We start from the raw sequence: 576716 nt of genomic DNA on the forward strand, positions 1-576716 counted from the left end.
TTTGGTGTATTCCCTTTGAAAAGGCAGTAAGATTTTCGACCAGAATTTCTCAGCCGCAGGCTGTTTAACCTGGTGGAGAAGCCAGGACTCGGCAACGTTGCCAACCACTCAAACACAACAAGTATGTCCTTGAAACACCCGTATTCGGCCGTGAACCCCGACCCCCATTCCGTAGCGCCGAATCGAGCTCTTTTCCGGCGACCTTGGTCATACATTTTGCCAGGAATATTGCGTGTCAGTCAGTCAAAAGGCTGCATTAAAGAAATGCATTTATTATAGACATCTCTGGGTGCCGGAGAGCCATGAATATTTATCACGTGTCCAAAGACTAATGCATTTTTAATGCAAAAACGTCGACCAAAGCAGCCCAAAGCAGCCAATGGCAACATTGACGAGGCCATAAAGAAGCTCCCAGCCAGCCATGTTTGTTAACTTGTTGAGTTATTGGCAGCTCTTTAGCCTGTGGCCCACCACTGGATTCCTTTTTGTCGGTTGCCGAGCAGGTTTCCTTTTGTTCCAAGCACACAAGTATTAATATCATACTTATTATTTCCGTAGCCCACACCAAGACATGTTTTTCCCTTCATTTTATTTTTTTTTTTGGTCCTCCTGTGTTCGCATGTAAACATTTTGCGTTGTTTACTTCTTGGGCATTTTCAGCGTTTTAATGAGCGTTTTATTGTTTATTTTTATGCTCGGCGCCCTTAGACTGGGGGCGCATAACTTTGGGTCACTTTATTAAATTGCTGTTTATCTTGCTTTTCCAGTCTCTCTCTTATGTTTTATTTTTATTTTCAATATTTTCTGTGCCCCGTTGGTCGGGTCCCATGGCTTAATGGCCTGTGGCGAATTGACATATGGTTGTTGATTTTAATGGGATCTTTTATTCCGTTTTTATCGCATATTCCGGGCTTTTGAGTGTTTTCGAGTGGGAGTTAAAGGATTGAAATTTTTTTTTTATATTACAAAAGAGTTTTGACTTAAAAGTGATAGCTAAAATTGTAGTTTTAGTTTCGAATATTAAATTAAAAATAATTTGCTAAGCTAAAAAGCTTTTACAGAGGGATTTCTCAATCAAGGTGTACAAACTTGTTGATTTCTCATTGGCGTTAGCTTATGATGAACTTAAATTTGTATATTATCTGTTAGTGGAAAATAACAAAACCCGAAAATGTCGAGTTCATAAAAGCTAATTCTTTCATAAATTGTGTAATCGAAACTTTTCCAAAGGGATAACATTTTAATATCAAGTTTTTCCTTATCTTGCTAAGTTTATTAATCCATTTACGCCCTCTTCATTGGTCCCAGCCGGCACTCAGCCTCTAATAGTATATCCCCTGTATCCCTGCCATAAGTTATAAATATTCATTGATGGCTAATTAGCAAAGACTGCGATGGGGTCAGCCTCCAATTTGCCCCGCTGATCCCATTGACATTGAGGACAACAACTTGCGCAGCCATTGGTGGGAGATAATCAACTCGAATAACAAAAACAGACACATAAAGGAGACTCAAAAGGGGGGCAGTAGCTGATGATGATAATGATGTTGCTGATGTGGATAAACTAGCGCCTCGAATGTGTCATTACGGCGCGTAATACAAAGTGCTGATGCCTGATTATTGACGGCCAGGACCTCCGCATCCGTCAACTCAGACTCCCTGACTCCTGGAGGCCATCGTGCCCTTCGGTCCGCGTGTGCTGGCAAACCTTCTCTTTTGCTGCTTGTTTATGCACACCGAAGGTTATCCATTTGTAGCTCGAGGGAATGTGAATAAAACTGGTAAAGCAAAATTAAAGTGCAGCGCAGGTGCGGGAAGCCACGAGATGAAAAATTCCAGAAAGCCTGCATAAGTTTACTTTCACAACTGGGCAGTGTTTATGAAAAAAGCACAGAGAAATGGAAGAAACACTCTAAAGAAAACCAATACCTTACCTTAGTGGCTTCTTTTACAAATTAATTGCTCAGTTCGGAGGCGTACAAATAATTGCTTTAAAATGTTCATGACAATAAGGTAGATTTTGTATATATATCTATAAAATATACAATTTAAATTTACTCAAAGGAAACCTTTTTCTCTGTGTACTTGGTGTGGGTTTAATTTTTATGTTCAGGTCAGTCTTTTGTCCAGTACAATTCAGGACAACGCCAACACGCGCATCCTCGTGGACCCGATGTCGTAATGTAATTACTGTCAGGGACAGGTGTGCAACCAGCTTTTGGCCAATGCTTTTGCAATACTCTAAGGCAGGATATGCCGAACAAAAGCCGGAAGGATTGAGGCAAAATGCTTCCGGAAGTCTGAGTAAAATGTTCGCTTAATGGAACTGTCTTAGTGCAAAAAAAAAACTGGTTATTGTGAGTTAATTTACTTCCGCTCAATCAAAACCCATTCGGTTTGCGAAAGTAAGAAAGCCATTTAAAAATGCCTGAGGAAAAATGTTACTTACCTGTACAAAATGAACTTGCTCACATTCAGGGCTTGAAATATAAATAGTTATTTTTTTCTGGTTTTAAATATTTGTGGCGAACATATTTTAACAATTACCTACAATTATCTGTCTGTCAAGCTGAATGTACATTATAAAACTGCCCTGGCAACAGGATAATAGGGTGTTCTGGCTTGCTGACAACTGCAATTGTCCACATGCCCTGGAAAAAACAGCAGGGCGGGAATTTGAACAACAAATGGAATGGCAACTGTGACCATTCTACTGGTCTTTTGAGTCACAAAACACTTCGTTAGACTAATGAGCATCATTTGCCATGATTGCGCCATTCAAAAGGCGACCGTTGAAAGGCAAATTTATCTATTAATTTTTTTAAGCAAGGATGATGAAATCGCCAGCTGAAGCTTAGGGAAATCACGGGAACGGCCTGGCCCACACACTCACTGTGTTCCCAGGCAGGCAATGAACCATGCGGTTGATTTTATCGATTAGATAAACTTAATTTTAGTCGCTCTGTCAACACATTACGGGACTTGGAGGGACGCATTTCTGCCCTTGACTTTGCTACGACGCAAACAAAACCACAGGCGGAAGTAGTGCCGCGGCCTTATCTAGGTATTCCGAAAAGTGAAAATGTGCTCGATAAAGGCCGCAAAATGATTTACAAAGCCAACCAAATACCACACAGTCGGGCCAAAGGGCTAGAGCGCGGTTTTTGTATTAAAATTTATGACGGGAGCAATAAATCCCTATGCCCAGAGGCCCACACATGTGCGAATGATGCATGTGGGCAAATACCTGGCCTCAACAAGGGAACACTGAGTAAAGGCCATGGAACAGATTCTTTAAAATACCTTCACTCAGCTTACATAAGCTTTCAGGCTGGGTTTAAAGTTAAACTGGCTTACTCACTAGGCTTCATTTATTAAGAGCAATTTTGAAGGACTTGTTTTGCATAACATTATTTATAAAACTTCATAATAAAATATATATTAGTGTGTTCTTTCCGGAAATACATAAATTGTAGTATGGTGGCATGAATGATGCATTATTTTAAAGAATCAAATATATAAAAATGTATACATTTTTGTTAAGTAGTGCTTAGGAAGGTTTAAAGAAGGTTTTAATTTATTTTCCATCGCAGTCGTAGGTAGTTTTATTTATAGTATTTCAAGTTTACCTAAAAATTGTATGGCTAGTTTATAAAGAAAGGGTAATAAAATCATTTTAACCACCTAACCACATGTGCCGCGATAAAAACATTTGTGGAGGCAGCGAGTGTCAGGACATCAGTGTTGGCACATTAATGCGCAAAAGGACACCTCGAATGACTGAATGACTGACTGTTGATGAGGGGCGTGGCTGTTGGATCTGCTCAATTTGACATTGATTGGGTTATGTGTGATTTACATACGTGGGCGGGGAACGCGCTTTGTTGGCGCAGCGGCTGGAAAAAAGGAAGGTGATATCAGTTCGATGGCATTCTGCCATATTTCCCAGGGGATTAATGGCAAATGACTGGTAAATAGATTTCACTGGAAATGTCTACATAAAGCGCTTAAGTGCTGCTTCACAAATTATTCCTTTAATTTACGGATCTTTCTTCGGCGATAGCAGCTTATCTTCGTAACTGTCAAAGTTTAAATTAGTACTAATTTCATAAATTTTCCAAGCAGCCACATGAAGGACCAACATTTTCTGAACTCTCTTGTTTTGCACATAAGGGAACATAAATCATTTCCCCAAGAATTTGCATGGAACGCGAAAAAGGAGGAGCCAGAACAGGGAATTGAACCCGCATACACACCTCATGCAATTGCCATAAAAGAAAGCGTAGACCCAAAACAAAAGTTAGCCGTAAATAAATAATGAACGAAAAGTAAATTTGCTGAAATTGGCCAGAAAAAAGGGTGCAAGTGGGTGGGGAGAGGGTCTGAGGCAAATGAGGGAACGTAGGATTCATCTAAAGGTGGCTTTCAAATATAAATATACTAATTAATTAACAAGTCGGTTATATACTTTTGCTTTTTCAACAGACATCGCTTAATTTTGTTGGCAGCTCTCTACGTTCTTTACGTTTTTATTGCACAGAAAAAAAGTGGTGTCCGTTAATTATTTACATTTTGTGGACTTCAATTAAGTTTAGTACGCAAAGTCATTATTTTTTCGTTGATCAGAAAGGAAATTCGAATAATGTTGTGATACTACATAGCTTATTAAAGTATATATATAAAGTTTTGATACAACTGCCATTACTTTTTTTTCTTAAACTTAATATAATATATTTGCTTGACAGAAATTCTTCACTTGATACTTTTATAAATAAATTAAGTTTATAACAAATTTGTGGGCCAATAGTAAAAAATTTAAATTACTTTAATCTAGTTATCTTAAACTATTTTCTTATTTAAAGCAAAAAACACATTTTTGGGAAAAAAAACGACACTACAATTTTGGGCAGTGATCAAACCAATTTTATGCGGACATCCTTCCATGGTTTTTTCTTTTAAGTGCTGGTGTAATTTTGAGGTTTTTGTGGGGGTGCCTGGGATGAGGGTCACCTGGCAGTTTGCTCGGCTAATTGCAAACTAACCGAGGCCGAGGCGCCTTTATGGCAATTTTGTGTGGCTACGGTCTAACAAAGACAAGACCCCCCGGCCCCCTTATCCACATTATCCACATCGTGGACCCAGGAAGCTGGTGGGGAACTGTCAGCACGTGCCTTCGGTCAGGATTTTGCGGTGACCCACAAAACCACGACCACCTTAAGCCGCTCAATTAATAACCCACAAAGCCAGCGAACGGAGAAGATGAATGTCGGACGTGGGGTGCCGAGCTTTGATTTATTTATGAGGCACACACGTCCCAGGGTCCTGACTTGCTAATGAATGTTTTATGGCTAGTTTGGGTGTCATTAGCCGGGTGGAAAGTAGTCGATGCGGAGTCACGGCGAGTAATTGACCCTCGTTGTCATCTTATGTGTTGTGTGGAAGAATTTGCTGCACTCATTGACCCATTGATCTCACTTATTTTCTTACAGATTGACCCATAACCTCAGAAATGGACATTGTCATACGTGAGGAGGACATTTCCTTAGCCCAGATTGGCGTCTATGCCTCGGTATCCTTTCTAGTGGTTTCGGCCGTTGGGGCAGCTCTCTACACCACTTGCTCCAAACGGTATCGTCTCAACTGGTTTGAACAGAATCTTCTGGAGTCGGCCAACGAAAAAGATGAAGATCAGCAGAGGTTGGTCCCACAATGATTTATAATTTCCATATATATTTGGTTTTTATCTAAAAGAAATGAAAACAAAAATCGGAAAATCATTAATTTTAACAAGAGTATTGAATTAACAAATTGTTTGTTCTTTAAACAAAAACTGTTTTTAAACAGCAAACGAAGAATCATGCAATATATTATTACCACAACCATTTAAAAATTTACAAATATAACAGTATTGAATTAAATAAAAAAAAATTAAATAAAAAAGAGTAAATATCAATAACAAAATTATATTTATAAATTCGTTGTTTAAAGTAAGAATGCAACATAAGTTTTGGAATTTATTTAAAATTGGAACCTCCTTATTAACAATTTGTAAATGTAACCAGGATTTTTTGCTGTTCACAATCACAATTTGAAAATGGCAAACCTGTGTAAGATAATTGAAATTTTCTTTCAACTTTGGTTCGACTTTTTCAAGCACCCCTGATGGTAATAACCGTATATAACGCCTTAAATTGTTTTTGTTTCACTTTAGCAGGGAGGCCTTGGTAGCCGGTGCCGTGGGCTACAATGTGGACAGCATAAACGAGGTGCCGCGTGGGAAATTCGGCAGCGGAAATGCCGGCAACCTCAGCCCCACCTCCCTGAAGAGCGAGGACAATGACCCTGCGTTTTGGGTACCCGCCTCGGTCACCTCGACGGCCGCCACACAGCAACAGGTGTCGAACACCACCGAAGAGTCGGCACCACCCACCCCAACTTCGCCCACCGGAAGCCTGAAGTCCAACACCCTGTCCTACTGCTCAACCACTTCTGTTCCCATCGCCAGATCCGATAAGCATGTGGTACTGGCCATGCACCCCAGTCGTCCTAGAGTATCCTCCATGAATGCCAAACTGGATCACACTAAAATCGACATGACCCTGTACCGAAGTGTAAGTAAAGGGTGTTACTTTGTTTTACAAATTCTTTTTTATATAACATATATGCCATTTTGCAGCACTCTCAGCCCAAGACCATCAATCCCGTTTCCCTCAATGAAGTTCGCGGCAACTTGCATGTGAGCATTGGCTATGATCCTGTTGGTGGCTTGCTAAATGTCAGACTACTGGAGGCTCAGAATCTGCAGCCTAGGCAATTCAGTGGAACTGCCGACCCCTATGCCAAGGTGCGATTGTTGCCGGATAAAAAGAATTTTTGGCAGACACGCATTCACAAAAGGACCCTTAATCCAGGTACTAATTCACTGAATGTATTTTAAATTATATTTTTTACATTCTGTTAAAACACAGTTTCAAATTAACGATTTATTTCCAATTTAGTTTTCGACGAGCAGTTTGTATTTGAGGTAACTGCCGGAGTAATTGACAAACGAACAGTGGAGATCTTACTGTACGACTTTGATGCCTATTCCCGGCACGTTTGCATTGGAGGAACGAAACTGCACCTGGCCAACTTGGATCTGAGTGAACAGTTGAAGCTCTGGACCCCACTAAGTTCTGCCTCGGCCCAAGATATGAAGGTGGATCTGGGCGATATAATGGTGTCCCTGGCCTATTTGCCATCTGCCGAACGTTTGATGGTGGTCCTGATTAAGGCCCGAAATCTGCGTATTGTGGACGATGCCCGCAACTCTTCGGACCCGTATGTGAAGGTTACTCTTCTGGGTCCCGGTGGCAAGAAAATGAAGAAACGCAAGACGGGCGTTCAGAGGGGCACCCTGAATCCCGTTTACAACGAAGCCCTAGCTTTCGATGTGGCCAAGGAGACCCTGAAAAATTGTGTACTAGAATTCACAGTGGTCCACGATGGCTTACTGGGTAAGTAACGAAATTATATGTTTAGTGCCAAAAATTCCATCGCCATGAAGAGAACTCTCTTAGTTTCCTTTAACTTTCATTGATGAGCAACTCAAAAACAAATTTACTTGCCATTCTAACACTTAGAGAAATTTAACACAATTCTTCAGGGCTTCTTAAGTCGGCTGCGCTCCAATTTAAATTATATAGTAATGTTTGCTCATAGTTTTATCCCGGATAAAATGCAGTTCTAAATTTTTCAACTGCTGCCACATACTGTTCCTCAGTTTGCGGTGCATCAAGTGAATATTTTTTCAGATGACCTATTAATTATAATAGTTAATTTAAGTATTGAAAGTCAGCTCTTTTTTCAGCATCTTACCAAGGCAAGCCATATCGCATTCAGCAAAAGTCCTAAATCTGTTTTTTGAGTTATGGTTTCTATCGGCTTCGCAAAATTGGGCTTTGATGCAACTATTATAAAAATTTGAATACGTGACTTCGGGCTGATCGGCACAACCATTTTCAGAGGAGTTGAGATCATCATCACATCTCTCTTATTGGAACAAATTATAACAATAAACTTGTTCATTGAGTATCACAGTAAAGGCAAATTGTATTATTTACCTTCATCATATCCAAAAATCCTTTGCCTTAGTAAGCACAATGTGACAATAATCGAATTAATTATGAATTTCATGGTAATATCCAACTAAACGACAACCGCGTACTTTTAGAACTGAGCCCTTTAATTTCGTTTATATACTATTTAAGGCGAACCTAACAACGTTAATAATTCTGATATTCGTGAAGTTTTTTATGCCCTCTCTAACGAAAAATGTATAATTATTTTGTAATTCATAACGTTTCTAAAATTGAGTGTATTTTGTTTTTTCTGAGACCATTTTTTAAACCTATGAACAGCTAAACTCTATTATTTTTTGATTTTTACAGTTGGTAAATAAAGCAACATATCGTTTTATATAAATTTTGCAGGTTCCAGTGAAATTTTGGGTCGTACTCTCATTGGAAACTCACCAGAAGTTCGCACTGAGGAGAAAATATTTTTTGAAGAAATTTTCCGCGCCAAAAATGCTACGGCCCAATGGGTTCCACTCCAGGAACCTGCAAACAATTTAGCTACCACGGCCAAAAACGCAAACAACAAGAACTAGCTTCCGCAGTTGCCGGCTGCTTTTGGTTCGTGTCTAAGTAAGGACCGAACCGGTAGTTGTCTTGGGTAAAAGTAAGTCTGGAGTAAGGGTTAAAGCACGAAAAAAGCACATCGTTTCATATTTTTTGTTTAAATATGGATGGAGCAAATGTTCAAACCTTTTATCTTACCACTTAACATTTCTTTGCATTATGTGGTTTTTGAGATTTTCATATCGGCATAGCGGTTACGTTAAAAATAACGCGTTGTGCGGTACTCAATAAGCATCGAGTTTGAAATAAATTGGAAATAAGATGTTGGACATAACTCATTAAAACTGGTATTATGACGGTTAACTTTTCGTAGCTTCATTAAATTTGCTTCAGTCTACAGAAATAAAAGAAACATTAAACAATCGCAAACCCTTACTCTATTAAAAAAAACTAATTAATAAACAAAATTCAGGATTCAACGAGTGGATTGAACATCAGGAAACAGGTACAGCTTTTTTTTCAAATTAATAGGAGCAATAGAAATGATTTATATTTATTTTAAATATAAAAAAATACTAAATATTATCTATTTTCTTAGTCATGGAATTAAAACTTTTATTGTGAACACGGCTGTACTAATATCATTTATATAAAATGTTACAACATTTTGGAATAAAGGAACTTGCAGGGATAAGTTTTAAGCAGGATAAAGATTTGAACAAGTCACATACTATGTACTTTCGAACAAGACAAAATATATCTCAATGAATGTGCTTTGTATGGTATCAATTAATCAAAGAATATATATATTTAATATACATTTTATGGGTCAGGAATGTCAAGAAGTACCTAAAATACAAATTACCAACTACATATATTAAAAAAATATATTACTACCATTTTTAATATATACAAAATGCAAGCGAAGATTTACACTTTTAGTTTATAATTTTTAGGCGAAGGTTTCAGGGCACAGAGGGCACAAAAAATCCATAGAATTTTAGTTTCACTTCCCGCTATATTAAAATGTGTTGAAAATATAGTTCACGGAGAGCAGAAATAATCGTAACCAAATGAAAATATTCTTATACGCATAATACTTATATTTAATGTAGTGACTATTTAAAGAAACTTGTGTCTATAGTAGTTTAAACGCACTATGTAATCCAAAATCGCAAACTACCCTTAATTATCTATATAAAATAAAGTTCTTAGATCTTTGAAATTAAATTTGTTTTGCTTTGGTATTCAACCGCAGATTTGACTTAAATCCACTTGCTTCAAGGTTAATTTCCAAACTTTCCCCTAACCTAATTAATTTCGGCCATCAACTTCAAACGCTTGAGGTTTCCTTTTTCCGTTGAACAAAACCGAACATTGAGCCTTAAATATTTTGGTGGGCCAAAAGAACTTGTTGGACAAGTTGGCGTGCAAAAAAAAACTTTCGGGAAAACCCGTTAACTAATTTTCCAATGTTGACTAATAAATCCGCCGGGAGCTGCGACGGGCAACGCTACATTGGCTGTTAAAGCAGCCGTGCAGGAGATGCCCCAGGTCCTGCGAACTGTTGCGGTTCCTGACTGTGTCTATATAAGTTCACCGTAAATTTCCTTTTCAATCAAAATGTGCTTTCATTCAATTTGGAGGCAGCAATGGGGCATAAGTAGCCTAAGTTAGGCCAGCGTCGGTGTAAAAAAAAACTGCAAAGGCAACTTTGAACTGGTGCCAGGAATTGGTGGCTTCAAAAGAGAATCGAACGTGTGTTAGTTGGCTGCACAAAAAAAAATGTACAGCAATAGTTTAAAAAATAATTTACTTCAAAAAATAAGTTAAAGTTTTTACAAGCTCAAGGCTTGAGATATTTAAGCCCAAGTACACATTATATTATTAACTTAAAAGTCCCTTAAACATCTTCACTCAATTGTAAAATGTAGATACCTGTTTATATTTTTTTGTTTATTTTTGGCCATTTAGGAATTGCATGTCATTTCGCCACATTTGTTTTCAGTGAAAACAGGAGCTCTGCTAAACGGCACCGGAAACATTCTTATTGAATTCCAACAAGGTCCACGACCACATTACGGAGTGACCCAGGAAGGCGAATGCAAAGCGAAGAAACCGATAGCCGGTTCAAAATGGATTCACAGATAGTCGTCTGAACTATCAGAAAACACCGCAAAGATAGTTAAATTATTTGCTAGCCGTTTCCTTTGGGTCCGGTCCTTTTCGCACCCACCGCTCTGTTAAAGTTACATTTGTTTCCTCCACTATTCAGCTTTTCTATAAAGTTTCTTCAACCAATTATATTGCTCTTTTAAGTTGTGGCCAAGGTCGATGGTCAGTCGTTGATAAGCTTTTAAGAATAAAAGGAGATACTGAGGAGAATTTCATTGCTTGCGGTGGTCCAAATATTTTGATTCTTTTTTGTATGCTTAAATTTTAAAAGGACAAAAACATTGTCATTGGAATGAATGATTCAAACTTGCATTGGTATATTTAATAAACAGTGTATCATTAGAAAGTCGAAGTAATTTTATATTGCCTGTGACGTGTCCATTTGCCAACCAGTCAAAAAAATATGCAACCCTCTCAGCTTCATAAGATCAAATACTGTGCTCATAAAATATTCGCTTTACAATGCATTTCGGATTATGTACATTTTTGACTTATTGATGGACTCTCTGTCTGCCAATTGTCGCTGCTTGGGCAAAAGTGCTTTTTTGCAATTTTAAACTCCATTCGTTTGCAATCGCAGGGATTCCTTTGGAGCGGAAGCTATCAATTTTTCACCGATAATGCCTCGCATCAAAGTCAGTTGGCAATAAACTGGAAATGCGACTAACGAGTGAATTCCATTTTTAATTTCGTCGCACTCTTTGTCTATCTCAACGCCATTTGGTCTGTGCATCATCTCGCTTTTATTTGCTACTGCATTCCCAGTCCGTTTGCCCCTTTTCAGAGTCCTGCATCCTGAGTCCTGGCCAGTTTCAGAAGCTTGTCAGCGGAAAACGTAAACTAACGACATTTTCGTTTTCTTATTTACACAATCAATTTCGTGCTTTTGTGATCCACAGGCAAAGGCGAGCGGCAGCGATGGAATGAAGAGGACAGCGAGTCCTGTGCTCCGTGCCAGTGCTCCGTGCACATCCTTCGTGCCTGGCGACATTGCGCGTGGATGTGGATACACATCCTCTATATCTCTGGACTTTCCGTTGCCGTGCCCTTCGAGAGGGGTATTTTAGCTTTGCTTAAGAGGTGTTTTAAATATAAAATGAGTGTGCAACTCTCAAAAGGTTAGCTTCAAATTATTATAGCTAATTAGTTTATTTTTTTATGTATTGAAATTTTTAATGCTTAAGCATTAGCTGTCGAATATAAAAAGTTATGTATACCACTTTTATTAACAATTTTAATGAAAGAAATTTTTTTTGAGAGACTTGGGAAATTTTTAATAGAGATATTACTATAAGAAGCTAATATATATCATAAATCGACAAAACTTCTTGTTTTTTGTAAAAATATAAATATTTGAACATCGCTTAAGAATTAAATAAATTTATTATGTCTTCAATGTTTCAAACAATCTTCTGGATAATCATGCTTAAAATACGTAAGTTGGCCTGTGATTTATTTTACTATCAATATAACTATTGGAATTAATGCCTTCGACGGCTTCTCAGAACAATATTTGTATGAAATTTAATTTCTTTCATAAATTCTTTACAAATAATAATTATAAGAAAACCTTCGAATCAATCGCTGGAAATGTTTGCTATAAGCACGATGACTAGTCCTAGAGTACTTGAATTTTCGGCGCTCTTTCTGGCCTTTTGTATCCTCCACTCCCGTTGTATCGTTAAGTTGCCATTGGTATATAGCTTTAGTTTCGGCAGTGACGATGGCAATGGTGTTGCACTAGCTGCTGTTGCTGCCGTTTGTGCCGCGAGGGAAATTGTCGTCAAAGCGGAAAAAATGTCACATTGTTGTTCTAGCCATCATGGAGATGAGGGGAGTGGACGGGTGGAAATAGGTGGGTGGATGTTATGGAAGCTGCTGCCACACTTGCCACACGTTGCATGTGTGAGTTGCAGTGGCAGTAATAGTTCTAGTTTCGTTTCGCTTTCTTTTCGACAGCCCCTTTCTTCCGCCTTTCCACCCCATCCCTTTTTTTTTGCTTTCAGTCCTTTCTTTTGATGTTGACCGCATTCGTTGGCTCGTTTCGCTGGCTGAGTTCGCTTTTTGGGGGGCTGTCTTTATTGTTTATGCAACTGTCAGCAGTTTTCGCTTCTAGTTCGCCCCAAGTTTTTCCATTCCCAATCCCAATCCTGCCCCCCGGCAGATTTTCTTCTCTCCATATATGTGTAGGTGTTTGCTTTGTATCTCTGTGCGACTTCCAAATTTGTTGTCATTTCGAATTGTTTCAATGACTTTTGACAGCGAGCAGATTAGCTTGGCGACGCCTTCGCTGAGTTTTCCACCAGCAACCAACCCCTTTGGGCAATTGCCGGGGGAAATCAGAGGTGTATATTCGGATCATTCTCCCTTACCAGCGGGAAAAAAGTTCAACAAATTCGGATTTTATGGATTTCATGTGATTACTTTAAATAAGTCTTCTCTTTGTCTCAGGCTGATTGAAATGGAGAGCTTGTTGAATGGGTTATTTATGACCCAAATCAAGGGATACAAAAAACGTTTTAACGTATAAATTATTATTTGTGTTTAGTAATTTTATTTTAAATGTATTTAGCTCCGTAAGCTTTAATTACCGATTTAATTTATGGAACACTACTTCGTCTTTCAAGCTGAGAATTCAGTAAACACGACCTCTATGCTTTTACCAAGAGCATAATTATATTTTTAGCCCCCATTTCAAGCATCAATTTCCCGCAAACCAAAGGGGAAATAACCGGGCCATCGTAGCGAAATAAACCAATTATAAAAAAGCCATTTCGCATGTCAACAGTGTGCACGCAAGTTTAAACAATATAGCGTAAACAAAAATTAATTAAATTATTTTTAGCTAAGCAATGTCACATGTGGTTGTGCGATGCAGCTCATCAATAAACAAAATTTATGGCTACCACCGAAACGAGGGGAATAGTGCAACAAAAAGGCGATGGTCAAAGCCAATTAAAGATGGCCTCCAAACCCAGCGAACGGGGCTAAAACAATGTCCCTGGCGAGCCTGATGACCAACCGAAATTTCAGCCACCCAATCAGCATATTTAAATTGTGTTGTGTTTGTTGATTGAAATGCATGAAGTACGACAACGTAAATAGGACAACGCACCACAAGTTAGAAGGACAGCCCACACACACACACACACTCGCAGTCAGATCGAACTGGTGGAAGGACACATTGGCAAACATGAATTTTTACCATGTCGGTTACTCTGCGGCTGCGGGTTTGGCCCAATGGCTCCTTCTTTTCCTCCTTCTTTTCAAAGACCCCGCTTTGATTCTCCCGATGGCGACAACATGCACACTTTAATGGCCCACAGCGTTCTCGAATCGTGTGCCATTCCTATGCACAGTGACAAACAAATGCCTACCGTTTGTAATATATTTTGTTTAAGATTTTATTGTTTTTTAACCCAAACAATATAATGAGTGCTACCAAAATCAGCAGGGCTTTAAAAATGTATTAAAGATGTCTTAAAATATGCTTTGAATAATAGGAACGTCTTTATTGTAAAGTCTTTCGAACTAAAAATATTTTTAGTATTTTAAATATTCTATTAGCTTCAAAAAATCTAAAAAAATAAAGTGGTTAATTTCAAGTAAGTAGTTTTTTTCTGACAACTAGTTTTTGACTTTGTGTTTTTTGCAGTGCATCCATATCCAAACCCATTCCTATTTCGATTCCGATTCCGATTCGTCGTCGTCGTCAGAGATCGATGCTGGTCAGCAGTTTCGTTTTGATTGTGCGATTTTCTACTTTGCTGTGCATTTTTCCTTTCATTCATGCTGTTTTCCTCCTTTTTTCCACCTCTTGCCCTACGCCATTTCCTGATGTACATTTTTTTTGGTATTTCCAGCGGTCAGCCGCTGTAGAACTCTAATTGCTCGGCAGTGGCCAACACATGCGAAGGTGGCCTACCCATTTTTTAGATGCGCACAAATCGCTGGAATATTGTTTTCCGCTCTTTTATTTGTGACCACTGACGAGCCTGGACACTATGGTAAAAATAAGTCGCGCTAGAAAGTCGGGGCGGGCACTTAAAGCCATCCAATTTTAATTGGAATTTAGGCGAAAAGCCGTAAATATTATTGTCGTGGGCCCGAATGGAAATCTGGCTATTATAAAAGGGCCGCACGTTTTCAATTCAGCTTGCAGGCTGCACTGTTCTAGTTCAGATATTGGAGTTTCGAGTGGTTTATGGCGGGAATCGTGTGGCTATAACAGACCCGAAAATTGCCCTTGGCAGGATGTACACAGTTGTATGGAGGACCAACTAGGGAATTACGTGAGTGACGCAATAGGATTTAAGCGGATGTGATGGCTTTGCATATGTAATATTCCACAAAATGGCACTAGATCAGTCAGAAAATCTTTAACAAGAAAACATAAAGCAAAATACAGATCGGGTATGAAAAACCAATATACTAAAACTAAAATTAAAATACTTCCCCATGTATTTTACCAAAACCTAGTTAAACAAACCAATGAGGTTTTCTTTGGGCTCACTTTTCAAAAAATGCATGTTTTAAATTTAAGGCCTGACCAAATTTTTTAAATTTGCCGAACATTGCCAAGCCTAGATCTCAATCTCAACTCACAAAATAAATCTTAAAATATATCTTGTTTAATACGGAGTCGTAATTATCTATGACTTCTTCCCACGCCCATGTTGTTGTTCTGTTTATACTGCCTTGGCTTGCCATAACAATCCGACATATGGAGCAGAATCTGAAATCATTGTCACACTCGCCTGACGACACGCCCCTCAAAAGTGAAAAGGGGCGGCGAAGTGGGAGACCGAGATTGAGGGGGTGGCCAAAGAACATTTGTAGTCAGAGAGATGTTTGCATTTTGCAGATGCAATGTGGATGTGGATGGGCAGGGAGAGCAAACATGCCAAGTCGTGGCGCTGGAAATCTTAACGTGATTTAAGCCACGAATCGGACGAAAGGGGTGGTGAAAGAGGGGCGAAAGGAGCTGCTGCTGACAGGGGACATTGAAGAAGCAGAGGAAGGAGTCAGAAGGACTGGCATTTGGTGGCCGAACAATTGGCACGTCATTGCGACCAAAGGAGAAGTAAGGGAAAGTGACAAAACTGGTTGCCTACTGATGCACTGCAAAAAATAAGTCCGTCATTAAGTGCCTACAAGCCGATTAATATGAACACAACATACATATTTCTAGAAGCTATTTAATGTTTTTGTGTTGTTTAATTCTCATTTCTTATATATTAATATGCTTTACCTTTCATTCAATTTTATAGCTAAGAAACAAAATGAGAACCAAAAGTAAAAAGCAAAATGTTTGAAATCTTCTTTAATTTTTGTAGAGATAAGCTTACAAATCATAATTTGTTAAAAATTTGTATTTGTATAATTTTACAATTGAAAAAGCAAGAAAATTTTTTATTTAAGAAAAATATAGATTTTTTTCGTTATTTTTAGTGTACTTGCGTGACTCCAGCCTGATGTTTTGACAATGGCACTGCAGCTTATGTTGGTCGTTGCTGTGGGGTGTTGTTGCTGTGCTGTGCTGTGCTGCTGCTGTTGCTGCTGCTGTTGCTGCTGCTGCTGCAGTTGCAATTGCTCCTGCTGTTCCTGTTACCGTGGTAGAACCCGCCTCGAATCGCAGCCAAACTGCTTCAGTACCCTAATCAGTAGCAGCCATGCAATACCGCCCTGACTTTGATGCACTCACTATTTATGTGCATACCCATGAACGGGCTGCCGGGCCACGCCCCTCGCCCCACCACTCGCCCTCCAAATCGGCACTCCTTCGAAATTGCACGTGACACAAATAGGTAATTGCACTTTGGGCAAAAGTGTGACACGCAGACATCACTCAATGGAGATCAAGGAGCGGTGGGTATAATGCGGACAGCGGTGTTCCTGACACCCTGGCAGGCGATAAGTTTTCTCAGCCAGGAAAAGCACTCAATTGCTCAATAGATTTTCCCATTTTGCGAACCAGGCACTTCAGTCTTGAGCTCTGCCAGCACAAGAATCAGCCATGGCTGTGTAATGAAGTGTAAATTCATATCGAACTAAACTTGGCTTAAAAGTTTGTCAAGCGTTTTAGATTCGTAATTAAGTTTGCCAAACTGGATTGAAGTATAATTTTAAAAGAAGCTATGGATTAAGAATTTCAATGATGCCCAAACGGATCTGAAATTTAATTTTAAATGGTTGAGGTTTTATTTTATAACGATTTGTGTTTTTTTGATTACTTATTTCTTACAATTTTAAAATCTTAAAGTCAGTGAATTTGAAGGGCTTAATACTGTGTGAAATTCATAAAAACTGAAGAATGTACTTTTAAAATTATTTTTTTTAACTATAAACGAAGTTTTAAACTGTTTAACAACGGGTGCAAAGTTTTTTTGCCTCTACTTTATAGCTTGCTAGCTTACAAATCAATTGATATACTTTAACTCCCCACTTAGCTTTAGTTTACACCTAGGCCAATGTCAAAGTTATGCAATCTCCCACAAATCCTTCCGCCCACCTGCGTATTACCACCAGACTGCCCCTTCCTTATCGAAATTTAGCCAACTGCCGCACCTGTCGCTACGCATTTTCCCTCGGCATTGTCACCGAAATGTTCCAGTTTGTTATCAGGCCGACACTTGCACATTTGGGCGGGCTAACACCTAATACAGCCCAAACAGACAAAACAGGCGACACACAATGGGACCATGGCAGTGCGATTTGTGTTAAACAATTTGTAGTTCGTGTTTTGCTTGTCCGTGAAAGCGTCCCAGATTTCACTTATCGTGCCTCGCACACGCGGAAATTCCCGTGAAAACAAGCACATACATTATCTTAACACTGGGGAAATTATAATATTTCAAATTAACAAATTATTATTAATATTAAGTATTTAAATGAGTATGAGTTTGAAAAGTTAAAAATTTCAGAGTATTAACACTATAAATACAATTTAAGACTGCATTCATTTTGAATTTGTGCATAGAAAGTTTTTAGAGCTCGTTTATTTCCTCAAAGTGCTTTACAAAACCAAGCTTTCAAGTAAGAAAAAACTTTATTCATAGATATTGCATAATTTATTTATGGCAAATAACTTCAAGCTTAGCTTATTTTTTGAAGTGTACATACAGACCAATATAATCGGTTGACATAGCTGCCGGGCTACTGTTGCCGTCACAGTTCAAAATTCAACACGAAATACAATTTTGTCGACAGCCTAAAAGGTTTTCAAAACATCGATGTCGCTGTTGCATTTGTTGTTCTATATACTGGCGTTATATTTACTATAAATATTTGCTGGCCATGGGGCTTGTGTAACTTTTTTTTTTTTAACGGATTTTCTGACACATTAATAATTTGCCCGAAACAACACTTTTATATATATATTTATTTATATATTATAACTTTCTTCATCTGACTTTATGGGAAAAGACTTTCCTTTCTCTTGGCCTGGCCTTATTCATTATAAACTTTTATCAATGAAGCTGGATCAATTTTCAATAGACACATTTAGCATGTACTTTTATAAGCAAATGTCATACGTGCTCGAAGTGTTTTTTTTTTTAATTTCATGCTTAGCTGGATTAGACTCTGCACTCATATTGATCAATAATAACTCTGTGCAACCGAGTCAAAGGACAGATTTATGTTGCAAGCGCTGCAAGGGGATGCGGAAAATGAGTTTGAAAATGTGGAAATGGTTTGATTAGACATGCCCAAAGGCGATGCAATCTTCCCCAGCTTGATTAATAAATGTCGCGCTTTTGTGGCTCATTGACAAATGTTGGCGGATTGGGCCAACGGCAACCACCCACCCAACCGCCGCAGCCAGCGATTTCCTGTCAATAAGCCTTGTCAGCAACATGAAATTAACGCTATTCAAGCCTGGAGGGCGCCATGCTAGGAATTCTTTCCCATTGCGACAAATGTCTGGCTGCTGAATCCGAATTCCCGACTCTGACACTTTCAATCAGTCCGCCAAGGATTCGCGTTCGCGTTCTCGTTCGCAGTGCCATACCCTACCCACGTTTATTCTCCCGCTGGCATCCATGAAGCGAATGCCAATGCCGCTCAATAAATGTCATTACATTGTCAAGTGCATATTAGCGCCATAATTGAGCGGCGTGAGCAGAATTTTCTTGGCCGTTCTGTGCAACTTTGGAGAGAAGTCTTAGCTATAAATGGCTGAAAATGCGTAAAAGTTTTTTTTCTTGAGGTCTAACTTACAAAGGAGTGGAAATCCCATTCATGCTCCAATTCTTGTTTCTAATAAAATACTTATAGAATTAGAAAGCTTGAGCCATCTCTATACATTTCGAAATATGCAATGCCAGTATAGCATTAACTAAATACTTCATCACTTCGAAGTCCAAGGCCAACATAATAATATTTAAGTTGGTTGTTTGATTATATGCCACCTGTCTGTGTATTTCCTTCTTAAAACCTTTGTATTTGACTCTTAATTACTCACTATTTGTTAACCTGATGTTTAGCCAACTTGAAATCAAAGCAGTTGAAGCCCAAACTAATTAACTGAGATTCACAAAGATAAGTTAATGGCAAATATAAGCAAACCACTTGTTTTACTTTTACAAATTAATTATTTAATTTAATGCAAACATTTTGCCAACACACAACAAAGTAAACAAGGCCAATTAAAATTGGCCGTACAACGACAGACACAGAGGGTGAAAAGTGAGAAAACAAACAACAAACCAGTACAATTTTAATGGGCCATTAATTTAAAAGCTCGAACAAAAATAATTTTTACAGCAACTTAAAATTGAATATTTTTGTCTGAGAAATGAGCTCAAAAAATGCGTTGGGCATTTCCTTTGGTCTGGTTGGCCGGAATTCTCGCATTTTCCGGCTGAACGCTTGCAGACCAAAACTGAATTTATAAACCAAAAATGCATGATAGCCGTTACCCCTTCAACCCGCTCCCCACCAATTGTCTGCGGCCTTTGCGGCTGTTGTGGCGACGGCCAAACCAAAGCAACAACATAACCAAAAAGAGCAACTAAGGCCACCAGAATTATCATTACGGCGGCAAAAATCTCTTGGCAGTTTCCCGGACGGACTTTTGCACTGCCACCCACCGACTTCCGTTTTATTTCTCGTTTGCCGTTTTGCGGGGCCCCAATTTTTTCAATTTTTAGTTTATGCCTTGGTGGACGATAAAATTGGGTGGGCGTGGCCTCTGGGTGGAACACGGAAAAAAAAATAAACAAAATAAAGAAAAAACGACCTAAATTATTAGTGGAGCTCTCATCTTTTTCGCGTCCTCTACACCGGCTTATGTTTTATGGCCCACTTGCCAAGAGCCAACCTAAAACGGTTAACTGAACTTGCAGCTGGCCGAGGATGAGAACTGTATTTTTCTCAATTAAATCGAAGGTTCTATACCCTCTTTGGTTTAGGAATTGAAAAAGTTGCAGTTTGCAAACTGTTCAATTTAGATGCAATACAATGCTTGACCTAACAATTTGTATGCTTGTCCATTAAGACTTTGTATCCTTTTTTGTTGAGTTATTCTGTTTATTTTTTAGGCCATTTTAATAAATAAAATAGTCTCTTAAATATTTGTACTGAAACTTGTTAAAAACAATTAGCTTGTTATTTGAAAACACCTTGTATATTCGTTTCAAATAAAGATGTGTACAAAATACACTCTTTCTTCCAATTCGTATTTAGAACAATTTTTCGTTGCCCAAAATTTATGACTATCGGCACAAGTTAGCAAACATTGAACGAGAAAAATTTGTGCAACAGCAACCAAACAGAAGCAAACAAAACAGAACACATGGAAACATAACTTGGCATCATTATACGACCAGATATACGAACATATATATATTTCCAGCCAGTTGTGAGCTCTTGAACTTTACTGCACTCTGCTATATTTTCATTTTTTCTGTGTTTTGGTTTTTCGGTTGTTGCTGTTGTAGTGCTGCAGATTTATGCTTTATGGCCAAAATGTGTCTACAATTTTGGGATAGGGATGGCGGTGGAGAGTCTTTTGGGGCCATGGCCCTCCCAAAAGAAATTCAACAGTAACTCATGCTGATTCTCAATAATACGAAGCAGGGCTAACTACTTTTGGACTTCGATGTTTTCTAATCTCAAATTTTTAAAAATACCAAATAATAATATAAAAAAAGCTTTTATTTTGTGTTAAAACCACTTAAAGTACTTTTTTAAATTGTTTTTGTGTAAAACTGGACTTACATGCATTAGTAGTTAAATTATTGATTCCAAGACTCAAACACAAATCCATTTCCGATATAAGTTGTTAGCAATTTTGTAAGCTCTTTTCTTCCAGTAAACGGTTTCATGTTAAAATATACAAAGCCCAAATCATCTTATTGGTTTAAAAATCGTTCTTGTTACCATTTGTTGGGCTTCGTTCTGCTAGTCTATGCCTTTGAACTCACCTTACCTCTTTGTCTTTGACTTCGCTCTTCGTTTGTTGTTCCCCCTTTTAGCTTTTACGAAAGGGCTACAGCTACTGCCATTCCATTTAAATACGCATATCATTTGTACTGCCATAAGAGGGAATTTCGTACCCATCTTCAGTCAAGTTACCCCACATTCCGTATCCCAGTACTCCCCATTACATTCCCCAGTTACCCAATGAGCTTAAGCTAACAGGGTTTTGTGGATTTTCCAGCATTACGGCCTGGCATGTAGGCGTAAAGCATGTGAAGGGGGCGTGGCTAAGTAGCCTCCCCCACCGCCCACCGAACACATAAGTTGTGTCGGTCTTGTCTGCATTTGAGAGCCTGTGAAAATTGCTAAAATATCGCAAAACTCATTTCCCAATGTCAATGTGAGACGAAAAGATTGAGTGGGTAATAAAGAGTTGAGGTGAACTTGAAATACTCTTAAACAGCTTTAAAAAAAGGTATTTAAGAACCTTCCTTAAAATTTCGATTAAATTGAATTTGCACAATTCAAAATATGTACTTTAATTTTGAACTAATACTTCTTAAAAACTGAAATTATCGTTTAATATTTGTAATATTCTGAAAGTTAATACTTATATATATGTTATTGAAGTATATTATTAATATTATTTAAGAAAATAGTTTATTTTATCAAACAATTTTTTCAGGTCTAAAACAAAAAAAATCTTTGAGACCTAACACTTTTTTGTTTCAAATATACAAAGATACAAAGTTGTTTATATTAAAGGATCTTAATTAAAGTATTTAAAATAAATTTGTAAGACTTAAATAAATCAAGAATCAATAAATACACATTTAAATAAGGTTAATGATAATAGAAGAGTATAGAAAGTACTACAGACGGAATTTATGAGCTCTATGGATTTATAAAGAAAAGCAATTCAAAAGAGATGAAAACTCGCGTAAGGACCCCTTTGCATATCCTTGATTTATATGCGGATCTCGCCGGGAACGCCTTGCATCTGCATGTATTCGATTATTTGTTTGCCTCAAATGTGTTTATTGGTCTCGGCACATAATAAAATTATTTATTGCATTATAAAAAATATAAAATGAGAGGGATATACAAATGCCCGTAATCATTTTTCGCTGAGGCATCTCCGTGACGCTGCTCATGTTCCTTTTCAATTTGCATTTGCATTTTGCTCCATAAATATATAAAAGCCATGCCGAACAAAATAAATAAAATTAAAATAAAAATTTATAAAAGCAGTAGCAGCTGGAGGCGTGGCAAGAGGGTAGTTGAGGGATTTGTTTGGCACATGTGTGTACGTGTGTGTGAATTGGTGCGATGGGTGGTTTTATTGTTTATCAATATAAAACTCGTAAAATACCTGAACAGGCAAGCAAACACGGGTTTAATGTGGGTGTTCGCTAGAGATGAGCGATTTATGGTGCGAAAGGTTATTCGATGGCGGGAAAAAGCAAAAAGAGCGGGGCACATATATCAAGTAAGATCCTTACAAGATTATCTTTAAGAATATTGTTAACGGATTTTCTGCTTGTCGTAAACATTAAATATATAATATATTCAAATAATTAAACATTTTTACATATTTTGCTTAGGCAGTAAAAGGTTTTTAGCTTGTATGCGCTTAGTTTCCCATCTCTAGGTGTATGTTCCATAAACGTTATTCAGGCTTGTACGTTCTCTTTGCATAATTGAAAAATTTCTAATGACTTTTCAAGGTTTATTGGGCAAACACGTCGTTGAATATGGAAAATCCAACAGAGGTGGCCCATGGAAAACACACAAACAGCTGCCCTTATACACTCTGCAATCCTTGAATACCCCTTTGGCTCCTTTTGGCTGGCTTTTGGCCATGTCTTATGCTCATTTGACATGGCTTGCCATTAATATATGGTTCTACAAAATGTTGCTGCATACTTTTGCGGCTGCCACTCGGAAAACTCCTTTGTGTCCAGGCACTATCACAAACACATCGCGCTGAGTGTGTGCGTTATACTTCTAGTTTATGCCTGGGGGCGTCATTCACATAAAGTGCTTATGCGTCTATGTCGCTTTGTCATTTGCCTCCCTCTTCGTTGGTGTAAATAATATTAGCACTAAACAGACGACAACAATGGAAAAACAGGACAGGCTGGCCACAGTATGCATATGCAGCAGTACACAGAGCTATTCCATTTGAGATGACGGTCCATGACGGTCCATGACGGACCAGGCCAGCCTCGGAATGCTCGGGGATCTGAGTACATATAGCCCCGGAGCAATAAACTTTTCATTAGCAAGTCAGTTTGTTGTTTGCCCGCGACAAAAGGCTTCATCAGTACAGTAGTCGTTCGAGAAAACGCTTCGGAAAATGAAATAAAAGCTAAATATCATAGTTAAAAACTTATTGTAAAGTAAATAAATTAAAAAATGTATAATTATTAATTAAATGTGATTTTTGTTTATATATATAATTTTTTGTCTGTTTAACTTAGTAAAAGGCAGCTTATAAAAAAGCTTGCTAGTTTATAAGAAGTTACTATTCAAGACTTTTTAATTTTCACCTGAAAACAATTTTAGAAATATATTTTTGAAACTTTTATGACTTCGATTTTAATAAAATATTTATTTGGAAAAAAAAAAATTAGCGAACCTTTACTGTTTTTCTGTCTGTGTGGGTCCTCAAGTGCACTGCATTTGCCACGCAGCAGAGACAAAAATTTGTCAAAGGTTTTTGTACCGCTCCTTTTATGCGATGCAGCGCCGGGACTATAATTGTTTTATGTTCTTTTTGTTTTTACTGTCCGCAAATAACTATTACCGCGCAAATGAAGTGTGCCTAGGCAGAAAGTGGGCGTTGCTGCTTGTTTTGCTAGCAGAAATTCGGGATGAGCAGGGAAACGTAGCCTTAAAAGTTACGCTCAACCACAGTTAAATGGAAACTGGGCCACAATTTTGAAATAAGTTGAAGGACTGAGCTAATTACCAAGCTGCCTCTTTAAGTTGAAACTAAGCCTACGATGTTGTTTTTCCTACTATTTTCCTTGCCTCGGTTTCCTTTCCTATTTGGCCAAAGCACTCTTCAGATCATTTGAATAAGCCCTAGCCAAGTCGCGAGAATTTGCAATGCTAACCCACAAAACACATAAGTTCGCAGCACCAACACAAGAATTTTTTCGACAGTGGTGAATCAAATGTAATTTACAGTTTTGCGGAACTAAGAAGCACAGAAAAACAAATAAAAAACAATTATTCACATGATTGTTATTAGAACGCATTAGAGAAAGCTAAAAAAATAAATTAAAGTTATCTTATTTTAAAATAAATGACATACGTTGTTATTTACTTGATTTTTCTTCGAAAAAATATTTAAGATTTTTTCATAAAAACTAAACTAGTATTGCTGGTATATTTTCTTTTTTTTATCTTAATTCCTCAGAATCGCTACTTTTTTTGAACCACTGTTGCATATACATATGCAAATGTATATGCAAATATAGAAAGAGCACACGCAACTCATTTTTTTCGCTTTTTCAATGGCTTTTTTTCCTTTGCTGCTACTTTTTTCTGCCGTAGTTCGATTAATTTTTTTAGCTTTTATTATGGATTTTGTCGTTGTTGTTATGCATGCAGATCCAAGTGGATAAGGGGTTAAGCTGACAGAGGGGTTGGGGATAAGGGAAACTCTTGCTTTTGCTGATGATGACGACTATGATTGCGTTGTTGTCGGCTGCGTAGCCCTGTGGCAAATTTTCTCCAAAAACGTCAGGTAAGTTTTCCCTTTTCATACATTTTCCACCACTTGATTTACGCTGCATTCGAGGGCAGAAGTTTTGCAATCGGCATAATAAGCTTTTCCATTTTGCTAATTAGCTGGCAGATTGCTAATTCGCAGGGGAGATTTAGTCGGTCTTCAAGGTGCTTAAATGCAGCTCGGTAGCCTGCAACTCAATCTCCTTGGTAGAAAGTGGATTGTTTTTGGTACGATCTCCGCTTAATTTCACTTTGGCAAATGGGGGTTAAAGTTGAGGGTGCCTGCCAGGGGTTAACCTGCCACAAAGAGGCCTCGGCCATCTCGGTGACTCGAGAATTTCGCCTTTTCCACCATCCTCGTAACATTTTATGTCGCATAGTTTCCCACACACACACAATCCTGCATATATGCATAAAGGTGGGTGTGTGGGAGTGTGTGTTATGTGGAAGGCATCTCAAATGGCGTCTCATTGTTGTTGCCTCGTGTTGTGCACTTGTCGCGGCGGTAGAAAAAATAAAAAGGATGGTAAATAAGGAAAGCAGTCCACTTATGATATGCTCTGTTTTTTTATACAAATTATTTGAATACTTCCCGAAATTATTTATACAAGCTAGTCAAAGTTTAAAAGTTTAAAAACATGCTAATTATATAATGCTTTTACTTTTCCTTGTCCTTTCTAACTTAAATATTTAGTTAACAAAATAAACGACTATAATGTTCTAATAAGAAATGCTAAAATATTTACATTTCATTTGAAATGACTTATTGACATTTTATATTTAATGCTGGATAAAAAAAGGGTATTAAAGCACGCCAGGAGCAACAACAAAGTGTTCTTCCCTTTTTTTTCGGGGACCACAAACATTCCAATGGCATCGTCACGACTGGCTCTTGTTCTTGTCGCTGCTCAGAGTGCCATTGCCATTTTATGAATAATTCATATGCCACACATAGAAGCACCAGTGAGGTGGTGCGGCAGCCAAAAAAAAAAAAAAAAAAAAACAAAAACGGAGAGGAAAACCACACGCATTCATTTTCATATTGACACTCGTCGCGGCAGGCATTGAGTCCTCCAAATCCAAGCACGGCACCCTCGGTGGCAGATCCTCGTCAACGATTTTGGCGACATCATTGTCTCCCGGTTGAGGTCCTGTTGTCTACGGCCAGCCTACGCCCCGCCTTCCTCTTAGGTTGTCATTCTTAAAGCCTTGCCAGAAAAAATGTCAATGGGAGTCAAGAAAAAAGGTCAGAATCACTGATACAAAATTTTTCCAAGCTAAAAGGCGTCTTCGTTAAAGTCAAAATGTTGCAAAAATATAAAAAATTATAAGAAAATTTTATTTGGTAATGGCTTTTAATAAAAAAAAAATGTATGCAAATGTTAATATAAAAACACTCTTAGAAAAGGCTAAAAATAAAGGTTTTTATTTTCAAAAGCAGATTTTATTTTAATTCCTTTTTAAATTTTTTTTCAACCCTGAAAAGTAGGCAGCACTTTTTCCGATAAGTTTTAATGCAAAGGATCCTGTGTTTTCTGTCAGTGCTTCGGTCCTTCATCTCGTTTGGTCATCAACGATGGCTTCATTAGACACTCTCACACACTTACAATCACTTACAGTCACGCCACGTCCTCCATTTTGCCCATACCAAAGTTGTTTCTTTTGTTTCGCAATTGCATATCCGCATGGCCCTTTATCCCTATATCCTGCGGCTCCTGATCCTGTTCCTGCTTTGCTCCCTGCTTTGCTCCCTGCTGTTTGCTAACAGTTTTTCCTCGCTTTTCGCCTTCCACCTCGCTGCCACCGTTTCGCCTTGGCCAAAAGTGATGCTAATCGGCAATTGGCCGCGGCGTCGTTATGTGGCTGCCGGTAACTGTTTTCGTTGCCACTATCGTTGGCCGTATCTTGCTGCCAAATTCGCTGATTCACGTAATTTGCCGCGACTGCAGCAGCGACGACGGCCAAAAGCCATAGCCAACAACCGACGACTAACAAGCAATGCGAAAGCCAATGTCATGCCATGCCGCTATTATACACTAGAAAACCCAGCCGGAAAAGTGCAGGAAAAGTGGATTAGGCGTGTGTGCAGAAGTTGACTTTTCCGCGGGAAAAATTCATTTAGGGTATTTCCCATTCGTTGCACTTATCCCAGACATTTGCTGTCATTGTTTTGCAGTTAAATGAATCTTAAATAGCGATGTGAGCAACTCACACAGATAGGAAAATCACAAAAAGCACACACACAGTATCAAGTTTAAATTATTTTTTTTTTTCATTTGTTTTTGGGTTTCCTCCGTACTTTTCATTGGGACTCCCTTTGTCGGTGGCTTTTTGCTTAGATCTCTCGATGACTGAGCAGAATATTTAATGCTTTCAAGTTTGGGGTTGCATTTCGGGCGTTTTGTTGGCCAGGAAGTGACCACAAAAAGGAAAGCGGTGTACCTGTTAAAACAATATATCAGCTTAAGTCATTATCGGAATTATGGCAGACCGTAATCGAAGCATAATTAAAGCAAAGCAAAATTAGATTACTAGCAAGCAATAATCGTATTCCTTTAATGTATTATACTACAGAAACTACAGAAATTATTTAAGTCAATTGCGACTGCAATTAAATATACACATATATTTTTCTTAAGGCTTATAGAAAATTAGCAATCGAATTATGTCTAGGAAAATATCCCTAACATTTATTATATAGTTTATATGTTCAAATATGTTTTAGAATTCAATTTAACGTATTGCATTGAGATACATTTTTCATAATTATTCGCATTACATTACCCTATAAAATGCATAAGTCACTTCCGAGAGGCTTGAATGTGTCGTTACTTACTTTAGCTGTATGTATAAATATCTTGAATCATTCCAATGCAGATGTGCTGCAAGCAGGAAAAATTCTGGGCGAAAGTAAATGATTTATGGCACCACGTGCTTGTGTTTTGTATTTGTTTTCTCAACTTCAAATTACTGACCTATGGCCAACTATTGTAACAACGAACCTTATGTTGCGATGTTAGGAAGGTAAGGCGAGCAAATAATGTTAGAGCTGACAGCCAAAGAGCAGGAAAAACTCTTAAAATAGCTAACAGTGGTTGAGAGAGACTAAAATCGCTGCTAACAGAGTTGTCTCTTTGGGAAATTAACTCTTGTCAAACGACACCGTTCGCTCTTTCGCTGTTAGTGAATGTTAGTGCTGCACTGTTGGTGGTACAAGAATGTCTGGCTAATGGCCACAAAACCAGCATAAATCACAGAAGTCGAGGATGTCGACGGCAATGCGGTTGCATTGCGATGTCACCACCTCCCCCTCCTGAATGGCTAACCCCTAAATATCCACCCCCTGGAAGTGCCCCAAATGTGCATTTAAATTAGCAGAGGACCCCATTTCAGCTCCACACACTTTGTTTTGCACAACTGCAATGTCATTTCTATGCACAATGAATGCATAAATCATTAACAAGCTCTCTCCGCTTGCCGCAAAAATAATAACAATAATGCTAAAAACTGCAACTGCAACCGCTGCAGCCACAATGCCCATGTGGAGGCCACCCAATCAGCAGTAAACCACTTCCCCCGGGCAAAAAAAAAACACAACCCCCGCTTCGCTTGCATGTGCAGCCAATTACAGGCGTTTCCAACAATCAGTTTTTAGCGCCTGAAATTCGCAAACACCAAACAGCCGAGCCGAAAGCCGAGTATAGTTGTAATCACTTTTGAAATTTCAAATTTCAATTCGATTCTCGTCGCAGCATCGATGTCCGATTCCGATTCCGATGGTTGTTGCCGTCACGCCTCCGAGTTGAGCACTCAAAATTTATGTTCCCGTCCATAGATCATCACAGAATGACACTTGAACACTGGGGCCGTTGTTGTTGTCATTTGTGTGTGTATGTGTGTGTGTGTGTGTGCTTGTGGTGAGTCCTTTCGGGAATCGGATAGCCTGACATCCCAAACAGCGACAAGGGATTGGTGTAGGATTGCTTGAAATAAATGGCACGTTTTTTGGTTGAAAACAATTTAGATGCTCGCGAATCGGATAAATCTTTGTTATAATATTAGCATATTTGTTGAACTACGATTTGGCTGATGAAAATATATGCAAATGGCTTTATTAATAAAAATAAGCTAAAATTTAAGTAATATGTCTATATTGGATCTCAATTAGTCATTACTAGTATAAGCAACGGTTATGCTCTAAAAATTATATAATTAATTCTTTTAGTTATACATTGTTATTTTTTCCAAATTCTTGAATGCCTCTAATTCTTCTAGTTTTAAATCTGGTTTATCATTCCCTATTAACAAGTGAAGCAAACGAAATTTCAAAAAAATTTAGCATAAAAAGTATAAAATGATATTTGTAGTTAAGCCTCTTTACCAACAAAAATCAGCCAAAAATTGTTCAGAAGATTTTAAGTAAAAAATTTTGTTCGATGGGTTAATGGTTAAGGGACTTGCACGTTAAAATAATGATACTTCAATGTTTGTATGCTCAAGGTGCGATTGTAATATGTTTCTTTCATCGTTAAGCAGCATACCGACGATGCATAAACTTAAAATAATGAAAATAAAAATATGTTTGTGCCATTTAAAGTAAATTTTTTTCGACTGCAAGGATTGCTATATTTCCCAGGGTATCCGTAACCTGATTAATTCCAATCCAAGGACGGTCCTCTGCGTTTCCGATGCATCTGAAAATGTCTTGGTCATCAGAAAAAGACCTCACGGTCGACTGCCAGAGATTGCAAGGCTTGTCAGTCAGTCACTGTTCGAGTGACCTTTTCGATTCGCTTACCTTGGCCAATTCAAAACGACCACTTTCAACTTGGAAAAATGTCAAAAATGGTATTTGCATTCGGACAGTATCCCAGATTCTGTGTCGATTTTAATTAAAATCGAAATTGACTCTTGCGGCAGTGTTTTGTTTTTTTTTTCTAAACTTGATGAACGGTTGGTGGAAATAGTGAATACCAATCCATAATATAATGCATTATTATGAATGCGGTTTATGTGTGGCATGTATCAACGCAAACTCTTTTAATTTAACAAGTGGCTTAACGATGCCAGTGATAATTATTATTGGAACAATATCAATAACATTCAAAAATCGCGCACAACGCAAATATCGCATGACCAATAAAACCTGACACAAAAACACAAGTAAAACACAATGCCTACTAGGTTAAAAAAATTTGTTGGCAACTATTAACGAACGCATCCAGTTATTTAAAATGCACCCAGTTTTTTCAGTATATTTTCAGCCACATTTCAATAAATATGAAAGGAAAATTGAATTACCTTTTCAAAATGGATTGGCTTGTGGTTGAGCTGCACCTGAAAATAACAGAACTAATTTAATTAAGTGAGTGTTTGGAATCTTAAATACTTGTTCAATTTAATGCTTGGAAATGGATCCTTGATATTTTCTGCAAGGATTGAACTGCATGACGACCGAGAAAAATGATAACCACCCATCAAGGATTTTTCAAGTTGATTAATGGGGTCAGCAGAAAATAGCAAATGGAATGTAACAAAATCGAAGAGCAGAAACGTCTAAACCAGCAACCAATCACTTATCAATTGTTGCAGCTCGAAAAAGTGTTGCTCACTAATTGAATGTCATCAGGGCCATCGACAACGTCAATTTGAAATTGTATTAAAATCATTTTGCATGCACTTTGCACTATTTTCCCTAGCCCAGGGAATGATATCCCGACCAAGAAGCATATTGAAGGGTTTTAGCTCCGACTTGCAAAATTTGCGTAAACAGCTTAAACTCGCCTTTTCATTCCATTCACTTGACATTTTTTACACTCCTATTTAATATATATTCGCAGTAGCAGAAAAGTTGCAAATGACAAGTTGTTTATTAAAATTGATGAAAAAAAGATTAAGTAATTTAAGAGAAAAGGCGAAGAAAATCCAGTTGGACTAAAGGGAAGCTGATTTATTAACGAGGTTAAAAAGAGCCCTTAAAGATTAAATTAAAGATTAAATAAAATACATATATATATACATTTAGGAAAAGTAAGAAATACAATTTAAGGTTAAGAGTTATTGTTTTGAAATATTCGTTCTTCTATGGGAATAAATGTTTTAGTTTACAAAATTAATTTATTTAAAAACGCTATTAAGATTTAATAGTAATATTAGTTCTTAATTGAATAAATAAAATACCATATCTACGAAAGCTGAAAGAAGTAAATTAAGCTTTGAGAACATAAACATAATTATTTAAACATAAATCAAAATTAAGACTTTAAGCGGAACGTGATGCCTGTGCTGTCAAAAATCCGCCTTCTCCTCCGAAGTCTGCAGCAACTTAATTTTTTTTTGGCAACAGCTCCAGCAGCCAGACACCAGCAAAATGCGTCGTTTGTGTTAACAACACTGACACTGAAACCGAACGCCAAAACCAAAAATGCAAAAATACCAGAAGAACAAAATAAAAGCAAGGCAGACGGCAACAAAGAAAAGCAACTCCAGAGACGTTTTACTTATAATGAAGTTCATTTACTTTGTGCGAAAATAAAAAGGGCACACAAACGATTTAGTTTCATGTTCCGTTGGCTGGCGGAAGGAAACGAAAGGAGTGCAAGTACTGCTGCAATGTCTTCGCGGCCATTGCTGATGCTTTTGTTTTAGCTGTTGTTGTTTGCAAGATTAATATGCTGCCGTTTTCCACTACTTATGCTGCCTTTCAGGACCAGGCCAGCACGTCCTGTCAGGACTTACTCCCGAATCACGGTACAGTGGTTGCTGAGAAGCGAAAAATCTTATAAAATCTGGCTTCTTCAACAATCAAACGTCAAATCATATCAATTTTGTAGAGCCCTTACTCACGCCAGGTAAACGCCATTAAACGTAATTCGCATTCAAGGCATTCAGGTCTAATTATTGCTGTTAAATATTAGGTAATCTGCCACATAAATAGGCCTTGATTTGTTTCTGAAACATAATTTGAAAAATCACGAAACAATTTAATACATTTCTGCAGTTTCATTATATACACTTATTTTTTATTGTGGTTTTATAAATAAATGTATGTATGTTGATTTTGAAAATGTGCATTATTTTGTATAATATTAATTACAGCATTGCAAATACCGAACTGAAACAAAAAATCTTGGATATTAAATTGGTATGAAAACAATGAAAGAGAAATGCAGCAAAAATATTTTTCCGCATAACTGATAAAAAAAAATCATCAAAATTAATTTCGTAGAAATGTAAGTTGAACTTGTATTTGTTACCAACAATCACTGTTCCTGCGTATCCTTTGGAACTTGTATGTGCTCTCTAGCTTAATGAGTGTGCGTGTGTTTGCGCCGGTGTGTGTCTGCACAATGCGTATGTTGAAAACTTAAGTCACGAAAGCAGACGCTCTGGCAAAAGGAGAGCCGTCAGGCAACGAAATACTTTGGCAACGAAAATATTATACAACTTCTTTAAGGAGGGGGATTAATTGTGCTCCCTGCCTTTGCTTTTGCCTTTGCCAATGCACCGCTCGTTGAAGTCGTGGACTTTTTGCGCTCACTGTGTGCTCACCGAAACGCAATGAAGCCGAAATGCAGCACTCAACTTGAGCTTCTGTCGCTCCTTCAAAGATCCCTACAACGAGGCGAAAATCCTAACCAGTGACTCCCCCGGCGAAAATAAGCAGGAAATGGGCCAAAGGACTAAGACTGCCTTCTGGAATTTTCATTTGCATCTTTTGCATCTTTTGGCGCTGCCATAACTGCCGCCTGTATGCAATTACACATCACACTTTAGTTGCTCCAAGTGGCACTTTCCTCCGGCGCACAGTTTGCCTTTTCATTAGTTTGGGGTTTTTGGAGTTATCTTCTGTGTCTGACCCGAGCTTAACTTCACCATTAGGGTTATGAAGAAGCTTGACCTTTTGATGGCCCTTTGCTGCGAATTTTTCATTTTCTTTGTGAGGGCATGAAACAGAAATGTTCAGCTCAGTTATTTATTTGTTTCCATTTAAAAATCATTTGAAGTGAAAAATTCTAATTACACATTTAGACAAGTTAGAAACAAAGAAAACAGTTTAGGTGGTAAACACATTTCTCAAAAAAAAAGCTTTATTAACAAGGTAAAATAAACAAATTTTAAAATATTATCAATGTAGAACCCAGTCCATTCAATTTTATTAAGTTGCCTAAAATACGAAATGCATTTCAATATTTATTCAAAATCTCCACTCCTTGCCCGACTGCCATCGTTGTGACGCAAATTGGTCAGCATCCGTCGATGGGATTCCTTGTTGGGATCCCTGAGTTTGAGGGCAAAACAAACCGGGGTGAATATGTCGTCCACATGGGGAACCTTCGTTGCACTGGGCATTCGCCGCAATCCGGTCCACACACTTTGGCGGGCGGTGGCATCCTCAGTGGGTTGCTGGGCAACTGACACCTCGAAGGATCCATCTTGCGGCGGACCCCGGTCATTGATCCTAAGCTGGAGCTTAACCCTTGGCTGAATGGCCCGCAAGGCTTCTGCCAGCGAAGAATGGAGGTGCAGGGCCTGTTTCCTATAAATCTGGCGATAGCGACAGTGGTCGATATACAGCACTGGCTGGAGTGGATCCAGGGGCCTTTTGTCGGGCATCTTGGACTGACTACGTCCTCCGACGAACAGCAGTCATCGCAGGGAGTGGGGATGTTTCTGGTCGAGGGGTGAATCTGAGGCTCAGAGACTTGACACAATTCTCCTGGGCAACTGCAACCTTCAAGCTTATCGGCGACCAAAAAACCTGGCCGATGGAGGTCATAAATCAAATAAAAGAGCGTATCTGACAAATAAATCTTCGGGGGCGAAACAGGCTCGGAAAAAAAAAAACATGCAAATGCGCATGAAATTTGCAAAAGCCGCAAGCCTTAAAATGAATTCAAAAATTAAATCAACCAACATAGATTTACAGTGGTCATTTGAGAATTAGCGCAGGAAAGTAAATCTACTTTATGCTGTTAAACCTTTTTACTATGCTTTACTTATTTACAAATAAATTAAAAAGACTGAATAGTTTAAATTAAATAAAAGCATTAATACTTATATATTTAAAACAACATTGAATATGGTTCGCCGTTGAATTACTATACAAAATACTAAATACGAAAAGTGATCTTAAATATTGAGAACATTTTTTATTTGTAAAGATACAAAAATAAAATATTTTTAAAATAATAATAAACAGCAACCAAAAATGTTTACCTTTGATTTAACTTAAAACTGGTAATTAGTTATTTTCGAAACTAAGTATTTATTTTATTAATTTTATTAAAGTTGATGAGTTTTACTGTACGTCTAGTTTATTGTCCAGTTTTTGCTGACATTTTGACCTGCGGCGACTTGAAAAAAGAAATGATGAATATTTTTTCTGCGAAATTTACCAAGCTAAAGAGTAAAAAGCAGAGCATGCCAAAGGCATAGACACGGCCAAATAGAAAACTCTGTATAGAGGGGAAGCCAAATGAAAAAAGGAAAATGTATATTTTAATAAACCGAATACAAAGCAGAGTAGCGAGAGCCCAGCGCCCCATTTTCCCGTACTACCCACCACCCACCACCCACTGAGCGACGAGCCAGCGGCAAGGTTAGCCAGTTCATTCATTCGGTTTTATTCACAGTTATTGAAAGTAGAGCAGCGCGCTCTTCTCTCGAATAATATGAAAATAAATAAAACTAAGACCAAGTCGAGCGCTGCACTCCCCCCCCAGCCGAGCTATATGGTATTAACCAAGGGTTAGAGGTCGGAACGTGAACCACAGACCACGACTGACGACAGTTGACAGACAACAGACAACGCAACGAATGCGAATCCGAATCACGCCGCAAATCCCAAGGAAAATATATTCACCGAATCTTGGGGCTTGGGGCTGCTGCGACGATTGGTTGCTGCTTTTCCCTGTGATTGGATCAACCTACTTAGCTTGTGTTGGCAAAGAGGACCCAACAAGCAATCGCAAATAGCCATGGGAATGCTCTCGACTTTCGCTTCAAGTTGCAAGGTAGTTTATCGCAAACATTTGCCTATGCCTTCCCGTTAACGCTTAAAAAAGGCCATCAAATTTAAACTCAAGGTTTATGAGAGTTTATCCGAATTCTGGAGTATTTATTTCTAAAGGGTTCCAAAAGGGTCAGAACTGTCATTTAGCAAGGCAATTTTTTTGGTTAAATTGCGGCGCATTGCTGAATTAAAGGATTATTGTGCGAGCTTAGGAAAAACCTTTAAATATATATACCTTATTTTTATTAAAATTTTTGGTTTTGTTAGTTAAACTTATACCTAGGTTTTATTCAAAAAAAAGAAAACAAAAAATAAATAACTATCTTCTCTATAAATGTCAAACAATAGTGGCTCCCTAAATATAACCCATTTATTATTTGTTCTACCCAAAACTAACAAAATGGGTTGGTTTGACAATATTTGTGCTGAAAGTCGATCAAATTTTTTCTTAAGCGAGCAAGCATATAAAGTTCAGTTTAAATCAAGCAAAGATCTCATGAGCGCAGATGAGTGCTACAGCTTTATAAAAAAGAATACTAAGCCCAGAGAATTAATACAACAAGAGCAACTGTGGAAAATTCCCATACTTCTTGTCTGTTTGGGCTGCATTATGGTCATATTGATCGCGTTTTGCTTCATTTTTCAGTGCTTGGTAAAAAGGGTACAGCACGCAAGACTGCCCAACCAGTTTGAATTTGACATTTGCCAAGTTGAAAAGTCGAAAATTAAATCACCCGTGGACAGAGCTAGCCAAAGCGAACCACCAATACCCCCAGATGATACTTGCTGTTCCTGTTTGAAAGTCAAGTAAAGCATACAATTCATTGTAAGCCCATTTGTTTTGTAATACTTTTTAATAAAAATTAATAAATAGTAATACACAAAACATTTGTTCTTTAAAATGGTCCTTAGTTATTTTTTAAGCGACGGTTCCTTAAGAATTTATTTTTAGAAAACAAAAAGCAAACATTATTTTACATGCAAAATAAGTTTTTATGTATTTTCTAATAAATTCTACGAAAATAAAATAATACTCAAAATTAAAAATAAAACAGCGAAAGACTATTTAGTAAGAATATGTTTTCAAACGAGTTAACGCATTAACAAAAGCATGCTTAAAGAAACGCTGCAGTCTTATTTCATTGACAAAACTATTTTCTTTGATGCGATTAAGATAAACTGTGTCAGCAAAAATAATTTACTTAAAGCAGCCTCATCGGTGTTTTATATATTTAAGTTTTCCCAGCAACTGATATTTTCCGTTGCCTCATCCATTACGATAATTGTCAACGCCTTTCGGCAAGGACACCCCAAATTGAGCAACTTTCCGCTCGTCAGCTGGAACTTATAGATGGCCGAGTAAACCGGTCAGTGGCCTCGCCCCATTTGTCAATGTTCGTCGTCATTGCTCCTGCAACTGCCACAGGGCTGTGGCACAGCCTGCAACCTTCGGTTTCACTTATTCATTTTCCCCATCGCCTCCTGGATTTTCTTCTCCTTCTTTTTCCAGCTGGCCACAAATTGGCCAATGCGTTTGTTTGGGCATCCAGAAGTTGCCGGGGATTAAAAAACGCTTTGCATGCCAGCGGCAAAAGAGGGTGGGGTAGATGAAATGCGTAAATGAATTTGCGAAAATTATTTGCACCGCCACCCGAGTGGCCGAAGCTTGATTAAATTTCTGCGCAAACGAGTCCAGCGGGCATAAAACGAATCCGCATTATTTCTAAAATATCCGAATAAATGAGTTTCCATTGATATACAAACATGGATGGCCGTTCATCGGCGAATTTCCCTAGCGGACCCAAGAATGTATTCTCCAATTTTGTCTTGGTCGTATTTTATTTATTTCAATTATGAAAAGTTTCTGCCGCCAGCACGTTGCCCGCAAACAAAATGGCTTTGGAAAAATAAAGGAAGGAAAAGCGAAAAGCAAAGTCGCAAATGGATTTTGTGTTCCTTTAAATTTACTTGAGTCCTCGCCTTCCACACCCCACTTGTATCTTCTTTTCATTTTGCTCACATTTTATTCTTGTGGACGGTGGGTAAACAAACATTAACTGCTCAATTGTTTTCAACGCGCTGCTTTGTCCTGAATTGATGAGCTTTAAATTGTTCAGCCTTCGCTGCCCTCTTTACTTTTTTTTATAATCCTCAGCCCGTCTGGCTTTATTGCCCCTTCTTCTGAGGGGATCCCCTCTTCATTGCTGCAATTTATTCATATTCAAGAGTGTTAGCCTAATTGGTATGTCAGGCGAAACAGCCCGTGGTGTTTATTTAGTTTTATAGGCGTTCTAGGATTTAAATTCTCTTTCAGAGTTTTGGGCTTGAAAGAAAAAGTGATAATCGATATTGATGTTTTTTTGAATTTAATAAGAAATGCACATGTTATTTATCTTTTTTTGGGTTTCGTGTATTGCTTAAGCGTTAGAGAATAAATGGTAATGTCCTTAGATTTATTTAAACCCTAAGCTTAAATTTATTATACAATTTTTAAACTACATAAATTTAATTAGTTTATTACATCTGCCTTAGAAGGAGATAAAGTATTGTTGGAACATCATATCTATGGTATTTGTTTTATACTTTATTATTGCATTATCATAAAATTTCTGCCCGGCAATCCGAACAATGAATTCCATTAGCCCCTTGCATATTTGCTTGGGGCTTTTCCACACTGCCGTTGTCTTCAACAGGTAAAACGTTATTACGCTTTATTTTCTGTCTGTTTTCTCAGGCTTATATTTAAATATTTTCTTTTCAATTTTCATAATACTCTGAGAGCTGGCCATCCCATTTTCTGCCGCCTCATTGTGATTTTTAAAGCGTTTTGTTTATCTTTAATTAGCTTCTTGTGCCGACGCGTGGGAGTGGGCTGACTTAATGACCAATTGGCGGGGGCTGAACGGAGTGTGGGTGTGGGTATCTGCATCTGATATGATTAATTACCTAATTATTGCATTAGATTATCGCACAGCTGCGGCTATTACAACTTAAATCTTGGCCTTTGGCCTTTATTGCTTCCGTTTAATCACTGAGGCAACCCAACCAAACCACGAAACTCAATTGATTTTCATTTCATCCAGAGGACAAGACTTATCCCAATAACTGAGGTCAGCATTTGCCAGCCAGAAATTCCAAACACGTTCACCGAAACTATTCCCTTCAGTTCTCTGATCAATGGCTAAACTATTTACACTTTAATGTGGGTATTGTGTGAAGTCACGGCAGAAAACTTTTGAAATTGTAGGAATCAACAAGTCGAGGGCCATAAATTGACTCGTGCTAAAGGATGTAAAGTGCATGGGCCAAGCCATAAAAGTAAATATTATTAAAAATAGACAAAAGTTTGCACATAAATCCGGTTAACATCTGAAATGGGGCGAAAGTCGTTGCTGACCTGCCATTTGGGGAACATTTGAATGTTTTCCTGCCGTGTTAAGCATTTTCAATATCAAAGTCACGTGCGAATGTTGTATATTAGTTTCCTGCCCGGGCTGATGTTGTTTTTCCCGTATTTTTCCTTGCCTTTGGCAGATGCGACGCTGTTTGCCAACGCTCTAGTGATTTTAGTTTGAATTTTACGTGCCCATCAAAATGATTATGAGCACGCACACATTTGGGGGAGCCCACACACTAACGCATGGACTTCGGCTGCCAAGGTATTCATGCACTTCATTAGGAGAGCCCCACCCCATGCCATGCGACGGAGCAGAGTATCTGTGTATCTGTGTATCTGTGTATCTGTCTATCTGTCTATCTGCTGGGTTGGATGTATCTCGATGTCGACAGAGCCTGTCGCCTGGGACACCGATGTTTACCGCTCGGCAAGTCGTTTTAATTAAAGTTTGGGCAGGCATTGAAATTATGTACAATTAGGGTTTTATGCATATTCAGCTAAGTGCGGCAGTGATGCGAATCTTTAAACAGATAGTGATATAGGTATAGAAATTAAATAAAATGGTATCAAAACCAGTTGGTTACTGGTTGAATAAATTTAATGGTAAATACATTTATTTCCAGTTCTATCCTTCTGTAGCTCTTAATTGAAAAATAAGTTTTATTTCGATCGAAAAATGTACGCTCCTTTATTTTTAACTTAATTTTTCACAAAAATACTCATTTTAAATGTTTTATTTTGTTTTCATGCTGTATTGAATTAGTTTCTAATCTAATCTGAGATTTTTTGAATTATTTTATATACATTGCTGTTGTTTTGAACTCATCTGTGTCCACAGCTTTTTTTTTTAAATAACAGTGTGTGAGTTCCATCGAGCTCAAACCACAAAGTTTCGGTAGCTCGAGGGTGTTGTGTTCCTGCTATCGGTTTGCCTAGCGAGAAATTAGTTGTATAGTTTGGCTATGCATTAAGCCGATTAAAAGTTTCCCTATCAACAGTATTGTAATTGCAACGAGTTGCTTGGAGTGAGAAAATAATTGTATATGAAGTGAAGACAAGGCAGTTGCAGCCATGATGACAAAATACACACACTTGGGTGTATTTATGGGACACTCCCGTCGAAAGTTAGCATACAAATCGATTAAACACAAATAGGGTAATTAATCATTTGTATAGCTTAATGCAAATTTTATAACACAACATTAAGGAAAAAAAATTGTTAAAAGTATTATCTTATGCAAAAAAATGTGAGCAATAGAGTATTTAGCATTTATAATCCATTAAATTCTTGAAAGGTGCGTTTTAATGTTTTAAACGATAACATTTCTCGTTGCAAGCCAGTCACTTAATGTGTGCCTTAGCAATTTCCCCCGGGCGACGGATTTCTAAAATGCATTGTCTGATACCGAGCACTTATCAACAAAATAAATATGAAATTCAAGAGCAACTTCCTGGACTAAAGTAGAGTTTAAAGCCAGGACAAAAATGAAGATGTCGTTGCCTCAAATCGATAAGTAAAATGGTGTGCAGGATGTGGTTGACCGCAGCAACCGAACAAAAGTGTTGAATGCCCGGCCCGAAAACAATTGGCGGAAAAATGCCAAAAACCACAATGAAAGAGGGCGAAAGGTGTGGGTCGATTGCTGTTTGTTGCTTGTAACAATTGCAGTTTGCAGTTTCCAGTTTCCAGTTTGTAGTTTGCATTAATGCGAAACGACGGCCCCCCCCGGCATTGGTAATAACCCCAAGTAAATGTCAATGCAGGAAACGCAACGAGAACGCATAAATTTATCCACGCATACACATACGGCTACCGGAACGAACAAACGACGAGCATTTGCAATTGCATTATAATTTGTTGTTGCCAGTATTGCAGCTATTGTTACTGCTGTTGCAGCCGCCCAGAAAAGTATGCAACATGCCGACACAGTGGTTGACAAAAGCCTGTGGCCATCGCACTGCGTGTGCCTCCAAATGAGCTTGCTCCCGTTTTGGCTTTTGGGCTGCTTTGCGATTGCATTATTAATGCATAACTCTCTGGCCTGTTGTGGCTCCGGGGAATTCCCCCGTTTTCACTGCCATTGCCACAACCCCTCCCCTCGCCATCGCCCTCTCTGCCAGCCCCCCTGTGTTAATTAGCCCGTTGCTGTTTGGACATCCTTGCAGGCCTAAAATATGCCCAAAAGTTGCACTCTCAATAGCAATGAAGAAGTGTAATTAAGGCCACCGGCGATGGAGATACGAACGACTCGTAGTATATACGCCATGTTTGGCCATTAGGGATTTCACTTAGTCAATTGCTTAACGTAGCCCATGTACTACGGAGAAAATTGAGTGATCTCTTTATTTGGTTTACAGAAAATTGTTGTAAAATTGTATATTATATTGTTATTTGTAAGCTTTTAAAAACTAATGTGTTGTGAAATTTTGAAATTCTATAGAAAGGCGACGAACAACAAATTATATACAGCAATTTGCTTATTTATTTAAGTTTGCATATATATCTTCAAGCTATTGGTTAAGAGTTTTAAAATTAATAAAAATTAAATAGGTTATAGTTTGTTATAATATAAAATGAGCTACAAAAAAAAATATACTAAAAAATCTTTAAAAGTAAAATCTTTTTAAAATGACTTACACAGCTTTTAAATGTACGCTTACAACAAAATAAGTAACTTAAAATTTAAAAAAGCGTTCTAATCCTTTAAATCATAGAAATTTTAAGAGTTAAGTTCAGTAAGTCGTGTTTTCTCTTTCACTAGCTCCTTTCTCTCGTCCTTGCTAACACAGACACACACACACACTCTTGGCACTTTCGTGGAACTTGTTTGAGTAATTGTGTATGTGGGACAGGCGCGGAGCATAAAAGTGCAATTTATATGCTTAAATGACTTTATGATGCAACCCGGCAACGGAAAACCCGAGCGAAAAACCAGAAGCAAAGTGATGAAAACAACATCAGCCGCAACAACAAGGGCGAACTCTCGCAGCACGTGAATTGTTTACATGTGATAGAGATTAATCCATCAACGCAAAAGTGGAAGCTGCCACATGAAGAAGGCGAAGTTGCTAAGGTCGATCCTTTTAGCCGGAAGATCCTGGGATTTTCTAGGTACTGCGAAGAGCAAGGAAAACTCAATTAAAGGCTTTTAACGCTTGCCCTTAACTTTGAACATGATTAAAAAAATTGAGTCAAGGACCCGTCGACCATTTTAATTATGTTTGTTTTTTCCAACCACACAGTTTTCACATTTTGTTCTGTTTGGCAGATGCAAATGATTATATAAAGCTTGCGCTCATCATAAGCCCAAATAATCATGGCTCTGCGGTCCGAAAAAGTCAAAGTTAACTTACTGCAACTATAATTGTGCCCCCTTTTATTTTTGTTAAAATACCCACACATTAAGAGAAATGGAATTGGAGCATCAAAAATTAACACAATTATTTTACATATTAAATTAAAATGTTTTTTTTAATATTATTAATAATACTTATACAATATATAACATATATTAAATTGATAATTTTTTATCAATATTGAGTAGCATTGTGTTTTTTTTATTTTGTCTTCATAATGCTTAATTTAATTAGTATTTTAGTATTAGGGTGTGTAAACTTCTGTATAAAAACTACGTTCTAACATTTTGTTTGGAATTTGTATGTTTTTTTTTCAGTTGCCCCACATTAACTTTTCTTTTTTTAGTTAGTTTATTTAGTTGAAGTTGGGTATTTTAAGGCAAGCAAATAATACTATTTTTTTTACTTCGTTTTTATGCAGGCGCCGATGTGAAAGATATGTAAATTTTGGTCAAGTGCTGAGCGAATTGCACAAATGTGCTGGAGTAGTTAGGAGACGAGTTTTGTTCCGCTAACCATATGAATATTCATTTTGGGTTAAAGCTGAGTGGGCGCGCTTAAATATTAGTTAAAAGAGACGATTTAAGGACAGAACTAGGCCGACGAACGATTTAACAGCATAATTTACAATGACAAACGAGGCCGCTCCAGTTGCGCACAATTACACAGACCATGTTGAGTATTTAGATGAATGCACTGTAAAAAAGTTGGGTTGGCTTTGAGAGTCATCTTTATTCGTTCATATACAACGATGGGTTAATGGCTCTCCCGGTTCTTATTTTATCAAAACAAATTATATTAATAATCTTTTAAAGATAGATAAAATAAACTAACTAACTAAATCTAAGCTAATTTCCTGAACTTAAATAAAAGTGAAAGGTATTTTCTCTTAGTGAGGATGAGTGGGAGGTCAAGTCGGGCGTATACGATGAGGTCGACTAAGGACAACCGCGCAACAAGCTGCGACGGATGAACCTCTTGTCCTTGTGTCCACGGAGGAAACACAAGCCCCGGCATACAGATGCCGACGCAGACAAATGACAGGCGAGACACAGGCACAGTCAGTCTCAAAAGTACGCCCCTTGTCCGGGGACTTGAGCTAGTTAACCCACAGAGAGGAGGCGGGGTGGCAACCTTTGTTATGTGACCTGTAAGCACAATCTACACGAGCAGCGGGCATTATATTCACAATCAATATGCGCAATTGAACGCGCATGATTGTTGTGATTTGTAATGCTCTGTTGAGCAGACGGTATCCCGCCTCCAATATCCTTGCACATCGCCAGGCAGGGACTTTCCAATCCCTCCTCACCAGTTCACGTCCCGTTCGCCCAGGTGGATCTAAATAGACTATCACAGCAGGTGTGGTAAGCTGGCTGTGTGTTTCTAACTAGTTGGTATTTGGCTTTATTATTATCCAACGGACTTTCTTATGTGAGTGTGTATTTAGCTTTATCATATTTACCATAGCCAGCTTTAAGGTATTTCCCTTTATTTAGCATAACATAACATAATAAAATAAACAAAACACTTGTTAAAGTGCAATTCAATTTGTTCAAAACTATTAATATTAAGATACAAAATAAATACTAAGTGATTTTAACATTAATTCATGCTTTAATTAAATAAGTTTTCAGTCCTCCTTATTTCCTTTACACATTTTGTTTAATATCTTGCTGTGCCAATTAAATGGCAAGAAAAAATGGTATAATAATTCACCCGATGGCTTAACCCTTTCATCGCGGACGTGGCGCCCTCGAAATTCGTTATCCATGAACTGCAAGCCGTCAAGAGTGTCAACAAAATGTTTCGAGTACGCAGCTTATGATGAATGATACCCCAGCTCGTGTACCGCTTCCACTGCTCCTGGCAGACTACTCGGCGTTTAATCTGCACGTCAGCAAACTTCTGACAAGTTACATATCACGGAACACAGGGCAACAGTTGGTTCAAGTTCAGCCGTTTGCCTTGGGCTTAAAGTTGCAGAGCAACAACTAAATATTTGACCAGCTGGATGGTAATTTTGAAGCCTTAAAGGTAATGGAACGAACGGAGAAGGGGTCAATGAACATATGCAAAATGTTAGAAATGACCAGAATGTGCCAAAAGACCATACAGCCACTTGAACTCCGCTCCGATGGCCAAAAGAGTTGGGCCAACAAAAAGCCGACTCTGGCACTCAAAGTTTTAACTTTTGACCGCAGTGAAGCTTGAGGCACAACACACAGGACGAAGCCTTGAATGGTATTTTTATTAGATTTGCCGTCAGTCCGGGAGATGCTGAAGTCTCAGCCGGAATTTATCAAATTTTATGCAAGTAACTTTTAGGTTTTTTTTTGGGCTTGGCTTGTGGGGGTAAAGTAAATATGCCTTTGTGTTAACTAAGCTGAAAATACAAAAGGGCTAAAAGGGGGAAGCCGCCCAGTGACGTTGCCGGAATGCAGTTGCGAATATCGAGTGCCAATCTAGACGATGTCGACAACGACGGCTCCTGCACACATAATGCAACCCAAACACACACTATATCCATCACACAGCCCGATGATGTGAAAAGTACGAAAATCATTCGCCAGTTCCAAAGGAAAGTTTGACAGGTCACGTTCTAAATATTGATGAGAAAGCGATCCAAAAAAAAATATAAAAGAAAATAATAAGTGGCTTTTTAGGAATGGAAATAAAAAATAAACTTATCTATTTCGATTTTTTTTTGTTTTTTAATTAATTGAATTTTTTAGCATTTGCCCGCAGTATTACAGTATGTCAGTATTTGTTTGATAACAAAATGCTATAAATACAACTGAATTTCTATATAAATTCCCAATTCAGATATACAAAAAAATTTTAACTTTTGCCACTGTTCCATGGCAGCACGCACCTCTCAACAGGCTATGGAATGTACCAGTCAGCTGCAGGATCAAATACCAACCTTCCGAAAACCCCCAATCGCCACCCTCGGTCGCACTCGAGTTGCAAAAATATTTTTCTATAATAGTTTTTGGAGTATCAAACTCGGCAGCTAATGCGAAAAGTTTGCTACAAAGATTGCAACAGAATGCGTGGCTAGAATGCAGAAGGTTGTGATTGAAAGGGGGGGGGGGGGGGACGATTCCCTTTTCGGGAGGAGGTGGAATCAGGGGGTTAATGACAGGTTCCTTTCACCTTTCTCCAAACCGAAAGTGCTGGCAACTCTGTGGCGAAGCAGCTGATTTGCATACCTTTAGATGCTAAAAGCTTTTCGCCGGGCCACAAATACACTCGAGGCCACCTGTTGGCATTGGAAAAAAACGCCTTGGGGGCCTTTGCATTATTCAAATGCCTTGCCAAATGTCAAATGTGCAATTCATTTGGAAAGTGCAAAAAATGGCAAATAAAATGGCGGGCTAAAAAAGTAGAGAGTGGCAAAGTTTCCGTTCTCCACTTTGGCACTATTAAAGTGCAACAAATAATTTGATATTCAGCCAGATGGGGCAAAGTTGCAACATTTATTTAGTTAGTTAGCCGTATGCCTCGCCTCCTTCTTGTTTATTCCCCCCTGCCACTCCGCTCGCATCGTATTCTCGTAAATCAGTGAAATTTATTGCAAAAGCTACAGCAAAAGGCGCGCACATGTTGTCCAATTTAATGTTTGCGCAATTTTTCGGCGGAATTTTACAATACATATTTCAGTTTAGCTTGCGCTCACGTTTCCCTCAATGTAATTTATTTGCAAATCCACCAGTGGCACGCGGCAGAGATAGTGCAGATGGAAAACAAATAAAATTGTTTTAAGTGGAAAAACAAATTGAGATGCAATGTCACACGGCAAGAAAATATGATGTTAAATACTGATTGATTAGGACATTGTTTAGGAAGTATATGTATACATAAATAATATCAATTTTAAAATTGTATGGTTATTAAAATACTTTAACTGGCACTTTCGTGTAAACAAATTTCTCTTTTACAAATCAAAATTGATTTAAAAAAAAATAAATAAAATTCAGATCAGTCTGGTAATTTCAACTACAACATTTTACATAAATAAATGTTAGTCTTAATTTTTTTTTTTTTTTGAGTGTTGAAATGTATTGCCGATAAGTGTAAATTAAAATTGGCTGTCCTTCTCGGTTAGTTTAATTACAATTTCACTTGTAATTCCAAATCAACAAAATTAAAATTCTAACAAATAAGGTTTATATGTACATTTATAATAAAGAAAGCAAATCAAATAAATTGTTGCGATTAGAATGCAACCATGAAAATCTTCAGCCATTAAAAAACTTTGCCATGCAATCTGAAGTTTTGTGCAAAAATCTGAAAATTTGCCACCTCGACGACAAACTTTCTTTAACTTTTCTTGCCGAACCCTTTCAATTTGTCCCCCAACACACATCTAAATTATAACACCATTTGGGTAATTACACTTTTTGACTGTTTTAGCTTCGCCAAAACGTGAAACGGATATTACCAACTTCGGCACACTCCCCTTTCGGAAGTGTTCTCGGCGACAAAACAAATTAAAACTCCATAAAAGGGGATACATATTTTATACTGTTGCTGCTGGTGCCGGCTCTGTTGTTATTGTTATTATGCTCGTTATTTGAACAAATGTTTTTGCAATATAAAGCCAGGCAGCGGGAAATTTTGTGTTCAAATAACGCCTGGGAAAAAGTAAATGTAGCAGCTAAAATGAAATCTAATAAAATAACGACAACACCAGCCACTAATAATGCCAGATGCGGTGGGTAAGGGGAACCAGTGCAAAAATGGCCAAACAAGTGTTAAAATGTTTTCAAATTAGTTTTCGTCTGTGGCACCAAAAGCAACAATAATACCAGAAGCTAAAACGCAACTGTGGCACATTTTACGCAAAAATCCTTTTTGGATGCAAAGCTAGTTTTCTCTGCCTCTATCTTTCCTTTTTGTTGGATAGGTATGGCTTCCCTTGTCTATTTCGTTGGCACAGGACTAATTAAATTTGTTATTAATTTATTGCCATATATCCCACAGTTGTTGCCAGAATGTCGTTAACCCATTGCTCGTGTGCTTTGACTTTAAAAAGTAAGCGGAAATAATGGGGTTATGGGAAGTCATGTGGATGTTGGATGTAAGAATAATATTGTAACACAACTTTTAAAACACGTGAATTACATTTAATACCTTTTGCACCAGAAATGTGAATTAATACTATTAATACTACCAAACTATTTTGTTTAATTTATCAAAATTTGGGACTGTCTTGAAAAAATAAAAGAAATAATGAATTTTATTTTTAAAATAAAAAAGTAAGCAAATGGAATACAGTAAAAGGAAATAAAAATTTAAAGTGTTGTATTTAATTTAAATGGGAATCTTTCTAATATTTTATACCTATTCTAAAGCATATTACGTAATGTAACTTCTTATATCAAATTAATGTTTTAAGCAAGTCCCAATATTATCTTATATTATATCCAGCAAATATTTAAGATTTATAAAAATTGAGATTTTATGAAAAGTTGTCGAAGCCATGAAATCCAATCGACCCTGCAAAACTAAAGTCTTAATTAGTAGTTGAACTTTATCTTTGTATTATTAATTAACTAAAGTTTTCGTTTATCCTTCTCAGCTAGTTTTCGGTTGCAGAACAATACCCAAATTCAATTTTTGGCCAACTGGGAAACCACCGCAACACCGAGTTCAAAAAGTGGTTATCCCTGCAAACAATAATATACCAGCGGAGCAGTTGAACAATCTGTAAGTTATCATTTGGCCAGATGAGGGGCTTTGCAGTGGAGTTGTAATGGAGTGGATGGGATGGAGTTGAGGAACCGCGGCTTAGCACTCACCTGCTGCGTTTATTTCCGGTTCCGTTTGCGGTAACTGCTTCTTATTGATTTCTGCTGCGGCTGCCTTTTCTCGCAGCCAGTGCCAGTGCCACTGCTACTGCTACTTTTGCAGCACATGTTGTGCGAATTGAAATAGTTATGACAGGCCACGTGGCGTATGCGCAACGAGCGAAGCAAAAATTACCATATAAATGGATTACAGGCGGTGGATGCAAGGGGGGGGGGTAGATAGAAAGAGAAAACGAAAAATCACCGAGCAAACGCCGCAAACGTTTTTCCAATTTGCCAAACGGAAATCATTTTCCTATTAAAGTTGCAGGCAGTCAGGCTGCAGTCGAAGAAGTGGGATCAGCGCCCAATAATCACCATCATCATCGTCAGTTCTGTGGCTGATTAGCTTCCAGACCCTTTTGCCACATTAGCGCCACTTTTACTGTCAACTCAAAAGGAATTATGACCCTGCCAGCCGGAACCGGCAAGTTTTCCCAGCGAGCTGCGGAAATTGCACACTAAATGACAAGCCAAGTATTTATGATTATGCCTGGTGCTCAAAGGATTGGAAAAATGCGAATGAAATGTGTCTTCTCTGGCAAGGACAGGATTATAAAATATTAGTTAACCGAGAAGTGCTTGCGGACATTTATAAACTTAAATATGGCCGAAAATTAAATGGATTTCCAATAAATGCAATACATTTTTACTTGCAGCTTAAAATGTGTTGTAATAAATCACAAGTTTTTCTATCTTAACAGTAAGAAACTTAGCATTATATTTATATGGATGACATATTAATGGTATGGGAAATTAAATGTTTAAACAGATGTATAGGGAATTTATAGGCCCATTGGAATCTTAATTATATATATAGTATAGTAATAATAGAGGTAACATGTTTTATTATGAAGACACTTTTCTTTTTGTTATTTATAAATCTTTTTTTCGTAAATCAATTTTATTTCTAGTAAATAAAGAGGTTTTTGAATTTTTAAACTACGATGACTACATACTTAGCAGCATTACTTTAAATTGCCTACAACTTGTGGTATATTTATTTTCCTACAAAAAGGCCTGAAATCATTACAGAATTTAGTTCATGATTCCTTCTCCATTTTTATTAAAGCCACTTGGAATAAAATTTCTTTCAATTAAATGTAGTTAAAGAAGCAAACACACACACATTAGGGCCGGCACGTACTCTTAATGACTTGGCCAAGTGCAGTTGTAGCAGCAGCACATATTGAACTAAAACAGCAACAACAAAGCCAGATCGGCGTGGGAAAATAGGCAAAAGTGAATATAGCGGGAAAGTGGCGGGGAAAAGGCGGCCACTTGTTCAAAAGTGTAGTATAAATTCCGACTGCAAATGTTGCCGAGTGCGGACGTCACTGACCTGACCCGTTTCACACGCCAAATTGCTTCGCTGCACATACGAGAAGAGCCAAGGGGTAAGGGGGGAAGGGAATCTGGGTGGAAAGTGGGCGGAAAGGGGGTTGACTGCGTCCATGGGTCAGTTGGTCGCTTACGACGCGCTCACAAACTCATTTTTCAACATTAAAAGCACATGGATTTCATGGCGCATATCGTTTTCCACCTTTGCAGCCATTGTGACATTGTGTACGGGGGACTACCGCATCTTTTTGGCAACCAACTTCTCCATGCACAATTAAATTTCGTTGCAATTATTATTTCTCTGTTGTATTCCCATTGTGCGTTCAGCCTCTGGAAACGCCCTTCGCCAGTTAATGAAATTTACGTTATTTTTATAGAGTGCAAAGTGCAAGGTGGTTGTAAAAAATAAATACAAAGTATACATTCCTATCGGTTTACCATATATCAGAAGGCCACCATTTTCGTCTTCTTCGATGCCCGCACATGTCACGTGTTTCCTGTCACAGTTGCGTGGGTGGATCCAGTTCACCAGCGGCAGGTGACAAGTTTCTCGGTGAAAGGGAAAATATTTGCTCGGAAATAAGTTTGGCTGAAACGAGAAAAAAGTACAGAAAAATATTACATACCATATTACGAAGTAAAGTGTTCAAGCTTAATTTTTGAAATTAAGAATAATCTGTGATAAGCAATTGAATCTTCCATTATTTTAATGAAAGGAAAAGTAATAAACATCTTCTCAAACAATATATTGTTAAGAAATACAAAGATCAATTAAGGAAAAGAATCGCTTGCATCATTTTCTTTCATTTTCATTTCGCACATTAATCCCTTTCCCTGCCATCACATTTCCGACTCGAGTTGATTCGTAATATTTTTCGCTTCTTATGCTAATGAGAAAACTGCCTTTTTAAATTACGAAGCATAAAGAAAACAGGAACTGCACATATATGGGCATATAATTTAAAAAAGGGGAGAAAAATTCAGACGGCCATAAAGTTTTGTTGCTGCAATCCATTTACCGGGCTGGCTTGCCATATAGCCAAGATATATGAATGCAACTGCCGGGCAGTTGTGGGGCTACTCAGGCCGAGTCCCTTTGGCCATGGCTACTTTATGGAAATTAATCAGCGCAATTATGACTCGGCAGTAATGCAATTTACGAAATGAGAAACGATACAGTGGCGCAAAAAAAAGCGGGAAAAAAGGTTAAGGCAGAAAGCCAATGAATTCGAAAGTTATTGCAAAAGGTGCTGGTATGAGGTCTTAAATTTAAGTGCGAAACATGAATGGCCCTTCTCGCGTATATGGCAATAATCGATAGCCAGGGGGAAATAATAATTTTACTTTCCACTGTCCACCTTTGAAGGAAGAATTGGCATATCCTTTCGGCACCGCGTCCATTTAGCATAAATACACAATGACAACTGGCACACACAGAAAATCCAATGAAATTGGTTTCCATGTGCCTGTGTGTGTATTTGGTTGGATGTGAAAACGATTTATTTGCCATTTATTTGTGTTTGTTTGGGCACTATAAAAAATTAAATATGTCTTTTAATTACCTTCATTTAATTTTTGTTCAAAAATGTTTGTGTTAATTAAGATTTAGATCCTTCTATTTAAAATGTTGTCTTAAGCATTATTTAGGGAATTTCCTTCTATTTTCTAATAAACAAATTAATGTTCGATTAAGCAACTGATCAAGATGCATTTTATATTTCTTTTTATATATATATATATATCACTAGTAGTTAATAGTACTTCGGCTTTACTCGTATATTAATTTTTTCCGTGATCCGGCTTTTATGCCTCGCAAGTTGAGGCATTTATTATGTCCTTTCAGGGGTTCGGACAACGTCAAAAACCCCGCCAAAGAGTTTATCAGCAAGGAGCGTAACGCAGTGGGCTTCCTTCCTACCAGGCCCCCTTCGTCCATTTCGTCCTTTATTCCTCTTTTTTCCCCAAGACTTTCCACCACGTTCTCCCTTGTTTTACCTCTTCCGTTGCCCATTGATATAACGATTGCTGTTGCAGTTGCAACTTCACTTGCTGGTATGGCCGCTGTTCGCTGTTCTTGCTTCGGGGCTCCACTGTACCCGCTTAAGGCTAACGCAGACATATGCTACGGTCCCAGACCCAGTCCCCGTCCCAGTCTCAGGATCCGGGACACAGCACCCAGCACTGGCAGTCTTTCATTAAAATTTGTTCGCTGTTGGCTTTTATTAAATGAATATCCATCCACCACCCGACGGGGGGAAAATCTCTTCCGCAAATGGAAAGCAATCAGAAAATGTTACCGTTGTATGTGCACATACATTTAAATTACTCGAAAGAGTTGAGTGGCATTTGCATTCGTATTCGCATGGGGACATTGTGCTGAAAATTACTCAAAGTGAAAAAGAAACGTGATCTCCAATAGGGGGCTTGTACTTCTTAAGGTTTTTGTTGTACTTTGCTTCGCCGAATATCTTAATGGCTTGCAATATTGACAGAAATGTACGGCAATTTCCTCTTGCGGCTAAAGCTCTCGAAAATTGATTGAGTTTTGAGCTTGGCTTTTCACTAAGTAGCTGCATTATTAAATCGCATTATCTATACTCCACGGGAAAGAGGATAGGAGCGTATTACACTGCAAATCTTCTTAGAAATTAAATTATTTCTTGTTGAAAACTGTGAAGCGAAAAGACATGATAGGCAGCACGAGTAAAACTAGAGCAAGGAAAGATTAAAGATTGTGGTGCTCAAATAATTGAACAAATTTCAATAGGTTTTTTAGAATAATTGTGTTTTATAGGGACTTAGCCTGTACCTATGATAATAGTTTGTTGAATAAAATTGTATAAGCTATAATTAATGCGTGTACGAAAACTACAAATAAGGTTTACAAGCTAATAAAAAATACAATTTTTTAAAATACTTGAATTGTAGCGGTAAAATTATTTTTAATTTGTATTAAAACATCCTTATATTATGTATGAATAAAGGATCTCAAATGACCCACCAAATTTTAATCTTCAAAGTGCACCTTTAGTAAGCTTTAGCTTTGACTATGCCAACTGCAGTGAAGCTGTAAAGGCTTAGACGTTATTGAGCCATCACTTATAAGCTAATAGGCCAGTCCCTTGTCCAAAACTCCAAATCCGATAACCACTCTTGAGACCGACACCCAGAGGCATTAAATGTTGACTCCGGGTCAAAGCAAACATTAATTTTAGTGAGTGAATGTGTGGGATATGTGACCCAAAAATTGCAGAAACCAAAATACCAATTAATTTAGGAAATGTCGGTTAACCGCATGCCATGCTGATCTCTGTCCGTTCGGAGTGAAGAAATCTGGACTCAAGCTTTGGTTTTTGTGCCCCCGATTCGTCCGTTTTCCTAATGCAATTAAAACAAGCTTAAGCCCGCCTCTTTGGGATCAATTAAATGGAGGGGATAGCTCGACAGACGTGCCTGACGACAGTTTATGCAAATTTTCAGGGCAGGCTGAGCGAGCAATATACAATTTTGGCACCCCACTCAAGAGCTCAGGGCAGCCAAAGTATTTGCATTTGGCCAAAAGGATATATCCCATTCGTGCCTCGAAGGAATCCGCTGGCATTCCCACATTCATTAAGTAATTTGTAGCCACAAAATGTAATATGTTTCTGAAGTGATCCGTGCTATTTATTTAATGCTTGTCAACCAGCGACCGTTGTCCCTTTTCTTTTTTTTCGTATTAGGCCTACCCTTTTTGACCTTTGATTGACTGACAAGTTGGCCCTAACGACCAGCCACAAGGTCCATTGGAATGACGAAGGGCGGGGACAATCAAATTGAGGCCGATTAGGATTTAAATTGCTTAAGATTTCCAGGGCCTCATTTTGTGAGCTCACATCCTTGTGTATTTCAAGTATTTCCGTGATGTGCATGCGTGGGTCTAGTTGAATATGTAATTGTATGTATGACAGAACATAAGTACACGAAGAAAATAATTATCCTGTTAAATAAAATTGCACATAGAAATTCATAGCCAAAATCATATACATATTAATCTATCTACTTTTAAATCACGTTTATTATTTATTGCCAAAAACATTTTAAAAATAAAATTTACAAGCAAAAAAAATTATATATAAAATATCTAAGAAAAGTTCCTCACGGCCATTTGGTAACTTTTTTTCATTGTGTACACATACTGTTAAACATTTTATGAAATCTATTCGCAGCCATCTGGCCTGGGGCTGTCAGCTCTTGCTCTCACTTTTACCATTTGCATGTGTTGATTTTCGCTTTTGGGATAAAACATGTTACGCTCAATCCATTTTCCCCCTTGTTATTTTCATTTTTCTGGGATTTCATTCAAGATTTTCCGGTGTGTCAGGGGATTTGTTCGCTGGCTGACTGTTCTTTCCGCTGGCTCATCCTCGTTTTCGTGAAGCGTTTATTTCATTTGCGAGCGACAAATTGTGCGTGTTGACTGTAGGAAATGAATGTCATCTTTGTGACATGTTGGCAAAATATTGAAATATGTGGGCGGCAGAAAACAATGCCGGAATCTGGGCCCGGGTCGAACATATGTAGATGACATGTGCTTATCTAGTGCGCATATTTACTGCATGCTCTCGGGCGCAAAATCGCATTTGAAAATGCCTTGATTTCATTTTCCCTTTGAAGCTCAAATATGATAAGTATCATACGCAATTGAATGAGATGGGATCAGTGGCCAAACGCAAATGCATTTCACGTGTCTCTCGATTTTTCCACTTTAAAAGCCTATTAAATTCCATTCAATGTTGCCTATGCAGGCCTCGGAGCAATTTCATAAACTGCTGCACTTAACTAACAAATGCCGGACATTTTGGCAACCACAGTTTCTTCACTGTAGGCGTGGGCCAAAATCGAGAAATGTTTAACAGCCTGCTATAAAAGAAAACCCTCACACGGCTCCAGAGTCGAAGCCTAAAAGCGGAAACTGAAATCGAAACATTCAGCCGGCTCATCAAAGTGCTTGCCCAGCTTAAAATCAATACAAATTGCACAGAGAAATGAAAATAAAATATGCGAAGAAGATTTTCATATTTTTCAGGATTTCTAAAGCTATACTGAAAGGTGAAATGAATGCAAACGCTAAATCGAACCTTCTGTTTATTTTTCCTGCCTAGATTTATTAAAAAAAGTTTTAATTTATATTAAACATTTTTGTCCTCCTACATTGAAGAAGCAGCTTCAGGTTTAACAATATAAAGTTAAGCAAGTTTTTCTTCAAGTGCTTTTCAGAAATGCCATAACTAGAAATTTTTACTGCAAATGAGGAAAAGCAACAAGCCGACACAGAAGCGAGAAAATTCCGAAATGAATTGGAAAGTTCGATAGTGTGAGGGCCGAGGAGCAACAAGCGAAACTTATTAGATGAGATAAACGAGCAGCTCTTGTCAGTACGAAATTCATAAATTTCGCAGCCCAAAAACAAAACCCATAAATACCAGTGAGGGCGAGGGCAAAAACAAACAAAAGCGAAAGCTTGACAATGAAATCAGACTGGGGAAAGTGAAGTCAAAATGGGAAAAGGTAGGGGAAAAGTAAAGAGGGAAAGGGTTGGCCAATAAATCGACAGCTGCAAAGAGACGGCTAAACAAATTGTTTAGCTAAAAATAGTCCGCACAAATTGTGGCTTATAAATTGCGCTCGAAGTGAATGTTTGCGTATACATATACATTTCTCTTTGCCCGCACCACTCGGTGTATGCGCAATTTGTTTTGGCGCCTTAAACAATTGTAGGAACGTGCCAAAAGCCGGCGAAAAGGACAAGACAAATGTTCAACAGGGAGCAATAATATTGGAAATTTGATGCCTCACTGCAAAATATAAAGAAAAAACTCCCAACCCCCTGCCTTTGCACATTAAACATATTTGTCTTTGTGGTGAAGCGAAGATTTTATTCACTTCTGTGACTAGAGAAAAGGAAATTGTAGTCGGGGCCAAGAGCAAAAGCCAAATCCATTTTGGAACCCCGTCGATCTTTCTTTTGCAAAATCGGTGAACGAATCTGTTTGCACATTCTTTTCCCAAGGCAAAAGTGTTTCTCTGTGTTGTGTGTTTTGTATGTTTATAGTTACTGCTGGTAATATTTGCTGATAGCAATAGTGTGATAGCAGACAAAGGCCGCACACCCGGGCCAAATAAGGATATAATATGCTCCTGTGAGTGTCTGCCCGCGGCATCGAGCTTGTCCAACTCAACATTGACATTGGCATAATATTGGCTTCATTTGTAACAAAGCAATATGTAATATACAAATACGCAAGTAGCCATCTGCTTGCGAACTACGTTGAAATAGAATGCCTATTGTAATGCTAAGAAAACAAGGGATTACTGTCTTAGATTTACAAATATTTACCTTTTCCTTATGGGCATTGAAGATTTCGGTCAGGAAGTGTAAAATAATAATAAATAAGAAATTCATAGATAATTGAATAGAGCGTGTGCATAGGCGACTACTAATATGGTCGCTGAATTGAAAGTCTGAAATTAAGCAATGCAAAACGATTTATTTTCTTTGTTAGAATGTTAAATAGCTTTGTGTTACTTTTGATTATTCCATAACTAAAGACATTGAAGACTCCATTGCAACGCATTTTACCACCCTCAATAAAAAATAAGTTTTTCCATTTTTGTTTTCCATATAACGTTACAGATTCTTTATTTAGTTTTTTATTCTTTGTTTTCGTTTGCTTTCCACTTTTCTTTTTGTGTGTTTTCTTGCTTTTATTATAATTTCTCGTTTAATATAATTGCAGTTGTGGTTGTCTATGAGTGAATGTGTGTATATGTCAATGTGTTCGTGTGTATGTTCGTGTATATGTTTCCTTAAATAAATATTTTCCCCATTTTTCTCAAGTGGCGCGTGATTAGCTTACAAGTTTTCACGCAGTTTCTCTGTTGCTTACTTAATTAGCGTTTTTATCATTTTCGATACTGACACAATTGATTTGTTAGTTTTTCCTAGCAGTTTGCTTTACTTTTATTTTGTTATTATTACTCGTAATTTATTCATAATTTCTTTTTTTTAATACTAATTTCCTTTTTCCATTTTTGTTTACTGTATATTAAAGTGATTTTACATAATAATGTACTTATATGCAAATTTATCTAAAACTGCATTGAAATCGGTTTTTTTTATTTTTGTTTTCGCATTTCCTTTTGTGTTAGTGTGTGTATCTGTTCTCCAATTTATTAGACTTAATTGGATTTAGGTTTCAAAGGGGAGATTCGGTTTTTGTTTGCCGCTTGTTTTTGGGTTGGTAAAAAATGCATACATAATAAATACATAGTTATCAAATAGTATGATTAACGTGTCTGTCTATCTGTCAGTCTGTCGGTGTGTGTGTTTGGGTTCCTCCGGTTTAAATGTATTTCTCATTTTATATGTATGTGTGTGTGCAGTATTCAATATATGGTATATGCTTCTAACTTACGTTACAAAATATATAACAAATACGTGTAAATGAGTATATAATTCACTTGCCATTCTACTTATTATATTTTTGTTCTGTGTGTCTTTCTGCTTCTATAAATACAAAATATCGGGTCGGTTTTTTTGTTTGCTGTTTATCTGAATGTCTTCAATTTAAAATGTTTCCATAGTTCAGTGTGTGGCTTGTGGGTGTTTGAGATTTGTTTTCGTTTCCGTTGGCTCTTCGACCTATACATATATAAATGCAAAATTTATTCATAGCCAGATGCGTTAGAAAGAAGGCCAAACTAAAAGTTCAGAATGAGCGAAAGAAAATCGAAAGCCTAAAATTAACAGTTCGTTCAAACAACCTCACGAATCTTTGCGAAACTAAAACATCATTGTGGCAGTGTTCTGTGTGTCTCTGTATTGGCGGACTTGCTGTACCGAACCACACTGTAGCTACGCAGGCAAATCATTCAAAATGGCTGCAGATATTCGTTAATGGCTACTTCGAGTTAAGTTTCGATTTAACAATTAATGTGCTCTAAAATTTCTATGAATTTTCTCAAACAAGTACAGCAGAGAAGTTTATTATTATTTATTTCGCTGTATGGTTTAACAATTACGTTAAAATCTTTGCACTTTTCAATAGTCAACTTTTGTTGCAGTTTTGTTGGATTTTTCTCCATTTCCATTTCCTTTGTTATATGTATATGGTAAGTGTTTCTTAAGTACTTTTCTTTAACGTTTCTCTTGTGGTAGTAGGATCAATTCGAATACCGAAAATTCTGTGTTGCTGTGTGGGTGATTTGTATCTGCCTAAAGTGAGAATGTATGAAAATAAGGAACTGAAACAGAATTTGCAATAGGATCATGTTTGTGGCCATGCTGCCTGGAAAACTCTATGATTTATATAAATCTCGTATATTATTTTTTTATTATGTACTTACGGTTCTCTACAATCGGTAATCGGTAAAATGTTTTTCTGATTTGTATTTTCTGGCTGACAGTTTGAAATAAAAACGAAAACTTGAATTCGACTTACATAATCAAATTTTATTGTGTGTGTCTCTATGCAACAACAAATGAAAAATATTAAAAATTTGCGACCATTATCCATCGATAAAAGTTCTACCGTGCAAATGGGAAAGTAGAATTAATCCTGCAAACGTTTGCTTTGTCGTGTGGAAAAAGTTTGTTCTTAAATGCAGTTGGTTTAAGGTTTATGTATATGGAGGATTTTATTATTTTTAGTTGAATGCGTCCTTCCACTGTAGTTGAAATGACTTAATAAGATTTAAGTTTTTACTACCAATTTCATCTGGTTTAATATTGTTTTTGTGTCTGTGTGTTCCTTTGTATACGTGCTAAAACTAATAATATATACAATGTAAAATACTTTTCAATTTTTTCATCATTAATATATATATTTTTTTCTTTTCAAGTATTCATTTTAATTATATCAATTGCGCTAAGTTCATCTAAAGGTAATTTTTCTTTTTCTTTACTTTACTTTATTTTACTTTGCCAGCATTTCTTCGGCTAGATTCGCTTTGTGTGGAGATTTTAGCATAGGTTTTCTGCATTTAGAATATCTTTTTAGGAGTATTTTCTTCTTGGAATCTTGCCAAGGGTATGCCGACTGTGGTTTACTTTAAATTGAATGATACACATTGCGAAATGTCCTTCGATTTGCAGTTAAAAATTTCGTAATGTTTATATGTTAATATATATATGTTTCGTGTTTTTAATGTATGTATATACTTGTTATGATGGAACGAAAACAGTCTTTGGGTATTCCTTTATATAAGTTTTAATTCTGTTTAATTGTAATCCTTAAAAAGTAATGCGAATTAAAAATATGATTAACATAAATTGTTGATAAATTAAAGGCGTTGAGAATTTTTCTGGCTTAACCGCTTAATGACTCTCACGAACGTCACACACTTCTAAACAGAAAATGCTTAAAATAATAATTACAACTTAAAATAATATGCACAACAAATCTGTTCGAGAATTAAAGTTATAAATTCATAAGCGCTCCTAAACTAAACTTTGGTATGCTCTCTCCTACATCTTACAATTCTCATTTCCTCGTTTTTCTTAATTCGTTCTTAACTTGCCCCGCAAAAAATGCTGGAAAAAGTGCAACCGTAATTTTCGGTTCGGGTTGCCCTAATAACTTAATCTCATTATCGTAATTGTTTAAATTTAAATGCTGATGAAATATTTTTACAAATGTCATTTTACGTGTCATAATATGTGTTTGATTTTTCCTTCATTTCCATATCCATATCCATATCCACATCCATTTCCATTTCCATTACCCTTCCCCTTTTAGTTTTCTAGTTCTTAGTTTCCATTTACGTAAAGAGTTCTGCCAACTTCAGCATTAAGATGCTTCTTTGGTTGCGCTTTCTTTGTGTGTGAGTTTCCCTCGTGAGTGGGGTTTTCATTTCGATTTAAATGCAACTTTGTATCTACTAACAGTTTTAGTTTGTTCATCTAGGTATCCGCATCGGATTTGGATTCGGTCGCTCCCTTCTCACCACTCGATTCCTTGCCTTACCTCGGTCTCCCAGCTTACAATTCTAGTTCGGTATTGTGGGGATTGGGCGCCTCGGGTCCGTACATATTGGCCAGCTTGTCGAAGCGTGGCCCCCAGGCCCCGAGGTAGTCATACTCCTGCTGCTCGTCGTCAGTTCCTACAATAAAGAAACAAATACACGGACGAAAATCCATGTTTAGTTTTAAAAATTCATTTTAAAACAAAACAAAGGAAAATGTTTTATTGCTTTTGGCATCCTAACATATTTTCAATGTTTATAAAACTGTGAAGGAATTTTTTAACAATTTTTTTTTGGTTCATCTCTGTGTAGTCAGAAGCAAAACAAAAGATAAATATACCATTTACGTTTTCTCCTAAATTTACACCCAATATTCAGCTGTATCTGATACACGTTGGCCTGGAAATGTCAGAAAAGATGATCAGTTAACAAAGAATAGAGTTCTCTAGTTTGCAATTGCAAGCTATGAGTGCTTCTCTAGGTATTGGTAGCCTACTTTTTGGGGCTTCTCAGGCTCGGTTCTAAGCTGCATATTGGGTGCAAAAACTAGTTTTAAAATACTACGTTTGTGGCCTACCTGAAGCCAACGAGCTAAGCGATCCGGCAGTGCTGCCGCCGCCCTCGTACGCATAATTCCTCAAGTCATCGAAGGGCGGCGCATTTGGATCTCCATCGGCACGCTTTTTATGCTCCTCAATGAACATGCCCACATTGGGTTCCTGACCTGGCATCAGGGTCATGACGGGATCTAGAATTTCAAATACAATTGATACAACATTGTAGTAAATAAGCACATATTTTGCATAATTTTTAACAGTATTTAAAATTTTTTTTGTTGTCTCTTACATTTTTAAAACACAAATGGTAAACCAAAATTTCAATTTTCCAGCATCTACGTTGCCAACACAAATTTGTTCAAATATCTCTAAAACCCATTTCAAGCATTCAAAGAGGAAAATTCCTTGGAATACTTACACATAATTGGCATTTTCATGGGCGCCAGCTCTGGTGGCATTGGCCCTCCGATTGGTATCTGCAGAGGTGTGATATCAAAGGCGGTCATATCATCCTCGCCGCCTCCCTCATCGTCGTAGTTGATTATATTCTCGCGCACATCATCATCGGGACCCGGATATTTGATATGCGCCTCACGGCGACGATTGTATACGACGAACACCAAGACGAGTACTGTGAATAGTTCAAATTCAACAATATTAAAATGCAATTTCCCCTCAAACAGATCCCTCCTTTCGTATGCAACAACAACAACTCCAACAAAGTGCATTATACTACGCTTAATTTAACATGCAGAACAATTTCAGTTATACTTCTCTTTTGCGGTAAAAAAGCGAATCCGAAAATGTCTGTACGACATCAGCTTGCAAAAAAATCTTAATTAAATTGCACAACCAAAACGAAACTCGGTGGAAAAAATGGAAAAAAGAGAAAATGCCAAAACTGAAAAGAAACCTAAACAAATATCGCAAACATTGTCCCAGTTTTCTGGTCAACAGAAATAGCAAATCAAGCTGCAGACGACTTGAATCCGCTGTCTCTGTAGCATTTCTAATTTCGCCAGCGCGTTTCTCAGCATATTGCGAAACGCAGACAGCATCTGTTGCATGGCAAATCCGAGGAAAATAAAAAAAGTTTCTGGGCATTCCGAGTCGGGGAAATTGCCACCGCAGCTTGATGTTGACGTTAAGTAATTTGCTTCGGCTTCTTCGTCTGCGGAAAGTTCTTCTTTTCCAATTTCTGGTCTAAAGCCAACTGGCTGACGCATAATTGCAATTATTGTGTTAGTCAAATGCGCATTCGCAATACGAAAAGTCTTAAATACTGACAATGTTTAATTTGTACTCGAAATTTTCGCGGCCTCGCCCCTATTGATATGCAACATTTTTTCCGCTGACCATCCAATGTACTTTAATTTATGGAAGTACTTTTGTTGTGTCATGTAATTTGCGGAAATGACTTTTGACATGTTTGCTCGCTGCGATCCGTCGTTTCCGGTCATTGCAGATGGCTGATTGTAATACTTAATTAATTTTATGGCTTTCATGAGATGCCATCAATATTTAAAGGACTTGTTAACTTTTGATTAAACTTATTATTGGCATAAGAAAATCAGAGAGAAGTTAAAGAATTGAAAGTAAACTATTTAACATTAAGGTTGAAATTTGTTTTGTATCTAATGAATTTACTTTTTGCTGATTATGAAAATTATAATTTAAGAGCTTTTGCTGTGAAAATATAATTGTAAAAGGTAAAACGGAAACATGGATATTTAAAAATGTTGCAGTAAATTAAAACAAATCTAATGAAACTTAAGCCCTAGACAATTTTGCATTTTCTGTTGTATTTGTTAATTAGTAAGACCAAATCTTAATGTAAATTAATTATTTTTACTAAATAAAAAAACATGCAAGGTTGTCTTACTGAATCCCTTTTAGTTTCGCAATACTTTTGCCATAGTCTTAAGTTAGTCAAACCTTAAACGTAGGAGTTACATCAGCCACCCGTTGATTCCACACCTCTTTGGCGGATCTGGGGTATACTTACGTATCAGAGTGCCCAGGCATAGAGCCAAGGCGACAATAAAATCACGGGACGGAGTCAATACGCCGGAGGCCAATAACTCCAGTTCGCAGTGCATGCCGGTAAAGCCCATGGGGCAGTGGCACTCGTACTTCTTGGGCGGATGATGATCGCGACAGCGGCCCCCATTGCGGCACGGGAACAATAGGCACTCGTTGTCGTTTACACAGGTGCTGCCGGCGCTTTTGTAACCCGCCGGACAGCTGTAGACCGAACCCCGAATGTTACGTATACGAGTGGTTGGTTGTTCGAGAGGATGTGGTGGGAAGTGTGTGTCGAGTGTGTGGGAGTGTTGAAAAATAAAAGAAATTATTTAAAATTCGTTTCCAACATGCAGTGGACTGACGTTTGTGTCATTGCGTAAGGATTCTGCATATTGTTACACTGAGAAATTAACGTTATGGAATTTTAAAAAAATCACTTTAAAATTATTTTCTTGATTACAATATTTATATTTAAATAATATTTTTGGAAAAACTAATTAATTTAAATAGGTTATTTCTAAAACAGAATGTTTCAACAAACTGACAAAAACAATTTTTTTTTGCTAGTAAATTGTTTTAACGAGTTAATTTATAGTATAATCAAAAACTTTTAAAACGATTTAAGTTAATTTAATGTTTTGTAAACACAAAAAAGCAAATATATATATTTTTATTTATAAATATTAAACATTTCCCCAGTGTTCGCTTGCTTCTCTTTGTTCGTTTAAATAGTTATGAGAATGGAATATTTTCCTTTGCTCTCTTTCGCTCTCATCCTCTTGAAGTGTGAAAAACTGTCAAAAAGTCTTTACAAACGTTCGTTACAACTTTACTATTTTTTCCTTATTTTTGCATTGTAGTTATTATTTTACGCTTTGTGAGTTTGTAGTTTCGTTTTCGGTCGTGTGATAAACTTTTTGCATTTCCACTCGCCCTTCATCGACTCTTCCCTCCTAACACGCATCTTAAGTGCTGTTTTTACCATTTTTGCTTGCTTTTATGATTATTATGTAACAGTTTTTGTTTTCTTGGCTGGAATTGAATAAAGTTCTTTTCTCTAGCTGCATTCTTGGCATAAGTTGAATTTCATTTCATTTTGTCTCACTTTTCATTTCTATTTTTTGCTTCCGTTCTTAAGTTTGTTTTGATTAGTTTTGGCTAACGCACTCACTCTTGTTTTTGGGAAGCCGAGGGATAAAAACTTGGCAATGTCAGTTGACTTAACCAATTGAGGTGAGAAATGGCCAAGGGAGATTTATTTGATTCAAGGCTTGAGTAATTGAGATGCGTCTGATTTTGTTATTTTCTTATAAAATTTTAAATAAAAACGGATCACTTTTCACAGTTGAAGGACACTTTATATATTTGAATAAAAATTATGGCCCTTGCATAGTTCATTTTTAGCAAAGCACCAAACTGTGAAGCTCTAAAGAAAAACTGTTAAAAGACATTGCCCAATAAAGCTTTTAGTATTTCCAGTCAATGTAAAAAAGGGAGTAAAATTTGTTTGCCCTTCAGCTGGTTTCTCTTTTTTCTCATAGCCCTTAAAAAATTCATGGCTTGTGAGTGACTTTTTTGGCAAATACAATTGAATACTTTTCAAATGCAGACTCCAGACATTTTTGATATATTGACGATTATTGGCAAATACCATGGCTTGACCATCGCATACTATTCACAGCGGGGGAACAGAAAAAAACGGGCAAACAACTTGAAAAGAGCGAGGATAGAGCAAATACCTCAAAAGCAGCAAGAAACTTTCACACTAAATCAGAGCCAGTTGAAAAGTTGAATGGGGGATAGTTTTTTTTCAGTTTTGGCTGCTTTTCCTTGCCTTCGATTGCTCCCAAGTGCGTAGTTTAAGCCCATCAGAAGTGAGTGAGGTACTTGATAATTTTTACGAATTTTTCCTTCTATAAAGTTTGCCATATTTTACGCCATTAAGTTTAAGTTAAAGTTGACTCGGGCACGAAAAAATTTCTGTACGCTCCACGAACCGTATTTACTTTTGAACGTTAAGCAAAGGTGGCATATAAATGGAGCTGAACTCTAAGCCTGAAACTGGCATTTTTCTGGCTGTTTACACACATACCCGGCATTTAACGTAAGAAATCGAGGAAAAAAAAATGGAAATGCAAACGTAGTAAATCCTCGCGGGGCATGTAATGGAACTGGCAGCTTCTTAGTGCCACTTTTCCAACCTGCTCCTTTGAGCTGTCTGATCATCCTGTCCTCCCTCGTCTGTATCTTTCAGATTTTTTTTTGTATTTTTCTATATAAGGTGGGCGGACTTAGTGCATCGTGATTTCTCGAAATGCCAAAGCTAACAACTGCAATTGCTCTTCCTCGGTTTTGGGTGGCTTGCCCCTGTCTCTTCATGTGCAACTTGTATCTCTGACTGCACATTTGTTAACTTACCTGAAGGGCATTTCAGGTCTTGTTCTTTGTCTTGGCTGAGTGCATTTGGCAGTGTGTGATGGGAGCGGAGAGTGCAGAGTGGGTAAAAGTATATCACAGAAAAGTAAATGGACTGTGTATTACGGACTCGTAGTCCGAATTAAATACCCAGAAAGAAGTTAAGTCACAAGTTCATTATAAATTCGTTACATAAAATATTCACACGCACACCAAAAGATGGAATAGTTCTACACATTGAGTGGAAGGCTGAACAGAAAATGTGCCAAAAACAAACATCAAAATGGTATGCAGATGAAATCATAGCTGGATGAATATGGAAATGGTTTTTTCAATGGGTTAAATGTCACCGGGCATATTAAAAGCCATGTGCCAAATCTATACATTTTCAATAAAGTTGGAATCGGTGAGCCGTGATTTTGGTATCAAATGATTGGATTTATAAATGATAGAGACAGAGATGATAAAATAAAAGCAAAGTGCATAAAAGGGCCTTTGAAAATGTCGAATTGATGGGAAAATGAAATGAAATTTGCATGAAATTGATTGGATGATTGCGACCAGCTAATTAAGTTGGCATAACGTAACAACATAGATACTAAAACGCTAAGCATTCGCTAAAGCACTAATTGCTTGTTTATAACTATTAGTTGTTGTTGCATATTTGGGTTATTTTTTTGCATTTATGGGAGATATCTCTTTGGTTCGATGCTCACTCAGTATGATTAAAAGGCAGACCAATATCGCCGCCAGGGCGCCCATGCTGAGCTTTAAGGTCTGACCCTCCTGCACCAGTTCGCAATTCTCGCCCCAGAAACCGTCGGGGCAAATGCATCGATATCGCAGCCGGGGCTCGAGATTGATGCAAGTGGCACCGTTCATACAGGGCATATCGAGACACTCGTTGCGATCCATACAGCCCTTGGAATCGGGCGACATAATGCGTCCTTCGCCGCAACTATTCGTTTCGTATTTCAATCACCATTAGTTTCACATTAATTAATAGCTGGGATCAATGGCAACAAAAACTGGGCAACCGAAAATGCAAATATCGAATGAATGTTCCAATTGTATGACTATAATATTTGAGATAGGTCCAAGTTAAGTCAGCGAATTATGCAGGTTAACAGAAAGAGCAAATATGTATGACTAACCATATCAGTTTCATTTCGATGTGTTTTGTTCGCATGATGTTGTTTACCAATCAATTTACCAATGATTCTGTATTCATACTCAAACATTGTTTAAAAGTACCATATGGGCAAACAAAAACATATTTTAAATGTTTAAAGTTTTCAATTTGTGGGTCACAAAAATAAAACAAAAGAAAATAAGGTTTGGAACTATTGTTCCACTCGCATTTACTTAGCAGATTGATTTTCCACTGGCCACAGGTCGATGGGAAAAGCTTAAGGGCAACAAAGTGTAAAGTATGGTACGTGTGTGTGTTAAGCAAGGAAAAGCGAGGTAGAAGTACCTGTGCTAAGCTTGTTTCTTTTGCTCTGGGTAACGAAACAAAAGCGTGAATATGTACAAAGACCATTACAAGCCTGACAAATGCTCTTTGCCACCGAATCGAATCTCGGATCGACTTTAACCCGAAGTCAAAGCGAAATCGGAAACGTAAGCCTGAGCCGATTGATTTGTCACGCAACGTTTAGTGCCAATCACTAACTGACTTTTGTGCCGTGTGTGTGGACGAGTGTGTGTGTGTGTTTGTATGTGTGTGGGGGTGTTGAGCTGAATCTCCGGCACGAGGTCCTTTGACGGACAGGTCATCCTGTAAGCTTTTCGCCGGACTCTGCTCCCCTACTCTATGTATTCTGTTATTTTTCCTTTGCCTGCCTTTAATTGATTAAGCCTATCAAATGTTAGCTTTGCTTGCTTATCAAAAGCCAGCGATTTGTTTTCCTCTTGTTTCCTTTTGTGTGGTATTGGGATTAGGGATTCTCTGTGCTGTTTCTTATCGCCACTTTTGGCTTATGGGTATATTGTGGTTTGTTTCTTTTTTGCAGTACAGTCCGAACAGTCAATTTATTTAAATGGTTTAAATTTTTCTTTTTGATTGATGAGAAACGAAAAGCAATGGGTGATTTCCTTAAGATGACTATAAAATGTATAAATGGGAAAGTTGGAAAAAAAGAAACTTACGTGCACTCGTAGACATTCCACAGGTCCACGCACTCGAAGGGATCGGGGCAGATAACATTCGAGCAGGGTTTGTTCGAAGGACAACCCTTCTCCAGATTCCTGGCCATTGTGGCCTGACCCCATTGGGTGCCATTCATCGCCGGTGGCAGTGGAAGGTGTTTGCCTTCAAGACTGTATAAAATAAAAAGTAATCGAGATAAATTAAAAATATATCTAAGTGCTGGCCAAGTTAGGAACCATAAGTATTAGATGGCAATACGCACCGTATATCATCGAGACAGCTCTTCTGGTAATCAGCGTACACCTCAAAGGTTCTAACGCCAGTGTATTCGGCCTTTCCGCCCGCATAGACACCCTCCTGTTTGTCCACCAACAGCCACTGATGACCCACAAACTCAAAGGTCTCGTTGTAGCGACGACCCTCGCCGCCGTCCAATTCCAGGGTAGCAGCAGAGCCGTACCGATTCACCTTCACCACATGCCACTGGCCATCGTTGACCACAATGGCGTTCAGCCAGAGATCCCTCTCCTCGGTGCGAAGCGAGTTCAGATTGTAGCGGAAGTGCAGATGACCATCCTTGATCTCCAGAATTCCGTACTCCCGATTGTGCTGATCGCTGACCCGGAACAGTTCGCCGTACTCCTCCCTCGTGCGGAACCTCAACTGGACTTGGGTGCTAAACCGATCGGGTTCGAAGCTCAGGGCATACTTGACGTAGCTCTGCGCCTTGAAGGTGGTGGGTATGGTGGGAATGTTGCAGGCAGGACCTGTCCAGCCCGGTCGGCAATGGCATCGGGCCTCGGACAGGGAACCCACACAATTTCCGTGCTCCCAGCAACGAGCTGTGGTCTCCGTTTGGGCGCAAACTTCCTCGGTTTGCGGACAACCCGCCACGCTGTTCCGCGAAAGTCCCGGATGAGCAAGGTCATAGAGCTTGGAGTTGTGAACCAAGTTCCTGATGCAGCCATCGAAGCCCTTGGCCGTGGGCATATAGTGCCAGAAGTAGAGGCTCTGGTCGAACTGTTCCCGGTACAGGCCACCCACTTGCAGAGGAGCATTCACATTGAGATACTCATCAAAGGGCGGAATTTGTCCTCTCGCCTGACACGACATATCGTCGAACTCCGGCGGAGTGCCATCCTCCATTTCGGCGATCTCCGCCGATTTGCAAAAGTCTACAACCATGCGAATGCTTTCGGTATTCCAGAACAGGTCGATCCTGTGCCACTCCCCATCGTCCAATGTCTTCTTGGTCTTCACTCTCAGCTCCAAAGTTCCCGAACCGAAGTCGATGAGGAGCCTGGGATAGCCTCGCTCCAATTCCAGGGCAATAAAATCGGATATGAGCTTCTCATCCCTCTCTGGTGGCACAATGGGTCCGTTGTAGATGATGAGACCATCTGGCTTTCGGGTAATAAACTCCAGACTCAAATGCGACTCGTCGCACATTTCAAGGGGAGGATACCAGGCCCAACCGTTGCCACGGAAACTGCGCGTGGTTTGCTGGCACCTGGGACCGGCATAGCCCACGGGACACGAGCAGTGGGGCCCAAATCTGGTGTCCACACAACGTCCGCCATTGTGACAGGGTGTGGTGCGACACGATTCCGGTTTGGTGAAGTTGCGAGCACCGCAAGTACAGTCCGCAATGGTGTCCACTCGAACACCGACCAAAGCAGTTTTATTTGCATTCACCATGTAGGGCAGGGGACTGATTTCCAGGGAATTCGTGCAGCTGCCCTCGCACATTTGGTTCTCGTACAGACACTCGTCGATGCCCACCATGGTGATATTGATGCCCACATCCTTTTCGATCTCCTCGCGGTGCATCAATACAATGCCGTTCAGCCTGACGGGCTTGTAGTACGGCGATCCGTGGGCCGAGAACCGGACATCGGTTAAAGGCGGATTTTTCCTCTTCAATTGCACACTGAATATGTCCACGTTCTCCCTTTCGGTGTTAAGTAGATCGGCCAGCTTGTCCCTAAACCGATCCATTTTGGAGCGACTCATGCTCTGCGTCCTGTAGTTCCACACTCGAATGAAGTCTTCGTCCGAAATGCCAGACAGGCGCACCGAACCGGAATTGATGACAGCTTCGTGGGGGATTTCTCTCACTGTGACCGTGACATTTGCCGGAATATCGGTTTGGGTGTGCTTGCGGTCGTAGACCTTGAACCTGAGATGGTATCGTCCCTCGCGAGTTCCCGCTCTCATGGTGACCATGCCGGAATCCTCATCCAACTTGAAACGCGGATGCTCCATGGCCTCCCAGTAGAACTTCTTGTCGGGCAGATCCCAATCGTCCAAATCGTACACGTAGACTCGACCAACGGGCGTGTCTGGCGACTGCCCCTGGTAGTTGTAGACGAAGATGTCCTTGGAGCCGGGCTGCATCTTGTTGTCATTCACATCGCCAATAATGACGGTCAGTGTACTGGTTCCCGTCATCGCTGGCGAACCGTGATCCTTGATCACAATCGGGATCATGTACTCCTTCTGCTGCTCGCGATCGAAGGATCGTAGGGAGGAAATCACAGCCATGCCGTCACCATTGGCACCCTCTGTAAATTTTTAACAAAATAAATAAAATACATTTAACCAAAGAAAGCCATATATTCCTTTAACCATATAGTCTACATTGAAGAGCCCCCAATGGACATTCAAAAATCCAACATACTGTTGAATAAACTACGAATTCTCGGGCATGTAACTGCCAAAGGACCTTCCCAAATCTAGTTGCTATGCAGGACTTCAAAGGCATTTGCCAGTTAGCCGTAAGCTCTGACAACTAACCAACCCAAAAACTAAGCTCTTTTATTAGCCCGCACGTTTTCCACCTGATTGCAGATGCAACTTGTGCAATGGCCCATTTGTTGTAATTACGCCTTTGAGCCAACAAGTGTTAAGTCTGGACCGGAGGAATGGAAACTATTGCCCCCGGAGGGGTGGAAACCCCAGGAGACGGGCGAGAAAGCACATTTGAAATGTATTTTTAAAGACACGCCATGGTGTGTTTTTAGGCAAATTGTATGCAAATAGGAGTCTGGAAAAGCCTGTTCCCCCAAAACGTTTGCATAAAGTCACAGAATCGTAGCCGTGCGGACTCCCCAACTTTCAGCTTTTTCCATTTCCCAGCTGGGGTATCAAAATTGGATTGCCACCCACACACAAATTGTGACTGCTTGGGCACTTTTTCCACTTTTTGCACTTTTTCTTTTCTTGGCTTTGCGAACGAAGGGAGGTATGCGATGCATACATATGGAGTTTGGAATTTGCGGCAGACTCCCCATTGACCGGGGGTAATCTAATTGAAAACTTGTGCATTTGCCATTTTATTTCTCGCACAGGTGGGTGAGTCTATGCTGCCTTGCTTATATTATTATTTAAATTTCAATGTGCGATGCGGTTTACGGTTTCCGTGTTTCATGGCCAAAGATTCCTGGCTATTCATTTCGGGCATCCTCTGCGAGGTAATTGCATTTTTATGCTATTGTAAGCGTACTGTGACACTGGCCACAACCCTTTTTCCGGTTCCCTCAATACTTCGCAAGAAAATTTCAATACTGTGTGCTGTATACAGTAAAAAAAAGAGCTATAAATGTTACGCTGGTGCATTGTTTAAGCTTTGACCCAAATATTTGGCTAACTTTTCTATAGCAGCCGGCAAAGTTTTGGTCAGTTCGCAACTATTTTAGATCCCTATAACCTTTTCATGCTGAGTTTTCATGTGCTGAAGTTTACAAGTAAAAAAACTTCCGTCAGAAGACAAAATAATTGTTAATGCATTAGAAATTGAATTGCTTGTAGGTCTCAATATTCTAAGTTTTAGTAATGAAATATGATCCCACAAAAAAATTAAAAATGTATATATTATAAAAAATGATTAAATAAAGTAAACTCACTTTGATCCTGCTCCACCTTGAAGGAAGCCCGGATAATATCGTCGGCACTGGGGTCCAGACGGAACTGGAATGGTGGACCATTACTCTTCGAGCGATCGTCATCGTCGGTGGCCAGGATTTCGACCACTTTGCGTGGTGGCACATGCTCCGGCAGGACTGGTCGGTAGTCCTTCAGGAACTTGGGGGCATTGTCGTTGATATCCTGAACGATGACTGTGAGCGTGGCGGTGGCGGTTTTCGGAGGAGAACCGTCATCGATGGCCAGAATTTTGACCTGATGACGGGGCACAACCTCGCGGTCCAAGGAGCGCTGAATGGTGACCGAACCGTTTTGGTTGATGGCAAACTGGCGCTGGCGATCCGACGAACGATCGATGGAGTAGGAGACCTTGCTCTTGCCACCCTGATCCGGATCGGTTGCCTTGAACTTCTCGAGTTCGGTGCCCACTTTGGTGTCCTCGAACACGGAGACCTCCACATTGGCCCGCTCGAAGTGCGGCTTATTGTCGTTGATGTCCCTCAGCTTAACCACAACCCACGAGTAGGCCACGTGGTACTTGTCGTTGTCGTTATCCTCGCCCTTGTCGTTCACTTGAATGCGGAAACGGAAGCCATTGCTCTGCAGCTGATCCTCGTAGTCCAGCGGCTGGACGATTTTCAGGGAGCCAGTGCCGTCGTTGTTCCGCACCATGGTGAATTTATCGGCCCCATAGCCGCTATTGTCGATGACCTTGTACTGGAACTTGTTCGTTTCGTCCTCATCGTGCACAGTCACGGTTAAAATGGGCATTTCCGGCAGGGCCGTGCCATCCGTTTCGTCCACTTCCGTGAACCATTCGTCCTTGGTGAACTGTGGCGGCATGTCGTTGATATCCTTAACGCGTATGGACGCCGTCCCCGTCCCCTTTAACCCCCCGCCGTCCATCGCCACGACCTGTATCGAATAGTCCGGCGTCCTCTCGCGATCCAGACAACACACCGCCGTCTTAATCACACCCGTGTCGGGTTCGATCTCGAAAATGGGCGACCCGGTTTCCTCCTCAATCACGTTCTTCTCGATGGAGTACACCAGGCGGGCATTGGAGCCCTCGTTGGGGTCGTCGTAGTCCACGGCCGTCATGGTCATCACAACCATGCCGGCGGTGCCGTTCTCCGTGACATTGCCAAAGTACACGCCCTGAGGGAAAATGGGCGCGTTATCGTTGATGTCCTTCAGATTGACCTGGACGTCCGCGTAGCCCACGAGTCCCTCGCCCCCTTCGTCCTGGGCGAATACAGTGAAGCGCCACTGGGGCCGACCATTGGGTTGATCGCGATCCAGCGGCTATAGAGGGGCATAAAAATGAAAGTGTGAGTTTAAGTGTAAAACGCTGTTGTGGTTTAATATGCACGGGGGTATTGTGTAATTTCAGCTGTCATAAACGCAAAACCGATTAACATCGGGTGGAGGGAACATCACAATGTTGTGGGTTAAGCACTCCTGCCCCACCACATCTTTAACCCATGAAATTATCCCCTTATACAATAATGCTGGGTAAGAGGACACAAAAAAAAAAAAAAAAAAAAAAAACCGAAGTGAAGCCTGAACCTGTCCCTGATGTTGATTGTGACTTTGATACGCATTCACAGCAGGCTGAGTGATGACTTGCTCCCACCTGGGCACCCTTAACCCCCCAAACACCCCACCTTTTCGTTAACCCTCCGCACACGTATGCAAATGTTAAAAAAGCGCAAGAGCAAGAGGAAAAAAACGATTTTAATCAGTACTTTGTATCTGTTGGCTGGCGGCAACCCTTGGATAATACTCCAAACCCTTGTTAGACCCCTTAAACCTCAACCGACGACATGTGACAGGCACAGCAGACGGACAACAGGAGCTTTTCATGGCGCTGACATTGGATTTGTCGTAAAAAAATGTGTACGAGGCGACACCAACAAAGGAAATGTGTGTATAAAAAATTTTGGTGATGGATTGCACCCAAGGATACTCTGGCAAAATATAGCTCAGCAAATAACGAACAGATTTTGGGTCGAATATCCATTTTCTGTCATCTTGCCTACTTGCCTACATCAATATTAATTACTTTTCTTGTCACGAACAAATTCAAGAAAAAGTTACTAAATAATAATTATTCTGCGCTTCACAATAAGCATGAGTAAAATGTCATTTAGATTAAATGCCAATTGTTTAGTTAAAACGCTACTTAAATAACTTTTGTTTTCCAAATTATATAAATTATAAACATAGAAATTTTTAAGTTTTTCAACGTACTAAAACTCCCTAAAAGTACCCTTTAAATATGGAATAAAAGAGAAATATGTACACATAACCCCTGCGTAGTCATCGCTTTAATTTGCATGACAAATTTGCCAACATTGTTATGACATATTCAATTTAAGGGATTAGTTGTGAGTGGGTCACGGACTGTGAGTTCCAGCCCCCTTAACAAAGAAATGCGGTACAGCTGTTTGTTATCCCTTATCAAGTCCTCCTCCCTCAACTTTTCTAAAATTATATTCACGTAGAGTGAGATAGTATGTGGACTAAAATGGCTGAATTGTGCGGCACGAATGTTATTCGTTTTATTTTTATTTTAGCTGGACGCATGGGAATTTCATTTAATTTGGCTTTGGCTTTTTTGGGACTATGTGTGAGAGTTAAGTGAAATTTTCCAACTCGCATTTGGCGAGGGATTTTCAATTGTGATTTTGTAATTAGTTTTTATACACTTTTAAGTTAATGCTTTTGTAGGGCCTTTAAGTGAAAAATTTAATGGGCAACTTTTAATTTCTTTTGATTAAATCAAAGTATTAAATCTGCTGTACATTTAATTTCAAATGAAATATTTACTTTTAAAGTCAGAGAGACCCTATGGATCATTAGTCACTTTCTCTGCATCACAGAAATCCATTAAAGCCATTTATTTAATAGCTACAATGAGACACCTCCTTTGTCCAACAATTGCAACTTTAATATTAAATAATGAGCACGTAGACAGTTTCGCACGTTTGCATTTTGTGGGGATTGCGATTGATTCGAGGCGGGTTTAAGTGCACATTGATGGGGCTTAATCATCGAGAGCATATTTCGAAAACTTGCCGTTATTTTCATTTTCAAACCATCTGCGGCCTCGGCCGGCATGGATTTTTAAATACCGTATTTTATTTTATTTTATTTTATTCATTTTTATTTATGTGTGCGAACATTTTTGCGCTTCGGCCATTGGCAATTGGTTAATGCTTAAATTGCGAGCCAAGCACTGCGGTATTGTTTTCGCTGATGACTTACCTTTAAAACGAATATTTCGCCGGTGGTGCGGTTAATGTCGAATTTGCTATTGGCTGGATTATCCGGATCAATGCCTTGGCCCGTGAGGAAGTACACGATGTTCTGGGGACGATCCTTGTCGCCATCTGTGGCCGTAACCTGTTTATCGAGCGCGGCGAATAAATACAGATATTTATTATTTATGCTCGGGAAATTCAGCAAAAATCGAATCAAATTAAATAAACGAACGGAAAAAAAAAATTAAATAGTAAAGAAATGATACAAACATGCCATGCAAAAACTACTTAAATTAATAAACTTTTTTATGATTTGGTTAGTTTAGATGTAAGTGCAGAACACATTTCTTCACTGTTCCAATAATACCGGCCAGTAGTATTTATTTACTTTAATTACCATTTGCCTTTTTTAGTCATTTGCTATGCATTATAATTTATTTGTCAAATGCTGTCAAGTATTAATTTTGGTCAGTGAAAAAATATGCTTGTTAGAAGTGAGTGAACACGAAATCAATGGTAAATAAAATACTATGTAAATGTAAATATCAACAAAGTTTAAGTGCTGACTGATTGATTTTAATTCCCTTTGTTGGCCTTAAGCGCTTGCTACGTCCATTTTAATTAAATTAGTTGGACGGCAGTTGGCCACAAGCGAAACATAGTAAAACCACAACAGAAATCTAAACGGGTCAAGCTTAATCGTGCAAATGGTTGACATTAATACTTAAAGAGCGTATTGAATTTAATTAGCAGCTTTTGGGAGTAAACAGAAAATGGCTAATGAAAAATATGTACGATAAATAAATTGTGAAAATGATGCATAATATTTACGAAGGCAATTAAAGACCGCCGTGATTTTTACAGAAACCAATTGATTTCTCGTTAAAGGCTCCCCACTAATTGTTCGGCTCGTATTACATCGCAAAGTTATAGAGTTTTAACAGTAGACCGACCGTAATGCCCAAAGGATTTTTCTTTTCAATTTACGCAATTACCGTTGAATGGCTTTTAATAAATTCGAGCATTACACCTTGCACATATGCCGATTATTCATTATGTTTACGTATTGTTATGGCTGGTTTACACAAAGTTAACATGGCAAATGAGACTGAATGAGACTGAATGAGACTCTGTGTGGCTCAGTTGTGGGGTTAAATTAATTGTTATATGGTACTGCTTTGTTTGTTTGCCTTATGCTATATTTTGTATTCAGAATGAGTTTATGTACAGGACTCTGATATGGTAAATAGTATAGCGACCTGCATGATGGTAAAAGGCGTGTCGGTCATTCCCTCGTCGAGAGTTCGCTCATAGGATGTCTGCGGGAATCGCGGTGGCAGATCGTTGACGTCGCGTACATTTATGACGATTGTTGTTTGATTTTCATTCAAACTGTCCGACGCAACCAATTTCAGTTCGTACTTTATGCAAACATTAAATAAAATATATGGCCAACGGGAAATTGGTGGGGGAGAGAACGAAAAAGTAAAAAATCAACGAAATTAAACAATAAATTTTAAATGCACATAAATTACGAAAAGAGCATAAAACTATTGATTAAAATTAAATGAAAGCTCGCTTGATAATTTACACATGTTCGAGATGGATCCAGCGAATATCTTTTATATGTTTTTCCACTTCTGACTTGACAGCTTATATGCATTTTTCATATTCAAATGCTCGCTTGTTTACTCATTAAAATGCAATAATTTAATCGACTTATTCAATTATGCATTACAAACTGAATAGTAAATTGAAAGTACGTACGATAATCGGCGTGTTTTCAAGTCATCTTAATATTTTTATAATTTTTTGTATCGTTGCCTGCTTAATGATAAATCAATAGCATTACCATGTATTTTTTCTGTGACCGCATTTTAAATGCTTTATGTGTGTGTACTCTGTAAATAAATGTTATACTTTTTTCGTGGCCCACAGTTTACAACATTTGTCCCTTTCTAGAGTGGACAACACTTTTAATTGTTCAATTACTTTTCGTCGTTTTTTGCACTAGCCTTAAATCAAACGAAAAAGCGGGAAATGGAACAACATGCAAATGGCTTTAAATATTTATATTGCATTCTCTATACTTAAAAAATTGCATTGGTTTTGTTTTTTTCATTGTAAGTATGTTCAAAACCAAATTAACAAAAAACGGGTATTGTAAAGTCCATTAATTTTGTAGGCTAGTAAAATACCTTAAATATGTCAACCATTTTTATTGACTGACTGAAAAGGGATGGAAAAAGTGCAACACTTTTGGCATGATTGAAATAAATATTGGCAATGAACAATAAAATCCAAATGAAATAGTTCTAATAATCATTTCACTCATTCTAAGTGTGGGTAATTTTGTTGTGCAATAAAATGTTGTTCAGGCAGTTTTTTCGGGCGGGGAAAAACTTCAAAGCAAAAACTCAACACATGCAATAAAATCTATCGGAATGAAAACTCTACCGAAAAAACAAAACAAAAGTTGTGAACTAAGTTTTCGATTGATTTTGTTTCATTCATTGACCTGCAAGACGCGTTTTGGCAAATTACGATCATCCTCTTCGGTAATCTGGGTGCGATAAGTGGGTCGCTCAAAAACGGGGGGATTATCGTTCACATCCTTGACATGGATAATCACGGTGGTGTAGTTCTCCTTCAAATTATCGGACGCGGCCAAACGAAGCTCATACTGAACGCACAGAGAAAAAAGTTTATCTTAAAAGGTCATCCATCTTAATTATACTATAAACATCTATTTATTGATACCCTACTTAAATTCTTATTAATGTATTTCCTTTTGTCAATTTTTAAAGTACATATTTTCTTATCTGTATTACTTCCTTTGAAAGTTATAAATTTTATTTTGTTTACATCTTCAGAATATATGCACATATTACACACCATCATATTTATTACCAAATTCATATTACGATATTAATTTTTCGGCTTAATAATTGGAAATTTTTGCATATTCTCTAGGAAATGTTTCCACAGCCGCCTTTCAATTAAAGTTTCAAAGATTGAATGACTGACTGAATCTGCACTTTGGCCAATTGTTCAAATTGCAATTCAATTAATGGTTGGCCACCGCTTTTCTTGCCTTTGGTATTTGACTTTTTGACCGCAGCTCGTGCAACAAAACTTGTTTGAACTTTTAAATATTTAAGCAGCCTCGCGGTGTGCGAGCGAGTAAATTGAAATTCAAAGGGAGAGCGAGTTTCTTAATGAATTTTATAGTTGGCCAAGAAGAAGAAGGAGGTCTTAATGGATGGTTGGGCAATGAAATCAAATTTGCTCCGGGTTTTTTAAAGATATTTTTTAAAGATGTGTATATTCTTTTTATGAATGTAAAATTGTAATCCTTGTTGTCCCTTATGTGTTCTCAGCTTTGCAATGACATAAACAAATCTCACAGTTGACTAAGCTCGCAACGCTTATGTCATAAATATATCTGTGCTGCGAAAGAACGTTTGTCGATTACAGAGGACTCCTCTACGGGTTTCCACTTTGCATTTTTCATTTTTTGTGTACGCGGTTTTCGTTGTTTTCATTTTTTTTTTTCGTTTTTTTTTTTTACTTACCCGGCGTCGAGTTTCGTAATCTAAAGCGCCAGCTACATAAATGGCACCCGTCATATTTTTAACCGCAAAAGCGCCGCCAATGTTGCCGCTTGTAATTTCATAGCGGATACGTGAGGCTGTGAGGAAAAACCGCAGAAAAAATTCAGGAAAAAGATGGAAAAGGGAGAAAGAGAAAATTGTGTGTGTAAGATAATAATTGCGGAATTTCTGGGCATATTTTTTTGCGCGGAGTCCGGGACCCTCTACTTACACTCGTCGTGATCCTTGGCCGTAACAGTGAGCACTGTGTGCTGAATGTCCTCGTTCTCGTCCACTTCGGCCTCGTACAGCGATTTGTCGAAATAGGGCGGATTATCGTTTTTATCGGCGATGCCAATGCGTATGAATTTGGTGACTGTTGATGGGAAAAAATAGGCAGAAGAAACAGCATTTCGCTCGGTTAAATTTCTCGTTTTCAATTTGACACTCAAAGACTGTTGGTACTTCGCAATTATCACGTACTAGACACAATGAGGAAAACTTTTTCGCCAGACAGAGCAACAATTTGACGCCTCTTATTGAGGCGACAAACATTTTGTTTGACTTTTATTTAAGATCTTCCCCCATTTTCTTTATTTCTTTATTTTTTCATGCGTGGGAGTTTCAAACGCGTTTCGCATATTAAGCAGCCTGGGATATTTTGGTTTTCCATTTGATTTTTATTTGCATGTGCGATGATGTAATTTATTTGATATTCATGGATTTTCTATTTGATCACAGTCTTGAGTAAGCGGTAATGCGATTGCAAATGAATTCGAGCGAAATTTTATTTTCAGCCCATTTAAACCTCTTGTCTCTTGTCTCAAGTATTCATTCGCATAATTAACTATTATTACCGCTGGTAATGTTGAACAACACCTATTGTGGCTGCCGAAATTGCTTCGAACTCACTGAAATTAATTTCAAATTGCCCCACAATGGCCTCTTCTGCCCGAGTTGAGTCAAAGTACACAGATGATTTAATATGCCGGAGAGAGCAAATAGGACAAGGAAAACTCTGAGTGAAGCACAATAGTTGGATGAAGGAAAGGCCGTACAAAACCACTGACAATGAGACATATCGGTGAGCAGAAATGTCAGGCAGACAGTAAATTACATATATCATTTATAATTGCACCAATAACAACGGACGACAAAGCCAGTGCGTTTTAATTAAATAAATGCAAAGACCATCGGACCAAACGAAAACCTGATTACTATACACAAATCTAAGGCAACAGATGCGCCATGGATGCGATGAAACTTTTGCCTCTTAACAGCCCATTTAGAACTTTGAGACTACACAGAAAAAAATTTGGAATAAAATATACATTTAATTATTAAATCAGTCTTGGTAATCTAAGTGGAGTTTATATTTCGAAACCTCTAACAATACTATTTTGAAACTTGTAAGAAGTTATGTCAAATAACTAGTTCAACATGCAAACAAAAAAAAAAATAAAGTAATTTTTAATAAGCCCAACAATGTTCCTTTAAAAAGCGTACTTACCACATTGATACCCAAATTCCTTCCAGTACTTTAGCTAGGATCTCGACTCAAATGTTTCTGTTTATCAATTTACTTAGCAATTCTGAGAAGGACAACACAGGAAAACTTTCTCTTGTGCCTGCGTTGTTTGTGTTTCGGTTTATAATTTTGCTGCCTTGACTGGGCATTATCTGTGTGCAAGAATTATGCACATTTGCTTCTGCAGGTTGACAACTCACATTGCAACTGGGCGCACATGGCGTATGTGTGATAAGTTCCCAACCCTTTACAAGGACCCCCCCACATGGCGTTTAAATTAGCAAATGTTTGGGACCAATTTTGAAATAAATTTATTGCAAAACATTGCTAATTGCCAACTCGACTGCAGTTAAGTTTCTATGTGACGACATATTAATTAAAACTTGGCAGAATACTATTGCTGGCATGAAATGCAAAACGTTCTCAGTACACTTACCTATGCTTATGCTTTAGTCAAAGGCGTTGAATTTTTTAAATTAACATTTTTTTACTATCATTTTTGCCTTTTGGAAATTCAAAATCTATTTATATGGGCAATTCCCATAACATATCATTAAAAATAATGGCATCTCTTTGCAACGGGAGTTAAATGAAGTAAATGTCTTTAATTGGTGCACTTCTTTATAATTAATAAGTGTCATTTAAATCGCAGGACTACAGCTATCCTTCAGCTCGCATCAATATACAGTCCCTTAAATCTTATTTTATCAGGCCCTTTTTTTTGGGGCAGAGTTTTTCATTAAATCCTCACAGAATTTTCTTCCTTGACTTTATAACGTCAAAATTAAATTTACCTGTATGCAGATGAGGTGGAGTAAACGCCGCGTATGCAATATATATTGAATGCTGATGTTTAAGTTACAAAAAATCATGCTGCCTCCTCGCATATATTTTTGACGCAGATTTTTCCGCATGCCAGCCACTTCTTTGAGTTCTTTTGGCTCGGATAAATGAAATTTTATGAGTTTTTATTAAGCACATCACCGGGATGTGTGGAATTTAAAACACGATATAAGCGAAAATATAATAGGGGGAAACATTTTACAATAAAGAAAATACACCCAGAGCCAAGTCAAAAGTTAACCCAATTTGGAAAGCTTTTATCCCATCGCCTTTATCGGCTTACGCTGCGAAGCGCAACCCTTGAAATACTTTATCTATTTATCTAGCACCAATTTTATTGCATTCTTCAACCCGACCGCACACCCATAAACTAACCCGAAATCAAATGGAAGTGGAAGATATATCCCATTGAGCTTTTGAGCTTTCTGACACACACTCGCCCACTGACATTTAACGAATTTGATGGTGAATTGTGTGTGCAATGTTTGAACAGCTGCTGGGAAATCCTTTTGGTGGGAGTTCCTCTAGGATCTCGAAGCCTTTGTGTGGCCGTAAAAGCTGACATTGGGGCCATTTTGTCCGACTGCAGTCGAGTGGCGAAATCAAAGTCAACTTTATCACATATTTAGCCCATTGAAAATGTGTCACAGTCGCTTTCTCTTCAGCCAAATAAATAGTGTTCGATATGAATGACTTTTTTTTTGTCTTTTTTTTGCCCCAGAAAAGCTGCCACGCTTAGCTGCACAAATGCCACATGCCACACCCCCCTCCAAATCGAGTATCATAAATTTATGCGCTATTTTCGCTTGTTCAGGCGTTCCGCCATCCAAACATATTTATATATGTATATTGCACTACGTGATGTGGCACAATGTCAAAATCAAAGATGCTATATTTTTCCCCAGCTTTCCTTAACAGTTTTTCCCATCCAATAGCATTTCTTTTTTCCGTTTTCGCTCTTCCTTGCTGCGGCAAAGTTTATCGACAAGTTTCGCACTTGAATGAGTTTTAACGATATTAAATAGCAGAGCGAAAATAAACAATACCACGCCCTTGGAGAAATATTTTTTAATGTTACTTTTACCATTGAGGCTTTAAGTTTTTTTTTGCAAGGGAACAAATCATAATAATTTTAGTCCATCGTTTAAATTTAGCCTTTGACATTGGGACAGTAAATTAGTATTTTTGTATATATTTACTTTTATTATGCTTCAATCAAAGGGTTTATCTTACATAGTTGTATATTATGTATTGTACACTTTTTCCAATTGCTATATTTTTTAAGGGCACCACTTCTTTTGCTGTCTTGAGGTAAAAACTAATTGGCCAAGATGCAGTTTTCCTTTAGCCATTTCATTTTATGACCGCCACTTTTGCAATGGCAACACACAATGTACGATGTAAAAGGAAATCACTGACCATCCGCTTGTGGGTCTGGGCCATTAATGGCGCTTAATGTGGCCTGGCAATAAAGACAACCTAACTGCATGTCCGAAGCTAATGCCACCGACAGGAAACTGTGGCATCTAAATTGTTGCAAAAATATTTTATTGCAATTCTTAAGCTGCAACTGGTATAAACTTGTACAAATGCATTTTGTCGCATGGCTGCTGCTGATTTTTTTATGATTGCGGTCTGTCTATCTGTCTGTCTGTCACTTTTCCTGTCTGTCCCACTGACTGGCAGCTGTTCCCTGCTTCGTACTTCGGCCTTGGATTTAAATAAAATATATATATATATATATATACATATACACCACATGCAAGGCCTGCAACAATGTGGCTGCGGTTTATTGGAATATTTTGTGAGCCTGTCTGTGTCATGTGTATATGATGGCCCTGTTTGTGGTCACTGAGGTTTTTCTTTTTACCATTTCTGTATTTTGTGTGTTCACACTTTTCCCAATTAGCAACTAATTTACGCCACCGAGAAAGATTTTAAGGGGTACTTTTTAATTAGTTTAGATGTCAGGCACAGCCACAAAAGGCCATTTAAATCAATTGACAGGCAAACTCCCCCTCCAACTCCTGTTCTCGAAAGTCAACAAGGAAATTTTGTCACGTACTATCAGTAAATTTATGAAGCCAAACATTTGGCAGGGCATTAATTGATAAAATGAAAAGAAGTATATATAGGACCCAGGTGGATGATAAATCGACTCGCAAAAAATTCGTTCAAAATTTCTTAAAGAAAGTGAAGCACTAAAGTGAATACTAAATGGCAAGAACCGACCTTAATAACATTTTGGGGCCCGCAACGATGATAGCGACAAGAAGCAAACGAGTTTTCCTGGGGGCTTGTTGTGGTTTTTGTGGTCGGCCAAAGGAAAGTGAGAATAAGAAGCATTTTCCCCATTTCTCCCTTTGTTGGTGACAGCTGGCCAATGAAGGGGGAAGAAGTGGAATCATGTTGCAGCCCCCGAAACAGTTGTCTTCGCATTGTTCCTGCTGCATACGATTGTGCAATTACCAAATGCCCATAATTTTGCTCTGACCAAAAACTAGTGACCCTCTTCTTGCACTTGACTTGTTTATGCTGGTCCTGGTCTCCGGCGAATTTATGCGGACAACAGTAGCAGCTTTTGCATAATGAATGGCCAGAAATGGGTTGGCCAGTTGGAGGACCCACACAATGGCCAGTTGTCGCCTCTTGAGGGGATTCGTTCTCAGTTTCGACATCGCAAATTGACTGCCAGTAAACTTCGCCAGCTGTCAATGGAGTTTAAGGAAAATCAGCTGGAAGTTTGCTTCACTTTGGCAAAAAAAAAAAAACCTTTTTATACAAAATTTTGCACTGAAAATGGGAAAACTAACGTTTAAAAATTTCTAACGTTTTTATTTAAACAATTGGAAAACACTGGTAGTGAAACAAGGGGAGAAACATGGTTATAAGTTTCTCAGTTGAACTTTAAATTGGTATAACAAATTGGTAGATTTATGTTAAACGATTGAGAAAAGAAAAGCATTTACGTTTATTCAAATAAATCCAATCCTTTTCAAAAATGTTTTTCCATGTGTACAGGAAAAGCAGCTCTAAAGTGTCGCCAAACTACGTCAAGTGGACAAAGTGCTATATCACCGGAAACTTGCCGGCACACCTGCTGCCTTTTGGGCCAGGGGACGACTAATCATGCTGAAAGGACAGCGGCAGAAAGTTGCGGCCCTCGTGTCATAGTTTAAATTATGTGCGCAACTTTGGCGAAACTTTTAATAGCTTCCACAGCTTGCCAATCGAACGGTGTAAACATGTCGGGCACTTTGGCCCGATCTCTCTATCACAGCATATGCTCATTGATTGGCTAAACTATCCCTCAGATGGGGGCAATAGTTAACCCAATTGCGTGCCGCGCATTCAGAAGTCTCGTGGCGAGGTAAATGAGTTTTCCAACGCATCGCAGTGAAGCATTAAATTGTATCTCCAAAGCGAAACTTTCAGCGCAACTGTCCAAGAATATTCCTGCGTTTCCATCAGGTATTCCGCCCAAAAGCGACAGGTGGCCAAGAACGGGAGGATAAACCAATTTAAGTTCTCTGCCAAGTTAAATTCTTTAAGACGGGCCAGAGACCAGACAGCGAACTCAACTCAAGAGGGGGCTAATGGAGAAAAGTGGCCAGCAAATTAGAATCCTATTAATAAAAATTACTGGCCGGGCTATTTGAGGAACGACTGTATCTGCTTCTCAGCTTTGCGCTCGGCACTCAACAGCGAATGTCTGTCGGTAATGACAGACACCAATAACAACAGAAGAGGCACCAGCCGACATTATACTATGCCATATACAAATGGGGGTAATTATCCTGCTCGAATGGCCATTAGGCATCGAGTGGCTGGCGCAGCGAACTTTCAGCGTTTGATAAACTCAAATTAATTACATTGATTTATGCCGGGCCAGGGAAGCGAGACCAGAGTCACGCGTGACTTATCGACACTTGTCCCGCGGGTGACACGGCCAACGCCTCCGTGGCCAGCGTTTTCCCAGACGTCCTCCAAAAAGCGAGAAGTCAGGAGGAAGGACAGCGGCATCAATCAATTTCTTGCAGCAATTTATCAAACTATTCCAATGCCATGCAATTTAAATTGTTGCCTAGTTTTGCGGCGGCACGTCCGCAAATTGCTTATTTTACTTTGGATGTTTCTACTGTATTTATGCATCGTGGGTGTGCCGCGTATTTTTCGAATGCATACACTGCTCGAAATTTTCAATACCAATATATAAAAACCTAACTAAAATATATCATATAATGACATAAATTTGTTAACTTTAGCTAGACTTAAAACACGAATAAACTGGTGTTTGATATACATTATATTTCTACAGCTTTGTTATGACTTTGCTCTGAATTAACCTGCATAATATATTATTATAATTGTTCATTTGTTTCAATGCTAAATTTTATAAATGCATATTTTAAAAATTTATTCCACTAAATCACTACTATTCATTCATTTATTTAGAAAAATGTAGGATATTATTTCCTAAGTGCACGCTTATATTTGCTTCACTTTTTTCGAGAAATCGCATCAACAATGTCGTGCGCATGTTTTCTCAATAATATTTTCCATTTGATTGATGTTCTTGCCATAAAAACCATTGAAATGTGCTTCAAATGGAGATGGAACATGGCCGGGGTGAAGCCATCGATGAGGAAACATGGAGACGCACATCGGAACACAGTACATATATGCAGGATATAGCATGTAGGACCTAGGATGTGTGCGGAGTGTTCATAAAAACGTCTCCAGACTTTGGCCCTGTCTGTGTGGCACTGTTACTTTCAACTAGCAGCTGGTGCTGGTGGGTGAACAATGTTTTGGCTTTTATGGTCGCAAATTCATTGTTGGTGCGACGAAGGCTTTCGCCTCTATCTACATCAGCCAACTATAAATATTGTTTATGCCCCTTGTGGTCGGTGCCATATTACACAATGTTTGTTGCGTCTACAATTTCTGGTTTATGCTAGGTCGCCACCTAAGCATAAAATTGCATTAAAGAGTGGGATTTACGCGGTGCCCTTATAAACCGGACCCTGATATAATTAAATATCTATCTAAATAATGTTTAGTCTGCAACTTTATAAACATTGTGTGATATTCAGAAAAACTCAGTAAACCAAAATAGTTTATATTAAATGGAGCTGTCCCAGTAAATAAACCATTATTATTCGATATCCTATCCTACATATTCTACATTTTCACATTCATATCCTCGCTCAAATATGCAATCAGTTCAAATAGAAGGATATTCATTTTGTATGAATATGGCAAACAATTCCAATGGCAAACGAAAATTCTTTTGCAACGGAAGCATGGCTTATCTGGGGCACACGGATTTATAGATATAATATTTTTGTATTCCTATTCCTATTCCTATACCTATTCCCATTTTTATTTCGTTTCAAATATGTGCAATGAAATTAATTGTGTAACTGAAACCATGGGTGGTCGAGTTCAAATGTTAGTTTGTTGCTTTGTAATATTTGTTTTTCATATTTGATCTCACTAGCAGTTTTGGGGCTTACATTCCATCGGTAGTTTTTGTTCGCGGAAATGGAAATATAAGGTATGTTCATATGTAGCTCTTTTGACTTTCCGTTGACCAGTTTCTGTTTTGCGTAAAAATTAAAGTGTCAACAGCGGGGTGTGTACCACCTGGTGTATGCGCAATGTTATGCAGTACCTAGTCTTAACTGAGTGTGCTTTATTTTCCTTTTACCCAGAACACAAATCTATTTGCTATTTTTGTGTGTGAGTGTGGCCAACAAGAGTCATGCATATTTTTAGGAATTCTGTTTTCCTCCAAATACCGGAGGGTTTGTTTCCATTGTGTTTTATTGACCTTTGCACATGAAAGATTCCGGCTTTCCTTTGCTTTTACCCAACGTTTGTAGTTTTCTTTTAAGCTGCTTAAAGTTGAAGGGTATTGCACATAAAGTTAACTGCACCGAACTTTAGCCTCCAAGTAATTAAAGTTTATTCTCAATGCGGCTAAACGAAGTACCAACATTACCTGAGTGCGGTTTTTACAAGGGAGTTGCGATAGAAAATGCGATTTGCTTACCTGCAACGAAAAGGAGAAGTGGAAATTGATTTTATTATGCGATACAAAAATATGTGGGGTCATATTAAACATTAAAATTGCATTACATTAGTACAAAAGATTTCAAGTTGTTATAAATCTTTAGACGTTTTAAAATTACAGCATAAATTTCCTCTAATTAACAACCCCCTTTTTGCATATCTGCTCACATTTCCTCAGGCTATCCTTGACTGACAGTTACTCAAAGGAAGTTTGTATTTACCTAATTACGTGACTGACCTAATCAAAGTATCCGCTTACTTGCTATTAACGAATGATCTAAGCATATTGAGTTTCAATGTTAAAATTAATTTTTTTGGCTTCCTGTTTCTATAAAACGGAATTTTAATTAAATCACTTTTTAATTTCTTTGAATTAAATGAAGTGAAGTATTTTGTTTTGTCTAGGCACAGGCAGTCTGCACTTGACATTAGACACACTTTGTGGGGTTAAATTGTGGGCTTTTGTGTTGCAAATTAAATTTTTCGCAACAGCGTGCTCAAATCAAGTTTAATAATTCACACAGTTGTTTCATTTATCAAGTACTGGACTAATTTTTTACGAACAAACTCGTTGCATAAGCTGAGTTTGACGTTGGCAACAATCACAACAAAGGTGACAATAGTGACAATCAAAAGCAGGAAAACCAGAAATCCTGCTGCTAGGATAAGGAAGGACGGAAAAAAAAGTGCTTTGTAATCAGATTAAACGTGGAACAGTGCGAGAGATTCGGCTTTAGCTTTGTTGGAATGATTCTTGATTCACTTTTTCCACCTTTCAGCCAGCTTTTTTTTATTATGCCAAGTCTGTTTGTTATGTGAACCAATTAGTGAAGACTTTCGGATTGTGTTTTACTTAACGTCTGTATTTTCCAGAAATTGGGTGCTTACATTTAAGGTGCGCCAAAAGATCATTTAACGCTTTCAAATGTATTTCATTAACTTTTATTTGTTTTAATTATCGCTTCAAAATTAAATAGGAAAACAACGCTCATTTTCATTCTCACTGGCAGAATGGCCAGAAAGAGATAGGGAGTGGAGCGCGAAAGAGACAGACGACTGTGTCGCTAAGCCAGCTTTATCCTAAGCAACAACAAAAATGGCAAAAAAAAATATAGCGAGCGAAATAGCATAAAATATTGTAAAACAGCGCTCTCTGTTGCATTTTAATTACATTTGCATAAGATGCAGCTTATCTGCCCTATGCCATGCTCCACTGCAGTTTGCAGTTTGCGCAACTCGGCAGCACTAAAAACCTTTCGATATATAAAAGGTCTGTTTTTTTTGCGCATATTTAAGATTCTAAAAACTTAAAGAGAAAAAAATATGTATGCAAAGAGTTCGGGCGCAGATTTGTAATAAACTTAAGATGCTCAAAAGTACCAATAATCAAATTAAAAGAACTAAATGGAGTCATGGTCATGAATTGAACTAAAATCTCTATTACATCCATCCATCTTATTGTGGAAATTAAATAACATAATTACCATCACAAAAAGTAGCAATTTAAATATAAATGACATATACTAGCGACCCCACATTTTACTTAATTACTTCCCAAAAATGTCACAAGTGCTGAATGTATTTCCTGACCCCTCAAAAGTGACCAATCCCGACACTTTCACAACAACGAGTGTCATCCTCTCATGCCGCCATCATCATCAGCAGTCACGTTGTCATTTGGTGACAGTTTGTTCTAACTATTTGTACAAAAAACTCTGAGCATTTAACAAATACCCAGAGACGAACAAAAAATGTTCAAATAGTTTCCGCATTGTTGGAATGTGGCAACAAAAAATTCTGGAAAAACAACTGGAAACAAAAATTGTTATAAATAAAAGCGAGTCAACAATCTGGCAACACGTTGCAATGTGGCAATGCACATTTTTATCAACATTTCGTGTGCGTGCTGAACATGAAAGTGGGCGTGGCACGTCCCACTGATTAATTGCACTTTGGTTTACGAATTTCAGATGAAAAGGCTCAAAAAATAATGGTAGTTTTGGCTGGACTCGGTAAGTAACTAACAAAATTCGTAGGCTATTTCTTATATTTGGTAACGGATAAGACCACTACTAAGTAATCTCTAGGGGCAGAGTGTGCAGGATTAAAGTCTGAATCAGGGCCTCATTCCTCTTTTATTTCTTTTCTGATTTGGCCTTTACCATCCTATAGCTCCAATCTTTGCCAGCCGCTATTTACCTTACGTGTTCACATTTAGTTCATTTGTTTGTGCAGCTTCCACTCAATATGTTCGAGGAGCCGTTTTCTGTTGTGGCTTATTTCATTATCCCAACCCACCCAAGTCCGGGTCGAAACAGGGCCTGTATTTTTTCCCCACTGCCGCACAGTTGTGCTGATAGTGCACATGGACGGAGAGAAAAAAGAATTCTCCGGATGGTGGATTGTGGCCAGCAGTTCGGGCCAAGTCAGCTCGTCTTGATTTAACTTTGGGTGCGTGTTTGCCGAAGCTGACCTCAATGTCCTGACTTTTCCCGACTGTTTTCGTGTAGCAATCAGTGAACGCCTAGAGAATTTACTGCTCAATGTGCTGGTAAAATCACAGTCGCTTCAATAAAATATACACGTGAATGTGTCTGCCAGCCTGGGCTTTTCAAACCAAATCCTTTCCTTGTCCTTGGCATAAGCTTTTTGCTAATTTGTTACCAGTTGGCCAGGTTTTTAAAGCAGCTGGCAAACTGCTGATAATAATTTTAGGCTCCCTTGCTCCAATTGGCCCAAATAAAATAAGCTCAATTTTCGTACGCTGCAAACTCAATTAGCTCTCTAGCTATTTTGATTAAGCGACTGAATTGTGGGACACACAAAAAAAATAGAAAGTAGAAATTGAAGTAACACTTGGGTAGGAGGACAAAGGCCGCAGGGAGGTCGAAAGTTAAACGAGAGTCGAGAACGTGTCCGTGGGTGTGCGATAAAACGAAGATGATGCTGCTCCCAACAATTGCACTCTTGGCATTGTGGTTGTCAGGAAGCCAAGGACAATAAGCAGTCGGACCATTATAGTGGTAATAATAGAGAAAAGTAAGCAATGGTGCTGGGTAAACGGAGCTTGTGTTTACTCGTAGACAAAAAAAGAAGCAATTAAAGTACGGGGAGTTCCATTCACGTTGATCTATGCGGTGAGTATATCCAAAGAAGTTTAGAAATGTCAAGAACGAGGCATCTATTATAAACTTATATTTAAAATATATATTTTAAATACATTTAAACCTTTAAATCAATGTTCATCTAAAACAAAAAAGGGGAATATTTTAAATTGAAATCAAGCCTAATGAACTGCAAAACAAGAAATGAATCGCAGCACACGGCGTATACGTCATAAGGGCTTCTGCGACACGTCCTTGGGCTTCTCTAAAAACTTTTGGCCCAGCACTTTTTTATTGTCATTCTCCACAACGAGAGTTTCCTGGCTTCCCTCGTTTTATCTTTTCCTGTGGTCGCAGCAGGACCTTCTTCAGGACATTTATACTTGTTATGAGGCCAGTGCTGAGGGGACTCCAATCCAAGTGGCAACACTTGAGCTCAATTGTCTGAAGGTTGACAATGCGAACTACAGTTGAGGGAAGGCGGTGGCAAACAAGGAGCACGACAGCGCAAATTTCTGCTTAGCTTCTACCAATCACTTTAAGGTCTTCTTCCTTCACCTGTTCTCACAATTAAATCATCGGCTAGAATTCTAAGTTTTTCCGAGAGAATTATCAACCTCGAAGGGAGTCAAAGGCCTCGGAAGAGAGAAGAACTCAATATGTAGACGGTGATGTAGGCCATAAAATTGTGCAGCCATAGAAGTTTTGCAGTTTTTGGCATTTTATGGCATTTGTAGCGAAAGTTTTGTTTGTTTTTTTTTCCTTTGCAGTTAGCATTTGGCTGCTCGTATCAGCATTTATGGCTTTCCTATTTGTTTTGTTACTGATTTTATTAGTTTGTTTTTTCGCTTTCATTTCATTATTATATTTCTTTTTTCGTAGAAGTTGTTTTAGATTTGAAGCCTGTATATTTTTTCTAAAAAAAAAAAGCGAACAAATTTTAGTTTGATTTTAGTTTAAGCTGTCAAATGTTTGTATACAGAAGCCATATTTAGTTGGATTTTTAGCAATTTATTTAGCTTTTAATTGAAGTTATCAGAGCCACTGAAATAAATTACTTTTCACAGAGCAAAACTGTTAAAAGAGTCAACTTCTGCACGTTTTAATTAGTTTGCATATACGCAACGGTTCTTAGTCAACAAACGTCCTCGACACACGTGGCGTATGCGCAATGCACAATTGCATAATGACTTAATTAAAGTTTTCCCACCAACACCGGCGCCACCGCACTCAGATAATTAATGCAAAATCTTTAACACGCATTAACAATTCCAAGTTTGTCGGCGCATAATAATCAACTCAAGTTTTGGAAAAACTTTGCCGTTTATTATCATCATCACCAGGTAAAAGCATATTGCACACACAGATTGCAATGCATCTTAATGAGCGTTGAGCAGGGAAGTTGGCCAAAAATAAACGAAATGAAAAAATGAAAAAAACATCTGGAAGGTAGGCCAGAGATGAGTTAGCACAAGCTCTGAAGTCCACTCAACCAGAAATATTCCCCCTGAACTTCTGTGTTCGTTTCTGGTCCTCAGTTCACTTCTAAGCTGCTTTAAGTTGGCGTGAAAATTGTTGAGGCAAGTTTCAAGAAGTTTCCTTTTCTCCATTTCCTCCATTTTGGAGCGGTTTCTTTGATCAATTAGGGGGAGCGAGAAAGGGTCTGTCTATGTAGAAAAATGTGTAGGTATGAAAGATTTTTCGGTTGCTGGCAAGTGTTTCTCACACCGGTGGGATAACGAGATTTTTTCGCCTATTTCTGTTGTATTTTCCTGCGCCTGTTTTAATGTGATAAAGGTCGCCGTGTGACAGCTGGTCGAGCTAATAAAGTTTCGCACAGATTGCGGGAAAAAGTATAAGAAGTTATACAAGTAATAAGGAGGTGAAATGCGGGATACCCTTGAGGTCCGACAGTTAATGTTGAAGCAATTAGAAAACTGGACGAGAAGTCGTTGATTATTTTATGGGTTTTTTTTTAGTTACTAGTAGGTTTTCATTTTTTGATTTGAATATTTCCAAGTCGCTTTTGGTTATAAAAAGTAATTTTAAATAATCGAATCATAGCACAAAGCAACATACAAATTTCCATAAACAGGGTAGAAGATAAAATGTTTAAGAAAACACAAATCCAATATATGACACCGACACCTTTCCACCTTTATATTAGACCCTTGTTGACCTGGCGTGCACTTGACATTACCTCTTGTGTCTGTCAGATATAAAAAACTTTTTACAGGCTGATAATTGTCAAAATATCGCACAAAATAGCCAGCACGAAAAAGAGAGATACGATTTATACAAAAGACAGAAGGAAAACCATTTCGGTCTGGACAATCCATTGGCGTCGACTAATTGTAATGAATTTTTCAATTTTCGAAAACTCCCAACTCACAAGCACGCACATGAGGAGAAGCTTGAATTTTCACCATGGTCTGATGAATGATCCACACTCGTTGCTGTCATTCATCACAGAAGTCGGAAATGGAAACGCGTTTTCTGCGGTCAAAGTTGGACTTTTCCCCACGACCCTTTGTCAAGATTTTCCAATCCACTATCTGGATGGGTAAGTATGCGGCTTGACTTCAATGAAATGGGATGAAAAATTAGCAAAGCGCAGGAAAGCCAGTGGAAGTACCGAATAATGGCCCTTTAAAAGTATTCCACATCAATCATAATTGATTAAATTAGGCCCCAGAATGTACCCTCTAAGCGGAATAACCTGACCAGTCGAAAATCTGATTTGATAGCCCTGTCCATTTCTAATTGTCACCATTGTTACAATTGTTGTTTGATCACAAGTATGGACGTTTGTTTTTCGCATCGTAGACGAAAATGAAATTTAATTACAGCTGCTTCATTCGAGAAAGGTGGTAATTGATACCTAATGTGTTACATATGGAAAATGGCTTGTTTTGCGGCTGGAACGAGCTTTAATCGGACGTAGGCTTAGATTTCTAGAAGAATACCATTTTAAATTTTGTGTTGACTTAAGCACTTAACCTTTAATTAAAATGTTGCCAAATTTAAATTTAAATTTTCTTGTAAAGCTTTAAGTCTGAACTGAACGAATTCAAATAAAAAAGTGGTTTACACTTTCAGCTCCAGTTTGCAATCCCAATTATTTGGGGAACCATATCTCTTACTCGCTTTGTATATCTATCCCTCTTTGCTGCTCGGTTGCAATTGCATTCCACTTTTACTGCCCTATATTTATGCTGCCATGCTCAGCATTTTGCTGCTACTTCTCACTGTCTGCATATAGTTTTCCAATTAAGCGAAATAATACAAAATATGGCAACAGAAATCGCAATTTTTTTGCCCAGTTTGTCATCTTTTAGGGCAAAAACAAAAAAGAACAATAATTGAGATGACAGGGGAGGGAAAATGAGGGAATAGGAACTTGGAGTATCCATGGCCTGCTTAAGATATTCAAGGCGCACTCATTTGCACATTTCCGTTCCGCTTTTTTTGCTTAGCGGAAGTGCCGCATACGCCATGTTGCCAAACACAGACGGAGATGGCAATAGGTACACGGAAAAAAAAACTTGAAACTATAGCAGAAAAAATAAAAATAAACTATGTGAAATATTTCATATGATAGAGTGCTTTTTCATGGGGCTATTCTTAATATATAAGTAATTTTTGTTTATTCATGCTCTTTCCACATCAATTTCTTCTTGAGGCTACTTAACGGTTTTCTTTTTGTGTAGTAAAGTGCAACGTTGACAATTTCTGCGCTTTAAGTGGACGAGGTATTGCAGCCCTAAGCTCATTGCACATTGCGCCATCTTGTCGCCGGATGCGAATTTATGCGTATTCAGCTGAGGGAAGGCACCAAAAAAATACAGAAGAAAATAGCGAAGAGATTGTCTTGCAATTACTTTTTGTCCGCTTTACTTTTGCATGTTTTCAACTGATTTCTGTCCGCCTTTTCGCAGCAAATTAATTGCTTAGACAGCAGACAGAAAACTGAGAAACTAAAGGGAGAAATCTTCGCGACACTTTTTCATTCGGCGTCTAAATTATTGTTTGCGTTGCTTAATTGAAAATTAAGAAAACTTTCCCAAAGGTGTGCAGCACTTTTTTGTTTTCCCTGTGAAAATTAAGTTTTTACCCCATATGCCGTTTTTTTCTTGCTAACTATCGCTTTAAAAGTAAGCAAGTCCCCTAGGAGAACGTCTCACGCTCTACTTCTTTCCGCCGAAAGCAATTTATCCTGTTTTGAAAAGGAATGTCATAATATTTCCACACACTCAAATGCCCTGTGGGAATGCCTGACAGCTGCCCAGACAGCAAATAAAACAGCATGAGAAAACCCTTGATTTATTGTCAAAGGAAAGAGTTAAACAATAAGTTATTCAATAGGATCTCACCCCACAAAAACATAAATCAAACAATTTCATAATGCGCATAATAATAAATCGCATAAAATGTATAAAATGTAATTAATAACTGGCCATTTCCGCTGCTTCAAGTCGCTCGGGTTAAATTTTGCACCCCCATCGCAATAGAAGTTGGGGTACAAATTCACCCTCGAGGATTTCAATTCAGACTGGCAGCCGCATGATTGAACTAAACACAGGAATTGCATTATGCATTGTGTGAGAATGATGTTAAATTATAATTTAATATTTAATTACAACATTTTAAAGCAACTCCATCAAAAATGTACACGCCGTTGGTTTGCATTTGATTGCGGCTGCGTTTGATAAATGATTGGAGCTGATTAAAATATTAGCCAAATATTAGTTAAATGAATACCTAATAACGAGCAACATTTTACAAAACACCTGGCAGTGTACATTGAATTTGAAAAATTCGATTTGCAAGCTAATAAATCGTCAGCAGTCACCGTGTGCAATGCGGATCCATTTTCGCTGAAATGAAAACTCAATTGACTGCATTATCGAAGGGGCTTTTTTCGCACACCTGTGAAAATCCAGCGATTTCTCATTGTGCAGGTGCATATGTTTTTGCTTTCAGCTCGCGCACAATGTGATTCGATTGTTATTCCGCATTCAGATTTAAGTTCGAGTATTGATTCCCATTCTGATTGCCCAACAAAGCAAATAAATTTACGTGCCGGCTCAAAGGCTCAAAGGCCAATTGAAAATTGACTGACATATGTGTGCTTGGATATATGTTGTTTGACTGCCATCAGGGTCTTAAGTGATTTATTTGGCCAATAGTAACAGGAAAGCACTCCAAATGGCGGCCACCAAACATCACCCTTTCCCTTTGAACTTGACCCTTCCTTTTCTGTTCTGTTCTGTTTCTAAGTCAGTTAACGTACTATGGAAAACAAGAATCAACAATTGGCTTAGCAGTGCTAATAACTATTTAAACTGTTCATAATTCACTTTAACTAGAGCCATCCGTAACTGTTAAGGTAAGAAAAAAACAGCTTTAGTTGTACTAGTCAAGTCAAAAGCCGAGAATTGTGAGTTTATAAGTACTTCTCCACCGCGAATGCTCAGAGTTTAATTGTGTGACAACAAATTGAAAGAAACAAGGGGGTAAAGTAATTAAAAATGGCTTTCAATAGCAAAAGGCGACAGGGTAAGAGATAAATAGGCAATAGCTTTACTCTTATTTCAAGATTTTCTCTTTGGAACATATAAAGCACAAGGACCAAACTGTTATACAACTATAATAATATAGCAAAATATCATAAAATGAAAGTATAAGAAAAAACCAGTATATTTTTCAACGGTATGTGGGTGTCTTAAAAGCTTTTTTGAACTTATACATATTCAGTCGAAACCAGAAATCGAGTTGCGTTCGAACTAAAAGTTTATAAGTCTAACAATCGAAAAGGATTTCTTCCTCGAATTATAATAACATTTTCAATGAAATTTGTGAAACTATAAAATCAAAAAGCTTTTAAGATTTTTCAAGTTAGTCTTATATTTTTCTATAACTATATCTAAAAATATGCTTAAAATGGGTCTATTGAAAACTATAAGATAGCTTTAAGTCAAAATTATCAACAAGGTTTTATAAAATTTTAAGTCTAAGAACAATTTTATTAACATTTGACAAAGCGCCTACTACAATGCCCCTACGTCAATTAAGTCAATACTGAAAATCGAGTTAAGTTCGAGTTAAGTTCGATTTTGCAGTCTATAAGTCTAAAAATCGAAGAGGACTTCTTTCTCCCACTTTTTCACTCAAATTTATTGTAAAAGAAAAGCTTTTAAGTTTCTTCGTCAGTCTTATATATTTCTTTAACTATAAACATGTTTCGAATTGATTTATTACGAAATATAAGAAAACTTAATGTCAAAAATATCAACAAGTTTTTATAACATTTAAGTATAAGAACATTTTGTAGCTTAAAAAGACAAATTCTAGTATAAGTTCCCAAAGCTCATGGACCATGCTTTGAAGTTTTCAATGAAAAATTGTATGCTATAAAATGTGAAAAGCTAAAGCTTTATAAAATACTCGAAAAGATTTAAGTCCCGAAAGCTTTTGAGACAGCCTTAACTAATACGTATAAGCATGTATAAGTTTAGCTGAACGAAAAAGTTTTTCATTTATTGATAAAATCTACCCAACAGCTTAGGTTTATAGTTAACGAAAAAGCTGTGTAGACATATTTTCATGTTTTTTTGAAATTCCACAGAAAACTCTACAAATTTAGAAAACCCTTGAAGGGTTTGATATACCAAAAAAAAATTTTTTTTTCAAATTCAATTGTTTTTTGTAAGCCAAACTCAATGAAATTCAACTTCTAAACCTAAAATAAATTTAAGTTCTCTAACTACCGTTTAATAAATCCTTCTCTAAATTTTTTTGACCAGCTGCTAATTTGATATGGCTTACAACATCTCCATTCCAGAATGCTAGTTTCAGACCAGACTTAAATCCGTGTGGAAACTTTGTTTCGCTTTTGGGCAAAACTTTAATGGTACCAACTAAGTAGAAAATATTCGAGTTGGCTTCAGCTCATTACGCTGGCCAGAATATTTCGGAAATTGAGCTTCAGCTGTTACCGAAAACGCGTTTTTCCGTACATTGTTAGATGCAAAGAATCTGCTTTGCTTTTTATAAGCACATATTTTAAAGTTTTATAACCAAAGGCAGGCACTTAAATGCAGCCATCAAAGGCACAGGGCCCTGTGGCTGTCTCTCATCATGATACAGATATAGCTGCTTTTGCTTCTGCTGCTGCTGCTGATGATGATATTGATGATGAAATTGGCAAGTTTAGATGAGCACGAGAAGTTTGCCATAAACACTCGAGCTGTGAAATGTTTATATGCATGATAAAATCATAAAAAGAAGTGACTTTGCTTATTAAATGCACACCGCAAAAATTGGTGATCAACTGCCAAGTAAAAGCGGGATTTTTGATGACACAAGTTTTGTGTTCGGGAAAATTTATAAGGAAACTCAGCGCGAAACTATTTGGATGAAAAAAGTTCATCTGTTGGATGATTGTTTGCCGCCCTAATGCAGATATCTTGTTAAATTAAGGGAGACGAGGCTTCAGCTTAGCTTTCGTTAAAAACTTTACAAAAGCTGAAATAATTAATGCATACAAATACTTAAGTAAATATAAATAAAAAAAACCAGCTAATCGTATTGAAATGACTTATTAATCAAACTACATTAATATCAACATCTCTTGGAATTAGATGGAATTAAAGCGTGCACAAGTTACATTTCTTGTTTAACTTTTAACCCCCCTAATTGATTTAATCGCCTTAAATGATGCCCGATTCGTGTCATCTTTCCTCCAAAACAACCCACTTTTTAGTACCCGATTTAATTCAATTTGTTTTTGGACTGGTTTCATGGCGTGGGCGTGGGCGCTTTAGGGGCTTGTTTGAATCGCCAAAAACTTTTGACACTTGCATAATTTATGTAGCGCAATTTGTTCAGAAGCTGGTCCGCTACATGCGATCGCATTGTTTGCCAGAGCAACATATTGCAGCAAAAAGTGCGCGGGCCATAAACAATGGCCAACAACGCACCCACACACGCATGGCCATAAGTTGACCCCTAAAAGCAGACAACGGATACACTCGAAATCATAAATTACGGTGGCCGTTGTGCTGTTGTTACGGATGCCTGCATAAGTTAAAACCACTCATACGCCCCCTTAGCCCCGGACACCTGCCAAAAACAAAATTTAAATAAATTCACTTGTCAAATATATCGTACATAATTTCAAGTGCATTTTAAATCAATCGCATGTGCTGCCCGTAGCCACACCCACCGAACGCCCACTTTTCCGTCTGCCAGACACTGTAAGTGTGTGTGTTTGGTCATATAAAAATAAAGTCGTTGGAGGAAAAAGAAGGAAAGGGAAAGTGGCAACCACTTGCTTGTTCGATATTTATGACAAATGTGACCATGAATGCAGTGAGAAAAAAAATGCTGTAGTTCCGTATATATTTTACCTATTGGCAACACAAAATACCCTTTTTCCACAATAAAACAATATATTTTTTTGAGTTAAGTAGTTAAATAAAAGTTATTACTTTACTTTAGAAAAAAAATTATAAGACTAAAAATAAAACAAATTTAAGAATGTACAACCATAGAATTTTTGTCTCCTGTTAAGGGCTTGGGAGCAAATGTGAGGAGGCGTGGTACTACGCGAGGGCCGCAACGACTGTTTGAGATTAATGGCGCGTCTAAAATGCTTCACGTGCGAAAAAATCTATAAAAGCAGCCCACACGCATACCACACGTACCAAGGGACAAACTGAGGTGGTTTCTGCCCGGCGGCAGGTGGTGCCACTCCCCCAATTTCCACCCACCGATACCCTTTGCCACCCCCTCCCTTTCGCAGTGTGCGCGTGTTTTTGACACTTTAACTGCGCTTCCACTTTGAGTATAACTTGCGTCACGGTTGTTATTGCTGTTGGTTTTGTTGTTGTCGCGACTGCTGGCGCAGGACTATTGTTGTTGTTACTGCAGCTTGTTGGCTGTCATTTTGCGTTTATTTCAGCCAGGTTGTAAATGGCAGGACTGTCATTGTTCAGGTAACTGCCACCTGCCCGCTGCTCTCCTGTCATCGGATGATTGTATGCATTTAATTTTAGAAAAGGCGTTAAGCGAGAGAGAGGAGCTCAAGTTGGGTCCCATTAAATAAATAAATAAAGGTGATTGTATCAGCTCTTTTACAGATTTTTATCTGCATTTTGATTGCTTTGGCAATCAATCATTCGATGGCCTTTTAACGTGGCAATTTAAGTGGCCGGAATATAAAAATATCTGTCGGCAACATTTTGTGTTATTAAACTTTTACGGATGTTTCCACAGCATTAAAGCTTTGAAAAAAGAGAAAACTTTTTCGTTTGAAGAATAAAAGTAAAATACATTTTTTAAATTTTCTACAATGACTTTGTATTTTGATTTAATAGGGTGATAAGTTTGCCTCAACTTAAAATTATTTTATGATACCAACTATTCCATTTACTTTTGACAACGATATCAATATCTTTTCCTCAGCCAAACATTAAATTTTTAAATCTTTAAAAATACAACAGAATCTAATGCATCATCCAAAAACATAATATCACATACCTGCATGAGAGGAAAGAAAATGCTCTTAGTCAAATTTGTAGCCAACCTAATTTGTGTTCTTCGACTAGTATTTTTCAGTTAATGAACTTTGTATAAAAGGCTCATCGCTCTGTCATCCTTTGCAATCAGCCAATCGAATTGGATATTGTGAGAGCTGCGAGGAAAAGTTGAAGGAAATCGGCTTACGGGAAAGTATGGATGCATAGCTATGGCATTTATTCAGTCTGCTGTTGCAACTGCATTTCGGACTAAGCCAATAAGCGTTCGAGCAAAGTGAAATAAAAGTAGAGAAAGGCTAATGCCATGTCTTAGCCTGCGACCCCGACCCCTTGTTGCACTCGAATTTACTCGGGTATTTGCCTTGGGCCCACACTTTCACGGCTTTTCCAGCTTTCCCGACATCTGTCGTCACGTTTTAGCGCTTTAGTAGCTGCAATTTGTTGGAGCGTGCGGCCGGGCCAAGTGCACACATGCATGTGCAAATAACTTTTTACGGTAATGCAAATGAATGCCAATTTACGAGCCGAGACATTCCCCACATTCAGCCAGCTTCCTTGCCAATCGCATTTGTCAGGCCAATTTGCAACTGCTGGGGTGACAACTCAATGAATCTCCTACGATCCCAAAAAAATGGTGCAGCTTCTCGCCTATAAACTTTAAAGGTGGTTTTAAGTCTATTTAGAAACAAAGATAAAAGATATTTTGGTAAATAAAATTCGTTATTGACAAAATGTTAACAGAAGCTTAAAATTAAATAAGTTATGTTAAAATATCAATTCAAATTACTAAAACAAAATTTTAAGAAGCATGTAATTTAATGTAAGCTTTTCTATATTATAAAAAGTAATATTGATCAAAAACACAGATCCAGCTTGAAAAAATGCAATTTTGAATTTATGCAATAGTTTTACTAGCTGATAAAAGCAAAGGACAAAGAGAATGCTTCCGCGTCCGTAGAAAAAGTAAAGCCAATAACAAATTCCTTTTTAGGCACCAAAGTTGTTCGACAGGTGCGGTACCATGGGAAACTTTTAAGCAAAAAGAAAAACAAAAACAAAGACATATGGGGCAATCATTTATGCTGCGCTTTGTGAAAGGCACTTCCACGGCATTTTCACAGCTTCAATACAAAAGGGGCGTGAATTTTCCATTCCTTTGTCGTGACATTTGACTGGCAAATTATTTAGGCTTAGACAATGCGAACAATAAGCCCAAGCACTTTCCGTTTTGGCCCCAAAATTCCATCACCCATACGCTGACCACGCCTAAATTGCATCTGTGTGTTGTCATTTCCATTTTGGATTTGTCTTTGGGTGAGTGTGTGTGTGTATGTCTGTGTGCCAGTGTGTGTCCTTTTGTCTGTCCCAAGCATTATAAAACAATTTGTTGTTTTGACACCAACATGCCGGGATAGCCCTTTACCCTCTGCCCCTTTTCCCACGACCAACCCATTTATTTAACCACAGCTGACCCCACCTGAACCCTTTTTGCCCCACACACTCGTCTATTGTTTGCTCATTGCGAGACAGGATTTCGCTTTGCTTCCGTTTTGTTTGCGGCTGCCATTGGTATTTGTTTATTTGTGCCCCAGTGAGAGTGTGCGTCGTGTTTGCCTTGGGTTTACTTTTTATACTATATGGAGTGGAGCACTCCATGGCAGCACTTAAGTCCGGTTTGTTTATTGTGCTGACGGACTTTAAAACGGCTTAAAAAAAGGCTCTAACAAAAGTACTAATGGATAGATTATATATTGCGTACTGCAAAATTACACTTTTTTATGAAAAAAATGTATATTTATTTATAATATGCAAACAAACTGGTTTTTTTTAATAGTTCATTAAACATTTTTCTTTTAAGTGTAATTTAAGAATACCTCTCAAACGTACCTACATAAACAGAGCATAAAAAAAGTTCAGAACATTTTTGGAGTTGTTTAAAAAATTGAAATTAACAAATTCCATTCTGCAAAAAGTTTCAGCTGAAATTTATCCGTATTAAAATTTCATGTTTAATCTCGCCACAACGCCCCTCCAAATTTATGTGGCATACTCTCAGGCATTGTTAAACACCCACACAAGCTCACGTGGAAAACCCACGGCGACTAAGCGCATTGGATTACACGCGAATACGATCAACAATTGAAGTTACTCTTAAGCCCGCCCATACCTAAGCATGTTACACGCGGAAAATGGGGAAAACAAATTTTGTTGATGAACTCAATTAGAGGCGGCGACACAACCAACGCCACCCTTTGTTAGCCCTTTTTAATTAATTTTGAACTTTTCTTTTTTTTCTTTTGTCTGTTTGTTTTATTTATTTATTTGAAATTTACTTGGGCGCCAAACTGTTGTGAGCGCAACTCAAGCAAAATCAAATTATGAAAATTATTCTCCTTTCTTCTTGCAAACACATTTTCAATTAGTCAAATTGAAAGTTTTTGCCGAAGACAAAAGTTGGGCAAAACTTGAACGAATTTAAGGGAAAACACTGCCAGCCAGGACACATTGGACGTGAGGGTAGACCATTTTATTGCCTTTTCAGCTCGCAGGAAAAAGCGTCCAAGAAATTGCAACTAAAACGCAGTCATGCTGCACAGGATAATCCAAAGGATAATCCATGCGGCACAGTAAAGGGAGCACTGAAAAATTCATACAAAAGGTTCCAACAACGCACGAAACCCAGCTACCCTCTACTTTTTTTTAGCAGTCCACACATGTTCAATTTTATGCTAACAAAGCTTTTTTTTATTGGAACCTGCTGCAGAAGGGGGCAAGACCCCTGGTTCGACTGCAATTTCGCGGCCTTTGTGGAGCATGTGTGTGTATTTTTTTTCAGAAGCTTTACAGCCGAAAAATTGAAATGAATTTGCAGCTTGCAGCACGAGTGAATGCATTTTTTAAACCAGCCAGTTTTATTAAGTTTTTGCTGGCCCTTATATGTAAACATATTGATGATGATGCTGCAAAAGCCGAAGCTTATGTTTGTTTTCATCAGTTGGATCAGCAATGGAAAGCTTAGGTGAAAAAAACTTTTTAAATTAATAGCCAGTCCAGCTATTTTTTTTTAGGTCAACTCAGCTTCATTTTCAGCACCAATTGTTGTTGAATAGTGGCCCATTCTAGCAGTTAATAAATAAAGGTGAACTGATTTTTCATTTCACATATAAAGCAAAGTAAAAACAAAACTCTGTATGTGTAAACTTTAAAGTGTAACGAAACTAAAATCAATGGAGTGTACCAAATATATTCAGATATATATATATATTCAGATAATTAGATTATATGAAGCAAATATCAACAATTTACTACATTGATTTTTTATGATTTAATGGCCTTTTGCAGCAGGAAGTTATTAAATTTTAGCCAGATTTTTTTGTATAATTGTATTTAAATAATATATCAAAAATTGAAAACAAACAAATATATAACTTTTTAAATTACCTAGATTTTGGTAAGGATAAAACTTTTGTCCGAAGCTCAAAACCTGTTTACCTGTTTGCCAGGCTAATCTGACCTGTCACCCCCCACTTTTCCCGACTGAGTGGCACATGATTAGGGCAACTCATATGCGCATAGAAGGCCGCGAGCTAAGTGGAACACAATTTGCATATATATCTTTATGGCGGGGGACCAAAAGAGTAAACAAACTGGGAAAATAACAACGCGACCTGACCCTTCCAACACTACGAAAAAATTGGAGAAAGAAAAAAAAAGTATATACTAACGCAACAATTTTCGGCGTGGCTGCTGATGTTTTATTTTTTATGCAAATTTTGTTTCATATGAGAAATTGCCAGCAAATGGGGAAGAGGAACAAAATCATCATACAGTATGTGAAGAACGAAATGTGCAAAAACTTTAATAAAAGACTGTGTCGGTAAGGGGTTTGTTGAGGGGCTCGACCATAAATTTGCAGAGCAGGATGGGACGTGCCTCTTGCAAACAAAGCAACACTCAACGACGCTGCTGCTCCAACGAAATAATTTCAGGAGCAGCAACAAAAAAATAAATAGGAGGATAACAGAGGGTGAGGGTTTTTGGCTTGCTTGCATATTAAAAGTCAAAAGCGTTGAGCTGTTGAAAGGGTTATAAGGGGAGGGAGTGGAATTTCGTCCTGCATTGTTGCATGCGACACGAAAAACTTGCGTTGAAAACAAGACGACAACATGTTGTGGGGGGAATCCAATCCAGAGGTAGCTGCTGCCTTTCAGACCGCCGTAAATTAGTTAATATTAATAATTTGGCCAGTTTGTGGGCGACAGCTTCCTGCATGTGAAATGTTTATTAGTCCACAGAAAATGGAAAGATAACTGAGGTGACTTTTTAGACAAACTCTGCCAACGCTGCATGATTAACGTAGAAATGCATTTAAAAACTTTAAGTAATACATTTTTAGATTACCTTTTTTAAGTTAGTTGTTATAAGCCCGTTTAAAAACTGAAATATTCTTCGGTACAAAATTAAACCTGTATAAAATTAAATTTTTACGCATTGCTGCCTTGTATAGTAAGTAGTCGACAGTTTTATGAATTTTTTTTGACCTGAATTGCTATTTTTATCGTATGAAGGATAAATAAAGTGTGCAGCACTTTAATTAAATTTTATTGCGAAACTGCTCCACAATAAAAACTAAATTTTAGTAATCAACTTGTTTTACCAATCAACTGATGACACTTCTCCCAAGCCCACAGGAACAGCTGGATCACTGTTTTGCAATTATACACCTGTATGTAATGCTTTGACGAAAACCACATGCGATGACAGCTGCTGGCAAATAAACAGACAGCCAGACAACAATCAACCAAAATGTACGACATATTTTGCAGTTGCCTTTGATTAAATTATATTATATTTGCAACAGTTAAAATTCATTAGAGTTAATTACAGCCGCAATTAAGAGGACATTTTCATAACTAATTGGGGATAATTAAAAAAACAAACAACAGCGCGGCATAAAGCGAAGTATTTTCATATTGTACTCTCTTTTCTTTTCTTTATTTGTTTGCCTGCTTTAAATGAACAGGAAAAATTAACATAACAGTCGTATAAAATGGAAAATTTTTAATAAAGCGGGTGGATTATTTCTAGCGTGTCAGTTGTTTGGAAGCTACATGGAATCATTTATCTGAACTGGTGGTTTCGTTACGCAAATAATTTATATGATCTCGAAAACATGAGATTTCAAAAGGCAGCATGAAAAAAGCATTTAATAACCTATTTTTGTTTGAGACTTTTTGTGCTTTTACTTTTCATCAATAAAAGCTGAGTTGATAAACTCATTTGCCAATCCTTATTAATGATAAAATATTTGCATTTCGATACCATTATTAAATGTCAGACCAGTTCCCAAGCCATTTTGAATGTAAAGCTGCTAACTTTGCACAAGTTGAGGCCAAAGACAAAATGCCAACACAGGCAGAAAAAAAATGGAGCAATTATAAAAGTGGCAAACAACAGGAACAACTATGTTCAGGAAAAAAGAAAAGCGTCTAGCCTTGTTGCGACTTTTGTTTTGCTTCGTTAGTCGGTTTTTCTTGGTGGTTTTCCGCGGCGCAAGTTTAAGTGGATTTTCATAATTTACGCGCTCTGCGCTCGGTGAAGAATCATAAATTATTACCCACAGCCGGGAAATGGCAACCACTCCCCCTTTTTCTACGCTGTAACAATTGGATTTAATTGTAAGTAAAATATGTGAAAACTTTGTGTTGTCTTTTTTGTGCCCAGCATTATGAAGCCATATCGAGTGTTTCAAAACTTTTTCAAGTATCTAAAGTGGGTGGAATTTATATATTCAAAAAACGACCCACCCACTTTTCCCACACCCCCGCCCAAAGTCAGCGACATGTTGTTTTCATGTGATTTCCCACTGTCAACAGCAGCTGCGACTGTATGTGTGTGGGACTTTTTGTTTTGCTTTCATGATGATGATTTTCCAGCTTGTGATTCCTATGTTTGCCTTTCGTCAACGTTTATGACAATATATCAAGGGAAGCTCCATCTTCAGCTCCATTTCCATTTCCATTCCCAATGCTGCGGAACTTGGTCTACTTTATGCTTTTATTGGTTACATGAAAATATTTTCCACTCTTCCTTATTTTCTTTTCGCTTCGCCTTCCCAGCCACAATTGTCAGCCACAGAAGTTATGAAGTATTTTTTCTTGTTTTTTTTTTTAGTGGCAGCAGGAGGAAAAACGAGGAAATCGAGCGACATGTTGCCATAAAGTTTTTAATTAAATTGTTAGATTTTACATTGACACTTTTTTTCAGTTGTTGCTGGTGAATGACAAGCAAATTGGGTTTCTTTTGCACAAGAAGATACATATCCTAGCCAGGAGTTCAAATTCAGCTCAATATTTTACGGAGTTTGCCTTATATTTTATAAAAGCAAATAATTTATTGCATTTCCTCTTACAATCTTTGAAGTAGCCCATCAATTGGCTTAATAATCGTGGGCATTGGCTGGTATATTTTGGTTTGCTCTCTTATTTTATTCTTTCCTAAAATTCCATCATTTTTTTTTTTATAGCACGCACTTTGGCAGCTTTTTTAGCAAAAGAACAGAAAACCTCTGGTCAGTCCTGACCTGTGCGATAAATGTGCGAAATGTGCAAGCTCCCGTAACATTTTCTACACCCCACGTAAGGTGACCAAAAATGGTGGCAAAAAAGGACAAAAAGGGAGAGAAAGTTGGCTGCAGTCTCATGATAAAGTTGACACTTTATGCGTTTTGGCTCTGCGACGACAGCCTCAGGGCAGAAAATGCAAAAAGCCATGCAGGAAGATGCGGAAAATCTCCACCTCACATGTGTTTTGTAAGTTTTTGATTTTGTTCAAAAAGTTGAAACGATTCCATAAAAATGGCAAATTTTAGCTAGAAGGTTAAAAAAATTAGACCGCATTTTATAAGCATTGAGTGTTTTTACTCAGCTTTCATCAAATAAATCCGAACAGCACACATTGTACTACATTTTTTAACCCATTCAAATCAACTCCCAGTTTGGCTATCACATTTTGTTTTTTGTGTCTTTACCTGCAGTTTTTTTTTAGATTTTTTGGTCAAAAAATCAATTAAACGCTTTTTGGTTACATAGTTCGTATACGCAATATTTGTTGCTGACCTGGTTTTATTTTTGGCTGCATATATAAAAGTGCAATGTGTGTAGCCCAAAACCAAACTAAGCAACTTAGTTGGGTTATTTAAATTACTAACATAGGTGGAGTTAGCCGATCGCCCACTTTTCAAATTGGTATTTTGTTTTTCTGTGCATTATTCGCATTTTTGTTGCAGCTCTAATTACCCCTATACTTGTATATAGAATGTGGCCCACAAAAATGTAAATTATAGTATGGTTTTTAGCACCTTGCTGAATTAATGAATATTTAAACGATGGTTTTATTGACGTTTAGGGTTTCATTTTGGGAGCTGCTAAATGGAAAATGTAAAAGTGCAATTGATTTTAATTGGTAGCAATTTGATTTCAAATTGTAAATATTAATTGAACTGATTGATATTGTGAATTGATATATGGCTGTGAAATTCTTAAATAAATTTCCTATTTATTTTTTTCATTGCAAATTTAAAAGCATTTTCATTGCTATTTTTCGGTCTTTGTGTGCTCTTCAATTTTGTGCTCCTCATCAGACTGTTTCAACAAAACCCGTTTGCGCAATAATTTCGAGTGCACGATTGTTCAATTGAATTGAATTGGATAATTGAATGCATGAGTGACTGACTGGTTGATTGACTGGCTGAGTTGATTGAGACCCGCTATGTGCAGAATGCCACGAACTTTTGCCCCACCAATGTGTATAGTTTTTCCATGCCCTTGGGGTTAGGCATTGCAACGTGGTGGAGCGACAATCGCAACGCCTTTCAATCAAACGCTGCACACAAATTCCCAAACAAACCGACAGCCAGCCACGCCCACATCCGCCGCCCCCACGAACTGTCACTGCACGTGACAAATGCCGACAAACGACATTCGTTTTCCTTCTTCGCCACTCTGTGTATCTCTTACGGGCTTTCAATATTGCAGCCGGAAGGGTTAAAAGCCAGCTACCTGGAGTGGTTTGGGCCCGGCTTTGTGCACCACTAATTTGCCAGAAATTTCCTTTATACACACTTCCATTTGACGTTTTCGGGACAGAATTTTTGATACCAACAAAGGTTGCTTTTCTGAGTTTCTATAATGGTATGGTAGTAACTAGTAAGGTAAATGAATGTAAGTAATTAATAAGCTATGAATCATTTTTCTGCCATTTTAGAAAATAAAGAAAATATTAATCTTAAGTTTTGTAAAATGTTCTAGAGTGAAAAAAAATCATTCCTGTTCTCCTGTTAAGTAATTTGAAGCGCATTTTTGGCATTAAAACTACCTTTTCCAGCTAAGCATTCATCATATCGAAAATTAATGCAACATTTCGGTAATCATCGGTAAGCTAGGTAATCATTAATGCTCTGAAATTAGGAAATAAATCAGTAGCCAAAGCTTTTCCTCTCGACAAATTTGATTGGCTGAAAAACTGGCGCCAACAAGTAGATTTTCAAAGGGAGAGATGCCCACAACTGGACTGAATGAGGAAAAATGCTCCCCTCACACGAATTTCACCCCAAAATTGCTGTCATTAATCATTTGGCTTGAAAAAGGTGCCAAGCTGTTTGGGTGACGTTAATCTTCAGAGGAAATATTGGTCAAAACGAAAGACCGAGAAAGACCGTCTGAAGACTCTACCAGTATTAACCTTATTTGCTACTACCAAGTTGAAGCCGAAAGGTCTAGGACTTTTCGTAAACAATTAAAGTAATCTGCGTGGGAGTGGCACTTTTTGTAGCATGGTTGCTGCTTCTGACTTTTGACACGTGTCATTTACGATTGAAAGCGTCGACACAACGACAACAACGATGTCAAAGTGAAAGAAGAAGTGAGTGACAAGGCCAGTTAATGGCCATTTGGCCACAAGCCAATACCAAGAATAGTTTTTGGCCAAGATGCCAGCCTTTAAATACCTGAATCGTGTGGCAATTAAAATAATTCCTCACTAGGAGAATGTTAATTAAATGTTTATCCTTTTCAATTTCAAACTAATTGAAGTTTAAGTGTTTTAATTGCAGAGATTGCAATGCTGAAAAGTGTCTTAATATACTAATAAAATAGATTACAACTCGCAAGCGAAAGTGATATCAATAACAAAACACTTATTTAAAAGCAGTGTCAGATTCAATTAATGTTTGTATAGAATCGCAAAAGTTAACCAACAACGTTTTTCTGCAACTTTCTGTTAAATTAACTTTACAAAAACAAGTTTGTAAATTTTGCTTTACATCCTGCCAACTTTCTATTATCATAAGTCTGCTGACATTTACTATTTTCGATACATCTTTCTCTTCTTCCACTTTACTTTTTTAATTTTTTTCAATTGATAAGAACACTTTTTTGACCTTAAGCTTTAATAGATTTTTTTCTTTAGTGCATACCAGAGCTGTCACATCAGAAAACGCTTAGGCGGCCGACTGAATCCCTTTATCCTTTGCTCCCGGCTTGCATTATGCCAAATGGGCAGTTCTTCTTCCAATGCCGGTAATTTATTTGCACTTTGATAGCAACAAGATGCATGCAGAGGCGGTGGCAAAAGGGAGTGGAGTGCATGTGTTTGAGGGTGTGAAAACCTGCACTTATAAATCACTGAATGGAGGAGCAGATTCTGCAATGCTTTCGCTGCTGTTGTAACCTGCGACTGCGACTAAGCAGTTTATTGAAAAGTGGACCCAAAGTGCGGCGCCATAAATATCAACTAAAGTGGGCGCGGGAACACCCACAATTGCAGTAAGTCGTTTGTGTTCTTAAAGCTTTTCAACACTTAAGCTTGTGGGTGCAAGGAAAGTCATAAATATATATCTAAAAATAATAAATATTATTTTCCTAATAATATATATTTTTTTTAATGCCAGATGAAAATAAGCAAAATAGGAAGGCAACTTTTGGTTTATGGGTGTCAAGGTCATAGCGAATTGCATTAAAATTGCTCATCAAATAGCACTCGGTGCTCCCATTCAACAGATTCAACATTTTCACTTTTGATGGCGGCAATCCTTACTCTATATATGAGAAGCATTTCATTGCATTCGCTTCGATGACTGCTCAACATGTTCAAAAGCGCTCTCGAAAAACGCCATGAACAGCAGTGGCAGGATGTTAAGAGTCCTTCCCCATTCACACAGATACGCTAACGCACACAGAGGCAACTGGGTGTGTTGAGCAGGTTCAAAGACCTGCCAAAAAGCCGGCACTGTAAATAGGTTTCGAGTGCTGCTCACGAAACTGGTTAACATGGGATCCACATCGAAAGAGAGAAAGTCTTTCACTTGAGAGAGACAAATTCGGAAAATAAATTCCATGAAGGAGTAACAGCAATATTTTCCAAGGTCTGCTAATGTTTTTATCAATTTTGTATGATAGGGCTAATAAAAAACAAAAATTTAGACATTTTTTTATTTTTTTAAGAAATATATTTTTAAAATTAAATTTTATTTACTTCTTGTGGAACATAATTTAAAAATAAGTGTCTCCCTTTCAAAATGTTATAAAGAGATACTACTAACATTTTATATTTCGAATTTCTCCAGTCCAATTTTTATTTGGGTTAACAGAACAAAATATGGAGCAGATAGTGAATTTTAATAAACATATTTCAGGGGAATGTGGAGCCTATGTTGGAGCCGAAAATGTTTGTATAAACATTCGGCAAGTCTGCTTTGCATGCTAACATATTTTTTTCACGGTCTTCACCGTCTTTTTATTCTGTTAAGTTTTTCCCCTCCATTTTCGAGTTGCGTTAGGCTGGAGACTATATACATTTTCGAGAACTCTGTTTCGCTACTTCTCCAAGATTTTTGCGATCCAAACGAATTGCGCGTAACCCCTTCAATGTTATCTTCCCGACTTTCACATGTTATTTTCACATCTCTTCGTGTGGATTTCATTCTCGTTTTTTACCAGCGAGAGTTCGCTGCTTGGTGCTCTCCGTAACCTTCTTTAATTTCTTTTGCGTGAGTTCGGAAACTTTTTGTTATCTTTTGTTGCTGTTGCTGCTCTCGAGTCGCAAAAGTTGTTGACAGGCATCTCGACGCAGCTCAGCTTGAAATAGTTTGCATGAAATTAAAATAATCTCTAAGATTTATTGCTCTAGAAAGCACAATTGACTCGAGTAGACGCGAGTTTTCTGCTCGCAGTCTATTTTTGGGCCATTGTTAGCAATCCTTTAAATATGCGAGTGCGAATTTAAGGCAATTTATGCAAATTAAAGAAATGGGAGATGGAACGTTCAAGTAAGCTCCCTTGTTTATCGGCGGCTAACCAGAAACATAGCAAATTGGCCCAAGTGCCGGCAGCTTTGTTTAATGGTCGAAAAGTACATATTTGCGTTTACTTTGGTCCTCGCTCCCATTCCATTTTCCATTTTCTATTTTCTCCTTTATTTCAGCGTTTCGCCTGGGGGCATTTCTCAAGACGTTGTCAGCTCTTCAATGGTAAATGCAGCTGCCACTTTGGCCAACTTGTTGTTGACTTGTTGCCACTCTGACCGTTCGGAAGGAAAAGCGGAAATGAAGTTGGCAATGCGGAAATGCCATTTTTCATGATTCCTTCGGACACACACACACTCATACCCATACTCATACTCCCTCTCAGGGAGATAAATACGGCGGGCTTTCCCCCTTTTGTTTTCCACTTCACTTTCCACTTGACTCTTTCGGTTTTCTTTTGACAAATTGTTTGGCGTTGCCGGGCTAATATTAACACTGCATATCTATATACGAAGACCGACTGCATCTGGTGATATATACAGCCGTCTGGTTATTGTCCTGCCATTACATTTACTTGAAAGGAGGCGTTAGTAAAGGGTTTTATGTGGCCAATAAGATATTATAGCTCGTTTAATTAAAGTATGGTATTAAAGCACTTAACTTCAACAAGTTAAGTTATTGGCCGTGCTAGACACATCAGTAAAGTTTTTAAATTACTTTAAAAGCTGTCTAAATGAATGCATTAAAAAAAACAAAGTCTCGGACTCAAAATGTTTTGATACATACTCTTGAACAAATTTAAAATATTTATATCAAGTTTACACGATAAACCAGAAAAGTATTAAATAGATAACATACCCCAAATCCCTTAACATGTGTCATGTTCGCTAACGACTAAACAAAATTCCTTTTACGTACCTGCAAAGAAAAAAAGAATGAAAGGCTATTATTAACAAACAGATTCAATTTACAGCAAATATTGATGGTCATCGCAGAGTATTTTTAATGGCTTAAACCCAGAGTTCAATGTCTGGCGGAGGGGACGCAGCCCAAGCATCGATCATAAATGATGGAGTGCGGCAATCAAGATAAATGGTGCCGTCGAGTGCCGGAGGAGCCATGGGCAAAAGAAATTCACGACTCGGCGGCCATTTGTTGTTGAACTTTCGATGACATCACTGCGTATGCGCAATGTGCGACGAAAACGGTTTGAAGTGGGATAAAAAAAAAAAAACAAAACTAAAAATCAAACGAACTATTTACAAATTGTGGGACCCTTCATAGGAAGTCATAAATTGAATGCGTGGCATAAAAGCATTATCGAATATTTAGAGCAAAGTTCATTCTTGTTCCTTTGCTAAATGGTTGTGCCGGAACAGGGCGGTAATATTCGGTGGGTGTGGCCCAATTTTATGGGCTCGAACATTTTTTACGAGCACTTATTTCCGCCCCAGAAATTAGACAACTGCTTGGGAATCGTTTATGCCCGAAAGGGTGTTGTTTCCCAATAGGTTGAGGCTTTTCTTCGCCTTAGCCTCGCCTCTATCTCTGCGAATTTATGATGTGTGTAACAATTGGGCCATTGTTAACGTTGCCCTTGGCCATTCACTCGAGTATGTCATGCAAATTCTGCTTATTTTATTTAATACGATTTTTACGAGGGCCAAAAGGAAGGGATTAATTCGCCACCGGCAGTGGCTCAATTTTTGGCCCTTGGATAAATAATAATTTCCATCGGGGGTTATTTTTCCCTGAATAACTCTTTTATACTGCCCAGTGAGGCTTAAAATTTAACTTTCCGACATTTGTCATGTTTTGTTTGTCTGGTGTTTTGGTTTCCCCGTTGGCGCAATTTATGCCCCAACAAGCCAAAAGGCTGTGGTACGTGCAGAGGCTGCTCTAAGCCTAAAAGTATGCATAACTAAAAAGAGCACGTTTCACAGATAACCAAACAACAAACGGAAAGGAAAGCAAAAGAGGCAGACAGAAAAACAAGACATCGATAACTGTGTACAGAGAAAAAAGTTAAAAAACTTTAAACTAGGAACTATACTACTTCAAATTTGAAAACTTTTTTTTGCTATGTTCTATAATTAATAACTGAATATATATGTATTTTAAAACAAAGAATATTGGGTTCCTTTTTTTTATTATTACATTTAGATATTATACTTTAGAAAAAAAAGGCTTTTGATTGTGTTCTCTCAGTGCCTTTGTTTATATGTGATTTTTGGGTCCTGCTCATTGTGTGCGTGTGGGATAACAGATATGTTTGTTATTTAAGCAAATGATTTTTCGCTCCGGGTCCGTTTTCCAATGGACCGGAAAGTGCAAGCCGAAACGCAGCTGTGGCAAAACTGTTGGCATTTAAATAGGTCACAAGGCCGCATTATGAAAGGAAAAATCCTCAAAGCCAAACAATAACAAAGACCAAATAAAATGAGTTGCCGGGACTAATGCAAAACGGAATCCAGGGAGACCACACAATGGGCTGGTGGAAAAACTTCGCCATCGACGAAAGCGAAATTGCACACAAATGCAGTCAAAGCACCGCAGAAACATCAAGGCACAATAAATGCGAAAAAAAAAACCGAATGCAAATATCAACAAACAATGATACAAAAAAAAACCAATGTGAAGCCAATGCGAAGCGCTAAAAGTGACAGACAAATATTGACGCAAAATTGAATAAAAGCCGGAACCACGGCAAAGGAAAATCCTTTGCATCAAACAGAGGTAAAAAAAAATAAATCAAGGATCGCTGGATTCTAGATGAATAATGCTATCAAAGAATTCCCGTAAATAATAAATTAAATTAAATAAAAGCCATCAGTATAGAATTCCTTTACAATTTCTTCCTATTAACCTATGACTTCTTCTTTGACTCGATTGTGGTAAGCTAAAATATTCAAATTACTTCTAATTACTAAGACGATGGGCAAAACGAAATATATTCATGTATCACAAGAACATTTCGCTTCAACAAATTAGACTTAACTTCAAACCTTTGTTATTTTCAAATCAATGCCATGAATGAAGAATAATAGAATATTTAAGCCTGAAATTCACTCAATTTCATATGTAAATACTAACAAAAACCTAGAAACCTCCGCAAAGAGTATGTCAGAGATTTACAATTTCAGCTTTTCCGGCTTGCCAAAACAATTTTTCATACCGTCCACAAAATAGAATATATATTTTTGTTGGTATTGGCGTGTAAAAACAAATAAGGCAACATCAATTAAAAACAATAAATAAAAGCCGGAAAACTTTTGCATTGCATCAGCAGAAAATGAAAACGAGCCGAAACAAAATAGAAACGGAAAACAAATCATCGCAGGGCAGTGTACTGGCTTTTAACAATAGTTTATTGCCTTTTCTCTAAACAATATTCCCAAGCAGCGAAGCCTGTTTGTTTTAGCTGGGGAAATTGCGAAACCGCAAGCTGTTGCCAGAACCTGGCCCCAAAAATGAGCCTCGTGGAAAACCCAAACCCAAACCCAAACCCAAAAACCTTGCCACAACTTTTTCGCTCAACATGAATATCAATATTTGTAAGCAACTGCTGTAATTTACATATATCTCGGGCTCTTTCGCTTTGCCAACCAAACATGGAAACTTTTTAATTTTCGTTTTCATGGCCAAAAGCCCCTCTGTCTTTGCTACCGCTCATGTTGATTGCACATCATTTTCAATGTGGCCCGCTACCGAGTCTATTTTTTCGCCGTTTCCATTTACCACAGGCTTATGTACGGCTTAGTGACGTATTAAACAATTGAAAAGCATTTTCACAGACTGCCGCTGTACAACAAAAAAATATATAAAAATCTACGATGTGAAAGTGGAGGAGCAGAGAAAATTGATTGCCATTTCAGGGGCAATTTTTAATGAACAGCAAATAACAATGACGCCAAGGCTTACCCATAGCCATAGAAATGTGTAACAAATGAAAAAGAGAAGAAACATGGTACACATGCCACAAGTTACGAAGCAAATTTGAAAATGACGTTTCTGATATGCGCTTAATAGATTGTTTTTTTTCATCATCAAAATTTAATAAATTTTGGATGTTAAATCCACTTTAGTTTGATTTTGAACAAGCCCGATAAAATACACAATTTAGCCTTTTGCCATTCACTTGTTTTCTTCGGTTAGATAATTCGTTTAAATTACATCAACTTAAATGCTTTTAGTTTCGGCATCCCCTGACATCCTGGCAATCAGTTCTAGCCCCGTCAACAATCCGCACCTATGTCAAATATTTTTCCAACCAGCTTAACCGTTCAAACTCAGGAGGCCTGCTGACGTAAAATGTTTTTGATGTCCACCGCGCTAAATGTGGCAAATGCCAGGGCCTGGGCAAAATGCCGCATAAGTAAAATGCCCCAAATGCACTCGACTAAACACACTCGCTCATACACACTCACACCCAAACACACACTCACTCAGATGAGGTAGTCAATATTTGGAGAGCGAATTCGTTTCTGGTTTTCGGAGAATTTAGTCAAATTTATTTGCTGACATTTGTAGCGAATTTCGGTGGCACTCAAGAACTCTGCAATTTGTTTGTAAACTATTTTATACATTTTGCTATCTTGGTGCGATAAAAGTTTGCCAGTTTGCATATCGTGAAACATAAAGCTTAAAAAGAAGACATACTTTGATTTTCTTTCGGATGCTCAGGGCTTTTACATATCATTAAATTTTTAAAGAATTTAAATGGCCTATGTTACCCATTTAAATGCTTTTCTTGCACTTTTTTTAAATTGTTTGTTTATCGGATGAAATAAATCATGTTTATAAAATACAACAATTGAAAATCGATTAAACATAAATATTCTTTTTACAATTAAATGAATTCAACCATACAAAAGCAACTCGAATTTAAATAATAACATAGATATTTATTTTTTGAATAGCTTTTAACTGAAACAGCTTTGAATTTTTTACAAATTTAAATGTTCTGTTTGTGTCATAAATAAGTCACTGAGCTCTGGACTCTCGCTTTCGACCACTGTATTTGTGTTGATTTCTTCGGTTTTGACTAATAAAAATAGAGGAAGCAAAGCTCAATAAATATCACTCACCTGAATTGGGTCCATTGCTATTGGGTCGCGCCGACGGTGCTCCATCCCGGGCCTCCACTTCGAGGGCATAGGCGCCCTTCTTCTCCCTGTCGAACACGGTTTTCGTGAATATCTCTCCGCTCTGCAGGTTGATTTCGAAGAATTCTTTGCCCTCATTTCGCGGCGAATCGACAATGTAGTAATAGACCTGCAGGTGGATGTAAAACACAAGTTAATCTGGTTTATTTCTGCTCGATTTTTTGGTTAATTAAAACATGGACACACCCGCCACATATAACATCAAAAGGTTACAAATGAAAAATTTAACTGGAATCTCGAGAGCAAGGAGAGAAATTTAATTACTGCATCGGACATTAAAGAGGAACGCTAATGATAATCAAATTCTCTGACCGTTTGAGGGGAAAAGCGGGACTATAAATGAAAACGCTAATTAGTGCGGACATTTCGCGCGTACAGGCAAATTACTTGGCTTCAGGATACAAATTGTGGCTGGCTGAAGACTAAAAAAAGAAGATCCAAAGTGCCATATTATTATAATCGCGAATGCGGCTTGAGGGGTCTGTCTGAAAGACCCGACCCATCTCCGCCTCTTCATCACAAAAGCAATACCCTGCGGTTGTCCGCGCTCTGCATTTTGCATTAGTTTTTTCTACACCCTACACCCCACACCCCACACCCTCCATCGCTTTAGACTTTAACCAAGGGCTTAGCACACACTTGGAAGGCGTGCAAAAATGTTAACTCTTTGACATTTATTAGCCAGCTGCCAGCTGATGGCCAAATGGACGAAGGACGTGGTCAGCGAAGGAACAAAAAACAATTACAAAGGCGTGAAGAGTCGGTGAAAGTAGGGTGAGATAAATTTAGGTTGGGGGCGCTGAGAACTCTATGTGGGGCAGAGACAGAGGAAGAACATGAAGATGGCGATGATAATGGTAATTTAAAGGGATTTAAGAAGACTTCTTTGAGGAAATTGCAAGAAGGAGGGTTTTAAGAGATTGCTTATACTATCCGAACATTGCAAGGTGGCGGTTCCTTATAAGTTAATATATGATGCTTTAGGATGAAAAAATTGTTTATGGCCTTCATTCTTTACGCTGATTAATTATAAACAGTAAATTAACAAAGAATAAGCTATTATGTCAATATGCATGCAAAAATATCTTGCAACATAGTTAAAATAGTTCATACTACAATTTTATTTCTTTTATGACAAAAAAGCTTTTACCAATCGAAGATTTAAAACAAATAGCTAGTCTCTAAGTAGACTTTCAATTGTCTCTTTCTTTTAAATGTTCAACTTTTATTTCCGTAAGTCAGTACACTTCCTTTTTCAGTTTTTCCCTTTTTTCAGTTCAGTGCCATTAATTTGCTAGCAATCGTCTGGCATTTCCGCCGAGTTCCCCCGATTTCACCCCAATTTGAGGGAGTGCGGGACTCACTGGAGCCTGGAACTCACCTGATTATTTGGGAATGTGCCATCCTTGTCGATGGCGTTCACTTGTGTCACTTTGGTGCCAATCGGTTCGCCCTCGAGCACCGTTTCCTGTTCGCGTTCGGTGAATAAAGGTATTTCATCATTAACATCCTCGAGCATTATGTAAACGGTCGCTTCCGATGCCAATTGCTGGGCCCCGTTGTTCTGCGAAAAATAAAGTACAAAAATGGGGAAAAACGCAATTAAAGAAGGGTTTTATTTTTGATTTCTTTATAACTTTTTTTTTGGTCTCTGTTTGTTTTTTAATTAAGCAATAAAATGTGCTTAATGAGTTTCGCAGCCTGTTTATATTTGTATATTAATTTGAAATTAAAGTTGTTTGATTAAAAAATATTTCACCTACTTTAAGTTGTGCGCAAAACTCTCTTGTGTGTTTTATACAAGCAAAACATGTTCTCATTTACTTTTGGTGATAGGTATTTGAGTTGAATGTCGGTTTTACACTTTGCCAGATGACTGATTTAATAATTCTCATCAATCAATAGGCCAAATCTCACTGGCAACTTGTCATTTATTAGTTGTCTTACGGCCAGATTGCCGCTTGGCCTTCTTAATATTCCTGCCAATACGTTTATTTGCAAAATATTTGGCATTCACATTTCAGCACTTACGTTATTAATCAATGCATATGCAATCGATATATATATACATAAACACATGTTTACACTAAAATCGACAGCAGCACGGACCCTGATGGTAAGGCAGTGCCCAAATGAATTATTTATTTTATGCCCGTTCCATTTTCCTTGACAAACATATGCGTATTGCGAAAAGCCCGCAATTAGACTTGTTATTGACGGGATTTGAGCACAGAACATTGATTGGTTGTCAGCAAGAGCTTAAACCAGAAACCATAATACTGTATTTACGAGGGTGTAAACTAGCTATTGTGACTAAAATTAAGTTATTAGCTTTAGGTTAACGTTTTTTTAAGTTGCTGTAAAAATGTAAAACGACATTAAAAGAGTTATTTTTCTTTTTTATAACTTGTCGCCAAAAATGTACATATTATAAAATAACCTTTAATTTCTTTCGGCAAATTAATAATGTTTCTAAATTGTTACAAAAAAAAGTTGTAGACACAACCGCAGGTCAAACAACAAATAAATTTGACATGTTTTCCAACCGCAATACCGAAAAAAATTAATTATAAATTAATACGAACAAATTGTCAAACTTTATATGCGGAAATATATTCATTCATGGCTTTCCTAAAACCGCAAATATATTTTCAAAAATTGTTCCCTCACCCAACAAACGATTTAGGCCCTCTGGGGACCATAAGCTTTTAGTGTGTCATTTGCAGAATATGAAACTGAAACTTTGTGATATTTTTTACCTGCACATCGAGTGCAGAAATTGAGTTTTTATAACATTTCATTAGGCAAGTTTGTCACGATGCGCTGCGGTTAGCAGCGGAATTCCCATTAATATTTCAGCGGGCGGTTTATTTAGTCTGTCATTTAATTCGTCTTTTGCTGAATGGCCAAACTAATGAGGAAACGCTAAGTCTTGACATTGATTGGGAATGCAATTGATTACGCATTCAGCCGCGGGCTGTCACTCAGCCAGTCCATCATTCAGTCGCTCAATCAGTTAGTTTCTAATGAATTCGAAACAAACCGGAGCACCCATTTGCATTTTCCGGCCAGGAAACTCGCGCAAGTAATTAAAACTTTTTAAATCAAATAATTACAAACGTATTTGGAAGTCATTCTCAAATACAAAAGTCAAATACATGTCTAATTGGGCCTAAGATCGACTAGAAAACTTTCGTCTGCCGTCTGCGAGTTGTGAAAACATTTGAGAACTTTAAATTGAATTCGCTAAGGGTTTTCTTTTAAATGTCTGTTTGGTTTGGCCTTTACTTACCTCAACACGTATGGTTAGGTTGTATTCCTTGATGCTCTCGTAGTCCAGCGGATGATTTACTTTTATATCGGCCCAAGTGTCGCCATTGTCCGGTCTTTGTTGCAAGTAGAACGTGTGAAATTTGTTCGTTTGGGCCGTTGACCCGGGCATCAGACGATAGAAAACTGTGGGATTGCCTTCAATACCCGAACTGCAGACGTCGAGGCCAAAGGTCAAGTGTAAAATAAAAGATTACATTAGTAAAATTGAAATTGCATTGTTTTAAGAACATTGGTTATTACTTGCTACGTGAAATTATGTTTCGACTACAAATTAAATTGTTTAATATGTATAATGTAGATCAAAAATCAATCGCTTAATTATAAACAAGAGCAAGAGAAAGGTATATATATTTAAGAAAAGAAATTTGCATTAAATTAACCAACTTTCTCTTGCTCTAAAGAACATTCGTACATTCACACATACAAAAATATGTCTCTGTTTTAACACATGCGACATGACAAAATACAAAAAGACGACGCATGAATGGAATTTTTGCTCTAAAATTATGTGCGGCCAAAAATTTTAATTGTGCGCTTTTAAAATTCGTAGACAACAAAATTCCTTAAAGCGTCTTCTGTGCAGTTAAAAAATGGAAAAACCGAAAAAAACCGAATATAAACCAAATGGCCTCAAAAACTCTAATTGCCATTTGACTGTTTCGGGAATGGGTTCGGCACATGATAATGAAAAACAAATTAGGCGCAAAAAAAGAGAAAAATATATATACACTGTATATATATAAAAAATACTTTATATTATTTGAGCCTGGACAACACTTGCAGCTGACAGAAGAGGGCGGCGAAAAAAAAACCTTAAGAACGGGTCTTAAGAATAAATGAAAACTGTCAGGACTGCGGAAAAATGTTGCCAAGGACAAAAACGGCACAAAAATTATTGTTGCGAACAAAAAAATTCATGGCGGGATGGTGGGTGGTAAAATGGTGGGGAAATTTTTGTGGATTGCATGAAATTTTCTTGGGGGTTTCGTTTCGTTTTGTAGTTGTTCTGTGATTGGATGGTGTAAGTTGATTTTAATTTCATTGATTGTGTTGGAAAACCTAAAATAAAGTGTCTTGAAAATGATGTACTTATTTGTTGCTGTACACTGAGCACATTTGATATATTTTGTAGGGTTTTTTGCAGTTTGCTGAAAGCCTAAACTAATTGCTATTGGCTTAAAGTAAGTATAAACAAATCAAATAACTAAAATCAACAATAGCTAACAGAATTCTATTGATATATAGATATAAAGATATAATGCCCTAGACCTTGCCGCTATTGTGCCTTTGAGCTCTTAAGGACGCGCGGCGCCCCAAGAGAAAACACAATTATTATGACATACGCGCACGCTAGGGAGTCCTTCAACCCGCCCACTTGCAAACACTTAAACCCTCTCCTAATGGCGTCTTATGTATATATACACATTGTTAAGAAATTTCTGTGCTGGGACATGACCAGATAATTGCGAAGAAAACTAAGGATGAAAATGCTTTTCATTCGAAATAATTCAAACACATAAACAAAACAGAGGCGAGTAAATAAAACGGAAAGCAAAACCCAAGCACGTTTAATAGATTGTAATTTCCTTAATATTGCGCTGGGTACAGAACGGAAGTGTACTTAAGGGCACTAAACTAACGCTAAACAGCAGATCCAGAATCAGGCTCAGGTGTGTGCAGGTGCGTATGTGCAGTATTCTCACTTTTGCGTTTACTCTTATACTCTATTTATTTATTTTTTTTTATTTACGTGGCCTTTCGGCTTAAGTGCATTTGCTTTTAGTGCGGCAACAGGGGGGAATGTGCATGGTAAAAAATAGGATTGGATAATATAAAAACTGACTTGGACTGACGCATAATTAAAATGCCAGAGCCATGTGGCTGGTTTGCCACGAAGATAAAACGCTGCCCGGGGAGATTCAAAGCAGAATAATGTCGCGGAGGGTCAAAAGTCATTAAAGTCCGCTGCTTCAAGTTTTTTAATTGCAATTATAAAAAACAAAACTTTGTTTAAAATAAACTTTACACTTTTTTTGTCGCCATCTCTTTTCCCTACAGTAAGCGACTTATATTTTATTTTTTACCCCTGGCACTAAGTGGCAGGTAATTGAAACTGACCCAGCTCATCATGCGGCAAAGGTTGGCGGCGACAAAGCCGACTTGTGTGCCATTTCAAGTTTATGCAGCACTTGCATGAGTCCAAAAGGAAAATGTGGTATGTTTATTTGCCAAAGCCACGATTTCCCTTGGCTTTACGGCGGTACAAAATGATTTTGCAGGTACTTAGTTATTTTTTGAGCTTTGTGAAAAACTACTACAAAATTTAAATTTACTGGGATTCCTCTTTACGAAGCATATATGTATATATTGAATTATTGCCAACTTTCATTAAATGGGTTGCTATATATTTTGGACAATAACAAATCTCATAGCTTAGGCCACATATTAAATGGCGCTTTAGCCTTTTAATTTATATCTAAAACTTTGTATGCGTTTTAAAAACATTTGTTGGCTTTAAAAAATATATTTAGGTATCATAAAACAAATATCTGTGCTATGTAAATATACATGTGTGAATTGTGCGAAATAAGCATATAATGGGTGTATATTTGGTGCAGTTTGGAGTGCTTTTATAAATAATGAAGGCACTATGGGAAATATGATATGGGGAAAGTGGGAGCTATTAAGGTGATCACATTAAATAACTTAATATTTGAAGAGAGCGTTAATGAGTATTACACTACTATTCAGAAACGCTTTCTTTAAAGGCATTGCACTATCTAAGGAACATCTAGAGCAAACATTCAGAACACACAGAAATAAACGGCAAGACATGACACCAATAACCGATAAAATATGACAAAAAAAAAACATCTAGGATTATATTAAAAAATATATTCAATTCTTAAAAATGAACTAAGCAAAATGGAATGAAATTTATTTCATGTTTGATTTTTTTTTTGTTTTTTTTTTTAGTGATTAACTCTTTTGCACGAAAAATGAACAGACCTGGCTTTGATCGAGACGACTTTGCCGCCAACGGGCATATTTTCCTTGACATAAATGGGCCCATAGACAGTATGATCCCAGACGGGCGGATTGTTTGCACGATCGACCACATCGATTTGTACTTCGACAGTACGCGATAATGGCGGATAGCCCTTGTCTTGGGCCATGGCCTCTAATTTGTATGTCTCGCGCTGTATTTTATATACATTTCACGATCAATATTATCAAAAATCGTTTGGAATTGTTATTTGTTTCAAAATCAAGCAAGGCGTTGCAAAAAGGACAGACGCGTCGATATGTGTTGGTAAATACGATATTCGTTCAGGAAAAAGGCAAAAAACAAAATTATATAATATAGTTGAAACCTTTTTATATAATCAATTTCTAAAAAAAGTTTTAAATATAATAATTGTAGTTTCATAGTTAAAAATCAAAAATGAAAATGGTAAGCCAACACCTCTGGTTAAAAAAGTTAGAACATAATAGAAAAAACTGGAGAAAAGAAAATTTTTAAAGTTTAAGGCCTTCGGTAAAAAGTATTTTAAAATGCAGTGCAAAATATTTTATATGGTCTCGACCCTAGCCTTCAAAAAAAAGAAAGTTGATATTCTTTGTATAAACATTAGTAGCATTAAAATGAAAATGTCAAAAAAATATAAACTTTAATAAACTAATATAGGGTTTTGTGCATTTTATAAATACAATTTTTATAGCATACTTTACACAGTTTGCTGCGGTTATAATTCTTTTCGATTTCGACTATTGCTTTTTAACATTTTTGAACACTTTGTGTGGTTACCTTCATTCCTATAGCTTACAACTAAACTGCAACCTTTTTTGGCTTATATAATATAGGGACGATTTATCATGTTAAAGAAGCGTATTGTCAAATGAAAGCCAACACCGAAAATTTCATTACGATTCTCACAATATTCCAGGCATTAATTAATGTAAGGGTTTTTGAGTCTTTGAAAGGGAAAATCACTGATCAGAGAGGAAAGAACAAATCCAACGGGTTATGTGTGTTTTTGATGGAGAGAAAGGGGATAAGACTCGTCAAAATCCAAAAAGATCCTGAGGGGCAACCGTAAGAAAAAGCAGATTGCTCGCATCAAAATCAAATACAGACCAGCAACAAAAGTTTTCCAGATTTTGAATTTTTCCATTTCCATTTTCGATTGGTTTTTACAAATTTTACAGGACTTTTTGGTTGTGGTATTCGCTGAGAGCTTTTACGATATGCCAAAAAAAGGGGTATTTCCATCGCAAAGCCCGTTTAACAGTAAAAAGACCGTATATTAAAAATAGAAGAAAGCTTAATGCTATGTTAACCAATCGCTAAATGCTGTTATTCTCAAAAAACTTGTTTTTAAACTAGGTTACCGACAGCTGTTAGACTCTCAAGTTAGGTTTAGTTTTAGTTTTAGTATTAGGTGTTGAGTTCTCATTGGCTATACAAACCTTGCCTTAACCGATGTTACAACCGTACCCACAGTGACATTCTCGCGTATGTAAATAGGCCCGTAAACGATCTTATCCCAAATGGGCGGCTTATTATTCCGATCGACGACATCTAACTCAACATCGACATCGGCTGCCGAGGCGGGAGTGCCCTTATCGGAGGCGCTAACCCTCAAGCGATATCGATCACGCTGTTGATTGATTTGATTGATTGATTGATTGGGTGAATTTCGATAGAAGCAGTAGAAAAAGTTTATGACCAAAATGTTAGCGTTAACAGCAAAACGGAGTTAACATTGCAGGGAATAGTCGAGAACCGAACCCAAAATGTTAGCATTGGTTACGTTTTGGTTTGTGTATTGGGTTCACGTTACGATTACGTATTTGATGGCATCGTTGTTGAAATGTTTTATTTCAATAAAATGTTGTTATAAGTATATGAAACATAAAACAAATTAAGTATATAACAAAAAATTCGATAAATAAGGGATAAATTTAAACATTTGGGATAAGGGCAGGATTAGTATGGGCAAAGTAGCATTGTTACAAGGAATTTGGTGGGGCAGTTTACATAAATGGTTTGTATGGTTTGTTTCTTTTGACGAGACTATTTCTTGCTCTATTTGGAGTTGCCCTAAGATGAAGTGAGTCTTGAGCTTCACAACTATTTACATTTAATGAAGTAGATTCGGTTCCTTGAGTTAGTTCTGTTTTCAGGTTAGCTTAAAGTTTTCTTTGTATTATGACATTTTTAGGGGGGTTAGCACAGTTACAGTAATTGCTTTTACTTACTGGATAACAACCCTAAATTGTTGATTTAACATTCGATAGTACCATAATTTTGGATATGTAAAGATAAATGGTAAATGAAAATTAAAACCATTAAAATGCCTCGGTCATCTTCTCTCTCAAAAAGTTAGGAAATTAAAAAAATAACGAAATAAAGGTGCAGTTAAAACAAAAATACTTTAATATATCCTAAACATCTCCATAAAGAAATATTTGGCCACATTTATCATGGGCATGCAAAATTATATGTTCTTCAAAAATCTTTGGTAAACATTGGTTTCAAAAATACAAAAATATAAAGCTTGCAGCAAGAGACGTTCAAAAAATTGCATAGTCTCGACAAAAAGTTTTTGTTTGGTTTCTTTTTTTTTGTTTTGGGACATATGGGGAATTTTTTTCGGGTAAAAATTAAAAAGAGGCGATACAAAAATCAGACTATTGGAAAAGGTAAATTGAAAATTTGTTTGGTAAGATCCCTCAAAAATGGGATGCAACGATGCTCAAAAATATTCGTGATCGTTTTCAGAGTACTCGTTCAGAAGTATTTCTATTTTATACATTTTGCTTATAACTATAAACCTGGTACCACAAAAAAAACAAGCAGCTTAGCTATTATAAGCATTATTATCCCATCTTCACATACTTTGGGGTTTCGTTTCTTATGTTGTGTTAGTTTGATTTGTTTCAAAAAATGTTAAAAATCAATTTGCTTTCTTGGCATTTTTTGCACGTGGTTAGGTATATTTCGTTGGCCAATTTTACGCACTATAAACTAAACAAAAGAATTGGAACAACTAAAAATATTTGTTTTAATTTATATCTCAACGCAGATATTGATGAATTTGGCAAAAAACTTGCACTCATTGCACATCAAATTCTAATTCACCTACGACTTTTTTGCGGACTTGTAGAACATTGAAATACAAATGAATAGAAAGGTGCAGTTTGAAAGAAAAACGAAAACACAATGATAAAGTATATAGATATATTTACAAGCCGCTAATTCTGACTAGAACTTGTTAGATGCTAAGCATCCGTCATTGAATTAGTTAGTAAAAATAAATAGTTTTTTTTTTTGGTAAATCAAAATAATTTTAAATTATAAAACTTGGTTAGTTGGGACTTGGTAAACTCATAAATGGGGAAATAGATGTTTTGAAAATGTTAAAGGCCAAATGAAAAGCAAACACTTACGTCAAGCGGCTTTTTAAGCACAATCCATCCAGATTCGGCCTGAATTTCAAAGTATTCCAGATCGTTGGGATTAAAGGGGGCAGTCAAGCTGTATACTATAGCTCCATTGTTGTCGGCATCTTCATCGGAGGCGGAGACACGGAGGATATTTGTGCCAATGCTGGCATCCTGTTTCACATTCTCCACATATTTCTGAATAAGGCCCATAATTAGTTATGTGTTTTCGAGATTGTTATATAACTATATGACTTACCTGACGATCGAACAGGGGTGGATTATCGTTGACATCTGTGATCTCCACGGTGAACGAGCAGACACCCTCCAGACTTGGATCACCCTGATCGGTGGCCTTAACCGTGACCGACACGAACTTCCCATCATCTCCCTCTCGATCGAAGACCTTATTGGTGGACACCTCTCCAGTTTCCTCGTCCACTGTGAACTTCGTTCCCTTCTGATTCGGCTGCTGAACAATCGAGTATTTCACCTGGCGCAAGAACATGCAAAATTGTTTAATGATTGACACAAATTGCGATTGGAGCTGTTGAGGCGTTCGACCTCCACACACGACATGCACTCTACAGTGCATTGAACTTGGCGGGCACGAAAAGAAAATTATGGCCAAATCTCGCCATGAAATCACCCTATCGTTTCCACACACATGCAGGTAATTCAATTAGGTGTGGGTAATCATGTTTGCGCTGGCCTCAAAACGCAAATAACGTGTAATTAATCAGGCCTGCCGCCCGAAAGGGGAAAGTAATTAGGGAAAGGATAATCGAAAGAGGCCTTGAAGAGTGCTTTGCTATTGGTAATGACTAGTATGTACATCTAAATTAGTTAATGCACAAATTAAGGTAACTTTTCTAGTTGATATCAAAAAGCTTTTTCTTTATGGATATTTAAATGGAAAAAAATTGTATTTAAATTATATTTCCCAATTCGGAAGAAGAGAATAAGGTCTCATCGACATTTGCTGTCTTTTGAACAATTTAAGTATATTAATTGGCCAAATATATGGTTTTGCAAGTTATGTAATAATTCATAAATAAACTGATCCGCTTTTTTCTTTCATACAACTATGCTTTTGTTATTTCTTAGCTGCCATTCTTACCTGTCCATTGACACCCTTGTCCTCATCGGTGGCCACCACTTTGATGACGGGACTTCCGTTGGGAGCTCCTTCCTCGACTTTCGGATAGTAGGTACTGCAGTCCTTGAACACCGGCTTATTGTCGTTAACGTCGGTGATGAAGACCACAACCACGGCGGTTGAGGTGTGGATGGTTTGATCGCCATTCACACAGCAAGATCCATCGTCCATGGCGGTGACGTTCAACTCGTACTTGTCCTTGTCCAGCGATATGGCTTTATTGTGCAGTCGGATCACACCGGTTATGTCCTCGATGACGAACTGACCAGACGAAGTGCCGCCGCCAACAAATCCAAACCGTACATTATCACCATCCTTGTCGGAGGCCACCACAGTGGTGACCAAAGTATTCGGCCCGGCATTCTCATCGACATTGGGGGTATACACTTGCTGTGAGAACTTGGGCTCCTCGTCGTTCTTGTTCTTCGTATAAACACGCACTGTAGCCACTCCTGATTTTGGCGGCTCACCTTTATCCTTGGCCGTGACTATGAACTCGTAATAGGCATTATTGTTATCCGCATCCAGTTGCTTGTTGTTCACAATGATTCCGTTGGAATCCACGGCGAAATGGTCATCGGATACTAGGTATTCGATTTCGGCATTCGATCCAGAATCTGAATCCATGGCCTTAACTCGAAGTATGCTTGTGCCCAGCGGAATATCCTCATCCACATTGTGGGCCTGGTAATCGGGCAGCTCGAATTTCGGAGCATTGTCGTTCACATCAGTTACGCGAATCGTGAGCTAAAATATACACATTGTTATTTATATATTTACGTATTTTATCATTCAGGACATTGGTACAGCAAAGAGTGTTCTAGGTTGTATCGCTTCTTTCTTTTTAAGGTAAAAAAAAAGTAGAGAAAGCTCCCCCAAAACAAAAAGTATCCAAAAACAATTTTGTGGCAGTGTAAAAATTGATTCACACTCACATCGACAGAGGTGGAGAATCCTCCAGAGTCCTCGGTGGCTGTCACAATCAGCGAATACACATGCGGCTGTCGCAGATCCTCGAAGTCCAACTCCTTGGCCAACTTGACAATGCCCGACGTGGGTCCGATATTAAAGGTGCCGGCTCCCTGTCCCTGGGCCTTCAAAGTGTAGCGGATTTCGCGGTCTGCGAACGACTTGGCCTTAATCGAAATGATGCTGAAAGGATGCCGAAAAGTTAGCAGGGGTAAATGTGAAATGGAAAATTTTCTTGCAAATTCTATGTTCATCACCAGAGCACTTCAAGCTCTGCATGTGTGTGTGCTTGGCACTCGCTCCACTGCCTTTTGAATTTCAATGAAGACAAACACACACAGTGCTGGATGCGCACATACACACATTCACATGCCCGCCATCTAGTTCACATTGTTATGCATAACTTTTATTGGCAGCCACACAAAATTTGCATACACTGGGCCAAACATGGTAATGACTGGTCAACTTTGAATTAGAGCTGGGAAACTATCGATGGCCTTATCGAGGTATCGACTTTTTACCTCTCTGAGCCACCATCGATAGTTGTTTGTCGCTATCGATAGTATCGAGCTTTCGCTCTCAAAACATCGTAAATATCGAATGGGGCCACCATCGTAAGTTTCCCAGCTCTACATTGAACTCAAAGTGAAGTGATTTAGCAATTTTTGCTTTGTTTGCTTTATTTTTCAATTTGTATTGACTTACTCGGAGTCTTTTTTCTGGTTTTCTGGGATCTCGGCTTCATAGCTGGGCATATAGAACTGAGGGGCTCTTTTGCCGCCCACAATTGAGAGTCGTTCCTCGGGTGTGCTCTGGAATCTGCGATCATCGACCTTTCCGTTCTGGTCCTCGGCCTTCACATACAGCACATACTCCATATCCAGCTGGAAGAGATCGGTGCCCCGAGTCCTCACCACTCCAGATCGCTCATCCACCTCAAAACGTCCGCCAGTTCGGTCGCGGACGATAAAGTAATGGATATTATGATCAGTATCGGGATCTCGGGCCTGGAGCGTGAAAACCGGTGTATTGGGTGGCGCATTGAGCTGAACCACCGCCTGCATGGGCAGTGGCCGGTTGATGAAGTACGGCGGCTCATCGTTCACATCCTTCACAAGGATTATCACACGCTGGTTGTCCGTATACTTGATGCCAGCTGAAAGATGGAAAACATAGAAGGTAAGCATGAGAAATTTTCATTTTCCTTGTTGGTTTGTTTGTGTTTCGGTCTTTTCGGTCGGCGTGCCGAAACTTTTGGCTTTTGTTATTACAACTAATGGATGGTGGTTGGGGGGGACAGGAATAAGAGATGGTCGACTAGACCCCCTTTGTAATTTAAGGCTCTCGGGTTACGGTTAAGCCATTCAAATGCAATCAGCCGGAAAAGCAGTCTCAAAGCAAGGCCAAAGTCTGGCACTAAATGTGTTCGCTTTAAATGCAAATTAAATTGATTTAATTTATTTATTGTATGCGTTGGAAATGCAAGGTGTTTTTTCATAAACTATATATGCACATACACAAAACAGCATTTATACTTATATATTTTCTTATTCAAATGCATAGCGAAGTTGAAACATTCTAAAGCTGTTGAACTTGATGGAGCAATTTATTTATTAAATGATATGTATAATATATTTACTTTAACATAACACTTTCGGACTAGAGATGTTTTCAACATATTTTCTTATATATTCCTTTGAGCGAACAAAATGCTGCAACTTATTATATCCGCTAAGCATGAACACAAAGAATTGTTTAACTTGAAAGAAATCAATAATAGGCCGAAAAAAGAGAAAGGTAGTAATGCAGGGGTCGCAATTTTTTTTCCTTCTACAACCTTTGCAAAAAATGTCTGCACCGGAAAATTCCAATCATGTTGTTGTGCTCCTCCTTTTTTTCTCTTTTTTTTTGGTTAGGGCAAACAAGAAGCGGCAAACGATGGGAACCCCAAGCTGACGGACGCTTATTAGAGGCGTGTGCTTTTTTCCTTTTTGCGGAAATAGGGAGAAATGAGGGTGGTGGAAGGTCGGCAGAAGTAGCGGGCAAATAAAGCAGACGATTACCTGCTCCCCCCACAAACAACACAAAGAAAGAAATTCGAGCGCCATATAAAAAGAAAGGGGGGAAGCGAGAAAAAATACAAAGAAAATAGAAGAGAAAAAGAAATGAACCAAAATGGGGATGAAGCATGTGTAATTTCTCAAGAGCAGCAAAGTGAATTGTAAACAGGTAGCAGAGGCTAACCCTTAACCCGTGTAAGCAAATACTGCAATTGAAACAAAGACGCAACGTGGCGAAGAAATTCCCCAAAAAGTGAAAGAAATAAACAACATTTTCGCTCAACAGATTGCACAGAAAATGCAAGAAAAAACTTTGCGCCTAGCGCATAAAGAAAATGCCACGGATTCGGGAGGAAAAGTTTGGGGGGATTGGAGCATTTTCTTGGGCATAACTTGGCAGAGTTATTTGCTGATTCTTGCCAACTTTTGTTATTTCCCTGCCAGCTTGGCATTGTAACGGTTTTCTATGGCTTATTGTGCTAGTGCCAAGCAGGTACAAAAACGCAAAAAAAAAAATACTACCATTTTCTATACTCATACATATACAATTTGAAATTTAAATAATACGAAACGAGTTTTATTGTTATGACTGTGTGTGAGCGGTACTAATGTGCATTGCGTTTCGCCATGGAGCAAAAGCAGCAGCCAACATGGCGGATTTCCGTGGCGACAATGCACATGATGGGTTGGAAAATGGTCGGTGGAAAGCGGGGAAAACCGCCTTTTGCAGTCTGGCAATAGAAAAGTGGTAGTGTGTGGATTTTCAGTATTAATAGGAAGAGCGAGAACGTTTTTCATTATGCTCGGCTCTACAATAGGCATGAATAAATGTGATTTGTGATTAAGATTTTCATGGTAAAAACTTCATAAATCCACACTAGTTGAAGCAATTTTAATTATGGACTTGGCACTTCAATCAGGGAATGGCTTTAAACAGTAAGTTTTAGTTAAAAACCTGTGTTATTTTGACACCTTATAAATAAAATAATAAATAATAATGACAATACTTTAAATTGAACTGTTTTTTATTTAGTTCTGAAAAAAAAACGTAATTATCGTATTCTGTACTAGTCTCAAATAATTTACAATTATTAAATCAATATCGTATTAAAACGCCACTTACTCAGGGCATTTTTTATTAAGTGTCGCAGAAGTTATAGCCCGGAAAATGTAGCAATAATGAGCCGTCATCTTCGCCACTTACCCTGCGCACATTCGTTTCAGTTTAATGAAACTCCTTGTCATATCTTGTCCCCTTTTTTTACACACCCATAAGCCACTTTCATTGCTTCCTCTATATGAGTACCTATGTGTATAGCTTTATTCTTATCAAAAACGCCATATACCCGCACATATGCACATTAAGAGACTGTCACACGCGACGCGAACTGAGGAGAGATCCTTGAGGAGTCAAAACCATGCAGCTTCCATAATACTGGTAATCACTGCCAAGGGATGCCGCTTTCCCCGTCTCCGAAAACTCCTCTCAAAGTCGTAGTCATAGCCATTGTCATCATAAGCTAACCAAGGGATGCAAGGAAGGCAGGAGATCAGTAGAATGGAATCAAAGGGGGGAAGTTGGAATGCACACGGCCAGGGAAGTAGCCAAGAGGGGGCGCCCAGAGGTTAGCACTAAATGAAACACCCAGTAGCAGACGGAGAAGATTTTGTGCCGGCTTTGTCTCCATTCCCGTTTGCAATGCACTTCAGACGCGCTACAGAGACTACAATGGGAGAACAAGCTAAAATGCTGGAGAAAAATTCAGAAAAACAAAGATAACTAGCTTGAGAGAAGAAATTTGAAATACCCTCTTCAAAAAATAATTAGCAAATATGAACACATGAAAAAAAAAGTTAACGTTTTTAAAAGTATACAAAGTATTGTGTATGTTAAATAAGCCATAATGTAACCGCTTATTCTATCATCGATTTCCAAAATTTCTTTATTTAAATTTTTGAAATATATTAATGTGGTACATTTAATTTCTTAAAATATCAGTTTTTTGATTTGAATACGTTTTTAAAATAAATAAACCAAATATAAGACACATGGCCAATTTTAACTTATTTTAAAAAGGTTTTACCAACGATAAGCAACTGTTCTAGATCTTTTTCAAAATTAGCTTTAAAGGATTTTAAGTTCTTATTTAACTCTTGTAAATTAATAAAGCACTCCTTAGAAGGGTAGTAAAATAGAAATAGAAAAGTTACACACTGTTAAAGTTTTTGAAAACTGAAAACTGCTGTGGCTGCAACTTAAGCTATCTCTTTCTTTCTTTCTCCCTTTATCGTTCTATCTCTTTCCATTTTCGTGGAGTGCAGAAACAAAACAAAAGTCCAGTAGAAAAAGTGCGAGACTGCTGTCGTGGATAGAACAAACAAAGCTTCTTATTGCTTCAATGGATTAAGTGGAAGGCAGCCAAAGTGAGACAAGCTGCACTGAGCGAAACGACGGGAGATATAAGCTAGAAAAAGAAGGCGAAGTCAGCTTATCACCGCTTAGACGTTTTTAGGGGATGTAGCTCAACGTCTGTGGTGCCGCATCTTCAAGTGGGTGCCAGCTTGAACTTTTCTAAGTTTTTCCCCTTTTCCCACCCTTTTTCCATCCACTCAACGAAGGAGGGTTTCACAGCTTCTATTACGGAAGCAAACGAATCTGTGCATGAGCGAAATGCGCGAATAAAAATTGAATTTGTTACAAAAATTGGCATGTGAAACTTGTGCTACGTGCTGCATTAATGTCATTTTACCCTTGGTAAACCTAATTTGTGCATTCAATTTACGAATAATTACTTTCCAACGCCTTTTTGTCAAAGAACAGTCAATTGGACAATGAAAGCTATTATTCAATTAAAATAAAGGTCTTTTAACAAAGCTTGTTTGATTTTTAAGTGCCAAGCGTAATTTATTGAAGTTTAAATCATTTAATTTCATTTTTCAATAATGCCCGAGACTATATTTTGTTTATAAATATACAATTAACCATGTCATTTTGCACAATAAACTTATCTACAACAAATTATGAAAACATCGAACTCTATTCACATTTTTATCAGCAACTCGAAAAATGCTTTAAATTTTTCACCGCAATTTAACTGCAATTTACCCTTTATGACTTTGGTAAAGGGACCATGACTTTTTGACACCCCCGCAACCCCGAAAGCTGAACAATTTACACCCCCACCGTGTTCGACATAATCAAGAGGGTCAAAATGCGGTTCAGTTCGGTTTGGTTCGTGGCTCTCGGATTGATTAAAGTGCAGTCAAGTCGAAACTTTATTCTTCGGCTGAAGATCCAGGTACGCGAGCTACAAATGAATTTCTTCATTTTCTGCTGGCTTTGAATGGAGAAAACTTCAAGAGAGGGAGTCAAGGGACTTGGACAAATACGTGCAAGAAATACAAGTACAATGTTGGGCAGCAGTTTCCCTGCCGAAATATTTTTATGGCACCAGTAATATTTCCCCTTATGCAGGGGCGTGTGCACTCCCTCGCTTTTACGACCATCCTTTTGCCATGGACTTAATGAAGCTGTTAACAATGGATTCCGGGCATTTCAAGCAAGAATGTTGAAAAACCATGGCCAAATATTGAACATACGTATTGATTCTTGCTAATTCGGATTGAAGTTTTTTGTGCGCTGCCATGATTGCTCTGGAGAAAAGTGGCATAGATCTGAGGAAACGGAAACAGAAGCCAGAATAATCGAATTTGAGAGTTTGAGCAAGCTCATGGGATCCAAGGACCAGTACCCACGGCAGCTGATGGAAAACCAGTTGAAGTTGAGGAAGTGAGCCAAGAGGAAAACTTTGCCAGAGAAGAAACAACGAACATATAATAAAAAACCTATTATTTGGCAATGAAAATGAAAACAGAGAATAAATATTTTATATTTCTGTTGATTTCCATCTTAAGTTAAACTTTTTGTTATAAAAAACTTGTGTTAAATCTCTAAAGTGAATGTGAGTTAAATTTGTTTTGCAACATATATAAAACATTCTCAGCCAGATATTTCATATACAACATTTTCATTTAAAAAGAAATAGTTTAAACACTTGGGAAGAACAACTAGAAAAGAATTAAAATTTTTGTTGTGAATTTGTATCAACATTTCCAATTAAATATTTAAAGATGACAAACTAAGCTAACAACAACCGAGTTAGTTCGCTCTTATCAACAACACCTCAGAAAACCAGTTTGCATTTTGCCCAATTAATAAAAACATTTGCAGTCATTAACAATTTGTCACAGAAATTCGCAACTCAAGAGATGCGCCGTGTGGAGTGTGTATCCATGAGATGCAGCCACAGCGTGGAGTCCTCAATTTGAGATGTCGTTATTGAGTCACTTCACAGCCACGCAAATAAGTTAACACCTGAGGTATCTGAGGTGCAACAACCAGTTTGCTTGCTGCGTTGGAGGATGACAACTCGAGGTGGAAACTGCCTGCTTTCGAATGCAAAGATATGCGAGACTGCAAATAGTAAGAGAAAAAATCAGGAAAGGACCCCGCTGGTGGCTCTTTATCTGCCATGCCTCGTTGCAGGCAACAAATTGGCAGTTGCAGATAAAGATAATGTTATGACTCCTGTTGCCACCGAACATAAAAAACCGCACTTTATCAGGTGTCATATTTCCCGCGCTGCTTCTGATAAATAAACTTCGCAATTTAAAACCTAGTCGAAAGTTGACACATAAAACTGGTGGGACATCATTTTACAGACTTAGGCGAAGACACATTGCCCATCCCCGCCTTTTGCCGCCCATCGCAGACACTTAATTGCCAATTTCAGCGACGAAGAAGGATGGGCTAAAATATTACCAACATTAATAAATTAATTTGCACGCACTGGCGAAGAGGGGAAGAAATGAAAGCTACGACTCAATTAAAATGTTCGTAATCAACTTGGAATTGTGGCGGATATACGAAGTGAGGAAAATATATTGCGCAAGGGACATAACTTAGTAGGACAACATTTGTATGAGGTAAAAGCACTGCAAAATATAATTATTTTTGTATGTTATGCCCTGATATAATCGTTTCCAAAATAATTATCCATGCGTGATTAAAGAAAATATATCGTTTGATTTTATTGACAAATTAAATATTCTCTGAATTTAAATTTGGTTGTGTTCAAACAAGATAGGGCTCTCAAATTCAGACATGTACTTCTATGTTAAAAGCTTCACTTCAAATAAATGCTTACATATCAGTTTAAGCTCACTTTTAATTTCAATTATCTTTTATCACTGGCGAATTCCCGTGAAAGTCCCCATTGATCAAGCTATCTTAAAGCTAATCAAACTTGATAAAAATCCACCACCAACCTGTGTTCCTGTACCTGTCTACTCACCATTCTTTTCACCTAGACACTCGTTTGCATACACAAACACACTCTGAAGTCCCGTGCAAATGAAGTGAAATTGCGCACATGGCGGACATTAAGCGAAAATTAATGAAATTTTCCGATGGCGCCTCGCCCCCAGTATAGACGCAGTTTAGCCGAGCTTTATCACCGGGCCTGTCTGCTCAGCTACCCAGTTCTCCAGAGCTTCAACCAATCCGTTGTTATCCGGGGGCTGTCGTGAGCTTGATTGAGTTTGATGGCGATTGTGCTGCGCCAACTGCGCTGCCTTGATTGCAATTTCAGTCATGATGTTACCCACCCAGTCCCGATAGCCAGGGGCGGAATTCCACGCCCCCCTGCATTCCAATCAGCTGGAGATTGGGGGTCGGAGTTCGGCGGTCGGAGGTTGGAGGTTGGCCCCATCTCAGGTGGCAGTCAGTCATTTAAGGCCTCTGGCAGTGTCACGAGACATTAGTTTGCTGCCACCTTCTCTGCTCCTTTTTCCATACTGAAAGTTAAGCACAGGACTTTGGCTTTTGATTGATGAGCAAGCCGAGCAGAAGTTGACTTTAAGTTTCAAACATAAATTTCACTTTAGTTTTAGCAGTTAGCTGCCAACCGAGTGACATAGAAATGCACTGAACTGTGGGTATCGCAGATAAAATTATGTGTGGTGCAGTGGAAGAAAATATATGGTCTAAATCTGAATATCGGAAGCCCTAATTTTATTACTCAATGAATGAGTTGTAACTTATAAAGCCAAAAGAGTAATACCGCTTTAATAGCCCTGAATAGCCTAAGTATTTGATTACGGGCGTTTTCTCAATGTTTCACATTGAGTTAAATCGATATCTCAACTTAAACGAAAACCTCTTCTCCATATTTATTTATTTTAATATTTTATTTGTTCTTTAAAAAAAAAACAATATACATACATATTTCCTACAGTAAACCAATTTTTCTCTCTGCATACGGTACAGGAAAAATATTTTCTCCTTCGATTTCATTGATTTGATTCTTGCAGTCCCAAGTGGTGCATAAATCATACACTCCACGCCACTTCATTAGGATTTTCCCCCACATTTCTGCCACCCCCTGAGGGAAAGTATAGCTCTGGAAAAAATATAGTTTGGTTCATAGCCATTACCGCATTTAGTATGCATTTTTATGGGCCTTACTTTCCAATAATAATAAGCAGCAACAGAAGCTGGAGCCATAAGAAATAATGTAGCCCATACACACACATACACACACGCACTCATGAAAAGAGAAAGCACCCACAGATAAGGGGCGCCCACAAAAGTATGCTATGAAAATCGGGATCATAATCGTAAAGCTTAGCATATATATTCCGGTCCTGCTGATTTCTGTCTCGCATGTGCGGAATACCAAAAAATCTCTGCCAGTGACGCCCACACATCCTCACAGCCTGAAATGGAGCCAGTGGAAATTGCTCAAATTAAACGCAAATAGCGAAAAATATTTAAATGTTTCAGCGCATTAAGCTATGTAAATTGTTGTCGTTGTCGCTGTCCGGGCACTGACACGCACTTTCCATTCAATAAAACTGCAACCACACAATGGCACATCAATTTACACAGGCTCTCACACCGAGAGGGTGGTGACAAAGGGCTGTGGGGGCTGGCAAGTGTCCAGATCAGGCAACAACATCTGGCATGTTGTCATTAAAGGCCAGGCCAAATGACCCCCCAAAAACAGAGAGTCTGCCAAAAGGGATAGCCTGCATGTAAACAGTGGTTTATCGTCAAATTTTCCCCTTTTATGCTGATTTTTCTGATACTTTGTTATTTATATTTGCAACTATGCACTGGTTTTACTTATTAAAAATTATAAAGTTTTTATTTAAAATACATGTTCGTTTTTATAAATAAATTCATTAAAACATTAATTTCCAGAGCTATAAATATATTAAAACAAAAGTAATGTATGATCAGTTATATTTCAAGTTGGAAACGTTTATATGTAATCTTCCCATTTGTAAGATTAAAATGATAATAACACAATTTCAGTTAAGTTTAGTTGGTTGTTTCCCCAGCACAAAGTCAGTGTCAATCAGCTTTAACTATTTTTTGTTCTCCAGTGTTCACCGACCAGCAAACATGTTCTTTTCATTGGACTCCCATCCAAACCACTCGCCACACACAGAGTATCAACAATGTCGAGCGTTAAATGAATGGCAGTTGGACCAGGTCTACAAGCGCGAGCATTTTGCATTTTAATGAGTAAACACAGTGCCGGGTACAAGGGGGGTTAACAACTAAGGGCCTTGGAGGTCCTGCTCCACTGGACGCCCCATGGCGATGGAGGCAGGATCGCTGGTGTGAATACCGCAACGCTGCATATGCAAAGTGTGATTGGTCCCAGCCAAAAAAAAAAGGGAAATATAAAAAGAACACCAAAAAATGTGGAGAAGGCGAGTGCTCTTTTTCATTTTTGCACCGTTTTCAATACAAATTTTTTGTGTTTTTCCTCGCCTTTTTGTTATGGTTGCCCAGCTGGAGAGTTTAGACTACGATTTTCCGCGAACAATTTGTATTTGCAATGTGAAAACAAAATGGCCACCGAACATGGCCAATCCGTAGGACTTTCTCCTCATCCAGGCCCCTTTGGCGCAGGTGTTTTTTGTTTTACTCACTCAAAAATAGTAGGTGGTTTTTTCCGTTTTCGTTTTCATCGAATAGCCAAAGCGGTTAACAGTGAAAAACACTGTGCTAAATATGCTTTTCTGTTGTTTTTCCACTGCTCTTATTTAAGACACACAATTTCCTCCACCCAAAAAAGCTGGTGGAAAATTATTTATTTCGCTCGGGCAAACAAATGTTTATTGATTTAGCTTAGTGAAAGTTTGTTTTGCGATTTTCGATTGTATAAACTGTCTGTGCAACAGCAAATCTATCAGTGGAAACCAAAGAAAAAGGTATTTAAGCTCGTTAGGAATTGCTGCTTTATGTCAAACTCATTTAATTTTTCCCATAATTTGATTACATTCAAATTTTATTCCCCTTGATTATGTAAAGAGTGATAAAAAAGTGCTTTACTCAACCATACGCAAAATTAATTACAATATTTATATTAAGGCAATTTATTGTTAAGTTATGCAACATTTAATGTGACAATTTGCCGGTGACGTTGATAATGACCAAAGCATGTGCTTAAAAACGTGTTAAATATTTATTATATTTAGTCTGCCGTTTGTCGTTGATGCGATTGGCTAATTTGGTTAGAGCTCTCCTCCAACCATAATCAAATTCAATGACATGTGAAATTTTCACGGATCACTTGACGCCAGCCCGAACGTCTCGCCCACTCGAGTGTGAAGATTTTGTGCGTTAACTTTTCATCAACAGCCAGCGATTATTATTGCGGATAACAACTTCATCGCTCTTGGGTCTGCTAATTGGACCGTGACGTGTGGTCACAACGCCCATAAAAACACAAATCACAGACTGTGAACTGTGCACTGTGATAAATAACTGCCGCAAGAAAACGTCAGGCCAGAATTGCCCCAGCCCAATTGGACTCGCATATTTCCAACATCTCCCAACCACGCCGTATATATCGTTACCCCGTTTGCGTTTTTCCGTTTTTGCAATGCAAATCGAGCTGCCTGCTACGCACAGAATGGAGTCTCCGTCCCGGACTCGTGTGCTTACGGGTTCCGTGTACGGATACGGGTTCCCCAGCGCCGTGCTATGGTATATTGTAATAAACGCAATTTGTATCATGAATTATTACTGCGGCGGACTGGCCAAACGGATGTGCTTGCTCGACTCAGCAAAATTGAATGGAAAAATGAAGTTCAGGGCGAGCTGGGACGAAGAAAACACAAGCAGATACCCTATATTATTTTAAAATTTTTAAATGTTGAGCATTATTTTTTAAAATGGAAAATTTAATTATTTTTTTAATTTCTGCACACAGTCAAATATAAATGAAAAAATTTTATCATATTGAAAGTTATTTAAAAAAATAAATAGTTATTGACAAATGTCTCTAGGTTAAGAAAATAACAATGTTTAAAATGCATCAAAAAATCAATATGCCTTTCTAAAGTTGATTATCATTTTCTGCAGAACCTAACGAGAGCTGAGTCCAGCAGGCCGGCAAACGACGTTAGTTTAAACAAACTTTTTAAAAAATGGTACGTGAAATTGCAAAGCAAACACAAATTGGAAATAAAATACAGTCGTTGTGCAGCCAACAAAATGTGGAGACAAAAGAGAGAAACTCTTTGGCAGAGGAAGGAAAGTATGGAATCGGAATCCATGGCCAAGAAACGGCCATGAAATAAATTTGCAGCTTTTAATTTGCTTCAGTTCTTTTATTAACTGGCAAAACTTGCAGTCAATATTTTTTAGAGGCATCGAATGAAATTCGCTTTCACAAATTTATAGAAATAGTTGTAAAGTGAAGCAAACTAAGCCAATCTGAGGAGATTGAAGCCAAAACTTTCGCCAACCCTCAGCACTGCTTAAAGTTGATCTTATGAATTTCGTGTCAATAATCCCCCAGGGTTGTCCAACAGTAAAGGCTGCGCTCAGCAAGATTTTCGGCGATGTCAAACATTTGTGCTCAAGTTTTCCTATAAAGTATCTATATGCGTTTGTACATATAAATCTTGCTTTATCGGGGGGTGGCTTCTTGGCTTTTTGGCTTCTTAGCTTCCTCGCTTGTTTACTTTTGCGCTTTTTCGCAGCCGTCGTCTCTGTTTACTTCATACTTATTATTCCATTTGTCGTTTAGTTTTCTAAGGGCTCTTCTTCCTGTTTTGACTGCCCAAATGGGGCGCCATTACTTATCCCTTGGACGCCATTATGTTTCTGTGTGTGTGTGAGTGTTTCTTATTGCTGCAGTCGCGGTCGCAAACGCCAAAAACTAAAAACACAAAACAAACAAAATAAGCCGCCATTCGGAGATTTTTTGGACGCAGTGCGCCATCCGTCCTGTCGAAATATCCCATTTTCCCATCCGTCTGCCGCCATGGCAACATGGTCGCAATAGGCGCCATTTTGTTGCCACATCTCTTGGTGGAAATCTGTATCTGTATCTGTATCCGTGTGTCGTGGCTCCATACATGCAAGGATGGTTATGCTCCTTGCTCTGTAGCCTGCCCTTAGGCATTCTGGCCTCTGTGTCTGCCTTTCGTTCCCTGTCTGTTTCAGTTTCTGATTCTGGCTCTGAATCGGTTTCGGCTTCGGTTCCTGGGTCTGCTTCTGTTTCAGTTTCTGTCTCTGGCCATGGCCATTTATTTCGATGTTTTTGTCCCTGTTCCTGTCACTTGTCTACTCCGATTATTTGGTAATTCGAAACTTTTCTCTTCTGCCATTTGCGGAGGTTCATTTTTTATTGAACCTTTGCCATGAAAAAACTAAACAAGGAATGACAGAGAAGTGTTGAAATCCATCTAATCGGTTGCACAACATTTTTAACTATTGTCAAAGTGTAAGAAGAGTTCATTTTTAATTAACAGATTAAAATATGAACAGAAAGGCAAAACATTGAAATTTTATTTCTAAATTTAGATATAAAAAGTGAGGGCCAAAGTCGGAGCCGTTCTATTGTCTTTTTAAAATATTTGAGAGCAAATACAATTACAAAAGAAAAATGACATTGAAAAATAGTTTTGCATTGGCCAAAACCGTATTTAATATTAACTTTATTTTATAACTCAAATTTAAGAAAACTTGTATTTTAAACACATGGTGTTTATTTAGATTTCCCCAATCAATGTTGAATTCGCGCTTGGATATTGAGTGTCATTGAAAAATATATATCTATCAAATCTGATTAAAAGTTAAATCTGACGGTTTTTCAAAATGCTACATTAATTGATTTTGTACATTATATGTATATACCAGTACTGTGCCAATCGCACTTTACAGGATTTTTGCATAAATGTTTTAATTCGTTCTATTAATAAATAAATAAGTTAATTGATTTTGAATGGGTAGATGTTTACAAAATGAATGCTTGCTAAGGAAATTTCAATAATTTTTCAAAGTTAATTAAAAGCATAACAGCCAAAAGGGTCAAGTTCTTGTTGTCCTTGTATACAATACGAATTTGTATAGGCAACCTAATAAAATCGTATGTCAAAATGAGAGAACGGTTGTAAATATTTATTTAGCGCAATGACACGTGTACGGAAGGTTGAATTTACTTCGCTAGGTATCAGGTATTTGAAGTGACATTAAGTCGAAACCTGATAAATATTCGCTCTGCTCGACTGTCACACTGAAATATCTTAACTAGACATCCTGCATCCACCATAGAAAATTTATATAGCGAAACTATTTTTTCAGCAAGTTCTCCCCCACTTTCTTGTTAAACCCTCCCCTCGCCGGCACTTGGAATTTAGGCCAAAACACTTTTGAAGCTTGCAACATGTCGCAGATGTGGGTTGCAAGTTTACAAATTTTCCAGAGTTTCAGGGCGGTGTAAGGTTAAACGAAATGTGACATAAATGATTTTCGTTGGTGATTTTTTATGGCGAGAGGTGAAGTTTTAAAGAATTTAAGCAAATATAAACTTTAAATATATTTATTTATAAAATGCAGTCACTTTAAAGAAAATTCATTATAAAACACTTCAAATAATAATAATGTTTGACCAAATTAAAAAGCCTAGTTTAATATATATTTTGTATGAAAAATAATTTTATTGCTGTTTTCCACTTGTCAGTCTGGTTTTAAACTTTTAATGTTGCATATGATATGGTAAAAACAAAGGGGTGGTCTGTTGATATGGAATTCTCATGTATCACATAATTGTAGTAAAAGGTACACAATTTATATTAAAATTAAATAGAAACAAAACTTATGCATAAATAATTCACTGAACCATTGCCGGCAATTGCCGTAAAACTAATTTAAATAATTTCCATTATGGGCGTAGTTGCTGTCGCCTGTGCCTTTTCCCACTCGCTCCTCTGTGAAAGCCCAGACTTGCATATAAAACATGAAATTAATGCTTAATTAAGCAAGTTTCTACCTCCACATATTGCACACAAAAGTTGTGTGTATATCTTAACTGGATTATTTCTCTAAGAAGGAGGGCACTAAGAAGCTTTCCTCGCCATAAACTTAAATTTTGATTTTCATAATTTATACGCAAGTTCAGCCGGAGGCTATGCTACAATTTGCGCAGCATTTAACCAGGTTTGCTCCTCAGGGTTGTCATCTTGGCGTTGCATGCTCGCTTTTGTTTTATGCCAGCCAGATGGAGTTTATAACCCAAAGCCTTGTAAAGTTTTTATATGCGGGAAAACTCCACTTTGACATCGCAAGAAAAGTTTTTATCGCAACAAGAGTTGACAATTGCAAATAGAGGGGGAATAAATGTCAAATGACTTCTGAAAACTACACCCGAGAGCTTGCGTAACTTTTCATAAAAGTAAAACATTATTCTTTAGATAACTGAACAAAAAAATTAAAAACATATCAATTTTGAAAAACTTAGCATTAAGTTCTTAGAAAACTATTTAAATAATATGTTAACTTCCGAATTGTATATTTTGAAAATCTATAAATAATTATCATAATTTATGTTTTTTTCTTTCAGTGTGATTATTTGTTTTTTCTTTGTTTTCATTTCCCATGCAGCGCATAAATTTAGTGCGTTTTCCTTTTTACAACATTTAGTAGTGTGTGTGTGGCGAAATGTCAAAGCCTGCTACTCTTTAGCCGCCCTTCCCCTTCCCCAACGGCCCACAGTCTTTGGGGGGCTTTTCAAATGCAAAAAGGACTGCATACATTTTTGGGCAAAACAATGCGCTCAGAAATTTCTAAAACAAACACACACGGGAGCTCCGTCTCTTTCTATCAGGCTATACCCCTCTCTTTCACTTCTTCTTTGCCAAATCGTGCGTAGTTATTTGCAAAGGGAACCAAAGCCCATTTTGGTATTTTTGGGCGATAAGGAGAGTTCTAATTGTTACGAGCGTTTTCCTGTTGGACTTGGCGCGAGTCCTTAGCAGAAATAGAAAAAATACTAAAAGGACTAACAACCCAACCCCTAGAACAATTCTCATTTCTCCAAGTTGCAGTCGCTCTTTCTCAGTGACTCTCCCGATTCTCAAATTCTCTCAATTTGGAAGGCGCATGCTCAACAATCCGTTCGTATTTCATTTGTTTCAGTTCTAGCATTTCACGTTCCACAGATATCTCTCACTCACAATTTTCCCTCCCCACGTTTTCCCCCCTTTTCCCGTCGAATAACCTCATGTGTATTGGCGTAGCATTTTAAATGAATGAAAAATATTGTCGTAAATTTCTTGTTCACTTATCCTCTTCTTCATGGCCTTTTGGCTAGTGCAATGCTTTGTTAAGTGTTTTACATAGTTGAGTTTCCGACCCATGTGTGCATCCTAGAATTTTAGTTTACCTCCTCTTCACCAGTGGCTGCTCATAAATGAACTCAAGGATGACTGGATATCTGTGAGATCCTAGAAATAGGGGGAGTATATGAAATCTCCAATTTCTTGTCTAAGCGCTTGAAATACCAAACATTATTTGAAGTGGTTAAGGGCAGATTTTTAGTGATAATTTTTCTAATATGTCATCAAGTGGTTAGTCTTATATATTTAGCAGGTGGAGAGTTTTATTTTAGCTGTGTTCTCAAGTGTTTTTCTTCCTTATATTAACAACATGAATCATTAGCCTTAAATTTAAGATTTTTAACATTTTTTGCATTCGCCCAATTAATTGAATTTCGGTCTGTATATACAATCGGTTATTTTTGATCAATTTTTCCAGCATTTTTATCATATACTTAAAAGCTTATTAAATCTACGAAATGAAACGACGAATCCATTGGACTTATCAAATAAATGATTAATAAGTTTTTCAAAGGACATTTTCCAGAGGAGAGAAAGGGTCTGCGATAATGTGTGAAAGCAAACAGTGTAAATGAAAATCACTCAAACAAAAAGCAGAAGCGATAGCGAACAAGAGACAGTTGCAGTTGCAACATTTATGAAAACTGTTAATTGACTGACAGTTGAACAGGCGAACAGGGTTGAGTTGTCGACCCCGACCAATCGCACTACCAGAACTCACATACCCACACAATGAGGAAAAAACTTTGTTTTTTTAATCCGTTCGTGGATTTAAATGAAACAAGTGCGGGTGTGTGAAAAGTGAATGTATTTCAACATTTCATGAACTTGTTCTGGTTGCTAAACCAACTTGGACATTCAGAGGAAAAGCTGTCAGCTGTCTGAACTTTTCATTCGACTCTTGTCAAAAGTTGGGGGCAAGAGTGGGCGAGTGGAAGTGTGGTTTTTGGGTTTTCCGGATTGAGCTCCACCGGTAATCCTAACTTGCTTTACAGCTGCTCAGTTGATGCCTGAATGGATTCTTGGTTTCCTTGGCATCAATATTTGCTTATTGAGCCACGCTTGAAATGATAGTAAAAGAGCAATGGGTGACAAAAAAAAATTAAAACCAATACTTGCCACTGACTCTTCAAACAGAGAGTGAATAAACACAAGGAAAAAATGGTATCAATTTCAAAGTTTTCGATTTAAGGCTTGTTAACTTCAGATTTCGGTACTACTTTCAAATAAAAAATACTTTTAATTTTTCACTGTGTACAAAACCTGCCATTTTGGATCGAACGTAATTGCTAGCCATGTCAACGAAATATTTGAAAAGCAATTTGCAATTTTATCGCAACAAAAGAGGTTGCAAAGAAAAACAAGGATGGATGAGAAATGGTCAGTCAAATTGAAAGAGAGCCAAAAACAGTCAGCACTTTACCAGTGATTTACGTTTAATTGTCGGAACTGAAATTTCATGGCTGGAAAAGGTCACATAAAATGCCTGCCAGTCCCTTCCAGTCTCCTCATTGAGGCATAAATTGCGTTTTATTAAATTTTTCCATAAATCGAATTTCCAGAAAATCCAAAGCTTTTTGAATGACATTGTTGGCAATTAAGTTTTGGCCGACACTATTAAAGCGCATTGATGTACGATAATAAATCTTTGTTTTATCCTTTAACGATCCAGTGAATTCAATTAGTATGGTTTGTCCATCCTATTATTTACTCTGCTTTGATTTTCTTAATTTTCCACCCCGAATTTCTATAATGCGATCAATTTGTGAGTATCATTATGCAAACGCATTTATTTTTCGAGTACCATAAGCACAAATTTATGGCTAAACAGCTGAATAATTTCATGAGCTAATGTGAAAGATTAAATAGGCTGTGGTGTGTTTAATAAATCTCTGAACAAATACAGTGCATGCACGATAATTGCTTTCGGAGTCTGATTATTAAAAACGAATATTTGGAAAATTGGAACAGTTGTGCATGATTGCAAGTTGAAATCGACCTTTGGGTTTTTGGGATTAGGCTGTATGTCATTTCTTGAATAAGGCTGCACTCCAAATTGAATGATTTTTGCACTTACCATTGTGTCCCATATTGGTGATGATGACCCAGAAATCGATGGTCTTCTCCGGACCCAACTCCTCGTAGTCCCACTTCTTTTTGACTCGCACAGCTCCATTTGTTTCCACCGTCACCCAGGGATTATCATCTCTGATCTTGAATGTCTCCTTGTCGGTTTCCTTTTCCAATTGAAACACCGATTTTCCCTCAGTGTCTCCATCGGCTTCGGTAAACTCAATCCTCTTGGTGGGTCGAACAGCTCGGGTAACTCGTCTTTTCTCGCGGTGATGGGAGTGACTGTTGACCTCGTCGTGCTCCAGGTGTTGCATTATAAACGAAACTGGTTCGGCAGCAAGAAATTCCAATAGAACCTTTGCAGGCTGGGCACTCAACAGGCTGGGGTATCGCAAATCATGCGCTATCACCTCGATAAGAAGCTCATTGGCGGTGGGTTCGCCGGCCAGCATTATTTCGCCAGTTTGAGGGACTATGATCACAACATTGCTGGGGGACTTGAGGCGATAGGCTATTTTATCCCCATCAGCATCGGTGGCCTCAACTTTACCCATGATCGCAAAGCGTCGATACGTAACACTACTATTGCTCTCCATACTCGCGGATTTTTGACCGGCAATGGCGAACTTATAGTCAAGGGCCTTAAAAATCGGTCTATTATCGTTTTCATCGAGTACGGTGATCTGGATTTTGGACACCGTCTTGTCCAAGCCATCCACATCGGATGCTTCCACAGAGAGATCGTAGTGAGCCCGTTCCTCGCGATCCAGTGGACGATTGGTGACCAGCCAAACACCAGACTCGTCATCGCCACTAATAACCAACGATTTGGCGCTTATTTGGATATTTTTATTGGCCTTGCGTTCCTGCAGGGCAAATGCGTCATCCACATTGCCGTCGATTATGGTGTACCTAACTTTCTTTGGCTTGGCGAGCTCTTCGTCCAGGATGGAACCGCTGAAGGCCTGCATTAGGGGCACTCCTCTCACTCTGGTGCCCGCTGGCTGGTTCTCCCTGACTTCACCACTGGCGTCGAGTAGGGAACCCGAAAACCGCAGCATATCATTGCGATGCATCACAAACAACTGGAGATTGTGGGTATTGGTGACATTGGGCGTTTGTTCAACCACTACCAATTGAACTGGACGATTGACCAGCGGGGATATATCCGCCGTGGTCATCACCACACCGTCTTCCAGTACCGTGAAGTACTTGGAGTAATCACTATCCAACATGTGATAGGCAGCTCCGCCGGCATGCGAGCTACCATTTATCTTGATGGGATGGGTCTTGAACTTCTTGATGCTAAACCCAGGATAGGTATCGTGTGGCAGCACCAAGGACATTTCGCTATGATGCGGCGAAGACTTTTCCACATCTCCAGGACTGCCGGCCAGCATGCGAGCCGCATTTTCCGCCGACAAACCAGCAAATGTGGTCTCTTCTATGGCCAAAATGAACGGAAGTGATATTAAAAATATCGCGCAGGAGTACAGACTTAATCGATTAGATATATAACGTTGCCTGAGCTGATTCAGGCAACGTCGTGCCGCCATTTTGCCGCGGCACTTTTTAATCCTTTTTGCTATTAACACTTTTGCAGTGAGTTTTCTCCTTATTTTCTCCCTCTTCAATTGTGTATTTTACGCCTTACACTTGACTTATTCATGGGTGAATTCCTTTTGTCCAGTCCACTTTATTCCACTGCTGATCAATACATTTTCGTTGCTTTGCTGTGGGCGATGCAAACTGCAAATAAAATGGGTGGAAAAGAAAATTGATTTGTGGTTAGTCGCAGTTCCCGGCACAGGTAAATATTTATGGGCATTGTGTAAAGTTTATGGGTCATTGAGACTGAATAATTCATTGGCCAGGTAAATATATAATATTTGGGCAGTCCTGCAAGTGTTAATTAAGTATGCATGAAAGTTGCGTTTATGCTTGTACAGATATCGCGGATATGGGAAGTTAACCGGCTTCTTAAATAAATAAAATATGGCGCAATTAAGGTACGAATTAAAACTGTGGAAACGATTTTATTATAAGAAGAGAATTACTTCTTTAATTAACTTAATCAATAAGGATCTGAATACTCAAATATTTATTTTATACATATTTATAAACTTATAATAGTCATATACTTTCAACGCAGCAAATTAAATATAATAGTTAGTTAGTTAAAACCTAAAAATTCCCTGAATGCATTGTAGCGCTTAATTGCTAATTAAATTTTAAGCCTGGTAATGGAAAATGGAGCCAAATTCCTGATCCTTTGTCACCATCTCCATCACGTCATAACCATCAGCTGAGCCCGAGAAAGTTGTAAACTTTTCACTTTTTAATTGCTGTGTGGCAGGCTAGCACCAAACTCTCGAAGAACACAGAGAATGTTGCACAAAGCGAAAACTTTTTAATGATATTAGCAAAAATATTTAATATTCATGCTGTTTTGGCAGAGAGCAAGTCCGAAGGGGAGACGAATGGCAACATTGTCACAGTCTGTTTCCGTCAAGGACTTTTCCCAGGATGTGGGATTTTCGGTTGGTTTTTGATGTTGCCCTGACTTGCTCTACATAACGGCTCAGCAATTGCATTGTCCTAGCTTCCAGTTAAAACTGTTGTGCTCTTTAAATTTCCACCCCCTGAAATATGTGCCACACATGGCTGGCCTTGAAAAACAAAAATTTCATTGAGAAAATTATTTTAATTACCCCATGTGCAACACGCCACACATCCCCTGTCCCGTCTCGTGTAATCCGACAATGGCACGCACCCTGTAATTTCGCTACCTAAAATTGGGTAAGTCGGAAAAAGGTTATTTTCCCTTTAACCATTTTTCAAACAGCTGCGCAGGCGCCGCTGACTTTTTGGTTATTGACCGTTTCGACTACATTCCAAACGTGTTGACAATTGTTTTATTTGCTTTTTTCCGCGTTCCTATCAACGAGGAGGATTTCTGGTCCAACAATTGTCAGGGTGCAAACAAAAAAAGTGGGGGTCATAGTTTGCTAATGATCTAATAACTAGCCTGACTTATTATTGGGTGTGACCGGAATTCGATGACAAATGATTACCGGAGTAATTCCCAATGACCTGTGGGCAAGGTGGGAAATTAACCTGATGAAGAATGACTAAAACTACACGTGTGTGAAAATATTAAAGCATTTTATGATTCTAAGAGTCATTGTGATTTTAAACGATGATCATTTTTAAATGCCTTAAATTGGCTTTTCGTTTAGCACCCGAGTTATTTGGCTTAATCCATGACTACTCAAAATTGAACATCGAGTTTACTACTAATTTCAAACGGCCCCAAAACCCTAATCACATATGTTTAATTCTCACCTCTTTTGGGTTATCTATGCTTCGGCATCTTAATTGCAATTAGCTATGAAAATGTCCCCAGCAGACAAGAGATATAATAAAACGAAACCTTAGCCCATATCTGTGCGATCTGCTAATCAGTTGACGGAGTTGACTACCAAACAAATTATCAAAATGTCTGCCATTTGCATAACCCGCTTCTGAAGCTAGTAAACCCATAGTTTCGGGGGTAACAAGCTCCAAAATGTAAGCCTTATAAATCATTTACAATTTGTTTGGCAAAAAATGTTTTCTATTCGGCTCCCAACTGAATCATTTCTTTGTCTTTCCTAATTTGATAGGCGGCAGCTTTTCTGCGTGTTAAAATTCATTTGAAATGCCCCAGTCTGCGATTAATCAAAACATAGTTCAGTTTTTGTCTCTCCAAAAAGTGGGTTTCGTCTTTTTATTTTTCATAGTGTCACTTAATTAAAAGGAAGATAAAACGCGATACAATATGTTGAAAAAAGCGTCCCTATGCATAGCTCTACATTTCGGAATAAATGAATATTTTATGCTGGAATTCCGTGTGTTTGATATTTATATATTCCAGTATTCGATTGATTGATGCGTCATGGCAGCCAAAGGGCACGCAAGAGAAAAGGTAAATGAAATGCATAAATATTTGGAAGCTGATATACAGTTTAGTTGATGGAAATGTATCTTTGAATTTGACATAAAGTTCAGTTAGTGAAATCAATTTGGCCGTCTATCTAGAGAGCAATAGGATGTGTGTTAGGATTTTAAAGATATTTCTTCCAAAAACTGAGACACGCCCCCACAGAGCATCACCTTGGGCTTTCCCCACATTAAAGCCATTTAAAATCGATTAAATATCAATGCTAGCAGACCACCTGTCGTGTTTTAACCCGAAAAGAACTCGAGTGTGAATGCGTTTTTGAAGAGACAACCTTAAATGTATTCAAGCTCAAGGCGTTGCCGGTTTATTGTTTATTAGATTTTTAACTGATGGCAACAGTTTTTAACATGTTTCAGTAGCGAAGCTCATAAAAGTTCAGCTTAGCTGCATAAATTACGTTTGTGGCTGTCCCAAAATTTCCTGGATTGAATGTCAATGTTGACTAATGAAGCTTTAATTGTCTACGATATATTTGCTTTTTCTTTTCGTGGCTTTTTCTAACTGTTTACCAATGGGCGGTTTATTGATTTCTCTTTTGAAAATTACCCAATGGCGTGCAATTAAAATTCACATTTTATTTACTCACTCTTCACCCGCACAAACAAAAGTTTTGTCATCATATTTGATCTGACGATTTCTTTGACGCTTTCGGCTCTGTTTTATTACCAAAAATACACTTTTTTTTTGGAGCTTTGTTTTAGGAATTCAGAGCTGGCAGCAAACAATGTAAAGGTTATTAAATGTTTTTAATAGACAATAAATTGAATTACTGGGAAAGGAAAGTTTGTGCTTGAACAGATTTTTAATTAAATACTTTTATTCGTTTGGGATATCTTACTTTGAGAATAAAAATACTAATATTTTTATGTAAATCGAAATTAAGATAAACATGGCATTAATGAGTTATTTAGATAAACATTTCCCCTCACAATTCCTCGAAAACTAAAACCATTTACAACTCATTTCCCTAATCAAGGTTAAAAAAGGTTGTTCCCAAATTACAAAAAAAAAATGTTATTAAACATTTTTTACCAGGAACTGCGGGCAACCCCTAGAAATATATGTAAATGAAAAACTAAACGGGGGTTCTAAACAAAAGCCAGCTCTAAATGGAACATGATGAAGGGCTCACAACTCCTCATGTGCAAGTACACTTTATCAAAGGCGATGAGACACATTCGGTTTGAGGAGATTTTTATTGTTGTGCCGAGGGAGCGCGTGGCACTCCACACAACAATGGCCAAAAATCTCCCCTGCCAGGTAGAAATTTGAAAAGGAATAGACTGCCAGACAGAGGGGTGAACACGCTTCCGATTTTCGGCTTTTGGGAGGGTCGAAAATCAGGTTTGTCCCTCCGCCTAATGTATCCGGCAATGGCAACAGAACGGATGACAACGGGACAGGAGCAGGCAAAGTGCTTCATCAAATATGAAATAGGCCATCCGAGCAGAGGGAAAAGCGAATGGGAAACGAGTGCCAGCCAAAAAATGTCATCCACATGGACCCTCTACTTGGGTGACAATGAAAAATTGAGCAGACAATGATTAATTGGTCGGCGCTCGGTTGTTTTGCTATTTAAATTGAAGCCAGGTCCCCAAAAAACGGAAAAATATAATACCAAGATGAAATTCCCGTGAAATCGGCAAATACTCATTAAATCGCCCAAGTCCTGCGAGTATTTATAGCCTGTCAACACTTTCGCAAAAGGATGGCGAGCGGAAAATGACTTCAGCATGCAAATATCGCATTGGTTTCTGGTCCCCAGGCTATTGTCTCGGACCGAGTCATAAATAAAGTCATTACGCACTCGTCTCTTGCTTACGCATATTTTTCTTTTTTGTGCCATGCGCCAAAGGATTTTTTGCATGCGATCCAAATATTTGCATATCAGAAGAAGCCCGCTTGCCGAGAACCATACACACACAGTAGCCGGGCTAAGAAAACGGGGAAGGACGAGGAAATGAAGGCGTGCACACACTACAGGTAAAGAGCAACCTGATACTCGCCTCCGCCGATGTCTGGCAACAAATTATGTGTTAACACATGGCCAACACTTGGTGACACGCCTCCTCGAGACCTCTCAAGACTGGTTGGTCAGGAAAAAATTGAAAAACCCCTTGCACTGCTAACTAGAATTTAGCGATAATGACAACTCAGGTAGCTGATCGCAAAACGCCAGGAAAGGCGAGGGGAAGGAGATGGGCTCAAATGATGATAGCCGAATGCGTGGCAGGCTCAAGATGTGGCTAATCATAGTTAAGGTGCTTACACTGTCAGAAAACAATTACTAAGTTTAAGGAAAGTTATACAAACAGTAATTTTTATTGGTTATTGCTTAAAAAATAAAATTCAAGTATTTTAAAGCTTTTATGAAATTTAAAAGTAATCATTAAAAACGCAGTAAAAAAGATTTACGAAAATTAATAAGTTATCCGAAGTCTTGTTTCAAATAAGACACCAGTTCATTTTATAAACAGTCATTAACTATAATAACACTGGCTAATTTCCAGGTCAAATAGCTCCCAGCCACAGCTATCAGAATCGAATTCCCAACGAAAACAAATCGAATTTTCTGTATTTACAATAGTTCGCTTTGCCGACCAGAACAATTGGCCATTATAATGTCATTAACTGGCACCCTAGAGGCATAAGAAAATTTTTCTTTGTCCGCTTTTTGCCATGTAATAACAATTTTAGTTGATCAAAAGAGCTCTTGGCTCGCATCGTACCGAATATTGGCGAAGCTTTTAAGCAATTAAATGTAGGACCTGCAGTCCGTCGGCAAGGGAGAACCAGAAACCCATCCGTTGCCGTCTTGGTTCCCGGAATGGAATTCACCGGGGAGGAATTAACGTTTTATGCTCCCTCCTGCAAACGCCTGGAAGGTGTTGAATAGAGGTAACGCCTTAATTAAATATGCAGACTTTTGTCTGGCTTTTTGTGGCTGTGAGCTATATTTTGCGTGCACAAAGCGAATTCTTCGATGTGCCATTAAATGGGAAAAAGAGAGGCGATGGGGTTATGCAGGTCTTTCGGTCGGGCAATTGTTGATTACTTTTATTTGGAAGAGACGATTAAGTAATTTTGTGTGTTTGGATAAACATAGCGTTCTGCATGCAATGGCAATGTTTAAAGAACTTTGAAGCAGGGTAAGAAGAATCCCAAGCATAGATCTAAGAATATATTAAAAGTTTAGTTTAAATTAACAGTTGTAAAAATTTGTTAAAAAAATTTGTAAGCACTAAAAAATAGTATCAAGCCGCATTATGCAAGCTATTTAAATAAAATAAAAGCTTACTACCCATCCGATTAAGTTGGGTTCCTTAATATATTTTGAACAAAATAGTCTACATTACCTACTTTTAAAATATCTTTCCACAACTTTTTCCTGTCTAAGCTCCGAAACAAGGCTTTGGACACTATTTCAATGTTGAACAATAGAACTGAATTTAGCCTGAAATGTGCCAAAAACTTATGAGTAGAGAGCAACTAAAACACGTTCGAGCAACAAGAAGTGTTGGCACTATGCCAACTGCAAAATCTACAACCTATGACTGTCTGACTGAGTGGGGAAGTACCGCACCTCTAAAACGAACCCCTGCCACCCAATCATCACCTTCCGCTGCACTTCCGGCGTCATCGCAAAAAGTGCAATGTACTAAAATTGAATTAAACCAAAAACAAATAGAAGAGAAAATTGCAAAAGGAAAACACCCAACAGAATACAAAACAAACAATGTAGAACGTAAAGTGCAATCGATGAGGGGGGAAAAAAGAAACAAAATCAATGCAAAGGTGAGAGGGTTCCCCGGTACAGTGACCGTCATAAGCAAGAGGACATTCAACTTGCCCGAACACTGAGAAAAACACTTCTTGCTTAACAATGCTTTTATAAATAATATTGATCATGCTGAAGCATTTAATTAAGGCATTTTTAATACTTTTTTTTCTATAAAAGCAAAACTTCTTAGTGGCTATCAAAAATAATGTAAATGAAATATTTAAGTGTTTAAAGTTGCAATGTTTTAATGGACTTTGATTTCTTAACATTTTTTCTTTGTGCACCATGGGGTTGTTGCAGAATTTTTTTTGAAAATATGCTGAATGTAGCACCAAGGTTAAATATTTGCATTTGTTCGCTGCCACGGAATTCACGCCCGTGTGTAATTGTCTGTCGTTTATTTTATGGAATCAACTGTGTGTGCCACATTTCAAAGCCCAAAAGCCTCGAACACTAATTAAATTGAGACACAATCCGCTGCATAAATGGGCAAATGGGGACGAGAATTAATTGGAAAGCATTTCCATTCCGCTAAAACAATAAAAGCGTGGTGTAAATGTTTTTAAGCGTCCCAAGTGGGGATAAATACGGCAATTGGAACACCTAAATAAATACCAGATCCGAGAATAACACCTTAGGGAAGATGTTAGTCCGGGGGTTTGTGCTTATCGATTGAAAAAGGTGTGTCCGGAAATTTAAAAAAAACAATAAATCTGAAATGCGAAAATTCATTTCTAGTTAGTGCTAAAATAACATTTAATATGCAAATAAATAACAAGGTATATGTAGAATTTTGGCTAATCCGCTTAAATCATAAAAAAACGAAACTCTAAAATACAATAACAATACTATTCGTTGCAATATGTGTGCTTATGTTAATTTCTAGAATCAGCTAGTTATTCATATTTTAAAGGTTTATTTTTGTTATTAATGGCGACTTCTCTGAACAGTGCTGTGTAGTAAATATTTCTATTATATTTGTGTTTGGGAGATATTTGTTATATATCCTGAACGCTTTATCGATTTCCGTTGTCTGGTATTTTCCACCGCTCCAATCTATATCTCTGTTTTCCCTTTCTCCATCCTTTCTCTTTGTTCTTTCACGTATTTATGCGCAGTCACGTTGTTGCTGTCGCGTATCGTCTTCTGCTCTTCTTTTGTTGTTGCTGCGACTGCCTTGAATGAATTTTACATTTTTATAGCGCCCGGTTTCGTACATTTATTTTTCCTGCATGTGAATTGTGGATCACCCCCCGTGTTCATACATCTGCATTTTTTTTTGTATTCCTGCAGATTTGTCACAAGTATTGCCGCACACGCCGCTCCTTTCCCACTTTTTTTTCTGCCATTTGTCGTCACCACCCTCAGCTTCCCACCCCTGAAAAGTCTGTCCTATTCCGTTCAAGCACTCAAAAAAAAAGTTTTTAGAGCTTAGAGTTCCTTAGTCTCTTTAGGTGAAAACTATTATAGAAGAAAATAAGAAAGATTTGTAGATTATGAGAGCAATAAGTAGTTTTTAAAGGAGAGGACAACTTAGATTTCTTGAACAATTGGGGATCAAAAAGGCTACACATCCACATATGTTTTAAAAAAAAGTTTATAATATTACTTTGTCTACCAAAATAATTATTTCTTCAAAAACTACATTTCGTTTCATTTATATAAAACAAGAACGTTGAAGAGATACTCTTTTAAGAAATTGTGTCTCAAAGTTTAAGAATAAGAATAAGATTTTGGTTTGGCATATTTCTAACACGTTTATTGACTTCATTTTGTTTTTTTTTTTATTTGAAGAATTATAAACTTTTACAAAATATTAGAGTTAATTTTTGTTTAATTTGCAATTTTACGCTCTCTTTTTCGAGTGTATCCCTGCTTTTGTGCAATAAAAAGGATACGATGCGCGAGCGCACACACATAAATATCCCTGGCACACACTCTCGCACACACTCGCACACACACTCACAAGCAGACGATGCCGGAACTGTTGTCAAATGAGGAAGTGGATGGCCGCATGGGCAGGGGATTCAGTGGAGCGGAGGGGAGGGAAGGGGAGGCGGACGAGGGAGCGGGATTCATTCAGCGGACGGAGAGCAACCGCAGCAACCGGCAAAGAGGGCAATCACCCGACCCGAGACATCGGATCACAGACTATGATTTCTGCTTGGGGTTGCAATTCCTATTGATTTTCCATTGTTTTTGTTGCCGCTGCCGTTGCCGCTGCCGCTGCTGCTGCTGCTGCTGCAGTGCGGCAAAAAGTTGCCAGAAGATTTAGGAGCTCGTCCTCTGGTTAAATGAAAGCCCCATCTTCCAGTCAGCTTTTTTATTTGCCACCCGCAGCTGTGGCTTCATCTCCAATTTGTTGCAAGTGCCACTTGGCAAAAAATAAACTAACCCAGTGCATCCCGCCATCGCCGTTTGACACAGTATGCAGATTAGCAGCTAATGCCCCCCTCAATATTTCTCTATATACAGATCTCGTTGGATTTCGCTCTGCAGCTCTCCACTTAAGATTGATTGATTGTCAAGTGGACGTGGGAGTGGTAGTGGGTGGTTGTTTTGACCCTACTGGTTGCCCTACAGTTCCGTAGCAAATGCAATTATTCAGAATATGAGTTGATGTAAGCTTATTAGAGTTATAAGCTTAGCCCTCAAAGGGCTGATGGATGCCAGAGTAGCCGAGATACTTGACATCCGACAGAAACATTATTTGTTCAAGTCATGACAGGGAAGATCTATGGCAAAATTAGTTCTATGCTCGTTTTAATCTTGTTATTTGGAATGCTTGGCTCTTGTTTGTTACCATTTTGGATATTATGAAAGAAAACAAATGAATCTTTGCAAATCCCTAAAATTTGTATCCCCATACCAAACAAATATGTGTAATTTATTTATTTATGCAACTACATATATCATCATCAATAAAAAAACAATAATTAAATATGGACCTCTTACTAATGAGTCCCCAGTTAAAAGCATTTAACTATTTTTTACATTTTAGTTTTTTAATTTTATCGTAAAGCATTATAAAATCTCTTGTTCGCTGACGGGGTGTCTGCATTTAATTGCTGTTGCCAGCTAATAAATTTTAATTGTCCTCAATTAGCAACGGAATGCAGCGTAAAATATGGACAAGCAGCGGCATAATGGAAATCGGGGTTGCGACTCTTTTATGCACGAGGCCTTCGCTTGCATTTATACAAATTTTCCGCCGCCCTCGGTCGGAAGTTGCTTGCATATTTATGCGGCCTGAAAATTCCATTAGAAATGACATATTCTGCATTGCCACTCAAACGGAGGACAGTGAGGCTCAATTAAAGAAAAGGGGCATGGGCATGCACACAAATGCTGAACGTCAATATTTCCAAGTGGCATTCAGGACTGCCCAAGTTTGACCCTTCCTCCTCATTGCAGTCATCATCATAAGTCTCACACATGCTGCTCACATGTTGGCCCGCCGAGACGAATGCATTAAGAAGAAATTTCATTCATAAAGATTTCATTTCGTTTCGTTTTTGCCCTGTCTCAAAGAGACCACAAGGCGTTGGCCTGGAGCCGGCAAAAATAAGTTCACAAAGACCCCGAACCGAAGAAGATATATTGGGCAGAGGCGTAGGTAGTGACATCTCGAGGGGGGTTTCGGATGAAAGAGAAAAGAAGTCTGTACATTTAGGTAGAGCTACAAAAAATTGAAATATATTTTATATTAAAATTATGTTTCTTTAACTCAGATGTTTTAAACTGAATTTCATATAACCTCCAAGAATATCGGCCTTAATTGGCAATAATAAATATATTAAAAAAATAAAACAAATTATTTATAACAAAATTATTACGAATTTTTACCACTCCCCTGAAAAACGAATATTCACTTAAGGTCCAACCCCTTTTACTGAAGCCCCAGCTTCGAACGTTTCAAAGGAGACAGACACAAATTAAAATTCGAGCAGCTTCAACAAAAGTATAATAAATGAGAAATTGTTTAAATATTTGCCACACACGAATGCGAGCCATGCAAATTCATTGAGCGCTTGAAATTCTCAATTTCACCATTCGCTTTGCTGCAACTCAAAGAATGCAAACATTGGGCATTAAGGAAATTGTTGTGCACATCGAATGCTGGCGAAGACGTGCGTTGAGACGCCAGTTCTCCAGGGTTAGGGCTCAAATAAATTGCTTTTGACTTGTCGCTTGAGTGGAAAATTGCATCAAACGGAAATTGAGGTTGAGATTAATAATTTGAGACCTTTTGCCATGCTTGCTGGCGGCAAAGGTGCCGAAAAAAATTAATTGAAAATGCTCTACGCAAAAGGAAGTTGCCAATCTCAAACGAACCTTTGTATTTATTTTTACTTTTGCATAAACAGAAAAAGTTTGCTGCTTTGCCTTGCTTTCAATTTAACCGCAAAGCAATCTCAATCAATCTCAATAGTTATTGACCAGGGGCCCCCCGTCGCATTTTCTATATCCACCTTCCTAAAAGTCCAATATTTCACGTGCTTTTTTCGCTTCTCTCGCCGCCGTCGCCATCGATCAATGAATCTTCGACGGCGGCGCGTTTCGACCGCAATAAGTCAAATACGAGGCCAGCGAGCTTCATTATGTTCAAAAGCCCAACCGCAGAAGGGAGCCAACCTCTTCTTCGGGCCAATAGCAACAAAAAGGCTAAGCCATGGCCACAAAAGCAACAACGACAACGACAACAGCAACTCGTCTTGGCCCCAAAAGGCAAGAACAATGCAGCGCAGATAAGTCAATTATATTGACTCGGCCAAGAACTCTTTGAGGCTGTCTGGGGCTTTTAAGGTGGCAAGCATCTTCTTGCTGCTCCTCTTACAATTCCCACAGTCGAAAGTCAACGTCACCGTCGCTTCGTCTTCGTATTCAGAGTCTTTTCTTCGATTTTGGCCTGAGCCAAGGCGATAACATCGACGCTGTCGATTGCAAAGTGGTAGGCAGTGGGCTAAAATGGCTCAAATATCTTTAAGAAATATTTTGGAGTCCTCGTTAGCTCTTTTACAGAATTTTGAGTACTCGCAAAAGAATGATTTTTTTGATTTTAAATTTCGTCTGTTAAAGTATAAAATGTGGTTTTAATCTGAAAAGGATTCATTTACTTTTCGTTATTTCTAATTTTAGAATGCAAATTATTCGTTTTTACATAAAGTTTTAAATGTTACAAGTTAAGGAATTTTTGGTTTCTTTTTGTTTACATTGCAATTACAACTCTTCCATTTATTACCACTTTCTATCCACAGTTCATTCATTTTGTTGAATCGCTATTGCCACACTTTGCTCAAAAAAAACTCTTTCGACCAGACGGGGTTTTATTATTTTTCTGACTGGCACGTAGATTTATACTCATATTTATTTTTTCCTCTTATTTAATTTTTTCCGAATTGTGTAGCATCTTCGGACCGCTTTGAGCTTTCGGTCTTGGGTTTTTTTGTTTGGACGTCAAAAGTGTAGACGCAATTTACTGATTACATTATTGCCCGCAAATTGCTAGATTATAGTTTGCTTGTTTCCTGCAAATTATAGCTGTTATTATTGACTGACAAATTATAGTGATTAGTTTTTAATCTTTTTCAATAAAATGGAAATATTTTCGTGTAGGCAATTTCGCGCTTAATATGTGAGAAAGGTTCGTTGAAAAATCCAAGAGACTGGTCATAATATTTTGAAATGAGATTTGAGTTTCTGTAATAAAAGTGATTATAGACAATCAAAAGGTTGCGAACGGCACTAAAAAATGTTTGCAATTTTAGGAAACACTATAAATAAGTTTATGGAATTTGTTTCTAAGAATGGGCTAAGCAAGATTTGAATAATTATTTTGATAAAACTATCAGAAATGGCTTATATCTTATTGAGTATTGTGTTATAACTCATAAAAACTCTCACATTTTTTTGCGATATCCTCTATCTGGCAGATAAAGTATCCCAAAGCTGTTCTTTCTTTTCCCCGAGTCGCATTTAAGCATATTTCTTTTGATTCACCCTTCATAGCTTTTTTCCCAAGCCATCGCGACAAAGCAAACATGAAAGCGGAGACTAGGAAGCCGGCAAGAAAGGCGCAGTGAAAGCAAAGTGCCGAGGAACAAGTGCAGCCCACATGGCGGCAATCCAAGAGAGGAGCACAACTCTCTGCATATTGAGAGAGTTGGTGGAAAATCTGCAAAGCCCAGAGAACTTCCATGCTCTCTCTCTGCGAAAAACCAACCCCCCAGAAAACACAAAACTCACTCTGCAGAGTCCTGCAAATTTTCCTACAGGGAAACTATGTTGGAGTACTACGAGTTCGTATTTTTGCTGATAAGCGGCCGCCACTGTTTTCCTTATTTTTTTGTTGGGGGAAGGGGCAGAACATAATTGTAGCTTCAGACGGGAGGGGAACAAGGATTCGATCGATTTTTCATGCTCCCCAAAAACGGAGCGGGAGCTCGGGCTAAAAAGAAACTGCTGCATACGCACAGGAGCACAAGAGCCCAGCGGCTTCTCGGGCTGGGGCTCCTCTCTCCCTATATTGGTGTGTGTGTGTGTGTGTGTGTGTGTGTGGGGCGTGTATGTATATTCTAAGGTGTGTTAACCTCAAATGTTCCAGCACACACACACACACACACTCAACCAACGAAACCAAAATCAAGTGTAATTGTTTAAAAATCAAAGTAAAATAAAAAATTTCTTTAATCAAAAATCACTAAAATAAAATCTTTGTAATCTTCACAAGCTTGTTTTTTTGCATAAACTTCTTTGTTTTTAAAATTATCTTATCATGGAATTTTTTTCCGCTCTTAAAATTATTTCAGGTTTTTATTGTTTTTCACATAAACCATATTTAACGTTCACAAACTTAGTTTCGAATTTGTAAATTTGTGCTTACTTTATGTTTTGGTGTTCCTTCCTCGATTTCCTTTTCCGTTTTTTCTTTTTATTTTAAACTTCGGCTACTAATCCCATTTATTGATTTTTAACAAGTGCTTGTGTTTTTACTACAATAATCTCTTTGGGACTTAAGACCCGGTTAGCTTTACGTTTTATTTGGTTTTAGTTTCAATCAACACTTTTGCACTTTGGACACTGGCACACACATGGATATATATATATATATATATATATATATTTTCTTTTGTGGTATATGTTGTAATTTCTTTTTTAAATTTATTTCTTTTATAGAGATTTTTAAGGAAAAAGAATTTTTCAATAACTTTCTTGTTGGACTTTTCCGAATTTATTTAAATTATTTTCGCTGTGCCCATTTCACACACACACGCACTCGAACACGCGACGCGAGACACGCACACAGACACAGCAAACGTATAGAATTTTTCACTGCGCCTATGTATTCGGGGGGTGGTGGGCGGTAGCAATGTTGGTGTGTGTGGGTCTGTATATCCTTTGGCGCGGACCGAACCGAAACTCAAAAACTGGAGACACCGCCGTTGTCGTCGTCCTTCCACGAGCAACTCAATCGACACAATGAGCCCAGAGCATATTGGAAAAGTCCTCACAACTGATGGGAGAGCGAGATGTCTAGGCCGACCGAGTTTTCCACCACCAAAAAAACATGTGAAAGCAGCGCTGCAGAGAGGCACAATTCTCCTGTTAAGTGAGTGGGCGCAGAGAGAGAGAAAGTTGTTCAGGAGCAGAGAGACAGCAGGAAAATCCATCAGAGAGCAGGGAAAACCCTGTCTGAGAAAGCCGGAGAGAAAGGAAAACTGTCTCTCGCCGAATCATATGTTTTTGCATCCCATCCAAAACTGTGAGCCTACAGATTCCATCTCCTTCACAACCGCAGTTGGAACTTCCTGGCTTCCTACGTTTCGTTTATAGCTAACCTCTAAGCCAACTTTTCCCCGACTCTCTTCTCGTTTTTCTGGCCAATAGGTGTTGCTGTTTATCTGTATTTGTGTAATATCCTGTAGTTGCATGGGTTTCCGTTACGTGCGTTATGTTTTTTACACTATTTCGATGGGATTTTTTTGGGCAAGTGATGCTCGAGTGATGAGTTTTTGGTTGGGGGCTTGTAAACTTTTTAAGGGTTTTGTAGAAAGTTTGAAGTTATTTAGGTAGACGGCTTAAAAACATGAGCAGGGCTATTTAACAGTTTGTTATTAAGTGGTATTTTATAATTTTTAAATGAAAACGCAATAATAATCTAATAACCAAAGAATTTTTGTCTACGCCTTATAAATATTATTAATTGATAGTTTTAAGTTGTTATCCAAATCAATTTAAAATAAAACGTTAGATTTCCTAATAAATTGTCATTCTTAAGTATTTTTTTTTATTTGTGCAATGTTCTTCAATAGTACTCATAAACTTGCTTGTGTTGCACGATCAAAAAAAGCTTTCCTGTAGTAATAAAACGAAGCAGCTACCGTAACCAATCAAATTTAAAACTCGCTTTGGCAATTTCTAAACATTCCCACCCACTTCGTCCAGAAATTCGCGACACACCCAACTTTAGGACCCATCATAAAAATAAAGTCAAGTAGAATAAATCAAAACTGCAAGAGGCAAAAGCAGTGCAAGAGTCATAAATACTCATTTTGCATGAATAAGAAAATAAAATGAAATTTGCATTTGACTGCACACGACGACGAAAATTATTTGCCAGCAATATACGGTTATTTAAGGTTGAGCCCGACAGTTGTGCGCACAATAAATGCCCTGAAGTTCGCAAAAGGACGCAACAGGAAGTTGGCCAAAAACAAAAAAAAAAGCGCGAGAAAAAATAGGAAGAAAAAACCAAAAAACTTAAGAAAAAGGAAGGAAGCACGCAAAATGCGCGCCATATGATCGAGGGTAAAAAGAGGGGGAAAAAGCGGAGAGCAGCAAAATGGGAACACGTCAAGTGGGAAATGCAGGAAAAACGAAGAAAAACCCCACGAAAATTGCCTTTTTGGACTTAGAGAGTCTGCGTTGTTTACAACTCTATGGGAAAACTACAAACACAAAGAACAAATTACAAACACACGCACACACTCACACGCGCACCCATACAAAGAAAGTTCTTCAAGTTACCGTTACGCGTTTCCAATTGGAATTGAATACAGCCAATGCGGAGCTACAATTTCAAAAACACACCGAACGCGAAGCCAGCAAACGGAATTCTGAGTGGAACCTTTGAGATGTTATATCCAAGGAGCGGTCGCGGAACGCAACGGAAACGGAACACAGCCCCTACCAAATATTACAAAAAAAAAAGAAAAAAACAAAAAAAGAAAAGAGAGAGGATATGAGAGAAAAAGAGCGAGAAAGGGGGTTCACAATTTTGCAGACATTTGGCAAATGCAATTCTTCGGGTGGTAAGAAACCCCGGATAAGGTGGCCCCCACGAATTTCCGTAATTAAGCAGGCAGTAATGCGTGAAAGAGGGGGTGAAAGTAGGGAAGGGCGAAAGAAAATGGTCGGGAAAATGGGCGGGAAAACTAAGGGAAAAGGGAAAACCAAATGGACAGAGTAAAGGCAGCTTTAATTTCAAATTCAAAAAGAAGGCCAATTAATTAAGCAGGAGAGTCGGATTTAAAGCGACAACTCGAAAAGCCCGAAAAGATGGTGGGAAGTGATGATAATAATGACGATGGTGATTTTGTTGACGATGCCGTTGACAGGTGGCTTCAGGTAAGCGGAAAGGGGCATAAAATGAAAGCTCAGCGGTTGGATCGCTTACACGAAAAGTGCGTTAAACATTTTTGGCTCAAATTTGAATTAGTAATTACAGGAATTTGGTTTCCCCCTTTCTGCTTATAGAAGTTCCTATTTAAATTTCTCTAAATCTTTAACAAAGCCAAAAAAAAACATTTATTTAAATTTATAAGGTTTTGAACCAACTGTATTCCCAACGGATTAGCCTCCGTTTCTGAACATAAATCCTCGTCTAGACACTTTTATATTTATTTAAGGCAAAAAAGTTGTCCAGCCTGCTCCCAAAATAATACACTATTCTGAAACGGAACTCAGCAAAATTCATCAAATTTTCATCTTCTCACAATTTCTTTTTTATACTTTTGTATTCATATTAAGAGGCGTTCGCTGAATATTTTCACCAAATTTCATATTCATAGCGCGTTCGGTTGTTTTTTTTATTAGAGTAAGGGCAAATAAAATAAACAAAAAATCTAACCGAAAATGTTTACATTGACTGTGGTCTCATACCATCAGCATCAGACTTTTTTGCCACTCTTGTTGACTCTTGTGCGATACTTTATGCTTTCCTTCGGCATAATTTCGGTCATTAAAATTCCATAAATCGAGGCGAGAGGCGGCATCGCCATATAGTTGCTTTTCACTCCTGATTGCATCGCGTGTTCGATAAAAATTGATTGGATTGTATCGGATTGGATGCGAACCGCATCGCACCTCGCGCCAATTAAAAGGTTCTCAAGTTGTCTCGTGTCTCTGGGCTGAGATATCCTCCCCAGCTCATCACTTCCTTTTTGCTGTTCCAACATTTGGCCACACATTGTCGGCACATGTTTGCTTTATGAGTTATTCCCCTGGAAATTTTTGAAAAACAAAGAAGAGCATATGGGCAGACAAAAGTGAGACGCCTTCGCCCTCATAAAAGGTTCAATTTCGTTGTGATCAGTTGACCTCTCGGCGGGAATGGGGATTGTAAAATGACAGAGGCCACGCATGCGCACACGCTCTGGCTTTTTTTTAAATTTTTATTGTTTTGACTTTATCAGAAAGTTCTTAATCCCGCTCATCCATATGGGAAACATGTCCGGGTTTGTAATGATGATGACATTATATTGGCTGGGCGGACCAGCATCTTTTTGTGCGGTTGCGGCTTTAAATATAATTATAGGGTCTGGGATCAGGAACCCCGAAACAAAACTCAAACTCAATGATCAATGCTGCAGTAGTTTGTCTTTCGTCAACATCTGCCACTTCTTTGTTCCGCTCTTTTTAGTGCATTTTTATGTCGCAACAATTCCAGTTTAGTGCGTTTCATTTATCGCTCTGTTGTGACATTTGTTTCATTTGTCAGCGCTTCATTAGTCATCGAAGGACCTGCCGGGCACTCCCTGACACTCGATATGTGACGATATCAATGAATTTGTCACTAATTTATGTTCTCTCAACGATACGTAAGGGAAGAGGCAATTATAACGCGTGGGAGACTAAATGAAAAAGATCTTAAAACTGTTCAAGGGGAAAACTGAGGGGGGAAATGCCGGTGAAAAGTATTTAAAAGTAGCAACTAGTTCGGAATAGCTTTATTCTTAACGCGGAAAAGGTCGTAAATTGGTGAGAAATTTATTATTAAAATTATAAAAATAAAATATTATGTAGCACACCATTAGGATTTTGTTTTATTGATCATTTGATCATGTATTTTAATACCAAATGCTGGTTAAAAATCTTTAATTAATTGTTTCCGAAATCAATTTATATATGTGTGTTATATGTTAATATATATTATATCAAGCAAACTTAAAGACGTATTTGCATTTTATATGATTGACTAACTGTTTTCTTTTTTTTAACTGATATTCTAGCTGTTGAGAAGTTGATCTGATACTTTTTGTACATTTTTGGTTAGATTTGTTTATCATTTAATTATTCATTGTGTTCCGACTTTTGCTTGCATCTCTCTTGTCATTCTGTGTGTCTGAACATTTCAACTTTGCATTAAAACATTTAACTTCCTTTGCGAAAACAACTCGTAGCCGTGTTATACCCCGCACTTTTGGTTCGCCCATGATGTCTGGCCCTGTTACCAGTTGAGACACATTTCTGACCAGTCCGACGGCGGCGTCTGGCATGTCCTGTATCTCGTCTCATCGCTAAGGACCTCGCTCAACATTCAGAAAACCAGGCAGGCAGGCAGGAACCGTCATCAGCTGAACACTCTACGACGGGCAAACAAACGGCGAGGGACCAAACAACCACTCGAAGGAGCGAGAAAAGGCGGGAGACAGTGATGCTCACTGGGGGACAAGGAAATTAGCTTATAAATATCTAAAAGCCATATTCGGCTACTAAACTAAAAAAAAAGGGTCATAAAATATAAAATGGAACAATCTATCAATGAATCATTAAACGTCTCCAATCGAGTAATTTTTAAAAGTTAGTTCTAAAAAACAAGCAAATCCCGTTAAGCTGTTCAATAAATAGAAATGTGATTTTAAATTGCAACACTAAGTAAGCACCTTCCTCCTTTATTGACTTTGTAATTTTAATATTGATATTTAAAAACAACAGATATGGCTATATTAAAGTGGACATCACTGACCGAGGTCATGCAGACATCCTGCTGTTTTTACATCACTTCTTCGCCCGTTTTTGTGGCTTAACACTCGAACCAAGTCACGTACATGTCCTGCAATTTCCTTACACCCCTGTCCTGGATTTTGAGTACGGGAATTCAAACCAGATCTTGACTACTTCCCCCTTTGGCCAACAAATTTGGTGGCCCAAGTGTCACAATTCGGTGGCACATTTTGTTAATGCTACACTCTACTTTAAAATATTTTATTCGATTGATTATGTTCTTTAAAGCTTCCGGATTTGGAGCCCTTGTTAGCTGTCAAAGTGTCTGGCTAGATAAGCATTTATTGGAAAAACCTTAGTAAAAATGGCAGCTAAAATCTAAAACGCATAAGACATAATAGGTGTCCCGAATATCAGATTCCCTTTGAGGTAACTTTTGCTTTAAATCATAAAATTCAAGACTTGTAGATAAATAAATAAAATAAATTGAAATTAGGCTTATCAACTAGAATTATATATGCAAATTTATAGAAAACTAATCATTTTAAATGAGATATTTTGTTTTAGACTTTTCGGTAGCTTTAATTAACTTGAAAAGTCAATAAAAACTGTTTATTGAATCTAAAATTGATTAACTATATGTATGGATGTAATTTAACTTTAAATTCAGGAAAGCTTAAAAATGCCATCATAAACTTTTGACTTTAATGAATTTGTTTAAGTGAAAAGTGAATATGTGGAACATAAAACCAGTTTTTATTCGCCTAATTTGCGACAAAATTACAACAAGTTCACCCCATGAGTCATTACTTCCCGCTTTTAGAGCATATAAAAATATCATAAAATTTGTGGAACTCTGAAGCTGTCTTTTCTGAAGGCGAGTTCAAGGTTTGCACTCTGTCTCTTCCTTTTTCCATTTTCCCCTTCATTTTTCAGCTTGTCTGTTAAATTTTGCGCGAATGCCAAAGTTTACACGCATCAGCAGAAGCTTCTGCACAGGAAGCGAGGGATATAAAAACGAGTGAGAAAAACTTTAAAGAAATCCAAATAAAAGCAATGCAGTATCTAAAGTTTTCCTTGCCATTTATTTGGTGCTTTTATTTCCCCGGTATTTTTCCCTCACGCTGTGAGCGCATTAAGCAATTTCTCAAAGCACTTTCCACAGACTTTCAGGGGCACCACCACCCAAACGTTTTCAATTCCTAAGATGCATGCTCAATTTTTAGGGGTCTATTAGGGGCGACACCAACATATACCGACAGTTGATATGGGTGGCATTGATGAAGGATTCGGCAAGTAGCGAAATAGCGTTTTAGAAATGTGCAAATTAAATTATAACTACAAAGCGCCTTTTGTCTCCGGCAACTTTGTTAATTAAAACTCAATAGCGCACTGTGCGAATGCCTGCGGGAAAATGATGAAAACAAATTGCGAGCAACATGCTCGAGGGAAAATTATGTCAATGCACAATGGAAAACTAATTTGGCAACTTGGCAGCAGCCCAGCCGACTGAACTTCAAGCAAAGTGGAGTCCCGGGGATCCCGAAGTGTTGTACCCGAGGTTTCGTTGGCCTATCGCTAACACTTATCCACAAACACCGGACCAGATCCCAAATCCAGAGCACAACTTACTCATAAAGCCAAGTGCAACTTCTACAGTTTTCTAGCGCGGCCAAGAAAACAAAAACCATAACCAAACTGCTGCGTTGTGGCAAAACTTTCTTAATAGATTTTTGCTCTGCGATAAACTTTTTCCAATGCAGCAAAGGCATGGGAAATATATTAAAAAAAATCGACAGAAAGCAAACCCAACCAAACAGGAAGAAGTCTTTTTCCTCTTCCTTCTAACTCGACTTCTAACGATGAGTCTTCTTGCCTGTCGGTATTCGAATCGTATTGTGGACATCTCTTGGCAAAATTCAGTTTAGTTGTGGAAATTGATTTTCATCTCTGGCCGGCATCTTGAGGTTGTATTGCGGCTTAGTCAAAGTTTTTCCGAGCTTCGATTTGGGTGGGGAAAGTGGAAAGCGTATTCGTCCTAATGCCAGGCTTATTGTTTACACATCATATTACATTATAGCGCATTATATATAAATGGTAATCAAATTGGTTTTGCTTAAGAGCCAGACACTTAAGTTGGTAAAGTTGGAATAAAGTTTGCTTAGAAAGTAGATGTTTGTTTTTATTTGCAAGAAAATATTTAAGAACTTTAAGCCATAGGCATTTTCACTTTGCTGTCAACCAATTTTCAGTTCTCTTTTTTTTCCCAACACTCCCTCTAACCATAAATCCTCCCCTTTAGTAACAAGTTAATCTTCATTTTCCTGTTGGCGTTCTATTAAAATGCCATGCATCAATGTGACCGACAAGTGAGAGGTAACTGCAAAAACCTAAGGCACCGGGAGTTGCGAGTGAATCTTTTTTCAACCCCGCACGTCATGGGCTTCATAAACTCAATTAGAATGAACGAGCTGGCAGAAGAACTAGCTAAAGTAGGGGCACCCACATGCAGATGCAAATACGAAATGCAGACGCCCAGTTACAGATACATTTTGCTGCCGGACTGTCGTTGAAAAATCCTGGCAAGGTTAATCAGCAGCAACACAACTCTCATAATTCGAGGGGAAAAAGAGATAGGGAAAATACAGAAAAACTAGGGAAATAAACAGGGTTGCCAACTGAGTTATTTTCTAGCCGAATCTAACTTTTTTTTCAAGGGTCTAAAGGTATATGAAAGAAGTAAGCTGATATTTTTAGGAACTGACTATTTGCTTATTACATTATTGCAAAACTAACCTTTATTTATATACGGACTAAAGAAAATAGGTTTATAAGGGACAAACCATAAAAACCACATTGTTCGTCAGTAAAAGGTACAGATAAAAATTATTTTATAAAAAAAAGAGGAAGACCTTAATTCAAATATCATTATTTTATTGTAAAAACAAATATTCATCAATATTTTAATATGTTAGTTGACAACACTAAAAGCAAGTGATGAGAACTGCGGTTTGGGGTTGGCAACTTTTGATTAGGCAGGAAGAAGTTGTTTTCCCTTTTCTCTGCGTTTTATTTGCGCTCCATTTAATAATTTAATGGCTGCAAATTTGTTGCAATTCCAGGCGATCCTGTGGGAAGTTTCACTTGCCTTTCGCACAGCCGGAAATGAGTTCTTGATGGCATTTGCAGAGGCTTTAGGACCACCCAGAGCCGAAAGTTTCAAGTGTCTGGTTCACTCTGCTAATTAAGCTCTGTCCACATCTTTTGTCCAGGGTCTGTTTTAGTTTTGCTTTCAGTCGCGACCGACGCATGCAAAAACCCCATTGGAGTGGACCAAAAACACCAAATAAATTAGAACTGAGATACTTGAGCACGATTCTGCCCTCATATATTTTTATTTTGCCAACTTTTTGCTGTTTTCAATGTCAGACAATGCGCACGTTCCGTTTTTGTCTGTTGGTAATTTATGTGTCTGCATTTCATTTGCGTCCAACAACAGGAGCTTTTCCGCTTTCTCGTTGGGTTTTTGTATCCATTTTAATTTACTCCCTGTCTTTTTGCGATTTTACAATTAGTTTTTGCGGCGAAACATAAGCCCATTGCAATATTGCTCAATAAATTTTGAATTGGCCATAAACAATTTGAAATGTTATTGTTGGGAGTTGGTTCACTGAATACATTTCGTTGGTCGGTTGTCATTCACATTCTCTTTTTATTCAAGTGCTTTTTGTATGCCTATTAGTTCATAAATGATTTGAATTTTATATTTCCACTAGACCAAAGAAAAACGAGTTTATATTATTTATGCTGGATATAAGTTTCCATTATGTGAAGCATAATACAATTTCCGTTATTGTATATTTGTTACTAGTTGCAACTAATGTTATTATTATTATTATTAATTGCAGTTAAAGTTATTAAATTTTTGCAATTTCTTGGAACTTTTTTGTTTGCCCAAACAATATTCTCTTTTATGTTTTATTCCCTGTCATTGATCCTGATTGGAATTGCATCAATTCTTGTCAACGCCAAAAGCCAGTGCACACAACTTTTAAATGCCAAGGACATGGCTGATAGGTTCTAACCCGAAAGGCCAAAAGTTAAAAATCTGTGAAAAAGTCAACTGGTCAATACGGGGAGGGGCAAACAGGATGGGAACCAGACACAGGATGGGACTTTCAGCTGTGGAACAACAAAGCAATAACAAGCATTAACTAGGATTGACTTGAACATGCCAAGGAGACCACAGCAACAGCAATGAGAAGTCCTTGCAAGCAATAAAATTGTTGTTTGAGCCACAAGCACAGACACATGATGGGGATAGTTCAATATATGTAAAGTGCAGTGCAAAAACTATGTGCCAAGCTTTTATGGAATCACTAACAGAGAAAAGATACGAACTCGAGACGACTAAGAAATACAAGTGAATTAATTATTAATATCTTTTGGCGGGGCAAATTGCCAAAAATTCTTATAAAAAAAGATAGGAAACACAAGAGCGACCACTTAAACGTTTATTGTTTTCCCCTTCACTTGCGGAAAAGTTTTCCTACCCCCGCAATATGAGTAAAACGGAGGAAAAGCCAGGCATTAGCCAAAAGTTTCCAGAGTTTATTTTATTCAATCTATATGGAGGGCAAGAGAATGGAGCGCTGGGGATTTATTTAAGTGGATTTAAATGCTTTCTGAGTCTCGCAAAAGATGCAAAAGTTTTGCATTTCATTAGTTTAGTTAGCATAAATTTTAAAGCCAAAGCAAAATGCCCTATCGACAACATTAAATTAAAAAAAAAATTGGTAGCCAAATAATTTATTGAGTTTTTGGGCTTAAACGAGAGTGGAAAAAAGGCTAAGCAGCTGGGATTGAAAGTTCAGAGCGGAAGTTGTTGATTCCAAATGAGTTCTAAATAATTGAGCAGGCCCTAATTGATTTCTAGTGTAGTCGCAGCTTAAAAGCAGCTTGAACTTAATATTTCCATCTACACTTTAAGTTCACTTGAGGGTTGGCAGAGCCTAATTTTTCATTTCGACTGCCGGCCTTTTTCCGGTCAAGTTCATTTGATTATCTAAATGACGGTAATTAAAATTAATTTGCATTGGGCTTCCTTCAAACTCGCCCAACACATTGGCCGTTAAATGGGGAAATTAAAAGTAAATTGAAAGTGAAATTAATTGCAGGCCCGGGTGCTGTTGAAAGTCAAGTGGGGTTCATAAGAAGAACATATGTATGTATGTATCACAAACAGTTCTGAACAAAAAAAAAATACTTGCAGCTGGCTTTTATCAATTTTTTCTTTTAAAAAATCATACATAATACTCATATTTTTATCTAGATAAATCCATTTAAAATACCCAACTTAAACCATTGAATAACATTTTACATAATCAAATATTAAGGTAACTTGAATATTCATTAAATTGGACAATCCAATTTTAAAAAGGCACACTTAATCCTATTGCTTTGTGAATATGTGTAAAACTCTTATCCCGATTGCAATTAGTAGCCGGCAGTAAATGTTTAATGATTGCATCGTGCTTTTTGTCTTGCGAACAATTGATGGGCAGCAGTATCTTGGATTCTCCTGCAACATTCGCCTCATCATTTATCAATTTCATTTCAGTTAGTTTGGATGGTATCATTTTTCTTTGCTCACAGATTTTGCACGCCCATTTCTCCATTCATTTCAGTTACTCAGCCAGTAAGTTTGTTGGTCAGTAGTCAGCAGTCAGAAGTCAGTAGTCAGCGTGAGCGAAGTGACTGGGTTTTGGATTTCCGCTGTTTGCGACACTTGACACGAACCCAAACCCAAACGCGCATTCATTCAATCACTCAGTTAGTCAGTCGGGCATTCGCTCATTCATTCGGGCATTCGAACAGAGATGAACAAAGGCGACGCCTCTGGTCAGCCAACTGTTGACATTGCTAAATGAATGGAACCCTAGTTAAGTTACAAAGTTGCTTAAAAAAAAAAAGGGAAGTACACAGGAAGAGAAAGTTCGCAAAGAGTATAGACTTTTAATGCCCTTACTATAATGGAGGAAGATATATATTCTGATTAGGTTCTAAAGTTTTCAATCTGTCAACAACATACTACGCATACGCATAATTAAATAAACAACAACTTAGCAAATTTTTATTGGATAAAGTTTATAAAACCTAGTTAGTGTAGGGTAAAAAATAATACCTTATTTTCCCTTGTGGGAGAGTTTGTAGTAATGAAAAAAGCTGAGAAGTGGACAAGTAGAGAAAAAGATGGATGAAACAGACACAAGCGAGTGCAAATCAAATGCATTAAGCGCAACGGTAACCGAGAACACTCGAGTATCAAGCTGAAGCTATCGTAACCCGGCCATTCCATTTATCCATTTAGATGTGGAAAAAAACTATTTCCCCTCCAACTTATTCCTTTTTGTTTTCGGTTTCAAACCGGCACTTTGCACGTAGCTGCAGTTGCGAACAAAGCTTTCACGAGGGGCTGCTGCAGTGCCAATGCCATAAAAATGAAAATGGCCAAGGCAGTTGGAAATTGCAATTTAATTTCGACCGCAAACTCGAACATGAACCTGTGGAGAAAATCCTAGCCAAAGAATTGGACTAATGGAGGAGTTTTCCCGGGTAAATGGTGACCATATTGATTGGTGTGTATGCATTCTAACGACCCCATTTGGTAACCTTTGGCCCCACTACCCCGACTTTGTTTGTGTGTACTCTCCCTATGTCGCATGTGCGTCCCATTTATCACTGAATCGCATTTTAGCCACAGGATATTTGATCTTGTGCCATTTGACATAAGTCTTGGCCAGTTCTCCCTCAGATTCCAGTATTCGGCTGCACATGTGTATGGATACACATGGGTTCCACAAGGGGAGTTTGTTTGTTTGTACCCTCGAAAATCAATAAACTGATAAACATATTGCATTGTCCGCTCGGTGTGGGGCAAATTGAATCGAATCCCGTGCGGTCAGCTTGCGGAATAAAATGTTCAAAGCCAAACTGGCATCGAATGGAAAATAATATTAAATTAATGGCGAAAGTTAAACAGCAAATGGATTGTGCCAGGCTATTAATAAAAACATTTACTATTTATTGATTTAATTTTGGGGATTACTAGTTCAGAGGAATACATTTTGAATTAAGGAAAATGCATTAAAAATGCTTTATTTCTATTTGGTTTATTTGGACGAAGAATTTAGGACGCTTTAATTGGGTAAGTGTGGAATAAGTCTAGGCACTGTTGAAATTTATAGTATTTTGGTTTTACTAAAAGCTTAATTTTAACAGCATAGGCTAAAACCAAAGTATTTTATTTTGCTTAAATATTGTCAGTCCGAAAAATTTTAGGTTTATTATGACGATGTTCTTAGTCATAAATTCAAGGCCCCCAATTTTATTTATACAACAGATTTAACAGCAATATTTGGTTAAAAATTTAAATTAGCTTAAGCTAACCAGCTTCAATTAAAACTTATCTCAATCCTAACTTCCCCAATTACTTAAGTTAATACAATTTGCTCTCAAATTTGTCTCTTTTCAGATTGAGCCACTTGAATTAGTTTAATAAAATTAAAGTGAATTAAAGCGAATCTACTTTGCAGACTGGCCAGGGAAGTCTGGGAAAGGATTGAAAAGGCGGAAAGCTTGGCAGGCATCTCATTTCAAAGGCAAAATTCAACTCTTGCTAAAATGCCAAGAAAATCAGCGAGACAGTGGGGGAATCTCCTGAATTTTCCCCCAGACTATTTGCCTTTGTTACTGGACCGCTTGTGTGTTTTTATATGTTTGTTTCCTCGCTGATAAAACAAAGCCAAAAGTTTACTATAATAAAATATAATGATTATGATGTGGAGCGTAATCAGGGAAAATATCAATGATTCAATTCATGACAAGTGTTTGCTAGTCGAACCCAATTTGTTGCTTGTTTTGACATCATCAGTGGCATTTCGCATCCCATTCCATCCCTCCATCAGCATCATTATCGTGGGGCTGCCGCTTGAATTTTTATGAGAAAAGTGGCCCCATAATCATTATGTATGAGTGCCATTTACCCCCCATTTCCACCACATCACTTAAGCAGGCATCCAGCTAGACAATCATTATCTTTTGCCGCCCATCGAGTATCGAGCACTCCACACTCTTCTTCCCCTTTCAATACCAGCGAACGCTTAGGCGAAAGAAAAACTATTTTTCTATATTTTCTCCCCTCCAGCTTAGCATTTGATAAAGTAATTTGTCAACTAAAGATAGTACTTTTATAACAAAATTTGGGGATTGACAGGGATTTTAGAGTTTGACAAAGTGTCATAATTTAATGAATTAAATAAGTCATATTTAACATAGATTTAATTAGTACGTTAAGTGTATTTTTTTTTAAATACCAAAACTAAAAAAAAGTTTAAAACCATTCATTCCCTCATAACGAATTTATTAATCATTAAAAATGTTAAATATTTCATTAATGATTCTTTCATTGACTTCATTCAATCTCCACCTTTTTTCCATAATTTAACAAGCCCTCAGAGAATTTTCGTTTATTAACATTATAGCTTCCCCTGTCATTATAAATTTAAAAAATACATTAAAGCCATTGCCTGTGGCGTTAACTCTTTGGGTGCCGCATGGTCAGTGATGTGTGTAAATTAGTGGTAAAGCAAATATTTGCTGCACAAAATAAGCAAAATATATATGATTATGTAGCCACATTAACAATTAATTACAATTGCCGAGCACAAGCGCCCGACGTTTGCTGATGATGATAACATGGCACATACGCCCCGTTGAACGTGGCTAATAAAATTTAAATATTGATTTATTTCCCTCGAGCTGCCCCCTGGCCATTTTTATGCCTCGTTCTTGCGGCTATTTTATGGGCATAGTTAAGGCTAAAGCTGACAAAGGTAGGAAAGGGAGGAGTCTTCGTGTGTAAATCAGCATAAATCCTGTGGTTTAATTTGCTAACCGAATTGGGTCATTAGGGATGATTTTACAGTGCCATAAAAAACAGAAAGAAATCTTAACGACTTGGGCAACTAGGTTAAAGCGGACTTACCACCTTCATGATGAGAAAACATTGTGTAAGACTTGTAACTTGAAACGATTAACGTAAAAGTTCTCAGCTGAAATTGAGAAGGAAAATGTTTTGTACTCTCATACACGATCATCAATTAGAATGCCTGCAGTCATAAACAAATTTGCGTACATCACCATTTATCATATGGAATAAAATGCCTTTCTCCACCCTCGAAAACCTCCAGCTGGGAACATTGTGTGAGTGGTTTGCTTCATTTAAGTCAGCGAACCTCATAAACAAAAACTTTTGTATAAATAAATAAAGAAGTAAAGAGTATTTCCCTTAAAGTCTCAGAACTTGTGGATATATAATATTTGGCAAACCTTTTAAGTAGCTCTTTAAAAAACTCTTGTTTTTATTATTATTGTGACTTGTGTCGTTTATGATAATGATTGCGATGATGTCGGCATTTTTGAACTGACTTCCGTTCAAGGGAAAGAAACAAAAACAAGAAGCATAAAATATGATTCCTTGGGATCATTTGCATCATTTATCATTTCACTCAAACATGATATTTAATCATTGGTTGACTCACTGTGATTTTTACCACTCCCAAAAAATACGTAAAGCGAGAATGATTTTTAGTTCTTTTTTTCAGGTCTAGAGTAGTTGAAAATCATATTATTAAAATTAGGCTTCCTGATATCACTTCAACAGACAGACATACTATCAATCAAAATGTGAACCATTTTATGCGCTGATTTTTCCATCCATGCGTATTTTTATTTTTAATTAATTTTGTTTTTGATTTATTACCCATAACCATATGCTTATCTCTGCAAATAAAACCATATATCTTTTAGCATAATATTAATCAGTCATTTATTCTCAAAATGCTTTAACAAGAAAGCAGGGCTTGGCCAAACAAATCGCTGGGATTTCAAACTCATTCGGTGGATATTAATTAACAGTCTGAAGAAGTTGGCCATTGTCATAAAATGCTCAGACATGCAAGCAATTTGTATTACGCTTTGGGTGATTTAGGGGGAAGAAAAGCCTCGCCCTGCTGAATTTTATTGCCTGGGCGCGAAGTTTGTTAACCCTTTCGATAGATATAAACCATTTTTTTCTTGCAGGCAGGGAAAGTTTCCTTTCTGCCGGAAGTCGGATTTGGGCTTGGTCAGCAAACTTCCCTTGTGACTCATTCTGTTGCTTTTCTAAACCATTTGTTTTCGAGGTGGTGAGGCACCGAGACTAGCAGATTTATACGCAGATTTGGCACTTGTTAAATGCTTGGTTTTGGCGTTTGTGGCCGTCCACAGTGGTTATTTGCGACAAAATAATTCATAATGATTAAAATATGTGTTTATTTCTGCTATAGGACTTGCTATAAAAAAATGAAAATTTGCCTTTAATAATAAAGTAAATATTTGTAAGATTAACAATGTTTAAATGAGATTTAATCGCTTTCTACTACATGTATTATAAGATAGAGTTGTGCTTATAATATTTGTATTAATTTTAAACTCATTCCTAAAATATACTAAAAAGCAATTAAATTCTTTAAAGCTATCTTCTTTCTATTCAATATATATGTCAACTTTGTCCATCTTTATAAACTACGAAAAAATCGAAAATTCAACGCTTTCTACGTTCCCATGATATTTTCTTCTGATTAATCCGATACCCTGATAATTTTTTTTAGATTTTAATTTGGGAATTTTTTAATCATTTTCTCCCGAGGTATAAACATACATTGATCCATTACCCAAAGGTTTTCAACAAAAATGGTTTTTGATACGTTTCGATTCGTGTTTATCAAAGGAGGCTGCACCTCGACATACACACACTTATCAAACAACTATAGATCATGGGCTTAATGGCAGCTCGAAGATATCGAAGAAATTGAACGGAATTTGAAAATATTTATCATGCTGTATTAATCAATTTCATATGCCTCAGAAAAGGGGATCGGGTCGGGCAACGGGGATTGTCTAATAAAAAGCTGTCTCGCATTTGATAAACGCGACCGATAACAAAACGACACACGGAAGGTTTGCAGCACCCGCACGAGATGAGTTCGAAAAATACAAAAAAATAATGAATGTGGCAGGGGCAGTGGTGGCAACTTCAGCGGCTTCTTTGCCTTCTTTCATTTTTTTCTTGGCCAAACATTTCGGTTAGGCACGCTAACCCAACGAACCCGAAATGTGTGGGGAAACGGGGCCAAACCCAAATAAAAATAAAGAAAAAACAGTGGTCCGAAAAAATTTCAAAAAAATCATCATTAACCATTAGCGACGTCATCGATTCAATTCGTCGGGGTCGATGTCGATGTCGTGGTTGGTGCACCTAATTAATTGTTAATTAATTAACATAGATACAATGTGCGTTGTGTGTTTGGCAATGCCCGAAGCCAAATATTTTCACGGCTGCTGTTGCTGTTGTTTTCTTGTCATAATTTTCTTGTCGGTTTACCTTCTTTTGTTGGCTGCACATAAATTTGTTTTAGTGAAACAACGCATGCAACACGCACTGGCGCCAAAATAAAAAACCCCAACAAAATGTCGAACAAAACGCAGCAAAACAAAAAAAAATCGAAATACATTTGCGTGAGCTGTCTTTTGTTTTGGCCCCAAAAAAAAAGCGTCAACAGCAGTGGACGCTGCACGCGACCAAAACAGAAAATTAAATACAAAAACCAACAACGGCAGCCAGTTGACCACAACAAAAAGCAGTCCCGCAGTGACCTGGTCACATATCAGGGGCCACCAAATTATTTAGGGTTTATTTTTTCTGTGGGTCGAATGGAGTGTTTGTTCAAGTGATGAGCAAATTAGCTGAAATTGAGCTGGTGGCCGTTAAATTAAAAATACTTTGGGTGGAAATATGTCGGACAGGTGATTGCGGGAAGTATGTGTCAATATTGAGTGTCACTGATTTCAAAGGTGATGTGGGGATATAATGGAATTTACTTTTTAAAACAGGACTCAAAATTAATATATATTCGGCGGTGAAAAGCATTGGTTAAAAGGCATTTAGAAGATGTTAGGTTATTTGTCCCCTACAGAAGTAAAACTTTTTCAGATAATTTTTTGTTTTTCTTCCAGATTTAATAGCTAGAAACAAATTTGTAATTTTAGTATTCCCGTAGGTTTTTTTTTCTTATTGCATCTTCACTTATTTTTCAATTAAAAAAATCGCCGCAAGTATTCCTAGTACAAATTACTTTCTCACTTCAGCATTTCCTCTATTAATAATAGATTGCTCAGTCACTACTCAAACACACTTCCTCCAAAAAAAATAAGACAAAAACTGTATCATTAAGAGCATTATAATCAAAACAATCCACCCGAAAAAGTCTGTACATAAAGTCATTGCCGTTTTCCCCACAAAAGTGCAGGCAGCATCACGAGTATGAGACACGCAACATTCAAATCAGAGCCGAAAACCTGTTAGTATATTATACAGAGAAGAAAAATAGGTTAACTACGTCGTACGATTTTAAAAGTATGAAGAAGGAAATGAACTCTTCAATACAAAAATAAAGTTAAAGCTTATTATACTATTATACTTATACAAATTATATCATATAAAGGTAGAAAAATATTCAAAACAAGTATTAGGAAAAAAAGGAAGTAAAATAATGAAAAACCTGAAAGCTAAGAAAAGTAATGTTACATTTTCTAGTCGATTTTTTTATGGGTATTTTTTTCCGTGTACCAAGAGCGTTGGCAATATGCCCATAACTGTAACTGTGACCAAAACTAGACGCACACACGCTCTCCGCCGAAATCCAAAGCTTGCGGCTCAAAGCCATCATCAGCAACCGCAATGATGTTGATGTTGATGCCGACGATATCCAGCAGATACAGATACGGCCTCAGATACAGATATATGTGTGTCTTTTGTGACCATTCAGGGGGCTGGACCCCTTGTCTATCTAGTTATTATTGAAATTAAATTACCCTTAATTGAATCTGAAATGGTCAATAAAATCGCATGCCGACAACTATTTTGTTTCGGGCTTTGATAGGTTCCGCCATCGGCAATCCCTCTCGTTGCCTCAATTTGTATTGGTTTTTTTCTTCTTTTTAATTTGCATATGCATGGCAAAAATTTCATTTTTGTTTTTTTATCGTTTACATTTTGTAGCTCTCTTTCTTTGGGACACGCTTGTTTATTTAAACAAAATGCAAATTGAATTAATTGTTGTTATTTCTCTTAGATCGGTTATCGCTTAATGTAGCAATTTGTCTTTGTGATTTGGCTGGTGATATAAATCTTTAAATTGCGGCATTTTTGGGTTAACTGGATGCGAAGGAGAAGATAAAACAGTGTTTTCAAGCTTTACAACTAACAGTATTACTTTTGAAACTAGTTGAACTAAAGTAATTGAATTTGGGTGGCGACTGGTATGCAAAGAATAGTTTCTTCAAGTGAGTCAACAATAAGATTAATGGAAACTAATAGCTTATTAAAGTGCCTTAACAATCTATAACACTTTTATAAATAGTTCAAGTTAAATAATTGGTCTTTAATGGCAATGAGAGGCTTCTTAAGCATTCTAGGAATTTTTGCCTATTTGATAATGTTTTGCAATCTCATTTGTCGGATCTGTTTTATTTTTATTCGCTTCTCGGAAACTCTTACTCAATAAGTTCTTGAGCTACTTCAAGCACTTCTGATTCCGATGTTTCCCAGAGTAAAATCGATCCACAAGCTAACCGACCAGTACTGAACACTTATAGCTCTAATTACCTAATTGATCGGTCTATTTCTTTTGCCCTCTGTCACACTCCTCGGCTTCGGCTTAGTGTCTTCCGATAATTGCCCGACTCGTTAGGCAACTAATTCCACTTCAATTTCCATTTAAGCACTTAAGAAAATGCACGTTTTGCTTTCCACATGAACAATTGACGGCGAAGTAAAGAAGATCAGTCAAACTCAAAGTAGAATCGCGAAACTGCCAACGCAAATCAAAGCCAAATCAAATCAGCGACAAGTCAAAAGCTAATTAACTGGAAAATGCGCTAAAAAAAAGAGTGAACAAGAAAGCAGATCAACCGAAGATCGCTTCGGTTGAAGCTGAAAACTGATGATCGTGGCGAGTCAAGAGTAAATTACATGCGAACATGAAAGATGCAGATAAAACATGCCAAACAAAATAAAGCTTGGCTCGGGCAAACAAACAACCGACAAGCAGCAACAACACAGCAATGACATTAAGCATTTAGCCGAGGAGAATCAGCGAATTGATGATCAGTCGGTGATCTATGTTGGCCCCAATGGATGCTCGAATGATGGCTCGAAGTGCTTGCTGCGGTTCCTCATGTTATTATGTATGCCAAACAAAGTCACAACAAGTTGACGACATGAAAAGAGCCACAAATAAATAAATAAATGGCCAGGACCATGAGATCGAAGCCAAACGGACGATCTCTGGATCCCATAGATCGCAGAGCAAGTGGTACATCTTTGCCGCATAGTTTGGCGTGCCTTCAATCAGACAGAATACTTGGCTGCACAGAGAGAAAAATTGCAAGAAAATAAATACTACAAAATGAGCGGAAAATAAAGTTACTCCACACAAAGTCCTCAATTTCACGAGTACTTAAAATTGAGAATAAATACGAAGGTTCAAAGGCTTTAAAAATTTAGAAAATGTAATAAAATTACATATTTATAAATTATATTGGGATAACACTCAACCCTTCAAAAGTAAAATGTTAAATGTGAATATCAATGGCTTTTGTAATTTTTAATCAATGTTAGCATTTTGTTATTAAAAAATTACAGAACTATAAATTAAGAGCATTTTCTATCTCTAAGAACATAATTTCACGAGTGTACGATTTTGCCATCGCTTCCCTGGAAACTGTTTAGCGTTTTTAAAGTGCTCTCCTGGCACAGAACTTGTCAGAGATCTTTTGACCATAAATCCAAACGCAGTCGAGCGGGAGGAACACAATTTAAAAATTGTCTAAGTCGAAGGCAGTGCAATGTGTGTGCTTTTTAGCGAAGGAAAGGTAGTTGCCCACAACTCCAGGCCAGCCATAAAAGGTCACACACAGCATTCTGGCCAAACACTTGTGAACCCGTTTAGCCTTGGCCCGTTTTGGGCGTCTGGGGCTGGTAATTGCCCCAAGATTTATTTGCACGCCCTCGCTGCTCGCTCCTCGGAACTCTGGATGCTGGATGCTGGATTCTGGATTTTTTGGACTTAGACTCTGGCAAAAAGCATTCTTCCTCACCACCGGTCTCTGTCCTCTGCTTAGCCCGTGTGGCCACAGATAACTGGCTCTTCGGGCCAAAACTCGAGCGTGACTAGGCTCTTTTCCTTTCCATTGGACAAAAAGATTCTCACGAGCCGGGCCCCCTCAAATTGGTTGACAAACTAGCCGGCTCTGCTCATATATGCCAGCCTATTTGCATATATCTGCTGCGCATACCATGCCATACCTTCTATCCTCCCTTTCGGCCTAAGTAATTGCTTTTGTGGCACGTCTTTAATATGTTTATTGGCCATGGGAGAGTCGAGGGAACGTGCAGCACCTCGGGGGAACTTTTGGACTCGATAGGTAGTGGGTATTAAGTGGTAGCCAAATCAGTTTGCGTTTGTCCGCCTGCCACCGAGTTCCTCCTGCCATTTACATCCTCTGCAACTCCATAAGTCGTGGCGAATTAGCTCCGGCATTGACTTTGGCATCTCCGATTGTGAGAGAATGCCCAGGGAGGTGCTGGTTATGAATAGATTCCTTGCTTTTCGGATTATTGGAATATTCTAGCCGAGATTGCCGTATAAATCGAGGACTTATTGAGTGATTTAAATGGCAAAGTGCTTAGCTTAATTTTGTATAGGTAATTAAGCTTAGTCTTTGTCAATTGGCTTCGTTGTTTTTCCCATGAATAAGGGCAAAGTTGATTTAAAGTGCCTTTTCAATTACATATATTTATTAATGCGCTGTAAATAAGTTCTTTAGGAACATAAAAATAATAAACAAGAATTTGTGTCATCATAAATTTCCCTTCTTATCTCTGAATTGATTTTCAAACTTCAACTGCTCGCATTTCGAAATAATTTTAGCGGTTTCTTCTGACAGAGCCCGCTTAATGAACTCGAAAACACATTTCAGCATAAGACCAAGCGTTGCACAAAAAAGTTGCGTATAAATAAACAGGCACATCCTCTTTCGAGTGGCTGAGCTCTCAAATAGGGAGCAACATTGAGCGCACCCCTTTGGCAAAACTTCATTAAAGTCGGCAAAAGATGCCTGCAAAAATTATGAATTCAGTTGATTTATAAGTAGAGCAAATGGGAAAAAAGAGGGAACGCAAGTGACAATCGGCGACAATTTCTTATTCTCAAGGAGTCGGGAGAACTCAAGCTGCGGCTCAAAGTGATGAGCAATTGTGCAGAAAAACTTTACATGGCCGCTGTAGGGGGGTTTGACTGTGGGACAGACATTGACATGAACTGCCAGCTAATCGACGGCAAAATAAAAAACAAAAACGTGAGCCCGAGTTGGGAGCCACTTCGGAGATGCTCCGACAAGGCGACCCATTTGTTGTTTTCACTTGTGCACCATTTCACAGACACTTCACTTGCCATTCCAATGGTATACAGGGGGGTTCAACAAAGTTCAGGGGAGTAGAGTGCAGCGGGGGCGATGAAATCGGGGTACAGGGGCACGACACATGGGATAGGGGCTTACGTTAAGTATACCCTTATACAACTAGGGATCATCTTGAAAACAACTCAAACATAAAATGTATTAAAAATACATTAAGATTTGACAATAGATCTTCATAAGGTACATTAGGAAAACACTTTATAATTTCATTTACAAGTGTGTAGTTATGTTTTATTTCAAAAACTGTCTTTAAATCAAAGGCCTTTAAATATTACTGAATCGAAAACTCGTTCAGGAACACCTTAAGTACCTATTTAAAATTAATGAGCGCCACATACAAAAATTATAGCTTATGCATTTACATAAGCTAATAACAAATCACTGACTGCTAGTTAAGGGCTAGTAAAAACTCATTAAAAACCACCATTAAGTAAACATTAACCTGGTTTAATTTATGCTCGTTCACGAAAAGGGTATCAAAGATTTAGCATAAGTTTTCTTTTAGCTTTTCGTTTTGTAAGGACTTAAATTTTCTTTAGTTTTGCTGTCGCACCGCCTCCAAAGAACATTAAACGTGCATGTAAGGCAATAACTACTATTACGACTAAGACAGCGTCTAAGACTGCGACTATAGATGGTAGTTTTTGTCTCCGTCTAGTTTAGCTTTTTGTCTGTAGCTTCCTGCAAGTTTTTTCTTCTCTCATTCGAGGTGAAGCTGGAGAGCTAAGCTGAAGATGAAGATGAAGCTGAAGCCAAAGCTGGAACTGCCGCTAACGATGTATTTATGCCAAACGACAAACTGTGGGAACAAATAGAAATTTAGCAAAATGCCAGACACTGAAAGACAGTGAAAAAGGGGATAGAAGATGAGAAGATAGAGCACAGAAAATCATCCAATTGTTGTTTGCTAAATACAACATTTCTACGGTCTCCTTATCTGAATTGAAAATATATTATTTGACATATTTTTATTCGCCATAAAGGCGTACGCACAAACTTAAAAACAGCTGAACTGCAACTTTGCGGAAGAATTTCTGCTGTCATTAATGTCAAAAATGTCAAACTGACAATATTGCAAAACTATCGATATAACAATATTTTATATACTTTTTCACCCACTTCTTCCCATCTTGCTTGACATTTGGATTGCATACCAAGTCCCTTGGACCTAAAAACTTTTGAATGCAACTTCTTTTTGCCAAACGGTTTTATTGAAGGCACATTTCTCACTGTCATTTGTTTGTAGACGTTGTTTTCTTCTACGAGAAAAAAATAAATGTATATAAAATCCAGTACACAAATCGCTCGTCACGTTTTTCGCGCGCATCTTCATCATCGTCTTCCGCTCTCCAGCATTTCAAATCCAGCTTTATTTTGTATATCATTCCTTTTCGGTTAACCATTTTTCCTCGTATTATTTGTCTGTCAATTGCAGCGACAGTAAGCCCAAACGGAACAACGCAAGTGCTCGAATGTGCAATGCCCTTGCCATGCGATTTAATAATGACATTCGGATGCAAAAGAAAAATGCCGTAAAAGGGAAATGCAGAAGCGCGAGTATGGAAAATAGCTATCGGTAAGAAACTGCATATTCATTACGCACAGTAATATGGGCCATTTTGAGGCATTACTTACATTAAAGATGTCCCTGGCATTATTAACAGCCAATGGCGTCTTTAATTGAAGGAGTATTGATATTCAAAATACAATTGTAGGATTATTATATTAGTTAGTGGCCAGCTATTTGTACAAAAGCAGCCAATAAAGTAATAAAAAGTTTGTTTTGACGATGGCAAATACTAGTTGCTCAAAGTCTGCGTTTTTCAACCCTTTTCACCCCGTTTAAAGCCACAAAAATCGAATTTAAGCCAAGTGTATAACAACAAACACGATTTTCGCCTTGCGAAAAGGTCAAATTCCCCCGATTACCTCTGAAGCATTAAACTGGCAAATGCAAACACCGAAAAACGCTTTTTATTTTACGAGTCTACAGCTTCTCTAGAGCTCCTCCCCATTTCCCCTCCCAACTCCCCAGATTGGCCTCTAGGAAGCCTTTTCCTGTTTTTGCTGGTCATAATAGTAAAAGCAAATTGCGGCAATTGCATTCATCATTAGGCGCCACTTTTTGGCGCTGGGTGTACGGGTACGGGCATAGACAAAAGGTGCTGTTAACCCAGAAGACTCCCCCTCATAAATGATGTTTTTATGAACGAGCTCACATTCTTGCAATTTACGCCGAGTGTCGGGTTGAGTCGGTGATTTGTTGCAGTTATCAGCATTTTTCATTTTCAAAAGCTCTCGCGGTCTGTTAACAGAGTCACATCATCAACAAGGCAGCACTCGGAATGGAGTACACTGAGATTAAATCAATATAGTAAATCTTTTATTATTGTATTATAATTTAATTAATTTTAATTATTTTTGATACTACAATATAACGTTGAAAACTTATTACACTAAAAAGAACATATAGTTAACCATGGCAAACATTCTAAAAAATTGTTCCTGTAAACAAGTTATTTGTGAACATACATATTTTTAACCACAGCACCCATTCTAAAAAACTACTTAAAAAATAAAAAAATTGTGCGAATATACAATTATTAAAGTACATTTTATTTCTCTCTGTGTTGTATAGGGTCTGCCACGCCCCCATTGAGCTGCCTCCCACGCACTGAGTGTGTGTGTGTGCGAGTGGGTGCCATAAGTCAGATTTATGTGTGCAAAATAGTTGCTTGGATGTGTTTCCCGAGGTTTCGGCTTGTCCCCATGCACTTTACCCTTCTCTAAGGCGGTGGGCGTTGGGGGCGTGGCAGAGCCTAGTTTTACTGTTGTGTTGCTGCTGGCGCTGATGTGTAATATGATTTGTGGGCTTTGTTTAAAAGTTTTACTCCAAGGCGTTGTTTGTTTTATGTCTCTGGTTTAACGTGGCCAGCGTTTGACATTCCCTCGAATCAAAAAAGAATAATGGCTAACTAAGCTTCAGGAATGCATCAAGTACCTAAGCATCTAATGGGAATTGGTGAAAAACGTGTACGGCACAGATTCTATTACACTGATAAGCAAAAATATTATAGAGATGTGTGTAATCTTATACCCGGGAATGTGGAAAAAGGGTAAAACCGTTTAAAAACGAAGAACACTTGTGCTCGTATTTACAAAAAATATCAAATTAAATACAGATAGAGAATGAAAATTGCTGATCTTATAAAAAAATACTCATCAATTAATAAATTTAATAAGGAGCCTTTTTTAAGCTTAATACATTTTTAAAATTTTAATCACAAGCTGTTATTAACATGAACATTTTTTGAAATTTGTGAATTTGAGCAACATTTAAATCATATTTGTCTAATTTTATTTTGTAACTTTTAATTTGGGATTATAAACGTAGAAGCCATATATTTTCAAATCAAATCTGGGCCATCTACATTCCCCTGTTGATCCGAAGATCTCTTTAAAAATATAACAAATTAGTATCTTAAAGAATAACCTGCAGCCATTTGATTTAAAACGAACTGTTAAAACATTACGCCAAATTACTAAAATTACATCAAAGAAAAAGTCTATCCGATAAAATCTTTCAGAGTACAGCATTATAAAGAAGAAAACCTGGAGATCGTAGCCATTAAATAAAAGATATTTCAAACCGACTCCAAGAAGAATCGAGAAGATTGCAGAAGCGGGGAAAAATATTTCACAAAAAGTGCATAAATCACAATTTATTCGCTGGTATTAAAGATATCAGATAAGATGCTTACCCGCCAAGGGAAATAATCCAATCCAAATTACGGGCTCTCCACAAAAGGAAGATGGATACAAAAAGCACAACAAAAATATATGAAAGCACTTTCGAATTTTATTTATCTCTTGATTTCAACTCGCTGCTTTGTGGCATTCAAATGCATTTCACTTGCGGGCGCTCAAAATAAACACTTCATTATTAGAAACACATGCAACGCATTTTTAGCAGGGGGCAAATCACCAAAGGGTTGGACTTATTTCTGTTCCTATTATTTTTGTTGGTTGTTTTGCTGGCCGCGCCTTGAGGGCGAATATTTAAAAATATACAATATTTTTCCTTCTCTATTTTTTCACATCACTGCACTTTAGCATTCTGCTGTTGTTTTTATGTCGATTTTTGCACACGCAACGGAAATGCTGGGGAAAAGATGCAAATGTACGGTAACGGGATTTCGAAATGAAAAGGAAAACGCACTGAGCTCCCAAAATAGCTTTAAAGGCAGCAAAAAAAGTGGGGAATCTTTAATGTAAGCAAAAGGCGCATCCGCACCGAGAAAAATATACGTAAAGCACAAAAAATATTATTCGGAAGCAACCATACAAAACAGATTTTATTTTAACTTTATTCATAATTATTTATAAAATGTATTATTTTTTTTTCATAAAAACTTGCATTTTGTTAAAATTAAAAACCAAAACCGGGATAATCTTTTTTAATTTAATTTAAGATTTATTTTAAAATATTAGTTTAAATTTATTCAAAGGATTTAATTGCATTTTGTCAATTTTATCAATTGTTTAAATACCATTTTTTAGAAGTAAACCTTTAATGTTTATTTGTGTTAGTTTAAATACTTTTCTTTCAATTTGGACTTGTTTGCTATTATTTGTTTCCGTGATTCAAAATTTATGCAACGTTCCTCCTTTTTTCCACATCTATTTTTTTTTTACTTTATTTTTCATCAGCACGCTTTTCTTTTTTTAAACTGCATCCACTTTTTACGCGCTCTCCCGCCAAATGAAAATGGCTTTTCCGACCGTTTTTATCCGCCTTTTCGAAGCTTCCCGTTCGCGTGTTCAAATCGAACTGAAAAACAGAGAAATAAAATAAGCCCACGATCAACGGCGATGCTGATCCGTAGTGTTACTTGCCTGTATCTTCTGCCCCGAAAGAGAGCGTCTGGTTCGTTATTCTTGTTTTCCACTGCACGTGCTGCCAACGTGATGAGCTGGAAAGAGACAAACAGACAAAGAGAGAAAGAGATGGCAGGCGATCGTCAAAGAGAAAGAGAGAGTTCATTTCTGGTGCCTAAAAAAAGCCGGCAAAATGAACCCCAGTTGAATTTTGTTTATGTTTTGAATGAACAACCGGCTTTGGCATACACTTAAGAAAATTTTACTCGAAATATTTAAAGAAAACTTTGATGTATAACGTTTAAGTCAATTTTTAAATGATGAGTCTAAACTTAAAACTTTTAAAGGATGAAGACAGATACAAATTATGCAAAATTATTATTCCAATCGGTACACAGTAAGGGATTACACAGTTGATCTACTGTAAAACCCAAGCTAAAAAGGTAATACACAAATTTGTTAACAAATCTAAATAGTATGTATCAACAAGTTTTATTTGGAAATTACACTAAAACACTTAAAGCCACATTTAATATATATATTTATTAAAGATTCTTTAAAAATGTATTTTTTAAAATCAAAACTAACATGAATCGATTACACTTTTTTCTGATAATGTATTTGAACTCATACTCTCAGCGAACATGCTGTGTTCAGACGTCAAAATATAAATAAATTTTTGCCTTATTTTGTGAGCAATATTTTGATCCTATTAACCAAACTGATATTTGCTCATCTGTATGTTCTCACGCTGAAGTCATAAGACCGGACTTGGTACCGTTATGTTATCGTAAGCAACCTTGAAACATTTGCGCTAAATATTATGCGGTCAGCTGTTGGTCATTAGCCACATGATGGGGCGAAAATGGCGCTATTAAAAAACGCTTGAGTAAAAAGTTGTCAACTCAAAATGTGCAAGTGAAGATGACAGGGAAGGCGACAAATGCAGAAAGAGACAACCGATCGGCAAGTGCACTAAAATGCACTAATGGGAAAAGGAAAATACAAATATCAAAACTGACCCACAGACAACGAATGTCAGGCAGCCAGGCAACCAGTTTTCCAGTTGAAAATGTGTGACAATTATGAAAGGCGATCGACGGCGAGATATTGATGTCGGTTAACAACAAAAGCGGGGATACAAAGATATATATAAAGCCGATGAGACAAAGCCACCGACAGACAGAAAGCTCTTAGATAATCATCTCTTTGAAAGCGCTGACAAAACAAGCGCAAAAAATGGTTAAATAAAATAATGTCGGCGAGGGGGGATGGAATGAAAACAAATAAATAAGAATTCTTTTCAAGCGTAACGGAAGTCGTTGAGAGCTAAATGGTCAACGGGCCAGTGGGCAATGATTAAGAACGAACCAGCAAGCTGCTACCTGATGCTAAAGCCGGCTAAGTTGTGCGGCTTATAACTGAAATTCGGGAAGCACTGCCATACGCTTTTTCCAGGGGGCTTTGAATGGGTTCAATGTCTATTTTTGGAAGCGTTAACATGTTATTAACATGGGAAAAGAAGGCTTAGTGTGGGTAGCACCACCGACTTGAACAAATTATTTAGCATTGAGTGCTACTTTAAATTTAAATTTTAACAAACAAGAACTTAATCGGATTAAATTCAAGAAGCCTTTAAAGTGAGTCTTTAAAGTGTCAATATTAAGGTGTTAAGTTATTTAATTGCAATTGAATTGTTCCTTTATTTTATGCAGATTCAAATGAAAATGTATATATTTTTCTAAAAATTTTATGAAGTTTAGGACTTAAAAAAAAAATATTTCTTATTTTTATTAAGTTTTAGATTCCCTACTCTGGTCCTGGTTTAAAATTTCCATGAATACAAATATATAAAAATAACACACCTAATATAAAAACTGGAAGTAGCATATATTATCAAAGTACGGCGTTCTGGTTTCGTTTCTCATTTCGACTAATTTTCTATTAATATTAAACATATACGAGATCCGCGCCTCTATCCAAATAATTAGACATATTTATGTGTTCATAAATATCTCAGATATGATTCGTATTTTCTCAAATTTCTTGGCTGCGTTGAAATATGTTTCTTTCAATCCAGTTTTGTCTTGGTTCAAATCAGAGCTTCGGCAGCTTTTAATTAAAACGCGATAAAAGTGAAAAAATTCGTTGCGGTTTGTCTAAATGAGCACCCAAAAAAAAGGCATTCAAAAGGCAGAAGAAAGAAACCACGATGAGGAATAAGTATGAGAGTGTGGATGGAGAAAAATCTACGATTTCTTATCCCGCATTTGGTGCGCACTTATTTATGTAAATCTTGTCGTCGTCGGCGTCGTCATCGTAAAATCGTCGTCCCAGTGGGCAAACAACTAAAATGCATTTGTGGAGCAAACGGAGTCCGCCCAAAAAAATATAAAAAAAATAAGAAAAAGCTATCGAAGCCAATCCAATTCGAATCCGATCCAAGCCAATCCGATTCCGATGGCCACTCGAGACGTTGGAGGCAAAGCCTATTGAATAATTTTCGATTTGATTTTCGTTACAAACGCTGTTTGAATACACTCTTTTCGCCCCTCCTGCCACTTCCATTCATGGCTTAATCACTTGGTTACTTGATTTTCCACTTTATGACGGATTATGTGCAAATGTTTGCCAAAGTCTCTAAAAGGAAGCGAAAAGGTATTGAATTACTGTGAAATTTTTAGTTGGAATTTGTGAGAAATGGTCTGCAAAATGTATTGTTGGAAGCCTAGGTCATTAATCATTTGCTTGAAGTTTGAGATGGATTTGTAAATGTAATATGGAGTGTTTTTTTTTAATTTAATATTTGCCTTGTGTTATACCTTCAAAATTCAACCAGACGTAACATTTTTAATCTGCCCTTTAATTCTTTCGCTTACTCAGCTCAAATTTCGTAACCAGTGGAATGTATTTAATTTTTTAAACGCTGCACGTTTTTCATTGAAATAATCAAAAGATATTGACTTTAAAATGAGGATGAGCCTTGTGGCCCTGTTTAAAAACCTGTACTAAAACAAGTCAACAAAAATAAGGAGAAGCTCAATCATAAAAAAAAACTCGTAAACTCACCAAACACAGCACGTGATAAACGCACTTAACAGGTTAAAACCCATTTAGCAAATGATGAATTAGCGCACGGAAAGGAAAAAGGGAAATTGTTGAATTTCTGTCAGCAACTTTGATCACATGATTCTTCACTATATCTATGTTTGCCAGCATAAACTAAAGTTAGCGTGAGAACTTAACAGAGGGGTTAACCACAAAAATTGCAAGTCAAAAATTTACTAACGTTAAATATAAAGAACATAAAAATAATTCAGATACTAACCATCAGCAACACTGCAACATGTAAAAACCAGCAACAGCAAGCATAACAGGAGCAACATCAACCGACACAGCAGCAACATCAGCAGAGACAGCAGCAACTTAAATGACCGCAGCAACAATGCCACGCTTTTCAAAGTGCTCCCAAGTTTCCCCCCCTGTAACACCGCCTCTAAACCAAAACCAAAACCATTCCAAAATTTTGTTTGAGAGCCGTTTAGAATCGCGGTTATGAGAAGTATCGAAATGCGGAGAGGAGTCCAAGTCGGGGGGACGGTTAATAAACTTCTGGCAGGGCCACAAACTTGGTCTAAAGCCCTGGCGAGAAAGTTGAGAAGCGCAGAGAAATTAGTTGGAAAGACGTGCGTAAGGTGTGTTGCGGACAGTTCCGCTTCAAGCCCGAAAACCAAAAAGAGGGGATCCAATGCGGTTCGGTCCCGGGATTCATGTCAGTCAGTCAGCTAGCCCGTCTTTGGCCTTTACAAAGAGAAAAAACATGTTCCTATTCGTTGTAGGAATCTAAGCAATATTTTATAAAGCAATACTTGTAAATTGGAATTACTAATCTGATTTAAATTGTGGTTTTCTGTAATTAAGATTCTGATAAAAAATAACTAAGAAATTAGTATGTAGCTTACAATAATTGAGATGTTTAAATTCTAATTGATCGGCATTTTTTTTAAATTGATTTAAACATAAATATTTTTTGTGGAAAGCATGAATATTTGATGAACAAATTTAGAACATTTATTGCAGTGCCTTCTCCGTTCGTCATTCATTAAAACTGACGCGTCTGCTTTCAAACTTAAAAGTTTTTGACAAAACGGCAAAAAAAAAAAAAATACGGAAGAGAAAAAAATATGAAAATGCTTTTGCCTGCATTTTGGCCACGAGTCCGATAAAGTGTCAGCTGCAAAAGTTTGGCCAACATAGAAGCATGAGGGCAAAAACAACTGCCAAAATTAAAAGGGTATTTAAACGGGGGATATAAGAGGAGAAAAGGAGACCAAAATTCTGGGTATCCTTCGTTTGTGCTAGACAAATGGCTGGAGAGTCGAAGGAGGTCAACCTGCTCGCCTTGATTGGACCAAATTTTTCACAACTAGGTGAAAATATTAGCAAGTCCCAACCCTTTAAAAATTTACAATTTCTGTTCACGCTTAACCTTTTTTCCGCTTTCTCTTCCGAACCCTTTAGCTAAATTATAAAAATGTGCAACCATTTAAAAAGTTTTAAAGGCGGCCTCATCCAAAACACAAAATCAAAAACGAACGGCAACCGGTGGTCATTTGGCAAAGGTCAACGACAAGCATACACAATAAACATAAAACTCAAAAGCACTTTATCCAGAGCGAAAGCTAAAATGTTTTCCAACAGCCTCCAGTTGGAAGACTATTATTGATTTTTAGTCATAGAACAGCACGGTGCGGAAAAAATTGGTTAACATGTATTAAAATAAACTTAAATTTTTGCCGACTGCTTGTTGGCATGTCTATTTTAATTATTAACAAATTGCGCGTTGATTAAAAACATCATTAATTAAATATGTATCGGGGCATATGCCAGTTTGCAGACACTTTTTCATTCCTCCGCCTATTCTGTGTTTGACACGAAATTATCGCCGTTTTTCATTTGTCATTAAAAACGAATTTCAACACTCAACAGTTTCAAGGTTTTGCGGTGCGCAGAAAGTTTATTGGAATCTTGAACTGTTTAAATAAAAATTTTTAGTTACATACAAAGTTGAGATTTATAAAATTACTAGGTGTGACTTTGAGAAGATTCGTACAGATACAATTTATAAAACTTTGAAACAACAATATTTTAATGTAAAGCGTATTAAAAACTCGGCTTTAAATTCCACTAATTTTCTTCATAGTTTTTTTTTTTTTAAAGCTTCTGCCTGTCAACGCTGCGACGACAATTAAGTAGTTTAAATTGATTTATTTAACTAGAAATAAATAAGCCTAGCAACACATCGCTGTTGACCTCCTTCTTCTTCTCTTCGCTCTGGGCTTTGCTAATTAAATTTAATTTCCCATTGATTAAACGTATTTATTTCGATGTTTTCGGGTTTTCAGGTAGTTTTGACAGCCGTGCCAGGTACACTCTTCCGTCCGCTGACCAAAATGTTGAATTATTAATTGTATGATTGATGTTTAGCTCGACGTGTGGTCCACAAATCCCGATCCCCCCTCGAAATTCCGCGCTTCGTTTGTTTCGCATTAGCAGCAAGTGGCTGGCTTGAAGAACAACTCCGCGGGGAGCTAACTACTCGATGAGGAGCTTTTTTATTTGGCGGCCCATTTGGGCGTGAGAATCGTTTTTTTCTGCCCTCTTTCTCGACTTTTCTCGCTTCCTTAACAATTGTTTTCGTGAATGAAGTGGCTTGATTAGCTTCAGTTGCGCTGGGGTGTCAATATTAATGTAGTTTGTTGGTCCGCAGAGATGCAAGTAAATTTTTTGTACATTACCAGAAAATATGAAGGTACCAACATTTTTCATATGCATTTTAAAAATAACGTGCAAATGAAATGCTTGTCTGTACTTTATAAAGATGCAAATCACAAAAAATTATAACTTCGCTGTTTTTTAATTTTTTTTAATTCTCCAATAATGTTTAAATATTTCTAGTTGTATCCAAACCGAATGACTTATATACATTATCTCCCACAGGAACAATCGGAAAAATATATGAAAACAGTTTTTCAAATGATTTGAATAAGCTTCGATATATATTATTCGATATTTATTATTTAAGAATTACGGTCTTTATTTTAATAATGATTTCATATGGCTGCCAATCGAATAATTTATCGGAATATCATCACTTCCTTATAGGAATACAAATCTGAATAAAGTTGATTTATAAAGAATATTTCAATTTTGCAATGGCTGCAAGGGTATATAAATATCCTTCCTTTTTTATTTAACTTTCGTTACGGCAGTTAATAATGTCGTTGCCAGATAGGCTACTCTTGGCTGTTCACGGCATTGCCAGATGGTCAAAGACAGAACTTCTGAATTGCGATAGCTACGTTCTTATCACATATAGGTGGCGCTTATGTGAATAACAAAAACTCGATAGCGCCATCTGCTTTCAGTAATTATTTGACTCTTGAGGGCGCTACAAATGAAAGTGACTACTGTCAAAAGCTTGTTGCTGCGATAATATAAGAGCCACTGAGCCGCCCAATTTCAATAGAGAGAAATTTTAACGAAAGTGGGACATTTTCCGCAAACAACAAACGGCCGACGGCGACGAGAAATTCTAACGGCGCGGCATTGGGAACAGCAGCGGGCAACTGCTGGTCCTTATGCGGCCGTTTTTCCTACTTGGAAGGATAATGTTCTTTGGCTGCAAATATTTTTATACATTGTCCAATCTTTAAAATTTCATTAATTTGTTTATTAATTCATGCTGGTCTTACAGCTCATAATGGTTTTATCCACTCACTCCCGGGCCGAGAGCTGATGCTGATGTAAGGCTATTCTCCGACTGTGAACCCCTCCAAAATGAGATTGTTTAAAGATAATTTATATTAAGATTTAAAAATAAGCGCCCCATATACCTATCAGTTTAAAGGAACTAGTTCTTCGATATCAGATCTATCGAAATTGTCCCATCCACATCTCGCTCATGCCCACGCATATATCAGTTGCGCTCGGAAGCAGCAGCCGTCTCATAGAGTAATCACTAGCTGGACTCTTCTTTCGCATGCAGCTCTTACGGCAGTTACATCCTGTTGCTGGTCGCTCGCACATGTTCGAACAGCTGATATATTCACCGCACTGTTCAAACACCGGCGTCACGCCAGCGTCGAGCAATTTGCGTGCAGAGCAAATATCTATATAGTTTCATACTCTATGATGGCAGCAGCCGCTCGGCTTTTTCACCGCCACAGAAGTAGTGACGATCGCACCTTCAACATAAAAAATTTTGGTTGAAATAAGCATTCGACCAAATATATACACTTTTTAAATGTTTCCATTAATGGATCGGATGGTCACCATAGGCCAACATCATCGGATAAATCCTTAGCAAAGGAAAAACTTTCCACTTGCAAATGCTAAAATTGTATATATGCTATAATTGTATATAAATGCTGTAACACTGATAGCCGCTGGCAGTGTTGGCTAGCGCGATAGCCAGCTAAGTCTTTCTTTTAAACCCGCCATTTTGAAAATTACAATTTCTCACTTTTGGCTCAGGAAAAGTCTATATGGCAACGCTGGCGCTGGTGCTTGCACTTGCTAACTAATGAGGGTAACAGCACTGGATATTGCTGGAAACTTCCGTCCATTGTGATTAGTTTTAATATCAATTTGGTAAGATAAAAGTTGCCGACCAACTATTCTACACAAATTCTTGTACATACATTGATTACATTCCAGATCGCTAGGTGGCGGTCAGACTGGGAAACTCAAGAGTTCCCAATTCACACACTGAAGTAATTTGGCGCTAGTTTAAAGAACATAGGTATGTACCAACACTTATACCAGTGTGGAAAACTAAAACGCAATAAATGGGAATGAAACGAAATTTAAATTTAATTTCAGGCTGTAACGGTTTTTCGTATGATTAAAATTTGCAAAGTGTTTTTGTTGTTGTTACCCCTACAAATATTATCACTTATCAGATATTCAAATTTCCAAGCTAGCGAAGTTCACCAAATCAACTGCCCTCTGTTTTATGTTCCAAATAATTGTTTATTTTGAGGTATTGGTTATTCTTGATGCACTTGTCAGCCCTCGCAAAACAAATAAATTCGCGGATAAACAAACAAGCATATGGGTTGAATACATACGTACATTCGCAAATGCGGAAGACCTTTCATCTGAAAATTACGAAAGGCAACAACAAGCTCCTTTGTGGTCGACGCTGCAATTGCAAAAAAGTGCATGGCAAATACCCAAGCCATGGTCACAAAAAAAAAAAACAGACCTGACCCCCTCTTATCATAATGATAAGGGATGACGCTGCCTTTCGCCCCCGGTGTGACCCATTCTATGCCTACGGCAACGTTTTGCAACCCATCACAGATTTTCTCTTTTTTTTTGTGCGTAAAAAAAGAGCTGAAATTATTTTTATTTTTTTTGTGTTTGCATATGCACGTTAAACAAAGCCATTTAAGGCTGTACATAGCTATGATATATAGGTGGTATATAGGTGGCTTCAAGTTGGTAGTTGTTGTAGTTGTACATAGAGAGAGGGTGCCACCTATTTACCCGCACACGATTCCACACAGCGACAATAACAACAACAACAACAACAACGACAACAATGCACATTTGTTGTACATTAAAATCGCCGCCTATCTCCCTGTGTGAGTGTGTATCCTCAGTGTGTGTGTGTGTGTGTGTGTGTCGTGTAAGGTATATAATTAACGGCATTTCACATATGTGCAAATGTGCGTTCAACGATTCGCGTACATAGGCCATCCCCCTTGCATTCCTCACTTACCTCATTACATGCGAAGAATACATAAAGTAAATGTCAAAAGCGACACACAGATACTCGCGCACGCACACAGATGCACTGTGTCGCGATGTTGCCGATGCCCCTGTTGTTGTTTTTGCTGTTGCTGTTGCTGTTGGTGTTGCTGTTGGTGTTGCTGCTGATTGAGTTTGAGTTGATGATGAGTGCAAGTTGCGACCCCCGACCCCCCCTGTCCACCCATTCACATCCACCCACCCGACCATTCAATACAGCGGCCTACCTCAATATTAGCACACACACACATATACTCCAATACTTAGCGCGGCAGCACGGCGAAAAAATATGGTTCCTGTTGCATTAAAACTCGATAAATCGAAACATAGTAATTTACACATCCAACACTTTACTTTTAGGACTTTCGGAAAAAAAAACCATAAATATATATTGTATCAACAAAATTCTATATCGAGATTTTATTTAATGAGTTATATTTCTGTAACATTCCTAAAATGTATGGCTCAAGTTTAGTTGTACCAAATAAAACTTAAAAACTGTTCCTTTATCAATTGCCTATGTTTTTATTTAAGAAGAGTATGAGTTCTTTATTATAGAATAAAATTATGCCAACACGTAACATCCGGTATTTTTTAAAAACAGACTTAAAACCACCTTCTTCTGTTATGTAAAAATATTGGAAAAATACAAAAATTGAAATAAATGGTCTGGTCATTGAATATTTAAAAACCATTTATTTACTATTTACATTTTGTCTCCGTGTATGATTACGTGTGTCGGGGTTGTAGGGCCAACGCTGTCCGGTTCTTTTGTGACTTCGTGTGCATCTTGGCACAGTCTCTGACTCCAGTCTTCAGTCTGCTGACCCCAGCTCCCACCAACCCCACTGTTCTCCAGCTGTCTTGGCCATCGGACTTGCACAATAAGCACAAATTACGAGTACGCATTTCGCCAAACGCAGGGAGGGGGTTGCAAGTCCCTGTTACTTAGAAGTTTAGGGGTTGTCCATGGGGGTCAACGTCGTCGTTGTCGTTGTCGTTGGGTGTTGGGTGTTGGGTGTTTAGTCTTCTTGGGTGTCGTTTCTTATGGCAAAATTTATGTGCAATTTTAATTTATGCATTTGCCGTCACTTTCTGGACAGTGTGTGCTGAGTTTAACGAGGTTTAGGAAGAGTGCTGGGGCTGGCTGGGTGGATGGGATTGTGGGCAGTGTCAAAGGGCTCAGAGGGGGAATGTCCTGCGACTTGCACTTGAATGTGTAAATTTCGAGCATTTCTTTAGATTCGGATGTGTGATTGCACACACAGCAAGCTGGATTCTTGTGAAAATTAAGCTTACTCCCTTTCTTTTAATAAATAATTTACTTCACATTCTTGCACAGCGGTTTTTATCTTTAAGTAATTTATTTACTATACATGTTTGGTTAGGGAAAAAGATATATAAATAAAACCTACATCTATTTTCATTTAAATTCAGTAGGGCCTGATTAATCAGTATTTGACACTTGTAAAAAATATTTTTTGAGAAGCTGTCAAAAGATGAAATGTATCTGTTGCACCAATCAAATTAAAAATTAAATATCCGATTTCTGAAGTTAGGGAAGCTTTTCCACTTAATTGCTAATTTGCAAATCTCAACTCTTTTTCTTATTTTTTAATATAAGTTCCGACAATTTTGGGACAAGACCGACAAAAATACCATGTAATCGGTTTTTCCAGTCATATCCATTTTAATGCACTCCCACACCCACTTGCACTTGAGAAAACACGCACTCGAAGGCTTATGTAGTGCAACGCACTTTCTGGTACATAGAAAACTGTACCCGGCACATCCTAATTATATACAGGACGCCAGAAGAAGAATCTTATGTGTGCCTTATGGCTGGGCCAGTGGTGCGGTGAAAAACCAAATGAAAACGCACCACCCAACCACCCAAAAAGCACACACACACACTTGAGTGTGAAATGCAACGTCTAAGCATATGCAGTATATTTTCACAAAATGCAAAGACAATGTACCGGGCTGTAGTGGGGGGGGGGGGGGTAACTGCTGGTAGGCTTAAGATTTTCTTCGAGTGGACAGTGCAAGTTGCAAGACAAATATAATGAAACATTTTTGGACAAGATGCAGTCACCTACCTCACTTATATACTGTACTGTGCACGCAAATGTCTAGAGATGCAGCTGCATTTTGCACTTGTGCACTGGTGTGTGTTTGTGCTGGGTTTACTTTACTCATTTGCAATGTTTTTGGTAAAATGTAAAATTGAATTATTTAAAATTTAATAGAAAATCTTTGACTTGCTCAAAAATACACACACAGCCTCACGCACGGCAGCAAAAGCATATCTTGCTGTAGAATATATGTGAGTATTTGGAGAGGCATAGAAATATGTTTTAAGATTTACTTACGCAAGGTATGGAAACTATTTCGAGATGTTCGTCATTTGGCCGATGATCTGTGTTTTGAAAAAAAAACTTATGCAGAAAATATTTTTAATATTTATAGTTTTGTTGGTTTTACAATTTTTACCTTTGATCTTATGGTTTTTGAACAAAAACATGTTTATAATAAGAAATTTATTTATTGCTTGTATGATAACAAAAACCAATGAACGCTAGTACGAAAATTAAATCAAAATTTTACAATTTATTGATTTTTGAAGGTATTTTAAAATCGAATACTGTATTTTTTGAATCACTTGAATATTAATGTATATTTTAAGCTTCACTTCGCCCACACACAGACACACACACAAACATATGCATGGGCTGACACACACACACGGGCACAGTAATATAGCCTCAGCAACATCTTGAGCTGGAAGAGCAAAGTCCAAGATGAAGGACTCCGTCCATTGTCCAATGTCCATCGAAGCCTTATGCGCTTGTAGGCCTTGTTATCATTTCGGTAATTGCATTTTTGTGTTTGTCGTTGTTGTTGGCATTGCTATTGCTGTTGTTTCCATTGCACTTTGATGCAGTTTTTGCATCCTCTGCGTTTTCTCTAAGGGGTTATTCTGGTAAACTTTCTCAAGAAAACCCAAACCACAGCTGCAGCAACGAGCCATAAATTCTTGACTTGCTCCCAAGTCTGGTTTTGCCCTGAAAGGCATACAATGTATTGCACACTTTTGTGCATCACTGTTTCTAATTTCGGATGGGACAGCATAGCATTAATAAATATGCACAGCATGCCTAATACGCTATAGTGTCCATCCGGAGCTTTGTAATTTATTTTATGATAATAACATTTTTTGGTTCTATATTTTCCTTAGCCTAACATCAACAACCTATTTGAAAGCAAACGAAACTGGAATTTTCGCTGCTCCTTTCACCACGTGTGGGATAAATGCGATTTTATAGGTTTCCCAAGCGTGGGTTTGATAGCAAACTTTGTTCTTTTGTTTGCTTGTTACGGCAAGAACATCTTTGGATGTATTTTCAACGACTGAGATTGAAATGAGTGACGAAATGTCAAAATATGGCAATTATTAAGAAATAGTAAGAACAGTAAGAAACAGATGCAAATAATGTCTTTGATAATTCAATTTTATAATAATAATATTATTATGTTAAACTAAAAAGTGCGATTTGAGGCAACTGTTAGTTAAAAGGGATTGTTGTAAGTATATGGTAAACAAAAGTATGATTTCTTTAAAAGTTTTTTTTAATCAAAACCCTTTTTAAAACTAAGAAAATATTTTTAGGAAAAACTGAATTTTTCATATTCAAATATTATTGAGAATAATATCTAAAATTCATTGTTGGAAACAAAGGAGCTTGTTTTTTTGCCTTTTAAGCAAATTGTTCTTGTTTCTTTCAGTTTTTATAAAAGAAATCGGTGTTTTTTTTAAGCTGACCAAAACGCGTTAGAATTCATTTGGCTTTGTGTATTCGATTGGACTCCCTGGTGGAGTTCGCAGTGCGTTGAAGCCTCTCGATAAATTTCAATTACTAACCCAATTAAAAAATGTTGTGCGCTTTTAGGCGAACAAACAGTGAAAAAGCGAAACAAAAAAAAGGAAATAAAATAATAAATGTAGGCATAAAAAAAGGAAATATTTTCAATATATTTGCGCAGAGCTTAAAACACAAAAAAAAAAGAAGAAAAACGACAATGCGAGTGGAAAATGCAGCAACGGCGGCTCCGACCATTTTTAATTTATTTTTCCTCTCCTGCTGTCGCTTTTGTTGCTGCTGTTGTTGTCGCCCAACATTTGCCGACGTCACACATACGCACCATTGGCCCCAGCGTCTGTCCTGGGGTTTTTTATGGTCACCGCTGCCGTCGCTGCTGCAGCTCCCCCTTCCCCGTCCTTTGCCGTCCATTCCCGCCCATTCCCGTCCATTCCCGTCAGCCTCGAACTCGCACCCTCCCACATTCGATGGAGGCAATCAGTGCACCTATGTACCCTGATCCTGGGCAGCCGGGACTTCGATATGGGCATGGACATGGACATGGACATGGACATTGCTGGCCCGTTTGCTTGCACGCGCTTTCGCATTTGGGCATCTCTCTTGCTTTTTGTTCATTTTTTGAGCGTTCGCCGGCGATTCGAGGCCAATGGTGGCATCGACGTGTTGGAGCGGTACCGTTATATATTTTTATATATTTTATTTTTCATTCGCGCACGCATGCAATAAAACTTGTAAAAAACGGCGCTGCTGCCGCCGCTGTCCGCGGAAAAAACGAACAAGAGGTAAATAATGTACAGAGCAGCGCGAATGTGCAATGTGGCTACTTGTGTGTGTGTGTGTGTGGAAATGTGCGTTTGTGTGTGTGTGTGGGGTTAAGGGGGGAGGATGGGCAGACAGATGGGCGGCCAATGCGTTGCATACTTTTAGGCGCATCGCTGCATCCTTACAGGGGTTTTTGGGGGGCTGCATTTTTTGCAGGCATTTGGGGCGTTGTCGGTTTTATTCGTTTTTTGTGCGTGCAACAGCGGCGGCTGCGAAATAATGCGCTGCCCTGGCACTTTTGACAACAACACCAATGTTAATGTTAATGATAACAACAACAACAAGAACAACAGCAAAAGCAACAATAGCCACAGCAACAACAAATAATTGAAAAGCTGGCAGCGCAGCCAGCTGCAGGTTCCGTTCGCTTTGTGCGCTTTTTAAATTGCAACTGAAATATGCGTTAATTTATGTTGCGTTGTTAAGCTTACACCCCCAGCACCCACCCCCACCCCCACCCCCAACCTCGCCCCACCTCCACCTCCAGCGCCAGCCATCGTCAACTCTTTTTTTGTGCGTAAAATTGCGCCATCCCTTCGGCGAATAATGCCCCCTCGTGAAGCCTCATTATCTGCCTGTCGGAGCCGACAACGAATCAGTTTTTCCAGCTGCACTCCCCAACTCTTGTTTGCATTCGACTTCTCCAAAAGAATTATATAACCTTTCGTGCTGCCATTGTTTTCCTCTTTTTAAATCTCTAGAATTTGCAGCAACAATTTAATAGTTTGCCAAACAAGCCATTATTATCAATTGATTGTTGTTAATTGAATACATGTTCTTGATTTTCAGAACTTGTGCCAAGGCTTTCAACTATATAAAATGCAAGGGAATCAGTGTGTTTTTATGACCTTGAGCTGGAAAAGAAATTTCTTATAATAATTTTTTTAAACCTCAATCTTTTTTTGCTCAATTTTATAGCTGTTTTTCATAATAGAGAAAATTCTATAGCAGATTAAATTCCGGTTATAGTCGCTTAAATGATCGCAAGATTGCCAACAATTGTAGACATGCTATGCGGTTAAAGTTGTGATGAAGTGAGAAAAATAAATAATATAGCTCTCTTATAAGCAATTCGGCCAAAACTAACATATTTTTAAAGTATTCTCTTCTCCTAGTTTTCGTAAAAGATTAAAAGGTTTTTTATTTGTTTTTTTTGGAAAAAAATTTGTTATTTGTACTTTGTATGTAGGGTCTTCGTGGTTCTAATATGTGAAGTCCCTGAAATTAACCAAAAAATCCTACCCAGTAACAGGCCATTGAAAATAGAACAGGTTTTAGTTTGGGCAATGCGCTGAATACCTTTCCAAGATGTGTGGACTTTTATTGGTGTCCTTTGGCACAGCATCAGCGTGGAGATCACTGCAATACAGACGCAAATGGCAAGGAGTTCGGGAGCAGACAAAGAAGTGACCAAAACTGGACATTATCTTTGCCGAAAAGAAGGAAATAAAACAGAGTCATGCGGGCCAAATCATCGGCAAACATCAGCATCAACTGAATAAATCGGCTGGTGTAAGAGTAGACCCACCCCGATCAACTGAAATCCAAGTGACCAGCGGAGGCTGAGGAGTGACCAGCGGCAAACTGGTTACTCCTTGGATGGAAAACGAAAAGGGTTGCTGAGGATGCTCATCTTGGCCGGGATGCGTGTCAAAGTTCAACGGCAGTTTTGATGCTGTTGTCCAGTTTGGAAAACCGGCCTGGTTCTGGGTACGAATCCGTTGAAATTTTGATGTGAAAGTTCAGCAAAACGATAGAGGGAATCTTAATAAAAGTTCCATGTCCTGCCACAGATGCGGATGCGGATGCAAATGCCGATGCTGATGCTGAGATCGAGCGTGAGAAAGTTTCCTTGCCAGAGCCAAACTTGTTTGCATCCAATGTCCTGCCGCAGATGCTGCCTGAAACCAGTCGCTCCTTTCGGATCAACTACTTAGCCGGCCAGCCTATTTACTCATGCTATTTGGGCAGTTGGCTAATTGCTAACCAAATGCCAAGCAGCCAGGCCAGTCCAGCCAAACATTAGCTCACCAAATGGTCAAAAGCCAGCCATTGTTTGTCAATAAGTTGCTTCGGTAATTGTCCTCGAACGGAGTCACCATTTAACTTATCTGGCATCCACCAGGAATGACGTGCTCCACCTTATTAGCTTAGATATTCCATTAGGCGCATCGATTACTCAGACATGCATTGATTTTTTCACAAGTGACTGCCAATTTCAATGCATATGCGATGAGACCACGGCCACTAATGAGCATCTGCTGTTCAACCCCTCATTTGCCAGGAGCTGGAACATTAACTGTTTTCATTAGCTCTGCAGGGCTTGGTAACTAAATCAAAAATAAACAACTTATTTTAGGTCACTTTAAGGGAATAATAATTTTTTTTATTTTGTTAAAAATTAAAGTGATTTTGTAAATGGAAAAATACGTTTTTGCCTTTTTCGTGATAACAGAATATTATTTTTTTAGCCCTATTTGCCCTGTATGTACCTTTATGTATATATTTCGTCAAAGCATTCTCAAATATCTGAAAACAAATTAAAAAGTACAAGCTGTATATAATTTTCATTTTTTCATCTGTCCAAATCCATTTTTTTTTTGTTTTTTTTCATGTCGTGGTTGATTTTTCATTTTGAATATTGATTAAATCGTTGTCATTTGAAATGACTCAGTTAATTTTTTATAACCTTTATTGTTCCACACGCCTTGTTCGATTACATTTCAAATGAGGAATACCTTTACAAAGTGTCCATCAACGCGTTATGGGATTTATGTTATTTCTCTATAATAAATATTTATTTATTATTTGTTTCATTATAAAATTATCATTTATATCTTACCTGATCAATAATGCCAGTTCTAATCTTCGTGTTTCTAAAAGTTCGTTACAAAATTCGCCAGTCTGCGTATTTATAAAAGCAGGCTACCCGAGATCAACCAGTTTTCGGTACTTTCAACATTATTTCTGGCCAGGTCCAGTAATTAAGCTGAACCCAAGCACTCAGATGCTGAGATGCAGACAGAAGTCACATCGGTAGAGTAGCCACACAGATAAATCCGGTTCTGGGATAGTGCTGACCAATGGAAAACAAGATAAGTTTGGGCTCATAAAAAAACAATCGAAATCCTAAGAAAATCGAAACAATGAGAAAGCACCCTTAAGAGTAAGGAACCTCCTCATAAGGACCATCCCATTGCCGAATAAGATTTGTATATGTGAGGTTTTGTATAGCATGTTGTTTGGCGCGACTTTTTGTTTTCGGTGCCAGTTTACTGACAAGGCATTCAAAATTTTCTTTGTATGCTTGTTTATTTCTGTTCTTCTTTGGTATTTCAGACGGTTTTTCCGCATAATAAAACGTTGTTATTAAGTGGTACAACTTTTGACGCTTCGTTGGCAATCTCAACGCAAAACAAACTAAACAATGTACATTTCGAGGCGAAAAGAAGCGCAACAGGCGGTCGTGTGGGAGTGGGAGGTTGGCTGGTGGGTGGTGGAAAAGCCTGAGCCGACCTCTAAACGAGAAAAATGAGCACTACGCTTTTCCCCATTCCCTTGCACTCCGCCGCCGCCTAAAAGTGTGCTTTGAAAAAATGCAAAACACCTCAGGGCTCGGGTTAGGGGTGAGTTTTGTCTCATCTTCGGGTTGGTTCAGCTCGGACAACAAGAAGTTGGGCCAGGATTTGCTGGCCAGCAGTTGCGCAACTTATTGAGGTAGGCACTATCGTTATCTGAGAGATGCTCGAGCAAGCGAGAAGCTCGTTTCGAGGGCTGCTGGCTTCAATCGGGGCTGCAGTTCAAAGTTCAAAGATGCCCGGTCAACCGGTTTGTATCTGGACCAGCCTGTCTTCGACTGGACCTCAAGACCTTCTTCCCAAATGGACAAGCATCCGCATCTCCTCGAGATCTTCTCGGCGGGACGTTGACCAGTTGGCCAGTCAGTTGTGTTTGAACTTTCATTCGGTCGCGTCGCGTTCGCTGTTGTTCTTTTCTTTTCTGGCCTTGGTTATTTGTTAAGCCGAAAAGATCTGGGCGCATGTTTTTCGTTTTTGTGGGATTTCTGTTAAATTTTGATATTGTTAAAAAAAAACATTGTTTCTGTTAACTTTTCGTTAAATATTCGTTGTGGAAATTTTGTGTTGGAGATTTTGTTAAGGCCGAATATACAAATTGAACATCAAAAGTAGGTTCTTAAAATATACGTTAAAAAAATGTAGAACTACTGAGTGTCTGAGCTTTTAAGTTATTAAGCCTTGGTTAGCCAAATAAGTGTAATAAGATTGTGATTTATATGTAGTGCATGCTGGTTTTAAAACATTCTCACAAGAAAAATTGTTAATCAAAAAGATTTGCAATTCAATTTTGCAGGACCTACCGAGAAATCCCCCCAAACGAAGATCAGAAAACAGTTGAAATTCCAATTTCACATAAAATTCAACCCCTACCCAATGCTATCGATTATCGTCTGGACTTGGCATTGATTTTGCGATTTATTCATTTAGTCAATTAAAAAGCGTGTGATTGAGTTGACCCAGCGTTCGCATCATGGAACACTCGAATGGTGGCAGCAAACCTAGTACAGATCAACCAGAGCCACCTCTTCCACAGTCCTCGGCGATGATTCCCTCGTGCGAAGGTTGGAGCAGCAAACGGAAGCTCTATGCCATCGAGGAGAGCGAGGAGAGTTCGCCGGTGACTGTGGGCAAGGCGGAGGCTGATCTGGCCTACGATGCGGATGTGGACGAGCTGGAGCAGCTGGATCGGCTGGAGCAGCCCACGGGTGAGCGTGAGATCATCTACGAGCTGTTCCAGCCCTGGGCCCTCAGCACATATGGCGATCAGGCCAAGACCAAGACGATAACACTGCGCAAGAAGGCGCGAATTCTGAAGGCGCTGGAGGGCAAGGAGCACAGTCGCCCCGACAGCTCCAAGTTTCGTTTCTGGGTCAAGACAAAGGGTGAGTGTGTAAGAGGGCATCCCTGAGGAGGAGTCACTGATTGTCTTTGATACGCCCCGATAGGCTTCACCACCAACCGGCCCGATGGCTTTGAAGAGGCTCCCGCCAGTCGACGCCGCATGAAGCCCCTGCCCAGCTCAGCCATTCTGTCCGACAATCCCGGCGACGTGGACCTCTTTGCCGCCTCCACCAGCAAGGGGTTCGGGCGCCGAACCTACCGCAAGGTGGCCTGTGTGGAGGAATTCTTCGACATCATCTACAACGTCCACATGGAGCTGGGCGGACGCAGTGGCATGCACGCGGGTCAGAAGCGCACCTACCGCATTGTGAGTGTAGTGTATTAGGATTTATAATGATTGCTAATATCAGTTGTAATGTGCAGCAGAAGACAGATTTTTAGGGACAGAAGGTTGTGATCCATTTATTACATATCTTTTAAATCTATATCAACCACTTTTATAATAACGCATTAAAAATGCCTTTGAAATACTTTGCATAATATTCCATTGCGAACTACATAGCTTTTTGGTTTTTCCAGTTTCGTTCCCATTCTGCTTAGCTGAAATTATTTTGTTTCATTTACAAATCGATCAACTATGCATGCCATTTATATAAATTCCATAATTTAAAAGTTTACCAGGAACTTTATGATTCCAATGCATACTTATCGTATGATATGCAATGTCTTCCTCAAATTTGATCATAGATAGGAAATAAATTAATCAACTTGTGCATTAATTGTTTTGCCATACATCAAGACATAAATAACAGTTCTTATTTTAGACACTAATTCACAATTATATTTTAAGTATTCCAATCTATTTACTATATGTAAGGCCCTTATTTTAATTTAATTGTAATTTTATTATATTTTCCCCCACTCAGATCACTGAAACCTATGCGTTCCTGCCCCGCGAGGCGGTCACCCGCTTCCTGACCATCTGTCCCGAGTGCAAGAAGAACCTGCGACCCTCCTCGCCATCAGCGGGCGGAAAGGACTCCGACCTGGCTGGCAACGAGAGCTCCTCGGAAGTGGAGAACTACCTCAACTACTCGTCCCACACGGAGAGCTCGTTGGAGGCGGGGCCAACGGCCAAGCGCCGCCGGCACTCGAGCGCCGACCTCAAGGCCTCACAGCCGGTGGTGGCCAGTGGCTTGGGACTGGGACTGGGACTGGAACGGGGACTGGAACGGGGTCCAGCTGTCGTGGCCAGCAGCTCTAGTGCCACTCAGCTGGATGTCCTGGGAACTGGACCGCCGCCCAGCCACAGCCCCAAACCACCGAAGGCGCTGCAGGCGGCTGTTGAGACCACGCCGGTTAGCGTGCCCAAAATCCGGGTGAAGACTCAGTTGCAACGTCCAACGAGTCCAACGGATCAGTGCCAGGCTGATCTTAATACCAATCCCCAATCTCATCGCCAATCCCAACCCCATTGCCAGACCCAACCCGGTCCCCAATGCTTTGATGTACAGCTGTTGAAGTCGCGGGATAATCTTCTGCGATACTATGACTTCATGAGGCGCTTTTATGCCGGCGAACCGGTTTTAGCGCCGCCCCTCTACGGCAGCAGCCTGTTGCAGAGCCTCAGCTATCCAACCACCACCTCGACGGCTGCCACAGCAACCCCTACGACCCCTACTACCCCTACTGCTATTATCTCAGCCCCTGGCAAGATGCTGGCCCCTCCCAGGGCCGCCTCTCCAGCTCCCAATACCAATACCAATCCCAATCCCAATCCGATCAAGACCTCGCCGGACAGTTCGATGCGGGCACGCTCGCCGGAGGCTTCGACAGCCAAGCCTAGTGTCGCCGCCAGGGATAATGTACTCACACCGATTAATCTAACGAAATCTATATTTTGCAGCTTGAAAACAGGACATCCAGCCTCCACATCTACGCCAGTGCCGCTCAAGCTGGAGCTGCCTAGTCCACCGAAGCCACTGCCGGAACTTCGAATTCCGCAACTACGAGGACTTCCGCCCGTGGAGTTATCCTTGCCGCTGCCGCCGTTGGACTTGGAGCGACTGAAGCCCATCACCTCGACTTACTTGCAATTGACCCGCAGCATGGGACTCAGCGATGAGGATGCCTTGCGGTTCGACAACCTGGTGAGTAAAGACTTCAAGTACTCGCTCTAGACTTAAGTGACCAGGAGCAACTTGAGAACTGATTATAGTACCCAGACAGGAAATATTATAATTAAGAAAGGATTTATCCGATCTCAAATATATTTTACATCATTCGTCCATTATTGACAAATTTACCACGCAATTTATTGTCCTTTTCTATTGAATATAAAGCTTGACCAGTATTTTTTATTACCTGACCATTAATACTTTATATTACATAAAGAGCCTTTGGCGAGTTAAAACCTTTGTTACAATCATAAGAACAAGTTATAAAAAAATTTAAACATATAACCACATTTATTATAAAAGCGTTGTTTACTAACGGAATCGAACAAAGGATACACCGAAATTGTTGAAATATTTATGCTTTTTGTAACATATATTTTATGCTTAATTGAATTTCAATACAGCGCCCAAAGGATGGCAATGCTTTTTTATTAGGTTAAGTTGACGCTGCCACGCCAAAGTGCAAACTTTTTTTGCTTCACGTATTTAGACTTAAGAAAAAATGCTTTTATTCCGATTTTCATACAATTGATTGAACAACAATTTTTTACTAATCTAGTTTCTCTTTTCTCTGACATGCTTGGCTTATAAATGTAACCCAACTAATGCAATGCTAACGAGCGAGAAAGGCAATGAGAGAAAAACACTTTTGTCGGCCGAACAACCACTACCTGTACCACCAAATCATCAGCCAAAAGAACAACGGCAACCAAATCATCCATAGCTTTCGGCCACCAAATGCGTTTTGCCATGAGCTGCGCACAAAATTATGCAATAGTTTTTTATACGTATTTTAATCATTTTGCCGTGAAATTCCAATTGAATTTCTCGTTTCGCTTCCCTTTGTGTTTTTTATAATTTTGATCTCTTAATGCTTGAACTATTTTAGGCTGCAATTAATTTTTCCTTTTGCTAAAATTATGTTGTTAGCCATGCTTAGTCCACTAATGTTATTATTTAAATATTATTTCGTTGGTTTTTTATTATCGCAATTATATTTTCCCTTTCTTTTAATTTTTTACAGCTCAGTTGTTAGCAAAAAAAACAAAAGAAATTGTTTGTAATAAATTAGCCATACAAAACTATTAATGCTTTTTAATTAATTTGGCCAACGATCTGAAATTAAAGAACATTTAATTTCTATATTGTAAATATGCGAGTAGTTTTTGAATTAATCAGAACGCTTTGTAGTTGCTTTTATTGTTGTAGACAAGAAGCCGTTAACAGGTAAGGAATTGTAAGTTATGAGTATTTGTATTATATACATATGTACAATTTGAAGAAGAAGTTAAGCTAGAGCTACGTGTGTTAGTCATAAGTTGGCTTCGTCGCTCCCATCTATAATATTATTTAATTAGAAACAAGAAAGGAAGCAAACTTCGGCAAGCCGATGTTTATATACCCTTGCATCTATTGCAAAAATAAAAAACGTCTTTAAAATATCCAAATTTTGAATAATATGAGTACCCATTAAAACTTTTTTTCGGTGGTTCCTATGTTTATAATAATTATTCGAAAAGAAAGTTCCCTTACATTAAACGGTTTTTATATAAGACAGAAGCCTTTGTTGAGAAAATAATGTCCATGTTTCTTGGCTATTAATTAAAATACCTTATTAGTGATTTAGCTCGGTATGCACCGAAGCTTTATATTGGGAATATCCCCCTAATTAAGCCGGAAACTATATTTCGCAAAAAACACTCTTATCAGTTGTGTATATATAAGTTATATTCCACCACAATATTGACTTACAGACCTTCACTTATAATCACGGGGTTTAGCCCCAGCTGATAAGCCGATTTATTGAATTCCGTTTTTTTTTCAATACATTGTTTACAAAATATTCCATTATTTACCACAAAACTTTAGTTGAAATGAGCTCATAAAATTACAATTTACTTGGTGGGATCTTGCTGCTTAGGATTTTCTTCTGCCCCTTTGACTGAGCTCAATACAAATTTGAGTGTCAGAATTCGGCCATTCCTATCCACGATTTGTTTTGTCAACTCCCCATTCTTATTTTCAATGTCCAAGGTACTCACACCCACCTTTTCCAGGAAATCGTCGATAACTGTGTCTCTTTCAGGGGAAAGCGTCGGAAGGGGAACTAAAGTTCGCTGCGTGGTGGTGGAATCCACTACTGGCACAAAGACTGGCTTACGTTCGCTGGGGCGGGGATACAGTCCAGACCTGGAATCGATCGATCCAGTTGAGAAAGTGATTTCTACGGACGGATTCGATGCCGGTAGTGGACCAGGTTCCCTCGATAGATCGGGAAATAGCTGCTGGAACACGCTATTGCCTGGAGATAGGGTTCCGCTATACGACCTGGTGGTGGTGGTAATCTTTTGTCCCAAATTATCCACTTCCGTCTTGGTTGTGACTCGCGGCGTCACTCCGGCGGGCGGCTCCCAGTTAGGAAAAAGTGAGCTCCTCGGAAAACCGCTGTCAAAGACACTGGGAAGGGTATTGCCAAAATTACCAGCCCCGAAGCTTGATTCTTGAACCGGACGGTAATGACGAACGGGGTTAGGCACATACTCCCACTCTTCTTGGGGCTTAGAGCGTGAATTATCCTCTAGCCGAGCAGGAGGGGACCGCTCCGTGACTATTGTCTTTGTAATCTTTGCACTATCCGGACTTAGCTCGTAGGTAACCCTAGTCAGATGACCAGCAGCATCCTGATTGCTGATTACCAGCGGCTGCTTGGTGCGCCACAGTTCGACCAAACCCACGTCATCCAAGCCAATTAAGCGGGCCGAGGCGTACAGTTCTCGACTCGGTCCATCGTTAGTGGCTGTTGTCGCTCCCATCTATTAGATTATTAAACAAATAGATTATTCCACTCGAAGGTTGCAGTTTTCTTCCATGACCTACCTCCAATTGTAGGAGCAGCAAGCTGGCAAAAATTGCCAGAGGATTAGCGCACTTCATTTTCGATCTTTTCGCTACACTTGTGAACACTTAGACTGCCTTTATTGAACTGAGATTGAATGTAAATCGGCTAAGCTTGCCAACTGATCCCCATCCTAAGTGCAGGTGCCTCGTACAGGTTATCGCATAGTCCCGCACACAACCGTCTTATCAAGAGTGTAAACATATTTTGTGTTTTCCAAGAATTATTTAAACAATTTATTTCTATCTTCGGGCTTTGCCGAGTATCATTTTTGTTTAAAAAAATTTGTTGAAGTTCATAACATAAAAACTTTTATATAAAGTTTAAACTTTCTTAAGCCTTGCTTGGATTTTGTATTTCAAAATGATTATTTTTAATATTGTATAGGAAGTTATATGTTTTTGGAGAAATTTAGGTACCCTGAATACCAATCCTTTATTAAAAAAAAGTATATAAATGCTTATGTCAACTTCTCAAGGTGTCACCTTTACGTTTCATACAAAATAACAAAGTTACATTACAAAAAGTTTATCAGCTTGAAAAGGTCCCCAAAATCTCCTTTGGAGACTTGGACCTGTGGTTGGGATTTGATCGACAGACAATTCATCCCCGCAAACTTCGCCATAAGATGGTAAAACTCTTTCAAAAAATGTCATGAGCAAACTTTTCTTTAAATTATGATGTAAACAGTACTTGTTTATTAAAGAATACAAAAGCAATAGAGACATAAAATCAAACAATTGTAACGACTTCCACAGTGGAACTCTCCTAATTTGCATTAGCTTCTCGATCTTCTTTAGTTTTTAGTTCGAAGCTGGCGCTTAGAACTCGGCCTTCCTTGTCCACGATCGTCCTGACCAGCGTGCCATCCTCCTCCTTGATGTCGGCGGCAGTGACGTCCACCTTGGCCAAGAAGTCATCGATGACTGTGTCGGCTCCGCCTTTGGGTGCCAGAGTGGGCAGACCGACCAAAGTGCGCTCGGTTGAGGGTGGATCTGGCACTGGAAGCCACATGGGTTGGTCGTCATTACTCGATCGGGACCCATCTCCAAAGGCAGGCGGTGCTGGGGCACTAGCGGGCACAGGAACCAGGGTTCGACGCGTTGAGGTCGGAAGTGGCGGGTACCATAGATCAGTATCGTCAGTGTTTGTTGGATTTCGGTCTTCTTGAGGGGCACCATTCCCTGGATTTCGTTCATTTACGTTGGACTCAACGCGTCGTGCAACATTTCCCAGATTTCGCCCTTTAAACCTGGGCTCTTCTGTTGGGGAAATATATCCCGGGCTTGGACTATCGTTATGATGACAATGGCACGGTGATGAGTTGGGCGTTTCCGCATCGAACTGATTACGTCCCTGCCCGATAAAGTTGTGAAATATGTTAAAGTCGGGAAATCCGAAGCCGACCGGATTTATAAAGGGGTTATTGAAAACATTTGCAAGTCTGAGCGTAGTTTGCAGCTGGTTGCGAATGTTGTTCGATATAAAATCTAAATTTTCTTGAGCTTGTGTGAAGAGAGCTTCATTATTTACCGGTGTTCTGGTTACGCTATTCCAAAATAGTTTTTCTCCATCGGTACTTAGCTGATAGGTGTTCTTAGTCACAGTACCGTCATTTCTTGTCTTTGTGACAATCCACGGCTTCTTGGTTCGCCACATTTCATTTATTATTCCCTCATTCAAGCCCAATCGCCGCGCTTCGACGTACAAAGACGGATCTAGTCCATTGTAAGTTGATCTTGCTACTCCCATCTAGGCGAATAAATTGTTGTCACTTGTGTGAAGATAAGAAATATAATGACCTACCTCGAATTGGAGAAGCAACAAAATTGCGCAAATTACTAGTAGATTGGGGTATTCCATTGTTAATCTTTGCGCGGCACTTGCAACCGCATTGATTGTCTAGTTCAAACTAAGCTTTATTCCGCGAGCATAGCAAACAATTTCCGATCGCAATCTGTTCACGCTTACCTATACATAAAGAACTTTAAGAGTCACGTTTTCAGCTGGTTATTCAGAGGTTATCGTGTTGATGAGAGTTATTTTCAACTGGGCTTTTTTTTTACTAGCTGAATGGGAAATAAATTGAATCATGAAAAGAAAAGTTATTTGCTTTCAGGATTGTTGTGGAAATTAGAAATCATTACTTAATATGAACACTTTCACAAACATAACATTTACAAAATCTTAAGTAAATCTTACATATAAGAGTACTGAATATTAAACTGTGCATTTTTTAACTCGGTACATATGTGTGCTATTCGTCAACAGAAAAGACCGGTTTTTTGCAGAAGCTTGCTTTCGACTCTAACATACCCATCAGCTGGTCGCTGCTACTGCAAGTATGTATAGATTTAACAAAATGTGCAAGACCCCTGATAAGATGTTGAATAGGGTGTTCATTTTTATAGAAGTCATAATAAAACGTCTAGTCTATGCCCGAGCATGCCAATTTCTCATTATCGTCGATTATATTTTACGTACAAAGTCACATTCTATAGATAGCCGTGCACAACTAAGGCAGTTTTCAGAACAGCCTTGCTGATTGGGAATATTGCTATTCGCACTTCCGTAAATATGCGTTTGAAATATATTTCTTATTTTATTTTTACTGGGAAAAAAGCCACTAAAAGCAATAAATGTTGCTGATATATGTGACATCCAATGACTTAATTTAAAAATGATACGTATATTTGAGTATCAGCGATATAGATATTTTCAAAAAATGTTTATATAATTAATTTATGTATAGTAAATGCTATCAAACGTGATTGCTTTTATTACCTACAAAGTCACCAGCAAAAACAAGCACCGTGAAAATAAAAACTTTATAAACTTGGTGTCATATAAATGATACAATGATATATGTGTTATTATGGCAAGGAAAAAATAGAAGTGTACCCCATAGCTCTGTGTAATTTGGTGGAAATCAGGGTGTGGATGGGGTGGCTGTGATAGGATACTGAAGATGTGGCCCCACCGATAGGTCGGCATTAGGTTGACTCAGGGGCGGGGGCCACGGTCCAGCAACGGCCCTTCGCTGAAAGGTTGCAGCAGCAGGACCGGACTTCAGTCATGGCCATGCAGGATTTACGCTAAAAAGACGCCATAAACCTTGAATGAAAACAGAGCGTAGGGAAAAAAAGGGACCGAAATTGGAATTTGATAGACGCCCGGTCCTCTGGTCCGTGTTCTGGTCCTGGGTTCCAGGTTTGAAGCTGCTCCTCATCCTTGCTGGAATCTAGCCGGAGTCCTTGCCTCTGAGCTCAGAGGCCATTGCACGTATCCCTTGCCCAAACCCTTTCGGCCTTTTCCACGGGAGTTGGCCGAGGGTGTTGCAGGCCAGCAAGTATTGACGACTTTTTAAAAGGGTCGAACGAACGTCGGCGCTGTCAGGGTTGAACGGGGGGTTGGGGTCAGAGCCCGGTCGAACTTGGCTTAGAGGGTGGGCAAGGGGCAAAGAGGACTGCGTTGGCGCGTGCTATAAACCAACCGATTTTAACGCTTTACAGGTGAGGCCAAGCGAGGCGAAGGTGTCTGTGTGTGTGTGTGTGAGTTTGTGAGGGGGCGGCGATTGGGTGGCCGGCCAAAGTTATAAAACTTTACAGTTAACTAGGCTTGGCAATCAAGCTAAAAGCAAAGGCGTCGTCCTCGTTCATGTCCTGTTGCTACCTCGGCTCCTGTTCGGAATCCCGCCTGGCGCCATCTAGCGTCAGTTGGGCGACTTCATCCCTTCCCCTCCCGCAAAAACAAAAAAAAACCAAAAAACTGGCAAAAACCAAACGAGTCCGTGCCCCTCTAAATGTGGACAGGTCAACACCCACTTGACCGCCGTGTGTGAGCGTAGGGTGTGTATATGTCCTCCGAGTCCCCGTCCCAACTGGGTGACTCAGTTTGGGTACCTTACACTCACACTCGCAGTCGCATTGCCCGTACACAAATCCTACGCCACCCAAAGGGTTTGGCTTGCCCAATGCTCCGTGAGTTTGTCCAAATCGCTTTTTCGCCGGTTTTTTGTGGACTGATTTTTTACCCGTTTCGTTGCAGATATTGTCATTGAGTGCGGGACATTTTTTTAAACAGTTTTTCGCTTGCTGGTGGAGAAATTTAGTTAGTTTCGAGTGGCTGTGTACATTTCTGAAACGATTACGTGTACCTAAAGAATGCAGCTTATAACAAAGCTTTAAACTTTAGATTTTGTACCGTTACGAATTTTTAATTCTAAAAAAATCTTTGAACATTTAAAAATACTTTATAATAATTTGAACATTTTTTAAATTTCAATGTTCTTGTATTGAGCACGAACAACATTGAATATTTCTTGTTAATCTTTCTTAACTTGATTACATGTTTATAATAAATTACGTATATAACATCTGACAAACTTATTCTACCTATTTTAATTTAAATAAACTTTAGGGCATTTCGATTTTATGTATTTTGTATAGGCCATAAACCATTAAGACCTGCTTAGAAGTCCAGAATTTATGTAAATCCCACTTTAGTGTTAGGGGACTGTTAAAAAAAACTGAAAGCCAGCAGCTATGGGCACGCACCCCCAAGAGGCAGTCTTTGCTACGTATCTACAGCCACACACCCGCACACCCACCCAACTGAAACCCCAGGTCCCAAGACCCAGGCCCCAACCTCAAAACTGGGGTCCGGAGCGACTGTCTGTCAGTCGGTGGGTCGGTTCGGTGGGCGGAGAACGGAGTTTTAGTGCCTCTGGAACATGGGTCGGGCACTTCTTCATTAATTTTCATGGCGGCACAAGAACAATGCCACGCCCCCCGCCCGCCCCACGACGCGGAGGAAACAGAAATGTTGGAGCGGCGAAAGCGAAAAAAAGTTTCTTCCAGCTCGGACCAAAGTTGTGGGTGTGTTTTGTGCAAATGAGTGAAGGAGGTCCTGTTTGCTGTGTGTGTCTGTGTGGGTATATCTCTATGGCTCTGTGTGTCTGTGTGTGGGTTGATTACTTTCTGTTTAGGTGCCCGTCCAAGTCGCCACCCTGCCAAAACCCCACCTAGCCGCTTTTCGAAAAGGGACTTCTGAAGGCAAAAACGCATTTTTATGTTTGCTCGCCTGCCCGTCGTCTAGCGGTCCTTATTCTCTTCCCTTTTTTTTGTATATCGTAAGCAGGATGCGAAGCCCTTTTTTGCACCCAGCCACACCCAACGATCCCGGCGAAAGGGAGTCGTTTCCCGGGCAGGGACAATCGTCCCAACCCCATCGATGTCTGGTCCTGGAAAAATTGCAATTTTCGCTGAGGAAAAAAGCCAAGACAACGTCTTGGAGTCGCTTTGACATGGGCAGGGACCAGTTACCCCTGCACCGCTCCCCTAAGGGCTGCTCTAATGAATTTCCGTCCAGGCAACTGGGCAGCATCCCTGGCAAAAAATGGGAAAATAAGAGAGATGAGAGAAAAAAAACAATTAAAGTAGGATTTGGGCGAAGGAAAGGGCAAACGCACCCATAATCATAATTGCGCGCCCGAAACTTGTCGATTCTTCAGTCCTCCGTATTCCACCAACGGCCGACCGACCTCTTTTCCTCTAATTGTCAATCCCCCTTTTGCTTAATTGTCTACTGGGCTCCCAGCTTGTTTCCTTTTCAAAGCACTCTTGTTCTTTATTCAGGGTTTTTCAAAAATTTTCACTTGCTTTTAATTTGTCAATTCGTTTGGAGTTTTCCTTGCTACCCGTTTTGTCTTTTTTTTTTGTGACTACTCTTGGACAATTTTCCTGTTTGCTGATGAGTTGTCGAACACGGTGGCAATTACTTATTTTGGCTAGCCTCGAGACTTGCGTTTTAATTACTTGTTGGATTTGAATAAGTGCTGCGTTTATGGCAGGGATTGAAAGAAGCTTGATTGGGGAGTTGTTTAACTTTCTTCTCTAATTTGAGAGATCTTTTGGATAGGTATTTCTCATTCTACACGCTAAGGTTTTCTCATAGACGATAGAAATGTTTTTTAGCAGGGTTTTCTATTCTTACTGTTTTTTCACTAATATATGTTTCTTCTTCTTTCGTTCATATGAGAGTTTTCTTATGGTACCGTAAGATAATACAATATATTTCTTTCAAATAAAAGGGAATAAAATAAGTAAACTACACTTATTGGTATACATTTGTAATAAGTATAGTTTCTTGTAAAATTTGTATTGCATTGGTTTCTTTATTTTAATTTTAGAATTACTTTTCAAAACCTTTAAAAATTGTACTTTAAAAATGACAAGAACAAACCTAAAACTTCTCAACATTGCAAAATACTTAGAAAATAAATAAGTGGTTTGATGATCAAAAGGGATATTTTTGATAAATCAGTTGTTTCAAAATACTATCTGAGCGCAATTTTATTTTTATAAGAGTCCTTGATAATTGTCTTCCGATCACCGTTCGAACTTTTCAAGACTTAATTCCCCTATTTAAAAGTCCATCGCAAATAAACATTTTGACTCCTATCACCGAAACACTAAAAAAGATGTACCGAAAGGAGAAAAAAAAAGAAAAAAAGCAAAGTGTTCATTGCTACCGAATGAGCTTCCGATGCAACGGGGAAGTGGAAGCATCAGACGACACGAACGATGACGTTGATGGCAAATAAACAAAAGATTAAGCCCAGACAATAGTAAACAAACCGCATCAAAGAGGGCAAACCGGAAGCGACGGAAACAAAAAAAAGAGTACAACAATCAAATAATGAATTCCTTTGGCAAACGACAAATTGATAAATTAAACGCCACTTATGGGCTATATAGCTATATGTGCGGCAGTGTGTGTAAACCGGAAGAAAGTGGAAAAAGAAAGAAAAATAACAGCAAGGACACGCAGTGCAAAAACAATCGCAACAACAACAACAGCCGCAAAGTGCACGCAAATTGAGGCGGCAATAAAAAACAACATAAACAAGTAGCGCCTGGAAATAAAAGAAAAAATAAAAGTCAAAGGACTCACATACACATCTGCCGTCTCGTTCACACACTCATACACACACACACACGCATGCAGGCCAGACGAAAAAAATAGAAGCAAAACAATTAACGTCCTTGACGAAAATGTATTTTTTATTTCATTTTATTTTGCCGCCATTCGAAAAAAGCTAAAAAAGAACAAGTTGAAAAGTTGAGCCGTGTGCGGCATAATAAAAGCACAAAAAGCCAAACGACCAAGAAAATTATCCCCCCTGAAAGGGGAGAAGGCGAGGGGTGGGATGGGGGGCTGAGCAGGTGGACGAGGAAGACGCACAAAAGAAGACTGGAAAAAGCAAAGTGGAGGCAAAACAAACAAATAAGCAAACAAGTCGAGGGATGCCGACAATGGAAGAGAGTGCCAAAAGAGAAGATGATGTTCATGGCCTAAAGGATAGGGGGCACACACACACACACACACTTGTACTCACACACACACATGGGCAGCGGAAAAGAAATGCGAAGGCAAAAGTGTTTGGAGGCGGCAGACAAAAAACAAGCAGGACGAACTAGAAAGCGAGCAACAACAGAAAAAAGAACTGAATGACAATGGCACTAGCAGTGGAGGAGGCAGAGAAGCAACAGACACAACCACCTGTTGAGTCATCGCGCTCACACACAAAGGCACTCAGACACACGCATTTGAGAAGAGAGTCCTGCAGCTCAAGCGGAAATGCAAATAAACAAACACGAGGCGAGAAACGAGGACGAAAAGGAGCAAAGAGAAACTCGCGACGACGACAACGAAAACGATGATGAGCGGCTTTGCCATCGTATTGGTGGCCCGCTCTCTCTCACTCTCTTCCCACCTCTCTCTCTCACACACCCACACACACACACATGGCTTTGAATATTATTATGGAGGATCTCCCGAGTTTCAACACTTTTTTTCCACTTTTCTTGGACATAAAAACAGCAACAAAACAGCCAAAAAAATAAAAAACACGAAAACAATTCGAAAAATAAACAGAACCGACGTGGCCAAAAGGATGCAAAATTCAACGAGCGAAAGTTACCAAAGGAATTTACGACTTTCGGCGAAATCAATTCAAAAGTGGAGCAGAAACAGCAGACAGCAACAAAAAAGGATCAAATAAAAAGCAAAGCCAGACAAAAGGGATGCTGCATGGTAAGATATTCCTTTTCTATTTGCATATTCGACTAGAGGGGATAAAGGATTTTCGCATCACATTTTTTTCGTTTGTTAGCGAAATTTTTTGATTTATCAGACGAGTCGGTTTTGCGGTTGACGCGAAGTCCTTTTTATTGCTGCATTTCGTATGACCGATTGATTGGGCTGTAATTGTTTTTTATTGAATTGAAACGGCGCTGAAAACAGTGCGTATAGAAAGAGGAAGATTTATAGATTTAAAGATGTTATTGCTTTTGATTGTTTCGCAAGCAATTTAAATTTGGATACTAAAATAATGATCATTGCAAGTTTTCAAACAAAAATTTTTAAACTAAAACTAAACTAAACTAATCTCTAAAAGATTATAAATTACGTAAACTTGTTAGCTGTACCACCAACTAAATAGTTGAAAGCTAAAAACTATTTATAAAATAAGCGAGAGATAATTTTAATAATAATTTCGGCAATCCGTTCTAAAACCTTGCAATTAAAATGATTTTCCTAATTGCCTTTAATCCCAGAACAAAGATCTAGACTATAAAAGTCGGCACTTCAATCGATTTTAGAAGAGAGATTTGGTTTTTCCAAAGGAATACGGATTGAACTTTCCCCCCAAAGATGCCACACGAACACAGACCAAAGACCTCTGCGTTGGTCCACAACTTGAATTATATTTTGCAACTAATTTATAAACTGAACGCATCTCCTTCACCGGCCCGTTCGGTCTCTCTCACTCACTCTTTCTCCGGCGTAGACATTTTGAAGGAAATGCATTGATTATGCATGCGTAAAGCCCAAAACTCAACTGTGGATGCATAACTGTGCCCCGAACCCAGTCCTTTGATCTGACGCACAACCAGGAGGTGTGTGGTGGCTTTCAAGTAAAAAGATAAGACAGCACTATGCAGACCAGGCGTTGTTTCCTTCTCCCTTTCTCTCGGAGATATCCCGGCATTTTCCCCTTTGCACTTGGCCGAATGTCGTAAGATTTTCCCAGTCCCAGAAATAGCTTTTCACTCCCAACCAAATCCAACTACCAAACTACCTAACTTGTGCTGCTGAATTTTCTTCAAAATTTTGCACTCCCTGGATCCTTTTGTGCGTTCGTCCTGTGCAAATTAAAAGCATTTATATATGTATGTATTTGTGGGCGACCTCCTGGGAGAAATTACGCCCCTTGCCCCTTTTCACTTCCAAACGAATTATGCACAAACGACGTTCGTCCAACATTGCGTATACGTAACACCCTACTGTGTCCATGTGTTTGTGTGTGTGTTGATTAGATTTTCTTGCAAGAAAACTGACCAAAGAGTTTCCCATACATCAGTTGACCACATACGCACATATACACACACTACACACACACACACGCACACACACAAACATCTAAAGTTATATAGAAAGAGAGAGATTTGCACTTTTGCTTGTAAGAATTTTCGGGGACTCGTGCAATTGTGTATGCTTGTATTTTAAGAAGCTGACCACACACTTACACCCGGCTCACCCACAAGTGCATATGCAACACCCACCCACATACACACACACCAACACACACTGGCAAACCGCATGCAGCTGCAACAGCTTCCGTTTACCATCCCATTTGGCCACCCAAAAAGTTTTCGTTTTGCTTTCTTGGACTTTGCCTAATGCACATTTTTGCATTTTGCTCTAGACAGAGTCGGCATGCAGTTTGCCAGAGCGAGAGGGCCTAATTCGAAAATTTCTTATTAGTGAGCAAGTGAAAGAGAGAGGGAGAGCGAGTGCGGATGTGTGCGTTTGCGGGGGCCAAAGTGAGACAGCTATAGGTACGAAGAAAGTGCACTAAAGACTCGGGTGTCGGGCATAATGATTTAAGACCTGGTTTGAGGGTTATGTGCATCAATTGCTGACTGGGCGCAACAAAATCCCATTTTTTTGTCATCGACCACATTTAATTGTAATCCTTATTGTGAAAGCCACTGAGGAGTGAAAGGAGTATATAGTCATCTAGTAAAAATAAACTTAATTATGCAAATGTCCACTTTAAATTTAATTTCAATTTTCTGCAATCAGTAAACACTTTTCAGTCACTCAAATTAATCCATTAAAATTGTATATATATTACAAGTACACACTTCGGTCATCTGTAGAATTTCTATTTATTTGAGTAAAAACTTTTGAGAAAATGGAAATTAATGCCAAATTTCCTTTAAATACCTAGAAAAGCGCCTATCAAAAAACAAAGTAAATTGCTCATTTATGTATAGAGGATGCCACACCCCAAGCGCCCAATGAGTTGCGTTTATTTTCGTTGCAATATCTTAAGACATTTGCAAGTACCACAATATCAAAAACGAAACCTCACACCCATCAAATACCGAACCCAAATTGATATATATAGAGAGCGAGCGAGAGAGTTTAAGTGCTAGAGCGAGACCGAAAAATCACACGTGTGTTGGTCGAAAATTTTAATCAAAATTTATCTTAAGAAAAATGGATTTCCCCCTTGAGCGTGGGTGTGTGAGTGTGTGTGTGTGCGAGCGAGATGAAGGCTGATGCAACAAGGCCTAGAAATCGATAGCATTGCCTGCTTTTAGGCGTTAAGACAGATGCTGGGTTTTTCGAGAAGAAACTCCGTAATAATAATTATAAGAAAGCCTTGGTTCTCCACAAGGTGGCATTTTATCTGCATCTTTTTCAAAGACTTTGGAAAAGGATTTCCATTTAATATGGTTATAATTGGGAAAACAGGCAGCCCAGTGCTTGGTTTTGGATAACTTCGATTGTCTGATTGGGACAGGCAGCAAGACCACTACTACTTCCCCCCAAATAGTGAGCAACTCACACCCGATTTCAAAGGGTTCGGCCAGGTTGGATAGGGGTTATGGACATGACTCTGGTTCTGATTCTGGTTCTGGTCTGTGCGTGTCGCCTTTGTTTTGCGATGATGCATCGTCGTCATTATGATTTTCTATATATTGTGTGAGCGGCGATGGGCAGTGAGGGCGTGGGTGTTTGTATATAATTTTCCACATATAAATATGCACATTGGCCTCTGTCTCCTCCACGCATCGACAGCACATCCGTTCGGTTTCCCACTCCCTTTTTCCCACCCGCTGATCATGTGTGTGTGTGACGCTGTGTGTTTGTAAACAATTATGTGTGTGCTTTATGTTTGTGTACTCGATTCTTTTTTCGCTGGCTGTTTAATGTTTTTATTGCCTTTCTGTGTACAGGTTTTTAGCGCTGGCCCGCTGACAGCACATATGCCTATACGGCTATTCAATTAAACGCATTAACTTGATTTTCAATTAACTTTCAATATGACCACAACAAGAGATTTTTCATGCTCTGCTCCTAGAAATTATGGGGAAAGATGACGTGGGTAGAGCGTTCACAACCTTTTTGAATTATTATTGTGATATCATATGATACGCGCTTAATATGATTAATGATGTGTGAAGTGGTAGATCAAACAGATCGGGTCCTATAGCAGTACATTGCACCTGCCTGAAATGTAATTTAATAATATTTAAATAAGGAATTCATAACGTAACCAATATGAACGGCATCAATGTTTTAAATTTGTTAAAAAACATTTCGATTTCCCATGAACTAAAAAAACTTATTTTGTTTTATACTTCATTGACTGATAAGTTGTTTTATGGCGATAGCTACGGTAAATTAATTAATTTAGTTATATTGTATTTGATTTATGCAAAAAAAATTTATAATTACATAACGAAAACATACCCTCTTTTTTGTATAAGGAAATGTAGTACTTCCTCAAAGTATTAATAATATAGACTATGGTTTTTGTTACTTCGATATAACCAGCAAAATTTTGGCTATTTCTCTTAAATTAATTTCTGTATCCCAAGAAATGACACACCCCCATTGACTCACCCAGCAAAACTCTCAGCTGCTTTCAGATTCACATTAGCATGTGATTCACAAGTGACTTGGCACAAACTACTTCCGCATATATGTAGGCGCATATTTCAAAGAATTTCCCTTCAGCTCAACCCTTTTACGGGCCACCCCCGTGACTATTTCCACCACCAAATCGAGAATTTTCGCCGCTTTTCCAGCATTATTTCCATCAAATACTTGAATGTTTTAGTCGAAAGCCAAACACAATTAACTGAAATTAAACTAGACAAAATCTCAGACCGAGCAACCCTTACCGAGCCTGCCACCGTTCCATCATTCATACCCCACATCCTCCTCGCTCATTATCCCGGCACCCTTCCTTGAAGGTTTTACCTGCATCTTGGTTTTCCTGTACCCCATCTACAACCCCGTTTTCCACACTTTTTAATCACTTTGTCACCCCTTAACCAAAGCCGGGACGAACCCTTTTCAGTCAGAACAACCCAAATGCAAATCAGACACATTTTCCTACCCAAAATAAGAAATTTCGAACCCAATGTGAATAAAAATTGCGGCAGTTTTTTTTTTATAAAGAACTCGTTTTAAATACACTTTTAGTGGGTACACAAAATTTTAGCTTTTCCCAATTGTTTTTAAATTGGGTAATGTGATAGTGTATGTTAATAACCAAATTCAAAAGTTTTGTAGCGTATTTTGAGTTCAAGAGTTCAATACTACAATGATTTTTTTAGCAAATAGAATTAAATTTCTAAAATACTTTTATCGCTGAAGCTAAGCAAAAATTTCTGGCATTGATTATGAAATCAAAAAAAAAAAAAAAAATAAAAATGTATTATATCATTGGAAATGCAGATATAGAACAGTCAAGGGAATTATAACTCTCGTTTTTAAAAAGTATTCTGTCCTTTTTTTTGTCATGCACTTTTTTTGTTCTTCGTTGTCACTCGCTTTTGGAAAGTAAAATGTATTTTTGATTAGGAACGCCAGCGGAAAAGGACAAGGAATAGAGAAAAGCACCGAAGATGCGGCAGTATCTCGAGCTTAGACTGTGGGCCAGATCCACCCAGTGGAGGTCCCCCATCATGAGCAAACTTCATCGCACAACTTATCCCCAAGTCAAAGTCGCTCCCGAAAGGCGGAACCTCCACCTCCGAGTTCGGAAGATTTTGCGCCTTGTTGTCATGACGGCGGAGACGAAGGGGCGCCAGTCGCACCCCACAGCACCCCCATCATCATCACGCCACTGTCCCACCGCACCATCATCGTCCCACCATCGTCATCAGCCAGTGCCATGTGCCGTAAGCTTCCACGCTAAGCGTAAACTGAGCTCGCGTCACCAAAATCGTTAGCGCCGCCAGGAGGGAGGATGTCTTTGTATTATTTTCAGCATTTAATTTGTTGCCTGCGACGACGACGAGGATGCGAATGGGCGGGGAGTGCTGAGAGGGGAGTGGAGAGTGGGGAATGGGACCATAAGGACAAGCGCTAAGGACGACGTCACCATTTGGCCCGTCTCTGTTACTTTGTTACACATTTTTCGAGCCCAAAAATAAAATAACAAAAAAATGGGCAGAGTGGGGGTGCACCCCCACGACCACAGAGCGAATCTGGCCCTCTTCCCTTGACCCAAACACAAAACACCCTTCGAGTTGTGTGTGAGTGTTCCCAATTTTGGACGCTCGTTTGCGCTTATGTAATAACCTCGAATCTAATTACTTATTGACAATATCGTAAGAGAAACTGAAGCATCTCATTCCCCCAAGAGTTTTCCTGGGTTTCCGTTTCCTCTATTCCATTTTTATTGAGTGTGTAGTTGGAGCGTCCTAAGGAGCATGATTGAAGGACACTACATGCAGGAGCTGTAATAATATTGCTTTTGGCAACGGATTCAGCCGGTGGGCTTAACATTGAGATCAGAAACGGTGGTAGACCTAAGTGGCCAAAATTTCGACTTTCACTTTCGAGGGTTATGGAAGTTAGAAGCCCTTCAAGCCTTCTTTGATGACAATCATTGTCTAGCCAACCTGTCATGTTATGCCCTCTACTTTCAACCCTGCCATTTATTTCGTGTCTTACTTATATTTTCGCTGTCTTTTGTAGCCCTAATTTTGGTATCATCTTTGCTATTCTTTGAAAAAAAGCACCCTTGCCAATTTATCGCCTCCACTCCAAGGTGAGCACAACCCTATTCGAACTCTTTTCCTTTGGACCGAAGACCGTCATTTTATGCAAAACAGCTGACGAAATATTTGAGAAAAATGTAAGGGTAAAGAAAAACTGAACCCGAAATCCAAATGAAAAACTGTAAAGCGAAGAAGGGTAACTTCCACCCACTTTTAAGGCCTACAACCGTACTTTTTTATTTCGTGAGAAAAGTTATGAAATGTATAAAAAAAAGTTTAAGAAATGTGCTGGGACTTAGGATTGGGTGCTTAGAGGTGAGCCATGCGGCATATCCTTCATTAAATCGAAGAACATACGAGCAGACGAGCACAGCTGGAGCTGGGGCTCGCATGTTCCAGGGTTCGGGTCCAATAACCCCGCCCCTACACTTTGCAAAAAAATGTTCGATTTCAAGAGCAAACATACAAAAATTAAAAAAAAAAATAGATACTTGTTCTTTTTTTTATGAGCAGATCTGTTTTAGAAATCATCTTATTTCATTGCCGCTAATATTAACAATAAAATAATATTTAATTTAACATCAATTATTGATTTTTCTTTATTTAAATTTGTTGATTTTGAGGATCAGTTTTTTCTTTTTGTTACACTAAAATTTAAGAAAAACGTTTTTTTGAATAATTTTCTCGCTTTTTTAAAGTGACATTAGCCACAGTGCAGACTGTTCCTGTCCCCGGATTTCTTTCATTTTAGTTTCCCATTTCTTTGCTTGCCCCTGCCTTAAACTCGGGCGATGTATGCGACCCTCTTCAAATGTGTTGCCTTTGCTTTGGCCTGCCATGTGGCGCTGCTCCTGCCACGAGGTGGAGTGGGTGGATGGGGGCGGAGGACACGAGTGGCAGGACGAAAGCGAAGACGAGCGGGCGTTGAGGACGTCGACTGACCCCCTCACAGACCGATATACTCCCACCCACCCCAGTGGCTGCAACAACGTTTCAAATTCAACGACAATGATGATGAGGACAGAGTTGGGCGGGTTTTTAGCAGGGGGAACGATGTCGAAAAAACTTTTTCTTGGCATTTGTTGAGCAGGAAACGAGCCGGGGATGGTGTGGGTTGTGTGAGTTTTCGTGCGGCCCTTTTGGCTGGAGAAAGTGGCATGGTCCGGGGGGTTCTCTGGAAAAAAAGGCGGGGTGCCACCGTGCCAGACGGGGACGAGGACGAGGACTCCTCTGATGTGGGCTGGGACCTGTCCCGCCTTGCCTTTCCGAAAGGAAAAGCGAACTGACTGACTGACGAGCGCGCGTTTTCATTCCGTCCTTGTGAGTGTGTGGTCCTGCACTTGCCGAAAAGGACCATCTAAGAGTTTTATACATATAAAACATACGGTTTTGGATTTTATATATAACATTTTAATATAAAATTTGAAACTATATTGAAGCGTGAAAGCCTTTGCTTAACTTATCATACTTTAATTTAAAAATTTAATTAAGTATGTAATTAAAACAGTATTTGGTACCCATTTAAAATTACTTTTCAGACTTTTTACGGCAATTTAAAATAGCTTTTAAATTCTTTGTTTATTGCACATATAATAATTAGCCATTAATTAGTGGCTAATTAAAATCAAGATCATAGAGTTTATCATAGGGTTTTTGGAACCTTAAACATTGTCTTACAAATATCCGACTTACTAATTTTGAAGTTTTTTTGAATCAAATTTCAAGTTGGATGCCATTTTTACAAATTTCCATGGTACAAAATAGATTGAAATTAATTAGAAACACGATTTGAGGCTTTCATCGAAACTCTTTATTGACTTAAAACTTCCGCTCTCCGATGCCCTTTTTATTTAGCGATTCTCCGGTTTCTCGAAAAATATCTGAATTTTATTTCCTTTTTTTTTTGTGTTTCTCCGATTGGCTTTTTTTTTTTGTTTACTCGTGTTAGAAAAGTGGGGAATGGTTTTTTTTTTTTTTTTTTTTGGGCAAGGCCGCAAGGATCTGCCAGGGGACTCGGGACTCCGAACCCGGGCCATCAGGGTGTTACTTCGAGTCGAGACCCTCTGGCAGCTCAAACCGTTCGCTGGGGGTTCGCTGCGGTAACCATGTCGCCTGATAAGACACAATGGACATATCAAATTGTGGCTTAACCCGTGTGTGTGTGGGTGTGCTGGTGTGTGGGTGTGGGTGGGACACAAAGGAGACCAACTTTGGGGCGCGGCAGTCAGCTGAAATATAAATGGAATTTATGGGTGGCTGCCCAGCGCCCAAGAGCCTTTGCCTTGCGCCAGCACCGCCGAATGAAGCTTTAAAAAGCTGTACTGATTTCAAATGCTTTATGTATATCAAATACAACTTTGACCCAAGCAGAGGAGGCGAGGGTGTTGGAGGGGGCGGAAGGACATGAGGGGGCGTACCTCCAATCCATCAACTGTCAGTTTGTGGACGCGAAATGCCGTGGAAAGCATAATGCGCGTTACATGAAATGAGTTTTGATGTGCGGCATGGGTTCGAGGTTCGAGGGCCCATAGCCGTCGGCTCTACCTAACATAGTTATCCTTTATGTGTGTGAGAAGTGTGTTGGGTGTGTGTGTGAATGTGCTGGGTGTGTGTATGTGTGTGCTGGGTGTGTGAGTGCAGCGAGGGACAATTTAATGGCCTAGGGTTATTTGGGAATAGGTTGAAAACAAAGCGCTGGTCAAACACTGCAACTGGGCAAAAGGAATGGGGTCGGATTGGGGGAACCAAAAACTAGGCACCCAGCGCAGAAATATCCCCAACCAAAAGCGAAACTGACTGTAAAAATAACGAACCGGTTTGGTGGGGGGGATATATATGCTGGAGCACAAAGAGCAAATGGTAAAAATTAATGCAACACAGGGAATGGTAACTGGTGGGGGGACTTTGGCCAGAAGCCAGAAGCCAAGGTAGAGACAGGATGGGAATTGATAGGGGCGAGTTCCCTGCTTTCGGCGCTCCTTAATAACAGAAATCGTCCGTTTCGGAAAGGGTTTCCTTCTTCACCCAGTGCAATCACCCACTCAGCAACCCCCAACCAAACTACTCTGACTTACGTCGATGGGAGTCCAGTAAGGAAGAACTGTGGAAATCGCATGAATAATGCCATTAAAATTCTGGTAATAGCAAACACAGCGACATAATCGATTAAATGTTTAAGAACTTTAAATTAATAACAAAAGTCAATTAATTAAAGTGTATTTTTTAGCTAGTTATCCAATCATTAATTCGTAAATTCCTATCCAAAGAACTTTTTGTCTAATTATAGTCAAAGTTCAAAGAAAAGATTACTCATCACCGAAAATCATGTTTAAGCAGATGTTGATGTTAAATTTACTATGCAGTATCTACAATTTTTTTTCAAACTACAAAGTTATATTAAAAACTTTAAAAAGAATAAAAATGTATAGTAATATTATTTTATATAAATATTAATTTGAGATTTTAATTTATATTATTTTAAAATTGGCCAGAATTATACTATATTGACATTCTTTCTACCTATTTATCAACTAATGGTTTTGCCTTTTAATTGCTTGAGTCCCAGGCTGAGTCTATAGTATTTGAGAATGTTGAGGACTTAAGAACCAACTGTCCCCACGGTGCGAGCACGGTAACCGCCTACCCACCAACAACCAGAGCAATCCCACTCCTAAGCAACCCCTCTCGACCACCCACCCTCTTATGACGATTATTTTTATACCATTTATACCCCCAGCCTCGGAACTTTTCCTCCTGCCGAAATTTCAGCGAGTGCTTTTGCCCTCTACGTCGCCGTTCCATTCGGTCCTCCGAACATTTTCCGAGCTTAGCGCAGTGGAAAAGGATTTTTGGTCTTTTATTGCACGTCAGACTTTTTGGATCGCTCGCAGGACTTCTTCTTCTGCTGTCCTGGAGTGCGGACTCTGATGCTCGGCTGCCTCGGCTGCTTCGTCCCCCCATCCTCTCATCCTTTTTGCCATTATGCTGCAGAAGCAAGAAAAAATTTAACGTTTATTGCTTGCGCCAATGAGCTGGTTCTCCTTTGCCACCATCCTTTTCCACATCCATTTTAGCTTAGTCCTTTCGCCTTAGCGTTTGGGGCGCCAAGTTCGCCCCTTTCGTCTCTGGCGCGACCATGGCGATATCCTGGGCCCCCGTTTCCGTTTCCCCCTCCTCCGCCCAGCAACGAATCCTTCTGGGTAACCCTCATTCCCCCCTCGATTCCTGGGCCGACTGCTTTTGGGGTTTTTCTTTGGCTGCCTTTTCGTCCTCTGGCTGGGAACCGCCATCTTGTTGTTTTGCTGAAATGCGAAGGACATTTGATGTAATGATGCCTGGAGGCAGCCACCACTGTGTCTAAATGTGTGTGTGTGTGGGTGTGTGTGTGGGTGTGTGTGTGTGTGGAGGAGAGTGTTTGAGGGATCAGCTCGGTGAGTTCCTGCGTCCTTTTCTGCAGGAGCACCCCCGAGTCGCCAGCTCGCTTTGTTTGAGTTCACTTAAGTTCAACGCTTGGGTCCAGGTCCTCAGTCAGCCCATCCGCCATATCCTAGCCCCATTCTATTGCAAAGTTCTGCTGCTGCTGCTGCTTTCATTATCCTTTTGGCGTATCCTTGCCTTGCCCTGACTCATGTGGGCGTCTTGAGAAGCCGTCGCCAAGGCGCAGCGAAAAAAGGTCACAGCACTGGGCCAGGGGGAAAAAAGGAAAGCAAGGAGAAAGCAGAAGAAAGCCAAGAAGGTGGAGCAGGGTGAGTGAAAGGACAGGAAGGACGCAAAGTGTGGGGAAAAAAATAAGATGAATTACTTCTTTTGGCCGCAGCGCCAATGACCAAACTGAATCTGGCAAACACCCCTCACCTTCTTGGTCGGGGAAACCCCCCAATCTGCCCCACCTCCAAAATCTGAAAACAGGACGACCAGCAGAAGACCCTGGTCGGTCATCAATTTTCGTTCTGGCCGCAGGAAGAGCAGGGCAAGAAGCATTCCAAGAAAGCTGTCCGCTTAGTTTTTCGAACACTCAGCGGGGATGGGGAAGAGAAAGGGATTTGGTGGGACGGCAAAAGAAAAAAGGGCAGGAGGGTCAGAGTCCTAGGCAACCAATGTCCAGTGTCCAGTGTCCAGCGAGCATCAGCAGCCACGCTCCGAGATTAGATTTGATGGGTTTTTAGGGTGCTCCAGCGCATGTGTCCCATCCCGGCTCATCCTGCTCAGTTCACTCCTGTCCCAATCCCAATACCATTCCCACTCCCATTCTCAATTCCATTCCCTTTTTCACTCCCCTAAGTCTCCATCGCATGGTCTTGACTGGCTGGGAGATTTTCGAGGGATATGTCTTACGCCATTATGTGCTCCGAATTTTTTTTATTTCGTTGCCCTTGCCGCTGGCATTGGGCACGCAATTTATACTTGTATTTCATTTTGGTCGTTTTTTGTTGGCTTTTTTTTGGGAGGGGGCTTAGGAATATGTGGGGGAACAAGTATAACTAGGCGGTGGACAAACACCGAAAGGTCTAGAGAATTTTCAAAAAACAAAAGTGTATCTAAAATATAGCTTAAGCAAAGTCAAATCGGTAAATTTCCCATGGATGTGCCCTTGCGATTTTAATTTCTTTTAATGAAAGAATAATATGGTCAATATGAAATGGTTGCAATTGTAAAACCTAAAGGAATTTAAAAATTTCGGGCATGTAAACCGTCTATTAGTTAATATGTAGTTAGCTTAAAATAAATTGTTTGGGTTTCAATCATAAACAATAACATGTAACCAATGTAAGTGATATTTGAAAAATAATCAATTTTAGACTAATATTTTACCTCAACCAGAGATAATTACGGTAACATACAAATCAATTGAAAATATCAAAATATCTGGGTTTTACCATCATTGGACTTAAATATTAATTTGTAATATTCAGCACTGGGTGGGTAAGATTGCCATTTGCCGAAGTATTTCTGTCTAATGTGCATGAATGAGCATACAATGATTTGACGAAAATTGGGCAGATCTTTTTACTGCTCAACGCCAGTTGCAAATTTAATGCTTACCTCCCACCACCCTCTCCCCAAGAATATACCGAAAATACTTTGCACAATCAATGGCCGACCAATCAAAAGTTGAACGCAATTAGTCTAAATGCTTTTTGCAGGCAAAGGCCTGCTTAAGAGTGGAGCTTTAATAAACATATATTAAAATTTTAGTTATTTATGTAAATCTCAAGCGGGTTGACAAAGCAAAGCAAAATTCAAATCTCGAAATACATTCTCCATATTATGTACTGGAGATATCTCAAGAAAGCTCACCCCATCTGCCCGAATCGGAAAATTAAATGGCAGGCACATAGGCGCCCGGCGCCCGAACCTTTTGCAATTATTCACATATTTGAACAAAATTTTAAGAAAATGCAGCAGCAACAAATTTTCCAATCCCAAAAAGACGTTGCACTGGCAGGCCAACCAACGTGTTGGTGGAAGCGAGAAGGTAAGCCGGTCTGTGCGAGAAGTGCGGCATGTGCTGGCAGGATCTTAAGAAATTGCACAAGAAATTCGAAGATGCAGTTGCAGATGCAGTCGTTGTAGTTGTCGTTGTCGTTGCAACAAGCAGCAGCAGCAACAGCAACTTGGGGGGTCTTGCAGGGCAACCGTGCGTATGCGTAATGTGTTGGACGGCGCCTAAAACTACGCAAAAGTCTGCCTGTTGTTGTGCCAGTGTGGGTGTGCTGCCCCTTCTCTCTTTGTGTGTCTGTGTGGGCGTGCAGTTGCCGAAAATGCAGTCGAAGAACTCTTTGGGTGGGGTGGCGTTCTGTTTACTTGACATTAAGTGCATGGAAAACTTATTATTGCAGGCTCTGACAAGCACAACACACACACACACATCTGTGTGGCATGTACATAAAAAGATTTGGCTTGGAAGTAGGCCTAAGGATCTGGTTGCAAAGAGGAGTTCCGGACTCTGGTCTCTCTCTTTCTCGCTCGGATTCTCAGAGCTCGGGGTTTCATTAAATTTTAAGACAACTTGGCTTTTTTGTTGTACATAAGTATTGTGCATATGTATGGCCATATATTGGTCGAAAAGGCCCAAGAAAACTCACACTTGGCCATCATAAATTTCAAAGAGTCGGGCGTAGTTGGAAAACCCGGGTTTCGGGTGGGGATACAAATGAATGCACTTTGCAAGGTGGGGGGATGACCACTTGTGGGGGTGGCACTTGCAATCTACAGCCCTTGTGCAGTCGACGCAGCTGCAACTGCTGCTGTCGTTGTCTTGTTTTGGGTCCTGAGTCCTTTGTCCTGAGTCCTGGGCATTGCAACCTCCCCCTGTCGTCTTTAATGCATTATTTTGTGTGGCAACACTCAGCGGTAATAACCTCGAGATAAACCCACACCTGCACCGTTCAGGCAGGTGACGTGTGTAAGATGCGATGAGTGTGCGAAGTTTAAGATGTCGTCCCATGTCTTTGTGTTTTCGGGCTCTGTCTCTTTCCCTGCGTGTGCATCTTGCCACTGCACTTGATTAAAATTGATTGAAGCAAATAAATGAAATTGGATTTTTTATGGTCACTGATGGCTAGCAAGAGTTGCGATTCGCAATGAAATCAACCAAACTGATTTGGTGAAAGATTTCTAATTACATTTGGCGAACAATTTGCTTTGGAATTTCCCGGAACGCTTACAAAGCGGAAGTAGTATAGAAAATATAATAGGGTTTCTGAACTAGAATTAAAATAAGATATGTTTTCTAGATGACTCAGATTAACTAATGCTAAAAGTAATGTAATAGAATAAAACAAAACACATGCTTATTATAGCGACCCAAAAAAAATCCTAACGACAGTTTTATATTCGGTTATAAATAAATTTCTAAAATGTATTTAATATTAATTTTATATCACACTAATGTTTGAAGTTGGAATGTATTTCCCTTGATATTTATAGGCATTAGGCTCCGTTTTGGTAAACAGTAACCTATAATATTAGACCACACCCACATGTGGGACTTTAAACTGATTAACAAAACATTTGTGTGCACATATAGTCAGTCAATGGTAGCATCGAATATATACCGCACTCAGCTGCTTAGCCTACCTCAACAAAACTAGGAACCATGGAACGATGGAGCCCACGCAAAACAAGCAACAGACCAGCCAATGGAACGCAAGCGGGCCATCACACCACAATCATAACCATAACCGTGGTCTAAGCGGGGACCACTGCACCACAATGCACCACAGTGATGAACCCCCTCACCAGCCATGCCCCACTCTCCTTTAAAACCTTTAACCCCTGTCGACCCGTCGGACAAAGCCCATTGGCAATTTTTGGTCGAAGCGTCAAAGCAGAAAAAACATCGACGGACACAATAAAAGTTTTGTAGGCGCGTGCATAGAAGGATTGGCAGGGATGTGAAAATTCGTGCAAAAGGACCCTGCTCCTCTCAACCCACTGCGTTTGACTTTTTTCTATGAGCCCCACCGCCGGGATGGCGCAAAATATTTCGATCAGGCGTAAAATGTGCGCAAAATTCAAACAGCATTTTCAGCGGAGCTTTTTTTTTTGTTGCGCTGGTTAGCCCACTCTCCTCCTGCCAAGTTACCCTATTTTTTGTGTGCTTGTGTGTGCCTGTGCTTTATTATTTATTATGACCACACACATACACACATACACACACACAATTGCTGGCATGTATCGTTGCAGCTTAGTGTTGTAGTTGTCGCGGCCAAAAAAATATAAACAAAATGCGTTGCACCTCCACGTTGCACCTTTCCACTAACAGGGAAAATGCGAAAAAAACACTAAAAATAAATTCGAATACAATTTTTGTTATATACAAAATTGAGCCTGTGTGCGTGCGTGAGTGTATGTTTGTGGGTATGGGTATGGGTTGTATTTTAGTTTGCTGCTCTTTTAGGGGTTTCAAAAAGGGTTGCGATCTCCATTCGCCGAAAACAGCTTACAGCACGACTGCATCAACACAAAAAAGTATTTCTTTAAACATATTCTATTGATCTATGACTTAGGTCAGTAAAATTAAATTTTAGTATCATTAAAATCATCAAACAATAAAAATTATAGTAAATATATTAGGTATTTTACAAACAAATATTAATTGATATTATTTGATATCAGGGAATGGTAATAATAATTATTTTAAAGTCACAAATAACAAATCATTAAATTGGCATACAAATATTAAAAAAATCCCATTAAAAATAAAGTTATAAAATAACTATTATTTTCTGTCCCTGGCAGTATTTCCCAGATAAATTGAATGTTATTTCCCATTGAAGCAATATTCCTTTTCTCAAGTGCGCCCTAACATTCGGGTTTCAGCTAGCTGCAACATTGCATTCCTGGTCAAAGCCATCCCTCTGCCAATCCTTTTTTCCAGGGGGCTTAAGTGGCAGATTTTTAATTGAATTGGCTGCAGTTGCTGCTGCACTGGTCCTCACTCCAAAAGTTGACAACGAAACCCAACCCCCAAACGGTTTTCAGATTTTTTTAGCATATTACTAACCATTTGTTTTTTGCATTAGTTTTTTGTCAGCTGCAGTCGGGACTGTGGAAAAAAGATGCGAGCAAACAAATCATTTGACATTTTATACATATTCCATTATACTATATATCCACCGATGCATATATGCAGGCACATATAGGAATTGTAGACCCCTACCGCGCCCCTCAATAGAAAAATAGAGGCGACTGCGCATTTCACATTTTACGCTGGTTTTATTTTTTATGCAGAGCTGCGCATTTTTGCAATTTATATAAATATTTTATATATTATTTATTTTACACATAACATATTTTTTTAGCTGATTCGAAATTTTTTGCCATTTGGCGCTTTCATTTTGTGCGCAATATAAATATTTCATTAATTCACCCTTTTCTATTTTTTTGTTCTCTATTTTTTTGCCCGTACGATTTTATTATTATTTTATGCATTTTTGATGAAATAGTTTTTGGATTTTGTGCAACTAATTTTATGGCAATTTTTTCAATCATATTTTTTATTCAGCAGGACAGCGGAAGGGGGATTCATGACGAGAGGTAAAATCGCTTGAATTTATACGGCAGCCAGTAGCTGGCAGTTTTAAGAGATTTACGGCATTTACGAAACGATTCTGTCCATAGGTTTATTATTTTATAAGTGCATTTTGATTTGTCTGCCGAGCCCCTTCCGTAGAAAAACAATTAAAGGTTGTGATAAGAGTGTGGTAAAAGGGGGGAAAACATCAAATACCTTTTCGCTCTATTAGCTATTATATTGCTTGACCAATTTTCATCAAATTTATTGTCATTTCAAATAATTCAAGGCAAACTTAATTTATTTAATAGACAAACAACAAGAAGTGACCAGAACAATGTAATTTATTTGAACGCTTCCAAATAAATCCTTTACTGAATTATATTCTCTTAATTTAAACAAAAGATTTTATTTAAAATTTTAGTTAATTCGTATACCTAAGAATGTTTTGTTGATTTTTATGATTGATTGAGTTTCACACAAGTTTCTGGACAGAAACGAGGAAACCAAGTAATTCACTAACTCAACTTTGAGCCACAAGACCACTAGACTATCGATGAGATAAACACATAGATATGAATGTTAATGAGCATACCAACAAACAGTGAGAATCCTCATATTTAACCTACTTACCCAGACATGTCTTCCCCACTAGCAAGTGAGCGAACTTTAATTATGCATAATCTAAATGGTCAGTTTATGTTAACACTTAGACTTTCCAAAACCATAAGCACGCAATATACCTACGTTTCTTAAACTGGATTTGAAATTTAAAGAGTTGACCAACTAAATAATTTGCTAGTAAGAGTGAATGCTGACTGCAGTGAAAGTATGGTTTTATCTTTAAAACGCACTTTGTTTCATACCCAAATAACAATAACTTTGTAAAACTTTAGGCATTTGTTGTGCAGGCATTACAAATGCCGCAATAACTTTAACAATCATTAGTAATAACAATAAAGGACCAAGATGCGGTGGGTGTGTCGTGGTTTAATATTCTGAAAAATTGCGTTTGCAGCGCGCATTCCTGTGTATTGGAGTTTGGCTGAATTGGGCTTCAATTTGAACTGACGTGCTTTAATTGTCAGTTCACATTATTTATAAGTCCTGTGCAGTTTGTCTGTTTCCAATATGTCATCTTCAGCAAAAAATTAAAATTTATTGTTTGTTTTTTTCTATATTTTATATGATTTATTCTTAACTTGGATAGTAAAACTAATATTATATTAATATTAGTTACCTTGAACATTTAATTAAAATTTTCTAAAATTTTAATAGAACATCTGTTTAGGACTGACATAAAAATTAATCTATCTATAAAATCTAGGTAACTAAACGTTTTCCCTTTTCCCTTTTCCGTGTTTTTGTTATTTTTGCGTTCCGATAATTTCTAATTTCCTTTGTGGTCTTTTTTAAGTCAAGCGAGCACTTCAGTTGAAATCAAAACCACAATAGTGGTAGCCACCCCCATAACCTTTCCATTGTCTTTGTTTTTACCCCCAGCGTTAACTGCCCGAGAAATCAGTCAAGTTTTGTGATCGTCCCATGGAAACCCTCGAAAAGGCTTTGAAATAGCGACGGCAATGACGTCGAACCACGTTGGCGACGGATCTCTTTTCCTGTTCAAATAATAAACCCCCTATCCCCCGCAAGTTGGCCATCGCTCTTGACCCTTTTTGCACTCAACCCACGAAACCGAAAAACAGTCCCCCGCCGCTTTTTCTCCTTTATTCTTTTTGAAAACTTTACGCTGCCCATGGCCACCCTGCTCCGCCACCACCCACACCCCACCCCACCCCACCCCATCCATTTTACCGTTCTGGCAGACAAGCGACAACAACGTTGTCCACTTTCGCAACACCCCAACTCCCCCAAAAGAGCGAGACGGCGGGAGCGAGCGACAATAAAAGAACGAGAGCGAGAGAGAGGGCAGACCATTTCGGAATTCATGCTGTCCATGCCAACAGCAACAACGTAGCCGGCTCATATATTTTTCTCATTTATTTTTCCCGGACCCACTCCCGATATTTTTTGTGCGTTTTTCATATCCGAAACGCCGACAACCACCCACCACCCCACCATCATCTGAACTCGAACTCAAACCCAAACCCAAACCCAAAACCCACAGCCATCACCTAGCCCATTCCATCTGGCTTTCCCTTTCCCACCCCTGGCGGCGATCCAGCCGGCCTTTTTTTTTGCGCCATGCCGGCGAAAGACAACAAAAGCAACAGCCATCGTGCCACCCCAGCCCCTTACACTTGGCGAAAAAAAAAGGGAAAAACAAAAATAATTGCCGCCTCACTCTCTCGTGTCGCCCACTTTCGAGCACCCATCCCATTCACAAAACCGTCGGCACTCAGCTGTTTGTCAACTCATCTGCCGCGCCGCCATCCGGCTGATTCCGCCCACCGCCCAGCGACCTCACCACCCACTCTCTCTGCCTCTCTCAAACTGACCCACCACCCAAAGAGCACCCCCCTTCCCCTTCCCCTTCCCCGTCCCCCTCCCCTTCCCGCTCCCATATTAAAAGCGTGGTTCGTTGACGTCGAGCGTCGCGTTATCGGCGTTTCTCTGTTTTTGTACTCATATCCCTCTGCTCTCTCAGGGTGGTGGGTAAAGGGGAAGGGGGGAGCAATGGGGGAGAGGACGGAAGAGGGGGGACGGACGAGGAGTTCACAGAGTGTTGCACACTTTTCGGCATTTCGCCTGCACACGCACTTTCCGCTTTTGGCGGCGTCCCACATTCAATAATCGTCCTTGCTGCGCAGGCGCTGCCACCTAAGGTCCTCTCACTCTCGCCTCTCTCGCGCTGCCGACGTCGACGCAGGACGACAGGACGACAGGACGAGTGGATAGGCAGGCAGCTTGCTTCACTCGACTCGGCTCAAAACCCACTTGGCCATCTCTGTTTTGGTCAGTCAGCAGTTGGCTTTCGTCGTGTTTGGTTCGCCCCTGGAGGAAGCGCTCTAATAAAAAGCCCTGAATCAAAACCAAAACAAACCAAATCGAAAACGCACTCAAATTGAATATAGAGTTTGCTTTAAAAAAAATTCCCCCCGACAAAATTCTCGCTCTGAAAGTGTGCCAAATCGCGTTCGTAACGGGGTTATTAAAACTCAAAAAGCTGTGCAAAATCAGTGAACTGTAAGCTGCTTTCGCCAAACAAAAAATAATAAAAAAAAACCCGCCAAAAATTAAGACAAGTGCCAAAACGTTGCAGCGAACCCAAATCCGCACAAGTGTTACAAGTGTGTTCAGTGCTAAAGATTCCACACAGTCGAGTTGCATCCTAAGCTGCAACTTTGATATAGTCGCATTTTGGCAGCGCCTGCTTCAATTCAATTATCTGGTCTTCGGGCGAACTCCTTACTCCACGCGGGCCATCAAAAAAACTGCCAAAATTCCGAAGAATCCGAGGAAAACACCAAAAACATCGACACGTACCGCATCGGCAACCGGTGGCGGTGGGGGAGGTGCTGGCGGAGGCGCCACCACCAGCACGAAAATGGCATCTAAAAGAAAAGCCTCGGTGTTGCTGCACAAGGTATGTGTGAATTTCCCTGTAAGGTTCTATATAATATAGAGTTATTCGAATAGTCACTGGGATGTCTTTTCTATTACGATTTTGAACCGACAATGTGGGCCACCCACGAACGGCAATTGAACTCTTTCGTTTTGAGTGCAGGAAATATAACAAAATAAGTCTAAAAGATCCGCTTTAGGATGTCTTCATTATAGTAAAACCATTTTACCTGATTTAATAGAGCCACAAGAGTTGTCTTATATTAACATTTAAATCAAAAAAATTATATTAAATTATATTATATTAATTAAAAAAATTTAAGACAAATTATTTAGAACAATCAATTCATAAGCTTGCCTACGTAGTAGAATAAGGGTTAAAATTAACTGGTTTAAATATTTTTATATTTTAACAAATTATTGAATGATTAAATAAATTTAATTTTTTTTATAAATTTAAAATTTGTTACACAAAACAAGTGCAGAATTTTCTAGGTAATTATATGATATAGGTTATCTAAAAATGTATTTAAAATATTTTATAAAATCGTTTTTTTTGGGATATATCGGTCTTCTTCATTTTAAAAAGAAAATCTTAGATCATGTTATAACAACTGTTTCTTAACATATGTTTTCTTAACATCTAAAATCTTTAGCAATCTTTCAAATCTAATCTTCCTCCAAATTTCTTGCAAACGGCTATGCCAAAAATGATACAGAATTCTGTTATAATAGAAGTCGTGTATTGGTTGAGCCAAAGTTACAAGAAAAATATTTGGATAATTGTAAACTTCATGATTCATTTATCTAATCGGTTTTGGCATAGCTACGTTTCCAAGTATCATCCATTCATTCAAAGGGTCTCACCTCAATCATCGATATAGCTCCTTCAATTCCTGTCACATAGCTTAAAAGGCTCGCCCCCTCTAGCCACCTAATGTAGACATTCTCAGACCAGCATGAAACCTTTTTTCTTTTTTCCTCGCTTTCAGCAAGTAGTCCAATATGAAATCAATTTGCCCCAAACCCACATTTATTCCCATCCTGAGACTCACCGCAGACCAGACACATTTACCCAGCCACAAAATAAACAGTTCGAAAAAATATAGACGAAGAGCGTGGTAGGAGCGAAAGTGGAACGGAAGGAACGTAGACAGTTGCAAAAATATTGCTAATACGCCGCGTAGGCAGCAATCGCAAAAGAAAAACCCTGCTCATAATGCCTTTTTGGATAAAAAGGCGCCTAGATGTTTTTGGGGGGAGGGATGGAGGAGGCGGGGGTTGGAGGCCCTCTAATGATATACGACGGTGTCCCACAGTGTAAGTCTCGTCTCACATACTTGTATGCTTCTTGGTACATTACATAGAAGCGCGAATAGCGACGGGGGAACGAAGACGGCAGAGGGGTGTAAAGTGTGCGTGTGTGTGAGTGAGTCTGTTAGAGGAGGAGGGGTGCTGATGAGGGGTAGTCGAGTAACGACATTGGGGTGTCTGGCTTAGGGGTGTGGGCTGCGGCTGGGGGGCTAGCCTCCGAAAATGAAACGAAGCACACACATACACTCCCGCACCCTCAGTGCCACCCACACCGTCACCCTAATCTCTCCACCCTCCCACAACTTCAGCCCCCTCCCTCTCACACCAAAGGGCGCACATTTGCTCTGCACGGTAATTCATCAAATGACGAAGACGCAGACGAAGGCACAGGCAACAGAAGTGGAAAATGGGTGCGAGTACTGGGGCCTTACTTGGGGCGCCACAAAAGAAGTTGCTTCTTGGGTGTAGCAGCCCTCCGCCCCCACCGAAACCACCGCCACCCCCCGCAAAGACACACACACATACACGGGCAGACACACAAAACGAGTCCAAGCGACTGACCAGCCCTCCAGTAAACTTTCTTTGCCAGTGTGTGAGGGGTGAACAAATCCTGACACTTGCGGACGGGGTACAGTGCCTTTCATATAAGGGTTGTGAAAAAGTTACTCAAGGAAATACATTTTCGAAAGATTGAATCAATATGATAACTCTCATAATTAACTTTTGGCTGTAAACAATAAACTGTGTCTTATAATTATAAACAGGGATGTCATCAAGTAGTTTATAACTTGCTTTAATCTGAATATTACATTTTGGTATTACAGAAATAAGGTTTTAGCGATTTTGAAAAAGACTTTTTATAGATTATTATGAATACAATTTAAAGTCTGTTTAGTTTTTCGTGTTTTGTGATTTTTAAAATGAAAATTTCTTATATATTATAATGAAATATAATAATTATGGACTTAAATGGGTCCCAGCATAAGTAATGTACCGCTTAGTAGTTAAAACACCTCACTTATTTAACAAATTCTATTTTGCTGAAAACAAAGGAAATAATATGTAAAAGTATTTAAAAGAAAGTAAAGCATAGAAAATCCGTTATCATTTACATAACAACTTGGCAAAGGGAACCCACGCTTCGTTTAATCCAAAATAATTCCCGCATTTCTTGCTTGTTTATTGGGCGATCTAGTCCCCTTCCCCTGATGGGTTCCACCTCGACATCCCATAAACGAGTCGGAGCCCCAAGCCGGCGGTGGAAGCAACAAAAGCATTGACTTTTGTACATAGCCAGCGACATTTGTATATAAATAGTTGAATCACCATGTATGTGCTTGTGTTTGTCAAAGGAAATCCCGCTCCATCGCAACCCACTCCAAATGCGAGACCATCAACCCTTTGTGGGTGGGTGGGTCAAGATTTGTGCCTAAGCGCACATAAGCCGCCGCAGGACAGCGTGTATGTCCAAAGGAATAGAGCGTCTTTGTGTTTAATTTGAGTCTCAAAATTTTGCAGGGGAAAAGTTAAAGACTTTGTGGAAAAGTTTGAGACTTCCTCAAGCTCCCCCTCGCCAAAGGCACAACTTGTTATGCTTCTCAGCTGTAATCAAACATGATTTGGTACAGCCAAATTGGGAGCCAGTCATCAACCCATCATCGAACTTTTTGAATCGAAGGGGTACGAGTTTGAGTCTGCGTTCTGGTCCTGATTCTGGTCCTGATCCTGATCCTGCTGGCTGCTCTGTGCTGTGCCACCGTTACACATCTTAGCATTAGTGTCGCAGGCAGACAACGTGCCAAGCGAATCGAAGCAGACGCCAAGGTTCGAGGGGGACTCTCTAGGAAAACCAGTCAATGTCATCAACAACAGTCTGGGGAGCGGAGATGAATACGAAAAAGGAGTTGGAGGAGGAGGTGGCCATGGAAGAGGACCTGCAAAAAGGAACAAAACGAGGCAGGGACGGCAGATGGAGCAGCATCTTTTAAGACGTCGTTCGACTGTCTTGACTGGCTCTGGGTCCTGGCTCTCCACCTCGGTTAGATGTTACGGAAAATTGCTTACGGTTTTTTGAACACACGCTCACACACTCCCGTCTACAGGGTAGCACACACATGAATGGAGAATGGATGGGATTGGATTGGGATTGGGCTAAGGAAGAACTGGGGGTGTGTGATATGCCATCATACAAACAGACAAGTTAGACAGCCCAAGACCCTCATCTGCTCAGCCATTGCTCCAAAATAGAAATAGATGACAAGAACACCAAAGACGACAAGGCAAGGGACACTGGGTGGATGGGGTGGTGGGGTTGACGTACAGTGGGCGGAGTGCCGATGGGTGGGGAGGGGGCTTCGATTGCGACAACGACTTTGGCTAAGGGCAACGACAAGCTCGACGGGCCAAAGTTGGTTCCAGGGATAAGGCACTGAGAATGAATACTGGTGGAAAAAATAAGTTGGAAACAAACAAAATTGAAAAGAATCAATCCCAAAATCAGTTATAAAGGGAACCAATTTAACTTGAGCTATCATTTTGTATAAAGGTCTTACAAATTTTGACAGCATTTAGACATTTTGGTATTTGAGTATTTTATTAAATGTATTATTTTTTAGCGATGATGAGATGAAATACATTTTACACTATGGAATTTATACATTTCTTTAAAATACTTATGTAGATACCAATAATGAAATCAAATGCATTTTAGGACATTCAATTTTTTTACCATCTACTTTAGAATTTAAATCTTCAACAAAACTATTAGATCGATAGTTGGTTGTAAATAAAATGCTGGCCCATGACAATGTCTTGAAACAAAAATACATTTAAGGTACTCATCGAAAATTATTTATTGATATATCAATACCTTGTATCCATGTTTTTCTCAGTGAAGCCAGCAATGTATGAACCATCAGGTTTGGACCACCTTGAAACCCGCTCCTTTTGCACTGTAAGCCAAAATAAAAAAAGGACTTCAGCCACCCATCCAAAGCAAAACAGACAAGCCCAGCAACCTTAGCACCCACACTCACACAAACATAAGCAGAAGCACAGACCTAGAACGAGTCGCACAAGCAATCTGCCAACTCAACTCCATCTTGGCCAAAAAAGAGGAGCTAAAAAAGGGGGGCGGGGAGGTGGAAAGGAAAGCAAAGGAAATGAAGAAGGCAACGATGTATTTCAGCTTCAGCCACAATCAAAGTTGCTTCACAGGATGGCAGGAGGTGGGGCTGATGCCAGACTTGGCTCATCCCCAGCTGCAGATAGAGATGGAGATGGAGATGGAGAAAGAGATAGAGGGGCAGAAGGAGAAGAGAAATGAGTGCCACATCCCGCACACACACACACACTCCCACAAACACACACTCACAATGGCACAAAAACAATGCCAAAAGTTTCTACACAAGCGCCTCGACCTCACCTTCATTTCTAGCTTGCCTCTCAATGTTGCCAAGCCAAAGACTTTGCCCTGGCATGCATGAACCACTTCTCCCCTCCCCTCACCTCACCTAACCCCACTCCAATCGAATTTTCCCTTATTTCTGCCCCAAATTGTATGCTACACTTTTCGTAGGCACAAAACCCCCCGAACAACCCACCCTTGATTTCATATGTGTGTGTGTGGCTGTGTGTGCTTGCGTCTTCGACTTTGGCTTAGTATTTTTGGTTAATTTTCTTGCAGTTTTAGGTTACGTTTTTGGCTTTTACCACTGATGCCAGCTCCCTCCCCCCTTTGCTCCTGCGCCCTCCAGAGATCCACCCCTCAGGCCTTTCACTTGTGAAAGACGTTTGCTTAAAAGCCACCACACACACACATCCACGTGCTCTCTGCTTTCACACCCACCCCCACCCCCCACTCCCATTCACGTTTAGTTAGTTTGTGATGGTTTTTAGTGCGGGCTTCTGGAGACCCAGACCCGAGACATCTTAAAGGGGTGCCGGCACTCACACACTCCCACACACTCCCACACACACACACACACATCATGGATCCCTGCCCCCTTTTCCCGGCTGTCGCCGCCAGGCAGGATTCGAATGTAACCCACGTCATGTTGCCGTAGAGTCCTGCTCCGATCCCCTAAAGTTCCCCCACAGTTTACCCTTCATTATTTTCCATTTTGCTGCTGATGCCGATGCTGTGGCTGCTGATGAGCTAAGCCAGCATCTACAAATTTTTCTGCTCTCTTTCGCTCCGTCTTTGTGCTGGGCTTCATCAGCAACATTTTACATTTATTACTTGGGACCAAACTCCCCTCCTCTTCGTACAAGCACACCCATTCTGCGGGGTTTTGGCTTAATGAAAACGAGGGAGGTCCAGCGTTGGCCTCACGATTGATGTGCAGATGGAACACACACACAAACTTAGTCGCGCAGGCAATAACCTTAGCCCAAGTCCTGGCCAGGACTTCGCCCACTTGAGTGCTCAAAACGCCAACACGAAACGATTCATCTTCGCTTGCTTTCGGGCGACACCCAGTCCAAAGCCCAAAGTCCATAGCCCAATGCCCAAAGCCCAAAGACCCAAGTCCATAGTCCGGAGGAGCCAGCCGTCTTTCCGCTTAGCCAAAGCGCCCTTCTTCATTGTATTTTCTTTTTACTGACTTGGGCCTTCTATATTTTTTGCCTGGTAAGATTTTGGGCTGCCTGGTGGAGGTGGGAGATGTTGGTGGTGGGGCACAGAGAAGGATCCGCAACGATGCCAACGGTCTCTGGTCCTGTCTCCACTTTCATTCCCCGAGCAGCAAGAGGATAATAAAGGGGAGTAGAGAGCGGGATGGGGAAAAAAAGGTTTCCGGTTGCGCCAGTGTTCCTCACTTCCTTCGGACAGAGATGAAACTCAAACACAAATTAGAGAACTCTCGGCCCGGACGACTGGTGGGTAAAAGTTTCGAGGCACAAGATATTGGAAAAAAATTTATGCATAGCCCCCAACGTAATGAATGAATGAGGAAATGGCAAAATGAAAGAAAAATGAAGAAAATGAAAATGAAAATGATGGAGACGGGACCCAGCGACTCGACTTTAAAATGGCCTCTCCCTCTAACGAACAGGGGCTAATCATATCAGCCCTCGTCTAGCCAAGTGAAATAGACAATTAAGCTGGAGTCGCACCTACTACGAAACTACGAGACGGCCTAGCCATCCAAAGAGTAAGTGATACCTAGCCCGCTCCACTCGGCAATCTTTGATATCACAACTGCTAATGAAATGCGCCATGTAGCATGGCCCGGCAACTTTCTCGCCAGAAAAAGGGGAAAAGGCTAAGGAACCGAGTTGAGTTGAGGGCTGCGCCTCTCGTGCCCCCTTATCGAATTACTCAAGTCCCCGAGTTGGACCCCAACTAGCGCAAGTCAGCAACATTTCAGCTGCTCAACCGAGAACGCTGTCTTGTACCCTTTCAACGCTCTCATATCGCACCCTTGCCACTCCTTCTATTACTCCACCTCCACCTCCTTGTCCGCCCCCTGCCACATCCTTCCTACCCTTTGAACGTCCCACACGGACCCAGGCACTCCGAAAAAAAAAGAAATAGAAACGATGGGGGAAGTTCTATACTACAGGGGCTTTTATGAGAACGTGCGCTTTATTTTCCACTACGAAGACGTCGAAGACGGAGAGCTCTAGGTTGGACATTCTTAGGAAGGGGGCCTCCTTAGACACCACTATCCTGCACAGTGGATTAAATTTAGCTAGTAAAATTATGTGAAATATTTTCCTTATAGAAGTATCAGTTTTTTATTAGCAAGTATTATTAGTGTTGAAACAAGAGCTTTTTTTTGAGTATAAATAAGAAGTCAGGCGGTGTTAGTTTTAAAGTAAGTTTTTCATGATGATATGTGGAAATACTTTTTTTTTATTATTATACATTATATTTCTTGACATATTTATTATTAGTTATTATATTATTATTATTATTATTATTATTATTATTATTATTATTATTATTATTATTATTATTATTATTATTATTATTATTATTATTATTATTATTATTATATTATTATTATTATTATTATTATTATTATTATTATTATTATTATTATTATTATTATTATTATTATTATTATTATTATTATTATATATTTTTGAAAGGTGAAGAACATGTATAACAAATTAACAGAGAAAAAACTTCTTTGTTTTTCTAAAATTCGGCTAAGCTGAATTTAGCCAAATATTTTACTTAGTTTTGCTATATAACTAAATAACTATTTTTGAAATCGATTTTCTTGAACAAGGCCTTCTTTAACCACTGTGTTGATTAAGCAGTGCCATGGCCTGACTTTGAAGCTCGATGCTGACGCAGAGTTTTTATTTCCACCACTCGGCCACTCTTCCTTCGAGCAGGACTATCTCTAGAGTCCCTGCCAGCGATTCCTTGTCCCACACGAACACCAGCGCATCGGGATTACAGCCAGACCCGCACACACACACACACACACACACTGGCAACCTTAGCCTAACCCTTTTGCTCGGCCATCCCTTCCCGCCCCCTTTCCATTAAAAATCCCCTTGCTACCCCACCACACCTCCATCCCCAGCAGGAGGCCACTCCCTTTTGGCCACGGCTACCCTAGGACGTCTGCCGTTTGCTTACTTTGCCAGCGCACTTTTTATACAAAAATTTTTTACCCATCTCCTGGTTCATACTTAACCCACCCACCACTTTCTATGTACAGCACTTTTGGGCTGTGGAAGGGAGCTGGCGGCCGGAGTCTCTTGGTGGCCCGTCCTGGCTCGTCCTTGCTCATCAGGCTTCTTCAGTCCCAGTCCGAGCCCCAATCTGCCCCCAAGTCCTAGGCTCACCACCCCATCTTCTCACGCCGCCTTCCCACGCTTGTCCATTTTAAGTTCGAGCCCTGCCCGTGGCAGTCATCCAGCGCCAGAGTCCTTCAGCTCCTCAGGTCCTTGCGACCTCCAACCACCAGAGCTATCCGCCTTTGATTCCACCCCCAGCCACCACCCCACCAAACGAACTGGGGGCCTGGCCCTCATTTATTTTGTACCCACGCTGGCAGCAAAGTTTGTCTTGCGTTTCGTTTGGGTTTCCATTTTTTAGATTATTCCTTGCCGCTCGCTGTCCAATGTTCCTTCTTTCTTTTTTTTTTTCGTTGCCCCACGCCTCCCGCCCCTTATGTCCTGCGCCCCCCTCTTACCCAATTTCTCTAGCTGGGACTAACGAGCATGTTACTCCTTGCCTGGCCAACGATTTCTGCCCCCGAATCCCCACTCTGTGCGCTTTTATTATTATGCTTTGGCGCACATTCCAGCAGGAGGAGCGAATATAAAGGAGGAAAATGGAAAAGCTGTACCCCAACAACATCCTCGTTGCCGGGACTACCAGCTCGCATTGGGTTAGAGAAGCTGAAGGATGGACGCAACGATTGCTCGGGAAAAGTTGCAGTTGTCCGAGTCGCAGGGCTCTGGCCATATAAAATAATAACAACTAACTAAAAATCCGTTCGCTTTAGCTGCAAAATCCTTTTGTTTTCCAAACCCCCCACCCGCCCACAACCAACCAGCCCCAACCAAACCGTGCATAAAAAAACCCCCCGAAAACTACTGGGGAAAAAAAGAAAATAAAAATAGAAAAAATGTTTGCCCCGCTCAAATTCAATGCAAAAGTTTTGCATCGCCGTCGAGCTACAGCTACCCACATAAATCCGTGCCCCGCCCCTTTTAGGGCGCCCCTCTCCTTTTGGCGTCTGACTTTTTTGTGGCACGGGTCGAAAGTTTATCAGCGCGTTTGTCTGCTGCCATCGTACGCCAGTTCCATTTTCAGCCCCCCCAAAAAAAAGAAGAAATCGCCAACTCGACCGCTTGTTTGTCTTACTTTTGACCTCTATAAGTGAGGAGCAAGCGGTCGTGGAACAGGGTTAAGATATAGGAATGCGACTGCAAAACAGCCGATAATGATAAATTGAAAGACAAACGGGCCAAGTTCTAGGCACGGATGTAATTAAACAAAACTATATAATGGATTCATTTTAAAATGTTAATCTTATTAATTGATCACACGAATATCATCATAGCGAGTAAAGAAACTACAATTACATCATTAAATGTAGAAAATAAAAATGGAGATGTTCCTTTTAGCATATTTCCAAAAGAAATAAACACAAAGAGCTGAAATCTTTCTAAGGCTCCAATTCTATAATGCGAACGTTGTTCGAACCAAAACGATTTTAAATTAATATGTTTTACTTTCAATTAAGATACTTTAAATATACATTATATATGCTTAGCAAACATTAGACAAACTTAAAAATTGGCCTTCTCGGTAAATTATAATGCCCAGTATTATTAAAAGTAAAGTGTATTTCGGAACTAGTTATAATAAATTTAGCTTAAAGCTAGTAATATATATTGTGAAGTTGTGTTGAAGTAAAAGTTTGATTTATAGTTTGATTTGTATTTGCATAAAATTTTATAATAATTTCTGTTTGGCCAACAATAAAGACCATTGAATTAATTTTGAAACATTTTCCCATCCTCTCTTTTCAGGTAAGCAAATCAATACAATGATATTCTTCCTCAAAGTAATACGAATTCAGCTGGCCTGTTGTAAGTACATCACAATTAGAAACAACTCCCATTGTCTCTGCCCCTATTGATAAGCCCGGAAAGTTACTGGTACTCCATGGTCCAACATTTGCGTTTAGTGCAACAATTGCAGCACAAAATTTTCGCAGGGACTCAGTCAGGTGGCGGCAACCGCATGAAATGAAGTTTTTCTAGCCACGTGCAACACAAAATGAAAATGAAAAATGTTCTCGTACCTTAAGCAGCTTAAAATTAATTTACATGGTCCTGGGTGTGTGTGTGTGTGTGCAGCAGGAACCCAGGTTTGCTCTGAAAGTGGAACTAAAACCGAGGGTTAGGGTTGGGGTTCGGGGTGAAAAAAGAACTTCGGTGCAGTGGCATAGAATTATACATTTGCCGGCGGAAGTTGAAAGTGGCAGCCGCGGCACCCATGCAGTTGGAAAGGGGTGCAACTTGCAGTATAGCCCCAAGGCCCATCCCCTTGCACTAACCCTCCAAAATCCCCCATCCAAGCACTTAATAATACGGTTTATTAGCGACATAAGCACATCCGCTGCTGCCAGTGCAGACATTTTAATTGGTAGGCGAGTGCATGGGTAACATAAAAATTATAGTCGTGCGGTGGCAAGGGTGGTGGGTTGTTGGCGGTGGGTGGCGCAGGTTGCCACAGCAGGCGTGTCCCACCAAACAGTGACAGACAAGCTGTAGAGGGAGTGGCTGTGGCGGTGGCGGTGGCGGGGGCGGACAGCCTCCAAGGCTGGGGCAATTGAAAAGTAGGATATACACTTCAATCATTGGCAGCCTTTGTCTCTGCCAAAGGATCGCCAAGTGGAGCGGACAAAGAGTGGGGCACGCGGTTATGTGGCGAGGGCTCCGCATTGCCACAAATTAAAAACTGCTGCGTTTTTAATCAAAGCTGCATTAGGAGGCAACCACGTCTCCGCGAATAGTCCATTCAGACATTCTGCTAAATCACATTTAACCACAGCATTTTAATATATTTCTTCCCTTGCCAACTACAACATATGTAAATAATAATTTTAATTTACAAAGTTCACTCTGTCATTAAAAAAAATTCCCTGTTATGAATATAAAGTAAACAATTAACATGTTTTGGATTTTCTTTTCAATATTTCTACAATTTTCACTTTAAACAAAAACGTTTAATACTGAACTTAAAAGGTTTACAATCACACACTTTAAATACACCTTACTTTCTTTGAGGTGCTGCTTTCTTTAATAGAGTTTTGCTATCTACATGTTAAATTTAAAATAAAGCAAATGGATACGGATTAAAGCTTTCCGACTTTATTACATTTTTTTTCTTATGTTTGAGATTTAATATTAAAATATGCTTAATGTATTACAAATTTTGGCGCCCTGGAATAATATATAAGTAGATTTGTCTCTATTTTGAGTTGGCCTCAGCTATGCTAATGGTAGAGTTGGTTGTTCAGGATTATAATGCAACGAAAAAGGTTGGCATTATGGCTGCAGCAGCTTAACGTGTTTCACTTTGTTTTGCCGCCCGTTGCAAGACCCTCCAAACACACTCGCCCCAGAACCGGCTGGCTTGTGAAGGAGTGGCGTTCTGGGGTGGCAGACGTACGAATTTTCCACATCCCTAAATCGCTAATCTGCTACGCATTTTTGCCGTGCCACTCTCCTCAGCGCACCCGATGCCGCCACACTCCAAGCTTGTAATAATTTCGTCCTCGTCGGGCGCATTTTTCCCTTTTTTTTGCACCCAAGCGCAAATCGGTAACTTTGAGCTGGAAAGTTTGGAGGCAGGTCGAGAGGGTTTCGGGTTCGGGTACGGGTCTGGACCACTCACACACCCAAACACACGCCCACACACATATGTGCGCGGGTGCGATAAGGCGGCAGAGAAATTGAAATTGTTACCATTTGCGAAGGTTGCCGCTGCTAGACGACGATGACGAGGACGATGGCTAGGTGTGCTTAACTCCCAGCGGGGGTTGCAGTGGCAGGTGCGGCCGCCAAAAAGGACGAAACCAGCCCGACAGCAAGCCGAAAGGCGAGAGGCGGGGAGTCGGGGAGTCGGAGGACACGCGAAGGTTGTAAAACCGCCAACGCCGACTCTGCTGGAAATTTTGTGCTGCCAACTTTCAGGGGCTCCTGCTCAAAACTCAAGTGCGCTTCGGGGATTGTGTTTTTGGGGGGGGGCGGGGGTTTGAGGGTGGTGAAAACCCCTCTGTCCTCTGGAGTGGGAGGCAACTGGAGTTGGGGCAAACTTCCTGTGCCGAGGAGGCGTTGTTGATTATGTTGGCGCCGGCCATCGAGTGCCGCCTGGAGAGACGAGAAGTTTGGCGGGGCCGTGGTTTATCCTCAGCTTCTGCAGACAGACGCTACACAGAACTTAAATTCTGGCAGAAAACAGCTGGAAGAGCAAAGTGGGACTCGGCTGATTGAATGGCCGATGAAATGACTCTAAACGATATTTGACATTGAACAAAGTTCACAAACAAAATTACCATTTTTATCTAACATACGCACACCCCAAAAATGATAGAGTTTTTGGTAACTATTCAGAGTGGGTAGGAGCAACCTATAGGTATGTTTTAAGGAGGAAACCAACATATAAACTTATTAGATTTAATTTAAATTTCCTTTACAATTTTGGCAATTTCTTTTCAAGACCTTAGCATGCTACTTTCCTTTAGATGCCTTTGTTTAGAATTCAAGGATTAGCCTGAAAGGTGTTGATATTATTAATGGCTAAATTTTAAATTTACTCCGTAATTGTTATCAAAACCTCTCACGAAATTGGTGTTTTGATTGGTTTGAGTTTAAGACCAGTCTTGTATATAATATATTTATTTTTTACCCCAAATTTGTATCGGTACCAACACAGTTACCTAAGCATTAAATTCATGTCTTTGTTGTGCGATTAAGCAAAGGGATTGAACCAAATATTAAAATGCTAAGGACGTAAGTAGACTCATTGGTGTACAACATTACAAGGTAGTTAGACGTTGACTACAAAAAACTGCAAGAATTTCTTCCAACACATTCAATTAAGATCTTTTTTGAATAAATGCCGAGTACAGTTACCAACGCATGAACTCTGGTCATGCCACACTCTACCTAAATGTTTTTATGTTGCAAAACAAACCTTTTTGGTAAATTAATTCTCAAAAAGCAACCCTTTCCGGACATCTAGCTGCGATCTAGCCACCACCCGCTCTCTTGCCAGTCGAAAAACATCAAGCCGAAACTCTTTTTCAAATTAAGTCTCAGACCTAACCCAGAAAAGCCCGCCACTCTTGTGCAGCTACCCCTCAGCCATCGTTGGTGGCAGCCAAATAATAAAAAAAAACTTTTTGCCAGAATGTTTGTTGTATTATCTGCTGCCCACGGAAAGGAAGAGGTGGTGGGTGGGGCCAGGGAACTGCCCATAAAGGACGCCGATTTTTACGAAAAATATCACCAGCAAAAAAAAAGGATATTCGTAAGGCCCAAGGGGTGGGTGGTCGAAATGGGAAGAGAGCCCACGTGAACTCATGCCAGCAAAACGCTTGCCGCATCTTTTGGGATTTCTTGCCTCGTTTAAAAATCATTCAAGCAGCAGACACCACCCACAAAAAAAAAAAGAAAAACCCCAATCCAACTGGCCCGCCCAAATTCAGACAGTGGCACAAATTGTGTCAAAAACCGTTTGGCTCTGATGAGCGGAGGGTTTTTTTTGGGAAGTTGGGGTACTACACTTCCGTGAAACGCTTGTTTGGCCTGCGCATTCATTTTTATGTTTTTTCCTCATCCTCATCCTCATCCAAAGCCCAGGCCAAACCCAAACGCAAAGCCATCCCAACCCCCGCAGCCAGGGAAACTTTGACGCCTAACGAAAGAGGCAGCAAATAATTCATCATTTTGCCTTCAGACTTCGGAGTATTTCCTCTGCCAAAATCCTGAGCCGTGGAGTTGGGAATGCCATGAGGCAGCCTCTCGTGCCAAGAAGTTTCCACCACCTCCACATTTCTTCCACCCAGAGCGTCAGAGAGGAAAATATTATTTGGAATGGTTTATCATCAATTTTATGTGCGATTTTTTCTTCTTTTTGCTCGCCTTCTTTTTCTCGTTCTTCCCTTAGTTTTCCTCGAAATGAGTCGCCTTCCTTGGGTTTTAGTTTGGGGAGAAGGCCACTGAGCCACTGCGACTGTCTTTGCGAGTGAAAATCAACTGAAATTCGATTTGATTATGATTTGTTTCGATCGAAGGCGATGCTTAAGTTGAGGAAAGGGGAACTCCTCCACTTCCGCTTTGCAATGAAAATAGTGATGGCTGAAAGCTGAGTTCGATTTTTCACATTGCTTGGCATTCGCTGACGGTGTCTTTGCCGGATGGAATACGGCTGAGGAGTCATCTCAGCGCCTTAATGGCTTTCTCTAACGAGGTTTTGTTTGTAATAGAGGAACGACCCAAGTCCTGACTGCAATGTTGGATAAAGTTAACAAGGGTTTTTCAATAGGTTTAATTTGCATTGCCATAATTTTTCACCATATATATATTTAACTTTTTGAATATCTTTTATTTACATTTCACTTGTTTGTTTTTCCGAGAAACTTTTAGAAAACTGCGCGCGGTATTTTTATACGTTTGCTTTCACAACGAATATTATTATACTCAATCTGATGTGTTCATTTTCTTGCCTTTATTGGCGTGTGTTGTATTCTTTAGACCTAAAAAATATATTTATTGCAGATGGCTGATAAAAAATGTCAAAAGCAGAAACCGTATCAATCAGCGCTTGGTCCACCATCGGAAAATATTTGTTATTCATATATATCTATATATTTATGTACACCAAATTTTATTTGAAAGTTTTAGTTCTTTTAAGTTTTGTTTAATTTGGCATTTGTTTATGTTATGATTTTTTGGCTGCACATGTATTTAGCTTGCTTTAATATTTCATTTGTTTAATATTTAACAGAGCTGCACAGAGCACTATTCCATTGTACAGTTGGTTACATAAGTCGGCGTATACATTTTTTTTATCCCCACGACGCAACGTAAAAACAAATAAAAGTGCACAAAATTTATAAAAAGGCTCAATTGGGAAAAAAACATTTAAATGTTTGGCCATGCGATTCGTTTTCAGGCATTTGCATATTCAAACAATTTTATATCAAAGATATACACGGAGGAATAATTTTGACTTTCAAATGAGTTGTTTGCTCTAAATTATTCTGCATACAAATGTGGAGGCATTGTTCATTATCTACACACTATGGTAAAACAAAGGGTTACAAAAAAATTTGTAAACTGAGAGAGCTTACATTTTTTCTTTCTGTGTAAGCGCACATTTGGCGGTGAACATGAATAATGTAATAAAGGGAACGAGAAAAGGCTGCCGCATAGAAACATTTCGACCTGCATTAATAAACATCGCGTCCGGAACCTTAAATCATTAAAAATATACAAAATTTATATAAAATTTTTTTATTATTAAACTAAATACATGTTCGAGAGTTTGGTTAAGGTTATGGATAAGCTTTCTAAGCAACAAAATTAACAGAGTTGTGGTAATTAACTATTTTTGTAATGCAAATGGTGATCAGCTTATTAGAAACAAATAAAGTAGTGCTATAAAAAAATTGCATAAAAAGTATGCACAACATCTACCGTTTCTTAAGCCAATACAATAAACTCCTATAGCTATTGAAATTTGATCAGATGCTAATTAAAATCAAAGCGAAAGTACATATAATTTTCGTTTCCAATTTTCCAAGTATAATTTATATGCATATTTATATACCGCAGCCGTTAACCCGAAATTAATCGGTTATACCCCAACAATTCAGAACCCTCGGCCTCCCCCCACCTGGATTATGATAATAAGCCTGAGATGGGTCACGTTACACAATGCTCCTCCATTGTCCTGGGCCAGGACTCACAGCCAGCTTAAGTGCAGTCGATCGCTGTCCTTCCCCGCACTTGCCAAACACCCATGGGCATGGCTTTGGTTTGGGCATTGGTTTCGGGTCTACCTTGACTGCCGTTTGGCTTTCCCTCTCACCTGAAGTGACAAAGTCTCGCCATCTCGTTTGCCCAAAACGATGCTGTTGGCCTGCTGCACACTCGGCGTATGCGGAATGTGCGTGAGGTGTGCAAGCACTGGGCCATAGATTTCACTTAACTGCCACGCAGTGCCGACGTGCAGGTGTCGTCAACAGCATTCTGCACCACGCCATCGCCATCGCCATCACCATCGCCATCTTCATCTTCATCGTCATGATGATGAGAATTCATATGCAAATCCAAACGCATATCAGCGTCGGAACTTGGGGTTGCCATCATCAGCAGCAACTCTAGATGTCTTTTAGCTGGGGTAGGGCTCAAAGAGTTTCGAAATGGTTTTGGAAAACACTTAAGAATGCCATGCAAGATAGCAAGTAAATAGCTAAGCAAACATTGAATGGCATTTAAATCATTCATTCGCCAAATATTTAATGCAACTATGTAACAAATGCGCCGGAAACGCTTAAGTCAAGTCCTCCACTTGTGATTCCCATACTTTGGATGGAACCCTAAGAATTTAGTAAAATATTGGTAAAGCAAGCAATTCCTGTCAAGTTTTTATTGAAACGATTTCCGAAATAAGTGTAACGTAAACTTAATAGAAATTAAAAAAATATAAAAATGAAAAAAGCCAAGGTGTAAAAGGTGTTTTTTCATTGAACATTATTGCAGTAAAATATTATTTATTTTGGATTTAAAGCATGCAACTTGTTTTTGTGAATTAATCGTTTTTTTGTGCCTAAGTTGTTTTCATCATTAAATATTATTTGGCTGCCGTAACATAATTACATAATATAAAGCAGGCACCAGGAATTTTAGATTAAAAAAAGCAATTATGCTGAAATTTAAGTTGTATATATATATATATATTTAAGTTGTATATATATATATATTTTTTGCCAAAGAGCGGTGAGTGTGATGATACGTAGAAAAATATACAAAAACATTTTCCACCTATTGGCATGGGCACAGCATTTGCCCACTTTTAGGTGATTCACACACACAGCCTTCATCCGCTGGCCCCCACTTGTCAAGCCCCACTTACACCTACATTTTCTGGCTGCAGCTTGTTCAGCTAATGCATTGACTAACGGGCACATCATGCGTGCAACTAAGGGATGCGATGGTGGGGATTGTGATTTGTAGGGGTTGCAAAAAAAAGGACTGGAATGCGCTCGCCATCAGGCGCAAAAACCAAAAATAAAATGCAATTTTTGTTTGCTGTCCAAAAGGGGGTGCTGAAATTATTGCAAGGTGGGTTTGCTGTGGCATGAGTGTGTGCGAAAGAGGCGGGGGAGGGGCTGAATTGGTTATATCCTGGATGGGTGGCATTAACTGGGCCTCAACTCAGCAGCGAGCCTACAACGCAGCCAGTGTGCGTGCATTTGCGTGGTGGGCATCGGCATTAATTGTGATGTCTGGCCTGGTCCAAAGCCCCGGCAGATGAGTAAGTAGATTTCCTTGTATGTGAGCCAGCCTTTTTTTCACCATCCCCCTTTGGCTGCAGGAATCGGTTCCATGGCCTCCTCATTGATAATAATGCCCCCCCGCCGATACATTACCCTCTGTTGTTGTTTTTTTTTTTTTTTTTTGTTAAACCTCGCTCGCTGCGGTGCATTCGTTGCATTCGCTCGTCTCCCATCGGCTGGTTCCGCGATTTTCCTCCTCTTTTTTTTTCTCCTTTTTATATGTGTATATATTTTTGCATGCGTAATATTTTTACACGCCAACACTGACACTGATGCAGTGGAGCCTACCGCTGCTGTTGCTGTTGATGCTGTCCAGTGAGCGGCGAGAGCGAAAAAAGGACCAAAAAAGCTCCGCCTTTAAAAATGTGTGCGCACCAATTGCCATTTGTGTCTCTGTGTTTTTTCTCCTTTTTCCTCTCACGCATAACGCACGCAGTCTGCAATCGTTGATAAGCGCGTTGCACCGCCACTCCACCACCCATTTCCTACAACACCCACACCCACACCCACACAACACGCACCACCCACACAGCACTGCAACTGTTGTTGTAAATGGGAAATACAAATAAGGGAAAAAGTTGGGAAGGCCGTTACACAAATGGCAAGTGCAAAAAGCGTTAAAAAAGCGGCCTGGCCGAAGAAATGTTCTTCTCCTCTGGTGGCTTCGGTTAACTGGTCCATATGGGGCATCCCCGAACATATGCGGGGTATTCTTTACATGCTTGTAGGCGTTCTTTTTTGTATTTTATTTACGCACCTCTGCGACACATTACCGGGGTGGGGGTGGTGCTGGTTGCTTGCTGGTTGCTTGCTGGTTGGTATGAGGGTGTTTTAAGTGTGGGTGGCAATATAGGCAGGGCCGATGTGGTTAAGTGGCCAGGGAAGAGGTTCAGCAAGCGGAGGGAGAAAGTAGAGCTCGTGCGGTTGCGGTCGTTGAAGGAAACGGGCATCAATGTCTGACAATATTATGTTTCAATTTCGGAACGTGATGCGGCGATAGGGGGCGTGTAAAAAAACGATATATAAGGACATGGGATAAATTACAAATGAGCCGCCTCAAAGGGAATGGCGGAAAACGATTTTGCCAGTCAATGGAAGAAATTTGACTATATAATTAACAAAACAAAAATGCCTCTGGGGAATGGTAAATTTAATGAGACTGAAAATATTAATTGAATTGAAATATTCATTTTAAAGGAGTAAATGCTTTAAAAGGTCAGCAAATGTAAGGGAGGGTCATATTTCAAATACTTAATTTAAATGAAGGTTATTTAAATTATCAATACGAAAATTTTTGGATATTTGAAGTTTTTTAACTTAAACATTCCTCTAAATGTTACTATTTTACTTTTACATCTTATTCAGCATACGAAGCTTTAATTTAAATTAAATTTAACAAACAATTCCAAAAGTTGTTAGTTTGAAGAACAGTGTAGATTAATGCAAATCGTAGGTGTTGGTTCTACGCAACATTTTTGGTGACACATAAAAAAAACGCAAGGCCTTGGTTACCTTGAAGGTATGCTTAACATTAACCAAATACTTTGTCCGCCTGAAAGTGTCATTAAAATCATCCGTCAAACTGGGTGGCATAAAATGCAAAAGCCATATTTCCCAGCCCAATCCCATTTTTCGATTCAGTCAAACGACTGTCTCGTCCTAACCACATCATAAACTAATCAGACCAGACAGGGAAGGAGCGGTGCCCATTTCCACGTTCGTTTCCAAAAAGGTCTCTCTGCTTTCAGTGGCTAACTTCGCGTTGGTCAACAAAATGTTGCATACTTTATGGCGCTGGGCAAATAATATTCGCGTGCAGCATAAAAAGCGACGGCTCCTGCTTTTGTTGTTGGGCGATTGAGTGGCATGTAGCATTAGTTACAGTGGCCCAGAAATGTATGTAACAAGCGCAGCGATTACACGCCCCCATCCGCCCACCCAAAAAAAAAAATAAAGCGTTCTGATGTGAGTAACTTTGACCCGTTTTGCGGCCAGACAGTGTGAGCTGAAACGGGAAAGGCGAAAAAAAGCAAATCAAGTGCGCGATGGGAACGTTTTTTCCAATTTTGTTCACTGGGTTTTTATTTGCTAAATAATGTTGCCTACCGTTGGGTGAGTGGAAAATGGAAAAGCAAAACATCTCCAAACGCGAAGGGCAGAAGAGAGGGTGCGGGAATGCCAGAGGATGCGCTTGAGGGTGGTCCAAAGCTGCACTCTACGCCTCCCTTAAATTCATACACAAATGCAATCGGTACTAAGCCTTGATTTTATGCTTCCTACGTTGGTAACAAACTGCAATCTTTAATGTCCTATTACCGCTTGGATAAACTTCATTACTTACCTGTAGAAATATATTTTTTTAAGGCTGATACAAAAATGAAAGATACGGAATTTAATAAGGTTTATAAAGGCGCCAAAATCTTTGCAATACAAATCAAGAAAATCTTCACTTCTAATAAATCCATTGGACTTCCGTATTATAAATTATACTGCAATTAGACAGCGTTTTCCGTGTTTTCACAAACCTAGTGATATCTGTAGTACCCTTAATTATAATCAATTTATGTTTGATAAAAACGTGGAAAACAAAATTTTCTTTAATTAAATTATAGCAAAATTTGTACACTACAGAGCATTCAAGCTTTTCGTTGAATTTTATAAAATCACATCTTTCACTGCACCTGCATTTTTGTTGCCAATTGTTATTGCACTTTGTTCACTTCTCGCGGCAAGTGCAAAGCATAAAATAAGTACGAGGATGACACCCCATTGTTCTCACAACGCGGCCGCGTTTCACCTGCAGATGCAGTCGCTTTTTAGCTAGAACGGTTGCAACAACAGTTTCCACAGAACTGTTTTTCCCTTTGCTTTTGTGCGTGTGGGACAAAAAATGAAATAGAATTTTCAACGGAAACGCGAAAATTTTATAATAGCGCACACGGGGCGTATGAGTGCTAGCAGTTGCCATGCCGACAATTTCAGAGACCAAATATGCAAATGATTCGGGAACAATAGACTGGGAAAGATCTATGTGCTGCTCAGATATATTCGGATTAGGGTAAGGCGGAAGATTTTTTAACATCACAGTGGAAAGACGTGGGCGGATCATATATGTGATCACTTTTAAATGTTATGTATATTCTCGAAAACAAGCGTACTTTTACAACAAGCGAAAAGCGCAAATACTTTTTAATCATCCATCGAAATTTAAAAACCAATGCACAGCTTAACTGGCCATAATCCCCAATTTCGACTATAAAACTAAGCCTGTTATTACCTGATTCATAACACGCCCTTTGTCAATTTTTTGGGCGTCGAACAAACAAATAGCCTGCAACCCTATTCAAATACCAAGTTCACATTCATCCTATGTAAACGCACACATATCACTTGTGTATATCGCTTTCAATATTTCATATATACGACTGGGTATTTGTTGTGAGCTGTTACGCTACCCATCCCTTTGATCAGCCGGCCGACGACTAAAACCGTGGCTGGTAACTAATTTGAAACTGTCCCGAAACTGTGTCCTACCCACACCCATTCTATCCACTGATTTTTTCTATATTCTCAATTTATTTTTTTAGGTTGGTGCACTGCCTCCTCCATCACGTGGAATGCAGCTTCCATGTTTGTGCCGTTCACTTTTTGTAATTGCTTTGACCAGCGGAGATATTATTTTATTGTACGAGTTTTTTCGGGCTATTATATATATATATATATTCTATGGCGCAGTACATGCATTTAATGCATTCGAGGGTTGCAGCTGAATTTTTAGCCCAAAATGGAATGTCCCTATGTGAAAAAATATCCGGGTTCCATTGGAAAAGGAAGTTTCAACTGGAAGTTCTGTGAGCTCGGTTTCCATTGCCCTTTTCAGGTTCTCCTAAAAGTCTTTATTATAGTTTTTTTGGAATATGAAAACTACAACTCTCTAGACAATGTTCTAAACAATCTGTGACAGTTAACTGTGCTCACAGCTGAGGTGGAACAACTCGGGCAACGTCCTTTCATTTCTTTTGCCAATCAAGTCCCTTGCAAACTCTTTACCATATCTTTGGCCATTGACAAGCCAGGCCACATGTACCTACACATTTTCCATTAATTAAAAGGACACTTGAATTGGGTAGGAGACAGTGACCAGGACAAAGACTTGCAACATTTTTCGAAGTCCAAGGCTGAGACGGAACCGGAACAACCCCGTCGGGAGTCTTTGTTACTGACTGAGGACCGAAGTTCGGATTCTACTTACGGATTCGAGCTTGAGCTTCTCATGCACGACTTGAGCTCATCCCAGGCAACCTTGACTTTGCCAGCAGCCGCAGGCTATTCCTTCTTGGCAAGTAATTTGTTTTGGGCCTGACAGCAGCCCACGAGGCGTATGAGTAACACCTGCCAGGCAGAGAAACATACACACAGGAGGAGTGGCCATAAATCCTAGCATTTACTTCCATTGCTCGTCTCAAAAGTTGCTTTTGAAGTCGCTCCCCACACGAATTTGTAACCCTTTTTCGGGAGAAGGCAGGAAGCTCCTCTAAATATCAGAAATATGTGGGCTTGTGGCATCTTAGTAGTCAAGGCATAGCAAAGCTGAGGGGGCGGCAGAGTTCAATGCAGAAAAGGCAGCCCCCAAAACTAACAATCCGATGAGGTGACACGAGGAGGTGGAGGATAAACATGTGCTGTTGCTGGCTGCCAGCCTAAAAGCAGACTTTGACTTCGACTGCGTCTGGAGCACAGGCAGAGTCACAGGCAGAGGCCCAGGCACAACACTACACAATGCCGGCAACCTCTAAGCACACGCATAATGAATTACCACCCAGCCAGGAAGCGTCCTTCGTCCTTTTGGCCCTTCCCTTCCCTTTTCTGCCCTGCCACCAACTGCCGATGACATATTTCTCCAGACAGAGGCTGCCACGCTACTACCCTGCAGAGCAGCGCCTAAAAGGCAGCTAAGAAAATTTGCGTTTAACTCATAAGTGCGTGAAAGGGTTGCCAGGACCTGGGTCCCCAGACCACCCCACCCCCGCCTCTATCATCTACTCTCTACAGCCTACCACCTACCACCTCCACAGACCGAACAACATCCCTGCTTGGGGTTGCCTCTGTGCACTGTCAAGGAAATTGTAGTTTAAATGAAATGGAAGTTGCTTTTATCAACGACGAAGAAGGTGGTCTTGGGGGCTTAGGGTTTCGGATTGGAAATGGGAATAGTGTGTGTGAGCTTTCTTAGAAGTTCTCCCCCGTGTGTGTATATGTGTGTATATAAATTAAAATGCCTAAACATATGCATTAGTTTTTGTCTCAGTCTCACACCCCCACACACAAGTGTGTGCTTGGGGGCCTGGGGTAACTCCAAAGTTTTTGTGGTTACGACATCGGTTTTCGGGGGAGGTGCGAGCAAGGATGCTTGAGACAAGCCCTGCCATTGGGTGGTTCTTAGGGAAGGAGACCGAGATTGAGAACGAGAATGAGGAATGAGGAATGAGGCAAACTGTCAGTCTCGAGTCGGTCTCGAGCTGTGGCCTGACAACTTAGTCTAATGAGAATTCAAATTCGAAACCCAACTACGCAATCGTGCTGAAGAAATTAAAAGAAATTGCACATGATGTGGTGCTGCTGTATGGGTGTGCCACTGTATTGAACCGTATGATATATATATAAACATGCAAGGCTGTAGTAAGAAATCAAATATTTGTTTCACTTTCTGCCAATAGACTAGAAAATATTTGTGCAAACTCAACTCGAAAGCCAAAGAGTAAAGTAAAATTTTACAAGGATTGCAGCAGGCTGTTGGAAAAAGTAGGGTCTCATGGTAATTAACTTATGAATAAGGAAGGTACAGCATGCTTTGCAGGTGAAGGTACAGTTGGGGCAGAAACCGGAATACACTGGAAAAATAATTGAAGCTTAAAATTTGGGGCAACTTTGAATTCAGTGTTGTCCCCTCCGAACGTTACCCAAATCATTTCCTAGAGCTACCCACCCATATGCCCCAGAGATATAGCAAATTAATGTTAATTAAGACTTGGAGTCCATTCACGTTTAAAGGGAAAAAGAAGGAATCCTCAATCTCGATGGCCATCCACACGGAACACAGCTTCATTTGCGCTGCTATTTCCAGTCTCAGTCTCAGTCTCAGTCTCGGCCTCGGTCCCAATCCCCAATCTGAAAACGCCCCACCTTAGGAGTGTCCTTCAACCACAAAACCAAAGGAGTGTGCGGAGGAAAAAAGCTTGTGTGCCGGACGACCAACGTCTTGGGCGAAATGTTTCATTAGAGCCATGTTGGCCGCAAAGGGGCGGGATGGGAACCCGGAGCCCGGCCAGTCAGTCCCTTTAAGTGACCCAACCCTCAGTCCTTTAACTCGACTAATTTCCAGTGCACAAAAGGCGGACACTGAAAAAAGGCAACCCCAAGAATGGACAGCCAGGAAAAAGGAGCAGATTGAGGGTGAACCGGACCTCGAACTGGCCTGAAGATGAAAGTCCGTAAAACTTTCCCCTTGAAGCCCATGCTGGGGCTTGGGCTGCTTTCTTTGACGTTTCGTCTTCTTTGCATTCTTTTCAATGGTCTAACGAATTTTCAACTGGTTCTACTTCTAATCATTGGGATTTGGCATATCGAACGGAGTCCCGAAACTTTTTGCGGTCTGTGAAAAGTTCGTTCGTCGCTTCCGCAAAAAATTTAAAAAAGGTTGAACCATTTAATAAACACAACGTGAAAATTCCTTTCAGAAAAGTGAATTATAAGGTTGATTAAATCAAAGTACGCTGATTTTACAAACTGTTGTTTTTCTTATTTCCATGAAAGTAGAAGAAAAAAACTGCTTGTTTCAAGATTATTATATTTTAAACCAATTTCCCGTAATTGCTTAAAATACAAAGTACGAATGCTTAATAAAGAATTATATAATTTTTGGGTGAAACTGATTATTCAAAGTATATTTCGATTGTAAGATGTTGGCTTATCATCTAGAGAAGATGAGCATTAAAATAATAATAACAATTGTTTCTGTGCAACTTGCAATTGAATCGAAAACAATTATGTAAAATATATTAATTATATTAAATTAATAAATAAAATTATTCAAAAATGTAGTAATATTTAGAAATAAACGTATTCCTATTCAAGAAAGAAAGTTTTACAAACAAACATTATGCTCATATGTGACTTATTTTTCATTGCAGGAAACCATTCCGGCAACACCGGTCGTGAGCACCGACACTTCCAGCGTGGTTGGTGTGGGCGTTGGCGGCGTCGCTGGAGGAGGGGGCGTGGCTGGCGCTGGAGGCGGCGGCAGCGGAGTGGGTGGCACCGGCGGACTCCTGGGCGAGGTGGTCAGTGGACTGGGCGGCGGCCTGGTCAGCGAATCCGAGGCGTATGCCGGCCTGATGAAGGACGCCGACAAGCTGAAGCTGATGCTGCTGGCCTGGAACTACCAGAATTCGACGGCGGTCCGCAACGGCACCGAGGGTCCGGACTTGAGCGTAGTGGGCGGCCTGTGGGCGCAGTACCAGAACGCCCTGGCCCAGAACGCGGCTGCGGCGGCGGCGGCCAGTGGCAAGATGGACAGCTCGTTGTCGCCGGTTCCACGGCAGGATGCCCACTCGCCCATGGAGACGCAGGACGAGACGAACTCGTCGGGCCAGAAGGAGGAGGACGAGGTCTCCGAGGACGACTCCGACGACAAGCTGGACGAGAAGCTGGCCACTACACACGATCCCGAGCGGCTCAAGGCCTTCAATGTGAGTAAAGCGTGAGCTGTGAGTTAAGCGGCGAATGTAAAGCCAAGCGTTGCCAAAGATTCGCCAGACATCTGGTTACGGTCTCATATATGGGCTTACTATAATGCACCTTCGACTCTTGCAGATGTTCGTGCGGCTGTTTGTCGATGAGAATCTCGATCGCATCATTCCCATCTCGAAGCAGCCCAAGGAGAAGATCCAGGCCATAATCGACTCTTGTGCCCGGCAGTTTCCCGAGTTCAGCGACCGATCCCGCAAACGCATCCGCACCTATCTCAAGTCGTGCCGCCGCAACAAGAAGACCCGCGATGGATGGGAAAATACGGTGAGTTAAATGTTAAGAATTACATTTTGTTAAGCTATGATTAAACGGCCATTTATTAAAAAAATAATTTTGCAACAATTGTTGACCTATACATTTTTAAGTAAATGAACACCTATTTTAAAACGTTCAGGAATTTAAAAAAACCAAGCTACCAGTGTGACACTTATTATTTGGCAAAAAGCAACATAATAATTTCTGAAGCCAATAAATTTTTGTTTAACAAATTCATTTTATCAAAGTTGTGCCTATAAGCATTAGCATTGATTTCTAGACAAAATATAACACAAATAATACAGATTTTTTCAAGGCTAGTGAACGACTAATTCATTAAATTTTTAAAATAGTAATACTAATACAAAATGTAGTAGTTAAAAATATTTAATTGCCATTGGTTTTTAAAAAACATAAACGCTTTAAATTATTTATTATTTTAAAAATGTTAACCAATAATTTTTCACTTTTAAAAAACCCATAAAATATTTTTTCAGTAGCATTACCATTTTGACATAATGCAAAACTTTTTCGTTAGCATTACTTTTCTCCCACTGACAACAACATAATATTTGTTAATTGGAATTACGTTTGCATTATTATTTTTTGAATGCCAATGAAAATTGTTTTTATTTTGTATTTATTTTTAGAAAAATTAGTAATGCATTACAAAAGTTGTTAATTACTCACAACTCTGTCCTTCTGGCATGATTTCAGTGCACTCAAGCTCAAAGAAAAAGTAGGACCCTAAAATTTGCCTAGAAACTTTGCACCTAGTTTACATACCTAAAATTTCCACTAACCCAACCATTGGGCTTTTGTCCTACTTTTGCAGACCCGACCCACGCCCGCCCATCTGACGTCCGTGCAGGCGGAGCAAATCCTGGCCATCGCCTGCGAGAACGAGTCGATGAACGCCAAGCGGATGCGCATCGGCCTGGAGCCCATTACGCATGCAGTTCCCGCTCCTGGAAGTGCTGTGGCCGCAGGCAGCAGCAGGCAGCGGCGGCCGCAGCGGTGGTGGCTGCCACCAGTTCGGGCGCCGGCGGCACCAGCACCACTTCCGCCGGCAATGCCACCGCGACCTGCGGCGTGGGCGATGCCGCCGGCCTGACCAGCGTGGCGGCCGCCGCTCTGCCCTTCGTCAGCGCCGTCGGCTTTGCCCGCTCCACGCCCAACTCGGAGCACGCGGATGTGCTGCCCTTCGGCGCAGCGGGCACTGTGGGCGGCAGCGGGGGCGGTGGGGCCGCCGGCGGGGGCGGAGGCGGCATGAGCTCGGCGCGCAGCTCTCCCCTGGCCCTCAGCTCGAATGCCAGTGTGAGCGGCGGCGCCAGCGTCACCGGATTGACCCTGGCCAATGGAGCTGGTGCCTCCAATGGAGCTGGGCTCCCGGCCAGCAGTCCCTACACCACGGACTTCAGCTCCCCCTCGACGGCCTCACCTTTTGTGGCTGCGGCTGCCGCCGTTGCCGCCGGCCGGGCTCCCAGCTATCCGGGCTATTTTCCCGGAGTAGCTGGCCTGGGAAATGGTGAGTAAAATTATTTCGAAAAACAACCAATTTTAGCTGGGGTCGCTCAGTCGGAAAATGGTTTACCTAGGCAGAAACTACGGTTTTCTTATCTTATCTTAGAAAATGTAAAACTGTGATGGCACTAGATTACAAAATTAAATCGACAATAAATCTTTAGATGTCTTAAAACTATTTCAAGGAAATTTAGAGAAATACGATATTTTTTCTTAACTTAATATTTGTATGCCACGGCAGAAGGTTTAATTTTTGTTTAGTATTCGAATCCGCTTGAAGCGGACTAAAAAGATTGTTAAAGTTTTTTATATTTCAATATAATGCAATTAAGGGCGACTCCTTCTTAATTTCCTGTTTTATTTAAAGTAGAATTGAGAAATTATTTAAATTAAAAAGGAAAAATAATTAAATAATCTAAATCTATATTGTTGCTTCTTCATTCTAGTTACGCCCACCGATCTCTCGATGAAGCCGACCAGCCTGTCCGGTGCCCTTGGCGGCAACATGGTCAGCAACAACAACAGCAACAGCTCCGTGGCCGGCAACATCAATTCGCAGCTAAGTGCCGCCAATTTGGCCAGTCTGAGCAATGCAAACAACAACAACGCACTGGTGACCGCCACCCAGCAGCTGCAGCAGCTCCAGCAGCAACAACAGCAGCAGCAACAGCAGCAACAGCAGCAGCAGCAACAGCAGCAACAGCAGCAGCAGCAGCAACAACTCCTGGTGGCCGGCGGTGGGGGGATGGACGGCCAGTCCGTTCGAGCGCCCCCCATTCTGCCGCACAAGCTAAGCGCCAACGAGGTGACCGCCGCCCGGCAGGTGATATCCGCTTACCGCGAAAGCGCCGCCTTTCTGCTCCGCACCGCCGATCAGGTGGAGCAGCTGCTCGTCCAGCAGCAGTAGGCGTGGCCGTGGGGCGAGGCCCGAGCGGGGTTGTTCCTATTTTAAATTAAATTTAAAATGAATTACACACACTCCAGAAACGGAAACAGAAACAGAAACAAAAACAGAATCGAAACACACAAGCCAAAACTAAGCGAAAATAGTCAAAACCATATAGCGCAAAACAGAAACGAATTAACACTGGCTCACAGGATGCAAGGCAGAACCATATGTAGCTAATGAAGTTCGTTCAAACAAAACATTTTAAGTGTTTTTTCCTCCAACTACGTACAGCATATTTAAAAATAGAACTTATCGATAAACAAAAACCAAAACCAAAACCAAATGAAATATTGCAAATATCACAACAGTAAAATAGTAGAGCTGCCTAAGTTAGCTGACTTGGTTCTAAACTAAATTCCATGTAAACTTCACAATGTCGGTTTCCATAGGCATAACAAAAATATCCACTGTAAGGATGGTTTCAATGGATTCCCTCAAACTTGTTCTTGTATTTCTCTTCAAACTAATTTCCTCAACGATAGCATTCAGATAGCACGGCGGCTCTTAGAAAAACAAAAACCAAGCAGCAGTTCAACGTACTACAGTGTCTACTAAAAGTAAACCTACAATAGCCATACACAAACACTCGCATTGATTTTGTTTCAACTTTTTATTATCGCATATTTTTGGACTCTCTTCCCTAGGAGAGCCGCAGATTCCGGGCCCGTTTTTAAAGTGCGCGATTTGTTAAAACAAATTTAAATATAATAAATAAGTTGAAGTATTGTTGTAAATTTTAAGCAAATGGAAAAAAGGAAAAAAACTAAAAAAAAAATCGTAAAACTATGAGAAAACACAGGGTGATACTTTGAAAAATTATTACAATGCATAAGCTAAAAAATTATAAAAGAAAATGTAAAAAAAATTTATGGAAACGAAGTAAGGCATAGATGTTGGTAAATGTGTATTTAACGTTTAGAAATTACATTTGTATACTGTTTCCAGGATTTATTGTTCTTGTTTGCTATCAATTGAGTTTTATATCTTATTTCCTTTTTATTAAGTGTATATAATTTTCAAGTTTTTATACTGAGACATTTTAAATTCAACTGTTGCTTTTGACTCACATTCGATTATTAAATAGATACGGAATAAAATATTTAAATACAAAATAGCCATTCATGTTTTTTGCAAATATAAATGTGCATGTAAAAATAAGAACACACTTACACGAAAACACATAGAAACACATGGAACATCGGTATGTATGAGTGTGCAGAACGAAATGGAGAACCGCTATGCAAGGCAAATTATAGAATTTAATTATATAAATTAATTGATAAAATTATTTAACCACAAATAATTATTGACTAAACCTAAATAAATACTCCAAACGAACTTGATAAGCGGCTTGCAAGGCAGGAGAAATATTTATACGGAATACTTAAATATAATGTAATGTGTGGCATTTGCATTGAAGAGTAAACTAATTAAACTAACACGAGGGCAACACAAGTGAAACAAGACATTTTAAAAATCGAATTAATAAAGAATTTATGAGAATTATATGTACATTAAAAAGTGTGTGTTTTTTCTTTGGGCTAAAAAGAGTTAACTTTTTTATTTTAATTTTAAGTTCTTGGCTATGCACGACGTTTTTAATTTGAATTCAAGATTTGAATAGCGGTGCCACAAAATATGCCCGTCGCCTGCATTTCGCTGGGTAAATAGCCATAACGCCTTTTAAAAGTGGCAAAAAAAAAACAATAATTTTTCGACCAACTCAAAATGACTGGAGATGCGTGCTAGCGCCCTCTGCCGTGTGTCGGCCATACCTGCTTTGGTACATTACAATTTGGCGCCATCTGTGCGTTGTATTTCTTTTCAAGAAGTCCAGCTGCACACCGTTAGATGCCGCCCAAAAATATTTTGTTCTACAAAATTTCGGTTTTGAAAAAATTTATAGAAAGTGAGAAAATGAGCGATCCGATCCCTATAAAGCTTATGTTTCTTAGATCAGGATCAACAGCCGAGTCTATCTAACCATGTCCGTCTGTCTGTCCGTCCATATGAACATTGAATTCGCGAAAACTATAAAAGCAACAGATTTGGCATTTAACATGCAGATTCTAGTTATTCTTACTAAGCGAAAGTTTATTACGAAACGTGGCCACGCCGACTCTAACAACCACTCTGAGACATGGTAGAAATAAGCTTTTTGGCTGTATACGTGTGTTTCGGTCATATCTATCGTTAGACGCAACAATTTGGCAAATCGTAATCCCCAAATGTTTTGGGGGTAATATTTTGTTTAAACTCTTTAACTCTTTCTGTTTTATTTTTTTTTTTAAGTCATGTTGAATCATTTCAACCATTTCCAAAATCTCGGTTCTTCTTAAGTTTAATTTCTCTTTGAACTAATTTTCTTTTTTGAAGGTGACCGCGGTAATTATGCGTCTTTTCAAAAAGTGACCCATATCGGCAGTTTTTGTTAATTTAAGACACTTTTTAAAGTTATAGTTACTAAAGATTGTTTTTTTTATTTTTTAGTGCCATGTTAAACATTGTTTGACAAATCGAAATATAACAACAATTGTTGCTAAATTGGGATCCATAACTATCAGTTGAAGAATATGTTAAGTTATTTTCCAAACAAATTTCCGAAGGGATGAGGTAGCCTTGGTGGGGGCCGAGGAAATTCAGGAATCGGGGGTGGAAGCGGAATGGGTAGTAAAGCAATCACACTAGAATCAGTTTCAGGCAACGCTCCAAGAAAGGGAAATGGTGGCAGGGGTATCGGAGGTGGAAGTGGAAAGGCTGGAGGCCCATATACACCTTGGTGATAATGATGATGGTGATGGGCTTGAGAGTTTGTTGTAGAACTAAGCGTTGTAGTTTCCTCAGTGGTTGTAGAAGTGCTTGTGGTTGTTGGAGCTAAAGTTGTCGTTGTAGTTTCCTCAGTGGTTGTAGAAGAGGTTGTGGTTGTTCCCTCAGTGGTTGTTGAGGTGTTTGTGGTTGTTGGAGCTATAGTTGTCGTTGTAGTTTCCTCAGTAGTTGTAGAAGTGCTTGTGGTTGTTGGAGCTAAAGTTGTCGTTGTAGTTTCCTCAGTGGTTGTAGAAGAGGTTGTGGTTGTTCCCTCAGTGGTTGTTGAAGTGTTTGTGGTGGTTGGAGCTATAGTTGTCGTTGTAGTTTCCTCAATAGTTGTAGAATTGCTTGTGGTTGTTGGAGCTAAAGTTGTCGTTGTAGTTTCCTCAGTGGTTGTAGAAGTACTTGTGGTTGTTGGAGCTAAAGTAGTCGTTGTAGTTTCCTCAGTGGTTGTAGAAGTACTTGTGGTTGTTGGAGATAAAGTTGTTGTTGTAGTTTCCTCAGTGGTTGTAGAAGAGGTTGTGGTTGTTGGAGCTAAAGTTGTCGTTGTTGTTTCCTCAGTGGTTGTAGAAGTACTTGTGGTTGTTGGAGCTAAAGTTGTCGTTGTAGTTTCCTCAGTGGTTGTAGAAGTACTTGTGGTTGTTGGAGATAAAGTTGTTGTTGTAGTTTCCTCAGTGGTTGTAGAAGAGGTTGTGGTTGTTGGAGCTATGGTTGTCGTTGTAGTTCCCTGAGTGGCTGTAGAAGTGCTTGTGGTTGTTGGAGCTAAAGTCGTTGTTGTAGTTTCTTTAGTGGTTGTTGAAGTGCTTGTGGTTGTTGGAGCTATGGTTGTCGTTGATATTTCCTCAGTGGTTGTGGGAGCCAAGGTGGTTGTCGTTACTTCTTCGGTGGTCGTCGGAGCGATTGTAGTTGATGCTGTGGTTGTTGTTGAGGCAGTGGTAGTAGTAGCTTGTGTTGTTGTCCTACATCTTGGCAATTGCGGAAAAAGTATACATATTATTGATTCAGTTGAAGTGCTTGTGGTTGTTGGCGCTAAAGTTGTCGTTGTAGTTTCCTTAGTGGTTGTAGATGAGGTTGTGCTTGTTGTAGCTAAAGTTGTTGTTGTAGTTTCCTCAGTGGAAGTGGAAGTGCTTGTGGTTGTTGGAGTTAAAGTTGTTGTTGTAGTTCCTTCAGTGGTTGTAGAAGTGCTTGTGGTTGTTGGAGCTAAAGTTGTCGTTGTAGTTTCCTTAGTGGTTGAAGAAGTGCTTGTGGTTGTTGGAGCTAAAGTTGTTGTAGTTCCTTCAGTGGTTGTAGAAGTGCTTGTGGTTGTTGGGGATAAAGTTGTCGTTGTAGTTTCCTCAGTGGTTGTAGAAGTGCTTGTGGTTGTTGGAACTATAGTTGTCGTTGATATTTCTTTAGTGGTTGTGGAAGTGGTTGTCGTTACTTCTTTGGTGGTCGTCGGAGCGATTGAAGTTGATGTTGTGGTTGTTCTTGAGGCTGTGGTAGTAGTAGCTTGAGTGGTTGTTCTACATATTGGTAATTCCGGAAAAAGTATGCATGTTAACGATTCAGTTGTAGTTGAAACTGTTGTGTTTTGAGCTGCAGAAAAGGTTATAGTAAGTGCAGCCCACATGCCAAGAGCCAATAAGTATCGGCTGATCTAAAATAATTAAAATACTCAGCAAATATGTATACACACCGAAGTCATTCTTACCATCTTGAGCTCTTTTTGTGCACTGAAACGTTGAGTTTCGGGTCAACTATTTATGTAGAAACTGGTATTCATTTTACTTTGTTGTGGCTTAGATAGCCTAATGGCAGTTCTTCCACCCTTGTCAAATGCAAGCAATTAGTAATATCAGTGTAGCGAGGAATGTAAAACGATATCATCATCGTTTTCTGGTAGGCACTCAAATTGAAATGGACGGAACTTTAAGGTTATGTTTGTATTTATATAATACAATTAGTATACAATAAATGTTTAATCAAAGAATTTTGTAACTACCCTTTTAGTTGTAAAATAAATTAAACAAATTGCCAAAATATGCTTAACTATATTTTATTTATTTTACAGAATTTTGTAAATTAATTTGCATTGGATTTAATGCCAAAAATAAATTATATGTGAACTTAGCTTAGATCCCAATCAGATTCCATTTCTCTTGGTTTTTATTTTACATTCTCTGCTCCTTTCTTAAATTGAACTATTTTTAATGACTGTTTTATGAAGGCGAAAAAGAAAAAATACAGAAAAGTTTATGGAAGCACCAAATCATTGCGTAATCACTTACATTCGATGGATTCGCACCAGTTCTATAAAGAATTGTAATTTCTTCAGTCCAGTCCTGGACTTTGGCAAGATTTCTCTAACAATTTTGGATGTGATTGATGAAACTCCTCCTCGCTTAAACTAAATCTTAAGGCTTAAACAAAAACTGCTTGAAGAAGGGCCGCTCAGTCCCCCGCAGCTCTAATCTCTTCACGCTAGGACCCCATCCAGGGCATGGATCACTCCATTGGTGGCTGGGATATTCGATGTGACCATCTGGGCATCGTTCACCTTGATCTTGCCGGCGGACGTCTTCTGCAGGATAACTGTTTTGCCCGTAGACAGCGAGTCCTTAACCTGGTAGAAACGCATGCCGGCGGAGAAAAGAGCTCCGGGAACTATGTGCTTCATGGCAAACTGCTCGGCGGCCTCCTTGTCGTTGTAGAGCTTCTCAAGAGTGTCCGAATCCAGTTCGCTGAAGCTCTTGTCCACAGGAGCGAAAACCGTGTAGGTCTTAACACCTATAAAGATTCAAATTTTACTATCTTTTCCTTCTTTGGAAGTACTATAGTTTTTTACCCTTGCTCTGCAGCTTCTCCGACAGTCCAGAGGTGTACAAAATCTTGAGGAAATTGCTAAAGCGACCTTCGCGATCAGACTGCAGGGTTTGCAAAATGTCTCCGACGGGCAGTGGGAACATCACGCGATCGACGGCGTGGGCAACTCCCTGGGGGATCTTTATGTCCTTCTTGTTCAGCACAACCATGGCTCCGTTGATGGTGGTGAGCTGCAAATGACATACATTACTTAAAGTGAAAACCATTATCGCCGCTTATCTTACAGTCACATCGTTCCACTCTTGGTCATGCATGTTGTACTGATTAACGCGCAGCTGGGTTCCGGCTAGAGAAACGCCAGTCATCTCGTCCTGCAAAGTGGCAATTTCAAAGGCTCCGGGAATCACATGGTGGAGCAGCAGCTACGCAGAAAAATTATAGTGTTCATATAACAATTTGTATTTGATTTTTGTATACGAAATATTAATAATAATTTGTATTTAATTTTTATATAAGAAATATTAATATTTATTGAATTATTAAACTAAAATCATTTTGTTTCTTTTATGTCGGAACTTTAACTTTAAATTGACTGAATCGTTTGATTATCTCTTCCAACTTAAAGACTAGCTTTATTTTATTTTCACTATAAAATACAGTTTAAAAACTTTAGATATGTTTGAAAAACATCAATGTTTCAACTTACCCCGCTCAGTAATCTGGGATTTGACTGGAACTTCTCCTCGGCCCTTTCGGGTCCGCCCAACTGCACCAGTAGATTCTTGAAGGCCTTGTCAGTGGGCACAAAGATGGTGTAGGGTCCGGTCTCGTTGAGAATGCTGTCCAGGCCCGACTGCCTCAGATATTTGGCCATGGCGAAGAGTCCGTTGGTCTTGAGGATCTGCAGCAGATCCTCGCTGGGATTGGATAGTACAGATCCAGTTGCCGGGCTGGCCTGTGCCGCCTTCTCGGTGTTCTCCGTCTCCTGGACAAGGGCATCGGCATATTGGGGCACTGGCGGCAGCAACTCAGGATTGTTGGCCAAATCGGATAGCCGTTCGGTCACCACCGGCAAGTGGGTGGACACACCATCCAGATATGGTGAAATTGTCACCGTGGATCCACCGTAAATGGGAGCTGGAGTGGTGCGGATCAGACTAGCGGCATTTGCACGGCTGGTGCTGCTCTCAAAAATCAAATTGTGGCGCGATGTGGTTGGTGTGCTAGTAGTGGTTGTGGTTGTTGTCGAAGTCCTTGATGGATGATACTGTCTGTGGTTGCTTGGTGTTCCGCGGGAAACAAATGGTGTGGGAGTGGTGGTTGTTGTGGTGGTGGTTGTAGATGTGGTCGTTGGCGCACGTGTGGTCTGTATAATCTTGCCGCTCTTGATCTCAACCAGCTCATCGTTGGGCAAAGTCAAACGAGAAACGGAAGGCGGCAGCTTAATCTCACCGCTCCTAATCCTCTCCAGAATACTTTCCACCTCCGAACCAGTTTGCTTGGTCTCCTTCTCACCATTAGCCTTGACTCCTTGGATCTTGAAGCTGCCATCGGCCTGCTCCTCGAGATACACATAAGTGGCCTTCTTCTTGGGTGGCAGAGTGGGTGGCGGTGCAGCGGTGGCTGTTGGCTGTGATTTTGAGCTCAAGCCCTCGATCTCATAGCCATCGGGAATGAGTCCGCGCTTGGCCAGCTCTTCCAGCGATGGTGGCTCATCCGAATCCGAGGTTATGACAGCGGAACTGGCAATGCTATTGGCTCCACTGCTGATGCCCTGAATGTCGCCTGCTCCACCGCCATAGAGGGCGGCCAAACTGGAGAGATCCACGCCACCGGGCAGCGAACCAGTGGGCAGTGTGTCCGACTCCTGGGGATCGGGTGATCGCAGGATCTGCACCTTTCCGCCACCGGGTAGCTCAAGATCCTTGCTCTTGCTGGGAGCCACATCGCTCAAACTGTGCTTGGCATCGCCACCCAGGGCCTGTTGGGCCAACAGTGTTTGCAGCTGCTCCTGCGAGTAGGCCTTCTGCCCCTGAACCAAATTGGGATCCGTGGTGCGGATCACCTGAACCCGCTGACCATTGGGCAGTACCAAGTCCATCTCGTCGTATGTCTTGTTGCCAGTCAGTGGTTGTTGTGGTGCCTCGGACAAGGCTGCCTTCAGCTGCTTGAGCAGATCATCTCGGGCAATCGTCTTCACCGGCTTCTTGCCCGACTTCTGACTGGGATATTTACCCAATTCCGATTTCACCTGCGCAAAGATATTCTTCTTGGGCGTGGTGGTGGCCTCAGTGGTTGTGGTTGTTGTCGTGGTGGTGGTCGTCGTTGTCGGGTGCTCCTTGTAATACTGCTGCAGGGCACTGTTGAACTGATTGTACTCCGTGGGATGGGCCACTGGTCGGCCACGGGCCGGGGCCGCCACATAGGGCGAGTTCTGGTAGTTGCCATTGTGCTGGGTCACAATTGTGGGCAGAATGTGCTGCTTGATCTGGTGCTGCTTGACCAGGAACTCTTCGTGTTGCTGACGCACCTTATGCTGCGATTTCTCATACTGTTTGGCCACGAACTGCTCATGCTTTTGGATCAGTTTTTGTTTGTACTCCTGGTCAGCTGGTTGGGCTTGCGGTTGAACGGGCGAAGGGGCATTTACAAATTGGTGCTGGAACTGGGGCTGTTGTTGCTGCTGCGGTTGCTGCTGGAAGGTTCCCCTGGTGGGCTCCGGGAAGGGTGTGGCCTGCACATTGCTAAAGATCTGCGGCACCGGCAATCCTAACTGCGGAGTCAGCTGATATTGCTGCTGGCTGGACTGCGGCTGGTAGTTAAACTGGCTTTGCTGCTGCTGCGGAATGGTCTGGAAAGTGGGAACTGGCGCCTGGCTGGGCAGCTTTTGTGTGGTCTGGGGCAGAACCTGGGGTCCGAATTGCTGGGGCTGCTGGAAGGCAAACTGCTGCTGCTGCTGCTGTTGCTGCTGCTGATGCAATTGCTGTTGCTGGTAGGTTTCCGGCGAGGGCTGAGGGGGAAAAGCCGTGGATTGCAGGCGAGAATCTACAGGGGAGATAGACTTATAGGTTGAAGATCAAGAAAGATTTGGAGTTCTGCTTACCGAATTGCTTGTGGCGCTGTTGCTGGGGATGTTGCTGTTGCTGTTGATGTTGCTGCTGGGAGCCAGCAAAGTTGCGCAAGTCCAAGAAGTTTTGGTGATGCAAATCTATACCAGAGGCTGATGAGGGCAACTGCTGATGCTGCTGCTGCGGGAACTGGGGAGCCGTCTGCAATTGGTTTTGGGTCGAGCGTTGGAACTGCTGATTGTTGTGGGCCTGCTGTTGCTGCTGCAGCGGCTGATGTTGCTGCTGCTGTGGGAACTGCCCGAAGCGATGTTGCTGCGGGGGCTGCTGGTGATGCAGATGCGTGTGTTGCTGGTGGCCACGGTGGGGAATGGGCAGCTCCACGCCCGCCTGGACAAAGCTCTGCTGATTGTACTGCTGCACGTTCAGCTGGCGGCGCTGCGAGTTGTGAAAGGGCGGCTGCAATAAGAGGGCAACAGGTGAGCTACAACTTTCCAAGGCGATCATTGCATCATCCCGACCAGAGCCGGGAAAACCAGCCACAGCTTGAGATCCCTCAACGGTTCAGAAAGATAAGTCAAACATTGAGCGAACGCTCCTAAAACAGACATGAACCAGTTTCCCAGGCTTCTGTAATAGCAATCTCCGCTCCATTTTTGCAGGCAAAACTAGACTGTGAGTCTGGTTTGGCATTGGGGTCCTTATTGGCGGCCAGTCGGTCAAGTTGAAGTCCATAAAACATGGCAAACTTGTTTCAATTACAAAGAGCTACGTATTACGGTAGACGAAAAGAAAAGGTAAAAGTGCAGTAAGCTTAGCTATTTCTAATATAAATGATACTAATCTCAAATGGTTGCCCAAGAGACTTAATACGTATCATGCACAAAGATTTCAAATCCGAAATCAGCATAAATTTAAGCGGTGAATAATCTGTTTTGATGTAATGACAGTCTCATGCTTCCTCCCAATTGAAGTCTGCCCTATTCACTTGGTAACCCACTTGTATTGTTTCCCATCAGCAGTTGTCATTAGCGGATCTCTCTCGCCGAGCGACCTGCTTATACAATCTTGCAGCAAAGACCGACCCACCGAACTACCCGTCAAACACCGCGTATACTTATTGCCAATTGGAGGGGCGGGGGCCAAGCAATGGTCAGACATCAAGCAATTGTTTAACAACAGTTATCCAACACAATTTTCAAAAGAGAAGATGAAGCTGCATGTGCAGGTTAGGGGAAAATGGTTTGTTTTTCAGTGTTTTTTGACTTATGGCTAAACTGCTGTATGTATAATTTAATTACCACGGCCATAAATCTTTGTTTTTGCTTGCCTCTGTCGATGCCAGATTGAGGCGTTATCAGACTACTCAAACCCCAGGCTCTTTCTTTTCGCATGGTAATTACGTTGTTGCCGCTAATGCCGCACCTCATCATGACGCGGATGTTGTTTTCTGATGATGCCGCCAAAAGTTGGCAGTGGGACGGCTCTGGGATTATGCAACCTAATTGCAGGGCAATGATTAAATTGGATAAAAGTTCAGGTGGGCTCTAGCAGGTGAATGAAAGAGTTGAGGTGCTTAGTTGTAATGGAATAAAAGCTTACTCAATTACAAACTCAGTCATTCTTGAGGGGCATATTTCTCCGTGCAATCACTTTAAGAAAGCCAAAGCCAATCCACAAAAAATCCAATGCCCTGTCATGCATCTTCATCGTAAATCTCAGTTTTTCTCCATTCACAATTTTCTTTTTTTTTAAAGATGACTTTTCCCTACAAATTGCCTGGCTGGTGAAAACGTCAATCAGTCATCAATCAAGTGCCACAGCAATCAGCATCCCCGTCCCAAAAGCCACTGAACCCCAGTCCTCACAGGGCTATACGTATATTTCTCTTTCAATTTCTGTCTATCCGCTTGAATGTGTTGTTCGGCATGTGTTCAACATGTCAATTTCGTGGTTTAGCGTACTCATTCCACATTTTCACGGCGCCTGTATGCAAAACGCTTTCGTTTTTAAACGCAGCCATCGATGGCCAACTCTTAATAGGCTGCGCATGCGCATTAACCCATTGATGGGCAGGTGGCTGTAGCTGTCACCAAATGCCACCGCAACCCACACGATTGATACCCAACTGTTTGCCACTGGGTTAAATGTGTCAAATGACTGAAAATCAGAGTGTGGGTGTTATTAAAGCGTCAGTAATTGGGAAAATGACTAAACATTGCCAACAAACATTAATCACATTGAGTATGATGATGTATTGTTGATACTTGTAAATAAATAAATTTAAGCCATGAATACAAAGGAAAACTTTGTAAATTTCTTGAAGCTATAAACAAATTCCCTTTAAATCTTAAGCTATAAATAGTGTAACCTTTGTCTTCTTGATAATCTTAAAAATTATGTTTATCAAAATAAACAAACTCCAAAGTAATGACTATTGAGGAATACCCATTTGTTTATCAAATATTTCGTTATCAAAGTAAAAATGGATTTCTCCCAATCAAAATCTAGTTTTTGGGCTCGGAAAATAAAATAACACTTGTTAACAACTAAAATATTTTAGTAGATAAACAAAGAAAGTCCCATTAAAGCAACAAATGGGGTTGGGCTCCCACAACCAACTCCAGTTCGTTACGTAAACACCACCATTCGATGGCTGTCAAATCAAATGAGCATTATGCTAATCGGAGAAGATACGCCACGAGATAGCCGGCAACAGGTAGAAGTCACTGCATTCCACCGGATCGAAACCAGTTTATAGAAACATTTTTCACATGCCCATTGGGGCGTTGTGATCCATGATGTATCTGTCAGTTACATGACTCCGGCTGCCGGCTAATTTGTTAATAATTCATAATTGATTTCTCATCGCACACACCGGGTTGAGACGGGTATTACGAGAGTTAGCAGCTTCGGCCCGATGAGATACAAAATGAAAGCGAAATTTTGGAAATTTCTTTTCGGTTTCGTTTCGCAGTGAAAGTGATTTGCTTGATATTTAGTGAGCATTTAAGCCGTTTATGTTAATTAGAATTTAATAGACCTTCAAGCCCCAAGGAATGGTCTGCTAATTAATAGTCACCCAAAATCAGAGGCCGTAAATTCTTCAAATCCCCAGTTGCGCAACAGCCTGAGGAATCACACAATCTACCAGTTTTTCAATTTTTTTTTTGTTTTTCGGTCATGTCAATGGCCAATGGCATCCAAGCTGGCCTCGTTTTCCGCGATTGCCTTTCGGATTTCCTGTCTGCCCCGCAGCCCAGCAAGAAATACAAAATGCATTTGCCTTCTTCTAGTCTTGCACTGGATCTTTGTGCGCTCATTTTACCACTATTGGCTTTTTGCTTTTGGCCACCACTTTTTGGTGATTCCACGGAGTTTCAAGGTTGTTTTCGGCCAGAACTGAGGATCTTTTTCGGAGGCGATTAAAGACATGTTGTGCAATTTGTGTTCTGACCATAAAAAGAGCTGAACAAGTCAGATGTCAGTTTGAGCATCAATCTAATGGCTAATGAGACTCCATGTTTATGGAAATATCAGAGATTCTTGTAACTTTAAAGAACTAAAATATACATGTAAAAGATAGTAAGTGGGGCAATTAAAGTAAATTTGTTAAGTGCAAATTCGTATACCTATGTCTCCAATTAGTTTCGTAAGTTCTTATATTATGAAGCAATGTAAATAAATCAAAACCAAGTAATTAAACTATTTTAAAAGCCCATTGTATTTATCCAAACCTTTGAAACATTCCACATCTTAGGACAACTATTTGAGGGCTTAAGAAACTAGGACAGATTGTTGTTTAAAATTGATTTATTGTTGAACTGTCATCCACATTAAACGGCTCATTAAATTGTTTGTCTAACTTATCAGCGCAGATCATCTTGATCTCAGTTTCATCTAAGAAATCGTGCTCACATCATTTCCACATCGGACTCTCCGTTCAATAAAGTCCAGAACTGAGTGCCTCACCAACTTCGATCTTGTGGCACTTACCAGAACTGGTTAGATTGAGGGGAAACCTCTTGCGTTCCCCCGGTTGACAGTTTCCACATGGCAGAAATGTGCATAATAAGCTTTTGATGCCAGTTGATGGCTTAGTTTTGTGTGGCGGCTGCGGCGGCTTCGTTTCGTTTTTATTTTTTTGAGAATTGGTCAATCTGTAGATTTAGCAATTCCCTTTCACTTTTCCGGACTATCGAGAAATGACTGCAATTTGCAAAGATGGCCCAAAAAAAAAAATAGGCGAACAAAATATTTCTGTGGATTTCCTAAAGGCATTTTAATTGCCAACAAAACAGCCAGCTGGCTAAGCAAATAAGTAATTAATTTGCGGCCGCACCAAAGAATGCCCAGCAACAATAGCAACGGTGGTAACAGCAAAAAGTGAAATTTACATAAAATTGTGTAATTAACTGAGGTAAATAAAAAATTGCCTCAAGCGGGTCTTTGCCAACACCTACAACTACCCAGAAAAAGGGGCCATACACATGAAAGCGAAAGAAGCCACCGGCCGAATAAAAAAAACAGTCCAGCAACAATGAAAAGATTCCAGGCACAGACCGTCAGCGGATAAAACAACCGAATTGAAACAAAAACAAATATTATTTAACAATTTCTTTAAAGCAGCACAAGAGAAGGCAAAAAGAAACTTGGTCAGCTCGGTTACTCCTCGCGTACGTATCCGCAGATTTTATCGCTGGAAGTACTTCACTCTCACAAAGTCAGGGAAAAGTGCTTGAAAAACTGTTTACGAACAAGGCAATTTGGCAGACATACCACAAAATTGTACGAGCTTGCGGCTGATGAGATCCGAACGATTATTTGGGTAATTACCAAAGACAATATCAGAATTATTGGGCTAATAACAAACAGGTTACAAAATTTAAATACATATTAATCTTGTTGACAAAGCAAAAGATTTACTCTTTAAATAAAAATAATTATTATAATATTTTTTCGAAATTTTAGTTTTAAGGAATTTCAGAGTGTATTCGTATTTTGTTAAACAAAAAACACTTTAACCATCTGCTTTAATATCAAAAGGATTTAATCAACTTGTTAGATCACTCCAAAATGTAATTATGCAACTTCTGTCATTTGATACTCCACCAACTGTTTTCCCCGGTTAATTTGAAACTTTGCATACACAAAGCTCTTCAAGGATTGCATAATCGCTTGCAGCAAAACAAAATTGTGAGTGAATGCAATTGCAAGTATCTTGGCACTTTAAAACATGAGTGGCGTACAAATTTAATTTAATTGAATTGACGAAGCAGGCAGAAGAATTTGCAAATTAGGCAAAGTGCCTATGGCAAGAGTTGCACAAACTCACTTCCTTTTGGAGTAATTTGTATCTGCATCTCAACACCCACACAGCCCACACAGGTAGCTCAAATCCGCCGAATGCATCCGACGACACTCCACCAAAATTGTGCATGGAAGCTCTGATTATATGCTTAATTTGACACACTCTGACACTCTTAACGAGCAGCAAAGATTTATAATATCATTAGCTTTGTCAGGGGCAGCATCTGTAGTTTCTTTTGCTGCGCCGTATCTGGCAAATACTAAACTAAACCAAGCAAATGTAATTTAAATAAACCCACTTCTTTTTTTGTTTTGGTCTTGGTTTGGGGCTTGAGAAAATTTGGGTTTATGGGCCATCTGTTTTTGGGTAATTAACATGTTCATATGGCTAATTGCACCGTGCTAACTTTTTATTAACCGCGCTCTAACACAGTCTTATGAATTTCGGATGTCGGTCTTATTAGTAATTGACGAGATGAGAAATCATGACAAACTTTAGCTAGAAAGTGAGAATTTCTTTACAATTGTTAAACTAAAAAGGTATAAAATAAATGTAAGTTTCTTTATTTCAGTGCATGCAGTAATTTATGATCATTCGTCACTATCAAACGCAACATCTTTTCGAACAAACAACTCAATTTTCAACCTCAACACACTTTCAATTTTAAAACCACAATAATCAGCCGACTAATATCATAACACAATTATTATTTGGCAGACAATCGCCTGAAAGATCCTCATAATTACAAAGGCAAATTGCGTGCCAGTCCGACATAAAACACAAACCTTTAAAAATTATATTATTGTTGGAAATAAATTTAAATACGCTGCAATTTTTACTTTCCAATTCAATAAATTTGGCGCACGCAGCTAAGCGAATTGCGTGCGATATATCTTTGAATCTTTGCCATGGCCAAGATATATACTTCAGGTAGGAGGTAAGTTCGGCCCACATCGTCGAAGGCAGAGATTTATTTACTCGGCTTTGTTGATGGACAGTAGCGAACAATCAAGAGGACCGCCGAAAAATATTACAATTTCGCATTGAAGAAAGGGTTTGAGTGTTTGCAAAAAGATTTGCATTTGTCAGACTATGTTACTCAACTTTACCGTGAAATTTCATTGACAGCGCCGCCACACGCCCAAAAACCTTTCCACGCTCATCATCCGTCCAAATTTCGAGCCTTTGTTGAACTCATCATCATCCCAAACTCTTGTAATTTTTGTGCAATTTTTCTCCCTTTTCAGCTGTCACTGGGCATTTCAATGGCGCCAATATAGCAAAGCACACAAAAGCCATAAATGCGCGTATTTCTGCCAACTCTTGTCTTTCGCACTTGTATTTACTTTAGTGACTTCAAAGCCATCGAGTTGGGATTGTTTGTCCACTCATTTCCATGGGCTGTCACTTGAATTGAGCGCCTCGATTTCAATTGATGCAAAGTCTTAAGGTTTTGTCGCGTTTGTCTGTTTGAAATATATGGGTCAGGCCAGTGTTTGGTTAGATGGTCTATGGGCAAACACCTCATTTATACTGGTTTTGACCTTGGTCAACAATTCAGGTTGGCGATTTGTGGGAAAAGTGTGAAGCTATAAGGTCGTGATGAGTTTTGGCTGCTTTGATATATACATATCAAGCTGCTTTGGTAATCTTCCGTCACTCAACTCCATCCAATTAGGCATTCCCCAGTCAACCTTCCAACCACTCTGTCACTCAAATCCTCTAGACGCCTTAGATCTTTCTAGCGATCCAACTTAACGCTTGTCTAATGCTTTAATTACATATTAGCATTGCCTCAGATTCCCAGACATGCGATTGCATTTGGAGACTCAAGACCCTCCCACACCATATCATTTGTCAAACGGGCCGCCATTGTTTTGCCGTGGAATGGAAAGGAATTCGACTTTTGATTTTCAGTTGGAATTCATAATTTATGGGTAAGCAGTGCGCCAGTTCCGAATGCTTTGGATTCGAAAGTGAAGTTCTTATAATTTTAATTACATTCGGCAGCCAGTGGAGGAACCAATTAAGTCGTTTTCTGATTATATCGGAGCAACTCGTTGGTCTTGACTCGCCAAATGCTCACATTGCTGGGTCTCGTGCCCGGTTTTTTTTGTCACGCAAGCTCACTCATTCCGAGAAATGAGCACCATGCAAATTAAGTAAGGTTAAGAGGGGGTCGGCAGGTCTATGGTCTACGGTCTATGGTCGGGCAAATGTTTCAAATTGCCACCGACTTGGAATAGGTAAACTGTGTTGCTGCAGTTCGTGACAGTTTTTAGCAATTACCCGGATGGGCCGGAACGCGACAAAGTCGGCGACCCATCTGGCCGGTCTGCTGACCATTGTTTAGCGGTTAGTAACCCCACATGGAGTTCACCAGCAAGTCCCTCAGATTTCTAAAAAGTTTCTGGGACTACCAACCCCCGCTTGATCGATGGCCATTCAAAATTTCAACACCCCAGCCAGCCCAGACCCATTTGGGGTTTTTCTTTTGTATGTATGGGTATGGGTAAATGTTTCTTAAAGAAATCGAAAGCTCAATGCTTTTCGCCTTGCATGCCCAACTGATGCACTCAAATGCGCAGCCCAAGCTAAAGCCGCAGTGAAATGAGAAGAAGAAAAAGTACCGAAAACCGCCGAGCAAATTAAAATTTATTATTTGCAACAAAACGAAACACTTTGGAGTGCCGAAGAGGCGAACGAAAAATGCAACTGAAATGCCAGCTATGGAACTTCTGCGGTGCACAAAATCACCGAAGCTTGCGAAAAGTGTTTTTCTTTTACTGCAACTCTTGTTCAGTTTTCTTCACTGCAAGCCGCCAACGAACCGAAAGTGGCTGAAAGAGGCTGAATGCTGTGTGTTGTATATTGTACATTGTACATTGTATATTGTATATGGTATACTGTACTGTACTGTAGTGGGGTATTCGGTCTGTCGGTGGCGATAATGTGGCATGAAGCAGCCAACTGTAGTGCGAAGTGGGTTTGGGTTGCTGCAAGTTGGGGGCGTGTTTGAACCTGACAGGCACTAAGCAGAGTATCTCCTCTACGAGGGCTTTGACTTCCTGCCCAGGGAACCTTCAAGAAAAAAAAAGTTAAAAAGGTGCCCAAGGAGTTGCATCAGCGTAAAGTATATATGACAGCCTTGAGTGCAACATTTTCAACTATCATTAAACATTTAATATTTTCTTGGCAAACTGCACTATAAAAACCTGGCCTCTATAAGCAATTTTTAAATAGGGTTTGCAATAAACAATTTTATCTTATTTACGTTCCATGATAAAACAAATCAAAATAACGTAATTCCCTTTAAAATATTTTAAGCAGCTTCAATTTTGTAATACATTTTTAAAATATTTAAGTAATTAAAACATTATTTTGCCTTATTTTTATGAAAATAAATAGTTTTACAAATTACTGTGCTTTATAGCTTTCGTTTAATTTTTTTTACTCCTTACATTTACATAAGTTTATAGCTTAAACTTCAATACTTCACTATTAAATCGCATCCTTTTCTCCTTTCTCGACTATTCTAAAAGCCTATGCAGAAATACATTTCTCATAACCTCTGACTTTTGCTGCCCAACCCGAAATATTTTCGCATGCATACCAGAGAAAAGTAAAATTATTATCTGCACTTTTCCAATACACCATGCCGAACCGCAAAAATGTCATTAAATAATTTCGCTGCGCATTTGCAGAAATAAACAGCAGATCGATGGACAAGTTTTGGGTGCTTTGGGGCAAAGCAGGCGGCTCAAAAACTGTGACTCCCACCTCGCCAGGCAAAAAAAGGAAAACACACACACAAATTATGCAACTGGCAACTCTTCGTCGGCTTGCAACATCTCTGGCCAGACCAATCCCAACCAGTTGCAGATGCAGCAGCAGCAGCAGCAGCTTGTTGAAAATCTTGTTTTGGAACTGTGAGGCAGCAACAAATGCTTCTTCATTTTCGCGCAATAAACATTTCGCCCCAGACACAAAGGCCCAACAACCAGCAAACAGCAACAATAAGAAAAACGAAAGTGCAGCAACATTTTGCCATAACGGGTTGCCCAGTTTGAACCGCCGTTGGGCTTGGCTGTTGCTATTACTATTGCATTACGTGCGGTTGGTTCCTCACCGAGGATCGTTTGACTTTTGGCCATATTTGCGTTGAGTTATGCCGCGAAAGAAGATGCAGCTGAAAAAACCCGTTTCACGTGGCGTATGAGTAACGCGGAAGTTGACACTTGCTGCACTTGGTACTGTCGGTACTGTTGGTACTGCCTTGGCACAACGGTGGCGGTGGGTGAAAATTGCCTTGATATATTTACTGCACATACCTCGACTAATTGCGGCATTCGTCAGGCGACTTGCCTCCACCACCAATTCCTATTTGTCGTCGCTTTTGCAATTAGGCAACAAAAAGCTATAACAAATCCCATTTTTTTGTCTGCATCTCTGATTTTTTGGTTGACCAAACCAAGCGACTTTTAATGACCCGACAGAAGATGTGGCATCGTCATCCGGCCAGCCTGTCAATATCCAGCGATGTGTTATGTCGCCGAGCCCTTTTACTTTCTTTTCCCCCAATCTCGGACATCATTTTAATGATCCCCACAGCTGGCATGTGAAATTATTGCTTATAAGTAATACCATTTTTATTTTTCACTGAGCCAATTTCTGACGATCGTTTCCATGAAACTATGCGGAACCAAGCCTGCGGTTTACTGACCATGTTAATGGCTTAATAATTGAGAAGTTGGCTGGGGATGAGGAACGATAGAAAGCGGAAGATGCTCTAAGCCCCTATATACGAGAATCAGCGGGAGGTCCGCGATTCTAGGAAGAAATTTGCAATCAACTTTTACTTACGTTCTAATTTGCTTGTTAAGTGGGTCAAAGAATTAGAAAGACTAGGTTGTTACAGAAGGAAAAGAATAGATGTATATAACGTATGCAGCGAATAATCCTCACTCAAGAAATAACATTTCTCAACAAGTTGCAAGGTGAAAAACTATGATTTAGAAGATTTCATAATTCCGCTTATATCACCAATTATTGCATTTTCAACTTTGTTTCCCGGCGGGCTTTTTTTCCATCCTCATTCAATCAGGCATGACACTTCGGTTTCATTCACTTTTCAGGCAATTTTCCTCTCATTCAAAATCGAAATTGATTTAATTCTCAATCAGTTCGAAACCAGTTGGGTGCAAAGCCAATCAAATTAAGCCAGACCAGAAATACCCAAAAATAAAGAAATAAGGCTGACCCAATCGACAACTCGCTGTGTCCCGCTGTGATTAGCGTTCAATTATTTTATTTGTTTGTGGTTAGCAGCTGAAAGGCGATATCAATGGGATTACTTTTGATGCGGTTTGGTTTTAAGTGGCGCCAGGCTAATGGCAACTCGTTATTTTCCTGAAGTGGGAAAATTCGTGGTGCGATGATTGGGGCCCTGAGCCTGATTAGCTATTGAGCACCGGCAAGTGCCATCATCTTTCTTGTCTCTTTTTTTCGATCCGCTGACACTTTCCTGTTCTTTCACAAAAACAACTTTCATTTTTCAAGCTAAATCCATTAAGAGTTTGTCACCTCGCTACGCTCGGATACCGCAATATATTTCAGATAAATATGCAATCGAACAACAACATATTTATAAAGATCTCTCGATTGACCCACTTTCCTTGCCTTGAAAACGGACAGAACCCAGCTCGCGAAAAGAAATTACAAAGAAATGCGGCTTCTTGTTATGATTTTTGCTTTTTTTTCTGCTGGCTGATGTTGTTGCGACAACAAAAGCCCGACCGAAAATGAACAGGTTGTAGGGCCTGTCACAAATATAAAATTATTGGCCGACGTAAGTCAATGTGAAATGTCTGTTGTATTTATTACTGGCTCGGGGCAAAATTTAATCGAAAATGATAAGCGGGCTATACCATGGGAAGCTTAATTTGGGCATTTACTAGTTGCTCGGGAAACAGAGAGAGTGAATTTATACGATGATCAGCAATTTGCCATCGATTTCTTAACAAGCCAAATTTATAGATACGTCAAATATGTTATTTAATGGTGTGTTGCATTGTTATGTTATTTATGGCATAAGGCTTGGAATTACAAAATAGGCTTTAAAAATAATCCTTAAACATGATTTAATGGGTAAACTCATTTTATATACAAATAAAAAAAACGCTGTTTAATAAATGTTGAAAAATGTGGAAGTTCGATTTTCTTGTTTGGTTAACAATCTCTTTATTTGAAAGATTATAACATTTTTTTGTTCTTCTTTTTTTTACATTTAAGGTGATGTGTATTTAGCATCTAGAGTACACACATTTGCATCAACAAAAGTGAAAGCATGGCAAAGGCAAGTAAAATAAACATAAATATGTTCAATAAAATAAAAAAAAAAAACACTCAAAATAAAACAACAATTTGGCAGGCCCAGAAAAACATGTTCGAAGACAGCAATTGGTGGTTTCTGCCGGGATACCGAATTCAGTTTGTAAGTGAACCATGGAACTGCGGATGGACGATGGACGATGGGCAACAGATGGTACTGAGTAGTTGACTGCCCGGCTGCCAAGTTTACACGACACAAAGACACAACTGCAAACGCTACGTGAGGCAATATATACAAAATAATAAAAGTTCAAATTAAGCAATGGCAAAAACAGAAAAGAAATTGCACAGCCGCCAAAAAGCCGCCGAATCCCGAAAAACAACAAAAGTCTCTTAAGACAGCCACTGCAACTTTTAACATCGACCAGTTCCTGTTCATTGCCAGACAAAAGGAAGATGATGATACTTTTTTCTTCTGCAAGTTTTGTTGCTTGGCCAAAAATACAAAACAAAAAAATGGTTAAGATGCAATCGCAGGCCATTGCCACAGCTTATGTCAATAGTGAGAGATGATGTTGGCAAAAATCTGGTTCGAACACGTTTTTCTTACGTTTTGGGAAAAATTGTGCAAGTTGCCGAAAAGGAAATTAATACGTTGTCGACCGATGCACGAAAAGGTTAAGGACAAAGCAAAGCGACAGATATATACCATATTGTTTGGATCATAAAGGAAAATAACTAGAGGAACTTCGTTTGTTCGCTAATTGACTGCTCTCATACTCCCTAACATGTTGCGATGATCAGGGCCTTTTAATCTGTCTGTCCACTCATCCATAATCCCATTTAAAAACATTGCCCGCAGCTCAACAACATCAAAATAAATCTTTTTTACGTAATCCAAACCTCAATTATAGGCATTAGTTCATCCAAAAAAAAAAAAGATTAAACAACAAAAAAAGAGGAGACTGATTTCACATCATAAATTGTTGTGGCTTTTGGCCAAATTTGTTTGGGTCTTAGCCGTGAAAGTGAAAACTATAGCAGCGGATGGCAAACATGAGCAGATTACATCAACATAGAAAAATCACTGATTTTTGTTAGGGTGATCAATTATCTAACAGACCTTAAACTTGGGACGAAACCAAGAGAAGTTCTCAGAAAAAGCAGATGTCTTGACTACATATTTTCTTATTTTGTTTCAACCAAGCTTGGCAGATTGGTTTTTTTTTCGATATTTGTTTTCCTGACCACTCCAAGCGAACAGGTTTATAATCTACAAGCTGACTGCCTTAAACGTTGTCCCATGACTTTACGGCTTTTACTCTGCCTTTGCATCTTCATTTAATCGAGTCCCCCACCCCCGAATGAGCGAAAGATAAAAATATTTTTGTGAAAAGGGAAAGTTCATTGAGGCGTTGAAAATCGTTTTCGTTTTCAGTTGCGGTCCTAAATGTTTCCAAAATTAATATTGAAATTTCAAAACAAATATTTAAATAATTGAATTTTTAAATAGGCAGTTCGTGAACTCCAACCGTGATCGGTTGGGGGTTATCTTGTTGGTAGAAAGTCTTATGCAAGGCTGGGGAATTTTTGTGATAGGCGCTCTGAAAATGTTTGGCTCTTTGACATATTTATGTGATTACTACCCAACGCATGGCAACTTTCTTTGGCCGAGACTCGAAAAGATCTAAAAACTGTGTCAATTTGGTCGGGACAAACGAAGAGTCCACAAAGCCATATTTGCATATCGTTCAATGGGAATGCAAATTAAGTGATAAATATATTTTTTTTTTCACTTTTATGATTATTTGGCACATATTTGGATTGACGTTTATGAGGCATTGCCTTTGTTTAGTGGAATGTGGAACACCGGAGATAAAGTTTACAAGATTTGGCATATTGAATTGGTACAATCAAATGTTGAAATGAAAAACATTTTAACATTTTTTTCAGGCCAATTTAGCTTTCAAACTTACCCCATTGTGAAGCCCGGCATTGGGAGGTGGTATAAATCCTTGTGCATTCGCAGTGACCACATACAGACACAAAGTGCCCCACAGTGCCAACGAGACTCTCATGATTCACTCGGCAGTTCCAGATACGATATTTACTCAACTGTTATTGTTTTCTCAATCAATCCGATATCAATGCACTATTTTCTTACGAAACAAACACGATGCCGCTGGAATTGGTCCAGAAAAAAAGGGAGCGCGCGAAAAAATGTCAGTTATGCGACGCGAAATAACAACACTTAATCCAAATCAACTTTGGCCCAAGTTATTTTCGTTACGTTTTCTATTTGCTTTATGTAAATGATGCAGTTGCTGTTTTCTTCGCTCTCGGTTTTAAAATTCCGTTAACGTTTTGAGCCGCGTTGTGGACTTTTCAAGTGACTGCCAATGGTTGCAGCCGCAGACACGACTTGCCTGGTAAAAGTTCGAAGCTTAACTGAAGATCATTAAACGTTTGGTAACAATTTAAGCCAAGCTCGCCGCGAAGATGCCAAAAAGCCATCGCAGTGGCAACGAAGACGCCAGCAACATGTTGCCGAAGTCAAAGAGTTGGCAAACTGGCCGAAGAGAAAGCAAAGAGCATGGTTTTGTGGCCGAAAGAGAAAGTGTTGCCGGGCTTTGGCTGGCAACATGAGGAAATGTCTTGCATCTGCTTATCAATTTAGCGTGAATCACTGGCTTATCGAACCCAGAAATGGCATACCCGAAACTGAAGTCTCCGATAGCCAACAAATGTTGGCCCAGAGATTGTGGCCACAGCCACGTAGCAGACTCGGAAGTGGCGATAACAACTCGGATCGGGGGCGTCCGAGAATTTGATCAGCAACCAACAATGTTTTATTGCATTGCATCGTTTAAGCCAAAAACGTGTGAATTTGAGCTCTGGCCATGTAAGTTCAGTAGCCGGCCATGTTCAAGCTCATAACCATATTTATTATCGATTTTTATGGACAAACAACGCGCCTGCAGACTGATTCATATGTTTACGATCCGAGCATGATTAATGCTGAGCTGGAAGTTCGCTTAAGTAATTTGTTTGGAGATTCCCGCTGAGATCGCATAAAGAGATCCACTGAACAGCACCTTGCCACTTACATCATAGCCACTTGGCTGTGAATCTACATATTACGCTTGATTTGATAACTTAATAGAAGGCACCACGTGAGTTGCTCGCGGGATTATCGGATTAGGGGAATACATATATCATTGGAAAACCTAGAAATTGTGTTCATGATAGACTGTTAGTTCTCCCGGAACTATAAAAAGAAAAGTAGGACAGCTTAAAAGGTCGAATGTGTGTATGTTGTTTATTTTAATTGTCTTTATTAACGTTTTGTAATTTTAATCAAACAAAACAGCCGAATAAAAAAAACTAAAATTTCATGCTTTTTAAAAATTAAAAAATAGATACATTTTAATTTGTTTTTACTTTTTATTTTATTTTATTTTTTTTTTTTTACCTTTTTTTCCCACATTTCTGTTAGCGTTAGTTTAATTATCAAATTAATTTCCTTTTATACAACAGTTCAATAGAAAAACGCATTTTATGTCAGAAAAGCAACTAGACCGATCAACAAATTATTGCATTTCCAGCTTTCCAACCAATTATTTCTAGATCCCAAGCAATTTGGTGCCGACTTATCAACTAATCCATCAATCAACTCCCCAAACAAGCATTTCATCGCCGGTTTTCATAAATAACTTTTCACTTTCCGGACGCCCAGGAAAACAAAGTGCAATCCCAAGGCCAATTATCTGGGCCCCAAATGCAATTCTAAGAGACCGACCACAGGTAATTTTAAGTGGCGATTGCATAAGTGGCAAGCGCCAGAGAGCTTATCAGGATTGGCTTCTTTGTTCCATTCGAAACACAATGATAATGATCCGTGATGATACTAAAGATCGGGCCCCTCCGTTGTCCAAGTCATCTCTCCTCGGGTCTTTTGTAGTGCGTGCTTACATTTTATTTGATGACTTTCTTTGTTGACCAATCGGGCTGTGAGAAAAGCATTTGCGCAATCCCCAAAAATCGGTGGAAAATATTTTCACCTGTTGCTTGATTGAATTGTTTGCACGATCCGTAGAAAATATTAGCAGGAAGTTAACCCCTTGTCAAATCCATTTCTAATTACCTGATTTTAATTTCTTTCTACTTATTTCTTTGCCATTTCTGTCTTTCTCTCTGTATATCCCGCAGCTTGCTCGTGTTTTTGTAATTACTTCCCACACACGGCGAAAACTGTGAGTTATAATTGCCAATTTCGCTTTTTTACTAATGATTTGCCATTAAATTTTGACTAGCAGGGTCAGAGAGGGCCAAAAAAACAAAGTATTCAGTGGCAGTTGGGATCTTGTCTTCAATCAATTACAAGCAACAGAAGATAGTGCCACAAATGGGGTTTGACTACAATTGAATAATTTCTTATGAAATCAGTTAAATATATTTTTATTTTTGAAAACAGTGTCCCAAGGGTGTGTATAATTGCTACAGCCTTGCCTTCGTTGTATCCTAAACTACTAAGCTGACCTCTGACAAAGACATTTATGGTTTTTGCAAATAAGTTTTATGCCAAAAAATAAACATATATTTTGTTGGCAGCCGCTCCCCTTATAACAGCAAACAGATTTCGATGAATCAGATTTACATTGAGAAAAACTAGTAGATATGTTAAAAAGAATGGTTCTTCGACATTAAAAAGTACAGTACAACATACGCAATTTGCACTTTCAAAGTATAGTTAACAATCTTGATGAATGGGTAACCAATGGACAGTTCATATAACTGCCCGAGATTAACAAAAAACAAAAGCCATTGCCATATGGACGAACAACAAAAACTAAAACACCGAAAAAAGACTTAATGCTTTACAAATACGCAACAACAAAACGCTCGAGGGGAAAGACTTTCACCTTGCGACGAATGATCGAAAGAAAGAAGGAAAAAATGTATGGGACTGAAAAAAAAAAAAAAAACAACAAGAAAAAGGCAGAAGCGGCCTTCGACACAGATGCCATGGACCCGAAACCGAAACCGAAAAACCAAACCAAACCTGCAATGGCCTCACCTGGCAACAACAAGTGGGCAACCCGACGATCATGACTATGATCATGATCATGATCATCGGGAGGCGCTGAAGAAGCCACCATCGTACGTCAATAAACCTTTGACTCAATGACGCTTTAAGGCCTGTGCTTATCACTCGATCCCAAACCCTCAAATGGAACTGTGGTTGGTGTGAACGATCGTGAGCTGGCAACTTTTACTTTTCATTCAAGAATGGGGCGGATTAAGTCATATGGCTGATCCGCTGCGCGTACTTAGAATTATACTTTCCCCGAAGTCTACCGACTTGTGTACCCCCACGCAGACACTTGGGAATCAAAAGTGAAAACAAAACGTTGGGCACATTTGGAGCTGTCAAGTTTGGGACAGGCACAAGATCTTCAGTCCATTACAGTCGGCTGTCCAAATCTTCAACTCATTTAGGATAATCATCGACTATTTATTAAGCAACTATTGACACCATCAACTAATAGCTTAAACAGATACAGTTATTAGTAGAGGGCCCTATTTAAGCGCAGGCACAATCAATCTACAAAATATACAAATATTAACAGCACAACAAAATTGGCAACGTTGTTGTCTTTTCCTTTTTTATGACGCTGTCGGAAATTGCATAATATACGCAAACGACCAAAGATTTGATGAATTAATAACAAAAACTAAATGATTGCGGAGCCCCTCGCGGCAAACTCAAATGGTGTCACATGGAATCATTATGACCAACACCGAAATTGGGAAAGACGAAGAGGCCGTGCTGAGAAAATAAGACCAAATAAAAAGTCAATAACTTTTGATAACTTGTAACCACTTCCGCTCGAAATAATGTATAATATATGTCAAGGTTTGTAAAACTAACCATACTATCAAAAAGGTTTATATGAGAAATATTTGAACTAGATTAGAAAAATCTTAGCTTTATTGTTTTTTTAGGTACTTATTAAAAATAACCTTTTCAAAACCAATCAAAAATGTAGTATTTAAAAAAAGGAACGAGACAAGATGTGATGTGCTTAAAATTAACAAATAAATTAAATATAAAGCTAGCGTACTCTAGCGCTCAAGCCAGCTCATCTTAATTAATGACAGAAATGAATATGCCTAAAAGTAGGCAATAATAAATACTTTAACCAAACCACTCTCTCCAGTGCTTACTAAAATTAAACAATAACATTATTTTGAGTACATAGATTTTTTTATTTATTTTATTTTTTTGCTGTAATTCTTGTAATTGTAATTGATTACATGTTGTTTTTCTTGATCTATACAATTAATATGCTTCATTAATTTAAAATTGATATATCTGTACGTATATTTTTATAATTATAAATTTATCATTGTTTTTGTTTTCAATTAATACTAAACGTTAAATTCGAACACACTTTGTAAAACAAGTTTTGCAATTGGATTTGTTTTTGTTTCGGTCAAAACTCATAATAAAACACATAAAGAAAGTATCAGATACAATTAAGACGAGTGGCAGAGAAAACATTTATAAATAATACGAAACAAGCTCAAAGGGATCGCAGATGTGTATATATAGGCTTAGGTATTGTAGTCCTATGTGATATATATCCAAAAGTCATGAGCAAAAATTGCAATTTGTGTACAGTGGTATCTAAACTTACAGGATTACAGGATACAAACTTCGTTCAAATTACAGTCTGGATTCGGTAAGCAATCTTACCCAGCTCAAGTTCCTACTAAACTGTCTGCCGTCTTGTTGTTTTCTTTTTTTTCTAGTACACAAACTTTAAATTTGAATAAAACATTATTTATTTGATTTGTTTTTGCCTCCACTAATACGGTTTACATAGATGTGGCGCACTACAATTATTGTATATTGGGTTGCTTTATTATTCGGTTGTGATATTGGCCATATTTCGTTTCTCTATCCGTCTAGTTTTAATAGATTTATAGTTCATTAAATATATATGTGTTTTCATTAAATTATGACATGTATTCCGTGTGGATAGGGCTGATGGGTGTGATAGTTCATTTATTTCCATGCGGGCTACAAACTTATCTTGCATTGGTAGACTAAAGAGTTGATTTGCTTCAGTGTGATGTATGATGTTGGCCATCGAACCTCCAAGATCTTAAACTACGAATACAATTACAGTTAAGATATAGATATAGATACATTTCGGTTTCGCATATGTAACTAATAACAGCCTTGATACTGTTGCAAAAGACATGGAAGCTGTATGAAATTGTTACAGACTCGAGTTGTAACCGTATAACTATAAATATGTGTGTATCTTTGAGTTCGGGTGAGTGTGGGATGCGTTGGGTGAATCGTTACAAATGTTGTCTACAACTATGTTTAGTATATGCCATATCTAATAGACTATATCTAGGTTATCTTGTTCCTTTGAGCTGGCTTCTGTTTATTTTTTGTTTTGTTTTGTGTTGTTTGCATCTTTTTTTATGTTTTGTCTTTGAAGGTTTGTTCATGTCGAATACAGTGTGTGAGAAAGAAAAGCTTGCAACACTTTGATAGTTTGGGGGGAAGAAAATACTTTTGGGGAAAGGTTTGTGGGTGTGAATACGATTGCGAATACCTTTAGCTATGGCAGTAGCGAAATAAAATATGGTTCAGGGTTCTACTGAGAATACTGCAAAGTGCTGCAAGAGAGGACGCCCCCTTGGCCAGATGCAACTATTTCGAGTGGGCAGGGATTCTTTTTCCAGGAGCAAGTGGTTACAGTGTAGTACAACAGCAATGCGCTCGCATTCAAATACAATTCACACAACACACGTCTCTATAATTCCTACATATAGCTTACAAATAACAATAACTACAGCTACTTCTCCTCCTCATCCCGCTCCCTAACATCAGCGCAGTGCTGCGGACGCCACTTCTAGCTCCAGAAGTCCATCATGTTGACCAGCTTGCACTTCTTCAACTCCAGCTTGGTGGGCCTGGCCCGGAGTCAAGCCCGTCCAAAGATGGCCCTGTCCGAGACATCGCCAGTGGACTGTGAGTGCGACATGGCCATGCTGGCTGCCCCCGACGACGATCCCTGCTGCTGCTGCTGGTGCTGCTGTCCACCCGATCCATGGTGATGATGATGGTGTGTGGCCGTGGCAATCGTGGCCGTCGACGCATTGTGGTGCGTCACATTGTGATGGTTGTGCGCCAGCGTCGAACTGCCATACTTGGAGGTCATGGCGTTCACAATGCCGTTCCCAGTGCCAGTCAGGTGCTTCCTGGTGGCCGCCGATGAGACGTGATGAGTGCTGCCGCTGGCCACTCCGCCGTAGATGCGATGCAGCGAGTACTGCTGCACCGACTCCAGATCCGAGACGCTCGACGTGATCTTCGAGCGCACCGCAACCTTCTGCATGCTGTTGTACTTGTCGCTGGCACTCAACTTAATGTCGGGCAGGTGGCCATTGGACTGGGTGTGGCTCTGTCCACCCGCCGGCTGTTGTCTCGACTTGGTGCTGGCCAGGGCCGCATTGTGCACCGCCGTAGTGCTGGTGATGGAGGCCACCACGGGACCGCCGCTGGTGCCCGGCGAGATCTCCGAAAAGCTGTAGCAGGAAGACTTCTGGGAAACGCTGTTCAGACCGGAACTGGACGAACTGCTGGACATGCGACAGCTGCGATGGCGACTGGAGGCGGAGGGCTGCAGGAACTCGTGGTGGGCCGCCTCGTCCGGCGTCATCCGCTCCGCGGGATCCCATTCCAGGCAGCGCTGCAGGAAGTCGATGAAGTAGCGGTCCTGGCAGTGCAGTATCTGTGCCAGCGACTTGCTGCCCGGCGTCCTCTTTCGTCCCTTGGTGTTCGTTATGCAGCGCGGGGCATCGCGGGAGTCGAAGAAGAGGCGCCGCCTCCTGGCCACCGAAATGAGCACCTTGGGCGGCTGTCCCAGCACTTCCATGATGCAGGCCAGCTGCTCCACCTCATTCTCGCCGGGGAAGAGTGGGAAGCCCGTGTACAGCTCGGCCAAAATGCAGCCTATAAAAATCGGAGAGCAGAGAGATTGACATATAATTAGTATCGATTTACGGTTTTGCTTGATGCACTACCCCCAATTGCCGCAGTCATTTTGGGGCGGCGGTCAAACAGGCGCATTGACCTTGACTTTGCGGCGAACACGTGTCCGTCCCCTCTTGTGCCTGGGAATATTTATTTTCTACAGCACTTTCTAATGGACTCCGAGTCTGAGTGGTTGTTTAGTTGATGGTCAGTCAAGGAGAGATGTCACTGCAAGATGCTTGAATCAAGGCCTTTGAATGGCATTTTGGGACTCAATAGATTTTCTTTGAATTTTGGCTATTCATCTCAATTTGAAGTGACTTGTTGTTGCAGAAGGTCGGATTGAACAGCACTAAAGATACATTTTCTCTGGTGACTAAGCTATTTTAACTTTTCACTTTCATTTATTTTTACCTTAGCTACAGTTTGATTGATTTTTATGAATTGCTCATAGCTTAGCTTAGATAATTATTAATTCTTAATTGAACTTGCCCAAATTCAAAGAAAACCTTTTTATAGAATAACTATTTATAACTATTCCTGCAAATTGTAAGGAAAAGGTTACATTGGCTAAACTCAAGTTATAAATTTATTTAGTAAAAGTGGTTGATCAAACTAGAAATTTATTTAGCTAAAAACGAACTTCCGTAGCAATCTAATGTGCAACTTATCTGAATATGTGTACCTGCATCTGGAAATTTACCCCTTTCTGCAACCTCATTTACCTAATGAAGCTCGAAGCAATCTATCTATCTATTGCAGATGGTTTACTCTGTTGGGGGAGCTGAGTTTGCTAAGAGCTCACATTATTCAACACGTAACCCATTTCCATTGCCTTCTTACTCTACATGCTCAGTGCTCAGTGCACAATGACTCGAATAAGCAGGCCCACACACATGAAGAAGCCCAAGACAGCGGATAAAAATAAACTGAGCTGGCTTTTATTAGGGCCCAGAAATAACAACCTGCCACGGACAACCTCCGTGTCCGTGCCCACATTTAATGAGTCCTTTGTTGGCGACGGAGCTCACGATATTTTGCTGCTTCTGCTGACCGGACGTGGTTGTGGTCGGAAATGGGCGCTAAAAGGATGTGCCCGGGAGTGGCTAAAGGTCCGCACAGGGCTGGGCAAAATTATTGTATACATAAACTTCAAGTGGGGAGGCACTTGTTGAGTGTGTGGCCCCTGACCCGCACCTCCATCGATATCTCATTGTTCGGTCGGATAAAGGAGGAGGTCCTTTTCCGCCTTCGCTTTTGCCTGTTGCTACTAATTGGCCTAGTGCGTGTTCTTACACTTCGCTGAGCTTTTCGGTTTGGTCTAGGTCAATTGAACGGCTAAAGTGGATAGCCTTTACCCGGAGAAAAATTGTTTTAAGACTTTAATTGTACAAGATCAAACAGCAAGGAATGAATACAAATTTGAAATCTTTGTTTTTAAATCGGGGATAACTTCAATGAAAATAAATTTAAAATTAAAGAAATTGTAATGCTTTTGTTTGGTTATACAAAAGTCTTAAAATTGAAAAAAAAAAGTAATAAATGAGGCAATAATCATAGTCTCTTAAAAATATAGGATTTGCAAGCTTAGAAGAGTTTGAAAAGTTCACTTTATAATTAAAATATAAGCTCTTAAAAATTTTCATTTTTTCAACCAATTTGCTTCAGTACACCTCATGTTCTATAAACACAGAACACGTTCACGTGCTGTATAGCCCACAAATGTTTAATATTTAATCCGTCCCACCATTTGCCGGGGATATTTATAGGGCCAACGTGTGTGTGGGCCATAAATTTGCCTGCCAAATGCAGGGCAAGCATTTAAAATTTCATTGCAATCGGGCTGCACATGCTTTCAACCCACTTGGGACACACTGGGTGGAATGTTTTTAATTAAAAGTGGACACTCACCCAAGCTCCACATATCGATGGCTGTGCCGTACTGCAGGCCGAGAATCACCTCCGGGGAGCGGTAGAACCTCGATTGGATGTACGTATAGATTTTGCTATCCACGTAGCATGAGCTGCCAAAGTCGATGACTTTAATAGAGCTGCTACCACGCTGTTTGAGCAAGATGTTTTCCTATTTCAAATTTATCAAAATAAATAAATGAGTAAATAATAGAAATGCTATTTAATCCAATGCACTTACCGGCTTGAGATCACAGTGAATGATGTTTTCCTTGTAGAGCAAACGCAGGCACTTCACAATCGAGTTGCAGAAGCGTCGTATGAGACTCATGCTGAATCCATTGTAGTTGTTCTTCTTTATCAATTCGTACAGGTTCAAGCTGTAAAGACAATGGACATACAGAGTATAAGTGCAACCCCTTGGCAAAAGCGACTTGAACATGAGTCAGCGATGAACTAAACCCCCATCGGAATTGTTGACAAAACAAGGGACACTTTCGCGAATGGAGAACAAAACAAGGAGTCAAGTCAAACGCCGGCCGCTTTAAGTCCTCGTTGTAGTTCGGGCAACATGCATTGAATTAATTCCCATTGCATGTCGGGCTCGAATTTGGGCACACAACGATAAGGTTTTACGTCAGCAACAACAATATCGACATTGTCAGTCATGAGCAATCGGCAGACGACAACAGAACGATACTGAAATGGTGGCAAATCAAGCCGAAATAAGCGGCCAAACGACTGACAACAGTGGGACAAGAAACCGTCTTCATTTTAAGCTACTAGGCTAAACACATGTTTAAGGATTGCCTGATTATATAAATTCATAATCATGTTTGCATCCATTTTTCAAACTTATATTTTAGAATGCTCAAGAATGCTCTTACATGGTACACTGGCACCTCAGACCAGAAATGCTTCTTATAAAAAGGCTAGAATATCTAGATATATTAGATTATTGCTTTTAAGAAGTCGAAGTGGTAAAAAAAATAACAAAATTCCGCATGCAACATATTAAGGTTTAAAAAATTTCATGTTTTGGTTTATGAATAAAATATATAAAGGCAGTTATTAAGTTATTGAAAACACCTTTTTGACCCTGTAACAAATATTTTTAAATTGAATAGTAGTTTAATTAGTTATAATCAAAATTCTATTATTTATTTTTTGGGAGTACATTTTGCTAGTGCTCAATTTATAAAACAAAAGAATACTATACAATCACTGTGTGAACTCCCTCCTTGAATTGCAAAAATGTTCCCTGTTTTTGTCAACCCTTTCGCTATTTTTGTTTACTTTGCGATTTCTGTACCATGTTTTTTTGCATTCGCAGTTTTTGTCGATTAATTAACTGATAACAAAGAAGTTTTATTCCCTCAATGTCAATGCAACCACAAAAGAGACAACCACCCAAGATTACTGGCGGTGGGTGTAGAATTTATACTCCTCTCTGATCAAAAGTTTGGTCAATTCTTGTTTGCCAGTGTTTGGGAACCGATGATTGATGACTTTGGCAACGACACAGGGCAAGATATTTGCCTTCATGCTCTATCTGTTCATGAGATTTTCTCCCGTTCATCATCATATATAGTGGGTCTCAATTTATTGAGCTCGCTTTCATTTCCGTTTTCCCCATAAGCTGTTATATACATATCAATAACTTTATCGCCATCTCATGGAGTGCTGGTGATGCCTTGACATGTGTGACCTATATAAAAGTGGGCGGACGATGGCCCAAAGTAATAACTGCTGTTGGCTTGAAAGGACTCTGAACTTATAAGTGGGAGTAGATGAATGACTAAAGGTTGAAGCCATTAAAGCTTATTAATTTCGGAACACTTTCTTAGCCTAAAATTGTTCTGAATTTAACTTTTTATTTGATTTTTCACAGCTTACTCAAATAGCTTTTTGAGACTTTGAGCCATGCTATATAGCTTGTACATGCCGTAATCCAATTTAAATTTATGTCAGCCGGCACACACTCTCTGAAAGTGTTTAAAAGCGCGCTAAGCTGATTTAGCTAAAAGAGTGTCAAGGACGTTTTCTCGTGTTTTCCCCTCCGTGAAAACCACATAATGGCATGGATGACTGTCAAATCGTTGAGTAACATCACTCAGGCTGGAATCGAGGGTTTGAAGGAGGCGTCCACCCAGACCGCGAAGGTCACGCGGCTTTTAATTTGAAAAGTTGCTCATTGCAGTGGCGCCAGTGCGAGTACCGAAAATATCAAACCTTAAAACTTTAATGAAACCAAAGACAACTATTGATTTTTTTCGGCCAGCCAAAATAGATGACGAGCGGTTGTGGGAGGCAAATGCCTTTTTGGCAAACAGACGAGTCTATAACAAACCAATAAGAAAATCATCAAAATGTCATAATTTCAATCGGCGAATCGAAAGTGTGTACATGTGTATATGCTTAGAAGTCTGCATATTATAACTGCATTATGACATGCCACACAGTCGGCGACGGAGAGCCAATGCCAAAAGTCCATGAGTCTGCCATGAACTTGAAAACTGAACTTGTTTTCGGCTGCCAGCCGTTGTGTCTTTTTCCGGCCCGTTTTCCGTGCCGAAATTCCGCTGGTAATTTGATTGATTTGCCCCTGCACCGTTGCAACTGCAACATGCAATTGTAACGAGCCACTAATGCCTTGCATTTAGCACACCAAAAATAAAACAATATAATGCCAAAAGCTGGTGAAAGTGAATTCGGATGAACAAAGCTTGCAAAACCGGATGACGCCCCCAATAAACAAAAAGTACGAAGATAAGGTTAAAGGCCTTAACTCGCAGGTCTTAATTTTATTCTGAAAAATGCCACAAAGTTTTTAGGTATTTTATTTAAAAGACAAAAGCATAACGCTTCATGGCTGTCAATTGGCAGAGCTTTGAGAAAATTAACTTTTCCCGGTGGCAAGAATTGTGTCACTTTCTCTGTGAGTCGGAAAATAAACTTTTTCGTTGCTTTTGGGCAATTTTTAGCATAAATTTTAAATTGGTTTCCCTGCTGGCTGAAAGCGAAAAGAAAATGCCATTGATTGACAAGCGACATTGGCGGTGATGAAAGCTTTTCTGTTTGCATTTACATTCCGAATTTCAACGTGTTTGCCAACTTGGAGGCGGAATTAATTTTATTCTGCGGATATCGATTACAATGCCATATTTCATTTTATATTAACGAGGTCTGCTCGAAAATGTTCAAAAATAAAGCAGCCATCTTTCCTAGCTAATTTCTTTTTAAATAACCATAAATATTGAAAGCTAAGCGGCTTAACCGGAGCTCTGCTGGCTTAATTCTGCCTTTGAATTAATGTCCCTGACTGGGACATTTGTGACCTTGAGTTTCAGCCCAAAACTGGCTAAATTTCCTCACAAAATATCCGTTTTCGCCTGTGCTTATGCGGCATTTTAATTAGTCGATGACTGTATGACAGCCAGCTATGTAGTCGAACCGTAAATAATCACAGAAATGCAGAAAAAATTCCTTCCATAGCGAGGAGTGGAAATAGAGGCGAAATTACCTTTTAGCAGATGATAAATGACTTGGCCTTGGCCATGTTAACTGGCTTCTATCTTCCACGGCGACGGGCGTACAGCAAAACAAACTTAATGCCCGGGAAATGTCAATTAGCAGTAATTACTGTGCCATGGCACGGCATAATAATAACCTACATCAACATCCGTGGAACAGCTGACACCGAAACCATTCCCGCCCCCTCGAGTGTACAGTATATTCTCCTGGTAACTCAATCCGCGAACCACTCGTCCTGTCGTCCTTGCCGCTTTCCCCTAATTGCAATTTACACGAGCTGAGTGCAAAAATTAATTAAAAAGAATAAACTTGCAGGACCTGCTCATTTGCATGACCGATCACGCCCACTGCCCACTCCTCACGCACACCGCATGTTGCATTTTAATTAAAAATCATTTCGTCCTGTTCGCCCCACATGACTAAAAAAGGCAGCGAAATGCCGGCGACATCCTGTCAGTTGTCTATGTCACTTTCACGTTGTCGCTGGGCATGTCTGGAATAGTCAATTACATGGCTGATGACAGTCGGTCACATGCTGCATCTGTTTGACATTGATTGGCTTTGAAATGGATAAGGTAGTGGTCACAAAGTGGGTCATCAGGTTCATAAAAAGTGATGGGTTCTTCTCGTTTAACAAAATGCCAGATATATAAATTGTTGCATACTTTTTCATATAACTAGTAATATAATAAATTAAATTTAAGTTATTACAAATAACAAAATGAGAGTTCCATTTGATTTTTTAATGCATTATTCAAAAATCCTCAATGATATACAGTGCACAAATTATGACTTTGATTTATGACTTTTATCGAGACCAATTTATTAGCAATTAAATTATATCGATGTTTATACATTAATCCTCGTTTATTTTAAAAATTAATTCCCAGACGATTATCGCCAACATGATCTCGTTATGAGCCATAAAAATTGAAATTAAATCATGACACATTATTGCAGTGACATTGGAAGCGAAGGATGGCCACGCAGGATACTTTTCTTCTGCTACCCTCCCGGGCAGCATTAGCTGAAATTTATGTGCTTGACACACACCCATAGACCCGAACACACACAGAGATAGAGACTTGGCCGCATCCACAAGGCCCAAAGCTTGTTCTTTGGCCAAAAAGGACCTCGCTGGGACAATATGCTGCATACTTATGGGGGCTGAATGTGTGCTGATGTGTGTGTTGCCTGTCTCTGACACTTTGGCAGCTTTCATTTTATCGCTGTCGCTGTAAATTATGTGGCTCATAATGCAAAAACAAGACCAAAACAGCTGACTGAGAATGCCACCTGCCAGGGTCGAATGTGGGAAATCACCCAAATAACTATGTGTGTGTTGTGTGGGTCTGCGAAATGTGTCACTTGGCGTCAATTTAGTTCCTCCTATTTCACATGTCCTTTTTGCGAAATGAAGTCCTTGAACATGTCTGACTCTGTGTGGAGGTGAAATAAGTGTGTCACTTTAGGGACATGGATTAGGTTTCACATTTGCAGACACACACTCTGCGGACTGCTGGCTAATTAGCTAATCAGATTGTGCGGCAGCTTTCCGACAAAAATGTTTTCTTCATTATCCCTGCAGAACTAAAATGAGAAAAAGGTATTCGCCACAGTCTATACTTATTTTTTATACCAAACGGAATAGAATTTGTATTTGATTTAATTACTTAACTAATTTCTATCTATTAAACCGCAGGAGGACCTTGAACATTGTTTGGTAAGTTGGTCTTTCTCCTTCTATATTCTCAGCCTGAGTAATCCTATCAAGCAAATTAAATCATTTCGTCGGAGTAAATTTTACCCCCCATTGGCATGCAAATTAAATTGCGTGCACGTAAATTTAATTACGTAAAGCTTGCCATACAATTTGTTTACTCGTTCAAAACAAACTTTAAAACTTGAGACTGAGTTGTCAATGCGGTACCCTCGGCCTCCTGGTCACTTGCAGGCGAAAACTTTGTCCGCTGCAGGGAAAAACTTCTTCAAAGAGCGAAAAAAAGAGGAAATCACTAAGTGCGCACTCCAACGAAAAACAATTTTGCGGCTAATTAGTCGCAGAGCAAATAATTAATTAAATTTGTGTAGCTGGTCTGAAGTTTTAGGCTGAAGACGCTTAACATTGTTTAACCATTGATTTTTCACTGTCGCCTGCAAATTGAAATGGCGTGCTATTGGCCCATTCAAATTTAGAAACCCAAAATCGCTTCTCAAAAATGTCAACTCGCCAAATAAAACTTTTTTTTTCTTAGCCTACAATTAAGACAAATTAGTCGTCCGTCGACTGACGGAAATGTCAAGCTCAATGGGAATGGTAGGGATAAAAGGAAACAAGTACAAGACCGCCGACCTTCGACGTTCGCTTTCTTCAACTTTGGCTGTTGCATCGCGTGCCGTTTCCGTGCCTTCTTGGGGATTTATTTTTACCATATTTGCGTTGCCTGCTGTCTAAACTTTGACATATGCAGTCAGTTTTCATGCCTCCCCTCGTGCTACCCTCGATAATAGTCAACACCAGCGGATTTCAATGCTGCCAATCAATTCGGTTTCTGCCTATACACACTGCGAAATGCAGGCCTGAACAACAGGTTTTTCTCCTCCAGGCATTGCACACCCGTATGTGTAAAGAGGGTGGCCAGGGGGCGTGAAAATGCATTTTCCTGCGCCTGCAAGTAGGCCACACAACATTCAACATTCAAATTGAAATTGATGGCCGAGCGGCGTTTGCGGTCCGTAGTTGTTGTTGCCTCAGTTGATTTCGATTGTCGGTTGTTTGCGCTTTTGTGGCATGTAAACTAAATAGATATTTATATTGTTTACCAAGGAAAAGGTGGATTTTATCTACGGTTATCTAATCCTCACACCCGCAAATCAATTAATTTGAAAAAGTCGTAAAAAGAATTATGAAAACCACTTGTGAGCATTTATGGCGTAGGCAGGATTTATGGACTTATGAAATGGCAAACCAAAACCATTTGATACCCAACACACACACACAGGCCAATAAAATTTAACTGGAAGACAATGAAAAACCTGCAGAAAACGCACATATGTCGGCGAAAGTGGATACCAACTTCTCATATCGCAATGCGTGCTAGGTACTTGGAACATGGAAATTAATAATAGCCAAATTTTATGGCCACCAATCACGCAACGAAAGTTGGCAAGGAATAATTGGCAGAATGTTAATAGAAATGCGAGTTATACGCGCATTTAATTGAAGACAATAAAAGGCAACTTCACTTGTCCCGTGACTAGTTCAAAATGAAAACCCAACTTAAATGTGACTGCATTGACGTCACAATAAATTAAGGAACTATGTTTCATTTACCTCATCAGCTCGAAGGTAATGCACAAGTGCTTGCGGAAAAATGTATAGTCGAGCATGTGTATGACATTGTGAGATCCATCCGCATCCTTTTCGAGCAGCTCATCGAGGATATTAAGTTCGACGACGGCCTGGTTGAGGAAGCGCTTCTTATTCCTTATGATCTTGATGGCCACGTGTGAGTTGGTCTTGTGATCCAGGGCCCTGATGACCTGGCCAAAGCTGCCTTTGCCAATCACCTCCAGAATCTCGTAACGGAAGGCTATGTGATCGTGTTCGATCTGTTAAATAAAGATATATACGTTTATTTTATCTCTTTATTTATATGCCTACAGTCCACTCACGATCTTGTAGTTGCCATTATCATCGTCATAGCCCAGATTGGTGGTGTTGGCTGTGGGGGCGGGTTTGTTGTAGTTCTTGCTGGCATGCTGGCCAAAATACCAGACCTCCTTGTACACCTTGAGCTCCTCGAACTCCAGATCGGTTAGGTAGTTCCGGAACTTCTTTACCAGCTCTGTTATAAAATGGTAAACAAAAAACAAAATTTTATAAATTGTATTTCTACAACCAAATAAAATAACTTTTTGGGTTAAATATTTACATTTTACTTTATTCGAATCACGAGCAGAAATTTAATTTCGCTTTTTCGTGCATACTTCTTTTCACCTAAAAAACTTGTCCTTTTACTCGCTTTGTTACCAAGTGAACAGGGCTAAAACCCTATTGACCCTGACCTCAATGCCATTTCACTTAGTTTTCTAAAATGTATATAAAATTAATTAGAGCGCTGGCGAATGGTGGAGTGTGGCCATCAAATGCCTGGCGGGCGTGCTCAACTAATTGGCATTGGGCTGCAGCGATGCAAACCGGCAAAACGCAGAAAGCATAGCCAGGCTCTGCCACCCAAAAACATTTATAAAAGGGGCAGCCTCTCTATTTAAAGCCATGGGACGTGAATTTAACCCACCTAAAAATTGCATATTCTTGGTTTTTAAATAACTAAACTATTCCAAATATGTATTACTTACTTAGGGTTTTTTGAATATATAGCAACTAACTATTAGTTAAAAAGTTTTAGTAATAATTTATTATTGTTGAAAATTTTTAAGTAAAAAACAATCTTAATCATATTATTTAAATAATGTGCAATTGAATTTAACTTTATAAAAAATGTAATATATACATAGTGTATGGTGTAAAAAAAATCCATTTGAAGTTTTGTTTAACTTAAACTTAAGACCTTCCAAAACGACTGCGGTTTTGCTTTTAATGTATTTGACTTTACACAAATTAAAGCTTTCCATCCAGCAATACAAGGGTTAAAGGATAGGATCTGCTTACCCGATGGCGTCATCGGTGTGTTGCATTTGAGCTCGGCACTTCCTGTGCTGCTGGCCGAGTTGCCCGAGCTGCCGCTGCCACTGCTGCTGTTTGATTTTGTGGAGGAGCCGCGCTCATTGCCGCCATTACTGCTGTTTGTTGTCGACGAGGAGACGGGTGATCCGATGTTGTTGTTGTTGTTGTTGTTGTTCTGGCCAATGCTGTTGCCATTGCCATTTAGGGATGTGGTTGTAACCGTGGACTCATTGACAGCCACATGGTTGTTATGACCATCCAGGCGCCGCGAACCATTGCAGAGCTGTGGCAAATCCAGTCGAGAGCCCGTCAACCGAACATCCCGTCGCAGCTTCTCGTTGTCCACCTGGATCTGTAGGGAAAAAAAATCATTAGTCAATTTTTTGCTGGGAGATCGCATTGTATAGCATACTCCCGGGCAGCTTATTAGGTCTGAATGCAGCAGATCGTAGCCCGAGACTCTGTGCCGCAAAAACAGGCCTACTTTCTGGCTAAAGTCTTTACTTGTAAAACGCTTGCGTATCTTTTTCCATTTCATTATTGCTAACTGTCTTTTACTTGTTCTTAAAATATTTTATTTGTACAAATATACTAAATATACAATATGTTTGACAGGTAAATAACAAATGTGTGCTGTGATATGAAATTAAAAAAAAAAGGATTACTGCTAAATGCTAAATGCCTCAGAAACCATCTCAATCTATATTTTAAAATCCCTTCTTATTAGCGATTTGTTTACTTTCGTAGCATTATCGACACAATCTACTTACCGGCATTTCGCATCGATCCAACATTGTGCCGACTTCGCTGTGTTGTCGATTATATCCAAAAGAGAAACGTATCCACAAGAAATTGTTGCCCGGTGCCTGTGTGTTGTCACCCTGAGCCCGGTGCTTAACTGGTTGAGTTGTATCTCCTCTTCCGGCCAACAATTATTGATAACTTTCGGGGTAATATGTCATCGGGGCGCACATTTGCATTTGTTTTGGGTTGTTGGGGCCAACTGCAAAAGAGGTAAAGCTAAGGTAAGTCCATGGGAAACACAATGCCAAAACAATGGTCGACGCAAGTCTTTAAGCCCTTGACTTTTAACCCCTTTACTTCCGGTAACAACGCCCAGCAAAAGAGAAGTCAAGGAAATATAGTAATAATAAATAGTATAGAATCAGCGGGCGATGCGCATTCCAAGTGCACACCATAAATAAAACGATAAATGGTAAACAGCAACGCCCCCAAACTATCAATGACATGGCAGGGCATAGGCCATAACTAACTCAAAAAGCCGGCAACGAGAACGCCAGTCCATCAACGGCAGTAAGCAGTTAGCAGTTTTCATTGTCAAGGCGGGCGACGACAAGCGGCCTCATCAAAAGACCCGAAAAACTTTATTCATATTTTCTCCACAAGGGTCGTAAAGAACCAAAACCAGTCGTAGACCCCTGAAAAACCCTATCCAGTTCCCATTCCCCCAATTGCAAACGGCCGGTTTGGCTGACATGCATACAAAAAAAGAAACTCGGAAACCAAAGTCATGGCCAATTATTGGCCTTTTTCTCTTCCGCCATATTTGGGCTTGTGGTGCATTTGACAGTTTGAACGTTCGTAAGGGATCCCAAAACTCGAACTCGAACTCGCACTCAATATGCATAATAATCCTAACCCTTTTTCAAAAGACCAAAGCCACCCTTTTCCATGCCTAAGTGCAGATGGGAAGTTTGGTTTGTTTGGTAAGTTTCCTTATGAATAGAGGCATATTGAAAACAGTTCTAACGGAAGTGCACTGTAATGAAATTATGAAAAACTTGTGGAATTAAATAGGCATTTTGGCCTTAGAAATCCTTTAATTTCTAGTTTATTGTGATAATAGTGCAGTCTATAGTCTATACGTTTCAATAATTAAAATCTCAAGAACTTTTCCAACTGTTTATTTAAAGGGGTTCCAAAAATTTCCAGTGCTTACCACTTGACTAGTTCCTATTTTACTTAACCATTTTCTCTGCCATTTTGATTTTCCTTTTAGCTGTCTCAATATCCGTTGCGGTTTGGCATGCTCAGTTAAATTTATTGGCTTTTAAAACTTTTCTGTCATAAAATCATAATTTACAGCATTCGTTTTCTTGATCAAACTGACAGTCACTGTGGGTTTGGAAAGAGTCTAACGGTGGGGGTTGAGTTCGAGGCTTTCCTATATATCAAAAGGTATTTCGGTGCTGTCTGCTTGTTAAGTCGTAAGCTCTCTCTCTTCCCTACTTTTGCCGAAGTTGGATGAAGTTACTCGGTTGGCTACCACCAACAGCTTACTCAGTCATTCAGGCTGTCTGTCATTAAATGCACTTTTGGGTTTGCCATTTTCCGTTCGTTTCGAGTTAAGCCATTTGTGCCGAAAGCCAAGAGCGACTTAAAGACCAAAAGTCAGGACCAGTTTCACATGGTGTGTGTCTGCTCGTGGTTTGATAAGCGAAAGTTTCTTGAACCCACCTTCGACCTAAGCTCTTGGCAAGGTTGAACAATTATGACTAAATTTAAACCGTTAAAAAAAGGTGTCACTGCTGACGGTCATAAGTCCGCATTGTTCTCACAGATTTAAATGACAAATCAATTGAAACTGTACGGACAGGCAACTACTGTCCATTGTAAGTAATTTGAACAATTACACGCCTCAGCAATCGAGCCATTTATCGACATTTCATGCCGCGGTTTTTGCTTTTGCATTGATTCCAATTGAGAAACGTCAAGATCATTGGGGATCGTTTGTCATTGCTTTGACACCCACCCGGTGTCTGCAATTTCTATTAATGACACTGAATTTCAAATATCAGACTCAATGTTTGATTTTTGGCTCAAGTTTACGAAGATGTCTTTGGACAAGCTCTGTTTGGGTTGATTTGGCATTGAGATTTTGCATTGAACAAGTCAAATCAAACTTCAAGTTGAGAAACCTCCAAAACGACAGATCGATATCGGATCGCATTTCAAATCGCAGTGGTCAATTCAAAGCGATACCGCTCTGATTTATTTCCACTGTCTTGCCTGAGTCAGCTTAATCCCATTGCGGAATTATGTTTAAGTCCAAACGAAAGTTGACCCCACTGAACCTCCTTGATAAAAAAACCCGCTTTAATTTGGTAAGTACCCATTTTATTTCTCCCCATTGCATAATCCACTTAGAGTCCGCGCAACTAATTTCGGCTTTGATGATGCTGCTGCTGCTCCGCTGACCCAAAGCATTAAAACAAAATATTAAGCCATTAATTTGAAATTTCTACGCCAAGTGTCGGCAGACACCAGAAAAACACAACGAAAAACAAAAAAGAAAATTGGCCACTCAAAGTAATTGAGTTGCACTAAGTTAACATTTTGTTGCCTGTCTCCAAAACTAACAATCTCACATAAAAGGGGCGAAGGGAAAGATGGCAAGGCAATAAAAATGTCAAGAAATTTATGTGAATAATTTGTCAATTTATTACCGAGACATATTTTGACAAGTGCGGAAAAATCATTTCAATCTATAAAGCCGAAAAAAGTATACAAAACTGTGGATGCTCTCACCAAGTGCATTTTTTTATGGGCAAATTATCTTCCCAGACTGCTGAGGTTTTTATCTCATTTTTATGTTTAATAAATGTCAATTGCTTACAGAGGCGGTAAATTTGTTAGAGCTCCTCTGTTCGTCAGCGAAACAAACATTGAGGAGGAGAAAAATAAATAAAAACAAAACAACAAAACGTGACATTTGGTTGTTGACTTTTGACACTTGCAATCATTTTGGGCAGACCCGAAGCAAGATTTATATGCAAACTCGACAGATCTTCATGTAAAGTAAGTTCTTCTTTTTCATTTTGTTATTTTTTTTACGAAGTTTTCTTTTATTTTTCGCATTGGAAAAACCTTCGATGGCAGCTGCAAAATGTCAGACATTGTTAAAGGAGTGCTGCCATTTGTAAACTTTGTGTGGGACAGTGTCAACCAGAGGATGCCTCCGAATTTGGTTTTCGCCTGCGAAATGCCATCAGGAATTCTAGCACTCTCTCGGCTGTGGAATCTCGATGGCCTCAACGTGTCAATAAGCTGTCCAAAATTGTGTTGGCCAACTCGCCCCATTGTTTGATTTGATTTATTGAAATGTTTTCTTTTGATTGCTTGACGCCTCAAGTGCCGCCTGCCAAAAGTACGTATCAATGTGCATACAAAACTGAAATTTTACATTAAAAATATTTCTTACAAATATTTGTCGATTGTGAACGGAACATGTCCGATGTGCTGGGTTGCCCGTAATGAGACTTGAAGACATCACGTCTAGGGTTTTTATTTTATAGTCTTACAACCGGCACATGCATGAAATCGAAAACGACTCGAATCTATTGTTCAATCAGATTTTATTGATTTGTCTGCCTGTGGCCCCAAAATGCCAAACAATTTTTGACACTTTGAAGTTTTGGGGGTAAAAAACACATTAAGGGGCTTTGATCTTTTGCTTTCGCAGAATGGTTTTGGATATTCTGAAAAACAGATCCAAAAAAAGAAAAAATAAGGGAAATATTCAAGATGTAATAAACATTAAACAGTCTATGAAGAGCTATTAGTAAAACACTGTTATCAGCGATTTTTAACATGACTAACGAATTAAATATTATCAGATACATTCTTGATGGGATTATTATTGACATGTTCGTAGATTTGTAAATTATTTTATATTAAATTTTGCAAGATTATAACAAGTTATTGTTTAACCTTTTCCTGTTTTAAATGAGTTATCGTTAAGACCTGTGGTTTTAGATGGCTATTGTTAACCTTTAACAATTTTAAACATTATGATTTTTTTAAATTTTACAAACTTTTAATGGCCATAATTAACAGCCTACTACTTTTTGCCAGCACTCATAAAACTCGATTGAATATTATAACCGGTAGTTTGCATAAATGCACCCAAAAGGGCATGCATGTTTTCTTTCTGCATGCCCATCATAATGGGCAACAATTTTACATACATTTTTTATAGCTCTTCGCCAGACATGCATGTTAGGCTCGAATTTTTCAAAAATTCGCAATGGTTTACTTGGAGCTACTTCGATTCGGTTGGATATTTGGCACACGTGACCCAAATTGGGCGTTACTCCATTTAATTATGTGGCACACCAAGAAACGAGGAAATAAAGCATCATTTGTCAACCGGCAAAATTTCGGTTAACTATTACCTCGCGTGGCCCAGAAAAGAGCCAGCCTACGAAAATAGAAAATAAATAAATGCAAAAAAAAACGAGCGCCAGCCCAACCAGGCGACATGCTATAAACATTTTTGTTCATTTAATTTCGCGCAGACATGAAACATAAGTGAAATTCATTTAGTTTTCATTATTACGCTTATTTTCGTACGCCGAAAGCAGGCCACAAATTGCATGCCACCTAATTTGGTTAGGTCCACGGAATGCTTTTTCAGTTGGGCATTAACCAGCCAACTATCCGTGGCCGGCCCCCTAAATGTGACCTCGTAAACCATTGACCCACTAACCCCAACCCTAAGTAATGACCCCGGGCGCAAAATGTCAACAAATCCATATAGATTTCAGCCAGAGGGAGTCCGAATGGGGAGCGGAAGTGGGAAACGATTCCAGTTGTTTGGCTGCTTGGTTGGTGTCGGCGTCACTAGAGGGGAACCACTCTGTGGTCAGTGCTACAGTTGGCACAGGTCGATTCTTTTTTAGATATGAAAGTAGTTGGCTATTTTAAAACCACAAAAATTTTTTAGAAACTGTTGATTTATGTTTAATTAATATTCTTTCAAATGTATGAATCCAATTGAAAACATACAAATACTTATTATGAAATACTCAGTTTATAAATAAACTCAAGTTGTTTGTCAGAAAATAGGAAATTAATATAACAAATAATTCAATAATAACACTAATTCGGACCACGCTGCAATTTTTTAATTCTAAAACTTTTTGAAGAAATTTTTATTTTTTAAAATCAATATTTTTTTCCAAAATTATCAGCTTTTTACTTTCTACAACTTCTTAAGCTAGAACATAAAAAGTTACTCCGTAATCCAACTATTTTTATTACCGCCAGCAGTAAATTCTTGCGTGCATTTTCAACCCATACAAAAACCAGAGCAGCACTAAAATAAAAAAGAGTGCAGCAACAGATGGCACATTGCCTAAGTGGCGAGGTGTGCGCCTGACATATAAACCCTAATACCGCAACACCGACAATCGCCAACCCCCAACTGTGAAGGGCCAACGCTGCGTATGGGTAATGGTGGTCAATGCACTGTTTGAATCGGAAAAGCTCCCCAGCCGTAACCTTTAAGCTGGGGAGCCTAGTGGTTGGTAGAGGAAAACAGACAGGCAAAAAACAATAACCATTTTAATAACTTCCGTTCTAGAAACACTTTTGACTGGCTATCGACTGCACAAAGACAATGGTGCTTTTGGGGATAGGAGTTTGGGGATTGTGAATCGGGACTGGGCGGCATAACAAGTGCAGCGGGTTAGCGGATTTTATTGCCCATGTTTCTGTGTATTATGCTTTATTGAACCCAACTGTGTGGCAGGAAAAACAAAGGAGACTCGCTATTCGGGGCAATCGTGAAATCGGCTAGAGTGGCAACTGCCCGTTTTTGGGTGGAAAAAAGTGGAGTGGAGTTGTCGCTTTTGTTGTCGGAAAATGACAATTAGCCGTGTGTTTTTTCCTCCATTTCTCTCAGCTCACTCATTTGACAGTTGACTGCATTTCTCTATACCCACAAATGCAAATGGGAATGGAAAACACAAATAAAAAAAGTACAAAAGAAAAAAGGCACACAAATATAGATGCATTTGATGTTGATTTTCGTAGCTCGTCGCGGAAGTCTTTGAATGTAATTCAAGATTGAGTAATAAACATCCAAGTATCTGTGTGTAACAGCTGCAAGCGCATTGCAGATTTTGGTTAATGGGTCTGTCGACGTCGAGATGCAAAATGCAGGAAGCGAAGTGAAACTGTTACAATCTGAATCGAAATTAGCCACGGGGGATTATTTGTTTTCAAAATAGAGTTAACAATGATGAGAGTGAGCTGGAGCAAAGCGGGGAAAGCGGGCGGAGATCGAGATCCCCAGTAACCTTTCGACTTTGATTGATAAGTGGACGTTTCAATGGATGAAGGAGTTTTTACCCACTCTTTTTGCTTCAATGATCTAAGCAAATTCACTTTTGAATGGTGAATTGTGTCTCTTGCGACTCTGATAAAAAAATGGAACAGTAGAAACATATACCTGACTATTTAATTTGAAATTATATATTTTTATTATTTTTTATATTATATATTTTTACCGAATTTTATCAAATTAGAAGTTTGAGTAAAAAAAGAGTTGCTAAATAAATTGAAATAACATTAATATCAATTCTTCTGCGACAAAATAAGACTTTTCAAAACATTGTTACACAATCAGCTCTTAATCAGTTTTGATCGCCTGAATTTAAATGCCTCCATTTACATCACCCTTTAAATGCCCCTTTACGACCCAAGCTCATAATTACTTCAGCCATATGCTGGGCATAATTTAACGACACCCAAAAAAGAATCTTTGCCACTTATTCAATTCTCGGTTAATGGTCTCGGCGCAACCTTGATGTTCATTACCCACCAAACCACCGCCTCAAGTTCAATCACAAAAGCCTCAGGGCAGACCAAAATAAAAGAAAAGATGAAAAAAAAATAATCAACTAATCAAAATGTCACACTTTCCATACAGAAAGCGGAGAAAAAATCTGCTGACAGCTGACAAAACCAAAGCAACCAAAACCAAAGCCAAAAGCCAGCAACTACAAACTACGGGTATGGATGGTGTGTGTACTTTTTTTAAGGGCGGGGAAACGGGCGTTGGCGCTCTACAATGAGCCATGGAATACTCGAGCAATTACTGGTGGGTCTGTTGGTGGATCAACTGGGTGGTGCCGGGTGGTGCAAAGTGGTGGGGCAGAGCACCACGCTCAGATTACAGCAGGCGGGGGCCAGGAAAAAACCGAGAGACGTTGACGACTAGCGACAATTGCCTCAACTTTGGCGTTAATGAACATGAGCACACTTTGCCAAAGCGAGACGACAGTTTTTCATGGCTCAAGCCCCCTTTTCTCCTCTCCACCGTCATTCTCCATTTACCATCACCATCACCATCATACCATCCCATTTCAAGCTTGATTCCAAGACAGCGTAATGAATTGATGTGGCTATTTGCCATGGCGATGATTATGATGGGATCGAGACGAGACGAGAAAACCGTTGATGGAGGAAGCAGTAGTGCTCGTCCATAACTTGTGAGAGTAGCGAACAAAAAGCATTTTAACATTTAATAATATGAAAATAATTGAAGCAATTATTAAGAGCAACATACACAAGTGTCAGAGCGAAGGCACGATCAACACAATTAAACATATTGTGGTTTCTTTATGATCCAGACCGTTTGAGCGACAATTGTTATACAAAGGCAAGGAAAGATCGTGTCAGCTTAAACATTGATAAAATTAATTAATTTTGAAACATTTACCTTTTCAAAACATATTTAATTAATGTATTACCTTGATTTATCATCAATCTTTACTGATTAAAGGTTTTCTTTTCCTATAACTATATTATTTGCAATCGAATTTCTGCCACCGATATGTCAGTAAATAAGATATTTTCATATTGATTCAACCTTTTTCCATCTTTCGGTTAACGATATTAACTCTGCCACTTGCTTTTGTGGTCGATTAGTTAACCGGATCGATTTACTAGACTTTACACATATTTTCCCTTCTCCCTCTTGTGTATCTCATTCTTGTAGTAACAACTTACTGGAAAAAGCAGAAAACTAAAAAAAACACATAGAGAAAAAAACGAAATCACAAGCAGAAACAATTGACATTTGATTGACTGACAGTTGTTTGTCAGTTTTTTGACAATTAAGCGTCAAAGTGAAATTGCTTTCGATTTCATTTAGAGGCAGAGACAAATGCCCCACGATTGCCTTGAAAATTGATTGGGAAATTCTGGGACTAGCCTTGATTGTCGTGCAACTATTTTTAACATCAAAACTGTTCGGTTTACTATTTTTGCTGCTTCCCAAAAAAAAAAGGCAGAGAGAATGCTTGCCGAAATTGGGTCAAAATTCTCCAACTTTGGCATGTGAAATGAAATGGCAAAATGACGAACAGACAAAGAGATAGAAGCAAAGTTTCAAATTTGAATATAAAACTAATTAGGGGATGCGCAAAAGTATTCTCATAAAATTATCAAGTGGTCGGCGATCTTCCATCGGCCATCATGATTACCCTCATCGTTTGAGAATGGGGATTTTCATGAGCTCAGCGGGAAGTGGAGCTTCAAAGCTCCCAAAGTCCATATAGCATTGAACCAGTTTTTGTTTTGTTTGCCAACATACAGTTTGTTATAAAGATAAGCACATCAATCGACCAAATTTAATAGTATTTATTTGGTCTTCGTATTTTTATTGATAATTTTCACAGCTTGTGCTTTGCTTTATTACATTTTCGCAAAAACACAACAAATATTTCTTGGATGACAAACAATAACTTGTGTGTCGGCTTTTGTTTATAATGCCAAATTTAGAGGTTCACTGAACTGAACCGCTGGTCGCGTGGCTGCGAAGAGGGGTAATTAGTGATGGCATCTGCTCTGAATTCCTCTCTTGTTGATCGAACTAGTTTGTTTTACAGAATCCAACTGAGTGCTTCGTGCAAATAAATGCGACCCATCAAGTTCGGCTCCAAAGGCATCGATTACGTGCAAAAAATCCGTAACGAGTTCAGTCAAAGTAGAAGCCACAAATTGCAATGGCTCTTGCACTAAACCCATTCACTGCACATAGAGACCCTATAAAGTGGTGGGTGGTTTCTTTGGCCGGGTGGAAAAAACAGCTTTTCGAGTGCTCTGCTGCACCTGAGCCAAATCCCACACGAAAAACTATTTGGGAGTGTTTTTTATTACGCTCTTCTAAGCACCAGCTGGTTGGTAAGCTCATGTACTCAAACATTCAGGGACAAAGTTAAAATGCTTTCAGGGGATTTTATTTTAACCCTCCCGAAGCCATTGTTTCTGATCAGTTTTCTTTGTATACACGCTCGCGGCCGTTAAAATGCGCTTTTATATCGCGATTTTATGACTACATCTTATTTTAATCTGGACCATTTCGAGAGTTTTCGTTGAGGCTGGGCAAGGTTTTTATGCAACAGCACGAGAATAGGCGAATTTCTTTGTTTACTTTTTGTGTGTTCGCGAGGAGAATCATTAAAAACTTGACCCAGATTTCGGGTGAGTCAAGCCCGTGCCAATTTCTTGAACTTTGCTATGGCTATTTCTATGACACAACTCGCACCTGGCATGCACCGGGCCAGCGATAACGATTGCCATTCTGATTTCGATGACCAGCCGCAAAACTTCAGCTGAAAAAAACCAATACTCTAGCTTAAGTTTTGCCTTTGTTTCTCATTTGTTTGCTAGCCAAGGCTGTAGCAAATCCATTCACTCGCCTTTGCAGTTCCAGTTGCAGTTTGGGTTTCAGTTTTTCGTTCATCTTACATCTTTCGAACAATGAAAAATTGCAAATCGTCATGAAACCTAACGAAAATAAAACGCCAAAAATAACGAAAACACCGAAAGCCCCGCGAAGCGCAAAGCAATTAGACATGCAATTCTCGAAAGTACAAGTAATGTCAAAGTTGTAATTAAAACACGTCCGTTAAGCTGTTTAAATTTTTAACAGATCATCGCAGTGTGAGGCAATTGGTAAATAAATATAATTAAAAACCAAATAATAACTTGGCACGGCCCTAAATGTTGAGCTTCAATTGTTACTGTTATGGAACTCGAGATGAGCTCCGTTATACAACACTTGAAAGTGACATATTATGCATGCACACTTTTTATTCCATTTAGGGTAAAGTCGAACCATATATCATTTTAAGAGTCAGTCCACTCAACGCAGTGCAGCATCATCAGAAAGACCATAGCCCAGCAAAGTCAACTCACAAAAGAAAAATGAGAAAACTCGTAAATAAGAAATGTCACAAAATTTCCATTTGAAAGGCTCTTTCTTTGGGGTAGGAAAAAACAGTCGGAAAGTGGAAGTAGTATACATATAAGAGCGGCCAAATCCATTCAAGAGACTAAAAGTCAAGGTCTGTCAACTCTTTGCCGCTGGAACATTTAAATCGGAATAAATAAATTACAAAGCGAACCAATGAAAAGCCGAACGAAAATGGAGAGTAAATGAGTCGGGAAATGTCTGGCACCATTTCAATAAGAAACCAAATTTCCACAACGGAAAGTGGAAGTTAAAGGTCTGTATATTGATTGAGTGGGGGAAAACATACTTAAATGAGTGTCAAACACTGTCAAACTATTTGGGAAAATGCAATTTGAAGTTTGTCAATCAGGCGAGAGGAGAAACCTTTTCCCAATCGTTAAATCAGCCAAAGTTTTGCTAATTGTACTTGAGAGGGGGCGCTCTGCTAAATCCCTAACAAGTTGCTTGGCCAAAGCCGCAGACCTGAACTCTTGGGGTCCGAAACTTGCTAAACTGGCTTCGGAGGCTTCGTCTTTGGCTTTGGCTTCTTTCACATGGCCAGCGCACTGCACTGGCACTCTTCGATTGCAGGTTTTTGAAGATCATGGTCCAGCGAGCTAACAACTTGTTGTTACTCTTGTTGTTGTCGCCAAACGCATGCCTCTTGGTTGTTGTTGTTGTTATTGTTGTTATTGGTGTTGGCGTTGCACTAAAGTGGCTTAAGATTTTTAAGGTTAATGCACTTGAGTTCGTTGTCGCTTCTTTGCTGACCAAACTTGGTTTGCCAAGCTGTTTAGTTACTGGCTATACTCCACTCCTTTTCGTGATCTTGTCGCAATTTACATTTTCATGCACCAATAAATGCGTAAATAATAATTACCCGTTAGGCTCTGCACATAAATTGCCATCAATTTGCTTTTGGGTCTTGTTTTTATGTTTTCTCTCTTGATCGCCTATTCGCGGCTTTTGAATTTGACAAATATTACGCATACGCAACGTTGCACGATATGACACATGCCATATGCAATTCGGCACTTTCACTTGTTAACATCAGATGGATGGTTAATTTAGGAGACAGATTATTTAACTGACTAATTGGCTATGAAAAAATGGGAGAAGGCGGCTCGTAGAAAACTGGCTAGTCAAGTTTATCGACATAGAGTTTAAATACTGAAGTAATTTAGGTTTTTGATATCTATCATTTATTTTACATTTATTTAAAATAAACTAGAAATAAAATAAATTCAAAATGGGATAGATCAACCTTTTTTAAATCTGCTTTTAAAAACAATTTATTTTAAAAATAAAACTTGCTACAAAATAAACAAAAATATGTTTTGCATAAAATCGTTTTGCATTTATTTTGCATGCATAAAAACACCGAAACGTGATTTTATATGCATATAAAACAATTTCTGATTTTTGTGGCCAAATGGGTCAGTGCTGTCAGCAACCGCTTGATTTGGGTCAAATGTGCCCACAGAATATTAAGCAAACCGTTGTTTTTCGGCAAAGGAAGAATGAAAAAAAACAATAATAATTATTATTACCATTCGCATGGCAATAAAAACACACAAAAACACAAGAGATCGTAGAAACCCGAGAGGAAGTTGTTAATTAATACTCAAGACAGAGAGCTGGAAAAACTTCTGGGGAGCTCCGTTGCTCGGCTCTGGCAAGTCTGGTTTTTTAATTAAAAACTGGAAGCGTTCGGTTCCACAGTTTTATGTGTGGCCACAATTCTTTTTTATGCACGGGTAATTTGGTTACATTCGAGCTACTTCGCCGAGGGTCATCTTCGAATTTTTTTGTGGGTGCTAAGAAGGGAGTTAATGGAGAATTGTTCGTTAGGCGAAAACGCCTTAGTCAGTATCTTTTGGTGCACTTGGCACCTAAAGAAATGTATACTGTTCGACTAAATGCTTACCTGAAATGAGAGGAAAATTTAAACTTTAATTAATAATATTGTAGTTCTTGAAACTGAAAATTTTATAAAATAAATTGGCTTGTAAAGATGTAAGTTTTCTTTTCGAAGATAAGGAATCTGACATTTCCTTCATTAAACTTTTTAGGAAGTCACTTAGCCAGCTACTTTCTATTGATAAACCTGATCAGAGATAGACTTCCGCCCATTTCCTGTTTTAAATCCGAAACCGTCACCTGATTCCGACTCTATGTTGCCTATCTGTCTGGCCGCATAACTTGAAAACATCCAAGAAACTAACCACAGCGTACTGTCGGCATTTTAAGGGCAGCCAGGGTCGACTTGGCTATTTATAAGTACCTGTGCGTATTTCTGCCCAAGTTGTTTGGTTCTTTTTGCTTTGTTTTCTTTTTTGGCATGCTATAAATTTGTGTTTTCTGGTCACTTGCAAGGAAACGCGCTGACAGCTGTCAGTGTCCGTATTGCGCCGTCGAAAAGTATCTCAAAGATAGCGAAAAGCCGAGAGATTCGCACTCGGTTGAATTGGTTTCCCTGCTTCGAATCCGCTACAAACCAAACTGCAACTTTCCAGTGAAATGTTTTCACTTTTAATTTTCAAAGTAACAGCCAACGCAGCATTTGACAGCCACGCCCGTTTCCTTAACAATCCAACTTCAATTGATTGATAGATGCACTGGCGCGAGGTAATCAATTAAATATTAACTGCCATTGTCAATCAGTCAGGCTTACATCATCCGCAGACAGGCGGAGTTGCATTAATTACCAAGAGGAGCCGTGACTTTAATCAATCTGCAGTTGCATCAGTTGAGCCAAGTCAACGAACCAAGCCAGCTCAACCCAATTTCCTCTCAATTGCCGTCCGTTTCTTATTTTCGTTGTCATAACAACAAAAGCAACTCTTTAATATATAATAGACAAGATCGAGTTGCATACACAAAAACGAAAAACAAAACCAAAAAAAAAGCATTGAAAAAGTGGAAGCTTTTGATTTAACCACTGCCTGCAGCCACAACCATGGCCAATCAATTTTTCTGTTTTTGTTTTTATTACTGCGGCTGACCATTGACCAGCACCTCGACATCATCGATTCCAAGCCGCTGCTTAATCATAGTGGAGCAGAGCCGAAAACCACCACACTCCACTCCACTCCACTCCACTCCACTCTACCATACTCCAAGACCAATTCGAAGTCGAACAAGGAGCTCGCTTCATTGTGCCAGCAGCAATTTCTTCTGTCCGTGCAGCAGCATCAGTTACCATGTTGTCGCTGCTCCGACCATTGGCAATCATTGAATCATTTCACCCTGTCCCCCGATATTCCACCTCCACCTCCAGCCCATCTATCTATCTATCTTGCTGGCCATCTATTTGTGCGCCTGCTTTCGGTTCGATTCACTGGCTCTGACCTACGATAAGTTTCGCTCTGCGCCTGATTATACTCGTAAAACTTTTGTATCTCCAGCCAGGGCATGCATAATTGTCTGCTCTGGCATTTTTGGATAGAAGCCGAGGTCTCCTTTGTCCACAGACCTTTTCTTTTGTAGGTTTTCGAGGTTGAACATATTTAAGATATGCCTGAACTGCTGGATCACAGCATACATTTTGCCTTTGTAATTGCAATAAGATGCAAATATGTGCGGGTAGCGAAACATATTTTGATCAGTGAATTAAAATAAATTGGAAAGTCTAAGAGAACTCATTTTAAAAAGAGGACCATTGCTAAAAAAAAACCATATTTGGAGTTCTAAAGGAAAATGGCTGTTTCAAGGAACTTTTTGTTTTAATTTGAAAGAAAACTTTTTTAGACATACCTTTTACTGTATAAGAAAGGCTTTAAATGTTTTCTCTAGAAATAATACTCATTGAGATGCGTTCGTGCACAATTTTATAATTACAAATTGTGTTTTAGTATTAAATTCAAGCCACCTGTTCTTGCGTTTCTATTAATTTTCATTTTCAAATTTCCTCAACCATTTCCTACCAATTGCAAAGCAATTAGCCCACTTAGAAACCGCCACCTGTTAACCACAAGCGAATATTTCTCAATAATCAGAATAAATTGCTCAAGCAGAATGAAGATTCAGCCGTGAGAGGCGTCTGCATTGACTTAGAGCTGAAGAATCTAAATGGGAATAAATAGATACAAATTACAGGCGGACTGGATTTTCCAGGGGAGAGTGGCAGAAATTAGTAAACACTCGGAGAGGTGGCACAGTCGGACGTGGGGTTACCTGATGTCTAACTAAATAAACACGAGTGCGGCAGAAAAGCAGCAGGAAAGAAATAGTTAGTAGGATCGTGCGGTGGCGGTGGCCCCCAAAAGATCGGCAGTTCGATCCCCACACATAAACCAAGCCAGACGCCATCGAGACCGACCCAGTGACCAAGATATGCTCGTCCAGAGACGATGAAGCTGAAAACGAGGTGGAGAAAGGAATTCGCATTCCCCGCAGTGTAAAGAATTTATGAGAATTTTCGTTTGTGCCCGAACACGTAACTCGACGATATAATGAACGATCATCGCTCATAAAAGAAGAAGGAGGAAGATCTGCGATCTAGAACGGAAAACGGGCCGATTAATGGGAACAGTTGGCTGGGTGCTGCTAGTGTGGTGTGGAGTGGCGCTCCCTGGCGTCGAAATTGTCATTGCATTGAAAATGAAAAGCGCCTGCGCGAACGAGTTTCGGCTTTTCCACTGTTTTTCCTGCCTGCCGCCGGTTTTTGCTTTCCTATTTTCACAGTGAAATCGATATTGTTGATGTGTGTGCACGTTTTATAATTTTCCCAGTGAAATTTTCTTCTTGGATAGATGCATTTTCGAACTGCTAATATTGCTTTTTGTTGTCTGCTGCTGCTTCTGTTCGCTAATTAGCGCTTCTTTCTGTCTATTTGAACTGCTTTCCAATTGAATTTTATTTTTTCATCAAACGAAACAATTTTCACGCGCCAATTCCTAGCATTGCTTTAGCGGCACGTAAGTAAAAAGTTGTATATTTTTAGAAATAAAATGCGAACAGAAATGCTGAACACTTAAGTGGATTAAGGGGATTAAGATAGAGTTGCTACAAAAACAAAGGGGAATACATGATATAATGGCAAATGGCAAATAAATTAGCATAAGCCATTCTTTTTATAGACAATTTTAAATGAAATCAATGTTCCTGCAGCAGAATTCGTTAATTGGCTATTACGATAACTAACGGTGCATAACTCTAAAATATTTAAACGACTCCCAATTTTACTGCAAAACATTTCATTGATTCATTACATCAACAGCTTCCTTTTGGTCAGTAGTACCACCATCTGGTTTCTACATTTCTCCGAAAATTTGGACAACTCTTCGATCTCTCAGCAGTAGTCAAGTTGTAAATTTTCCACAAATTTGTCAAGAATGCCATTAAGTTTCTTAAGGGGCTTGAAACACATTTGCATTCGAAAAAAACTTAAACAGCATGTGGGTCGAAAAGACCCCCGGAGGGGCCACACACAGCAACAGACGAAGCAGAAACATAAACAAAACCGCCGCCAATTTATGACACTCCACAAAACACTGACAAAAAAGATTTCCAAATGCAGAGAACCCCCTCCAACTAATTGCATTTCCTGTCGGTTCGGTGGTCGGAGGAATTTCCACAAAACGCATAAATTAACAACAAGCACAACTTCCGATACACAATAGCACAAAATAACATAAAATAAAATGGAACAAATGAAGCAGAAGAGAAATAACAATCAAATAGGGGAGAACCATTCGAATTCCATTCATCCCAAAGTGGAACCAAAGACTTCTATTTACAACAAATTCCACTCAACTCCAGGGGAGTTGTCAGACCCGCGTACTGAGAGCCGTGAAGGCGTGACGAACGGAGTTTTGACTGCAGTTCTGCCCCTCATCAGTTTCGACAGTAAATGACCCCGTACGTGGAGGAAAATACAAAGGGGTTTACTTTCCCCATCATTATGCTATGGCCAACATTTCTGATTTTCTATTTTTAGCAATGTATTTAGTTTTAATAAGTGTAAGTTGATCATGTAAATTACCCTTCTTAAAGAAGTTCATTGATATTTTTAATTTTTTATCATTAAATATATTTTCAAGTATTTTTCAAGGTTTGTAGTATTTTTTCTCTAGTCAAATAAATTAAAAAAATATCCTTTGACAGAATTTAGAAACCCCTCAGCGACTTTATATTCTTGCCTTGCAACAAGGGAATGTTAATTAGTTCTGCCTTAGCTTGTTTATGTTGCTTAATTTTAATGCGCAGTGTAATTACATTCCTGACCAGCGTTGAACCTCGGGCAACTGTACCACAAAACTCCTTCGCAGCTATAAAAAGATATGAAGACGAGTGTGTAAAACTCAATCGCATTTTTATAGCTCTTCTAGGCTTCTCAACGTCATGTAGAACGAATGCTCTAACATAGCACCATCCGAGTATTCCAACGCCTTTCGAGTTAAAATCCATAAAACGAAGAATATTCTTGAATTCGAGTTGGGAGTCATTAGATCTTGCTGAAGCGTATAGAAATAAAAAATTTACACAAATTACACGATTTAATTGAGGAGGAAAGGGAGAAAGATTCATTAAGATTTGGTTTTATGATCAGTGAAGTGCAGACAACTATAAATAAATGAAAAAAAAAACAATGTCATGGCTTAAAAAGCTCTTTCATAAAATGAATTTTATTTTTTTAATAAAGCAGTTATTACTTGTTATAATACAACTTAAAGCGGAAAGAGAATGTGCTGTTAAATATAATACTCGATAAGTGATTTATAAAAAAAGCATTAAAGCTTATTAGTAATTCAAAATGTTTTGAGCGTTTTGTTTGCAAACACTTGATAGCATGTAGCTTTACTTTTCCCTGCCTTGATTTGCAATTTCCTGTTTATTATCCAAGCAATTATTATATACAAACATAACTTCATTGCAATATGACGCATATATTTATGGGTTTTTATTTGTCTTTTTTTTTAGCTAGTCATGACTTAAGAATCAAAAACCTTGACCACTTGCAGCCATTCAAGACCTTCGATAGTTGCAATTGCAACGTCATATTGTAGCTATTAGCTAACAATTCAATGCATCCGAAAGGTATATATCTCGATGTATTTATAGTTTTGCCTCTGCCTTATCTAACCCACCCGAGTGACGCGCAGACAGTCTCAATTGTTCTATATAGAAATTCGCGTGGCACATACACAGTCTCAGCTAACGGATTTCGTAATCTTCAGACAAAAGTGGGTTGACTTGGGTTGGTGGGTTTGTTACAATTCTGCCCTGCCGTCTGCTTTTCGCTTAGTGTGTCAATCTAAATATATATTCGTTCATTGTTTCGCCGCATTTCAATTGTGCATTTCATTTGAGCATTACAATCTCAAGAGATCTATGCCAATTGATCAAGAGATGGACGGGCAGGTGGGAGCCAGAGAAAAACGTCGAACTGTTTTACAAATGGTTTCTTATCGCCTTAGATCTTCCCATGTGGATTCGCATTAATTTGTGAGAATGATTTTTCAGGGGTTAACAAACTAGCATGAACTGATTTTATGTTAAATTATGTGAATACTTAGGAAATTATAAATAATTTTAGAACCATATATTCGGTGACTAGATGTTTTTATTTTAATTTAGCTTTTCTAATTTCGGTTTATTGTTAAGATAAAAGCAACAATAGTCAGAAATATCCGTATCAGCATTATGTTTATACAATTTACCACCGTTTTTAAATAGTCAACTATTTTTCTCGCCTACTTGGTTTCGTTTGAGGTGATAACGAACAGAGAATCTCAGCTTCGTTATCTTAGAACTTAGTCCAATGACGAATTCCATGTGATATCTTTAGCTTAATTGTTGCTACGTGTATTTTCAGAAAAATGTTTGTTGTCTTGGGGTAATTGTTGCTTATTTGCCTGCATGCTCGCCTGCCAGTCTGCTGATCGTTTGACCGATCCGTTGCGCTTGGCTGTTGTATAATGTCAATTACTTGTGATTTACGACAGTTTAATGATAGACGACTATGCTCATGGGTTGGCTCGATTTTCTTATGGCGTGCATTCGTTGAGGGCTAGAAGAAGGGGAAGGACGAGGGGCACTCACTCACATAATAGTCGCTACATGATGCGAGCTTAGCATGTGATGGATGTGATATTTCAGCTCTCGAATGGTGTGTTCTTGTGCCCAGTGTTGCATGTAATTGGCTCATAAAACTTTGCCCAAGTACGAAAAACTAGAGAGCGAAAAGCCTTTGATGGTCGCAGAGAACCTCAACTCCTTTCAAAGGGCAAATCGATTAGGTGGCGGTGGCCAAGCTCAATTTGATAGATGTCAACAACTTTCCTCATCAGTTAAGTTTCGCAAAGCCTGTGTTACGCAATAAAGTTAGCTGAACCTGAACTCATTCTGAACATGAATATGCACCGATGCCTCATCATTTGATTATTCATGAGACAAGTCCAAAACTTCAGGTGTTGGTGGCTCCTCCAGTCGCACTAAATAACAATTAGCCATATAAGGGAAAACCTTTTTTGTTTTATTTTCAATTCGAAGCTTAGCTAATTCGCCCATTTGGATAACGAGTTTTTGAAGTGGGGGCGCCAAATTTCTCTTTGAGGTGACGCGAACAAATGGAAAGACCAAAGTCGATAAAATAATCGAAATCTTTAAGCCATTAATCTAGTGGAAAATTATGTGGCAGTTACAAAAGATAGTACGAAAGTTTGAATGCCAAATATTCATAATTCATTTTTTAGCAATTTAAAAAACTTACTAATAATCATAAAGATTAATAGGTACTGAAGCAATAACTTTTGTCGAAAGCCATTATAAAAAATTCATATAATAATAAACATGAAATTTGATACTGGCAATATTATGTCATAAAATGAAAAAATATTATAAGAAAAATTATAAATAACAAGATAACTTTACAATTTCCTTCTGTGATATTGGTACAACATGAGTATGCCAACAGGTTCTGTTTTATGTTTGGCAATAAGTTTTCGCTTGTTCTTCATTTTTTTGTGTGTTTCTATACATGTCTTTTTTTGGTTCTAAGCTGAGAGACCGACCACCGACTGACTACCGAAAGGGAAACGAACTCATTGAAATTCTTGACAGGTTAGGCGCGCGAATTGTGTGGCATAACAAAAGAAACACATCAAACCCATCTCTGGAAAAAGAAATAGAGAGGGGAAGACACCAGTTCTTGGGAGCTATCATCACCACATGCGGTAGACCCCCTTTTGCCGCCTTCTATGCTTTTCCCGCCTTTCCATTTAAGGCGGCGCCACTGAACCCACTAAGTCCATCGGAAAGTTAATTTCCAACTGGCTTGACAGTGGGCCACTAATAAGAGCAAAATATTGAAAAAGTGTTGATACCATAGAGTAGAAAAGTTTTAATTAGAACAAAATATATCCTAGCATAAATATGAACAACTTTTTGCAGAAACTTTAAGTCCATGCAAAATGGATGTGGGCGTGTGGGTGAAAGGCAAGGACCTAGGACAAAAGCCAGGGCTCAATGACAGCAGCTTCAGTGGCAGACAATAAAGTTGACACATATTGGAGTGCATTTGCATATTCATTGTTTATCGCTTACAGGAAGCCGGGAAAACTCGACTCGGGGTTATTACACTCCCCAGCAGACAGCTTCTGTCAGCCAATGCACTGATTGGTAATTTTTATTTGTATTATTCGCTTTCTATCGTCGTTTCATGTATTTATCAAGCCGCAAACTTACTGGCCGATTAGAGAGTCGCGTCGCGTTGTCGTTGCCACTCAGAAGTGGGTCACCGATTTGTTGACTCCCAGAGGCGGCACTATAAAAAGTATCACTTGGCGGCACATATTGATAACTCTCGTTGGCAGTTGCACTTAAGGTTGCATTATGCATTTGGCTTGGCGTCACTTTGTCGTTTGGTTGGTTTTGTGGGGGAATTTACGATACTTTGGGGCTGTGCTGATTCCATATCAATCAATCGGTTTCGAAGCACTAGGTTAGTAGAGCAAATGGGCCTAGATAAGGTCGATTTTGAACGAGGCTAATGGGAGATTATTGACTCGTCGACCAATGACCCATGCTGTGATTTCAAAACACAGGCTTGCGCAAGAACTTCTGCGACCATTCGATACGCCCCGCAACAGAATTTAATTAATTATATTTCTTATGTTCCCTTTCGGGCAACATGACACTCAAATCGGACTGCCAAAGTTCAACTCACCTTGTCCAAAACAAAAAAGGTTTATTCTTGCGCAATTTCTCAAGACGTCTGCAAAAAAAAACGAAGAAAAAATATACAGTCTTTGGTTAGATAAATGCCAGACAGAATTACCAATCAAATAAAAATAATTATTAATTACAGTCATCGAGACAACTTGTTCTAGCAATGCTATTAAAATTAATCAATGCCGTTGCGTTACAACGAATTGCCATGTAGGAGATAATAAATTGTGGTACTTATTCTACCTGAACCACATAAACAAAGTGCCAGCAACCACCACCGGGTACACCCACAACCACCACCGACCATCGAAACTTGTCAACTGTAACGCAAGACAATCGACAAAATATGCATAAATTAATAAAGAGAGGACAAGGGAAAAGAGTCCATAATGCCTTCGAATGATATCGAGTGCGATGACGGCCGTGTAACTACAGAAAATTGTCATGAAATTCATGGTTATTTACGGGTAGGCACTTGTGCGTAGACGAGGGAGTTTTTTCTACCATAGGCGGTCTGCTGCACGCAGCTAATTTCATGCTCAGTGGCGCAGTATCTTTTATAATTGATAGAGGCTGGGGCACAGGCAGTAAAAGCAACTTTGGCCTTAAGTGGTTATATGATATCACAACAATCACAGCTTGTCTAGGGCCAGACAGAATTTCGCAGACTGATGACAAAGTTTATGAACTTTTGATACTAGTTAATTATGGTGTGACAGAGGGAGAATGTGTTATGAATTGTAAAAATCGTTGGGAAAAATATATTAATGAAAAAATATATTTTGTAAGTATTATAAATACATTTAATTAATTCTGTACAACAACGTCCTAGCAGACAACGGTAGGTTTCGTTTTCTATTTAACTATCATGTTGGCTTTACCTAAACCAATTTTCCCAGCTTACATAGTTGTCAGCACACATAACATAACACTTCATAACAATTTCTTACGCATTATCGTTCCTCTGACACACTAATTCTACGTCATTCATTCTCATTCTCCCTTTCTCCGGCTGTAACCTAAAGTTCATTAGCACCCATAGAACCCCTCCTATTAAACTAAACTCGGGTAGTTACTACAACAAATTGCCAATCAACATCCAGCGATTGTCGTTGTACTTGCCGTTGTCGTTGTCGTTGTCCTCGGCGTTGTCGTTGTCGTTCGTTGGCCCCAAAAAGGCGGACGAACCGCCGCCAAGCCCATGCCACCCACAACCAATCCTCCCTGGTGTAACAGCTGATGACACGCACTTTGCGTGTTTATTTAATAAATAAAAATTTGCATAAATTTGCCAATGTGAGTGAACGAATTGCAGAAGCGTTGTTGACATTTCTCCCTCGCTTATGAAGCTTTGACAGAATATTGAATAGAAATGCAAACAAATTTGTTATGTTATTCGTTATGGCCTTGCAAAATAAGAAGGATTCATTGTGATACAAAATCTAAGTATAAAAGAATTGAGACAAACAATAAGTCATAAATGCAAAATGTTTATATTTATGGGCACCTAAAATAACTTGAAGATTTGTTCAAGATATCAAATGTCAAGCCATTTACTTTTATGATGCTCTGATATTTGAGACAGGTTAGAGCATACTAAATCAATTTAATTTTACTAGATGCTTAATTGTTTGCGGTCTTTTAAATTTGTAAAAAATGTTTATGCACAAACTAAATATGAGTTAAATTAGATTTGATACAAAATTAGTTCTGTTCTTTTCAGAACAGTAAACTGATATGACTCCATCTCCGTTAAAACCTTTTTCACATGTGTACTTATAGAATTAATTTATCTCGGCTTAGTGGAGCACTTCCCACCATCCATTTGCTTCATTAGAGGCATGTTCTTAAGCCGTGTCTTGGATTGCCTTGAACCCAGCCTAGCCTCAAGTCTTATGTCAGCTCAAGTTACTTCTCCGCCATCCACTCATCGTGTAAGCGATCAATCTCCAACTGCTTTGCATCATAAGTCAGGCGAACTAATAACCCACCATCAGATTTCTGGGCGCCCCGCTAAAGTGTAACTAATATGCGATCTTCGCGATGGCTAGACCGGAGTGCCTTTTGATTAATGGATGCCGCTACTGTTTCGAAGCGGGGAGAGCGGTGAAGATCTACAAAAGCATAGAAATTTATGCGCGTTTTGATTCGAGACGCACGACGATCACAACGGATCAGATCTCAAAACAAAGAGGACAGCCAGAGGCGCAAACTACAAAATTATGGAAGTTGAAAAGATCGAGTTCTCGATCTCATTCTTAGACTCAAGCTCCTTCTCGTTCGGTATGGGCTTTCATTTGGCTATAGAGCTAATCGACTTTAAGTGATTGGCCAGTGTGTTTGCCTTAAACGGCCAATCTTCAATGTTGAGCAAAATCATTTATCTTCCCCTGCTGCCTTCCGATGGCTAAAGTTAGAAACAAGCTGGTTTCCTTTCGCCTAGGCAAACCCCTACCTCAATTAGCGACAATCATTTTTCATTTGTCAGCAATCAGATAGCAGACTCATACAGATAATATTACTGGTTATCTGGTCATTATCTTTGACTCCGACTCCGGCTCAATGTCAAGTCAAGCCGGACCGGACCACTTCCCAAGTCGTAGTTTGTTTGCCCAATTCTCAGTGCAATTTGGTATCTTACAGATACAAATACATAAATAATAGTGGGCTTTGCCATTCTTGTGAAATGTTCGTTATTATATAACGGGTTTTTCTCTTTTGTTTCTCGTTGCTGGCTACGGAATAATTATGCCAAATATTCAAATAAATTATCAACTAGAACAAATGCCGGGGTGGAGCTTAAAGGGGGGAGGTGGAGGCTGAACAGCTGAACAGCTGCACAGTAGCAGCGATTTGCAAGCTTTTGTTATCCACATTGTTGCACAAAAGTTTTACATGATAATAAATTTAGGTATGCGAGGGTGAGATGGAAATATAGCTAGAAATAGGGGCTTTTCGCCTTTTCTTTCTTTCTTTCTACAGTGATACTACTATTGTTGGGTTGCTTGGCTCACAAAAAAGTTAGACTATGTATTTTTTAGGGTGTCGGCTTGTCAAATGACAAAATAGCACATAATCCAAATGGATATAAATTAGATTATAGGGGAATTCACAACGAATGAACTTATTTGCTTTAAAAAGATAAGTCATGTGAAATTGAAATGTTCTTTACTAAAAATAAATGCAGACTTTTGACATTTGAAAAGATGATATTGAAAGTACTATAAAATTGTAAATTTTAAATAACAAAGATAGATGTATGAGCTTTTGAAGTATGTGCATAATTCTTTCCATTACAACTACTATCTCAGTAAAAGGTTGTCCCTCTATTTATCCATCACTCATTAAAATATTTCTTCTAAGATGATTAGGCCATACCCATTTCCGGACAATGCCTTTTACATATTGAAAAGCCTTCGAGACGCGGCATTGGCGTGAATAATTATTCATATTCATTATGGCCATTAGCCATAATGCTGGTGAATGGAATAGTTTACACTTGTCTAGTTTTGTGTTGTCTTGTATTTCCCCCATTTTCCCCATTTGCGGAATGGAATTTTTCCGACAGGGGGCCAAATGAAAAAGCAGCGCGTACAAATGCAAATGCCAGGCGAATGCCAAACAGCCGCCTTGGGATTGGAGGTGTTGTCTTGGCACTTGATTAAAATGCAGCGACTGCATTTCGATGGCCATAAGTGCAACTGCGATCCATGGTCGTTGCACTTTTGATAATTCTTGATCCGGAAATTTGCGGAAGTTTCACTTTACTTAGAAATGAGAACTCTATTATACCCTCCCTCCTTTCACAATTCCCCTTGCTTTTGTAGTTTGCCGACCAGCTGACATATCAAATATTTAATTATCGCATGTTTTACTTTAAAATTTATTCTTTTGCGGTTTTTTTTATATATGTACATACTATATATGCTTTTGTTTTACGAGCGCTTCTCGTGTGCAATAACCTTGCCAACAAAAGCTCAACAAACTTGAAGGATGGAAGCATTTTACATAAACACAGCCAAAACTCAACAAAAAGGAATAAAAAAGAGCGAAGCGCTCCATCTAAGATAAGTCCAAATTGGCGTTATTTTTGATGTTTTTCGTTTTTTAAACCGATCTTGTTTAGCGCGGCAAGCATGAAAAGTGGCTCATTCAATCCTCTTGTTTAGCTCGATTTTATTGTGCTCACATATGTACATTCGTATTTTACGATGTTTACATTTCACTTTGTTTGTTTGTTGCGATTTATTTCGCTTCCTAGCCGCACAAGGCTGAGGTTGACTTTCACGCATCATGAAAACGTCCGTCTCGTGTTGAATTCCATTTCATTACCTCCATTTACAGTTCTGTATTATTTTGTAATTCGAAATCGATTTCGCTTTGCAATTTGTGTGGAAATGTCTCAGCAACAAGGTTGTTTGACTACTTATCGATTGTGTTTTTTAGCTTTATGGTTTTTGTTTCCGAAACCTCTTATCGCAAAGACGTATAAAATGATACAATGCAATAAATCGCAATTTTAGGTGGATGACAATATGAACTTTGTGAAAAAGAAATAATCTAGAATATTGCAAAGAACTTAATCCTGAGACAACAATAAAGTTTATTGTTTGAACAGCAAACTTATTCGTTCCGGAAATATTTTAGAGAAATTGTATGACAAATGTTTCGACAAGTGATTTCTTCCTCGTTCGGCAACAATTAATGGGATTTTTTCCTTATCGCAACAGCTCGTTTCCAGCTGGTTTCGCAGTTTACATTGAAATGTGCACGAAATGATATCGAGAAATGGTCAGAAAACAATAAACAAAGCTTGTGATTCCACAGTATCGTCTGAGAACGTATTGCGACGTCAGAAAATTCATAGAAATGCGTATTTAATTCAATATTTGTAGTAATTGTCTAAATATGCAATAAATTGCAATTATTTATGCATACATTTTTGAAGCTCAAGATAATGTTAGATAGAGATAAATGAGTCTAGTTGGAATGAATTCACTTGCTATTCACTGCGCAGCCATTTGAATTTCATTATCGCGCAGTTTGTGATGCTTGAAAAGCAGTTTAATGTGTGTCAGTTTATTTGCATAAGAAGTCAATGCTGCGATGCGGAAAAAATGAAAAAAGGCTTAAGAATCTTTACTCAATACTACTACTATACCACTATATTAATATCAAGCAAATATCAGAAAAATTTAGAAAGAAATATTTAATATGCTCACCTTTAACTGTGTATGCTCGTGCGGAATAGTTTCTCACTATATGTTCTTATCAAACATAAAGATTTCTGTAAAGATAAAAAGGAATGTTGATGTTAAAGAACTGAGAATTAATTAATCTTAAAATAATTAATCTCTCAATACCCGAATTTTTGAACCAATTATACCATCTTATCGCTTTTCAACTTTTATAGTCCCCAAAATAAACCAAAACAAACAATTGTAAATTACCCCACATTCAAATTATGCAACAAAACCAGTAGAAATTCCACATATTTATACCTAATACCATCTTCTCCTTATCGAGGTGCGTTTCTGCAACGTAAATATTTAACTGATAAGGAAGGGTAATTCAAATCTGCGGAATACCAACTTGCCTAATCAGTAATTGGGGGCGTTCATATGTGAGTCATTGCTTGATAGCAAGCGGGAATCCAAAATGTTATCAGTGTCTTTACATTATTCATAACATCAAACAAAAACTAAATACAATAAAAGATAGAATGCAATTTAACCAGCTCATTTTTAAGGCAAAGTATTTTTATGAAATGAAATAAATATTCAAAGCAGTTTAAGAAAACCCACAACGAATGCGTTAATCACAAACTGATTGAGTAGCATAAATTCAGCGAATTAAAAGCTAAAGACAAACCATAAATTAACAGCTTAACTGCAGATAATGCCCCTCTTTTATGAACGGCAAAAATCGAAAGTGTCGACGGACGGGAAAACATTTTGCAAGGCTCACAAATCTTCAGATCGTGTTGGGTCCGGGGTTTGTTTGCTTGGCGATGAATCACGTCGGAGATTCAATATATTGTTTTGTTTCGTTTAATAATTTGCATGCTTTGGCAATTTTTCATTTTATATTTACTGAGCTTCCTTGGTTTCCTCATATTGTTTATGTTGCGAATGCAGCTGGCAGAGGCAACCAAGCCCCAAAAAATACAAAATATGCGCAATAAATTTTTAATATCCTGTCTTTATTCATGATTAAAAAAAGAGTGTGATGAACTAGATTTCAGTTATTTTGTACTGCATTAAATCATTGCGGAATATAACTCAGGCTAATGTTTTTGTATTCGGCGAATGCGTGCACATTAAAATCACAACAAAATTGGCAAGTGAAAGCGCCAAAGAAAAAATCGAATGATAATATTGCTCAGCTGGTCAAGCATCTCGGCAGCTGTTTCGATTTATTTTGATTTTGAATCTATTTTATGGACGACCAAATGGATTTCTATCGTTTCGAGTGTGCGCATGAAAGTAAGGCACGCAAATAAATTCAATCTGAGAGCCACTCCAACTGCTGGTCATAAAAACAACAATAAATCATTGCCATCGATCGACGACGTAATCAACAATGCGAAGATCATTAAATTAATACTATTATTTGGGTATTATTTTGCTTGCCGACACTCTTGCAACGGAAGATATCTGTTATGAAACAGTTCTCAAATCCAATTGACACTTTGGACAATGCCAAATCAGAGCGAACCCAAGGCAGAAATGGCAAACGTGTTTGCCAAGACGGAAAATCCAATTAGGAAAATCACATAGAGTCAGCAAAGCGCGTAAAACCAGAAAGACCCCAACAAAAAAATGTGCGAGGAGAAGCGTCACTTATCTATAGACCCCCAGAGACAGCCAGGGAAAACCCGAAATAAAATGCAAACGAAAACAAATATCTTTCAGCTGTTTTGCGCATTGAATTGTCCTGCAAATAAAAAATATGCTGTCTGAGCGCAGCTGCTAATTTAACAGCAGACAGATGTAAAGAAATATGATTAACCGCAGAGTAGCGATACAAAATGGGTGTTGCAACTCGCAATCCAAGTGTGCAACACCAAGCCAAGCCAAGAAAAGCCGTAGCCGTTGCATGATTTTTCCACTCATAATGAAACCGAAAGCAGACAACAACTGCTGCTAAAATCTCCTCAACAGTTTTGGCGTAAATTAACGTAAAATACTCGAAAGCAGTTTGGCCAAGACACCAGACACATTGTACAGCCCCCATGGAGAGTGAAGTGTGGATTGGAGCTTAGGCTGAGCTTGGCCAGCAGCTTTTGCCGTTGCTTTTGCCGAGCACACCTAGATTTACCTGCGCACAGTAGTCTCTGCCTCCATCTCCATCGCCATCTCAATCTCCGGCTACCGAAGCGATCCCCCAAATCTGGCGGGCACGATCATTATGAGGAATGAACAGCATCTAAACGATTATGGGTTGGCGGCAGTGGCAGTAACGGCCAACAACTGCGACTGGCAGTAGTTTAATTTGTCGCTGGCAAATCTGCCATCTGAAAGGTATCCTAAGGTGTTCAAAGCACGTGCAAGCTGGTACTCATTTTGATGGAGATAGGGAAGGCATTTAATGGTTGTGAGTACTGTTAATACCCTTTTGTTTAAATTAAAGTCTTTGATTTATTTTATAAGGAAACTTTAACACATTGTTAATGGTATGAATGACTTGACAAGTTATGCATCAGAAGGAGTTAACTTAATTTTATTTTGCTACCAATTAATTTAATTTTAATACATTGCTTTCCTTTTCAGTTTTAACATCAGGCAGAGTTAAATATATTTATTTTTTATTACACTTTAACAGTTTTTTCCTTTTTAAAACCCTAGTTTTGCTGTTTCACAAAGGTTTCCTAGCAAAATCAAATCAGTGGGTAACACACCAAGCACACTCATTAACAAACTATTTGATTCCTCATTACCAGCAACCAACGAAATAAAAAAAGATTGCCAAAAGAAACAAGAAAAATGTAAAGAAATAAAACGCTTTGTTGCCTGCCTTTTGGCAATTTCCAAAACATATTTTTACAAAAAAAAAAAAAAAAAAGAAAAAGGCTAAAGAAATAAATTTTAAAAATTATGGTGCGAAGCAAAAACTATTTTTGTGTAATTATTTTATAGTTTGAATTTCTTTTCCAGCCCCTCCACTGCCACTTCCACCCACTTTGACGCCTATCGTTGAGGTGAATTGCGAGTACGCCTACTTTTTACATCATTTATTATGTGGGCAAAACTAATAGTGAATGCGTTTGGCCAACATAGGGGTAAATTTTTGGGGGGGACTGGCGGGGATATTGCATGTTTTCAAGTGGCACGCTTCGTTGATTGCTCCTGCGTTTTTCAAATCACTCGGCTGCAACCAAAACCAAATGTATGATTCAATAAATCTCTCTTTGAGTCTATGTGTTGGCCTAAGTAGCCAACTTATGGATCTACCATATTTCACCTACAGATACACTTGTGTATGCGAAGTATCCGTGGGCGTCTCTACCACTTCGTGCGCTCGATGAGTGTCAAGAACTTGTCTTGGCCATAAAGAGAAACCGGCAGAAATGTGCACCAAATGCAAGAGTCGAACAATTTTGATTTTAACCAGTTTCCCCACTAGTTGACAGTTGGCAATTGAAGTCTTTTTATGGCAACTTGCAGAATGAGGAATACGTTAACTGGCTAACAGCCAAATGAAGGAGTAGGCCGCTGCTCAACCAAAGGTTGCGATCATGGACCATGAGTAGTTGCTGTCTGCTAGGGCTGGTAAGCTTATTTAGTTTGGATTGAGCTACGAAGCCAAAATTAAGTCTTAAAGCAAAACCAATAGGCAAAAGACAAAGTCAATAAACTTTGGATCAGGTTAACCATCCCACAATCGAAACAACGCAGCCCTCGCTCAGAACGAGTTATAACTGATTCTGCACCACGATCTCCAACTGATAACCCCCAAGTTAAAATTCTGAGCTTGCAAAGAACACAAACAAATCAAAACTAGAAGTGCAGCAGTAAATGAGAGAGATATATACAAAAGCTATGGCCAAAGACTGAGGCGACTTTCAACAAAGCATCGCCTATGAACCTGGCAACCGGTTTTTGCTCCTCCATATAGACAACAAACAAATGGTGTAAAAAAAGACAACCTGAGAGGCCATAAACCAAACGAGCGAGTCGCAAAGGGCAGAGTACTGAGAACTGCGACCGAGACTTGAGCCAGACTTGAGATACTCGCACTTTTGGGGTAGATACAAAATCGAGTTTCTCCGGCTTCAAGAAGAAATCCAGGAGCCTCTGCAGGAGGCTCTTTGGGCCTGTTGGTCAATGACTGCTGGAATTGAGGAGGGAGGAGTGCCGCAAAGTGGAGAACTCTGTTCTCCCCCTCTGGAAACAGTTGACTTGACCATCATTATCATCATTCATTTTTCATGGCTGAGTGCCTGGCAGGCAGTTAGCTCTGATTGTTTACAGCTGCCGTAGTACAAGTTAAAAATCTAAACTGGTTTTCCGCCCAGCTGTTAGCCCGGGTCCAGAAACTCAATATGCCCAGCACACAGGATGCAGACACAGCCGTCAAGTGGCCAAGCGGGTTGTGGTTGGGATGGGGATTGGCCAAGGAGTCACTGAGCCGATTGGCGAGCGGGTGCGGTTGGGTTTGACCCAAAACGCTTCTCGAAGACACCGTCTGCGGGTAAGAAAATGATGAAATTCTCGGTGCCCGAAAGCGCTTGTCTTTGTTCTGCTTGTTTATTTTTTTTTTCTGTTTTTTGGTGCTGTTGCAACTCATTATTTTGCGGTTGAAGAACCAACTTTTGTTATGGCGTTCAAGTGCATAAACATCTTCCTCTTTTTTCCTTTTTAAACAGTAAATGATATACACTGATGTTGTTGTCATGGCATAATCTCAGAGGCATTAATACAAGTCCGAAGTCTTAGTCAGAGATCTCCAGCGAGATGAAAGCGGTTGGGTTCTTGTGGGTGATGAAATGTGATGATCGTATTTGCGGTCACTGGAGTTGAGTGAGGCACTAAAAAAGAGCTAACGGAACACTCGTTTAATAAAATTTATGCATGAGTTTGCCAGAAGCGGAAAAAACAGGGCGTTTCAAAAGAAAAACCCAGTAAGAGAAACGTATTACAAAACTATTTTATTATTAATTTTATTTTTTATATTTAAAGGAAAAATATAATTTTTAATATATATACTTTTTTCTCCTCAATAGTTTTTTTTATGAGTAATAACAACACATTTTTTTTAAAGCCAGACAATAATGAAACGTACGGGCTGCAAATGATAAGTTATAAAATCATTATTTTTTCGAGTTTCTTTTTAATTGAAGTTTGGGTTAGATGAGGAACTTCGTTTCGTTTCTTCATCGTCATTTACATTTCTGTCAGAGCGAAGTAAAAATTTCAACTAATTATAATAAGGGAAGATAACGAAGTGGAATGAAGTTTAATTAAACAATCAGCTAATCAAAACACAATGCTGAGTCATGGCTTCAGACAAGTTTCTCTGCGCTCTGAAAATACCAATTACATTTTCTGGAATCTTGTTGAGAAAATCCAATCCATACCAAGCACTCAATCATATCCGATGCAAGCCCACAAGCCCGGCTTAAAATATACAAGTTTTTCAATTTTGCAGCGATTTCAATATTCTTAGACAAATTTCGTTGCCAGGCAGGGGGAAAAAAACTTAATTAGGCGTCTCTCTCTTGTTTGCCAGTGGGCAAACTACTCCTCACCTGCCTCCCCACCTGGTTTTCCTCCGTCGATAACGCCTCGTCGAGTGTTTGAGCAGGTTGTGTAATCTTTCGAACTAAGCTAAAAAACAAACTTGGGCCTGACATTGAAGCTAATGCTAATTTAAATAAAAAAAATACAAGGAAAATCAAAAAATCTTGAAGAAAAATTAAGAATTGAGGAAACTTTATGAGTTCATATAAAACTATTTTTAAACTTTTTGTTCATAAAATCATTAATATGTTAATATTTAGAATATTAGTTATTATTTGTAAGCAACTTTAAGCAACAACATAAACGCTAATTGCCCAAGCAAGTGCTTATGCTTCTTAATTATTTAAAACTCCCAGCGCCAGTCTAAAGGTTAAACCAAACCTTTAGCAACTCAATGAATAGTTTTACCCAACTAATGAAATATTCCTCGGCTTGTCTAGACAAAAATCAATGCCAATCAGCATTATTATCATGCCAAGGTGTTAACATTAAAAAAAATACAAATAAATAAATAAATAATTAAGCAATAATTAAAACATCTAATAGTTTGACAGGAGAAAAATGCAAATCACAAGGTGCGACAAGAAAAAAAAGTTGACTAATTACACAGAATCTGACGACAAAAGTGTAAGTGATAATTAGAAAGAGGGAGAGAAGCCGAAGCGGAGACGGAAAAATAAATCAAAGAGCAGCAAGCAAAGCGTCGATGATTAAAAGTTAAATACTACTTTTAAAAACATTTTGCGATTTCACTTTTTCTAATGCAGAAAATAAAAAAAACGATTTAGACTTGACCCACTTATCAGCACAGTGAGTAGTGCGAGAACGGAGAATTAAATAAAATTGAAAACCGAAATATCCAAAGTACTTGGCGCAGAGTTTACTCATCAAGTGCGTTACGCCCTCGTGCGTGTTTCTCTCACGACCAAGACCCAATTTTCGATGACAAAAAGAAAACGAATTCTCATTGAGTCAACATATTGAATGTCTTTGCGTGGTGGTCTCGATTACAAAGGCAGAAGCTGAAAAAGCAGCCAGAAGATCTAACAAAGATCTTGGCGACAATTATAACTACACGAGCATGTTTCTATAAAAGCGCTGGCCTCAAACACGCAAATCTCGTTGGACTTTTGCTTATGCTTTTCTGCCCACAATGAGGTAGTTCATCATCGTCTGCCACCCACGAAAATATTTATAACCAACATGGAAAGTCCATCGAAGGTCTCCTTTCCCTTGTCAAAATTATATACGGTTTAGCATTGGGGAAATTCCTAGAAATCTTTAATGAAAACATACTCTTAGCATTGAGATTTAGACATTAGACATTGAGATTAGACGTGTGAAATCATAATTGGTTTTCAAGTCAAAGACTTTGTTTTATTTTTTTTGTGCTTTTGTTAATTAATTAAGTGCGTGGATGATGTCGTCTCCATAATCAATTTCAATTGAAGGTGTCAAGCTAGGCCCAACTGAAATAGAAACTGACGTAGGCAGGCTTAATTGTTTGCCAGTTGGAAATTATCCCAAGGAAGGTTATCTGCGCGACAGATTTTTACTGAGTGGGAGGAAATCAAGGGAGCTCATTTAACCAAAAATAGGGCAATTAAACTGATTCTAAATCCTCTGACAATTGATATTAAAGTCTAATCGAACGCTTACCCAACTGAAAGGAATTTAACTTTTATTCCGTCATCAGACTCTTAATCATTGACTCACCGAAACTGCAAATAGAAAGGGAAAAGGGAAATTTAAATCTTGTTCATAGTAAATGTTGATTAATTGTTTCCACAAAGTATTCAAGTGCTAAAGGAAATGCCTTTTTCAGTATTTGCTTGAGACTTGTTGTAAACGAGTCACGGGTTTATTTAAACTTAGAACAAATGCTTTAATTTAGTGTGTGAAATGGAACCGCTCCAATCTTGATTGTACTAATAGGAGTATACATAGCCAGTTTCATGGTCCGCATAATATAGTCAACCAATTTCTTTTGTAGCGACACATGCTACTAGCACTTAACAAAATGTTTCTGTTTATTTGTTTCTGTTAATTTTATCGCTATCAAGTTAAGAGATAAAGAAAAACTATGAACTGATAATATTTGATCCTGATAAGAACATTGACTGAAAATAGCACGTATAGCACCAAATCAGCTGATTCTTTCCAGTAGTTTGAGCTTAGGCTTGATCAAGAAACCCTATAAATACATACACACACGACGTGCTCGGCGTTTACTAAATGAGAATCTTTTCTATACAAATTCTCGGAGAACTATGACGCACTTCTCTCTCAAAATTCAATGCTAAATTTAACAATAGAATAAAAATGCTTAGAGCGAAGCGTCAATTATTATTTTGCATGAGTCTCTCCGCGCATGCTTTTGTTGAATAATCAGCTGATATGGTAGTCTTTTAGAGACAGGTGGGGTTTTCTCGCCGGACTCATCTTAAAATTCATTGGAAACATAAAACTTATCATCAAATTTATTCAGAAGTTCACAAAGACTTTGCCTTCAGCTTTCTTTGCTTCGCTTTAAGTTTATTTCTCTTGATAACACAAACCTGATTTCTCATCAATGACGTATATTCATTAATCGGAATCGGGGTTTAGACCTGTTTGAACTACGGAGTTTAGTGATAAGACGGTGGTAATCTGATATAGTGAAGTTCAATCACTCCTTAACTACAAATATCGTATATTTTCTTTGTTAATTTCGGTAGTCTATCAAATTGCCGTCAATATAACGATTATATGGTAGATAGAACTTTGGCACTCGGGTTCAGTTATGGGCTTTCCATTTTGTTTTCTGATAATAACAAGGGTATGTGTTTAGGCATTGACATGTGTGTTTGAGTGTTAGGACTCAACAGTTTGTACTTGAATGTCGAGTATCTAAGGAGGGAATATTTCTTGTTTGCTCAAGGGGCTAAAATGGTTTCGAGTACTCGACTCAGTTTAGGAACATAAGATTGAGGCAATGACCCAAAATATAAACATTCTTTGGGTAGGTCCGTTTGGGTTTCAAAATAAACAAAATAAACCACTATAGTATAGTGAAACTTTGTAAATGTTTAGCTAGATCTGAAGCAATGTTTTAAATGTTTTTGAGATCGCTCTTTGATTTTAATAGACTTTCCTCCTACATCTCATCTGGCTCGCTTCTTCGTTCCTAACAGTCACTCAGCGTTTTCAGTTTGATAGTTTTTCTTTTTTCTTATTGCCACATTTCATGCAAATTGGTTTGGCCCCTCGAGGGTTGGTTGGGGTCACCTAACGGCTCTTTTATCGCTGTTTATTTGCCCAGACCCAAAACTTACTCGACTTCTCTCGAGACGAGGCCGCAAAAACTTTTGCACACTCCATAAAAAGTTGCGCAAAACAAGGTAAATAATGAAGAAAACTACAAAATAAATACTTATAATAACATTTTAGGGTCCGTTAGGAAACCCCTTGTGGGGCCAATGTGGGTTACTTTTTTATGACACTTCACCCAAACCGGGTGAGAGATGTGAAGATCCATATGCAAATTGCGAGTCGGCGTAGGAACCCAACGAAATCACACCTGAGGGCATCGCATAATTGTGTCACTGTGAGTGAATTTCATTAGAATTTCTGAGCAGGCTTTCATCGGAACAAGCCGGCACAAAAAATTCATTTAATTTTCTGCCTTGGATTTGCATAAGCTGATGAGTTTTGCTTCTTTGTCGAGCAAATATTTATAAATATGAAATTTTAGTTTGAAAAACACCGGCAGCTGATATTCTCATACTTGATACTGAACTTAATTTCCCTCGCCAATAAACATATAAGTACTTCTGAATTGCCAATGCCTCTCATTATTAGGCGCATTCAATAAATAAATAAAGGGATGCCAAATCGTTTAACTTTCAAAAACTTGCAAAACTATTTGCATACTTAAACATTTCTATTTTCTATATACAAAAAGAGTTCCAAAGCCTTCAGCATTTGAATTTAATTAATTGCGTTTCTCAAATCCAATTAGCACCCAAAGTAAACTTTCGAATGCTGAAATGTAAAGATCATTCGATAACCTTCTCATGGAAACGAAAGATGAGTTTCGGAACCCAAAATGGATGGTTTTTTGGGGGCTGCGGGCGAAGACAGAACATCACTTGAGTGAAATGGAAAGCTAAAAGCAAAACAAAAACCCACAAAACGTGTTGCAAATTGTATGCAGGCCAAAAAAGCTAACAAAAAATAAAACAAGCACTCTGGCAATGATTAACAGAACCCAAAAGATTAATAACAATGATTGAGAGACCCAAGACAACCACGCTTTGATTAGGCGGCCCTAGGGTAACACAACAACTGAGGAAAGTATATGAAAGATACGGGAGAGTGTGGCGTGAAATTTCGCTGCAGCATGCTTTTTTCTGCCAGGTATCTCAATCGGATTTCGTGAGTGACAAGAGTTTAGTCTGCTTTAATGTGAACCAGCAGATTTTAATCTTCATTTAGTGCCGCAGATCGTTATCGATCGTTGGAATCGCAAATGGCTTGGCATTATTAATTGGCCTAGTCTGGTTCTTCGTTTTCTTTCGTTCGTCCACTGGCTTTTGTTTTTTTCCCTATTGATTGTTCTTGAAATATGTTTGACTTTGAAAAGCAGGGGCAAAAAACAAAATTAGAATACGAAATCCGTTTATGTCTATCCTCGGGCAGAATCTTTGAGTAGATACTCAGGGCAAAAGGTCATAAAATCGATATTTGTTTTTAGAAACATGGTTTTTATGGTATTTTAAGTTCATAAACTTATTTAATGCGACTAGAGGCCTTGCAAAGTAGCTAAATCTCAATGGATTTCCTCACTTTTAATAACAGGTGTCTATAGCGAGCTTCTCTCATTTTAAAAAATAATCTCATCTGCCGGCGTATGCATTACAATTTTTTTTATAAACACTCAGGAGCGTTTTAGGAGAGATTAGCAAAATTTGAGTGAACACAAACATTTGTCAAAATGCGTGATATAATACTAATTATAACACACGATTATACATTAATTCATGCAATAATTTACACTTAATGTCAATGTACTCGACAAATATGTAAGGCAAAGTTAATTTATATTGTTTTAAATGAGATAATCAGCATCAGCTGAGATCGCTTATAGAGATTAGCAACTTACTAACAAAGTAAAAATATTTATGTATTATTTCAGTGCCATATGGGAATATTTATATTTGATAATTTAAAACTTGAAAAATCATATGTTGATAAACAAACATCTCTGAATCCATAAACGCAGCAACAATTTGTATAGGACTTATTTTTTATTTAAAAATTAATTAATGATTAATTCAGTTTTAACTTCTAGATATAATTCATGATTTCCTTTAATTGAAATTTCATAATTTTATTTTAATCCCCTATTTTATTTTATTCAATCTCCGCCTTTGATTACCTACTCTTTTGTGCTCAGATTGCAATGGATTTGCCGCTCTCAACTTCTATTTACTGCCAAGGACATTATTGCAAAAGTTCTCACAGACACACTCTCAAACTCGCATCCTTGATGCTGCACAACTCTCTCTCTCATCTTTCTTCCTCTCTCGTGTGGCGACAGAAAAAAACTTTGTGTTTGGAGTTTCGTACATAGATCTCTCACATCTCTCGCATTATTGTTGCTTTTCGCGGAGGTTGGGGTAAAACAAAAACTCCACGAATGTGTATACCTTTATGACATACCAAAATTCACATATATTTCGTACCTTTCGTCTGCAATCTCCGGATGTGTGGCTCTGTTTTGGTTTCTGGTTTTCTCAACTTATTGCACACCAAATCACGGATTTTTGCTGTTATTTTGGTTAAACTGTTAAACACTTTAGCATCGGCTTTGCAATGCTAATTATTACGATCAGAAAACTTTGCAATTGAATTTGATTAATTTAGCGGGATTTGTGTTTGGTTGCTATTCCATTCATTGAACAAAAATCGCGTTGACTTTGATTTACCGTTGCGTCGACGAATTTCACTTTCGACTCGCGAGCGATATGAATTGAAAAATGGATCTGGGATTATTGGGATGTTTTCGATTTCGATTCCGAGCTTCGAACGCCTGCAGTTCTCCAATCGAGCCTCAAACAATGCGCCCGAACAGAAAATATTGAACCTCCGCTGGTTTTTTTCTTTTCCAACTCGTCCGCTCCGCACAACCGCACAAGCGCGAGATTTTGAACCGAATGAAAGGCACAAACCGAGCACACCGAATAAACCGAACAATTCGAGTGAAGCAGCTGCAGCGCGAAACCAGAAAACAAAAGCAAACCCAAGCAACAGAGCTGCCACGGCTTTGCCCCCGAAAATAGCTATTTCTGGCGGGAAAAAGTAAACAAGAAGGGTAATTACAAAAGAAGTCCAATTTTTAAAGCAGAGCGTTAGGGAGAGTTGCAAATTCAATTTGCTAATTTTTATCACTAGTTTGCAACACGGTCAACACATTTCCTAGATCTTTAGGTTGGGACAGTTGTTCTGTTATCATTACCATTTTTGTTCAAAGCACATTAATGCCATTGTCTTTAATGAATGGCATGTCTAATTTTACAAAAAAAAGGGCTTACTGCAAAAACTAATTTGTTTCTTGTAATAAAATTACATTTAGAATTATTTGTCTTGTTTCGGTTTTAGTGAAACAACACTACTCTAGATCGAAAAACAATCCAAACCTTATGGCCATCACTGTGAAACAACAACACAATGCTGCGTGGCAAACGCAAAGAGAGCCGGAGAGAAACGCAAAGTAAATAAATATTGTTAATAGAGGGAGAGTAGGAGAGAGAACAAACGAGAGCGTGTGTTTTCGGTTATTGTTGCTGTCTTTGCTTTTGCTGTTGGCGGACTTACTTTTGTTGTTGTTGCAAGCGTCTCGGCGTTGGAGAGCTCAGCACAGTGGGCAGCATGGTATTTTTAAAAGACGAGCTTTTATCACACTGCATATATTGTCTAAATATTTATTTTTAAACGAGTTGCTAGATATTGAAATTATGTTACTTATATTATTTCTTAATCCACTTTTTAAGCTATAAAGCCATTGAGCTGTTTAAATGTAAATATTTAAGAAATGTGTTAGAAACAGCTTAATTTTATAAATTTTAACAATACCAAAAAGAATTAAAATAATTATTATACTCAAAGAAGCTATTAGATCCCGGAATATGTGAGCTAGTTTTTAAAGTTAGTTGTCATATGTGCATCCTTCATCTGTGGCAGTTCTCACCAACTTCCCCGTTAGAAGTTTCACCCCTGCAGTTAATTTCCCAATCCCTCAACAAACCACAACAAACACTGCAAAGCCCACATTAAATATGAATTAACATTAAGCAGATCGATCATGTTGCATGCCGCAATCTCAAGTGAAACCACCCTCATGGGTGTGCGTAATGACAGCTCATTACTTGGTTATTTGGGGGGACTGCGAAACACGAAACTTGAAACATGAAGCATTTCAGTCAAGATACCCGCATTCGACCGATGGCCATTGAAATTGCATTATTACGAGGTTGATTGGACCTCCCCCTAGAGACACCCAACTATCGAGATCGAATTCCACCCCTTGGCTATTGATTGTAATTTTGCAAGGAAAAATTTGTGATCTTGAAATATCAAAAGACAGCGATGGTATGGCAACTCCAAAAGGTAAAGTCAAAATGCAAACTCAACTTCATCTGCAGCCCCTCTCCAAGCAAACACAAAAAGTAAAAGCAAACAAACAAACTCTTTCTTTTTGGCTCTTTCACTCGCTCCCTCTCTCTTTCTTGTTCTCCTGCTGTTAACAGCGCTGCGGGTGGTTGCTTCAAATAGCAATGTTAACCTAACAGGCGTACTGTAAACAGCAGTTTAAATTTCAACGCGCTTAAATAATAACAATTAATGACTAAATTTGATATAAAGCCGGAACCGCTTTGGTTTGACATTTAGCAATCGCCACTGATAGTACGTCAACAAGACAAAGAAATCGAGGTCTCGCAATCTTTTGCGGCACATTTCAGTTCTTATCAAACAAAAAAAAGAAAGACAACCCAGAAAAAACAACCAGCAGCCTCAACAGCAACAACAATTTGTTTATTCAAATTACAACATGCCAACAGCTGGGACTAGAAATCAAAAGTCACACAGGCCAAAGATATGATAGTTGAGATGACAAGACGAAATTTTTATACCCTTTCAGCTTTAAGAAAAAAACTATCTTAAGATCATATCTACGGCATATTTCGTATATTGTAAAACAAGATAATAAATCTAAAGTTATTTTGGTCAAAAAAGAAGCCAGCACACATTATTATTTAAAAAAAATCGTTTAAACTCTTTTTTAACAACTAATGTAGTAAGATTCAAAACTAATCGACCACATTGGTCCAAAATACTCTCTAGAAGAGTATTAGAAAAGCAAGCTCCAAGAAACCAAAACAAGCCCACAATTTCACAAAGGGAAATGTTTGCCTGGAAATTATTGAGGATGCCGCTGGAATATTTATCGTACAAAATCGATGATAAAACGCGATGAAGACATATGGTTTAGTCGACTTCAAAATGCTGTCGACATGACGGATCGACACGCCTACATATCGAAATGGGGTCTGTCTTAAAGACCCGGAAAGTAAAGATAAATAAATGTGCATAAGAACTGGGTAAAAAAATTCATTCTTTCTCGGGACTTTAATTATGTTTTTTAATTAAGAACTTTAATCAAGTTATAATTATAGATTTTATTAAAAAATTGTAAAAGAAGCTCCTAAGAAACTAAGTTCTTTAGGTCATTTGATTTCTTCTGAAAAATGTTGTTAAAAAGGTTAGGAAAAACATCGCTAACCTTAATATTTTCTAACACACACATTTCCCACACATTTTTTAGCACTTCCCGAATGCAACCCACTTGCAACCCCATTCGAATTGCAATTCTATCCAGAACTCTCCCACAATTCATAATTGCGGACACACCATCACAGTGGAGTTGTCAGAGACCTGAATCTTAACACATCAACAGATCCACCCAGGCCAAAAACGCATCTTGAATGATAAGTCAAAATAGCAAAAACAAGTATGAAAAACTTAAAGACAAGCAACCACTTCCATTAGGGAGAGACTGAAGGAACCGAAGGCCCCACAGCAATGTTGAACGTTTTGGACATATCTTTTGCTTACAACATTTACGACAGGAAGAAATCCATCAACACGATTCTTTTGGCCTAGGCCTGCCTTGGGGCCAAAAGACTTTCCACCAGAAAAAGTCCAAGAGAGAGAAATAAACATTAAATAAAAGTTGCATTCAACACTCGCTTTCTTTGCGAGTCATGTTGTAATGGTCGCTGGAGGGCTTGCAGACCACTGGTCGACCCTTTAGCATTAGTTCAACACTACACTCTAAAAAATTGTTCCCCGATTTGTTGTTTTAATTTATTCTTTTCAATCAACGCCTTTAAATAATTTATTAATGCAAAATATAATATCTTTATCATGATAACATTTATTCATTTATTAACTAAATAATTAAACAAATTCAAAACAAATATATCTAAAAAATAAAATAAGAATTTAAGGAAAACGGATTTTTATTTAATATGTAGTTTTCAGATAAAAATTTTTTTTTTTGTATATTCAGTATAAAGTGAAATTTTTCATTAGAAACTACTATTTGTTTCCAGTGCCCTTAGCACCCCATCCTTAACCGTCTAAAGCCCATTTTACACTGTCACGGGAAATTGTTTGTTTAACATGCGCGGTGCGTTTAAAATTACACGATGAGCAGCATTTATCAAAAAAAAAACATAAAGAAATCAAAACAACCAAATGGGTGCTGATGAATCAGGAGGGGGGCAACGGGCGTTACGGGTGTACAGCTGCATTGTCTGCGCTGGATCTTGCAGATCCTACGCAACTTTCTGCCTCAACTTCGCCTCTTTCCTCGATTACAAGTATATTTAGCTGCCTGTCTGGGGTCGTCGTCGGGGTCTTGATTCAATCGAACGAACGACGAGACAACGATCCCCTTTGCACCCCTCAAAGGCCCACGCCTCTGGGCAATCATTATCATTGGCGCTGGGCTCCGGACTCTTGTCTGGCGACCTATGCTGATTTCTTGGAAAGAAATTATGATATTTCTTGCGGTCACTCGATGGTGATGAGTTGCCATTGTCTCATCGCTGCTCGAAACGAAGAAAAGAGCTTCTGGCTTCTGTTGATTTTTCCACGGATACCTCCCACTCTCATAAAATTTATGGTAGACGGGCGTCTTATTACTTAATTAAATTGATCGGAAGAAATAGTATAATTGGACCTTACTGCTAGGCTGCAGTTTAAAATCTTTGGGTTAAAAGATGATGAAAGGAAGACTGAACTCTGAACTCTGAAATAAGTAATACATTTTCTTATTCTTTATTTAACAATATTTTGGATTAAGTCACAAAGTCATTTGAGTGTTTGACTTCTGAGTTTTTCGGAGAAAGAGACATGTAATTAAAAAAACACTTTAAAAACACTCTTTTTCCTTGTGACAATACTGTGAGAGATCTCTTAAAATCACCTTAATTTGTGTTTAGGAACATGAGTTTAAAAATACCAACTTAAAACTAAGGATAAACAATGCCTTCTCTAAATCATTGTTTAATCGCTAACAAATCTTCTGAGTATTTAAACACTCCTTACAGCCCAGATTCCATTTTAATGAGTCAGTCCTGAGACTAGGTCCAATTATAATGGAATAATTAAAGCTCATTACGATCAGCGAATGAGCAAAACATTGCCAAAAGAGTCCGTCTCCAGACTTGTGTTCCACTTCCTTGACTCTGGCTCCATAAATATCCGAGTCGCCTGCGGAACGTAAATCTTCATTTAGTCTGGTTTGTTCCGAACTTTCCCTTTCCCCAGCTCCTTTTCAACTTGAACCCCCCATGCCGAAAGTTACGCCCTTTGTGGATAGTTGCTTGAGCCAAAGAAAAATTAAATTCCCTCGGCAAACTGCAAATGTTGACAATTAATCACAATGAGCATGGGTACGGGTGTACGTGCTCATACAGTGCGTGGCAAGTCAATAAAACTTCTTTAACCAGATAACCGAAAAAATCAATGTTAATCGAACATTTTAATATTAAATCTTAGGTTTAATTACTTAGACGGTGGATGCTAGAAGTATAATTGTTTCCTTATTATCTTCAATTTTACTGAATTTTTTTATGTAAATAAGTTCGAAACTTAATAGTTATAGAATTGTATATCTTTTCTTCCAAGCATCCGATTTTGAAGTGCTATGTCTTTAACGTCATGTGACTTAGTGCTTTAAAAATCTGCGTTTAAGACTTGGTTTGTAATTTCGGGTGGATTTTAAGCAATTTTTACCCCTTTCTAAACTTCCAAAAAAATCGTGTTTGCAGAAAAATGACCAAAACCCTGCACCTCTAAATCCATAACTTTTATTTCCGCCATCCGATTTCCAAGCGGTATATCTTTAAAGTCTTATGGCTTAAGCCTCTAAAAATCTGCGTTTAAAGTTTGTTTTAATATTGTAAGTTGTTTTTTTAACGATATAAATCCATTAATATCCCATAAAATATCTTTGCAAAAAAGTGACAAAAAACCTGCAGTTTTAATTCTATAACTTTTCTTATAGGCATCCGATTTCAAAGTGGTATACGTTAAATGTCTCGAGGCTTGGTTCTCTAAAAAACTGCGTTTAAAACTTGGTTTGTAATTTCTGGTCGATATTTTGCAATTTTTATGATGTTACCCCTTTCTAAATTTCCAAAAAAATCGTGTTTGCAGAAAAATGACCAAAACCCTGCACCTCTAAATCCATAACTTTTATTTCCGGCATCCGATTTCCAAGCGGTATATCTTTAAAGTCTTGTGGCTTAAGCCTCTAAAAATCTGCGTTTAAAGTTTGTTTTAATATTGTGAGTTGTTTTTTTTAACGATATAAATCCATTAATATCCCATAAAATATCTTTGCAAAAAAGTGACAAAAAACCTCCAGTTTTAATTCTATAACTTTTCTTATAGGCATCCGATTTCAAAGTGGTATACGTTAAATGTCTCGAGGCTTGGTTCTCTAAAAAACTGCGTTTAAAACTAGGTTTGTAATTTCTGGTCGATATTTTGCAATTTTTATGATGTTACCCCTTTCTAAATTTCCAAAAAAATCGTGTTTGCAGAAAAATGACCAAAACCCTACACCTCTAAATCCATAACTTTTATTTCCGGCATCCGATTTCCAAGCGGTATATCTTTAAAGTCTTGTGGCTTAAGCCTCTAAAAATCTGCGTTTAAAGTTTGTTTTAATATTGTGAGTTGTTTTTTTTAACGATATAAATCCATTAATATCCCATAAAATATCTTTGCAAAAAAGTGACAAAAACCTCCAGTTTTAATTCTATAACTTTTCTTATAGGCATCCGATTTCAAAGTGGTATACGTTAAATGTCTCGAGGCTTGGTTCTCTAAAAAACTGCGTTTAAAACTAGGTTTGTAATTTCTGGTCGATATTTTGCAATTTTTATGATGTTACCCCTTTCTAAATTTCCAAAAAAATCGTGTTTGCAGAAAAATGACCAAAACCCTGACACCTCTAAATCCATAACTTTTATTTCCGGCATCCGATTTCCAAGCGGTATATCTTTAAAGTCTTGTGGCTTAAGCCTCTAAAAATCTGCGTTTAAAGTTTGTTTTAATATTGTAGTTGTTTTTTTTAACGATATAAATCCATTAATATCCCATAAAATATCTTTGCAAAAAAGTGACAAAAAACCTCCAGTTTTAATTCTATAACTTTTCTTATAGGCATCCGATTTCAAAGTGGTATACGTTAAATGTCTCGAGGCTTGGTTCTCTAAAAAACTGCGTTTAAAACTAGGTTTGTAATTTCTGGTCGATATTTTGCAATTTTTATGATGTTACCCCTTTCTAAATTTCCAAAAAAATCGTGTTTGCAGAAAAATGACCAAAACCCTGCACCTCTAAATCCATAACTTTTATTTCCGGCATCCGATTTCCAAGCGGTATATCTTTAAAGTCTTGTGGCTCAAGCCTCTAAAAATCTCCGTTTAAAGTTTGTTTTAATATTGTGAGTGGTTTTTTTTAACGATATAAATCCATTAGTTCCAATAAAATATCTTTGCAGAAAAGTGACAAAAAACCTGCAGTTTTAATTCTATAACTTTTCTTATAGGCATCCGATTTCAAAGTGGTATACGTTAAATGTCTCGAGGCTTGGTTCTCTAAAAAAACTGCGTTTAAAACTAGGTTTGTAATTTCTGGTCGATATTTTGAAATTTTTATGATGAAACCCCTTTCTAAATTTCCAAAATAAACGTGGTTGCAGAAAAATGACCAAAAACCTGCAGTTATAAATCCATAATTTTTCTTTCACGCATCCGATTTCAAGGTTGTATATCTTCAAAGTCTTGTGGCTTAAGCCTCTAAAAGTTACATTTAAATTTTGTTTAGAAAGTTTTGGGTTGATATTTTTTTTCACGCATCCGATTTCAAGGTGTATATCTTCAAGTCGTGGTGGCTTAAGCCGCTAAAAAGTTGCATATAAATTTTGTTTTAAAACTAATGGTTTTTAAGTTTTGACCATAACTCATTAATTTATTTCGAAAAAAAATCATTGTAAAAACCTACAGTTTAATCCATAACTTTTTTGAAAGCATTATCCGATTTCAAAATGCCATAATGTTAAAGTAGTGGGTCTTTCAGTCTCTAAAACTCTGCGTTTAAATTGTTTTGTAATTTTGGTGTCGCGTTTTTGTCATTTTTTATGAGTTTACCCCTTTCTTAATCTCGAAAAAGTCCGTCTTTGCAAAAAGGTGACCAAAAACCTGCAGTTATAATCATAATTTTCTTTCACGCATCCGTTTCACCAAGGTTGTATACCTCAAGTCCTTGTGGCTTAAGCCTCTAAAAGTTGCATATAAATTTTATTTAAAACTAATGGTTTTTTAAGTTTTTGACATAACTCCTTAATTTATTTCCGAAAAACATCATTGTAAAAACCTACAGTTTTAATTCCATTAATTTTTTTGCAAGCATCCGATTTCAAAAGGCATATCTTTAAAGTATTGGGATTTCAGTCTCTAAAACTCTGCGTTTAAAATTGATTTGTAACTTCGGGTCGATTTTTTGTCATTTTTATGATGTTACCCCTTTCTAAATCTCTGAAAAAATCGTCTTTGCAAAAAGTGACCAAAAAACCTGCAGTTATAAATCCATAATTTTTCTTTCACGCATCCGATTTCAAGGTTGTATATCTTCAAAGACTTGTGGCTTAAGCCTCTAAAAAGTTGCATTTAAATTTTGTTTTAATACTATGGGTTTTTTAAGTTTTTGACATAACTCCTTAATTTATTTAATATATCTTTAAAGTATAGGGGCTTCAGTCTCTAAAACTCTGCGTTTAAAAATTGGTTTGTAATTTCGGGTCGATTTTTTGCAATTTTTACCAAAAACCTGAAGTTCTAAATTAGAAACATTTAAATCTCAACGGTTTCTCTTTTGCGAAACGCACTGTACACATCTGGTCCGGTCCATAATTACAAGAGTTGGAGGTACCCCTCTAGAGGCCCCTCCCCAACACACTTTCAGACACACCCAAGCTTGATCCGCACTTGAAGACTTGAACTTAATCGGCTCTGAAAGAGGAGATAAGACCTTCAAGTCCCCCTGTGATTCCCCCTTCCCCGGTTCTCATTATCAAGTAACGGTTAATGCACGCATAAATTAATTATTTCACAGGGCAATCATCGAATCAAATCCAAAACTCGAACTCAACCAGAATGTTAATTACCAGATCCAGTCGAGAACCAAAACAGAAACAGCAATGAAAACGGAAAGAGTAGCTCGGCGAAGAAATGTTTGGAGTAATGTAAACAGTAGATCGAAATGCTGGCGATAAGGTTCACCATTCCCATTTTCGATTCTTGAATCTTAAATCTTTGTTCTATATTCTTTAACGAATCTCAAGTACCCAGAACCGGTTGAACTGGTGGTTCATGACGGCAACGCATCAGAAATAAAGACCCTGTTCCTAGTTTAACCATGGGAAATTGACCAAATAAATCAAAGCGGGAAATGGTTATTAGGTTGAAATATGTAAAAGTTCTCTGGGTAATGAGCTTGCCCCAGTGGGAAAATTTTCAAAGAGTAATAAAAGAAATTCCGTTATGTGTGGCAAGTTGATTAATTGCCAGTCAACTCGAGCCCTCTTCAAAATGGCAATCAAAAAAAGTTTCAACTTTGACTGCTGCAACTGCTTTTCAAGTAGCTATTCACCAAGTAATTCGATATCACGATTGCCACACATCAGAGGTAAAGGGGAAGTAAATTCCCCCCCACAAAAAAATGTGCATCGTCTAGTCTGCGTTGATATGATTCATTATGGTTCGTTGCTATCACAAATTGAGTGCAATGAAAAATAAAACGATTTTAGAAGGCTGCTTTGGGGTTAAAACGGGATTGTGGAATGTGTAATGGGAAAATTTGCGGTACGAAAGCATGTGATTAAGAAACCAACCAATATTTATAATGTAATTTCCTGTTCACTTAATTAATAAACATAAAATTCAATATTTCAATTTTCCAACCTTCAAACTTTTTTCCTGATCTTGAATATTTCGAATTTGAATGCACACATGAAACAAATAGCATCGCAAAAATAAAAATAGTCTTCACCACTTGACCCACTCTCTGTGCAATTGGCGTAATTAAAACCTTCAAATAGAGGTCTCCAGTTTACAGTCCAGAAGGCACGAACAACAAGTGCGACCCAGACATAGACCTTACACAATCGCCGGAGATCAACCAAGCGATTCCCGGGCACACACCGACCCACATACCATTAAAAGGGCGAAAATATGAAAATAGGAAAATTACTACATTTTCTTGGTACGAACAGCATAATCGCAGAGTAAGTGAAATTTTTTCCGTTTGCCCAAGTTGATTTGCGTCATTTAAAGGTCGCTTTCTGCACACCCTAATGGGTTAATTACGGTTCAAGGGTTCAAATAGCAAAGGTTTTTCACTTGCAACACTCGTGTTGTTAGCTTTTTATTACAGCAACTCCTAATATTTTCCTTTTTTCGCTATCTGATGTACTGGCGTAAACATGAGGAAAATAGAACGCATCGTAAAGTATTCTTACTTTTGGGGTGCATTCTTTTGCTCAGCAGAGCAGCGTAAAATTAGCCTAAAAGCGCATAGAAGCCTTTACTCCCACGGTTCGTTCACTCAACAACTCAGAAACTATAAAATGCACGCGTTGCAGTCCCAGCAAAAAAACAAACAATTTTTCTACAAGCTCGTGCAACGCGAACAGCGAAAGCAAAATACATTTTTAAGGCACGCACTTGGATGAGCCAGATGGTTCCGAAACCGTTTTTGAGGCAGGAAAAGTGTGAAAATAATGGCGCCATATAGGGCTGGCTATTATGATCTAAGCAATCTTGGAAGAATGGGAAAAGTGCCAAAATAATCACGGAAGCTGTTGATTATTTCGGGGATTTTCTTTGTAAAAAAAATTATTTAACGCTTTTATCTTTTAGAATCTAAGAATTTACTGAAGGGGTAGATAACTTTGCATTTCAAAATTAATTAAACGCTTAAGGACTACATTGTTTCTTCCTTTGCCTTCGAATAAAGCTATCAACTAACATTTAAACAATTTTAGAACTAATTTTCTTAGCATTTTGTTAAAATAATTGTTTACCAACATAGAGCAAAAAATGCAAAACATCTCAACTAAGCAAGTGCAATTTCTAAAAGAAAAATATTCCATTGATTTAGGTCGCACTGGAAAAAGAAACAGAGAAGAGTAGGTGTAAACAAATAAGAAGAAAAATCCAAGCCAAATGCTGAGCCACTGAATTTATGTACATTTTACGAGCTTTGTGTATCAAATGCAGAGTGGGAAATTGAAATGCGGAATTCTGTCGAGAAATTTAGCAACAAATACCGACTTGAAGAAAATTCTTGCGAATATATTTACAAGTTAAGCACCTTCCCATGTGAGCACTTGGCAATCTTGAACTTTTGCTAGTGGCAGGCGGAGAATTAACCAAAAGTGACCCGACCCCTTGCTCCTAATGAATACCCATTAATTTTAATGTGCACTCATTTGTGCGGGAATTCGGTTTGAGGAGGAGAGAGATGCCGCAGCACCTCATCTGGAATTAATGAGTTGCTACTGATGCATCATCAGTAGCAAAAGTGAATGCCTCCACCATTCACGATATCCATCTTACGCCTTTCGACTTAGCTCCCAGTTTATCTGGCAGTCCCTCGGTGTTTGCAAATGTCAGACACTCAATCACGTGAGGATTGCCAAGATGCGACAGACTAAATGTAGGCAAATCGAAGGACAGACCAGCAGAACCATGCTTCCTTTGGGATTCATCTGTCAGTTTCAGGCCATTGAGAAATGGTAAAGATATGCAAAGCCAACTAATGATTGATGTAAAGGGATTGGATATAAAAGAAGTGCGTAGATTGCACATATTAAAGACGGATTAGTATCATTTACTAATTTTCGCTTTTTTGTATTTTCTTTTCCTTTTGACACTATTATACTGCCATGTTGCAAGACTTCAAACATTTGTTTGACTTGCTCAACAAATCAATAAACCCATTAATACAAGCGGCTGTGCATGCACAAATATTTTTTTATTTATTATTTTAATTGATAATTCATAAGCTGTGTAAAAGGCCAATAAATTTTATAACATTAAATTTATATATAAATAAAAAAGCTATTCAAAAATATTTCAACGACTTTCTTTCCGCAAAAATTGGTCATATATTTTCAGAATCGTTTAATGATCCCATTGAATCGCAATCTCATACTTAAGAATGTTTCATTCATTTTCATTGAATTCGTTTTTATCGCTATTTAACAATCTCTTAATTTAGTCACTTTCTGTTGGCCAACCAAATAAATAGGAAAATAATTCTTGGAATGCATTATACACCTGACAAATTGTAAGAGGAACAAAAATACTCAGAAAGCCAACGATTTTTCGATATATTTGAATACGTTTTCCCCGTTTTTTTCACGGTACACAGTACACGGAAGCCGATTTCTCATGAAAATAGCCAGCGAATATATTTTTTTCATGATATATTTCACATTACTCAATTAATTTGGAGCGGGAACGGTGCCAAACAAAGCACAAGGAAATGGGAAAACGGCGGGAAGGTCAGCAACCTGAACTCGGGGAGAGATTTCGAGACTTTGCCTATTAATCAACAAGTGGACGACTGTGACATGTCCAGACAGGCGCGGCTCACACTTTATGAATCGACGGCTTTTGTGAGTAATTTATTTTATATTATATATGTATATCTTTCTATCTATGCAAGCAAATAACTCTCATGAGGTTTTTCGAGTCACGCAAAACTTTTTTCCAACCCAGAGTCATTGAACGTCCAAGGCGGAAATCGCAGCGATTCCGATAAAAAACGGAAGTCGTCGCATTGTAAAAGGATTGCAAGTAAAAGTATCTTATGGACAGATTGCATGCCAGCGAAGTGCTGTGGAAAAAATGCCCTGTCCAGGAGTGAGAAATGAGGATTGGGCGAACGGACGATGGAGCAACAAGCTTTGCGTGTTCAATTTTCCCAACTAAATTAAATTATTAAAGAGTCTGTAGAGGCGATAGATGGGAGCAAAGAAAATTCAGTGCTGGTCATACAACACCAAGCAGGGAATGCTCTTTTACCAAAAAACACGAATAAATAAAAGATTAGCTTGCCAGAAAATTTCACTACAATGATTTTTACTTTTGTTTTAAAACTTTAAGAGTAATTATTAAAACCGCAATGTTAGAGCACTTTTCCCATTTTCTGTCAATTGTAGCTTAATAATATTAATTAAATAATAATAATTAATAAATTTTAATATAATACTTAAAAAACTACTCTTAAACAATTAAACTTTCTCACCAAATAAAATTTGGATCAGATACAAATTATAAGAAGGCAACTATTATTTGTATATATATTTACTATATTTCAAGTGAGTTGGATACCCTTTTCTATATGGGAATTCCCACTCATTTAGTCAGCACACCTGAAAGCGAACTGTATTTAAAAAACTGTGTCCAGCTGTCTAAAAAAAAATATATATATTTAATGTTGGAAATTGCCCAAACAGCGTTTACCAAAATTATTAGAGTGCGTCAACACCGGCAACAACAAAATTAATGGGCAATAGATGATCAAATTTGTTGTTGCTGCGACGGCATTCGTTGCCGTTGCTGTTGCCGTTGCCCAAAAGTGATCATTGACCGTCACGCCTGACGCCCGAAAACGCTTTCCAAAATCGTGTGCCGTATTTTGAGTGGGTGGAAAATGGTTAGGGGGGGGGAGATCAGGCTGAGAGGAGAAAAGATTCGGAGAATAAACTATTTGAGATTTGCCATCAGAGATTTGCATTTATATTGGCATAACAAAGCTATGATACAGGTTACACAGAGCAGCAAAATGGATACAAAATTCGACGATATGAGTGCGCCATGGAAAATTAAATTATAATAAAAAGAGGCAAATTTGCCGCAATGTGAATAAACTTTTGCGTTGAAATAGAAGGCGGAACGGCGGCGCACGGGGCGTATGAGTGACGATGCTCGGCGAACTAAGCGAATGTGTGTCTGTGTCGGCATGTTTAGATTGAAATTAATTGATTGAGGCAAACGGAAAGGGGAACATGTTCCCCATCGGTTGCCATGTGCGGATTTATAGCCACGTTAATAGTTCACACACAAATTATATCTGCAATTTTGGTGCGACTCGACGGTGTGAAGTGTAACAGATTTAGATAAATTACAAAACGAATTTTTGACCAGATAGGCTTTTTGTTGGGCTAATTTTGTTGTGTCAAATAATTTGGCTTTGATTCCAGATTAGACATGGAAATGGGTTTAATTTGATGTGCCTAAATATTCAAACTAAAATTTAATTGGAACCAGTTTGTTAAAATAATTTATTTAATCTTTTGGCAGAAGGAGAAAAACTTGAATTTTGTTAATCGACAGTATTTTAAAACTGTAAAAATGTTTGGTTTTGTCTTTAACTTTTTAATTCTTAGTTTTACTCTACTCTTACAAACAGCAAATAAATTCTGAGCTTTAAACAAATAAGTATTATTTTGCACTGCCACTATTAAATGAAAATAAATACTTAAGCCTACAAATTGTTTTTCTCAAATTGTCAAGCATTAGGAAAATTTACCGCAGGCTCAACTCAGAAAATCCCAAACAGCAATCAACAGCCTCCTCCTTTGGCCAAAGGCAAGCCAAAAAAAACGTATATAAGAACGTACTTATATATTAGTTGTAATTCAGCAACACTTTATATATCACTTTCTCCTGTTCCCCGAAGCAACGTATACTTGCCACATACATACTGAGAGGAGAAATGGAAGAAAGAGAGGATGGCAAGAGGGAGCAAAGTCCTGGCAAAAAGCCTACGTCAACGGCATCCAGACCACGCATCCCAAAATCCTGGCAGACAGCTGCCTGGATGAGTCATCGTCGACAATTGTTTCGAATCAGGAAAACAGGATACAGCCGCCAGACATGTCAGCATCCCACTTTTTCCCTTCTACAACATTTTAGCCTAATTAGGCGGAAACTTGGCAGCGCTTTCAGTTTCACCAAAAAGTAAGAAAAAAGAGCTGAAATGCTGAAATCGTTCCTATGCTCTAGCCAAAAACCTCCATTTCGTTTCCTTTTTAGAATTGTGTGCCCATTTGTGCTGGGCAACGCATACCTCCCTCTCACTTTTCCGGTGTCTATACTATTCCGTTTGTCTGAGGACCACATTTTGGCATCCTCTGCGGACTGTAACCTTTTAATTTTATCGATTTGTATCTACCACCATGTTGTTCTTGCCACCGTCTGTTTGGAGTCCTTTTAGCTGAATTTTTCGGCCGCCAAATGTGTTGGGTGAGGTTGGGAAATGGATGTATGCTGGGGTGGCTTGATTACGACTGTTGGACCATACAATGTGTTTTTTATTGGTCATGGGCAGCCTTGAGTACGCAAAGAGGAAAGCAGAAGAATATGCTTTTATTTTGGCTTGATTTTGGGGTTGGACTTTCATTTTGCCGTAGTAAATACATAGCAAGGTAAGCTGTTTTCAAAGCTGCGATCAATTTAAAAGTGTATAGTTATAATAAAGATAATTAAAACATAAAGTTATTTTTATATCTTATGAATTGCTTTTCAGAGAGTCCATACTTATACAAACTTTAACTGAAAATGCAAATAAAGCACATAAAATACGACCCTGCACTTGCATGTGTAGCTTTTTTGACCTTTAACAAGTTTGTAAATAATTAAAAAGCCGTGAGAAGGAAAGCCTAGATGGTCAGCTGACGAAACTGTTGCCTACCTAGTTGGGCTAGGGAAATCATAAAAAAAGCCATTTTGATGTACACATAATGGTACTCTCGGGGGAATACACATAGGAACCCAAGGTATACGACTGCGAATTTCGATGGCAGCTTTGCAGCTGTCTCTGTCCAATGGCCTCGGCAAATGTTGAGTTCAAGGAGACGTCACTGATGAAGTTCTGCTGCCAGGAGCAGCATCCACAGCTGTTTGCCAAACAAGCCGAAGGACACTCACGGCGTATGCGCAATATGACTTCTCTCTCTCCCTCTCTCTCGCAGATTCTCCATTTAAACTGCATCTTTAAACACTCAACAGTTATGCAATGTTACCAACATTTCGTGTCCGCCACGAACAAAATCTGTACACGACATTAACATTCTTCTCACTCACTTGCCATCATCGATGACGTCAGTAATGGTGCGCACAGACTCCCCACTGTTATACAAGAGTTGGATTTCTGGTGCTGACACTTACTCAACACTATGACGTCAATGTGGGACGTGGAAAACTGTAATCCCTTGGTGGCTTAGACCACCCACACAGCATCTGTCGGCAAAAAGGGATATTTATGGCTGCAAATGTCAGGTTAAGAAAAAAAATAAAAATATAGAATAGAGTAGAGAGTACAATAAAATTCTTAACTTTATTTATACTTAACATTAGAGTTCGCGTTATTATATATGATGCCTTGTTAAGAAAAATTACTCTAAGAGAGATTAACATCTTTTGCGACTGTTCAACTTGGTAAATAATAAAATTTAATTTTCTATCTAACGATTTACTTAATTTCAGTTTTTATAGTGCGATTGTGTTTTAAACGTAAAAATCTGCTTTACCAGTATTACAATTTATCAACTTAGCAGGAAATTCAATTTTTTTACCGTACAAATAAAAGAATACAGAAAATAAGCGAGGAGCTGAAAAGACCATTTTCACCTTGGCGATCGGCATCGAATAATGTTTTTCTCCACGCCTAAACAAGGGAAACTGATGAAGCAAGCGCAAGTGGAAATCAGTTATTGAGTTGCCCCTCATGATCTTGTTGAGATATAGCTGCTGCTGCTGCAACAACAATGAGTGCAGTCATTGACTGACAATAACAACAGCAAAAAAACAGCAGCATCATCAGAGCAACAGGCACACTAACAACAAACAGCCACTAGAGATAATAACAATAACAAAAGGCTGCAATTGTAAACAAAACGCACGCGCCATCGCCAGAAAAGAGAAGTACGAGTAAATTCAATTTCGGTTTCTGCTGCAGCAAGACAAAAACGAAAATTTCACTGACGTTGCCTCATATGGAAAATTTCACTGCACGCTTGAAAAAGTGCAGTCTGAAAAGGGGTGGGGTTCGGGGGGTTTTCGTGGGGCGAAAAGGGGGTGGTGTTCCCACAGCTGCTGCTACTGTGGAGTGCGGTAATCAGAGACTTCCAGGGGCGACGAAAGGGGCGGCGATTCCACTGCAGTGCGTTTTTGTTTATTTGTTATTGTCTCACACCCGTTTCACTTCACACAAAAAAATATTTTCAATTACCAAAACTTATCTTAACAAATTATAGTCTAAAAAGCAACGGAAAAATTAAATTTAATTAAAATAAGCCCACTTACACAATAAAAATTATTTAACGACTTCTCAAAAATTCATTTAATAAGAAAACTGTTCACAAAACAAATAAAGTCTTGGAGAAGTCATTTCCATTAGCTTACCAAATTTATCTCAGTGCATATCAATCTTCTTCTTGCGTTTTGGCACTTTCACTCTCCAACGCCCCCCAGACTTTAGTTCGGTTCGTTTAGTTTCGTTTAAATATTACGTTATGTTTTGGGTCGGTTTGTTGTCAGATAAGCGCCATTTCGAAGTCGGTTTTATTTTATTTTTGGTTTTTCATTCCATTTTCTTGTTGCTGTAAATATAAACAAGAAATGAATGCAACACATGAAATTGAATTGAATTTGGAGTTTATTGGTTGGAGTTTAGCCGGAGACTAGTCGAATCGGTTGCCTAGTGGCCAAGGTTCAAGTCGTCTCGCATAAATATTCATGAAAAAGTTGCACCGGAATGCTTTTCAGGGGGAAGATGTGGGCAACTTTTGATTGGACCGACTTGAGTTACTGGAGGGGTTTGCATTTCAGTTTGATTGGGGTTATGCAAGGGTTAATCAATGAAGAGGGGATATTGAAATGAATTTCAAACTGCCTATTAGATATGTTATAAGTCGATTATCAATATATGTTTAAGCCTCTGAATTTGATATCATATTGCGCATATGAGCCACCCACCTAAAATCAAATGGTAAATGGCAGAATGCATATGAATTTCATAAATTTTTTTAAATTGGATATTGTATTTTATTTTTTAATAAAATCAGTTCATTGTAAAACTCTTTAAGTTAGTTTTTTTTAATATTCACCACTTAATTTATGTAAGTCCGATTCGTATAACCTTTAAAAAGAGAATATCTCAAGATTTCTTTGCTTTCAACGCGTTGCAATTGACCATCTGTGGAGGTCAAACAACGTAAGGCACAGCCGCATAAATCTGGAACAATTTTCCATGGACTTGCATTAAGGTTAATGCTGTTTATTGCATTATTGGTTTAAGAATAACAAACACCGGCCAAGGAAAGTCGGATCAACTCGAGAAGGAAAATAAAACCTTGCAACGATAATACAAATTGCACAAGGCAATCAATATGTTTTCCACCCTTCCTTGGAATCTGAGGGGATTTAAAGGAGGATTTGCAACCAGTTGAGCATCTGTGCACCACATGGTGCTACCTTGTCTCCGGCTTCATTGAACTGTCAGCGAAATGATGTAAAATTGCGTTAAATGCAAATCTCACATGTACTCCACACCGCACACTAAAAATGTATTATAAAATAGATGCACTAGCATGCAAAATAATTTTCCACGCCGGTCAATAAACAATATTTCCAAATGCAAGTGCAACCTTATGGAGACGCGAAGAGCATTCAAAGTGTTTCTGTCAGACGAACCTGACTAATGGTCTCTACGCATTTTTCGGGGGGCCGACGATTTATGTGGGGGCGTGGTCGCTGTCAAACGGCAGCGTGTGAAAATTGTTAACAAATTGCGGTGTCGAAATGTCTTAGAAAAAAGTGTTCATTGACTTTATATTTAGGAAATATTTATAAATATTTCCTTCATTGCCTTGCTTTTCGACGGTTGAGAAAATGCATTGGGTCGGTGCACTCAAAAGTGAAATGTGTGAAAAATTAGTGCTATTTATCTTAAATTTTGGGTGCCACATATTGAATTTAGCGTGGGTAGAAATTTGTGGCTTTAATTGACACTTTACTTGGGTGAGTTTGACTAATGGGATTGGCCGGAGTGGAATCTGTCATTATAAATAAGTAATTGCTGTAAAAAATGCAGTAAAAATACAAGAAATTCTTGTTAACCTTCAATGAAATCTGATAATAAATATTGAGGATAAATAAACAAACCCAGAGGACCTTGTAACTCCTTTGTTTGCCGTTCTACAATTTACTGTCTATTTACAAATTTCCATTCTGCAATTTCTCACCATAATAATAACTGCAATTATTGGCAGATCAACATTCTGCCTTCTCATTGGGCATTAATTTGGGTCACCACCAGCAAACTTGATAACAATTTACACCTTCAATATGGAACACATTTTGCGCAATTAACCCACTTTAGTGAGGCAATTCCGTGCCTGGAGCAACGATCCTCCTTCTCACTCAACTCATTGCGGGCTAAGGTAATTTGTGAAAATTACGACTTCCCATCAGTCGGACATTTTATTGTCTTTGTTGTTAATATAACATTTAAGCTACATGAAATACTTTCGCTTTGTAACACCCTTTTTTTTTGGGTATGAAGGTTTTTCACAAAGGTTGGCAGTTCATACATTTAATCATATAAGCCCTTGTTATTAAAAAGTTTTAATATGATATGAATTCATTGAAATTATAATTCTAAAATTTGAATTTTTAACTTAAAAACCTTAAAGCTTAAAGATTTTTGCAGTTTTGAAATGGTTTTAAAAATAAAAAAAAAAAATGAATTAGCGGAATTTTGAATTCTAGAGTTAGCCTAAAAAACCTTTTAGCCTTAAGATTACCAAATTATACAATGTCAAGAAAATATTTGTTAGGTTGTTTATGGATCGACCTCAAAAGGGTATTTTCTTTGCGGTTTTGCTGTCATATTTTTTTGTTTTGATTTTTCTGCTTCGTTCCGCATTTAATTTGTACTTTGCCCGTTTCGCATTCTACTCACACGCACTTTCTTCCACAAAAGTGACCAACTTGACTTGAATTCAAGTGCAGAAACGAGACCCATTACGTGACAGGCGAAGAGTGTCTGTCTTCTGGCACTCCAACTGTGCTGTAATTTCGCCAGATTTTGTAATTTGCACATGCGTCAGGGCGTCGGCAACCCGTTTTCACCGTTAGCCGGTTAAATCTGTTGCTAAATTCAAAAATAAATAACAAATGTGCGCGCGCACATACAATTTGCGTAAAGCAATGAGTAATGGGTATCTGATTCATTTGGCCGGCGTCGCTTGTCAATTTTGACAGCCCATGCCCATTGTGTGGCTTTTTTCCCGACCGCTTTGTGGAGCAAGGACGTAAAAACCATCGATTTGGCCAGACCTTGTATTTCCTGCTTTCACCCAATGTCGTTTTTTTTTTTGGTTTTGGTTTTTGATTTTTTGGTTTTTTTTTTTTGCCCCGCCCCCACGTGCGCAAGACGCCCAAATTTGGTTAGGGGCAACTCGATCGCGGTGTCTGGCCAAAAGAAAGCCTCATTAAAATAAATCAACTCTTTTATATGCCCGAAAGGTGTGTAATCGAGGCGTGAAATGGGGCGACTTAAAAGGGGCGGGTGGATAAAGACCATGGGTGGCTGGGGCTGCCAAATTCAATTTGCATTAGTGACGTTTAAATTGCAAATCAGCATTACCAGTTGGTGTCTAGCAAAAGTCACTAACAGAAATAATATAGGTACTTTAAAATAAAGTTGTTGCTTTTAACTTATAGCCAGTTAATTCATTGTGTTTTGATCAGATGCCCATTTTTTAAGCTCACTATCTTGTACATCATTTAAAATATGTAAAACTTCATAATCAAGATATTATGGTTTTTAAAAATTTCAAAAAGCATTTCCATTTGTGTAACTTGATTGGCTTTACTCAAAGCTTTTCTATTTTGGGATAAACACTATTAAAACGTCCTGACTTTGGCAAATAAACGTCATTCTCACCTTTCCGGCAATTAGATAGCAACCTTCTCGAGTACAATACCCTATCGATTTTCTCGAGGCGGCGACAACATCCAGACAAAAAAAGAGACACTTGGCCTGGGACTCAGCTTGCAAAGTCAAACTAATCCGCTTAAAAGCCTCGATTTCCGACCAGAGGCAGAAGCTGAAACAGAACCTGAACGAAAACCAGAAAATGAACCCGGACAACGACAACCTCAACGTCGCCTGGTCATTTGCAATCGAGGCGAGAACTAAGCTCTGGGCGTGCGGGATTTCAATGGATATTGATTTCCAGCTGGGAAAATAAATGAAAGAGACTTGGCCAAGAAAGATGAGGTGGTGAGCGAGGTGAGCGAGGTGAACGAGCTGGGCAGGAGGCACGTGACAACGCAGGTGCTACCCATGTGATTGTGCACGATGAGGAGTTAACCCTCTAATACCCCATAATAATAATAACAATACTTATAAAAAGAGGAAATGAATGCAATTAATGCTATATATATTTACTAAATACTTATTCAATTTATAAATACAATAATTACCTTTTTGAAACAATATTTTTTTGTTCAAACTTCTCTTAAAAAAAATAGATTTATTTTTAAATTGTTATATACTAAAACCGTTTTTTTTTTCTTAAAAATCTTTTTCGTAGCCTGCTGACCTTAACAATTTTTAAAATACCCCAGGTCAAATATCTTTTAAGCTTTAAATGTATTCCGTTGTGTCTCTAATTATGCATACATTTCCTTAAGACTCTAATCGCATTTTGGACAGGTGATTAATGGGTTAATGTGTCTATTTTAATGCACCTAGATGCCACTTAGTTGGCTTTGGCTGGGCTCGGGGATAAGTGGTTAAGACGCCGGCTAATCAAGCCCAAAGCCAGAGCCACGAACCACCCATCGCCCAGCCCATCGGCTGGTGACCCATCAAAGTGGTGACCCACTTGAGCATGCACCGCTCGTGACATTCGCCAGGGAAACGTGCAGAAGCGACGGGAAATCGACAAAAAGCCAAACATAACAGCGAAACGTGCAGAACGTCACTTTTGGGCCGCCACTATAGAGTGATGCGTCACAGCGAAAAGTGTTAAGATAAAAGAAATGTACGGAAAATCAGGAAATGTAAGCGGTGAGAAATGCGCATCACATCGCACTGCAACACGCACGATAGACGACAACCAAATAAAGCTAAAACTGCTAGAAAGACAGCCGCAATGTTGACAATTGTTGAAACTGACAGTTTGACGTTTTAACTCACGCGCCAAACGTCAAACGGCAGCAACAACACAATAGCAACAACGTCAACATCAACAACGACAGCAACATTATAGTATAGTATGGGTATGGTTATCGTATAGTATAGTACAACAAAACAGCAATCTAGGCAAATCCACGGAGCAGACAACTCAATGAGCCATTTTGATGGACACCTCCGACGACAGCTACACGCCAAACGAATATATTTGACAATTATTTATGCTTGATTTCTGCAGCATTAACGGATCGCTGCTGCGATCAATGTAGAAAATAATGGATATGACCAGAGGTCAAGAAGTTGATCTGTCAGTTACAATCGGAAATAATTGTTAAGTTTTATTTAGAAATTATTTGGGACTGTTCAAGGTGGACTTGCTTAATTAAAGTTTGGTTTTGTATCCTGAATAGGAAATTGGTATTCCAATGTTTGAAAACATAATAATAATAATAATAAAGTTGGTTTTGTTAATGTACCATAATGTAAAATCATTTATGGTCTTCTTTACATTAAGGGAAATTTCAAAGCAGATTTCCTGGCATAGCAATCCGTATAATATTGAAATTGTTTAAATAAAAAAAAAATTTCAAGTTTTTTTAAATTTTTTCCATTATTATGTTATAGCTGCCATAAACGATTCCCCTTTTTTTTTAGCGCCAATAATGAATAATATTTGCATACACAATGCAATTTTGCCCCAAACGACCTATCTATGAGCAAAAATAACTGAACTAATGGCCAGAAATGGGAATAAACATGAGAATATTTTGTTTAAAGAATGTGACATGAGTCGCGTGCGATTCGTCTCGATGATATTTTTATTATTGTGTCTTTGCTATCTTGCTTTTTATAGTATAATTGACACTCTCTGTCCAGCGCTCATAAATTAATAGCAATTGGCGCAATGTGCAGCAGTAAATTGTCGGCTGACCAGCAGAGAAAATAAAGAAAGATGCAACGACCCGATCGGAGATCTTTGTGTGGGTTGTCTACTTTTAAATAGTGGAATGCCATGGGATGGAAAGGCATGCGGTTCATCGTACATAGTTAGAAAGAAAGTCGAGTGGAAATTAGTCGGACAATGGATGCTGCAAGTGTAAGTGAGTTGTGTAAATGAGACCAGGAAGAAAACTCCAGCACTTCGTTGTGGTCTCAGCACAAGTTATTCAATGGTGACAGAAAAATAAAGCGATCTTCTGTGTAGGCTAAATGGCTGGGAACGTTGCTATCGTACCATAAACAGAAGTCACAATTCCTAAGACATGTTTTAAAAATCAGAATACGTCTATTACTAAGCCACAAAGTTTGGACTTAAGAATTTTAAGTAAATACATGTTAATTTATTGTTATAGTCCTTGGAAAGTCTTTTTTTTACCTCCAGTATTTATTAATCTTTTATTACTATTAAGGTTCACACATTTATCTGCTTTTACACCAACTTTTTTATTAACTCATCCAAATCACAGTGTTACAGTTTCGTAACTTCTTTTTCGCTCGGTAACCCGCCAGAAACTGAAGTGGAAGCCGCTTGTTGACGGTTGATGCCTCTGATTCGATACGTTTACGCATTATTCACACAAAAATCCATTGTATGCTTAGGACAATGACGACAGCAGCGACCTAGAATAGAACAAACATATTATATATAATTGGCTGAGCGTGTTACTTATTACATCACACAACAAAATAAGTATAAAAAGGAGGCGCAAAGGAAAAGTAAGCCCTATGATATAAATTTTCCCTTGCCATTTTAGCAATTTCTTCGCCCGCATGTTGCATACTTTTAGGAAGCGGAGAAAATTTGCATTTTGTGCGTGCGTCAACAGAATTTAATTTGATTTATTTTGCGTTACGGAAAAGTTTAGTTAATGCCGCAGCAGAAAAAGAAAATAGAAAAAGTTTTTTGGCTTATTATTATGGTAACCTGTTGGCAAATTGTTTGAAATTGATAGATGAGTGATATGGTCAGCAATTTATGCAGCTGTCTTGTGGAGCTGGTAAATTTAGTATGCCAAGAACTTGATTAAATTCAATTCACTCAGTTCTTTGGTTACCAATACAAAGAAGCAGTGAAAGTTTATGCGTGTTTATTAAAATTTAGGTTTCCTTAAGGTAGTTTATGGAAGCATACTTTTAGGCTTATTTTAAAACCACCAACTGCAATGGTTCTCAAACTGTGTTCAATAGATTACACTGGATATAACTTACCCACACTAGCCTTACTACTCACAATCGAAGCAGTTTCCTTTAAATTCCAATCGAAAACAAAGATGATCTGCAGCAAAATCTCTGGAGACTAATTTGCATGTAATTTGTTGTGTCGGCACCTTGGCCCTACTCGATTTCACTGCCTTTTTTGCCACAACATATACCGGCAGCAAGTCAATATTTTGTTTGGAGTGCCAGAAAGATGGTTATCGTGGTGACAACAACAACCGAGCCAAATTGGACTGCAACTGGTGGAAGTCTTTTGGGACGACACTTTGCATATGCCTGCATCCGCAAAATAATATCAAGTTCATGCTGAGCGCTGTTTGTGTTACCTGATCCCCATTGTTGTTGTGGCGGGGATCTTGTCTTCTTTTGGGCAAACTCAATGCAAGATCATTGGCAAAGTTGGCCACTGTGGACTGACTTAAGCACAGCTTTTGGAGGATTGAACCCAACGTGTGTGGATCCCACTGATCTGGTTATTTTTTTTTTTTTAATGCGGAAGCTGCTGTTTTGGTGTTTGGCTGCGAATGTGTCATTCCTTGCCTTTTGGCCTTGATTGATTGGATTCTGCGAGAGAAGGCGGTTCACTGGCCTTGTTTTGTGATTGCAGATGTCATATCTTCCATGTTTGTTGGGGAATTGAGTGGATAGCTCAAAAAGTAAAACATTATTCAAGCAATTTTACTAAAAATAACTTAAATTAGAGAACTTAGAACTCAAAAATTAAAAGAAAAATTTGATTAAGCTTTTAAAGTTTTAAATGTTGGGTTATTTTCTAGATACCCCTGATAAAAAACATGTTATTTAGATTGTTGATTTACCTCAGCAATCCAGTTTTGGCCATATATTTTCTCCCAATTATTTTGGAACTTATTTGTTATCGATCTGCAGACTTTCTGCTTTCTCCACCTACTTCACACCCAAGGTACCGTTCGTTTAAACCGACCCACGTATGAAATTTTCACCGCGCTCTCGACAACTAAACGCTCTTGGCCAACACTTTAATACCTTTAATTACGCCCCAAATATTATGGCTACCTCTTCATAACCGATATGCGATACAATCTGGTGTTTAATCAGAAAAGTAAAGAAAATAAAATGCAGCCAATGGATGGGGAGATGGCAGGCTGAACTGCGAAGAGGACTGGAATGTTATCAGAAGTCAGGGATCTGAGCATGCGCCACAGCCTCAGCACCTGGAAAAGTAATTACACGCCTTGTAAGAGTAGCCAACTTACTATACTATATAGTATGTGTCCCACTACACCCGACAATGTTGCATGTTGGTGTCTATACTCGTGTGCTGTCTCCGTTTACCTTGAACCTCTGCCGTTGCTACTGGAACAGCAACTGCAACTTCAACTGCTTCTGTTCGGCATGCAAATTGTTTCGTTAATAGACGATAATGTATTTCGTGCTAATTTACAGTTTACATTTCGCAATTGCTGCCCACGCGACTGAATCGTAAATATTCTTTAGCTATGTATTTCGTCTGTTTTTTAACGATCTTTTAATGGTTCACTTTACGCTCAACTGAGGTGTAATATTTTATAGGCAGTGCTACGTGAGCTGTGTCTAAATATTTAACACTATTAATGTGACTCATTCAAATCTAGAGGGTGCAAAAATAAACATATAAAACAACAAATAAATGTTTTTTGTTCAGGTGTAAAAATATTAACATCATACAAACTTCAGTTTATTTACAAAATGTTGGAAATTTAATAGTTCAACATTTAATTTAGCATTAAACAAATTAATTAAAACATAAAACTTTAATAAGTTATTAGCTTTTTTTATTAGAATATGTGTATTCATTTAAATTTTATTTTAAAGGATCGAAATGCAGTATCGAAAAGGGTAATTACCATTTGATTTTTGTATCGAATTTTGGATCTTAAAAGTTGACCAGTTCAAAAGATAAAAGATAAGAAGCCATATTTAGCAAATTTACGTTCTTTATGGCTTTCGTCAAAATGTATGCACTTTAGAATTTTAAGTGTCAATTTAATCCCTTCCTGCTGCCATTTCGGTTCCTCAATTATTAAGAGCCCCTCACAATCTTGCCACTTAAGTGTCGTAGCAGATATGCAAACCGCAAGAAAAAGAAAAAAAAAGCAAACGTTAACCCATTTATGACCTCGTTCCTTTATTGGTGTCTCTAACAATGGCAATTAATGGTCATGCAACATAGACGGCAACATTTGCCATGTCCCAGCAGACTGCAAACACGGAGCAACAGACAACTTTATTAGCTTAATTAAAACTCTTCAAAAGGTTCATCAATGCCTAGGGGGCCTCTGCCCAGGAAAGCCGAATCGAATAGAATAGAACACAACCGAACCGAACTGAACCGAACTGAAGTCCATTGGTTTCGCTTCTCTTGAAAAGAAAAATGCGTTGAATGCCGGCAATTTAGCAAGTTTACAGCTCCTCCACTCTCTGCCAGCCAGACCTTGCAGCTAATAATGGAAGCCTATCCCGAGTTTGTAGTGCCCAACTCCCAACTCCCCAGTTGAATGACGTTTTACTTGATTGCAGTTAATTTTTTTGCCTATCGCTGTCCCAGACTCGAATGCAAATTCCCTAGCTTCCAGCTTCCAGCTCCCCTTTCACCCCGTTTTTCCCTTTGGCTTTTGCTTGGATTTGTGGTCTTGTGGCGCTGAAGCATCTTAAATCCAATTGAAGCCACAAACTTTTGATTGTTTGTCCCTGTCCCAGGCGGAGAATAGTCATAATAAAAGGAATTAAGTTGTAAAATGCTGTGAAACGTGTTGAAAGATTTTAAGGCCTAAACGAATTGGTATGTATTGAAATTTTAGAGCCCATTTACGGAGATTTTGTTAAAGGGTTTATGGAATAATATTATGAAAGAAGGTTCTGTCTATGTTAGTTGTTGTGCGGCTTAAGCCTAATTGGATTAGGTTTGGTTAATGTTTATAGGAGCTTACCTCAACAAAAAAAAAGGGTTTCTGTAACTTTTCTTGACATGGAAAAGCTAATTTATTAAGTAATTATTTTTAATAGACTAGACACATAATTCCACTAACAAACATAACAAATTTGTTAATTTATAAAACTTTGTTAGCAAACAAAAAATTCTTTTAACAAAAATTAAATTAAATTAAATTTTTAAAAGTTTTTTTTCCAACTACACAAAGTGTATTAAACAAACCCTACTTGCAGGGCAATGAAAATGTGAATTTCATGACTCTTTTATTGTTGGCCATTGCACTATTCACCATTGAACTATTGACCTGAATAGTTTTCCTCAGTTGCCCACGAAGTCGTCAAACTGATGACGTCGATGCTGATGATGCAGTTGTTGATGATGACTCGAGTCTGATTTTGAGCAGCTCTGGGCCATGACTTTGGATTGAAACATTTCGCCAATCGTCGAATGCAAAGGTGAGCGGCAGGGTCAGGCCAACAATGCGAGGAAAACTCAATGAAAGGAATATGAAAATTGCTTGTTGATGAACCAACAGAGGCGGTGGGCAATTTGCGGGACCAATTAGTTGGAAGGACAACTTCCGTGGAGAGAGAGAGAAGGAAACCCGTTCTGGAAAAAAGGAAAACTTGTTCTTTCCAACCAATATCAATTACACAATGTGGGGGCTTGTACAAAATTAATATCGCATAGGCCGACATGGCCAGAGTTCCCCGGGCCTAACTCACTTATCTAATAGAGTCATAAAACAACCCACACACACTGATACCGAAACTTTTTACAGATTTACCAATAATGCTGGTAAAAAGAGACACAACTTAAGTACCATTTATGGGAGCCAACATTTTTGTGGCAATTAACAGCCTCAGAGTTCGATGCACAATTAAACGAAACTGTCAACAATTTATCTTCGACGACGTGACTTCCCAGGAAGACTTTTGCGCCGCCTTAACGGGGCCTAGACGTGGCAATGAGTGCCCCCGACTGGTATGGAACTGGCACTTAAAAGTAAAAGGGTCTTCTCCTGTGGTGCTCTCTAATTGGCACCATATTTGGGGCCAGAATCTTAGCTCAAGGCTGAAGGAATTTCCCTTGACCATATGAGTTATGTCAAAATGTGACAAAATGCGTGTAGTTGAAGCCTTTCTCCTTTCCCGATAAATCCGCAGCACATTCCGATTGCGATTGCCATTTAAGGTGTTCATTAGTCGCAGGTCGTTGGCAAAAAGGGACCTACGGGCCAAAAATGGTTATAAAACCTCATCAGCCGGAGATCACAGTGCGGAGATCATCATTATCGGCCATCGCCATGATGAAGGTAATGATAATGTCTGGAGCAGCAGTAGACGATCGATCAGAGTCCAATCAGCTGGATCTGTATATATATACTGCTATATATAGTGATCCTCTGTCCTTGCCTTTGTCTCCTCCTGTCGCTTTCGGTTGGCATAACAGTAAAGTTTTTTCACCAGCTCTTTCGATTGCCAAAATTGGCTGGTCCGTAAGCTTGTCCACTTCGAGTAAGAAAATTAAGCGATTTTCGTTGTACAATTTACATTTTGAACTGAATTTCGATTATTGTCTGTCGATCAGATGGCTCTGGAGGTGTTATGCCCAAATACCGAGTTAAATGCAACAAGCAACTTTCACTTTTTTGACAGGGAAGATATGCCACATGTGCCGCAGGATAAATAACTTAAGTAGCCTGTGAAATCTTGTTGGTATTAAGCGATTTGTTTAAAGTTAACTGGTCAATTCTTCGCTATTTAATAAGGTGTAAATTAATAAGGTAATTTTCTTACTTATGTTTTAATAATATATATTTCTGGTAATTTTTTAATTAATAAATAATCTTTAACTACACGTTATGTATTAAATTTGGACTTAAATTTGTAAAATAAATTAAGAATTATAAATTCTGAGGACTAATATTAAAAAATATGACTTTCGGTAGCCAAAAGCAAAGATCCAAGTAGAATGTTGTGGGAGTCGCCAGCAAGTGGCGTCTGGTTAATCAAAATATTTAAAACAGCCTCCCAGCGGGCAAAACGAGTAAGGGGACTATAAATAGCCCTAGCTGGCAAAGGATGAGCCCCATCTGCTGGCCCAACTGGCATTATAAATTATGATAAAAAAATAAAACCGAATGGGGTCTCCTTCTCCTCTCGATAATCTACGGCAGTTGCCTATCCCTTTTCTCGTGACCATTTCATAATATTGCATTAAACAATATGCAACTAACGAATGCGCTTAATCATTGAAACCAGGGGAAGAATGTCGATCCGAGGGATGGATGTGGACGAAGGGGGGAAGGGCGTTGAAATGACTTTGTAATTGCGCATGCGCGACATGCCCCAAGCGGCGACAGCAACGAGATGGCGGCCCCTTTATATGTATATCTGCCTCGTATTCGTATTTTTCGTATTGGTAATGCCTTTTACGCGGCCGGCATTGATTGGCCCCAAATCACAGTTTACAGTTCCCCCTCGGACGCATCTCCATCTTCATTCTCCATCGCCCTGGATCTCTGAATCTCTGTATCTCTGGTCTGGGGTCTCGGTCTCCATCCGAGTGACCTACTAAACGCGAAAAGGTTGCCCACTCTCGTCACGCAACATCGAACCGTTCTGGGCGTGATTTGGCATTTCCCTTTCGTTGGTTCGAGCTTGAATGCTTCTAAGGCCATAAAATAAATACATATAGCTGAATTTAATAGTTTGGTTACTGTGTGCTAATATATGTTTTTATGGGTAATCTAAGTTAACTCACGGTCTGGCTAAAAAACGAAGAATCAAGGTTTTACGGACTGGCTAACTAAAATTTAATGAATTTAGATTATAAGTCTGTATTTATACCTATTAGCTTTCAATAATATCAACAAAAACTTTATCGGAATCGGAATTTTAAGAATATCCTAATAATATTATAATAATTTAAATTAAAGCATCTAGGCAAATTTTTTATTTTACCATCCAATACAAAAACATAAGTGTTATTTAAAGGCTCCCATAAAACTGGATGGAAATTGGCAGCGCTTCCCATAAAAAAAGAGCGTGACCTAAGACATACATTTTTACCAAACTTCAGACACTTGTGCTCTTCGCTACATGACCACGCATAACAAACATCTCTAACTTGCAGTCGTATAAAAACGAAATAACTCCTTTTCCATGTATTATGCACAGCCGCAACCTGCCCCAAAAATGTATTCCCCGAAATTCCTTTGAAACAACCAAATTATGCAAGCCGAATAACTAATCGAGTGAGGGAAGATGCATCAGAAAAAAAAGGGAAAATAAACTTCTTAAGTAGGCACTCGAATCCTAAAGCACTCCACGAAAGAAAACATCGACCACCCCGTGAGTTGAAAATGTGTTCTCTAATTCTTCATTGGTTCTACAATAGAACGATGTTAACGCCTTCCTTTTCCCCACCAAAAAAAAAGGGTTTCATCTAGAATTTACGATTTTTTAAGTGTCATGCAGCGTTTTTCGACATTGACACTTGGCTCGTTTTGATAAGGCATATAATGTAGTTCTGGTTTTATAGCCCCTAGCTGTGCCGTAAGCGGCGCTTTGAATAGCCCTACTAATTAGAGAGTTTTATGAGAAATTAATTTGTCTACGCCTCCTGAACAATGCTGTAAAATTAAGCTATAATTGTCGGTCAGGTTTTCTTTTTTCAGAACTGCTCGGGGCGAGTTGCATCTCAAAAATGCCGACTCTTGTACATCTGAAAATGGTGTAAGAGGCGTTACTTTGGTAATTCGATTAGCTAATCGTATTTTATGAAGGACAACAATTTAAGATCAAGATTAACATTTTTAAGTTGCAAGAATTTTTGAAATATTAATAAAGACACTTGAAAGATAAGATTATTTTATAGATGGTCGACTTAAGAAATATCCAAATTTTTAATACCTTATAAAATATGATATAGTTTATTTGTTGTCATTGAAATAATTATCTAAAAATTAGATCACTATATATATTTATATTATTATATTTTTCCGTTCTTATTTTTTCCAAATGATCTGTTTATTTATGGTCTCTTGATCATTACTAAGAATCCCCTACGGGTTGTGTTCCCACGCTTCAATTGAGTGAACTATATCGTAACACATCATTTACTTCCAGGAAACCCAAATATCCTTGAAGGCATTTATTTTTGTTGTTATGAAACCCACCAGAATTGCTACCTTATGGTCGCGATCTTACTTGAAATGCCTTGTTAGCACTGGAACAGCACTTCACCCGCAATCCGAAAAATCGTCGGCAATTTACATAACAAGACCAGTTCCCAAGGCAGACTTTGCCAGACCAAGTGGGCAAAAGAAACAACAACTGGCAAAGACAATCAGTGGCGCTCTACAAAACTCCCCGAAAGCCTGTCAACGCATAATCCATCAAAAACAAAACCGAGGGACATGTGAGATAGTTAACAAGCGGGGAATTGTGGTGGCAACTACTAGAAACAAACATTAGGGGGGTTGGCTGGCAATGGGAATAGGAATGGGTATATAAGGAGACCCCCTCTGGGCGATCGAAATCAATTTGGCGCTTTACCACACGAACATGCCCCACACACGACACGCCCACCCGTCCGTCCGTCTCACTGCCTCACTGTCTCACTGTCTATCTCCATTCGGAGTCGCAAGTCGCACAAATGCCCCACAGGAATTGCTCGTAACAGGCCTGGCTAAAACTGGGTAAAAACAAGTAAGAACAATGCTGGATTATTCAACTATCAGATACCCGATAGTGCAAGGTTTTTCGTTTTTTATAAAACCTTTTAAATTTTGCCAGGAAAAATTAACGTATTTTAATGTAGCACAAATCATTCCTTAAAGAATTGCGAGTAAAAAATTAAAGACAAGATGTTGGCTTTAGAATAAACAAATTTAGGCTATCAAAAGATTTTTGCAAAATACTTATAATATTTCTCAACTACATTCAAGTTAATGGCATTTTATTTAAAATGTTCAAAGAAAATATGTAAATTTAAATTAAGTTCTTAGCTTGACTCTAAGCTAAATGCTTAAAAAATATATTAAAATATATATTTGCTCTACATTTTATTATCATTTATATTTTAGACAGCATACTCTTCAAAATAAATGTTACAGGGTATGCCGGTTTAGTCCGAGCCAGAGCAGCCACCTAACTCTAATTGGGCATAATTTAAATTCCGCTCGTGAGCGCCATGAATTTAACGTTTTGGCGCTTCCCCAACTTGGGAGTTGGACTCTCTTCGAGCTTCTGGCATGGCATTGGCGGTAAATTTCATTTGATTTCATTTGGTTTCTCTCAGCTGGGCTACCGGTGCAAGGCGCTAGGCCTAAGGAGCCCAGATCGCAGACTTCGATCCTCCTGGATACTTCCTTATTTGTTTCCACCTTAATGTCCGTGAGTGTGTTTGTTTGCGATTCTCCGCTTAATTGGTTTTGCGCCTAGAGCTGGCCGAAAAGCCCACTCAAAGATATTTTGGGGGCGAGCGTAGCTATTGATAAAAATTCGATGCCTCAGTTTTGATTAGGAGGCGGCTATTAGAAAATTGAATATACGTTTGTGTGTGCAATTGGTTGTTGGTCTGTTGGTCTGTTAGTCTGGTGGTGTGTGAAAGTCGTTAACAAAAGGTTGCTATATGATTTTTATCCAGTAAACTGTTTGCCAATTGGCAGAACCTTGCAACCGATCGTGCAGTTTTAGTAGGTCGGTTTACAGTGAATGGATGGCTGGGTGAGCGGAAAATAATTTCCTGAGATTGTGTCGGAAGAGTTTATATTGATAGGATTTAGTTATATTTTGTAGGCTAAACAAAATGTGCTTTAAATAAACATTTTTTGCTTATTAAATTTTATTAAAGCCTGACAATAAGCAAATTATTACTATTTTAAAATTATCACCTTATAAACGGTTTGAAATGAATACCTGATTATATGTATTGCATTTTAATTAAAGGATTTTAAATGTTAGATTTGTATTTAAAAAAAAGTATTTATTGCTTACCTATTTTTTATGTAGATAATGTTGTCTTTGAAATTCAAATCATTTTAAGCGTGAATGGAACAAAAGCCTCTTATTTCACTATATTTCAATACTTATAATATTAATATGAAAGTATTTGGTAACAGGAAGTCCTGTTCGGTATTGAAAACATTCCTAAGACAAAACTACCTTTTTGTTCCAGGAAATTCATTTAGGAATACGAAGAGCCGTCTCCTTCTCTTATAATCCCTATCCCTTTCTGCACTTGTGCCACACAATTTGTAAGCCATCATTTCAATTAAGATGCATAAATCACGCCGAAATCAGCAGCCTCATCGGGGCAGGAACAACATCATCATCGCCGCCATGATTGTCCTCCGCGACGAACGCGTACACATCGTTATCCTCAAGTACTTTTGGGCACTTAAGGCTGGGCATGCGCACAGCCCAAAGGAAACCCTTTTATTTCCCTCCAATCTTTCGAGTTCGAGTTCGTTTCATTCGATGCCGCCTTGGGTTCGGTTTTCGATTTTGTTAAACGAACCAATTTAAACGGCGCATCGACAATGGATAAAGTGTGCGGGTGTGCCGCAGGTTTGGATGGGTATTCTCGATTCTGGGCTGAGGGCTCAGCACAATCCTTTTCCAAGGGGCCAAGGGATCGACAATTGCAGCTCTTTTAGCGGGCTCGTGAAACTGCTGTTTCACGCTTCAACAAATGCTCTTTGAGCCACAGCAGCAGAGGCATCAACAAATTGCAGCAGATACAAAACAGAGATGCCAACATGCCTGTTCTGGATTCCACACTTATTTATGGGTTTCAAATTTAAATTAAATTAAGGGAATCGATTCCCTTATTTATTTTATCTACTAAGATATATTTTATTTTAATGCATAAATTGGTAGCTCAAAAAATGATTATTAAGCATTCGAAAACAAACTTTGAACTTCTCACATTTAACATTAAAAAATGAGCTTGTAAAATGTTTATAAATTTCAATATAAAAATATATTTCAATCTTAAAATTAGCGAAGTTTTGAATATTTATATAAAACACTTTTCCAAGACATGTAAGCTAAGCTAGAAAAAATATTTTCAATATAAGTTAAAATAAATTTGACTACATTGTATTTTTCTAAAGAATATTCCAAAGAAATGTAAGCTTGGCTTTCTATAATTAATTATTAAAAAAAATCAAAGTTTTATCGTATAATATAGAAACCAGAACCCAGCTTTAGCCATACTTTTCCCAACTCATCTCAGTCCTGCCAACTGGCAGATGGAACGCAAACTTATTAGGGCGAACGAGGTATTTATGTAAGTGCCACACGATTGGGCTGCAGAAATAGCCGCGGGTAACATGAAACGTGCGCCACCGTAAACCGTCCACTGAGTATCGTCGTATTAGCAGGAAATATCTTTTCAGGGTATCTTTAAGATGCATTCGAACTGGCGTTAAGTGCCGCATTCGCTCCACTTCCCCGGGGGCCCTTCACCTGCTAAAAAGCCGTGACGACGTCACAAAAGCACCGCAAGGATAATCAGAAATGACCGTAGGACATGAAGGTTCGGCACAAAGTAGCGGCTAAAAAGGTCAGCACTCTCGACTCTTGACTCTCGACTCAACGCGAAAACTGTCAAAACGATACAAAGTAGATAGCATGTGGCGAAGGCTGGAAATGAAAACAAGGAGCAGACAACAAAGACACTTCGAGTGCAAGGTGCTCGCAGGACAACAAATGTTTTCTTTGCCACACCGGGAATTTCCGCGTTTATGTTTAAGTGGCCGATTTGTACCTTTGCCACTTGCAGCCTGTTACCTGCTAAAGTCAAGCGAATTGGCTTGCACCATCCACCCAAGCAACAGGTAAATCATCGAATGCCTGCCAGATCTTAAGAGAGATCGTTGCAAAGGGCCAAAGAGAGTGTATTAACGGAAGAGAAGGGCCATTTGTGGATCGTAACTCGCGTTGATAGAGATGTTAATTAGGCAGGTGATAAGCCGGCAATGCTTTTTAAAAATTTTTAAATAAGAACAAGGAGGGGAAAATGATAACGTCTTTTATACATTAAGTCTGATTTTTTTGCGGGCATTGATATGTATTCATTTATTAAACTCTTTAATCATCTTAGACATTATAAAGGTAATGTTTATTATGTGCTTTGAAAATGGTTGTAAACATGAAAGTGGAATCAGAAAAGACTACACTAATGAAATCTTCTTCAGGGAAACATTAACTTAACCTCTAAAAATACCCAGTTTGGGGTTTGCATAGCCAGAATATTCTAGAACCTGGATGGAAACTAATATCTATTTTCGGATTGTTTTGACATTTTATAGATGGTTTAAATAACGAATAAAAAATGTATTATTTTTAAGGTTTTCTTTACAGCTTAAATGGGATATGAAATTTTTAAAACAAAAAAATGTAATATAATCTCATAAAATTTAATTTTAGGAAAACAAATTCATATACCTTCTGAGAATAAAACATTGTTTAGAAATTCAAACTGTTGATAGGCCCCTACTTAAAATTTGTTCCGTAAGTTGTTACCAGGATTAAGGTTTGAGTCCTTTAAGCTCTATTATCATCTTGTGTAGTTTGTGATACAATTATCCCTAATTCCTAGACATTGCAGTAACATTCTTTATCAGCCTGACAAGAGTTCACATAATGGCCAAACACTTTAAGATCGGTCAAGATCAATAAAGTCCCTAATTAGGAGCATGCCGCTGGGCCATAGCCATAGCCCATCAAGAGGTGTTAGATTTCCCAGAAGGCCACTGCAACTTCCTCTGGCCTCGGCAACTCAAATCGTACTCGTAAATGCGATCCACAAAGTTCCACTCACTCACGATCTCTCGGATCTGTTTCGAACTGCAGTTCGGCGCGATCAGTTCGTGTTTGACGGTCGTTTGCGTAGGAAGCAAGACACGCGACGGATCTCGAGTGTTGAGATGGGTGAATTCTAGATGATAGTGCCTTCGAATAGTGCGCCCTAAGCTCTGCCTGCTCTGCGCGATTTATTTATGTGTCATAAAATTAAACGGCAATTATGCGATAAGCCGCCACTACTAATAAATAAGTAAATGCGAATTGCTGTATGCCGTTTCCGAGTTTGCCTGCAACGCAAGATCGAACGTTTCGGGCTTCGTTTTCGTTTTAGTTTTTCTTTCATTTCTTACACTACACTTCACGTCGAGGATACGAAAATAGCTGGCGCAGAAAAATGTTTGCTTGTCGCTGAGCAGGAAAGTGGCAAATGTGTCTGAAACAAAAATAAAATTAAATAGCGCAAAAATGTTGAAGTAGCAAAGTTACAAAAAGTCTGCAGGAAAATAGAGCAATATAAAGTGATCCGCAAGAGCAAATGCGTAAAAAAGTGTACAAAAAATATACGAGCGGAAATCGTAAATGATTTGAAAAAGAAATAATATAAAAAGAAAAGAACAATCAGTGCAGTGCAAATAATAAGATTATGAATGAAAATACCATGAAATAAGTGCGTGCTTCTCAACGGTCAGAAAAATTAAAATAATAAAAGCAAGAGATCCAAGTTCAAAGTCGAACGGGATAAAATGTGTCTTTAGTGCTCTTTGTGTGTACTCAGTTCGGTCAATATGCAAATCGGAAATTTTATTAAATGGCCATTGGGCCTGGTCCTCATCCTGTTGGCCATCCACTGTCAGGCTAAAAGAAATCGAAAACGATTGCAGCAGGGATTCTCGAGTGCCAAGGACCTTCAGGAATTTAGTTTGCCGCTAAACGACACCTCCTTGGAGCTCCAGCAGAACATCGTGTCCTGGACAGGAGCTCGCATTGTGAGTGGCGAGAAAAAGAAGAAGTCATCATCCCAATCATCGAGGAGGCACAAAACCAAAAGTGGCCTGATCATTGAAAGTAACATTGCCGACTCGGAATCAATGTTGGCTAATGCCTCCGCGGAATCCGTCACCAAGAAGAAGCCGCCTCAGCGTCGTCGCAACGGAAGATTGCAGAAATCTGGAGGTGGAGGAGGTAAATGTCTATAACTATAGTATGGACGGGGTCTTCTCTAAATATGGTTGCCTGATCGATTGTGCAGCAGCAGAAGTCGCTCGCATTGCTCGCCTTCGGTTTCCTGGTCGCTGGTCGTGTTTCTGCCATATTTGGCCGCTCAAGTTGAAAGAACTTTCATGTGAAAGTTGTGACAGGAGGAAGAGATTCTTTAATTTTTTTCCTTCACTGAAATTCTATACGTTATTACGTGAGAGGTCCAGTTATGGTCCGGCAATGTTGCCGTTGTTGTCGCCCAGGTCTTTGGCTGTTGTCCCATACATATATAGTTGCCCTGGCCTTGCCTTGCCTTTGTTGTCGTTAGTTGGAAAAAAAACGTAGCTTTTTGTTATGTGAACTTTGCCTATTAGGAATATGAATCGCTTGGACTACTCGAACCAACTGTGAGATGATAGATCTCTGTTTATGGCACTATAAACTCTGGGTTTAATGTGGAAAACAGGCAATGTTTACAAGCTTTTGTTTTAAATAACTGTCATAAGATCCAGTGTTTAAAAAATATTTAGAGTTTAAGAGAAAAAGGAACAAATACTTGAGTTTTTATAAAATGGTGCCTTTTAGATAAATTCTTGTACTGCATTAAATTGTTAGTAAAATTTAAGCAGTAAGCTCAGAAAAGTAATTTTTTTGAATATTAATATATGACCTTAAATTATTAATATAACTTAAAGGGCCTTAAAAGTATTGTTTTTATTTTAAATAATTTAATATTCATCGTTATAAAAATCATAACTGAATTTCTGTTGAATATTGGAATTTATTTCAAATAGCATAAGTGAAACAATAAAAAACTTGAAAGAAGGAGTTGAGTTATTAAAATAATGAATTGATAAAATATGATCATTCTATTTTTAACCTCCTTGTCCATCTCATTAAAAATAATCAGAAACTTCCAAACAAATTACACTCCTACCTTTGTTACAACAATTTGGTAAGGCAATTGAACCGATAAACATAGCCAACAAAAGGCGATCAACAAAGATGAATAGAAATACAATATGTGCATGTTTATGTGTGGCTAGATGTATTCCATAACCCTTGGAGATTGTCCCCGAGAACGCCTGTGTGTGTGTGGGTCTTCGGGCATTTGTTTGCCGAACACATGACCCCGAGCCGCTGAGAAGGAGCACACATTGAGGACAACAATAGCGCCAGGCCAGGTTCTGGTGTAATTGTGGTCGATTCCGAGAGGCTTGGGAAGTGGTAGAGGAAGTGTAGAAGATGCCGTAACTAGGCACCACCAACAATGGTCGATTGTTAGGCTGCTCGTCCCTGGAGAGGATAATTGATGGAGGCATACACATGCGTATCGCCTGTTGGAGTGCCTCACGCGCTAATAGCAACATATGTTTTCCGAATAACACCGAACACAGAACGCAGAACCCACACACATGGCCACGGAAAAGGGTTTATTAAATATCTTTTCGACTGCCATGGTTATAAAACTTAAGTGGCTTACTCTGTCTATTTATGGCAGACTTTTTGTCGTTAAAATTTGTTTTGAAAGACAACAAAGCGAACCAATTGGTTCTGCTACCAAGTTGCTTGTGGAAATATTTGGACTCATTTCATTTTAAGATGTCTTATGATAATCACTTCTTAATGCCATAGTGTGGTTAATAGAAATGGCTGATGATTAGCCCAGAAAGATAAGAATTAATATTATGTGAGAAAAGAATTTTGGAGAGGCAAAGAAGCGCTATTTTATATATTTAAAAAATATGTTTTTAAAAACATTTCTTACAACATTTTAAGGTAAATAAACGTTCTTCGATTGACGGAATAAACCAACAATTATAAGATAATTTTGGAAAAAAAAAACATTACCTGTGTAAAAATATCTCTTAACGTAAACTTAACTTCAAGAAAATGTTTACCACCTCAAACAACTCCAACTTGGAGCAACTTTTCAATGAGCAGATCAGTAAAGTGATTTCCTGATGCCGTAATGATTGCAAATCAATTCTAAATCATTCGATTGCAAATCGATTCATTGAAACACTTTTCAACGACAAAGCCTTGAAGACATAAATGCGAATTAATCGGGCAAATTATTGGCCAGTTAAGTCGTATTTATAACGCCCGAACGAGGCGATTGGCATTAATTGATTGATTGGCTTGTTTGGATTAGAGAAAACGAAAGTTTCCCAATGGCGAAATGGGTCACAGATACAGATACACGACCAGATCGAAATGATACGAATGGATTGACCCACGCTAGTATTTCCGTTGGGTTTATCATCGGGTTGTTTTCCAATCAAGCGGCCAGATACTTGGACAAACACGCACACATTATCAGCTCATTAAGTATCTTGTGGATACATTCTGTACAGTGGTAGCCATAAGTCATGGCCAACTCATATCCAGCTGCTGTGTGTTTGCTGTTCGCTGTCGATCGAAAAGTGTTTGAGAAATGCATTCTTCATTGATTTTTCTCTTTCACATTTAGTTTCGTTACGTTTCGTTTCGCCTTGCTTTATTTTTGTTTGTTTCTTGTTAACTGCATTACACAATGCTTAAAGATGAAAAGCGCACTTCAGTTCTCTTCTTCGGGTGCTTCTGGAAATTTAGATTTGTGGGAAAATGTTCAGCGGTCGGCTGCTGCCTGTTGTCATTGAGTTTTATTTGTTTTTAATTTTTTATTGACATGTGAAGTTCGTAAAAGTTGAGTGAACTCTGCTTTATGGTTGCTTTTCTAATGCCAGCGACCGAAGCGTGAAAAGCAAAAGTATTGAACTTGAAGAGGCCCAAAGGAGTTGGTCAAGAGTGTTTGTGTGGAAAAGGTGGGTACATTTATGATGAAACTAATGCACTTAAATTATGGAATTTATGCTGCAAATAATGTGATAGGTTGGGAAAATGTTTTACCGAATTTATGATAGAACTGATGAAACTGATGAAAGAACTTCAGCTGAATTGCCATGTTCTTTTTCATGATCTATGGTTGTTGAGACTTCCCTTGACTGATGAAGTGTTCCCTTTGTAACTCAGACTTGTTTATCGTTTATAAATCTCTCATTCTCACCTGCATTCATTTCATGCCCCTCTCTGCGCGTCCTCGAATTGCCCTTTGTTGTGATAATTTATTTAAATGCACTTTATAGATCGACTGAGTAACACCTGGCCGGGGCAATAATTTGCACTGTCTTAACGGAAATGCACAAAATGATGGATGCAACGGGCAGCTGGCCAGCTAAAAAAATGCAACATTCGATGGTTTCAGCCTACACTCAAAGAAAACTTCCCTACACAGAACAACAGAACGGAAGACATGTCAAAACTGAACCAAAACAAAAGGCAGAGCGATGGGAAAACAATTGTTGAACTCATTAATACCAAACAATAGACCGTGGAGCATTGTTCATGTTCTTCGGGTAATTCGATATTGAAACTTAATATATCTTTCAAATAATTCTGCCCCAGTCGTTTGAAGTAATCGAGCACTCCAGCAACATTAAACTAGAGTTGAAGACCATTAAAATAGTTTTATGCCCAACAAAACGGAACACACAAACTAAGAAGTCCATGTAAACACCCCAAAAAAAAAAAAAACTGGGGGCGTTTGTAAACAAAACAGTTCTGCGGACCAAACAAAAGGAAGTTTAACACCAAACTCGGCTGACCAACAGACGCCACAAATGATCTATGGAAATTCCTCACACAACACACAACTCCTAGTATATCAACATGAGCGAATCAAAACGATTCGTAGTTTACACAAGTGGGGGCATTACTCTTCTGGAACTTAATTGTTGGTCCGAGATTTTTTCGATGTTGGTCCATGGGAGAGTACCAAGGAAAAAGAACACAACAACTCTAGGGACTTTGAAGTGGTCTACCCAAAAGTCTTCTATGGTGTTTGCATTGGCTATAAATTAATGTTATAGACCAAGTTTTGATAAGACATTGACGCCGTCTGTGCGGCGGCGACTTCGACAAAAACAAAAAAAAAAAAAGAACTCGGGATAAAACCAACAACCGCAGAGGGAATGATGACGGCCACCGGAACATTTAACGGGTCAGCGGCTGTTGTTATGTGCAGTCACACGTTGGTGGGTCAGAAAATGCTAGATAGGATGGTCATGGGACTGGGACTGGCACTGAAATTGGGTGGAGACTAGGGTCCACTTCTAAAGCAAGACCCCTGCACAGAGTGTATAACAAATTCGAAGCTCGTTAGTGCAGACACTTGAGATAAGAAGACGAAGATGGGCGAGCGAGCGAATAAATTGTTTCTAGTCTTCAGATTGTTTTCTTCTGGAAAATATGTGGGTCACTTCGAAAGGGTATTGTGGGGGAAACAGCTGTAGCTTTGTTTTGTATCTAAATTATAAAAGAAAACGCAAAAAGTTATGGGCTCTTAAGTAGTGAATAAATAAATATAAAATGGTTATAATTATGAGAGCTGTGTTTAAAAATAAAAAAAAAATTTGGTAAGCTTTAAGTTCTCAAAAATGATCATATTAAATTAAAACTATTTCTTTAGGCAAGTAACTCTAGAAGTAAGGTAAGAATCTATCAAAAATTGTGCTCATAATATTTTGGTACATAATTTTTACAAGAATATTGATTTATTTTAAGAAAAAAATAAAGGTTTATGGGGAAATTAGAACATGATATTTTATTATATAAAAATGAGAAAATACAGTTTTACATACAGATATGATAGTTGGGAGTTTGTCAAAGTGATATGATTGTTTTATAGGAATCAAACCTTTAGCCATTTGTTATCAGAATATTCCTCAACAAATACAGACAACCTCCCTGCCGTTATCATTCACAAATAAACTTCTTACCCATCTCAACTGTATCGGGGTGTCAACCAATCGCATTTATGTATATCCCCAAATCAACAGGTTGAATGAAACATTTTCATGTTCCGCTTTCTGGGATATCTTCTCTGTCTTTATCAGGCTGTTTGTCAATATTTTCGAGACTGATAAACGATCGTCGATCGAATGCCACGGCAACTGTCATTGAACTTCATCGATAAACGCCCTTTGGAGAGACAGGTAAGACTGCGAGGTCTGAAGCAGAGTATCGGTTTGCGATCCAAGTGATAAGCTAAACACATATTCGATATCCCCCAGAGTTACCCGTATCGGTTTTCCATTTCTACCTGTTTCCAGGCGTCGAACGTAATGACCCTATGTCGTGGCAAATATATCAATATCATGCCCCCACATGTCAACACATCAAACTTCCTCCCGCACATAAAATCCCATTCCCATTCCCCAAATCTTTTGGCAGAGATGAAACGCTTTTCGTTTTCTGGGAAGGGAAATCCCTGCTTTCCTTTGCCGGAATCTCTTCTGAACGGAACTGAGGGAAAAACACTTGAAAGTGTTGTGTAAATATAACAGGGAGTAAGTTGGGTGGACTCATTATGCTTTATGTTCGCGTTAAAAGTTCTCTTCTCATGTCCGCTGATGAAAATGTTCCAAAATGGCTTTTCTTTGAGGTGATTTCGGTGTTTATCCCCTAAGTAATCTTTCTGATGAAAGCTTCATTAAAAATTAGCTGTCTCTGGTTGATCTTCATGTGGTCTATATCTTTTACCGGAAAATTGCACGGGATGTAGTTTTTATGGATGCGGCTTGGACCACCCAATCGATTGATAAAGTGTAAACACATTTTTGAACTCCAGGAAGTGAATAGTTTTGGCAGTTTCTTTACCTATGCATTTATTATTGAGTGTAAATATTACAATCAAATTATCCCATGTTTTTTAAATACAACTTCAAGTTTAGAAAGCAAATAAACTTTGATATGTTATGTGATCATATTATGTTATTATTTAAATTTAAAATTTCAACCTAAACTTCTGCAGGGCAAAAAGTAGTCAAATTTTCGGTAAATCCCTTTAAACTCTGAATCATTTATCTGAGAGACATACAGGCGACCTCCACAAGCATCTCTTGCTGCATCTTTAACGTCACTTGTCTGTATCTTGTGTACATTTACAAATGCGCCGACACTCAGCGACAAGTTTTCGCCAATCTATTTTGAATGTGGTAGACGATGGACGAGTGAAGGCGCAACGGTGGCTCATCCATCAGCGGACTGGGCTCAGTCTATGGAGAAAATGGGCATATTTGAAGGGGGAAACAAGCTGACAGACAGCTGCCGAAACGTGCCCCCGAACATGAGTCACGCGTAGAGTGTGAAAATCTTGGGGCATCCACCTGAAAATTGCAGTAACGCCCACTCAAATTTTCCGCAAAACTTATGCTGCACTTGAGTAATGGCAGACGGTGAAATACCTTTTTCCAAACACGTTTAAAATGCCAAAATCAAGTTGAAGAGGCCGAGAAACTAATGAAACGACAAAACAAATTGTCTGCAGACACGCGTGGCCAACACGCTGAAAGCTTATAGAATCAGGATTCAGGTTTGGATTGGGATTCCAATTCGGAGTCGTATTCGGGATTCGAATTCGGGTTCAGGCTGAAGTCCCTGGCTGTCGACTGCCGTTGGCGGCCTGTCTTTCTGGCTTACAGCCTCTGACAGCTCGAAAGAATTGAAACATTTTGGCATTGCCATTGATTAGTGTTCTAAATAGCCTAACTGGCCAAGACCAATCAATGAGAAATTGACGCATTGCATGCAAAGTGGCCGGCAGAATCCGATTCGATTCAGTGCGATATTCGAGCCTTTTGGGGATCGGGATCAGAAAAGTCGACCGACTTGTCGCGACACGTCGCCTGACAAATTGCTTAATTAATGCGACTCGAAGGCTATTTGTTGCTGAAACCAGTTATTGGCATTTCTTTAATAAAAATTCGAGTTTACCCTTTGCTATTTTTTTTAACGCTAAAATAGTTTCGACTGAGGTCGGTATGTTATAATTGTATTGCGGTTTTTTTGGCATCCTTGAAATAATATTTATATGCTTTTTTAGTTGCTTGCCAAAATTTTGTTACCTAATTATTCTCTTACGAAAAAGAACCGCAAATCAATCATTTTAATGCAATATTTGCTTAATAAATAGTGGTTAGTTTTCATGAGTTTTATCAAATTATAAAATATTTTGATGGAGTGTTTTTTCAAAGCTTTAATAAACATAACAACACAATTATAACGAATGGTTCAACAAATTTAAGCTAGTTTTGTCATTAAGATTTAATAGGCATTAAATTGCTATAAATGTCTTGCTATATCCCTCAGTTTTCTTTTTTTTTTCAATCACTCGCAAGCGTAACCATATTGAATTTGCAAAATTGTTAGTTTAATAATCAACGTCGCATTGGCTTAACAGTTACTCCACTCAATTTGGCTCTTAAATTTCTCAAGCATTTTCGCATTCAACTTAGGCGATAATTCCGCCGCAGCTTGTTCAATAAAATCGTTAATTGCCACTCAAATGGCAACATTTTTTGTGACGCAGACGCGACAGGATAAAGGCTTATCAAATGGCAAAGCCAAAGCCAAAACACAAGCCTGGACAGAGGAAAAACTGAGGCAAAACTGGTTGGATGAGTAAGACAGCAACAAGGCGATAAAAATTTGTAGTCAAAATGAAGATACGAATCGTCAACAGCGTGAGGCGACATGCAACGTAAACAAGCCAAATTAATGCAATTTCTTCAATCTATGAACAATTAACTCCAGCTCCTCGAGTGGCAAAACCAAGGAAGGGGTGCTGTGGAACTAACAATTGGCCAACTTAAGTCGGTGGCCAAAACAGCGGCGGCGCCATCAAATGGCTCAAATGGCGCCTGCAGCGCGATCGTGGGTTGACTTCCCCATGACTTGGTCGGCGCCTTTTTACAACCAAAACTAACACGCTTACGGACCATGTGCTAATTAAATAGTTTACAAGTCAACTCTGATTGCCAGGAAGGTTGGCAGCCGCCCGGTTTGGTAGCCGCCAAAAACTCCGCCAGAGATTTATGTATTAAAGTTTGTCCAAAACATCGATTCGGGGCGTTTCAGTGTTTTTTTTATTACAAAACCCGAATGCGACAGCTCTCTTGCGGGTAAATGATTTGTTTATTGCCGATCGCGTACAGCGTGTGCCATTAATGGCTGCCATTTCGAATTAACAGCAACCGATGCCTGCGGATGACCGGACGACCCAGTTAATGTTTGATTTAACTGCCGGTTAGGTCGTTAAATCGTTTTAGTTCAAATTGGACTGCAAAGCAAAGATGTCAATTAAAATGTCGTCTTTTTTAACAAGACATTGAGAAATCGATACTTTGATGTTCCCAAAATATGTTTAATTAATAAGCTTAAGATTGAATGAAAGAACACACGCGGTTTCTACTATTTTATACTAATTTTTCTTGCGAAAATTGTATAGTATTTATATGTATATAAAATTGAACGCAAAAAAAAAGTTAACAAGAAATCTTTCAAAGTGCTTAACTCTGTGACAGAAGTGTGTATATTTCTTTAGGTAAGCCACACAAAAGCAAAAGACTGTTATAATAATCTGATGTCATCTCGCATTCATACTATATCATATTTTTTCGTTTCCTTTTTTGTGCAGTCAAAGAATGCCACAACTCTACTTGGACTTCCTGTAGTTTCCCTTTTCTGCACTTGGCTTTCCTATAGTCCAATGGCAGACATAATCTCAGTCTGTCTAGACAGACGACAATGTCGGCGACAAAACTTGTCAGTCCCTCTCCAATTGTGGAAAAGATGACTCAGACTCAGACTTTATAAATTTAATTATGACATTACTTATTATGCGACTTGCGCCTTCGCCTGTCCGCAGAAAATACAAAAAAAATACACCAAGATATTAATAAAATCTGACAGCTAATGACAAATTAACAGTGCACAAGCGAAAATCTGAAAGTGATTCCAAAAAAAACCGCCCGAAAGAGAAGTGTGGGCGACTCGTGTCTCCTCGAGGGACTTTGCCAGATATCGGATATCACAAAGCTCACCCAAGGCCCACTCAGGCGTAACTAATGAGTGCGATATAAGAGGAGACCCCAAAAACCCCGAAACCCCCAAAAATAAAAACACTCCAACCGATGAGATCTCGTTTGCGCATGCGCAGCAGTCGTAGCATTCGGAGCAGTGTTGGTTAACGGACGTGGGGCAAACATTGACTCGAACCGAAGCTGAAAATGCATTTCGAGTGATTGGCAAACACACGGTGGGGGCCATTTGTCCACCTTTCCCATCTAATGGTGGCAATGCTTTTTGGCTAATGGCTAAATGGGCCTTTCGACGCCTTTTCATGCACTTTTTTTCGTGCATTGATTGCAAGTGGCCGATAAGAGCTTTTGACTCATAAATCGTGATAATTATCTCAGCGCACAAGTGCAGCAAAAGTGGGTTCACCTTAAACGTCTCAAATGTTTTCATGATTTCGTGGGACTTATTAAATTATTAAGTGAACCCATACACGAAAAGATTTTGCAGTTAGCTTACACAATTCTGATTCCCGATTAGATAAAAGTAGCCAGCCTTTTTGGCACTCGGCCAAAACAAGTCGCTTAATTAAGAGCCAACAGCTTAATGGCTGTCCGGAAATTCCTCGATGTCATTATCTTTTTTTTTTTGGCAATTAATATCACTTTTAAAAGATTTAGCTTTACAGTAAGAGTGAACCTGAACCAGAACTAAATTTTGTTTGTTGTTGTATTGAATTTTAGACTATTCTTTAACTGAGGTTTGTTAAATTTTGATTTAATAAGTTCGTTCAACCGACTGTAGACAGTTCTTGGTTATACATTTAAAGAATTAGATCAAATTCGAATGTGGCAAATTCTACACCTATTGGGGAATTTCACACACACAAAGTTTTGGGTAAACAATTTCCTTTCCTTTTGCAATCACAGTTTAAATCAAACATCCGCCGAGTTGAAAGGCGAATGGATCTGCAGGGCCTAAGAACTTTTCACCACCTTATGTGGCAGGCAGGTGACAATTCCAGTCGAACTTTTACGATGTTCGCTGGGCGGGTTGCCAGAACGTATCGTATCTTGAGGGGCGTGGAGGGGCGGTACTGGTTCTTTGGGTACTTGAAAAATTAATGTACCCGGTCGGTGTTGGCAGCCAAACGCTTGACTTGTCCTCTGAGGTTCGGGAAAAATGCATAGACAAATGTCAAATATTTATTGAAAATAAACAAGACTGGCTAACAAACCGACTGACAAACAAGACGACAACGGATGGACATGGACATGGACACGACCAAGACGGAAGATGGCAGATGGACAGGGGGTTGCGTCAACAGATTTCCAAGAAAAGAAATAAAATGGAGTGGAGGTGGAGGTGGCAGCAGCAGCAGCAGCAGGGGTATGGGGCATGGGGCATCAAACTGACCAGAACTGAAGATGTTTGGTCATGCATCAGTGCAGCGCAGCGTTAAAAGCCGGGAAACAGTGGGAACCGAACGGGTTAAGATTGGAGCTGCCGCCAAGTGGATGGACTCACGGATGGATGGATCGTTGGTTGGTTGGTTGTTCGGTTAGTTTGGACATCTTGGGTGCTAGACGGATGCCGAGTTCTTGTCGGGTCCCGTCAGTGGGTGCTTCAAAAGCTGCTGACCGATGGTGAGAAGAACACATGTTATTCTGTCTGTCCAACTCTTTCTCCAGCTACCGGCTTTTCCCGCCGTCTTCAAGAGGCATCCCATCCAGTACGAGTTCTCCCGGGATCCCCATGTTTTGGAAAAATATTTATCCATGCGCGGCCTGAACCGACGAGACGATCGCGATGATGATGTTCATCATGGGACAATGTGGTCGATGACTCCGCTGGGTTATGCAAGTAATGCTTGATTTGGTATTGAAGACTGGTAGCTGCCACTCAATGGTCGTTCGTCGTTTGTTGTTGTTTGGATGACTCACAAAATGTGTGGGTGATGCAATTATGGGGAAATGGTGTTTGAAAGGCCATGCAGTTTCCCATTACAGCGTGACAAATGTTGGGATAACTTATGTTTATCTCTTAATTGAGGAAAGGTAATAAATTCAGTAATATTAAGGCTCATTGTGTGCCTATAATCCATTATTCAACATTTTGAATTAATTAAGTGTTTAAATATATATAATAGGCAAAGTTGTATCAACTATATCTGTTTTGAAAATATGTATGGTATGGTAAATTTAAAATATTATTAAAAACGATAATTAAAAGATAACAAAGATCCTTAAAATATTTATTAAGCTCATTAAACTCTTTTATTCCTAATATATTTGAAATCAGAAGTAACCCAAAGTTGTAATTTTATGTTTAATTTAAAATAAATAACAAACTTCACAGATATATCGTAAGGTTCAAATATTTGTATTTATACGGCCACACTGTCACTTATTATCGATATTTATTTTATCATTATAGTATCGGTATCGGTATTGTTTGCCATCCCTGTTCTCAAGCACATGTCTTCCCAGAAAACTTAAATCTATAAAAGTGCGAAGCTGAAATCATAATTGCAGTGCAGTTAAAACTCCTAACCGTTTCCAAACCAATCCTAATTATTGAATAACTATAAAAGCAAAAAGGTAATGAAGTTACAGAGGAGTTCTTCGAGGCACGTGCTTCTGGAGGTTGAAAGCATTTCAATGTTCTGCATTTCATTCATATCGACATGGCGCACACGGTACAGAAATATTTCCACTATTTTTGGACGGGCTGCCGGGGATTTGGCTATCTGGTGCCCCATGGGGCCCAGCCATTCTTGTTTTCCTTCTGGCCAATTATGCACACAAACAGACAGCTGGAGGTAAAAATTACAGAGAACGGGGCAGCGTCGCTCCTCCATTTCCAGCTGCTTATTAAGTCGTTGCAATGCAACTTCAAAGATGGCAATGGAAATTAACCAATTGCTGGCACAGAGAGACAAGCTGCTGTTAGGGTAATCTCTAGTTAGTCAGCAATTGGAGAGCTTCCTGTCAGAGCGAAATTCTCCAGTCCAATCAATTCTACCGACGTACTGTTTTGCATAACCAAATTGCCTTCAACATGCATATAAATAATGAATTTCGGTAGCTAAAAAAGTTCATATAAAATCGTACGAAGAGTAAACCAAAAAAGGAGCCGTGACGAAGCAATCTTTATGCCTTTTGACAGTCCTCTACCGAAAATGAAAATGAAGGAGTGAAGGCAGTTCGATGGATGGTCTCGGGAAAGTAATCAAAATTGTGGCCATAAATAGGTCTCACCCGAGATGAAGACTCTTTTGAGAAGCTTTTTTTTTTTGGCAAACGGCTCAATTATAAAAACGACAAGGAAAAAGAGTCGAACACCAAAGGTGAAGTCCAAATAACGACATAAAGGAGGAGAAGCTCTTAAAATTAATGGAATATTTAAATTAACTTAAAAAAAAAGAAAACAAAATTAATCGCAAGAAATTAAGATTTGGCAATTTAAAAAGATACAAAAACACCTGCAAGTCTGAAAATTGTATATAAGAAAAGACCTACCCGAATTAAACACTATTAGATAATATGTAAAAAATCGCTAGAAAGGTATTAAATGTATGAAATTAATCAACTGAGCAAATCTTATCCGAAATATTAAATATATGAACTTTTTACAAACACACAAAATACTAAACAAGGAAATTCAAACCGCTCCAATATGCATTTATATATGCAGTTATGTCGTTTGAATGGAAAAGTTAAACATTTTTTCAGACATAAGCCTTGCGTTAAGTAAACCAATTAATTTCCACAAATCAAAACAAATTTCGTCTTGTTAACACCAAAGTGTTTCCAAAAAAAAAAACTAATACCCTCAGTCATCAATAATTGACAACAAACATGCCAGCCAATAATAATCTGAAATATAGTTGTGAGAGTATCACTTTCACTTTGAAAACTAAGAAATGAGAAATCTAGGCTTAACCAAAAAATTGATTTAAAGCGATTCAAACAAATGTCTTGAAGTCAAAGCGAAAAACAAGAAAACACTGCTCTGGGCAAAGTTCAGGCACAAAGTGTTAAAAGCGTGAAAGAAAAACTTATCGACAGCTGTCAAAATGGCCCCAACTCAAGAGGAAACCGGCAAATGGCATTTAAATGTTTTGACAAATGACAAATTTGCGGTAGCCATAAGCAGAAAAAATAAGAGAGAAGTTAAATAACTGGCAACTTGGGGCTGTACGGAGGTGGCCTTTTCAACGGCTGCCCGGCACCTGAACATTTTCAGAGTTATGTCTGGGCCCCTTGGCTCCCGATCCGCCCCTCAAATGTATTCACGTTTTGCAGCGCTGACAGCTTAAGTGAGAGAAGTATTGCTGATTAAATGTTTTGACAAATTGAATGCGCCACCAAAACACTAAAATATTTAAATTATTATTATTATTATTAAGTTGTATAAAAGCTGTATTTAAAATTAAAAAAATGAATTTTGGTCAGAAGAAATTTGAATTTGAATTAAAGACACAAGCTTGAGAAGTATTCCAATTGACTAAAGTAAATAACTAAATTTCTTAAACCAATTCGTATGTCTATCCATTCCAGTATTTATCTTTAAAATGTTTTTGCACTTAATTCATAGCTTTTTTCAATCCCACTTAACCCATTGAAACTTCAAATTCAAGTTTCCAGGCAAAACTTTTCTCATTCGGCCAAAAAGTTTGCTGTTGATCCTTCCCTATAACTTATATGCCATTTTCCTGCAATTACGTCAACATTTTTGTCTTGTTTGCAAAACTTTTGTGTTGACAATTGCCAAAAAAAAAGCTGGCCAAAAGGAAACAACGGCAAACAGCAGCAAACTGCAATTTGGAGCTACCAAAAACATGCAAATGGCATACCAGGTCAACATCTGCGCCCCAACTACAACTTAAACTGCAGGCTGCTGCTGTTGGTCAGCGATAAAGTTTATCTCGAAAGTTGCCTTGCTTTTGGTTATCTGCGCCCCGTGAGATACTTGTACATTTTTCATTCAAGCCAGTCAGCCAGCCAGCCAACCAATCAATAATTCTCATGGCACAAAGTTCAGAGCAATCCAGAGCAGCTGCCCAAGGAGGTGATTTATTGGCAATGTTGTCTTGAGGGCTTGTTCTCGACTTGTTTCGGTTTGAGCAATTTAATTGATTGGCCTGGGAAAAACTGTCAGAATTTGAATAATGAAGTTGGGAAGGGGATACGCAGGTCCCTGGGGAAGCCAATTGAAACTTAACGATTTAGATTCGTTAATATTATATGACCTCTTCAATGTCTTAATAATCTACTTTTGATATATCCTATTTTCAGTTGAATTCAAGATTGAAGAAAAGTTAAAAATTTAAGGGACTTTTACTACATACGACTCGATCATTTAAGGATTAGTGGTTGGAACTTTAAGGTTTTTAAGAATACTAATATAATTGTAAACGAAATGTTATTTAAAATGCATTTGTTTCAGACGAAAACGAAACCTAAAACCTGAAACTATCTATATACTATATTTACTAAAATATATTAAGTAGAAAGAAGGCAGAAACATGGCCAGCAGTTCGAGGGTTCCACAATCAAAGGAGTCGCAGCTGAAATCGTTTAAAGCCCAGCTAAAGCCGACGTTCGCAACATGTTGGTGAACTTTGAGGAAATCATGAAGCTGGCTAGCCGAGAAAATAGCAGTCAAATCTGTAAGGCCACACAATGCGAACAGGATGCTCTGGAAATGCAAGTGCGTGCGGCTAATATGGTTCGCGCAGGAGAATCCCTGATGAAAATGGTGAACGACCTCAAGGAATTTCATATTCTCTACGATTTTCCCGCCATCGACAAGGATATCAAGAAGATGTCGGAGTTATGTAGTGCCAAGCAAATCGAGATTGATGAAAAGCTAGCGATAATAGCTAAAGACATGGAAGAGGAACTGTCCGACCTGGAGGAGGAGTACTACAGCACCTCACTCAAGTATCCCTAGGAATTTCGAGTGATTTCTGTTCAATTCATTCTAAATGCTTTGCATAAACTACTTTGTATTATATACAAAAAAACTCTTGTATCTTCGAAAAAAAATAAACCTTTTTAATATGTTTAATAACTACAAATGTTGGTAGTTACTTAATGTTACCTCATGAGCAAATAATTTAATGTATTCAATCTATTCAAGTATTGCTACCCAATGCTAAATATGAGAAAAACGAAGATATGAGTTTAATGCCAATTCAACAGCTTTTGCATTTTAATACGAAACGGTTTCTTCAATTCCTTTTTAGTTAAGTAAAATTATTTGCAACCAAAAAAGTAAATACATATTGTTCTTTACAAGAATTAAACTTAATTTTCAGTTCGTAGATATTTTTATATCATTTTAATCACTTTGTTTAAATATATATCGTATTTTACTCCACTTCCAGCCCTTCGATTGCTTAAAACGGACGACTTGTACTCATCCGGTGGATCCGGAGGCCTCTATCCACCGCTTTTCAATGTGGTACCCCGTGCACAGATCTCGGTGAATGCCACATGTGGCCAGAACGGAGCTGAGGAGTACTGCAAACAGGTCGGGGCCAAGCCGTGTGGAATCTGCAATGCCCACTCCTCGGATCGGGCCAAGCAGCGCTCCATTCAGTCGCTGATCTCGACGGGCTCCGGATCTGACGAAGGCTGGTGGCAATCACCGACGCTCCAGGGTGGCCGGCAGTTTGAGTACGTGACCATCTTACTGGATCTGAAGCAGGTAAGTCCAGCCTAGTCCAAATGGAGTCCCATCTCAGGGCTGTCATCTAACCCATCTGAAATTGGCCGGGATAAGCTCTTGTGACAGACGAGCTGTGATCCAGTTTGTAATTAAGCCGCTGAGTTGTCACTCATTTACAAGCGATTTAACGCCAGCTCCATGATCCATCGCAGGTACATGCCTCGGACTGTCTCATTGGAACTTTGAAATATGATCTTCGCGGGGCTTGACTGGCACTGAAACCCGTTTGATGCCCAGTCAGTTCTAATACTCAAAATGGCAAACATAAATTGGCTTTGATAGAGTTTTGATTAAGTCATATTGGTTTACATACTGTTATTTTTATGGCGACTTTCCCTGAACAGAGAAATGGGCAATCGGCTTTCATTTCCGGTGTTGATTTGGATGGGCAACGTGTCTTAGCAGATGAGGTTAATTTGATGCTTTACTAACACACATGCAGCAGTTATTATTTTTTGTTTTAATTGACCTCTTAATTACTAAAAATTTAAAGCTCTATTTAAATTAAAAATATTGGACACATAGATGTAATTTAAAAAAAAAATTAAATTTTTGTATTTAATCTATAAACAAATAAAAAAAAAATTTATAATATACCCACCATCCTAATATGTAGGATATTCGATGGCCCCAGCAGATAGTACAAATTTGAGGACTTAAAAATTCCACTTGTCTTACCATATTTAAAATTTACCAAAGGGATTACATTAACATTACATTAACATTTTTCTCAAAGTTTATTCTAAACACAAATTTAAACTAGTTGCCCAATTAAAATAGCATAGACCTCCCAGAAGGCGTCTGTTACCATATTTTATTTCACACTTGCGGCGGATCTTTAAATCTCGATTGGGTGCTAATCGCTCGCGATAGTGTTAATTGGAATTTCAAAGTGCGCGCTGCACCAGAATCCGAATCCGATCGACCCGCTATTGGCCAATAATGTGCTGAAAACTGAGAGGAAATGAAACGGAAAATGTATATCATCTGTTTAGCATCAGCCGACACAAAGTTGACATTTCAAGTGCGGCTTGCACTCGAGTCTTCCCTCAGATATTTCAATGTTTTGATATAATTCCATCGGTGCCTTATGTCTTATGCCATATGCCATATTCCACGGGACCGGACCATTCCGACACACAAAGATTGCTGGCCCAAGACCAAGGCAAAGGCATTGAGGGTGCACTTAATTAAAATGAGAAGCAGCCAAGAAGAGGAGGAATATATCCACAGGCTGGAAGTGATTTAAAATTAAAAACATTGTTTTTGCATATGCCTTAAAGTATGAAAGATTTATGACAGCCATGCGCTGCTCTCCGAGTTTATTAATAAATTCCTGCACGTCTTCCATACAAAGGGGCAACTTCATACAGAAGCATTTAAATTGGTCTCTTCACTTAATTAATTCTGACAATACCTATTTCTAGTTGCCAAACAGAATGCCAAATATAAATCACAAAACCTTTTATGGCATCTGCCTAACTCTTTGTATATGTCAACCGCTTGGCCGTTTTTTTTTTTTAATGCAATTTTGTAGCATGGACTACATTTTTGGCCAGACAACGAACACAAAATGTATGGGTTCCCATGATTTTCCAGATATGGACACAGCGGATGTCGAGGAAACGAAGTCAAATGAGGGGCATGTGTCAAAATTTACACGCTCTCATTGCGTTGATTTGCTTGAGTGACAAAGAATATTCAGAGCTGTCCGGATTTGAAAAAAAATCTTTTTTTTTTTGCTTGATTTTGTATTACTCCAGGTTTTTTTTAAAAGTTTAAAAATTAAATTAAAAAAAAATTGTTTATTTTTATTTAAATCATTGATTGAAATAGGGAATTGCAATATTTTATATAAATGATGCATGCATTCATACCCTAACCAGTAATGAACACTTTTACTCAGCTTTTAAGTTGTTTGCTCATTTCTTTGAACATTTTTCCAAGCACTTTTCACAGCTGCTGGCTGTCCCCTTCAATAAGCATCGACATTATAAATTGTCCCCCAACAAGTTCACTAATTAGCTATCTCCACAATTAAGTGTGTTGTGTGATTTGGCTGTGAACATATCCTATGCATTTGTCACAACTATTTAGAAACACATTAGAGAGATATCGTCTCTGTTTGTTGCCCAATGTCAAGCCAACCGAAACAGAACACGATTTATGACCTCAGACGAAACTTGACATTGACGTTGGTTGTCTGGGGCGACAAAATCTTATGGGACTTCCAGACTTCGACGGATTTCTCCACCGCGGCGTGGATTTTAACAATTAGACTAATCGAGTGATTTACAACAACAACGGATAGGAACGAGATAGAAACGACAGGCGTGTGTCAACGATTTGACAGCTTAAAATATTTCTATCTGCGCTGGGAAAAAGGCGACAGACTGCGGTCCTCCAGTCCTCGCAAACTGGTCAGAACCGTAGAGAACCAGAGATTGTCCGTCTATAAGTCTATATGTCTCTTTGTCAGCCAGGCAGTCAGCCATCCAGTCTGTCAGTTTGCCAGTAAGCAGTCTGTCATCCTGTCTGTTCGTACAACAATGTCTAGATTTATGCTTGAATGGCTTTGGGGCGCGCGTGACTAATTGAAAGTCTAGCAAGAATTCGAGGAACAACTCGGACAATGGCTCCAAAACTGTGACGGCAGTTCTGCCATATAATGTTCTGAAATGGAAAGCATATTCTGTTTAAATATAGATTATAGGATAATCGCCTGAAGGAATATAAATTAATTTTTCCAAAAAATAATCTAATAATGAATTAATGTAAGGTAATAATTTTTTAAATAACAATTTGATTAAGAAAAATTGGCGAGGTGTCTGTAATTGAATTTTTAAGTTAAATTGGATTAAAAATGTTTAATTCATAAAAAACTGCAAAATTAAATTTGTTTTAAGAACTAAATGTTGCTTTGTATTAAATTGACTGTAATATCAAAACTTTAGAGTCATAGATTTTTCATTATTGGCGGCAAACATCTGACCAGTCTTAGAAAAACGTGTATTTCCAATTTCAAATGTTTGATGTTTGCTTTTCAATACAGACATTTAATTGCTTCATTAAATTTAGCCAAATTTGGCCAATGAAAAAAGGTATATAAAATGCTAGGGGCTGGTCATTTGGCATCGCTATTGGTTTCGTAACTGTAATTCAAATGTTTGACAAGTTGTTGCAACATTTGCAGCGCCAACAGCAGCAACAAAACAATAACAACCAATGACTGCCGAAAGAAACAAATGCAACAACAAGGGGCAAAGCGTGTTACAAGCCACGTACGAGACGCATTTTAGGCACAGCAATTATTTTAATGGTCAATTTATTTATTTGTTTGGTCTCGTGATTTTTCGGTTTTTTTTCCTCTCGACATTTTCCCTGAATTTGCCTTTTAAAGAATGCTTCCTCAGTTCACGCTGCTGCAGCAGTTGCTTTTGCATTTGCATGAATTTCCTGCAAGTATTTTTTATTTTTTTTTTTAGCTGGGGTCTTAACGTGATTGAAGCTTCGCTTGAATTGTTTTCATGTCATTTACCAGGAAGCGGATTTTATTTTTAATGGCCAATGGAACATGGCGAGCAAAAGCGAGAAAATGGATATAATAACGTATTAAATTCTTTTAGTGAAGAGCTTTTTAACACGAAAGCAGTTTCATTAAATAAGCTGACTCTAAATTCTGATATTTTGTGCTCATAAATCATTATTGTTGTGACTGCTAAAACTAATAATAATTTATTTATTTCACCAACAAAAAAAAAAATAGATTCTAAAGACTTACAAGTATTTTAGGTGCAGCTAGTGAGTTATTCAAAACCACATTCCATTAGCATTTAGAGCATTAAGCTTTATAATAAACCTCACACCATACTTATTGGCTACTTGTTCAATTCGGATAACTCAGTTTTATGTCTTGAAGTCCAAACAAGTTATTCAAAACTTTGTTCATTCTTTAGCCGCATTAATGCGCCAATTTTCAGAGATAAAAACTTGCAGCAGACACAAAACTTTGCGATTACTTCAGTGCGAGCAGCACACCCGTCGAAATGTCTGAGTGAGCGCTATAGAATAGAGGAAAAAAAGTCAAGAAAACGTGCAAAAATATACGAGAAATATGTCTACCATGTGGGTTCATTCACCATGTTATCTAAAAGCGTGCCAAACCATAAAACTCACACAAAAAATAGCAGATTCTGTTTCCTCCAATGGGCCACCAAACTTTATAATTTGCCAAAAAATATGCCGAGATAATATGGCTGTCTACTAGAAAAGGCTAAAATAAAACTAAAAGCAAGTCCTACATTTGTTGTCTTTTATTTTAGCTCCTTCACTCTGTCTACTTCAATTTTTCCGCTCGTTTATTTTTAAAATTGTTACGATGCCCTGAGTTTTCATAGTTTTCACAGTGTGTTTTTGGCAATTAACTGAGCGTTCGTGTTAGTTTTTTTTTTTTTTGGGTGCTTGGGCGCAGAGGAAGTTTCCTGTCAGTTGTTACGCCCGATGGATTTTCTTCATTGAGCGATAAATATTTGATTGCCATAAATGTTAATTCGTGTAATTTACGACATGCAATGGTTCCCCTTTTATAACTCAAATTAACCCCCATTCCCACTGAATAATTTAACAATTTAGTTAGTCTCTGTTTGATTTGGCCTTATCAGTTGACAAGTATCTGGTAACTGGTTTCGATGCATAAACAATAACTCACTCCCTCTGAGGAGAATCCACGGCACTGACCAAATATTTATACTAAGAGTGATCTCCATCGGTCCGTTGTAAACAAGTTTGCTGTTGGTTGTTGCCGTCAATTGGCCGAAACTGATAAAAACGTCAAAGTGTTACCCCTGAAGGCCTTCACCTGCCGCTTCTTCGATTGCAATCTACAACGATTTTCACATCTCCACAGGGAAGGAGGAGCTCCTTTTCATAGTTCGCCTTCTTTATCTGGAACTTGTTTTGGTTTTTTGCTCAATGGCCAGCAATAGGAAGTCAGTTCAGAAGCCCGCGTTGCTCTTGAGCTGATTGCAATCAAGGTTTCGGACAGAAATTTGATGGGGACAACATAATTCACTAGAGATAACTTATCGCCTTAATTCGTGTGTCTCAAGTTCAGTGGCTTCTCACCGAGTAATCGGCACTGCAGGAATTCCACATGCTATAGTTAAACAAGACTAAGGATATAGGCGATTTATATCCTTAAAAAACTCAGTACGATCTATATTTTTAAATGATCCTGTGATGCCCTATGATGTTCACCCCAAAAAGTCAAATGAAAGTAAATATATTTACATTACATATTTTTGAAGATTTTAAGCATCTTACAATATATAACGTTTATAAAAAAACACGAAGTAGCCTTTTTGAAAATTATATGAGAGTATCATTCTTAAGAGACTATTTATTAGATTAAGATATATTTGCGATATTTTTTAAGTTTTATTAATTTCATATAAATCTTTTCGGCATCGAAAAATATATTTAAATAGACAGAAGGCACTTTATGAGAATGCCACGTTTTAATCGCGTAAATAATATTATTTTAGGACATACATATATTCTTATAAGGGTCAGCATCCCTTTTCTCTAATTTGTTATGACTTCTTACATGATAGTTATGTGGTTTCCTTTTTCACAATTTCTTAATCTCTTACTAGTATGAGCTCACAAATCCATTCCCGTGAATCATTTTGGTACGTGAGAAGATAGGGAACCGTATCACTTAGCCAATCCAGAATTGCCAACTCCCTGACACTGTCATTTTTCTCTATGAGAAAGTCGTTCTGCAAAGCAATATTAATCGGGTATTATAAAACGTATTTTTGGGACTTACCAGAAAATTAAGAAAATGCTGCAATTCAGCACCTTGGGAAGCCATTACTTTTTATTCTTCAAATATTTTTTTTTGTATTTGAACTGGGAAGACCAAGTCGTTGGAAAAATGTAGTTATGCGGACACCCGAACTAGTTTACGTTTGGTTACAAACTGCACAATAAAATATTTTTTCCATCTTATTTATACAATTTTCACTCCATGATCTGTTGGGTCAAATCATGTTTTTGTTTAATTCCCATTTCATCCGACCTTCGACATCTGTTCAATGAGATTTTAATCTTCCGTTCAGTGCAGTATCCCAATTATGATTGATTTGTCCATATGTGTGTCCTTGAGTTTGCTAAAATCCCCAGGACAAGCATAGTGAAGTCAGCAATTAGTGGCAAGCAAAGTGAGGCACTTGGAATCCGTGGGCAAAATCTCTGTAATTAACCAGTGCATCAGTGGCATCCAGCAAAAGCTATATGCTTAATATTTTAATCCTTAAGCATTGAAGTAAAATATAAAGATTGATAGCCAGTTAAGGTTTTCTCTCTTGGCAAAGTAAATATTTAAGTAAGATGATTCACACATGATCTAAATATTAGACCGATAACCAATTAAGGTTTAGTCTCTCAGCAAAATAAATAAAAATATAAAGAGCCAAGCGCATATATTTTTGTCCAGGATATCGAATAAAAACCTCTTTGATATTAAAACCTAAGACTCTGATTTCTCTTCCTCAACTGAATATCCACGTACAGGCTTATTTTTGCCGGTCTCTTTCACTTATTTATTTTGTTAATCTTATCAGCTTGACTGACACTGTTGTTGCCTGTAATCGAATACAGGCGGCACTCAATAAGGAGAACGCACGCATGCGCACACCTCCTCGTTCACACACTCGCTGGCATTTGACTTCTTGTATTTTAGCATTTTATCAGCCTTGGAAAATCGGGGAAAATGTATGCTGCTGCTGATGCTGATGCTGATGCCATTAGCTACTTAGTGAGTTGTGGGTAAACAAGTGGCTTTGAAATTTGATAGAGTTGTTTTTGAGTAGGCACTACAGCGATTGCTCCTCAGATATCTTTTTCTGAGCTGCAGACTGGCTTTGGCCTGGCGATGACTAGCGAAAAGTTGAAGGAAAAATTATGGGAAATACTAGTATATATAGCTGGTTAGATGGCGCCATGTGGCCATGTGGCTGCTCCAAGTCAATGCGTCGTAATCAGTTATACACCTGGCCACACCTTGGCCACAAGTCGCCCGTCGGAAAATTCAATTGCATGCCTTTTATTGATCTCCCATTTCGGCCTGCCTTGGATTTTGTGTGGCTTTTTTGGCCACTGATCTTCGGATAGGCGCAACATTTTCAGCGTCTCGAACACGCGACGTTTTTGGCATTTATATTTGGTTTTATTTTTTCTGTTTTCCTTAACAATTTTCCCCAACATCAGTTTGTCAGCTGTTGCTGCCGGCCACGTTCAAAATAAAAAAAAAAAAAGTGCCACAGTTGGGCGGTTTTTTTTTTTTGGTTTTGGAGGGTTTGCGGTTGCCTGACAGTTCGGTAAATTTATGACGCGGCAATGGCAATGTTGGGTTAAAAGATTTGGCCAACACCACGCGGCATTAGCGGCAATATGAGCGCAGTTTGTTGGTAGTCACCGATGCAAAGATATATGCTTGCGACTCTGGATAGAAACATCAGTTGGTGACAGAAACACTGACATTTGGGTGCGTACATAATTTATGGCTCATTTCGCCCATTGGCTATAAAACACGATAGGCTGAGGTGTGATGGCAGTTATTTTTATGGTGGGAAAATCTTTGCTTCGGGAAATGTTGATTAAATAATTAAGATGTTTACCAGAAACTTAATCGGTAAATCTTTTAAATTCATCTGGGCATGCTAAAGTTAAATATTGCCTAGTTATGATCCTTAAACATAATTTTGTATTAAACATCGTGGGTTTTTGCAAAGAAACTTTATTGAGAATTCTCTTATTTTCAACTGGCTATGCTATAGCCTATGGTGAAAATGATTAATTTATAAATGCGATAAAAAATTATCATATGTACAGCTACAATAAAAACAATACAAAATCAAGAGGTCTCCTTTTAGTACAAATAATTAGCTACAAATAAAACTTTTCCCTTTCCAAATCATTAATTTCTCACTTATATAGTAACATGTTTTACAAATATAAATCAACGTAAAACTTTTTGTAATAAATCTATTTGTCAATAAAAGTTATCAAATATTTAATTGAAATTTTTTAATCCTTTTTTTATAGATATTAATAATAGATATTATCTATATACCTATTGTTGTACACATTTTTTATAAATATATATACAAATATAAAATAAACTTTTTTAATTTATAAAAATGTATAATTTTCCACTTCACAGACCTATCAAGTCTTCTCCGTGTGGCTGAAATCGGCCAACTCCCCGCGTCCAGCCTCTTGGATTCTCGAAAAGTCGCTGGATGGCATCAACTTCGAGCCGTGGCAGTACTTTGGCCTGAGCGATGCGGACTGCCAGCGAAGATGGAACCTGGCCGGACAGAGTGGCAAATACGTGTTCCACAACGACACCGAGATCATTTGCTCCACGCAGTTCTCCAAGCCAGGTCCGCTGGAGAACGGTGTGCTGCATGCGTCGCTGTTGAAGAACCGCCCCGGAGCCACGGACCAGAGTGCGGAGCTGATGGAGTTCATCACGACCAGGTACATAAGGATTCGGCTGCAGGGCATGCACTCGACGGCCAACTTGGACAACAGCTTGGACTGGCTGCTGGACTCGCCGTCGCTGGAGAAGCACAGCTTCTACTCGCTGTCGCAGTTGAAGGTGAGTGCCCGCCTGGACTGTCATGGCCATGCCAATCGCTCCCAGGAGTGGTCAGGAGATGCCCTGCTGCTGCAGTGCCTCTGCCAGCACAACACGTGCGGTGCTCAGTGCGAGCAGTGCTGTCCCCTGTTCCAGGATCGTCCCTACAGCCATGGCGGCGAGTGCGAGATCTGCCAGTGCCATGGTCATGCCGAGAGCTGCTCCTACGATGCCTTCCTGGACAAGGGCATCTGCCAGAGCTGCTCGAATCACACGGCTGGCAATGAGTGTGAGTTCTGCGAGATTGGGTATTACAGGGATCTGGATGCTCCACTCAGCGAACCCTGCCTGCCCTGCTCCTGCAATCCGGACCGCTCCACAGGCAGTTGCCAGGCGGATGGAGGAAGCTGTGACTGCCGGGAGGGATTCCAGGGTCGCCACTGTGAGGAGTGTGCTCCGGGATTCTATGGCGACAACTGCAAGCGTTGTGAGTGCGACGAAAGGGGAAGCCTTTCGGCCAGGGGAACCTGCTCGGGCACCTGCCAGTGTAAGCTTAATGTGGAGGGCAGCACCTGCTCCGAGTGTGCGCCGGGCTATTTCGACCTGCAGGAGGGGAACAGCGAAGGTTGCACCAGCTGCTGGTGCTCGGGTATCTCCCAAACCTGCCACAGTGCGAAACTCCAGACGCTGGCCTTCGAAACCCTCAACGATTGGAAGCTAACCGACATACAGAGGGTGAAGCCAATGGCGATACCCGTCGATGCGGAGGAGAATCGGCTGATCTTTGCCAACGAACTGGACGAAGTGGAGGCCATCTACTGGCAGGCGCCCTTGGGCTACTTGGGCAACCGCCTGACCAGCTATGGAGCCAGGCTGCAACTGCTCCTGTCCTGGGTGGTGATGAGGGGCGACACCTCGGGCAAGCCCACCACTGGACCCAATGTCATCTTGTTCGGCAAAAACGGACTGAAGATTGCCTTCGGCGATGAGTCCCTGCAGGGATTGGGGGTCAGCTTGAATGTGACCCTCACAGAGGAGGGCTGGTACCATGTGCCACCAACTGTTAAAGACATTAAAACCAGACTGAGACGCACTGAGGGCGGTGATTATCATGGAGAAGCGGTGACCCGGTCGCAATTCCTCTCCGTCCTTGTCTCTCTCGATGCTCTGCTCATCCGGGCAGCCTTCCACACCGACCAGGTGGAAACCTCGCTGGAGCGGGCCGTCATCTATTCGGGCGGCGTGGAGTTGGGCGGCCAATCCTCCAGCCAGGTGGAGCAATGCCTCTGCCCAGCTGGCTACACGGGTCTCTCCTGCGAGGGCTGTGCCTTCGGCTACAAGCGCATCTACGAGAACACCTCCGATCACCAGGTCCTGAGCAAGTGCATCCCTTGTCCCTGCAACGGGCACTCGAATTCCTGCGATCTGCAGAGCGGAAACTGCGGCGACTGCATGCACAACACCTTTGGAGATCGGTAAGTGGGATTAAAGATCCTCTTTTTGCTAATATTACCTATAAATAACGTACAAATTACTTTAATATAAAAAACATTCTTAAATATTTATATACTCTTAATGCACAGGGTAATTATTTGATCCTAATATTTGAACTATGAATTAAAACTCATTTATTTGTATATTTTTCTAATTTGTAAAATTTATATATTTTATACTATAAATTAATTACACTATTATTTTAATTTCAGTCTTTACTTTAGCAAGCAACAATTTTTAAGTTGCTTTCAATTTGTTTAAATAAATAATTATTGGATTTATGTCAATTCCTAATGATAGTCCAGACACAAACCCAAAAGCCTGGTGAATAGAATACAATCCACTGCTAACAAAGTCACCAACCAAAGCAATGGTGTGTGTCCCTGCTAATACACCACTTCTAGTCAGGGTATCCACCATTAAGAAGAAGAAGAAACAAATCCATTTTACATTAATTTTTATTACTTTTCTTTCAGCTGCGAACGTTGCCAACTGGGCTACTATGGGAATCCGCTGCAGGGAACGCCCCACGACTGCAAGCGGTGCGCATGTCCCTTGTCCGAGGACTCGAACAACTTCTCGCCCAGTTGCCAGCTAAAGAGCTACAACTACATGGACCTCAATCCGCAACTCGAGCTGATCGAGCACGCCGAATACATCTGCACCCAGTGTCCGGAGGGCTATACGGGCGACCACTGCCAGGTGTGCGACGACGGCTACTTCGGGGATCCCCGCCAGCCGGGGAGCAGCTGCCAGCGCTGCGACTGCGCCGGCGGACCCTGCAACGTGACCACCGGCGAGTGCATCACCTGCCGGGGCAACACCGAGGGCTGGCACTGCGAGCGCTGCAAGCTGGGCCACTGGGGTGACCCGGCCGTCGGCTGTGATCCCTGCCACTGCCATCCGGAGGGATCGGAGAGCGGTCTCTGCGACAGCACCGACGGACAGTGCCTGTGCAAGCCACGCTACGCGGGTCAGAAGTGCGACGAATGCGATGTGGGATTCGCCAACGTGGAGTTGCGATGCCCCTCCTGCAACTGCGATCCCCTGGGCTCCCTAATCCCCGACAGGTGTGATCCTCGCTCGGGGCAGTGCCAGTGCAAGGAGGGCGTAATGGGAGCCAAGTGCCATGAGTGCCAGGATGGTTACTTTGGCATGAACGCCATGGTCAATCGGTTGGACGAACTGCGTCCAGTCTCCGATGACCCCGATGACGATGACGACTGGGAATTAGTTCCAGAGCCAGAAGACGCCTCCACGGTGGCCTGCGAGGGTAAGTACCCCATGATTACAACCCAAAGAACAAAGAAATTCCTGGGAATGAGTTCACTCTCTGGCAGATCGAGTGCACCTATGAAAAACAGATGTGGCAGCAGAGGTGGTAGTCCATCAATAACTCGGGGGAAAACATAATTAAATTGGTGCTCCACTTTGTGCCGTTAAGTGAAGCGCATCCGATGCTCTCCATTGACCTCAATTCGTAGAGCTTAATGCACAAATCAGTCAAATTCTGGGTGGGATGTGCATCTGTTTCTAGGCAAGATCGTCTGAGGCATTAAAAATCAATTTTAGACTCGTTTTCCCCTGTAATAGTAATTAATTATGGTACATATAATTAAAATGTGGCTTTCAATCATAATATTTTAATAGTGATGATTTTAAAAGTAATGATTACTTTTGAAAACAGATCTTTTGGGACATAAAACATAAAGACTTTTTGATAGTTTAATTAATTATACTACAGAAATTAAAATACGGCTTTCACTTAACCCAAAAACTTAATATTTCAATAATTCTTACATATAAAATCAAAAATTTGTTCACATTCTGTTCCTTTATAAGATAGTTTGAGGTATTACAAATAAATTTTAGATATTTTGTTCTCTTTTAAAATTAATTAAATATACCCGTAATATTAAAATAATTCCTACCTTTATTACTTTTTAAAACAAATCTTCAGGCACATTAAGTGCTAACCAATTATCTTTCCTCATACAACTCAGACATTAGGCACAAAATTACAATTTTACTTGATGCCATCAGCGCTTCAAATTCAACTCATTCATCATACAAAATGCATTACACACAATCCATTGTAATGGGATATTCTGTTATCCGGTTCTCCTTGAAGTTGGTTTTTCTATATTTTTTAACACCGTTTACAGACTGGACAATGGGCAAAAAGCCGTCTCAAATTACCTACCTCTTGGTTTGTTATGAAAACCAAAAGCGGCCAAGTGGCCAAGAAGATGGTTTAGTGTGTTTATTGAGTTGTACTTGAACAAGAACTCAGATTGCATAACACCCTGAATGGCTATTTCTTTTATTTAAATTTACTTTTGTTAGCGAGACTCTGCGGTTTTTCATCTTGTTTCTCAATTTTCTAATTGTTTGTCTGTCATCTCTTCGTACTTTGGGTAGGTTGCCCCTTTGGCTGTATACAATTTTTTAGCTCTTCACTACTGCTGTGGTTTTCATTTATACTTAGTAAATCTATGCATTTTATGGCTTTTAGGAGGATGGCGTTTTTTTGTTGGCAAGGTGAAGGACATACAAATCCATTTCTTAGAATCTTTTCAGTTTTTGTAAAAGGGAAATAGGTTTGTTAATGTATTGACTTTTTACGATAGTAACTTTTAAGTTTACCCAAGTCAAGATAAGATAATAAACTACTGTCAAAGAAACTATATAAAGCTACTAAATTTATTAAAACATTAATCTTATGCCATTGCAACACAACATCCATCCAACACAACATCCATACCACTTCCAAGTCAAAAATGTTCAAAAGACAATTCAAAAGATACAACTTTAAAGTTGTAATTAACTTAAAACTTTATACAAATTGCCTTTGTCAGTTTTATAGTAGTATAATTATAATTGTACCTAATGGCCAAAAGTTTACGGATCAAAAACGCTTCATTGCATATACACAAATGGTACGTGTGATAAAAATTCTTTTAAGTACTATAAAAAGTATATAAGCCCAATCTTAGTTGAAAGTATTTACAATTTATTACTGCCTTTACTTAATATTGAAAGAATTTTTTAATGGGAACAAGAAACAGTTTTATTGAAAAATGCCTAAGATAATGTCAATCGTTTACAGATACTGGTGGTAAAATATATATACAATTGAAGTTGTTAAGGTGAAACAAAAGAATAAACGTAGAACCATTGGGTTTAATACAAAGTAAACTTAGAGAAAACGCACCTAGCAATAATTGCACATTTGCATGGCTTCTTGGACTGGCACTTGGCCGTTGGCCAAGACAGAAAAGGTTCATGCCAACCATTACCAACAGTAGCACGTGCGTTTGGACTTGAGCTCGCTGGGAATTTATAGCCCACGCATAAAATTGTGCAGCTATCTAGGAAATTAAGCAGCAAACTGCGAGATACATTTAGCCGCTGGTCATATTTTGTAATCAGTTCCATTTGCCGCTCACCAAGTAGCAATCGCTGCAGCTCGCTGTACAAGCAGACACACTTTTGTGTTCCCCTGAATTCCCCTGTTTTTCTGTTGACCACAGACTCCGGCACAGACTGCATGGAGCCACGCTGGTGTCCAGTTTTAAGACCAAACCCCAGCCAACTCAACTTCAACTCAAGAGAAGCCAAGCCAAGCCAATCCAATCCAATCCAATCCAATCCAAGCCAGCCACTTTGGCAATTCCAGCCGAGCGGCATATTTTCATGGGGCTGAGACTGAGGCTGAGGCTGAGCTGAGACTCTTGTGCATTTGCTGTTTCGGCTGCGTTGACATTTTTATGGACATCGGAATGCTCAGGCGGTGGATACCCGAAATAAAACAAAAACTCGAAAAAATGGCCAACAAAAACCGTAGCCACTTTGACTTTGCCCCTTTTTTTTCGTTTTAGCCAACTGATTAGCGAAACAATTTCAAATATTTGTGTTAAATAACTTGGCAATTAATTGCATTTCGTGGATGCGGTTGCGTTTGTTGTGGTTTTGGTTTTCGATGGGTTTGGTTTGGTGGTCGAAGCCATTCAAACCAAATGAAGTTATACGATTTGAGAGCAAATTTTGTTGTGGCATTGGCGGTGCCTTAAAAAGAGTTGAAGTGGTTAATTAAAATGAGAGGTGAACTCTAAATATTTCTAGGAAAAAAGAGCTTTAATCTTTATTAGTCTGCAAACATATTTAAGAAGAGAAAGGTTTGAAACCGTAAAAGAAATATATTTTTATTGGCTTCGTCTCAATTAGTCTGTTTTAAAGCGTTGGAGCTCTAAATATTTCAATGGAAAAAAATGAAATCATCTTAAATATTCTGAAGCAATATTTTAGAAATTACTTTAGAAAATAAAAGGATAACTAAATTATTATTGCGACCTTTCTAGTGAAAAGGTTTAGCCAAATGTCGTCTTAGGTTTGAGATAAATATATTGAAAATCAATTGAAATAGTGCATATTCTTAGAAAAGGTAATGCAATCAAGTAGTAAATATTTGCTTGACTGTTTTCATCTCGATCAGCCTGCAACGAAAGTTAATATCAGCACATGTGCAAACAATTTGAAACGACTCAGTTGCCAACTAGGCCGGACAATTACAAAATTATGCTCGCCAAAAAGAAAAAAATTGTAAGCGGCGCAGTATCTTTTTCAGCAAGCGATGAGACTGAAAAATTGCCATCAAAAAGGCATCTTTATAGACAAGACGAGCCACGACTAGTTGGACAGACGGGCAGACAGACGGACTGTCCAAGGTAATCAAGAAGCGTCTAAATGGACAAAATGGAGCAACTACCGATGGCTGCTGCTGCTGTTGCTGTTGCATTTATCCGTCAGTCTGTCAACGCATCATTCGAAATGGAGCGAGAGCAGGCGGTTGAGGATTCGATCCTCGGAGGCAATAAATTTCAAATAACTTCCAAGCACGGCCAAACAAATGTGACATAAATCGTCTGAGTAACGGTAACGGGAGCATGCAAAGCCAAAAACATTGACACTAATGAATGTGGCCAACACAAATGTAATTGTCCAATGACAATTTGTTTACAATTGCCAATGCAAAACCAACCAAACTTTGGAATTTATTACTTTGAGAGGCAAACAAGTTAAGGAAATTCGACTAGCTGATACCTAATACTTGTGTTTATTAGTTAACAAATATTTAAAGTGATAAAATTTAGAATAAAATAAATTTTTTTTAGGTACTGTTACTTGAAAAGTTTTATTATAGATAATGGAAATATATGATGACCATATTAAAAATTATATGTGCCTACACATTTAGGATGTATTAGTTTTATAATTTAAAAAACCTATATTTCGTTAAAAAAAATATTAAAAACTGCACATAGTAGATGTGACAATTATTTTTATTAAACAAGAAATGTCCTCTCAAAACCATTTTAAACTATGAACATTAAACATTGCTTAAACTAGGTAATTTTCTCAAGTTCTTTCAATGCCTACTCTAAAATATAAATCTTTAAAAATTTAATATAAAATTTCTTACAAAAACTATTGGTTCTGCGTGGCACCTTTACAAACATATGGGAAGAATCTTTTACAAATATATTATTTTGGTTCCTACTCTCAAAACTAAAACACTCTCTGCAATGGTATAATAATCACCACAGAGCCTTTCAAACTGTAACCGGGTCATTATCGAAAACACTTTTCGCTGAGTAGGGGAAGCCAGAAGTTTGACATTTTGATTTTCTAATTTATGGCCCAGACTTTCGCTCCTCCAATCGAAGGCCTGTCTCCAGTGTGTGCCCCTCTGTATCTATATCTAGTTGCAGCCAGCCATGTTTCGCTATCGCCAGAGTCCATGTCGTCGTCATCGTCGTCGTCGTCGTCGTCTGCTTCTCCTTTTTGGTCGTGGTGTGATTTTAATTGCTCTTACAAATGTTCTTCGTCGCGCATGCGCCGCTAACTTTTCGAGTGCAAATCTATGTAGCCCAGCTCTCCAAGTTTTCAAGCTTCCAAGCTGAAATTGGGCAAGACAAAGGCTGAGATTTATAGCCAACCAGCCATATGTTCGAGAGGGAATTTTGTCCTATTTTCGGGGATACTGCATGCATGCAACGTTTTCATTTTAGCCACCTCGTGTGGGTAGCAGATTTAGAAAGGCCTTATGTTGGCTAGATTAGATGGTTACCCTCGGCTCAAGTGTCTTTAAAAGACTTTTAAGATAATACACAGCTCGTGATACTCAAAACTATGGCTAAAATCAAGTTATTTCGTTTTAATGGTAAAGCGTAAACAACTTACTTTATTGGGTAGTAAACAAATACCACATAAACCACTTCCTCTCATAAACTCTCGTAAACACTATCAATAACCCGAAACAGGCTTTCATATCTCATTTTGTCATTTAACACTTCGCTTCACTAGCTGCCACTGGGGTAAACAATTGCTTTAATTATTATTTAATCTATCTGTCTGTTGCAAAACCAAAGCTTCACAATCAGCTTTAAAATGCCACCCAAATCAAAAGCCATTATTAATAATCTCCCAATCATTGACGAAAAATATTAATTAGAAAATAATATTCTCGCAGCGACTTGAATGAAACCCAAGTCAAGCGCATACAATAATTAATAAATTATTTCCAGTCAATAAACTTTTCAAGTCTCCTCTGTCTCTGGGCATTGCAACATATATTTTCGTCGAGACTCCAACTTGGGGGTTTGCTGAGGGGAAAACAAAAAGTCCGGCACCAAGATACTGGAGTCCCAAGTCAGTTCATTAGGGTCAGCCAGAGACTGGGAAACTTAGGCTCTGTCTTGGCGGTTCATAAAAATTAGTTGGCTATAAAATTAGCCTGGCTGGAGCTGGAGGAGGGTATTCAATTCTCGTAAAATCAACACAAGTTGAATTGCACTCCATTCATGGAAATCAAATTGCGTTCGCCGTCCAATAGATTCATACTTTATGGCTGCCACATTTTGTGAATGGAAATCAAAAGAACTCAACTGCCTGCCATCGCCAAACTCAACTCAGTTCACCGACAGTTTATTAACACTCGGAAATTAAGGAAGTGAGAAGCAGGTGCTGCGAGCCTTGTATAAATAGAACTCTTTGGGCAGGTGAGTGTAAATTTCGGTGTGACTTTTAGCTGCTCGTAAACAGAAAACTCTCTAGGAGTTTCAAATGATTCGCCAGACAGAAATCTTCTTTTGGGGGTGGAGAACTAAGTGTCATTGACAACAAAGTGCTTAAGGTGATGGCTCCTAGGAGGCATCGATTTCTCATGGCATATGCACATAAAGAAAGGATTGTGTGGGAAAAATATGTTGGTGAAATATAATATGAAACCCGTATTTATTTTATTTGATTAAATAAGATACTGGCAAATAATCAAGTGTGTTTTGTGGTATGAAACTAAAGTTTATTAATACGTAAAACCTTTATTACTTAATTGATTAAAAATGTTTAAAAACAAAAGTTTTTTCTTGAGCAAATTAAATTTACTCAGAGATTGAAAATATAACAAACTTTACCTTTGGACTATTTAGTGATTAAATGCGCCATTTATTTATATAAAAAAATATATTTGATAACAATATGTAATGATTATCTACTTACTAATTTCTTAAGCTGTAAGAAAAGTCAACACCATACAAAAGTATGTCTATTTATTTTCTGTACTTGAGTTACTTGTGACACCATCTACTATTTCTTATCCCTGACTCTTGTTAGCACTTTTCATGCCCACACGATGGCCATATCTTAAGTATATTATTCCCCTGACTTTCAGACCAACTTTCCTTGTCAGATCAACAAAATTCGCCATACTTTCTCCGGGGGAACCTTCTCTAATCTAAATGACAACTCGTTGGACTCTTCGCTCTTGCCCCAAAGACATGGCAAGAAAATATTTTGGTCTTGGTTTTTTGGTTTGTGGCTTCTAACAGCGCATTGATTGATTACAAAACGTGCGCCAAGCATTTTCACGGCGGCAGCAGCAACAACAACAACAAGGCACGGCAATTGTTTTTTCGCTCAGCGACTTTTCCACAATGGCATTTTCTTCATTTGCGCCTAACAATGGCATCACTTTGTCACGATTTCTGCGCTCACAACTAACAAGACACACCGGCAACATGTTGCATGTTGCTGGCGGAGGCAGTGGACGAAGATGAGGATTCATTGTGGCTGCTACCATTTAATGTTGCTGTGGCCGTTGAATTATCACCACCGCGCATGTGTGACTAACCTCCCGAGGCGGTGCACAACAAAAAGCCGCGGTTTCGCCGTACTTGCAAATATTAAAACTAAAAAGAAACCAATGAAGTTTATACACCCTTTAAGCTATGACAAATATTATGTTTTTAAATGTTATGTAAACAATGAAGCTGTCTATGGAAGCTATATGATATCCTTGTCCGATTTTTATAATAGTAAACCAGTAAAAAATCTCGAAGAATTTTTGTATAAATTGAAAAACAGCAAAGCTATAAATTTTAAATTAATTTTTCCGATTGAGAACTTTTATTCCATCACCAATGGAAGACAAACTTTTGGAAACTGTTCAACCAGATAGTTTTAAATCTGAGATGCTAGCGTAGAAACAGACAAACGGACGGATATATACGTACATGGCTATATCAACACGTTTAGTGATTCACTGCGTTGCAAACTTATGACTGAAATTGGAATACCCTCTGCAAGGGTATAATATAAAAAACGCGCCACACTATCCGCTCGCTTTTTCGGCTTTCCTTCAGAGTCCTCCAACCTGCTGCTAATGTTTTCCTCAGCCCCAGTCATAATTTCTGCTGCCAACTGAATCCCAGTGCAGAGGAAGACAGGCGGAGATTCCTTTTTTATTTATGGAAACAGCAGATGGCCTCTCCATTCTCCTGCTGCTGATGATGTTGCCGCCGTTGCTACTGTGGCGGCTTTGAATTTTGACCGTCAGCAGCGGCATGTGGCACGTTAATGATCTTGTTACCATGGAGGCTCCGTTGAACCTGGATCTGGGCCCTTTTGCATAAATCCATTGAACGGGGTGTGCACCTAACGAGCGCTGCCTGTAGCCTCTTTTCTCCGCCTCAATTTGTGTGCGACGAAGTGTGAGATGATGAATCTGTGAGTCATTAATAGTTGGATGGAAAGTTTGGTTCTGTACACAGAAAATATGAATGGTGTGGGGAATGAAACTAACAATAATTGTAGCAAACGTAGTTCAATTTAATGGTTAGAATCAAACGGATGTTTGGATTTTATATAAGTTATAAAAAGAATATAAAGGATATTTTAAAGGCACTTGTGTATCACATATAAAAAAATTCCTATCATTTTGTTGTATTAATGGCTTTTTTTATGTTTAGCAAACAAATCTTTTCATATTAAATTGTGGGCAACATAAAATAATATAGTTTTGTGAATGAATTAAAGAATTAAATTAAATTAATCGAAATTTTGTAAAGAATTGTATAGAAACATCTAGAGTTCAAAATGTTATTATTTTACATGAGAGAATGAAGCATTTTTCCGATCAAAAAATAATCCCCTTCATCCCAGCTCCCCTGAGAACTTTGATCATTAAAATTGCACTGTGTTTTGATCGTGTTTCATGCTGTGGACGATTAGCACACATCCCGTAGTTGCGGTTTCACTTGAATTTGTTTAGACTGCTGCACTTCCGTTTGTCGGCTGCGATTTTGTGTGCCAGCTGCTGCTGAAGTCATCTGACTTTGGAAGACCCACAACAACATCTACATCTGCATCCCAGACTCAGATCGAGATCCAGTGCTGTGGCAACCTCCTCCTGGAGACAAACAGACACGACACGTCATCAACTTGACATTTAAATTGTGCTTCTGATAAAGTTGCCAACATTTTTTATGACACGGCCAAAAGGGGAAAATGGGGAAGGGTTGGGGTCCAGCAGTTGGACACATTGTTGCAACAGCAAACAGCACACAATGCAGATCTTGTGGTCGTCTGTCATATTCCCAAAGAGTCTGGCAGATCTTCGTGTGGTCCCAGAAAAATATATATCACGGCAGGCAATTAATGTCAGCTCAGGTGACAGCTTTTTTCTTTATTCCTGTCTGTGCTTTCACATGGAAAAGAGTTATAAGAGATTTAAATTGTAAACTCGCTTTTGGGGTTATTTTTCACTTACTTTATATGTATCTCAAACACACAGAAAAAAAATAAAGTCAATCAGCTATTTTCATTACCCTTTAAATGATAACTAATAAATATAAGCTGATAAGTAATTTCATACGTGCCCGTTAGAATTCTTTTATAGTTCGATTAAAAATGGAAAACCCATTGAGAAAGCTTGAGTCATCCACGAAACAGTCACGTAGATTTCCAGTTCCTATTTCACGGTTATTGGAATGCTTTCAACGCATGCCAATCACATTAAAAACTCGTAAAAATCGTATACCGTGGTAGTTACTTTTGGTACACAACTCTGGAGAGCTGAAAATGTTTCTGTTGCCATTAGTTTTATATGTCGGTTCTCCGATTCTGCGGTGATCACCAAGACATGTCAAAGGCATTTAGATAGTGATTGCATTTTGGCCAAGAGCATCTTTCACTTCCTTTTTTTTTTGTGGGCGTTTCCATCTTTCGGACTTTCCCCCAATGCGTCTAATCAATCACCATTTCTCACCGTACTGTATAAGAGATGGTTACCCGCAAACCGAAGTCAATTCGAGGCGTTTAATCAATCCGGCCATGTAAATAGAAGATTTTAGCCACGGCCATTCTACTCTTCATCGCCATCCGCCTCGTTGCGTGTGTTGACACTCGAAAACGTAAATCACAGGTGCAATTAACAAGGCAAACGGCGAGGATCGTCAAGCAATCCATTTGCAGTTGGCATCGCCAACGGAAATTGTTGTTTGCCCAATAAAAGTAAATTGCAATTAAACAAAATTGCTAATTTCAATGATGACAGGCGCCATAAATTCGTTGCTGTTTGGGCGGAATATTGTTACTAGATGTGGTAATGGATACAGATAAAAACCAGCAAAGGAGTTGTGTGTTTTGTTCGGCAGATGTCAATTTCCGGTACTTTGAGTACCCAATTTTAAAAAACGATTACATTTATGTTGTTTTTAATTTAAATCTTTGTTATTTTATGTTTATTTCAATTTAAAAGCTCATAATTTTCACAATGAACCCGTGTTTTAATTGTTTGTTGACATATAAAATGACTATAAATGCTAGCTTATATTTTAGCAACGTCTAATTTATTTACTTTAAAATTGTACACATAGATTCTAATACTTATCTCACTCAACCACTTAACTTCCTTTTTAGCCAGTAATTTATTCAGGTCCTGACCATATTTCGGCTACGATAAACTTTCGCCTCATAGCAACACGTTCTTCTCACTACTTAAAACAACGATTTTGCCGCCAAAAAAATCAATTAAAATCAAGACGACAGCTGCCTTCGCACCAAAAATAAAAACCGCAACAAGCAAAGCCAACATTTGGCCAACGTCAAAACTTAATGCATTTGCACTTGACACGCAAAGGAAGTTGCAACAGTTGCAGCGGCGGCGATGCAACAGTTGCAGCCACCAAAAAGTTGCCCCTGGCCAAAAAACACATTGGCCAATGAGGAAAAAAGCAAAAAAAAAAGCATAAAAAGCAAAAAAGCTGGCTGTGGAAACAAGATCAAAAGGTCGAAGATTTTGCTAACCCGAGGACGCCCACTTTTTCGCACGCTCCACGCCGGATACGCGGATACGTGTCCATAGATAAACATGGTATGGGCGATGTATGCCCGGGTGTAATCTATAAGCTATAAGAAGTGCCTGGACGAGGCCAGCTTGTACCGAACAAAGAGATATCCTAGGGGGCGATCAACCTCGCAGTTAGAAATTGAAAAACTTTCAGGGCCTCTGGTGAAATTCTTTCATCAATAGGCGCTTTGGGTTCAGATCGAATAGAAAAAGGAAGAAGTTGGGGTATTTAGAACTAACAGGAGAGGCATGTTTCTAACAGGGTTGTCAAAGAATAATCTGGTCATTTAAAACACAGAACAGCTTGAAATTTAGCACTTAATTTTTTTTAATTTTTTGGGTTTTTTTATGATGAAAAAAAAAAGTTAAATAATACAACTACATTTTTTTCTATGTCATATGTTATGATATGAAATTCAATATTATTTAAAAAATATTTTTATAAAAAAATAAGTTTTAAAAGTTCATTCGCTTTGTTGTACTGCCATCCCAAAAGAATCACCAATTTTATACTTTAGATGGATTCCAACTGCTAACTAGAATAATCATTATGTGTTTATTTAGCAGGCACAACACCCAAAAGATATTTTTCCACAACTCCTGACAGCCCTGGTGAAAGCCGTGCGTAGTGGCCCATTCAGTTTGGCATATCTTCCTGGACAGGCCGAAGCCAAAACAACCAATAAATAGTATCAATCACAAATGATCGCAAACGAGGAGGCCTCGACTCGACTGCTGCACCCAGCGGCACTCAGCTGGCCAAACTTGCAGCTGTCCGTGGCCAAGGAACAGGAACCTTCCGGGGCTCCACTAGCCGCCTCCATCTCCCCGGTGCGGGGATCTCGAACTGGGCACAACAAATAATGATTCATGCGAGAAAAGTAGCGGCAGGAACAGGTTCCCAAAACGTGACTTTTGGGGGGAGAAAGGGTTGGGCTGGGATATCGGTTGGGATATGGGTTGGGAGACCTTGCACCAAGAGCCGGTTCCATCCAATCCGATACGATCCTTTTGCGGCACATGTGCAGTGCAAACGACTCCGGCATTATGGTTCAATAGGTCAACGATGCGTTGAATGACGACCGAGTCGGGGACTCACAGAATGGGACGTCGTAAAGGAAAAGATCGTTGCATGAAAAATGACGGTGAGGCACGTCAATCGTCAATCGTCAAAAGCGATCTCCCAAACGAGCCATGTAATAGACCTCAGGAGTAACTGGAACGTATTCCAAACTCCATAACCGATTGCGATCGCAACAAATCAGAGAAAAGTTGTCTTAAGCGTCCGTTCTTCTCCAATAAGCAATGAGAACTGAGAAATGAGAAATGGCGAAATGGCGAAATGTGTGTGTGTCGGGACCACCAAGGGGATTTTGGGAGATGGACGGGAACAGACGGGGTTCGGTTCGCAGTTTGTCAAAAAGATGTTGGCGTTTTGATAATTTGCTGCACAGCTTAAAGAAGCCTGTGTGTGTAGGATTTCCTGTTTGCCAGCAAAGTATTTTCTATGTTTTTCATTTTTTCCCCCATTTTATAGCCATTTTCTTCCACTCTTTTCGCGGGACCGCAACAAATCTCCGGCTGATTTAAATCTTTCCATTTACTCTTTGTTACCTTGCAGTTAGAGGTTTATGAGATATACGTAGGGGTCTGCGAGTATGTCAGATTTTATTTCGAATTTTACTAGGCTTGACTTTGACATTTGTGGCGTAAAATCTCTTAAGTGATTTTCTAGTTAGCTTTAAGACCAGATGGGATTAGATTACTATTTAGCTTAGAAAAAATGGTAATTCTTTTTTTATGATCAAACATAATTGTTGAATTTATTTCATTAAAATTTAACGTGGGATTGGATTACTGTTTAGCTAAAAAATATAAACAGCTCTGCTATGATTATTTTTATAAAAATATTTTATAGTCAAATAAATACTCTTTTAAAGAAAATCTAAAAGCAATTATGTATAAGTAAAATGCTGTTAAAAATCTACCCATATATTTTTAATTTCCTAATACTGAACATACAAAAAACAACAAAAAAAATTGTTTTATTGTTATTTTTTTCGAGTCCAACCATTTGACCTTGTTTTTTACTTTACCCAAAGCAGTGGCAATGATTTCAAAAATGCTCGTAGCTATTTATAACCATTTCTTTTGGTCTTCAATTGTTTCAATTGTAATTTTGGTCGTCTGGCGATAAGATCAACAAAGTGCTTTATTTTCGGCTGCACTTCGGCACGTGTTGTTATGTAGACCAGGCCTCAATCTCGTTTCAGATCAACTCCCCCGCTCGAACCACTTCTGGATTCGATGAAAACACACCCTAACAATGCAGTTTTAGACTGTGGAGGGAGTCTTATAGGCGCATTTTGCATACGTAATTTCCAGCATGGGTGCCTAATTAAGTTTTCTGCGTTGTCCGCAACAATTCGACGGAAAAGAAATCACTAAAATATTAATACCAGGCTTTTCATTATGCGACGCTCGTCCGATTATGGGCCATAATTTATAGCAAGTTTTTCGAATTTTTCCAGTATTTTGGTTTTTGACGTTTTTATAGCTCACTTAGACGAAGCCTAACTAATTGGTGACAAAAAGGTTACGAAACCCGATGAGACAGTCGGCCACATGTGAACCACTTAGGCATGGCGATCGTTTTGCTTTTAAAATGCTTGGCACGTTTCCAAGACGATTTGCTGTATTGGAAAAAGTAGCCGACCAGCTGTAGATCGAAAGAAAGGAAAGAAAAATGAATGTTCCCGCTGCTCTCTGCGCACAGAATGCGGACACACGCAGTGGACTCGAAGTTGGACTTCTTTAACCGGCTGTATATGTTTTGCTTTTATATTATTTTCATTTTTTGCTCAGTGCGGCGGCAATTAAAATATTGACAGTTGTGTTCGTAGTGGGGAATAATAAGTTTTGTGTGCTAGGATTTCACATGCATACAAGCTTATGGCCATCATTTGGACGGCCTCCTGCGGTTGCGTTTTTGGCATTGCGTTTGCCTTTGCCTTTCGGCTAGAAACGAAAGGTTAACGCGACATGTTCATGTGACAATGTCACAAGAGAAAAAAAGCTGCCGTCCACAGTCCAGTCTGAAGCGCATAAATAACTGCGTTTGTGACATGGAATGTTTGTTTCGACCAAGTGTAAAAGGCCCAGTCGTAGGCCAGATCTCACTGCCCGCCAGTCTGGCCGTTCTGGCCATGTCTGGTGCGGATTGCTGGATTGTCGGACTGTGTGGACTGTTGGATTGCTGGATGGCTGGAGTATCTCAGCCGCTTAGCAGGCACTGCCACAGAAACTGCTGCTGGTAGCAAGGTGCGGTGCCCATATGCAGACAACCCAAAAGCTATTTGTAGCTCACTGGCTGATTATGGAAAAATTGCTAGATGTTTTCCTTGAGTCGGTTTCTTGTTTGAGTTTTTCCAGCCCCGTCTTTAGATTCCTCATCTTTTACTTTTCTCCATTGCATCACAGAGCTGAAGATGAAAAAGAATTCAGTGGGATGCAGTCTCGGGTACATAATATTTTGTAGGTAAAAAATGGCATATGGCTTAGATCACATGGGATTATAGGCTGACACGGCAATCACAAACATCATTGGTTGAGAAGAGGCTACAAATTGTTGGTTTTAATATGTCAAACATTAAAAGATTAAAATATCCTTTTTTAGATTTCCTTCGTTTTTAAACAATTGTAATTAATTCAACAGGTGCTCCAACATTTTCAATGCTTTTTATTTTTAAGTAGCATTGTGTTGTTCAACTAGTCGGCTACGCAATTCCGAAATTCTTTAATTAACAAACTAAAAGCTCCATTTTCGATATTATCGAATACTACTTTTTGTTAGTTGTTATGTTTAAAATGAAATTATTAGTAGAACTTCTAAAGTAATTAATTTTTAAAACTATTAATAAACAAGAATTTTATAAATCGGCTACGCAATTTTGAAAGTCGTTAATTTACAAACATAATGTTTTTTTTCGAAGTTCTTGGATATCACTTATTGTTTGTTATTTTGAAATTATTGGCAGAATTTAAACATCCAATTGTAGCCCATTTTAAGTTCGATACAGTTGTTAAAAAAGTGTAAGATTCTACTAATCCATTTTCTTTGCAACAAATGTTGCCGATCACTAGCAACATATTGTGCGCTTGGCAACATGCTCAGAACTCTAGCTTTTTTCAGACAAATCAGATCCCAGCGAAATTAAATCTTGTACGGCTTAAAAACTTCAAATAATAAAATTAAAATGTGAATCATAAAAAAAAAAAAATTTCACAAATGAAATGAAAAGTACAAATATAATTATTTTAACAGGTGAAAGATCAAGAGCGCCAAAGAGTATATATGGCTAAGAGAATTAAAAGGGAATAGTATATCTGGCGAAGAGAATGTAAAGCGCACGAAGACTGTTCGGGTTTCTCAGCCAAACCGAGCGCCAAGAAAAAAACCCCGGTATCGCGACGGAAATTCGAAAAGTCGAATCAGTTGCAATGGGACGACGCGCGCGTTTGGATTCATGGAAATCGGCCGCGATCGCGATCGTATAACGCGTGCTGGTGTGGGAAATTGTTAAAGCCACACAGCCCACAGCCCAGTGCAGAAATAAACCCAAAGAAGAGACTTTTTTCTTTGTATTTCGGATTTTGTGTGTTGTGTGCACTTCTGAGAAAGTGGCGAAAAGAGGAGAAAAATCGATTCAGCAGTAAAATGTTGACATTGATTTTCGTGAATTTCGATTGATTGATCCACCGGTTCGCGCCGCACGTTCGGAAAATCGGGAAAAACAAAGAGGGAGTTGGCTGAGAGCGTTTGGACGGATTGATTGCTTGATTGATCTATTTTTGCACTTGATTTGCGACGCACGCGCCGTGAACGGGACGTGACTGGCGCTTCACTCCACCTGAAGTTGGAGCCGAAGTCTCGAAGTCGAATAAAGCCCCACCTCGACCGCTTCTTTCTGCCCCCCAAAACCAAAACCACCGATTCGCCTCTTGTCGGGTGCAATTATGTTGATTTGTGCATCGCATCGTCGATTTCCCAGCGTAGATAACGAAAAATTTGCAATGCAAAGAAAGAAAATTGATTTGATGATCGCCCATCTTGGCGCGATATCGGTTGATCGTGACACGCCCACTATATGATTATAGATATATGTTTATGTGGACTTAAAAAATGTGTTTGTTACACAAAAATTAAGAAGGAAATTCTTCTAGTGCCAATACAAAATAAACAAAATGTGAAAATACCTGTCGAGGTGAATAAATCTATGTTGCAATATTTTGTGCATAAAAGTATTTAAAAAAGGAAAACACTTTTTAAGTTTTTGGGATAATAAATAATATTGAAATAAATAAATATAAATTGGTTTGTCCAAGAAATTCTTTATTTGATTGAATTAAAATAATAAATATAATTAAATGTAGAAATATTTAGGGATTATAAAAGAAAAACTCTTCAAAGTTTGTAGAATAATATAAAAATTTAATTATAAAAATTTGTTCTATATGTTTCCAAGAAAAAATCTGTGTTTGTTGGATTAAAAAACTTGTTTTGCAGTTCCACAGATATAATTTAGTTTAATCACGTTTAATAACTAAACAAAAAGAAACTAAAAGTTTGTTGAATAATTTTTTAGCTTGGCCTTTAATGTTGACAATTCTATTCTGCCTTTTAAAATCCATTCTTATCGAAAAAAGGGCTTCTAGTATTTCTGCGTTTTACCTTGCCCCTGATTAAGGTTTCAGCTTTCGATTTAGGGTTGCCCAAGGCTTCATCTCGTTATATTAGACGCCTCTGCGTTTATGGATTTACATATGTAATTACTAGCAGATTACTTTTAACAACCGGCCAGCTGGTTGGGCTAAAGAGACACCTCCACCGAGGAGGTTGGCAGCTGGCAATAAAAGCTGCTTAATTAAAAGTACAAAATCAGTGAGTGGTGGAGCGCTAATAGCTGAAATGATTGCGCAAAGCCAGCCACAAAAACCCATAACTCCATAACTCATTAGCTGACGCCCCAAGAGGTCCACATATTCGGTGGCCGCTGGACTTGCAAGTGATGATTGGACTGGGACATCATGATGATTAATGGGATGCAGTGCTGAGAGCAGCGCCAGATTTATGGATGAACAGCGTGGACTTTCTTGTTTCTGGTTCTGGGAATGCTAATAGAGTTGCAACCTGGGGCCCGGCATTATGGCATTATGGCCTGGCCCCCTTTATTTCCCACTGCTCTCTGGTTTCCCTTCCCCGGAAACATCCACAGTAGTTGTCTTTTGTCTAAGAAACTCTGTTTGCCAGGCCATAGATAACATTTACAAGTCGCTTTTCCCTCTCAAGATGAGTTTTTCCATCGGCCGACTTACACATCACACTCAACGATACTAATGTTTGCTCAATGATAAATGTGGAATGCGACTCCTCAAATATGGGCAAGCATTCAAATGAGTCTAAGGGCTTAGTTGCAAAACTCGCACCCAGTTGTATAGTATTTACGATGAGTGAGTCAACTTGAGCAGATGGGCGCGTGTTGCCAAAAATAAAGACTGTTTGATACAGAGGCGGTAATCCAATTAAACGGCTCACAGTCTCAAAGACCGGCTGACCCAATTAGACCCGCTCCTCGATCGATCTTGAGGATCTTTCCTCGTCGTTCCGCATCGCATCGCATCGCATTGAACTTGAAAGCGGCGGCGCCTGGCCATTGTTTTCCTGCCCAATCTCCCGAGCCGCGGCAGAAACAAGTTCCTACTCCCTTAATAAAAGATCGCATCGGGTTCGATCTAACGGCCGCCCTGCAAGACTCTTGTTCGGCGTTTCAAATTGTAGATCAAAGATCAAGCAACAAAAAACCAGAGAGCGAAACCACAAACAAAAAATGCTTAAATTGGCATACCAAACATAAGCAAAGGCCTGCGGGAATTCGAAGTTTGGGTACCCTATGATTTGATTTCTGACTGAGGAACGAACGTAAATGTGATCATGAGATGAGTGATGATCATTCAGGTTTGCACAAATGTTTTGATCTCTTGGTTAAATTTGTGGATAGATTTTAGATTTAGCTTTTCTCCTTCGGCACTTGTTTTTTTCAAAAAATCAAATCCCACAGAGTCATTTAAACTTTAAAGCTGAACGAAGAAATATAAAAATAATATTAAGCAATTTAAACACCTATTACATTGACTACACTAAGGGTTCGTACAATTTTGGTTCCTTTTCATAAAGCTTTGTTTTTCGACCTTTTTTTGGATATTGGTTGTGACTGTTTGGTATCTTCCCCAAAAGGCCATAAATCCCGATTGCGATTTTCTTGGCGTTTCTCTTCAAGTGATTGCTTTAGATTCCCTGATCATATCGCACTCGAATTCGAACCGATCAGAGGACCTCCCACAAAAGCTAAGGCAGGCACATAAATCTTAATTGCTGATCAGTCGGGGCTATCTGACACTGACACAAACACATTGTATTTGTCCTACTGGCAGATCATCTTGTGATCTCATAAGAAACCGTGCATTTGGCACATTTTCTTTCCAGTTTTCAATTGTTTATTCAAGTGCGACCAGCCAGATGGGAGCTGGAAAGTAAGCATCTGGCGGTCAGTCAATCGGGACAAGTGCAATCAAGCTGCACTCGAGTGCCGTGGCATATTGACTGGGTCAGTCCGTAATATGCATATGAGTGCCACTTTCTACACTCTATGACTCGATGACTCTATGGGAAAAGTCCCATGGCCCAGGAAGACACACACGATTAATCACATGGCCCTCTCGGAGGCGACAGCCACGATCACTGATTGCTATCGAAAGAGGCATAAACTGACACAAAGTCAAAGTCAAAGTTAAACAATGCAACCAAGTTGAACTCTGGACTAGACGAACCTAGCCATCCCAGCAAGTCTGCCAACTCTCCTCCAAAGCCAGCTTTCCGATCATGCTGTGTGCGATCTTAACAATCAAGATCAATATCATGCATTTACAATGTACAAATATTGCCTTCTCTTCGGTCTGATCTGCTGGAAGACTCTTAAACGCTGCCTTAGGGTAGAAAATGGCAAAAAAAAAAAAAAAAACAAGACGATGGAAATACGATTTTGGCGTAATGAAAATCAAATACTCTGGAAAGACAAAGAAAAGCCTTTTTGAATATTCTGTTGATGCCTGTATTGCAGAATTTTTATTACATTTTGTTTAATCTCAAAAATTAATTTTAAATTAAATTACAGGATATAGTAAACTAAATGGTTATTACTTTATTCAGCTGTCAAATAACAAATAAATACATTTTTAAATATTAATAAATTTAATTTGATTTATTTGTAGAACTTCTATCTATCTAGCTTAAAAATGTTTATTTTTGAATGTTTAAATTTTTAGAGATTTTGTAAAGTAACCCTATAAACATTTTACCACTCCCTTGCTCCAGAGTATGCCATAGATTATGTACAAACAATCGATTGCGTTAAAGTAAGGGGAATGGGGAGAATGGTAAACAAATTAACCTGAACCTAGGCCGGGCCAAAAGGAATGTGGATGAAGCAGTCAGTCATTGGCCGACCGGAAAATGGTATAATTATGCAATTCCTCAAAGGCGCTGACGGTGGTCCCCCACATCACATCCTTTCCCCCCACCAACCAAGTGTCCAGCTTTATACCCCCTCTTTTCCCTCGGTTGGACTGGACCAACTGGACCAACATATAATCTGCAAACGATTCGCGTTTTGGGGGCCTCAGAAATTATTGACTAGCAGTCATGGGTTGAGGCCTTCAAGTAAATTGCCGTAAATCTTTATTTGTGCAGCTACTTAAAGACCACGTCCATATCCCTGTTCCCCCCGAAAGACTCCACATGGATTCGTCGGAGTGTTGCCTTAGGCTGGGGTTAACAAGCCGCCAGCGATTAAGTCATTTCTTATGTCGGTTCATTATTTCTATTTTCGTTTTTTTTGCTTTTTTTTCCCCTTATTGCATGCGTAGCTACTGGGCTTGTCTACCTCCCAGTTTTGGTCCCCTGGCCAAATGCTTGGCCATTTTTCTTGGTCTAAGCCAAAAATTTAAAGTTACGTGTGTGCTGGGGGAAACTCGTTTGGCCCAGTTGATTGCCACTGCTACTGCATCAACTTTGTTAGTAAAAAATGTCTTATTTTTTCGTATTTATCTTGACAATGAGCGCCTGGAAAGTGTTGCTCGGCTCCTTCGCATGTGTTCTAATTAGACGTGACAATTCTACGTAATTAGGCGGCGGGTTGTCTTAACACTTGAATGCTTCTCCAAAAGGGTTAAACGAGGAGGCAGACCGGAATATCGTATTTCTACACTTACCTGATTTGGTTGTTTAGCTAAATTTGGTAATGGGAATTGACACATTTGCTCCTGTGTTGTATTTAATGGGTGACTTGATTCGGAAAGCTGATTCTCTAATAAACTTTGTAGTTAAAAGTTGATGCAGGATTAAAGACTTTTGCGTTTTGTTTTAATGTTTTTCATACAGAAGTTACTTCAAAAAGAAGTATATATATTCGGTTTGTAGTTTTTAAAGCTTTTGTAATTGGTTTTCAATGAAGAATTCAAGAATTTCGAGTGTTGTTCAAAGGTTCCACATATAAAACTTCGAAAATAAGAACAGTTTGTTTGTTTTTTAATTTTCCACAAACAAAAAGTACAATACATTCTAGATAGGGAGAGTTATTTTAAGTGTTTGCTAATTATAAAAGAATTAGCTTGGACATTTGTTTTGTTTTTTCAGCACCCTATGCTTTGCTAAATTTAATTATCAAGTTTGTTTCACAGTTAAAAAGCCTTTCGCATTCTGTAATTCTTAGCCAAGACTTTCCACCTGCTTGCAACATTGTTTTCATTCAACCACTCACATCTTCATTAAATGTAACCCACTTAATAATTCTGCTGAACACTTTGCACATGTCCAAGTGTTCACAATTCACACCGTAACTCGCCAACGGGAAAAGCCACTGGGGGAAACTCATCATTTAACGCCTTCATCTTTCGACTCCAGAAAGCAACAAACAGAGAGTGTAACGGAGTGCCACGGAGCATTTGAATGTTTTCCAGAGATCCAGAGCTCCAGAGCTGCAGAGCCACTGGAGCAAAGCAACCACCCGCTGACCCGTTTGATCAGTCTCTCAACTGGACATGACCACATGTTGATTCGCAGATGGAAATGGCTTCGCTTCCTTTGGTATTCGGTTTTCCAATCTTTATTGCATAATTGCAATTGAATTGTTTATCGCGTTTCGATTTCGTTTTTCACTTCGTAAATTAGAATATGTGTTAATGACTTGATGTAGACTGCCAGATCAGCAAACATATTTACTTCATGCTCCGTCATAAACTAATCTATTGGAATATTTGTTTTGTTTAACAATTTTATTTCAGCAAAATGAGGAAGCGATTATTGTTGTTGATGAGCCCAAACTATTTTTTTTTTCACTACTTGGATTGTGAAAATGATGTAGAACATTCATATATGTATAAACCGCAAACAGCAGGTGGCTTGGAGAAAGGTTTCCTATAGTTCAAAACGAGGTCATGGAAGTGGGGTTAATATTGTTGAAACCATAAATAAGTTATTTGATCAATTGGTTCTATCTCTAGATCATTTAAAACCATCAATAGCGATAATCAGTGTTAATTATGTTTAAGATTAGGTATACGTTAGCTTGATGAGTGAAATTACTTAAATTGGTTTTCACAATGAGTAAAATAATGGAAACGTTCAAATCAAAGGGTTTGTTTAGACTTCATCTAATTAATTAAGTTTCAAAATAAGAGGAAAAATAAATCAATGCTTGTATATGAAATTGATTAAAACTTTTTACGCCAAGATTTGTAATTGATTCGTATACTTACTTTCTTTTTGTGTGATACTTACAAATTCCGATCGCAGCCAAGGACCTAACCCATGTCAGAAATTATTGGAGTCTTTCTGTGAGACAGACACCCCTGAAAGCATTCGAAAAACTGGTCGTGGCCCGCCCGTCACACTCAATTAGGTCCAATTTGAGAAATAATTATATACGCACGCACAGAGTTCTGACATTTTTTAAAAATTGTACATTAATTTGGCACTAAAATGTCAGATGTGGAATGCCATGGCACTCAAATTTACGCCGAAAGGTAAACGGCCCAGGTACTCGTAAAACGGTCCAAGAGTCGTCGAATCGTTTGAACAAGTTTTCTTCAAATTTAATTGTAATGTGAGAAATTTAAATTAGGTAGCCAAGAGGCTTCTCAAAAAATGAACAGCAACACAAAGTTAAAAAACAAATATAAAGCCCAGGCGCAGACTCACTGACAATGACTAAGAAACCTCAAAAAGCGGAAGATGACCAAAGAAAACAAAAATTATGAAAAAATGTTGCTCTTTTTCAGTGGGGTTTGTTCAAAAGTGAAGAAAAAAGATCAAATAACCGAAAGCCGCCAAATTTCAATGGAAAACAAAAACTTGTTCACTTACTTGAAATTATGTTGCCTTTTCAACTAATTTTCCTCTTGTGGATTTATAAAATGAGCTAAGGTGGCTTATGGATTGTACATCCATTTCGCTATTTGTCAGTCGATATTTGATTATTTACGATCTACTATTCATCAGTGGATTTCAGTTTGCGTCATTTGCTTTCTGGATGGGCTTTTTGTAGATCAACAATACCCAACAAAATCGCCAGGCATTTTGTTGTTCACAGCTTAACTTTTTTATATTTCGCTTTGAAAATTTATTACATCACGATTTCAAATTGGTTTCCTTGACTTTACCCCATCTGTGGGTTCTAGAGTCGTTCGTTTCGTTTGTAGTTTTTTCTGCTCGTGTGTGTATATTCTGTATGCGAATTTGTTTGCAGCTGGGTTTCCTGGAAAATATTTATTTCTTCTAGCGGATGCTTCAGTGCCCGCAACATTTTTATACAGATCTCTTGCCGGTTCGATCCCTTTTATAATGAAGTTTTCAAATAGATGTTTATGGGATTTACCCAGCTATATATTTGTTGGCTTTAATGTTTCCTTATTTATGGAATATTTTGCATTAGCTTTGAGCGACCCATTTTTGGAAGCAACTTCCACGGGGATTGGGTCAAAAGATTGTTTCTTGATCTGTACTCAATCGAATTTGTGAATAAACACACCATGGAGTTCTACATATTGTAACACGTTTGTTTAGAGTCTATGCTATTTTTGTTTGTCTTTACTAATTAGTTTGCAGACCCCACATCATCGCATCTGTGAATGAACTGAAACTGTGAATTGTTATTTGTTTATTTACAAATTGTCAAATGTTTTTTCTCCCAAATAAACATTTATAAATAAGCTTTTGCAACTCAGCTGAAAAGTTTGTTTTTTAAGCAAGTAATGGCTTACATCACCAGGCAAATTTTAAAAGTTCTGAAAGAGTATTTGAGTTAAACAATTTGTAACATATTTATTTACAAGAAAAATAAAAAACTTACAAAATATTGCAACCAAAAATCAAAAAAAGAAATACAAAATCTTTAACCACAACGAAAAAGTCTATTTTTTAAGTTTTCGTGCGAACGAAATTTGTTTGAACCGTGTCAAACCACAAACGAAATGGGACCCAAACCTAACAAGCAAAACTCATTGAAAATGATTAAATACTAATTTGGAAAAATCGTTCAAGCCGGGCCAAACAAAAGAAAATGTCAGCGTCTGACAAACGAACTGTCAAAATGTCAGACGCGTCAATAAAGCCACGTAAATTACAAAAACATCTGCGGGCAAATCCCCGTCGCATTGAAACAACAAAACTGCTGCAGCTCTGCGTCTATCTAGTCTGCATAACGCAAACGCTGCAGCAGCAACATCAACAGCAGCAACATGGCCAGCCCGAGGGCAACATGCTGCAGCAACATCTCCGAACCAGTGTAAATAGCAGTGTAAATATCAATATAAGCAGCCGATTCAATGAAATTATCCAGACGGCGACGGCAAGTGCAAGTGCCACCGCCAGCGGTACTGCAATTGGAGCAGCAACTTTCGCCTCGGCGACGGCAGCGACAACAACCATAACGCCAGGACGTCGAAAATTGCGTCGCAAGCTGCAGGGCCAACAAAATCGAAATTCGTCCTTGGGCAGGAGGAGAAAATTGCGACTACATCCCTATCGACGCAATGCCACACATGCAACACGAACCACGACGGTGGCAAGTGTTGTCTCTGCCACGACAACAACATTGATACCAAAGATGCCCCACTATCTCACCCACCTGCACTCGAGTTTCCAGCAGCAACAGCAGCAGCAGCAACATGCTGCTGGCGGGCAAATTGGCCAGCAGCAGCAACAATTGCATGTTGTTGCCGTGACACCGCGCCCGCACCAACGGCAACAGCCTGGATTGGCCATTGTGCCAGCCTACTATCAGCAACACCAGCAGCAGCAGCAACGAACATTGCTGGGCAATCTTACACAGCAGCAGCAGCAACAGCAGCAGCAACATCTCCTCATACAGCCTGGCCAAAACATTTTGGTGTATAGCAACCTAGGCCCAATACCGCCTTGTCCACCGGGCCTGCTTTCCGGATCGGGAATGCCGGTGTATACGCAACAGCAGCACTTTATACCGCTGCGATCAACAACGACCCCGCGCCCCAGGCAACGTGGTAAGCAAATCCTCGCCAGGTCCCTCGCGATTCCTTGCACATTTAATTGTCGTTGCTCGCAGGAGAGAAAAAGAGAGGTGTTAATTACGCTAATAAAAACTGCATTCACAGCAGTTTATGGCTTTTAATGTGCTTAAACGGATGCCAAGTCCGCGACTGGCGCCTTCATCGCCTTGTCCAAAGTCGTGGTCCAATAATTACCCCCAGCGGCGGTTTCGCATAGAAAGCCTGCCTAATTGGTCAAAGCAATTGACTTCAATTTTGGTGAGCAGCAGCGGGATTTGAAAGGTGTCAGTGAGGATTGCAATAAAGCTATAAAGAAGCGAATACCAGTTATTTTCGAGCCAAGGGAACAATTTAATTTACTATTTTTAGATCTTTTACGACTTATTTACTATTTTGCCGGGATATGCTGAAAGGATTATATAGCTAATAAAAAAGGTAATAACGTTTTTGCCTAAATAAAATAAATTACAGAGGGGGATTGAGTAATTAAAAAAAAACATTTACCAAATATTTTTAGAAATGTTTAATCGTTCTACCTATTTCAAACCAAAAAAACAATTTTATTTAGTTGTTAAAGCAAGTTACGACAAATTAACTATTTTGCCGGGATATGGAGAAAGGATTGTGTAGATTATAAAAAAGTAAAAACATAAAAACAATATTTACCAAATATTTTCATAAATGCTTAATCTTTTTGCCTTTTTATAAACAAGGGAAAATGTATTTAATTATTTTTAAAGAAATAAACTATATTGCCGTCAAATGCAGAAGAGATTAAAATAAGTTTTTGATAAATAAAATGAATTACATGAAAATAAGGATTTGAATGCTCTCAGAGGGGATTTAGTAATTTAAAAATGACATTCACGAAATTTTCTCCTTATTTTTCTATCTTTCTGCCCATTAAAATCTCATCACTTGTACACACAAGTACTACTTAGACTGATACGCAGACATTAATAAATCGCATTAGGAAAACACAATCAACAGCTTGTCAAACATTTTTCTTATCATTACCAAGTGTCAGTATTTCAAATGTATACACAAATATTTTGATTGCAAGTAGTTTTTTCACAGTTGGTTGTTGTTAATGGTCAAGTATTAGGCAAGTTTGTGCTTCAAATCAGTTGACAGGCTCTCTACTAAATGAATAAACGAAGTAGTTGGGGGAAAAAAAAAAGATTTTTGAAACTCGTTCAAAAAATAGATTTTGCAAATGCAGCTGGCTGGAAAATGGTAAGAAAAAATCAATTGAGAAAATTTTCGACGGCTGCCGCAACTTATTGATTTTCTCTTCCCAATTGATTTTTTTTTTTAATTTCGCTTATGTAATCGAATCACTCAACAAATTTGCAAGCAAATCAAATTACACACACTTTAAAATGCAAAAAAAAAATTTTTTTTTTTAGCTGAGCTACCGCACATTTATAGATTGTCCCTAGTGGTGGACACACACTTGGCGCCTGCCTGGTTCGCCTGGCGTTCAATTAGCATTTCGGAGAGGAGAGCTATGAAATCCCAGATCCAGACATGGCCCCAAACCAGCACGAATCTGGCATTAAGTGCAGCGAGCCGGAGATACAGTCAGTTGTGGCCGCCTTTAGGCCATTTTTGGCTATTGGTGTGTAAAGTGGCGCCCAGCAGGAGGCTCTGATGACATTCTCCCCGCTTTTTGATCCGATGCCAAACGGGGTTTGTTCCATTTGCCTTCGAAAAACACCACAACCACAGCATTCAGGATATGGCTGAATTCACAGAAATTTATGCAAATTTTCGACTTGCATGTGAATTGAGGGTTCATCAATTATTCTCTAAATTGTGAATGATTTATTCAAATTTAAACGCCATGAGTTTGATGCAAATTAATCAATCAGCTGGCATTGCCCATTATATTGCTGATTAATTTGAAGGTATTTTTTTTTTGTCAGTCGCATAATATTTAATAAACAATATATATGATAGCACAGGTTTTAATGACTATTTAAAAATTTAAGACAAAAAATAAATGTGTATTTCTAGAGACAATCAATTAGGTAATCGATTTAGTTTTCCCTTTTAAATATGTCAGTAAGTTTTGCATACTATTTAAATTGTCTTCAATTCAAAAAAGATATTTCCAAAGCAAAGCACCTAAAAACTGTCAGTTTCCAAAACCACTAAGGTTTTAAATGTTAACTTGAGTGAAGCATTTCATAAAACTGGGAACGTTTAACTCTGCGACCTAGTTTTTTTTCCGGTCAGTGGTTTTCAACCTTTTCCACCCAGACTAAGACTTATTCTCCCTCTCCAAAAAATACAAACCGCACCAGAATCTCACACAGTCATTAGCATAAAGCCATGTGCAAGCAACAAACACAGGCCGAAACGAAAAAAATCAACTGGCTGGTTAGCAGCAGCAAATATTGACATTTTTAGTGTCTTAGATCTTCTAGCGCGACGCCAAAGACAGAAAAAATGGGATGGAAACAGAGGGACGGACTGAAAAACCACATCGAACACCTACATAAATGGTGTCTTTTATGGGAGTAGAGCATGAAACTGGCCAAATCAAATCTTGTCGCTGGCAAATCGGCGATTTTTTAATTACAATGAAACGTGCCACACAAAACAAACAAACAATGCGCTCGCTAATTGCACACAAAGCCCAAAATCACGGAGAAAAAAACACCAAAAAAGCATAAACAGAAAACAGGAAAAAACAAAGACAAAATTTGGAGGGGTGGCCAAGGGAAGAGGATAGCTCAAAGAGCTAGAGAAATACTGTAACAAAACTTGTTGTTAGCAAAGCAAATGGACGGATAAACAAACCCTAACAACAAACAAGCAAATGAGCTAGCCGAATGACAAATGCAAGTGTCAATCTTGTCGACTCAGACGCAATTTCAGGCCGACATTAAGCTGGCTTGACTCACAAAATGTAGGGCCCACGGCAGTTGATTGTTGAAATTTATGGATTAAAGTTCAATTGGTCGAGGGCCATTTGTCTGTGTGTGGTACCTGAACATTGTGCAACCTCAGACTAAAAAGCATTTTATTTACTCTACTTTGATAATGCAGTTAAAGTTAAAAAATATTTACAAGTAACAGGATCCATCGCCAAAAATATATTTATGCCTTCCACAATCCAAACACACCAGCCTCAAAAAAGAAAAAAATCATACAAAAATGATTTAAAAACTTAAATGGCAAAAAGCCAAGTTCAACAGCTTCAACCAAACAAAATACCAATTTTATCTCACAATATTCATCTATCTTATAAGAAAACATTAATTCCCAAACTTTTAGCCACGTTTTTGGGCAGCCAGCTTCTGGGTGTTTGAAAACATTAAAGCAAAATATTACGGCAGTTTTCAGGCATTTTTTCTTACCCGATTGCACGCCTGATAGTATTTATTATTCAATTTTCATTAAATCTGATTAAGGAGAACTTGTTTGGTGCCTATTTTTTTTATGGCCGCCATGCCAACGGCTGAGCAGATCGAAAAAATGCAGGCAAATTATTTTTCTGACGCTTAAATTAAGCATTCATTTTGCAACGGCAAAGACTCTCATAAATATCTTGGCAAAAATGTTTGTATAGGAGTTGCAACAACGAAAAATAACACATATATTATATAATAAAATATTTAGCTTTTATGTTAAAGCTTGATTTATTGTTTAAATGTAAAACAAATGTCTAATTAGTAAACAAAAGGGGGAAAATACAATAAATCAATTTCCAGTTAGGAGCTAGTTTAAAGACCGGAAATACGAAACCTACGGCAGCTGTCGTCTTCTGTGGTTTCACAAACTGGAATTGAGGTTAATCAGAGAGAAAATTAAAAAGTGACATGGCTGAATTTCACTATTTAATCTTTCCGTGGGGCACCTCTATTAAAAAATGTGGTTTACGGGTTCAAAAGTCTCAGTCGTACTTTCAGACTTCAGCTCAAAGTCACGTTTCTCATATTTATTTGGCAATTTTGATTTGGAAACAAGTCTCCCACAACGTGTGCCAGGTTGTCTAAGGTCAGAGACGATCGAGGACCAGGTCCAAAAATGAAAACCCCGCTGGCCAACAGAGAAATCCGGCAGTATCAACACCACTCCTGAACTGGCGCCTCTTCGGTCACTTTGATCTATGCACTTCAAATGATTTTGTTGCCGTTGCCGATTCAGCAAATGTATCTGTATCCGTATCTGAATCTCTGTCTGCGCCTCTGTTATTGTTTGTGCCGATGCGTAAACAACGAAGCGGCAGCTTAAATGATACGGCAACTTTTTCTCCCAGCCGAAGCAGACAAGAAGTTGGCACATAACATGTGCTTGAGTTTGAAGCAGGAGGAAACTAGGGGAACTCACCATTAAATGACAAAAAAAAGGGAAAAGAAGTCTGCCCCTATGAGAAAGTGTCAGTGTGCGGAAATCTTCACACAGGAGATACATCATAAACAAACGAGCTCAGCATAGGGAATTCCTAAAGATTGCTCTTATAGTTGCAATCTATTTTGAATTTTAAAACTGTAGGAGCATAATATTTAAACACTTTTAAACTTATTTTTATGAGCTCTCCTACTTTTTTTATAGGCTGACTTAAGAGCCACTTCAAAGGGTTTACAATAAAAGTACAAATAAATCATGCATAAAGGCTAATTAAAAGGCCACTTTTAAGGTTCCTTGTAAATAAACCATTCAAGATACAAGTCTTAACTTCCAACCTCATTATCTAAACATATTTCCCCCACACTTCTTAAAATCTGACCTCAATCAACTTTGGTTACCGCTCCTAATGGCATGAAACAAATTTGCGCGCTTAATTAAGCAATTCCAATTAAAATCAAAGATATTTCACTTGGATTACGCCCACTGCGGCGGCAACACCCACCAAAAAAAGAAAAAATCACAAAAAAAGGAGAACTGAAATCACATGTGTATTACTCCCAATAGACTTGTGTACTTTCGCCTATCAAAAGCTAAACGCAGTCAAAAGTTTAGAGCACTCAAATTGCATTTCCTGTCACTTGGTCGCGATCGCTTGACTGCTCCTGCCCCGAATGGGTCCCTCCTGCTCCTGCTCCTTCTCCTGCTCCTGCCCAGCTCTTCCAAAATGGGTGTGTTCCATGTCTATGGGCCTCCTGATCTCCGAAACTACGAAAAACTCGGCTCTGGGTTGAGTTGCCTGGCTGTCTGGGGCGGTTCGCGTACATGGGACATGCAAAGTTACCTGTATGTCAGCCCCAGTATGTGGGAGTGTCCAAAAGGCGTGTGTGTTTCCACAGGCCGGCAAAGAAACAGCATCAACTTCAACACCAACACCAAAAAACGGCATTAAACTGAGGCCAGTTACTGTTACATGACACACGGTGTCAAAATATGAACAGTAATCCAAGCGATACAAAATATATTTGTATAAAACGATTAAATACCCTTACGGGAGTTATACCCTTTATATATATGTAGTACGTGAGAGAAAAGATACATAAGGTAACTTTTTACAATTTTAATTAATCATATTCTGCGATTATGTTCTGCGATAAAAACAAAATTTCTTATAATATAGGTTCTATATTTTCGTATTGCTTATTATTTATTTAGTTATTCAATATAAGCAATATTAATGCTAATATTATCCCAAAACTTACCATTAACACAATTTTTTAAATTACACAAATTTAACAAAGAGTTTTCAGCCCATTAAAATCCCTTTTACTTATCCTATTGATGCTGAAATTACTTCAAAGCTTCAAAGCTTACCATTAACACAATCTTTTCAATTACACAACTTTAACAAAGAAGTTTCCACCCCTTCCAAAAACCAGCAATCAAAAAATATTGTACCTAAGTTGATGTGTTTTTGGCTAATTGCAGTTGAGTTTTAATTACAACTGGGCTGCACTTCCAGCTATTTTTAATTAACTTTAAAGGCCCGCATTTGAAACACCCTCGCAGCTGCATTTTACGGAAAGCCCGTCGAACCAATCTTTATCTTTATTAGCGACATGTATTTCTAATTTTAAAAGCCACGGCTATCAAATATTTAAGCCAGACTCCTTGGGAATTGTTTTTTGTGTGGGGCCAAATTGAAAACGCTGCTGGCTAAACCAAAAAGGAAAAATATATGTGATAGCGTGCAATATTCATTGAATGTACCTACCTGGTTTCAATTCAGTTGATCAGTCGTCTGGCGGAGGAGGCCAAAGGGGCGGCCAATAGTTTTGTTAATTGAAATAAAATTCAATTTGACGTTTTTATGGCATGTGGAGATAGTTCGGCTAAATACGTGAGAAGCTGTTGGCGTTCGCATCTGCGAATTGCAAATCTGGAGTGTGAAAGTTGTTAGAAAGATGCAACCAGTCGGATCGGATCGCTTCCTTACGATTCATTTACGATGTGCGATTGAAAAACACCCCGGGAAATCTGAAAAACATTATCATTGATGTTTAATCGTTTTTCTTATTTATTCATCGTTGCAGCTTAATCCTTATAGCATCGTATTTCTTTCGACCGCTCTATTTTATATGAGTATGTGCAAAGAGCGTAAACTTTTATAGCTAATTTTATTTTTTAACGAAGTCACCAGACGAATTTAAGTTTTCAGCGGTCATAAGACAAGTAGCAAGTGGCCATAAAATGTATATATTTAATCCCCATATGCAAAATTTCTTATGCGGGTACCGTTTTGCATACCATAAACTTTGGTATTACCCACATGTAGATTTTCCAATGTTCACATCTGAGATTTTGCAATCCACAAAATGTAGAGGCGGCCAACAATTCGAGACGCTATGACCTTTGCCAATGCTTGTCAAACTATTCGCAGCATGATGGATTGGAGTAGCCGCAAATGAATGGCACATTAATTTGCATTTAAATGTGCCAAAAATATTTCTCGCCATTTTCAGCATGTCATTGACTAATGAGCAAGCCGCCGAAAATATTGTAAATTACAAACAGCAAAAACGAAAACGTTTTTGCAAATGCAGGAAACATAAATAACAAGTCCCAGACGAAATAGATTGCAGTGGTGGCTTGCTATGGGCACAACAGCGGCAACTTGGATACGAAAAATATGAAAAACATTTTGCAAATGTCACATTCGCATGGCTGTGAAAACCGATATGCGAAAAAAATTTCAGGCGCACCTTATTGGAAGCACCAATTTGTGTTATATATTTTTCCTTGAATCAGGCGTTGGTGGTATTTCTTTTTGTGGTTTTCCGAAGATATTAAATTTTATTGGCAAATAATTGACTTAATATATTTGTTTTATGATTTTCTTAAAGTTTGCCTTAATATCTCAATATTACATTTGTTTATAAATTCATACATAGAGTAAATTTTCAGTGGTCTTGTCACCGTTTCTTTTTTGCTGACAGCTTTGTGCGTGCCAATGTATGCACATTAGATTTTGAGTTAAAAATTCAAGTCGGTTTTCGGCACATCACTTGAAGAGTTTTCGGTTTATAATGCTTGCAAATTCTTTGCGCAAACAGTTTGCAATCTTGGGCCATTAAGTGATTTCATGTATATTTTTTTCCGTTTTATAGCTTTTTCGGTCGGTGTTCATAGATCTTTTATTGCCATGTTTCTTGCCTACACAATCGACTATATAGCATTGTTTGAATCGAGTTAAGAGGAAGTATTACCATAAACCTCTTTTTAATTATGGATCTTATTTTTTCGGCGTTTATAAAGGAAATCTTTATACTTTCTTGTCATTTCCCAGATTTATAACATTTCTTTCCGTTACTGAAAAGAAAACATTCTACAAATTTTGTTAGTTTTCCTTTTAACCAAACAATTGAAAATTTAAAATTTTTGTTTAACATATTTATCTTTTTTATGTCAATCAACCAAGCTTCCGTTTCCGTTTATTTGGTTAAACGATATACAATCATCACACTGCCAGGCACAATAATCTTGAACACGATTTACACATCTGACTCAACTCAATTCGCAATGAAGTCAACTAAGCCAACACGGCTCAAAAATTTATAAATTGCATACGAGATCGGGCTTAATGTAGCCACTTTAATAGACGCCGCCACTTATCGGGCGCCGTTGATCCCAACACCAAACCCAACAGCAAGACACTCGGAAGCCATTTATTACAACAAACAAAATGCTATAATTAATTTTTCTATTATTTTCTCAAATACACCCAGCCATTACAGAGTGGTGGGGCCGGGCCAGAACGTGGCCAGTGAGGAGTCAAACACAATTTCCTGGCCAACTTAATACTCGATTAATTTACGACGGGCACGAAAACAATTGAGGTGGCCAATTCGGCGAGGAGGAGGCGGTGGATTTGGACTATTATGACGTGCCGGGCCGAGTTCGATCAAAGAAAGCATAAATAATGTCCCGACAGCCGGTCGAGGGGTAGAACTGGTTCGGGTTCGGGATTTTGTTGGTGGACCGTACCGAAAATTTATGCAAACGGGTTAATTAACTAAGGCTGCCAGAGAGGAGGTAAAAATAACGAAATTCGGAACGACTTTAGCCGGGTGGTCCTCCAATTACTCTCTCCTTCATTGCTTTAAATGTGGGTCAACAGTGGGCGACTGGCTAACAAGACAACAAAAGCCAACTAACTGCCTTTGTATCCATCATTTCGGACATTTTAAATGTCAATTTATGTTTGTGTATATAGAAGTCGTTGGCAAGTCAGTTGGTCAGTGAGTCAATCACTCAATTGAATGCAACTCATTCACTCACTCATTCATTCGTTCATTGATTCATTTATTTATGCAGTCAGTCAGCCAGCGTGTTGCCAACTGATTTTTATCGCAGCTGCCTACAGACGCTTAATTGCCGCTTGATTATTTGTGGAACTATCGGATTGCAATTGTTAACACATTCGATTATTGATATGCTTTCTGTGAAACTCCGAAATTTATTAGTAATTGTTTTAAAGTTCAGTTTAATCAACAAATGTTATTTTATGATTCAATAATTTTGAAAAATGTTTTGTTAGCTTGTTTAATTTTGAAGTAACTATGAAATTCATAAATAACCCTGGACATTATGAACCCGATATTTAAATAAAATAAAGTGTGTTTATCATTTCCCGCTTTAAAATTGATTTCTCTTGCGTTGATGTAAGATTTATGAAAATTGATTGCCATCCATCGGTATGTTTTTTATTACAATTCACGGCGAGCATGCACTGCGCATACGCAACGTTGTCCAAGAGTACAGTAAGCTAACCCATAAATCAATTAATCAATATTTTGTCGTGTCGTGAGCAACATAAGGTATGTTGCCAACAAAACACGTGCTCCAAATTGAAGCTCAGCAAGTGAGCTTAGAGCACTTACATTTTTCTGCAACTCGTCTAGTTTTTTTATTTTTTTGGTTGGTGGTCAGCTTGCAAAAGATTTTGCAATTAAACTGTCAATTCTTTGGTATTTTCAGAATTATTAGTATTTGATTGTTAATTTATTGCATTGCTTTTGATTTGTGACTGGGACCGCGTTGAATGGTCAGACAACTTGAGTATTGGTAGTCGCATTGTGTATACGCCATGTTGCGCAGTGGAAATTACATGCCCCAAGGCCACGATCAAAGTTGAACTAATGACTAAAGATTGGTTTGATGTCTTGACGATTTGATATGTAATAGGAGAAATAGGGGTAATCATCATCATAATAGATTTTTCTCAGCCAATTTAAAATGCCATCGCCAGCTGACGGGGCAAATGACAATCTATCAATCCCAAACTATTCCGCCCATGCAAATTAGAAGTGGAACCCTACAATTTTACGCACATTTAAGTAGAAAACCGTTAAACGAACGGAAGTACTCTTAAGACGGCCCACACACGAGATTTCTGACCAACGGACCAGTCTAGCGATCGGCAGCCAGAAAGGCTAGATATAACTGAAGGGGAAAAATAAAACATAAAACATAAAACAAAAAACAAACAAAACGTGCTCATTAATACAAAATCGAGGAAAACAAAAAACAAAATTGTCAATAAAAGCAAAGGCCCGAGGAGGGACAAACAACCGAACAGAAACAGACTCAAGACCCACGCAATAAATCTCCAGTGGGTGTGCAAGTGACTCTCAAACTGTGTGGCATGACAAACGCATTTTCAACTAAAGCCAAAGCACCAAATCGAAAACGACGAAGAGTCGTGATTCTCATTGTAAACTTTAATGACATCATTTGCCCAGGCCAAACATCACTGAATGGCGTCAGTTGATTGAACTTTTTATTGGTGGTGGCTACGTCTGAAGGAGTCTTAGTCGTAGTCATAGTCGTATGCCTTTCTCTCGCCACTCATTTCATTCATAAAAATGCAAATCCCCCGAACGCTGGCAACGAGCACTTGACAGCTGCACTGTACTCGGTCTTCAGTCTTCAGCTTTCAAGTCTCAGCCATATGCCAAGTGCCTCAAGGCGCAGCTTCCTTCTCCCCCTTAACCCGAAATAAATCTTGGGAGACCATGGAGCAGTTTTTAGAGTGGATCTACTATCACCAATCGTATCGTGTCGCGTGCTAAGCTTGTTCATATTTCCATACCTACACTATGATTTGGATCAAGTATATTTGCAATCTACTTCATAAGGATTTGAAGTTACCCCGAATTTTTATTTTGTTCAGAACTCTAATTGTACTTATCAAAATGGGCTTCCTTACTGTATTTTTGAAACGCGTAAAACAAAACTTAGCTAAACTTTTTTTAACAACATAATAGATAGCCTGAATATATATCAACTTACTTTTAAAGCTTACAAAAAAACTTGAGCTATTATTTAATAAAAAACTATTTTTATTTTATCAAAGTAGAGTACTAAACATTCGTAATTTCAGTCTGCCGACTCTCTACCAATTTTGAATGCACTTTTTGCCTATATTTTAGCTTTATTTTTTTTATAGATCGTGCAATCAATTTGAAAAGTGTTTTTGCGTTGGTTTTACCGGATTTATGAATGAATTTATTTTCGTATATACCTCCTGTCTGTCCACATGCTCATGTGCCTGGCAGACTTGTCTGGCTTGTTCCGACGTCGTCGTCTCCCACAGTTTTTTTTTTCGGGTTCCAACGTCGTCGCATTTGTCGTTTGTCGCCCGAATAGGAAACTCTATGCAAATGTGGGCGGACTTTGGGGCTCTGCCTACGCGCAACCCACAAACCCACCAACTGGCTAGCGGTCTAGTGAATCTAGTGGGTCTACTGGGTCTAGTGGTTCTGCGCGATCCACTTGGTGGCTGTTTAGGTGCAGTTAGTTGCCTGCTGCGGCTCTGACAATGACGTAGTTGTGGCCCAGTAACCCAAGACAGGGAAAGCTCACAGGAACGGCATTAAATGTTACAATCGAACATAGCAAATGATTAATTGATGGAATCTTGATTTTTATAATTTATAAAACTTTGAACTGCGAGTGTCGTTGTAAACAATGGATGATATTAGAAATCTCCATTCAATCAATATATGCTGGTAGTTTTATACTTTTCTTTACTCTACATTAAATACAAATGTCAGCCATAGAAACTATAATCTGCTTATAACTGCTAGTGTCAACAACAAATGTATCTTCTCTCTCCTTCCAGAATGCCACTGCAGTAGCGTGGGATCGCTGTCCTCGGACTGTGACAAGCGGACGGGCCAATGTGCCTGCCTGGCCAATGTGACGGGAAGGAGGTGCGACAAGTGCCGCTCGGGCCACTGGAACCTGACCCAAGGCGAGGGTTGTCGGGACTGTCGCTGCGATCCGCACGGGTCGCGGGGTCACGAGTGCAACCCGTGGACGGGGCAGTGCGACTGTAAGATAGGGGTCGGAGGTCAGCACTGCAACGAGTGCACCGAGGGCTTCTTCGGCTTCAGTATCGAGGGCTGCCAGCGCTGCTCGGCCTGCAGATCGGAGGGTCAGGTGTGCGATCCGCACAATGGCCGTTGCATCTGCCCGAAGTTCACCCGTGGCCTGGCATGTGGACAATGTGTGCCGGGCACCTGGGGCTGGCAGGCTCGTCTGGGCTGCCGGGAATGCCAGTGCGATCACATCGGCTCCATTGGTCAGCAGTGTGCCAGCGGCGATGGTCAGTGCCAGTGCCGAGAGGGCTATGCGGGCAGGAACTGCGACACCTGTGCCATTGGCTACTTTGGCTATCCGGAGTGCCGGCGATGTGGCTGCGATCCGGAGGGTTCGTTCACCCAGTCGGATGGCTCCATTGCCTGCGACTCGAATGGCCAGTGCCCGTGCAAATCGCTGGTTGTGGGTCTCAAGTGTGACACCTGCATGCAGAGCACCTTTGGACTGTCCGCCCAAAATCCCGAGGGCTGCACCCGCTGCTTTTGCTTTGGTCGCTCCGGGGAGTGCGAGCAGAGCGACCTGTCCTGGGGCCACATCCGCATGTCGGAGGCCCGGAACCTCAGCGTCCAGCAGATTAGACCCCAGAATGTGCCCAGTGCGGACTACGAGTACATTGTGGTGGTGCAGATGGAGGGCAGCGGCTTCCATCGCGAGGATGCGGAGATCCAGCGCATGAACGATCTGAGTCTGGTGCCCAAGTCCACCGGAAATGTGTCTATCGGGGCATACGGACAGTTCTACCATCCGCTCTACTTCCAACTGCCACCGCAGTTCTACGGCGATCGGACCAGCAGCTATGGTGGCTTCCTCTACTTCACTCTCATCACCGAGGGTGCCCACAAGCCACTGGAGCGCAATGTCTTGGGTCAGTATCCCCTGGTGCAGCTGCATGCCCACTCCAAGCTGCTGCTGGACTTCTACGAGTACGAGGAGTTCGAGTACTCCCTCAACGTGACCCATCGCGTGCCGCTGCATGAGTCCTTCTGGAAGTACCATCACACCAGCCAGGCCGTGGACCGGAATACCCTGATGGCCGCCCTCCAGAACATTCGACACATATTCATACGGGCATTCGCCTTTGCCGATTTCCAGGAAGTTGTGTGAGTATAATGAAATCGTAAAATATATTTAAGAATATGTAAAGGTTAATTTTTTCATTTTAAAATTAAGACTAAATTAGATAATGTAGTGCTCTAGAAAGCTTTTTGAAACTTACGACCAACTTCGAAATCCTTTTCAGCCTTCAGAATGTGCACATGGATGCGGCAATCTATATCAAGGGTTCGACCAATCTCATAGCCAAGGGTGTTGAGCGTTGTAGGTGTCCCAAGCGCTTCGATGGCCTGTCCTGTCAGGATCCTGGAAGATCCTTCTACCGTTGGCGAAACACCACCGTTGTGGAGAGTGTGTTCATCGAGGATCTGATTGGGAGATCAGCTCCCTGTCATTGCAATGGCCGCAGCAACGATTGCGACCGGGAAACTGGAGTCTGTCAGGTAACTAGAACTTAATTGATTATCAGAACGCACTGTAATTATTTCTCCTTTAGAACTGTCGTGGTAACAGCGGCGGCGATCACTGCCATCAATGTGCTGAGGGCTTCTACGGGGATCCCAACTCGGCACATGGCTGCCAGGCTTGTCCGTGTCCGGAAACGAATAGGAACTTTGCCCGCGGTTGCAATGTTTGGGACGGAGAAGTCAGTTGTGTCTGCAAGCAGGGTTACACGGGTCGTCTGTGTGAACGGTGCCAGCCGGGATATTTTGGAGATCCCATGAGGTATCCCAACAGCACTTGCCAGCCATGCAACTGCCATCCGGATGGAATTCGGACACAGGGTTGTGATGTGGAAACGGGCAGATGCTTCTGTCGAGAGGGAGTCACTGGGCTGAAGTGCGACAAGTGCCAGGCGGAACGACATCATCTAGTGGATAACGGATGCAGAAGTAAGTTGAGTTAACCAGGAAACAGACTATAAAGTCCAGGGTGCCCCTGACCATTAGACACCCATTACTTAGCTAACAAATTTAAAAAAAATAACTATCGGGCCTAAGGTGGCGCCATCTGCTTAACTACATCAGTTATTTCGCTCTCTTCAGCTATCTCAAGTATAAAAACTCAGTTTTTCAAATATGCTGTGACGTCATAATTTAAACTTTCCTAATAACTTATAAAGTAAAGGTTCGATTTGGAAAATTTTTAATGTGTCGATAGATATGGACCAAATATACATATACGGCACAATAACTAAGTGGAAGAATGACTTGACAGATTTTCAAAATTTGTGGGCGTTAGAGTGGTTGTGGCCATATTTTACAATAAACCTTTGCTGCGTGGGCATAACTAGAATCTGCATGTTGAATCCCAAATCACTGGCTTTTATAGTTTCCGAGATATCGACTTTCATCGACTTGATCCTGAACAAGAATATATGAACTTTGTTCTCTAAGTAACGGATATAAATAAATACACCTATTAAATAAATTAAATAAATTAATTATTTCTGTATAGCAATACTAAATTATTCTTGTTCCTTTTATCCACCAATAGTTTGCGACAACTGCACCCTGCTGCTCCTGGACTATGTGGAATTGGTGGGTCACAAGCTGCGTCGCGGAATGCACAACATGGATTTGACTGGTATTCCGGCACCGTACCGCAAATTGTCAGAGTACGAAGGTGCCTATGATGTGTGGAATAGACGTCACTGGGACTTTCGCCAGACCAAGCGTCGCCTTGAGAATTACGACTCGGCTGATATCCTAAAGCTCGAGGCGCATGCCGAAAATCTTAAATTCCAGACTCGCAAAGCAGTGAGCACCATAGGCAAACGTGAGTTTGCCTTGAAATCGATGAGGGAAGATGCGTTGGTCCAACAGCATGGTGTGGGCTTGGTCCGAGGCGAGATCCTGCAAACCCTCTCGGATTTGCGGGGCTATGGCAAGAGTGCCCATCATTTGAGCCTGCCCACGGCACTGAAACAGGCCCGTTTCTACCTGCAGGCCATTCGGGAGCACGACCAGTTGGTCCAGGGCATCCGCAGCACTAACGACTGCGCCTGGCGGCACTTCTACGCCATGGGCAATGCCTCGGATGCGGCCTTCGACGAGAGTGGTCGCCTGGAGATGCTCTGGCGTGATCTGAACCAGACGAATCACCGGGTGGTGGACATGCGACTCCAGGTGGATCGCATCGAGGAGGTGGAGAGCGAAGCAGAGGATGTCCTGGAGCATGTGCGCAACTTAAGTGCCTATGTGGGTGAATCGCACCAAGAGCTGAATGATCTTAGCCAGCTGATATCCAACCACCTCGATCCGGGCTATCTGGAGCAGGGTGAGGGTCTGGTGAGGCTGACACTCCAGCGGCACATAATGCTCAATGGACAACTCAACCAGTTGGATGGCTCACGGGTGCTGCTCAATACCACACTGGGGGTAAAGTCCGAGCAGCAGCGAGAGGTTCGCAAGCACTGGCTGCCCAAGGCGGAGAAGCATGCCAATCACCTGCTGGCCCGATCCAACGAGTATGCCCGCCAGTTCCAACCCACCCGGAATGGTGCCCGGATAGCCATGCTGGCCAGTTCTGCCCATAGCAACATAACCAAGGCCATCGACGATGCCCGGCAAGCTTCGGTTCTGGCCAAGGAGCGGGTGTACGAGGCCCAGAGGACGCTCTATCCCAGCGATGGCAGCTCCATGATCAATCGAGCCAAGCACTCGCTGAACAGGTCACGACAACTGCAGCAGGAAGCCCTCAAGCAGATGCATAAATCCAATGTCTTGAAGGACAAACTGCATCGGCAGGAGCAACAGGTGGAGGGCATCAAGGCAACGATCTTTGATTCCGGACTGCGTACGAACAACATATCCGGACATCTGCAGGGTCTCGCGGAGGGATCAGCCCGAAGGCAGGCCAAAGAAAGCCTAGAAATGGCCGAGAGAACCGGGGAACAAATGCGAGCTGAACTGCGTCTGGCCAAGGAGATGCAGCAGTCCATTCTTAACATGCGCAACTCTTTCTCCAACCTGGAACCCGACTGGGAAATCAAACTGGGCATGGCCCAGGAGAACATATCGCTGACCCAGACCAACGTGCGACTGGCCAATGTCTCCCTGAGCTACCTGGAGCAGCAGGCCGAGAAGGATCAGCAGGTGTTCGAGGTGTGGAACAACAGCATGGCAGAGCAGCTGCAGCAGCTCAGGGACCAGATTGCCAAGGCCAGGCATGCAGCAGAAGCGGTAATAAATTCAAACTCTATTTAATATTTTAAAACCATACCCTTAATTGGAAATCCCTCTTACAGATCGATGTTTCCCTGGAGTCATTGGGTCCTAAATGCAGTCGTTCCTACTTGCCCGCTTCTTATGGCTTGAGTACCTCGAACAAGCTCCGTATGAGCTTTGCTTTGTCCAATCATCTGGAGAGTTCTCCCCTGATCCACTTGGAGAGCAGTGAGGGACGTCATATTACCCTAGAGCTTCACAAGCGTCGGGTACGCCTGGTGTGGAATCTTGGAGGCACCACGGCCACCGTTACACATCCCATGGTGGTAAGTCATTTGAAATTAAATGAAAGTATATTTTATTTATCATTAATATATATTTTTTATATTTTTTTTGTAGGTGCAGACGCGGGATCCCAAATACGATGATGCCTGGTACCATGTGGAGGCCAATAGGACCCTCAATCTGGGCAGTGTGATGGTGCGTCGAATGAACAACTATGGTGAGCTAACACCGGCCAATCCGGTGACCATCACCGGATCCACCGATACGGAGCATACTCGATTCTATCAGTCGCAAAACGATCGGATATCGCTGGGTGGATTCGCTTCGAAGGATCTGCAGTTCACACCGGGACTCAATGTGGTGGTGCACCAGGTGGAGGTGGACAACAAGCCGCTGGGCCTGTGGAACTTTGTGGCCAGCGAGGGCAGCTGCGGTGGATCCATGGTGGGAGCCAAGGAGTCCTCCGCCTCATCCACTGCCCGCCACTTCAATGGCTTGGGCTATGCCCAGCTGATGAAGACCCGACCACGACCCACTCGTAAGAATCTGTTCTCTGTGCAGATGACCTTCCGCACGCTGGACGAAAATGCCTTGCTCTTCTTGGCGGTTGATGACAAAAACGTGAGTGAAGTTATTTAAAGATGTTCAAAGTGATTGCATAATTTGCTGTATATAATGTTGAATCTAAATTTCCCTTCTATTAACAAAATTGATTATTCAATTAAATCATTTATAATAATTTAATTGCAGAACCGCTCAGTGTCGGTGACTTTGAGCCGTGGACGGATCATGTTCCGCATCGACTATGGCGACGAGTCCAAGCTGGAGATCAACACCACCAAGAAGTACAATGTGGGCCAGTGGATCAAGATCGAGGCTGCACGGGAGTTCTCGGCCAAGCGAAGCACTGAAAACGGAATGCTACGAGTGAACAACGATCGACCAATTTCCGGAGCACCCACTCTACCCGTCAACATTCACTTGCTGCCCGATCTCTCCAAGGCAGTCTACTATTTGGGCGGTGTTCCACCAGGTAATGTTTTTATCTTGATTGAAATATCACACATAACATAGAAAAAGAGAATTTTATATTTAAACTAAACAAAACATTATAATAATAACTATAGTTAATTAAGATTAAATCATGCAATTTTAAAATATATATGAATTAACATGTAAAATGTTAAATTTAAAATGGGTCCTATTTGTTTTAAATGTATATACATTTTATATACTCTAATCTGTTTCGAAAATAGTCAAAAATATTACAAACAAAATTAGTAATTTCATACATATTAAAATAATTAAAAACCACAATGGATGAAAAGCCAAAAACTATTTAAATTTAGTAAAAACACTTGGATTTTCTATGCTTTTTTTACCACTATAGCAAGTCTTAAGTATATTTTTTTTATTTCTTTAAAACAGGTTTCACTTCGGGCACGAGCAAAGCCCCTGGAGCTGATAATCCCTTCCTGGGCTGCATGAAGGATGTCCAGGTGAATGGCGAGACCTACGATCCCCTGGAGAGTTCCAGCTTCTATGGCGTGGAGCCTTCTTGCAAGGACATGATTACCAAGTGGGTAGCGAACTGGTTTTGCACTAGAAGTACTTACTATAAACTAAATCCTTTTCAGAGCTGGCTTCTCGGGCAATGGTTATTTGGAGCTGCCATCGCAATCGCTGCGAAAGCGCTCCAACACCGCCTTGGTGTTCCGCACCCTTCAGCCCGACTGCCTGCTGCTCCTGGCCGCCTATCCACCCGAGATCCTGGCCGACTACGATGCCAAGGACATCAAGGGCAACTTCTCGATCAGCCTGGTGGATGGCCAGCTGCATGTGTGGGTCAACTCGGGCCGCAGCTTCATCAAGATGTCCTCGAACTCCAGTCAGTTCAACGACGGCGAGTTCCATGTGGTGAATCTGATCAAGACGGGTCGTAAACTGGAGCTGATGGTGGACGATGAGCTGCAGGAGACTCGCGCCTTGGGCGGCAATCCCACGGTGGTTAGTCTTCCCCGGGATGCGGGTGGCCTGTACATTGGCGGAGCACCTCCACACGAAAGCTACACACCCTTGGCGCCCACCTTTGTCAATCTGGAGGGAGCCATCCGCGATGTGGTGTTCAACAACCGAACCATGAACTTCAACGACGCTTTGACCTTCGCCAACGTGCAGATAGGACGCAATGGTCCTCTGATGGGCAGTCTCAAGGGAGGACTATACGATGTCCTGCTCAAAACGGAACCCATGATTGGAAAGAGTTTCACGGCCTCGCCCGAAGGCTGCAAGCGGGTAAGTGCCTAAGTCCCTAAGGATTGCCTTTTTCTTGGATCTGGTTGGATGGGTAGTGAAGATCGTAAGGGAGGTTTACTGTCCATCATCATCCACTGCATGTAAATATGTGGCTGCCTAACTCTACATAACTCAAACGTTTCTCTTTGTTCTTATAGGATTTTAGTTGCTAAGCAATTATGTCAAAAGCGGCTACGCTAAAAGCTTCAAGCGCTGCGCTTCAAGAAAGCTCATTTGTATACTAATTTCGCCTAAACAAAAAACAAAAGCTAACCAAACAAGCTACTCTCTATGTGGTCTACATGTGGATTAATATAACCAATCGCGTCATCAAAGATATATAACCTCAGTTCTTGGGAAAGTTGGCCCACAAGTGCATGAACTCAAAAGGAGATTTATCCTGCTGAGCACTTTTATTTAGCTCTTGTGGGCAGACTGATTTAACTTTAAGCTTGGCCCTCACATAACAAAACCATTTATTCTTAGTTAATAGTTATCTTTTTAAACACATTTGCAATTTTGTAAATATTTCATACGACTTTTCTGCTATTTAATAAGCTTCAAAGATCACAACTTAGTTCGTAAGATGCACCAAACTCAAATCAATCATACACATCACTCATCAACGCTTTGTGTACGTTTTTGCCTTCACGAATGTATCATACAATTAACATTTGGACATTAAATTGTTATCACATCTACCCAAATAAAACATTTTTTATAACAAAAAAAACAAACAAAATCATGGCAAAGTTTTTACTCTTTTGAATTACTCACAATCGCTGAGATCGCTACGCAAAAACTCAGAAACTAACACAAAGTCGTCGGGGTGAGTTGAGTTCCAATAGGAAACACTGTGGGTACTGGTCATAATCGGTTTGTTTTATTGCAGATTGGCAGCTATTCCTACGAGCCGAATGCCTTTAAATTCGGAGATGATATCTATAGCTATTCGCAGTTGAAACTGCCGGAGCGTCACTTTTGGCAGCGCAACTTCCATCTGAGCTTCGATTTCCGCTCCTTCTATCCGAATGGCATGCTGTACTTGTCCCCCGGAAGCAAGGAGAAGCCGAAGCACTATGTGGCCCTCATCCTGAAGGACGGACAACTGGTCCTGGTGGTCAGAGGTCGTCGGCGCGAGGAGCTCCAGCTGACAGCCAAGTTGAACGATGGCGAATGGCATCGGGTGACAGTTAGCTGCCAGGATCGCAAGGTCACCATGTCCGTGGAGATTGGTCGCACGGACCAGAAGACCTCCGCCCAAATGAAGCTGCCCAAGAAGATTGGGGCCGCACAGTTGCTCCTAGTTGGTGGTCTGCCCCAGTCACCGGTCAAGGTCTCCTCGGATCTGTATGTCCGTCTGGAGCCGTTCAAGGGCTGCCTCCGCCGTGTCAGCGTCAACAACAACACCCAGGATCTGGCCCGACCAGGGAAACACTCCAACGTGGGTCAGTGCTTTCCCACTGTCGAAAGGGGCAGCTACTTCCCCGGCGATGCCTATGCCATTTACAGTGAGTTTTCTTGCCCAGACACTTTGGGTTACTATATTAATCATTACTTCTTTCCACAGAGAAAAACTTTAATGTGGGCAAGTACCTGGACTTGGAAACGGAATTTAGAACTTCGGAACTTTCGGGAATTCTGCTGAGTGTTTCAGATCCAAATGGATTCCCAGCCCTTTCGTTGGAGCTGCATAATGGCAATGTAAGCTGAAATCAAATTTAAAAAACTAACTACACTGGCTTACAACAAGGTGCAGTTGCAATCCCTGAAAATGAAACTCACAAATATGCACATGTTTTTATATTTTTATTTTTTAACTCCTGTTTGAAACAGTTGCCCAAATTTTTGTTTAATTAAACATTGTAAGCCAGTGTTATTTTGTATCCAATTTCAAAAGTAGAAGGGTTTTCGATTTTTTCACTTTATTTTTTCCTTGATAGATTATATTTTCCTGCGATTTTGGCAACGGAGCGCCCCTACGCGTGGAATCATCACTGCCGACAAAATATGCCCTGTGCGACAATAAATGGCACAATATTTCAGCTCTCTACGATGGAGAGCAAATTGTGTTGCGAATCGATCAATTACCAGCCGTAATCAGTGTGGGAAATCAGCGGAATGCTGGAAAAATGCAAACCCGGTCTCCACTTTATATTGGCGGTCTGCCAGGTACGTATTTTTTAAACTAAATAGTTTAATTCCGGTTTTTACATCACATTTAAAAAATAAAAATTGTTAAGTAATTGGCGCATTTTTTAAATTTTAAAATCCAAAAATTCTACTATTTTTCTTCAGTTTTCCGACAAGAAAATTTAAGAAATTAACAAAAAAAAATATAAAACAAATTCAAAAAATTTAATTTAATTTAATTTAATTTAATTTTAAGTTATCTTTTTTTTTTTTTAATTCCATTTTTAACAAAAATTCGAACTCATCTTTTTATATATTTCAGAGACTGCTCCCAGTGGGTCACTGATGTCGCGGGAGAACTTCAAGGGCTGCATCCGGCACGTGTCCATCCGGAACGAGAGGCGCGACTGGATCGACATGGAGGATCTGAGGAACGTGCTCCTCAGCGAGTGCCTCGTTTCCAGCGATGACAGCTAGAGTGATGACTGCCCGACTTCCGGTTCCGGTTTCGCTTTCGCTTTCCGGGCGCTTCTGGTTCCTGTTGACGCCACACCGAAACTTTTTCCAAATGTATTGTGATCAATAACGAGTTTAGAGCCAGTTATTTATAGCCCTTCACTGCCATATAAGTTTAGGATTACTAATAGCATTAGACTTGAATATTTGTATATTTAACTACAATGTTTTCTTTGCCAGTGACTGCATTTTGTATTTCGCAATCTGATTCATAATTTATTTCGCCTATTTATAGAGTTTATTATTATTTTGTCCATTATTTATTTTATGTTTTAAAAGAGGCTTTGAGTTTGTATTTCATTTTGCATACAACTTACTAAAAATTTTGTGTTCTACGAATCTCCTGTTTTGTACAGTGCGCAACGAAAATTCACTTAAGTAGCCATAATCTCCATTATTTTCATTTGTACATAGAAATGCCATTTAGTTTGTATTCATCATAGCACATACATACATGTATTATTCTTATCTTAATAAACGAAATAAAACCCTATTATTTTTATGAAAATCCAAAATAAAACTTTTTAATTAAAAGTTCGTTTTAAAAAATTGTTTTTTTCCGCGAGTCTCTATACTTTTGATTTGGCATTTTATCTGTGAGTTTACTTTCACCGGCTGTAAATCATAATTTTCTAGATTCTCCATTCAAGCATTACATACATATTTTGTAATCCACATTATGAGTGTGATCAAATCCGCGCGGGGCAGTCGACGGACAAGAAGATCCTTGCTGGCTTCCGTGGTCGATCTGGGTGCATATATCTACTGCGTTAACTTCTACGACAATGGATTGAGTGCAGTGCGGGATGAGTTCGTGAGGCGGGTGGTCAGTGGATCTCGTCGGGCCGTATTTGTCATCGAACTGGATAAGGAAGTAGTGGATGCCAACATTCAGAACGAACGAAAGTCGAAAGTTAAAAAGAATAGTAAGTAAAACTTTTCTCAGCAAAAAGCACTCAAAAATATCTTACAGGTGATTCGGGCAATATAAGGCCATTAGATCCGGTAGACGTTGCTCTAAAATGCATTCAGGACTGTGTCGACGAGTTTGACCTCATAACCAAGAAGATCGAGTCGGAGGCCAACTTCGATCTGCACGCCTATTGGCAACGTAATGTACCCGCTGTCCTCAAGAACCTATCGTCAATGGGTGCCAAAAAAAAGGGTACCCCCGAGGCCAAGGACGGACAAGACACAGCCAAGCCCAAGACTGGAAAGTCGTCCAGCGACAAGGGGCGCCTGGAGAAGATCCGCTGCACATCCGTCACAGCCAAGGAGCACCACAAAGTTGGAAAGGGACTGCCGGCTTCCAAGCGAGAGGTAAGATCAGGCATCAAATCAAACACAAACAAAATATAAGTCATCTATCTATAGGGTTAATATATTATATTTTATTTTTTTTACTCGAAAACAAACAAAAATTATTTTAATTTTTGCGCGTTGTGCAAAGGTCTTAAAATCTTTGTAAAAGTGAAAAGTACGACATGTAATGTCAGTTAAAATACGTTTTCCGATCAAAGGCAACAGTACGTATGAGTGATATACTTTGAAAAGAATGCCCAGACTGCAAAAGACTAAATAAGCAACAGCAAAATATTGCGAACTTATTGCTGTTAAGGGCACAAAAGCTGTGAATTTGGTCTAGGTCTTCCATTTTAAAATAATAAACTTTACATTTTAAGATGACTTCCTTTAAATGTACATTAACTAATAACATTGCCCTTCAGTACATTAGAGACAATCCGCCGTTCACTAAAATGCTGATCCTGATCGTGGGTCAAATGGACAACAACTTCTACAAGAAGCTACTGGCCCACGGTCAGCCACTGCGAGCGATCGTCCACTTTATGCCCCAGGAGAGTGCCTACGATGTGCTGGTGCCTCGTCCTCGGCGCGAACAGAAACTCCAGGAGGCACTGGCCATAATCCAGCGAGACATCCATTCGCTCCGAAAGAGGACTCCCTTGAAGCCGGTGGGCATCTTTCAGCAGCAACTGCCCCAGATGTCCGCCTGCATGGCGGCCAAATTCACCGACGATGTCTTCGATCAGCTGAGCTGGTACATGTACGATGTGGAAACGCTGAGGGAATGGTACCGCTTGTACTACGTGGAGCCCTACAAGGAGACCAACGTTAAGATGGATCCCTCGCTGTCATTGCAGGAATCATTTCACATCGTCGAATCACTGAGCATTCAGGGGCACTACCTCAAGGCACAGATGCCGGCCTCGCGACCAGATGATGCCACCGTCTATCTGTACATGGAGTCGCTGATGAGCACTTTTGGCAATCCCAAGGAGCTGATGACCGAAACGGAGGTCCTGCTCCTGGCCAATCCCACGCCCTCTGTGCAAACGCGAGTGCTGGACAAGGTCAAAGTGTATGCGAACTCCTTCAAAAGCATTGTGAAGCTGAACAAGAACGATCGGTTGTTCGTCGAGCAGGCCAATGGTCTGCTGTCCAGCGTAATGTCCTATATGGACCAGTCCCTGATGAGGAACGTCTATCACGCCTGTCTGGAGTACAACCTATTGCGGCGTTATTTCACTTCCGGCTACATAAATCACTCACTGGCATGTGCGCCCTACGCAGGCGCCCTGGAACCCATCTATCTGCCCAAATACGCCGAACTTTATCTCACGGATGACTCGGTGATGCAGCGGATTATTCAGCTGGTCAAGGACTACGACGACTTCAGCGTGGAGGAGGTGCAACCCAATGTACATCTATACACTTTTCGACGATCCCTGAACGAGGTATTTGAGGAGGAGAAACAAACTGTGATTCCCACACGTCTTTGCTTCAGGGACTTTACCCTGTACGAAATGAATTGTAAGTATTAATATATCAAAATAGATTACACAAGGCAATTTATTATGATAAAATGGGCTTTTCTAAGTATCAATCAGAAACACCTCTTAGCGAGGCGAAAAATCAACCCAAAACCTTTCTGTTATCAAATTTTTTACGATAAATTGTTATAGTCAAATTCGTCCTAATCAAATTTTGTAAATCAAAGCATGTCGTACCCCCTAATAAAAAAATGTTAAAATTGGACTTACAACTAAGACATATTAATAATTTAATAATTCCGAATTACGCTTTTGATTTTATTAAATTCGGACAATATCATATAGCTGCCATAGAAACGACCGAATAATTGATCTTGAAATCATTATAGGTGCATTTGTTTTAACATATACGCGAATACTTCGAAATTTAGATATTTACAAAACATTTAAATTTTGCAATACCTGCAAGGGTATGACTCATAAAATTTATTTTCATAAGTTTATTTTTGTTACGATTCAGAAACTATGCCCTATTATTTCACTTGTTTGTGTTTATATTCATTTTATTATGTTTCCCTATATAAAAGGTTTCCTCAACGACTTGGTCACCCCGAAAAAATTTACCGAGATTCAGGATAGTTATATATCACGCGATACTGAGAGCGCCGAATTTATTTCCGGTCTCGACCCAATGATGATCAGGTGCGATGAGGACAACGATCGTGTCCCTATCGATCCCAAGGTCTTTGTTCGACCCAAATCGATCAAAGGCCAGCTGGCCAAAACGAAGGATAAGAAGGATCAAGAGGACACGCGGTCCATTGGCCGCAAATCCTCCATAATTCAAGAGAAGAATCGACTATCAACAAGATTCACGCGACTGTCTGGAAAGTCACTGACCACTTCCGTTGTGCAGCCGAAGGCATCTGGATTGAGTTCAAAAGAGGGATCACATCATTTCGTAGGACTTCGTCCAAGGCATCCGATGCTGGAAGGTTATAATCTGGACGACACCCGGCAGACAGTAAAGTCCAAGACATCGAAGTACTTCTTCGATGAGGGGCGGATTGTGCTCTACGAGGAGCGCTGGAATTTCCGCCAGATGAACAAATGTCTGAACCTCGAGATTGGCGGCCAGCAGGTGCATTTCCGGAGTGCCGGCGATCCTCTTGGAGTCACTGCCACGGATGCCAGTGTGAGGATCTCCTCGAGGAACGGCATCAGTGTCCGGGTGTTGCCCAAACAAAGTGAATGCGCCAAGGCAGTCCTGAATTTTCCCAACGGCCTGAGCACCTTCTGCCACGACACCCACACGGAGCACCATTGGCAATATCAGGTAAGACTACATTATTTTGAGCGCTGGGAAACTATTATATTTTTAAATGATTAAAATTGACTAAGTCTTAGCTTTTCTTCTTGATCCCTTAACAAATAGAATAGAAAATATACGGGTAGTATTTTTAACTACCTAAAATACAATATATATTTTAAAGGTTAATCGATTTACCTAATCTACCCACAGGAAAATGATCTGAATGAGACCCGACGAGTTTGCACGCCTTATGGTTGTGTGATAGTGTTCTACCAGAAGACCGACACCATAGTGATCATGCGCTACAACGGCGAGGTGTACCACTTGTATAGCTTGACGGGTGCTGATAACGAGGAGGAGGAGGAAATGAACTCGGAATTCATCAACGCCTGCTCCACGCAGTCCACCTACTCCAGTTATAAGCCACTTCGGGAGCCCAAGAGGAAGGACAGAAGCCGGGAGAATTTGCCCCAAAAGCGATCCACCAGCCGCAGTGTGGGCGGATTGGACTCCAGCCTGCGGCCATCGACCCAAAGTGTTGGCTCCAAGAAGAGTCTGCCCTCCAAGGCATCCACTTTGGGTGGACGGAGGAGCCAGCTGATCAAGAGCCAACAGGCTGCCCTGTTCGAAAGCATTAAGTTCGAGCTTACCTACCTCGAGTTCATCATGGCACTGTACAAGCTGAGCTATCGCTACCTCAAGTTGACCACTTCGCTGGGCAGTGTGGTGCATGTGCAGAGCGATGGCAAGATCTGGTGCGGCAAGCCCTTCCGGAACACCGAGTGGCACGACTACTACGCCAACGAGTCCTACTCCATGCGAGAAGACGGGGTCAAGTTGATCTGGACGGCGGAGGAGCTGCGGTGCTACCACAACGACGGCACGGTCATCACTTCGGGCACCGCCGTGGGCTGGGATCCCGGCACGGAGGTCGACGAAATCGATATTGAAATCAGTTCGAGCAGCTCTCATGCTAATGCTGTTAGAGATAGCTCCCTAATGAGTCGAAAGGTAGTATTTCATTAAAATCTAGTACTGGGATATCCAATTGATTTATTGCCTATTATTGAATCTAGTAGATAGTAAATCCTTTTGGTTGTCTCTATTCGTAAACACCTAAATCTATTTTACTGTTCATTACGTTAATTCCATTTAAATTCTTATAGTTTGTTTTTTTGGTTACCTTACTATATTAGCTTAAAAATGCTAGTATTTCATACTCAATTTTAAAATTTTTCTCTTTGGTTTCCATTCATTGCAGTTTTTAGTTATTTTAATTATGAAAATATTTTTCATAATATATATTTCAAATGACAATTTTCGGAATAGTTTTTGAAATCTAAAAATTGTAAACTTAAACAGTTTGGATCTATTTTAAATCAAACGCTTGCCACATTTGTTTAAATATTTTTATATGAAATTATGAAATTTAATATGCATTGTTCTAAGAATTTTATTTTAATATGAAATGCACAATTTTGAATTCTGTAGCCAGATAATTAAATTTATTTCCTTATTTATGTATTGCCCATAAATCTGACTTTTCTTTTTTAAGTTTTACTAAGAAATCTAGATCACTATTCATTAATCAATCAGTTCCATTTCATTTCTTATAATTTGTTTGGTCATAAAATCATATCATATCAATATGTCATATGTTATTTTGAATTACAAAAAAAATCTATAAGTGTTAAGCTAGTTTAACCATTTTTTTTTAACAGGAAACTATGTTTATCAATGCACCGGATGGCTTGCCATTTAGCGATGTCAACTCGACAATTGGATCTCATAGCCGCAGTTCAACCAGTAAATTAATTTCAGCCACGAGCGACATAATGCCGGAAGAGGAGGAAGGGGAGCCTTTCGACGAGAAAAGCTACATAACTTATATGCCAAACAGCTATTCCATGAACCACAAAGTCTATGCCGGCATTCAATTCACCTTTAGCCACATCACAGATGTGGATCTAAATCTTGAGACCTCGATCTTCACCTGCGACAACCTGAAAGTTCGGATATTTAAGGATCTAAAATTTGCTGAGGACCAGCAATCCGAACCTCAGCTGGAGACTCCGTCATCTGAAGCCGACTCTGATGAGTGGACCAAAACACGAAAGCCATCTGAAGTATCGGAACTAGAGACCGGAAATAATACTCCTGATGAAATAACACCCTCCAGTGGTGAGGAACAATCGCCCGAAGAATCGGAAATTATAGACCGCACATGTGTGGAGGTCGAGTGCAGCAACCTGATCTTAATTTTATTTGAAGATCGGGTCACAATTCAAACCCACCTGCGCAAGTTTGGATGCGATGAGAATGCAAAGTGCGACCTACAAGTGCGGTAAGGTTGAAATAAATTTTATTGCTTGAAGAGCAAATTTATAAATTAAAACCAAGAGTTGAATTTGTTTAATAATTTCTCATTCCAGTGATGATATCGAATTGAAAGTAAACTTTGCCGAAAGCCTGTCTACAACTTTTCGAAACTGGGTAGAAGAACTTACTAGCTTTATAAACTGTTTCTGTCCCAAACGACGCACTTTGTATTTTATAGAAACCCAAAACATGCAGTGCCAAAGGAAAGGTATATTAAATAAAATATATTATATCATCAACACAATTTATTTGCATTTTAAAGGGTTCGAGTTGTTGAAATCAGTGCCGACCCTGGGAAAATTCAACTTTTGTGCTGGCAACTACTTTATCGATGTAAACGAGCTGAGGTCGGTGAATAGCCAAATGAAAAACGAGTACGATTGGTTTGAGAAGGATTTGGCGAAATTTCCACGCTTTCCACTTCACAAGAAACCGCCGCCGCAGACCGAATTTCCCATGGTTCTGAATGCCAGGTATTGGAGAAGTATTATTAAATATTAACTATAAAGTTGTAATTGCCTTAGAATTTTCGTGGAGATACCTGCGCAGCTAGCGAACACGGATCGGATACATCAGTTTGTTTCCGAGTTTGACACGATCAAGTTTAGGAAACAACGCTATCGCTTCAACGAGTGAGTTTTAAATCTTTTTTTTTTTTTATACATTTAATACATGATTTTATCCATTTTAGATCGGTTCTGTTCCACCTGCATCCGCGACTACGCCTGCTGGTTCAGCAGGAGATCAGCAAACGCAGCTGGAAGAACCATCATGAAGAGCATCGTCGTCGCATGTTTATAGAGCAGCAGCGCCTTAGCCTCTATTTGGCCATGCTAAAGCACAGGGTGTATCCCAACTACTTCCAGTTCAAGGAGCAGTTCAACTTTCACGTGAGGAACATCGAGTTCTTCCAGTTCATGACATCCAAGTGCAATGAGAAGGTCCAACCCGAAGAGCCCATTATCGATCCCGCCGAGGAGCCAACTCCACCAAGCAAAGCCAAAGGAAAGAAGCACAAATGTGCCTGTCCCAAGTACCTTAAATCTTTGGATTAGAGTCAACAAATTTACAAAAGCTTTTTAATAGATGAAAGATGAAAAACTTAAGTCTATTAAGTATCACATTTATATAAATACAAAAATATAATAATCTAAATATTTAAACTTATTTTTAATTTATATCATTATTTAATCAATAAAAACCATGGGCATAATTCTTTGCCCGTAATGTGTAATGTCAATTAAAAAAAAAACTAATAATTATTTACATTATTAAAATGTCAAATTAAATAAGTTAAAAGCATCAATATAAAGCTGTCTTACTTGCTTGCTCAAAAAATAAATATAAAATTTTGTAACACCGTAAATAATATGGGTCTAATTGAAATTTTACTGAAATATATATTATAATATCCTTTATTCCAAATTCATACCAAATGTTCTTGACTATTTTCCCCATAAAAGCTAATGCTGCAAGCCCCACCACCAATTTAAACTTGGCGCCCTGGCAGCTTTTTTCCCTAGTTATCGGTTGGAGCTACCCCCAACATTTATCGTTTGGTATTTGTGAGCTGGCCCCATTCGGTCATATTCGTCTCCCTCAGATGTTGTTGTTTTTTCGGCTGCTCCGGTCGCGCGTTCGTGCTGCTCTCGAAATAAATCGGATATAGGCGAAATATGAATTAAAATAAGGCCTCCAGTGAGTAGAGCATAGTTCCCCGAATCGAACACGCGATCTTCGAAGTCGAACAATCGAAATGGCAGAGCCTGCAGCAACGGAAATCAAAGTGTTGAGCAATGGAAGTGCGGGAAACGCCAATGGAAACGCAGTGGGAATCGCCGAGTCCGCCAGTGCCGTCTTCCAGGAGAAGATGAAGCTCCAGCTGGAGGAGGAGCACAACGAGATCGCGGCGGTGCCGAAGTACGGCCTGAAGCTGAAGTTCGACCATGTCTGGCCGGAGCGGAGGATTCAGAATGTGAGGGCCTCCATAAGGCAAACGCTGCCGTTGGTGCCCCTCGTCTGCAGGTGGGTTATAAAAAGATATAGACATACAATTGCAAAACCCCGAAATGGAGTTCTCTTCAACTCCACATTTTTCGGGCATTCGAGGTACACAAAAAATACAGTCAGACATGATAAATGAAAATGACGATGCAGTGAATGTTTTCAACCTGTAATCAATTTTATACCCCTTTCTCAATGAGCAGCGAAAAATAATCTATTTGAGCTTAGGAACTGATAAGCTAGCATTACCATTTATTGGTTTTAAATGCAAAAAAAATTCAAGTCTATACAAAAATGTCTTCTGAACCAACTCGAAAAAGAAATCTTAAATAGTTTCCTTAAAATATATTTTATTTATATTAAATCATTAGCTATAATACACCATTCATTTCAAGCTTACAAAAATCGTAGCATATTTTTAATTCATTTTTAAAGTAACACTGTAAATATTCCCAAAACTTAAATTAAATTTATTTTAGTGTTTATTGTTATAAATAAATAAGTAAATAAGTCTTGGATACTAGAATTCAAGTGTATTGTTGTCAGATGCTGGGGTATGGCCACCTTATCCATATTTAATTAAGGCTCAATAATGGGAAATCAATATCTGGGCCTAATAATACCTCAACTGGAGTGACATCGAGCCCGCCTCGCTTTCTTTATCTGTCGTGCGTGCCAATTATAGCGTCAGGACCTGGCCAACAAAAACACACACATGAGAGGGCCCAACTCATAAATTGAATTCTTTTGTGGTCCCCGTTGCCAACTAAATGTCATTAAAAACGTTAGCGCAGAGGACACCAACACGCAAGGATTTAGCTCAGGCAAGCCTCATTGGAGGTGTAATTAATTAATAATTAAAGCAAAATTATAAATTATTTATATTTAAACCGATTCGCTGGGTAACTTTCTAAATTAAATTGGTTCAAATTGACAAAGACGAAAAATTAAAAAACGATTAATGTGTATAAAGCCATGCATTTTAGATTTTGTTAAAAAAAAGGATATATATGTAGGCAATACAATATTTATGTAGGCGATATATACATTTTAACCGAAGAGATTTCTATGTTTAAGAATGTAGAACCAAGATTAAGATTATGTCTAAGATGTCTTGAATGTTAGATAATGTTTGCATTCTAAAAGCCATCGTTAATAAACCACTTGAACTGAAATTTACTTCTGTAAAGCATAACGACGATTGACTTCAGCATAATCCATACTTAATGCTGTTCCGTTTTGTGTGTGTACTTTGTGTGTCTCCACAAAAAAATCGCGCATAGTTTGGCGCCACAATGTTTCCATTGTTTAACCACCCTACTCCAAAATCCTGTCTGCCCGCATTGGCGCCACGTTGGGCGTCCTGTTTGCGTGTCCCGGCCACATTTTCGTAGCTACAACCGAAAGGACTCAACAAACACACAAACACAACTGTTCACTTTCCAGCTCCCTATTCATAGTTAGCACTGACTGACGTTCCTTTGACTGGCTTTGAGCTAAGCCCGCATATTCTCGCTGTAGTTGTCCAAAATCACAGCATTAAGTGACCTAACAAGTGACCCATATTACGAAGTGTTGGAAGTGCAATGAACTTGTGGGTCAAGTATTAGCTTTTAAAATTCAATTCAAGTGATTTAAAAGCCCCAATACGTTGTCATTTGTATGACTAACTCTGAAAGAAATGTATGACGTGTACTGTACCTGGCTGATATTGCTAATGCTTATTTTATAAACTTCAATTATAAGAGCTTATCAGTTGATATTGATTGTCGCATGTTTGGGTACTTTTTTATAAACAAATACTAACGCGTTGAAAACCATGGGAAATTCATAAACATTATATTAACCTTGATGTCTTAGTTAGCTTATCACATTTCTATAAATTTGTTTTAATACATTAAATATATTATTATAAGCTCTGATTACTAACAATATATCTCACAATAAGATTGATGACCTATTTACTATTCGATTTTGAAATATTGTGAAAATGAGTCATTGTTAATCCACTGCAATTTTGATTTTCGTTGCATAATATTTATAGGTATTAACCCTTAGAAAGATAAGTTTCGGACTACCTAACATAAACTAGTCATAAAGTATTTTAGCTGTTACTACCGCTGACTGAATCGGTGCCTTATCATAGCGTCAGAAATGGTTTATCATGCTGTTGATAGAAGTTTAGCGTTTAATCTTTGTTTTTAAGGCCATTCCCCGAAAACCTTATCAAAATGGTTAAATTCCGTGACAAAATGTGTACTGCCGTCACAAAATCATCCAGCATTGTCCAAACTAACCTATCTCAAGATTTCAAATATTGCACTCACACATCAAAATGCTTTTGTCTAGTTTCTTTTGCGAATTCACTTTTGTGTTTGTCACTTCAGCTGCGTCAATCTTCTGAGTTTATATTGCTTGATTTCATTTTTTATTGTACAATGCGTATACAACGCAAGTCGCGATTAGAAAAGCCTCATCAAGGTTGACTAAGCGATTTTCCAGCCTGAGAGAATAGGCCTGATAAGTGCAATAGAAAAACCGCCTTGTATGTTGTGTGTCAAAGTTATTTTATAGCCCTGCAAATCGTATATATGAGTAGATTTATATCACAAGTTGGCATTTAATCATGAAATAATTACTGTCATGGAACTTTAAATAAGGGCTTTAGTTATTTAAACTTCTTTTCTTTTGATATCTGGTATATTACTATCCCTTAAAACGAAATGTATGTCATTTATGTTCTTTTCCTGGTTTTTTCCACTGAATCCAGTTCAATGTATCTTTGATGACACAGTTCCGGCAATTTTCTTTTTTCCGATTGCCAACTACTTTTCACACAATTTCAATCCAAGCCAGGAAGGGGGAACGGCGCCAGTCGTGAAAAAACATATATGTACATTGTACATAGTAAGCCCAACTCCTGCTCGAAATCACCCATCCAGTCTGTCTGTCACTCATCAAATACTTTTTGGCATAGACCCAAGACGATCCTTGGGCGAGCTAAGAGGAGAAGTCTGCAAATCTTTAGGGCATCTCTAGTATCCTCAATTTGGCAGTGAGTTTCAAAATAAAAATTCTGTGAATAGCCCTGGACTCCTCACAGTTATGTGCATTTGTAAATGGATGATAACACAGGTCGTTCTTTTTTTATTCCCTCATATCCTCATCCATACGAAGCACTTTTCGTTATTGTTTTCACATGTCGGAACTGGAAAATTTGTGGCAAGATGAAAATCTTATACAAGCTGATAGAAAAATGAATTCCCTTAGGGAAAAACATTTTGTTGTGCAGAATTTTCCCTTTTCCTTTCACCTTTCAACTTGTCACAGTTTGTTTATTTTTGATGCATCTGTAAAACATTTTTATTCGGTCTGCTGGCAATATGTGTCTTTGGATTAGAAATGCATTTACGACAGATTTGATATCTATAGAGTGTTTTTATTAGGTTCGGCAAATAATTTAGGGGATAGATTTCTAAACTCTGAATTTTTCCTAGAATATGTAAATGAACTTTTATTGAGACTCCCAAAGAAAAAACCTTTATGCGCCCACAGTACTACACATCAAAAATGAAACCTTTTGGCCAAAGCTAGCAAACAAATTAAGCTCATGCAATATGTCAGCTGACCTCAAACTAACTTATCTAATTCCCAAGACGACATATATTAATTTCCGAAAGCAATTTATACAGGTACAGGGACCACGTCAGCCAACTTCATTAGTGACTTGCCACAAGCAATTTGACTCCTGTGCGCTACTTACCATCCCAATCTTCTTCTCTTGACCCACGCTAACCCGGAAAAAACTTTACCAAACAATTTCACAAATTGTGTGGAACATGAAAGTTTCTCTCACGAGCCAAAAAAAAAAAAAAAAAAAAAGAGCAAATACACACATAAAGCATAGAAATGTTTGGATGACCCAGACCAGACCCGAGTTTGTTGGAGATCTTAATTGGGCGACTGGGCTGCAATCCAATTAAAAAACTATTTTCATGTCAGGATGATGCTAATGGGTAGAAATGAATTTAAGTATTTACTGAAGAGGGGCTCGATAGAAAGTAACTAAACGCAAGATAAATATAAGTACAAATTACATTACATTAAGTACAAAGAAAAACTTTAAAAACCAATTAGAGCTATGAAAAAATATATTTAATTGGGGGATTTACAGAAATCAGAAAGGTTTAAAATAAATTATAAAGGTGCCTGAAAGTATGCAAAGAAGAACAGAAACTTCTTCTTCTGTAATAAATCCATGGGACCTTCGGATTAAAAATGTATTGTATTTTATCCATTGCATATTTTTAGACACCTTTGGAAGACATTTTAAGTCATTAAGTGACTTTACTTTAATTATTTAATTTTTAAAGTTTTAGTAAAATAAGATTTACATAAGATTTACTTAAGCTTTTTGCCTAAATGGGATTAAAAATGTTAATATTCACTAAATAAGCCTATTAGAGTATGAAAGGTCAATAGAATTCCTTTGAAATCTAGTTGTCTGCGAAAATTCCGCCGAGTAAGCCCTGTTCAGATTCGTTCTCAGTTTGAAGTTGACGTATTTCGTTGAGTGAACGTTTTGTGGATTCCTTGACTTGAAGCTAACCCAGCTGGACGCTGGACAACTGGTCGTAATACCCATCTCTGATAAGCAGACGACGCAGTGCAACCATAACCACCAGGATGAACCGCCACGAGGGCGTTGTGTGCAAGGGCTGCGGAAAGGAGTCGTTCATGGGCAGGTGCTATCGCTGCCTGAGCTGTCGCGACTTCAGCATGTGCATGGAATGCTATAATGCCGACTTTACCACCGCTGAGCATCCGTTCGACCATCCGGTGAAGTGCATCTACACGCAGGCGGATGTGGAGCTGTACTTTGGCGGCGAATACATCAGCGGTGATCCGCCGCAGAGCTACCGCTGTCCCTACTGCAAGCAGTGGGGCTTCACGGAGTCCTCGTTTTTGGAGCACGTTTCCACCATGCATCCCAATGCCAGTACCCTGCTGGTCTCCACCATGGTCACGCTTTTCGAGCAGCAAGAGGCCTCCCGTCTCTTTTTGGAGGACGAGCAGCTGGCCTCCATTTCGGCGGCGGCCACATCGCGGAACCAGCAAATGCGACGCTCAGTGGGCACCCTGGATCTCTACCTGGAGCGACTTAATCCGGATGGCAGTTACCAACGAACGGCTGGCCGAAACGAAGAGGGTCCAGCATTCAAGGCCAGTGAAGTGGTGGCCAGGGATCGGGCCCATCGTGGTGGCCGGCGCAGTGCTCAATCCATAGGCAGAAGTGGCTCTTCCAGCAGAATCCTGGCCAGACCTTCGCCACCTACTGCTGCCGTCGTGGAAGCTAATTCCAGAAACAACCACCCCACCGACAATGAGACAACCATGAGCCTGGGAGAAGAGGCGTTCTACAACAATGGCAATGCTCGCGTCGCATTGTTGCGACGCGTTTCGGCGGGCAGGAACCATCGTTCGAGCACTTCGGAGTCTTTGGTGCCACCTGCACTGGGAGTCACTGCCCAGCAGGTCCTGGCTCCCAGCTCCAGTGCTGCTGTGCCCATCACCCATCCCTCGCTGATCGAGATGATGCGCTTCTATGGAGGCAATCTGCAAATTGAACCTGGTACTTCCCCCTCCGGTCGAGCCATTCGCGCCTGGGCCTCGAACTCAGCTGCAAGGACGACCAGCAATAACCGGACCGTTAATGTCTATGGTCCCAGTTCCCATATCAGCCAGGCTCCGCACAATGCCAGATCCTTTCCCGTGGCCCCGGAATCGAATTCTCGAGAGGATCGTCGAAGGGCGGCCCGGATGTCCGGCATCCAGGGAAGTGGAGGAGGAGCACTGCAGCGACTGGGCTCCAATCCCCGGGCCCTGGCCACTCGCAATGTGGAGTTCAGTGATCTGCTGGCGGTTGACAGCGATCTGGTCAGTCTCAGTGCGTCCTCGGTGGAGAACCTGAGGCGATGCCTCAATGAGGAGCCACCTGCGGTGGTCAAGCTGAGGGATCAGGAGGGCAAACGCTACCTCTGTCATCGTTTCCTTTCGTCCAGGACATCAATGCGTCCGAAGAACACTTTTTTGGTCCTTCGAGCCGAATTTGTGGCCCAACTGCTATCCTCTGCCTTGTGCGAAGAGGACTTCGAGGGGATATCCTTTGCGGTCGTGGCGAACACCAATCCAAAAGTGAAGGCAATCTCAAGCAGCAACATCGCCGGCGCCGGTGATGCTGAAAAGATCCCTCCTCCTTAATTTATGAGATCAATTTTGTGTACTATTTGCAGTTGCCAAAGGGCAGTGCTTTTTCTTATATCACTTTTGAAACGGTTAAATTATCTGTCCATATCAAGCGAATACCTTCTTCTTTTGGCCTTGCAATCAGTAAATTAATGTCAGATCGAAATCATTTTTTAAGATGTACCCAATTAGTCTATTTATATGTTTTTGTAACCAACGAGAAGCAGCCCTAAACCCTGTGATTTAAGATCGTCATTGGGTTAAATTTGTTCTTAAAATGATGCGGAAAATAATAAATAAATAAATAATAAAGACCGAATACTAAATGAGGTAATAACTATATAAAATACCACTTAAGGATTAAAAAAAAACAAATTTGCCTACCAACGAGCAAAATCTTCAAATCACAAGCCACTCAGTGGTAAAGTAGCCACAAAGTTTGCATTTTTCTTCAAGTCGGCAATGCTCAGCAAAACAACCCTCTGCACTTTTATTTAGCTTAATTAAAAACTCAACAGACTGGCGAGAAACCCGAGAATTAGCTTAAGCGACTTAGAATCACTGCCATTTTCCCTCGTTTTGCAATTGGCCAGCGGGAGATTTTGCAACTTTTCAATTAGCCTTTTCGTTTTTGTCGAGCAATTTTCTTAACCCCATTAAAAAGGCGTAAGTGTAGAGAAGTGAAAAGATGATTGTGAAATAAAAGCGTTATAATCGGCAAGATGAAATTGCTATTTTTAAATTGAAAATAATTGGATAATGAAAATTGAAGAGCATCTGTGCGTGACGTCAAACGAAAATCCCTTTGATATTCAAATAAGTCCTCTCGTTTTCTGTGGCAGTCAGTTCTCTGAAAATTGCTAGTTACATACACATTTTTTTTTCAATGGGTAACCTTTATGTAAAAATTTAAGGGAAAATTTAATATACAAAATTGTATCATTATTTTATGGATTGATTTTATCTAAAAACACATTAATAACTTGAAAGAGGTCGAAAGCGTAAAATATATTTTGTTGTTTAAATGACGCAGGTATACCTTTGCAATTAAGATATTTACTGTTCGAAAATATAGGTGCGACTGATGAGCTCTGAAAAAAAAGTTTGCCAAGGGTGCGTTTCAAATGGAACAACGAACTTTATTGTTTACCATCTGATAGGAAACCAATTCAAAGCAAGTTAATTGACAATAACCTAAATACTTTTAGTTTTATATTAAAATGAATAAACTTTTCTATGAGGGAAATCTGTTGGTAATGTAATTAAATTATATAATAATATGGTGAAAATTATCATAGCTAATAAAAGTAGTAGAACTTTCATTGCTCAACGCTTGAAAATTAAAAGTTTATAAAGTGAAAGTCGTAACTAAATCTGGTGATGCCCATCTTTGAATTCTTGTACGATTTCCCTGCTTAACATGGCCCATTAAAGTGTGTCTCCCGTTGGCTTTCGAAACATTTCCGTATGGCTGACAATGTTTTAGCCCCCTTCTCGGGAACTCTGGCCATGCACTTGACTTTGGCCCCCTCCGAGGCACCCGCTGACCTTCAAAGAGGGCCTAGAAAGCCCAGGAGAGGGCCAAAACAAAACGTTAAGCTGTCAGAGCCACAAACGCCCTGTGCCAGGGCTGAAAACATGGTGCTGTTTGGGGGGGCAAGCACTCAGAATTATGACATCATCGGGGTCAGGGCACGCAATTGGATTGGGATTGACTGTGGAAATGGAATGGAATGTAAATGGGGAGAACATTAGCTGCCAAAATCTAACTTTTCGTTCCCTGGCTTTCCGTAGATATGCGGCCTACTACTGGAAAGTGTCGCGTGAAGGTCGTCGCGTGTACATGGACTACTACTACATGGAGAATGGCAAACAGATCTATGGAGTGCCCATCGGCGGAATCGGAGGTGGAACCATTGGTCGTGGCTATGCCGGCGAATTCTGCCGGTTCCAGATGCGTCCCGGCATCTACGAGTATAATGTGGTCCAGGCCAACCAGTTTATCGTGACCATCAAGGATCCCAAGGGATGCACCATCTTTCAGAGCCTGCTCTCCAAGTGCAGGTATGGATATTTTTCTTTTACTCGATCTTTCCCTCATTCTATCAACCTTCCATCTATGCAAAGCAAGTTACTATTTTCCGATTTTACCTATATACTTTTTTCTACCTTTTGTTTTTTTGTTTGTTATGCGCGATTCGTGACGTATGCATGTTTGGAATTTAATTCTGTTTTGTAACTAACCCACAAACATTACCACTTCTGGCTATTATTTTTATTTGTTACTTATCTATCTTGACGGGCTTTCCATGTTTTGATCTCTAAACATAGAAAATATTGATGTAGGCTAGTCTGGAATTTTTATATCGACCTGTGGAAAAGCTTACTTTTTGTTTACATAACTTTAACTTCATGGCTAAACTGAATATGTTTGTTTAATTAAGCTTATTTTCTATGATATTTTACAAAAAATCATAGTGAAAGTCAGTGCTTCCCTGCTATTATGACATTTAATTATTGAGTTATAATTTTCACATTTATTAAATTCTTGTATACAAAAAAACTGCCCATTGTGTCACTTGGAAAGGCCTTTTTTTATACTTATTAAAAATCGCATATCAATTACCAAGCAAAAGTGTGCATCGTTGATTTGAACACACATGATAACGTGTTTAAAATAACGCGTAATAATAATAACGCCGTTTGATAAAAATATAATTCGATGTAACTGACGTGGATTTAAAGACCAGTGCAGTTGTCAACGTTTTTTCCCCCATTATAGTACCTACATTTTAATGAAAACACACCCTAAAAGTTTATATTTACTAGACTCTATTGCTTACTTCCTAACAAATTCCCACTACTTTACTGTGCTTTTCCATAATTCCCATTTGTACTATGTAAATGTGTGCCTTCCTCAAACCTCTTAACGAAATGTGTGAGCTTTCCTAAACCCCAGATTACTTCAAATGCTAACCCCATAACTCATCCTAAAAAAAGGTGTCGGTTTCTCTGTACTAAAAAAACTGTAAGCAACAAAACGTGTTTCGAATGGAGATTTTAACTTGAAAATTAAATATTTTTCTCTAATTCTTGATGCACACAATTAAAACGAATTTTAAAACACGCAACTCTTATCCACACCGACAACAAACACCACATATGGATATGTTAACATACAAACCACCGATTCTGGGTTATTTTGGGTTATCTGGCACGACGACACAACCGTTTGCTATATGATGGTATATGGTATATGATGGTATGGTATGGTATGGTATGGTATGGTATGGGCGCTTCACCCTCTTGGCTGACTTGGGCTTATTGCACTTTGGTTCCGATTTGGTTTTGCTTTGTTGTTTTGCCACTCCCGCGCAATCACGCAAATCCACACCCACACAACCCATCCAGCACCAGGAAGAGCCACAATCCGGATGCGGATGCGGATGGGGATCATCCGGATGGGGAACGAACTAAATGTCAACTGCCCAATTGCAGCAGCAGTCGGGCCAAGCAGCCGCTGAGTGCCTGGCACTCGAACATCGAGGACTTCCGCTGCAGCTACACGGGACTCTATCCGCGGTCCTGGACCGAGTACGATCTGTCCCACTACGGGGTGCGACTCACCTGTCGCCAGGTGTCCCCTGTCATCCCGCACGAGTACCGGGAGTCCAGCCTGCCCTGCGCCGTCTTCGTGTGGAGCGTGGAGAACGTGTGCGACCAGGAGCGCAAGGTGTCCATCACGTTCAGCTTCAAGAACGGCACGGGCAACAAGAAACAGGATGCCGAGGGCGGAGCCGAGTCGCAGCTCATCAGCGAGGGCAACGCCAAGGGCGTCTCCATCCGGCAGAAGATCGCCGACATGCCCTGCAGCTACAACCTCGCCTGTCGCGTCCTCCCCGAGATCAGCATCACCCGGTGTCCCCAGTTCGATCCCGCCGGCAACGGGGAGCAGCTGTGGGCCCAGCTCAAGGAGCACGGCCAGCTGAGTGAGCAGCCCACCGCGGAAACCCTAAAAAGTGAGTCAAAGCATACCCAAACTAATGCTACAAACTAATCCCACATTAACTTACATTGGGTTTAATTTCAACTGACATAAAATAAATTTTTCTGAGTTTTGTCTTTGACTTTGTTCTGGAAAAGTTATAAAAATAATAAATAATTATTGAAAAAGTGATATACATATATATTTTATAGGTTTTATATAAATATTAAATTTTATAAATATGCATTTTTGATTTATTGTCAATACTTATTAATTTTTTGTAACGGCTTAACGGTTTTTTGATCTTTTTAGTCATATGAAGCTGTGATTCAAAGTGTCAAAAGTTAATAAATATCTAGGTCGTTAGATTTAAGTGCAAATGAAATTCTTTCTCTGATAAAAATTATATGATTTAATTTAAGAACAATTTAAATACCCTTTTTGAGTATAGTAAAAATAATATAAATATAATATGTATAAAATATAATAATTTTTCGTTTAATAAATTTACTAAACTAAAGAAGCATACTTTCTTTGCCTTTCTCCTTTCAGCCAAAGACATTGGCGTGGCAGTCTGTGCCCAGGTGGCTCTGAAGCCCATGGCCTCGCATGAGCTGGAATTTGTGCTGGCCTGGGACATGCCGAAGATCCAGTTTCCCAGGAAGATGCAGACGCACACGCGCTACTACACCAAGTACTTCGATGACAGCGGTGACTCTGGTCCCAGGATCTGCGAGCATGCTCTGAAGCAGTACGCCAGCTGGGAGAGATTGATCGATGCCTGGCAGCGGCCCATTCTGAATGATGAGTAGGTTTAGCATGGGTTTCGTTTTCAATTAGCTAATCTTTACCCCCCAAAAAAGCACCCTTCCCGACTGGTACAAGTGCGCCATATTCAATCAGTTGTACTTCATATCCGACGGAGGAACGATCTGGTTGAAATGCGACTCCTCGCTGGGCACGGAGTTGGCCTACGATGATCCGCGACTTGCCTACGGTCGCTTTGGCTACCTGGAGGGGCACGAGTACCGCATGTACAACACCTACGATGTCCACTTCTATGCCTCGCCGGCACTGGCCCACCTGTGGCCCAATCTGCAGGTCAGTCTGCAGTACGACTTCAAGGACGCCATCGCCGCGGAACTGAACGACACCCGCAAAATGCTCTACGATGGCAAGGTGATGCCGCGCAAGGTCAAGAACTGTGTGCCCCACGATCTGGGGGATCCCGATGAAGGTTGGTCACTTACAAGGCTCTCTATTAGTTATGCCTGACTATATAGACATTTCCCTTGCAGAGCCCTTCACCCTTATTAACTGCTACAATATCCACGATGTGAACGACTGGAAGGATCTCAACACGAAGTTTGTGCTGCAAGTCTATCGGGACTACTATGTCCTCAACGAACTGGCCCAGGCCCAAGCGGACAATGCCAGCAAGTTCAGCTCCATCGAGTTCATCGACAAGGAGAGCTTGTATGAGCTCTACGGCCAGGACAACAAGCGCAAGAATTCCGCTGATGAAAAGCAACGTGAGTTGACTATGTTAATTTTAGGATTTTTTTCTAGATCAATAAGCTCTTCAAATAAGAAAAAAAAAATGAGCATAGAAAATGTTTATAAATTTTAGGGTAAATTACTTCTTAGGGAATTTTTAGAAAAGATGTTTCTAAAATGTTTCAGGGTAAACCTTCTTGGTATTTAGAAATAAATTTGTAAACACACATATAATTTAGGTAATTTTCCTTTATTTATTTGGTAGGCTTAATTTTAAGTTAAGAAATTGTTCCTTAAATCAAAGAACTTTTTTTATTTGATTAACCTTTAATAAGCATGCAAACTAGAAGACGTTTACCTTTTTTTTAATAACGTTTTAAAAATTAACTGTTCCTGAAATATTTAAACAATTAAAATTTTAAATCTCTTTAATTATTATAAGTGATTGTGTAACAAAAGCAAACGAATTAATCAGTATCTTTCACTTGCCTTTTAAGAGAACCGTAAGTCTGCGTCGATGTACATCAACGAAACGAATGGAAAGGTGTACCTTATGGACGCCATTGGCTACTTGAAGGCCATGTACGGACCCTGCAAGGCCATCATGGAGCGGACCATCGAGTACGACAGGGACAACGACGGCCTGATCGAGAACACGAAGATGCCGGACCAGACCTACGACTCCTGGGTGATGGACGGGCCGAGTGCCTACTGCTCCGGCCTGTGGCTGGCCGCCCTGCAGGCCATGTCGGCCATGGCCACGATCCTGGACCAGCCGAACGACTGCCTGCGCTACCAGGACATCCTGGAGAAGGGCAAGCGGTCGATGGAGGAGAAGCTGTGGAACGGCAGCTACTATCGCTTTGATCTCTCGCACAGCCACCGGGATACGATTATGGCCGATCAGCTATGCGGCCATTGGTATCTGAAGTCCTGCGGCTTCGACTACGAGATCTATCCGAAGGAGAATGTGCGCACGGCCCTCAAGCGGATCTATGACAACAACGTGATGGGCTTCCATGAGGGCAACATCGGGGCGGCCAATGGCTTCATAGCCAATGCGGGCGAGCCCAGCAAACCGGGTCACGTGGACAACAGCAACATCCAGGCGGAGGAGGTGTGGCCGGGCGTGGTCTATGCCCTGGCGGCCACCATGATCCAGGAGGGCATGTTCGAGGAGGCCTTCCAGACGGCCGGTGGCATGTACAAGACCCTGTCGCAGCGCATCGGCATGAACTTTGAGACCCCGGAGGCGTTGTACGGGGAGAAGCGCTATCGATCCATCGGCTACATGCGGCCACTGAGCATCTGGTCCATGCAGGTGGCTCTGGAGCGACGGCGGGCACAACGCGACTAAATCGAGAGTACAATCTAATCCGAAGTCTACACAACCAAAGATATTTCTAAGCCAGCACAAAGATTTTCCTAGCTTTTAGTTTGATTGTTCTTCTGTCGACGTTGAAAGAGTATAACGAGCTTATCGAAGATACGAGTGGATAAAGATGATGTCTAAGATGGTATTCAAATTTATAGCTTTATGTGTATTCTTAAGCTGGAATCTGTTGGCGCTTACTCCATGTCTTCTCTAGCTATAAAGCCAGTCACAAATCAAACTGCTACTCTCTGTTGAAGTACAACTACGCAATGGTATTCAAATGGAGCACAATTCGTATTTAAATGTTAGCTAAGCAAAATATTTAAATCAATTACAACTGTTTTAGTTAATTATAAATGTCTTAAGAAAGTATTTCAATGTGTAAACCGTTGCTGTCTGCAATAAATGTGACCAAAGAGTCAGAAATTATTCAAGTTATGAAAAAAATGTTTACTTTGATAACAAATTGCAGTCAATTGTATTCAATAGTCTTAAATTCAGATCATCATTTGTATGACAAAGGAAATAGTTAACTTAAATTCAGAGAAACTTGTAATTAAATTCAACCTACAATGTTCTCTGTAGTTGGCGAATCTCTCGCTTGGCTTATCCAGTGCTGCAAAAACTTCTCGTACTCCCTGCGACTGCGACAAACAATGACGAGGGAGGAGGGTCGACAGCCGTGGGACTTTAGCTCATCCATACGTTCCTTGGTGGTTTTCAGGCTATGGCACAGAATTCGAGGCACTTGGGCGACCTCGAATCTCGTAAACTTGGCTTCATCGAGTAGGTAGTCTAGCACCTCCTTGATCTAAAATACAAAAAGGTTATTGCTGTTTTTTTTGGTAAAGAAATTACTGCTAACCTTGGTCACCCGCACGGTGTGCACCTGCGGATGTCTGTCCATGACGGCTTTTGCTTCACTCACGCTGAAGCCCAAACGATGCGCCAAGTATTCCACCACGGAGGAGAACTCCCCCAGAACGTTTAACTCATCGAGGGAGAGCTTCAGGGAGCGCTGCAGGATGGGCTCCGGACAGCGTACCATCCACGGCATGATCTTGTCCTTTTTCGCTCGCTTGGCGCGCTCCAAACGCACTTGAACCGACTTTGGCGTATAACGAAAGGCCCAGAGATCCTTGAGAATGTTTATTGGCGACACATTGTAGTTGATCATGTGCTGCAGGTTCTTCTCAAACATCTCGTAGGGCATCTCCAGGATAAAGAGTCGCTTCGACAGGTACTTGGTCACAATCTCTGGACTGACTTCTAGCTTCTCGCTGATGTAATAGACACGATTCTGCGGCATCGTGCTCCGCTCGGAGTTGAGGGCACCAACCAGCTTACGCAGGCGTGGCACAGTGAGGCGCAGGAAAGGCACAAAGTGGTTTATGTCCCGAATGTCCATTGACTTCATAAGCTGAAGCTTTAGTTCCAGGCGCTCTGCGGTAATAAAAAATGTTTATCACATTAGAAAAGATAGATAAAAGCTTGCGATTTATAAAATTAAAGATGCATTAATGTTTTTAAAGGTCCTCTAGAACATAAATAGTTTCAATTATTTGTCATAAATCAATCAATCTAGCCAAAGCTGTTAGCAATTATCTTCTAAACCATTATATATATCTACTTTTAACTAAGTTGTTCCTATTGGTAATAAATTAAGGTTTGGTAAGCTAAAAACCTTTTGTGCAATTCTGACTTATATTGCGAAAGCAAGCCTGGTTATAATTATTAAAAATATGTATATATAAATATATGCGGCTTAAAAGATGAAGGATGTCTCCATTATTAAGCTCCTCACCAAAACAAATTAGCCCTCTGCAAAGGTAAATAAAAACGGGAGAGAATCTTCGGTAACCACGGCATTAGAGAACTTACTGTTGTCCAGGGACAGCAGCCAGGGGTACTCCACAAAGCTGCGCCTGCTGACGCCCTCCAGCTGCAGTGCGTCCATGGTCAGGGCCAACGATTTCCCGCGGTAGCAGCGGTGCACCAGTTCGTCGCTCATGATCCGCTGCAGCTCGTCGTCCGTGAAGCGAAAACGTTCCCGCAGAGCTTGGAGGAGCACCCGCGCCTTGGTGCCCTTCTCCTGGTCCTGGCGATAGGGCACATAGTCGTTCTCCGCCTCGTTGCCACCAAATGGGGCACTTGTCAGGAGGGATTTCCGTGCGCTTCCTCGGTTTTCGTACTGCGAGAAGAGCAGGCGTCTGCTGCAGTGCAGCGGAGCTGAGTTTGTGGTGGCATGCAGCTTCAGAGCAGTCTCGAAGGTGCGCGCCAAATTTCTCAACATACCCAGCAGTTTCTCCACTTGTATTATTCGGGAAATATAATAAACTATGCAAAAATGAACTTATAAAACAAGCGGCGAGAACAGCTGATTTGAATAATATAATAGAGGTGGAGAAATATCGATACCAAGATCGATATTATTATTCGATTATTCGATGCCGACCTGTTGCGTTTGCTGCCAGTCAGAAGCTGAGCTGTACGAAACTTGGTTATTTACCGTTATAAGTTATAAAAACATTTTATTTAAATGGTGTGGAACATAGAATTTCAAAACATAAGCTTTATTGGCAAACAACAAAAAAAGCCTGAAAAAAGAATAATGAGATGACTTAGTATCAACGAATGTTTAAGTAGTATTCAGTAGATTTAAAAATACCACAATTTGTAAAGAACAATTATGAATATAAATTGTAATATTGCTTAAAACAAACTTATATCAAACTGGTTATAGTTTAAAAATTTGATTGCATTTAAATGTACCAAAAGGTAAAACAGTAAAACGCAAAACCTTGTAAAAATCATAGAATTGCACTTGGCTTATGGGCAAAAAGGTGTTAATTTAAAAACTAGCTCAAAAGAGAATTTGTCATATTGAATTATAATAAATTAAGCTAAATGGAATTTATTTAGTTAAACTTCTTTGTTTGTGCACCTGTTAAACCCCCACTTTTATAGCCAAACACCAGCTTCTTTAACGAACTTTCGACTTTATTTTCAAAAATACTACTCTCCAAAGCTAATCGGAGCATTAAAAATTTCTATCACAAGCTGGGAACGGGGCAATGTGTTGTCCTACTCCACAGTGACGTCCTTGGTGACTCGGCCCACCCAGTAAACGAATCCGGTCTGCACCACGGTGGCCATGAACTTGACGTTGCCCTTGTACCCTGCTGGCGGCGCCCAGTCGAACTCCAGAGATGTCAGCGGACTTCCCTTGGTGGCCTTCAGGTGGGTGAGGGTGTCGCCCTTGGCGGAGCAGTCCAAGGTCTGCGAGTGCTGGGCGTCCACCACATGGAACTGGCCAACGACGCGGTTCTGGCCATCGCGAGCCTGGATAATGAAGCCCAGGAAGTCGCCGCCCTCGAGTTTCAGGGTCAGCTTCTCGTTCCCGCGCACATGGGTCAGCCCGGAGATGAAGTACGGCGGCTTATCCGTCTGCAACTTGGCACCATGCTGGGGCGTCAGATCCCCACAGGCAGTCTTCGGAGCTCCATTGGCATATCCATGCACACTGATGGCCAAGCAGGCCAGAATCACCAGCAGACGGAACATAGTTGCTGCACAAAAATTAAATGCGCCACATTATTAATCAGTATGTTTAAATCACAAATCAATCAAATAAAAATTGCTTCAAATTATTATTTTATTTGCGCCACAAATAGTTTAAAAAATGTTTACAAACTGTTTATACTTCCTATTTTTAAAACAAAAAGCAATGTGTTATCAATGGATTAAAAGAAGTTTCATTTTGGAAAAAAAAATAATTTAAAATCTTTAAATTTTTAAAATTTGTACAAGTAAAAACTTTCGAGAAAATTACTATATTTATTTTCACAAACTATAAACTTATAAAAACGATTTGTAGTTTTTCCAAAGCAATAAGTTACTCGAAAACCATTTAAAATTAACGTTAATTTAAATCTTCGAATTCTGAAATTTGTTTAAGCAAGTTTATTTAAAATAAAAGTCAAACTAATAGTATCAATTTGAATAGATTAAAACTATAGTTCCCACTATGAATTTATAAATCCAATTAATTATAACATTTATTTGTTTGTTAGATATTGTTTTAGGCTTTTCCGCTATTATTGTTTAATTGTTTTTTCTGTGCATGCTATTTAATTGCACTAACTAGTTTTTTATAAATTAATTAATTAACATTTCCACTCAAGTGCGACTTTTTTCGTTGGCCTTGGCCAGCTTGACTTTGCTAAAGTTTATTTTTTTTCTTTGATTAGTTTACATACACGTAGGCAGTTACAAATATATGGAAAACTAGCTCCAATTATGCAGTTTTGTCACCGCCAACGTTTATTATGTAGTTTGTTTAGTTTTTGTTGGCTGCATATGGGAATGTGTATACATTCTATAAGATTTATTAGTTAAATTAAGGACCCTCAAGAGAAGTCTCCGAAACATTTAAAGTGCTTAAATGAATCGAAATTCACTTAACATTTCAATCACGCTCGCCTCGTAAATCTACAGATTCGCAGAATTAAGAAGTAACAAAAAAAACAAAGAAGCTGATTTTATTCAATATTAAAATTGGCCAAGATGCATGTTGATTAAATCCGATTTTTGAAAATCATCAAACTGGTTTTTCGGACGTAAACGAAAACTTTATAAAGCCCAAACCAGTTTGCAGTACATTTCCATAGAAAAGTAACTTTATAATTGTTTTTTTTTTTTTTTTGTATACTGTTTATACTGCCATTACCACTCGATAGCGGTTGAAAGGAAATGTGACAATTTAAAAAACGTGAACAATAAATCGCAGTGGGTACTTCCTCAAGCCAAATTCAGGTTCAAGGTGGATTGGAGTCTAGCGAAGTACCCATGTGAATCTGATTGATCATCGACCTCCTCCAGTTTTTGTCGCCGTGGGTTCGAATTTCGAGGAGACCTTGTGAAGACCGGGCCGCAAGCCAAGCCTCGATTTGTCTTGCAATATGCTAAAGTTCAGCATTGGACATGCTGGTGTCTACGCCAAGTCTCGCTTCTTTATTTTTTTTCTTACTTGTCACTTTTATCTGTGTATTTATGGGCCTTTGTCCAACCGGTTGCCAGATTTGTTTAGATAAAATCTCAATACATAGTTGTTTAATTCGTTTTTTGTGCCTGTCATTACGCTGTGCTAGGAGCAGAGGCCTCAATTAGCTAACTTGTATAATGGTTTGCAAAATATTGTTATTATCAAGTTGCTGGGAAAGAATTGCTGAAGCTTGAAGAACCCATTCAAATTTGAAACTATTAATGACAGTCTTTAAATGTTTTATATTTATTTTAAAAAAGTGCTTAACAGTGTGGCAACAAAAATTCAGTCTAAAGGAGAAATATATATATTTCCTTTTAACATTTTTAAAAATTATTTATTTACAACCCAGCGTTTTTTAACAAGAACACAGAACAACCTCAGTAATCGCTTAGGATATTTAAGTAAAATAATTGCCTAACCAATTTTACCTACCACTTTAAAACGGACACAAACAGCACAAAAGAAAAACTTGAAATGAGCTGAAAATTCTAACACTGCTTCCTATTTATACCAAAAACGGATAAAAGTCAGAAAAAAGCTTTGCAAAGTCAACTTGGTAAGCAAAAGAGTTGTCGAAGCCCAGCTTTAACCGCAAGCCCAGCGAATTGGCCAATTGAAAAGCTTGTAAAGCTCAACTTGAAAATTGAATTTTTAACGCTTCGTTTATAGTGCGACATAAACAGTGACTAAGTGTTTACTTCGATCTAGAAATCAAATGGCAGAGCAATTAGCAATATTTATTGATTTAAGAGAGAAACTTTCCAATTATAATTTGCTAATAAAAGTCACAGCTGCTCAATGGAAAGCTTGTGGGTTATACTTATAGCTCAACTACCAAGCCGGTTACGGATTTTGATTATAAACTGGGACGTCATAAACTAAAGCGCTAAGTTTATTAAGAACGCGAATTCTTTAGCTTTTTTGAGACATCGCTTTTTGACTTGAGTAGTTCTTTAAATTCATAAACTAAAACTTATTAATTTTATCAAGCTACTTAATACATAAAGGTGTTGAACGGAAGGTATCTCAAAATGGGTTCTACCCAATCTAAGCAGGCCAACTCAAATTGTCATCCCAATTCCATTTTTGTTTCCATTTCTCATTGATTTGTGAATATGGGTGCAGAGCAATCAGCCTTGTTGGTCTGCACTCAGACAGGAAAGCCGGAAAAACCTCTGGAACTGGTCAACTCGGAACTGTTTTTCCGATTGCACTTTGAAAATATGCGAGAGCCAGTTACAGGACCCGTAACACAAGCGCTTTTGCACTTGGCAGAAAATTTACAAAGGACCAGGCAAAACGTCAATGGTAAATTATCCAATAAATTAACATATATGTATATGTAAGGCTTTTCTGAACTGTTCTCAATCGATCCATGATGAAGGTGACCACAATATGGATTTCAACGAAGAGAGTGAAAGCGGCTTCAATTCGGATTATAGCGAAGAGTGTGAAGTATCGAGTCTTACCTTATCGACAGGTACCGATTCTGATGTTGAGATAGAGCCTTTGCAGATAGCCGAATTCGATTCGATGGACGAGGACGATATGCCTAATCCCGAATTTGATGAGCCCCATGCGGATGAACTTCCAATTTTTGAGTCTCATGAGTAAATGATGTTAATTTAACATATGAATTTATGTACAGAACTAATTGCAACATGGTTTTACTTAAAGTTAACCTTCTTCAGTCTCAGCGACTTGATGGGTCTGACAATACTCCTTCGCTCCTCGCGATGCTTTTTCATCTCAGCCTCGCGCTTCTTGGCATGGAACTGTGACTTCTTCTGCTTGTTCACCTCGAATGTCATCTGCCGATTGCCAAAGGAGCGACCCACATTGGTCACCTGGCCCTCCAGCTGGGACATGACTTGTACACGATCCTGCAAGCTGGCCTTCTTAATGCGCTGCTGCACCAGACTGCTGCTCTGATGCTGATCCAGGGCGGTCAGGGTGAAGCGGTTGCCGTTGGCGGTGGGTTTGTGGTTGTGTCCATTCGTCTGTGGTCTTGTCGCAGACTCGGCAGTTTCATCCTCCTGCTGCTCCTCGTCATTTTCACCTTCTAGTTCGTCCTGTTCGTCACGTTGTCGTTTCACCTGCTTGTACGCCTGTTTCATTTCCTTGACATACTCCCTTCGGTCGTCGTCGTCGGAAGAGGCTTCGTCGTCGCTTTCATCCTTGGTCTCGCCATCGCTCTTCTCAAAGCCAAACAGATCTTCATCGTTGTCACTCTCCTCACGCTGCTTGGCCTCGTCGGCGTGCAGCTCGGCCACATGAGCCACTTCAACGCGCTTCTTGAGCTCCTTGGCCTTGGATTTATCCAAACGATTCAGCACAGGAGCAAGGAGACGATACTCCTCGGCAGATTTGTTAACTGCAAAGTCGGCGTTCTCGAACATGGCCTTGAAACGCGTGTCCTCAAGCAGATTTGGCACGTTGCGCTGCTTGCTACTGTTCGAGGGATTGGCCTGTTCGTCCATAATCTTGAGGGCCAACTCTTTGTTGACCTTGGGCAGCTTCGATTCGATTTGCAGGCGCGACTTGCGCTCGCTCTCAATTTCCTGGCGGATCTTGTCCTTGCGGAAGCGATCAAAGGCGAAAGGTTCGACCACAGCCTTGGCTTTGTTGTACAGTCGGGCGTCCATAAAGTATCTTTAGTGATGAAAGGGATTAGATAATACTTCAACCTGGTAAACATCCCATTTAGACTTACCCATGCATATAACCCTTGAGCAAATTGCTGCCCACGAGATGCTCCATGCCCAGTTCCGCCAGCTCCTTGGCTGTGACGAACTGGTAGTCATCGTAGACATTCTCCACCACCTCCGATTCGATCTCCTCGGTGAGATTGTCCAGGAAGGAGCACCAGCGTGGAGCTGGTCCCATGGCTGGCACGTAGTAGGTCAGCATTTTCACATCTTCCTGGGCCAGGAAGAACATTCCCGTGTCGGGAATGCTGCAGAAATCATTAAATGACGTGGTGGACTCAACGTAGGCGATCTGCTTGCCCGTCTGCTCGTCCCACAGCTTTAGCGTGGCCTCGTCCAAGCTGTAGACAGCATTCTGGGCAGGGTTGAAGGCCAAACGCTTGATGGGCAGTCGATTCAGGTGGTTCTTCACCAGCAGCGGCTGCTTGGCGCGTATATCGTAGATTAGAACATGTCCGGAGGCAGTTCCCACACCCATGTGCAAGCCATTACGGAATTTGAGTGCCGTGACCGAGGGAAACTCCTTGACGCCTGGCAACTTCATGGCCACATCCAGGGTGGAGCAGCGCTGCTTGGTGCGCGGATCCCAGGCCTCTACGGTGCCCTCTTTGGTGCCCGCCAGCAGGAGATGGTGCTCGGGATTCACTTCACAGGCGTTTAGACAGCTACCGTCCGTTTCGAAGGGTTGCAGGAACTGTCCGCGCTCCAAATTCAGCCGGTAAATGTCCTGCAAACAAACAGTTAAGTTAGGGAGAAGTCCTTAAATCAGGTTAAGTACTTACTCTACCCACGCCCACGATGAACATATCGCAACTTGGCTTGTGGTACTTCATGTCCCGTCCGAAGCGCGGTATCCTCAGCCTGTAATGGCGCCCGTGGCCCGCATGGATCTCCACGTAGCGGTCGCACTGCAGAAACACCATCTTGCTGTAGTCCTCGCTAATCACCTCAAATGTGGACACCTCGGAGTCGAAGCAGCGCTCGAATTTGATGGACAGGTTGGACACCTCGAAGCACTTGACGCGCGGCTTGTAGGTGCCCGTAGCCAGGATGTACTGTTGGTCGGGACTCATGCGGATGCTGGTGCACACGCCGGGCATCTAAAGTCCTGGATAAGCTCGATCTGGCGCCGGGAGTCCACCTTTTTCTTCAGCTGCGATCGTTTGCGTCGATCTGTGAGCCACTTTGGAAAGCAGATCCTTGATTTACATATTTTAAAAAGGGATAATAATGGCACTCACATCTGGCACCGATTTTCCGGCGCTCAAGTTGTAGATCTTCACATCGTTAACTTCGTTTACAAACATTTTGGCCGCGATTTGTGAAGTGCTGCAACATAAACACGCCAACACGTGCGCCTTTAGAGATGGACTATCGCCAAAAGCGAGTATCTTTCGATATATCGCTTGCTTATACGAGTGTGTGACCGTTCGCTGACTGACTTCTCAGTGTGACCACAGCAGACAAAGCAAAACAAGAGAACGCAAAAAGTGTCTACTGATTTTCAATTCGATTTACCAATTGAAAATATTTGCAATAATAGCCCTTCGGTGGAGCCCCGCCCCCGCGAAGTCAGTGTGTGTGATAGCACGGGACTGAGCTGCATTTTGCATTGCCAAATTGGCAGTAATTTGCAATTGAATTCCGCCCAACTAACAACAATACGCACACATACACACATCACGCCCCCCGAACGTCGGAACCGCCCTACATTCCGCATTCCTTCCGCTCCCTATAAGTGATCTAAACAACGTACTAAAACGGTGAGTAATATTCGCTGTTTTTCTTTAAGCCAATTAAAGACTGATTAAATTACACGAAATGGAAAACCTTTTGCAGAAAAGGGTGACGCAGTGTGGGTGCTCACAAAACTTTCCCCGGAGTACTCGCTCTCTCTTGTTTTTGTTGTTAGCCAGCCCCACTCCATTGTTGTTGTATACACCCCCTGATTGCTTTGATACCCTTTTGTAGAGTCCTTAAGTTTTGATCACATGTTTGTCAGCCTTTAAGGAAAGTGAGTTCATAGATACAAACATGTTCAGTGGCAATAAAGGTTTTCCGTTGAGCAATGGTTTTTAGATCTTATAAGGAAGTTTTTTTTTAAATAATAATTTATTAATATTTTTTAGCTAAGAGGAACTTTTAAATTAAACATCAACTTTTGAATTTAATTTACTAGCTGTCATCAAATACAATACCGACCGGTTTTATGAGACCGACTTCCATCTCATCTCATCAGAAGTCATAAAATAAGCAATTTTCTTAGAATTATTTATCAATCATTTTGGTTTTCTTCCGAGTTCCGCTTTATCGCCATTCGTTGTGTACTATTTCCAGTTTTTTCTGCAGTCTAATCAGTGGAAGTGTTTGAGCGTATTGCGAAGTATTTAAAAATCAGTAACATTTAGAGAAGGAAACTTAAGTACAAATTTTAATATATGTAAATGCACCAAATCAGTTAGAAAACCAAAAAGCCGCGTTTGTTATGTGGCCTACAAATTTTGTAAAAGTCTGTATCTAACCAAATCTACTGGCAATTTGCGTTAAAACTAGAAGGGTATAAAAACTTCGGCTGTGTGAAGCTAAATAGTTTGGTCGCCTTGTTATGGGTGCGCCTTTGTGTTTCCTTTATAAGGGGGGTAACGAGGGGCTGGGATGATCCACTTCCATTCAACGCAATTTGCAAATAAGTATGTGCAAGCTCGAGAATTTCGCCTCCATTGATTGCTCCACTGATGATGTGTGGCCTCTGGCACTTGACTGATAAGACTCGAGACCGAGACCTACTGGTTAATCTTAATTGCCTGCCGGATAGCCTTTAAAAGTGATATTTCTTGGCAGCTTGACAAGCAATGAAAGGTGATTAGAGCTTCTATTTATCAAATCTATATCACTATATAGTAAGGGAATTATTTCTTTGACATGATTTAGAAATCATAATAATTTAGTGTTTGGTTAGTTTACGATGCTATAAAAGCAGTAAGTGAGTAGTACCTTTGCCTTATATAGGTATTCATTAAATCACGATTGCAAAAGATATTGTTATATTGAATGCAAAACAATGAATTCATTGAATGGAAACTGTTCTCAAATCGATTAGCTTATTAATCAGCTAATGTTTATATTTATGGAATAATCAATTAGCTATTCTCCGATGAATGAGCTTACTGCAAATGCCATCCGCTTTAAATAATTGAATTCCCACGATTACAAGGCGGCCTTGAGCCCTATTCCTGGCGACTTGAGTGAAGGGTTCGCTTCAAATCAAAGGCTTTCGAGCGATACCGATACTCCGAAAACGCAAAGTCAAGTGGCATGGAGGGTTTTTACCCGCCACTCTTGAAACATCAGTTGGCTCTTGCCTTTCTTTTTGGGCTACAGTTGGCAAATACACAAACCCGGTCGGCTGTTCAAACACAAGCATGCCTTAAAAAATAAGTATCGGGGCCAGTTCGAAAAAGGGGAACAAAATGTGGAGCCGACGCAGAACAAATTAATGCAGCGCCACAGTTTGTTGATAAGCATTGCCAACGGTTGGACATTCAAATGCGCACCTGACATAGTGATAGAAAACCATTGGCTCTTGGGTCGTAGTTCAGTCCCGTGGATGTCAAGATGAGCAAAGTGCGCAGTGTGGTTAATAAACTGCACGAACGTATAGACTATATCATCGAAAAATGTGGGAAATAGGCCCAATAAAATATGCAAAACAGCACTAATAGTACTTAACTGCCTTTTAGGTCCCAACATGACTGCAGCACCATACAATTACAATTACATCTTCAAGTACATCATCATTGGTGACATGGGCGTGGGTAAATCTTGCCTGCTCCATCAGTTCACCGAAAAGAAATGTGAGTATCGATCAAGAAGATATTAGATAGAAACTAACCTCATGATTTTGGGTTACAGTCATGGCCAATTGTCCGCACACGATTGGCGTGGAGTTCGGCACACGCATCATCGAGGTGGACGACAAAAAGATCAAGCTGCAGATCTGGGACACAGCGGGCCAGGAGCGATTCCGGGCTGTCACACGCTCCTATTACCGGGGAGCAGCCGGTGCTCTGATGGTCTACGATATTACCAGACGGTTAGCTCTTTAAATCAAACCCTTTTTGGATATCCAAACCTGACATAATTCACCATTTCAGCTCGACGTACAACCATCTGAGCAGCTGGCTCACCGACACTCGCAATCTCACAAACCCCAGCACTGTGATCTTTCTCATTGGCAACAAATCCGATCTGGAGAGCACTCGGGAGGTCACTTACGAGGAGGCCAAGGAGTTTGCCGATGAGAACGGTCTCATGTTTCTCGAAGCGAGTGCTATGACGTGAGTATTGAATGGACTTTCTCTATTTTTGCTATTATTATAAAGGTATTCGAATAAATATTTGTGTTTTTTTACAATGTTATTGAATTATTCAATCAATATTTTTGTTTTTTTTTTTTATAAAAACGTACTAATTTTATATTTCTCAAACAGTGGCCAAAATGTGGAGGAGGCTTTTCTCGAAACCGCTCGCAAGATTTACCAGAACATCCAGGAGGGCCGGCTCGACTTGAACGCCTCCGAGAGTGGAGTTCAGCACCGACCTTCGCAGCCTTCGCGAACCTCGCTGAGCAGCGAGGCCACGGGCGCCAAGGATCAGTGCTCGTGCTAAATGGACGCACCTTAACTTTACACAACCCTAGATATACAAATGAACTTTTATTTTTAGCCGACTCGTAATCTACCAGAGCCCAAGCAAAAACCAATGTATGTAGTTGAATGATTCGGTTAAGCATAACTGTGTGAGCCAGCGACAGCGACAGCAACCACTTAAACCAAAATATAGAAGCCCTCCCCGATAATAAGACACAAACTCTTCAACATTTATAATATCGAGTAAGCATAAATAATTATTAGATAATTGAATACGTTTGTTGGTTAGCGCGAATATATCTCACGCATCGTTAGAAGAACCAAAGTTTTGACTATGAAATTTCGAAAAGTTTATCGCGCTATTCTAAACACAAACACTCGTTTGGCCCCAAAAAATAGCTAAATGCGTTTGATAAACCATGTTTTCTTTAAGCTGTATCTTTGTATATATATATGAATTTTTGTATCTCCTTTTATCGATCATTTTTTGTTGAGTATTTGTTGTAGTCGCGTGCAAAGACGGGTGAAAACGATCAATGTTATATGAATATTAACGATGTATTAATGGCATAATGCAATAGGAAATAAATAAAACGGTATTTATAAAGCCCATACCAATTGAAATGAATTTTTTATTCAAATATATTACTATTTTGCGATGTTCAGGGAAGTATACAAATATGTGTATATTAATAAAAAAGGTTTTAAAAATTGTTAAGCAGCGACCAAAAATTCCTAGAATAGGTGTTTAATTCTTAAACTTGGTGGTTTTTCGTTAGTTTATGGTAAATTTTAGGTCAAATTCTTCTTCGTGTAGCATTATAATATGTTACCTCTTTTAATAATTTAAAAATGGGCGCGTTTTTGTACATACTGGATTTTTTAGTGCCAATTCGCGGTTTGTCCAATTCCATTTTCCCAACCTGGTAACACTGGGCTCAAATGCAAATTAATATTAATTCCGGTTATCATGCAAGTGACGAAATAGCCATTTGAGTGGCCAGCGAAAGGGGCAACGTAACCGAATCTCGATCCATGATGCAAATCAAGCGCCTCCTGTGCAAGTCCTGTGGCCTGGGCACCCTTCTGGTGGCGGTGGTCTGGCTGCTGGCGCTCCTCTTTTATTCGCACAGTTTGAGGAGCTCCATCCGCTCGGCGGGATGGAGGATCGAGGAGAGGAACGCTACGCCGCGGGCGGAGCTGAGCTACCAGGCCAGGGTGACCATTGGATGCACACCAAACTCGGGGAACAGCACGGCGGCCAGGGAGTCCCCGGGAGAACAGGCCAATCCGCCCGAGCAACTGGAGCTGCTGGGCGTGGTGCGCAACAAGCAGGACAAATACATCCGGGACATTGGCTACAAGCACCACGCTTTTAACGCTCTGGTGTCCAACAACATTGGACTCTTCCGCCCGATTCCCGACACCCGGCACAAGGTTTGCGATCGGAAGGAAACCTCGGAAGCGGAGCAACTACCCCAGGCCTCCATAGTCATGTGCTTCTACAACGAGCACAAGATGACCCTCATGCGGTCCATTAAAACCGTGCTGGAGCGCACGCCCAGCTACCTTCTGCGGGAGATTGTCCTGGTGGACGATCACAGTGATCTGCCCGAACTGGAGTTCCACTTGCACGGCGACCTACGTGCCCGCCTGAAGTACGACAATCTGCGGTACATAAAGAACGAGCAGCGCGAGGGTCTCATTCGATCCCGGGTGATTGGAGCCCGCGAGGCAGTTGGCGATGTCCTGGTCTTCCTAGACTCACACATCGAGGTCAATCAACAGTGGCTGGAGCCCCTACTGCGCCTCATCAAGACTGAGAATGGAACCCTGGCCGTGCCCGTCATCGATCTGATTAATGCCGACACCTTTGAGTACACACCAAGTCCACTGGTGCGCGGAGGATTCAACTGGGGCCTGCACTTCCGCTGGGAGAATCTGCCCGAGGGCACACTGGAGGTCGCTGAGGATTTCCGCGGCCCCTTCCGCTCGCCCACCATGGCTGGCGGTCTGTTCGCCGTGAACAGACGGTACTTCCAGCACCTGGGCGAATACGACATGGCCATGGACATCTGGGGTGGCGAGAACATTGAGATCTCCTTCCGCGCCTGGCAGTGCGGCGGCGCCATCAAGATCGTGCCCTGCTCCCGCGTGGGTCACATATTCCGGAAACGGCGACCGTACACTTCGCCGGATGGGGCCAACACCATGCTGAAGAACTCGCTGCGATTGGCCCACGTGTGGATGGATCAGTATAAGGAGTACTACCTGAAGCACGAGAAGGTGCCCAAGGGCTATGACTACGGGGACATCAGCGATCGGCTGAAGCTGCGGGAGCGGCTGCAGTGCCGGGACTTCGGCTGGTACATGAAGAACGTCTATCCGGAGCTGCATGTGCCTGGCGAGGAGTCCAAGAAGTCGGCGGCGGCAGCGCCCATGTTTCAGCCTTGGCACTCGCGAAAGCGGAACTACGTGGACACCTACCAACTGCGACTGGCGGAGACGGAACTCTGCGCCGCCGTGGTGGCGCCCAAGGTGAAGGGCTTCTGGAAGAAGGGCAGCTCCCTGCAACTGCAGCCCTGCCAGAGGACGCCCAACCAGCTGTGGTACGAAACCGAGAAGGCGGAGATCGTGCTGGACAAGCTGCTGTGCCTGGAGGCTTCCGGGGATGCCCAGGTCACGGTGAACAAGTGCCACGAGATGCTGGGCGACCAGCAGTGGCGGCACACGCGCACCTCCAACAGTCCCGTCTACAACATGGCCAAGGGAACGTGCCTGAGGGCAGCTGCTCCGACGGCTGGTGCCCTCATTAGCCTGGATCTGTGCTCCAAGTCGAGTGGAGTGGGTGGAGCCTGGGACATTGTGCAGCTCAAGAAGGCTGGAAAGGAGGAGCTGAAGGCAAAGGAAGCCAAGAAGACGGACAAAACGCTGTGAGCGGGCTGCCCTGCTGGCGTATCGCAATATTAGACTGATAACTGTTTAGGGCAAAAGTGTATTATGTTTAAATAGCCAGTATTTTTTCATGAACTTTTTTAATAAAATGTAGAAACAAATTATTATTTGTATGGCCAACACAAGGTCAGCTGTCAAATTCGATTTAAAAATAAGTTTAAAATGCGACTTAATGAGCAAAAGACAGCTGCAAAAGAAACAGGTTTTTTTCAAATAATAGTTAATATTGCAATTTATTTCCTATTTGCTATTGATGACAAAACATTATACAAGCTGTTTATTACCTATGTACATATCTAGTTAAACAACATTTAACAGTCGAAAACTTTGTTTAAAAAACCATTTGTTTAAAAAACCTTAGTGCTCTTAATTTTAGTTGGCTTCTAGATTTAAGTATAAGTTAGCTTTATAGAAATAAATTTAAAGACAAATAAATGGATTGAACTTACATATATATATAAGAAATTTGTTAAGTAAATAACAACATTTTTACACCACAACATTTTTTGAGTGTAGTATTTCCCTTACGGACTAATTTTTTAACCTTCAGTATTTATTTTCGAGAAAAACAGTATTTCTCAATGCGCTATCAACGGTCACACTTCGTTTATGCTAAAAACAGGCGCCAATTTGTGTGATTTTTATAAACAATTTTAAATCAGAATTATGCAGGCCAAAGCTACCGACAGTCGGCAGGAACCAACGCTGCATATGGGTGAGTAAATAACAAATATTAGCAAACATAAATATATCTCTATTTAAATGCATTTCCTAGACACAAATGCGCGTCGCAATTTCATCAAATACCTGGCAAAACTTGGCGAGGTAAGTTGCAGGCTATAAAAATCCGCTTAAACTGCATTCTACGGCGTTACTTTGCAGAAACCCGGGACTACAGTGCGCTTTTTCGACCACTCCGATTGCTATACGGTCCATGGCGGCGAGGATTGCGAACTGGTGGCCAAGATCGTGTACAAATCCACGGCGTTTATTGGCTTCCTGCTGCCGGAGGACAAGAAGGATACCCTGCAGTTTGTGTCCATGTCCAAGGGAAACTTCGAGTTGGCTGTCCGGGAACTGCTCCTGGTGCGGAATGTCCGGGTGGAAGTGTATGTGAAGAATTCCAGCGACTGGCAACTGGAGTACCGTGGCTCACCCGGTAATCTCCTGCAATTTGAGGACATCCTGTTCGCCAACAAGGAGGTTCTCGTCGGCAACAGCATCATCTCGCTGCTGGTCAAACTGGAGGGTGGTGGTCAGCGTCGCGTGGGCGTGGCCAGTGTGGAGCAGAACGACTGCAAGTTCCAGCTGCTCGAGTTCCTCGACGATGACTTCTTCACCGAACTGGAGGCCACCGTGGTGCTCCTGGGTCCCAAGGAATGCCTACTGCCCAGTTCGGAGGGCGACTATGCGGCCGTGAAGACACTGCTCGAACGGAACGGCGTCATGATCACCGTGCCCAAGAAGAGCAGCTCCAATGATCTGCTGCAGGATCTGAATCGCCTGCTGCGATTCGCCAAGGGACAGCAGGAGGATGCCACCGGCTTAAAGGAGCTCCAGCTTCAGCTGGCCTCCAATGCGCTCAAGACGGCCATTAAGTACCTAGATCTGGTCAACGATGCCGGCAATCTGGGCCACTACGAGATCAAGCAACTGGACCTTAATCGGTGAGTGAAAACAGTTGTACTAATTCTTTACTCAAAATAAACCTATTAATCTAAGCAATCATCATCAAATAATAGTAGTTTATTAGCTTGAGGAAAATGTAAACGAAAATAGTTTGGTAGCTTTTTTACAAAAACTTTTAAAAGTACATTTTTCCTTTCAGCTTTGTCCACTTGGACTCGGCTGCTGTGGCTGCCTTGAACATCATGCCCAAGCCGGGCACCCATCCCTCCATGCCCTCGTACCGCTGGCAGAGCATTCTGGGTGTGCTGGACCATTGTCGAACGCCGCAGGGTCACCGCCTGATGGGTCAGTGGGTTAAGCAGCCACTGCGAAGCCGAGATGTCCTCAATGATCGTCACAACATCGTTCAGTGCTTACTAGAATCGCCGGATACAATGGAGACACTTAGTCTGGATTATCTGAAGCGTATTCCGGACATCCTGATGTTGACCAAGAAGCTGATGCGTCGCAAGGCAAACCTGCAGGATTTATTTCGGATTTACCAGGTTATTCTGCGGACGCCAAAGATTTTGAAGCTCCTGCTCGAGCTTGAGAACTCCACGATAGAGAATGTGATCTGTGCGCCTTTTAAAAGTTTCTTGGAGGATTTGACAGGACTGAAGCAAATGGTCGAGCAGGTGGTTGACTTTGAGGCCATCGAAAGGGGCGAGTATCTGGTGAAGGCCTCGTTCGACAGTCGACTGATGGAGCTGCAGCAGACCATGACAGAGCTTTATTCGAAAATGGAACGGTTGCAGACCAAGTGCAGCCAGGAGTTGGATTTGGATGGGAAGAATATGGTAAAACTGGAAAATGTGGCCAAACTTGGGCACCATTTCCGTATCACCTTGAAGGATGATTCTGTGCTGCGCAAGAACAAAAACTATCGCATTGTGGACGTAATCAAGGGCGGCGTTCGCTTCACATCCGATAAGTTGGAGGGCTACGCCGAAGAGTTTGGCAGCTGCAGAACTCGCTACGAGGAGCAACAGCTGTCCATTGTGGAGGAGATCATTCAGGTGGCTGTGGGCTATGCAGCCCCACTCACGTCACTGAACAATGAGCTTGCCCAGCTCGACTGTTTGGTCAGCTTCGCCATCGCCGCCCGCAGTGCTCCCACTCCATATGTGCGACCCAAAATGCTGGAGGAGGGCGCCCGCGAATTGGTTCTCCAGGATGTGCGTCATCCCTGTTTGGAGCTGCAGGAGCACGTCAGCTTCATCGCTAACAGCGTGGACTTTAAAAAGGGTATGATAATAGGGCATAGTAAATTAATTACTTTCCTCACTTCATTTTGATTCAGAGAAATGCAACATGTTTATCATCACGGGACCAAATATGGGTGGAAAGAGCACCTACATACGCTCTGTGGGCACTGCTGTGCTGATGGCCCATGTCGGTGCTTTTGTGCCTTGCAGCTTGGCCACAATCAGCATGGTGGACTCCATTCTTGGAAGAGTTGGAGCTAGTGATAACATTATCAAGGGCTTGAGCACATTTATGGTGGAGATGATTGAAACATCAGGGATAATAAGGGTAAGTAAGAAAGAGGTTCTAAATATAAATAAGCTTGAATAAGGGTTTTAACAATTTATTTTTGACTTATCTAGAAAAACATTTTTTAAATTATACATTCAGTCTTTGTTGACTACTTTTAAAAATTGTAAAATAGTTATAATATCCAGTTGGTCAAATAAAATATTCAACTATTTTCTTCTCCAGACCGCCACTGAAAAATCCTTGGTGATTATTGATGAACTAGGTCGCGGCACTTCAACGTACGAGGGCTGTGGCATCGCCTGGTCCATCGCCGAACATCTGGCCAAAGAGACCAAGTGCTTCACTTTGTTCGCCACTCATTTCCATGAGATCACCAAGCTGGCCGAGACTCTGCCCACGGTTAAAAACTGTCATATGGCTGCAGTGGCGGATGCGGACAACTTTACCCTGCTGTACCAAGTGCGACCAGGTGTCATGGAGAAGAGCTTTGGCATTCAGGTGGCGCGTTTGGCCAATTTTCCCGAGCATGTTGTCCAGAATGCGCAGGAGGTGTACAATGAGTTCGAGGACGAGCATGTGGACAAGCAGAAAAAGGAGGACAAGGCAATCCTGGAGAAGATCCAAGTGGCCATTCAACAGCTGTCGACAGCAGGCAACAACGTGGACATTAACGTCGAGGACTTGACCCAGCTGGTCACCCAGTTCACGAAGGACATCGAGCAGCTGGATAGCGATTACTTCAAATCCGTGCTGGCCACTAGTGAGGCTTAAAAGTGAATAAAAAGGTAAATCATTTTTTTATCAGGCAGTATTAATATCAACAGGGGCATAATGGGGGATTTACAAACATGAACATATATGTCAGCCATGGGTTTATTTTTCCTTTTCCTCTTCAATACTTCTTTTTCGAATATTTTTATTAATAATTTTTATTTTATTATTCTTTGTGCATAAATGTTAAAATTAATTTGAAAATGCTAACCATAGTTTTGCGTTGCCAAACAGGCTAATTATGGAGTTAGTTGGTTAATAAAATATTTCTTCCATTGTAATGTAAACATTTATAATAAGTGCGATCAACTCAAGGAGCTGGTGGCTGAATTTGAAACTTGAAGAAAATATTCCCGTACCATTTATATTTTAATAAATAAACGCCATTACAAATACATACATTTCCATATGTATAAAAATACTGATAACAATTTATTGAGGCCGAAATGTTATATTAAATACATATTTTTAAAGGATTATTTTCATGGATCGGTTTGTTTGCTTAAAAGTTTTCACCACCAAAAGGTGTAACAATTGTTAGATGAATCATCAGCGCTAGACGTTAATCTAATTCATGTTCCACAACCGTCTCATGATTTGAAAACAGAGTGATTTGTGTGTTACTAATAGCGCTATTTCTTCGGCTCCATGCCAAGTCACATTGAACACGCTTTTTAACACAGCGCAAACTACAAAATACGGGCCTGACAAACTGTCAATTTAATCGGCCGGGTTTTAACCTCAGTTGTCAGTTGGGCCAAAGCGCCGCCGTTCCGTTGGCCCGATCTTTAGCTCGACTGTCGTTTCCAAATTCAACTTAAGTGCTGTCAAAAGATAATTACCGTTTCGGCTTTGATTTTTCTTACCTTTTTTACTCTGAGACAACTAAATGACAACAGCTCTCTGAAAGGCCTAAACCAGTTTTACTTTTCTGCCTCGTCTGCGTGTGATTCAATAATGTGGCTTAAATGGACGATTACTGGACTTGCTTCTTTCGGACAAACTTTAAGTATAAGAAATTAAATTAACACATTAAGAATTCAATTTATGGACTCAATATGTTAGAAACAAACTTTGTAAATAATAGTTTAACATTAATTAAGCGAAGATTTCTAAACAAAGTATGTTAGATCCTTTTGAAAGTTGCAAACAGTTTAAATGTATGATTTGTTTTGACACTCTTTATTAAAAGCTTTTCTTATGTACAAACAGCCAAGGATATCAATCTGGGTATCAATCTGCAAAATACTTAAATACCTTAAAACTTTCTTTTAGCTTACCATAAAAGCGTGATTAAAAATGTGTTATAAATAACGAAAATCATCCTTAAATTAGACTTTCCGAATTAGGCTTTCTAGAAATCTTCGACACGACACTATTTGTTCGTATCTGATATATATTCCTTTGCCCGTGGCTGTGCACACATTCAATTTGATATCGCATACTCGACAAACATGGCGTGTTAGCAACGCTTAACAGCATCCAAAATTGACAGGCAACTTTAAATATATTGCATTTGTGGCCAGTTCGGCATGCTTGTCTGCCACGATTAGTGGCAAGCAGCCAGCGAACGAGGCAGCCTCCGATCCGGCTCCATCTCTCCATCTCCAGCCAAACTCCAGCCCCTTTAAAGCCAACTTCATTTTGGTGAATGGGGCGAAGACGTCCGATGCGACGCGACGCGTACAATTATTAATTTGATACGATATAATTGACATGTTGCCGATGCCAAAAAGGAAGCACTAACATGCAGACAACAACAACAACAACAGCAGCAGCAGCAGCAGGAGCAACAACAAGGTGAAACCTCGTAACGTGGCCAACAAGCTAAGCCAGAGCGACGCATATTAATCGCCATGGCTTAGAGGCAAGGACTTGGAGATGACACTGGGACACGGAAATTCAATCACAGAAACTATAAAGGAAGCAGAAAAACTGTGAGTATAGATTTTAGTTCCTAATTATTGTTAACTCGGTTATAAAATATTTGATTTAATGGTTAGTAGGATTTTAATGTTACACATTACATAATATTTCATATAAAGATTTGGTACTTTGTACATTTTGAAATATTTTTTTAATTGGAAAAACCTTTTTTTTCAATTTGTGTTTATGGTTTTTTAAATTGTTTATTTAAAAAAAACTAATCTTTAATGAGCTTTTTACCCTCAGATGTAGAGCAAAATTAATTAACAACATTTTTTTGTTATTATTTTTTATTTTATCCATATAATATAGAAAAACCAAACAGGTTTAATAATTGGGTTGTGCTCATCTCTAACGTTTCATTTTCATCCTCCTGCCTTTTTCACTGCTGGCCTCTCGCTTTCTGGCAGGCAGGCGTGTAAATTGTTTTTACTTAATCGTTGCGGACACAAACGCACATGTTGTTTGGCCACAGCAGAAACAGCAACAACAACAACGGCACCAACAACGAGGCTTACTTGCCTCTTTTGGCCGATCTCCTTTGATATCTGCTTGGCTCTGTGGCGCGCTTTTGGTAATTGCACATCGTCCGCTGCTTCTGTGTTACCAGCATTGTTAGCCACTACCATGAACACGAAAAAAGAGCCTAACCATCTTTTAAATATTGTAAAAAAAATTGATCACCTTTTTGAAAAAAATACAGTATCAAATTTTTTTTTCATTTAAATAATGTTTTATTTAGAGAAGTATTTAATTTCTCTGTACAAAGTACAAGTTACAAAAAAATAAACAAAGTTTCGATATTAATAATACATAACTAACTATTGACAGGTACTAATTCGATATAAAAAGTCTAAAAAACAATTTCAAAAATATATAAATTATTTTATTTAAGCTTTTATCCTATTCCTGTGACCATGACTGTAAGACCAGGGGCCAGTTTGTTTGTGGAAAATTGTTATTTGTTGCTGGTAGCTTTTCTTGTTGTTGGTAGTTGCGGTTGTTGGTCCGTTGGCCAAATTCAGTCGGTCAGACATGCAAATTTTTTTGGTGTGTCTAATGTTAGATGTTTGTTGGTTTTTCATGCAAATTTTCTTGTTTCACTTGACAAATTGTCTGTTCGACTTAATGATGGAACGTAGGTTGGCGATGCTTGAGGTCCGATCGGGGGCAAAATGATTATGTGCATAGTAGTTTGGGCTCGATTATATATGAGCCACATTGGTACAGGTTTTTTGAGAAAGTTTTTTGAAAATGCGATAAGTAATTGGTATGAAAGATTGCAGATTTTCCGGAAAAGATCATTACATGGTTTAGGATTTACTTTATACAAATTTTTAATAAATTAAGTTAAAGAAAGAAAGCTAGTGGGAGGTCACACATATATAATTAAGTTGTCATAAATCATTAGGGTTTTTTCAGATTGTTTTTGAAAGTGTGAAATTAATTGCTGTTAAGGATTGTATTTTGCTTCGGAAAAACCCATGGTTTTAAATTTCGATTATACATTTTTTAATGGAAACCATAAAATCAAAATATTCTTTCAGTCATAGGACCCCATTGTCTTTATTTAGTAGTGGGACGCCTCATACAATCAGTGACGACAATTGTGATTTTTATTTATGTGAAGGCCAAATTCATCTTGGGTTTTTTCTTTGTTTTAAAATACAAAGGTATGACTTAAGCTCCCAACTATATACATAATAACTCGAAACACCTTTCCAGCTTGTCTCGTGTCTGAATCCCATTTGTCCACTCTCACACCTTGCACAACAGCCTTGGTCCCTAATTTCGGTTGAGGTGCAGCCAATCAATTATAGTTATAACAGGCAGTGAAAAGGGAAAATCATTAAAATCTTATCTTTTAACCAATAACGTGGCAGATGGTTGGATGGATGGCCCCCCATTTGAGTGAGACAAAATGCCTGCATCAACATCTATTATTAGCGGTCGTATCAAAAAATGATTAGCAGAGCCGCCAAAGTCGATGCTAAAGTCAAAGTCAAAATGGTGTTGGCCTGAATGGAGGAGAAACATAACAAATTATGAAGATGGACGGGTTTGCCTGGTTGGCTGCATCCACAAGACTGATTATAGACTTTAAGGTGTAACCGGGGAGAGAAAACTACATAACACTAATTTCATTTTAAACGAACAGAAACGTTGGCCGTGCATATAATTTAAATAATTGCATAGGCGCTGTGAATACCGCGGCTATTGATGATGTTATCATGTTATGTTCGCATACGATACTCGTACACACTTATGCTTATACTTATACTGATACTTTGTTGCTGTCTTACAATCTTATCTACAATTTCCGCTGGCAGCTGCTGGTAGTCGACGCGCCTGGTTCCCCTTAATTATAATGTATCGCTTAATGGGCCGTACTTTGCTGCCGGCAGCCGCTCTTTCTCCTTCTCCCCCCCAAAAACATTGTCTTTAAACTCTTCTGATTATTGGGTATTCGCGGGATAGGTTTTGGGGTCGGAAGGCAGCGCCATTTTAATCCACTGATAAAACAATTTACTCTTGCCATCATCTGGTTCGTTCTGCTGATTAAATTATGGTTACAAAATTTTATGAAGCCATTTATATCACTCACGAGATGTGCCGCCTATAGCATGTAGCAAATCGATGGGTTGCACCACGAGCTCCACTCTGTGGTGCACCTCCCTTTCTGTACTTGTTTTCAATTTGTGCCAGCCAGCAGAAAAGCGGAAACAAGAAAAGAAATCGCCAATGAGGGTAGGCATTAAGTTATGCAATTACTGTTTACCTGCCCATACTAAGAAATTAAATAATTATAGGCATTAGTCGGTTAGTTTTCGGGGAAACAATTTCAGGTGCCATAAAATTAAGTTATTTTTATGGAAAAATGTAAAAATACACAAGGGGGTAAACAGCTTAATTGTTTCTTTCAGAGTCCTTAAAATAAAAAATACAATTTAATCCTAAATATTCAAAATAAATAGGTAATGATATATTTTTAAAGGCTTTCGTATTTCGTATTTTTAAGTTACCTTTTACCCCATTGCTATAGGCAAACATAAATGTGAGAAAAGAGAGAAAAATTAAAAATGAAATAATCTTTTAAATAAAATTTACATTTTTAAAGGATATGTTTAAGTATGCAATTTATTTTAATCTTTTACAATTTCCATTATGGCCTAAAGCTCATAAAAATATTTAAATTAAATTATATCGCTTTTTGTAATATCTCGGCATCTAAATGAGATTTCCCTTTAAAACACCTTGACCACGCTATCGCGTTTCGTATATAAAAAGCTTACCCTATGAATCAAATATCATGTGCTGGCCTTATAAAGATGTTTTTATGAATAATTTTTTTTAGCCGGGTTTTTTGTTTTCCAACGACCCAACTCTCTCGTATTATGGCAAGTGATTAGCTCGGAAGAAAAATTACATGAAGAAACCAAAAAAGGCTAAAAAATTCGGGGGGATGGGGGGTAAAAAAAAGAAACGTGTGCAATTTTTATTTACCAACAACACTCGAGAGCGGGCTAACACAAATTTAACACTGGCCGCCGCCAATGTAGCCATCATGCCGGCATGCAATGCTCGACTAACGAGCAAAAAAAAAAGGCAGCAAGAGTAACTGCAACATGGAAACTACCAAACTGCCTTCTCGTGGTAATCAATTTTAAAATTTATGACAAAATTTGCAGCTTTAAATTATGCCATTAAGCACGGCATGTAACTCATATCGTCAGGCTGCCTGCCTGCCTGCCTGGTGGCGGCTTAAAACAAGAAAAAGCCGAAGGAGAAACATGTTAACTGCTTTCCTTCGCCCCAGAGTGTGTGGTGTGTGTGTAGAGTGTGTGCTGTGTGTGTGCCCATGCAATGGCGTTTGCATTATACGCTCGTATTTCGCCACATTCAACAACGAGCTACAGAATGACGGGTGGCCATAACTCATGCCCGATGCCCCATTCCGCTCCAATCCGCTCCATTCCGCCCCAATCCCCGGCTGGAGTCCACCGCCTGAGACCTGGGCAGCAGTTGTTGCAATTACAACTGGACACCACATGCTACAGCTGCCTCCTGTGTGTATGTGTGTTAAATATTGCAATTTATCACGCAAATGCGTTTTTCAATTTTAACATGCCGCCAGGCATCATAAAAACGTTACAAACCCACAATATGAGCCAAGAGCCACGGCGAGCAGTAGAAAAGCGGCATGGGGGTAAGCTGAGCCCACAGATGAGGCACTATCATATGCTGCACGGAAAGAAAAATTGATATGATAAGATCAACTGATTATTTTTCATTTCAACTTGTACCTGGCCTCCAAGAGTTTATCAATTTTGTTGATATTTAAATTGAGAAAATGGAAAATTTAACTTGATAGAGTTGGCACTTCCATATTTATGAAGATGTAATTAAATAGAACTACAGGAAATACACAAAATTATCAAAATATAAGTTCGGTTTTAGAGCATCCCAATTCTAGCATGCTCAAAACGAAGGATTTATCGAAGTGAATTTCGGAAATCTTGTATATTTTAAATAATTACAAATATCACCAAAATAAAAGTTATGTTTTGTATAAAAAGCAACATTTTTTGAGCCGTTTAAAAGGCTTTTGAGCCTTTTGCTCCTTGGGGTCGGTTTTACCCCACTTCAATATTTGTTTTGTTGCTTTTTTAGACCCAAGAAATTGAAGTTGTCATCGACAAGCATTTCGTTCTGTGTGGATATGAAAGCTGGAGAGTATAGGAAATGAAGTGGCCAACACCCAGCCAACCAACACACCACACACCACATATGGAGTCGGGTCCCACAAGGTTGATGATGAGCCTGGACAAGCTGCTGCTCAGCACATCGATCGAAATGGACGCAACACGAAATATGAGCAAGAAGTATTTGCTCCTGTGGCGATGGTAATTGTAAAGGTGATAATCACTGAAAGAGCTGCCACTTCTTTGGGATGTACTGTAAAATGAATTAGAGTCATAAAGTACACTGGATTTTCTTAAGGAATTCAAACGATTCTTACCTTCCCAATATGTACAGGATTTTATTGATATGGGTTGCCATTTAAAAACGAGATAAAATTGCAAGCCATACTCAGAAAACTAGCAAATGTTTTAAATGCTAAGAAATAAGTAATAAGGCATTATTTATTTGTTGTAAAATGATTTGTCTTACTTATAAGAATGTTTTCACCCTCTTTTTGCACCTATCACTTCGAGTTTCGGAGCCTTGTTTTCTCTGTATAGGCATATAAATGTCATAAGCCTAAAGCAACATATTTTTTGATTGTAAATATTAACCTAAAATCCTTTAAAACATACACATATTTGGACGTGCCTTTTTCTGCCAGGAACTGCGTGTTTTAATCTTGGGGAAAACAAGGCACTCAATTGCTCCAAACTAATTTGAAGTACTCCAAAAACTGAACAATGGACTGGTTTCGTGGACAATTTAGGTTTCGAATGCGCACAACTTGATATTACCTTAGCCACAGTCCAATTAGCTGGCCATCCATGCAGCCTCTGTCATCTCGATGTCAGTCGTCCGTTTGGCATCGTCCTCTCCTGGCATTTGGAAAATGTTAATAAAATGGTCTAGGACATGCCACCATGGCAACGAGACAGCGTTGTCAACGATTGCCAATTGGCAACATTCGTTGGCTCGCAGGGATGTCGGATAAGTCTGGGAGTTGGCCATTGATATGCGGATAGAGATAGCCAAGTTGCGGACTGGAAACACAGTCTGATCTAGTTTGTGCCGTGCGTGTTGGGCCTTTTAATCATTGGCTCAAAACGCCGCTGGTCCGAGTCCGTAATGGCGCTTAGTTTATTTGGCATATCAATTTGCATGACATTCGCTTATAACGCTTTCTTGCGATTTTTACCCCCTGTCCCGCTTTTGTCAGAGATTAATTGCACAGAGATACCCGTTGGGTGGCAAGTTATGAAAAGAAGTTAGTCATGAAGCTATTACAAATCGCGAACAGGTGACTGCTACACTGAAAAGATATATTTTCCATTTACATTTTTAGTCTTATTTATCACACAAATGCTGAATTCTACATTTTGTGAAATCCCAAATATCATCCAAAAATGGGTGTGCCATATATAATTAAATTGCTTATGTTTGTATTTGAATTTCAAATTCACGACTAATGAAGTTTATTATACATTTTTATTACGCCCCTAAAATATTGTATTTTAATGATTTCGTTGCGTTGCTTTTTACCCTCAATAATCCGAAAGTGGGCGATGAGTTTTGTTGTTAAATAATAAACACATGTTAGGAGATTAGGGTATATTGCTATGATAATCCATGATTCAACATTGTTTAATAGAAATTAGTTGTTGGGCTTACTAAGTGATAAACAAGGCATATTAAACCAATTTTCTTATGAGAAATAGACTGATATCTAAGATATTATTAAACAAAATATTAATATATAATATTAAAAATAATTATTAATTTTTTTTAATAAAATAAGTTAAGTAATTTTTACAATTTTCTTTTTCACTTTTAAAAGGGTATCAAAAAGATAATATAATTTTTAAATAAATATAGACACAGCTAGTTTTATTGACGCTTTTGTCATATCATTGAACAAAATTTAAATATTAAATTAGCACAATATTTAACGTCAACGAAAAGCGCACGCATCGTAAAATTCACAAAAATATTTTTATGTGAAATTGTGTGGATTAACCTTTTTTCTTTTTTATATTTACTTTGCTTATTTCTCCGTTTAGTTTAAGCATTTGGTGATAATTTATGGCTAAATAAAACACATTTCGGCGGCGGCCTTTTTGTCTAAATTGTTTTCGGACAAATTGAAATGTATTAATATAAAATGTATAAATAATTTATGAAGGCTTATGCAACAGTCTTTCCCTTTAAAAAAAATAGGTGAATTTAACAAAAATTGTCACTTAAAACAAGGAATTCATTGTGTTTTTATTGTCAGCTTCAGTCTATCAATGTTAATATCGAAGTTCAGGCTGTCAGAAGTCATTAATATCTATGGAAAATTATCACAAATTTATTGCTTTAATAAGTGTAATGTTCGTTTTTCGCTTTATTAATTTATGTTAATTGCTGGCAAAACGTGATGACATAGCTCACGAGGTGTCAGCACGAAACAATAGATACATAATTTGATTTTACGGTTCTTTTGAATAAGATCTGAACTTATGTGTAGATTTTGCTTGCCACCTGGCCTGATCGATGTAATTCCCTATTAAATACATACTTTACTGCTTTAGATTCAATCAGATGAGATGACAAAAGTGCCGACAATAGATTTGCCAATGCTATGCAAATCAATGAGGAAGTTCAAAAGACTTAATGTTATAATTTATGGCTCGGCACAATCATACTTCGATTTATGATGTCAAGCATATGAGACTGTGACAATTAAAGCTTTTATAAATTGCCTTGTGTTCCACCATAATAGATTGTCACCGTCTTTGCTTATAGATATGTAAATGTCATATATCTTTGTTTGCTTGCTGTTTGTATATTTTTAGTGTCTTCGGTTTTAATGAATTGAATTTTTTTACGGCATTACTATCTGTCACTGATTGAGCAGGGTATAAGGTCAAACTTTATGCTGTCTAATTACAGTCACAAGTTATAGGGAATATTTTTTATAATAAAATGTACAACGTATTTTATATATAAAAATATATCATATAAAACAGATTCAAACCCATTATAAATATTGGTGTCCAATCTTGACAATGATCTAATAACATTTCTTAAATTTGTTGCTCTACTGCTGCCTTTATCTACAAAATTAAATATCATTCTTCTCGAATAAACTTGCACTTAACCTGAATTGGCCAGCTATCGATGTAAAGGTATTTGCCAACACGAGTGCACTACGACTTTTAATTCGGAGGCAACTCCATCCCCAAATGGCTTTATGCTAATTATATAGATGCCTTCGATAAGACAAACCGACAACAGTTTAAACTTTACCTGTCCCTGTGGCAAATTAATTCATTTTCTTGCAAGATTGCTGCTTGAGAGTTTCCCTTGCTCTGAGAACTTATCTCTGGCTGACCATCGCCATATTTAAGTTAATTGCTTTGCATAAATTTTTAATGCGGTCAAATTAATTAGCTGCTGGGACCTCAATCAGCAGACATTTGTTCTTATTATAGTCGGCTAATGCGGTTTCAGTTGTTGCCATGTGTCAACGGTTTTATTTATGCACGAATGCAAGAGTTGTGGCTTATAAATGTAGCTGTCAGTTGTCATAATTTATAGAATAACTGTCAGAGCTGTAACACCTCTGCGCACGATTTTTCTTTCTGGTCTCGGAGGCCTCTAAAAACCTATCGCTCGCAATGCTGCCATAATCATAGCGTCAACATTTTTGATTTATGTGCACAGTTCTCCATTTTGGGTTTTGTCTTTATGTTTTATTTTTTATTTTTCATTCTTTTTTTTCTATTTTGTATTTTTTGTTTTCATCTTTTCGACTCATGGGAGTACGATGGAGTCGAACAGCAGGCTGGCCTGGCCCGCTGGAAATAACAGTTAGTAATGTGGGTTGGTAGGTAGGTCGCCAGATTGGTAGGCTTGGAAGTTTCGCGACAGTTGATTATGATTAAGTGCTAAGCCCCAAGCCAGAGGCGAATAATTCTATAGATTTGAGCTCTACACATTAAATACTCATTTCAATGCACTTAGAAAAACAAGATTATTGAAAAACGTTAATTAACAAAATTGATTGTGTTTTTAAAAAGGTTATGCAATAGAATTCAAGTTTCTGTTTATTTACTTTTATTAATTACAATTTCTTAGCTTAGCATGAACAATTTTTTAATGTTAAAAAGGCGATTGGTTAGTAATGCTATTATCCTTTATCCAGTATGAAAAAAATTATGTAAGTTATTTGTGATTCTCCCTGTGTAAAAATACAGCCAATATGCATTAAATAAATTAGCTGTCATAATTTTAAATCTAAAATAAATTTTGCTTTATTCAAATTTTTTTTACATAAATAAATTGCTTTAAACAATCAAGTATTTTAAAGTTAATTGATTGAGTAAATGTTGTTTCTTTAGGACTTTTCTCAAGTTGAGAGAAACGGAAGTTGATTGCAAAATGTTGTTCATCAATTATCTCCAAGATATTTTTGAACATTTGTTTAACTACATTAGTACATTTATTGGTTATCTGTTGGGAGCAAAAAAAAATATCACATAGCCAAGTTAAATGCATGCATAAATCAATCAATTTCTACATCTGACAGACAGTCTCGAGTGCCGCGACAGTCGAGGGTATAAATGACAGACGGTTACGTTGTGTGGACTTTGTTTGCAAAGTAGGTAACGATATAATGAATATAGTAATATAAGTGATACCCTTTAGCAGACCAGTTTGATTTTCAAAATGGATAAAGGCATGGACACAATTATTTTAAACATATATTCTGTTCGGATACACTCTCTTGATTTCATTATACTTTACTTTTATTTTAATCCAATTATTACGTATACGCCTACAATTTCATATTGTACCCTAGTTAAGTGCAGTTCTTTCAAAGTTCCAAGCAAATTTAAAATGGTAATTGCTTACAAATACAAGTAATACTCTTAAAATGATGTTTATATTTCGAAGAGTATTTTTAATTTTAACATATTTTTCTATACCTTTGTTTCAATCTACTCTCTTTTTACCCTGTTTTCTTAGCTGTCTTTTATATCGGCTTCTCTGCCTCTCAACGGCAGCGTTTAGCTGTCAAACTGATTTATGCACGAGTTTGACATATATTAATGGGCGGCGGTGTAAAATAAATGCGCATTAAATTATTAAAATGTGAAGCTTATTTTATTTGAATGTTTTGTTTTCTGTTAATTTTCACTATGCAAATACTTAAACACAATGGCTAATTTGGAGAGCCTTTTCATAGTTGTTAATGAGGAATTGTTTAATTGAATTTAAAAGAAATCGCGTTTATAAATTGGTTTAAAAATGTCTTTTATCTTTATTAATATGTTTGTGTTCACGCTGTCGTTGGGCGTATTGTTAATTGCCTTTCTTTTCTTAAAATCGTATCTTGCTTTTACGTGACGTAATCTGAGCATTATGTAAACTATAAATATCTGCATACACATTTTGTGCGTATAACAAACATTTGTTAGGCAAAAGATGCAAAAAATGCCAACGTACAAATATTTTTTTGCAAATGAACATTAATCTGTCAGCACGCAATGCCATAAAAAATTGTGTCACAATTAATTATCTGTTTTTTTTATTATTGTTTTGGTTTGGTCGTGGGCTTTGTGTATATCGTAATTACATTACCGCCATCGATTAATGAAAATTGTTTAATAATTTTATGCTATGTTATATACCCCGTTTTTTATTGGCAGTTGATTTGGTTTGCAACTGATTGCATTCATAAATAAAATGAATTTGAAGGCTCAGCCATATATTTGGTTAATTTGAAAATGTAAATTAATACGATTAATATGGCAAAAGCTTGTTCGGAGTACATTTGAGTTGTAAATTGAGAGCAAATCCTGTTTTAATAACAGCGATTAAATTTACAAATTTAAATAATTAATTGAAAGCAGAACATTCTCATGATATATGCTTTACGCGTATTCTAAAGTTATTGGTTCCTTAAATTAGAATTAAAGCTAAGTAAAGACTGAAGGTAAATACAAATTACTTTCATTTTAATGGAAACTTAAAATATGTTATGATTCACAATCTTAATGGATATGCACCTCAATTTATCTGTCCATTGAGTAATCCACAAAAAAGAGGCAATAGAATTTCTAAACCATTTCTTATTTCAAGACGACAGATCTGAAACGAGCCAAGACGATGCCATAGCCATTAGCCGCCCACAAATGTAGTGCGGATGAACACGCACGATTAATAAATTAAATTGAAAGACACACAAAGTGTGAGAAGGCGAGAAATACAAATTTTCCAAATGAAATTGTTAAACACTGACGACTGGCTGCATTATTCTAAGCATGTGCCTTGAAATATGTCGCGACATGCTAATAAAAATATTTGTTTTCCCTGCTCTCCCAGCTAGATTTATATATTTTCTCCTGTGCGCAGCGATGGTACGCTTGAGTTGGTTTTATTTTTGTTTATTAGCCGCCTGCTAATAAAATTAATTTGAAAATACTTTTTAAAATGCCTTCGACTTGGATGGCTGGCTGGCTGGCTGGCTGGCAGGCGGGCATAGCTTAAGATTTTTATTTATTTGTTTTTCTAATTTGTATTTTTCGTTTCACATTCATTTTTCTACGTTCTGAGTACGTTGTAGTTTGTGCTATTTATTTATGAGCTTTACGGTTGTATTGTGTGTTATTGTTTCTTAGTCTATAAGACTATATTTTTTCAGTATCCTAACGATCTGTTTCCTTGATGAAACACAATGTGTTTATGTACTTAATTTATGGTTCCTTGTGAGAAATTATTTTCCAAATGTCTGTGTGATGTTTAAAGCCTATGTCAAATCTTTAAAATAATCCCTTGGTCTATACTATATAGCTTTAATCTATTTAGCTTAAAATCATCCCCCTTTCCACAGTATTATTTAAGTCTTGAGATATATATTTGTTAAAAGTGACTAGGTATGTTGCGAAAATCATGGTAATTTATTATTTAAGACTGCATTTGATTTATGTTAACATAATATTTCTATATGTACTAGTGGTCGTATTTCCTTGGCGACTTTCAATAGGAATTTATTTTCGTCACCAGAGTCGTAAACAATTTAAGCGAATTGGCTTGAGGGTCATTAACTAAAATCCATAGACTTATTTAAAACACAAACAGCTGTGCCAACAATTTGTCAACCAAACACACATAGAAGTTTGCTTTACAAATTAAATAACATATGAAATCTTTTTACAATGATCATAAAATATCCGAAAATGAAAAAAAGTAAACAAACTGTGACAAAAATGTGAATTTAGAGGCTTAACCTATACGCATAATGCAGATTCTCGAGGGGCTTTTCTTGAAGGCAAATATTTGTCTGCGATAAATCTCCATCGTTTCCCCTTCATTTTTTTTTGACAGCCACACGACCTAACGAAAAGATCAAAGCGAAATAGCGAACACATTTTTTATTGTCGTGCCTTATTAATAATGCTTAAAAAGCTGAAGTTTTTAATATTCTTTTATGATTTGTGGCCAGTGACAAAATCCATTAGATCTGACATTTGGTGCGAACAGATTAAATTTAAGTATATACTCTTCGGCCTCTCGACATTTTTGAAATATGGCAGAAAGGGTAAAACGAAAAGCGAAGGAATTTCTATGAAAACAGCTTAAATACATTATTTATGTTATTGTTTTCGATCTCGGATATTTAATTAATATGAGTGTTTTGCTAGAGTGTTGCAATCATTTAATTAGAGCAAATCAATTACCCTAACCGTGTGCTAATCAAATGCATTTTAAATTTGTAATCGATTTGTTACTGGAGCTCTAAGTAAATGCATTTATACGTAACCTTACTACCGGAATGTGTCATTGGAAGTGCGAAATATCTTTATGTTAGACAACTTTATGTAGCTGTTTAGTTGGCTTAAGTAAAACAGTAGGCTATAATTTGCATTGAAATCGATTTATTTCCAAATGTGCGCGTTTTACATACAAAACTTTATAGGCACCTAAAAATCGTATTTTATGATCTCTTAGCCCAACGACTTTTTCTCAGATTCATCATCCGGTAAATCCACTGAGCACTGCTGTTGGATTTTGTGCTTACGCCGGTCGCGGCAACTGCCACAGATTCTCATGCAGAAGAAATAGATTAGCTCCAGGAAGCTGAGACACGAGATTCCCATAAACAAGCCGCAGATGCCACCGCAGTTTGAAATCAAAGTGGAGACTCCGAAAAGAATTGTGCGTTTGATGGCCGTAAACTGGTGCTCCTTGAAGTAAACGGAGAGTCGAGATCCAATGGCACTAAACGATTGTAACGTTATACATATTAAATGGCCTGAATACTTTGAATTTAAAGGGTTTACATATGATAATTAAGAAGATTAAAAATCTAATATATAAATTAAATGTTGGGAACGGATAAACCTGAACTATTTTCTTAAAAACTCGTTCATAATCTATGGGAGTGCTATATTAGTTACTCACTCTGTATGCTCATATTCTTCGCGAAAGGCTCGAATGGTTTTGGCGATGTCGTATTTGGCCCGCGATATCTCGAAATTATATTCAAGCGATGTGCAAGCAGGCATGCAGTTGCAGGTAATATCGGCACTGTCATCAACACTTTTGGCCATTGTTTGATTTTGCAGCAAGGCATAGAGCTCATCCTGGGCAGTTGTGTAGCAGGTGATGTCATTCAGCCCACAAACGGGAGTTCCCACGGGTTCTAGGGCAAAATTCAATTGATATAATGGCCTTAAAGGCCAATTTTAAGATCACTCACTCGGCATCCAGAACTTGGCGCAACCGCACTTGGCAACCGTATAGTTGGCCAGGCATTCGGTTTGACAATTGCTCTGCGAATATGATCGGAAGAAGCGCAGCGAGCGCTCATCATCGAACAGACACTGACGTCTAAATAATAATATATAGATTGAAAACGTGACATTGTTTTGTAACACCTCACAACTCACTTCTCTGAGGTAATTTCGTGCAAATTGTCGGTGGACACGACATAAGCGGGCAGCACACTGACCAGGACCTCATCGCCATGGGGCACCAGGATATAATTGCCCGACGTCAGCGGCACACTCTCCGGGGAGTTGAGAAAGACCTGTTAAATTACCCATTAGCTGCGCACAGATCCACACCCATTTTTGTATTAACACACCTTATAGCCCTGTTTGAAACTGCGACAATCGTAGTCAAAGTTGTGCTGCAAACCCTGCAGAAAGGCGAAGAAACCGTTCTTCACCGATGAGAACACCGTCCTCTGGGGATACGCATTCTGGCCCTGGTCCACGAATCCCGTATCCAGTGACCAATTCCCGGTTATGTTGTTCCACGGCGGCAACTCCACGTCGAAGTAGTTGTTGAAGTTCACCACATCCGGGTCAATATAGCTGATGAACTTCTCGTCGCGATAAATGTCCTTCGGTCGCAGGCCGTTGAACTGATAGCATATGCCCTCGTCCGTGGCCACAAAGTCGAATATCTTGTCGCAGAAGTAGAACCGTCCATTCCACTTGCAAAAAGGCCCCGTTTCGTTCTTCGATATACTCAAATCAATCAGTGTCTGGGTTACGTCCACATACGGCGGATTTAACTGCGATAGCAAGGGCGTGAATCGTTGCACCACATCCGGATCACAAAGATGCATTGCAGCTGCCATTCGGGCCAAGCTGAGGGGTTTAGAAAAAGAATACATTTTTTGCTGATAAATAAATTCCAAATTCCACAACCAAATTGGAGGCGAAAATTTTCTAGATACAGAAAAATGTCTATTCTGAAAGTTATCATTAAGAAAATTACAAAATTGGTAGTCGTTTAAAGGGGAAATTTACAAGAAATATATAAGTTAAAAGGGTTGGTCTTATTTCGAAGTTTCTGTAAGAAACTTTATTTTGTTTTAAATTTTGAGTTTGGTGTTCGTTTGAAGGCTATCCATAATATTTTCAAGAATATTAATTACGTAAAGGGTATGGTCTTATTTCTATATTACAAAGGTATTCCACCCCTTTCTTAAAAATCTAGGCTTAACTGCTTATCGACATAGGCTTCTTAGTGAGATAACCAATTTATTATACTATCTTAGATCTTAAATTAGCTCCGGTATAATTTTAGCCCCAAATACTCAACTCTTCATCCTCCAAATCGCTGACGTTGCCATTCTGCTTGTACTCATTCCAAAGCAGTCGCGATACGTTTGTGTAGTCAAAGACATTCCTTTCCATTTTGATTTCGGGGCAAATGGTAATGGTGGGAAAGGGTATCTTATGCACTGGCACCAGAGTCTCATCGAAGCCCAGAATGACCGGTGAATCCTGCCATTTGAGATAGGTATCCCAGATTAGGGAGACGGCAAAGTAAACGGAAATGCAAGTGAAGAATAGCCAATAAAGTCTGAAAGACATAAAAGTTATTACAAAGTAATTGCTCGTATTAAAAACACACTTTTCATAGATGGGTCTGTGGACCTCGAAAATATATCGTATGCCGTGAATGGTCGTACTCTTGGCATACTCCAGAAGTAAGCCCTTGCAGGCGGATAGTGTACTACCATATCGAATGCGAGACTTGATGATCACATCGCTGGGCACATCACTCAGAGCAGCCGAGGCGATGCTAGCCCGGGTATCGAATCCGGGAGGAGTTAAAAGCTCCGGACCTGGCAGAATGCTGATGCCCGGCTTGTTCTCCTCGCCCTCCCTGATTTCAGCCATTGTCCACGAAACAGGACGCTTAAAAGGCGACTGAGCTGCGCCAGCCATGCGGAGTGTCCTTTTATAGCTGACCTCCACGAAAATACCTGAAAAGTGGGTGCGTTCTCCGGTTCCAGTGGGTCCTTGCTCGGGGACTTCAATTCGCACGCACCAGCGACGCATTCATCTACTTAAGCTTAATTACAGACCCACATGGCTTGCCATTTTTGTTGCCGCTACCTGTGTTTATTGTATATACTTACTTTCAATGCTTAATTTGCATAGTGCAACAATGCGGTTTCATAAACAATAAATTTAAACTCTCCTTGAATTGAAAATGCTACCAGCGAAATTAATTTGCATTTTTATCTAAGGTTATATTATTATATTCTTTTATATTAAATTCTTTGACTTTTACTTTGTAGCTCGTTTTTAAATCCAAAAATTAATTAAATTCAATGAGATATATATTTTAAATAATAAAATTCTTAATATTTATTGCAGTGACTTTAAATTTTTTAAATAATAAATGATTGACAAGATCCTAAACATATTTAGAAATTAGTTATAGCATTTCCTTACCTGAAAATGTAACTTCAACTAAGTTATTATTAAAATGGCTATGATTTCAATGCATTAGCTTGGATATATATTTACAACTTTATACATTCTTCTTCATCCCCCGAGAGCATGAAGGAATGCCAGCACTTGTATAGCTGGACCACTTATCAAATCATCTTGGCCGCGAGTCACCGATTTTGGAAGTATCCATCGAGTACTTACTTTGATTTTATGCTAAAAAGATTGTCACCATGGTCGGGATGCTGGCGAACATTACTCTTTTTTCCGAATGCTCGACATCGTTTAAACATGTTCCAGGAATTTAGTGGGATACTCTCCTTTTATGCAGGACTGGTATGGTATGGTTTGGGTACGGTATGGTATGGGATGTAGTATGGAGTATGGTATCGTCTGGCGGCATTCGTGCGTGGTTTGATTTTGTCTGCGTAGCGATGCACCCTCCTTCGTTCGGCCAACTTTTGGATCTGGCTCAGTTGTTGGCACTTATTTGGGGACATTGTCATCGATATAAAACGGGCCTTTTGCAATGTCCGATGGTCAAGAGGCATCCGTTGCGCATTTTTCGAATATTCAGCCAGCTCTGTGTGGCTTTGCGACTCTGCAGTTTAGCCTCTTTTTTTGGCCCATTATCAGAGTGTGTGCATCAGCATTTGGTTTCGCGTGAAATTCACTCACGACTTGTAATTATTTAATTTTATTGTTTGTTTTGTGACCAGCCGACAGGGAACAACGCCTTGTTCGCCGGGAAGAGAGTGCCTACTGTTTAACAAGATCTCAGTATCAGATCAATTGGCTAAAGGCCATTTAAAGCAACACTAAATTATTATGTAGATAAGTATTGCAATGCCCAGGCAACAACGCCTACAGTGGGCGTCATTTGTAAGTAACAGAGCTTTTATATTTGCACGCAAATTGTTTTCACATTGGGGCGTCAGATTCTGTTTTTGTGCGCCTCGAATATGGTTATTAGTCATTAGGCTTACAGAGACAATTATTACTGGTAAGTGGTGGGCTTAACATGCCCTTAACGGAATTGATAAATGGACTTAATGAGCGGTACTTATGGAATCACGAATCTTAACTGAACACAAATTACTTGGCAATGTTTTAAGCTTACGTAAATACAAAACTGGGACAGGTGGCTTTATATTCTTATTTGTATTTCTGTGACGTTTGGTTATTTTTCAAATTTGTTGAAAAATCCGCAACTGAACAAAGAGCCCTTTTAAGAGGTCCCCAGTAATTTAGAATACATTATTCATATTTTAATGTGTTCCCACAATCGCCGTACTCACAAAATCTCACAGCTGGCTAAAAAAAAACGACACAAAAACTCAATGGCCTGTCTGCATTTTTAAATATTTTTTGCTTTTGCCTTGAGTGTGTGCATTTGATGGAACTGTAATTAAATTGGCGAGTGCTTCGAAACGTCACGACAGTCTACATATTTTAGCAATTCTATTTGAATAATTGACGTTTCGTTTGTGGGTGGGCTGAATACTGTCGGAATTACCCTTTGAAGGTCCAATATAAAGCTGTTGAAGAGATGGTAAATTTGCCAACTAGTTTTCCCCGGCAGAGATATTCATTAATTATTTACAATGGGCAGATGAAATAAAATAATAAAAGAAAATAGAATAAATATTGCAAAACAAAACTCTGACATATTCAGTTGCAATTTTGTATTTAAATTTGGCAATAGAATTTAATTTGTGATTCGTTTATTTCTCCCATCTATTTTCATCGTGGAAATGGAAACATTTTATATTGAAATATTCGAGAATATTTGATCTAAGTCTTGTTTTGTTTTTAAAGTAAATAACTAATGTTATTAAACCATAACGATCTTTTAATAAAATGTGTTTTAAGAACAAAATTGTATATTATTGTATATATGTATTATATATACTTCAATTCAAAATAACTGAATGAAAATAGAGAAGAACTTCAACGCTTAAGAATTTATATTTTTAATCAGTCAAAAAATTGACATTTTATTGGTACTTATTTCCCCAAGTGGTCTTGTAAATCATAATCTATAATTTGCAAGCCATACACATGTTAATGCTTTGACTTTTTCAATTCCAGTTTTGTCAGTTGAATGGGGAAAGCTAGGAATTATATATGGCATCATAGCACACGTTATGATCTCATCAATTCAGGCTGCCAGCCATCGAGGGCATAACTACGTACATTCATAACCTGCAAGGCTCCCAGTTCCGCCCGATGGCCCCCTCAGCCACCCAAATGGCCGACTGTTATTCCCTTGTGGCGTACAGTCAGTCGTCCTTCCTTTCCCGGCTCACTTTCCCATCCCAACTTGGCCGATTCGCATTTGTTTATAAATTATGAGACAGAGACAAAGCTGACTGCAGCTGCTGATGAGTTGAGTTGGCTTCGGCTGCCAGGAAAGGCTGCTCCTGCTTCAACCTCCTGCACCTTCGGTCGTCCGTTTTGTGTAATAAATCAAAAGCAGTTTCGCCTGCAAATCCTCTGTCTTGGCCTGGAGTCTGTCTGCTTGATGTCTACCTGTCTTGTGTATGCAGTTGCACAGTTGCACAGTTGCACAGTACCAGAGTTCCAGTTGCAGTCTGTGCAAATTTATGCATGGCTTCACATTTCTTCGAGTTATCATTTGTTACCTAAATTATGCATGTTGAGTTGGAGTTTTTGCTGTGGAATTACTCCAGACGATTAGTCGACCCAAGGCTAAATGGTCAGTGGATGGCTGTTGTTTGGTATCCATGTGTCAGTTGCCGAAATTACAAGTTTTCACCCATTCTGCATTCTACTGTTGCTAAATGCATGCAAATTATGCTGATATACAAACGCAAATCCTAATCAAATGTATTATAACTTGGGCTCGATTAAACAAAATTTCAATTATGAAAATTGACCAAACAAGACATTTATTTCTATTGTCCCTTCGGGAATGCTTTGTACGATAAATTTCTCCAGCAACAAAAATCATGGAAAATAATTAAATGTATAATTTAGTGAACGATTCTATCCCCAAGCCACAGCCACAACAAATTGTTTACAAATGGTCCACGTTTAGTGTAAATTGTTGCTCACATTAGTTGCCACAGATTTTCGTTCATGATTATCCTAATTAAAAGCGTAATTTTCCAACGCATCTGCTCATTTTCCCATGTATGTATTAGTATATAGATATATGTACACTTTCATGCAAACATATTTGGCTTTTGCACATATGATTATTTTTAGTTGTTTTGATAAGTTTTACTTTAATGTTGTGAAGTTGTTAAATGTTGTTGTATTATTGCAGTTTTCATAATTACTTTAAGTAAAAGTTGTGTAAATAAACAACTTCGACATAATATAAGAGGTATAATTAATGTTTAAATAAAATTTGTTTTCATTTTGTTTTGGATTATTACCGTAATAAAAATATTAACGAGAGCAAATATATAGTTATTATATTGTTTTTGTATCTCTTGTAGGAAAAATAAAATTATCCAAAATGTTATGTGTGTAAAAATTTAATATATCCATAATTCAAGCCCAATCATACATTTTTGGCTGTAATTAAAAGCCTTCAAATGTATTTCCCTTTTAAAATAGCCCTCAAATAAAATAAAATATTTACAAATATTTTCCATGGCTCAATATGCTTTACCAAACATCACGCTTTTGCTGAAATCATTATAACATTAATTATTATACAAAGCTATAAAATGTAAGCTTTACGGCGAACTAGGTGATTTTAAGCAATGTTATGCTTTTAAGCGGGTAACGACAGTAGCCCATATTCAGAGCAATTGAGAGTAATTTATAAAGCGACCAATCCTAAGTCATTGCCATGAATTTTATGAACGGCACACAGGTCGGAATATGGGAACTAACATTCAACTAGTAGTGCTTGGCTAGATGCGATGTCAGAGCGTATAAACAAGTGCATAAGTATATGGCTTAAAATGACTGTGTCAACGATATTTATCATGGGCTTACATTGTCATTAATAATGCCGCCAACTTGGGCGAGAGAATTGTGATTCGGTGGAGGAGTGCGGTGCACAATTTGCAATTTCTATGCAAATTTATAACAAATAATTACTGACAGCCATATTTCATTAGTAATTGCAGGTACACAACACTCACTCTCTCTCTCTTCTCTCTCCATCGTGTAGTTGTAGTGGGTATTTTAAAGATAAATTCGCAAAGGCAACGCGGCCAAGTCGAGTGAACTCGGCTCGTAACAGGCCACTTCGCACAGTGAGGCAATTAAGCTGATGACGTTGATAAAAATCAACAGCAGTCAGGCTGCCATATAGCCCATAATTTATAGCCCACAGCAGCAGCAGCCGCGGTCGAGTATCGGACAGTGAGGAAATTATCTACATATGAATATGTGGCGACACATTATTAAAAGGTTGAGAGTGTGTCGTATAACATGTCTCGCATTTGGAGCCATATATCCGCCAGTGATCAGTGTAGATGACATACGATCGTTAACAAGTGCGACCACCATTGTAACTATTTATCAACAATGATAGTCGGTCGTGCAAAAAATCTACATTTATCGCTCGAAAATGGATAATGACCTTGCGCTTGTTTTGACCTAGTCTTTAACCGTAAATATATGGGCTTGGCTTTTTACATCCCATAAAGGCGGAGATTCTAGGCTTATTTGCATATTTGAACTATAATTTTATAGCTCAAACTTACATAAAGTAATTACTTTAGGGGAAACAAATTTCGCTGGACACAAAAGATTCAAGGGATTACTTAAAGTTCGGATGGAATCAGTTTTAACCTCCTGTCTTCCACATTTTTAAATTGAAGCTTGCGAAAAAGAGACTAATGTGGAACCTTATAAGGTTAATGTGCTTGATATTGTTTTAAATTTAAAAAAAATTGCATTCAAAAATAATAAAAAAAAAAATCATTTGCATTTAAAAATTATTTAATGACTTCAGAGTACAATACAAAATTAATTAGAGAATAATTTGATTTGATGGACTGACAATTATAGCATAAAAATGCGGCACGATCGAAAAAATATTATTTGAATTTATTTTGACATTCGCGCGTGCTAAGTGGTGGCTATAAAATCGTGGCATATATTCGCGGAAAACGCGGACAGAAATTAACATGCAACACGACAGCAGCCGCTGACAGAAAGGATAGGGCAGGGGCAGGGGCAGGGATGGGGCTGTATGGGATGGTCGGAGTAGGATCTGCGACAGAGTACGTGGAGTGTCAAGCTGCCAGCAAAAATTCCCGACTAAGATTGCACAACAGCAGCATTGTGCTCATATTTAAAATGGCCAACGCCACAATGGGCTCTGCTGGGATGGCAATTGGCCATCGATGTCAGACCTCCAGATATAAAGTATTTCGTGCTTTGTGGATCCACAGTCATCCTACACTGTGAAAATATTTCATAAAAGAAAAACGGGATTCGAAATGTAAGTCAAATTCTTTGTACGCCGTTCTAAAGTATTAAAAAACAAATCTATATGTTAAAAAGGGGAAAGACGCTAATTCTTCAAGAGAAATTGTAGCACAAGTAAGCTGGAATAAGAGAAGATTTCTTAGTTTTCAGTGCATGGGCTCCCAGGAGGCCTGTCAAATGCATCGGTTTCATGGCGGTCCCCAAAGTCGCAGTCGAAGTCCCGGTCACAGACATTGCGTGAGCACCGTGGCTGCAACTTCAACACCTTCGAAAAGGGGCATCATCATTACCATCATCATCGATAAAATGCATTTGCAAGCGCATTGCATACAAACTGTTTGCTAAATTTATTTATATGTAATGTTCTCGCTCATGCATATTTAATGTCCACGCATTTTCCTCTTATTCTCGGCGTAGAGGAACCCGAGGAGTAAAAGATAAAATGCAGTTGCCGTTGGCTTGGCGACCTCAACCCCGGGGTCCGCATCTCCACCAGTAGTAGCATCTCCAACAAGTAAGTAGCTGCTGTTTGCTCCTCTGGTATCTGCATTTGGGCTTCTGGTTTGCTGGCCAGAACGGTTAGCTGTTTTCGCCTTGTTTTCCTCGTGTAGCGGTTGTCAGCCATCAACTTGGTGAACATCGATTGCTGGTTCTGATTTGGCTGGTTTGCTAGTCTTTACTGTTTAGTTAGTGTAAAAGAGGATTAGTAAAACTCATTTTTGAGTAAAATTACCATAATGTGATAATATTTTAAAATATTTTATTTAATTTATATTTAAATTTATATGGCACATGCACATGTCTTTTGGTCTTTTTTATTGTGTGTAAAGGTTAGTAATACAAATATAACAGCATGCTTTAAGGTATTTGTTAACATACTAACTCTAAAAGCAAAAAATATATATTAATAAAGACATATAAAATAAATAATAAGTGTTTATATCATATTTAAAAAGAATTTGAAAACTAAATAATGAAACAATTTATGAGCTATGTAGGTTAAATACAATTAGTAATGTTTTTATCAGGTAAATGCATTTATAGATTGTATACAGAATGGTTAATTAAGTCGGGTTCAAGATAAAAAAACAATATTCAAAATATAAACGATGCGTACAATATTTAAATAATAATTATATAGTATATGCGAAACATAAAATGAGGATTAATTATTCACCACATTCAATGTCTGTTGCATTTCGCTTACTTTTTCGCATTTGCACCACAGCGACTTGTACAAACAACGTCTCAATGCCCGAAACTTAAACTCGCAGACCCGTACAACCCCCCATGCGAATTGTATATAGGAAAGTGTTCCAGGGGCTCATAAATCAAAGTGACATGACCAACTCTCGGCATTAATATTTCAACACCATAACTGCGGCGTCAATTCGCACATGGGAGATGGAGGTGGCTGAAGGAGACGACGTGACAGGGACATGCACAACGATGTCTGCAAAATTGTGTGCATAATAAATAAATATGAAAGGCCTTCATCATGATCGCACATCACATCACATCACACCCAACTGCTCAGAACCAAAACCCCAGTCGACCCCAGTCGATGTTGATTCCAAAGTGCAGCTCACTCCTGGCATCAAATCAAATCAAGACAAGCGTCCAAACATGCAACATGAGCAGAGGGAGCCCCGGCCAAAGTCAGACCAACAGAGACACGCTCGACTAATTATGGAAATGTCATCAGACGTTGATAGTTGCCTGTGAGGTCTTCGTCGCCGAAATGGAAAAATACATGCATTTAGTGCGCGCAATTTGCTTGCAATGCCTCGACACATGCGACAATTTCAAGCAGCACTTGGATGGCAATTTATTAAACTCGTGCGACTCCAATTCTCCCGCTCTTTTATTTTGTTAAAGAAATTAAAATTTTTGAGCGGGATTCGGTCTGAGGTGACGACAGACACTGGTTAAGGCAGCCAGCAACGCCTCTGAAGTGACAAAAGTTCAGATCGTGGGTGGCAGAGTCAGACAAGACGGTGGCGTTGCCTCCATGCACAATGATATATGGTTTTGTCGGCTGTCATTTGGTTTTGAAAATTATTGTTGTGGCCTGCACTTTGGGTTTGGGTGTCTTTTGTTCATACTCTTTCCAGGCTGTCGGTATAAGCCACTGCACTGTTGCAACTGCCTTGGTTGTAAATTTTTAAAACTGTAAGTTGATTAAAAACTGATCACAATTGCTTAAAACGGCAAAAATCAAATAGTCAGCATAAATAAGAAAATAAAAACTAAAATTTATTGTCAGTTTTTTATACTCTTTTTACAGCCCATGATTATCAAGCTTAGAATTCGCGGATTTATATGTATGTCTTCTTAGCTTAAAATAAACCCTAAATTAATATTGTAGTTCTGAAATAATTAGAATAGAACAAAAACCTGTATCCCATATTCAGTTTTGACTATCTTTTGCCCAAGTGTTTAGCATTCTGTTGTTTTTTCTTTCATTTGTCTGGCTGCCATGCTGCTGCTGCAATCGTAAATTTCAGTGAATTACGATTTTACCTGCTTTCGCAGAGTGCCAGCATGTCTGCATTTTAAATATGCAGTCAACACTTATCACGAGCGAAGTATAGTCCAACAAGTCGACGATTTTAATGGCCGCCAAGATGGTGGTGATGGTGACTAAGTAGGATCACACGACCCCAAGTACAGTGCACACTCGCATCGGAACGTACATCACATATATTCATATATCTGGCACGGGGCTTTCTTTTCCAATTGGCTACCTTAACAATTCACATGCTGCCCCCCAACTATCCAAAAGGATAGTCATATTTTATACGACCTTCTCTTCGTTGTCGGTTTTTTATTTTATGGTTTTATTGTTGCCTTTGCGTTGTAACATTTTTGTATCTTTTGGCGATTTTTCATCTCCATTATTTTGCAGGAAAAATAAATTTGCAAACGGTAGAAGAAATATTTTCACAAAATCCCCAACCAATAAATTTCAACCACCCACACCCACACCCATTCCATGGTGCCGTTTTCCTTTCTTTCTCCGCGAGTTTGGTTGACAAGTCCAGCCTGGTCGAATGGGTTTCTGGTGGGTTTCGGTGGGGCACCTGCCTTCAATGATAAATGGTCGCGGCTAGAGGGAACTATAATGGCCAGTGCGATGGCGGTGGCTTTCACCTGCGATGTGGCATGAAACAAAATAAAACAAGAATCGGAGAAGAGTATTGCAGAGGAGGGCAAGGGCAAGAGAGATCTTCATCCTCGGCTTGTCAAAAGCACTGAACGTGAACATCACTTATATATAAGCTTCCATGGCCCTTACCACACCCCCATTTCCAGGTGCCCTCTTCCCTTTCAACCCAGAACGATTCTCGGCTATATGTGGCGAAATGGACATTTATGAAAGAATTATTGATGCCAACGCCAATATGTGTGTGTGTGTGGGTGGAAGGTTTATGGCATATTTTTTATGACTCCCACAGAGGGACAGAGATGGTGACCAGAGTCAGAGTCTGAACCATGGCATGGCCAGGTCAAAGGGGGTTCTCTGGCCCCCCTCCATCGCCGTATAATACAATAAATTGTCAGGTGGGGCGGCTAGCTGTCAAAATGCAGGGGCATAACTCTCTACAAAACCCTCCCCGCCATCTATGGCAAAAACGAAAATTTTAATTTATCGACGCCATATGTGGGCAGTGAGCAGAGGAACTATTGCCAGTCAACTGTGCCCCTTGAGTTCCACCCACTACCCACTACCCACTACCCACTGCCCACTTTCCACTTCCCACCTCGACTTCTTTTTTGGGGAAATATAAAATTTGATTTACTGCCATTTCGTGTGTGTGTGTGTGTAGCAGTAGCTATTCCAGTAGCTCGGCTGGTATAATTTAGCGGCAAACGTAACCGAAATGTTATGATTTGTGAGCCAATGGATACGTTTACATATATATTTGGTTCGGTCTTGGTCTTGTTTGCCTTTTGGCCATGACTTAAAGCTTTTCCGATACGGTTTTAGGCATCTGGTTTGGTCTGCAGCCAACTGTTTGTGACAGTTTTCCCTGAATAATGAACAGGAAGTCAAGGAAAAGAGCAGATTGAACTTTTAAAACGAGATAATTGTAGGATGTTGAGCTGTTTGGTGGACTTGTTTCAATTTGAGGACTTAAATACGGAATCATATGCACAACAAATACCATACCATGTTATATGGATAACTAACCATCAGATTATTTTATTTATTACTAATCCCCCTTGCAAAAGTATAAAAGAGAAAACTGTTTTGGTATTTAATTTTCTTTGATTTATTGATTTCTTTGTAGTGACTTAATTGAACATTAAAATATTGTTCATAATTACACATTTATGTATAGGTATGTATAGAATTAATTATAAGCAGTTACTCGTATATATATATTTTACAAGAATTTTACAACTTTAAGTTTTTGGACAATCTTTTCATTTCGTTAATTCTGTAATTCTGTTTCGCTTGAATATAATAAATAATATTAAGACTACCATATGCGTTTAGGTAGCAACCACAAAACACACAGACACACAAAGGACGAGCGATATTTGCTGTGCTGCATTATATATCATCGATAATCAGATATAAGTATATATATATATATATGTTAATATCTAGACGCTAGACTCCTTAAGCTAAATTGTAAACACATTTGTATGTAACTACAGTACATTAGATCACTAGCTTTTCGTTTCACGAGTGAGTCATATACACCGAAAATCAAAAACACATAGAGAGACGACGACGACGACTCAACAGAAATTATGGTTTTGACTGAGGGCCTGAAGGACTGAACCAGGATCAGGATCAGGATCGGTCTACTATGGATGCGAGGACCCCATCCTGGGCCCGTATAACGAGTAGGGCGCAAAGTACTGGGCCAGGGCCGGATGCGGGGGCAGGCCGGGCATGCCGGGTGGCGCCAACGAGGGTGGCAGCATCGATGGCTTCCCGTACGGGTGATAGCGGGCCGCCGACAGCGGACTCAGCGGCGGTGTGGGGTAGGTGCGCTGGAACAACGGATGGTTGGGCGGTATGCCGCCGGCGGCCGCTGCACTCAGTACCGCATCCGGAACGGAGGCCGTGTGGGTGCGCAGATGCTGGAACAGGTCGTCGGAGGTGCCGAACCGCTTGCCGCAGTAGGCGGCATCGCTGCCGATCCACGAGCACACGTACGGCATCTGGGAGGCGGCGGCCAAAGCGGCCAACTGGGCGTGGTACGAGGAGGCAGCCGCCGCTGCCGCCGCCGCTGCCGCCGCACTCGAGGATCCGGACTGACCCTGCGATCCGCCGGACTTGCCAGCACTGCCGTCGCGACCACCGTTGCCCGCCTCGCACTGCGGACAGCCTGCCGGACACGGCTGACCTGCCGCCTTGTTGATGTAGTGCGGACTGGCCGGACATCCCGTGCAGTAGGGATCGCGGCACACGTTCGGCGTGGCCGCCATCATCGATTGCTCCGTGAGGCCCTTCATCCGGGCGTAGTTCAGATACGGATTCATCGCCGATGCCTTGAACATGGCGTGGTGAGGTGACATCAGGGAACTGGCTGTCATCAGGTCCATGGAATAGGGGCTACCGTAACCTGAAAGGCGATTGTATTGGAATTGGTAAGTAAGCAATCTTGGATATTTGCTTATAGTGAAATAAAAATAAAAGTTAAGTCCCTTCAAAACGAACATACTATGTTATGTTAGTTCATGAAAGTTGTTTAAGGATCAGCATTCACGGATCCTTTTTAAGATGTTCACTTTAATAAATTTTTATAAAGGTTAATTAAAACAATACATAGGGGTTTGGTGTGGAACTGGATATCAGAAAAAAAAAATCTCGCTATTAAAACTAAAATATTAACTTTTATTTCAGTACAAATTCCTTATATAAAACACTTTTAATTTACTAATTAGGAATGCAATTGATTAAAAATGGGTACACGCATTATATTTAAGTTTAATATGGTCTAAGAAAATTAAATCTATGGCAAAAATAGTCAAATGAAATATGGAAAAAATAAGTTCTAATAAAATCAAAAAACCGTTATGAATAAAAATCAAAGGGGTAATTAAATGAATTGACATAGATGTAATTTTTTTTATCAGTGTGGGTATAGTAATCCCTGCCGTTCCGAAAATGCATTTGCATTACGCAATTGGTTGCACTCACCGGGCGGATAATAGGCTGCAGATGCGGATCCCTGTTGGCTGGCCGCGTGCAGGGCCTTCACATAGCTGGCCTCCTTGGCGGCGGCCAGAGCGGCCTCCTGCAGGCGATTTGAGCTGGCTATTTGGGCCGCTGCTGCCGCCGCCGCTGCTGCCGCTGCACTGGGACTGTGCATTGTGGCCGACTCTTTGGAATTGCTGCGACCGGGCGTCGAGGAGGAGGACGAGGCGGTGGGCTGAAGGCCAGGACTGCCGTTCAGCTGGGCGGCACTGCCCGAGGTGGGCGTCCTCCTGAGACTGCCAGCAGCTGTCGGCGATTCTCGCTGCGAGCTGGCACTTTGGTTCGAGTCGCACCGCTGGCCATGACCACCTCCATTTGAAGTCGATTTGGGGGTCCGCACCCTCTGTCCGCCGGCACTACTACAGTTGCTACTGAGATTTGTGGCGCCGCAATCGGCGGCCGTGGTTATGTTGCCGATGCCGATGCCGATGCTGTTGCTAATGCTGATGTTGTTGTTGGGCTCGTAGGGCTTAAAGGTTGTGGGGGTCGGCTTGCTGCCGTGGGCGGGAGGCAGCTGCTGCTGCTCCACGGAGCCGGTGCTGACGCTGGATGAATGACTGCTAACGGGTGAGGATTTATCGCGTGCACTGCCATCCGTTGATATCTGCTGGCCCAGGCCAAAGGATCCTACACCCCCGCCGCCACCTCCACCGCCATTGGATCCCTTGGGCTGGTGTTGCAGTTGCTTTGTGGACTTCTCGATGTTGGCCGCCAGCAGCTTGGGGTTTGTGGTATCCGCTCCGATGGCGCTGCATGTTTGGGCCAATAGCGCCAACGGACTGCTTTTGTTGTCCAGCTGCTGGGCAAAACGAAAGAAAAAAAGAAAGAAACGAATAAGAGGGTATATCAGTACACTGCGTTTGTCTCAGATATCGTGCGTTTTGTGCACCGCCGATAAGATCTCCGCCTTATTGTCTTTGCCTCTACTTTGTTCGGCAAACACTTCTTTGGCCGACTCTGCCCCAGATCTTTATCTTTCGCCACAAAACTGGTGCGATCGTGAAACACTCGTGCAACGCCATTTCTTGCCCTTTTTTGGGCGACATAAATAACAGGCCTGCGGCCATAAATATTTATAATCCCACAACAAAATAAAGGGAATTATGAGGCTATTAAAATGTTTGCCAAAAAAAAGTCGAACGGCAAGATATAGAAACACATTAATTTAATGATGCCAATGTGGTGCTGGAAAAATTCGAACTACACCCTTGGGAGTGTTTGTTTATTTGGTTCGAGGGCACAAATAAAACATAAAGGGCGTATCGTTGACAAATTTTGTGGGCTGACTTTTATTTTTAGAAGTATAAACAACTTTAAACAAAATTTCCGAACGAAACAAACTACTTTAAATTCCATTGCAAACTTCTGTAAATCATGAAATAATTTATTTGCTTAATCAAATTGCTTCGTTTACTAAACTTAATCCATCTCACTCGTTTCCTATAATTATATGCACAGCTCATATTAATAAAATGTAATCAGCGTTCATCGGGTTTTATGACCATTTCCAATTGAGCAATTAGGCTAATGAAATTATTAGCCATTTGTGATATATTGAGCAATAAACAAGTGCCAAAGTTATGTGTGAGATAGTGGTGGTGTTCTACAAATGGGGTTGAGTTTGGAAGGCTTTATAAAATACTATAGAAATTTAAGGCATTTAATTGAAGGACAAAAGCTTTTTACAATTAATTAAATAATGGTTTTATGTGATCAATTTAATTTTGGTATTTATTTAATTGGGGAAATGTGAGCTTTTGATGTCTTCAATCTGAACACAAAAACTGCTTATTATTTTATAAATACAACATATATTAAAAAAAATAAAAAAAGGCAATGGAAAGTTTTTAAAAAAAAAAAAACCGATATTGTGGATGACTTTATGCTTATTGCTTATCAATTGAGTTCCTCGTGTTATGATTATTGGGTAATGTCAACCATTCTATTTTTAGTAGGCTTATAAAACGATCGTATATATCAGCATTTAGAGCCATGAGAGTGAAAATTACCGATTGAGTAGTACAAAACGGGATCGAATGAGTGCCGACACACAAGCTGCAATTGCAGGCGATCGTAGTTATAACTTATAAGTACACATAAATGAAATGAATATTGCCCACTCACAGTTTATGCCATAAACACGAAACACGGTTTTTGCAATAAAATCCATTTCGCCGCATGCCATAAATTATGGCCAGAAGAAGAAGAGGAAGAGGAAGGAGGAAAAGCGGAAAGGGAAAACCCGAAACTGAGGCGAGAGTTGAACGTTCATAACTCATCGCCCAACTACAATCCATACACACACACCCACAGAGCCACATCGAAAATAATGACGTACATTCACTGTGTGTATAGTATGTATGTATGCCAACGTAATTACGCTTATGCCCAACTGGCGCAAGTCGTAAACTACAAAATATTGAAGCTTTTATAACACTCAATGGGCCGCCATAAATTATTATGATACTATTGTAAAAATGGCAAAATTTCTTATCGGTACTTAAGAGTACTTTGGATGCCCTGTAATCAGAGTGCTTGTGTGTGCTCATGAAAGGAGTAACAATCATTTTTTGTTCAGGGGATTATTAAACGGAAAGAATGTAAAGACTGTTTGGTCTCAATAAGAAAGGTATTTACATTAAAACTCTTGTTTTTATTTATTAAAATTAATTTTGGGTTTGGTTAAGATAAATTTACATCTGCTTTTAAATTTTCCTTTTTTTTGGTCAATGGTAATTTAAAAAGACTTATTAGGTTAATATGAGCTGAGATTAAAGTGATATCTTATTAAGATATAATATAACTTCTGAAATATTAATTTAAATATTACTTTCTGTATTTTCACATTCTTTTTTTATTCCTTACTAACAACCCATTCATACTTTGAAATAAAAAACACAGCGTATAACCTTAGTCAACCAATTGTATGGCCTCTTTATATTTATTCGATTTGAATTTGTGTGGATATACCCAAAGGCCCACCTCCCCCCTCAAATCCCACTCCTCATCAACAGTTTATTAATTATTGGCGCAAACAGAGGGGCGGACAGAACTCACCCCATTCGTCTCGTTTTTAGCACAATTAGTCATAATTTATTATCATGTTGATAAAGTTTCCGTATTGATTTTCGGTATTACGCATATTCGTGTCGCACATTTTGTGTTTTGTTTGTGATTTAGTTTATAAATATTTCCCAGCTCCAGCCGCATGAAAGTATGTACATTTGTGCAGATAGAATGAGCCATATGGGGCTTGTTTAATTTACGATTGGACAATAGCTTCATAAATCGTAGATATATTTAATTTATACATATATGTGAACGTCAATTGACTTGTGCGGAGCGAAATGGAATTATTACTCTGTCTCTGACCTGTTCGTATAATAATTGAGGCCAAGTTGTGGGTAATTATACAAATCAACTTCCACTGTAGTGTGACTTAGCCTATCGAAAATTGTTATTATATGGTATTGAACGTTTTTTTTATGAACATGCTAAAATTTGAGACTATATAACTATGAAAAATACTTATTTTTAACACTTAATTAGCTCCTAAAAGCAAATGGAATATAAAAAAGACGAAAAAACGTAATACTTATAAATTACAAGTATTGTGATAATTAAAATGTTACACCTTGTGAAAAATGTGTATACAAAACATCGACACTAACAAGGTAAGCAAACAACAACCTGAGTACGGCAATAAAAACAAGTGACTACGACAACAACAGTAGTCATGGCTGAGCAAGTTGGAAATGAAACCTCAACTGAAATGCATTTAGTTATGCCTTTGCACAATCAAGTCACAGCCGCTTGTTAAATGCGTATAATTTAATTAGACACTTTGAACTAAACACACTCAGCTGTCGTGATTTGATTTATTATCGTTTGTGTACATATTTTTAATGCTAATTTTATTTTAAAGGTGTGTAGAGTTGGGTATGTGAGAAAAGGCATGGCCTGTGACACCTAGACCAGGATTTGAGTTGGAAAATGGTTTACCACACTACTGATATAAAGTAAATTATTTATTAAATTATGCTATCTGTAAATTAACTTCCTTAGAGGAAGAGTTTTTTTAAACCTACCGTTTAAAATGGTTTGTAAATTGGTCCGCTATGATCCTAACCATAGCAACCATTTATCATCACGCTGCTAAAGTTATTTGCTTAACATTTCACACAAGTGTCACAAACAAATGCCTCAAGTATTATACAAATTAACAAGAAAAGCTAAATGTGTCAAACTATTTTATAGTGCCCTAAGCTACTTCCCCGCCAACCCCTTGAATACACTCAACATTTGAGAAGTGTGACACATCGACATACTTAAGTCATCATCGCACGTAGACTTGAAACAATAAAAGAGTCTTTGGTAAATAAAAGTAAGTAAATTATAAACAAATAAAAGCGGCACGCGAAGCTTTTGGGTTGAGCAAGGGATGAGGTCGAAGGGAAAAGAGTGTGGCTCACGCACTTGAAGGGCCCTTGAAAAATCATACTTTATGTTAATATGACAAACAAAATGCTGAAACTTTGTATGCATCGTTTTTTTTTTGTTGTTCGTGAAACAATGACATGACAGCCAAGTTTAATTCGGGTTGGAACGAGGAGGGTCATACAACGTAAGTTGGTAACAGACAAGTTGAATTGTTGACTTTGGCTTGTTGCTTCTCAAATTGAAACTTTTGATCGATTCACTTTTGAAGCTTTGCCGAAAGGTGTTGCTTTTTGTAGGGTATTGTGATTTGATTGAAAGAGAGTACTCTTCAATTATTATTTACGAGGTTTATTTTCGGGGAAATTAAAGTAAAGTAGCTTTAATATTATGTTACTTATGTGGCTTGTAAGATATTAGATTTATTTGATAGTCCACAGCAATAAAAGTTATCTATAATGGACTTTGAGATCTATTCAGTCGCCACTTCTCTTTCTCGTTGGACCACATTTTGCTGGCAATATTTTGTAAAATGCAATTTTCAAGATTCAGCGGCTCAGGAAATTTCTTTCCCTCGCACACATTACGATACAGAAATAGCTGCTATAAATATGAATTACAGGATAAGCATAAAAAGCGGAAATTGTGTGCCGCCGCCATCGTCGACGACGCTTTGCATAAGCCAAAGGCAACGTCTTTAGCAGACCTTTCCCCCAAACCCAAACCCAAACCCATCCCCATTCCCAAATCCAAGCCAAACCCAGCCCCTGGTTCAGTTTTTTAAGACGCCCTTGCAATTTTGCTGGGGAATTATAAAATAAGCGATAAAAATGGTATAAAACTTTATGCAGACTTTGTATTTTCCTCTCTTTCTTTTCTTACGGCCCCTTCTCTTTCTATCCCATATCGCTTATAACATTGGGAGTGGGTACTCTGTCGTTATACATATTATGCTTGTATATTATATCATTCAGCCTGTTAACACCTTTTTGTATACGCTTACTTATATACATTTTTTTTTCGTTTGGGTGATAATAAATTTTGCTTGCCTGGGTACAAGAAGAACAAATATAAATGTATAAGAAAAATTTGCATAAATGGCTATAAAAATATTAAGGGCTTTGGGCCCAAGTTGAATTAAATGATTCATCTAGAGCTGTGATATTGTAGGGAGGGCAGTCGAAATTGGGAGTTATGTGAAAATTAGCTGCTTCCTAAATATAAAACTTAATGAGCCCTAAAATATTAGGAAATAAAAAAAATTTATTTATTTCCATATTTGTAACCATTTTTTTTTCATTTAAAAATTTTCATAAATTTGTCTTTTACGGATTTTAATAATTGATGTATTAATAATTACAATTTATAAAATGGTTAAAGAAAATTTATTAAGAATAATTTTTTAAAAAGGTGTAAAAGTCTTACCATTACATTTTTTTTTATAAAAAGAATTGAGATGTCAACAATTTTGGTTTCCAGGATGGCTTGTCCCCTTAAGGAATCAAAACACACGCCAAAGGTCACAAATTGTTAGCCCCTTCAGTCAATTGTAACCCCATTTCATTGGTCTTACCCCATAAAACCTCCCCAGACAGTACCGGCCGCAACTGCAATTCAATATGCCTGTTGGTTTATTTTCAGCCGGCATGGCAATAAGAGAAACACAAAACGCTGTCACATTAACTGTCAACTGCCGCACAACTGACACTTGTCATATTGACAACCGACAGCGTCATTTGACTGTCAAACGCGGGCCAACAGAGCAGCAGAGCAGAGAGGACGAGGCAAACAAATAGTAGATAGCAAATAGCAAATATCAAATAAAGCCGAGATCCGACGAGGCCATCCCTGGCACTCGACTACTCTGGCAATCTGACTATCTCACTTTCTGACTACCCGACTATATGGCATGTGGCAATGCAATGCAATGCATAGAGTTGCCACCGTCGGTGAAGAGCACTTGGCGTTAGACAATGTTGCAATTTTAGACGTTGCATGAGTCCCCGACTGTCAGCCATATCATTGCAATTGTCACAGTGGCTTGCTGCTGCTGCTGCTGCTGCTGCTGCAGTTGCTGGGTGCACTTTGAGTGACACATTAATGCCATTTTCATGTGTCACTCTTTCTTTCATTTGGAGCGGTAGTGCCCCCCTTTAACCCTCTACCACCACTCTATGGGGCCTCTCGGAAAACTTGGCTGGGGTCGTGTCTTGTTTCTCTGTTAGATTTCATGTCAGACTTTTGTCAACATTACGTGTCTATTTAGTTGTCAGTTGGCAGTTGTTATTGCTTCGCTGCTGTTGCTGCATTTTCTACAGTTGGCCTTTTTTTTCAGTTTTTTTTGGTCGTTTTGGCTTCCAGAGCTGTGTATGCAAACATTTGTTTTTCGTCGCCGCATTCCTCGCTTTTTTGTTTTGTTTACTTATCTTTGTCGTTTTTTTGTTTTTGTTTTTCGGTGTTTCTGTGCAAATTACTTGGTTGTTGTTAGTTTTTCTATTTGCATGGCGAATATTTTGTTTATCTTTTGTCAGGTGGGGTTTATTTAGTTGCCCAGGTGGGTGAGTCAAATTAGGAAACAAAAGCGATTTGAGTAATTAGGGGGATGAGAATAAATATTTGGGGCTTAAAATAGAGCAAAATGTGTAGTCCGTTGACATTTTGGGGTTGAGAATTTAAAAAACTGTTTGAGTAGATCAGAACAGAATTCCTTCTGAAGCTATTGCACCAAAAATAATGTTGTATATTGGGTTCAATAGCCTTTTTAATAACCAACCCTAAATTTTTCTAGGTGCTACATCAATGTCGGTGGGTAACACAGTGCGTATGCACAATACAATTAACCCCATAGCCTTAAGCCAAATTAATTGCCACAGAATGAGAGAAAAATTCAACAAGCCAATGCTCTTTTGCAGATCTATCACTTAATCTCACTTCCCTCTGTCTGTCTAATGTGTTTTTTTCTTGTTATTGATGTCAGCGCCAATTGGCATATTCCATTATTTCGCTCATCACTCATGTGGCAGCAGAGCAAAACACCAAACACACAAATAAAATGCGACTCGAAGATGAGGCCTTTCAAGGTTGCTTGTAGTTTGGCGCAGTTGCCTCAGCTTAATGGTGTTTATTTTTTCAATTCTCGCCATCTCTATCTGTGTAGCTCGGTACCCTCTGTATCTATAATTTGGACAACGTGCTTATCAATCATACGCAACGTGCGCCTGTCACCTGCCAGCCTCTGTCCAGCATTGTGATGGAATGCGTCAACGTGGGCGTTACTTTATGACGGGCTGTACTTCCTCCCGCAACAAAAACACAGGCCAAATATGGTGTACGAAAATAAAATATATATAAATATATATAAATACGTATGCGTAAATAAATAAAGATATTCACAGCTGTGAGGGTTATGCAAACGCGGTTCATTGTTATTATGACATACATAATTATTTATTTTTTGAATTCTTTGTGAATGACTGAACCGGATAAGTGAGCACTTATTTTATCTCATTTATTTGACTATTATCTCTCTTTTTGAGATTATGCCTCAAACAACAATGCTACTTAATTTCAGCACATTATAAGGATTTAATCAACATATAAATCAATTTAGAATTTTGATTAACTTATTTAACAAAACCGATTTATTTTGATTTGTTTAGATTTGCTTATGTTTACAAATACTTAAGAAAATACTGAAAACAAATATTGTTTTGCTTCTGAGAAACCCATTAGCTGTCATCTCGTTTAATATATAAAGACTGTTCACTAAACTGTGTGCATACGGCTTGGCACCTCAAACTGGATCATGAGAAGTTCACAGAATTTTAATGTAGCATTCCCTCTTCCTTTCCCTCGAGCACACACTCACATCCGATTATTTCACCACAAATCTTTGTTGTTCATCAAGAACAATAATTTCGATACTTTATTCCCCTCATTTAGCGGAATTCGTATATACGTGACTGTGCGGCGGCAGCTGTTGGCCTGGCAAATTAGCATAAAGCCAAGCAAAAGGTGTCTGTCATTGCTGTCAAGTGAATTGAATGCCTGTGCCCACATGCGGCATTCATTAATTCCTACTTTCCGACTGATCCGCGCCGTGTTTGTCGCTCATTTTTTTCAGATTTTATTTTTATTAAGAAAAATCTTTAAGCTGACAGCTGACTAAATTAATTTGACAATAATTAGCATTTCAAGTTGTCAGCGTTAATGAAATTTCCCCCCTCACACCTGATGCGTTCGTCTCCATCGCGATCGCATAATGAATCCAACGACACTTTATTATTTTAGTCCACTGCAAATGCAGTATTATTGGTGTCTCGCTGGCATTGTTGCCTGTCAGCTGGCTGTTGCCTTGGCTCGCCTGTCAAAATGCCAAAACCACCGACAAGTATCGCGATGCGGCGGGGTATACACTTTTCGAATAGTCCTGACTAAAAAGTATTCAAGTTAAATATGACATTTGGATAACTTATCAGGCGATTTAAATATTTAAAAAAAAAGTAGTATACTTACTTTACTTTATTGGACTTGAACTCGATTATTCGGACGAAACTAATTTTGTTTATTGGATTTCAAATTGGAATATTTTGTAAACGCTTAGTCCGGCTTGCACTACTGTTAAGTGCGAAGGAACATAAATCATACTTAATTTCTCGGAGTGTGTGTCGCATGACGATGAGCCAGAAGATGCGGATCAGACCCGCCCAGACCCACAAAATGTTCGCTCGGAGGTGTCATTCGCATTTGGCATCGCGTTAATTACGTGTTATTTATAATTATGCCGCTCTACGTTTGCGTTGACAAGTGTTGTCAGCATCCCTCCCCTCCTGCCCGCCACGCCCCTTTCTGATTATGTTTTCTGTTGCACTTGTAGCCTCTTCGTTTTGGCATAACTCATTTTATCCTCCTCCCTTGGGTGCCCGATTTGCATTTTTTTAACAACACCATTAAATGTTTGTTTCTTGACATTTTCTTTAATTTCCGCAGATAGATTGAAAGGATATTTTACAGTCTAACTTAACAGACTTACTAAAGCAGGAAGGGAAATTAAATCAATTTCGTTTTAATAATTTTTATTATCTAAATCGCTGTCGAGCTTTAGGTTCTATTTTTTTTTTTTTTTAATTTTTATGAATTTTGTTATTGCTCTGAAATTTTATTTTAAACAATCTAAGCTATATCTACTCTTCACTGTACATGTCCAACAGATAGCGGTACAGAAACGGCATTCTGAAAACTTGGTAAAAGAAAACAAATTGTTGTTGCACTTCCGTTACCAGTCAGCTCTGACAGTCAGAAAGAGATGGGACTAGAGAGGCAGAGATAGATAGACAGAGAGAGAGAGAGAGTGGGATCTTACACTATTTTAGCACTTCGCGCCGGATCTGCCAATCTGACAGTTTTGTGTTGCACAGCTGTTGGCCCATCGTCCCCTATACCCTGACCAGTACACAGAAAAGTTTATATTTTAGTTTTAAATTAAAAGAGTATTCAACTATTTCTTAGTTTCGTGTTATTGTGCAATCACGTAAAGTAAAATTGCTATCTGTCCACTAATTTATATGGTAACACCTGTAGCAGCTGGAAAAAAAAAATAAAAAAAAATATTTTTCTGAGAACCGAGTTCAAAGAAAACGAGTTCAAAGCTTACCGAGCTTAAAACAATTTGTATAATAATGAATATATTTAATCATGCTGACATTAAAACTAGAATGTTGAAATAAAAACAAAACCAAAAAAAACCATCACATTAATTTTTCCCTCTGTGCAGATACAATTCGCAAATAAAAAATGCACTTGGCCTGTCTATTCCAAAAAACGATACTAAAGCAGTGGGATTTTCGAGGGGGATTTGGGCAGAAGGGGAGTCCGACTCCGACTGAATGACGTGCTGACGCCTCTTCTCCGCTTCCCCTCCTTCCTTGCCCCTCTAAAGCCTTCTGCCTGTCTGCATAATAAAATGCGAAAATATGCAAATAGAGCCAAATAACGCGAGCAATGCAACCAACAACATATGGCAGTGGCAGTGGAAGGGGGGTTGGCGGGCAAACAGGGGATCTCCCCTTTCGTTAGATTTTTTCGCTGCGATAAGCGAAGAAAACAAAAAAAAACGGGCGCACATTTTGTTGTATTTTTTATTTGCAAAAGTACACCGAAATGACAGCGCGACAAGCCAAAAAGACAGCGGAGACAGCTGAATAAATGAATTGCAGTAGGTAAATTTTATTCGCAACTCTCGCTCAGCTAATTTGAATAGGCAGAGGCAGTATGCCCCCCCGTTCGATTCCCTCGATAAAGATGCTACCCACACGAAAAGTGTGGAAAGCCTTTGTTCGGTGCAAGATATTTGACACGTGATAACGCACACTGCCAGCCTGGGAAAATTGCAAAAAGGCGTGAGATGTGCATCGCATTGTTCTGTAACACCTCGATGCACTTCCTACCCCATTTTAATTCCAAAGACCATAAAAAAGTATTTAGCATGGTTGCACTTTGATTACCACAGTTTGAAAATTTTTTTTATCGATATGACTTATTAATTGATTATGAAATAGACATTCTAAAATTCTATGGCTAATATTTGTCTTATAATTGTATCTCTGTATTGTAAACACATTTAAGTGTAAGCTCAACTAAAATATGCTATTCAAACCCAAATAACAATTTTAAATTTTAATTTCAAACACATAGCTACTAGCAATTTGCTCAATTTTAACATTTTGGCATATGATTTTAATAAAATATCTAGTCATTTATATAAACGATTTTCAAATGCTCATGAGTCTGTCAGCAACGTTTCCCTGCGTAAGTCAAACGAATATTATTCTGACTTGACATTTGACATGACATTCAAGTCATCGGAAAGTAAAAACTGTGACAGTGTCTTTAATTTATTTTATTTTCTCTATACGTTTTCTTTTTTTTCTGTTTTGTATATTTCAACCTTGCCATTTTTGCCTTGAAGTGTCACAAGCACTGTCCATCTAAATGTGTGGGGAGGTGGGGAGGTGGGAAGGTTCGGAAAGTGTCAACGGCAGTCGAAATACAACAAAACGGAGAAAAACGAAAGCGAAGAAGAGCTAGAAATTTGTAACCGAGTAGCAATCAAAAAGTGTCACTTTGACACATGTCAGTTTGTATTTAAATGAACTTTTTCGCCTCTTTTGTTGATGGGGCGTATTTCATTGTTTTTGTGCGCAGAAATAAAATCCAACAAAATGGGGATAGATTTTCTGAAGACTTAAGTTACATATTTTAGTTCTCTGGTCAAAAAATTAATTAATTGTAATTTTAGCTAAACAATCATAGCAATTGACATACCAGTTTTGGCTTGTTAGAAAATCCAAAGCTCATTCTGTGAAAGGCTTGCCCACCAGTATTTAAATCGATAATGCTTACGGATAATTTATGATCAATTTTGTTGTTTTTTTTTTTTTGGCTTTTGTTGCTTTGTGTGACGACTTGGTCATAATTTCTTATCGCAATCGGTTGAAAGTGCCTTTAACGTTCACTTTCACTTTCGGGGCTTGGTGTAAATTGAGACCAGCTTGCAACACGAAAAGTAATTTGAAACGCTTTCAAATGACTGCCACAAAATTAATGGACACCAATCAGACACTCACACAGAGTGCGACTCGTTCAAGTGGCGCCAATTAAAGTGATTAACATCGCGATAGAATAAATAAAAAATATACAGCCGAAAAGAGTGTCACCCAAACAAGCAGCGGAAATAAACGGAATACCCGATGATAAGAGGGCTTTGATAGCTCACAAGTTGTTTCAGCGCATAATTGATGTGATTGAGATTGATTGTTTATTTGTTTTCCGCCCGTTCAGTGGGTTGATTTGATTGAATTTGTCGCCCGCTCCTCGGACCCCGAAAAAGGCGCCAGTTTGACCGCTTTGTGAGCTTATCAGCATTACATTTTTAGCCTATTTCTTTTTTTATTCATTCCCGTGTGTGTGTTTTCCCCCCTTTGGTCAGTCATTTTTGAGTACCCTTTTACATACAAAGCAACTTATAAATATGTATGTATATACATTTATTCTTGAATGCTTTGTGATTTCTTTTGAAATTTCAGCTCGGGCTTCAAAAGCCATTTGTGTGCATTTAGTGTCAAATGGTTTGTTGAGCTCTGAAAGACCTATTTGCCCAATGATCTGTTTGGTAAGGGGCTTTGGGCTGGCCAACTGATTAATATTTATACACAATTTTACGGCAATCACTCATACGCCCCGTGTTGTGTGGTAAGCAACTTAATGATTGATACCATTTGAAGCCCATTTAATTTTCGCCGGATTACCAGGCATTAAGAATGCCGCGGTAACGGTCAAGCGTTTTGCGTTGGACACTGGGAATTATGGGGTTTTCACTTTGTGCCTTGGCTTTAAAACCAATTTGGGAAAATGGGCAAGATAAACAGCGGTTGTCACATGGTGATGGCATAAGCATTTGCTTGGGCATAATTGCAGCCAAGCTAAATCTTACAACGTAAGTCATAATTCTTTCCATAATTTAACCCTAAATTGTCTTTAATTCATTTGCTTACTCTGTATTGGATTATTTTTTATGTATTTTTTTTACATTTGCATACATTTTAAGCTTGGGCCGACCCGTTTAAGCCAGCAATTGAGCTTGTGACACATCTCATGATGCTGTTAATGGTGACGATGATAATGCAATTGACAGTTATCAGCGGGAACATTAATTTGATTACTTCTATATGAATTTATTGGTTAATTTGTTCGAGCATTTTACGATTATTGACTTTGACTGTTTTATAACCCACATTCGCCCCCTTTTCAGTCCCCTTCCACAAAATCGATTATCTCGGGCCATAATTTGTAATGCCGCGACTTAGCTCTATAGAAGAAAAAACACAAACCGAGAAAAAAACGGGTTATTATTTTGCGGTTTAAGCGGCGATTGCAATTCATTATCATAGTTGCCGCCTCGCGTGCATTTAAATGAATTCATTGAGTTTCACCCATTCAATTTGTACATACGCAAGCATTTAGTTTTCAAAATGATATTTTCCATGAATGGTTATGACTATAGTTTGGATTGGGGGGCTCGGAGGTGTTGCTGGCACGATTGTATGGGGCTGAGTCGAGTTTCGAGTGATAAATGCCGTTTGATTGTACTCTCAAAAGGCAATAATAGTAATTATGGCACGGGATGGTAAAATTGAGTTGGACGCTGCTGTTGAAGTTTTATTACTTCTTTCTATTTCTTACTTTATATTTATAGGCGCTTATTAACGAAATTGGATCGTTAAATTTATGATCCCACCATAAAAAGTCATATATTTCTTAATGAACAGCAGTATATATCGATTCCATGAAGGTTTATTTTCAAGTCCGTTCTTAATCGGTTTCTTATCACTCTATAAACCCAAGTGCTTAGCTGATAATCCAACAAGATGCTATTTTAGTTCAGTGCAATTTCTACAAGCAAAGTTATTCACAGAATGGTTGATTACTGATTTGTTGTGTGTTTATTTGAAATTTGATAAGAAAGCTAATTATTGAAAGGGTGACTAATACTTTATTTTTAAATTCTGATAGCGTTTTTATAAACTATAGCCTAAGTGAACTCAATATAATATTTCTTTAGGGTTCTTTTTTAGTTAAACAAATTTAATATATATTTTTTTTGTTGGCAAGTATATCAACAAAGTTATTAACATTTTTAACAGCTTGTCCTAAAAAATAGGTGGCAATCCCTTAGTTTATAGTTAGCTGAAAGTTAAAAGCTCACTGTGTTGGTATAAAACATTTTTTATGTGAGCTAAACCCTTTAATGGACGCTTGATGCAAATTGACTTTTAACCCAGCCCAACCCCAATTAGAGTGCCATAACAATTCCGCTGTATATCTTGTACTTCAGTTGTCTGTTTCGCTTTTCACATATTTAAAATGTTCCAAGAATTAATTAACACTTTGGACAAAAAACTATTATTTGTGTGCGAGTACAAAAAATTAACATGACAGCTCTAGACATGGCAATTTATCACTAGCATACACAACTCAGCTCGACTCATTTGTTGTTGCCTTGGCTGGCTGGCTGACTGGCTGACTGGCTGACTGACTGGCTGGCTGGCATGGCATTTCTGCTGTTGATGACACTTTAATTAGAGCCACACGCAAACACAAAGCCGAAAGAATGGCCCATTGAGGGGAAAATTCGCCAGGGGAAAAGCCTGAGACAGAGCCGTTATGTTAAGCGCACACTTTAACTGCCACATCCGAGCAGACAAGTTGCTGGGTTATTTGGTGGCCCAAACCAGCCCAAACCAAGCCAAACCAAACTTGATGGCAGCGTGTGGTTAACTGAAATGAACGTCCGACTGCATAAATGGCCGCTTGACTGACACATTTAATTATATTAATGATGTTTGCGGTCAGCTGACATTTGCACTTTATTTACCTTTTTCTGCCGCTCTGTCAGTTTAACTGACTGGTCTTGAGCTCATGTTAAGCTCTGAGCTCTGACATGAGCCCCGTCCGAACTGGAACTGAAACTGAACTGAACTGACTTTCACGTTCAGATTTTGAGTTATTGCCCAACAGATAGCTCGGAGTCTCGCATTTATTTCCATTTTGCGACGCCGTTTCCTTTTTCGGTCAAAAAGTTTTGTAATTTTTCAACATGTGACAGCAAATTATCAACAGTCACTTCGGAGATCTCTCTTTCATTTTCGCTCGCAGTATATCCAATATACGTACATCTCCGCTTTTATGGACTGAGGCGCCACATAAAAGATATACAAATGATGACACTGACAGCTGTCAGGCTTAGTTTATTTGATTTTATTATAATTAATTATAAACAGCTGCCATTAATCATTGAATAATTTATACGTTCGCAGATAGTATCTCAGATAAAGCACAAAAGAAGAAAAAGATCTGATTTACTTAATACAATCTATTTTTAACTGCAAAAAGCTTTTTAAATGATTTTTAATACGAGTATTTGTGCAGTTAGGGTTAAAGAAAGAAGATCTAAATAGTAAATCATAACTTTAAGCCCGACTTATAAATAAATCCGAGATTTATAGAATCTGTCAGTCACTTGGCACCGGAACCAGTTCATCATGGACCGCGTATTGAGATACGATCCGTTGATTTATGGATTTTGGCTCGTTGCTGAAAAGCTTTCACACGACCAATATGAAGGATTGGCTGGCTTGTGATGGGGTTGGGGCTTGGGCTGGGGCTCTTTACCGAAATCCGTAAATCACGTAAGCTCCGAAAACGCTATTTCAAATTACCCAGTTAATGAATGTACTCATCGTGCCGGTGCCATAAACTGCTTCCGTTCTTTATGAACAAAATGCGCTCAACAAATTAAAATGAAAATTTATGGCTCTCACACGGCAGTTCGAAGAGAGATAGTTTGGATAAGGTGAGAGGGGGGTAATGGGGACCACAACAACTTTGACTCTGATTAACTGCCATAGTTTCTCGAACACTGGTACTGTGTCTGTGTGTGTGTGTGTGTGTGTGTGAAACTGCATTTGTTTTCTGTCATTATAAATTCAAATTTGGCGCGCCATAAATTTGCATACAATTTCCAGAGGTGCACTCGACTCGACTCTCTAAACACTTTCAGACAGAGGCAACTCGGCTACAGATTTACATAGTTTAATGTGAACAAACATAAATAAGTTTTATGTGCAGATATTGGAGAATTTATCGTTCTACGATTGTGAACCTCGCTATTTTCCTTTACCCCTCCGCCGAATGTATTTCCGTTTGCGAGCACATGGCCGAAAGTCTTCTGGAAGTTTAGAGGAGGTTGTTCGGTTAGGATATTTCGCCTGTGGCGAGTGCTTCACAGTCGACATTTTTATTATTTATGAAATATTGCTCGACAATCTATTTCAGATGTCCAGAATGTCGATAGTTTGTTATTCATGGCTGTAAGTTTTATAATCGAGTGGAGCGAATTGGGTGTTATTGCAAATATTTGTACTATTCGTATTACTACCCTTTAACCATGATGATTTTTGAATTCCTTTTAGTTAATCCATATGTCAAGTCATTATAAGGTTTGTCATGCTTAAAAATTCAAAGGTAAAGTAAACCAATTTGACAAGGTGAAACAACTTTTAAGTCTGCAAGTTTGACTGTGTGAAGGAATGCGTGGAGAATTAAGTGTGAAGTTTGCAACGCCTCATAAACAGTTTCAAGCGACATACGAACCAATTTTTTAAGAGCCTCATTTTCTTTTATTAATAAAAATTTGCAATGATCATGAAACATTGTTTTTGGAGCAATATACATACAAAATTTTAAAAGTGTGAACAAATTTTATATAATAATAATAAATATACAAAATTAATAAAATGAAACTATACAAAGAATAAGAACCAGTTGTTAGGAAATTAAAGTAAAAAAGTTAGGAAAATAAAGAATAACCTGTCAAATAGCTAATAGGATAGAGTTAAAAGCGTATTAAAATATGGGGAATCCCCAGTTCCCCAGTAACCCTTCTAACTTAAGTGGATCAAGTCGGTTTGCCTAAAAAAAGTAATCTGACCTGATTTGAGCGATAAGACCAGATAAATTCAATAAATTTCCGATTGCCGCATTACCACCTTGCGAATTATACCCCCAAAAAGGAGACAAAAGGAGCAGAGATGAGGGGCTTACCGCTGTTGGGGCAGCTGCAGCTGTCATATAATCCGGCCTTAAATAATGATGATTGCTGGATTGCAGCATTTTATTATAATTTGTTAAATCCACTTTGACGGCTTTTCTTTGGTGGTTCGGTGGAGGTGTTGACTGGTTGTTGTTATTGCTTGCCCCGACCGCAAAGTACGGCAGCGCGCTTAACGGTAAATGCCAATTTATGTGGCGTGTGCTGCCAACTCGTGTGAAAAGCGGCGCCTGCGCCTGCGCCTTGCCTGCAAAGTATTTTCCAGCTGCCTGACTTTTCGCTGATTAAGCCGTCCACGTTCCGCGGCGCTTGTTGATGTGTGTACTTCTTTATGATTATTTATTTAATTTTTGTTTTTTTTTTATTTTGTTTTTTTATTTATTCCGATTCGCAATCGTTATTGCTGCTTGCTGGGCTTTGTTTGTAATTCGATTTCATTAATAATTCAGTGCTGTTGGCGCTAGGGGGGATTTCTCTCTCATGCGTCGAGTTGTGACTTTCACGCCAGTGGCATATTAATTTGTTGTTGTTATTAGTTGGCTTCGCTTTAATTGTGCAATAAATTCATTAAGTATTATAATTGCCGCCTCGGCTGGTTTTAATATTTATATACACACGAAATATGTGTGTAAAAAGAATTTACACTTTACTTTCCTTTCTTGTTTGGAAATATTTTTGTGGTTGGTTCACGCATAGGTTTTTGTTATGTATTTATGGGTTTCCTTTGTTAGATACATATAAATTTTTATATTTCTTTGGCTTGGCCGTTTTTGGTTTGTGGTTTCGCTCGAATGCCTCGTTGAGGGCGCGTTTTATGATGAGGCACGTACGTTAGATGGTTCCGGAAACGTGGGGCTATCCAAAAGTTAGCTACTCACTTAGTTAATTTTGTTTCACATGTGTATAAACGTTGTTTTGAACTCAGTCTAATTTTGATAAAGCACAAAGATCACTCGAAAACGATTCAAAAAATGGGCGATTTTTGGGCGAAGTACATCCAATATATATATATATCCGTGGAAATTCCGCCAGGCCGATTTACGCTTTCGCACTCACAACAGAACACTCCGGTCGCAGCAGTCCGTGCGTTCAGCGCACGTTCGAACTTTAAACGTGAAAAACCGAAATTCGACTAAAAATCTATAAACAACATGCCATGCACGCTTCGCTCGCTCTCTTCGCGCTCTTTCGCTCACTAGTTTTCGCGCTCGCCGAAAAACCAGTTCGCTCTTTGTGGCTTGGGGCCGTTTTCATTTTCAACAAGTGTGCTTTTGTTGTTGTCCGAGGCCATGCGCTCCTCTTTCAGGGAGCGAAAGAGCGGTAGTTGGAGCCGAGCATAGAGGGAGAGAGAGAGCATACGTTTTTAGTTCGCTACTCTTTGCTGAGTGCGCATGCTTTTTGCTGAGGCAGCAATTTTAGCGTGGGAGCGGAGAGAAAACAAAAGCGTAGTAGAAGCGATGGTTTAGTAGTAGATGCTTATGCTGGGTCAGAAAAGTAGTCCTGACAATGGGAAGTAATGGGAATTTCCAAACATGTAAGTCTATTGTTTTTTTAGCTTAATCCAAGTGCTAGCTTTTCACAAAAATCTATGGTCTTACAAATTTTTAAAAAAAATTAAGAATTAAAAATTACGTATACGACCAGTTGTCAGTTCTCTAATACCATAACCAAATTTTATAGTACTTTCAGTTTATTGGCTATTTTGATTATTTGTAGATTTTATGCAGTTGTTTTTAATACTTTAGTCAATTATTTATGTCTGTTTAATTGAAAAAACAGTATCTTTTGTGAGGGGCATTTAAAATAATAATAAAAGCTGATAGTCACCATTGGGTATAATTTCAAAAATTTGTTTATAACATAAAATGGTAAAACCCAAAAAAAAGGCCACACTCTCACACAAAGCTGGCCACACCGACACCAGCACGCTCATTGGGCGATCGACGCTTCTGTGTAGCCATTTTGGGTAATTTTGTTGCTGTTGCTTCGCAGTGTTTTGTGGGGAATTTATTTCCACACACATGTGTGTGCAGCCATTTCGCGTGTGTGCGTGCGGAGAGCGCAACGGCGTCGGCCATAATTGTTTACGAGCAGGTGGGCGAGTGGGCGTGGGGCGCTTGTTAGTTTATGTGAGTGTGTGTGGCGAGAGGGTGGGGGATGTGTTAAAAGCTGCAACCAGAGCAAATATGATTTAGTGCATTTACAGAGAGCCAAAATGAGAGCTATCACGTCTCGGCCAGAGAGCCATTTTTGAGGAGAGAACAAGGCCAAGACTATGGGACATTTTCCTCACTTCACTGAGAGTTTTCTCCGCTATAAACAGAAAACAGCTGGCGGAAAACGTAGCTTGGGACGATATGATATCAACCTTTGGCTAATTTTCAAACCCAATTTGTCTCTCACAAAAATTTCACTGTGGTACAAATTTCTAAAGGGTCAGGTCTGTTTTTTTTACTATCAACGATTATTTAACCATCAATAACAAAATATTAATAAAATATTATGTTTTACTCAACTACTTTTAAAAATATAAATTATCTGTTAATTTATTACAATCAAGTGTTTTCTAAAGTTGTGTTACATTTCCAAATTATTTGAATATTATTTATTTCACCCTTCAATTAGTAGGCGAAATTATTAATATCTGAATCATAACTCCCAATTTAAAAGAAGCAAATTTAAAAGTCATAATCTCTAGTTAAATTGCTCTATTGAGGCCGCAGAATCGTAAAAAACAAAAATGGTCGAAAAAACAAAACCGAATCCACGCAATTGGTTAAATATTCCAAAGACGACATCTTGCTCCAGCTTTATGGCACTAAAATGTTTAGGATTTGGAAGAGAAACACACAATTATACTAATCGTGGCGCTTTGAATTAACAATCGATAATTTACATATTTTGGCTATATATTGACAGCTGCTGCTGCTGCCCCACGCCTTTTTCAAGCATTTTTGGTGATGCTCTCATAAAATGCCCCCCGTCTATTGTGGTATTTGTCGTGTTCATTAAGAAGCTTTTGAAAGTTTCGCCTTTCAAAAACCATAAAATGTTTATTTAGATGCCATTTTAATGGCGGACGAAGTCAAACGTTTTATAGCTTCCTTTGTTTCACAATATCGTTTTAGTTTCATTTTTGGACTTAATAGACTCATTTCTGGTTTAACACAAAACAATCGAGTTTCAATTAACCACACAAAAAGTATATGTCTTTCTCGCTCTTCGCTGGGCAAGCCACAAAATTAAGTGGCTAACAGTATTTTGTGGCCACAACACACATTACAAACCGCAAAAGGGGAAGAAAAAATTATAATAGAGAACCGGGTTTGTCCATATCCTTTTTTTGTGTGTTTTTGTCTGCCGCGCCCAAGCGAATTTCCCCAACAGACAAATAAGTAGGGGTGCGTGTTTCACGGTGCGGGGGTCGTTTCCGTTTCGGACTTTTGTTAGCATTTTAGCAGTTCATTTATGCGGCTCACAGGATGAGGATGCGGCACATGTGACCGGAAGAGCCCTTTAGTAACACAAAATGGTCACCAAAGTGGTTGAGTTTGAGTGCTTGTCAGTTTGGGGGATGTCTTGTGCTGAGATTGAGCTTTGACAATGTGTTTTTCTAAACATTCTGTTTCACTTGAAATTTACTTCTTATATTGATAAACATTATTTAGGTATTATAGCCATAAATAAACAAATTCGATTTTAACCTTCTTTTATCCCAATCTTTCTTTAAATTTAAATATTTAACATATAGCTGAACAAATAAGTTGTTTTAAACATTTTAAAAATTAACTAGAAAACCAGAACGAAATATAATTATCCGCAGTGCGACCATTTGTATGCACCCTCTTAAGAGATGCTGCAGTCCTCGTCTTCGTCTACTTACCCGTTGCTCGATTGCAGTTCAGCATTCCCCTTTGCCACGCTTTCTCTTCCGCTTTTCATCTTTTTACCCTTTGGCCATATTTTCCAGGCGACTTTCGTGTTCTACAAGTGTATGTGTATGAATTATGTGCTGCACACTTTTTAACCCTTGGCATATTTTACAAGCTGCTTTACTTGCCTCATACTTATGTTGGTTCCCTCCAATAAACATACAAACGCACTTACCCCGTGTGTTTGTACATGGATGTCAGGAGTGAGTGTTTGTAGGTTTTTGCCTTTTTTTCTACTCGTTTGTCGTGGCCTCAAGTGCGCTGGCGAGTTCATAAATTTGCCCACTGGGGCGTATGAGTAATGTGCCAAAGGGGCTTCGCTTTCTTCATGTATGTATAAGTGTATGTTGCACACATTGCAAAAACGGTAGAAAAAATGGGAAAAATCTAAAAGCCAAAGGCCAGTGGGCAACATATGTTGGCTTCAATTTAATATTCTTCCTTTCTAAAAATTGGTTTACAAAAGATCGTGTTTACAAAGCATCTTAAAATAAATAGAAACCTCATATATATTTTTATGTAATGAATTGCTGGATTTGTATTAACTAGCATTTGTACTTGGAATAATTCATTTTATGCCCTTTGACTTATAGGAAAATCTTGAATTTATTTCTAAAATCTAATATACATTCTTTAGTAATGGAGTACGTAAGTGCCATTTGTTTGCCAAGTCTACGATTTCCTTTTTATTGTAATCTTAGCATCTCATGTTTATTGTCCATTATTATAATTGCGCAATCTTTGAGATACAAAAAGTGTCCCGGTCTTGGGCCAGTTTTCCTTTAGTTACCCACATCCGGTCAACTGCTGGCGTTTATCATAATTGCAGTTCATTTGCATGCCCGAGAAAATGCAGCTTGCTTTCCAAATGCATTTTTTTGCTGGCGCTGCTGGTGCTGCTCTCTTCATCTTTTCTGCTGTCGCCTGTCGCCGCCTCTCATGCGGCAACAGCAACTGTCGCCGTTGCTGTCACTTGATGTCGCAACGCATTAGAATATGTTGCATGTCGCCTCTTTCGGCCCATTCCCCTCATCCCCCCTCGCGACAACCTGCAACCAGCAACTAGCAACGGGTTGCAGTTCCATATGCAATATGCAGGCGCGGGCAAATTTTTATCTTATGACAGCTGCTGCTACCTCTCTTGTCGCAATACCCTTGCAAAGGGCTTTCAAAACTAGCAATGAATTTAAAAATTTACCTTTTACACTGGAATAACTTCACATTATTTCTATACAAATGTCTGTACGGCTTGGTCTTAAGCCAACAATTTTTGTTACATTTCCAAATCGAGATCGAGAGTTTGAATTCGAATTTGAACAAAATTACTATTAAAAATGTAAGTATCGTTTATAATGGCAAATTATAATTAGCTTGGCAGCATTAACTCTAAAATTTGTTTTAAAATACAAAGATATATTTTTCTCAAAAGAAAAGAAGTTAAATTCAGTTCAATACTGTGTATATTTTAAGGTAATATTTTTTTCTTGAATTTTTAACAGATCTTAGAAGTGTTACTGGCAAATATTTGAGTGGGAGGGCATTTATTTGTTCGTTCTTCCGATTTATTTTCTGTTCAGTTGCAGTTGCTAGTCGGAAAAAATATGTTGCTGTCGAGCTAGGTATTGTTGGTGTTGCTGTTGCTGTTGTCCTGCTACATGTTATGCCCTACGCACATGCGGCTGCCGGCTGAGGCACACACAGTCACACTCACGAGTGCTTTTGGGAGCTGCAAGGAGGGAAAGGCGCCCGAAAACAAATGTCAGCTGTAAAAATCATAAATTTTATGCAAAATGCAAAAACGCTTTGCGCTTCGTTGCGCTTTTACTCTCTGACAGGTGACCCCTCATACCTCGCATTTATTCAAACCCAGCCCACAGCACTCTGTGTTTCTGCCCCTTCTAAATGAAATATGATATATGCGGAGTCTTAAACGGAAGTTGTTCCAATGCTGCTTCCTGAATACTCTTTATAGAGGAAAAATTAGGGGAAATCTGTTACACACTGGGGAGTCAGAATTTGGTTTTAAATAGTGGAATAGTAGTGGAAAATTCTTTTTTAGTACGACTTTAAAAGTAAATCGGCCCGACTTAAGTCCTTTTAATAAAATAATGTATTTAAGGTTTTAAACTTTAATATTAAGCTTAATTATAAAAATTCATTAAAATGAGTCAATTTTGCTTGTGCTTATATCCTCTACCTGAAAACTTAGTATTTAGTCTAATATAAAAAAAAAATTAATTTTTTAAGATCTCGAAACCTGTTCCTTCTTTTATATTCTAAGATAATTTATCTGTTGAGCTAAATCCATCACTTAGCGGCATTAGGCTTAACTATAGTTACAATAACACAACATAAATTTCAATCAGAAAGCGAAGTGAGATGTCTATAGGCAATCAAAGACATCTGGAAAAAAGAGCCACAAAAATAACTTTAAAGATAAAGCCAATCAATGATGTCACGCCTTCTTGTTTTTGGCCATTAATGTGGGTTGATTGTGTTGAATGCTGCTAAGCCGTAATACGACAGTGTCTTGACACTAAAAGCATTTTTCCGTTCAACAAAAACTTTGTTGTTTACATTTCGCCTTGAGCTTTCATTAAAAACAAACAGAAATATATTTCACCAAATGACAAACATATCAAATTAATTGCAAATTCATGCAAATGAGAATGAAGAAGAAATATAGAATCCGAAATGATGAAAATTAATTGCCAATATTAACGCGTTTTAACACAAAAAGTATGTTAGATATTGTATAAGCGATAACCAGCAGCGGCATTGGCAACGAAAACAATGAAGTAGCATTCAAGTAAATGTTTATATTTTTTGTCCCCTTTTTTTTTTGCTGAGTTTCAAATTTGTTATTAATTAACATTCATTAATTATCATCAAAGTGCCTCGGAAGAATATAGAAACTTAACGTTGGCTGCCTTTTGTGTCTTGTGTTTAATTTATAACTTATTAATATGCAGCAATTTATTTAACACGGACGCATGCAATCGATTTGTGAGCCTGATGCCTGTGAGTGAAATTTATGGGGGTATTTAGCGATCGAACTTACTAATTTTTCAATTTAATCAATATATTTACAAAATTTATAGTTTTTTTTTAGGACTATGAGTTGCAGAAATTGATTAAGTCAAACAAGGAATACTTTTTAAATTAATATGGCATACAATATTATTAAAGAAATGGATTTAATATTTTGCATAAGAAAATTTTTAATCGATATCCATTTTCCATGTGATCCTCAATTAAAGCTAAATAAGTAATTCAACAGCTGCAGCAAGCCAGTAATTGGTTATGGAAACCCGTTCCTTTATAGACTGTATAATTTGATTACCCTAATGAAATGTAAAAAGTTTCGAGTGATCATCTGATCTCTGCTCTACGTGACTCCATCCGGGATGGGGATGCAACTTAGGCTAAAGCCGCGACTTCGATGTATGTTATAAATATAAATATATAATTTATATTGTGTCGGCACGTTGCTGTTGATGGAGCCACTGACGCGCGATGCCACCCAGGTACCCCCTGTTTTCCCCTCCGGCGAACCTTGGATGGGGATGTGGATCTCTGGAGCCCGGGAAGATCGCCCGGTCCGATGTTAATGGGCGTGTCAACTAAATTATGAGTTTCGCACACACGAACGAAAGGCGGCAACAGGACCGACCGGCGCAGATCACATCCAGATGAGTGAGTAAGTATATGGGGAGCGGTGGAAAAATGCTTAAGTAAATTACAGTGCGTGCAAATGTGCTTGTGAACATGAAATTATAATTTAGCCCCGAACCGAGCGTGTTCCGTTCCAAACCGCTCCAATTTACAATTAGCCGATGTTCTGCCTTCTACACTGCGGGTTTTAATCAATTCAACCCAGTACTCGCATGTCTGAAGGCGAAAAAACAGAAAAAAAAACAGAGAAAACAAATCAGCGAGCGGTATAGGGAAAATAATGATGAAAATTAACAACCAGAAAGCGGTTTTCATCTTAAGTGCAGTTTACGCTTGATTATTATGTTTGCGGGACGAGTTTCCGGGTGGTTAAGCTTCATGTCCCGCACAGATTCCAACATAAGCAGTGCTGGACCCAACTAAATGAGTTAATTTGGGGTAGGCAGGCTAAGCCAAAAAGTTAAAATGCCCTTGTTGGTATTTCCTACACAAAATTGCAAAGGCTAGTGATGTGTTCCATTTTGGTTGCAATCAATTTTTGGCCTCCAGTGATATGTCAAACATTTTCGAATACAGGATTGCATTGCATGTTTTTGGGAAATCAAAGTTCATGCATACATGCAGTAACGCAAATGCCTCGCAGTGAAATACCGACTGTATTTTCAATTCAACAGATGTTAGCCTTTGGGTTATCGAATAACGATGCAATCGACGTTCTCCAAAAAACTGCATACAATTTGGCATGTAATACTGTCCAGTTAAATTGAAAATGCATCTCAAACTAGAGTTTGAATAAAAAGGAACATCAAATAACAATAGGGGACAAATAACAAAAATTAATATTTAAAAAAGGTGTTAAATAAAAAAGAATTTTATAATGATTAATTTATTTTTTTATATTTTTGAATAAAGGGATTAATATATAGTTTGTAATTTATTTTTAAATGGTTTACCTAAAATTATTACTTTTACTTTTTGAAACAAATTTAAAAAACATATATATATATACTTAAAAATAACAAGTTTTGATTTCAGTTTTATACCATTTGATGTTTTGTTTGGGATTTAAAAAAATTAAATATAAAGTACATTTTTTTTTACAACATATAACAATGACAAAAATGTATACTCCATAAAAAAAAATATAAGCAAGTTGCCGTAAAAAAACACATTTTTGAATGGCTTGATTTATATTCTTTATAAATTTTTATCGCATATGGGGACATTAACGTGTAAAATCGCCGCATTTGAAGCACTTGCATTCGGTTGGCTCACGAAGACGTATATCCATGCTGCCCATTTCCGGAGAGGTCAGACGAGTGCCATCCGGATCGTAGCAATGGGTTAGAGTGATGACCTTTTCCTTGAGGAAGCTTTCGCGGCAGCAATAACACTCCTAAAATCAAAACAGTTCTTCAACTTTCTTGACGAATGAAAGGCCAAATAGTACTTACTTTCAGAAACCCCGTTGGCGTAATTACCGATGGCTGCACCTGACTATTACACAATCCCTCGCATTTGTTCACGATTACGTCGGCATTGCAGGTCCTCTGCATTCTTCCCAGCTCGTCGAACTCCTCCTTGATCAAGTGGATCTCCGATTTGAGGGTTTCACAGTTTTCATCTCCAGTACCTTGGCTATAGCGTAACGCCCTGAGGCACTGGGGCATTAGGACCGCGACCACGAAGAGCAATTCCTGGACATGCATTCTGACCCACTCCCAATGCCCAACTGTTTGCAATCGCTCGTTTTGCCGGCGCTTTTATATCAGGACGAAAGCTGAACTCAATTGGATTCCATGATATATGTCAATGACTGGCTGATGGAATGTTTGTGTCCTGCCCAGCGGGTGGATATTTAGTTGGTTAAGTTGCGGTAGGACTATGGCAATTTTCCCCATCACTTTTCTGTTCTGTTAATTGGTGATTAAATCCAACGACTCGACCGCAAGTTGTGTTTAGTTGGCTGTTTAACACATTACTAATATATGGATTTTTTGTTGGTAAAAATATGCATTTCCTAAAACGAATTCTTGGTAACTCCTTTAATAATGGAATAAAAGAATATAAAATATAAAATTTAGCGAAGAAGTAATCATTGTAATATATACAATGCATCATTCATCATTCCGGATAAGCATTGTTGATTTTAAATAAATTTATATTCATTTTTTTTGCTTATATAAAATTTGATTTCATTTAGTTCCATATTCTTATAATATACATAATTACTTTTTTCTTTGTTATTAAAAATTTAAATTCATTTAGTTGCAGTAAAACACGTAATAGGTCTGTGCAATAAAATGCCTTATTCTTGTAGCTTTAATCTGATCCGATCCTCCTATTATTCCGGGGCATTTGCCGCACTTTTCCGGCCACGTAAACAAAAAATGAAATCGCAATCTGTCTGAAGTTTCCCACCTCCCACCTAACGTATCTGTTTGTGGCCCCATCCTCCCCCTGTTGGCATCGTCTTTGTCTCGCCCAATTTCGCAGCAACCACAGTCTCTTTCTCTATATTTTCTCTATACCCCTCGGTGGGCCTGCCTGCCTTTCTCCACTTCTCCACTTCACTCCTCTGTGGGCCATGGTCGATGGTTGCGCTTTAGAATCATCGACGCAAACGCAAAAAGTCTCAATGGCGCAGTAAATTATGTTTTATTATGCAATAAAGTCAACCATAAAAACGCTGCAATAAATTAAATTAACTACTAAAAATGCTGATTTTATTTTTACCCTCCGTTTGCAAAATTGTTGTTCAGTCAGACCCGTTTCTATATACTATATATACACACGAGTATTTGAATACATAAACAAGGATGTATGTTTGTATTTATCGTTGGAGGCAAAGTTTTGTTCTATTTTTTCGGGTTTCCGTCTAGATTTTTGCCTATCTCTAATGAAATTCTGCTTGCAAATTGTTCAATATGCAGTTTTGCCTAGATAAAGCTGAACTTTAAATGTCCAAATCTGTTTAAAATTAAACAAAAAATTTGTTTAAATGCAATTGCTTAAAGTACAATGATATTTTTGTTTCATATTTATTTGTTTTTATTTCCTAAATAAAATTTTTACTGATCAAGATTTGTAGAAAAAATATTTCTTACTTATCATTTATTGATAAACAAGCTTAAATATATTCTGGGTGTTTACTTTAAGGAACTACTTTTTTCTCCCCGACTGCTTGTCATTTAAAGGTTCAAATTAGTGGATTTCCGAAGAAGCCAGACATCAAAGGATAACTAAGGGTAAAAAAAAACGTCCTGCAGCCATGAATGAAATGCAGAGAGACGGCACGACCGGCAGAAGTAAAAACAAAAGCGCAATGCCTTAAATGAATAAATATGACACATAAATACCAGCCAACAATGGTTAGCCGATGTGTCTCTGCCAAAAATAAAAGAAAAACCGAATTCAACAGATTCTCAAAAGCAAAACAAAACCAAAATAAAATAAATAAAAAAAAAAAATTGCAAACATCGTAACAACAAAGCCAACCGACCAAGCGACAGGGACCGACAGTTAATTCCGCGAAAGAGGAAATTACAATTCATGCCCTTTGGCGGGACTCCATGATTATCAGATCGAATTAGTGTCTGCCTGGGCCTCTCGTCCCCGCCCTCGTCCTCGATTTCGTCCTCCTCCCAGGCTCACTCTTCCGCGTGTATGGCTGTTTGTCCTGGGGCCACATGAGCCACACATTTTTTATTGCCGCATTCTGTGCCGTGTTGCACAGGCTGGCCCTCAACCGAACCAAACCAAACCCAACCATTTGAATGAACTTGGACTGGCTGCTCCTTTTGTTTTCCGTTAACAACAAATACAACAATTATGAGTGTGTGCCCTGTCTGGCCATGTCCTGTGGAACCTGTCATGACCAGAAAGCTGCCCTTATTTTTTGGTTCATCGTATGTTCATTTCGCAGTTCGCAGTAGACAAAAAAATATATAAATTGTGAAAACATAATAAAACAAATTCTGACAGACTTGGCTTTGAATTTTCAATAAGTGGGTGATTTCCAATGCTTTTGTCAGCATTGAATTATTTTTATGGAGTAACAATGATCATGTTTCAATTATGAAATCCCGGTTCTCTAAACACTGTGTTTTATAATGATTTTATAATTTAAATTTGTATCTATTTTAAATTAAAAATTAGGTGTTTTAAATTTAAATATGCCATAAAATATGATTAAATAAAACAAAAAGTAGTATTAAAAAAATAAACACTAAGAAAATTTAATTTTCATCAATCGCCCAAAACCCAACCAACATTTAATTTATATGTATGCTTCCTAATAGTTTTTTAATGTAACCCAATCCATTGACATGCTCTTGCTTAATTGATTTAGAATTGATACTTACTGCCTGTGTCTGGTAATGGCAGCTGTAGAAACATACTCAAAAATTAATAATCAGCAGACACATTAATTATACTAAACCGATTTGAGCGCCCTGGGGCCTGTCTGTATGATGACTAGACTGGGAAGGAGTCGAGCTGAGCTGAGCTGAGGCGACTCTTACTTGACCGAATCTCTGTTGACTCATTATGGTAAAGACATGTGTTAATTTATGTAACTTTCCCAAACTGCCATTGTGACGTTCATTAATCATTTTTTCGTTTCAAGATCTTCAAGTTGGCCCCATGTCTCGCGGAGCGCTGCCTACTCTTTTATGTTATTTTTAGTTAATTGTTTGCGCTGTAAAATGTTTATGCGTTTTGGCCAACAGCTCGATTCGGCTGCCTTTGCCCTCTTTGACTAATGTGTGCCGCGTGTTCACATTTTTGTCTCAATGATTTATAGTTGCCGCTGGACAAAGTCATTTTTGCTTTGGAAGCGGTTTCGTGTGTCTGCAAAACATATCAATCATATCGGAAATTAATTTTGATAGCCACATAAAGCTTGTGATATAAAAAATTGAGGAAAAAGCAGCTACGAAAACAAAATATAGTATTGCACCATAGGCAAAATGCCATTTTTCCACAATTAATTAGTTTTTTTATATAACTTGTTAATGGATTTCTTAGAAAGTGATATAATGTGGAGTTTAGGAATTAAAAAAATACTAAATAGTTTTCCCAAAATTAGGGTTTAAAATATATACATTTTTAATTTTTTTTATTTCTTGCTGTATGTCAAAATTGAAAAACTTAAAGGTATTTTTAATAACTTATCTTTTCAGCAATGATTTCTCCATAAATCCTTAAGTCCATAATTTAGATTTTTAGCTTGAGTAAAATATTTTTATTATTATTTTTTGTAGATATTTTTTTAAACCTTAAATTGAGAAATAATTTAATTTAATCTTGACAAATATTGTTAGATTGTGAGGTCAAACATATGCTGTTAAGTGGTTTTTATTTGAGCCAACTTACTGAAATGTGTAATGGAACCAATTAAGGGTCATGTTTTGCAAGTGGAGCAATCTTACGGTCTAAACTTAGGTAAGCGAAAGTAACCAGCCTTTCCGATTTGCCCGTTAGCCAACTCTACACTGGCCTGCATAATTATGGTGCGTATGTAAGCTAGCTGCATTCAATCTCCCTGCCCCATCCAAAAGACGAAAAACAAAACCCCTAATCAGCATTAAGGCGTGCGGAGCCTATTATTAAGTTGATTACAATTTTGGATAAGCAAAGGCAGCCCAAAACTGCGGTGCTATGTGTGGGTAACACCCCGGCGATCGGCGATCGGCGAGAAGTGAGGGCTATATGGTGGGAAGTGAAGATCATTTTGCACGATTTACGAGCATATACATAAGGTGGAGTACCCGGGGCTAGAGCTGCGAATAATGGTTACGGACAATGACGATGAGTGGATGGTAGCTTCTACTCTCTCGCATTCGCAGCCCCGACTGCACATCCATCAATCGTGATGGATAACTGACAGTTTGGGGCGTTGCGGGTTCTCAATTTTCATGGTCAGCGCGACGGCGAAATAAAGAAAAATTCCATTTACCCGTCAACCCAATTTGTTGATCATTAATCATTGATATACTATACATACACTCCACAACCCGTTCATTCGGTTAGTAGAAGCAGCTTATTTGGCTGTTTAAATGTAGCATTGACCCATTGGGGAATTCATTTAATTGCGCATGTGCCACGAAAATTGGCATAAATTAATACGGGCAACAAATTTAATTAGCCATAAATCAATGAGTTTATTAAACAGTAGCCAGCAGCCAATCATGCCGTAACGATTTTCCACCAATAAACTGCCGCAAATTGGCTAATACCAAATGGCGTTATATGTCGACCCCAAACTTATGCCACTCTCTATCTCGCCAACGCCCACAAGTCTCGCCGCGCACATTAAAAATCAGTTAAATTCAGAAACACTCTCACCCCCCACAAGTGTCCATAAACAATTTCCATGGCAAAAACCCGGACTCCCAGCCATCCGAGGGACCTCTCACTGTGCCGGCTGTCGAGAAACCCAGCTGGATTCGAACTGGTTATATGCGATGCGACGCGACGCGACTCGACTGGACTGGACTCAACTCGACTGAAGTGGACTTCTGTGTGCGGTTGGATGTGCCACCAAAAGCCATTTGGCACATACATTTCAAACATTTATGGTTATTATAAACCATTTAACATTATTATGGATGCCATGGGGCATCTGTTACAATCTGACGGCGGACCGACCGGCAACAAACACCGGCAGCAGCCCATATAGTCGGCTTAAATAATCACTCTGCGGTGTAATTAGCAAAATATTTATTGATATTTCGTAAAGTGTGTACAAAAATAAGCAATGCAATTGGCCAAATGCTGCCGCGGCGATAAAGCACAATTGCATTTCGGCGTGCCAAATGATCACGGGGGAAAATCATATTTCGGATTTCACTGGCCAAAATCAAATATTTGTAAATGTAACTATTTTGAAATAATGTCTGTAAATAATAATTTTTTTTACATTATGCTTAAAAGTAATGTTTTATATATAATTATTGATTATTTATTTACATTTTTTATAGTTTTAAAGAAATTTGTTCAAAGAATTTTGTAAAAATACATTAAAAAAGTATTTTTGTTGAGTCTGACATGTGTTATGTAAAATTTAATGTTTTTCTATGTTATTTAATGTTATTTAAAAACATCTCAAGTTGTTTTAAAAGCCTTACTATGAATACAGGTTATATGGTGTATAATATATTATTTATGTTTACTATTTTACAATTTAGCAGTAAAGTAAAACTTACAAACATAATAAAAAAAAATTTGTACAAGACAATTATTTAAGTGTTATATTTTAAGGATAATTGATTTGACATTTTGTGCTTATTAGACTTGGCACAATCTCCTACCGAATCAAGTTTATTTATGTTTCTCAAAAATCGTTTGCCGAACAAAAAACTCAAAAAACGAGCGGAAACTTGACAAATAAGTTACGCTTAATTTTCTGGCAAGCGTTTAAAAAACCGAAACACGCAACAAGGCAGCCACCTAAAGCAAAAGCCATTAAAAGCGACGCGACACTTTTGATAACAAATTCAAAGCCCAAACCGAAGCCAAAACCAAAACCGAAATCAAAGCAAGTTCAGCTCAAAAAAAATCGAGCCAAACTTACTACTATATATACCGAATCGGAGGCAGAGGCAGGCCATAAACATTGAATTTTACGACGCTGTGTGGTCTCGTTTGACATATTGTGGGCTTTACGATTCCAAAATTAATGACACCATAGCCCAAGTCAGGTAACGGGCATTGGATTGGGGGCGCCCTCCTCTCGGATTTGACTTGGCTGGTGCCATACCGGTTTCCGAATGTATATTTCGGAGCTTTTTTGTTGAAACGACAGCCTCATCAGTTAATAAGACACATACCCATTTTTATGGCATTAAACGACGACAAGTGAAACATAAAATATATATTTACTTTATTTTTATGCGCGAATGGTCCGCTTTAGAGCTCAAAACTCACTTGACAAAGCAATTTGCAATGCAAATTGATCAACGCGTTTGGTTAGTTTTTCGCTTTTCTAACAAAATTCATTTCGTTTTGCGTTTCGGTATCTGTGTTTTTTATTGCTTTGATTTTATTTCAAATAAATCGTAATCAAGTAAATTTACGATCTGAGGCAACAGCGACTCACATTCCCTTGAAGCTTGGCTTAATTAATTTCAATTTAATTTTGCCAAAGCCAAATTTATGATTCAATTGCATTAGGTGGACATGCACATTTTTTTGCTCATTGATTAAGAATCGCGTTTAACAAAATTAAAATACAAAGCAAATAATTTCCTCGAGTACTTATTAATGTTTTTTAATAAATAAATGATCCTTATTAACTTAAAGCTAAACAATTTACTCTTATAATATTTATTTTTAAATTAATTTATTTGCTTTTTAATAAATCGCATGCTAGAATAATAATAGTACTTGGTCAATAGTTTCAGTCAAAGATATAAGGCACGTCCATTAATCATTATTTGCAACATAAAAGCAGAAAATCCAGCAAAAAACGCCATAATAAATATAAGTAATAGCTGCTGCAATTTTCGCACTATAGCTTGTATATTATATAATGTAGAAAGTGCGTGCCGCACAAACACATGGAACGTATAAAAATAATAAATTACTTCGCGGCGAGAGGGAAGGAGCGTTGAGTCCCGGTCGAGTTGGGTCGAGAAGGGATTTTTGTGGAGCGTTTATTATGCGCACAATAAACGCGGCGGGCGCAGCGGCGACATAAATTAAATTTATGATGCTTATAAATATTCCACAGTCATTTGTAATACAGCAACAAACGAGGGCAACAGGATAACGCAAGGATGTGCCGAGCCTGTCTGTTAAACAAATTGTAGCCAACTCGGAAGAGGGGATGCGAAAAACACACACAAACACACATACTCACGAGAGCTAGGGAGATATATTTGATTTATGGGGACGCGAGGATGAATAAAAGACTTGCAACTCCGAAAATCCAATTGCCACCACTAAAAATGAAAAGAAATCGTCCATAAAAAATCGCTATATGTGCGCATATGTATAATATGCATGCCTGAATTGATGATACAAGTTTTCAGGCACCTGAAATAGCAAACGAATAGATGCTGGTTAATTTATGGTTAAGCTGCATGAACGTGATTTATCATCTTCGAATATTTATGCTATATATTATTTCCATTTATTTATTATTTTCTGTCTACGGATATGAATATTTTAACCGTTTATTAAAATATTTTTAAAGATTAATAAAAAAATAAAATTAAATATTAAGATTTAATTCTTAATTTATTAAAAATGTTCAACTATAATGGTAAAGACGATAAAAAATAACTTCTTTTAAATATTTAATTCATTTATTTCATTTAATTTAATAATTATAGGCCACATTTTTCCATTAGATTTTTTTTTGCTAATTAGCTGTCCATGGTTGTAAGTAATCACAGCCCCCTCAGACTGTTTCCATTTGCATTTAAACTAGCTTTTCACTTTTGAAAATATTTGCCTGATTTATTTTGGTATAACAACAATAGGTATTTGGTAAGTGTTCAATGGGAGATAGAAAAACAATAAAACATTTAGAAGGAGAAACTGCAGATCAATGGTAACCGTGTCCGTGCTCCGATTCGTGGCTGTGTCCATGTCCATGACCATGACCATGACCATGGTCCTGTTTCAGCGAGTAGCTGTGGGAGCTGCTGCCGTGATCGTGACCATGACCATGTCCGTGTCCTTCGTGTCCGTGGCTGTAGTCGTGTCCGGAGTGCGAGGAGTGCTCCTCGAACTTAACGTGTCCGCCTTCATAGCCGCTGTGTCCGCCGTGTCCGTGACCATGAGCATGGTGCTCCTCCTGGTGGCCATGGAGCTTTTCGCGATGGACATGGGCCTCGAATCCCTTGTGCTTGTCGGCGGTGTAGTGGACAGTTCGCTTGTGACCGTCGGCATCGATCAACTCATAGTGTCCGGTGACCTTGTGGCCATGTCGTGACTCGCTCTGCGCCTTCACATCCCCGGTCTTGTGATCCTTGACCCCGTAGCTGAAGTCATATTCGGCATGAGAGTCATGGTGATCGTCGTGGTGATCCTCATGCCCGTGATGCTCGTGGTGATGGGCCTCCTCGTGATGACCGCCGTGGGATGTAGATGCACGGAGGCATGACTGGTGGCTCCTCCATGGCCGTGATGTTCATGATGGCCATGGAAAGGAACCGCCTGAATAACCGCAATGGCTAGCAGAGCAAAGGCGACGAAAAACTAAGGAGAATCAAAGGCTATAGTTAATGATTATCCTTTTAAGGGAACTCACCTTTTGGGCCATGGTACCGCAGCTAGTTTATGAGTTGATCTTAGCTGGACTACTGTTGTTGTCTGATCACCAAACCGAAGTGAACTGTGCCAAATCAACTTTAACCCAGCCTTTTTATAGTCCGGCATACTAGGCCCGAAATAGTTTGAACTTTCAAAAAGAATGGCCAAATCGGTCTTTAGTTACGCCCCAATTTGTAGTTCAAGTTCAGGCCATACTTTCGCCCCAGAGACGTGCAATTATATTCGACTGGCTGTCCGACCCTTTTTATTTTTTAAAATCACTAAAATAAAAAGAAATAAAACAGGGAAAGAAAAGAATGACAGTGTAGTAATTCATTGTAAAATTTACTGTCGCAACAATTGCCAATTTAAAGTGGCATTGTTTATGCATCGCATCGCTGTCGTTGTCGGGCATTATAATCCCCCTCGGCTTGGACTCGGAATCGGATTTGGATTGGGATATGTGGGCACAGCCAAGAAACAAACGAGCCAAAAGATTTATATGCCTGACAAACGTCGTTGAGTCGTTGACGTCAATCAGGCCTGACAAAAAGTCATCAGAATTGCAGTTTTCAGTTTGCAGTTTGCAGTTCTACCTCCGCCGCTTCTTCATTTTGGCCAGATCGGAAAGGCTCTTCTCCTCTCCTCGAATCCGATCCCGATCCCTACTTTCAGGGGGCTTTCAGTTCGCCTGTCACCAGTCAATCGGCTACCGTCTGTCAATGTCGTGTCGCCTTCATCAAAGGCCACATTCGAGTTGACAATGGGGATATTGGTTCTGTTTTGTAATCCGCAAAGGATAAGGATTTTCGAAAGTACTCAAGTCGGCCAGAAGAGCTTGGAGGGTAGCGAACATTGTTGAATGCAATTTGCATTTGATGCGTGAATTAGCCGGGAATGTGATAATTGGATGGGAATGTTTTAAAGGAAGAGACAAGTCATGTATAAGTTTTTATTCTAAGTCAGTAGGGATCTCATTTCCCATCTAACTCGATTTCAATACCTATTTTCGTTATATTAATGTTTTATCGTCTATTATTGGAGCTTTTATTAAAGTTTGAATAATATTTAAACTAAAAATACCCTATCTAGATTTCATTGTTTTCATTTTTTCTTTTATATTTAATTTAATTTTACTATAATGCATAGAATTTTTTGTTTAGTGCTCCATTTTATTTTGGAAAACTGCTTTAAAGGGCTTCACTCTGTGATTTTCCCATATTAAACGCCTTTAAGGCCATCTTTTAAAGCTGGCATTGATCATATCATACAGCAACCTTGGCTTAATTGTACTCTGATTATGTTAACTGGGCCTATGCATTTATAAGTTGAACTTCCTTTGAGCCCGCTCAAAATCCCCTCGTTTCATCAACGAAATTGCCCTTATGGCATTGCTCTGAACATGCGGCTGCTGCGAGTTGCGAGTTGCAAGTTGCAAGTTGCCGTTGCTGTCGACTCATCGTTGTCAGTCAAAGGGGCAAACGAAAGGCTGCGTTGTTTGGCTCGCTGGCTGCGTTGTTGTCAGTGTCATTGCTGGCTGCGTTTTGTGGGCACATTTCGGCTGCTTGATTACTCATGTCAATCAGGCTTCCAAACAGCGACGACATGCTGTCAGTCTTTGTGTCATGGCCGCTAAAGTTGTTGGCTGGTCGGCTGGTAGCAAGCTGGAGTTGGAGCTGTATTTGTAGTCGGACAACAAGTACGCTTGATTGCCGGGCCCAAAAGGCCGGTTAAAAGGGTATGGAAAAGGGTATGGAAAAGGAAAAGGAAAAAAAGGCGATGGGGAAAACCGATGATGCCACAAAGGTGCCCAGTGGCAGTGACAGGACTGTAGATGCCAGCCAGTACTTGATGTGGCTGCTGCTGCTGCTGCTGCCGTTGATGCCGTGGCCATTCGATTGATGTGCATTGTATGTAAATTGGGCGGTCGTTTTCGCATTTGATGCCCTGTCAAGGGATAATCAACAGCAGCAGCAGTGGCAGTTGTGGCAGTAGTGGCAGGAGCAGATCAACAACCGCAGACAGCGAAGGGACAACGACAACTTTAACATCGACTTCAACTCGTTGCAACTCATTATGCGGTCGCATACAAAATTGTTTTCCACTGTAACGAGCTTAAGAAATACGATCAAAATGCCTCGATAATTTTTCCCTCGGCACCATCACCATCGCGACCATAAATATCCTTCACTCGCATCCTGCCGAAAATTGAAAACGACAATGTTGAAGGCTTGTCGACAGATATTCATTTGACAGGACCCCATCAACTGTCACTGCCAAACGAAACATAAACTGAAGTACAGGACAGCAACTGACTAGCAATATTGAATTTAATCGGAAATGAAAGGTCTGAAGAAGGCACGGAGCACTCATTTTTAAAAAGCAACATAAATGCCCTATAATTGGACTATATATTTCTTTTTTCAATTTATAATATTAATAAGGCATAAGAATTTACTTATTTTTGTACTAAATACTTTAAGTTAAATTAAGTATTTTAAACCAAATAAAAGATGTAAAAAAATGTTCTGACCTAGTCTTGAGTTACAATTAAATATGTTTTAAATTCTTCCTCCTTAAAATTGGTTTTAAAACTACTCAATAATAAATAAGACATGAAATCTTCAAGCATTTTATATACCTTTCTATAAAATCTCTCCTGAATTACTTACATCCGAAGTTGACAATAAAATATCAACGGGCCAAGTGGACGCAAAAAAATGCGTTAAGACAATTCACAGCGATTGCAATTGAACAAGAAACTGGTTGGCAGGCCATAAAGTTAGCTGTAATCGGTAATTGCGATAAATAAAGTAAGTGGCCGGGTCCGAGGTGTTGGGACATCCAGGGGAGGAGCAACTGGGGGATCAGGAGGAGAAGAAGGAGGAAGAGGAGCACTTGCCCCTCATCCCCGATTCCTGCCAAGACTCCGGAGTGTTGACAATTCTCGTCAATTACGTTGTAATGCGTTTGGTCCGTCGTCGCTGCCTTGACGTTCCAGTTGGACCACTTGATGCATTGCTTGACACATTATGATGCTTGATTTGTTGTCATGGCAATTTTGCCACCATCCTGACCAGGCCTCAAATGGCATCTACCCAATCTGCAGTCTGCAATCTTCACCTCTTCTCCGTGTCAACAATCTCCGGAGACTGGCTCTGTAATGTGAATTTTTCACTATGGACAAATGAGTTTGTCGCGGTCTTTTTGCGTTATAATTACAAACGTTTTTTTCAGCTGCTGCTGCTGATGCTGCTGTCTGTGAACAAAAATAGTTGGCAATGCAACAACATTGTTGAGCTTACCAGTTATTAATGGTTAAGTCTGCACATGTTGGTATTTATCAGGTTGTTTATTTATCCTCTCCGTCTGGCAATTTGTGATCGTCTTCTTGTTGTCCCTTAATTATTTGCTAAACAAGTAAAGCATTTACGAGGAATTTCTAACGTATTTGGAATGTAAATAAAAAATTCTATCAATGCAAAAGGACATTTTTCAACATTTTTTAAGCCTTGAAAAGAACTGTTATTATTTAACTTAAAAATGATTTAACTTTTTGCTCTGGAATGCGAGCAAAAATGTTTTATTAATGTGAAAGGAGATTTTTAAATATTTTTATACCAATTGGATACCTACTTCAATAAAATTTGTATAAATTTGTTTTTGAAATTATAATTTTAGAATGTTTTCACCATAATTAAAAAAAATAATAAAATTATCTATCAGACAACTAAATGCAACATACACATTCGTTTTAGCACTGCCTTTCAAATACTAAATTGCTTTGCACACTTAATTGATATGAACAATTAAGCGATCCCAATCCCAATAAATCAAGTCAAATAATGAGTAGAATTACGAGCGTGTGTAGACAGGAAAGACTTTTATAAAAGCAGTCTAGGCGAATCAACATAAAAAGTGACTGTAATTGATTGTGAAGTCATTTTTGAACTGAGCCGCCAAATAAGTTCCATAGAGCTTGATACCGGCCTAATAATGGAGCGGATCGCGTAATCACACCACTGGTAATTGCCTTCAATGGGATCGATTGGAACGGTAGCCACCGAGATCCAATGTATTGCTGGATATAAGCAAATTATGCACGCTTCCAGTCATGTCGGATTGAAAGACCTATTCACAAAACGTCTTACCAGTCATTATAAGCACTTGTCATTAATGACATTTTGGTCGCCGATACTTAAGACATTATCTCAGGTCTCACGAGAAGGAGAAGGAGAAGCAGAAGCAGAATAGTCCCGGAGTCGAGGGGAAAAAGGCAAATTGTGTAGCATTTCCTGCCACTTGAGGCTCCGTTTCTCATCTGATCTTTGGCGGCAACCAATAATTATATGCGCCATAAACGCTTTGTCATCTCTCGATGGGGCCTAGAAAATGCAGATTAATGCCCGCTTCTGGCCCGGCCTTTTGTCATGAGCATAATTTTCTCATCGATCTTGTGATTAATCATAAATTGTATGCTTCGCGTTGGTCCGCGCTCTTTTGTCCAAAGCCGACACATGTGCTTCATTAAAGCAACTTCTTTTCTTCTTTTCTTGTTTTCTTCCTTTTGTCTGAGGTGGCGGCAGCGTCTCATATAGATTAATTTGAGGCCTGTGGGGCCTGTGAGAGATCACGTTCGATTACATCGGCTGCCAGCTACCAGTGTTCCACATTTGATCGATCTATCAATGATATGTGGGCCATTATAATGAAAACAACTGGTATGCTGGGAATCTGAAAGACATTTGATGTGAGCGACTTTAGGCAATACAATTTTTGGTGTACCAAAAACCACGGATATCTATTTTAAAACACAAATATTAAAACTCAAAGTATTCTTCATTTAATAACAAATTTTGTGTGACTCCTTAAGAAGAACAAAAATGCACCCAATTAGCTCGAACTCTAGGTGCCACCAGACTGAGTTGACAAAGACCTATCTTCTATAGAACGATTTTTGGTAGCTTCTGGGCCAACAGATGCCTGGACTAATCAGTGGCCACCAGATCTGCAAAACAATGGGTGCATAGTGATGCATATCGTGTTACCTTCACCTTGGGCCTGCATCAAATTTCACAGTTGTGTGAACATAAACCGACAAAAACTAAACCATACCGCATGCGATACCAATTGAAGGGGATTAGCTGAATGGGATGACTGAAAGGCTCAGTCGTCACTTGTATTGTTTGGTGTAGCTGCAGAACTACCGGGTTTTGGGCGATGTTTATCTTAATTCGTTTGTTTTCATCAAATTACAAAATTGCGTGTGATAACAATCTAGTAGTTGGGACTGCGCACAAGGGTCCTAATCCCGAGCAGTTTCCTCCTTTTTTCTGAGAGCTGTCCATCATGGAACTAGATATTCATCATAAATGTGCAATGGCCGTGAGGAGTTTCGGGCCGAGAATCACACTGAAAATCGAGAACTACACCCCTAGGTAGCCTTAGCCCCTAAGTGCCATTGTATTTGACTGGCTGTCAGATTTGAGATTTGCTAAGCTGGTCTGCACCCCACCCCGCCTCTCACTTCTCACTTGTTGTTTACCCATCAACCATTGTGCTACATATTTTGTCAGTTGTCTACCAAGTGAGTATCTCCGGTACTCATCTATACGCTCCTCTGCTCTGCTCTGCGTCGGCTTATTTAATGCATAAACAATTGCTTCCATCAGGATTTCACAAAAAGTCGACAAAAGCAAACAATTCCCATTCCCCCTGGGCTCTGAGCCAACAACAGCTGCCCGAAAGAGTGGGAAACTGAAACCGGGATGGCTGTGAGTCGCTTCAGCTTTTTTCCAAACTGGATTTATGTTGTGCATAGCGATTAGCACAAAGGTGAGAATAGATTTTGCCATCACGGGGCGTTTTGAGCTGAGTTGAGTAGTGCAGTGAACAGGAAAAACCGCAAATATTTGTTCTTCTCAAATTGAATCTTTACTCTTGTCTCTTTTTTAATTACTTAACAACAGTGCAAGTTGGAAACAATCTCTACTCAACTGCTTTACATGGTGGTAAAATCTGAAGTAAGCATAGCAAAACTTTTGAACGGATTATCAAGACTTTTCTTTGAAGTTCTTGTTGTTACTTTAAGAAGGGTTTTCCTTTGAAATAAAACTAAGGCTTTTAGTGGTAGTTTCTTTTTAGAAATATTTATTTAAAATAAACAAGTTTTTGCTTTTGAATGTATTGAAATGACTCAGTAGACTTATGCGGCTTAATGAGAGTAAATTTTATTACTTTAATGTTAAGTTAAACCAAAGTTCATAAAATAATACAATAAGATATTTCTTATCGAAAAAGGATCGGATGAAATACTTATTTGGTTCTTACTCAGCATTTTGATTCTTTAAATTATATAATAACTCTATTATTGACATTAAAATAAGCATTTTGTGTCTTATAGACATTATATCCAAAACTAAGGCCTAAATGTTTAGTCATGTTCGCTGGTGTGAGATTTCCCGCATTTATCAAAGGGAGACTTTGCCCAGTGCTGGTTCCTATTCGTATTGAATTTCGCCAAAATCATCGAACGCTTTCTAGGGGCTATGTATGTACATGGTAAATTAGCAAAGAGTTGCGTTGCTCCCACCCAAAATCCGACCTAATTAGCTCTTGGCTTGGTGCACAAGGTATCAATTTTCCCGACTTCGCATCGGATAACACATATGTGGCAATGGCTGCAGCATGTATTTGGAAAAAAGGCACCAATTTCCGAAGGCCTGTGCCACCTTTTTGCCCACCTAAATGGGGGCGCTAATCTCTGCAACAGAGATTAACAGCCGAGCAGACACAGAAACCAATTTAGTGTGCCAGCCAGGCAGCCAGCAGCCAGGCAGGCAGGCAGGCAGGAATGGGACAGAATGGCTCTTGGTCAAATGACAGCAGCCAGAAGGCCTAAATTTACGGCTTTCTGGGTAATTTGACACTTTGGACAGAATAAACGAGTGGAGTGAGAGCCATTGCATCATAGGATTCAGGGCACAGGACGAGGGTCCGGTTTGGGTTTGGGTTTGGGTCCTGTAGGGATACGGGTTCGAATCGACCGAGGTCGGACTTGTGGTCACCGAGTGTCAATTGATCACAGACGTCTGCAGATGTCATTTAATTTTCTGGTCACGCCGTTGAACAGTAATGATTCTGGAAGTGAGCTGTTGTTGCTGCAAAGTCGAATCGATTAAGTCCTTAGCTGATTAATGCAAATCGATTTGTTGTTTGTTCACAAAAGGAGAGTTTTTAAAAAAATGCTATATTCGGAAGTATCAATACCTGATTAATTCACTTAACAAGAGCGGAAAATGTGATCATTTTGTATATAATAATTGATAATATATTAACCAAACTGCACAGTACAAATATAGAACTCATTTTTGTTTAGGTAAAAAGCATCTATGAATTAATAATCAATAATATGAGCCTGAGCTATGAAATATAATTATCAATATTTAAAATGAAAATATATTCACCCTGAAAGATGATAACGATATTTAAAACTTAATCCAAATTGTAGCTATTAAATTTTTTATTATTTTGTCAATTTTAATGTTTTTATCCTAAAGGTTATTTTGGAACAAATTGTTTCCAGTTTATATTAGCAGGGAACTGAAATGTCTTGTTATTAGCTACGAAATTCAGAACTACAAATAATTGAAATAACAAAATGAACGCTCTTCCAGCACAAGTTTACTTTTCGTGCCTTAAACTTTAGGTTCCAGCCAAAATTGGATTAATAATTTTTCCCGACGTACTTTCATAAAATTTTCAAGCTATGCACATGTTTGCACGAGCAGGCCTAAATAAAAAAAGGAAATTCATTCTCATTCAGAAATGACTTATGCATGCCCATGTACAATTGTACGAGACAAATAACAACACAGAAGCAGCCAGAAATCAGAAATCCGAAATCGTGTGTGGCATTCGACCAGGCCAAAAGCAAAAGACAGACACCCAAAGACAACAAACGAAACAATCGAACTGGCTGAAATGCAGACGGAGGCCACAGCACAGACAAAATCCATCTGTCATACGGGAGGAGTCATATTCAATCATGTATTCAATGCAATGCGATGGGCGAGCGAGTTTATATTTAAATAAAGGCCCCATGTTTACACACCCCGGCCGCTGGGGTGCTCGACAAAAACCAATAGAAGACATTGCTTATGGACGACCGAAAGAAAATGAAAATGAAAATGAAAAAAACGCTGTTAAATATTTGCATTTTCTCCGGGCAATGTGTGTGTGTTGTGTGTGTTTGCGTCAATGTTGCCTCTTCAATCAATAAAATGTCAGAAATGCATTGCGCAGACAGAACAAACCAGAATCGGATTCTGAATCTGAATCGGAATCGGAATCAGAGCCGGAGTAGGAAACAGAAAAAAGACGAGAGACATTGAGTGACTGACGGACTGACTGCCTGGTTTGGTTTGGTTTGGTTTGGGTTGGTTGATTTCTAGGCATGACTGATATATGGCTTGTATTGACATGGACACAGTTCTTGACTTTCATTTTAGTTGGCTGGAAACCACCATCAGTCAGGCGGCCAGTCAGCCAGTCATCCAGTCAGCAGAATGCTTGTGTCAATATGTCAGTCAGTCAATCGGTGTTTGCATAAGATAAGTCTTCGCTCCGCAGCAGATCGCCAGGTCTTTGATCGCCTGGAAGACTGATTTACATAACTTTCCGACAAAGGCCCCAGCGGAGCACCCAACTGGCGCCGCCTGAATTTTGATTTGATTTGATTGGGAAATATCGTTTTGGTTTTGTTTTCGCAAATATGAATACAAAATAATAAATAAAGGGCTTACCTCCGTTTGGGGAGAGCGCAAAAACCAGAAACGGAAAAATTCAAATCACATTCCATTTGCCATCTGATAAAGACACAATTTATTGCCCTCGGCGATTACAACCAATTTACGATTTAACTTATTTGCCCATATCATTTCTCAATTGAACAGATTTCGTATACTTTATATGGTATATGCATTCTGCAAGCAAACTCAAAAAGTTCCGCATTTAATGACCCATAACATTGTGCTTTGTGTTGTGCATACTAAAATTCAAAAATTTATTAATTTTGTTTCATCCATAATGGGTGTGTGAGACAAGGCACATGCAAAGATTCAACAATTTTGTCTAAAATATAGGAAAGTCGTATCTATAATTGATTTTTTACGACCGTAATAAAATGGTTTAATACTGTGCTAATTGGCAAAGCTGTGGACACGACAATATCCGGTGACAGTTAAAAGTTATATAGCAACGTGATTGTTTTAATTCGATTTGTGATTGAAAAATCAACGGCTGTAAACTTGTATTAAATGCTGCTATGTAAATAAAACCGGTCTTATTTCAAATTACATTTCTTTTCTGTTTGTTATATTTTTATATTAATTGTTTTATTTTTAAAGTGCGATTTTAGGCAACCGAAACTAAATATTTCGTTTATAAAAACTAGATATCAACGTCAATAGAAACTAAGTTTTATTTTTGGCCAGGGAAACAATTTAATTTGTAATATGTAATATACATAGATTAACAAAATTATTATAACTTCAGTCAGAAGTTTGCAACGCAGTGAGCTTTGAAATCGAATGCGTGAAAGAAAAGTTATGGATTAAGAAGTGCAGGTTTTTGCTCACTTTTCTGCAAAGACGATTTTTTCGGAGATTTAGAAAGGGGTTACATCATAAAATGACAAAAAATCGACCCGAAATTACAAACCAATTTTTAAACGCAGAATTTTAGAGACTGAAGCCCCAATACTTTCATGATAAGCCATTTTAGAAAAGGATGTTTGCAAAAAAAGTTATGGAACTAAAACTACAGGTTTTTGGTACCTTTTTTACAGGGATTTTTTCAGAATTTAATTAAGGAGTTATGTCGTAAAAATATCAACCCAAACTTTCAAAACAAAATTTAAATGCAAATTTTAAAAGGCTTAAGCCACAAGTCTTTGAAGATATACACTTTTGAAATCGAATGCGTGAAAAAAAAGTTATGGATTTAGAAGTGCAGGTTTTTGCTCACTTTTCTGCAAAGACGATTTTTTTCGGAGATTTAGAAAGGGGTTACATCATAAAAATGACAAAAAATCGACCCGAAATTACAAAACAATTTTTGAACGCAGAATTTTAGAGACTGAAGCCTCAATACTTTAAAGATATGCCATTTTGAAATCGGAAGTTTGCAAGAAAAGTTATGAAATTAAAACTGAGGGTTTTTACAATGATGTTTATCGGAAACAAATTAAGGAGTTATGTCAAAAATTTAAAAAACCCATAGTTTTAAAACAAAATTTAAATGCAACTTTTTAGAGGCTTAAGCCACAAGACTTTGAAGATATACAACTTTGAAATCGGATTCGTGAAAGAAAAGTTATGGATTTAAATCTGCAGATTTTTGGTCACTTTTCTGCAAAGACGAATTTTTCGGAGATTTATAAAGGGGTTACATCATAAAAATGACAAAAAATCGACCCGAAATTACAAAACAATTTTTGAACGCAGAATTTTAGAGACTGAAGCCCCAATACTTTCATGATAAGCCATTTTAGAAAAGGATGTTTGCAAAAAAAGTTATGGAATTAAAACTACAGGTTTTTGGTACCTTTTTTACAGGGATTTTTTCAGAATTTAATTAAGGAGTTATGTCGTAAAAATATCAACCCAAACTTTCAAAACAAAATTTAAATGCAAATTTTAAAAGGCTTAAGCCACAAGACTTTGAAGATATACAACTTTGAAATCGAATGCGTGAAAGAAAAGTTATGGATTTAGAAGTGCAGGATTTTGCTCACTTTTCTGCAAAGACGATTTTTTTCGGAGATTTAGAAAGGGGTTACATCATAAAAATGACAAAAAATCGACCCGAAATTACAAACCAATTTTTGAACGCAGAATTTTAGAGACCGAAGCCCCAATACTTTAAAGATATGCCATTTTGAAATCGGAATGTTTGCAAGAAAAGTTATGAATTAAAACTGCAGGTTGGTACCTTTTTTACAATGATGTTTTTCGGAATTAATTAAGGAGTTATGTCGTAAAAATTATCAACCCAACTTTTCAAAACAAAATTTAAATGCAAATTTTAAAAGGCTTAAGCCACAAGTCTTTGAAGATATACACTTTGAAATCGAATGCGTGAAAGAAAAGTTATGGATTTAGAAGTGCAGGTTTTTACTCACTTTTCTGCAAAGACGATTTTTTTCGGAGATTTAGAAAGGGGTTACATCATAAAAATGACAAAAAATCGACCCCGAAATTACAAACCAATTTTTGAACGCAGAATTTTAGAGACCGAAGCCCCAATACTTTCATGATAAGCCATTTTAGAATAGGCTGTTTGCAAAAAAAGTTATGGAATTAAAACTACAGGTTTTTGGTACCTTTTTACAGGGATTTTTTTCAGAATTTAATTAAGGAGTTATGTCGTAAAAATATCAACCCAAACTTTCAAAACAAAATTTCAATGCAAATTTAAAAGGCTAAGCCACAATACTTTGAAGATATACAACTTTGAAATCGAATGCGTGAAAGAAAAGTTATGGATTTAGAAGTGCAGGTTTTTACTCACTTTTTTGCAAAGACGATTTTTTTCGGAGATTTAGAAAGGGGTTGCATCATAAAAATGACAAAAAATCGACCCGAAACTAAAACCAATTTTTGAACGCAGAATTTTAGAGACTGAAGCCCCAATACTTTCATGATAAGCCATTTTAGAATAGGATGTTTGCAAAAAAAGTTATGGAATTAAAACTACAGGTTTTGGTACCTTTTTTACAGGGATTTTTTCAGAATTTAATTAAGGAGTTATGTCGTAAAAATATCAACCCAAACTTTCAAAACAAAATTTCAATGCAAATTTTAAAAGGCTTAAGCCACAATACTTTGAAGATATACGGCTTTGAAATCGAATGCGTGAAAGAAAAGTTATGGATTTAGAAGTGCAGGTTTTTGCTCACTTTTCCGCAATGTTTTTAAGATATACGCAAGTAAATCATAATTTTTATGTTTTTAAGAGTATATATTATATTATATGAACTTCAGCTTGCCGAAGTTTGCTTTCTTTCTTGTTTAACTCCGTTACAAAACAAAGCTTTATAAATAAATTGCCATTTCTTTGCAACATTTTGCAAGCAGCATTTCTGCTCAGCTTAAGTGTCCTTTATGCTGAAATACTACTTGGCACAAATTGATTGCCAAAAAACGAAGAAAATCGACAGAGAGAAAACTGATATGAAGGAGGTCAGACATTTAAATATAACTGTTGACAGTTCTGACAAAAGGCAAATGATTGGCAGTTTTTGGATTTGAGCAAAACCGAAAAACGTTCCGCCATTGTTAAGTCTACTTGTTTAGCCGTTCTAAGCCAAGGATTTGTTTTCGCATTTGCTTGGCATTATATTGATCCTACTTAGAGATACGCATATGTGTGGTGATGGGCAGCCGGGGGCTACAGATTGTTTGCATAAGAAGATTTGGCCGGGGGGTTATTGGCACAGCCGACAACCTTTTCATCAGCGGCTCACACATGTCAACTGGCTCACATAAATCTAACCTTTATAAGCATTTAATTGGCTGTCTGCTGGCCTCCTCTCAAATCTTTGGAACCAGTTTGGCACCATATATAGTACGTGGAGTTGAATTTTTTTGTTTCTGTTTTTATTTATTTTGAATTTCAATTCTTGTTGTGTTTTCATTACTGGCCGACCAGGCTCAGGCCCAAGTTGTCATCCCAAAAAAACAAAGAGAAAGAAATTGGAACTGCAATCATCCCTTGAACCGGAACCAGAGTAAAGTACGCTCTGTTTGTACACAACACATGCTGCAGTTGTTATTTCTGCATTTAAGCACTTTTGTGAGAATGTTTTGTCATTGTTTATTTTGTGCAAAGCCTGAGTAGGCTGGATGACTATTTTGCCTTCGACCATCCTTCAATCTATCATCTCCAATCCATCCATTCATTTAAGTATTTTTCTTTTCCCAGATCCTTGTGGTTACGGACAAGGCTGTCACATATGTGCGCATTTTGCGCTTGGGTTTTCTTATTTTCATTACAAACAATGAGCGGGCTCTTCTCTAATTTTTGTTTATTTGATTCGGTTTTGTTTTCTTGCCATCATACCCGTGTGGTCCAAAAGTACACTCACAGCGGAAACTATAAATTCTAAACAAGTTCTTCTGACTTAAATATCTTTTTCCATTCATATTAAGTTATCACTAGAATTTCCAGGAAGCCATAAAGTGAGGTCTTAACCGAACTTGGAATTCATTCACAAAACCACCGAAAATATAACTCTTTTTGAATTTCGGTTCTAGGAACTCGAGAACGTGTAGCATAATTTCTACTTTGGGTTTATTTACTTTTTCGTTTTGTAGATTATTAACTCACTGCACGTACTTGCTCGGAAAAGTTGCCCTCTCAATGGTTTTAATAGGGTCTTTCGGCGAAATTTCTTTATCGGAGGAAGACAGCAATTTCTGGTAGTTCTTGTATTTTCATTTATCTAGACATAAGATCGAGGTCACGTTTAATTCGGTTAAAGATGAAAATGTTAGTTTTAGAGATATCAATTTAAGATTTTCTTCAAGCCAACGTAAAGTGAAACTTAAGTTTGTAAAAATATAAAACATTTAAATTTTAATTGTTTGCAAGCTCAAGGGCAATCGTTTAAAACTCATAAAAATTATTCTGTGATGATTGCAGCCTATCACAAGCCACATTTCTTTTGAGAACGAACAGCTGAGTAACAATCTGCCATGCATTGGATCTACCAAAATCGAAAAGGAAAAATATATCGAGATAAGTACCTTAAATTTCACCTTTGTCTTGAATTATATTCAATTACTTGCGGGTTCCTTTTTTTTACGACTTCTACACAACACCAAAATAAATTAATGTTAAGAAAGAGAACCATATCGCAGGCACTCAAGAACCAGAAATCCCAAAAAAGACATTTCGGTGTTACACTTGAAATTTATGACATCCTCTGTTTTCCAGTTCCAGTTGCCCCGCCACGCATTGTCTTAACGATTAGCCTTTGTCCTGCTGAACGCTGAATGCTGCCTGCTGAGCTCTACTTTCACCCCGAACCCGGGGAAAAATACGAGACACTCACGTCTTTGGAACTGGAAGATGTCTATCGGCTGGCGAGCTGGTAAGCAAGCTAGAAATATCAATTTCCCCCTCTCATACCCAGCTATCTGTGCCTGCCATTGAAAGTGTTAATTGAACCATAAGCGTAACCATAAATGGATTTTATTTCCTAGCCCAAAGACAAAACAGACAAGAGATTCCCGAAAACCGAAATTTATGTCCCTCATCCTCGCAAACGTTTTATGGCTCTGCCCATCGTTGCTTTGTCTCCATTGTCTCGCTTCCAGGGGATTTCCTTTATTCCTGGGTGTTTGCGGGGCATGTGTCCTTGCCACTAGGAAAAAAGGATCTGGTTTGCTTATGCAATTTGTTGCAGTCTTTCGCTTTGTTTGTTCAGTTTGCAGATCTTGGGAGATCTGTTAAACGGTAGCTGTAGTTGTTGGGTGGCTTGCTTGTTGAATAGACTTATGCGGAATTACATAACCTTGTGCTGTGATTTGATGATGGGTGTGCTCCTGTAAATCGATCTTAAGTCCTGGCCTCCAGCCTGATCTTAAGAAGGTCTTAGGATCAGTTCTTGCTATCGATTTGAGGAGATCTACTGGTGAGTGTGGCATTCTTGTGGGTTATCAGGTCGTTTTCTGGCGAAGGATTTAATGTTACACCTTAGTTCTAATCTCAGAGTATTATTTCTAAATAATAAATTGGGCTTCTTAATGTGTTTTCTTTTTATACATGAAAATATACTTTTTTAGAATCATGTCAGCGTTTAAAAAAAATAATTGGCCTATTTTGTTGCATTTTCTAAGTTTAATAACAGGCAATTGGAACTATGTTTTTGAAATTCTTTTTAAAACCAGTCCAGGAGCATGTAATTGGATTTTCCTTTCTCAAAGAGCTTTTTTTTCAAAGATACTCCTGAGTTGTAAAAACTATTACATGACCAAATTAAGATTCAGGACCCCAAAACTTCAAGAAATAGTATAAATTTATTAGTGTAAAAATTTGGTAAGACTCTGTGTTACTTTAATTACCCTAAAGTCCAAAACAGTTTTTGTCTGGGATCATAAAGCAGTAATATATCTCTTACTTCACTACTCGGCAAAGGCATATAAAATACCCACAATCCCAGGTTGCAGCTTGTATTAACCATAATGTGTTCGCAGAAACTGTGTTTCAGCTTCAGCCTGGCGTTTAGCCCAGCCATAATCACAACATCATAACTTAACGCTGTCTTACCTGATGGATGGGATGCCCTTGAGAAACGCTGGGATCTTCGCATTTTCAACTCCAAGTCGGATCGCCACATCCCCTCGGCCAAATCACGACACAAATGCCGTATAATCACTTGTCGAATGCTGCTCAATAATTATAAGAGGGCAAAGGAGGCCGGACCGAAGCATTTCGCATGCAGCGCGTTGCTATTAGGGCCCTGATTTCGTTGAAACCTATCAAAATACATAACAATCAGTGGGCCGGGGCGGGCTGATCGGCCAACTGTGCCGCCGGTGCGGCATATATACAGCGATGATGATGATTTCAGGCCGACAGCTACGTAATTATATCGAGCAAACATAAAAGGATCGGAGCGACCGGGGTCCCAGACTCCATACCAGTCCACTCCACTCGAGACTCGAGACTCCAGATTCCCGACTCCAGACTCCAGCCACCAGTCCACAAAACGAAATCCCTGTTCGGATTGGAGGCGTTGCCAAGACGCATAACAATGAAAACGTTTAAGCCGACTAACGAGCGAACGGTGAGCTGTAATCTTCTTCGCCGCTGAATCTTTTTCCCTTCAAAATACGAAATAAAAAATACACAGCCACCCATTCCAATGGGTCGCTCATTTGATGGCGACTGGGGGAGGCGCCTTGAATGAAGTTTAACAAATTAATATTAAATTACGTGCCAAATTGGCAGACAACGAAACGAAACGAAACGAAGCGACTTGAACTTGAACCACATCAAAGGCGAAACGATGCCACTGGATTTCGATGCAAACGTTTTTCAGCGGCTTAGAATTAATGCCGTCTGTTGGGGACTGCGACTAGAAAGTCCATATGCCATGGCAACGGAAGTGGGAATTAAGCATTCGTGGGTTCGCTTGTATGTATACCATACCATCAAAATTGCCCCATTGGCGCCGCATAGTCATCAGCGATTTAGCACACGTCTCTGACCCTCGCTGCAGATTTTTATTCACTTTTTGTTGCTGCCTTTAATGGCGTCCTTTTTAGGGTTTTATGGCGGATCTGCCGGTCGTTGGGTCCGGGTCACTTCGGTTGGGGTCCCTCTCGCATAACGGACCTGGCTGCGTGCACTTTGAAATTGATTAAAGTGAAAGGCGCTGGATGAGGCAAGGATGGCAAGGGTATCCGCTTTTTGCCCGCTTTAATAACAGGACTCTCGGGGCGCTTCTCGCAATTAGCTGACATTCATCAAAATGGGACAGCTTAATTGGGTGCCTTGCTAGCCAGCTCCAAATGAAGGTAAGCCACAAAGAAACTATTATAGCAATCTGTTCGGTTACCGAGGGGACAAATTGATGCTTTTAATGAAAGACGTGGAGGAGGATATATTGCTTATTCCTAGAATATAACACAAATAATTAAAAATAATTAACGAACACAACATTTTCTTATAAAATTTTTAAAAAGAAGACGTTTAACTTTTTAATAACGAACCCTTAAAAATAAAAATCGATGTTTTATTTTAACAAAATCCTTTTGATGTAATTTATATAATTTTACTCAGATAATAACCTTTTTTTCAAAATATTAACTATGAAATGATAACCGTATCAAATGAATACCGAATAAATGTCAATAAATACAAATAAAATTACTCCTGATTTGAAAAATTTAAAATTTAAGTTGTTTTAATTTATAATTGAATTTATTTTTGCTGACAGCATTTTTGTTTTTAATTAAACATTAATTAAAATTGTTGTCCCACACCGACATCATAACTATGGCCTCAGTCTCAGTGATTTATTGCTAATTTCCCGTCAGTACAGTCAGGCAATATATCTCCTGCATATGGTCACGTAAAATCCAAACGAGCCCAACCAACCTGAAAATAACCCAGCCCATTTAAAGCCAATGATGGTTGATGGGTGGGTGGGTGGTTGCGTGGCAGTAGTTGTGCAGTTAATAAAATCTAATATGCTTAACCACAAAATGGTTGTTTTGGGTCTTGTAATTATGCACCTTAATTCGCCCCGTCCCCAAACGTCGAGCTTTGCCACACTAATTGTATATGCAGCCGGTGTGGAAGCCATCGTCGGTATTATAAGGGATTTTAAGGGGGCGGGGGGCGGTATATCTATGTATCACCCCCCTCTACCTCGTTGTCTTATACCTGCCAGCCAGCTACTTATGGAAATCGCTGTGCACTGTGAGCAGACTATGGAAATTTTCATTTTATTGGCGCCCAGAGCGTCTTGACTACTCAAAGACCTCCTTTCCCTCACTTCACCCCACCTCATCAAGCCAGCCACACGCACTCTGGCATACCAAAATCCTATAAGTAATTGTCAACGTACTTTGGCGCCTCCTCCGGTCCAACCCATCCTCATCCCCCCATTGGCAGCCCTAACCATTTGTATTTATATTAATTAAGCGTCGTTGAGTTGTCTTCCTGTTGCTGGGGAAGGCTCCATTCCACCCCGCTCCACTCCCAATCGACAATGTTGTTATCTGTTCAGCTGTCGTCGTCGTTGTAGTTGCTGCGGCTTGTTTTACAAGCTGGCTGGGCTTAGGGTTATGGACTCGAAACTCCGGACCCGGCACTCCGGCACTCCAGCACTCAGTTGCCATACCCACCGTTCGGGGCAGACATTTTAATTGCTTGAAATTGATGATAATTAAGCCGATCTGCATATTTGTACTTTCGGAATGTGCTTTGCTATTGTTAGCCAAATGAGTTTTTGGGGGAGTTGCTTTTCCCCCCATCCATTATAGGCTTATCGATTATGCATTTTGTTCCAATCAGATTACTTTCGGCTTAGACAATTTGATTAGCTTATGAATAACAACGCTGGGGGATTTAGTTTTGTGGCTAACCGTTTGAAACAGTGCTTTGCGTCTCTTTGATATCGAATGAATAAATAAATTATAATTTGTTGCGGAAGATGCGCTTATTAGGCTTTTAAAATAAATACGAAACTAGTCAAATACAATTAAATATCCAATGAAGAATTATGAAACTAAGACGAATACTGACAATATGAATATTATTTATCATTAAGTTTTTTATATCTTGTGGTACAAATTATTCTTTTAAACAAATCGTTTTCATTAAATACGACAAATACGTAAGTTAAAATTAAAGTACGCCAATTTTAATGACGTTATTTTCTCTATTCTTTTAGCCCTGGAACTCCATGAAGTACTTAGCAATGGTAATGGTCATTCTGCGTACCCTTAGTCGAGGATTACTGCGTACTTGTAGGGTTTTACCGCTAATTACATTTCATCCGGATATTAAGTACACACAGACTGCACTTAAGCCACATTAGCGCAACGTGGGTGCGCAAGTGATCAATAGATGGGAAGCCATAGGAGGACCTCAAGGGAAGTAGTTAAAGATTTCTAAACTTTTGCGACTGAAGTGTATAATTTACTCAATACTTTCGCATCAGGTATACAATTAATCAGCTTTCTGGAGGAGATACTTAGACCAGGCAATAGCAACAACCTTCAATTAAAAGTCAATTAGCTTTGTCCGGTCTGTGAAGAGTTGGAAGAATCCGAAGGATACGGGCTAACCGCTCATGTGAAACAATTCGGGACAGCTGTCGAAAACCACACGTTGCTAATTGTCGGCTATACTCGAATGGATGAGTATAAGTTTGTATTTGATTGGTACCTTCATAAGGGGGCGAAGCCCGCAGAGGATTAAATAAGAATGAACAAACCTTTTTGCACCTTTGCAATGTCAAGCGATGATTATGTGAAAAGGTAAATGAATAATGGTTTAGACGTTCTACGAATACCCTACAGCTTGTGAATATCTTTTATGAAAGAAGCAAATTGTTAATAGTAAAATTACTTATATCGCTTATGTATTATATTAATATATTAAAATTGAAAACAGCTATTTTGCTAAAAATATTTATTGAAATATTAATTTATATTAATATATTAAAATAGCTATTTTGCTAAAACTATTAATCAAAATATGTTTCAATAGGTCGTGCGAAATTGTTTAAATGTCATCTAAAATGTCTTAAGCAGAATATAATATTTTCTTGGCGATTTGAAAACGATTTTATTTAATTTCCATTTTTCTGTTTCAAAAGACTTTGTGGATAAGGTTAAGACCACTAGAATTTGTCACACAAAACAAAAATATTAAATAACATTTATTTTAAACATAGGTATACATATTTTCATAAAGTATTACATATTACCTAAATAATCTTACGATTTCTAGCTAGTTTTATCTTCTTAAACATAATATTTTATATATGTTTTTTTATCATTACAGAACAAACTCCATTACCTAGCGCATATACTCTTATAGTTTTCGGCACCCGGACAACCACAAAAACAAGAGTGTGAACTCATTGCCCGGACCTGGGGCATTG

General features: G+C 39.0%; 25 protein-coding genes and 1 long non-coding RNA gene across 64 annotated transcripts in view; 12 read left to right on the plus strand and 14 right to left on the minus strand.

Moving 5' to 3' along the window:
• The window catches only part of LOC128262237 (synaptotagmin-5), a 10406-nt gene extending 1218 nt beyond the window's left edge, over nt 1-9188 (plus strand). The window contains exons 2-6 of one of the 2 annotated variants that reach the window (XM_052996380.1): nt 5490-5697; nt 6215-6611; nt 6677-6911; nt 6999-7496; nt 8472-9188. In XM_052996380.1, coding sequence (XP_052852340.1) covers nt 5510-5697; nt 6215-6611; nt 6677-6911; nt 6999-7496; nt 8472-8650 — 1497 coding nt within the window. In that variant the 5' untranslated portion in view covers nt 5490-5509 and the 3' untranslated portion in view covers nt 8651-9188. Of the gene's footprint in view, nt 1-5489; nt 5698-6211; nt 6612-6676; nt 6912-6998; nt 7497-8471 lie in introns of both variants that reach the window. The other variant, XM_052996379.1, reaches the window with a different exon arrangement.
• Nucleotides 7567-8222, minus strand: LOC128262243 (uncharacterized). Its single transcript, XR_008268329.1, has 3 exons — nt 8103-8222; nt 7858-8031; nt 7567-7798 (listed from the first exon to the last, which is right to left on the minus strand). It is a non-coding gene; the product is annotated as an uncharacterized LOC128262243 (long non-coding RNA).
• Nucleotides 9189-33096: 23908 nt separating the features above from the next.
• Nucleotides 33097-33691, minus strand: LOC128262240 (selenoprotein BthD). Its single transcript, XM_052996388.1, has one exon. The coding sequence runs from the start codon at nt 33573-33575 to the stop codon at nt 33153-33155; it is 423 nt and encodes a 140-aa protein (XP_052852348.1). The 5' UTR covers nt 33576-33691; the 3' UTR covers nt 33097-33152.
• A 1649-nt stretch (nt 33692-35340) lies between these two features.
• LOC128262242 (uncharacterized) lies at nt 35341-35793 on the plus strand. Its single transcript, XM_052996390.1, has one exon. The coding sequence runs from the start codon at nt 35375-35377 to the stop codon at nt 35783-35785; it is 411 nt and encodes a 136-aa protein (XP_052852350.1). The 5' UTR covers nt 35341-35374; the 3' UTR covers nt 35786-35793.
• Nucleotides 35794-55566: 19773 nt separating this feature from the next.
• LOC128262233 (neural-cadherin) lies at nt 55567-185635 on the minus strand. 14 transcript variants are annotated; one of them, XM_052996362.1, is made up of 23 exons: nt 185514-185635; nt 184580-184979; nt 144173-145917; nt 127037-127487; nt 126298-126514; nt 125324-126109; nt 124463-124696; nt 124210-124401; nt 120766-120956; nt 117716-117905; nt 115805-115987; nt 114346-114532; nt 77094-77237; nt 76844-76959; nt 75787-75951; nt 73273-73410; nt 69984-71307; nt 66341-68642; nt 66078-66248; nt 64643-64884; nt 59905-60117; nt 59507-59677; nt 55567-59067 (listed from the first exon to the last, which is right to left on the minus strand). In XM_052996362.1, exons 3-23 carry the CDS (start codon nt 145722-145724, stop codon nt 58946-58948), a joined length of 9291 nt encoding a protein of 3096 aa, XP_052852322.1. In that variant the 5' UTR covers nt 145725-145917; nt 184580-184979; nt 185514-185635; the 3' UTR covers nt 55567-58945. The 14 variants fall into 14 exon arrangements, with proteins under 14 accessions (XP_052852322.1, XP_052852324.1, XP_052852329.1 ...); XM_052996364.1 differs by lacking the exon at nt 185514-185635 and having other exon boundaries at nt 184580-185064; XM_052996369.1 differs by lacking the exons at nt 64643-64884; nt 75787-75951; nt 184580-184979; nt 185514-185635 and adding exons at nt 61492-61730; nt 74528-74689; nt 158836-159070.
• On the plus strand, nt 127377-266382 carry LOC128262234 (AF4/FMR2 family member lilli). Its single transcript, XM_052996376.1, is given in 10 exon segments — nt 127377-127510; nt 182254-182394; nt 203722-204176; nt 204240-204502; nt 205062-206285; nt 261404-261961; nt 262086-262286; nt 263113-263274; nt 263277-263805; nt 264248-266382. Coding segments are annotated over 8 exon segments (3810 nt in total). The 5' UTR covers nt 127377-127510; nt 182254-182394; nt 203722-203764; the 3' UTR covers nt 264709-266382.
• Nucleotides 208075-211222, minus strand: LOC128262238 (uncharacterized). 5 transcript variants are annotated; one of them, XM_052996384.1, is made up of 3 exons: nt 211015-211222; nt 210742-210960; nt 209884-210669 (listed from the first exon to the last, which is right to left on the minus strand). In XM_052996384.1, the coding sequence occupies exons 1-3, from the start codon at nt 211069-211071 to the stop codon at nt 209977-209979; spliced, it is 969 nt and encodes a 322-aa protein (XP_052852344.1). In that variant the 5' UTR covers nt 211072-211222; the 3' UTR covers nt 209884-209976. The 5 variants fall into 5 exon arrangements, with proteins under 5 accessions (XP_052852346.1, XP_052852343.1, XP_052852344.1 ...); XM_052996385.1 differs by having other exon boundaries at nt 209884-210564; nt 211015-211213; XM_052996386.1 differs by lacking the exons at nt 209884-210669; nt 210742-210960 and adding an exon at nt 208075-209125 and having other exon boundaries at nt 211015-211086.
• Nucleotides 266383-267265: 883 nt separating the features above from the next.
• LOC128262236 (mucin-2) lies at nt 267266-269262 on the minus strand. Its single transcript, XM_052996378.1, has 2 exons — nt 269246-269262; nt 267266-269191 (listed from the first exon to the last, which is right to left on the minus strand). The coding sequence occupies exons 1-2, from the start codon at nt 269246-269248 to the stop codon at nt 267332-267334; spliced, it is 1863 nt and encodes a 620-aa protein (XP_052852338.1). The 5' UTR covers nt 269249-269262; the 3' UTR covers nt 267266-267331.
• A 312-nt stretch (nt 269263-269574) lies between these two features.
• LOC128262235 (uncharacterized) lies at nt 269575-287526 on the minus strand. Its single transcript, XM_052996377.1, has 6 exons — nt 287040-287526; nt 273461-273881; nt 271064-273402; nt 270642-270779; nt 270380-270587; nt 269575-270321 (listed from the first exon to the last, which is right to left on the minus strand). Exons 1-6 carry the CDS (start codon nt 287139-287141, stop codon nt 270011-270013), a joined length of 3519 nt encoding a protein of 1172 aa, XP_052852337.1. The 5' UTR covers nt 287142-287526; the 3' UTR covers nt 269575-270010.
• A 4368-nt stretch (nt 287527-291894) lies between these two features.
• LOC128262434 (dual specificity tyrosine-phosphorylation-regulated kinase 2) lies at nt 291895-342437 on the minus strand. 4 transcript variants are annotated; one of them, XM_052996696.1, is made up of 10 exons: nt 341948-342437; nt 330702-330766; nt 325478-325525; nt 305030-305262; nt 304245-304611; nt 303245-303417; nt 302904-303181; nt 296277-296415; nt 296036-296207; nt 291895-294103 (listed from the first exon to the last, which is right to left on the minus strand). In XM_052996696.1, exons 4-10 carry the CDS (start codon nt 305051-305053, stop codon nt 293073-293075), a joined length of 2184 nt encoding a protein of 727 aa, XP_052852656.1. In that variant the 5' UTR covers nt 305054-305262; nt 325478-325525; nt 330702-330766; nt 341948-342437; the 3' UTR covers nt 291895-293072. The 4 variants fall into 4 exon arrangements, with proteins under 4 accessions (XP_052852656.1, XP_052852657.1, XP_052852658.1 ...); XM_052996697.1 differs by lacking the exon at nt 341948-342437 and adding an exon at nt 337881-337906; XM_052996698.1 differs by lacking the exon at nt 325478-325525.
• A 35751-nt stretch (nt 342438-378188) lies between these two features.
• LOC128262430 (laminin subunit alpha-1) lies at nt 378189-452164 on the plus strand. 9 transcript variants are annotated; one of them, XM_052996682.1, is made up of 17 exons: nt 378189-379295; nt 394603-394925; nt 403174-405068; nt 405564-406360; nt 441960-443319; nt 443460-443715; nt 443769-444165; nt 444770-446457; nt 446523-446768; nt 446842-447348; nt 447478-447760; nt 448156-448306; nt 448365-449022; nt 449915-450533; nt 450593-450726; nt 450966-451194; nt 451478-452164. In XM_052996682.1, exons 1-17 carry the CDS (start codon nt 378899-378901, stop codon nt 451630-451632), a joined length of 10095 nt encoding a protein of 3364 aa, XP_052852642.1. In that variant the 5' UTR covers nt 378189-378898; the 3' UTR covers nt 451633-452164. The 9 variants fall into 9 exon arrangements, 8 of the variants coding, with proteins under 8 accessions (XP_052852642.1, XP_052852643.1, XP_052852644.1 ...); XR_008268342.1 differs by lacking the exon at nt 451478-452164 and having other exon boundaries at nt 450595-450726; nt 450966-450981; XM_052996686.1 differs by lacking the exons at nt 378189-379295; nt 394603-394925; nt 403174-405068; nt 405564-406360 and adding exons at nt 421259-422040; nt 429301-430411.
• Nucleotides 391111-394254, plus strand: LOC128262437 (mediator of RNA polymerase II transcription subunit 22). Its single transcript, XM_052996703.1, is given in 4 exon segments — nt 391111-392529; nt 393509-393599; nt 393660-393805; nt 393808-394254. Coding segments are annotated over 2 exon segments (426 nt in total). The 5' UTR covers nt 391111-392529; nt 393509-393599; nt 393660-393738; the 3' UTR covers nt 394167-394254.
• Nucleotides 452165-452271: 107 nt separating the features above from the next.
• LOC128262432 (uncharacterized) lies at nt 452272-459303 on the plus strand. 2 transcript variants are annotated; one of them, XM_052996691.1, is made up of 10 exons: nt 452272-452597; nt 452645-452991; nt 453399-454503; nt 455051-455799; nt 455986-456786; nt 457497-458119; nt 458208-458362; nt 458417-458627; nt 458679-458786; nt 458846-459303. In XM_052996691.1, exons 1-10 carry the CDS (start codon nt 452351-452353, stop codon nt 459207-459209), a joined length of 4710 nt encoding a protein of 1569 aa, XP_052852651.1. In that variant the 5' UTR covers nt 452272-452350; the 3' UTR covers nt 459210-459303. The 2 variants fall into 2 exon arrangements, with proteins under 2 accessions (XP_052852651.1, XP_052852652.1); XM_052996692.1 differs by having other exon boundaries at nt 452475-452597; nt 452664-452991; nt 458846-459302.
• Nucleotides 459304-459758: 455 nt separating this feature from the next.
• LOC128262433 (non-lysosomal glucosylceramidase) lies at nt 459759-473682 on the plus strand. Of its 3 annotated transcripts, none has more exons than XM_052996694.1 (7): nt 459759-460179; nt 468199-468468; nt 469903-470423; nt 470942-471197; nt 471253-471626; nt 471688-471921; nt 472384-473682. In XM_052996694.1, exons 1-7 carry the CDS (start codon nt 459911-459913, stop codon nt 473241-473243), a joined length of 2784 nt encoding a protein of 927 aa, XP_052852654.1. In that variant the 5' UTR covers nt 459759-459910; the 3' UTR covers nt 473244-473682. The 3 variants fall into 3 exon arrangements, with proteins under 3 accessions (XP_052852654.1, XP_052852653.1, XP_052852655.1); XM_052996693.1 differs by having other exon boundaries at nt 469816-470423; nt 472384-473681; XM_052996695.1 differs by lacking the exons at nt 459759-460179; nt 468199-468468 and having other exon boundaries at nt 470350-470427; nt 470948-471197; nt 472384-473681.
• On the plus strand, nt 464670-466723 carry LOC128262435 (E3 ubiquitin-protein ligase Kcmf1). Its single transcript, XM_052996701.1, has one exon. The coding sequence runs from the start codon at nt 464845-464847 to the stop codon at nt 466417-466419; it is 1575 nt and encodes a 524-aa protein (XP_052852661.1). The 5' UTR covers nt 464670-464844; the 3' UTR covers nt 466420-466723.
• Nucleotides 473683-473795: 113 nt separating the features above from the next.
• Nucleotides 473796-475658, minus strand: LOC128262436 (transcription termination factor, mitochondrial). Its single transcript, XM_052996702.1, has 3 exons — nt 475143-475658; nt 474127-474704; nt 473796-474072 (listed from the first exon to the last, which is right to left on the minus strand). Exons 1-3 carry the CDS (start codon nt 475552-475554, stop codon nt 473824-473826), a joined length of 1239 nt encoding a protein of 412 aa, XP_052852662.1. The 5' UTR covers nt 475555-475658; the 3' UTR covers nt 473796-473823.
• A 582-nt stretch (nt 475659-476240) lies between these two features.
• LOC128261260 (defense protein l(2)34Fc) lies at nt 476241-478859 on the minus strand. Its single transcript, XM_052994855.1, has 2 exons — nt 478741-478859; nt 476241-476830 (listed from the first exon to the last, which is right to left on the minus strand). Exon 2 carries the CDS (start codon nt 476823-476825, stop codon nt 476346-476348), a length of 480 nt encoding a protein of 159 aa, XP_052850815.1. The 5' UTR covers nt 476826-476830; nt 478741-478859; the 3' UTR covers nt 476241-476345.
• Nucleotides 478860-478988: 129 nt separating this feature from the next.
• Nucleotides 478989-479962, plus strand: LOC128261261 (uncharacterized). The gene is made up of 2 exons (XM_052994856.1): nt 478989-479616; nt 479693-479962. Exons 1-2 carry the CDS (start codon nt 479424-479426, stop codon nt 479920-479922), a joined length of 423 nt encoding a protein of 140 aa, XP_052850816.1. The 5' UTR covers nt 478989-479423; the 3' UTR covers nt 479923-479962.
• LOC128261258 (nucleolar protein 10) lies at nt 479913-482452 on the minus strand. The gene is given in 5 exon segments (XM_052994852.1): nt 479913-480960; nt 481022-481743; nt 481799-482118; nt 482121-482199; nt 482258-482452. Coding segments are annotated over 5 exon segments (2172 nt in total). The 5' UTR covers nt 482324-482452; the 3' UTR covers nt 479913-479975.
• A 28-nt stretch (nt 482453-482480) lies between these two features.
• On the plus strand, nt 482481-486289 carry LOC128261259 (ras-related protein Rab-14). 2 transcript variants are annotated; one of them, XM_052994854.1, is made up of 5 exons: nt 482481-482779; nt 484757-484870; nt 484929-485109; nt 485171-485353; nt 485507-486289. In XM_052994854.1, the coding sequence occupies exons 2-5, from the start codon at nt 484765-484767 to the stop codon at nt 485682-485684; spliced, it is 648 nt and encodes a 215-aa protein (XP_052850814.1). In that variant the 5' UTR covers nt 482481-482779; nt 484757-484764; the 3' UTR covers nt 485685-486289. The 2 variants fall into 2 exon arrangements, with proteins under 2 accessions (XP_052850814.1, XP_052850813.1); XM_052994853.1 differs by lacking the exon at nt 482481-482779 and adding an exon at nt 484418-484695.
• A 290-nt stretch (nt 486290-486579) lies between these two features.
• Nucleotides 486580-488721, plus strand: LOC128262715 (polypeptide N-acetylgalactosaminyltransferase 35A). Its single transcript, XM_052997161.1, has one exon. The coding sequence runs from the start codon at nt 486701-486703 to the stop codon at nt 488600-488602; it is 1902 nt and encodes a 633-aa protein (XP_052853121.1). The 5' UTR covers nt 486580-486700; the 3' UTR covers nt 488603-488721.
• A 367-nt stretch (nt 488722-489088) lies between these two features.
• LOC128262713 (DNA mismatch repair protein spellchecker 1) lies at nt 489089-507325 on the plus strand. Of its 5 annotated transcripts, none has more exons than XR_008268372.1 (8): nt 489272-489335; nt 489396-489445; nt 489503-490287; nt 490449-491536; nt 491592-491824; nt 492011-492573; nt 494296-494496; nt 507186-507325. XR_008268372.1 is itself a non-coding variant. In XM_052997157.1 (7 exons), exons 1-6 carry the CDS (start codon nt 489287-489289, stop codon nt 492557-492559), a joined length of 2754 nt encoding a protein of 917 aa, XP_052853117.1. In that variant the 5' UTR covers nt 489272-489286; the 3' UTR covers nt 492560-492573; nt 494086-494288. The 5 variants fall into 5 exon arrangements, 2 of the variants coding, with proteins under 2 accessions (XP_052853119.1, XP_052853117.1); XR_008268370.1 differs by lacking the exon at nt 507186-507325 and adding an exon at nt 494896-495122; XR_008268371.1 differs by lacking the exon at nt 507186-507325 and adding an exon at nt 494900-495122.
• LOC128262714 (pickpocket protein 28) lies at nt 507077-510058 on the minus strand. Its single transcript, XM_052997160.1, has 7 exons — nt 509588-510058; nt 509273-509536; nt 508305-508815; nt 508108-508247; nt 507918-508048; nt 507620-507860; nt 507077-507436 (listed from the first exon to the last, which is right to left on the minus strand). Exons 1-7 carry the CDS (start codon nt 510016-510018, stop codon nt 507163-507165), a joined length of 1992 nt encoding a protein of 663 aa, XP_052853120.1. The 5' UTR covers nt 510019-510058; the 3' UTR covers nt 507077-507162.
• Nucleotides 510059-520088: 10030 nt separating this feature from the next.
• LOC128262716 (zinc finger protein Elbow) lies at nt 520089-540304 on the minus strand. 2 transcript variants are annotated; one of them, XM_052997163.1, is made up of 3 exons: nt 539153-540304; nt 521999-522851; nt 520089-521420 (listed from the first exon to the last, which is right to left on the minus strand). In XM_052997163.1, exons 1-3 carry the CDS (start codon nt 539219-539221, stop codon nt 520657-520659), a joined length of 1686 nt encoding a protein of 561 aa, XP_052853123.1. In that variant the 5' UTR covers nt 539222-540304; the 3' UTR covers nt 520089-520656. The 2 variants fall into 2 exon arrangements, with proteins under 2 accessions (XP_052853123.1, XP_052853122.1); XM_052997162.1 differs by having other exon boundaries at nt 521999-522854.
• A 7605-nt stretch (nt 540305-547909) lies between these two features.
• LOC128262720 (partner of bursicon) lies at nt 547910-553229 on the minus strand. Its single transcript, XM_052997167.1, has 3 exons — nt 553115-553229; nt 548221-548809; nt 547910-548162 (listed from the first exon to the last, which is right to left on the minus strand). The coding sequence occupies exons 2-3, from the start codon at nt 548473-548475 to the stop codon at nt 547992-547994; spliced, it is 426 nt and encodes a 141-aa protein (XP_052853127.1). The 5' UTR covers nt 548476-548809; nt 553115-553229; the 3' UTR covers nt 547910-547991.
• A 2974-nt stretch (nt 553230-556203) lies between these two features.
• On the minus strand, nt 556204-557039 carry LOC128262718 (histidine-rich glycoprotein). The gene is given in 3 exon segments (XM_052997165.1): nt 556204-556864; nt 556867-556975; nt 557028-557039. Coding segments are annotated over 3 exon segments (666 nt in total). The 3' UTR covers nt 556204-556319.
• Nucleotides 557040-576716: the final 19677 nt, after the last annotated feature.

The sequence above is a fragment of the Drosophila gunungcola genome, unplaced genomic scaffold (genome assembly GCF_025200985.1).
Source record: "Drosophila gunungcola strain Sukarami unplaced genomic scaffold, Dgunungcola_SK_2 000001F, whole genome shotgun sequence".
In the NCBI taxonomy this organism is placed as follows: Eukaryota; Metazoa; Arthropoda; class Insecta; order Diptera; family Drosophilidae; genus Drosophila; species Drosophila gunungcola.

Excerpts from the sequence above, each read along its gene's own strand:
- LOC128262240 (XM_052996388.1), bottom strand. The coding sequence starts at position 33,575 with ATGCCCGACAAAAGGCCCCTGGATCCACTCCAGCCAGTGCTGTATATC.
- LOC128262242 (XM_052996390.1), top strand. The coding sequence starts at position 35,375 with ATGGGTTGGTTTGACAATATTTGTGCTGAAAGTCGATCAAATTTTTTC.
- LOC128262233 (XM_052996362.1), bottom strand. The coding sequence starts at position 145,724 with ATGGCGGCACGACGTTGCCTGAATCAGCTCAGGCAACGTTATATATCT. Across the intron at positions 117,906-120,765 it reads GTCGTCTCGATCAAAGCCAG|TTCGGGTATTGAAGGCAATC; the intron begins GTCTGTTCATTT and ends CGACGTCTGCAG. Across the intron at positions 59,678-59,904 it reads CATGAAAATGCCAATTATGT|ATCCCGTCATGACCCTGATG; the intron begins GTAAGTATTCCA and ends TTGAAATTCTAG.
- LOC128262238 (XM_052996381.1), bottom strand. The coding sequence starts at position 211,071 with ATGGAATACCCCAATCTACTAGTAATTTGCGCAATTTTGTTGCTTCTC. Across the intron at positions 210,961-211,014 it reads TGTTGCTTCTCCAATTCGAG|ATGGGAGTAGCAAGATCAAC; the intron begins GTAGGTCATTAT and ends TTATTCGCCTAG.
- LOC128262235 (XM_052996377.1), bottom strand. The coding sequence starts at position 287,141 with ATGAGAGTCTCGTTGGCACTGTGGGGCACTTTGTGTCTGTATGTGGTC. Across the intron at positions 273,882-287,039 it reads ATGCCGGGCTTCACAATGGG|CCGCCCTTTCACAACTCGCA; the intron begins GTAAGTTTGAAA and ends CTCTTATTGCAG. Across the intron at positions 273,403-273,460 it reads ACAGCGCCACAAGCAATTCG|ATTCTCGCCTGCAATCCACG; the intron begins GTAAGCAGAACT and ends TCTCCCCTGTAG.
- LOC128262434 (XM_052996698.1), bottom strand. The coding sequence starts at position 305,053 with ATGTTGGATCGATGCGAAATGCCG. Across the intron at positions 303,182-303,244 it reads ATAATGGCAACTACAAGATC|ATCGAACACGATCACATAGC; the intron begins GTGAGTGGACTG and ends TTTATTTAACAG. Across the intron at positions 296,208-296,276 it reads TTCACTGTGATCTCAAGCCG|GAAAACATCTTGCTCAAACA; the intron begins GTAAGTGCATTG and ends AATTTGAAATAG.
- LOC128262430 (XM_052996682.1), top strand. The coding sequence starts at position 378,899 with ATGCAAATCGGAAATTTTATTAAATGGCCATTGGGCCTGGTCCTCATC. Across the intron at positions 394,926-403,173 it reads TCTTACTGGATCTGAAGCAG|ACCTATCAAGTCTTCTCCGT; the intron begins GTAAGTCCAGCC and ends TCCACTTCACAG. Across the intron at positions 447,761-448,155 it reads TTTGGGCGGTGTTCCACCAG|GTTTCACTTCGGGCACGAGC; the intron begins GTAATGTTTTTA and ends TCTTTAAAACAG.
- LOC128262432 (XM_052996691.1), top strand. The coding sequence starts at position 452,351 with ATGAGTGTGATCAAATCCGCGCGGGGCAGTCGACGGACAAGAAGATCC. Across the intron at positions 452,992-453,398 it reads TGCCGGCTTCCAAGCGAGAG|TACATTAGAGACAATCCGCC; the intron begins GTAAGATCAGGC and ends ATTGCCCTTCAG. Across the intron at positions 455,800-455,985 it reads AGCACCATTGGCAATATCAG|GAAAATGATCTGAATGAGAC; the intron begins GTAAGACTACAT and ends ATCTACCCACAG.
- LOC128262433 (XM_052996693.1), top strand. The coding sequence starts at position 459,911 with ATGGCAGAGCCTGCAGCAACGGAAATCAAAGTGTTGAGCAATGGAAGT. Across the intron at positions 470,424-470,941 it reads CACCGCGGAAACCCTAAAAA|CCAAAGACATTGGCGTGGCA; the intron begins GTGAGTCAAAGC and ends TTCTCCTTTCAG. Across the intron at positions 471,922-472,383 it reads TTCCGCTGATGAAAAGCAAC|AGAACCGTAAGTCTGCGTCG; the intron begins GTGAGTTGACTA and ends TTGCCTTTTAAG.
- LOC128262435 (XM_052996701.1), top strand. The coding sequence starts at position 464,845 with ATGAACCGCCACGAGGGCGTTGTGTGCAAGGGCTGCGGAAAGGAGTCG.
- LOC128262436 (XM_052996702.1), bottom strand. The coding sequence starts at position 475,554 with ATGTTGAGAAATTTGGCGCGCACCTTCGAGACTGCTCTGAAGCTGCAT. Across the intron at positions 474,705-475,142 it reads GCTGCTGTCCCTGGACAACA|AGCGCCTGGAACTAAAGCTT; the intron begins GTAAGTTCTCTA and ends TTATTACCGCAG. Across the intron at positions 474,073-474,126 it reads ACACCGTGCGGGTGACCAAG|ATCAAGGAGGTGCTAGACTA; the intron begins GTTAGCAGTAAT and ends TTTGTATTTTAG.
- LOC128261260 (XM_052994855.1), bottom strand. The coding sequence starts at position 476,825 with ATGTTCCGTCTGCTGGTGATTCTGGCCTGCTTGGCCATCAGTGTGCAT.
- LOC128261261 (XM_052994856.1), top strand. The coding sequence starts at position 479,424 with ATGGGTGCAGAGCAATCAGCCTTGTTGGTCTGCACTCAGACAGGAAAG. Across the intron at positions 479,617-479,692 it reads GACCAGGCAAAACGTCAATG|GTGACCACAATATGGATTTC; the intron begins GTAAATTATCCA and ends TCCATGATGAAG.
- LOC128261259 (XM_052994853.1), top strand. The coding sequence starts at position 484,632 with ATGAGCAAAGTGCGCAGTGTGGTTAATAAACTGCACGAACGTATAGAC. Across the intron at positions 484,696-484,756 it reads AGACTATATCATCGAAAAAT|GTCCCAACATGACTGCAGCA; the intron begins GTGGGAAATAGG and ends ACTGCCTTTTAG. Across the intron at positions 484,871-484,928 it reads TCAGTTCACCGAAAAGAAAT|TCATGGCCAATTGTCCGCAC; the intron begins GTGAGTATCGAT and ends TTTGGGTTACAG.
- LOC128262715 (XM_052997161.1), top strand. The coding sequence starts at position 486,701 with ATGATGCAAATCAAGCGCCTCCTGTGCAAGTCCTGTGGCCTGGGCACC.
- LOC128262713 (XM_052997159.1), top strand. The coding sequence starts at position 489,287 with ATGCAGGCCAAAGCTACCGACAGTCGGCAGGAACCAACGCTGCATATG. Across the intron at positions 489,336-489,395 it reads GGAACCAACGCTGCATATGG|ACACAAATGCGCGTCGCAAT; the intron begins GTGAGTAAATAA and ends TGCATTTCCTAG. Across the intron at positions 490,288-490,448 it reads AAGCAACTGGACCTTAATCG|CTTTGTCCACTTGGACTCGG; the intron begins GTGAGTGAAAAC and ends TTTTCCTTTCAG.
- LOC128262714 (XM_052997160.1), bottom strand. The coding sequence starts at position 510,018 with ATGCGTCGCTGGTGCGTGCGAATTGAAGTCCCCGAGCAAGGACCCACT. Across the intron at positions 509,537-509,587 it reads CACAGACCCATCTATGAAAA|ACTTTATTGGCTATTCTTCA; the intron begins GTGTGTTTTTAA and ends TATGTCTTTCAG. Across the intron at positions 508,816-509,272 it reads AGCGATTTGGAGGATGAAGA|CTTGGCCCGAATGGCAGCTG; the intron begins GTTGAGTATTTG and ends TAAACCCCTCAG.
- LOC128262716 (XM_052997162.1), bottom strand. The coding sequence starts at position 539,221 with ATGCTGCAATCCAGCAATCATCATTATTTAAGGCCGGATTATATGACA. Across the intron at positions 522,855-539,152 it reads CTGCAGCTGCCCCAACAGCG|CAGCTGGACAACAAAAGCAG; the intron begins GTAAGCCCCTCA and ends CGTTTTGCCCAG. Across the intron at positions 521,421-521,998 it reads TGCAGCCTATTATCCGCCCG|GTTACGGTAGCCCCTATTCC; the intron begins GTGAGTGCAACC and ends ATCGCCTTTCAG.
- LOC128262720 (XM_052997167.1), bottom strand. The coding sequence starts at position 548,475 with ATGCATGTCCAGGAATTGCTCTTCGTGGTCGCGGTCCTAATGCCCCAG. Across the intron at positions 548,163-548,220 it reads CGCCAACGGGGTTTCTGAAA|GAGTGTTATTGCTGCCGCGA; the intron begins GTAAGTACTATT and ends TTTTGATTTTAG.